The sequence below is a fragment of the Chiloscyllium punctatum genome, chromosome 20, assembly GCF_047496795.1.
Source record: "Chiloscyllium punctatum isolate Juve2018m chromosome 20, sChiPun1.3, whole genome shotgun sequence".
NCBI classification, from domain to species: Eukaryota; Metazoa; Chordata; class Chondrichthyes; order Orectolobiformes; family Hemiscylliidae; genus Chiloscyllium; species Chiloscyllium punctatum.
In genome coordinates, this window is record NC_092758.1 from 12056733 (window position 1) to 12523954 (window position 467222).

Below are 467222 nucleotides of genomic sequence, written 5' to 3' on the forward strand. Positions count from 1 at the left end.
GTGTGTTAGTCAGAGGGAATTGGGTCTGGGTGGGTTAATCTTTGGAGGGTTGGTGTGGACTTGTAGGGCCAAATGGCCTGTTTCCACACTGTAGAGAATCTAATCTAAATTTATTTTCTATTTTCTATTAGTTAGCCAGTCCTCTTTCTATGTTAATGCACTACCTCCAATAGCATGGGCTCTTCTCTTATTAAGTAGCCGAGTAGAAGCAGCCTAATAATTTAGGGGGAGGCAATGGCTTAATGGTATTATAACTGGGCTGTTAATATTCTGAGGCCCCAGGTTTGAGTCCCGCTAAGGCAGATGGTGGAACGTGAATTCCATTTTAAAAACAAAATCTGGAATGAAGAGGTCTAATGATGACCATGAATCCATTGCCAATTGTCAGACAAACCCATCTGGGTCACTAATGTCCTTTAGGGAAGGAAATCTGCGATCCTTACCTAGTCTGACCTACATGTGTCTCACAGCAATGTGGCCGACTCTTAACTGCCCTCTGGGCATTTAGGAATGGATGATTAATGCTGGCCCAGCCAGTGACGTCCTCATCCCCATGAATGAAGAAAGAAAAAGGAATGGCACTGAGTCATAACGCTCAGCTGGAGAGCTAGTGCCAACTTAAATGGTTTTCTTTTTCCACAATAACAATTCCATGGGCTGTCAATCAATTTGAAAATAGAGCAGGTCTACTGCAGTCGGTCTCTGAAGGCCAGGCTCAGCTGGGCAACCAATTTCCTCCCTGAAACAGGTGCCTTATAAATGAAAATATTAATCTGATGCCGGATGGGCATTTTCAGTTACAAAATGGGTGGATAGTGAACACTGAAAGCAGTAGCACCACACAATGAGCAACTTCATTTTGTTGCAGGATGTTGCTGGGTATGGAAGGTTTGAGTTATAAAGAAAGGCTGGATAGGCTGGGACTCTTTTCAGCGTCAAGATTAGAGTGGTGCTGGAAAAGCACAGCAGGTCAGGCAACATCCGAGGAGCAGAAAAATCGATGTTTCGGGCAAAAGACCTTCATCAGGAATGAGGCTGGGAGCCTCCGGGGTGGAGAGATAGATGGGAGGGAGGTGGGGCTGGGGAGATGGTAGCAAAGAGTACAATAGGTGAATGGGGTTGGGGATAAAGGTGATAGGTCAGAGAGGAGAGTGGAGCGGATAGGTGGGAAGGAAGATTGACAGGTGGGACAGGTCATGAGGACGGTGTTGAGCTGGAAGGTTGGAACTGGGATAAGGTGGGGGGAGGGAAAATGAGGAAACTGTTGAAGTCCACATCGATGCCCTGGGGTTGAAGTGTTCCGAGGCGGAAGATGAGGTGTTCTTCCTCCAGGCGTCGGGTGGTGAGGGAGCGGCAGTGAAGGAGGCCCAGGACCTCCATGTCCCTGGGAGGGGGATTTGAAATATTTGGCCACAGGGGGGTGGGGTTTACTGGTGCAGGTGTCCTGGAGATGTTCCCTAAAGCGCTCTGTGAGAACGGCATCAATGTGGACTTCACCAGTTTCCTCGTTTCCTGTCCCCCCACCTTACCCCAGTTCCAACCTGCCAGCTCTGCACCATCCTCATGACCTGTCCTACCTGCCAATCTTCCTTCCCACCTATCGGCTCCACCCTCCTCTCCGATCTATCACCTCCATCCCCACCTCCATCCACCTATTGCACTCTAAGCTACCTTCCCCCAGCCCACTCCCCATTTATCTCTCCACCCCGGAGGCTCCCAGCCTCATTCCTGATGAAGGGTTTTTGCCCGAAAAGTCAATTTTCCTGCTCCTCGGATGCTGCCTGATCTGCTGTGCTTTTCCAGCACCACTCTAACCTTGACTCTGATCTCCAGCATCTGCAGTCCTAACTTTCGCCTGGGAATTTTTTTCACAGGAGTGTGTAGGAGATTGAGAGGCAATTGTATAGAATAATGACAGAAATAGATGAAGAGTATAGATAGAGTTAATAGTAGTTGACTTTTTCCTAGGATGGGGGATTTCAAAACTAGGGGTACATTTTTAAGGTGAGAGGATTTACAGAGTCATAGAGGCATAGAGATGTGCAGCACAGAAACACACCCTGTAGTCCAACTCCTCCTGAAGGAGTAGTGGATGTGGATGTAATTACAATGTTTAAAAGATTTGTATATGGATAGGAAAGGTTTGGAGAGATATGGGCCAGGAGCAAGCTGGTGGGACTAGTTAGTTTGGGAACGTGGTTGGCATGGACTGTTTGGACCAAAGGGTCTATTCCTATGCTGCATGACTCTATGACTAAGGGTTCAAATCGTACAGCAGCACGTGGAATTTAAATTTGATTCATAAACCTAGAATTGAAAGCTGGTCGGTCTGACTAATAGTGATCTTAAGCTGTCATTGTTTCACCCTGACTCACTGGAGTAGCGTGCTGGAAATCAAGCTGGAATTGCTGAGTTAAAAACAACTCCCTGCACCTTCTATCTTCATTAAAGCAATGTCTTGGTTTCTCATTTTCAGTCCGTGGTCCAAAAGACAAAAAGATGCAGCCTCATACAATTTGTTGTAAAAACGGATCTGGTTCACTAATATACATCAGGGAAGGAAATCTGCCATCCTTACCCATTATGCATTGCCAGATCATCGCCATGGATACTCCTATCAGACATGGGAACACCACCCACCATGTATACGGCAGATATTCATGACACTCGGCCAATGTTGTCTATCTCATACGCTGCAGGCAAGAATGCCCCGAGGCATGGTATATTGATGAGATCGTGCAGATGCTGTGACAATGAATGAATGGACACCGCACAACAATCTAAGTCAGGGAAACTTCAGCGGTCAGGGACCTTCAGCCTTCGATCTTCAGGTAAGCAACTTCCAAGGCAGCCTTCGAGATACACAACAACAGAGTCACTGAGCAGAAACTGACAGCCAAGTTCCATACCCATGAAGACAGCCTCAACCATGATCTTAGGCTCATGTCGCGTTACATATCACACTGTTCTGTATCTATAAAATCTTCCTTACTGTCCTATTTTGACCATTGTCTTGATAACTTGTTATGATCTCTCTACTTGAATTAGCCTGCACAGTTTTAGATGACTTGTTCCTTCGGTTAGACTCTCAGCGTGCGACTCTAATACCTATTATGTAATTTCAGTCATTTAGTTTGTCTCTAGCACCGCTTAATTGTTAATTTTTTGTAATTACCTCTCTGTCTCTATTAATCAGATTACAGGTCATCCCTTCACTTATAATTCAGCTGTTGGTACTTTACTCACACTGTCTGACACTGTTCATTACCTGCAGAGACTTGTTATTCAACCTGTTGACACACCATCATACCTTGTATTATCGTTTGATCTCTCTGATGATAAATTCTTTGACCATGTACCTCTCTCTTCACTGCACCTGATGAAAGGGCAGCATTCCAAATGCTTGTGATTTCAAATAAATCTGTTGGACTATAATCAGTGTTGTGTGACTTCTGACAGTGTTGACCCTAGATTCGCAGTGATGAGATTGACCCTTAACTGCTCTTGAAATAGCCTGAGGCTGAATGAGGGCCTTGTTCAAAGTTAAAAATCACACAACACCAGGTTATGGTCCAACAGGTTTATTTGGAAGCACACTAGCTTTCGGAGCTTCCAATTAAACCTGTTGGACTATAACCAGGTGTTGTGTGGATTTTTAACTTTGTACACCCCAGTCCAACACCGGCATCTCCAAATCAGGCCTTGTTCAGAATGAGTTGATGAGGGTTCTAGCTTGAGCTGTTCAGCATGATCGAAATGAATGGAGCGTATGGAGTTGAGTGGCATCGTTTGTAGATAAACATTTCACACCACCAGCTGAAATCTCCTTTCTGCCTTACAAGCAGAGACAATGACCCACTTACTTCAAGAGGCTTTGCACCTCAGTTGGAGGAGGAGAGAAACTAATTTCACACAAAGTTGTGAAGTGTTTGTCTGTTGCTATCACACCATCTGTACCAATGTGCCCGAACTGACATTGTGCTGTGACACTAATTACTGTGCAATTTGGAAGGAAGTAACAAGGGAACAGAGAGTTACAGCCTCATGAATCGCTAAGGACCAGGTGTAAAAAGGCCTTGAAGGTTTTTTTTCTCTGTAAATGGTGAGTGTGAAATTGTTTACTTGATGCCCAGGCTTTTCTGGATGCCCTCACACTCTATAATACAATCAACTGCTTCACTGGGATAAAGTTACCTTTTCAATTGAATAAAAAGCCTTTAACTGGAAAGGAAATTGGCCTCTTATTGTTGACCTGAGCTCCATTCTCTCCCAACTATTCTCACTTTTCATGATTGTAATAATCTTATTACAAATAAACACTTTTCCAACATTGAACCCTGCACCTTTCTGTTGATCACATTCCAATAAGTTTACGTGAATGGAGTATAACACAGTAAGAGGCCATTCAGTCCATCAGACAGAATTATGTGCACCTAGATATGGTGAGTCAGGAGTTGGGAAGGTCGTCTAATTCGGTGGGAAGGTGGGCATGTTTGATTCGCACGATCTTCTTGTCTTCATCAGAGTTAGTTTCCAGATGGGAAGGTCCATTCTTGCCCTTGCCACCCTGCAGCCAATTGAGGTCTTTAGTTGGCCACTAATGACCGTGTGAGGGCTTTAGACCACTCCAAGCACACCCCACTACCAAAGGTATATTTCCCTTCCCATCCCTATCAGTGTTCTGGAGAGACCATTCCCTCTGCGACTCCCTCGTCAGGTCCACACCTCTCACCGGCCTATACCTCACTCCTGAAACCTTTCCCTGCAACTGCAGAAAGTGCAAAACCTGCGCCCACACCACTCCCCTCACCCCCATCCAAGGCTCCAAGGGATCCTTCCATACCCATCAGAAATTTACCTGTACCTCTACCAATGTCATCTATTGCATCCATTGCACCCGATGTGGTCTCCTCTACATTGGGGAGACACGACGCCTTCTTGCGGATCGTTACAGAGAACATCTCTGGGATACCTGCACCCACCAACCCCACTGCCCCGTGGCTGGACACTTCAACTCCCTCTCCCACTCTGTCAAGGACATGCAGGCCCTGGGCCTCCTCCGCCGCCAAACCGTTACCACTCGGCACCTGAAGGAGGAATGCCTCATATTCCGCCTTGGAACCCTGCAACCACACATGATAAATGTGGATTTCAACAGTTTCCTCATTTCCCCTCCCCCCACATTATCCCAATCCCAAGCCTCCAACTCGGCACCGCCCTCTAGACCCGTCCCTCTGACTTATCACCTTCTCCCTCACCTTCATCCACCTATCGCTTTCCCAGCTACCTCCCCTCAACCCCACCCCCCTCCCATTTATCTCTCAGCCCCGACCCACAAGCCTCATTTTGATGAAGGGCTATTGCCCAAAACATCGACATTCCTGCTCCTCAGATGCTGCCTGACCGGCTGTGCTTTTCCAGCACCACACTTTTGGCTTCAGACCACTGCCAGTGGGATTACGGCTGGGCCTATCACCGTGTGGGCCAGCTTGTCACTTCGAATGATGCATGGGCAAGTGCTTGAACAAAGGCAGCCTATACTTAATGGACTCAGGATAAGAGTGGCCAGTTAACAGCCACCCACTGCGCTTGAGTCTGCCATCCCAACCTATTTTCCTCATAACCCCAACCCATGCACCCCACACCCCATCCCTCAACTGATCATTGGCTTTTCTCCTGGATCCTCAGGCTCCAGGACTGTCTTTCCAACAACAGCTATAAGCTCCTCCATTGAGGAGTTCTGATTGGACAGCAACTCCTGGTGGACAGAATTTCTCCCCTAGGCTCTTAATTCCAGTGGAAGGTGCAATAGTGTCCTCAGGACTACCCCACTGGTAGAAGAAATAGTAGGCCTTCCTTAGAGGAGGCAGTGCAGATCTTCCCGTAGCCCTCGAGCTGACAGGTGAGGCCCACCCACATGTTCTGCTTGTTTGGATTCATTGATCCATTTGGCCATCGAGTCTGCTCTGACATAAGCTTACTTTAAATCGATAATTAGTCCTACTTTCCTACATTAGGCTCATAGTCGTGAATGTTCTGACACATCAAGTGCTCTTCCAAATCTTTGTAAATATTGTGAGGCTTCCTGCTCCTCCTACTCCTCCTCTTCCTTCCATTGACACCCTCCTTCGACTGACTGAACTGGTCCTCACTCTTAACAACTTTTCCTTCCAATCCTCCCACTTCCTCCAAACCAAAGGAGTAGCCATGGGCACCCGCATGGGCCCCAGCTATGCCTGCCTCTCCGTTGGATATGTGGAACAGTCCATCTTCCGCAGCTACACTGGCACCACCCTCCCACCTTTTCCTCCGCTACATCGATGATTGTATTGGCGCTACCTCGTGCTCCCATGAGGAGGTTGAACAGTTCATCCACTTTACCAACACCTTCCACCCTGACCTCAAATTTACCTGGACCATCTCAGACTCCTCCATCCCCTTCCTTCCTAGACCTCTTCATTTCTATCTCGGACAACCAACTCAACACAGACATTTACTACAAACCGACCGACTCCCACAGCTACCTAGATTACACCTCCTCCCACCCTGCCCCCTGTAAAAACGCCATCCCATATTTCCAATTCCTTCGTCTCCGCCGCATCTGCTCCCAGGAGGACCAATTCCACTACAGAACAGGCCAAATGGCCTCCTTCTTCAAAGACCACAATTTCCCCTCCGACGTGGTCTACGATGCTCTCCACTGCATCTCCACCCACTTCCCGCTCCTCCGCCCTTGAACCCCGCCCCTCTAATCGCCACCAGGACAGAACCCCACTGGTCCTCACCTTCCACCCACCAACCTCCAGATACATCGTATCATCCTCCGTCGTTTCCACCACCTCCAAACAGACCCCACCACCAGGGATATATTTCCCTCCCCACCCCTATCAGCGTTCCAGAGAGACCACTCCCTCCGCGACTCCCTCGTCAGGTCCACACCCCCCACCAACCCAATCTCCACTCCCGGCACCTTCCCCTGCAACCGCAAGAAATGCAAAACTTGCACCCACACCTCCCCCCTCACCTCCCTCAAAGGCCCCAATGGATCCTTCCATATCCATCGCAAATTCACCTGCATCTTCACACACATCATTTACTGCATCCGTTACACCAGATGTGGTCTCCTCTACATTGGGGGGACAGGCCGCCTATTTGCGGAACGTTTCAGAGAACACCTTTGGGACACCCGCACCAACCAACCCAACCGCCCCGTGGCTGAACCCTTTAACGCCCCCTCCCACTCCGCCAAGGTGATGCAGGTCCTTGGCCTCCTCCATCACCAGACCCTGACCACACGACACCTGGAGGAAGAGCGCCTCATCTTCCACCTAGGAACCCTCCAACCACACGGGATGAATGTAGATTTCTCCAGCTTCCTCATTTCCCCTCCCCCCACCTTATCTCAGTCCCAACCCCCGGATTCAGCACCACCCTCTTGACCTGCAATCTTCTTCCCGAGCTCTCCGCCCCCACCCCCTCTCCGGCCTATCACCCTCACCTCCTTCCACCTATCGTATTCCCAGCGCCCCACCCCCAAATTTCCTCCCCCCTACCTTTTATCTCAGCCTGCTTGGCACACCAGCCTCATTCCTGAAGAAGGGCTTATGCCCGAAACATCAATTCTCCTGCTCCTTGGATGCTGTCTGGTCTGCTGTGTTTTTTCCAGCACCACATTTTTCAACTCTGGTCTCCAGCATCTGTAGTCCTCACTTTCTCCTTCCTGCTCCTCCTAGGCAGTACATTCCAGACCCCTACCAACCTCTGCCTTTCACCTTAAAATTAAGCCCCGCCTTATTATTTAAGCTTCAACGTTTTCCTGCTATCACCATATTTATGTCCTTCATATATGTATTCTCTTTTGTCTTCAGAAGTACATCCCTGGCTCACATGTGTTTTGGGACATTCCCATGTTATTTCTTTCTTTGTTCATGCTTTGTGAGTGTCATCTGTCAAGGCCACCATTTGTTCTCCATTCCTAGTTGTTGGGAATTATTTCAAATGATTGTTAAGACTCAAACCTGGTCAGAATACATGGTCTGGAGTCACATGTAGGTCAGACCAGGTAAAGAGTGACAGATTTCTATTTCGTACAGGGCATTAGTGAGTCAGATGGCCTTTTTAAATAATAATCAATGGTAGTTTCATGATCAGTATTATTGACATGACAGCACTGAGACTCAGTGGTTAGCACTGCTGCCTCACAGTGCCAGGGTCCCGAGTTTGATTCCTGTCTTGAGCAACTGTCTGTGTCGAGTTTGCACATTCCCCTCCATGTCTGTGTGGGTTTCCTCTGGGTGCTCCAGTTTCCTCTCACAATCCAAAGATGTGCAGGTCAGGTGAATTGGCCATGCTAAGTTGCCCATAGTGTTAGGTGCATTCGTCAGGGGTCAATGTAGGGGAATGGGTTACTCTTCGAACGGTTGGTGTGGACGTACTGGGCCAAAGGACCTGTTTCCACACTGTAGGGAATCTAATCTAAGACACTAGCTTTGTGATTCCAGAGTTATTAATTTAAACTCTACCACCGGCCATGCTAGGGTTTGAATACATTGTTCTCATGGCATTGGCCTGTGTCATAATCTCAGAATAAGGAGTCACCCATTTTAAAACAGAGGCGAGGAGAAAGTTCCTCTCTCAGAGTGGAGTAAATCTGTGGAAATTTTTTTTACAACAGAGGCTGGGTCATTAAATGTATTCAAGGCTGGAGAGAGATTTTTAATCAGTATGGGAAAAGGCAGAAAAGTGGAATTAAGGTCGGATAAGATTATCAGATCAAAATTAAAAATCACGCAACAGCATGTTATCTTCCAACAGGTTTATTTGGAAGCACTAACTTTCAGAGGAGCAGCGTTTTGAAAGCTAGTGCTTCCGAATAAACCTGTTGGACTATAACCTGATGTTGTATGATTTTTATCTACCCCAGTCCAACACTGGCTCCTCTACATCATCATTATCAGATCATACATCGAATGGCAGAGTACACAATGGACAGAATGGCCTCATTCTTGTCCCACATTTTACAGTTTTATGGATTAAAACTCCACCATAAGAAGCGTATGTTTTCTGACTGTGATGTGATGCCTACTGTGATGTACCTTAGGCGGCTCATTGGCAGTACTCTCTCACTCTGAGTCAGCAAATTGTGGGTTCAAATCCCATGCCAGGCTCTGAGCAGCTCAATCACATTCTATTGTCAAGGCAATCATTGTGCAGATGATAATTGGGAAGGAGGTACTTGGGTCTGAGCTACTCAAATGTATCACAGAGTTTGGCAAATGCAGGTGCAGGAATTGTGATTTAACACTTTGGAGAGTAGCTAGAGAGAGAGAGAGAGTCTCGTTATTATGTCTTGAATAAGCAAAGTAAGTTCTGGCCCTGAAATACATACTGCTTTCTAACAGTGTTGAGGAGGAGTACCATCTCATCCCATTGTACATTCCATTGTGAGCTAATTGGTGACAATTCCTCGACCTTCAAGGCTCAAAGTTGCCTAGCTTCCCTGAATGCATCATTATAATGTTGGTTCATAACTAACGTGCGCTTCCTGACCACAACTCAATCACACAGGAAGATGCCCACCTTTCTTATAATGTCGCCAGTTAGGAAAGCATTAGAATTTCTGTAAGTACACCTGCTGCAATTCTCCAAAATGGCTTCCATATTTTGGGAACCTCTTCTAATTTTCTGCCACACTCTTGGATCCCAAGGGGAAATTGATGTTTTCTAATGGGAAACAATCCTTGCCGCTCTGTCTGTTGAAACCTTTCTGTTATCAAGTTGATTGATATTTCTGACACATTCTCCTCAGCTTTTTCTTTTTGTTCTTTGTTATCATTATTGAAACCTAGAAACATTGAAAAGAGGACCACACAGACTCCACCATTCAATATGATTATGACTGATCATTGAGCTCAATATCCTAATCCTGCCCTCCCCCCATTTCCCTCCATCCCTTTAGTCACAACAGCTGTACCTACTTCCTTGAAAATACATAATGTTTTAGTCTCAACTGCTTTCTGTGGTAAAGAATTCCAAGGCTCACCACTCTCTGGATGAAGACATTTCTCCTCATCTCAGCTGTAAAAGATTTAGCCTTTATCTGTAAACTATGAGCCTCACTTTCTGGACATACCCACCATCAGAACCATCCTTCTTGCCTCTAACTGATCCTGTCATAAAGTCATAGAGATGTGCAGCATGGAAACAAAGTTTATGGGTTTCTATGAGATCACCCCTGCTTCTTCTAAAGTCTAATGAATAAAATCTTAACCAACTCAATCTCTCCTCATATGTTACTCCTGCCATCCCAGAAATCAGTCTGGTAAACCTTTGTTGCACTCTCTCAACCCCGTTCCAGATCATCCTTCCTCAGATAAGACGACCGAAACTGCACACAATATTCCAGGTGTGGTCTCACCAAAGCCCTGCATAATAGCAGCAAGGCATCCTTTAGACAACGGAGAGCCAATTGATGTGATCTATTTAGATTTCCAGAAGGAAGGTGCTGCACAGGAGGCTGTTTAATAAGATAAGAGTCCCTGGTGTTGGGGCAAGGTACTGGCATGGATAGAGGATTGGCTGACTGGCAGAAGGCAGAGTTAGGATAATGGAGTCTTTTTCAAGAGTTCTCCAGGGGTCAGTATTGGAACTACTACTTCTCATGTCATACCTTAATGATCTGGATGAAGGAACTGAGGGTATTGTTGCGACCTTTGCAATTGACACAAAGGTGGGTGGAGGGACAGGTAGTGTTGAGGAGATGGGATGACCGCAGAAGGACTTGGACAGGCTAGACAAGAAGGTAAAGAAGTGACACATGCAATAAATGTGGGAAAGTTTGTACTTTGGGAGGAAGAATAGAGGCCATAGATTATTTTCTAAATGGGCTTCAGAAATCTGAAGCAAAAAAGGACTTAGGCATCCAAATTTGGGATTCTCTTAAGGTTGACATGCAAGTTCAGTTGGCAGTTAGGAAGACAAATGCAATGTTAACATTCATTTCAAGAGGGTCTGTAATCAAGAGCAGAGATGTACTGTTGAGGCTGTATAAGGCTCTGCTCAGATTGCATTTGAAATATTGTGAACAGTTTTGGGTTCCATATCCAAGGAAGAATTTGCTGGCACTGGAGGGCTCCAGATGTAGTTAACAACAATGGATCCCAAGATGAGGGGGCTTGTCATATAAGGAGCTGTTGAGCACCCTGGGTCTGTACTCGATAGAGTTTAGAGGGATGAGGAGGAATCTGATTGAAGCTTGCAGAATACTAAAAGACCTGGATAGAGTGGAAATGGAGAAGATGTATCTAATAGCAGGAGAGCTTAGGACCTGAGGGCACAGTCTCAGAGAGAAGGGAGGACTCTTTAGAACTGAGATGAGGAGGAATTTCTTCAGCCAGAGGATGGGGAATCTGTGGAACTCATTGTCACAGAGGGCTGTGGAGGGCAAGTCATTGAGTGTATTTAAGACAGAGATAGATAGGTTCTTGATTGGTAACAGGATCAAGGATTACAGGGAGAAGGCAGGAGGATGGGGTTGAGCAGTCTCTCAGCCATGATTAAATGACAGGGCAGACACTATGGGCCAAATGGCCTTATATCTTATGGTCTAGGCATTATGTGTGTGAGGTAAAAACAATGACTGCAGATGCTGGAAACCAGATTCTGGATTAGTGGTGCTGGAAGAGCACAGCAGTTCAGGCAGCATCCAAGTAGCTTCAAAATCGACGTTTCGGGCAAAAGCCCTCCATTATGTGTGTGAATCAACATGATGTTTGTGAGGACAGATTAATGTCAATGGTTCCTCTTAAATTACAAATGCTGTGTTCCACTTATTCTGCCTCCTGAGTTCTCAGTGTTAATCTGTGAGAAAATAAGAAATTGGTGCAGAAGTAGAACATTTCACCCCTTGACTCTTCTCCACTTTTCAATATGATTGTGGAGTAGATGAAGACCTCAGCTCCATTTTGCATCCACTAAGCACATCCCACAGCTCTCCGTGCACATTAAAAATCAATTAATTCTGACCCACATTGAAATTCCAGCTCACTGCATCATCTCCAGCTCAAACTCACTCCTCACCAAGAATTCTAAACCCTGCAACTCCTTACCCTCCCAGGCCTTCAATCCCCATACAATACACAGGATTGAAGCACACAGGCTTCAACCTAACCCTTCCTCTTGATTTATCCCAATTTGAGGTGCATTTCTGGCTCCTCACAGAAACCTAATGTAAGTTTCTCAGTTGCATCTTGTGTGTTAGGGCCAGTAGCTATTATAAGTTACATTTCCATGTCATGTTGTTGCCCCTGAATGTTTACAGCAGGGACTGTGATAGTATCTGGAAGGTTGGCCTTGTGGTATAATTGCAAGATCATTAACCCTGACACCAAGGCAACGTTCTGCAGAACTGGGTTGGAATCCTGTCATGTCAGATATGAGTTCATTAAGAATCTGAAACGAAGAGTCTAATGATGACCATTTTTTGGGGGAAAGCCTCTTGATTCACTGACGGCCTACATTATCTCCAGACCCATAGCAATGTGGTTGACACTTAACTGCTTTCTGGGCATTTAGAGACGGGCAATAAATGCTGTCCTAGCCAGCGATGCCCAGGTCACTGTGAATGACAAAAAAAAGTGCAACCATTTACTTTCATTTGGCACAGTAAATCATCCCCCAAAAGGCAGTGCAATAAAGGTCAAATGAACCGTTTCATTGATCGTGGTCGAGGAACTGGGGAGATCTCCCCTGCTGTACTTCTGAATAATGCTATGGGATCTATTACATCAGCCTGAGGACCCTGGTTTGACCGCAGTTTTAATGCATATTCGGAAAGATTGCACCTTCAGCAATACAGTGCCCCCTCTGTACCATATTGGGAATGTCCATCTAGATTGTCTGCTCAGGTATCTGGAATGTCACCTGAACCCATGACCTTTTGACACAGCTAAAGAAAGCTGGGGACAAAGGGTGGCTCAGTGGTTAGCACTGCTGCCTGCAGCACAAGTTTGATTCCAGCCTCTGGCTGTGTGGAGTTTGCACATTCTCCCCGTGTCTGCATGGGTTTCCTCCGGGTGCTCCGGTTTCCTCCCACAGTCCAGAGATGTGCAGGTTAGGTGGATCGGTCATGCTAAATTGCCCATAGTATCCAGGGATGTGCAAGCTTGTTGGATTAGTCATGGGAAATGCAGGGTTACAGGATTACAGTGGGTTGCTCTTCAGAAGGTTAGTGTAGACTCAATGGGCCAAATGGCCTATATCTACGCTGTAGAGATTCTATGATGTTACATGTTGCAAAGTGAGAATCCCAGTGTCAAAACCAAGGGGAACTGGACACTCTCAGAGTGTGGAAGTATGTGGGGAAGCTATTTAGTAAATGAGTGATGAATAGCATCTCACAGCTTCAAGTTAAACTCACCGGCAGCTGTCTTTCTCTCTCAGAATGGTCCTTTGGAACTCTGGCCACCCTACTGTCCCTGAGACATCCTACCATGTCATAGATGCTAGATAATTGTGGGCTGTTGGCAACACGTGAGTGAATGAAGTTTGTCAAACATGTAAATAGCACAAACATATTTGAAATCCAGAAAGGTCCAACAGTCTGCAAAATCAGCCAGAAAATGTAATGGCTGAAGGTGGGGATCTTGTGGTGCACTGATAGCGCCCCTATCCCTCGGCCAGGGGACCCAGGTTCAAGTCTCACCTGCTCCAGAGGTGTGCAATAATATCTCCGAGCAGGTTATATCTAGGTTGGCTGGGGAGGAGCATGTCAGGGGTAGGAGAAGCATAAAATAGCATGTCCCTTTCTCTCTATGCCAGAGCCCAAATAGTCAAGTCTGGTGTAGCTATAGCAGTGTTAGTGCACATGCTCTCAAACTTAAGCTCCTGATCTCCACTGCAAGTTTGAGATGCCAACTGCTAGTTCTGCTGTTGCCTACACAGAGAATAGGGGAAAAAGAACACATTTAATATTGTATTCAAGACAAATGCAGTACATTCCAAATCAAAGCAACTCATTGCATTAAAAAAAGTTTATGTTTTGGCACTTCTGTCAGTTGTGTTATTGTATAGCCTCTGTTTAGTAATCCTACAGTCACTATAAGCAGTTTCTCTTCATTATCCTGTGAAAACCTTTCAAGATTTTGAATATCTCAATTAAATCTCCTCTCAGCCTTCCTAAATTATTCTTCCCCAACATGTTTCAGTGCATTGTGTCTTATGAAGCAATGGCAGACTGGTATTGTTACTGGGTTCAACATCAAGTGACCCAGGTAATGTTCAGGAGACTGAATGGGTTTCCAATCCCATCACAGAGGATGGTGGAATTTTAATTTAGTAAATTTTGAAATTAAAATCTAATGATGACCATATGACTACTGTTTTTGATTGAAAAACATTATCTCATTCACTAATCACTAATTCACGAATCTGCCACCCATATAGGTCTTGTCTACATGAAACCCCAGATCTACAGCAACATAAATTAGGGCGGCACGGTGGATCAGTGGTTAGCACTGCTGCCTCACAGCACTAGAGTCCTGGGTTCAATCCCCACCTGTCTGTGTGGAGTTTGCACATTGTCTGCGTGGGTTTCCTCCAGGTGCTCCGGTTTCCTCCCACAGTCCAAAGATATGCAGGTCAGGTGAATTGGCCATGCTAAATTGCCCACAGTGTTAGGTGTGTTAGTCAGGGGTAAATATATAGGGTAGGGGAATGGGTTTCTCTTCGGAGGGGTGGTGTGGAGTTGTTGGACTGAAAGGCCTGTTTCCACGCTGTAGAGAATCTAATCTAATCTAAATGACTCTTGAATGGCCGAGTAAGCTATTCAGTATTTATCCTATCTCAAAAGATGAATAAAATGGATGGACCATCAAACATTGATGGAGAACATTGCAAAGGACAATGGCAAAGGCATTGTTGATCCTTCAAAGTCTTTATTCCCAACATTGATGGGGTGGGGTGGGCAGGAATGCTTATGGAAAAATCAAGCAAAAGCTAGATATAGGAGAAAGTGAGGACTGCAGATGCTGGAGATCAGAGTCGAGAGAGTGGTGCTGGAAAAGCACAGCAAGTCATGCAGGATCCGAGGAGCTGGAGAATCGGCATTTTGGGCAAGAGCAGTTCATCAGGAATAAGGCTGGGAGCCTTGGGGGTGAAGAGATAAATGGAAGGGGGTGGGGCTGGGGCTGGGGAAAAGGTAGCTGAGAGTGCAATAGATGGATGGAGGTGGGGGTGAAGGTGAAAGGTTGGAGAGGAGGGTGGAGCGGATAGACGAGAAGGAAGTTGACAGGTGGGACAGGTCACGAGGACGGTGCTGAGCTGGAAGGTTGGAACTGGGTTAAGGTGGGGGGAGGGAAAATGAGGAAACTGGTGAAGTCCACATTGATGCCCTGGGGTTGAAGGGTCCCAAGGCAGAAAATGAAGCATTCCTCATCAAGGTGTTGGGTGGCGAGGGAGAGGCGATGGAGGAGGCCCAGGAAATGCTTGTCTTCGGCAGAGTGGGAGGGGGAGTTGAAATGATCGGCCGCGGGGCGGTGAGGTTGATGTAGTTTTACTCACCGATTTATACATTGGAGATAATGTCACAGATATCACCATCACCGTTTCTGGATATGTCCTGTCCCACCAGCAGGACAGACCCAAAGGTAGCCCTCACACCGACGATAACCTCCATCAAGTTGTTTGGCACGAATACCACGTTAAGTGGGGGAGCTCTGTAACAGGAGTAACTTGTGTGTCAATCAGCAAGTCATGGACGGGCTAAACAGTTCCATAACCAGCAGAGCAGGTTTAAGCTCTGCAGTCTTGTTACAGCCAGTTATGAATGGCTATGGAAAATTAAACAGCTCACTGAAAGAGGAGGCTCCACAAATATCTCCAACTCAATAATGGGGGAATCCAGCAGATCAATGCAAAAGGTAAGGCTAAAGCATTTTCAATCATCTTTACCACTAGACACTCTCTGTGAACTTTGCTGTAAGTATTATCAAAGGGATTAAAGGATTAGATTACAAGAATTAACTGCATTAACTCATTTTCCAATTTTGTATTCCCTGACAATATAACATTAGGGGCAAGTTATTTGAGGTGTTTAACATGATTAAAGGATTTGATAAAGTGGATGGAAAGAAAATATTTCATCTGCTTTTTGGTGTGATGTCAGGAAGCACACAATGTAGTGTGAAAATATGAAACACTCTCCTCTTCTTAACAGTCATTGATGCTGAGGGCTGAAAATGTGTTGCTGGAAAAGCGCAACAGGTCAGGCAGCATCGATTCTCCTGCTCCTTGGATGCTGCCTGACCTGCTGCGCTTTTCCAGCAACACATTTTCAGCTCTGATCTCCAGCATCTGCAGTCCTCACTTACTCCTAGAAGATTGATGCCGAGGGGCCAATTAAACAGTTAAAAGCTGAAATCAATAGATTTTTGTTGACAAATGGAATTAACCAAGACAGGAAAGTAAAGTCACAAATCAACTATGATCTATCTGAATGTCAACCCAGACCACAGAGTCTGAATGATCTTTCCTTGCTTTTGTTGTTAATACAATACCTTGAGTTGCCTAAACAGTGTTTATAATTACCATTCAGTCAGCCAGTTTGAATGTCTAGATTATCAACAACTAATCATCCATCTCTTCAAAATCAATAGCACGTCTGAATAACTCTCCATTAAAGGCAGGAGAGATTTCGGAAGCAGAGAAGGTGTGGATATATCATAAAATTTCAGGCATAACTCTTCCCATATTATGGGATGTTTCCTCTTCAAACAAGGCAGTCCAATCGCTCAATGTGTTCTTCCATCAGAGCATTTCTGAAGTAAAGTCTCTCAAATTAGTCTTGATTATCTCTCATTAGGGAAGAGGAACTGACATAGTTACTCGATGCTTTCCATCTTTGGAGAGCCCTTGACTCAGGCTAAAGACTACCCCATACTCCCCACCGTCAACATCACCTACACCTTCAACCAGAAATGTTCCATCAGAGTAAGGTTCACACTCCATTTCTTTCAGGCTCTAGGCATGGGGCATGAGCCCAATCATTTTGCTTCCTGGTCCAATGGTCAAACTGTCCTCTTGTGAACTGCCCTCTGAAGGTCAGCCCTTTAGAGAGTACATGTCATTTCCACCTGCTGGGATTGCCTGGACTGGGATTGAATCCTCCATCTCCCAGTTTTGACAGGTGAATGCAACACTTGAGCCGATCTCCATTTCTACCAGCTATTTCCTGTCAAATGTCAGAGCAGCAGTTGAAGGTAATAGCCTAGTTTATGCTGGAGAACTGTTTGGCAATCAGGTCAGTCACTCCCAAATGGAGGGGCTGCTCCCACTCCAACCTGGCAACATGCTGCAATCCCATTAAATTATTCAGTCCAACTTACATCTAATGAGGTTAAAATTATTATAGAAAATAAACTTTCAACAGGAGAGTTGTGGGTGTAAGACCTGGTGCTAGATTTATCGGCATTCAAGTGCAGTTCCCTGTAGCATCCTTCCTGTCTGATTGCTGATTGATATGAAGATACAGTTCTATGACCTGGGTCCCCATCTCAGTACTGAATCATTTCCTTCCTTCAGAACTTTACCAAATGGGCTTCCTCTGTTTACACTCTGTTTACAGATAGCCAGTGAATGTTTGCACACTTCTACATTTGATTAGATTCCCTACAGTGTGGAAATAGGCCCTTCGGCCCAACAAGTCCACACCAACCCTCTGAAGAGCAATCCACCCAGACGCATTCACCTACATTTATCCCTGACTAATGCACCTAACACTAAGGGCAATTTAGCATGGCCAATTCACCTAACCTGCACATCTTTGGACTGTGGGAGGAAACCGGATCACCCGGAGGAAACCCACGCAGACACGGGGAGAATGTGCAAACTCCACACAGACAGTTGCCCGAGACAGGAATTGAACCTGGGTCCCTTGCGCTGTGAGGCAGCAGTGCTAACCACTGAGCCACCATTGGCTTACATTGATCCGACATCCACATATAGACTAGGAATCAGTGATCAACAATGCTGATGACTGCACAATGTTTAACATGAAAAATGACTCCGTGAGTACTGAAGCTGAGGACTGGCAATTAGCAATTGTTGCACAAGAGTCAGACATTGAACATCTCCAACAAGAGAGAACCTACAATTGGCCTTGGACACTCAATTGCATTGCCAACACTGAATCGTCACTCTCCACATCTTTGGAGTTACCACTGACAAGGAGCTGAACTGGACCCCTCCATATAAAATCTGTGGTTATAAGAGTAAATCAGAGGCTGAGAATCCTGTTGCAAATAATTCACCCCCTGATTCCTTAAAGCCTGTCCACCATCTATAAAGCTCAAGTCAGATGCATAACAAAAATCACCAAGGTTCTTTAAGCTGGATTCTCCAAACATAGGATGTCTCCCACCTAGAGGTTTACATGGCAGCAGATACATTGGAATGCCACCATCTTCAAGTTTCCCTCCAAGTCACTCACCATCCTGACTTGGAAATACATCAGCTGTTCCTCCAGTGTTGTTGAGTCAAAATCCTGGAACTCTTTCCCTAACAGCATTATGGGTGTTTCTACAGCACACGTGGACAGGAACAGTTCAAGAAGGCAGCTCACCACCACCTTCTCAAGGGCAACTAGGGACAGGCAATAAGTTCTAGTCTAGTTAGTGGCACCCATATCCAAAGAATGAATTCTTAAAAATCACTTTTAATGCAAAACAAAATCTCAATCTATAATTAATCGATTTACACCCATTAAGAGCAAGCCTCTTTGAAGATTAATTTGCAATTAATCAATAATCTTGTGGAAACGACCAATCCTTTGTTTGAAGAAGCAGAATGCAGTCGACAGAACTGGCATATGTCTGATAACTGAGTTAGACTGTTCTCCTGGCATCTGATCTACCGCAAAGTTGGCCTAGTTACGAATACTGATCCCACCGTTGCTATGGTGTTCCTCAGCTGCGTAAATAGAATTCCATGCAATAGCAGAAAAGTATCATTAACAGGCACATCACTAAGACCAGTTTGTTTCCTAAACCTGCTTGTTATTATGGAGTAGACAAGTTTGTAAGATAACGCTTAGATCAAAATCCTATGGAAACATGGCTGCCTCACTGGCAGCTTCTAAAATTCTCTCCCCTCTTATTAAAAGGCCACTCTGATTTCCTCATCACTCCACCATAGCTTAGATCATATGGAGCAAGAACATACTAACAGGGTCAGTCCTACACCTTGTACCCAGAAGTATTAGAATCTCACTTTCTTCTCTTTTTTCACGGGACTCAGGAGTTGCTGGCCAATTTGTTGCCCATTCCTAATTGACTTTGACCTGAGTGGCTTGCATGACCATTTCAGAGGGCAGTTAAGAATCAACCACATTGTCTGGAGTCACACATTGACCAGACCAGGAAAGAATGGCAGATTTCATTTCCCAAGGGATACAAGGAAACTAGATATTTCTTTATGAGGTTTGATGATATATTTATGATCATCATTACTGAGATGATGTTTCAATTTTTGATTTATTAATGGCGTTTATATTGCAACAGCTGTCATCTTATTTTTCTGAGCATGCTTGGGCCTACTATCTAAAGAAGGATGTGCTGACTTTAGACAGAGTCTGGAGGAGGTTTACAAGGATGAACCTGGAATGAAGAGCTTGTCTTGTGAGGAGCATTTGAGAATCCTGAGTTTGTACTCGATGGAATTTAGAAGGATGAGGGGGAATTGATTGAAACCTACAGAGAGGCCTAGATACTATGAACATGGTGAAGTTGTTTCCACATGTAGGAGAGACTAGGACCTGAGGGCACACCCTCAGAGAGAAGGGATGACCCTTTAGAACTGAGATGAAGAGGAGTTTCTTCATACAGAGGGTGGTGACTCTGTGCAGCTCATTGCCACAGAGGATTGTGGAGGCCAAGTCATTGAGTATATTTAAGACAGTGATAGATTCTTGATTAGTAAGTGGGTCAAGAGTTACAGGGAGAAGGGAGGAGAATAGGTTGTGAAACAGGTTGAGAAACATATTAGACTCGAGAGCAGACTCGATGGGCTGAATGGTCTATTTCTTCACTTACATCTTATGGTCCTCTGCTACTTTGTCTTATGCTCTTATAATAAAGGGTTTGTGGAGAAGCCAGAAAAGTGGAGTTGAGAATTATCACATCTCCCATAATCTCAATTGAATGGCAGAGCAGACTCGATGGGCTGAATGGCCCACTGTGTTCCTAATCTTATGGTCTTATAATTTGAACCCCTATCACCATACATAGCCTGGACCTCTAAAGTTTAGTAACGTTACTGCAATGTCACCTACTCAAAGAAACATTACAGTAGTATGGGTTAGAGTTCATGAACATCAAGACATTAGAACAATGGAGCATTAAGTTTAGATTAGATTCCCTACAGTATGGAAACAGGCCCTTCGACCCAACAAGTCCACACCAACCCTCTGAAGACTAACCCACACAGACCCAATTCCCGACCCTATATTTACCCCTCGTAACACAACGGACAATTTAGCATGGTCAATTCACCATGCCTGCACATCTTTGGACTGTGGGAGGAAACCAGAGCACCCGGAGGAAACCCATGCAGCCACAGGGAGAATGTGCACAGACAGTCACCTGAGGTGAGACTTGAACCCAGGTTCCAGGCGCTGTGAGGCAGCAATGCTAACCACTGAACCACCATGCCACCCCAAGATGTACAAGCATGAAGCTTAGGTTGATAGAGATACGTAATGACGGAGTAACACTGAGACATAGCAACACAGGGACACCAAAACAACGATATGTGAACATAGGGAAAAAGGAACATACAAACAAACATTAACTCTCAAGCTTGAAAACCCAAAGAAATACAAGTCAAGGTCATGTAACTATCTTCAGAAATGAGCTTTTAGTTAATTTAGTTAATTTTAGTTAATTTAGCAAAGTACTGGGCTAATGGTAAGATTCTTAGGGTCTATTCTCTGTAGACTGCAGAAGGAAATTGAAAGACTTGCATTTGTAGAGTATTTTTCCCACTCTCAAAGCATTACATAGTGAGCAGGAAATGCATAGTAGATGAAGTATATTGTGGAAAAATATGAGATTATCCATTTTGGTGACAAAAATCATCTGAATGGTAACAGATTAGGAGCGAGTGAAGTGAAGTGAGACCTGGGTATCCTCTTACACCAGTTACTGAAGTTGAGGTACAGCAAGCAATGAAGAACACAAATGGTAAGTTGGCCTTCACAGAGAGCATTCGAGTAGAGAAGCTGGGAAACCATGCTGCAAACCATGCAGGGCCTTGGTGAGACCAACATCCACTGTACTGTCTGCAGTTTTAGTCTCCTTATCTGAGAAAGGATGTTCTGTCTATGGAGGGAGTGCAACAACGGTTTTGCAGACTGACTCCTGGGATGACAGGACTAACACATGAAGAGACTCGATCAATTAGGATCAAATTCATAGGAGTTTGGTAGAATGGTGGGGTGGGAGGGGTGCAAATCATATAGAAACTGTAAAATTCTAACAGAACTCAACAGGGTAAACACAGGAAGAATGTTCCCAATGACTGGGGAGTCCAGAACCAGGGGTCAAATCGAAAGATACAGGGCGGGATGCCATCGAAGATCGAGAAATGTCTTCACCCAGACACTGGCGGGACTGTGGAATTCTTCGCCTCAGAAAGAGGTTGAGGCCAAAATATTGGAAGTCTTCAAGAAGGAGTTAGATGTCATTTTTAGGACTAAAGGGATGAAAGGGTATGAGGAGAAAGTGGTAACAGGGTTGTATCAGCAGCTATGATCGTATTGAATGGTGGAGCAGGCTTGAGGGCTGAATGGCCTACTCCTGCTCCTATTTTCTATGTTTCTATTCTTAAATAGTCAAGAAAGTACTTTTTGAAATGGGTCACTGCTGCAATGTAGGAAACATAGCAATTGGTGCATACTAAGTGGGTTCAACAGAAAGATATTTTGCCTTAGTGATGCTAGCTGAGGGATAAATATAGACTGTGGATGCCAGAGAGAAAGCCTCGCCAATTGTCAAAATACTGCCATGGGATTTCACATCCACCTGAGGGAGCAGGTGGCACCTCAGTTTAATCTCTCACTCAAAAGAAAGCACCTCTAACAATATTGTGCTGGATATGTCAGCAACGTGCACTTCACTCTTAGGAACATCGAGGCAGAGAAACAGGCAAATAATGATGAAGAATTGAGCTTTTAAGCTCAAAGGAATGTGAAAGAAGTTTGAAATAACTTTAACTCATGAAGTTCTAACTTTGCAGTGAAAGAGTGTTTTCCAATGAATGTTGAGATGTGAACACTTGCTGAGTCTCAGACCAGGCCCTTCAATCTGATGTAGGCAGGTCCAAATACAGGCCAGCTGATGCCAAGCCCTTAGTGTGCAGGTAATTCTGTGGAATAACATGCACTTTCCATCATTTACTCGAGGGATTTGATGCCTGTTCATAAATGCATAAATGAGATCATGCACAATACATTTTGAGCTCAAGGTGCCAGGTTTAGAAAATTGAGAAGATAAGCTGCAGAGCTGGGCTGAGAGGTGGCAAATGGAGTGTAATGCGCACAAGTGTAAGGTGATTCACTTTGGTTGGAGTAATTGGAATGCAAAGTACTGGGCTAATGGTAAGATTCTTGGTAGTATAGATGAGCAGAGAGATCTCGCTGTCCAGGTACACAGATCCTTGAAAGTTGTCACCCAGGTTGACAGGGTTGTTAAGAAGGCATACAGTGTTTTAGCTTTTATTAACAGAGGGATCGAGTTCTGGTACCATGAGGTTATGCTACAGCTGTACAAGACTCTGGTGTGGTCGCATTTGGAGTATTGTGTACAATTCTGGTCACCGCATTATAAGAAGGATATGGAAGCTTTGGAAAGGGTGCAGAGGAGATTTACTAGGATGTTGCCTGGTATGGAGGGAAGGTCTTACGAGGAAAGGCTGAGGGACTTGAGGCTGTTTTCGTTGGAGAGAAGAAGGTTGAGAGGTGATTTAATGGAGACATATAAGATAATCAGAGGGTTAGATAGGGTGGACAGAGAGAGCCTTTTTCCAAGTATGGTGACGGCAAGCACGAGGGGGCATAGCTTTAAATTGAGGGGTGATAGATATAGCACAGATGTCAGAGGTAGTTTCTTTACTCAGAGAGTAGTAAGGGTATGGAATGCTTTGCCTGCAACGGTAGTAGATTCGCCAACTTTGAGTACATTTAAGTCGTCATTGGACAAGCATATGGACAAACACAGAATAGTGTGGGTTAGATGGGCTTCAGATTGGTATGACAGGTTGGAGCAACATCAAGGGCCGAAGGGCCTGTACTGCGCTGTAATGTTCTATGTTCTAAGTTCTATATCAGTTCCTAGTTTGGACAGTTAGCTTAACATCTCTTATTGTGAAAATGTTCGAATCCATTATGTAATAGCAGAGTATTCGGAATACCAGAGTCAGCACAGTTTCATGATGAGGAAATCATACTTGATATATTCACTAGAACACTTTGAGGAGGTAATAAGCTGGATAGAGAAAGGGGAAGCAATGGATGTGGTATATCTGGATTTTCAGAAGCTATCTGACAAGGTACCATACATGAATTAACAGGAGAAGAGCTCATTGTGTTCGGCATAATATAGTTGTATGGGAACTGGATTGTATTACTAATAAAAGACAGAGAATTGGGATAAATTAGGACATTTTCTCAGAATGCCAACTTGTAACCAGTAGACTGCCACAGAGATCAGTGCTGGAGCCACAATTATTTACAATATTTATTAATAACTTGGATGAGGAAAATGAATTTACTATCATTAAGTTTGGGGATGACATCAAAATAGGTCCGAAGACAAGTGGTGAGATGAGTGTGCAGAGAGGTATGAAGAGGGTACGTGATGGGGAAATGAGTTGGCAGATGGAATATAATGTGGGCAAGTGTGAGATCAAATAGTTTGGGGGCTGAATATTCTTTAAATGGAGAAAGAACAGAAAGCAGGAAGCTAAAGAACAGATGGATTGGAAATTCTCATCCATGAATTACAAAATGCTAGCATCCAAGTTCAATGGGTAAAAGGGATGGCAATACAGTTGACCTTTATTTCAAAGAGCAATGAGTATAAAAATAAGGAGGGTTTGCTAAAGTCACACAAGGCACTAGTCCAACCATACCTAGAATAATCTGAGCAGTTTTGGCCCCTTATCTAAGGAAAGATATGCTGGTATTGAAGGTAGCCCATGGAAGGTTCACCATGCTGATACTCATCATGGGGGGACCGTCTTATGAAGCAAGGTTGAGTAGGTTGGGTCTGTACTCATTGGAGATCAGAAGAATGAGAGGTGACATTATTGAAGCATGTAAAATTCTTGACATGATTGATGTGGAAAGATTGATTCCCCTTGTGGGAGAGTTTAAGGGCATAATCTCAGAATAAGTGCTTGTACATTTAAGAGGAAAGTGAGAAGAATTTTTTTTTCTCTGAAAGGGTGATCAGTCTGAAGAATTCTTTATTACAGGGGGCTGTTGAGGATAGGGCATTGAGATTATGCAGTGCTGAGGTCAATGGATTTTCAATCAGTAAGGGAATCGAGGGTTAAGAGGAAAAGGCAGAAAATGAGACTCAAGAATTATAGATCAGCCATGATCACACTGAATGGTGGAGCAGACTCAATGGGCTGAATGGCTTACCTCTGCTCCTATATTGTATAGTCTTATGCTCCCAATATCTCAATTCTAAAATTCCAGTCCTCTTATTTAAATCACTGTAGAGACTCATCTCCTATCTTATGATCTCTGTCACCTTCTCCATCCCTAGAACTCTCTGAGATCCTTGCATGGTGTTCTGCCTCATTTCCGATCCCTACATCCTTTGCCCCATTATTTGAAGTTGAGTCTTCAGTGGCTGCATCTGAAGTTCTAGAGATCCCCTGTAAAGCCTTCCACCTCTTACGATGGATTCATTCTTGAATTTACTTTCTCATTATGGTACATCTTCTAGCTTCTTTCAATGTCAGGACAGTCAATGTTTGGGACAGAAATGTAATACTCTATTAATGTGCCCCCTGACATACCGTGGCCATAAGACATTCACTCCAGGCATCCATCTTCCAGGCAGTTCAATAAGGATACAGTTCAAGCAAGATTATTGCCCTGTGAGCCCAAAACATGGTGTCAGATTGGAACTGTGGCTGTTGAAGAACTGTGTGGAAGCACAGGTACTGAAAGAAGAACATGGTTCAGAGCTGCTGGTAAAAATCTCAAGAAGCAAAAGTAAAGGAGCAAAGAAGCACATTGCAGCTGAGTAAAACACAATCACTGCAAAATTTACTCTCTCAGTGCCAGTCAAAATGAGAGGTGATATGAAAAGTTACTGGCAGTTTAAGTTTCACAATAGCAACATTTTCAAAATTATATCAGATTTAATGAAGGAATCATCATGATTACATTTTATGCACTTTTATCACGATTAAAGAGAGATTGTTTTAAGGTTTATTCCACCCTAAATCTCTGTAAAGAACAGAAAAAGAAACATATTTGAGAAAGCCTTGAAGGTACACATTGAACCTAAAGTGAATGAGACTTATGAATAGGACAGATTCAATATAGGGGCTGAAAGTGAAGAAATGCGTTAGTACAACTCATAATCCTGTGAATTTTCACAACAAAACAATGATGAAATTAAGGATTGAATTTGACAACAGAGATCCTGCGTTATGAGGATGGCTACTCAGAGAGGAGAAACTTATCGTCAGGAAAGTGGGTAACATGTGAAGAGGCACTAAGGTTTCAACTCAGAAGCTAGAGTATATTCATAAAATAGAACAGACTAGTCCTTGCATTGGGACTGATAGATACTGCTGATTCAAGGGGCAGCAGGAAAAGATGCAAATACTCAAGAGGGTCCACGCAAAGGAAAACAATGTCTGTACAGTGTGAGGAAAACAAAATCTTCATTGCAAGTATCTACTTGTTTTGCATGCAAGTTTTTAGCTAGAGGCAAACACAAAAGAGCAAGTACAGATGTCCACTAAATAGATATCAGCCAAAGATTTGGATGAATCCATACAGCAGTTGATTCAGTCAGGTAAAGAGAAGGAGAATGGTTTGGAATGATGATTGCTGAAGGAAAACATCAGGCCAGCATAAAGAATCAGGTAGATACTGAGTACCATACAACATCATGACCTTCATAGACCTGTGTCAAGAGGCTCCATAAGATAATTAGACCACAGGAAGTAAAACAGGAGTAGGCCAGAGGCTGCTGCAACATTCAATAGAATCATGGCTGTTTTGACACTCCTCGCATCACCTTTCCTGCCCTTTTCCCATGACCCTTGATAACCCTATTGATCAAGAATCTATCTTCAGCATTAAATATACGTAAGGGCTCTGCCCCCACAAGTCTCTCTGTGGTAAGGAGTTCCAAAGACTCTCACCCTCTGAGAGAAGAAATACCTCCTCATCCAAGTATTGAGTACAGGAGTTGGAAGCTGAAAGTGTGTTGCTGGAAAAGCGCAGCAGGTCAGGCAGCATCCAAGTTACAGGAGAATTGACGTTTCAGGCATCAGCCCTTCTTCAGGAATCCTGAAGACATTTTCGCATTTTCAGTCTGATCTCCAGCATCTGCAGTCCTCACTTTCTCCTACAGGAGTTGGAAGGTCATGTTGCAGCTGTACAGGACATTGGTTAGGCCACTTTTGGAATACTGCATGCAATTCTGGCCTCCTTCCTATTGAAAAGATGTTGTGAAACTTGAAAGGGTTCCGAAAAACTTTACAAGGATGTTGCCAGGGTTGGAGAATTTGAGTTATAGAGAGGTGTTGAATAGGCTGTGGCTGTTTTCCCCGGAGCGCTGGAGGCTGAGGGATTCCTTTATAGAGGTTTATAAATCATGACAGGCATAGTTAGGATAAATAGACAAAGTCTTTTCCCTGCAGTGGGGGAGTCCAGAACTAGAGGGCATAGGTTTAGGGTTAGAAGGGAAAGATATAAAAGGGACCTACGGGGCAACATTTTTGCACAGAGGTTGGTGCGTGTATGAATGAGCTGCCAGAGGAAGTGGTGGAGGTTGTTACAGCATTTAAAAGGCATCTGATTGGGTACATGATTATGATTTTGAGGGATATGAGCCAAGTGCTGGCAAATGGGACTAAATTAGGTTAAGATATGTGGTGAGCATGGACGAGTTAGACCGAATGGTCTGTTTCCATGCTGTACATCTCTCTGACTCTATGACTCTATAAATCTTAAATTGGAGTCCCTTCATTCATACACTCTGCCTTCTGAGCATAGACTATTCAATTAGGGGAAACCTCCTCTCAGCATTTACTCGAAAGGATCCTACATGTTTCAATGAGATCACCTCTCATTCTACCAAATTCCAGTGAATAGGGTCCCAATCTGTTTTGCCTTTGGTCAGAAGACAAGCATTCCATACCAAGGATTATCCTAGTGAACCCTCTCAAAACTGCCTCCAATGACATGACATCTTTCCTTAAATAAGGGAACCAAAACTGCTCACAGTACTCCAGACATGGTCTCGCCAGCACCTTGTACTGTATTTAGAGTCATAGAGTCATAGAGATGTACAGCATGGAAACAGACCTTTCGGTCCAACCCGTCCATGCCGACCAGATTTCCCACCCCAATCTAGTCCCACCTGCCAGCATCTGGCCCATATCCCTCCAAACCTTCCTATTCATATACCCATCCAAATGCCTCTTAAATGTTGCAATTGTACCAGCCTCCACAACTTCCGCTGGCAATTCATTCCATACACACACCACCCTCTGCGTGAAAAAGTTGCTCCTTAGGTCTCTTTTATATCTTTCCCCTCTCACCCTAACCAAATGCCCTCTAGTTCTGGACTCTCCCACTGCAGGGAAAATACTTTATCTATTTACCCTATCCATGATATTATAAACCTCTATGAGGTCACCCCTCAGCCTCCGACGCTCCAGGGAAAACAGCCCCAGCCTATTCAGCCTCTCCCTGTAGCTCAAACCCTCCAACCCTGGCAACATCATTGTAAATCTTTTCTGAACCCTTTCAAGTTTCACAACATCCTTCCGATAGGAAGGAGACCAGAATTGCACGCAATATTCCAACAGTGGCCTAACCAATGCCCTGTACACTCTCAACATGGCTCAAAATGGTGTTGTGAAAATAATCCCCTCAAAAGTAGAATAGAGTCTAGTTGATGGAACCATACTCATGCCAAGAGGACAAATTACACATGTCCTTTACCACTCAAAGCATAAAGGGCATTGTTATAAACACCACTATATCCAAGTTCCCCTCCAAATTTCACATCATCTCACTTAGCGTTCCTTCACTGTCTCTGGGACAAAACAAAGGAATTTTCTTCCTAACAGCACTATGGGTGTTCCTACATGATATGGACTGGAGTAGTTCAAGATGCTGATACAACACTAAATTCTCAAAAGGGCAGAAAGGGTTCATAAGTTCATAAGATATTGGAGCAGAATTTGACCATTTGGCCCACTGAGTCTGCCTCACCAGTTGATCATGGCTGATATGCTCCTCACCCCCACTTTCCTGTCCTTATCCCATTTCGCTTCAACCCATTGTGAAATAAACTCTGATACTGCTTGCGATGTGCATATCCTGTAAAATACAGAGGAATTCTGATTGATCCAAAAGGGTTGAGTAAAATATAAAAGAAAATCTCTGGAGAATTTTAATTGATGCAACAGGGTTTCATTTAAGTGAAGAGAAATTGAAAGACTATAGGAAATTATCAGGATGGATGACATTATTGAGCCTCATCTGACTGAGCCCAAGTTTGAGAAATACCAGACACAATGCTAATTATCAAAACTCCCAGTTTTGATCTTCCTGGTTGACAAGATTATCACCCCTTGTCGCTGAGATAAGTCTATAAGTGGACAGATTGTACATGGCTTGTGGGAGAAGTTGTACAGCCATTTCATTCTTTATATTTTGTGTTAGAGTATGTGAATGTACTGTGGAAATAATGTTAAATTGAGCCTTGTCTCCTCCCCTCCGATAAAATGCCCAAGGTTTACGTGGCACTATCCTGAGAAGGGCAGAGAAATTTATCCCAAAAGCCCGACAAATGTTTACTCCTCGGCCAATAACACTAAAGCAGTTTGCCCAGCTGCTATCAGATTACCTTTGTGGGATCTTGCTATGTAGAAATTGTAGCCAAATTTCCTGCATCGTGATATTGACTCCACTTCAAAATGTCTTCATTGGCTGAGCAGTTTGGAGGCTCCTGTGGTTGCGAACAGTGCTTTAGAAATGCACATCCTTTCTTTTGTTAAATATAAGTTAGGAACCTTGATTATCCGAAGGACACAGGCAGGGATTATTTTGTTTGGTTAATCGAGTTCCAGATAATCGAATGCTGGATAACACAGCTTAGCCAAGCATCAGGACCTTGCGATCTTGCCGGATTATCCGATATTCGGATCATTGAATGCCGGATAATCTAGGTTCCTCTCTGTAAAGACTACTCAGTCCTTTGGCTTTGTTTTCCCATTCAATTTGCTAATTTGTGCCTCAAATCCATTTGTCGAGCTATCCCCTGTTTATATTAATAGAATCCTGGGAATCATAGAATTCCTACAGTGCGGAAGCAGACCATTTTGCCCATTGAGTCCATACTAACCTTTCCTACCCTATCCCTCAAACCCTACATTTCCAATTGCTCACCCACCCTGTAACCCTACACATCCCTTGGGCAATTTAGCATGGGCAATCGCCTAACCTGCACATCTTTGGGCTGTGGGAGGAAACCAGAGCACCTGGAGGAAGCTAGGAGAAAGTGAGGACTGCAGATGCTGGAGATCAGAGTCAAGGGTGAGGTGCTGGAAAAGCACAGCAGGTCAGGCAGCATCTGAGGAGCAGGACAGTCAAAGTTTTGGGCATTCCTGAAGACTTTCCTGATGAAGGTCTTATGCCTGAAACATTGATTCTCCTGCTCCTCGGATGCTGGCTGAATTGCTGTGCTTTCCCAGCACCACTCTCTCGATACCTGGAGGAAACCCACACAGACACAGGGAGAATATGCAAACTCAGTCACGTGAGGCTAGAATTGAACTTGGGTCCTTGGCACTGTGACGAGAACTGTCAGTGAGCCACCATGCCACCAAGACGGATCTCTTAGTCTCTGTGTAGCAAGTTCCCACTTTTCTGCAGAATTCGCATTCTTTAGGGAGGAGAAATTTCGATCACCATTACTCCTTGTGTATCAACTACTTTACACGTGAATGACCAAAATCAAAGTGTCAAATGATGTCCCCTGTTCTTGGATCCCCTGCTGCGGAAAAGGGTTTTCTGCACTGAGCTGATCAAATTCTTTTAAAATTGTAAAAACCTCGATCAGATCATCTGGATGGATGCATCAACAGGAAGGGAATAGGGGTCAAATGCTACCAAGAGGGACTGGATCTGTTTAGAATATCTGGTCAGCATGGAGAAGTTGGACCGAAGAGACTGTTCCCACACTGCATAATTCTATGACTCTGTCTGTAAGAGAGATGAAATTGTTACTTTTGGCACATTGGATATTTTACCTTCTGTTTAGTCTTCCAATAAACGGCCTTATTCATTTTGCATCCATCTCTCAATTTCCGATGTTGGCTTTATCTGAGCCACAATAAGAGTTTGCATTTACCTAGCACCTGTACCATAGCAAAACATCCCACATACCTTCACAGCATTACTTATCAAGCAAACTTTGACATGGAACCGGAGTATAAGGTGATCGTTCTGAAAGGGTTTATGTTGGTGGCTGTTTTAACCTTCACCTAGTCTGATAATAGACTAGATTCCGGATTATGGATTCTGGATTAGTGGTGCTGGAAGAGCACAGCAGTTCAGGCAGCATCCAAGTAGCTTCGAAATCGACGTTTCGGGCAAAAGCCTTTGCCCGAAATGTTGATTTCGAAGCTACTTGGATGCTGCCTGAACTGCTGTGCTCTTCCAGCACCACTAATCCAGAATCTGGTTTCCAGCATCTGCAGTCATTGTTTTTACCTAATAGATTAGATTCCCTACAGTGTGGAAACAGGCCCTTTGGCCCAACAAGTCCACATCAAACCTCCAAAGAGCAACCCACCCAGACCCACTTCTCTCCGACTAATGCGCCAAACACTATGGGGAATTTAGCATGGCCAATCCACCTGATCTGCATATCTTTGGATTGTGGGAGGAAACTGGAGCACCCGGAGGAAACCTCCACAGACACGGGGAGAATGTGCAAACCCCACACAGACAGTTGCCCGAGGCTGGAATTGAACCTGGGTCCCTGGTGCCATGAGGCCACCGTGCCACCCCTAATGGATGGGGGAAACCAAGAGCTCTGGATCTCAAATGGGAATATGGCAACTCCATCTTCCAACAGCCAGCATGTCTAACTAGTTAATATAACTTGTACCTTGTTGCTAACATGTCATAAACCACATCTCGATAGGACAAGAGCCTTTGTTAAGACTCTCTAGTGGTTACTCCTGTATCACGGTAAACTAAATAGGCTCTTAGATCCAGACAATAATGGCATCAGCTATCTAACCATAAATATAACATGGTAATCAGTGATGGGTGTCTTTGTTTAATATCATTATGTATAATGATGAAAAAATCCACTGGATCCAGGTGAAGAACTTACCACAAAACTAAGTATTCCTTGCTCTGTTCTGTTACCCGTGTAGGATCGAGCAAAAATCTCCATATTCTGAAGTCCTGGACCAAAGACAGCTGGGTTATCCTCTGGGAAACTGCACAGACACAAAGATAGCTGCCTGGAACCATTGTCCAGCCCATTGTCCAAATCACACCTCGACTCTAAAAGAACAATCAACCAGGCCTAACGCTACACCAGCCCAGACTGAATGGGCATCAGTAGATACCAGATATTCAGCTTTGATCAATATTCATGCAGAGAAGTATTGGACATTCCACTTAATCAGAATATATTTACGTTTACTCCAAAATATCAGGAATCCAACAGACCCTGAAATGGAACACCAGTATCACAATGGCAGATTTGGGGCGAAGACAAGAGACCAGTAATGAGTGTGATTGCAAACCCTGATCTCACTCGAGGGAGCTATCCCTGCAACTATCACTAGGAGAAGGATCCCAGATAGCTTCCGCTCTGCGAACAATCCCCACAGCTGTCTCTGGAAAAGGGATCCCAGTGTGATTCTCCCCAAAAACGTTGCCCACAGCTTTTCCCTGGAATAGGGATCCCAGTGTGATTCTCCCTGAGAACAATCCCCACAGCAATTCCTGGACGAGGGATCCCAGTGTGATTCTCCCCAAGAATGATGCCCACAGCTTTTCCCTGGAAGAGGAATCCCAGTGTGATTCTCCCCAAGAATGATCCCCACAGCTATCTCTGGAAGAGAGATCCTGACAGCCATTCTGATATCTACCGAGGCCTGTGCCTTACTGGGAAACCAATGGCAACCGCCCACGACCAATAGACCTGAGAACCAACAACCTCCAAAAACTACTGACCCGACCGACACCACAAGGCCTCAGGCACATCTTGAGGTGAAACCTGGCTCACGAAAACCACCAGAAAGCAAGAAGAACCAAGTACTCACCCGATAAATCCACTAAGTGTCCTACCGCATCAGCAGACCCAACCCAGACTGAAGGCCTGTGCCGTCCAAAGTCTTCATTGAGGCACTGGGTACGACAAGCATGGACAGCCAGCTGCACTTCAAAATCATGAATTCTTTCCAGTGGTGAGCTTAATTCCTGAGACCTCAACGCTTCCAACCTCGCTAGCAGGGAGGGGAGGCGGATGGTTACAATGCAGGGAACCCCAAGGGTAGGAAGTCTAATAATAGTTTCTGTGATAAAAACCTGCTGTTTAGTTCTAATAGTGTTTAACCTGTATTCAATTTAATAGTGTATCTAATTACTGTCCTCTGTATAATTGTATCTATTTCACTGTTTTATTGCATTTGCCTTTTATTTCTTGTATTATACTTACCTTTTTATCCTTAAATAAATGCAGAGATTATTTGCCCTGAAACACCTGTCTACTGCCTTCTTCATTTCACATTCCCTAAACGAGTCCAGTGTCAGAACCAGGGATCTGGGGTGTGATCCAAAACACCGAAAAATCAGCAAATTGCTGATTGCAAACCAAACTTTTCACTGTACCTCAGTACATGTGACAAGAATATATCAAATCAAATAAAGAAAGAAGAGTTTATAGCCTTCAGAGTTGAAAAGCACATAACACCAGTTTATAGTCCAACAGGTTTGTTTGGAAGCACTAGCTTTCGGAGCACTGCTCTTTCATCAGGTGGTTGTAGAGTGTCGTATATCAGGATTAAGACCATAAGACCATAAGACATAGGAGTGGAAGTAAGGCCATTCGGCCCATCAAGTCCACTCCACCATTCAATCATGGCTGATGGGCATTTCAACTCCACTTACCTGCATTCTCCCCGTAGCCCTTAATTCCTTGTGACATCAAGAATTTATCAATCTCTGCCTTGAAGGCATTTAGCGTCCCGGCCTCCACTGCACTCTGCGCCAATGAATTCCACAGGCCCACCACTCTCTGGCTGAAGAAATGTCTCCGCATTTCTGTTCTGAATTTACCCCCTCTAATTCTAAGGCTGTGTCACGGGTCCTAGTCTCCTCGCCTAATGGAAACAATTTCCTAGCGCCCACCCTCTCCAAGCCATGTATTTTCTTGTAAGTTTCTATTAGATCTCCCCTTAATCTTCTAAACTCCAATGAATACAATCCCAGGATTCTCAGCCGTCCTCGTATGTTAGACCTGCCATTCCAGGGATCATCTGTGTGAATCTCCGCTGGACACGCTCCAGTGCCAGTATGTCCTTCCTGAGGTGTGGGGACCAAAACTGGACACAGTCCTCCAAATGGGGCCTAACCAGAGCCTTATAAAGTCTCAGTAGCACAACGGTGCTTTTATATTCCAACCCTCTTGAGATAAATGACAACATTGCATTCGCTTTCTTAATCACGGACTCAACCTGCATGTTTACCTTTAGAGAATTCTCGACTAGCACTCCCAGATCCCTTTGTAATTTGGCTTTACAAATTTTCTCACCGTTTAGAAAGTAGTCCATGCTTGTATTCTTTTTTTCCAAAGTGCAAGACCTCGCATTTGCTCACATTGAATTCCATCAGCCATTTCCTGGACCACTCTCCCAAACTGTCTAGATCCTTCTGCAGCCTCCCCACTTCCTCATTACTACCTGCCTGTCCACCTAACTTCGTTTCATCGGCAAACTTCGCTAGAATGCCCCAGTCCCTTCATCCAGATCATTAATATATAATGTGAACAGCTGCGGCCCAACACTGAACCCTGCGGGACACCGCTTGTCACCGGCTGCCATTCCGAAAAAGAACCTTTTATCCCAACTCTCTGCCTTCTGTCAGACAGCCAATCTTCAGTCCATACCAGTAGCTCACCTCGAACACCATGGGCCCTCACCTTGCTCAGCAGCCTCCTGTGTGGCACCTTATCAAAGCCCTTTTGGAAGTCTAGATAGATCACAACCACTGGGTTTCCCTGGTCTAACCTACTTGTCACCTCTTTAAAGAATTTCAACAGGTTTGTCAGGCTGACCTCCCCTTACTAAATCCATGTGGACTTGTTCTAATCTGACTCTGCTCTTCCAAGTATTTAGAAACATCATCCTTAATGATGGATTCTAGAATTTTACCAACAACCGAGGTTAGGCTAATTGGCCTATAATTTTCCATCTTTTGTCTTGATCCTTTCTTGAACAATGGGGTTACAACAACGATCTTCCAATCATCCGGGACTTTCCCTGACTCCAGTGACTTTTGAAAAATCTCAACCAATGCCTCCGCTCTTTCCTCAGCCACCTCCCTCAGAACTCTAGGATGTATCCCATCGGGGCCAGGAGATTTATCAATTTTAAGACCTTTTAGCTTTTCTAGCACTTTCTCTTTTGTAATGGCAACCATATTTAACTCAGCCCCCTGACTCCCTTTAATTGTTGGGATATTACTCATGTCTTCCACTGTGAAGACTGATGCAAAGTACTTGTTAAGTTCTCCAACTATTTCCTTATCTCCCATCACTAGGCTTCCAGCATCAGTTTGAAGTGGCCCAATGTTTACTTTTGCCTGTCGTTTGTTTCTTATGTATTAAAAGAAACTTTTACTATCATTTCTAATATTACTGGCTAGCCTGCCTTCATATTTGATCCTCTCCTTCCTTATTTCTCCCTTTGTTATCCTCTGTTTGTTTTTGTAGCCTTCCCAAGCTTCTGATTTCCCAGTGCTCTTGGCCACTTTATAGGATCTCTCTTTTTCTTTAATACATTTCCTGACTTCCTTTGTCAGCCATGGCTGTCTAATCCCTCCCCGGATAATCTTTCTCTTCTTGGGGATGAACCTCTGTACAGTGTCCTCAATTATACCTACAAACTCCTGCCATTTTTGCTCTACTGTCTTCCCTGCTAGGCTCTGCTTCCAGTCTATTTTTGTCAGTTCCTCTCTCATACCCTCATAATTACCTTTATTTAACTGTAACACCATTACATCCGATTTTGCCTTCTCTCTTTCAAACTGCAGACTGAACTCTACCATATTATGATCGCTGCTTCCTAAGTGTTCTCTTACTTTAAGATCTTTTATAAAGTCTGGTTCATTACATAGCACTAGGTCCAGAATAGCCTGCTCCCTTGTGGGCTCCATGACAAGCTGTTCCAAAAAGCCATCCTGTAAGCATTCCATGAATTCCCTTTCTTTGGATCCACTGGCAACATTATTTACCCAGTCCACCTGCAGATTGAAGTCTCCCATGATCACTGTGACCTTGCCTTTCTGACATGCCTTCTCTATTTCCCGGTACATGTTGCGCCCCTAGTCCTGACCACTGTTAGGAGGTCAGGATTAGAGTGGTGCTGGAGAAGCATAGCAGGTCAGGCAGCATCTGAGGAGTAGGAAGCCTGAACCGTTGATGTTCCTGCTCCTCGGGTGCTGCCTGACCTGCTGTGCTTTTCCAGCACCACTCTAATCCTGCTCTTTGGATGCTGCCTGACCTGCTGTGCTTTTCCAGCACCACTCTAATCCTGCTCTTTGGATGCTGCCTGACCTGCTGTGCTTTTCCAGCACCACTCTGATCTAGACTCTAATCTCCAGTGTCTGCAGTCCTCACTTTTGCCTAGCATCCAAAGAGCAGGAGAGTTGACATTTCGGGCATAAGCTCTTCATCAGAACATTTAAAAGCTAAAGCAGACAGAACCAAATTGAAGAAGATAGAAGACAGTAGGAGGCAGCAATAAGACCAGGAAATCCATAATTGAAAGTCTCAGTTCAGGCAGAATTTACACAAGCACAGAGTTTTATTGGAAAATCATGGTAAAGAACAGGCATTGCTTATTAAACCATGAAAGGCAAAATATCATCCGTGAGAAGGTGAAAAACCCCATTTAACCACAAAATGTGGGAAAAATCCAGTAAATTGTGCAAATATAGTGCATTATTATTTCACAGCCTTAAAAGCTTCAGAAGAAGGAACAGTAAACTGTACAGCACTGCTATAATGCATGGGTGTAAAAGCTTTAGAGATAAAATTGCATTTCTATTTACAGAACTAAAAGATTTCTCGGGATTATAACTGCATAAAAATAAACGATTTATTATAAAAGGAATAAATAAACACCTTAGGAAGAAATGGCTTGACACATGAGGAGTAGTTGTGGACTCTGGGTCTGTACTTGATGGAGTTTAGAAGGATGTTGTTGGGGGGGGGGGGTGGGGGGGTGGATAGGAGTGGCACAGTGGCTCAGTGGTTAGCACTGCTGCCTCACAGCGCCGGGGACCCAGGTTCAATTCTAACCTCAGGTGATGGTTTGTGTGAAGTTTGCACATTCTCCCTGTGTCTGTGTGGGTTTCCTCTGGGTGCCCCGATTTCCTCCCACATTCCAAAGATGTGCAGGTCAGGTGAATTGGCCATGATAAATTGCTCATCGTGTCCAAGGGTGTGCAGGACAGGTGGATGAGTTGTTGGAAATGCAAGGTAACAGGAATAGAGCAGGGGGATGGATCTGTGTGGGATGCATTTTGGAGGGTCGGTATGGAGGTGATGGGCTGAAAGGCCTGCTTTCATGCTGTAAGGATTCTATGGTAACTCATTGAAATGTACTGAGAGGACTGGAAAGAGTGGACATGGAGAAGATGCTTCTCCTAGTAGGAGAGACTAGGATCTGAGGGCGCAGCCTCAGACTGAAGGGATAACCCTCTGGAACTGAGACGAGGAGGTATTACTTCAGTCAGAGTGTGATAAATCTGTGGAACTCATTGCCACAGAAGGCTGTGGAAGCCAAGTCATTGAGAGTATTTAAGACAGAGACAGATAGCTTCTCAACTAGTAAGGGGATTAAAAGCTCTGAGGAGGAAACAAGAGAATGGGGTTACAGAATCATAGAGTCATACAGCAAGGAAACAGACCCCTCAGTCCATGCTGACCATGATCCCAAATGAAACTAGTCCCACCTTCCTGTGCTTGGCCCATAACCCTCCAACCACTTCTTATTCATGTACTTAACTAAATGTCTTTTAAATGTTGTAACTGTACCTGCATTCCACCACTTCCTCTGGTAGTTCATTCCACACACAAAACCCTCCATGTGTAAACATTTGCCCTTCATGCCTTTTTTAAATCTGTCTCCCCCCACCTTAAAAATATGCCCCCAATCTTGAAATCCTCCACCATAGGAGAAAGACACCATTCACCTTATCAATACCTGACACAGTACTCCAGAAGAGTTGAGAAACGTATCAACCATGATCGAATGGTGGACCAGACACATTCGGCCAACGGTCTAATTTTACTCCTACATCCAAGGGTCTTATGGTCTAAATGCCAGATAGCTGTAAGACTTAGTATCAGTGATGGGCCATCCAGAATACAGGATTGGACATCTTGGAGAGAACTTTTTTTTGGTATGGAATTGCTTCAAAGAGCAATATGTCATAGAGCCAACTAGGGAGAAGGCTAAGTTGGATCTAGAAGTGAATAATGAGGCAGGTTTATTAAATGGCTTCAGAGTAAAAGATCCCCTAGGAAGTAGTGATCATAACATGATAGAATTGACTATTCAGTTTGAGAGTGAGAAACTTGGGTTGAAAACAACTGTGTTCAATTTAAATGCAATGAAGTGAGGATGGAGTTTGTTAAAGTGAACTGAGCAGTTAGATTAGCAGGAAAGACAAAAAGCAAACAGTGATGGACATTTAAGAACATATCCATATTGTGACCAAAACCACATTCCAGTAAGGAGGGAAGATTCTAAGAGAGGGGCAAACCAACAATGGCTAACTAAGGAAGTTAAAGAGATTGTAAAATTGAAAGAAACATATAAGATGACCAAAGTAATAACTCTGAAGACTGGGATACATCCAGAATCCACCAAAGGAGGACTAACAAGGTAGTAAAGAGAGAAAAAATAAACTACAAGGGCAAACTTGCAAGTAGTATAAAAACTGACAGTAAGAGCTTCTTTAAATAAGTCAAAAAGAAGAGGTAGGTCAAAGTGAACAGAGGCACCTTAGAAAATGAAAGCGGGGATATGATTATGAGGAACAAAGAAATGGCAGAGAGGTTAAATAGGTCATTTGCATCAGTCATGGAAGATACCTCAAAAATTCCATTAATACTAAAGAATATGGGGGAGTATTGAAGTACCATCCCCATAACTAAAGAAGTAACATTAGACAAACTAAAGGGCTAGACGCGACTAAGCCCCTTGCCCTTGATGGCTTACATAATGGATCCTAAAAGAGAGAGCCACAATAGTGGATGTATTAGTTTTCTAACAATCATTGGATTCTGGAGAAGTATCAAAGGATTGGAAAACTATTAATGTGATGCCTGTAGATGAAAAGGGAGTGAGGCAAAACATGGGGATCTATAGGCAAATTAGCCTAACATCTCTTGTTGGATAAGTATTTGCAACAATTATTATGGAGGTAATGGCAAAACATTTGGAAAATCATAATGTAATGAAGCAGAGTCAGTATTGCTTCATGAAAGGGTAATAATGTCAGACTAATTTATTAAAGATTTTCAAGGACATCTCAATCCATGTGGATAGGGGTGAGCCAGTAGATGTGCTTTATTTGGACTTTCAGAAAGCAGTAGGAAGTAACACACAAAAGGTTAAGTCGCAAGACAAGGGCCCACGGTGTTGGAGATGGGAATTTGGCACAGGTAAAGAATTGGCTAATGGGGAAGAAACAGTGAGTGGGGATAATGGGTTCTTTTTCAGGCTGGTGACCCATGGCCAGAGGGGTTCCACAGGAATCAGTGTTGGGACCACAACGGTTTACAAAATATATTCATGACTTGGAGGAAGGAAGTGAATGCATTGTCGCCAAATGTGCAGATATTACAAAAATAGGTGGAAACACAGGTTGCGAGAGGAATACTAGCAGTTTACAGAGAGATATTGTTCGGTGAAGTAAGTGGGCAAAAGTTGGCAAATGGAGTGTAATGTGGGAAAATGGAAAGTTGGTCATTTTGGAAGAGAGATTGAAAGAACAGAGTATTAGTTAAATGGAGTAAAACTGCAGAAAACTGCAACACAAAGGGTTTTGGGGGGATTTTTTGCATGACACACCAAACACTAGCACTCAGAGCAGCAGGTAATTAGGAAGGCGAATGGAATGTTGGCCTTTATTTCAAGGAGATTGAAGTTTATGAGTAGGGAAGTCTTACTGTAACTGTACAAGGTGCTGGTGAGAGCATATCTAGAGTACTGTGATCAGTTTTAGTCTCCCTATTTAAGGAAAAGTATTGTTTCATTGGAGGCAGTTCATAGAAGGTTCACTATGAGAATCCCTGGTATGGAGCAATCATCTTATGAACATGTTGTGTCCATACTCTTTGGAATTTAGAAAACTGAGAAATTAAATTATTAAATGGCCTAGGGATGTTTTAGTCGGACTGTTAATCCAGAGACCCAGGCAATTGTAGACTCATAGAATTTTATAGCACAGAAGGAGGCCATTTGACCTATTGCGTCTGTACAGGCTCCCCAAAAAGCTACCCAGCTAGTCCCACTCTTCAGCCCTAACTCCATATCCCTCCAGATTAGTCATTTAGACAATCGACAATAGACAATAGATGCAGGAGTAGGCAATTCAGCCCTTCGAGCCAGCACCACCATTCATTATGATCATGGTTGATCATCCACAATCAGTATCCTGTTCCTGCCTTATCCCCATAATCCTTGATTCCACTATCTTTAAGAGCTTTATCCATCTCTTTCTTGAAAGTATCCAGAGACTTGGCCTCCACTGCCTTCTGGGGCAGAGCATTCCATATACCCAACACTCTCTGGGTGAAGAAGTTTCTCCTCAACTCTGTTCTAAGTGGCCTACCCCTTATTTTTAAACTGTGTCCTCTGGTTCGGGACTCACCCATCAGTGGAAGCATGCCTCCTGCCTCCAGAGTGTCCAATACGTCTCAATCAGATGCCCTCTCATCTAAAATGTCTCTGGACAGTCTGGTGGCACAGTGGTTAGCACTGCTGCCTCACAGGGTCAGAGACCCGGGTTCAATTCCCGCCTCAGGCAACTGTCTGTGTGGAGTTTGCACATTCTCCCCGTGTCTGTGTGGGTTTCCTCCGGGTGCTCTGGTTTCCTCCCACAGTCCAAAAATGTGCAGGTCAGGTGAATTGGCCTTGCTAAATTGCCTGTAGTGTTAGGTGAAGGGGTAAATGTTGGGGAATTGGTCTGGGTGGGTTGCTGTTCGGAGGGTCAGTGTGGACTGGTTGGGCCGAAGGGCCTGTTTCCACACTGTAAGTATTCTAATATAATCATAAATCCATGCTAACTCTGACCTATCCTGTTACTGCTATCCAAATGAGTTGTAATTTCATCTTTTATAATTGACTCCAGCATCTTTCCCACCACTGATGTCAGACTAACCGGTCTATAATTCCGTGTTTCTTTCTCCCTCCTTTCTTGAAACGTGCGACAACATTGGCCACCCTCCAATCCACAGGAACTGATCCTGAATCGATAGAACATTGGAAAATAATTACCAATGCTTACCAATGATCACCAATGAAAATGATTCCAAATATATATCCAGCCCTCTTTTGAAACTTCCAAGGGAATCTGCCTCCACCATTTCCCCAGGCCGTGCATTCTGAATCCTAACAACTCCCTGAGTAAAGACATTTCTCCTTATCTCACTCCTAGCTCTCTTGCTGACAATCTTGAAGTCATGATGCCTAGCTACTGACATACCAACTCGTGGAAACAGAATATTCTTCTTTACGCTGTCAAAGTTGTTCTTAATTTTGAACACCTCAGTACTATCACCTCTTAATTTTCTCTGCTCCAAGGAGAAGCCCAATTTCTCTTTCCTTCCTTGTATTTAAAATCCCTCATTTCTGGTATCATTCCAGTAAATACCCTTTGCACTCTCCAGAGCATTAACATCCTTCCTTAAATAAAGTGCCTAGAACCGAACACAATACTCCAAATGTGGTCTGATCAATGGTTTGGAGAGGTGTAGCATCCATTCCTTGCTTTTATACTCTAAGCCTCTATTTATAAACCCAAAGGTCCTATAAACCTTCTTATCAACTGTTTCAGCTTGCCTTGCCACCTTCGAAGAATCATGTATTCCCTCAGAGTTATCCCATTGAGGCCTGTATTGTCTCTCTGCATTCCTTCTACCAAAATGCAGTACCTCATATTTCTCTGCATTGAAATTCATCTGCCAGGTGACTGCCTGCTTGGCCACTTGTCAATGTCCCTCTGAAGCTGCTCAGCATCATCATCACTGTTCATTGTTCTCCCCAGCTTAGTATCAACTGCAAATGTGGAGATTTTGCCCTCAACATCCAATTCCAAATTGTTTACATAAATCAGAAAATGTCCTGAGGACCCGAGTTCAAATCTCACCACGGCAGATGGTGGAATTTGAATTCAATTTAAAAAAATCTGGAATTGAGAATCTAATGATGACCATGCAACTATTGTCAATTGTTGGAAAAACCTATCTGGATCACCAATGTCCTCAATGCACTCCAGTTCCACAGGAATGTGGTTGACTCTTAAGTGTCCTCTGGATTGGGTAAAAAATATTGCCCTAGCCAGCGATACCCTTTCAATTAATAAAAATATGGAGGATTATAAAGGGCCTGTACCCCAGGTTAAAAATGCTGAGAGTTTGCGCCCTTCATGGGAGAGCCCAGGACCAAAGAGCCTAATCTCAGAATTAAAGGATGACAATGAAGAGTGAGATGAGGAAGAATTTTTTCTTTCAGAGGGTTGTGAATCTTTGGAAATCCTTGTCATAGAGAGCTGTGGGTGCAAAGTCCTTGTGTATATTTAAAGCTGAGATATGTTCAGAAAAGATTTACAAGGATTTTGCCAGGGTTGGAGGGTTGGAGAGTTTGAGCTATAGGGAGAGGCTGAATAGGCTAGGGCTGTTTTACCTGGAGAGTCAGAGGCTGAGGGGTGAAGTTTATAAAATCATGAGGGGCATGAATAGGGTAAATAGGCAAGGATGAATTACTCAGAAGGCAGGATGAATTACGAAAAAAATATTCTGAGAGAAGAAGGACATCTCACCAAAGGACAGCAACAGAATCTATTCAATTTATAAAGTATAAAAATCTCAAAGATGCACATGGCAAGCAAAGAAAAGGTAGGACAGACAGCAGATACCAAGGATCAGTGTTTATGCTCCCACAGATGCAGTTATAGCTATAGAAGGCTATAGCTGTGACCAAAGAAAGTGCCATTTTTACAACTATGGGTCACCTCCACCAGGATGTGCTGAAGTGGTTTCAATGTAGCAAGAAGTCAAATGGCTAAATATGTTCATGCACTGGAAACACAAGCATTAAAAAAGTTTTACAATATATTCCTCAGGGAAATTAGTGATCCAATCAACTTGAGATTGACAGAACCTGCTGATGTCTCATTAAGGTTAAGCTTTAAGCAGGGGCTTCTATCACAGTCTTATCAGATTGAATACCAGGGCTTAAGAAGCATTCATTACAGCCCACAGAGATAAAACTGCATATTCCTAATGGCATTACTTTCAAGATTAAAGGTCTGTTACAAGAAACTCTGCAACACAAAAGGTGTCTGATAGTACAGAAATGTCCATGCAATTCATCACCAGGAAACCTCAAACTTGGGCAAAAATGCGTGTTTGCTCTCAGTCTCCTTCACGAGGTTGAAGAGCCCAGAAGCCGAAGTTTCTTTATGAATGGCTACCCTAAATTGTTCACAGAATTAAAGGAATTTAATAGTGAACAGAATACCATGTTGAAGAAGGATGCTAAGATTTTATGTTGGTACATACCCAAGCAAACTGCCAGAGGTACAATCTTTCAAATGAGATGTGAAACCAAGATCCCATCTGACCTGCTCAGGTATCTGTATATGATCCCATAGTCACTATTGTGAAGAAGAGAGAAGTTCTCCTCGATCTTGGACCAAAATTTATCCCTCAATGAGCATCACAAGGAAACAAGCGATCTGGTCATTATCACATTGCCTTGTGTGGGAGCTTCCTGAGTGCAAGTTGGTGGTAACACTTCCTTCATGACATCAGTAACTATACTTCAACATGTCTTCATTGGCTGTAAAACCCTTTGAAAAGAGTGGTGGCAAAAAGAAGAAACTGTACAAATACAAAAAAAAATCCTTGACTCCCTCAAGTGATCTCATTGGAGTCCTTGATGATTGAAGGAATTGAAACCCACACAGAGAGAAGGCATTTCTTCTCCTGAGCACAACATTGAAAATGAAGGAGCAGAATGTTAAAATTAAAGCTGGGCCACAAAAGTGTTGAAATCAGGAAACACTTTTTCACATGAAAAGTCAGTGGGAACCTACAACACCTGCCCCACATGATTGTGGATGCCAAATGGATCTTGCATTACTGGAATTTCTATAAACACCCAGAGGAAACCCGCACAGTTATGGGGAAAATGTGCAAACTCCACACAGACAGTGACGCAACGTTGGAATTGAACCCAGATCTGTGGTGCAGTGCAGCAGCAGTACTAACCACTGAGCCACCATACCACCCACAATGACAAAACCCTTCAGCCTATTGAGTCTGTGCTGACAATTCCCACTTTTCAGCCTTTAGCCTTGAATATTATAATAGTTCAAGTGCTCATCCCAGTACTTTTTAAAGATGAGGACATTGAGAGCTAACTCACAAGCAGCCAATAATAATGGAGGTACCGATCGACCATGATCTAATGGACTTAGCTCATTTGGGATGTTCAATATTTGTGGGCTGCAGTGGAATCACACTGTGGGTAAAAGACCACCCGCCCACTCACAAGTAGTGAGAGTATGGTTCAGCCACACCACTGTGTGTGTGTGTGTGTGTGTGTGTGTGTGCGCGCGCGCACGCGTGTGTGTGCGTGTGTGTGCGCGTGTGGGTGTGTGTGCACTCCTGCGCGTGTGTGTGCGTGTGCATGTGTGCTCGTGCGTGCGTGTGTGTGTGCATATGCTTGTGAGTGCACGTGTGTGCATGTATGTGTGTGTGTGCCACTGTTTGTGTGTGCTCATGTGCGTGCATGTGTGTGTGTGAGCATGTGTATGCATGTGTGTGCATGTGTGTGTGTGTGTTTCTTACAGGGTATTTGGCAAACGTCCCAGGTGGTGAGATGATGAGAATTTGTTTTCACATGGAGGTAGTGTGATGTGTAATGAAGTGACTAAAAGGCTAGTGGAAGCAGTTTTGCTCAGCTTTCAAAAAGGAAATTGGATAAATTTGTGAAGGGGAGACACTTGCAGCCATTTCAGGAGCTAATTGGAGATTTCTTTCAAAGAGCAGACACAGACACAATGGGCTGAGTGGCGTCCTTCTGTGCTGAAGGGATCTATGAGGTTTACTGACTAAAGAATGTATTGAGATGTAGAGAAAAAAACGACAATCATCTGAGCTAAGCATTTTGCAGTAATGTGAACAGAACCGCTAATTATCTGCGAGAGGTCCTGTGAGCACATTTAGCCTCTTGTTCCACTTTTATTGATGCAACTATTGCAGATTCCTCACCAATTCCCCTCCTGCCTTCTTTCTGGATCTACAATGCATCAAATTCGAGCTCAATATGACATCTCCTAAAGGCCTTTCCCAGAAAACAGAAACTGTGGAATCCCACCCCTGCCACAGGCTGTATCTCTTGATCTGTATAATCTCCTCCAGCCCCGTTGTCCCTTAAGTGGTCAATGCTTCCCAGTCCTGGCCTCTTTTTAATGGCTGTACTACCATCACCACCAGGCCCTAACCTCTCAAATTCCCACTGTGCATTCTGTCTCGCTTTCATCCTTAAGTCAGTCCTAAACAGCTACTTTTTTGTCAAGTCTCAAACTGCACAAAAACAAAAAAGGGCACTTGCGTTCTGCCGGATCGTAGGTAGAGATCAATTTTGCAAGCATGCATAATGCCTCTTCCTTTGCCTCAAGATCTAGGTGTCTCAGTGGTTAGCACTGCAGCCTCACGGAGCCAGGCACCCTGGTTTGATTCCAGTCTCAAGTGACTATGTATGTGGAGTTTGCACATTTTCCCCGTGTCTACGTGGGTTTCCTCCCACAGTCCAACGATATGCAGGTTAGGTGAATTGGCCAGGCTACATCGCCCACAGCGTCCAGGGATGTGCAGGCTAGGTGGGTTAACCATGGTAAATTCAGGTGTAGGGAGTGGGTGGGATGCTGGTCAGAGGATCAGCACAGACTGAATGGGGTGAATGGCTTCTTTTCACACTATCAATATGCAATAATTTTTTATTTTATCTCTGTGAGGTTCTTTGGGATGTTTTTAGTGGTTAACATTGGCCTGTGCAAGGGACGTCCATTTCTGCTTTTCTATTTTTGTGTTGTTTGAGTGCTATCAGCATTTCTAGTGGATAATCTGTGGACAGTTCCCCAATCTTTGTGACTAAAATGAAACAACTCCCAGTAATTGTACTAAACTTTCAGAAACAATTGCGCTTTTTGCCTGTAGCACTTATTCAGTAAGACTTCATGATAAAATATCTGTGAACAATCATTTTGGCCATTTCAGAGGCTGCTCAGTGACAGAGGAGCTGTGTACAACTGTACTTGTATCATAGTGCCATATTCCTCTGGGGACATGACAATCCAAAAGCAAAATATTGCAGATGCTGGAAATCTGAAATAAAAGCAGGGCATGTCGGAAATGCCCAACAGTTCAATCTCATGTGAGGGAAGGAGTGAATGCTTCAGATTGATAAATTTCTGACCATGGCTTATCAACCTGCAGCATGAACTCAGTCTCTTTCTTCATAGATGGTGCCAGGCCTGCCGAATATTTCCAGCATTTTCCATTTTTTTTAGACTAGATTAGATTCCTGACAGTGTGGAAACAGGCCCTTTAGCCCAACTGCTCCACTCCGACCCTCTGAAGAGTAACCCACCCAGATCAATTCTCCCTAACTAATGTACCTAACTCTATGAGCAATTTAGCATGACCAATCCCCCTAACCTGCACACTTTTGGACTGTGGGAGGAAACCGGAGCACCCGGAGGAAACCCACGCAGACACAGGGAGAATGTGCAAACCCCACACAGACAGTCACCCGAGGCTGGAATCGAACCCGGGTCCCTGACGATGTGAGGCAGCAGTGCTAATGTATATCTTGACTAAGCTTTTGATCATCTGGTCTAATATTTCTTGAAATACCTTGGTGTCATACATTGGTTTATGATGCACCTGTGAAGTGCTTGGGGACCATCACATTAAAGGTGTTATATAAATGAATGCCTTGTTATTGTTTACTCTCTAATCGTTGAACTCCTCTGTTTAGTTTTTCAGCACACCCCCACAGCCCCCTACTCTTTTAAACGTTACCAGTCTCTGTCATTACTGACTTTGACACCATCACTGAATTTTTAAAATTTAAAAGAGAAAGCTAGTGATGTCATGTTTATCATGGAGATGTTGAAAGGGGCAGAGTTGCTGCTCAATAAAGAACATAACAACTTTAATGTGCCTGAACTCACTGCCACTTGTAGAGATTTGAGAAATGTCAGCCTAATTATAAAGGAATTTTTTTTTCTTGTTTAAGAACATGGATTAAAAATGTGTTCAACTGTTCACTTTTAGAGGGATTAGAGACTGATGAATGCTCAGAAGGGAATGGCCCATGCTGACTCCTTCCAAAATGATACAAGATTGAATGATATGTACTCAGAATCTCAAATCCTTGCTTGACACCAAATAAATTGATACTGCATCCCCCATGTATCCCCTGCAGTATCCTGTTCAGAGGTTCATTGCCATAGAGTCATAGAGATGTACAGCATGGAAACAGACCCTTCGATCCAACCCGTCCATGCCGACCAGATATCCCAACCCAATCTAGTCCCACCTACCAGCACCCGGCCCATATCCCTCCAAACCCTTCCTCTTCATATACCCATCCAAATACCTCTTAAATGTTGCAATTGTACCAGCCTCTACCACATCCTCTGGCAGCTCATTTCATACACGTGCCACCCTCTGCGTGAAAAAGTTGCCCCTTAGGTCTCTTTTATATCTTTCCCCTCTCACCCTAAACCTATGCCCTCTAGTTCTGGAGTCCCCGACCCCAGGGAGAAATAAACTTTGCCTATTTATCCTATCCATGCCCCTCATAATTTTGTAAACCTTTATAAGGTCACCCCTCAGCCTCTGACGCTCCAGGGAAAACAGCCCCAGCCTGTTCAGCGTCTTCCTGTAGCTCAGATCCTCCAACCCTGTCTCCAATTTACATGGTTTGTTATATCTTCAGGTACCTGTCAGTGGAAGTGCTGGATCTCCATTGAACATGCAGTAATATTCATGCTATCTGGTACCCACCACCTGGAAATTCCAAAGTCCCTGCTGGCTAATATGCGATTCTTGTTCAGTGTGTGTTTTAAAGTCTGACTCAAGACATTCCCGTGTCTTTTTAAGGTGGCTAATACTGTTTCCATGTAAAATACCAGTCATTGACCTGGAGAGAACCAGCTGAAGGCTGGATTGCATGTCTGGCAATGGTCTGGTGGTAATATTGTGAGGCTGTTAATCCAGAGACCCAGGTAATTTTCTGGGGATCTGGTTTAAAACCTGGTCACGGCAGGTAGTGGAAGTTGAATTCAATGACAAATCTGAACTAAGTGATAATGATGACCATGAAATTGTTGGGGAAAAACCCATCTGGTTCACTAATGTCCTTTTGGGGAGGAAGCTGTCATCCTTTCCTGGTCTGGCCGACATGTGACTCCAGACCTGCAGCAGTTGGGTTGATTCTAGGGCAATTAGGGATGGGCAAATGTGCTGGTCTAGCCAGTGAAGCCATGAATGAATAAAAAATAAAATTCCCTCAGCATTTACAGGGAAATGAGCCAAAGATGGAGAGGTGCCAAGCTTCTGTGAGTTGCATTGTGTTACACAGCACCCTCAGATTTGTCCCATTCCCAGTTAGCATGAATTGCAATGGTTTAACCAGCCTTTTCAATTTACCCACACCTTGCAATACTGAGGTGCCTGTCAAATAATAAAAATTTGTGTTTCTTTCAGCCTTCCATGTGGCTGATGAACTGATAAGCCTCTACATTATCGCTTCATTTACAATCAGGTGAGGAGGGGGAATTAGCTGCCCTCTTTCTAGGCCCCTTTCATTTTGTTGCAGCAATTTATAGAGTCATTGGGTCATACAACACAGAAACAACAGACCTTTTGGCCCAACTCATCCAACCAGGTTTCCTAAACTGAAACTAGTCTCATTTGCCTTTGTTTGGCCCATATCCCTCTAAATCCTTCCTATTCATGTACCCATCCTGATGCCTTTTAAATGTTGTAATTGTACCAGCCTCCACCACATCCTCTGGCAGCTCATTCCATACACGCACTGCTGTCTGTGTGGAAAAATTGCACCTCATGTCCCTTTACATCTTTCCCCTCTCACCTTGGAAAAAGACCTTGGCTATTCACCTTACTCATGCTCCTCATGATTCTATAAACCTCTATAAGATCACCCCTCAGTGTCCGACACCTCCAAGGAAAAAGTCCCAGCCTATCCAGCCTCTCCTTATACCTCGAAGCCTCCAGTCCCGGCAATATCGTTGTAAATTTTTTCTGCGCACTTTCGAGTTCAACAACATCTTTCCTTTAGCAGGGCAACCAGAATTGTACATAGTGTTCCAAATGTGGCCTTACCAATGTCTTGTACAATCAAACAGCACATTAGAAAAAGGAGGAACTAATCAAGGTTTGCGTACAAAGAGGAATTTTATTACCTTCCAATTCTGAAAGAAAACAAAAAAAAGTGACATCAAATACACATAAACACAGATAATAAGTTTAAAAAGGACAGTAACTATCAAAGATATGAAACTCAAGGTTACACTGTTAAACAATGTAACCTTGAAGTGTTTCATTCTTAACCTGAGAATACGAATGTTTAATGTTTGCATTGCATCTTCAGCAATCATGGAATTTGTAGGTTTCTTTGTCTTCTCGCTGAAGTTTTTTTCACTGGGTGTTCTATTCCACAATGATAGGAAAAACAGGCTCAAGAGAATTTCTTGGAATATAGTTCAGCGTGTGTTTTAAAGTCTGTCTCCAGTGTCTTTTCATGCTGGCTAATATGTGAAATTATCATACACATGAAAAATAAATTAGAAATGTAAACTTCCTGCCACTGAATCAGTTTCATAGTTTCAGTATCTGTAGATGAAATGGTAATTTCAGCATAAATGTATGAACATAGCTGCAGGAATAGGCCATTCAGCCCGTTGAGCCTGTCCCACTACTCAGTGCTGATCAAACTTCAATGTCTTTTACTCAGCCCATCCCCATAACCCTGTAGACAACAGGTAATCAGAAACCTTTAACAGCTTTATTTACACCACGTGGATCTCAAATTGTGGACGGTCACCACACAGTCATTTTAAATTGAAACTGAATGCATTACTGATATCAACTAGAGACATTCCACGTTTACGATCTAAGATCTATTTGTAACATCAGGCGGTAGGACAAAACTCGTCAATACTGAGGTATTTGAAGTGCTGCATCCCTGGATTTGAAACTGTGCTCCACTTCTCTGGGTTGATTACTTGGCACCCATGGAAAATTCCTGGATAGCAAAGCCTGCGTTGTACAGCCAGCAGGAACCCAAACCACAGGACATCCAAACACAAATCTAAACACAGCCACCCACAGAGTGAACAAGCTAGATTCTCAATACACAAAGACAAAACAGAATTTGGGGAGGCAATGGCCCTAGTGGTATTGTTGTGGGACTGTTAATTCAGAGACCCAGGTAATGTTCTAGGGACCAGGGTTCAAATCCCACCAGAGTGGCTGTGGAATTCAAGTGGGGGGGGGCACAGTCGTTAGCACTGCTGCCTCACAGCGCCAGAGACCCGGGTTCAATTCCCGCCTCAGGCGACTGACTGTGTGGAGTTTGCACATTCTCCCCATGTCTGCGTGGGTTTCCTCCGGGTGCTCCGGTTTCCTCCCACAGTCCAAAGATGTGCAGTTTAGGTGAATTGGCCGTGCTAAATTGCCCGGAGTGTTTGTCGAAGGGATAAATGTAGGTGGGTCTGGGTGGGTTGCTCTTCGGAGGATCGGTGTGGGCTTGTTGGGCCGAAGGGCCTGTTTCCACACTATAGGGAATCTAGTCTAAAACAGAATTAGTCAGTGTCAGTCAGAGCAGTCTCCGTTAACAAGCAAGGACAGAGACAAGGGTCTTAAAGGACAAGTGAGCACGGTGCAAGGCCGATGGCTCTATCCATCTTTTCACCAGTGACTTTCTTCAATTTGCAAACATTTATGCCAACTGAAGCTTGGTCTAATGTCACACAGGAGCCAACCTCAATCTAAATGGTGAACTGGTCTTTTGATTCTTTCCCTTTTTTTTGCTGAGCATTCATCCTTTGAGATGAGGGAAGAAACCATCATCACACTGACGGTGGAACTATACTGAACATGTTACCTGTATGATAACTATTTCTAAAAAGTTTCACAGACAGTTGGAGAAAGCAGTGCACACATTCATTTTGGTTCAATTACAGATTCCAGCCTGCAGTGATCCATGTTCAGTTCCTGATCCAAACATCTCTTCCAGAAAGGTAGAGAAAGAGAAAGAGAGAAAGAAAGGTTGCTGGATAGACAGCACCAGCAAATGGAAGTAAAGACTGCTTGTATTTTACTGGCAAACAATTAAGAAAAACCCAAACTTGTATTCAAATAATGTTCTTTGTTGCCTCAGGACATCCCAAATAACTTTAGAGCTGTTGACGTGCTTTTGAAATGTAGCTGCTTTTATTATGTAGATGGAGAGCAAGATCCCACATCTAAGTCATGTATATTGATTCTCATCTAATTGATGGCACAGATCACAAAATACAATAAACTTCCCATCGTGATGTCAGTGTATTCCTGGTGGTTCCAACTGAAGTGATCAAGGTTTGGATAAACATCAGACAGTAATGCCTGGGGAGTGACTCTGTTTTTCTTCCAGATAGGACCATGAAATCAGAGAAGACAAATAGGGCCCTTGTTTATGACTCAGTCAAAAATGGCATCTTCAAAAGCTGTAGTCTGGAGAGTCAGCTTGGATTCTGTGCTCAAGCAGGACTGGAATTAATACCCTTTTAAGGTCGGAGGTGAGCATGGTACCAACTGAGGCAAAACTGATCCCAGAAATGGCTGTAAGGCTGGAGTATTGGCCTGGTGTTACAAAACTTGGATTGCAAGCTCTTGTTGATTGATGGGAGAATTGAGGATAGCAGAGAGAACACAGAGGGAGAGGGAGAGGGAGATCATGGAAAGGAAGACACACATAGCATTAGACAGACAGAATTGGTGACTGTGCAGTCAGTCTTTAAGTCATACAATGAGGATGTCAGGATAATATTGGATGAATTGCAGAAGAGATTTGAAACTTTGACATGAAAAGGTAAAACTCTGTACATACTCATTAAGTAAATAAGCAAGAAGGAAGATTGTGGTGAAATTGATAAAGTGAGATGAGTGGAAGTGGTTTTAACACAAAATTGAGAGAATAAAGTTTACACAGTTCATGAGTTCAACTAATTGCTCTAAATAGGATTACAGCACCAAACTGCTTGTTGTCTGCAGCTGATCCTGCACCATCTTTATAATGATGTATGGCTATTGGCAAGACTGGTTTTGCTTGTTGTAATGAAGCCTTTCCAAGATCCTTTTAAAGACTAGACCTTCTGTTCGCGGTTCAATCGGACCAAGCCTGCTCAGCGGTGGGAAGGTTATGGGTTAATCTTCAAATTTGCAGACCAACATCTCGGCAGCAGTGCAGTGGAGCCCTGAAAATGAAACCGAGACCCCCATCTCTCCTCCCCGTGCACTACCTGAAAGAAGATCAAGAGGGTTATCCCTGGTGTCTTTACAGATCCTTATCTCTTAGTCAACGACACAACAACACTATCGTGGATGAGCAATTGAAATGCCAGAATATTAAATCTATGGGTTAAGTGCTGGAAAGGGGGGTTAGCTACAGGTAGGCTGGTGCAGACTTGATGGGTTTTCTGGTCCTGTGTACCTCCAGATGTTTCTAATCAACCTGTTTGGAGATGTTACTACACACATCTGGAGCAGGTGGGACTTGAACCCACACCTCCTGGTTCAAAGGTAGGAACACCATTGCCACAGCAGAAAGACCCCCAACTCTATTACTCTGTTATCCCTCACTGATTGGGATCTTGCTGTGTGCAATTTAGCACGGAGTTTCCTACATTGCAAACAGTGGCTACGCTTCAGTAACACTTCAATTGGCTGCAAATCCCTTTGGGATATCAGATGGTGACGGAAGGTGCTAGGGAAATGCAAGTGTTTTATTATACATACCCAACCCCAATCTTAATCCTCAAACACCTCCAGGATTGGGTGTTTGAGTGAGCGGTAGGAAAAACCACCTGCATAATTTGCAGTGCGATTTTGCTTTTAAATTTTAATTTTCGCACGCAGTCTGATGCTTTCCCTTAACCCTTTCCGTTTGAGTGCGTGAGGGTGTTATTCAAAGTGTCAAGGCAGCTTTTTGTGTGTGAGGCTTCCAGGACTGTTGCCTTGGAAACAGGCTGAGAAAGGGAGGGGAATGGTACTGAGGTAGGGAAGTGGAGAAAGAGAGAGAGAGAGATACAGAGAGGGGAAGAGGGAAAAAGCGGCAACTAGTGAGGTTTGTACTGGTTGGATTTTCTTGATCATTTCCCCACACCCCCTGATAGAGTGAGCTGTCAATCAAATCCAGCTCAGAGACTACAGAGGAGCTTGTGGAGAGAGAGAGGATACACACACACACACAGAGAACGGCTGTGAGAGTAACCTGGGAAAGACAGCGACCAACAGGATGGCCACAATAACATGTACTCGATTCAGCGATGAATATCAGATGTATGAAGAACTGGGAAAGTAAGGGATTCGTCATTAGCAAAGCCTTGTTTTATCATTCTGTATTTTTTTTGATGTGTATGTTGGTTTATTGATGGGAATGAAAATATGAAAAAAAATATATATATACCGTTTGGTGATTTCAGGGGTGCATTCTCCATCGTAAAACGGTGCGTTAAGATCATCTCCGGACAGGAATATGCGGCCAAGATTATCAACACCAAGAAATTGTCTGCCAGGGGTAAGCTGTCTGACATTCCCCTCCCTGACTCACCATGTCATCCACACACTTTTCCCCACACAGTCCTCCCTGGGTGAGATTTGGTCTTTTGTCTTTGAGTTGAGTCCATGTGAGAACTTCAGTGGATGGGCTTGGGGGCGGGGGGGGGGGGGGGGGGGTGAGGAGAGAGTAAAAGGAGGGGACAGGTGGCTAGACAAACTCAGCGCTGACCAGCCACAACGTTGGAGAAGTCACAGGTGTGTAGTGGGCTGGGGAGAGTCTGTCGGAGCTGCTTTGGGATTTCGAGATTTTTTTTATTGTGAGAGAGTGGGGTTGGGGGGAAAGGGAGATGGGGAGAGTATCTACTGGAGGTGGGGGGTTAAGGGACATCTCCATCAAAGATCCAGTACTGGCGCAATGGGCCGATTGGCCACTGGATTTGCTACTCCTAATGTATTTGGAAACTCTTTGAGAACTGGAGTTGAATGGGGCTGGGGTGGGGGCGAATGAAGGGTTAAAATAGACTCTACTTGTTCAGAGGCAAATTTATTCAAATGATTAAACGCCACTCCTGCACCTTCTTTTGGGGGGGGGGGGGGGGGGAGGTGGTGGAGAGAGAGACGGAGGGGTAACAACTTCAAGACGGCAGAATCTGAAGACCAGGAGGGTACTGAGTGTTTGGGTTAACTCGATGAATATTGTCATCCACCACACCCACCGCCCACTCCTCCTCAAAAAAAGCAAAACAGCTCCTTCGCTCCAACTCTCAGGTCTCTCAATGCAGACCTCAGGACCCGCCCCCACCCCCGGGCTCATTCTGAATCCAGCTCTGGTCACAAAGAAAGCAGTGACCCCCCCCCCCCCCCCCCCCCCCTCCCAATCCCCTGACACAGGCTTGGTGACACTGGGGCAGCACACCAAGGGTTTCCAGAGGGTGACCACTCCACAGCTGGGGGCGTGGGGTTTGGGAAATGTTAATGCTGTCAGGCTACACTGTACAGGTGAGGCTTAGGACCTGAAGGGTTAACATCACCAGTTAACAGGAGCTTGTGAGTGAGCAGGAATGCGAGACTGGTATTACCAGTAAGTTTTCTGCTTGTGTGTACCAGAGAGAGAGAGAGCTGTTACCTGAGTTCTGGCTCTGTATGTGTATGTGTGTCCGTTGTATGTGTGTTAAATTTGTCTTGTGTGTTTAATTTGTGTTTGTATGTGCTGGTGTGATGTGTTTGCATGTGTGTCTGCTGTGTATCTTTGTCATATATATCTGTTGTGTTTATATGTGTGTCTGCTGTGTGTTTCATTTGTGTGTGAGCGTGTCTGTGTATGTGAGTGTGGGTATGTGTGTGTGTCTGTGTGTGTGTGTGTGTGGGTATGTGTGTGTGTCTGTGTGTGTGTGTGTGTGTCAGTGTGTGTATGTGTGTGTGTATGTGTGTGTGTGTCTGTGTGTCTGTGCGTGTGTGTGTGTGTGTGTGTGCTGCTGTGCCTCTTGAATCCTGGCTGTGTGTCTGTTGTGCGTGGGCGATCTGTATGAGTACATTCGAGGAAGCTTGTTTTCTTGTGCAGTTCGTTCACTGGCCTCATATACGTGCTTGTATAAGAAAGGCTGTGTGGGTGTGTAGATCCAACGCCTACATGTGTGTCGGTGTCTGTGGGGAGTGTTCAATGTGAAGATCTGTGTTGGTAGGAAAACAATAGACTCGGATTCAAAGGCATGCGGTGTGTGAATACTTCAATTTAGCAAGGCATTACTCAGAAACTAACCCCCATCCGACTCCCCACATTCACACACACACTGTACCCCATCCCCCTCTCCACCCTCTCACACACACTGTACCCCATCCAACTCCCCACCCTCACACACACACTGTACCCCAACCAACTCTACACCCTCACACACACACTGTACCCCATCCAAATCTCCCACCCTCACACACACACACTGTACCTCATCCAACTCCCCACCCTCTCTCACACACGGTATCCCATCCGACTCCACACCCTCTCTCACACACTGTACCCCATCCAACTCCCCCACCCTCGTACACACACACTGTACCCCATCCAACTCCCCACCCTCACACACACACACACAGTACCCCATCCAACACCTCACCCTTTCACACACACTGTACCTCATCCAACTCCCCCACCCTCACACACACACACACTGTACCCCATCCAACTCCCCCACCCTCGTACACACACACACTGTGCCCCATCCAACTCCCCACCCTCACACACACACACACTGTACCCCATCCAACTCCCCCACCCTCACACACACACACACTGTGCCCCATCCAACTCCCCACCCTCACACACACACACACTGCACCCCATCCAACTCCCCACCCTCACACACACACACACAGTATCCCATCCAACTCCCCACCCTCACACACACATGCACATGCACACATCCACTGTACCCATCAACTCCACACCTTCACACACACATATACACACTGTGTATCCATACCAACTCACCACCCTCTCTCTCTCACACACACACACACACACTGTACCCCATCCAACTCCCCACCCTCTCTCTCACACACACACAGTACCCATCCAACTCTATACCCTCACACACAGACATACTCACTGTATCCATACCAACTCCCCACCCTCTCTCTCGCACACACACTGTACCCCATCCAACTCCCCACCCTCACAGACACACACATTGTATCCCATCCACCTCCCCACCCTCTCTCTCACACACACACAGTACCCATCCAACTCTATACCCTCACACACAGACATACTCACTGTATCCATACCAGTGGGTGGCACGGTGGCACAGTGGTTAGCACTGCTGCCTCACAGCACCAGAGACCCGGGTTCAATTCCCGCCTCAGGTGACTGACTGTGTGGAGTTTGCACATTCTCCCCGTGTCTGTGTGGGTTTCCTCCGGGTGCTCCGGTTTCCTCCCACAGACCAAAAATGTGCAGGTTAGGTGAATTGGCCTTGCTAAATTGCCCGTAGTGTTAAATGTAGGGGGATGGGTCTGGGTCGATTGCGCTTCGGCGGGTCGGTGTGGACTTGTTGGGCCGAAGGGCCTGTTTCCACACTGTAAGTAATCTAATCTAATCTAAAAAAAACTCCCCACCCTCTCTCTCTCTCTCTCTCTCACACACACACACACACAGTACTCCATCCAACTCCCCACCCTCACAGACACACACACAGTACCCCATCTAACTCCCCACCCTCTCGCACACACATACAAATTGTATCCATACCAATTGCCCCCCCCCGCACCCACACACACACAGTACCACATCCAACTCCCCACCCTCTCACACACACTGTAACCCATCCAACTCCCCACTCTCACAGACACACACACTGTACCCCAACCAGCTCCCCACCCTCTCACACACACACACGCACACACACACTACCCATCCAACTCCACACCCTCACACAGGCACATACACACTATCCATACCAACTCCCCACTATTCACCACCTTCACAGACACACACACTGTACCCCATCCAACTCCCCACCCTCACGCACACACAGTACCCCATCCAACTCCCCACCCTCACACACACACAGTACCCCATGCAACTCCCCACCCTCACATACACACAGTACCCCATCCAATTCACCACCCTCATGCACACACTGTGCCCCATCCAACTCCCCACTCTCACAACACACACTGTACCCCATCCAACTCCCCACCCTTACACACACTGTCTCACACACACTCTTTCTGTCACACACACACACACACACACACAGTATCACACTTTTTGTTGAGTAGGTAGCAGAGTAGTTCTCCTTTGTCTGAATGTTTAAGTCTGGGTATTGACCCTGGTTATTTGAACAACAGGGTCCTGGCAGTGCACAAAAGCAGGTAGGTGGAGGTAGATTAGGCACAACCGCAAATGTTTTTGCAAATGTGATTAATTAATCATTTCTAATGTCATGTCCGACTGTGAGAGCCGGGGAGGGAAATTGTCTTTAGTTTTGTGAAGGTAGCTTTATCACCCGTAGCAGCAGTAGGGAATGAACTCCCATAAATTTTATCTTATTGGCTTCAATATGAATTCTGAGTCTTGTTTTAAAATTACATTTCTCTTGATTCTGTTCAATTGATTCTCATGATTTAACAACAGCTGTATCCACTGTGAAAATCTTTGATTGTTCTCAAGGTAAATCCTATCTGGTTCACTAGTGTCCACTCGGGACGGAAATCTGCCGTCCTTATCTGGTCTGGACTACATGTAACTCCAGACCCACAGTGATGGGATTGAGTCTCATCTCATTCCATGTCAAATAAAGACGGGCAACAGATGCTGACCTTTTCCAGTGATGCCACATCCCAGCAAAGAATAAAGAAAGAAAGCTATTCCACGTAGATAGCGAGTTCCACGGTCATTCTGTGGGTGAAATAATCCACCTTGAATCCGCTAGTGCATTCTGATTTCTGCTTTGATTTATTCTTTTCAGATGTACCTAAGTGCAGTGAAAAGTTCTGTTTTGCAAGCAGTGCCAGCAGATCATAACATACCAGTGCACAAAAGCAAGATCAGTGTTAGATTTGAAATGAGGGAGGTCTATTCAGCAGTCCAATAACAGCAGGGAAGAAGCTGTTCTTGAACCTGTGATATGTGTGTACCTTCTGCCCCAACAGAAGAGTTTGGAAGAGAGAATCTATTAACTACTCTACCTGTCAAACTCTTTGATAATTGAAGGGCCTCTGTTAGGCTGCTTTCCATCAACATTCTCTTCTCAAAAGGGAAAAGCTCCAATCTTGTTTCGAAATCTAGGTTTCCTAACCTACCTGCTCCTCTTGTCCATTCTGCCTAAAGACCACGGAATATTAAATGTGGTCACTGTGAATGCATGGGCAAGTGCTGCCCCTGAGCAGCATAATGCATTTGCCAATCACTTATTCCTCCTTCTCCAGTTAAAGCAGAGTCTGATCAAAATGCAGGTTTTTGCCACGGCTTTCTTCAACCTGTAGTTAACAATTTGACGTTCCATTTCCTTTAATGCTCGACTGGGGACCATAGATGCTCATGACGGAGGGGTGCAAGACTGAGCTCTCTTCCAGTCTCACCCATCGCTATCCCAAGGCCTTTCATAAGAGCATTCCTGTCGTGCCTGACACCAGCCCCCCTTCAATGGCTCTGTTTCTGAGGTTGAAGGCCCTTTAAACTACAAATGGTAGCAGTAGAATGAGTGATTGATGAGTCACTTGTCTTGTGCATATCAATTGCACCCAGGCAATTACCATGGAAATTGGAATGAAATGCTAAGAAAGTGGATGAAACATTGTGTGTTTTGTGTAGGATGTGTAAATGGGCCAAGAAAATGCTCACCCACACATATAGTGGGCGTGTGAAGCCATTCCCAGTGAATCTGGGAGATCACAATCTGAACATATTTTGCTTTAGTTCTTGTATTTTTGTTTTTGCCTGTGTTGGAAATTGTTTGGTTTGGAGAAATAAAAGATCAGATATTTGCGATAAGGAGCTCCATGCGGAACAAATGACGGGTTTCTGTGTTGAAAATTCAATGTGCATAATGTGCTCCTCAATCTCGACATTCCTATCTTTGAATCAGCTCCTTGCCTGATTGTGTTCTTGTGAAACACTCAATGTTTTACAATGTTAAAGTCACTATATAAATGCACACTGCTGTTGCTATGGGAACTAGCAAATGTTATCTTTTTAGCTATCCCTGGATAAATCTGTCTGGCTTTTGTTGCAATATACCACTGTGTAAGGTCTCCAGGCTAACAAGCTCTCGGGATAGAGGCTCCAATCCCCTCACAACATTGCTGAAATTGCAATCCAATAAAATCTAGACTAGAGAGTCTTTACTTATCATTTCAAAAAATACATCTGGTTCATTAATCTGCCACTCTTACCAAGCCTGACCTACATGTGACTCCAGACACACAGCAATATCTTAATTCTTAATTTCTTAATTCACCAAACCAGCCACACCCACAGCCTGTGATGAATGGGGACAGAGGAAGGGGAATTGAATTGAATTTATTGTCACATGCACCGAGGCACAGTGAAAAGCTTTGTCTTGCAAGTAATACAGGCAGATCACAGAGTTAAATAGCATAGATAAGTAAACAATAGGAATACAGCAGCAAACAGAAAACAAAACTACAGGCAAATGTTAAGGGTTTGTGAGTCCATTCAGTATTCTAACAACAGTGGGGTAGAAACTGTTACAAAACCAGCTGGTGCATGTGTTCAGGCTTCTGTACCTTCTCCCCGATGGTAGAGGTTGTAGAAAAACATTGCCAGGGTGGGATGGATCGTTGAGAATGCTGGCGGCCTTTTCTTGACAGTGGGCCTGATAGATGGATTCTCGAGATGGGAGGTTGGCCTTTGTGATTGTCCAGGCTGAGTTCACCACTCTCTACAACGTCTCTGATTCTGAATTGTACAGTTGCCATACCAGGTCGTGATCCATCCAGTCAGAATGCTCTCAATAGCGCACCTATAAAAGTTGGCAAGGATATTCGCTGTCATGCCAAATTTCCTCAGCTGCCTGAGGAAGATGAGATGTTGGGCCTTTGTAAACAGTGTGTCCACATGAAGAGTCCAAGAAAGCTTGTTGTGGATGACCACTCCCAGGAACTTGACACTCTCCATTCGTTCCACCTCTGTGCTGTTAATGTGTAGTGGGGAGGGCATGAGTAACATCCTGCTGAAAGTCAATATTGAGTTCCTTGGTTTTGCCGACATTGAGAACTAGCTTGTTCTCAGTGCACCATTTTTCCAGGTCTTCCACCTCCCGTCTGTAGTCTGTTTCGTCGCCATCTGAGATTCGACCAATTATGGTGGTGTCATCAGTGACCTTGTAAATGGCAATAGTCTGGTATTTGGTGTTGCAGTCATGGCATACAGTGAGTACAGCAGGGGGCTGAGTATGCACCCTGGAGAGCTCCAGTGTTGAGTGTTAGTGAGGATGAAATATTGTGCCCAATCTTTACTGATTGTGGTTTGTGGGTCAGGAAACTGTGGATCCCGTTGCAGAGAGTGGGGTTTAGTCTGAGATCACTAAGTTTAGTAATCATGTCGAGGGGATAATAGTGTTGAAGGCTGAACTGTAGTCAATGAGTAGGATTCTTACGTAGCTGTTCTTGGTGTCAAGATGTTCTAGGGAGGAGTGAAGGGCAAATGCTATGGAATAGAATAAACAGATCACTCAGAGTTGTCAAGTCACACACCAGCGGAACAAAGGTCTTTTGCCACGGTTTCAGAACATTAAAGAGATCCAGAAAGGTTTGCAATTATTTAGTGTCTTTCACAACCTTGGCTATACAGCAAGAGATAGATTTTTGAATTGTTGACATTGTTGTAACTTTGCAAGCGCAGTAATGAATATGTGCACAGCGAACTTCCACAAGCAACAATGGGATAGATGGCAAGACCATCCATTTCTGTTTGTGAATCAGGACAGAGGATCAACTAACAACCTTTATTGAGTTTTTTAGATGAGATAACAGAGCAGGCTTATGAGGTTAGTGATGTGATTATCAGGAAGAAAGCTAGGAGTGAGACAGGAGAAACGTCTTTACGCAGAAAGTTGTTAGGATTTGGAATGAGCTGCCTGGGAGAGTGGTGCAGGTAGATTCCAAATGAGGTTTCATAAGAGAGTTGGGTTTGTAGAATCATAGAGTACCTACAATGTGGAAGCAAATCAGGGCAGATCTTGTACACTTAATAGTAAGGTCCTGGGGAGTATTGCTGAACAAAGAGACCTTGGAGTGCAGGTTCATAGTTCCTTGAAAGTGGCAACACAGATATTTAGGATTGTGAAGAAGGCATTTAGTACGCTTGCATTTATTGGTCAGAGCATTGAGTGTAGGAGTTGGGAAGTCATGTTGAGGCGGTACAGAACATTGGCTGGGCCACTTTTGGAATATTGTATGCAATTCTGCTTTCCCTCCTTTCAGAAGGATGTTGTCAAACTTGAAAGGGTTTAGAAAAGGTTTACAAGGATGTTACCAGGGTTGGAAGGCTTGAACTATAGGGAGAGGCTGAATAGGCTAGGGCTGTTTTCCCTGGAACGTCCGAGGCTAAGGGGTAACCTTATAGGACTTTATAAAATCATTAGGGGTATGGATAAACAGACAAGGTCTTTTCCCTGGGGTGGGGGAGTCCAGAACTAGAGGGCAAGGGTTAGGGTGAGAGAGGAAGGATCTAAAAGGGACGTAAGGGGCAACATTTCCATGCAAAGGGTGGTGCGTGTATGGAATGGACTGCCAGAGGAAGTGGTGGAGGCTGGTACAATTGCAACATTTAAAAGGCATTTGGATAGGAAGGATACAGAGTGCTGGCAAATGAGGCGAGATTAATTTAGGATATCTGGTTGGCATGGATGAATTGGTTCGAAGGGTCTGTTTCCATGCTGTACATCTCTATGACACTAAGTCCACGTGATCCTCTAAAGAACATCCCGCCCAGACCCATCCCACTTCCCATCCTTGTAACCCAGCATTTCCCACGGCTAATCCACCTAGCTTGCACATCCCTGAACACTACAGGCAATTTAGCATGGCCAATCCACTGAACCGGCACATCTTTTGATTGTGGGAGGAAACCGGAGCACCCGGAGGAATCTCACGCGGACACGGGAAGAACATGCAAACCCGACATAGATAGGTGCTGAGGATGGAATCAAACCTGTCTCCCTGGCACTGTGAGGCAGCAATGGCAACTGGATGGAAGGGAAGAAGGTGGAGCAACAACAGCAGGAGGTAATTCAGGAGGCACAGCAGAATTTCATCCGAAAGCAGAAGAAACATACTAAGGATTGGATGAGGCAACCATGACTGACAAGGAATTAGGGGTTGGCAGAAAAGCAGAGCAAAAAGCAGATAATCTGGTGAAGATTAGTGGGAAGTCAGAGGTTTGGGAAGCTTTGAAAAATCAATAGATTTAAAAGTAAAACATTTAGAGGGTTACGGAGATTGTGACTAGCTGGATAGCTCTTTCAGGAGTTTGTATAGACACAAGGGGTTGCATAGCCTCCTTCTGTCCTGTAAAATTCTGTGATCCTATGATGTAAGTAGACTTCCAAAAGGTTTTTGATTCAGTGCCAAGCAACAGATTTGTGATAAAAGTTAAAGTTTGTGGAATAACAGGTTCAGTGGCAACGTGGATGCAAAATTGACTGAGTGACAGGAACATAGCACATAGAACAGTACAGCCCAGTACAGGCTCTTCAGCCTTTGATGTTGTGCTGGCCTTTTATCCTACTCTAAGATCAAACTAACCTACATACCTTTCATTGTACTAACTTCTATGTGCCTATTCAAGAGTCGCTTAAATGTCCCTACTGTATCTGACTGTACTACCACCGCTGGCAGTGCATTCCACACACCCATCACTCTCTGTGTAAAGAACCTACCTCTGACATTTCCCCTAAACCTTCCTCCAACTGCTTTAAAGTTATACCCTCTCGTAAGTCTTTGGCTATCAACTCTATCTATGCCTCTCAATATCTTGTACACCTCTATCAAGTCACCTCTCATCCTTCTTCGGTCCAATGTGAAATGCTGTAGTTCCCTCAGCCTTTCTTCATAAGATATGCCCTCCAGTCCAGGCAGCATTCTGTTAAGTCTCCTCTGAATGCTCTCTAAAGCTTCCACATCTTTCCTATAATGAGGCATTCATAATTGAACACAGTATTCTAAGTGTGGTCTAACTGGGATTCTATAGAGCTGCCGCATAACCTCATAGCTCTTAAACTCAGTCCCCCTGCTAATGAAAACCAACACACCATATGCCTTCTTAGCAATCCTATCAACTTGGGTGGCAACTTTCAGGGATCTATGGACATGGACTCCAAGATCCCTCTGTTCCTCCACGCTGCCAAGAATCCTACCTTTAACCCTGTATTCTGCATTCAAATTCAATCGTCCAAAATGAATAACTTCACCCTTTTCCAGGTTGAACTCTATCTGCCACTTATCAGCCCAATTCTGCATCCTGTCAATGTCCCATTGCAATCTACAACAGCCCTCCACACTATCCACAACCCCATCAACCTTTGTGTCATCAGCAAACTTTCTGACCCACTCTTCCACTTCCTCAACCGAGTCATTTATAAAAATGACAAAGAGCGGAAGTCCCAGAACTGATCCCTGTGGAACACCACTAGTCACTGAGCTCCAGGTGAAATACTTTCCATCGACCACCACCCTGTGTCTTCAAGGACCAGCCAATTCTGTATCCAGGCAGCCAGATTTCCCTGTATCCCATGCCTCCTTACTTTCTGAATGAGCGTACCATAGGGAACCTTATGAAACGCCTTGCTAAGATCCATGTACACCACATCCACTGCAGTACCATCATCAATGTGTTGTGTCACATCCTCAAAGAATTCAATAAGGATTTGAGGCATATCCTGCCCTTCACAAACCCATGCTGACTATCTCTAATCAAACTACTGTTTTCTGAGTAATCAGAAATCCTGTCTCTCAGAATCCTTTCCAATACTTTGCCCACCACTAATGTAAGACTGACTGGTCTGTAATTCCCAGGATTATCCCTATCCCTTTCTCGAAGAAGGAAATAATATTTGCCACCCTCCAATCATCTGGCATTACTCCAGTGTACAGTGAGGATGCAAAGATGGCCACCAAAGGCGCAGTAATCTCTTCCCTTGCTTTCTGTAGTAGCCTGGTGTATATCCCATCTAGCCCAGGGAACTTATCTATCCTTACGTTTTTCAAAGTTTTCAGCACATCCTCCTTCCTCACATCAACCTGTTTTAGCATAACAGTCTGTTTCGTGCTGCCCTCACAAACGTCAAGGTCCCTCTCAGTAGTGAATACTGATGCAAAGTATTTATTGAGGACCTCTCCTACTTCTTCCGACTCCAGGCGCAAGTTCCCTCCACTGTCCCTGATCAGCCCTGTCCTCACTCTGGCCATCCTTTTGTTCCTCACATAGTGAAGAAACCCTTAGGGTTTTCCTTAATCCTACCCGCTAAAGCTCTTGTCGTCTTCTAACTCTCCTAACTCCATTCTTCAGTTCCTTCCCAGCTGTCTTACAGGCCTTTAAAGCCCTGTCTGATCCTTGCCTCCTCAACCTTAAATAAACTTCCTTCTTCCCCTTGAAACAGAGAGTGATGGTGAACACTTGCTTTTCAGACTGTAAGAAGGGTTATAATGATGCATCTCAGTGTTTGGACCCCCATGCTCTTCCTGATACATGCTCATAATTTAGATCGTGATGCACAATTTGGGGATGTGCCTTCAAAATTTGGGGATGCTATGAAACTTGGGAGCAATGTGAACCAAATAATGTAGAACTTCAAAGGGGCCATTGCCAGGTTGGTGGAGTGGGTGTACAAGTGGCACATGAAATCTAATGGAGAGAAGTGTGAAATGATTAATTTTGATCAAAAGGAAACAGAGAGACAACTCCAAAGAGACAGGAGCATGGGGACGGCTGTATTTATGTACAAATCACTGAGGGCAACAGGGCTGTAAGAGAACGTAGTTTGTAAAACATAGAGGTTTCTGGGTTTTAATATTGGGGCATAGATAACAAAAACAAGGAAGTTATATTAAACCTGTGTAAACACAAGATTTGAATACATTGATTAGTAAGGGAATCAAGGGTTATGGGGAGAAGTCAGGAGAATGGGGCGGCACGGTGGCTCAGTGGTTAGCACTGCTGCCTCAGCACCAGGGACCCAGGTTCGATTCCAGCCTTGGGAGATTGTCTGTGTGGAGTTTGCACATTCCCCCTGTGTTTGCTTGGGTTTCCTCTGGATGCTCCAGTTTCCTCCCATAGTCCAAAGATGGGCAGGTTAGGTGAATTGGCCATGCTAAATTGCACCTAGTGTTCGGTGCATTAGTCAGGGGTGAAAGTAGGGGAATGGGTCTGGGTGGGTTTCTCTTTGGAGGTTTGGTGTGGACTTGTTGGGCTGAAGGGCCTGTTTCCACACTGTAGGGGATCTAATCTAATAAATATTGCAGTCGGGAGGGCGGTGTTGGAAAAGCACAGCCGGTTAGGCAGCATCTGAGGAGCAGGAGAATTGCCATTTTGGGCATAATCTCTTCATTAGGATGTCTTTCCCAATGAAGAGCCTATCCTCAAAACATTGACTCTCCTGTTCCTCAGATGCTGCCTGACGGGCTGTGCTTTTCCAGCACCACACTCTATGCCAGACTCTGATCTCTGGCATCTGCAGTCCTCACTTTCTCCCAGTTGAGAAATATTACAGCCAGACATGATGGGCCAAATGGACTACTTCTGCTCCTATGTTTTATGGGCTCAGCTGGAGTAACGCTCCCAGCTTGAGGTGTCACTCTTTAGGAAAGGCATGAAGTTGTTAGAGAGGGTGCAGAAAAGATTAGCAAGTACACTTCCAGGGATGAGGAGTCTTCAGTTACAGAGAAGAACTGGAGAGGTTGGGAACGTTGTTCTTGGAGATGAGAAGGTTGAGAGGAGATTTGGTAGCGGTGGTCAAAATCACATGACACTGGGACAGAACAACTCAGGAAAAACTACTCCTCCTACTGGAAGAATTGAGACTCAGGAGTCACACATTGAAGTCAGTGACAAAAGAAACAATGGTAACACGAGGATAAACTGTCTCCACGCAGTGAGTGGTTTGAATCTGGAAGGTACAGCCTGAGAATATGGTGGAGGCAGGATCAGCCGAGTCTTTCAAAGAGAGTGGACCCATTATCTGCAAATGAATACTTGTAGAACTACAGGGAAAAGGTGAGGGAATGGCGGAAGGGAATCGTTCTTTCAGGGGTGGAGGGTGTGAACAGCACAGACATGGCAGGCCAAATGGCCTCCTTCTGTGCTGTGGCCATTCTGCGATTCTTTGAGAACTCCCTGCACCCTGTTTGTACAGAGACCTTGGATTATTTTACATGCACCTGCAAGAGCAAACGTGGCTTCACTTCCTACAAAAGTCACAGATTGAAGAGTAAGCATTGCCTATTAACATCCTTTTATGGGGTTGTGCATCATTGGCAGGGTGAGGGTCCATTGTGATCCCTAATTTTCCCTTGAAGGAAATGGCTTGTCAGACCATTTCAGAGGGCAGTAAAGAGTCAACCAGATTGCTATGGGCCTGGAGTCACATGTAGGCCAGACTGGGTAAGGACAGCAGTTAACCTTCCTTAAAAGGCATTAGTGAACCAGGTAAGGGTTTTCACAATAACTTCATGATCGTCATAATTGAGGTTGCTTTCTATTTCAGATTTTAATTAGGATTTAAATTCCATCAACTGCCATGGTGGGATTGGAACCCATGTGTCCCGGAGCTTGATGCAGTATGAGACCCGTGATATTACCAGTGCCAGTCTCCCATTTAATGATGCTTTTGGCTGCACACCCACCTCTCTCCATCTTATGGGCAGAATAATTGAACATGAGGACTTGGTCACCCATGTACTAGAAGGAGATATGGTACTCTGTCATTAAGATGTGTACAGACTATGAGAGACACAAGAGCAATGCACATGAACCAGGTCAGAAGGCAAGTTGTTGTCTGGCCATTATGGACAATGAAAGTAAGGGACACAGCACAGCTAGCAACTCCAGCAACCTTGGCTCAAGTTTAACACATTCAGGAGCTATCAGCTGACTCATACAGTATACGTTATTCACTCCATCACCAAGACTTTCTGCTTTTACCTCTATACCATTGTCTAATTCCAAGGCAGTTTCTGTTGATCTGCTGCTGAGACTCCTGTATGTCATCTTGTTACCTCCAGTCTCAATTACTGCAACGATTTCTGTCTCCCACCCTCTGTAAACTTGGGCCCTCATCCAAAACTCCGCTGATCTGCGCTCTTTAACCAACAGTGTCTTCCAATTTCATTCCATTTACCAATTCTTAAATGGCCTTGCCACTCACAGAATCAGTATAGTGCAGAAAGAGGCCATTTGGCACATCAAGTGACCCTCCAAAAAGCATCCCACCCTAACCCATGCCCCTCACTCTTTTGCATATTTATCCTGGCTAATCCACCTAGCCTGCACACTGTGGGCAATTTAGCATGGCCAGTCCACTTAACCTCCACACTGTTAGACTGTGAGGAGAAACCAGAGCACCCGGGGGAAACCCACGCAGACGCGGGGAGAACATGCAAACTCCACACAGACAATCACCCAAAGCTGGAATCAAACCTGTGAGGCAGCAGTGCTAACCACTGTAACCTAACCTCTGTAACCTCCTCCCATCCCCACAACTCTGTGAGATCTTTGCACTTCTACAATTCCATACTGTTGCACATCTTCCGTCTTCTTAGTGCCACCAATGTGACCATGCCATCAGCTGCCTAGCCCCCAGCTCTAGAACTCTATCCCAAAATCTACATCCCTCAATGTCTCGCTCCCACTTCACAATGCTCCTTAAAACCTGTTCATTGATCAAGATGAGATAAGGCTGGAATGGTGGCAGTGTCATTGGACGGATGATCCAGAGGCCCAGATTAATGTGACTACAGATCCACAGCAATGTGGTTGACTCTTAATTATTCTCTGAGTTGGTCCTAGCAAGACAATCAGATCAAGGGCAATCAGGGATGGACAATGTATGGGGCTGGTCTTGCAAAAGCACCCACTTCTTATGAAAGAATAAACAAAAAAGTCAACCTCATAGATCCTTCTGTAGGGACATAAGAAATTGGAGCAGGAGGAGGCCATTCAGCCCCTCACACTTGTTCCAGCATTTACTATAATTTCATCTCAGCCTCAACACCACTTTTCTGCCAGCTGCCCACAACCTTTTAACCCATTACTGATTAAGAATCTGTCTACCTCCTTAAATTTATTCAGTATCCAGACATCCACTGCACTCTGGGATAATGAATTCCATAGATTCATGACCCTTTGAGAGAAGTAATTCCTTCTCATCTTTGTTTTAAATCTGCACCCCCTCCCCTTCTTATCCTAAAACTATGACCTTTCATTCAAGATTGCCTCATAAGGGAAGACATCTTCACGACATCTACTTTGTCAATCCCCTTTAGATTAGATTCCCTACAGTACGGAAACAGGCCCTTGGGCCCAACAAGTCCACACCGACCCTCCGAAGAGTAACCCACCCAGACCCATTCCCCTGCCCTGTATTTATCCCTGACAAAGGCATCTAACACTATGAGCAATTTTGCATGGCCAATTCACCTAACCTGTACATCTTTAGATTAGCATCTTATACACTTCAATTAGATCTCCTTTCATCTTTCTAACTCTAGTGACTATGAGCCTAAACTGCTTAATATCTCTGTGGTTTTCAAGAGTCCTCTCTCTGTTGCTCTTCCACGTGTTTGATACTGTTACTGTGAACTGAGCTATGTTAAAAGAACTGTATAAACACATGATTTTGGACAGAAGGAGTTCAATTATTCAATCAGGTTCACGTGAAGTTTAGATGAAAATGATACAGGGCAGTTCAGGTTGTTAACACAAAACAGAAGTATTAATCTAGAACCACCCATCAGGAAATTAAATCTGGGGAGGCATGGTATTATTGCTAGACTATTAAGATAGAAACTCAGCTCGTGTTCTGGAGATCTAGTGTTAAATCCTGCCATGGCAGATAGTTGAAATTGAATTCAATAAAGAATCAGGAATTAAGAGTCTGATGATGACCATGAAACCATTGTCAATTATTGGAAAAAAACCATCTGGTTCACTAATTCCCTTTAGGGAAGGAAACTGCCATCCTTACCTGGTCTCGCCTACATGTGACTCCAGACGCACAGCAATGTGGTTGACTCTTAACTGTCCTCTGGCCAATTAGGGGTGGGCAATAAATGTTGGCCTATCTAGAATTAGCCACATCACAGTGAATAAACAAAATGGCTGGCAATAGAGAGCATACATAGACGGTGGATTGAGATTAAATTGTTGGGGACAGTTCTTGTTAGATGAGAGTGCACATATCCTATGAAAGGATTGAAAGTGATGAGTTGAATTGGAAAATATTAATACGGTATTATTAATCTTCTGAGGGAACATTCTACACAAACCCCCATGACAGCCCCCAACATTAATCAAACAAAATTCTAGATGTTCATCCAGACCTTGCCAATTCTGCCCTGACCTGTTGATCCAAATGCTGTTTCCCTGGTTCTGGCAGCTAATATTGTACATTCAATTTGCTCAACTCAGCTATCCCCATCCAAACAGAACTCTATCAACAAATACATTGAGTACCACCCCCTGTGAAAAAGAACAGGAAATGATGTCACCAACTCAAGGAAACCCAAACACATAAACAGTAAGCGGATCATTAACACCAGTGCTTCACCGGAAACTCATTGATTAGATTACTTACTGTGAGGAAACAGGCCCTTCGGCCCAACAAGTCCACACCGCCCCGCCGAAGTGCAACCCATCCATACCCCAACATCTACCCCTTACCTAACACTACGGGCAATTTAGCATGGCCAATTCACCTGACCTGCACATCTTTGGAGTGTGGGAGGAAACCGGAGCACCCGGAGGAAACCCACGCAGACACAGGGAGAACGTGCAAACTCCACACAGAGAGTCGCCTGAGGCGGGAATTGAACCCGGGTCTCTGGCGCTGTGAGGCAGCAGTGCTAACCACTGTGCCACCGTGCCGCCCATAGATGGTGTTACCTAGTATGGTGACGAAATGTCTGACAACAAGCCTTCCAGCTCAGCGAGCAAACGTGCATCCAGATCCCCATCACCTCCGATGTGATCTCCATCCAACTCTGTACTGCTCTTTTTGAAAGAGTTTATCATCATGCCATCGTCCGCGTAAAAACTGAAGGCTAATGCTCATGCGGGATAAGGAGGGAACAATATAAATGACTCAAGGAGGATTACTGTACCTCTTTCGCATAAATACTGGCATCTCCACCTCATAAATACCATCCATGTGCAGAAAATACCTCATCATACAATAATGGCATGAGCTCCATATAGGAATCACCATAAGCTTGATGGGTCAAATGGTGTCTTTCTGTGTCAAGCCAAGATGTGGCTTTTTTTGAAATATTGAAGAAAATTTATAAAAGTTGAATGTCACAGTAAATAAGAGATGCAAAGCAGACAGTGCAATTGTTACTTAGCCAATCCAGTTGTTGTGAGATAATAGCATTATTTAAATATTCTTAACATTAGCGACCATTATCGTGTACAACGCTCTGTGAAATGTCATTATTTGTCTGACTTGACATGCTAAATGGTTTTTATGAGATACGCAGCACTAAGCTAATGGAATTTCTAAATGGCTAGGAGCTTTTTTTAGTCAGAACTCCAGGCTGAATTAAAATGTCCACACATAAACAGTTGCATTGAGAATTCAGCAATAATTACCGCTGAAGAATTCTGACTCTTATATTCTGCCGATATAGTTGTTCATCTTTGAGATTGATCTAATTTCTGGACAGACCATTCAACCAAGAACAGATTTGTAATCTTTAAACTTGTACATTAATGACCATAATGAGATAGGAAATGACCAGACACATATCCGCTGTGTTTAAATGCTAGTTATTTACTCATCTTAAACCTCTGAGGCATTGCAGAGCTTCCAAATGTTTGAAATGTGGAAAGAATAGGGAGCACGGTTTTCCTGGCCAATGTTCCCACCCCCCTCAACTACCATCAAAATCACGTTAACTGCTTCTTATCTCTTAATTTTCTATGTGCAAAGGTTGTAGTATCAGACAATATAACCCCTCTCCACACAGTCAGTCATTGCACGTGAAACAAATTCAAAATGTGTCTTGAGTTTCACCAAATGCAAATCCAATTTCCTTTCCTTTTCTGTTAGTTCAACTGGGGGCAACTGTGCTCATTGGATAATACTACCTCCAATCTCCTCTGACCTTACAGCACCGCGTACCTCCAACTCTCGCCTCTTTTTACCCCCAGTTTTCCTTTCTTCACCATGAGTGGCAATGTCTTTAATCATCTGTGCTCCAAGCTCTGGGATTCTGATTGTGAACCTCTCTTCCTGATCATGGGCTGTGGTATTTCTGGCCGGGTTATATATATTGAGAGCTCTTCATCTCTTCATTCCTAATGAAGACCCTGTGTTCAAAACGTCAACTCTCCTGCTCCTCAGATGCTGCCTGACCTGCTGTGCTTTTCCAGCACTACACTCTCGACTCTGACCTCCAACATCTGCAGTCCTCACTTTCTCCTAACATATATTACCCATCCTAATTGCCTTTATGAAGGTGTTTGTGGATTTTCCTTTGGGTGGGAGGATAAACTTTGAGGAGGAGGCAGAGATATTGCACTGTGATTTGGACACATTGTGTCAGTGAGCAGATGAAGTGGGATGTGGCAGATGGGAAGGTATCTACCTAGCTCATGAAAACAGGAAGGTCTGAATGGTAATAATTTGGCTCAGGCAAAGTTGCAGCGAGACCTGCATTTCCAAGTACACCAGCCACTGAAAGTAAGCACATGGATACAGCAGGCAGTAACTAGGCAAAAAGATCTATACTCAGAGTTTAGAAGGATGCGGGGAAGGTCTGATTGAAACTTACACAGTACTGAGAGGCCTGGATACAGTGGATGTGGGGAAGATGTTTCCACTAGTAGGAGAGACTAGGACTGGGGGCATAGCCTTAGAGAGAAGGAATGATCCTTGAGAATTGGGATGAGGAGGAATTTATGGAACTCATTGCCGCAGAGGGCTGTGGAGTCATTAAGTATACTTAAGACAGAGATAGATTTTTGATTAATAAGGGGATCAAGGATTAGCAGGAGAAGACAAGAGAATGGGGTTGAGAAACGTATCAGCCATGCTCGAGTGGCAGAGCAGACTCAATGGGCCAAATGGTCTAATTCTGCTCCTATACCTTATTGCCTTTTGGTATGTTGGACTTTTTAGGGAGGGGATTCAGGTACAGGAGCAGGGATGTCTTGCTGCAATTGTACAGGACCATGGGGAGACCACACCTGGAGTATTGTGTGCAGTTTTGGTTTTCTTATCCAAGGAAGGAACATCTGGCTATGGAGGGAGTGCAACAAAAATTTATCAGAGTCATTCGTGAGATGGCAAGATTGACATATGGAGTGATACTGGAGTTTAGAAGAATGAAGAGGAATCTCATTAAGGTCTACACAATTCGAACAGAACTATCAATCCTGGCAATACTAAATCCTGACAACATCCTTGTAATTCTTTTCTGCACCTTCTCAAGTTTAGCAATCTCCTTTCTATAGCAGGGCAACCAGAATAGTATGCAGTATTCTAAAAGTGGCCTCACCAATGTCCCATACAGCTGCAACATGACGTCCCAACTCCTACACTCAATGCTCTGACCAATGAAGGCAAGTGTTCTTCACCACCCTGTCTACCTGTGACTCCACTTTCAAGAAGCTATGCACTGGCACCCATAGATCTTTTTATTTTGCAACATTCCGCAGGGCTCTACCATTAAGTGTACAAGTCCTGCTCTGATTTGCCTTTCCTAAATGCAGCACCTCACGTTTATAGAGTCCTTGAGTCATAGAGATGTACAGCATGGAAACAGACCCTTCGGTCCAACCCGTCCATGCCAACCAGATATCCCAACCCAATCTAGTCCCACCTGCCAGCACCCGACCCATATCCCTCCAAACCCTTCCTATTCATATACCCATCCAAATGCCTCTTAAATGTTGCAATTGTACCAGCCTCCACCACATCCTCTGGCATCTCATTCCATACACGTACCACCCTCTGTGTGAAAAAGTTGCCCCAGGTCTCTTTTATGTCTTTTCCTTCTCACCCTAACCTATGCCCTCTAGTTCTGGACTCCCCAACCCTAGGGAAAAGACTTTGCCTATTTATCCTATCCATGCTCCTCATAATTTTGTAAACCTCAATAAGGTCACCCCTCAGCCTCTGGTGCTCCAGGGACAGCCATTTGCCACATTTCAGCTCATTGGCCCATCTGATGAAGGTCCCATTGTATTCTGAGATAATCTTCTTCACTGTCCACTACACCAGTAATTTTGGTGTCATCTGCAAACTTACTAATTATTCCTCTAGTATTCACATCCAAACCACTTAATGACGAAAAGCAGTGGAATCAGCACCGATCCTTGTGGAACACCACTGGATACAGGCTTCCAGTCTGAAAACCAACTCTCTATCACCACTCTCTGTTTCCTACCATCAAGCCAATTTTATATCCAACTTGTTAGTTCTCCCTGGATCCCATCTGATCTTACCTTACTAACCAGCCTACCATGCAGAACCTTGTTGAACATTTTGCTGAAGTCTCAATGAACAACATTCTACCACTCTGCCTTCATCAATCTTCTTTATCACCTCTTCAAAAAACTCAATTAGGTCAGTGAGACAATTTCCCATGACAGTCATGTTGACTATCTCTAATCCGTCCTTACCTTTCCAAATGCAAGTAAATCCTATCTCTCAGAATCCTCCCCCTGCAGAATACTCATTGGATAGCAAGTTTGGTAGAGGCATTGCCATAGAGAGTGTGCCAGTTAGTGATGATAGACAGTTAACTGACAGTCTTTGATCACATTTTAAACCAGATTCTAGTTATGGTAATAAGATCAGATTATTAGATTCCCTACAGCTTGGAAACAGGCCCTTCGCCCCAACCAATCGACTCCAACCTTCCAAAGAGTTACCCACCCAGACCCATTTCTCTCTGACTAATGCACCTAACACTATGGGCAATTTAGCATGGCCAATTCACCTGACCTACACATCTTTTGGACTGTGGGAGGAAACCCACACAGACATGGGGAGAATGTGCAAACTCTACACAGACAGTACCTGGGCCCTGGTGCTGTGAGGCAGCAGTGCTAACCACTGAGCCACCATGCCGCCTGGGGGATACACCAATGAATTAGCTGGCAACTATTTGGCGAAATTAAAACTGGTGCAGGGCATTAGGTAAAAACAAAGACTGCAGATGCTGGAAACCAGATTCTGGAGTAGAGTGGTGCTGGAAAAGCACAGTAGTTCACACAGCATCCGAGGAGCAGGAAAATCGACGTTTCAGGCAAAAGCCCTTCATCAGGAATTTATGTGTTATTTCTGTCTGTGAATAATAGGGGCCCAAATATTAACAGCTTCAAGTACATTCACATGAGTCACCCTATGAGCCCATCTGACGATCTTAATTTGGTTGTCAGTGTGATCATTTGTGCCTTTGGGATTATCCAGCATGTGCTGTCCATTTGCTGTCCCAATCAGGAACAAGACTATCAGAGATATTCGCATGTCATAGCCTGAGGCAAGAACTATTCTATGCTAAATCCCCCTTCTAATCTGTTGTTTATATTTCCAATTTTGGTTTGCTTACTTGAAGATGTAATTGCATTGGCGATAGTACAGGGAAGGTTAATTCTGGAGATGGAAGACTTCTCTTCATGAGGAGAGAATGAGACGTTAAGGCATATACTCACCGGAGTTTCAAAGAATGAGAGGCGATATAATTGAGGTTTATAAGATGTTCGAGGGATTGACAAGATAGACGTAGAGTGGATGTTTCCTTATTTCGGGTAATAGGATAAGTGGTAGCAGATTTAAAACAGAGATGAAGAGGAATTACTTCTCTCAAAGGATTGTGAACCTGTGAAATTTACTACATCATAGTGTGGTGGATGATCCTGGGGCACTGAACAAGTTTAAGGAGATCAACAGATGTTTACTTAGTAACGAGGCTTAAAAGGCTATAGAGAGTAGAGTTGAGGCTGAGATGAGATCAGCCATGATCGCATTAAATGGTGGTGCAGGCCCGAGGGGCTGAATGGCCTCCTACTGCTCCGAGTTTCCCAGGATGCCTTATTCTTTGTAAATCAGTACCGCCCCAAGGTGGCACCCTTAGGCTCAAAGTGGCAACTGTGACTCAAGATTAATGCTCAGTTCAAACGTTGTGACTTCATATTCCAGTTTGGAGACTTAAATTCTTAAACTCCTTGCAGTACTGAGGGAGTGCTGCATAATTGTAAGAGATTTCTTTCAAGTGAGCTGAGGTGAGATATTTCCAAGTCAGAATGGACTGTGGTTTGGAGGGGAACTTGGCGGTGTTCTCATATATCTGTTGCCCATCTCCTATTGGTGGTCATGGTTGTAGGTTTGGAAAGTGCTGGAGAAGGAGGCTCTTAGTTGTCACAGTGTATCTTGTAGATGGCACCCACACTAACACTGGGCCTCTGTTGTGGTGAGAGTGCATATTGAAGGTGATAGATGTGCCTCCAATCAATGGGACATCGATTCCGAGATGATGCCCCTTGTTGAACATCTTTGGAGCCATGCTCATTCAGGCAAGGGGCAAGATTTCCATCCCACTCCTGACTTGTCTTTGCAGATAGTGGGCAGGCTTTGGGGAGTCAGACGATGAGTTGCTCACTGCAGCATTCCCAGCCTCTGACTTGCTGTTCTTAACCACAGTATCATGTGGCTACAAAGAACTTTTGGATGCCCCAAGAATGAGAGGGCACTATATAAATTCAAGCTCTATCTTTCTGGGCCACTCTTTATGTGACACCTTTTCAACTCAATCCACATCTATCTTGACAGAAAGTTCTGGCCTTTTGGTGTTTGTGAGGGTCTTGACATCCACAGTTCCAATGTGATGATAGAAGAACAGCAATGTCAGCAAAGACAAATGGAGGCATCCATCAAACTCAGTGCCAGCACCAACTGTTCTGTTCCATTCTCCCGACATGACTCAATATGTTTATATATTGGTTATCTAATTCTCTATTAAATGCTGTTAATGACTGTCTTCAATAGCCACTTGTGACAAGAGTTACCAAGTAGTTCTTTGGCATGACACAATCCACCTCAGCTGTCAATGATAATAGTGAAAGGTGGCACACCCACCACCTCCAACATGTACTCTTGCCATAACTGTGCATAGTGTTAGCGTGGGTGCTATCTATAAAAAGCACTGCAACTACTTAACAAGCCTCCTTCTCCAGCAGTTTCCAAACCTGCAACTTCTCCAACCAATAGGAGAAGGACAGAGATGTATGGGAACACCACCAAGTTTCCTTCTGAACTTCTGACTTGGAAATATATCAACGTTCCTTCATGGCTAACCAAGCAGTTCAGCAGTTATCATGTGATACGGGTTTTGTTATATTTTCAGGGACATCAAACCTTCAATTGCAGTTGTGAAGATGCACATTTCTGAGGTGCATGGATCCATTGGTTCAACATGAATCTCACAAGATGTCCTCATCAACAGAGTCATTGATTCCCTGCCAACATATTTCAGGGACAAATTCATAAGCCTTTTGACACTAAATTAACAACTGCTTCTCACTTTTCTCTTGACTAAATCAGTGAGCATGTGTTTGCAACAAGGTAGGGATCCACGGCCTGTCCTTTGGGGAGAACACTGTGCAACTGTACAAGACATTGTTGAGATCGCAGCTGGTGTATTGTGTACAATTTTGATCTCCTTACTTGAGAAGGGATGTATTTCACTGGAGTTTTCAAACCTCTAGTTTTCCAGAGACGAGGGGTTTGTCTTATGAGGAGAGATTGTCAGTTTAAGTCTTAAAGAATGAGAGGAAATCTAATTAATGTCTATAAGATGCTAAAGAGGAAGGACAAAGTAGACATAGAGAGAATGTTTCTTCATGCCGAAGCAATCTAAAAGGAGAGGTCACAATTTTAGGATAAGAGGTCGTGGATTTAAAACAGAGATAAGGAGAAATTATTCCTCTCAAAGAGTCATGAATCTGTGGAATTCACTATCTCAGGGTACAATGGAGACTGGGACACAATTTAAGGAGGAGACAGAGAGCTTTTTAATTAGTAATGTGTTGAAGAATTATGTGGAGTGGGCAGGAAAGTGGAGTTGAGGCCGAGATGAGATCGGCTATGATTTTATTAAATGCTGGAGCAGGCCTGAGAGGCTGAATTGAATAGATTAGGATATCCTTTATTGTCATGTGTACTCAAGTACAGAAGTACAGGAGTACAGTGAAATGTTTTACAATATCACCTCTTATGGCACCACCTTAGGTACAACTCTTAGACACAAAAAGAGAAAGAAAAGGAAAGGCACTGCATTACTTTACAGTGTTTAAAGAATAAGTTAGAAATAAGACATAGTTAAAGGATTGACATTACAGTCAGATCAAACACTTTCAAAGAAACATTACATTGCAATAGCTCAGTGCAGGGGGTTCCCCAAGTGTCTGATGCCTGCACCAGACTCCTGTCCAACAATAATCCCCACTCTGCTCCAACCCTCCAATCCGCGCTCCCAACTGGCTCTCAGCTGCTCCAAGGTAAGTTCCGGAATTGCTTCCTGCCACCCCCCCCCCCCCTCCCCACCCCCACCTTCCATTCTGCCCATGCCTCGAGACTGATGCCCCTTCCCCTCTGCCCTGCCCATTGCTCCTAGACTGCTCCCCCTTGCCCTGCCCACTGCCTCGAGTCTGCTCCCAATTGCCCCCCACCCTGCCGACTGCTCTGAGAGTGATCCCCCCTGTCCCCCCACCCTTCAGGCAAAAGCCTTTTGCCCAAAACGTCGACTCTTCTGCTCCTCGGATGCTGCCTGACCTGCTGTGCTTTTCCAGCACCACACTCTCGGCTCTTAACTCCATGATCTGAGTCCAGAGGTCACTCTGGAGTAAAGAGAATGATATTCATTACGGCTGTGATTCAGATGGTAGTGCTCTTCACTGTCTCTGAGTTTTAAGGTTCATGGTTGAAGTTCCATCCCAGCACTTGACAGCAAAAATCCAAATATTCCGTTATAGTACTGAGGTGGTGTCGCACTATTGGAGGTTCTGCATGTGGATAAGGTCCATTAGATGGATGTAGATGATCCCAATTTCAAGATGGGCAGGTATCCAAATGTCCAGGCCAATATGTAGCCCTCAAATGTCACCTCAACAAGAATTTATCTGGCCATTCCTCTGCTCTTTGTGGGGTTTGTTGTGTATGAATTGACAGCTGTATTTCTGACATCACAACAGTGACTACACTTCAAAAATACTTAATTGGCTGTGAAGCATTTTGAGATATCCAGCAGTTGTGAAGAAATTGCTACAAATGCAAGTCTTTCTCCTTTCGTCTTACACAGACAGTTGCCAGAAAGTTCAATGATAAGCACCTCAAACCCACTCACGCAACCTCCGTGCAATCTGCAGCTTATCCTGTTGTGGATATTGCCCACCCATTTATTCTGTGCTGTCCAATAATAAAGACTCCTATTTTGCTGTGACAAGGCATCCTGTAGTATTGCAAATAATAATCAGAAGAAAAGTGTAACATTCCATGGTGACTTTGTTTATACCAAGTGTGCAATACAGGAATGGCGCTCTAGTGTATGGATTTCAGTGAGGAGACAGATAGCAATGTTGTATTTGTAAAACTGCCAGTAGAGGAGCCCAGTGCAGACAACAGCATTTGGATTTCTCCATTTAATTGTGCATCCACTCCTTGCCTGAGGTTGTATATTGACCATTACCTTCAAGAGCAAAACCTGCCCTACTCCCCTCCAGAATATTTGTCCACCTTTACATCTCAAACAGCACATGCACATCGTTTCCCACATGCTCACAGGGTCAAACACTCTGCCACCTCAAAAGGCCCTGTAGAAATCCAAAGTTAAAAATCACACAACACCAGGTTATAGTCCAACAGGTTTATTTGGAAGCACTAACTTTGGGAGCGCTGCTCCTTCATCAGGGGGTTGTAGGGGAACAATTGTAAGACACAGAATTTATAGCAAAAGTTTACAATGTGATGTAACTGAAATTATACATTGAAAAATACCTTGATTGTTTTAGTCTGTCATCTGTTAGAATGATTATGTTAGTTTCACTTCTTTCATATGTAAGTCACAATTTTTTTAAAAAAATGTTACGTTCTCAGATTAACTTTAATGATAGATGTCAATCCAGATAATGTGTGAAGAAGTGAAACTAACATGGTCACTTCGTACACCACAGTCCAACACCGGCATCTCCAAATCATAGAAATCCAAGTTACTGACATTGTGCACTGCCCTCCTGCTATTTCTTACTACCTTCAAAGTATTTCCACCTTTTGCTACACCTGAGCTACTACGTCTAGTGATGAAAAGCAAGTCATTCCTGCCTCTGTGAGATTTCTCTCTGCTAATGTTGTTGCTACTTTTAGCAGGATGAGGGAATAGGTGCTACTGTTTGCTAACCAGCTGTCTCCTGCTGACATCTTTAATGCATTTTGTTTACTTATAAACCACGGGCTTCAAAAGGAAAAGAGCCAGCAGCGTAATGGAGATAAAATTTTCTGAGGAACAAAGAGCCGATAGTTGTAGTGAATGCTCATCTGCCAGATTGGCAGGAGGTAAGGACAATATCCCCCTAGGCATCAGGATTAGGAGCACTGCTTCTTTTGATGCACATTAACAAACAGGCTAAGCAGGGCAATATTTCAGATTTCAGGGACACATAATCCACAACTGTGACAAACTGTTAGGAAAATGGAAATCATAGAATCCCTACAGTGTGAGAGCAGGCCGTTTGGCCCATCAAGCCACACTGAACTCATTGCTCTGCTCTGTAATCCTGCATTTCCAATGACTAATCCACATAGCCTACACATGCCAGGACACTATGGGCACTTTAGCATGACCTATCCGCCTGACCTGCACGTCTTTGGAGTGTGGGAGGAAACCCACGCAGAGAATGTGCAAACTCCACACAGACAGTCGCGCGAGCATGGAATTGAACCTGGGGTCCCCAGTACTGAGGGGCAGCAGGTGCTAACAAGTGAACCACCGCGCCATCCCACAGTGAGTCTGACCTGGTGAGAATGTGGGAAAGCTGATCGATGTCCCAGGGCATGATGCTATTCAAGAATCGAAAGTGGACAAATATTTTGGAAGTGACTGGGATAGGTTGTGCTCTTCAAATAATAGTGATGGCCAATGTAAATGTGCAAAAGCACATATAGACCTCAGGAGGGAGAGAAAATGGACAGGTGTGAGGAATATCACACAGAAAAGTGATACATTTTGGTGGAGCAATGAAGGGAGGCAAAGTAAAATAAAAGGTTCAATTTTATAGCAGGTGTTGGATCAGGGACTATAGAGGTCACATGCATCAAAATCTTGAAGGTTGTGAGTAAATGTGAAGGGGGTTGTTACTGCAAGAGCTATAGGGGATTCGTGGCTTAATAAATAGAAGCCTCAGGTAGAAGGGATTGTGTTATGGTTAGTAAAACATTGGCTACACCTTGGCAGGAGCATTCTAACCAATTTGGGACATTTGAGGAAAGACATCAAACCTTCAGAGATGCTGCAGGGAAGACTTGCTAGAATGAGATTAGGACTGTGGGCTTCGGTTAATGTGGGGGGATTGGAGACGTTGGGGGTCGTTCGAGCTGAAAAGACTAAAGGCTGGTTTAGTTAAGGTGTTGAGTGTTTTGAAGGGCTTTGCTCACATGCAAAGGGAGATTTCCTTTTGTCGCAGCAGGAGGACTGCTAACCAGAAGAGACATACTCAACATAATTAACAGAAGTACCTCAGGGAGATGAGAGGTATTTTGCATGAGGGTTTGTTATGATCAGGAATGTGTTGCTAATGAAAGCAGATTCAGTCGTTACGATCAAATGGGAATAAGATAAATGCTTGAGCTATAATGTTTTACAGGCTAATGGGGAAGGTAATGAGATGGTGGGGTTAATTAGATAGATCCTTCAAAGAACCAGCACAGACAAAATGGGTGAATGGCCTCCTGGATCATTTCATTATTCTATAATACCTGACAAAGTTTCCCAAAGTTCTTCACAATTAATCAGTTAATTTTCAATGCAGTTTTTATTGTAATGTAGCAAACATAGCAGCTAGTTTAGACACAGCAAGCTCCCAGAAAATGGTCATAAGTAATTACCATTATTAACTGCAGAGACCAGCAATAACACCTTTTTCCTTCTCAAAAAATAGTGGCGTGGGGTCATTCAGGTGGGGAGGTGAGGCCTACATGGACTATTGCTAGTCTACAAATCCAGGAAACTTGGCTAATGTTCCTGGGATCTGGGTTGCATCCTATCATGGTAGATGGTGGAATTTGATTTCAATTTTTAAAAAATCTGGGACTAAGAATCTATTGATGGCCATGAAGCATAGAACAATGTAGCACAGAACAGGCCCTTTGGCCCTCGATGTTGCGCCGACCTGTGAACTATTCTCAGCTCATCCCCCAACACTATCCCATCATCACCCAAGCCAAACCCATTGCCAATTGTTGGAAAACCCATCTAGCTCATTAATCCCCTTCAGAGGAGGAAATCTAGTCTGGCCTACAAGTGACTCCAGACCCATAGCAAACAGGTTTGACACTCAACTGCCCTCTGAAATGGCCTGGCAAGCCACACAGTTTCAGGGCAACTTAGAGGCAAAAATACAGCAGATGCTGGAATCCAAAGTAGACAAACAGGAGGCTGGAAGAACACAGCAAGCCAGGCAGCATCAGGAGGTAGAGAGTTTCCTGAAGAAGGGTTATTCCCAAATCATTGATTTCTCCACCTCCTAATGCTGCCTGGCTTGCTGTGCTCTTCCAGCCTCCTGCTTGTTGACAATAAATACTGGCCAGCCAGCGACACCCATGACACACAAGTGAATAAAAAAAAATCAAAAGGGCAAGTTAAGAACTACCCCCACTAATCTTTGATTGCCCTGCCCAACAAGAAACTATTTATCTCTAGCTTAAAAATATTACATGACCCCGTCCCCATCACTCTCTGAGGCAGTGTTCCAAAGTCAGACAATCCTCTGAGAGGGAAAAACGTTCTCTCATCTCAGTTCCACCCCCAATTTTAAACCATGCCCCTAGTTCTGGACTGGGGGAATTGTGGTTGGCATAGTGACTCCATAGTCAACACTGCTGCCTCACGGCCTCAGGGACCTGGGTTTGATTCCAGCCATGGGTGACTGTCTGTGTAGAGTTTGCATGTTCTCCCCATGTCTGTGTGGGCTTCCTGTGGGTGCTCTGGTCTTCTCCCATAGTCCAAAAATGTGAAGATTAGGCGAATTGGTCCTGTTAAATTGGTGTGTTCAGTCCTGAGGAAGGGTTTTTGCCCTAAACGTCGATTTTCCAGCTCCTCGGATGCTGCCTGACCGGCTGTGCTTTTCCAGCACCACTCTAATCTCGAAATTGGTGTGTTAGTCATGGGAAATGTGGGCTTACTGGGGACAGGGTTTTGGGTAGGACGCTACTTGGAGAGTTGGTACGGACTTGATGGGCCGAATGACCTCTTTCTACACTGTATGGCCCACAAGAGAGAACATCTCTCCCTTGTCAAGACCATTCAGGACTACTTCAATTAAATCACCCTTCTCTATTATAATCCCTAATGCAAACGCACACTCAGTCCCTAAGTACTGCATTGGGAGATCCAGGTTAGGTTGTAGAGATGTGAGAGAATACTCCCTACCAAGCCACAGCCCTCGCTGGAAGGCATTTTTAACCAAATAATGTTCAGTGTGCATGTTCATTAGAATATATTACCAACCTGTCTTGTTAAACTGAAGAATGCAGGAAACTGAACCCTTCAGTTAATGATCAAACTGGTTGCAATAGTACTTAAAGCTGTAGTAGTTGTCTTAGAGGGCTCGCTCAGAGGGAGAAAAATCATGGTGAATTTACCCTGAGGGTCACCATGCCTCAGGATGGAGCAAGGTTGAGAACACAGGTTCTCATGGTACACATGGTACAAATGGAACACATGGTAGTCTGAATTGAACCCTGGCTGCTGGCATTACGCTGAAGCTAACTGACTGTCAGCATCTAAAGTACCAGAAGAGACAGTGAGGACTGCTGATGCTGGAAGTCAGAGTCAATAGGTGTGGAGCTGGAAAAGCGCAGCAGGTCAGGCAGCATTGGAGGAGCAGGAGGGTTCTGATGAAGGGTTCCGGCCTGAAACATTGACTTTTCTGCTCCCACACCGCCCTCTGCTTGAAAATGTGTCTGTTTAGGTCACTTTTAAATCTTTACCCTCTCACCTTAAACCTATACCCTTTAGGTTTGGACTGCCCATATAGAATGAGCTGCCAGAGGACATGGTAGAGGCTGGTAAAATTACTGCATTTAAGAGGCATCTGGATGGGTATATGGATAGGAACGGTTTAGAGGGATATGGGCCAAGTGCTGGAAAATAGGACTAGATTAATTTAGGATAACTGATTGGCATGGAAAAGTTGGACTGAAAGGTCTGTTTCTGTGCTGCACATCTGTATGACTCTGATGCTGCCTGATCTGCAGTGCTTTTCCAGTTCCACATCTATTGACTCAAGCACTGAAGACATTGCTTGGCTGATGGTGAGAAGGGCACTACCTGTGAGATCATTCACGTATCCCTGGTTGGTCTGTGCCACTGCACACTGCCCTCAAAATGGCTGCAGAGGTGGAGGTGGGGGAGCGATTGGTGGTTGAGATTATCCCTCATCTCCTTCTGGAATGTGCCTTTGCGAAGGGAGTGTGGAGGAAGATGCAATGGTTTGTGTCGAGGTTCATTCCGAGCAGGAGCGTGATGCGGGACTCTGTGCTCTGCGGTCTGTTCCCCGGGACGCACACCAAGACAAACATCGACTATGCAAGAAGAACCATCAACTCAGTGAAAGACGCTGTTTGATCTGCCTGAAGCTTGCTGGTCTTCCAGAGCATGGAGTGGACTCTGACTGAGTGTTGCAGACTGGCACATTCCAAGGTCCCGGACTGTGTGCTGAGGGACATAATAAAGCTTGGAGCAGCTGTCGCTGAGACGCAGTGGGTAAAGACCACCATCTGAGGTCTTTCTGTCAAAGGTAGATGGGGGTCCGTTCAGTTATTGGACCCTCATAGTGCCTCAAAGACATGTAAATACTAAGATAGTATGTGTAAGAGAAGTCTTTGGGTTTTTTTTGGATCGAGACAAAGTTCATTGTTGTGTTTATTTACTTGATATCCAGCTGTACAGAACCGAACTGCTTTGGGGACAATCTATATATACAAAGAGATTTTTTTATGAATAAAGAATATTTAAAGTGTTTAAAGTGCAGGTCCAGCAGAAAGAATAAAGTGATTCCAATGTCTGCAGAAAAAGATTCCACTAATTAATTTTACTGAGACGTTTCTCAAATCTGGATGAAAGTTGTAAGCTGTACAGCTCAGAAGATGAAAAAGAACAGCTATTTTTAGTTAAAACAAAGCCAATAATATACCCTTTCTGGTGGAATTCTTGAATGAAAATAACAACGTGCATTTATATAACATCTCTAAAGTAGAAAAATGCTCTACCTAGCAAAACTTGTCACCAAGCCACAAAGGGGACCAAAGTTTGGTCAGAGATTCAGGATTCACATAAATATCTTAAAATGAGTGAGTAATGTTGAGGGGCAGATCTGAGTGTAGGGGGATGAAGAGATCTGGGGAAGGAATTCAAAGGTTAGTCCTGAAGGCAAGTTGCTGAGGTGGAGGTTTTAACATTGGCCATGGGAAGAGATGAGATTTGGAGAAACCCACAGATGTTGGAATATTGGAGGGTACGTCAGAGACTGAGGGTTGATCTTACAGATGTTTATAAAATCATGATGGGCATGGATAGGTTAAATAGCTAAGGTCTTTTCTCTGGGGTAGTGGAGTCCAGAACTAGAGGGCATAGGTTTAAGGTGAAAGGGGAAAGATTTAAAAGGGACCTGACGGGCAAATGTTTCATATGGAAGGTGGAGGGTGTATGGAATGAGCTGCCAGAGGAAGTGGTGGAGGCTGGTACAATTACAGCATTTAAAAGGCATCTGGATGGGTATATAAATAGGAAGGGCTCAGAGGGATATGGCTCAAATGCTGACACTAGATTAATTTAGGATATCTGATTAGTATGGACGAGTTAGACAGAGGAGTCTGTTTCCGTGCTGTATAATGCTATGCCTCTATGACTGGATGACTTGTAACAGCATAAGAGCTAGAAACAGGAGCTAGCCCCAGAGAAAACACCATTCAACAGGGTCATGGTTGAGTCAACATCTCTCAATTTCACTTTCCTCATACTTGATTCCCTGGCTGATCAAGAATCTACCTCAGTGTTAAATACACACAGGGACTCTTCCCCCACAACTCTCTGTGGCAAGGAGTTCCAAAGACTCACATCCATCTGAGAGGAAAACATTCCTCCTCAGTCTTATTCTGAGACTGTGCCCTCTAGACTCTCCCATGAGGGGAAGCATCCTCTCAGCATTTATCCTGTAAAGCCTTTAAGAATCCAATGTATTTCAATGAGTCACTGAGCACAGTGGGTAATGAGCAACTGCCACTTGGTATGAGTTTGGCTGGAGGGGAGCAGAGTTTTGTACGTTCTGGAACTCGTGTTAGCGAAAAAGGAAGATGGTGTTTTTTTCTCTCCCCAGTTGGGATCAGCAGAAACAGATTGTAGATCAGTTGTAATTCTACACCATTAAGATGTGTTAAATGATGGTGGTACTTTGCTTGTTAGAACATCATTAGTTTGACATAGTGAGGTCCCTGACTCATTCTCCAAGTCCTCACAGTCATTACCATAGTCATAAATCCATCATTCAGTTCACCGGAGGAGGGCTTGGGGTTACCTCAGCTTCTCTGCAAATTGTCCTTTCTGTCAAGTCTGAACTGACAGCTCACCAGTGCCTGACATTTCCCTACAATTATCCTCTCAGATGGGGCAGGCAAATGAGAAAATAAAAGATGATTTGCATTCTAAAATAGATCTCAAATAGATTTTCTCTTTCGTTTGGTCAACATGAGTCACGTTCCTGGTGTGAATATTGCACTCAGCAACATGCGCTTGGATAATCATAGGATGGCCGAGGGATTTACACAAAACAAAAGATGGTGTTGTGAAGGTGTGGGCGAAACTAAGGGAAAGGTGGTAGCCATGATGTAAGGGGCCGGTGTTGGACTGGAGTGGACAAACTCAGAAGTCTCATGACGCCTGGTTATAGAGGAAAGTGAGGCCTGCAGTTCAGTTCGTGCTTACCATGGGGATGTAGACAAGCTACCCCAGAGACAGGACAGTCAAATGGACAATGGTAACCCCATAAACTGGGGGTTAAAGAAGTTTAAATTTGCTTTCATATAACAGGGCACCCACTCTTTAGGTGGGTTCCGCTGAAGCCACAGCCAAATACCAAGAGACTGGATAGTTAATAAATGTAACTGTTAATAGGATAACTGTGAATTCGATTAATTCAATTTGTTCTTTGTAATGTTAAGACATGCAATGTATATAACTATGAACAACATGGAAAAATTGTACAAGTACCAGAGATTTATTTACATGAATAAAGTATATTTTGAAATAAAAAAAAAGTGAGGCCTGCAGATGCTGGAGATCAGAGTCGAGAATGCAGTGCTGGCAAAGCACAGCGGGTCAGGCAGCATCTGAGGAGCAGGCGAGTCGACGTTTCAGGCCTAAACCCTTTTTGATGAAGGGATTCTCCTTTTTCTCGGATGCTGCCTGACCCGTTGCGCCTTTCCAGCACCACACTCTTGACTCTGACACCAGGTTATTGTCCAACAGGTTTGTTTGAAATCATAACCTTTTGGAACGCTGCTCCGAAAGCTTGTGATTTCAACTAAACCTGTTGGACTATGACCTGGTGTCGTGTGACTTCTGACTAAGGGAAAGGTGACATCGAAGGTTGGAAAGTAGATCCCCGACACACTCCTTAAGAAAGACAGACTGGAATATGTCAATGCCAGTTGGATTTGAGAGGTTAGGAGAGTGGGCCAAAATGTGGCAGATGGTGTTTAATGTGAATAAGTGTGAGGTTTTTGGTAAAAGAAAATGGACAAGTGAACTATTATCTAAATGGATGTTCCAGTGTTGAGGCATCTGGGTGTCCTCAGTCCTGAGTCACTGCAAACTAACATATAGGTACAGCAGATAACAAAGAGAGCACATGTAATGCTGGTTTTATAGATAACGGGGTGGAATATAAAGGTAGGGAAGTATTGTTGCAGCTATACAAGACATTGGTGAGACCGCACCTTGAGCACTGTGCACAGTTATGGTCCCCTTAGTTGAGGAAAGTTGTAGTGGCATTGGAGGCCGTTCAGAGATTGATCCCAGAGATAAAGAGTTTGTCGTATGAAGAGAGATTGAACAGTTTAGGCCTATACTCCCTGGAATTTAAAAGAATGAGGGGAGATCAAATTGAGGTGTTCAAGACGATAAAAGGTGTGGATAAGATAGGCGTGGAGTGGATGCTTCCTCTTGTGGGGCATTCTGGGACACAGCCTGAGGATAAGGGGGAACAAATTTAAAACAGATTTGAGGAGAAACTATTTCTCCCAAAGCGTTGTGAATCTGTGGAATTCGCTCCCCAAAAGTACAGTGGATGCTGGGACAGTGAGTAAATTTAAGGAGGAGTTTGACAGAGATTTAATTGTTAATGGGTTGAAGGGTTATGGGGAGAAGGCAGGAAAATGAGGGTGACGAATACTGGAAATCAGATATGATTGAATGGCGGAATAGACTCGATGGGCTGAATGGCCTACTTCTGCTCCTATATTTTATGGGCTTATGAACTTATAAATGTGCTGTGAGGAGATATTGGTGTGGTGGCAATATTACTGGAGTAATACTCTAAAACCCTAGGTTATTGGTCAGGGTACCCTTTCAGCGTTCTCTGCTCCAAAGAAAATGACCTGAGCTTATGGCGTTTCTCTTTGTATGTAAAATTCTCTAACTCCTGCAACATCCTGATGAATCTCCTCTGCGTCTCCTCCAGTGCAATCATATCCTTCCTATAGTGTAGCGACCAGAACTGCACTTATTACTCCAGCTGTGGCCTAACCAAAGCCTGGTACAGCTCCAACATAGGCTCCCTTCTCTTATAGTCCTTGCTTTGATTGAAAATGACAAGTGTCCTGCATGCATTCTTATGTTCCCTTCAGGGATCTGTTGACAAAGGTCCCAAGATCCCTCTGTTGCTCTGAGCTTCCTAGTGTCCTGTCATCCATTGAGGACTCGCTGGTCTTGTTTAGTTCCTTAATTTCCAAGAAATTAGTGATTTCTTTAGTTCTCACATTGATTTAATTTTCAACTAATCCACCCACTCTGCAACCTGTTCGCATTTGCCTCTATCTTGGTGCAGCCTTCCACATTATTAATTTGCCCTGTTCCCTTGCCTGGCATCAACAATATACCTCTGAATTCAAAGTCCAAATCAACATTTCTGTAAATGCCAACAATGCTGATCCCAGCAGTGATCCCTTTGAGACACCACTTCCCACAGGATATTAAGTCAGAGAAGCAGCTCATGTGTTGAGGGAATATTGCCTGAAAGAAAGAATTTACATTCTAGAGCACTTTTCATGATCTTAGATGTTCACAAGGCACTTTTCAGTCAAAGAAATACTTTTGAAGTACAGTGTGATGGACTAACCTTAGCTGATATATCCACATCCCAAACATGGCAAACAATTTGCAGATAACATGCTCCCACATTTAGCAATCTGATGTTAGAGTCATAGAGTCATAGAGCTGTACAGCACGGAAACAGACCCTTTGGTCCAACTCGTCCATGCCAACCAGATAGCCAAAATTAATCTAGGAGAAAGCGAGGACTGCAGATACTGGAGATCACAGTTGAGAGTGTGGTGCTGGAAAAGCACAGCAGGTCAGGCAGCATCTGAGAAGCAGGAGAATCAACGTTTTGGACATAAGCCCTTCATCAGGAATTAATCTAGTCCCATTTGCCAGCATTTGGCCCATATCCCTCTAAACCCTTCCTATTCATATCCCCATTCAGATGCCTTTGAAATGTTGTAATTGTACCACTTCCTCTGGCAGCTCATTCCATACACACACTGTGTGAAAAAGTTGCCCCTTAGGTCCCTTCTAAATCTTTCCCTTTCCCTTAAACCTATGCCCTCTAGTTTTGGACCCCCTACTTTTGGCTACTCATCCTACCCATGCCCCTCATGATTTTATAAGCTTCTACAAGGTCACCCCTCAGCCTCTGATGCTCCAGGGAAAACAGCCCCAGCCTATGTAGCCTCTCCCTGTAGCTCTAACCCTCTAACCCTGGCAACATCCTTGTAAACCTTTCCTGAACCCTTTCAAGTTTCACAACATCCTTCCTATAGCAGGGAGACCAGAACTGCATAGAGTATTCCAAAAGTGGCCTAACCAATGTCCTGTACAGCCGCAACATGACCCCCCAACTCCTGTACTCAGTGCACTGACTAATAAAGACAACTATACCAAACGCCTTCCTCTGTCTTCCTTCAATGAGATTTTATGGCCCATTGTTCTTCTCAGCAAAGCTATCCTGTCTACCTGAGACTCCACCTTTAAGGAACTATGACCCTGCAGGGTCTCTTTGTTCAGCAATACTTCCCAGGAACTTACCATTAAATGTATAACTGTTATGGGATAGATATTCCCTTGGGTGAGGGATTAACATTTACCAGGATGGTGAAGAGAACTTTACAGTAATGATGTGGGATATTTTACCAGAGAACACAAATGGGGCCATGGCTTTAATGTTATACCTAAAAGATTGCACCTTCAACACTGTGGACTACCTCTGTACTGCAGGCTCTGTAAAGTGCCTTGGGACATCATGAAACTGCAGAGGCCCACTTTACAAATGCAAGTTTAATTTTTTCTACGTATTAGTCTGTTGTAAAGCTTTCCTCTTTGAAATAGGCTTCACACACAATGTGAACAAGCCAGATTGGCTGACAAATTCTGCAGTGTGTTGCTGAGAACAATGGGCCATGAAATCCCATTGAAGAAAGTCCTGTCACATCAAGGCAGTTAGAGCCAGGCAGTTAATAAGGGGTCAATAGATGAACATCAGACTGCAGAGAAAAACATAAACATTTCTCCTGTGTCTCTGGGACAATCCAGACCAACCTACACCTGAGTGTCATGGAATAGCCATCTTGTGGCATCGCAAACCCCTCACCAACAGCACCTCCCCAAACCTGGGATCTCCACCATAGAGAAGGAGGTGCAAGTTCCCTTCCAAGTTACATCACAATCCCGACTTATTACCATAGAGTCAAGACAACTGGAATGCTTAACCAAGCAGCACTGTATGGTTATCTTCACCACACAGTGACTCTTGAAGAAGATCTGACAACAACTTCTGCAGAACAGTGAGGCATGGACAATAAGTACAACCCTTAGTTGATTTCTCCACATCCCAAGAATGAACAACATTGAACTGAATAAGCTGTAAAAAATCTGTTTTCAGGTCTGGAGTTGACAATGCTTGCCCCCATAATCACGATGAATACATGGCATTTCCACATAGTGGCTGGGAAGTACGGATAGGGAAAGATTGAAACAGAAAGGTAGGGAGAACACTTAAGCAAAAAAAAGACAATTATATTAATACTGCAATTAATGTTGTAATTCCTTTTTTTAAAAGCAACAATGTACTCTCATTATTTATTCTGACACTTAAATCCCATACTCTGGGTTTATCTCATTGACTAGTGAAACAAGTTGAACTTCATTAATAATCTGTTTCTTTAATCCCAGACCTTATTCAGTAAAATGAACATCAAACTAGATTGACTTTAAAAACTCAACTTGTTCACTAATGTCCTCAAGGGATGGTGTTATAATGCAGTTTGGGCCTGTGGTGCTCATCCTTGGTTACTTCGGGGAAGATAGTCATCAGCTGCCTTCCTCACAATTGCAGCTCATGGGCTGTAGGTACACCCTCAATACTGTCAGGAAGAGGGTTCCAAGATGTCTGACCCAGAGACAGTGGAGGAACGTGATATTGTTCCAAGTCAACATATGGCATGACTTTGCAGCAAAAGTGCAGATGGTTATGTTCCCATGTATCTATCTGCTGTCTGGTGTATAGCTTATAGTTCCGAAAGGGCTAATGTTGGAGACTAAGTTTCACTCCATCTGATGACATCACCAGTCTTGGTTGGAGAATCAGGAATCTAACTTGAGATCCCACTGAGGTCAGACATGCCATTCTGTCGATCCTGACAGCTTCGATAATTGTACCCAACCAGCCAGTATAACTTGCACCTATTGCTAGCATGCAATAGACTACATCAATGTTAAGAGATATGCTCTTGTTGTTAGGATTCCACTAGTGTTTCACCCTGTCCTGCTATTAAGGAACATAGTTGCCAGTGGAGAGGGGAGGATTGGTGGTAGCACTCTAACCCCACCACGTAGTGCTAGTGGTTGGTTTTGTAGCATATACAACACTGTCCTTTCTGTCTGAAGTGCTTTGGCAGGAGCTGTGGAGGGACTCTTGGCAGGTTGTCAGTGGTACACATAGCTGCTGCTGTCTGAGGTGGCAGGACGTGAGCATTTAACGTGGTGTCAGGGTTGCTTTGTCCTGGATGGTGTGGATCTTCTTAAATGTTCTTACAGCTGCACTCACTCAGGCAAGCGGGAAGTATTCATCACACTCCAGGCACTCCTTGTAGATGATCGACAGGCTTCGGGGAGTCAGGAGGCAAATTACTCATTGCAACTTTTCATTCTCTGATTTGCTGATTTAGCCACAGTATTTATCTTTTGAACAATACAGCCTCTGGTCCGTGGAACCCCCAGTAGGTAGTGGGGATTTAGTAATGGTAGCTCCATTGAATGTCAAGGGAAAGTGGGGACCTTCTGTAATTTTTGGAGATGGTCATTACCTGGCACTTGTGTGGCACAAATGTTTCGTGCCACTTGTCAGCTGAAGCCTCGATATTGTCCAGGATTTGTTGCTTAGGGACAAGGACTGCTTCAGTATCTGAGAATTCATGAATGGTAGTGAGCATTTGCACTTCTGAACAATGATAATGAACAGAAATAGTAGCTCAGCATTCGGCCCCTCAAAGCTGCTTCAGCATTGAATATGATTGTGGCTAACCTTCTGTCTGAAGTCCACTTCCCGTCCATCCCTCACTTCCCTGAGAAATCTCCTTCCCAGCCGTAAATATATTCACAATGGGGCAATCCCAAAAATTTGCAACACTTTCAATGAAGGACTGTTTCCTCACCTCATACCTCAATGATCAGCCACTGAAACTGTGCCGCCATGCTGCAGATTTCTCAAACTGGGCAATCAACCACTCAATGTCCACCATTCAGACGCCCATGTTTTAATGAGAACATCTCAGTCTCAGTTCATCACTGCACTTATTAATGACAAATGATGTGATACAGAATTACAACTCCAATTTTGTCCATGGTACAAAGATGGATGGCATTCTAAGTAATGTAGATGGAAGCACAAAATTACAAAGCAATTAATCAGTTAAATGAATAGGAAAGTATTGTTAAATACAAGTCAATGCAAGCAAATAGGAGCCAATTTATTTTGGACTTAGAACATTTTTGATCAATCTACCTTAAGTCAGGCTTATCCAACCTTTTCAAATAGGTGTTGCTGGTACATTTCAATTTCTTTCCCAGATGAACAGAGGGGTGCTACAGTGGCTCAGTGGTCAGCACTGCTGTCTCACAACACCAGGGACCCAGGTTCAATTCTGCCTTCAGGTGATTAGGTGGAATTTGCACATTCTTCCAGTGTCTGCTTGGGTTTCCTCTGGGTTCTCCGGTTTCCTCCCACAGTCCAAAGATGTGCAGGTCATATGAATTGGCCATGCTAAATTGCCCATAGTGTTCAGGGATGTGCAGGCTAGGTAGATTAGCCATGGGAAATGCAGGATTACAAGAAAAGGGTGGGGGTTGGTTCTGGTGGAATACTCTTCGGAGGGTCAGTGTGGACTCGTTGGGCCGAATGGTCTGCTTACACACTGTAGGGATTCTATGATAGTCTCCCATTCTTCTAAACCCCAGAGAATTGAGACCTAATTTACTCAGCTTGTCATTATAGTGCAACTCTTTCATCCTAGCAACCAAGTTAATGAATTTTCACTGTCCCACCTCCATTGCAGGTATATCATCCCCCAGATATGGAGACCAAAACTGCATACAGTATTCCAGGTGTGCTCCCGCCAATGGCCCACGTAATTGTAACAAGACTTCCTGATTCCTGTGTTTCCAACCTCCTTTCAATAAAGGTCAACTTGCCATTTGCTTTCCAAATCGCTTTCTGCACCTGCATGTTAACTTTCTGTGTTGCTTTTTGAAGTCTCTCTGAACATCAACGTTTAGAAGCTTCACACCTTTTTAACAAATATTCTGCTTTTCTATTCTTACCACCAAAATGAATTACTTCACACCTCTCCACATTAAACTCCATCTGCCATCTCGTTCATATTCCATTCACCTGCCTGTATCTTTCGACAATGTCACTTTTGACCTTCTCAGCAGAAATGTCCACTTATAGCTGTGTATCATCGGTGACTTTTTATATATTACACAACAAACTATAAACGTATCAATTCAGATCAGGATCAGGCCATTCGGCCCCTTGAGCCTGTTTCGCTATTTGATTAGATCATGGCTGATCTGTTTATTTTCCCATTGACTCTATGATTTCTTTGTCAGTCAACAATCTCTCAAACTGAGCATTAAAAGTATTCAATGATTCTGCCTCCATTGCTCTCTGGGCAAGAGAATTCCTCAAATTGTTGACCTCTGAGAGAAAACAAAATCTTCAACTATGTCTTAAGTGGAAGCCCCTTTATTTTTAAACTGTGCTTTCTCATTGTAATCATTCCTACATGCTCTTAGCATTCACCGCATCAAATCTCCTCCTGAACTGTGGTTGGACGACATCATCTTTACTCTTCTAAACACCAACAGATACAGTCCCAGCCCGTCCAACCTTTCTTCATAACAACATTGACCCATTATCAGAGGAATCAGATACATGAACTGTCTCTGAGCTGCTTCTAAAGTAATTATATCATTTCTTATATAAAGACAGCAGAATTGGATATGATGATCCAGAATGGGAGGTAATGGCTGAAAAGAGTTATTGCTAGATTATTAATCCAGAGACCCAGGTAATGCTCTGGGGACCTAGGTTTGAATCCCACCATGGCAGAAGGTGGAATTAAGAGTCTCGTGAAAACTCTGAAGTCATTGCCAGTTGTCGGGGGAAAAGCCCATCTTGTTCACTAATATCCTTTCGGGAAGGAAACTGCCATGCTTACCTGGTCTGGATGGTATGTGACTCCAGACCCACAGTAATATGGTTGACTCTCAGCTGCCCTCTGGGCAATTAGAGATGGGCAATAAATGTTAGCCCAGCCCTCTATATGGATACAGTTGCGATGTTTAAAAGACATTTGGTTAAATGCATGAATAAGAAATGTTTGGAGGGATATGGGCCAAGCGTGAGTTTAGTTTGGGATTATAGTTGGTGTGGATTGTTTGGACTGATAGGACTGTTCCATGTAGTATGACTCTATGATTCAGTGATGCCTACACCCAATGAATGAACAAAAGTGCAGTCCAGTCAATGGCCTGAACCACTTGCAATAAGCTATGATTTTCCATTTGCCTTCCTAATCACCTGCTGTACCTGCACATTAACTTTTGTGATTCACGTACCTGGGTACCTAGATCCCTCAGGACCACAGAATTACATTCTCTTTCCATGTAAATAGTGCACGCCTTTTTTATATCTTTCTGTCCAAAATGGACAATGTTTACATTTGCCGCCATTATACTCCATCTGCCACATTTTTGCCCACTCTCTGAGCTTACACATATCTCTTTACAGACTCCTTGCCCTCTCTCTCTTCATCTACATTAGCGATATAAATTATTAATAGCTGAGGGCCCAGCACAAATCCTTGACCTCGTTGAAGAGAAAGCCTTTGACAAAATAATTGCGGATTGTTCGACCCAGGAACTTCCCTGGTGAATCCTAGTCCACTGCCTTGAGATTGCGATGATTGGACTCCAACAACCACAGCCATTTTTCTTTGCACTAGGGTATGATGATTTAGTGTGACTAGCTTTGAAGCAATGTTCCTTTAGGAGCTCAAAATGCAAATAATTCAAGTCCCAGATGCTATCACATGATCACAGGCTCTCTGCAATGGAAGAACACAGGCGCAGGTTGTGTCTATATTAGTTTAACTGTAAATAAATCCACCAAAGATCTTCAAATAAATAAAATCTGCGTACCTTCTTTATGTTACATTACGATTACACAAGAATACCATTCAACTCCCACAGGTGTCAATGAAGTCCTAAATCTCATTAGTTTCAATTTTTGCCAGGGTTCCATGATGCTGTACACATTAATATGCCGTGATGTGGAGGTGCCGGCGTTGGACTGGGGTGTGCAAATCACCCAACACCAGGTTATAGTCAAGATTAGAGTAGTGCTGGAAAAGGAATGAATTTCTGATTGAAGGGCTTTTGCCCAAAATGTCGATTTTTCTTGTTCCTCAGATGCTGCCTGACCTGCTGTGCTTTTCCAGCACCACTCTAATCTTGACTCTAATCTCCACATCTGCAGTACCCACTTCTGCCCAATAGCAGGTTATAGGTTTTTTTTGGAAGTACAAGCTTTTGGAGCGGTGCTACCTGGTGTTGTGTGATTTTTAACTTCATCATTCATATGCTGCCTCGATGTCAGTCAAACTCACTTTGCAATGTTCAGTGCTTCAAGTGTTTGAGGTTTGATGGTGTTTCTGCTGACTGCTGTCCGTGCCGTTAGTCCAGTCTGGACAGGGTTGCAGGGAAACTGAAACTAAACCTCAAGTGAGAAGCCGTAATCAGGAAAGTGAACGTTTTAAAAGCATTGTAAAGGAAGATCCTGTGAACATATCTTCAAGGCATTAAAAAGAACACACCTTACCTCCAGAGTTCAATTAAATTTAATATAAAGTTCGATTTACATTAGTTAGGCAACTGGGAGTCTTTTCAGGGGCTTCAGTATCTGTTTTCATCAGTGTTGGTCTGGGTCCCCTGTGGTGATCTCAGTCGATCTGTGACTCCACGCGGTGTTTTTTTCAGCATGGTGGTGGGTCCAGGCCAGGATTCCAACAGGGGGGTTGTGTCCTCGAGCCTCGAGCTGTGAAATGGACAAGCGGACTTTATCTTAAATTCTCTTTTATTAAAAAAATGTATTTGCTTTATTTGTTACATAATGTTGGAAGCATTATTATTCTGAAATTTTTATTTATTTATTTTTCTAATCTATTACTAGGATTTGTGCATTTGAATTTTTGTATTGCTGGGCATTTTATTTCTTTATTTTTCCAATTTTTTATTTTCCTAAGAATTTGTACTCAAGAATCTGTACCTAGGTACCCTTGTGCCTAAGATGATGCTGTAAGTGGCGACTTGTAACCTTTTCATTGTATTCATGTGTGTGCATGTGACAATAAAGCTAATTCAATTCAATTCAAATCAACCTTTGGAACAGCGTTCTCAATTTTGGCCAACAAATTAACAGAAGGTGACCAAGATACAGGAGAGGGAACATCTACAATGATGATGCCAGAACTATGTGGCTATAACCATCAGGAGGGACTGAACAGACTGAAGGTCATTTCTTAAGAAAGATGACCTGCATGAGGTCTGAAAAATTACAAAGCTCCACCGGACAGAAACTATTTCCACTTGTGGGAGAACCAAAACTAGTGACCATGAAAAGATAAGGATATCACCAAAGGAAATGCAATTGAAAATTCAGGAGAAAGTTGTTCAACCAGGGAGTGTGGAACTCTCTAGCTGTAGAAGTAGTTGAGGTGAATAGTATTGAAGACAAAAAATGCTGGTGATCACATCAGATCTGGTAGCGTCCGTGGAGAGAGAGCAAACTAACGTTTCGAGTCTCGGTGACTCTTCATTGGAGGTGAAGTGATGTGTGGAGGGGCAGCATTTATGCAATAGTTGAGGCCAGTGTGGACTGTTGGCAGTGAAACGATGCTGATAGAGCAGATTAAGTGACTGATGTATTCAAGAAAAATCTAAATAAGTTTGTGATGGAGAAAGGAGTAGCAGATTCTGCTAATGGGGTGACATGAAGTTGAGATGGGAGGACACTCAAGTGGAGCATAAAAACTAGCATGTAGTGCAGAGGCCAGATAGCCTTTTCCCGTGCTCTTGACTGTAAGTAAGTGAATGTGCCATTTCACTCTCCTGTACTTTATCACTTGTCTATGTATCAAAGTGACAGGACTACTCTAGTGTGAGTTCCACCTTCAGGGCTGCTAAATTATACACAATGTGGCAGCTCTGAACCAACTGATGTCTCTGTTAGTTTCCAATTTTTGTATACTTCAAAAAAAAAGCCAAGGAATTTTTAAATAGCCAAATGGGAAAAACAATGTATCTTTTCAGGTTCTTTAATTACAGTGGTGGTGTTGGACTGGTGCCAGTGTTGGACTGGGGTGGACAAAGTTAAAAATCACACAACACCAGGTTATAGTCCAACAGGTTTATTTGGAAGCACTTGCTTTCGGAGCGCTGCTCCTTCACCAAGTGGTTGTTACCCACCTGGTGAAGGAGCAGCGCTCCAAAAGCAAGTGCTTCCAAATAGACCTGTTGGACTATATCATGGTGTTGTGTGATTTTAAACTCTTTTTCCAAAGACATCGACAATTTCCATTTCAGAAATCTTCATTTAGATAATGTTCAATGGCCCGATGTTGTACTGATGCACCACTGACCTGCCTCGTTAAGAAACCGTCACTGAGTCTGAACCAAAGCTAGGCATTCTTGCTAATGTTCCTTGCTCCATCAATAACACCAGAAAAACAAAGGAAGTAGGCTATTCATCTCATTGTGGGATCAAACTATGTGAAAAATGGCAGCCATGTTTAGCTGAGTAGGAGGTTTGTGTGGGTGTAGTGGAGCCAAATACTTTTATCTGTACTGTCATATGTACTGGAGCTGGAAGCCCAATGGTAATGTCAATGGGCTAGTAATGCACACGTCTAGGGTAATATTCTGAGGAGAAAGTGAGGACTGCAGATGCTGGAGATCAGAGCTGAAAATGTGTTGCTGGAAAAGCTCAGCAGGTCAGGCAGCATCCAAGGAGCAGGAGAATCGACGTTTCGGGCATCAGCCCTTCCCGAAGCATTGATTCTCCTGTTCCTTGGATGCTGCCTGACCTGCTGCACTTTTCCAGCAACACATTTTCAGCTCTAATATTCTGAGGACATGGGTCAAGCCCTGCCATAATAGCACGTCCATATTTAAGTTCAGCTGATTAAAAGTCTGGGGTTGGAAGTTAGTTTCATTTATAATGACCATAAAGCAAACATCAACTTTAGATTTTTTTTTTACATTAAGTTTACCTTCTTTACTTAGAGCCATGGAGTCATAGAGATGTACAGCACGGAAACAGACCCTTTGGTCCAACCTGTCGATGCTGACCAGATATCCCAACTCAATCTAGTCCAACCTGCCAGCACCCAGCCCATATCCCTCCAAACTCTTCCTATTTATATACCCATCCAAATGCCTTTTAAATGTTGCAATTGTATTAGCCTCCACCACTTCCTCTGGCAGCTCATTCCATACACGTACCACCCTCTGTGTGAAAAAGTTGCCCCTTAGGTCTCTTTTATATCTTTCCCCTCTCACCCTAACCCTATGCCCTCTAGTTCTGGACTCCCCCACCCCATGGAAAAGACTTCATCTATTTATCCTATCCATGCCCCTCATGATTTTATAAACCTTTATAAGGTCACCCCTCAGCTCCAGGGAAAATAGCCCCAGCCTATTCAGCCTCTCCCTATAGCTCAAGTCCTCCAACCCTGGCAACATCCTTGTCAATCTTTTCTGAACCCTTTCAAGTTTCACAACATCTTTCCGATAGGAAGAAGATCAGAATTGCACGCAATATTCCAACAGTGGCCTAACCAATGTCCTGTACAGCTGCATCATGACCTCCCAACTCCTGTACTCAATACTCTGACCAACAGAGGAAAGCATACCAAACGCTGCCTTCACTATCCTATCTACCTGCAACTGCACTTTCAAGGAGCTATGAACCTGCACTCCACGTTTTCGGGATATAAATTTACTCCCCTTATCTGATCAGGTCTATTTGTGACTCCAGACCCACTGCAAATTATTAACCAGCCCTCTGTAATAGTCAACTCTAGACCCAGTCAATTCAAGGGCAATTCATGATAGACAATAGATACTACATCCCATGAAAAAGTTTTTATAAAGGAATGTTCAGTACAGTTCATGGTATGTGATGTTTCTCAGAGGTGTGATAAATCATTTATATATCTACAAATTCTTTCAAGCTTTTTCCCTTTATTCACGGGATGTGGATATCAATGAAAAGACCATTCCTAATTGCACTTGGAAAGATGATGGTGTGTCACCCTCTTGAGTCATTACAGATAACGAAGGAAGAATAAAGTTCTTCCTGTGTCGCTGTATTCCAAGATCCTTCCAATGGGGATCCAATATAAAGAGGAGATTGAGTAGGTCCACAGTCAATACAGTACTGAGAGAGGTGAGTCCCACAGTTAAAGAGAGGAGACTGAGAGAGGGGTAGAATCCCAGAGTTTGGAAGTAAGACTGAGGGAGGTAAGTACCACAAATTTTAAGCCATGGGGAAGAGCGAGTTAAAGGGAGATTGGGTGGCAAGTCTCACTTGCAACACAGGATGCAGGGAGCGAACAGCAAGTTCCTGCTTAGGCCTCATTTATAACCAATAAAACAAATTCAATCAATGAACTCTGATTTATTATTAATGGAATAAATTCCTGCCTTGAAATTGCCTTTTCTTTTCTTGCCGTTGATCAATGAATCAATTTATACGCTGGATTTGAGACAGTGATTGACCAGAAATGGCCAGCACATTGATAGGGATAATCAATCAGTTGATCCAAGCTGAGCAGCACACAGGCAATATCAAATTTGGAATGAAATAAACATTGTATTTTCCTGCATGACTGGTTCCAATTTCTTTCTCCAGTCACTCATTATTTTAATGAACACAAAGACAATATTGTGGTCTGGGAATCGAGGAATTGCTAATGTTAGCCGAATATGTAACACATTCATTTGCAACTTCTTTCCACTTTATTTATACAGCAGAGGGGTCACTGGTGGTGCTGTGGTAGTGTCCCTAACGCTGGACCTGGGGGCCTGGGTTCAAGTCCCACCTGCTCCAGAGGTGTGAAACAACATCTGGAGCAGGTGGGAGCATTTGGGCGGCACGGTGGCACAGTGGTTAGCACTGCTGCCTCACAGCGCTAGAGACCCGGGTTCAATTCCCGCCTCAAGCGACTGACTGTGTGGAGTTTGCACATTCTCCCCGTGTCTGCGTGGGTTTCCTCCGGGTGCTCCGGTTTCCTCCCACAGTCCAAAGATGTGCAGGTCAGGTGAATTGGCCATGCTAAATTGCCCCTAGTGTTAGGTAAGGGGTAGATGTAGGGGTATGGGTGGGTTGCGCTTCGGCGGGGCGGTGTGGACTTGTTGGGCCGAAGGGCCTGTTTCCACACTGTAAGTAATCTAATCTAATCTCTGAACAGGTTGATTAGAAACATAGGTTAATTTGCAAAACATAAGTAGAAAACTGTGAGGCTTGAGTGATGAGGTGGTAATGTCCCGACCTCTAAGCAAGGAGGCTCAGGTTCAAGTCCCATTTCTCCCAAAGGGGTTTCATAATAGATCTGAGCAGGCTGATTTTAAAAAGTATATTTTTAAGCAGGAGATTGACTGCTATTATTAAGCAACCATCTCAGTCACAGAAAAGGGAAACATGTTACCAAGGATTGTCGTGAACTATTCCTCCAAAAGCGAGGAAAGAATTTGCATTTCTGCACCATCTCCAAACGTGCCTTATAGCCACCAAGGAGGAGTCATTGAAAACAACAAAGATCACAGTGATTAGAGACAAAAAAAGCTGCCGATGCTGAAATCCAAGGTCAACAAGCAGGAGGCTAGAAGAACACAACAGGCCAGGCAGCATCAGGAGGTGGAGAAGTCGATGTTTTGGGTGTAACCCTTCTTCAGGACTGGGGGGTGGGTGTAGGAGGAAGCTGCAGATAAACAGGGTAGCGGGGGCAGGATGGTGAAGTGGGTATAGGTGAAGACAGGAGATCACAGCGGGCCAGGACAGTGTCAATGGAGAGAGAGCAAGCTAACGTTTCAAGTCGAGATGGCTGTTCATCAGAGCTGAAGACTGGAGTTACTGTTGGATTGAAGCAAATGCAGCAGCTAATCTGTGCACAGCAAGATCCCACCCCACAGCAATGTGATGAATGACCGGATGATCTGATGGCAGTGATGCAGTTAGTGTTCACCTCAGGATAGCGGAGATAACTCCTCTGCATTCTTCAAAATAACAGCTGTGGCAATCTTCCATGGGAGGGTAGGTGAGGCCTCAATTTAGCATCTCATGTGAAAGACAAAGCCCCCGACAGTGCAGCACTCCCCTTAGAAACCAAGCCTGCTCTTTTGTAGATTGGAAATGTCTGTAAATGAGTTTAGCGGTGGCTTAATATCGAGGAGTACTGCCAAACAGAGGCATGGGAAGTGTCTCATTTTAATTGTGATCTCAAAAATAAAAATTAGTGACTGCCTGGGGAAGGAGTGGGGGGTGGAGGGAGCTGAATCAACAGATGAACAGCATTTGCTGAATCGATTTTTGTTTCAAAGTTCTTGCACTTTTCTCTCCTGCTGGCTTTGGCAATGATAACTGCAGTCATTACACATCAAAGCAACTCAGCTCTGTGAAGTCATTTTAGAAACTTTTGGACAGACATAACAAGGCGCAGTCTCCTTCATTTCACAGCACTGTGGGTCCTGTTGATCTCTGGGGTCAGCAGGCCAGCTGCGCACCACTCAGGCATGTGTCTGGACTGCCAGCTATTCAACTTGCAGGGGCGTTACCTTAGCTCCTCAGTCTCGGATCCTCAGTTTCCCTGAGAACTGCTCATCCTTCAGAGAGCAGCAGCAAGTCAAACATGTTGGCACCGGAGTCACGTCAAGGTCCAGAGCAGCCCAGAATGGCAGCTTTCTTTTCCTGAGTAGTGCATATGAGCCTCCAACTACCCTCAAGGGACAGCCATGTGTGAATCTTGAAATAGCAGTCCCTAGATTATGGTCAAGGCTTGGTTGACTATTCCCCATCTGAGCCAGTAAAAGCTGAGGTCAACAACAATGACACTGAATTTAATTCGCTCAATCGACATATGCCAGGGAGTAGACACATAACTTCTCGTGCTATCTGAGTTGCACATCACATAGTCTAGCAGCAGCTGGGATCAGAGACTTCCAAAGACATCCTTCATTTCCAAGATGGCGTCAGTAGGGCTTGGTGGAAGAAGCTGCTTCAGTGGTGGTGGTGATTCCCAGCACTGGACTCATGGTGGCAGCAGTGAGTCAGCCACAGTGGAAGTCTTGGTGATCCCTGAGCAGGATGCATGGCAGTGAGGTGGTGGTTAACCCCCAGGCCCGTGCCAAGTGGGAGAATGGAGTGCCAACGAAGGCAATGGACACAATGATCACTGGGAGCCGCAACAAGAAGGAAATGTAAAGCTAAACTCTTTTGCTTTACTTTTTGGTTTTATACTCTGTGCCTTGCTTTATTGCCTGTGTGTTTCAAGGTGGTGCTGGACAGTGGTGACACTGAGCAACACTTTTCACTGTATTTGTAACACACGTGACAATAGGTAAATAAACCTAAGCTTATGGCTCAACTTCTTGTGTCTGAATCAAACGGCAGTTCCACTCCCGAAACATGAGTACAAAGCTCAGGCTGTCCCTTCAGGACAGATGGAGTGCCGCACTATCAGAGGTACCAATCAGTCTTTAAACTACATTACTACATTACTGGCCTACATTACTAATTCAGAGAAGAGCAGGGAGCTCTTTTCTGTGTCTTCATTAATATATATGACCCACACAACTTCACATCAAACAGATTACCTCATTGCTGTTTATAGGAGCATTCTGTGTGCAAATTGGTAAACACAGTAATGCCTCCCATATTACAACAATGACTCCACTTAAAACCAGCTCAATTAGCTGCAGTGCTGTGGTCATGAAGGGCACTACAGAAATTCAAAACTACCTTTCAGGATAACAAAACTGGGCAGAAGCGTGGTGGATGCAGTTCATTGTAAGAGGTATGTCATGTTGAACTGTGAAAGGATTAAAATGGGAAGAAAGTAGCATTATGGTGATGTTATATTGAAACAGGTAGACTTAAACTTAGTAACTGCTGCAACTAGAGACTTAAGAGGCAGACAAAGCATTCTATTCTCTCTTGTCCACAGTCAATATCCTCCAGCATCTGTTTACTGGTTAGTGATTTCCTGTTGAACAACGAGGTACTGGTACTGTGGATATGTCACTGGACTGGTGCCCTAGGGAGCAAACAAGGATGTAGGTGTGAATCCCACTGTGGTAGCTGGTGGAATTTGAATTCAGTTAATAAATTGAAGACGAGTGATTATGGCCATGGAATTATCATTGACTATTGTAAGAAATCCATCTGGCCCAATGACGTTGTCTGGGGAAGGAAATGTGTCACTCTTACTCAGTCTAACCTGCCAGGTTTGAAAAGTCTCCAGGATACTACTGTGTGAAATCCTGAAGAAAAATCACAGGCACTTTTTAAAAAGAAGATTTATTTTTTGGTCAATTTTTTTAAACATTTCTCTTTACCAGGAATAGTACAAAAATTTACAAAATTGATTTGAAAAACAGCTGTTTGGCATCACCAAAGTCAAGCATCACTCAGTTGGGTACTGAGTCTTTCCACTTTCTAATGGATGCAGGAAGGTAGGGAGTCACAGACATGGACACAGGAAGGCAGGGAGTCACAGACATGGACACAGGAAGGTAGGGAGTCACAGACATGGACACAGGAAGGCAGGGAGTCACAGACATGGACACAGGAAGGTAGGGAGTCACAGACATGGACACAGGAAGGCAGGGAGTCACAGACATGGACACAGGAAGGTAGGGAGTCACAGACATGGACACAGGAAGGCAGGGAGTCACAGACATGGACACAGGAAGATAGGGAGTCACAGACATGGACACAAGAAGGCAGGGAGTCACAGACATGGACACAGGAAGGCAGGGAGTCACAGACATGGACACAGGAAGGTAGGGAGTCACAGACATGGACACAGGAAGGTAGGGAGTCACAGACATGGATGCCTCGCTGGACTAATGGCTGGTGTATGGAGGACAAGCTATGGGATGAAATTGCCAGGAAATTTCTTGACCACAACTGGCAACACTAAGTCGACATGTGACACCAGACCTACCTAAAATGGATGCCCAAGAAAACCACTCAGTTAATAAGACCATAAGATGTAGGAGCAGAAGTAGGCCATTCAGCCCATCAAGTCGCCTCTACCATCCAATGAGATCTGATCATTCTCAACTCCACTTTCCTGCCTTTTTTCACAGGAGCCTTGGTTCTGTCCCTGATTAAAAATCTGTCTTTTTCTGCCTTGATTATACTGAACGATCCCTCCTCTCTGCTTCTCTGTGGGAAAAGAATTCTGCTGGTTCTCTATCCTCAGAGAGAATAAATGTCTCCTCATCTCTGTCTTAAATGTGCAACCTCTTACTCTGAGAGTGTACCCTCTGGACCTAGACTCTCCCACAAGGAGAAACAACCTCTCTGCATCTACCCTGTCAAGTCCCATTAGAATCCTTTGCTTCAGTAAAGTTCTTCCAAATCCCACACAGTACAAGCCCAACCTACTCAACCTCTCCACATAAGACAGTATCTCCATACTGGAGTTAGCCTAGCGAACCTTTCTCTGGATTGCTTCCAAAGCCAGTATATCTTTCCTTAGATTAAAAATAAATTAGGGAAAGCGACGGACCAGTAGTTTTGTTAATCCAGAGACTCAGGTTTGAATCCCATCTCAGCAGATGATGGAATTTGAATCCAATAAAAATCTAGAATAAAGAGTCTAATGGTGGCCATGAATCCATTATCAACCATCAGAAAAACCGGTTCACTTTAGGGAAGGAACCTGTGTCCTTACCTGGTCTAGCCTACATGGGACTCCTGATCCAGAGTGGTGTGGTTGCCTCTTACTTGCCCTCTGGGCAATTAGGGATGGGCAATGCGTGCTGTCCTTGCCAGTGACACCCACCTCCCATGAATAAGCATTGACAAGCGAGGAATGTTTGGTGTTCATATCCACAAATCCATTGAGACAATAGGTTACCTTCCTATTGCTCCAACTAAAATGTATAACCTCACACTTATCCACATTAAACTTCATCTGCCAAATTTTGGTCCTTTCACCTAATCTATCCATATCAATTCCTTGAGTCTTTATTGCACCTTTCTTTCCCACCTTTTTTTTGTGTCACCTGCAAACTTGACTCCTGTACATTTTATCCCAAACGAGCTCTATTCACGATGTAAGGTTTCTGTCTCACTAACTGGTTTAAATCCGAATTGACAGTGAAGGCCTTAGAAAGGGTACAGAGGATGTTTAACAGGATATTATTCAGAATGACAGACTTCCATTACGAGGAGAGGTTCGGTCTGTCTTCCTCAACGATCTGGGCTTTCAGCCCGAAAAGGTAGAGTTTGAAGGTGAGGGATTTGAAGCAAGGAAAGGAGGCTTGGTGAATTCCTGACGGAGAGGGCGACAGGGGGAGGTGGTACCAAAGTAGGTGTGACCGTTGTAGTCAGGTAGAGAATCACAGCCAGACTGAAGAGGCTGGCCTGGATGGTATGATTGCCTGCTGTAGGTTCAATGTAATCCCATCTCTTTTGTCTCATTCTGCAATCACACGTGTTTTCAGCCATGTTTCCTCACGTAATGATGGCGAAACTTTGAGCTAGTGAGGACTGCGGATGCCACAGAGTCAGAGTCGATAAAGGTGCGGTGCTGGTAAAAGCACTGCAGGTCAGGCAGTATCCGAGGAGCAGGGGGGTCAATGTTTTGGGCAGGACCCTTTATCAGGACCTTGAAACATAGAAAATAGGTATAGGAGTAGGCCATTCAGCCCTTCGAGCCTGCACCACCATTCAATATGATCATGGCTGATCATACAATCTCAGTATCCCATTCCCGCTTTCTCTCCATCCCCCTTGATCCTTTAACTGCAAGGGTCATGTCCAGCTCCCTCTTGAATATCTCTAACAAACTGGCTCCAATAGCTTTCTGAAGAAGAGAATTCCACACGTTCACAAATCTCTGAGTAAGAAATGCTTCCTCATCTCAGTCCTGAATGGCTTATCCCTTATTCTTAGACTGACCCCTCGTTCTGGACTCCCCCAACATAGAGTCATAGAGATGTACAGCATGGAAACAGACCCTTCAGTCCAACTTGTCCATGCCAACCAGATATCCCAACTAAATCCAGTCCCATTTGCCAGCACCCGGCCCATATCCCTCCAAACCCTTCCTATTCATATACCCATCCAAATGCCTTTTAAATGTTGCAATTGTACCAGCCTCCACCACTTCCTCTGGCAGCTCATTCTGTACATGTACCACCCTTTGTGTGAAAAGGTTGCCACTTGGGTGTCTTATATCTTTCCCCTCTCACCCTAAACCTATGCCCTCTAGTTCCGGCCTCCCCACCCCAAGAACAAAGAACAAAGAACCCCAGGGAAAAGACTTTGTCAATTTACCCTATCCATGCCCTTCATGATTTTGTAAACCTCTATAAGGTCACCCCTCAGCCTCCAATGCTCCAAGGAAAACAGCCCTAGCCAATTCAACCCTTCCCTATAGCTCAAATCCTCCAACCCTGGCAACATCCTTGTAAATCCCATCCGGAACATTCTTCCCACATCTAGCCTGTCCATTTCCATTCATGGTTTTATATCATTCTATGAGATCCCTCCCTCATTATTCTAAAATTCCAGTGAGTACAAGCCCGGTTGATCCAGTCTTTGCTCATATGTCAGTCCTGCCATCCTGGGAATCAGTCTGGTGAACCTTCGCTGGATTCCCTCAATAGGAAGAATGTCCATCCTCAGAAAGGGGACCAGAAACTGTGTACAATATTCAAGGTGTGGCCTCACTGAGGCCCTGTATAATTGCAGCAAGAACAACCTGCCACAATCTAAGTGGAAAGTAAATATGTTGAGATGTCTCTGAAGGATCTTGCTTTCCAACCTGTTTCCATCGTCCTCCAGCCTTGCAATCCTCCAAGATCTCAGCATTTTTCAGTCCTAGCATCTTGCACACTCTCAATTTTAATCACTTCACCGGTGGTGGCCCAAGCTCCCTCAACCGACCTACATAGATGCCCTTCAAAGTCTACCTTTGTGGCCAAGCTCATTCCTGTCTCAGTATCTCCTCACAGAAGCACAGAACTGGCACTGTGCAGAAGAAGGCCGTTGAGCCCGTCGTGCCTGCACCAACTCCTTATGAGGCTCAGTGTCAAATTGTTCCTCTCAATGCATCTCAGTGAAGCACCAAGGCGCTATAATAACTGCAAGTTGTTGTTATCATTTGGGGACAATGTTTTGCCTCTGGGATGTGCTTCTCTGAGCCAGGCCCTGGCACTGCCAGCTTGGAGTCATTTCTGTGAAGAGACCTTTCCACTTGCCAGTCTTATAGCACCTGTTCTAAGTCAAGTTTCGCTGAGCCTTCTTTTGAAGCTTCGCATGCCTGTTTTTCTGCTGCCATGGCAACAAATAATTTATTAACAAAAATATCCCAGTGGGCCTCATTTGACTAAATCGTTCTGTCTTTGTTGATGCAATAATGGTGTGTGGCAATGATCTGGAACATTCCCTCTCTCTCAAATCTGAAATACGCCTTCAGTTGATTGGAATTCTATAAGCAGCATCGCCTCAAGCTGAAACATTGAGTGTGATGGGCAACTGCCTGGCTGGCAGGAGGTAATCTTACTGTTCACTGTACTGGCAAGTATCAATGGGCAAGATTGAGCATTAACTGAGGAGATGCAGCAGTCCCAATGATTAGGACAGACTTTCCAGATTTAATAGTCAAAAAAGTGTGGTCCTGGAAAAGCACAGCAAGCACAGATCAGGCAGCAACCGAGGAGAAGGAGGATCGACGTTTCGAGCATAAGCTCTTTATCAGGTTTTTTTTTAGATTAGATTACTTACAGTGTGGAAACAGGCCCTTCGGCCCAACAAGTCCACACTGCCCCGCCGAAGCGCAACCCACCCATACCCCTACATCTACCCCTTACCTAACACTACGAGCAATTTAGCATGGCCAATTCACCTGACCTGCACATCTTTGGAGTGTGGGAGGAAACCGGAGCACCCGGAGGAAACCCACGCAGACACGGGGAGAATGTGCAAACTCCACACAGAGAGTCGCCTGAGGCGGGAATTGAACCCGGGTTTCTGGCGCTGTGAGGCAGCAGTGCTAACCACTGTGCCACCGTGCCACCCACCTGACACAGTATGTAGACAGGCCAACATGGGGTGATGCCATATTGGATTTGGTACTTGGGAATGAACCTGGCCAGGTGTTAGATTTGGAGGTAGGCGAGCACTTTGGTGATAGTGACCACAATTCAGTTATGCTTGCAATAGCAATGGGCAGAGACAGGTATATACCGCAGGGAAAGAGGTATAATTGGGGGAAGTGCAATTATGATGCGATTAGGCAAGATTTAGGATGCAAAGGATGGGAAGGAAACTGCAGGGGATGGACATACTTGAAATGTGGAGTTTATTCAGGAAACAGCTACTGCAGGTCCTTGATCTGTATGTAACTGTCAGGCAGGGAGGTAGTTGTCGAGAGAGGGAGCCGTGGGTTACTAAAGAATTTGAACCTCTTGTCAAGAGGAAGTAGGCAGCTTATGTGAGGATGAGGTGTGAAGGCTCAGTTGGGGGCTTGAGTTATAAGTTAGCCAGAAAAAATCTAAAGAGAGGGCTAAGAAGATCCAGGAGGGGACATGGGAAGTTGTTGGCGGATAGGATCAAGCGAAACCCTAAGGCCGTCTACAGCTATATCAGGAATAAAAGAATGACGAAAGGAAGATTAGGGCCAATCAAAGATAGTAGTGGGAAGTTGTGTGTGGACTTTGAGGACATAGGTAAAGCATTTAATGAATACTTTTTGTCAGTATTCATATCGGAAAAGGTCAGTGTTCATGAAATTCTGAAGATACAGGCTACAAGATTAGATGGATTGCAGTTTACAAAGAGGAGGTTTTAGCAATTTTGGAAGATCTGAAAATAGATAAGACCCCTGGGCTGGATGGGATTTATCCTCGGATTCTCCAGGAAATCAGGGAGCAGATTACAGAGCCTTTGGCTTTGATCCTTATGTCTTCATTATTTACAAGAGTAGTGCCAGAAGATTGGAGGATAGCAAATGTTGTTCCCTTGTTTAAGAAGGGGAGTCAGGACAACCCTGGTAATTATAGGCCAGTGAGCCTTACTTTGGCTGTGGGTAAGGTGTTGGAAAAGGTTATAAGAGATAGGATTTATAATCATCTGGAAAGGAATCCCTAATTTGATTAGAGATAGTCAACATGGTTTTGTGAAGGGTAGGTCATGCCTCACTAACCTTATTGAGTTCTTTGAGAAGGTGACAAAACAGGTGGATGAAGGTAAAGCAGTTGATGTGGTATATGATGCCACATTGATCTCACACACAGACATACTCACTGTATCCATACCAGTGGGCGGCACGGTGGCACAGTGGTTAGCACTGCTGCCTCACAGTGCCAGAGACCCGGGTTCATTTCCCGCCTCAGGCGACTGACTGTGTGTAGTTTGCACATTCTCCCCGTGTCTGCGTGGGTTTCCTCCGGGTGCTCCGGTTTCCTCCCACAGTCCAAAGATGTGCAGGTCAGGTGAATTGGCCATGCTAAATTGCCCATAGTGTTAGGTAAGGGGTAGATGTAGATGTACATGTAGGGGTAGGGGTGGGTTACGCTTCGGCGGGGCGGTGTGGACTTGTTGGGCCGAAGGGCCTGTTTCCACACTGTAAGTAATCTAATCTAATCTAATCTAATCTAATCTAATGATAAGGTTCCCCACGGTAGGCTATTGCGCAAAGTATGGAGTTTCGGGATTGAGGGTGATTTAGCGGTTTGGATCAGAAATTGGCTTGCTGAAAGAAGACAGAGGGTGGTGGTTGATGGGAAATGTTCATCCTGGACCTCAGTTACCAGTGGTGTGCCACAAGGGTCTGTTTTGGGGCCACTGCTGTTTGTCATTTTTATAAATGATCTGGATGTGGGCATAGAAGGATGGGTTAGTAAATTTGCGGATGACACTAAAGTAAGATAGAGTTGTGGATAGTGCCGAAGGATGTTGTGGATTACAGAGGGATATAGATAAGATGCAGAGCTGGAGTTTAATGTGGAAAAGTGAGGTAGATCACTTCGGAAGAAGTAACAGGATTGCAGAGTACTGGGCTAATGGTAAAATTCTTGGCAGTGTAGATGAACAGAGAGATCTCAGTGTCCAGGTGCACAAATCCCTGAAAGTTGACACTCAGGTTGATAGGGCTTCAATGGCCTCCATGCACACAGGTAATCTGAGATACGCAGGTCGGTTGGATGATGAATGGCTGCTCTTCTTCAGATGTTCGGTGATCCAGTGGCTTTCGCTGTTCAAAATGTTTGGTTCGTAGCCTCTCTCTAGAGCCTTCACCACCTAATTCAGGTTGTTCTCCCACAGAGGGCATTCCTTCAAGCCATGCCTGCTCACTCTAATGGACTCCATTTCAGAGAAGATGAGGGAGGTTTTGCATCATTGTCCTGGGTCTATATTTAATCCCAGTTCATCTGGCCATTTATGCCATTGCTGTTTGTGCCAATCAGGGTGCATTTCCTGGCCTCTGATGTTTCAATTTGAAGAATCATATTGCATTTCTATAGAGCCTTCCATGAATCCTTGCACAGTGGCTGCACAGACACAATGGTCCCCTTCTTTACTGTAACCATTCTTTGACTCCACGCACATGGCAACGTTGATAGAACGGAGCTCAAAAAAAGAATTAGAGTAACAGCCGGGGTCCGGCTGCATAGACCACTTTAAAAAAAAACTGATTAAACTTTCATAAAAGACCTGAGACAGATTTGCAATAATCTAGCACCTTTCATGACATTCCAAGGCTCCTTTCAACCAATCAAGACTTTTACAGGTGTACTGGGGAGAAATACAGCAGCCAATAAACTCCCATAATCAGCAATGTGGTAACCACCAGTTAATCTTTTTTTTTAAAATGCACATAGAAATGTTGACTGAGAGATAAATATAAACAGTGCAGTAGGATTTTTTATATCTAACTGAGAGAGCAGATGGGGCTTTGACTTCAAGCCTCACCAGAAAGGCTGTACCTCTGTTGGAACAGCATTCCTTCAATACTGCATCGAGAATACCAGCCTTAGGTTCCACACCCCGGAGTTGGGGCGAATTGAACCCACAATCTTTTGACTCAGAACCTCTAAATTGCACTGGACTCCTGTATCGCCCCCCTCAGTTGGACTGTAACACTGCACATTTTGCTTTGGCATAAACTTTAGTTATTTCAACAACTTCAACATAATGAAGTAACTGTGTGATTACTTAATCACTGTGGATTTTTTTTGTACATTATAAAATCAATACAGGGTATTTTGTCAGCTAAAAGTTCCTGTCTAACTGAAATGGATCTGTTCCAAACTCAATGGGATATTCAATTTATATGCAATTAGGGCTTTAAAATCCTGGCACCAGCTGGCAATATAGTTCAACAGCCATATGCATGTTCTTGTTCCTCAGATGTTGCTTCACTTCAGTTCAAAAACGCAGAGGAACAATATGCTGTGCTCCAAACGTTGTAGTGCTATTGGCAGAAGACAGACTGGAGATGGCAACAAGACTCGATTGCATTGAATCAATCGAGGAGGGAGGGACAGTGACAGAGGAGAGACAAAATACTTCATATGTAGATTCTTCGTTCCTCAGGCTGGCCCTTGGACAGGGATGTAGTGCCTAATGTCTAGATCGTGGAGCTGATTGAACTCTAGACTGTCGCAAGGATAAAATCATACAACACCAGGTAGTAGAACATAGAGCATAGAACAATACAGCACAGAACAGGCCCTTCGGCCCTCGATGTTGCGCTGACCTGTGGACTATTCTCAGCTCGTCCCCCTACACTATCCCATCATCATCCATGTGCTTATCTAAGGATTATTTAAATCTCCCTAATGTGGCTGAGTTGACTACATTAGCAGGTAGGGCATTCCACCCCCTTACCACTCTCTGCGTAAAGAACCTGCCTCTGACATCTATCTTAAATCTATCACCCCTCAATTTGTAGTTATGCCCCCTCTTACCAGCTGACGTCATCATCCTAGAAAAAAGACTTTTACTGTCTACCCTATCTAATTCTGTGATCATCTTGTATGTCTCTATCAAATCCCTTTTTAGCCTTCTTATTTCCAATGAGAACAGACCCAAGTCTCTCAGCCTTTCCTCATAAGACCTTCCCTCCAGACCAGGCAACATCCTGGTAAATCTCCTCTGCACCTTTTCCAATGCTTCCACATCCTTCCCAAAATATGGCGACCAGAACTGTACACAATATTCCAAATGCGGCCGCACTAGTGTTTCGAAGGTACTAGCTTTTGAAGCACTGCTTCTTCATCAGGTGGTTGTCCAAATAAACCTGTTGGACTGTAACCTGGTGTTGTGTGAATTTTAACTTTGTCCACCCCACTCCAACAACGGCTCCTCCAAATCATCGCAAAGTTAGGCTTCTTTGGCTAGTCCTCTGTGTGCTTCCCTGCTCTCAGGAGATCCAGGGTGACTCACTTCCTGCCCAGTTTGGCAGGTTCTGACATGGCTTTTTTATTTATTCACTCATGTGACGTGGATGTCACTGACTGGGCCAGCATTTAAAGAACGATCTAACTGAGGTGTACGACATTATGAGGGGCACGGACAGAGTGGATAACGAGCAGCTGTGCACTTTAGTTGAAAGGTCAGTCATGAGGGGATAGGTCTTCGAGGTGACGGGCAGGAGGTTGGGAGTGGGGCGGGGGGGGGAGGTGAGGAGGGATGCAAACACCTTTTCACTTAGAGCATGGTGATGGTCGGGAACGCGCTGCCCAGGAGGCTTGCCTCACATCCTGTAAAAGGTTCCAGGATGAGCACTTGGCACTGGGCCATAACATTGAAAGCTATGGGTCAAGTGCTGGTAAACGGGATTAGGTCGATGTCAGGTGTTTCTCAGTGCAGACTCGATGGGCTGATGGGCCTCTTCTGCCATGTATGACTGTATGATTTACTGCCCGTCCCTAGTTGCCTCCTTTAGAAGGTGGTGGTGAGCCGCCCTCTTGAACCGCTGCAGCCCATGATAATGAGCTCAATACATGATCAGCAAACTCCGCCACTTCCTAGGCAGATGTTGCTTAAAGGGCCAGGTAGCTGGGTATTTAAAGATTCGTGCAATCCCTCTGATGCCTCAATTTCACATCTGCAGATCCCTGAAGAAGTACTCAGTGCCTCCCGTTATGAAAGACATTTCCCAAAGTCAACATACACACTCAAATCACATGGGGCTGGTAGTGGCAGGTCCACCCTCAAAATCCTAAATCATCCAGGAGAGTCCACTCAAGGCTGCAAATGAGAAACAGAATGGAACAAAATGGTGAGCAGCTACTCCTCCAATCACAGGCTGGTTCTTTGCAATGCTTGCTAACGATTGGCTTACTGTGGACCTATCAGCTGCAAGCAAAGGACAGCTCCAGCCTGTGATTGGAGAAATCAGGCAATCAGTGAGGCCAAGGCCTGTGGAGTGAGGCTGCAGCTTGGAGGGTCAAACCCCAGGCCCAGGTCCAGGCCTAGGGTTAGGGGTGAAGCTGTAATGTAGACGGTGAGGAATCTAGTAATAACTTCATATCGAACAACTTTATTAAATAAAGATTTGGATTAATATGTAATTATATTTTAAATTGTCCTACATACCATTAATTACTTGCAGTGCAGTGAGTCTGTTAGGAGTTCATGCAATGATTTAATTTTAATCTCATCAGTGATAGCGTTTTGTGTATAGAAGTGTGTCAGTTTTTTTTAAAAAAGAAAATGGGCGGCACGGTGGCACAGTGGTTAGCACTGCTGCCTCACAGCGCCAGAGACCCGGGTTCAATTCCCGCCTCAGGCGACTGACTGTGTGGAGTTTGCACGTTCTCCCTGTGTCTGCGTGGGTTTCCTCCGGGTGCTCCGGTTTCCTCCCACAGTCCAAGGTCAGGTGAATTGGTCATGCCCATAGTGTTAGCTAAGGGGTAGATATAGATGTAGGGGTATGGGTGGGTTACGCTTCGGCGGGGCGGTGTGGACTTGTTGGGCCTGTTTCCACACTGTAATCTAAAATCGTTGCTGACTTAGGCCTGTGGCCCTGTGCTGATTTGAATACTGTATCTAAGAAATGAATGGTGCCCCGTGTGTCGAAGCTTTAAGTTGAATGCAGCGATGATGATTATTGGGGGTATTGATGACTTCTGCTCCAGTGTGAGTCCAAATCATAAATATCAACACAAATACTCAAGACAATGTTACTAATTAATTGCACCCCCACTTAGAGAAGGAGCTAGTGAGGCCGAGAAGGAGATTCTGAAAATCTGAAAGGAGTGTTCAGAAATTACAGGAGGAGTCCTAAAAATATATATTCATTTTGAGCCCTGGTCACCACTAAATTGTTCCTTTGCTTGGCCTTAACCTGTCATGTCATGTTTCATTGAGTCCAGTATTATCAATGTCTATGGGAAAGTTGCATGCTGACTGATCTTGCCAAGGGCTGCTGGGTAAGACATTTATTTGGCCAGTTAACAGCCTCAGCTGGGAGGATGGTAAGATGGTTTGACGGGCCATCCCAACCAAAACTTACTTTTGGTGGAAGCAGAAGGAAGGCAGGGTTGAAGTATGAGAAGGGAACTAGAGGAGGCCACTCAACCTGTTTGAGCCTGCTCTGTTAATCAGTACGATCATGGCTGACCTGATTTTAACATCATCGCTACGTTCCAATAAAACCACTTCAAGAATCCATCCAACTCTGCCTTAAAAATGTTTAAAGTTTCTGCATCCCCACTCCACCCCCATTGAGGAAGTGAACTCCAAAGACCCTCTGAGAGAGAAAATAAATGTTTTAAATGGGCAACTGCTTGCATTTAACCTCTGACCCCTAGTTCTAGATTCTACCAAACAGAAAACGTCCCTTCCACATCTACCCTGTCAATTTCCCTCCATGATCTACTATGTTTCACCATTGGGTACCTGGCCTACCTAGGTACATCAGCAGTCAAAGCGTGTGGCACTGGAAAAGCGCAGCAGATCCGGCAGCATCTGAGGAGCAGGATAGTCGACCCTTGAAGAGCTAATGTGCAAAACGCGACTCTCCTGGTCCTCAGATGCTGCCTGACCAGCTGTGCTTTTCCAGCACCACACGTTTTGACTCTGATCTCCAGCAGTCCTCACTTTCTCCTGGGTACATCAGCACCCAACCTAACACAGTGGCCTTCTCAACTCCAAGTTCTTCATCTTCGGAGCAGAAGGTCCTTCCCATCAGCCACACCATAACACTGCCGTTTCCTTCCCCCCCCCCCCAACCCCCCGAGGTCCCTGTCAAATTTTGTGAAGCACCTTAGGACACAGTTAGTGCAAGTTGTTGTAAAATACCATTGAAGCCCAGCAGCAATTCCCAGGGGGAGAACGTTATAGATGTAAACACTGAGAAATAGTGGATATTGTATTTATCATGTGCCTGACATTTGGAGTTAATAGGGGGAATTGGAGAATCAGATGGGGGACAGCAGCAAGCCTTCAATCCTGCCAGAGTAGCAGTTGCCCAGCCCTTGGGAGGTGTCAGGTGCTGGAGAAGCAGACTGGGGACCACAAGGATGCTTTAACATGGGGGAAGGAGGGGCATTGATGGTATTTAAATGTATAATTAGATGCTTTTTTACTTATTCATTCACGGGATGAGGGCATCGCTGGCCAGGCAGTATTTATTGCCCACCCCTAATTACCCAAAGGGCAGTTAAGAGTCAACCCAATGGCTGTGGGTCTGGAGTCACATGTAGGCCAGACCAGGTAAGGATGGTGGTTTCCTTCCCTAAAGAGCATTAAAGAACAAGATACTTTTTTCCGACAATTGATTATTGGTCGTCATTTGACTCTTAATTGCAGATTTTTTTTTTCTGTTTCTTTATTGAATTCAAATTCCACCATCTGCCATGGTGTGATTCAAACCCAGGTCCCCAGAACATTCCATGGGTCTCTGGATTAACAGTCCAGTGATAATACCACTAGGCCATCACCTTCCCCAAGGGCAAAGTCTTCAGGTCCATGAAGCAAGAGGGAAGACCTAATCCCTGATTTGTTCCACAGATTCAAGTTGGTGGCCTCTTTCTTTGGCGAAGTCTCCTCTTGTTCCCACCAAAAGCAAGCTGTCCCAAGGCAGATTGCACAGAGAGCTGTCCCATCATGGCTCCCTCCTATTTTCTTGTCCTATTTTTAGCTGCATCTTGAAGGCCTTAATTATGAGCTGAAAATGTGTTGCTGGAAAAGCGCAGCAGGTCAGGCAGCATCCAAGGAACAGGAGAATCGGCGTTTCGGGCATAAGCCCTTCTTCAGGAATGAGGAAAGTGACACTTTCCTCATTCCTGAAGAAGGGCTTATGCCCGAAACGTCGATTCTCCTGTTCCTTGGATGCTGCCTGACCTGCTGCGCTTTTCCAGCAACACATTTTCAGCTCTGATCTCCAGCATCTGCAATCCTCACTTTCTCCTCGAAGGCCTTAATTATGAGACTGGGATAATCAACACCCCAGGTCCTCAACAGTAGAGCCATTTCTTCCCAGCCTTGTTTATCATCCAAGTTGGCTTCTCCATGTTAATGTTCGGAATGAGCTGACGAAGATTCCCCTGGTGTCACTGGAATGATCACTGGAATATTTCAAATCAGAAAAAAATCCTGGCAAATATTCAGCCATCAATCATTTGAGTGTAAATATTTAATCAGCTCAGCAAAGATGCAAACATGGAAGAACTGACAAAAACAGTGACAGCTGGAACCTTGGCCATAAATGTTCCATTGGGATTGTTGGATGAGAGAGAGTCGGGGGTAAAGTTGTACTGGGGATGTGGGCAAGACTGGATCTTCATACCCAGTCCTCAATTGCCCTGAGAAGCTGGTGATGAGTTTGCTTTCTTAATCCATAAGACGATAAGACATTGCAGCAGAAGTTTTTTTATTTGCTCATGGGATGTGGGTGCCGCTGGCTGGACCAGCATTTACTGCAAGGTGAGTCGTCCCTTGAGAAGGTGATGGTGAGCTGCCTCCTTGAACTGCTGCAGTCCGTGTGGTGTAGGTGGACCCACAATGCCCTTAAGAAGGGAATTCCAGGATTTTGACCCAGTGACAGTGAAGAAACGGCGATATATTTCCAAGTCAGCATAGCGTGTGGCTTGCAGGGGAACTTACATGTGGGGGTATTCCCATGTGTCTGCTCCTCTGTCCTTCCACAGAGAAGTGGTCATGGGTTTGAAAGGTGCTATCTGAGATCTTTAGTGAATTTCTGCAGTGCATCTTGTAGGTAGTAACACTGCTCCGACTGAATGTTGGAGGTGGAGGGACCAAATATTTGTGGGTGTGGCGCCAATCAAGCAGGCTGCTTTGTCTTGGATGGTGTCAAGTTTCTTGAGTGTTGTTGGAGCTGTACCCATCCAGGGCAAGGGGAGAGTATTCCATTTCACTCCTGACCTGTATCTTGTATACAGATGGTGGACAGGCTTTTGGAAGTCAGGAGGTGAGTTACTCATTACAGTATTCCGAGCTTCTGATCTGTGTTTGTTGCCACTGTGTTTATGTGGCGAGTCCATTTGGCAAATGATAGCCTCCAATGACAGTTGGGAATACCATCACAGAATCCATTGAATGTCAAGGGGTGGTGTTTAGATTGTCTCTTATTGGAGATGGTCTTTACCTGACATTTGTGTAGTATGAATACTAAGTATGTAAGTTAGCTTGCTGAGCTGGAAGTTTTATTTTCAGACGTTTCGTCACCATGACTAAGGTAATATCATCAGTGAGAGTGTCCAGTGAAGCGCTGATGGTATGTCCCACCTCTCTATTTATAGGTCTTGGTTTCTTAAGGGGAGTGATGTCATTTCCGGTTCTTGTTTGCAAGGGAAGATAGATGGGATTTAAGGCGATGTGTTTATTGATGGAATTCTGGTTAGAATGCCATACTTCTAAGAATTCTTGTGCGTGTCTTTCCTTCACCTGTCCTAGGATGTGTGTGTTGTTCCAGTCAAAGTAGTGTCCTTCTTTACCTGTACATATAGAAACTAATGATAGTGGGTCGTGTCTTTTGTTGGCCAGTTGGTGTTCATGTATCCTGGTGGCAAGTTTCCTGTTTGTTTGTCCGATGTAGTGTTTTCTACAGTTCTTGCATGGCATCTTGTAAATGACGTTAGTTTTGCTGATGGTATCTAATGGATCCTTTAGGTTCATTAGTCGCTGTTTAAGTGTGTTGGTCAGTTTGTGGGCTACCATGATGCCAAGGGGTCTGAGTAGTCAGGCAGTCATTTCTGATATGTCTTTGATGTAAGACATATCAGAATGTAATGATGTAATGAGGCTATAGATTTTGATTGCTTTGTGTCTGCTTGTTTGGGTTTGTTTCTGAGGAATCGGTGGATTGTGTTCATTGGGTACCCGTTTTTCTTGAAAACATTGCATAGATTTTTTTCCTGCTATTTGTAGTTCTTGGGTGTTACAGTGTGATGTAGCTCATTGAAATAATGTTTTGATGCAGCTCCATTTGTGGGTGTTGGGATGATTGCTTCTGAAGTTAAGTGTTTGGTCCTTGCATGTTGTTTTTCTGTAGACACTGGTTTGAAGCTCTCCATTCACTGTATGTTCAACTGTCACGTCTAGGAATGGGAGTCAGTTGTCGTTCTCCTCTTGTGAATTGTATGCCTGTCAGGATATTGTTGAATGTTACTTGCACTTGTCAGCCCAAGCCTGGATATTGTCCAGGTCTGGTTGTGTTTGAACATGGACTGCTTCAGTATCTGAGGAGCTGCAAATGATGCTGAATATTGTGCAATCATTGGTGAACATTTCCACTTTTATGAAGGAGGGAAGGTCATTGATGAAGCAGCTGAAGATAGTTGGGCTTCGAACATTACCCTGAGGAACTGCTGCAGAGATGTCCTGGAGCTGAGATAACTGATCTCTAACAACCACAACCACCTTCCTATGTGCCAGTATGACTCCAATCAGCAGAGAGTTTGCCTCCTGATACACATTGATTCCAGTTTTGCTCAGGCTCCTTGATGCCACACTCGGTCGAATACAGCCTTGATGTCAAGGGCTGTCACTCATTCACCTCTGGAATTCAGATTTGTCCATGTTTGAGCCAAAGCTGTAATGAGGTCAGGAGCTGAGTGGCCCTGGTGGAACCCAAACTAGGCGTCACTGGGGAGGTTATTGCTGAGCAGGTGCTGCTTGATAGTACGGTTGATGACACCATCCATCACATTACTGATTGAGAGTAGATTGATAGGATGGTAATTGGCCGGACATAACTGTAATTTTCTACATTGTCAGGTCGATGCCAGTGTTGTAACCATACTGAGACAGCTTGGCTAAGGGAGTGGTAAGCTCTAGAGTATGTCTTCAATAATATTGCCGGAATATTGTCAGAGCTCGTAACCTTGCAGTATCCAGTGTCTCCAACCATTTCTTGATCTCATGTAGAGTGGATCAAATTAGCTGAAAACTGGGATCGGTGAAGCTGAGGATCACTTGAGGAGGACAAGATGGATCATCGACTCAGCACTTCTGATTGCTGTGATTACTTCAGCCTTATCTTTCGCACTGATATGCTGAGCTCTTCCGTTATTGAGGATGGGGATGTTTGTGGAGCCTTCTCCTCCAGTGAGTTGTTCTTTGGTATTTCCAAACATAAAATGTTTCCAGAACACAAGTGGAATGGTTCAAATTTTCATTCCCTAACAGACTGCTGTGAAACGTTTTCCTATATCTACCATCATTCATGCCAAGATCAGTACAGTGCAGAGTTGAAACTGCCATTCACCACTGGATGTGGCAGGACTGCAGAGCTTAGATCTGATCCATTGGTTTTGGGATCTGTTAGGTCTGTCTATCACTTTGTGCTTGTACTGTTTGGCACTTAAGTGGGAGCTTCTCCAGCTTGGCACCTCATTATTAGTTATCGCTACTGCTGCTCCTGGCATGCCATGGTGAACTCTCCATTGAGCTCTGTGTGATCCGTGGCTTGATGGTAATGGCTGAGTGGGGGATATGCCGGGCTATGAGGTTACAGATTGTGCTGGAGTACAGTTCTGTTGCTGTAGATGGCCCACAATGCCTCATGGATGCCCAGTCTTGAGTTGCTAGATGGATGCTGCCTGAACTGCTGTGCTCTTCCAGCACCACTAATCCAGAATCTGTTTGAAATCTGTCCCAATTAGCACGGTGGTAATGCCACACAACACAATGGAGGGTATTCTCAATGTGAGGGCGGGATTTCGTCTTCAAAAGGACTTTGTAGCAGTCACTCTGACTGACATAGCCCAATATCAATGAAGGATGGACAGACGTGTGCCCCAGTTAAGATGGTGGGCAATTTGGAGAGGAATTTGAAAATGAGGATGTGGCTCACCAAACCATTTCCCATTAATGTTTTGATAGTGAGACAGAGGCTTATTGGCTTGTTCTCCAACCAACTACTTTCTCACCTCAATGAGGAATGAGGCAGAAACCAGCTCAGAGGCAGATGAGAAAGAGGCAGTTGCTACCATGGGGATATTGAGATGAATGAAAAACACACTTTAGGGGAAGCTGGATCAACACATTCACAGCAGAAGGGTCAGGCAAAGTACAAAGCTTACAGTGAGCATAAACACCAGGGATATACCAGTAGGTCCTAACAATAAATTTGACACAAAGACTGTTGTAACTTCTTTCAGGGTCTTGTGTTTCCTTTTTGGGCAGATACCAATCGAAGAGCAGGGCAGCTCTCCCCATTTTCCTGGGCAAATATTTATCCATCAACATTATCCATCATATTTATCCATAATATTTATTAAGAGAGATTATCCATGTCACGCTGCTTATTTGGTGTGTAAAAATCATCATTAGGTGGGCACCATGCATGCATGCATTATATTGGAGAGCTTCTTTCAAACTCATTCTTATACAGCATTCGAGATTTACTTATCAGTGAGAGGTCAACACATAGTGATGTATCAGCACATGAGGCATGACTTAAGGTTAATAGGAAACTGATCTATGTGAAGCTTTGAACACAAGAAGCATTCAACAATGCAGCCCAGACCTTATCAGTTGACATTTTCAGCTGGGTAAATGGATCTTTGGCTCTTCTTTGTCCAGAATCCCTGAGGAAGCAGGCCATTTAGCTCATCAGTTCCACACCGACCCTCCAAATAGCATCCCAGCCAGACCTGCCCCATTCCAGTAACCCTACATTTCTCATGGCTAACCCATCCTGTCTGCACACCCCAGGACGTTATGAGCAATCCACCTAATTGTTGGACTGTGGGAGGAAACTGGAACACTCACTGGAAACCCACAGAGACAAGGGGAGAATGTGCAAACTCCACACAGTCACCTGAGGCTGGAATTGAACCCACACAACACGATGGAGAGTATTGTCAATATGAAGGTGGGGTTTCGTCTTCAAGAGTAGTCACTTTGACTGACATGAGGTAAAAACAATGACTGCAGATGCTGGAAATCAGATTCTGGATTAGTGGTGCTGGAAGAGCACAGCAGTTCAGGCAGCATCCAAGTAGCTTCGAAATCGACGTTTCGGGCAAAAGCCCTTCTTTTGCCCGAAACATCGATTTCGAAGCTACTTGGATGCTGCCTGAACTGCTGTGCTCTTCCAGCACCACTAATCCAGACTTTGACTGACATGGCCCAATATCAATGGACAGACGTGTGCCTGAGTTAAGATGGTCACTGGCATTGTGAGGTAGCATTGCTAACCACTGAGCCACTGTGCCATGCCATGCTTTGAGTAAAACAATTAGATACTTATTTATTTGCATTCAAGCATTTGAAGAGGTTTGTGCCCTAACCAATGAGAGAAGCATGGGAAGCATGGATCAAGAGCTATGTTTCGCTCATGATATCATGTGACTGCAGGTGGATCACAGTGGCCATTTTAATGGCAGTAGCCTATCGCCAGTGTTGCAAACAAGCACTCCATACTGGAAGAGGATATTGAAGAGAATGATCAGGGGAGAACTGTCAGATCTGACACCATTATCAGGGCAAGAGGAACTTCGAGATTGGCAGGGGCCAGTACATGGAAGATTTACAAAGCAAAGAAAGGGAAATTAAATGTGTAGCACTGCAAGACTGAACGCCAAGTGGGTCAACAAGCAAAGGGATGATGGACAAATGGAGAGTGAGGACATGTGTGAATCATTGACTTAGCAAAAGTAGCAGCCAACTTGCATGCAGCCAGGTCCCACAAACAGCAACCAGATGAATGATGAATGAAGCAGTTTTGGAATCCTGAAGGTTGAGGAAGGCATACTTAACTTTGAAATGTCGCTGGACTTGGAGCCAATATCAACAAAGTCCAGGGGTGAAAAATAAATGGAAATTATTTCAAACCAGAAACCAGGTAGGTAAGATTGAGATCAATAGATGTCTATAAAGGATGGATTATTAGCAGTCTCGAGCATTAAAGCAAGTAGGTTATACTGAATTTATACAGGACATTTGTTTATACCTGAAATGCCTTACTGTGAACTGTAGTAGGAATGCCACACTGTAGGAAAGGTGTGAATGCATTGGAGAGAGTGATTTACAAGAATGGTTCTAGGGATAAGAATGGTTTTCAGTGATGAGGAAAGATTTAGAAGTTCGGACTATTCTCCTTGGAGAGAAGAAGGCAGGGACAAGATTTGATAGAGTCCTGAGGGATCTGGACAGAGTTGAGAGGGAGAAGCTGTTGCTACTCAGAGTGGGCAGTACAGTGGCTCAGTGATTAGCACTGCTGCCTCACAGTGCCAGGGAACCGGGTTTGACTCCTGCTTCAGGTAACTGTATGTGTGGAGTTTGCACATTATCCCTGTGGAGTGGGCTTCCTCCCTCAGACCAAAGATGTGCAGGCTAGGTGGATTAGCCACGGGAAATGCAGAGTTACAGGGATAGTGCGGGTCTGGGTGGGAGGTTTGGAGTGGACTCAATGGGCCCAATATCCTGCTTCCACACTGTAGAGATTCTGTGATGGAGAACCAGAAGGCATAGTTTTCAAGAAATTTGCAAAAGAAGCATATGTGAGGTGGGTAAAATCTTAGTAGATAGGGTCTGGAATGCACTGCCTGGAATTGTGGTTGAGGCACATTAATTAAGACATTCAAGATGCTATTGGATTATTGTTCAGGTGGAAATACTGTAATGTCCAGGGTTATGGGGAAAGGACAGGAGAATGGCACAAAGTCAAGATCCGCTGAGAGCTGGTATAGACATATGATGGGCTGAAGGGCCTTCTTCAGCGCAAATAATTCTGTGAATCAGGAGAGAATAGACCATCAGCCTACAATAGGAGAGTGAGCATTCGACAATGGAAGCTCTTTATATCGAATAGAGACAAAATATTCTCACCAAGGTCCTTTGCTTGAAGCACAAATTCAATAACACTCACCAGAAATATAACTCTCTCCATATCAAAGAGAAAGAAATATTCAGATGCCTTAATGTAAGCCAGTGAATCCAGAGAACAGATATGCGTTTCTATAGCAACTCACATCATAGACCCTGCAGCCTGTGGAACGGAGTTTGGAGGATGGTGAGAGGAAGAATATAAAATAATCACCTCGTAAAATTTACAACACAGGAACTGGTCATTCAGTCCCACTGGTGTATATGCTCTAAAATAAGCTTTGTACTTTAGCTGACCCTTATATTTTTAAAATGTTTATCCAGCTTCTCCTTAAATGCATCTTTCATTCATCTCGATGCCTCCCTATGGTAACAAGCTCCACTTTATCACCAGCCTGTGAGGAAAGATACTCCTTCTGGATTTAGTTAAAAATCACACAACACCAGGTTAGAGTCCAACAGGTTTAATTGGAAGCACACTAGCTTTCGGAGCGATGCTCCTTCATCAGGTGATAGTGGAGGGCTCGATCCTAACACACAGAATTTATAGCAAAAATTTACAGTGTGATGTAACTGAAATTATTCATTGAAAAATTGATTGTCTGTTAAACCTTTCAATCTGTTAGAATACAGTGATAGTTTCACTTCTTTCATGTGTAAATCACAAAGCCCTTTTTTTTAAAGTTGCATTCTCGGGTTAGCTGTTAACAATGGTGATAGCTAGACAATATGTTGAAGGTGTTAGCCCCCTGTGTTCTCTGTCTATGACCAGATATTTAGATTGATTCTGATCTAAAAAGTGAGATAACAGAGTTTTACATAAATTCATGCAGTTTTTGAGCAAAGTACAATGTAACTCTGCAAGTACAAATTCACCCCACAAAATATATGTGTGCATGTGGGTCTTTGTCTGTCTGTGTGTGTGTCTGTCTGTCTGGGTTGGGAGTTGTGAATGTGAGAAAGTGTATGTGTGTGTGTGTGTAGTGGGTGCAGAGTGTCTTAAGTTTGTGAGGGGGTGCATGTGGGAGTGTGTGTGTCTGTAAAGGTGTGTGTGGGTGTCTGTGTGGGTGTCTGTGTGTATGTGTGTCAGTGTGTATGTGTGCATAGGAGTGCCTGTGTGTGTGTGAGTGTGTGTGTGTGTGTGTGTAGGAGTATCTGTGTGTGTGTGTGTGTGTGTGTGTATGTAGTGCAATGGTGATCACCTGTAATGAGACATAAACCCAAGGTCCCGGTTGAGGCCCTCCCTATGGGTACCGAACTTAGCTATCAGCCTCTGCTCGGCCACTTTCCTCTGCTGCCTGTCCCGAAGTCCACCTGGGAGGATGGTCACCCGAAGGTCCGAGGATGAATGTCCTGGACAACTGAAGTGTTCCCCAACTGGGAGGGAACCCTCCTGTCTGTTGATTGTTGTGCGATGCCCGTTCATCCGTAGCCTTTGCTCGGTTTCCCCAATATACCATGCCTCTGGGCATCCTTGCCTGCAATGTACAAGATAGACAACGTTGGCTGAGTCACATGAGTACCTGCCATGTACAAGGTGGGAGGTGCCCCACACGTAATAGTGGTATCTATGTACCGAATATAGAGAAAATATTCTCACCAAGGTCCTTTGTTTGAAGCATAAATTCAATAACTCTCTCCATGTCAAAGAGAAAGAAATATTCAGATGCCTTAATGTAAGCCAGTGAATCCAGAGAACAGATATGCGTTTCTATAGCAACTCACATCATAGCCCCTTTTGGATTTATTAAGGTTATGTTATATTTATGGCTAGTTACATTCTTACTTGCAAATGGAAATGTCTTCTCTCAGTCTACCCTGAATTCGACTGGGACAACACTACTATTATAGGACAAGCCAAACAGAGAACAGCCAGGGAATTCCTAGAGGCATGGCACTCATCCACAGACTCTATCAACAAACACATCGACCTGGATCCAATATACCGGCCACTGCAACGGACAGCTGGAACTGACAACCGGAAGCGGCAGAGACAAACCACTATAAATGCCGGAGGAAAGATCACAGAAGCGCTTCACAGGAGGCTCCCAAGCACTGAGGATGTCACCTAGACAGGGGACGAAACGCCTGCAACACAAATTCCCAGCTCGGCGAACAGAACCACAACAACGAGCACCCGAGCTACAAATCTTCTCACAAACCCTGTCAATCTCTTTTTATCCTTGATGGTTTGAATAAGAATGGAAACCCAAGACATTTGTTTTTGTAAAGAAGGATGCTGAGGGCTTCAGTGTGCCAGGAGCTGCCCTATTTCCTCTGTCTCTTGGGTTCAAATCTCCAAACTGTTTGGATGAAATGTTGCTCTTTCTGTTGACTGGTGGAGGAAATGCAAAACAAGTTTTATAACAGCAGTGTAGAGGAAGCTTCACTTTGTATCTAATCTTTTACTGTACCTGTCCTGGAGTGTTTGATGGGGACAATGTACAGAGAGCTTTACTTGCAGTTTAAAAGAGTAGAGAGGGCTTTAACCTATGTGAAACTGCATGCTGTCCCTGTCCTGGGTGTATTTGAGGGGGACACTATAGAGGGAGCTTTATTTAAGCTTAATAGCGTAGAGAGAGCATTACTTTGCATGTAAAAAGAAGCATCACATTGTACCATGTGACCTACTTGCCCTGGGAGTGTTTGAGGGGGACAATGTCAGGGGACATTCAGTTGAATAGAGTCAAGAGGCTTTACTTGCAGAATAAATGTGTAAAGGATGTTTTACTCTGTAACTAACCCAGTACTGTACCTGCTCTGGAAGTGTTTGATGAAACGTTATACAATGAGTTTTGCTCTGTACTAACTCTGTGCTGTAACTGTCCTGGGAGTGTTTGATGAAACATTATAGAGAGAGTTTTACTCTGTACTCACCCTGTGCTGTAACTGTCCTGGGAGTGTATGATGGGGACAGTATTGAGGTAGCTTTACTTGCAACTTAAAAGTGTAGAGAATAGACAATAGACAAGAGACAATAGGTGCAGGAGTAGGCCATTCTGCCCTTCGAGCCTGCACCACCATTCAATATGATCATGGCTGATCATCCTTAATCAGTATCTGTTCCTGCCTTATCTCCTAACCCTTGATTCCACTATCCTTGAGAGCTCTATCCAACTCTTTCTTAAATGAATCCAGAGACTGGGCCTCCACTGCCCTCTGGGGCAGAGTATTCCACACAGCCACCACTCTCTGGGTGAAGAAGTTTCTCCTCATCTCTGTCCTAAATGGTCTACCCCGTATTTTTAAGCTGTGTCCTCTAGTTCGGCACTCACCCATCAGCAGAAACATGTTTCCTCCCTCCAGAGTGTCCAATCCTTTAATAATCTTATATGTCTCAATCAGATCCCCTCTCAGTCTTCTAAACTCAAGGGTATACAAGCCCAGTCGCTCCAGTCTTTCAGCGTAAGGTAGTCCCTCCATTCCAGGGATTGATCTTGTGAACCTACGCTGCACTCCCTCAATAGCCAGAATGTCTTTCCTCAAATTTGGAGACCAGAACTGCACACAGTACTCCAGGTGTGGTCTCACCAGGGCCCTGTACAGCTGCAGAAGCACCTCTTTGCTTCTATACTCAATCCCTCTTGTTATGAAGGCCAGAATACTATTAGCCTTCTTCACTACCTGCTGTACCTGCATGCTTACCTTCATTGACTGGTGTACAAGAACACCCAGAGCTCTTTGTACTGCCCCTTTACCAAAATTGATTCCATTGAGGTAGTAATCTGCCTTCCTATTCTTGCCACCAAAGTGGATAACCATACATTTATCCTCATTAAACTGCATCTGCCATGCATCTGCCCACTCACCTAACTTGTCCAGGTCACCCGGTAATCTCCTAACATCCTCCTCACATTTCACCCTGCCACCCAGCTTAGTATCATCAGCAAATTTGCTAATGTTATTACTAATACCATCTTCTATATCATTAATATATATTGTAAAAAGCTACGGTCCCAGCACTGATCCCTAAGGTACCCCACTGGTCACTGCCTGCCATTCCGAAATGGAGCCGTTTATCACTACTCTTTGTTTCCTGTCAGCCAACCAACTTTCAATCCAAGTTAGTACTTTGCCCCCAATACCATGCATCCTAAGTTTGCTCACTAACCTCCTATGTGGGACTTTATCAAAAGCTTTCTGAAAGTCCAGGTACACTACGTCTACTGGATCTCCCTCATCCATCTTCAGAGTTACATCCTCAAAATATTCCAGCAATACTCTGTGTATAAACCCACAATGCAACTGTCCTGGGAGTGTTTGATGCTTTATTCCTTATATAACCATGTGCTGTAACTATTCTCAGATCATTTGGCGCAACCAGTGCAGAGGGAGCTTTACTCTGTATCTAACCACGCTGTCTGCAGAGTGTTTTTGATGGGGACAATCTCGACAGATGCTTTACTTTCTGTCTAAAAGAGTAAAGGGAGCTTTACTATCCATTGACAAGAGTAGAGAGACCTTTACTCTGTACTTGTCTTGGGGGTCATACAGTCATCAAGACATGCAGTTATACAGCATAAAAACAGGCCCTTTGGCCCACCATACCTATGCTGACCAGCAAACATCAAACTGCACTAATCCCATTTACCTGCAATTGGAATGAGCGGACTGTGGCCTGGCATTCTAAATGCTCAGCCAGGTGTTTCCTAAATGTTATGGGGGTTCCTGCCTCCTCCACCCTCTCAGGCAGCACGTTCCATATTTCCACCACCCTCTGGGCAAAACTCTTTTTTCTCAGATCGCCTCTCAACCACTTACCCCTCACCTTAACCTTATCCCATCTGGTCTCAGACACGTCAGTCATGGAGAATAGATTGTCACAATCTATTCTGTTTATGACTCTCATTTTTTTTATATAGAGTCACAGAGATGTATAGCACCAAAACAGACCCTTTGGTCCAACTCATCCATGCCAATCAGATATCAATTAATCTAGTCCCATTTGCCAACACTTGGCCCATATCCCTCCAAACCCTTCCTATTAATTTACCCATCCAGATGCCTTTTAAATGTTGCAATTGTACCAACCTCCACCATTTCCTCTGATAGCTCATTCCATACATGCACCACCGTCTGCGTGAAAAAGTTGCTCCTTAGGTCTCTTTTAAATCTTTCCCCTGTCACCTTAAAACAATACCTTCTAATTTTGGATTTCCCTACCCCAGGGAAAAGATCTTGTCTATTTACCCTGTCCATGTGTCTCATGATTTTATAAACCTCTCTACGGTCACTCCTCAGCCTCTGACGCTCCAGGGAAAATGACGCCAACCTATTCAGCCTCTCCCTGTAGCTCAAACCCTCCAAACCTGGCAACATCCTTGTAAATCTTTTCTAAACCTTTTCAAGTTTCACAACATCTCTCCTATAGCAGGGAGACCAGAATTGAACACAGTATTCCAAAAGTGGCCTAACCAATGTCCCACACAGCTGCAACATGACCTCCCAAATGTACTGACCAATAAAGGCAAGCATACCAAATGCCTTCTTCACTATCCTATCTACCTGCGATATCTCAATCAGATACCCCCCAATCTCCTCTGCTTCAGGGAAAACAAACTCAGCCTATCCAGACTCACCTCATAACTGAGGCAGGCAACGTGCTGGTGAATGTCCTCTGCATCCTCTCCAGTGCAATCACATCCTTCCAATTGTGTGGCGACCACAACCACACCCAGTATTCCATTTGGATCTTAACAATATTTTATTTGATTGGATTAGATTCCCTACAGTATGGAAGCAGGCCCTTCAGCCCAACAAGTCCACACTGACCCTCTGAAGAGTAACCCATCCAGACCCATTCCCTTACCCTATATTTACCTCTGAGTAATGCATCTAACACTTTATTTAACCTGGCCAATTCATCTGGCCTGCGCATCTTGAAATGTGGGAGGAAACCCATGCAGACACGGGGAGAATCTCCAAACTCCAGTCAGTGACCCGAGGGTGGAATCGAACCCAGGTCCCTGCTGCTGTAAGACTGTAGTGCTAACCACTGAGCCACCATTCCACCTTGTTTTGTGACAAGAATTCTTTGCTCCTATGTTCTGTACCTCAGCTAATGAAGACAGGCATCCCATAAGCCTTCTTCACCTCCTTGTCTACCTGTGATGACACCTTCAGGGGTCTATGGACTAATACACCAAGGTCCCTTTGTTCCTCAGTACTGCCGAGGGATGAGAGATACACTGTGTATATCCTTCCCTTATTATCACTCCCAAAGTCATCACGAGCCATTGGGAGAGGCTGAATGGGCTGGGGCTGTTTTCCTGGAGTGTCGGAGGCTGAGAGGTGACCTTATAGAGGTTTACAAAATCATGAGGGGCATGGAGAGGGTAAATAGACAAGGCCTTTTCTCTGGGGCGGGGGACTCCAGAACTAGAGGGCATAGGTTTAGGGTGAGAAGGGAAAGATATAAAAAGGACCTCAGGGGCAACTTTTTCACACAGAGGGTGGTACCTGTATGGAATGAGCTGCCAGAGGAAGTGGTGGAGGCTGGTACAATTGCAATATTTAAAAGGCATCTGATGGATATATGAATAGGAAGGGTTTGGAGGGATATGGTCCAAGTGCTGACAAATGGGACTCGATTATTTTATGATATCTGGTCGGCATGGAAGAGTTGGACCGAAGGGTCTGTTTCTGTGCAGTACATCTCTATGACTCTCTGACCTCTCACTTGTCAGGATTCAATTCAATTGCCATTGCTCAGCCCAATCAATATCAGACTGTAGCCTGAGACCATCCTCCTTACTATCAACAACACCATCAATTTTTATGTCATCTGCAAACTGACTAATTATACATTCTACATTCACATCCAAGTGGTTATTGCACGTAGCAAACAGTAAGAGTCCCAGCACCGATCCCTGTGGTCCACTGCTGGTCAAAGGCTTCCAGTCACAAACATACCCAGCACGGTGGCTCATAGGTTATCATGGCTGCCTCACAGCGCCAGGGACCCAGGTTCAACTGTCTGTGAGGAGTTTGTACATTCTCCACGTGTCAGCGTGGGTTTGCTCTGGTTTCCTCCCACAATCCAAAGATGTGCAGGTTCAGTGAATTGGCCATGCTGAATTGCCCATAGTGTTCAGGCATGTGTAGGTTAGGTGCATTAGTCAGGGGAATGGGTCTGGGTGGGTTACTCTTCGGAGAGTCGGGTTGGACGTGTTAGGCAGAAGGGCCTGTTTCCACACTCTAGGAGTTCTACGGAATTAATCACCCTTTGCCTCCTGCTTACAATTTTTAAGCCAGTTTGCCAATTTGCATTGGATTCCATACCTTTTTGACTATCATTCTGTGTGGGACATGGTCATAGACTTTACTGAAATCCATGCAAACTACAAAGTGTTTGGGAGAGTACAGAGGGTGCTTTTAGCTATCTCTCACCTATGCCTGCTTAATGTGGTTGTGCTTTTTGCTGATGATTGCTTGTGTCCCTTTAAATGAGAGTCCTCAAGTTGAATATTTCAATCACAAATTCGAATGCTTGAAGTGACAGCTCATTTGTGGTTGAGAGTGGCAGAATGGGAGGAGCAGGACTGATGGGTATTGAGAGTGATAACAGGAGACAGCTTCAGTGTGTGCCAAAATATCCTCAACAAGAACCTTCACAAATACCTTAATTTCTGAAAAGATAAAATCTCATTGTGCTTAAGTGTGCTTCAAGCAGTGATGAAGGAGTTCAACTCTGATTACACTCTTTCCTGTCTGTTGTCTTTTGTTCATTATGTTGATTGGTGCTGTGGGATTCTCCCAGGCACTGTGCCTTATGCTTACAGCTGTCCTTCAGGAACAAAGGCTGGTTGACCAGAGGACAGATATTTGATTGTAAGCAGAGATCTTAGAATAGAATCCCTACAGTGTGGAAACAGGCGATTAGGCCCAACAAGTTCACAACAACTCTCCAAAGACTAACCCACCCAGTTCCATTCCCCCACCCCATTACTCTACATTTGTCCTTAACTAATGCACCTAACCTATACATCCCTGAACACTACGGGCAATTTAGCATGGCCAACTCACCTAACCTGCTCATCTTTGGACTGTGGGAGGAAACCAGAGCACCCAGAGGAGATGCACGCAGACATGGGGAGAACGTGCAAACTCCACACACAGTCACCTGAGGCTGGAATCAAACCCGGGTCCCTGTCACCGTGAGATGGCGGTGCTAGCCACTGAGCCACTGTGCCACCCTTATCAAGATCGGATCTTGATTCCGATCTGTAATCCTGTAAATCCTTAATTTTCATTGCTCCAGCAAAGGTGGCCATTCCTTCAGCTACCTGGATCTTAACCTCTGAAATTGGCTCCCTAAATCCCTCCGCCTCTCCAGTTCATTCTCTCTCTCATCCTTTAAGACACTTGTTAAAGATGTGGTTCTTTGACCAAGCTTTTGATCATCTGACCTATTATGACTCAATGTGAAAATTATCTGAGTACCCTCCTATCAAAGGCTGTTTTACTATATTAAAGGTGCTATATAAATGTAAATTGTTGATGTCCACATGATACACACTTGCCAGAATGAGAGAGTCTGGGAAATGATCACTGAGCCTATCACTGGGGCGTTAATTAAAACAAAAGCAATGACACTCACTATAAGGAGAGACCAGAGTTGACAGTCAAGGGGGTAAGTTGAAAGAATAATCTTAAAAGAATGAGGGATAGAGGTGGAGACTTTTAGAATGGGAATTGGAGTCTTGGTAACTGAAAGCGAAACAAAGAAATGGCTGAGTGATTAAAATTGAGGCTTGAAAGAGGATTGGAGGAATATAAAGATGTGTGGATGATCACAGAGATAGGGAGCGCTTGAGACTAGGGAGAGATTTGAAATCGAGGGTGAGGATTTTAAAAAGAAAGTAAGGACTGCAGATGCTGGAGATCAGAGTCAAGAGTGTGGTGCTGGGAAAGCACAGCAGGTCAGGCAGCATCCGAGGAGCAGGAGAATCAATGTTTCAGGCATAAGCCTCTGATGAAGGGCTTATGCCCAAAACGTCAATTCTCCTGCTTCTCGAACGCTGCCTGACCTCCTGTGCTTTTCCAGCACCACGCTCTCGACTGAAGATTTAAAAGTCGAGGCAGTGCCTACACAGATTTTCAAACTTAGGGACAATGGGTAAACTGGATGTGGTGTAAGTTAGGCTGTAGGGTTCCAGTTGAGCTCAAGTTCCTGAAGTTTGGAAAATAGGAAACCATTCCCAAAGGGAGAAGGCAACGCACTGGATTCTGGTTCAGTCAATGTTTGGACAATCCATGAAAAGCTTGTCAGAGATACCTGGATGAGCAAGATTCATGCTGCAGGTCAGTAGAGAGGAAATGGGTGATTGTAAATAAAGTTCTGAAGGGAGAGTAGGAGTTGTGAGGAAGGGTCACTGGTCCCAAAGCGTTTACTCTGATTTCTCTCCACAGATTCCTGCCCAACCTGCTGAGCTTTTCCAACAATTTCTGTGTTTGTTTGTGATTGCAAATAAACATTAGACAAAAAAAAAGAACTGCAGATGCTGGAAATCTGAAACAAAACCAGAAATCGCTGGAAAATCTCAGCAGGTCTGAGAACATCCGTGGAGAGAAATCAGAGGTAAATGTTTCGGGTCCAGTGACCCTTCCTCAGAACTGATGGTAGCTGGGGAAAGGGATGGTTTTTGTACAGATGGGGTGATGGTGATGGTGGTGGTGGTGGGTGGGTGGGGATGGGAGGGATGTGGGAGGAGGGGGTAGTTAGCAAATGATGGAGATAAAGTCCGGAGAGAAAATCAGTTGGACAGACAAAGGTCAAGGTCAGTCTGGGAGAATGAATAGCTGATACCAGGGATTATTAATGGCTAACAATGTGTAGGGTGTGGTAGAGGCCCATGTGATGCCAAGGCCTGGTGTGTGGGAGTGGGAGAAAGCATGGGCAATGGTGCCTGAGCCCTGAAATTGTTGAACTCTATTTTAAGTCCAGTAGGTTGCAGGGTCCCCAAGGGGAAAATGAAGTAGTGTTCTTCCAGGTTGCACTGAGCTTCACTGGAGTATTGCAACAAGCCTGAGACAGAGATGTTAGGCAGGGAACACGATGGTGTTTTGATGTGCCAGGCAACTGGAAGTATTTTTGCAGACCATTCCCTCTGGGACATCTTGGTCCAATCCTCCTTCACTCCCAACAAACCTCCAGAGCCTCACAGCACCTTCCCCTGTGACCACACTGATCCATTCACTTCCTCCCTCCTCACTATCCGAAGGCCAAACATACCTTCCAGGTGAAGCAGCACTTCACTTACACTTCCCACCATCTAGTCATCTACATTTGCTGCTCACAATGTGGTCTCCTCTGCATTGGGGAAATAAAGCGTAAAATGTGTTGCTGGAAAAGCGCAGCAGGTCAGGCAGCATCAAAGGAGAAGGAGAATCGACTTTTCGGGCATGAGCCCTTCTTCAGGAATTCCCGAAACGTCGATTCTCCTGCTCCTTTGATGCTGCCTGACCTGCTGCGCTTTTCCAGCAACACATTTTCAGCTCTGATCTCCAGCATCTGCAGTCCTCACTTTCTCCTAGAAATAAAGCGTAGACTGGGTAACCACTTTGCAGAGCATCCACGTTCTGCCCGCAAAAAAGACCCTGAGCTTTCAGCTGCCTGCCACAAGAACACCCCACCCTGTTCCCTGGCCAAACATCTCTGTCTCAGGCTTGCTGCAGTGTGAGCTGGAAGAACAACATCTCATTTTCCGCTTGGGAACCTTTCAGCCTTGCAGACTCAATATCAAGTTCAACAACATTAGGACTTGAGCTCTGCTATGTTCTTACCCCACATGCCAGGCCTTGTTATCACATAATCTGTTATCACACACAACCCATTGTCTGACACTAACAGGCCCCATTAATGTTGATTCGAGATTTGGGAGTCCTCATCCATGAATCACAAAAAGCTGTGATCCAAGTTCTGCAGGTTCGAGGCAATAGTGGCCTTTAGTTCAAAGGAAAGGCACTGTAGAAGCTTTTGCTAAAGCCACACAATGCACAAGTCAGACCTGTGTCCCATTTTATTATTGAGGGCCTTTTGCTCTTAAAGAATGAAGTCACAAATCTTAATGAAACAAACTGGACTGGCGCTTTTCTTGTTGTTGAAATGTTGTGGAACAGAGGGTAGCGGTGCTGCACCTGAGCCACTACCTCAGATAGAGAGCTCGAGTCCTACCCCAGGACCTTATGGTCAAGGAAGATGTGTCCATAACTTGAGTGAAGAGATTGAGTATCAACCTGCAGATCCTTTTCACACGTATCAACGGTACGCAGAAAGAGCAGGAGAGATCGCCAGTCAGCCACATGATGAAAAGAACTTGAAACCCCCACCACCTTTATTCTTAGCTCCAAACTGCAGCAGCACAAAACTGTTACAGCACAGAAGGAGGCCACTCAGCCCATCAAGTCTCTTCATACAAGCATCATTATCCAGTGACAAATTGCAGCCCTTTCTTAATACCCTTGCACACTGTTACTCTCCAACTAATTATCCAATGTCATCCCTGATGAAGAGCTTATGCTCAAAATGTTCTCTCTCCTGCTCCTCCAAGATGCTGCCTGACCAGCTGTGCTTTTCCAGCACCTCACTTTTTGACTAATTATCCAACATCCTCTCAAGTGCCTCAGTTGAACCTGCCTCCTCCATATGTCTAGGCAGTGTATTCCAAAGGTAAAAACAATGACTGCAGATGCTGAAAACCAAATGCTGGATTAGTAGTGCTGGAAGAGCACAGCAGTTCAGGCAGCATCCAACGAGCAGCGAAAGCGATTTCGCTGCTCGTTGGATGCTGCCTGAACTGCTGTGCTCTTCCAGCACCACTAATCCAGCAGTGTATTCCAAACCCTAACAACTCACTGGGTGAAAAAGGTTTTTCTCACCTTTGCTGCGTTCACACATCACTTTAAGTCTGCACCCTCTTGGTGCTTGTATGAGCAGGAACAGCTTCTCCCTCTCGACTGTGTCCAGCCCACTCATGATTTTATAAACTTCTGTTAAATCTCCACTGTGTCTCCTTCTCTCGGGGGAGAACAGTCCCAACTTCTTCAATTGATCCTCAGTGCATACCCGCCTCCTACTGCTCAGCCATTGTAGTGTGTGGGTCGGAACTGCCTTCGAGACTGAGAACCAAAGGAGAAAGTCTCCAATTGCACTAATCATCCTAATCTTGAGTTTTAGTCAACAAAGGATGTTTGTTCTGCTTAAGAATGTACAAATGGTAAATTATGCAGGCAATTATTAGTGTGAATACTTCAGGCATTTCAATGACATGGATTTGGCATTGATCCATTTAACAGCAGTTTACACCTGAACAGCCTCCTGATGACAGAGCAGCATTACAAAGCATCTTAAAATGACAGCAGGTTTAGGTGGGCGGATGGGGGTGTGATAAAGTTCCACACATTGCTCATACTTAAGAGGTAATTGAGGGTTTTTATTTGATTCATTCGCTAGATGTAGGTGTTGCTGGCAATCTTAATTGGCTCTGAGAAGGTGAACCACCTTCTGAAGACACAACAGTTTGTGGGGCTTGGGAACAGCCGCTGTGCTGTTCAGGACGGAGTTCCAAGATTTCAATCTGACGCCGGTGTAGGGTCAGCAATGTCAGAAAGTTGTAGAGTCATAGAGCACGGAAAGAGATCCTTTGGTCCAACCAGTCCATGCCAAACGTAATCCCAAACTAAACTAGTCACACCTCCCTGCTCCTGGCCCATATTCCTCCAAAGCTTTCCTATTCATTCTAAGTGTCTTTTAAATGTTGTAACTGTGTCCACATCCACCATTTCCTCAGGAATTTCATTCCACATGAGAACCACCCTCTGTGTAAAAAAATGTGACCCCTCATGTCTTTTTTTAAATCTCTCTCCTCTCACCTTAAAAATGTGTCCCCTAGTCTTGAAATCCCCCACAAGAGGGAAAAGGCAGCTCCTATTGACTCTGTCTAAACCCCTCGTGATTTTATAAATCTCTATAAGGTCACCTCTCAATCTCCTACCCTCCAGTGAACAGAGTCCCAGCCTATCCACTCTTCCTTTATAACTCAAGTTTTCCAACCTGGATGGTATCTGGCTTGGAAGGGAGTCTGCCCTTGTCTCTTCAAGTGGTGGAGTCACTGGATTTGGAAGTTGCTGTTGAAGGCGTAATGCATCGTGTAGATGGCACATACTGCTGCCACTGTGCTGGAGGGGGTCAATGTTAAGGTGACAATTTCAGCAGGGTTTTGAGAAGGTGTTTGAAGATTGTAAGAGATGTATTTAATGTGCACCTCTTAATAAATGGTGAATATAATAAAACAACGTGAGCACATTAAGTATCGTACAGTAATAACACCCATAATAATGTTTATCTGGGATAACTGTGGTTTATTAGTACCTGTTTCAGTAAATATGCATGAGATTGACTTGTACTTCATGAGTTAGATGTTGTCATCTTTCAACAAGTACCCAACTCAAGATTAGATTACCTACAGTGTGGAAACAGGCCCTTCGGCCCAACAAGTCCACATTGACCCTCTGAAGAGTAACCCACCCAAACCCATTTCCCTCTGACTAATGCACCTAACACTATGTGCAGTTTAGCATGGCCAATTCACCTGACCTGCACATCTTTGGACTGTGGGAGGAAACCCATGCAGACACGGGGAGAATGTGCAAACTCCACACAGCCCAAAGTTGGAATTGAACCTGGGACACTGGTGCTGTGAGGCAGCAGTGCTAGCCACCATGCCGCCCATGTTGCTACTCAGTCCTGTTTACTGCCATCGTGATTGTTTTTTTTCCCTAAAAGTGTCCTTTCACTAGTCTTAGAAATCTGAGGAACAATATTATAAAGATGATTAGTTTGGTTGGTAATGTTGTGGACTGCAGCCCATGGTAGAGATTTTGAGTGCAGAATCCAGACTGACCTCACAGGTGCAGCTCTGAGGGAGAGCTGCACTGTTAGAAGTGCCAACTTTCAGATAGCACATTAAGCTAAGGCTCCTTCAGATGGACAGAAAGGTCCAACTACATTATTTGAAGAAGAGCTAGGAGTTTTTCCTTGGCATCTTGATCAGTATGATTGCTTCAACAACATTGCTGATTGTTGGAGCTTCCTGTGGGGAAATTGCCTCCACATTTCCTTGGATTGCAAGAAGAAAAACATTACTTCATTGGCTATGAAATGCGCCAGTCCTGAGGTAGTGAAAGACACCATGTTACATTGAGGTGTGACCCATTGAGGGGTACAGATAAGGTGACTGGCAGATGTGTTTTCCATAGGGTGGGGATTTCAAGACTAAGGGACATATTCTTAAGGTGAGAGGGTAAAGATTTTTAAAAGACTCAAGGGGCAACATTTTTACACAGAGAGTGGTTTGTGTGTGGATGAGGGTACAGTTCCAACATTTGAAAGACATCTGGAAAAGTTCACAAATAGAAACGATTTGGAACGAAATGGGCCAAGTCCAGGTAGGTGGGAGATTAGTTTAGTTTGGGAACATAGTTGACATGGACTAGTTGGACCAAAGGGTCTGTTTCCGTGCTGTCTGACTCTAGGACTCTCTGACTCTGTAATGCAAGTTCTTTCTTCCTAGATGACTTATATTGCGGCATCTATTCACGGCATCATAGAAATCTGATTTCATTATCCTATATTCCTACCTTCCTGGAACAGAAAGGGAGTACATGCTGCATTACCATGCCAGTGATCCTCCAGCCTGTATTTGTGGAGGCACGCAGATCCTTAATAAATGTGGAGTTTATGGGAATTAGCCCAAAGGTAAGGAACATAGAAACAGTAGAAAACATTTAGCCCCTCAAACATGTGCGACCATTCAATTAAATCAATTAAATTAGATTGATCTACAACTTCACATTTCCATTTTGGCCCCATAGCACTTTGTATTTTGCTTCACAAAAATCAACCAGTACGCTTTAACATGAACAATTTATCAGGCATTAATTGCAGGTTGTGGACAAGAGTTTCAAACTTTGACTGAAAACAGCACATGCTGGAGATGTTGCCTGACCCACTGTGATCGCCAGCATTTGTTGTTTTCAGTTTAGATTCCAGCATCTGCAGTAGTTTGCTCCTCCAAACATTGACCACTCTTTGCGTGTAGAAGTTTTTTTTTTATTTTCATACCAGAAGGGTCTGCCTCTAATTTTTTAGACTGTATCCTTGAATCCTAGACTCCAGGGATTGTGGAGAAAGCATCTCCAGACTCTACTCTCAAAATGGCGGCGAAAGTATCAGCGACAACATGAAGAGAAATGTTTTACATAAAATCCAAATTGAGACTGTTTTCCATGGAGAGAAGGAGGCTGAGAGGAAAGCTGATAGATTTTCAAAATCTTAAGTGGGCTGGACAGAGTTGATAGGGAAAAGTTGTTTTTGCTCATAAAAGAGACACGAACGAGAAGGCAAAGATTTAAAATGATGTGCAAACAAAAGAGAAGGGTGATGAGAGAAAATCTTTTTTACACAGCGAGTAGTTAGGGTCACCACAACTCAATCACACAGCATTGCTGTGTTCTCTGGGAATTATACCAACTCCTGCTCTGACAACACCTCAACTTTAAAATTACAGAGTGGTTGCAGCACTGGAGGAGTCCATTCAGCCCATTGTGCCTGCACCAATCTATTACCCTGTGCCAATCTCCTGCCTTTTCCCCATGTCCATATTTCTATGCCGATAGCCATCTAACAACGTCTTGAATGCTTCCACCACATTTCCAGGCAGTGCCTTCCATTGACCAGAAACTCAACTCAACATATAAACACAGTGACTACAAGAGCAGGTCAAAGGTTAGGAATATTGCAACAAATAACTTACCTCCTGACTCCCCAAACCCTGTCCATCAACTACAAGGCACACATCAGGAGTCATGATGTGGAGATGCCGGTGTTGGACTGGGGTGCACAAAGTTAAAAATCACACAACACCAGGTTAGAGTCCAACAGGTTTAATTGGAAGCACTAGCTTTCGGAGTGCAGCTCCTTGATGCCTGATGAAGGAGCGGAGCTCCGAAAGCTAGTGCTTCCAATTAAACCTGTTGGACTCTAACCTGGTGTTGTGTGATTTTTAACCACATCAGGGGTGTAATGGAATACTCCCCACTTGCCCTGGATGGGTGCAGCTCCATCAACACTCAGGAAGCTTGATACCATCCAGGACAAAGCAGCCCACCTGACTGGCATTGCATCCACAAACATCCACTCCCTCCATCACCAACACTCAGTAGCAGCAATATGTACTTTCTACAAGATGCACTGCAGAAATTCACCAAAGATCCTGAAACAGCACCTTCCAAACCCAAAGCAACTTTCATCAAGAAGGACAAGGGCAGCAGATAATGTGGGAACACCACCAACTGCTACATCTTTTTCCAAGGGTAGGGGGAGTCCAACACTAGAGGGCATAGGTTTAATGTAAAGAGGGAAAGATTTAAAAAAGGACCTGAGAAGGTAATGTTTTCATACAGAGGGTGGTGTGTGTATGGAGTGAGCTGCCAGAGGAAGTGGTGGAGATGGGTACAATTGCAACATTTAAAAGGCATCTGGATGGGTATACGAATAGGAAGAGTTTAAAGGGATGTGGGTCAAGTGCTGGCAAGTGGGACTGGGTCAAATTGGGATGTCTGATCCATATTGATGAGTTGCACCAAAGAGTCTGTTTCTATGCTGTATGACACTATGACTCTAAGTCACTCACCATCCTGACTAGGAAAGATATAACCGTTCCTTCACTGTCGCTGGGTCAGAATCCGGGAATTCCCTCCCCAATAGCATTGTGGGTCAACCTCCAGCGTGTGAACTGCCACAGTTCAAGAAGGCAGCTCACCACCACCTTCTCAAGGGGCAATTAGGAACGGGTAATAAATGCTGGGCCCAGCCAGCAACATCCACATCCCACAAGTGAGTAAGAACAAAGATATGGACAGTAGTTTCAGATGAGTACGAACTCATGTGAGATTGAAGGCATATAGGCAGCATTGGCATAGCCTAGAAATGGAATAAAACGAGGTGAGGGTTTCAGCAGTAGATGAGTTGGTGCAGGGTCAGTAACAGAGGAGGCAGTAGGCATTCCTGATGATGGAGTGAGTATATGGGTGGAAGCTTTCTTTGGGGAAAAACACACCAAAGATGCAGTTGGATTGGTTCAGCCTCAGACAGTTCCCTTCCATGGGAACGATGGTAAATGAATAGATTTTATAGCATGAACCAACAGCCATGATTTCGAACTTCCCCTTCGTCAGTTCACTCAGTTTGGGAAACAGTGTGACTCAGTCAGCCGGATGGATGCAGATAGACACGCGCTCATGGACAGGCAAGGACACCTAGATTAAGGTGAGCTCATGGCCGTACATAAATCTTAGGCAGGCACAGTTCCCAGGGAGATATGGACTTACGAACAGGCACGGGAATCCTGACATTAACAGGGTCTGAGATAGATACAGATTCACTAACAGACACAGGGATCCTGACATTAACAGGGTCTCATTCAGATACAGACTCACTAACAGGCACAGGATCCCTGACAGTAACAGGGTCTCAGACAGTTACAGACTCACTAACAGCCACAGGATCCCAGACAGTTATAGGGTCCCAGACAGATACAGACTCACTAACAGACACAGAATCCCAGACAGTAACAAGATCACTGATAGATACAGACTCGCTAACAGACACAGGGTCTTGGACAGACACACCCTCCAGAACAGAGACAGGGTGCCTGACAGAAACAGAGTCTGGAACTATCCCAGGTTCCAGGCATCACTTGAGCATGTAGTAAACTAACATGGTTAAAGTTTCCATATTTATTTTTAGTTTTATTAATTAGCATGTAGCAAAGTCATGCACAATGTGACAAAGCTGATCTAAAGGTGACTGGAGAGGAGATGAGGAGAAACTGTTCACTTAGAGAATTATGGGGATCGGAAATATTCTGAAAGAGCTGATTGTGAAAGCATCTTCACCATGGACCTGGGCCACTTACAGAGAAAGAACAAGGTAAAGGATTACAGACAGAAAGCAGGGGTATAGGTCTGAGTACTCCTTCAGAAAGCTAGCACAAGTCTGATGTACTGAACAGCCTCTGTCTGTGTTGTCTGTCTCAGTGATTCTGTGACTGCACAGGACGTGAGTGTGCAGCTATCTTCAACTCCCACTAATCCACAGGGACTCTACGAAGAGGTCACATTTTTATAATCACCATGATATACAATTATCAGAAAGTAGAGACAACAATTTATTGCATTGTCAACATGATTGGCAGAAAAAGACGAGAGCTAACCATAATTAAATACTTCCCTTTCACAAAGAAGGTCATCATCTCAAAAAAAAAAAGAGATAATTACTAGGTCTGGAAAGCAGGATTGACTTTAAGGCTGCTCCATTGATAGCACAAAGAAAATCGAGGTGGGGGGATGGTGGTGGTGGGAGAACAATCCCACCCAGAGAATATGCCCCCAGAGTGTGATTAAAAAGTGAGGCAAAATAGAAGGATTTAGACAAGTGTCAGTCAGTTTGGCTTTTAGATAGAAGAATGAGCTTGAGAAATCCTCCTCAGCTGGGGAACAGTCTCAAATGTACTTAAATAAAAAGGAATATGTTTTCAGCAGACTAGGCTTCACTGTTTTCATGCCTAATTTTGTGTGTTTTGCTCCTGTCGTGTTCAAATTTGAACTTAAATTCTGTTTTAAAATTCTGCAAATAGAAAGGCTGATATCAGATAAAGTTAAAAATCACACAACGCCCAGGTTATAATCCAACAGGTTTATCTGGAATGCAAGTAAACTTGTTGGGTTATAACCTGGCGTTGTGTGATTTTTAATTTAAATTAGATTACTTACAGTGTGGAAACAGGTCCTTCGGCCCAACAAGTCCACACTGACCATCCGAAGAGCAACCCACCCAGACCCATTCCCCTACATTTACTCCTCCACCTAACACTATGGGCAATTTAGCAATGGCCAATTCACCTAACCCACACATTTTTGGACTGTGGGAGGAAACCGGAGCACCCGGAGGAAACCCACGCAGACACGGGGAGAACGTGCAAACTCCACACAGACAGTTGCCTGAGGCGGGAATTGAACTCAGGTCTCTGGCGCTGTGAGGCAGCAGTGCTAACCACCGTGCCGCCCACCCCAGTTCAACATCACTCCTCCTCATCATGCTATCAGATCGAGTGACCATGAAGCTGTTAGAATTTCACTGAAAAACCCAATTGACCCACAGCTATCCTTTTGGGAAGAGAACCTGCCATCCTTGTCTAGTTTGACTCCAGCCACCCACCAACACATTTGACACTTGACTGCTCCTAACCCCAGCAAACCACATGCTACAGATGGACAATTGATGCCTGGCTTACCAGTGGTGCTCACCTCCAGTGAATGAGTTATTCACATTGACAAGAGAGGCTAGGCTGAGTAGGAGTTGACTAGGACAGAGTAGGGGCTCAGAGCTGTGCTTGAGGAGAGGCCACTTTCACACCATGTTGTGACACGTGGGTGTGGAAATAACTCCACAGAGGCTGGTGTCCTGTGATCATGTTACCCTTTATTTACACATGGAGAGTCATTGACACTGATCCAGCTCCCTCAGAGCCAGCTCTCAGAGTGAACAGAACCTCTGACACTCCTGTTTATATCTGTCAGCCAAGGCTCCATGATTGGACCAGGTTAACACCCCCAATCAGGGAACTCCTATTCTACAATGTCCACCTGGCTGACAGCATTAGAATCACTACAGGTTTGGCTTAGTGAATGGCTCGTTGAGGTCCAATTGCCGCTGCAATAAAAGCCGGTGAAAGGATAGGTGTATTGTTGTGGTTCTGTTAGCCGAGCTGGGAATTTGTGTTGCAGACGTTTCGTCCCCTGTCTAGGTGACATCCTCAGTGCTTGGAAGCCACCTGTGAAGCGCTTCTGTGATCTTTCCTCCGGCATTTATAGTGGTTTGTATCTGCCGCTTCCGGTTGTCAGTTCCAGCTGTCCGCTGCAGTGGTCAGTATATTGGGTCCAGGTCGATGTACTTATTGATTGAATCTGTGGATGAGTGTCATGTCTCGAGGAATTCCCTGGCTGTTCTCTGTTTGGCTTGTCCTATAATAGTACTGTTGTCCCAGTCGAATTCATGTTGCTTGTCATCTGAGTGTGTGGCTACTAAGGATAGCTGGTCGTGTCATTTCGTGGCTAGTTGGTGTTCATGGATGCGGATCATTAGCTGTCTTCCTGTTTGTCCTATGTAGTGTTTTGTGCAGTCCTTGCATGGGATTTTGTACACTACATTGGTTTTGCTCATGCTGGGTATCGGGTCCTTCGTTCTGGTGAGTTGTTGTCTGAGAGTGGCTGTTGGTTTGTGCGCTGTTATGAGTACTAGTGGCTGTCAGTTCGGAAATGCTCTTGATGTATGGTAGTGTGGCTAGTCCTTTGGGTTGCGGCATGTCCTCGCTCCGTTGTCTTTCCCTTAGGCATCTGTTGATGAAATTGCGCAGGTATCTGTTTTTGTCGAATACATTGTATAGGTGTTTTTCTTCCTCTTTTTGCAGTTCTGGTGTGCTGCAGCGTGTTGTGGCCCTTTTGAAAAGTGTCTTGATGCAATTTCTTTTGTGCAACTTCTTTTGCACCTATACAACGTATTCGCCAAAAACGGATACCCGCGCAATTTCATCAACAGATGCCTAAGGGAAAGGCAACGGAACGAGGACATGCCACAACCCAAAGGACTAGCCACGCTACCATACATCAAGAGCATTTCTGAACTGACAGCCAGACTACTACGATCACTAGGACTCATAACAGCACACAAACCAACAGCCACTCTCAGACAACAACTCACTAGAACGAAGGACCCGATACCCAGCATGAGCAAAACCAATGTAGTGTACAAAATCCCATGCAAGGACTGCACAAAACACTACATAGGACAAACAGGAAGACAGCTAATGATCCGCATCCATGAACACCAACTTGTCACGAAACGACATGACCAACTATCCTTAGTAGCCACACACTCAGATGACAAGCAACATGAATTCGACTGGGACAACACTACTATTATAGGACAAGCCAAACAGAGAACAGCCAGGGAATTCCTAGAGGCATGGCACTCATCCACAGATTCAATCAATAAGCACATCGACCTGGACCCAATATACTGACCACTGCAGCGGACAGCTGGAACTGACAACCGGAAGCGGCAGATACAAACCACTATTAATGCCGGAGGAAAGATCACAGAAGCGCTTCACAGGAGGCTCCCAAGCACCGAGGATGTCACCTAGACAGGGGACGAAACGTCTGAAACACAAATTCCCAGCTCGGTGAACAGAACCACAACAACGAGCACCCGAGCTACAAATCTTCTTACAAACTTAGGATAGGTGTGTGTTCTCTAGAGAAGCCCGCTGTTTTCATTCATTTTCCCGGTACTTAATCCCTCTTGCACTATCCCCATTCAATAGTTGAAAACATCTCCATACCATCGCCCCAACCCTGCTCAAGAATTGAAGGCCGACTCCTAGTTCAAAAGCCATCGTACATTCCCCAAATCATCACTACAGGCTTTACGTGGCTCACACAGTGGGAGGTAGTGCTGTCTGGAAAGGTTACTGGATTAGTAATCTCTGGAGATATAGGTTCAAATCTCATCAGAACAGGTGATGAAACACGCACACAGTACAGACGTGGAATGAAAGGCTAGCCTAATAGTGACCAATTTTGTCATAAAATGTTCACTAATATCCTTCAGGGAAGGGAACTGCCATCCTTACATGGGCTGGACTACACATGACTCCAGACCCACAATAATGGGGTTGACTCTTAACTGCCCTCTGGGTTGGGTGATAAATGCTGACCTAGCCTGCAACGCCCTCGTCCTGTGAATGAATAATGATAAAAAAAAGAACCTATCTGGTTAGCTAATGCTTTTTATGAAGTAAATCTGCCATCTTTACCTGGTCTGGTTCTCCATGTGAGTCTAGCCCCATAGACTGTAGTTGATTTGAAACTACCTTTGATGTGGCTTTGCAAACAACTCAGTTCCAGGGAAATTAGTAATAGCCAGTGACACAAACAAATAAAAAAAAGTGCCTAACCTGAGCCAATAAAACTGGATCACGTTCAGGAAATACTAATGTGGAGCATGGTTTGTTCTGAAAGGCCACAACCTATTTACACATTTTAATTTAATTTATTAAAATGCATTGTCCAATTTCTGCTAGAATTCCCTTTTGTCAACAAACTAAAGGGGACTGCTGAATTTTCAACCAGATATTTAAATGTACGATTGCACATGTTCAACAAACAGTGGAGACTGGGAGGTTTTTAATGTCCTCAGCATTATTGGCCTCGGTGAGTTAGAGTGAGCATGTGTGTGGGTGGATTTCCATCCCACACTATATTACCCGTCAGAAAGCATTACATGCTGAATGGGCCTGAGCTGCCCTTTCTTTGAGCTTAAACAGAAACAGCACTGTTGTTTCTTTATCAGAGATTTATTCCGTCTTATCAACATTGTCATGCAATTCTGCAGTATGATTTTTAAATTTTCATCCTCCTCTTACAGAATTGAATGGATACTTTACATAAGAAAGCATTCCTTTTTGAATAATTTATTACAGGATCTGGCTCGGTTAGGCCATCATTTATTGCACATCCCTAATTGCCCGTGAGAAGGTGCCTTCTTACCTGACTGCTGTCCACTTGATATAGGTGTTAGGGAGGGAATTTTGGGATTTTGACCCAACAACACTGAAGGAACAATGGTGTATTTTCAAATCAAAATGGTATGTGGCTTGGAGGGGAACTTGCAGGAGGTGATGTTCTCATGTATCTTTAGCCTTTTTGAACCCATGTTGGCTCCCTCCGAGGGCAATTCATCTTTTCACACTCCCAGGTCACCAACCCTACAGGATTGGCCTGGAGTCTTCAGGAATTGAAGAGTGTTCTGTAGGGCCCTGCTGTGGTCAGTCATAAGCCAGAATTTCCCATGAGTCAATGGGAATGTTTGACCTCTGCAGCGAGGCTTCAGAGAAGGAGAAACATCACTGAGGGGAGAGGTCACTTTGGGTAGCTCTGGGGAAAAATCAAAGGTAAAGTCATCATTATCCCGTTGTCCCACTCTCCCTTTAGAGAAAAAGACAATTGGTGGTGGTTTAACCTGCAAGTTACCACATCTCAGAAGTTGAGAAGGACAACCTTACATAGTAACCTCAGCCGGTGTGGGAATTGAACCCACATTGTTGGCATCACTCATAGAGTCATAGAGGTGTACAGCATGGAAACAGACTTTTTGGTCCAACCCGTCCATGCCGACCAGATATCCCAACCCAATCTAATCCCACCTGCCAGCACGCGGCCTTTATCTCTCCAAACCCTTCCTATTCATATACCCATCCAAATGCCTCTTAAATGTTGCAATTGTACCAGCCTCCACCACATCCTCTGGCAGCTTATTCCACACATGTACCACCCACTGTGTGAAAAAGTTGCCCTGTAATTTCACTGTTCGTTAATTTTCCCAGATGCACTCCGATATCCAGCAATGCATGAATTCAGACAGCAAAGGCAGTAACTGTGCAGGTTCTCTCTCTCTCTTTCTCTATCTCTCTCTCTTCTGCAATGACCTCACCGTGTGCTTCCTTTGTCTGTTCTTCTCCCTTTTAAAACTGCTGTTGTTTTGACTTTTTTTTCTCCAAAGTTCCAAAACAATGCAACAGCATATAAAACAGTAATTGCTGCTCCTAGAATTCAAGGAAATCACCTAAAATACCTCAAAAAAAGGAGCAACTGTTACAGCCAGAAATTTTTTCCTGTCCTCCATCTTGGATTACCCAGAATTCTTTTCCATAGTGCAAACCAGCCAACTGAGATGGGGCTTCCAAAAAATATTTTTTTCTGTCATTTTATTTGAACATGTCTCTGTTCCAGATGTAGAAAAATTGAAAAAGTAGAAAAAGAAAAGATTGTTTGGCTGACAGTTGAGCATTATCCAATTGGGTCATGGGTCAATTGGTGTGAAGGTAAAGTTACTATTGTGTTACCAAACCATGTTGCTGCTCTCCCATTAGAGAGAGAGAGAGAGATGACTGGTGGTGCTGTAATTTGAGAGTCACCATGCCTCAAATGAGTGGAGAGATTGGGAAGGTGATGTCTTTCATGGAGTCATTGCAGGAATTGAGTTCGAGACCAAAAAGAACTGCGGATGATGTTGTGGTTCTGTTCCCTGAGCTGGGAATTTGTGTTGCAGACGTTTCGTCCCCTGTCTAGGTGACATCCTCAGTGCTTGGGAGCCTCCTGTGAAGCGCTTCTGTGAAGTTTCCTCCGGCATTTATAGTGATTTGTACCTGCCGCTTCCGGTTGTCAGTTCCAGCTGTCCGCTGCAGGGGCCGGTATATTGGGTCCAGGTTGATGTGCTTATTGAATGAATCTGTGGATGAGTGCCATGCCTCTAGGAATTCCCTGGCTGTTCTCTGTTTGGCAAGCCTAGAGGGAATTCCTAGAGGCATGGCACTCATCCACAGATTCAATCAATAAGCACATCGACCTGTACTCAATATACCGGCCACTGCAGCGGACAGCTGGAACTGACAGCCGGAAGCGGTAGAGACAAACCACTATAAATGCCAGAGGAAACATCACAGAAGCACTTCACAGGAGGCTCCCAAGCACTGAGGATGTCACCTAGACAGGGGACGAAACGTCTGCAACACAAATTCCCAGCTTGGTGAACAGAACCACAACAACGAGCACCCGAGCTACAAATCTTCTCCCAAACTTTGAACTGTGGACGATGGAATCCAAAGTAGACAAACAGGAGGCTGGAAGAACACGGCAAGCCAGGCAGCATCAGGAGGTGGAGAAGTCAATGTTTCGCATATAACGCTTCTTCAGGAAAAGTGCATGAATTTAACCCACACTGTTGACATCACTGTACAGGACAAACCAGCTGTTCATTGGTGTAGGAAGGCAGGGAGTCACAGGACAGTTGGATTGGCTGAAGAATGGGTGGAGCACGAGGAAGTCACGTGTTGATTTTATTTTGTTCATTCACGAGATGAAGGGCTTCACTGGCTAAGCTAGCATTTATTGCTCATCCTGAATTGCCCAGAGGGCAGTTAAGAATCAACCATATTGCTGTGGGTCTGGAGTCACATGTAGGCTACACCAGGTAAGGATAGCAGTTTTCTTCCCTAAAGGGCATTAGTGACCAAGATGGGTTTATTTCACATCAATTGATAATGGATTCATGGTTATTACATTCTTATTTAAAAATCACACAACACCAGGTTATAGTCTAACAGGTTTATTTGGAAGTACTGGTTACCTGATGAGGGGGCAGCACTCCGAAAGCTACTGCTTCCAAATAAACCTGTTGGTCTATAACCTGGTGTTGTGTGATTTTTAAATAAGAATTTAATGACCATGAATCCATTATCAATTGATGTGAAATAAACCCATCTTGGTCACTAATGCCCTTTAGGGAAGGAAACTGCCATCCTTACCTGGTCTAGCCTGCATGTGACTCCAGACCCACCGCAATGTGGTTGATTCCAACAGGTTTATTTGGAATTATTAGTTGCCTGATGAAGGGGCAGCACTCCAAAAGCTACTGCTTCCAAATAAACCTGTTGGACTATAACCAGGTGTAGTGTGATTTTTAACTTTGTCCACCCCGATCCAACACCCACTCCTCCACGTCATTTGATTCTTAATTCCTGATTTTGATTGAATTCAAATTCCACCATGACAGGATTTGAACCTGGGTCCCAGAACTTTACCTGGGTCACTTGATGAACAGACCAGCAATAATATCACTAGGCCATCGCCTAACCGACTACAAAATCTCGAGAAGGATGAGGGGTGACTTGATAGAGGTTTATAAGATGATCAGAGGAATAGATAGAGTAGACAGTCAGAAACTTTTTCCCCGGGTACAACAGAGTGTTACAAGGGGACATAAATTTAAGGTGAAGGGTGGAAGGTATAGGGGAGATGTCAGGGGTGGGTTCTTTACCCAGAGAGTGGTGGGGGCATGGAATGCGCTGCCCGAGGGAGTGGTAGAGTCAGATTCATTGGCGACCTTTAAGCGGCATTTGGATAGGTACATGGATGGGTGCTTAATCTAGGATAGAAGTTCGGCACAACATCGTGGGCCGAAGGGCCTGTTCTGTGCTGTATTGTTCTATGTTCTATGTTCTATGTTCTATTCAGAGTAGGCAGCCTATACCCACACCCTTTCCTCACAGGCTTGCAAATTCTTTTATCTTCACTGAGGAGTGGAACATGATGAATGTTGAGATTAGAGATAGAAGTTTGACATAAGTAGGGAAGATGTGTTGGGTAGGCTAAAGGCTATTAAGCTGGACAAATCCCCAGGACCAGATGGGAACTATCCCAGGTTGCTGAGGGAGGTGAGAGAGGAAATAGCGGGGCGCTGAAAGATATCTTTGTGGCATCTTTAAATACAGGTGAGGTGCCGCAGGACTGGAGGGTTGCTCATGTTGTTCACCCTGTACTCTGGGTAACTACAGACCAGTGAGCCTGACGTCAGTGGTGGGAAAGTTGCTGGAGAAGGTTCTGGGGGATAGGGTCTATTTTTATTTAGAAAAGAATGGGTTTATCAGTGAAAGGCAACATGGTTTTGTGCGGGGGAGATCGTGCCTTACCAACTTAATAGAGTTCTTTGAGGAAGTGACCAAGTTGATAGATGAAGGAAGGGCTGTAGATGTCATATACATGGACTTTAGTAAGGTGTTTGATAAGGTTCCCCATGGTAAACAAATGGAGAAAGTGAAGTCACATGGTGTGCAGGGTGTTCTAGCTAGGTGGATAAAGAACTGGCTGAGCAACAGGAGACAGAGAGTAGTAGTTGAACGGAGTTTCTCAAAATGGAGAAAGGTGACCAGTGGTGTTCCACAGGGATCAGTGTTGGGGCCTCTGTTGTTTGTGATGTATATAAATGACCTGGAAGAGGACACTATTGGTACGATCAGCAAGTTTGCAGACAGCACGAAGATTGGTGGAGTAGCAGAAAGCATAGGGGACTGTGAAAGAATACAGGAGAATATAGATAGACTGGAGAGTTGGATGGAGAAGTGGCAGATGGAGTTCAATCCAGGCAAATGTGAGGTGATGTATTTAGGCAAGACTAATTCTAGGGCGGATTATACAGTGAACAGAAGAGCTTTGGGAAAAGTTGATGAGCAGAGAGATCTGGGAGTGCAGGTCCATTGTACCCTGAAGGTTGCTGCACAGGTGGATAGAGTGGTCAGGAAGGCATATGGTACACTTGCCTTCATCGGACGGGGCATTAAGTATAAGAGCTGGCAGGTCATGTTAAAATTGTACAAGGCTTTGGTTCGGCTGTATTTAGAATACTGTGTACAGTTCTGGTCGCCACATTACCAAAAGGATGTGGACGCTTTGGAGAGGGTGCAGAAAATGTTTACGTGGATGTTGCTTGGCATGGAAGGTGCTAGCTATGAAGAGAGGTTGAGTAGGTTAGGTGTGTTTTTATTAAGAAAAAGGAGTTTGAGGGGGGACCTGATTGAAGTTTACAAAATCATGAAGGCTATAGACAGGGTGAATAGAGATACGCTTTTTCCCAGGGTGAAGGATTCAATAACAAGAGGTCACACTTTCAAGGTGAGAGGCGAAAAGTTTAAGGGGGATACATGCAGCAAGTACTTTACACAGAGGGTGGTGGGTGTCTGGAACGCGTTGCCAGCAGAAGTGGTCGAGGCAGGCACGGTAAATTGATTTAGGATGCATCTGGACAGATGCATGAGTAGATGGGGATCAGAGGGATACAGATGCTTAGGACTTGGGCGACAGTTTTAGACAGTGGATTTGGATCGGCTCAGGCTTGGAGGGCTGAAGGGTCTATTCCTGGGCTGAAAATTGTCTTTGTTCTTTGTTCTTTGTATCTTCAGATGCTGCTCCAATTCCCTTTCGAAAGCCACGATTGAATACAATCATCTGAATTAGCAGCAGAAATAGTTCACTCACCCCCTCAAACCTGTTCAACCTTTCAATAAGGTAGCTGATCTGAATCCTCCACATTCCTGCACATCAACAGCTTTCTTTAAGATATTCAGCGAGTCCGCCTCTATTGCTTTTTGAGGAACAGAGTTCCAAACACGCACAACCTTCTGAGAGACAAACAATTCTTCTTATCTCTGTCTTAAAAATGGGTGACTCCTTATTTCATTGTCTCAGTGCACAGTCAGTTGCCTGGGTTCAACTTTTCTGCAGTGTCTTTTATAACCACTTTTAAAGTCTAAGTTAAAAACCAGGTTATGACACCAGGTTATAGTCCAACAGATTTACTTGGAAGTGATTTTTGACTGTGTCCATCCCCAGTCCAACATTGGCACCTCCACATCATGGCTTTTCGAGTCTCATTAGCATTAGAATTTATGCACAGCAAGATCCCACAAACAGAACAGTGATACGGTCAGATGGCTGAGGTATAAATATTGGTGAGGCCAGCAAGAAGAACTTCTGCCGTTGGCTTCAAATTAGTGGCCACAGGATATTCCCCATCCACCCGAGAGAGCTGACAATTCCTGATATTCCCAGTAATGCAGTCTTCCTTCAGTTACTGGACAATAGCCCAGATGCATGACTTGAGAGCAAATGACTGCAAATGCTGGAATCTGTACTGAAAACAAAATAAAAATACTGGAGATCACAGCAGGTCAGGCAGCATCCATGGAGAGAGAGCAAGCTAATGTTTCGAGTCTAGATGATCTTTCATCAGAGTTGATGTGAAGTGTGGAGGGGGCAGCATTTATGCAATAGTTAGGTGCTGGGGGAGAATTGGTACTGATAGTTCAGATTAAGTGTTCAGAATGTGAGAATGGCAGAACAATTGTGTGTCTTACTGCCAAACTAGAAAGAACAGATGATCCCAGTGAAATGGGAGGAAGTCAACAGTAGCTTTGTTTATCATTTCTACCACGTACAATTGATACAGTAAAAACGAGACCGCGTTCCTCCAGGACCAAGGGTGCTACATGGACAGCACAAACTACACCATCATACGCAGGGTGGCATAAAGTGCAGAAGAAATGTAAAACACGCAAGCCAGCACAGTAATTCCTGACAGCTCAAGACACGGTGGCTCAGGGGTGTCGAAATTACTGTGCACTAAAAGAATGATAATTAATAAAACATTGTTCTAGCAGCAATTCAAAGTTGTGCAAAGAGTTTCAGATGGAATTGAATCTGATCATGCAGTGTTAAGGAGCCTGATGGCCTGGGGGAAGAATCTGTTACACAGTCTGGCAGTGAGAGACCAGTATCTTCTGCCAGATGGCAGGAGGGAGAGGAGTTTAAGTGAGGGGCGTGTGAGGTCTTCCATGGTCTTAGCCTTTCAGATGCAGTGTGTCTATAATGGAGGGAAGAGAGACCCCGATGATCCCCTCAGCTGTCCTCACTATCAGAGATACATGCCTGGAGGGGCCTGGAGCTACAGACCTCCAATATGCTGGCTGGCAACCTTAATGCTGTCACAAATGCCATGATTTGGATTGTTTTCCTTGTCGGTGAGACTCCAGTCACATCCACCGTTGAACCAGAAAGGTTTGGAACCGCTGTAGAGGGGGTTGCTGAAAACGAGGCCTGTGTGTGAGAACCAACATCTTGTTAATGCATCAAACTCCAGTGTAACCTATCATCAGGAGAGTATCATTGCCACAAAGAACTTGGATGCTGTCCAGAACTGATTCACATTTGCCTGAAAAGATAGTTAATACTCAGTTAAATCAGCCATTGCTGCCTCCTTATTTCAATGGGGCGGTGGTGTAACACACCATTTTACACTTGAAAATTGTGTTGAGATTAATAGGAATTGCCATTTCTCGCCTTTACTGTCAATCAGTGCCATTATTAAGGGACGTGTGTGGGAGGAATCTGTAAGAGTTTTACTTACACCCCCTCCGTGCACAGGCTCCCAAGTGTCACTTCAAACAGAAACAGAATTGCCGTGCACGTACAGCACTTGATCAGGACTGACTGAACAGAACAGGGTGGGGCAGAGTAGAGAAGGCCCCAGGGGTGCCCAGAAGGAGGATCTTTAATTTTAAAGGATTTGGTCGGGCAGGCATAGCGAAAATGTTTCTTTCGAAAAGGGAGAACTGAACTGGAATCATTAATGAAATCCAAGCCTTGGAATGCTCTATTAGTTTAGAGGTAAATGCAAGTTGCTGTGTGAACAGCATCCAATGGAGCCAGTGCACCCTCCTCTCTGACCTATCACCTCCATCCCCACCCCCATTCACCTATTGTACTCTATGCTACTTTCTCCCCACCCCCACCCCCCTCTCATTTATCTCTCCACCCTGCAGACACCCTGCCTCTATTTCTGATGAAGGGCTTTTGCTGAAACGTTGATTTTCCTGCTCCTCGGATGCTGCCTGACCTGCTGTGCTTTTCCAGCACCACTCTAATCTAGACTCTGGTTTCCAGCGTCTGCAGTCCTTGTTTTTTACCGAGAGCTGGGCTGTGTCAGCTCCCTCTGACATCAGATTTAGGCCCTGATCTTCGGGAGCCTGGATCGCTCCCCTCCAGTGGTCCAGTGTTGTCAGGTTTTGCTCGGGCTCCCCTGCATACATCCCCCTCCCCATGAATGATGAGACATCTTTGTTCTGTTAATTACCATTTTTACAATGGCACTGACAAATATTAAGATTCCTGTTGCACTTAGGGTCACAGAATGGGAAAGGAATGGGGGAAGTTCCATGTGTCTCACAAGCTCAATGCTTTGGTCAAAAGCGAGCCAGAATTGAAATCAATGATTCCTCAACTCAAGGTACAAGCTGGGGAAGGCTCTCACTATTAGGGTCATACTGATGTACAGCACAGAAACAGACCCGTCTGGTTCATGCTGACCAGATATCCTAACCTAATCTAGTTCCATTTGACACATATTCCTCTAAACTCTTCCTATTCATATACCCATTCAGATGCCTTTTAAATGTTGTAATTGTACCACCACTTCACCACTTCCCCTGGCAGCTCGTTCTATACACGTACCACCTCAAGAAAGTTGTAAGTTCAAGTCCCATTACAGCTAGAATGTTTGTTTTTAAATTTGTTCATGGGATGTGGCATCTTGCAGACAGCTGGTGAAGAGCTTTATCATTCCTGATGAAGGGCATATGCCTGACTCTCCTGCTCCTCGGATGCTGCCTGACCTGCTGTGCTTTCCCAGCACCACACTCTCGACACCAATCTCCAGCATCTGCAGTGCCCACTGTCACCATCTTGCAGGTGGCGTTGACTACCCATCCCTAATTATCCTGGAGGGCAGGTAAGAGTCAACCAGATTGCTATGGGTCTGGAGTCACATATAGGCCAGACAAAGTCAGGATGGAAGATTTCCTTCTCTGAGGAACATTAGTGAACCAGATGTTCTACAATAATTGACAAAAGTAAAATAGTCACCAATAGGTTAAATAAAAACTAAAACAACTGTAGATGCTGTAAATCAGAAAGCAGTTCTGCAGAAGGGTCACTGGACCCGAAACGTTAACTCTGATTTCTCTCCATAGATATTGCCAGACCTGCTGAGTTTTTCCAGCAATTTTGTTTTTTTGTTACCGTTTTCCTTTTCCCCACTATCTGTGGGATTCAAACCCATGTCCTGTAGGATATTGGCCTACAGGATTATTAGTTGAATAACATTACCACTGCATCAATTCAGGCAGCAAGTCCAAATCTGGGTGGATTCTCTCAACTGATGATAAAAGGTGACAATTGGAGCTCTTCCCAGTATCAAAAACAGAAACTCTCCACATCATTTGTGGAGAGAGAAACAGAATTAACATTTCAGGTCCAGTGATCTTTCTTTCTCTCCAGTGTCCTGGCCAATATTTATTCCCAAACTAACAACAACTAAAACAGTCTATCTGTTCGTTATAAAACCCATGAACTTTCTGACTCAGGTTAAACAAGGATTGAAAGGCAAATAATGCAACACATCAGCTCAGGCAAACCCGAGAACTGCAGAGCAGTTAAACCTGACAATAGTCATTGGAAAATGCTAGATTCTATTACTAAAGTTCATGGTAATAGGGCACTGAGAAAATAATAACTAAGAGTCAGTCTGGAAGACAACAATGGATGACAAATCTATTTGAACTCTTTATTGAAATGTAAGTAGCAAGGGGCATAAAGGGAGTCTCATGGATAAGGCATGTTTGAATTTTCAAAAGGCACAGTGGCTCAGTGATTAGCATTGCTACCTCACAGTACCAAGGACCCAGGTTCAGTCCCAACCTCAGGTTTCTGTCTGTGTGGAGTTTGCACGTTCTCCCTGTCTCTGCATAGGTTTCTGCTGGGTGCTCCAGTTTCCTCCCACAGTCCAAAGGTGTGCCAATTAGGTGGATTTGCCATGCTAAATTGCCCATGGTGTTCAGGGATGTGAAGGATAGGTGCATTAACCATAGGAAATGCAGCTTTATGGGAATTCGCATGGGTGGCATGTTCTTTGGAGGGTTGATGTGGACTTGTTGGGCCAAATGGCCTGTTTCCACACTGTGGGGATTCTATGATTTGATATGGTGCCACGTGAACAGTTGTGTGAGGTTGGGGCATGTGGATTGGGAAGTCAATAATGTCACGAATGGAGGCCTGGGTAATAAATGGATAGGTCATTTTCAAGTTGCTAGGCTATAATGTGTGAGGTGCTCTTTTAGAGAAGAATCCTTACAATGCAGATTGAGGCCATTCAGCCCATTGAGTCTGCACTGACCCTGCTGAAGAGCATTTGAGCCTGACATACTCCTCCTGCATTTCCCATGACTAACCCACCTTGCCTGTACATCCCTGGACACTTTCCCACGGTCAATCCACGTAACCTGCATATCTTTGGACTGTGGGAGGAAACCAGAGCACCTGGAGGAAACCCATGCAGACACAGGGAGAATATGCAAACTCCATATAGGAAGAAGGGCTGAAGGAGGGCTCATGCCCGAAGCGTCAATTCTCCTGCTCCTTGGATGCTGCCTGACCTGCTGCGCTTTTCCAGCAACACATTTTCAGCAAACTCCATATAGACAGTCACCACAGGAGAGTGGAACTAAAGCCAAAGATCAGGCATGGTTGTACTCACAGAATCACAGAACTGGAATTAAAATGCGGATCAGATGATGTCACTTCCTGGCATTAGAACAGGTTCATGGGGCAGAATGGCCTTCACCTGTTTCTGTGAAGGAGGGTTGGGAGTGGATTCAGGGGTTAGGAGGGAAAAATGAAAAGCACTCAAAAGGATGGACAATGGTTACAGGTCCAGCAGCAACACTGAGACTTATAGTTATAACCATAAAATAGAGATGGATGCTCAGGTGCAGAGAAAGGATCGATGAATGATTTTCATGGGTCAACAAGTCTTATTTGCTGCAAATGAAGGCTGAGAATGTTTGTAGGTAAATCATGTTCTGGAGGCAGTGGAAAATAATTGGAGTTATTTTTAACTAGGGAAGTGGATATGAAGTGAGGGCAACAATTCATGGCCCTGTAAACAAAATCAGCTTCAACTTTCACCAACTCAGTACCCGAGCCTGTGATAATGTAGAGATTGGTATAGGATTCAGTTCATGGGGCACTGGCTACAGTCCTCGGGTGGAAGGGAACTGTTGTGTAGGGATGGGCTTCACTTGAACTGTGCTGGGACCAAAGTCATGGCAAATTGAGTAACCAGGTCTATCGGGAGGGCTTTAAACTAACTGCTGGGGAGGGGGTGGGGGCAAGAGAGGAATGTCAATTTGGGAGAGGGGAAATAAAAATATATGGCAGCATTACAGTCCAGCAATTTGGATAATGACACCCAGAGTGGGACAGAGTTTACAAAAACAGAAAAGCACCAGTAAATAGGGACAAAGACAGATGAAATGATTAAAAGGCAAAAGTAACGGCTCTTAGATCCTTAGAAATAATACGGCACAGAAAGAGGCCATTTGGTCGAACCTGTCCATGCTAACCCAGCTGCCCTTTCTAATCCCGTCTACCTGCATATGGCCCATAACCCTGCATCTTACAACACTTAAGGCACTTTTTAAAAGAGTTTAGAGTCTCTGCCTCCATCACCAACTCAGGCAGCAAATTCCAAACACCCATTAAAAAATATTTTCCTCTGCATCCTCTGCATTAAAAAATATTTTCCTCTCATCCCCACTAATCCTGCCACATCTCTTGAATCAATGACCCCTGGGTTTTGAACTCTCTGCCAAGGGAAATAGGTTCCTCCTGTCTACTCTATCTCCACCCCTCACAGTTTTGTATCCCTCTATCATGTCACCCCGAGCCTTCCCTGTTCTAGGGAAAAGAGCCCCAACCTCTCCAATCTCTACTTGTAGCTGCCCCTCTCCAGCAGTGGCCACATCCTAATAAATCTTCTCTGCTCTCTCCCCAGAGCAAATACACCTTTCTTGTAATGTGGTGACCAAAAATGCTCGATATACTCCAGTTGTGGCCTCTTTGTTTGAATGCATGCATAGTTGGAACAAAATTAATAAATTAACAGCAAAAGTATGTGAGCTTACAGCTATTACTGGTTTCCAGGAGATCAATACTAAAAATATAATATTCAGGAGTGTGTAACTTTATGAAAGGATGGACAGGGAAGAAAGGATGGTGGAACAGCATTGTTGGGATGGAACAAGAACAAAAGCAAGAAATGGTCTTGGATCAGAATTCATAGAACGAAGGGAAGAAGAGTCTGTCAGGCATAATCTATAGGATTCCTTACAGTAACTATATATTGGGACAGAGATTTAATCAGGAGACACTGAGGGCAGCCAATGAAGTTAGTCTAATAATCATGGGTAGTTTTAATTTTCATGTGGATCGAGATACCCAGACTGGCAGAGGTAACCATGGAGAAGAATTTATAATATATTCTAGACAGTTGCATGGAACAATATTATGGATCCAAACTGGGGTAAGGCTATTTTGGAAACAAACACAGAAAAGCTCAGTAGGTCTGGCAGCATCTGTGGAGAGAAATCAGAGTTAACGTTTCATTTCAAGTGAACCTTCCTCAGAACCTCAACCCAAAGTGTTAACTCTGATTTCTTTCCACAGGTGCTGCCAGACCTGTTGAGCTTTTTCAGCAATTAGAGTCATAGAGTCATAGAGATGTACAGCATGGAAACAGACCCTTCAGTCCAACCCATCCATGCAGACCAGATATCCCCACCAATCTAGTCCCACCTGCCAGCACCCGGCCCAGATCCCTTCAAACCCTTCCTATTCATATACCCATCCAAATACCTTTTAACTGTTGCAATTGTACCAGCCTCCACCACATCCTCTGGCAGCTCATTCCATACACGCACCACCCTCAGTGTGAAAAAGTTACCCCGTACGTCTCTTTCATATCTTTCCCCTCTCACCCGAAACCTATGCCCTCTAGTTGTGGACTCTCTACAGCATCTGCAGTTCTTTGGGGTTTTTATCAGGCTATTTTGGATCTAGTGATGTGTAATGAGGTAGGTTTACTAAAGGATCTCAGAGTAAAAGATCGCTTTGGAAACAGTAACCATAACATAGTAGAATTTAGCATTCAGTTTGAGAGGGAGAAACACAAGTTGGAAACAACTGCACTAAACCTAATGGGAATTACAAATATATGAGGGTAGAGCTGGCTGGAGTGGATTTGGAAAGGGGTTTAGCAGCAAAAGTGTTTGAGGAACATTTAAGTAAGTAGATCATGGCTTAAACTAAATAAAAATCCCCGTGAGAAAGAAGGAATCCAGGAAAGAGATATACCAACCTTGGTTAACTTGGGAAGTTAAGGATAACATCAAATTGAAAGGAAAAGCATACAGTATCACAAAAAAATAGTGACAGAACAACAAAGGATTGGGAAAATTATGTATGTAAGTTAGCTCGCTGAGCTTGAAGGTTTCAAGGTTTTCTGAGGTTTTGTCACCATGACTAGGTACCATCATCAGTGAGAGAAATTATGTATGTAAGTTAGCTCGCTGAGCTTGAAGGTTTCAAGGTTTTCTGAGGTTTTGTCACCATGACTAGGTAACATCATCAGTGAGAGTGTCCAATGAAGCGCTGGTGGTATGTCCCAACTCCCTATTTATAGGCCTTGGTTTCTTAACGTGGGAATTAAGGTTGGGAAAATTTTTAAAACCTTCAAAATACAACAAAATAAAACAAAGTTGGGGACGATAAACTTTGAGGGTAAACTTGCAAGTAATGTCAAGGCAGATCGCAAGAGCTTCTTTAAGTATATGAAGAAAAAGGAGGCCACTCAGAAAATGAAGCTGGGGAAGTGACCATGCAAAAACCAAGAAATGGCGGAGGAGTTGCATTATTACTGTACATCAGTCTTTACTATAAAAGACAGCAAATAGCACTCCAAATAGTCGAATGGCAAAAGGAGGAGAAGAAATAAATACAATAATTATCACTAGAGCAACAGTGCCAGGAGGCTAAAGATCAATAATTCCCTTTTGATCTGTTGGGATCCATCCTCGAATATTAAAGAAGCTGAGAGATAGAGGATGCATTCATAGTAACCTTCCATTACCCCTTCGATTCTGGAAAAATCCCAGAGTTGGAAACTGGCAATGTAACACTTTTAATTCAAAAGTGAAGGAAACAAAAATGGTTGGCCAGTTAGTATAATGTCAGTTACTGGGAAAGTCATAGAATCCCTACAGTGTGGAAGCAGGCCATTCACCCCATCGAGTCCACACCAACCCGCCGAAGAGCTTCCCACTCAGACCAACCCCCTACCATATTCATGTGACCCTACATTTCCCAAGGCTAATCCACCTAGTCTGCACATCCCTGGAAACTATGGGGCAATTTAACGTGGTCAATCAACCCTAGGCTGCACATCTTTGGACTGTGGGAGGAAACCGGAGGACCCAGAGGAAACCCATACGCACACAGGGCCACAATAGTTATTATTTATCAATTTATGAGATGGATGGGGTAAGTGAATGTACTGCCACCAAGTTTGAGGATGACACAAAAATAAACGAGAAGGGAAGTGGTGAGGATGACCCAATGAATCTGCAGAGAAAGAAGAGGTGAAGTGAGTGGGCATAACCTGACTAGGGAAATGTGTTATCATGCACCTTGGCAGGAAGAGTAGAGCAGCTGAATATTATTTAAATAGAGAAAGACAGCAGAACAGAGGGAGTCCTTGTGCACAAATCACAAAAAGCTAACATCCAGGCTGAGCAGGTAACAGAGACGACAAATGGAACTGCTGTCTTTTATTTCAAAGAGAACAGAGTATAAAAATAGGGGGGTCTAGCTAAATCTGTACAAGGCACTAGTCAGACCAGAGATGAATATGTGAACAGTGTTGGGTCAGTTGTTGAAGGAAAGGGATACTACCATTGGAGGAAGTCCACAGAAGGTTCATTTGGCTGATTCTGGGTCTGGAGGGGCTGTCTAATGCAGAGAGGTTGAGTAGGTTGGGCCTTCACTCATTGGAATATAGAAGACTTAAAGGACAACTTATTGAAACATAAAAGAGCAATATGGTTGACTCTTAACTGCCCTTTGGAATTAGAGATGGGAAATACATTCTGGCCAGAGATATCCACGTATCGTGATGAATCAATATAAATGCTTAAGAGACTTGACAGGGTAGATGTGGAAAGGTTATTTCTGCTTGCGGGGTGTCTAGGACTAGAGGATATCATCCCAGAATAAAAGCTTGCTGATTTAGGATCGAGATGAGCAGGGAGATGGGGAGGACGGTTTTCTCCCAGAGGGTACTGGATCTGTGGAATTCCTTACTGCAGAGGGCTGTCAAGACTGGATCATTCAGCGTACCCAAGGCTGAGTTAGATTTTTAATCAGTAAGGGATCAGGAGTTGTGGGAAAAAGCAGGAGAGTGGAGCTGAGGATTATGAGTGAAGCCATAATTGCATTGAATGGCGAGCAGATTATCAAGGGCTGAATGGCCTATTTCTGCTTCTATGTTTAATGGTCTAACATTGACAGTCATCTATAAATCTCATGCAAGTCAGAGTTAGGAACCAGAACCAGGCCTTTCAAGCCTGCTCTACCATTCAATAAGATCATGATTGATCTTCCATTTCTCCTTCACCTTGGTGAAAAGTCCCATTCTCTCTGCTTACCATGGGTTCTAAAACTCTCAATCTTTCTCAATTTGTTGCACGCAGCCAGCATTTAATGGCCATCCCTAATTGCCCTGGAGAAGGGGCGGTGAATTACCTGTTCGAACCTATACAGTCCATGTGCTCTGCACAGTCACAGTGGGCTATACCTCCAGCAAGGTATTTGTATCTGATAAGGTAATGTTTACGTTACCTCCTTTAACATAAGCACTATACACGGGTAACATGGTACTGAAATATACATAAAATTTACTTTATATATATTTCAAATCAGTTTATATAAAATCTACCCACTAGAGTTTAGAAGAATAACAGGGGACCTCATAGAAACGTATCAGATTCTTAAGGGTAAATGCTGTGAGGAAGGTTCCGCTATTGGGATAGAATAGGACCACAAGGTGCAGTCTCATAATTAAGGGACATCAATTTAGAGCCATACAGTCCTACAGCACAGAGACAGGCGCCAATCAGGTGCCACACTCCAATTGACCCTTCAAAAGTGACAACTCTGTTCCACTGCCCGAAACGTCAATCCTCCAGCTCCTCGGATGCTGCCTGGCCTGCTGTGTTTTTCCAGCACCACATTTTTCAACTCCACTGCCCTTTAACTCAACAATCGAGCTCACTCTGAGATCCTTCACTGAATGTGTTCTGAGTGGTGAACAAAAGGTTCAGGTGATTGTGAGAGAGACTTTCTGTGTTGTCATTGCTCTGCTTTGACAGGATTGTGGAAGTGTCTCACGTGATAGCTTAAAAATTCCAACAAGCCACTGGAAAGACCTGAATGCTTATCATTCCAACTCGAAAAGCAAGTTTCTCCCTCCCCATACCTCCCACCTCCTGCCTTCCCATCTATAAATACTGCACTGAAAGAAATTATTATTTTATATAAGAACTGTCATACTTTCTTCCTGTTCCTCATATCGTTGATGTTAATGGCTTCAATTTCCTCCTCATTCTTAAGATGACAACAACTTAAAAGCAACTTGTATCAACATTTCTAATGTATGTTTTGAAGCAGGAGGAGACCATTCAGTCCCTTGAGTCTGTTTTATTAGTTCATGACTGTCTTGTACCTTATCATCCTATCTAATAGCACTGCATGGCTGTACTAACATCATGTTGTGCTCTGTCTCGCAGCTAGAATGCTATATACCTTTAAGACACATGCTCATGCTCTCATCATTGTATCATATCAATTTCTCAGACTCCATCTAAACGGGGAATTCCTGAAGCATCGTATGCTATAGAAATGTGCTACTGTTTGGATCTGAACAAAACAACACTGACCCAGATACTAAAGTGTATGCGTCTGTAACATAGGTGTATAACTGAAGCCATAATAAAGGTCTATTGAATCCTTCCACAAGACTATACAAAATGGGAACAGAAGCAGGCCATTCAGCCCTTTCAGTCTTTCAGTTGGATCAAGGCTAATCAGACAATTCTCACATCCACTTTCCTTGCTTTATCCTGTAACCGTCGATTCCCAGACTGATCAAAATCTATCTCTCTCAGCCTTAAATATACACAAGGATTTCACCCACACAGCTCTCTGAGGGAAGGAGTTCCAAAGACTCAACCCTCTGAGAGGAGACATTTTTCCTCATTTCAGTGTTTTCCCCAGGGTTGGGGAATTGAGGACGAGAGGGCATCAGTTTAAGGTTAGAGGGGAAAGAATAAAATGGAACCTGAGGGGCAACTTTTTTACACAGGGAATGGTATGCATATGGAATGAGTTGCCATCAGAACTTATAAATAACATTTAAAAGGCATTTGGATAAATACATGGGTGGGAAATGATTGGAAGGATATGAGCCAAGTGCAGGGAAATGGGGTTAGAGTGGATGGACATTTTGGTCGACAACATTTTAAGTTGTTGTCATCTTAAGAATGAGGAGGAAATTGAAGCCATTAACATCAACGATATGAGGAACAGGAAGAAAGTATGACAGTTCTTATATAAAATAATAATTTCTTTCAGTGCAGTATTTATAGATGGGAAGGCAGGAGGTGGGAGGTATGGGGAGGGAGAAACTTGCTTTTCGAGTTGGAATGATAAGCGTTCAGGTCTTTCCAGCGGCTTGTTGGAATTTTTAAGCTATCACTTGAGACACTTCCACAATCCTGTCAAAGCAGAGCAATGACAACACAGAAAGTCTCTCTCACAATCACCTGAACCTTTTGTTCACCACTCAGAACACATTCAGTGAAGGATCTCAGAGTGAGCTCAATTGTTGAGTTAAAGGGCAGTGGAGTTGAAAAATGTGGTGCTGGAAAAACACAGCAGGCCAGGCAGCATCCGAGGAGCTGGAGGATTGACGTTTCGGGCGTAAGCCCTTCTTCAAAGGGCAGTGGAACAGAGTTGTCACTTTTGAAGGGTCAATTGGAGTGTGGCACCTGATTGACAATGCCTGAAGCCTAATTGTGGTTTCTGGCAGTACGTGTAACTCAAATGTCCACATCACTTGATGATGGGGTGTAATGTTTCTATGCACTTCGTAAAGAACCGAAAATTTAGCAACGCACTCTTTCATATCCAATGACTGTGGGTAACCAAAGGGCTTCCCACCCGAGCTGCTGAGGAAGTTTGCATTAATTGTGCAATCTCCAAACTTTTTTGGAAAGCTTCTCTACTGTCCTTCCTTGGAGTGTTGTTCGTACACAGTTTCAGACAAAGAAGAGCTTCTTTTCTTTAAAGTCAATTGCAGGATGTGAGCTTCACTGGCAAAGGCAAAGATTAGTGTCCATCCCTCCTTGCTCTTAAGAAGCCTCCTTGAATGATTGCAATCATAGAATCCCTACAGTGTGGATACAGACCATTCAATCCATTGAGTTGATGCTGACCCTCCAAAAATCCCACTGGCTGCACCCTATCCCTGTAACCCTACATTTCCCATGGATAATCCACCTAACCTATACATATTTGGACTGCGGGAGGAAACCAGAGCGCTCAGAGGAAACCCACACAGATACAGGGAGAACGTGTAAACTCCACACCCCTGCACTGTATAGGGATGCCCACAATAGGGAGGGAGTTCCAAGATTTTGACCCAGCGACACTGAAGGAATGGCAACATAACTCCAAGATAGGATGGGGTGTGGCTTGGAGAGAAACTTGCAATGTTCCCTGCAGGACAATAAAAATTGAAGTGGTGAACAGATTCAGTCGCGATGTTTAAAGTTGTGAGGAAATGAGAAGAAGCTGTTTTCTTTGGCAACAACATCAATGACTGGACGGTACAGCTTTAGGATAATTGGCAAAAAATGGAAGAGAATGAGAAGAAATGTTTACACAGTGGTTGTTATAATCTGGACTGCACCGTTTGAAAGGTCAATGAAAGTATATCTAATTGTAATAATTTAAAAAAGACATAGGATAAATACTCGACGCAAAAAAAAAACTGGGCTATGGAGAAAACGCAAGGGAGCAGGACTAATCAGATTCAAAGAGCTGACACAGGAATACTGGACTGAATGGCCTCTTGCTGTGCTGTAAGATTTCCAAAGATTATTGCGCCACCAAATAGGCGCACAATGATTTACTTCCCAATGCACCTAGAATATTCTGCAGGGTGAAAGCTGCTGAAATTCATTGTTTAATGAGAGCCAGTTGCCAGATTCTGTAATGTAGCATGTGTCAGGAAGAATTGGTGAGAATGTGTTTCATGAGCTGTAATTCTTGCCAAGTGCTCCTACTGCCATCACATATAATGAGTGCAGCGGTGACAGAGTGACACTAAAGGAAAATTAATGACTTCCGAAAGACAAGCAGAATGGGGTTGGAACCACTAGGGTTGGATTTTGGAATCCTCTCAATGATATAGTGTGACAAAATTACCATTCAGGCCACCAGCTTTGACCAGTTTCAGCCCCCCTGTTGTTCCCCCATAGCCCTGTGTATGTTTTCCCTTCAAATAGCTCTCCAGTTTTCGCTGTTAAATTACCCTGAGGGAGAAATGGTGACTCAGTTCACCTGAGGGCTGACCTGTTGTGCATTAACTTTGGAAGGGTGGTTGGTTTTATGGAACCTTTGAGAGTGGGATATTTGGTTTGGGGGGGTGGGGGGGTGGTCAGGGAGTTCCACAATGAGGCAGGATGCCAAATTGTGAATTTCCAATGGTGTGTTGTGAGATGTTTGTGGTGTGTTTGCCCTCACTGTCGCCCTGTGGCAGAATACCATATGTGTTAAGTTTGCATGCCATGAGTACTCATATGTGTAAAACATCCTTTGAAGAAAGTCCACCTTTAAGTCAATAATGCACACAAGAAGCCTGTGGCACTGGTGCATAGTGCTTCCAAATAAACCTGATGGATATAACCTGGTGGTTTTGAACTTTGCCCACTCCAGTCCAACACCAGCACCTCCATATCATGCTTGTCGAAAGGCAGTGAGTATCAATCAGCTTTACCAGTCCATCAGGGCTCCTGATGAACAGCTTTTGCCCGAAACGTCGATTCACCTGCTCCTCAGATGCTGCCTGACCTGCTGTGCTTTTCCACGACCATACTCTCGACTCTGATCTCCAGCATCTGCAGTCCTCACTTTCGACCAGTCGGCTTTACACTATTGTGTCTGAGGGAGAGGTTTTCTTTGGTTTATACTAATGGGGGGGGCGGGGGCGGAAGCATGGGGGTGGTGGGAAAATGGCAGCTTCCATGGAGGACTGACATAGAACATAGAATAATACAGCGCAGTACAGGCCCTTTGGCCCTCGATGTTGCTCCGATCCAAGCCCACCTAACCTACACTAGCCCACTATCCTCCATATGCCTATCCAATGCCCGTTTAAATGTCCATAAAGAGGGAGAGTCCACCACTGCTACTGGCCGGGCATTCCATGAGCTCACGACTTGCTGAGTAAAGAATCTACCCCTAACATCTGTCCTATACCTACCACTCCTTAATTTAAAGCTATGCCCCCTCGTAATTGCTGACTCTCTACGTGGAAAAAGGTTTGCATGGTCAACCCTATCTAAACCCCTAATCATCTTGTACACCTCTATCAAGTCACCCCTAAACCTTCTTTTCTACAATGAAAACAGCCCCAAGTGCCTCAGCCTTTCCTCATACGATCTTCCTTCCATACCAGGCAACATCCTGGTAAACCTCTTCTGCACCCGTTCCAGTACCTCCACATCCTTCCTATAGTATGGCGACCAAAACTGCACAGAATACTCCAGATGAGGCCGCACCAGAGTCTTATACAACTGCAACATGACCTCAGGACTCCAGAACTCAATTCCTCTACCAATAAAAGCCAGTACGCCATATGCCTTCTTCACCGCACTATTTACCTGGGTGGCAACTTTCAGAGATCTGTGTACATGGACACCAAGATCCCTCTGCTCATCCACACTACCAAGTATCCGACCATTAGCCCAGTACTCCATCTTTTTGTTACTCATACCAAAGTGAATCACCTCACACTTACCCACATTGAACTTCATTTGCCACCTTTCTGCCCAGCTCTGCAGCTTATCTATATCCCGCTGTAACCTGCCACATCCTTCCTGTCAACAACTCCACCGACTTTCGTATCATCCGCAAACTTGCTCACCCAACCTTCTAGCCCCTCCTCCAGGTCATTTATAAAAATGACAAACAGCAATGGTCCCAAAACAGATCCTTGCGGAACACCGCTAGTAACTGCACTCAAAGATGAACCTTTACCATCAACTACTACCCTCTGTCTTTTTCCAGCCAGCCAATTCCTAATCCAAACCTCCAACTCACCCTCAATGCCATACCTCTGTATTTTTTGCAGTAGCCTACCATGGGGAACCTTATCATATGCCTTACTAAAATCCATATACACCACATCTACCACTTTACCCTCGTCCACCTCCTTAGTCACCTTCTCAAAGAATTAAATAAGGTTTGTGAGGCACGATCTGCCCTTCACAAAACCATGCTGACTATCCCTGATCACATCATTCCTATCCAGATGTTCATAAATCCTATCCCTTACAATTCTCTCTAAGACTTTGCCCACAACAGAAGTGAGGCTCACCGGCCTATAGTTACTAGGGTTATCCCTATGCCCCTTCTTGAACAAGGGGACCACATGAGGGAGTCAGTGGTGATGGGAGGACATGGAGTGGGGCAGGGGATGCAGGAGTGAAGTGGGAAGGGTTTGGCTCCCTGAAGGTGTGGCCAGCACGGGAAGTCAAGGTGAGAAAATGAGGGCCCTCAACGTCAGTGTCAGTGCTGCCCGCACAAGCGCCTATCTCAGGGTGATGGCTGCCAGAGTCCATACAGAACTTTGCGTTCACCACAGCAGAGCGTGACCTCAGACAATGTCCTCAACATTCCTTAGGGAGTGGGGGAGGCGGTCAGCTGAGCCAGCAGGTTCAGACTGATCCCACAGAGTGGAGGATACTACACTGGACACTGACATTAATGTTGTGGTTCTGTTCGCCAAGCTGGGAATTTGTATTGCAGACATTTCATCCCCTGTCTAGGTGGCATCCTCAGTGCTTGGGAGCCTCCTGTGAAGCGCTTCTGCGATGTTTCCTCTGACATTTATTGTGGTTTGTCTCTGCCGCTTCCGGTTGTCAGTTCCAGCTGTCCGCTGCAGTGGCCGGTATATTGGGTCCAGGTCGATGTGTTTGTTGATAGAATCTGCAACACAAATCCCTAGCTCAGCGAACAGAACCACAACAATGAGCACCCGAGCTACAAATCCTCTCACAAACTTTGAACTGACATTAATGTTCAGTAAAGAGCTGTATAGGAAATGACCCTAATTATCCCATAACCATCAATGTGTGCCAACAATGAGATGGACCTGTATATACAGCTCTCCGACTAAGCCATTCTCAGCAAACAACAGTGACGTCCAAAGGAATAATGCAAAATCAGTGTAATATGAAATATTTACAAGTAGAAATTTAAATTTGAAAAGCATCAATGTTGTGCTCTCAATGTGTCTTTAATTCATGGCAATGGAGTGGTGCAGGGAACATCTTGCTGCGATGAGGAACACATCCCTTTTTGTCCAGGAAGCTCTTTATAACTCGGCACTACCCACTGCTTTGCCAGCTTTTGTTTATATTTATTCACTTGTGGGACTTGGCATCACTGGCTGGGCCAGCATTTATTGCCCGTCCCTAGTTGCCCTTAAGAAGGTAGGGGTAGGCTCCCTACTTGAACCGCTGCAGTTCACCTGTCGTGGGTTGACCCACAATGCCCTTAGGGAGGGAATTCCAGGATGTTGACCCAGCAACAGTGAAGGAACGGCGATTTATTTCCAAGTCTGAAGGTAGCTTAGCCACTGAAAAGCCTCCCAGCCAATGGGATCACTGGTGTTTACCCTGCACGTTGCCACTGCAATCGGTTTGATTGTAATCAGGTGGGAATTGACAAAGAGCGAGGGAGTGGAGTTGGCTCACTCCCTCTGGTTACACTTTCAGAAATGGCATGATGTCGTCAAAACTCTCCCCCTCACCACCGCCTACCAAACATTGTCAAGATTAGAAATGCTGTCCAATTTTATCACGCAAACCAGGGAAAGTGAGTTGCGTTGAATGCAAACCAAGCCACCTCCTTCATTGTGTACATTGTGTCGTCATGATCAGGTTACTGGGCGCTCCTTTGTTCTCAACCTCCTCAGTTGGCCACTGTGGAAATTTGGCATGATCGTTAACATGCAGCTAATCCTCAGTAGGATGCATTTAACTAGTTCACCAGAAACAATAAGGAGCCAGTTACAAGGTTTTCTTGAATGTAAGGATTTTTATGACTTGCTAACCCTAGGGTAAATAATAAAGATGTGACATAAAACAAACACGCGTATAAAGTTAAAATCTGGCTGGTGTCCAGTGTAAAAAGTAAGGTAAGGTAACGCAGTTTAATTTCCAGAGGACGTTGTTGAGATGTTAGATTTTAACCTGAGACTATAGTCCATTGAGAATGATCAAAGGGAACCAGTTCACATTGTTCATATACTTCTCCAATTGACTTTATTTCTGGACTTTGTCCTTCCTATGAAAACAAAGAGAGAAAGAGAACATTTCTCCAATTTATCCCACTAGGTCTACCAAAGCAGTTGTTTAAAGACCAACTGATCTTTGTATTTCCAAGTTTGGTTTCATACTCTCCCAGCTGGGTAATTGTAGGTGATGCTTCCATCTCCAACACGAGAACTTCTTACACATTTGTAAATCAAACAGCAGATTTGGTCCAGCTGATAGCTTCAGTCTCTTGATAATTTTAGTCCAGACTGCTTCATGTTTATTCATAAAGGTTGGCTCACCCTGTGGTCAAGTGATTACCATGGCCATTTCCAATTCAGTTGTATTCCTTTTTGAAGCCGTTTTAGTCTCAGGCATTAAAATTAGATGACACAATTCGAAAATCAGTGGTGTATGTTTTGCCACTACTGTGACAGTGGTACGCTGTTAATGGCAAGATCAGCTGTTCTTGCACAAGATTAATGGTTGAACCAAGTCAATTCTAGCTCAGTATAACTCAAGAGTTATCCTGCTCACTCCTTATCCATTCTCCTCATAGTGAGGGAAAGTGGAGAGACAAAGACCCTTTTTCTTACTGGTGCATATTTCTGACACACTTCTGTTCATTTAAACTGTACTAATAAGAACCAGTTTTATAATTTAAATCCATCTCAGACCTTCAGCAAACCTTAAAGGGACAGGCCACTTTAGCTCCAAAACCGTGCAATGGTGGCCCATTCACCCAAACCCCCTCTGTACCACACCATGTAGAAGCGGCCAGGAACGGCGTGTGTGTGTGTGTTTGTGAGTGAGAGAGAGAGAGAGAGAGAGAGAGAAAGAGAGAGAGAGAGAGAGAGAAAGAGAGAGATCTGTTGTGTGATCCACTACATAGTATTGATCAAATTATCCTTTTTTTGGCAGATCATCAGAAACTGGAGAGAGAAGCTCGGATTTGCCGATCCCTTAAACACCCTAACATCGGTAAGAGACAACAGCAAAAATAATAAGCTTTAGAAAGAAGATTAGAGGAGCTGAGGTACTTAACAACCAAATGGACAAAGTGGAAACAGGTTGTGGCCATTTAGCCTGTCCAGCCTGTTCACTATTCGCTGAGATCATGGCTAATTTATGATACTGTCTTCCTCCCTCTGTACATTCAGTTAGCAGGGTGTCTCTCATTCTCGGGTTTAAAGTTTCCCAGCTGTTGTATGTCACAGCAATGCAGAGATAAGACTAGTTTCTTAGTGTGTAACAAGTTCCTAATTTGTGGGCACTCCGTGTTTGGACGCGTGGGCAGTCAAAGGGCCACTTTGTTGGCCTGCTCCTGGGTTAGGCCATTGACGGGTCCAGGCAGTGGCTGTGGAGGGGGTTCATGTTGCCCAATTGTCCGCCTCCTATTGTGGTTACACCCGCACTCAGATGTCCACTGACAGGGAGCATGCAGTGTCCGCTGGCACGGTGAAGTCACTTAAGAGACTAATGGGCACAGCAGGAACTGAGTGCATCATCACCCTGACAATGTGTTTTAAGTTGATAAGTTTTTGTTCGATAAGGCTCTGTTAACCTTTGTTGCTTCTGTTACAGTGCCCCACCAGGACTTATTTAAAGTTTGTTATTTTTAGCTTATTTGCAATAGTTGTATATCTCTGCAATCACAAAATGCCTGCACTCATGCTTATCCCAGCTTCTTAGCTCTGAGTCCTCACCCAGGCTTGAGTAGTCAAGCACAGTGAACAAAATCAGTTTCCAGATTCATAATCAAATGGAAAGCAATTTCACTATTGATCCTATATCAGTGTCAGTTGCTGTTTCCAAACCTTTATTGTTGTGAACTGAAATATTTCCTCACTTAATGCAATAAGTTTTTGCCAACTCTCCCCAGCCATCTACTCCCCAATGAAAGAATATTGTTTCTCCTAATCTGGAGAATTGGATGATGTAGAGCAGGACCTCCAAAGTACCAGGTAAGTACCAGCAGCAAAACCTATGGGAAATCCTCCAAACTTCACTGGAATGAAGATGGTCTCGAAGCAGCTTCCTTTCCCAAACAAATCTGCCCGGCAACAAGGCATTAATTGCTTTAGACCAGCTCTGCTGGATGGGATAGATCTTCTGTGAGCTTGACACCAGATTCCCAAAGCAACTGTTTCGCTCGGAACTCAGTCGCAACAGGAAATTCCCAGAAGGATTTGGAAATTCTTTGACAATATCTCCAAAGCATTCTTGCAGAGGTCAAACATTCCCGATGACTCCCAGCTTGTGACCAGCTAAATGGAGAAAGATGGATCTGAGAGATAGAAGGAACATGTGGAAGGGAAGTGCAGGCGTTGGAGGAAGAGCACAAACTTCCATTTGTGTCTTTGTACCTAAACATCAGAGGACTATCTGCCTCTTAACTCCTTTACATGATCTGTAGTTGGGAGTGATCAGCCAATGGAGACTGTCATTATGGAAGGCTAACCCATGTCAGACACACTGGGACTGAGGGGGGACAAGAGAGCTGCCACCCAGGAATGTTTAACTTTCAATCCACCAATTCCACAGAAAACCTAGGTCCAGATAAAGAGACCATTGGAACTGAGCATCACCTCCATGAATCGAACTAATACCCTGGAGCAAAACAGGTCTGGCAGTATCCATAGAGAGAGGAAGCAGAGTTAACATTTTAGATCTAGTGAACTCTTGTGGATATAGTTTGCTCGTTGAGCTGGAAGGTTCATTTTCAGACGTTTTGTCACCATACTAGGGAACAACTTTAGTGAGCCTGCGATTGAAGCACTGGTTGCATGGCCCGCTTTCTACTCATGTGCTTAGGTTTCCTTGGGTGGGTGATGTCATTTCCTGTGATGACTCAGTTTCCTGTGGTAACGTCTTTTCCTCAGGGGTTGGTAAATTGGATTCAAGTCAATGTGCTTGTTGATAGAGTTTCAGTTGGAATGCCATGCTTCCAGGAATTCTCCTGTTTGGCTTGTCCTAGGATGGATGTATTGTCCCAGTCAAAGTGATGTCCTTCCTCATCCATATGTAAGGATACTAGTGAGAGAGGATCATGCTTTTTGTGGTAGTTGGTGTTCATGTATCCTGGTGATTAGCTTTCTGCCTGTTTATCCAATGTAGTGTTTGTTATAGTCCTTGTAAGGTATTTTGTAAATGACATTAGTTTTGCTCGTTGTCTGTATCGGGTCTTTCACATTCATTAGCTGCTGTTTTCATGTGTTGGTGGGTTTGTGGCCTACCACGATGCCAAGAGGTCTGAGTAGTCTGGCAGTCATTTCCAAGATGTCTTTGATGTAGGGTAGAGTGGCTAAAGTTTCTGGATGTGTTTTGTTTGCTTGTTTGGGTTTGTTGCTGAGAAATTGGCAGACTGTTACCTGTTCTTTTTGGATACACTGTATAAGTGACTTTCCTCTGCTCTACATAGTTCCCCTGTGCTGCAGTGTGTGGTGGCTTGTTGAAATAACATTTTAATGCAGCTTCGTTTGTGGATGTTGGGATGATTGCTTCTTTAGTTCAGTATTTGGTCAGTATGTGTTGTTTTCCTGTGGACGCTGGTTTGAAGTTGCCCATTGGCTGATCGCTCTACTGCGACATCTAGGAATGGCAGTTTGTTGTTGTTTTCCTCCTCTTTAGTGAAGTTTATGCCAGTTAAGGTACTATTGGTGGTCTTGAAGATTTCCTCTAATTTGTTTCATTTAATGATGGCAAAGATATCATCCAAGTAGTAGACCCAAAGTTTGGTTGGCAGAGCTGTTTGTTTGAGTCTCTGCATTACTGCCTCTGCTAAGAACCCTGGTGTTCCTTTGGTTTGTCTGTATATTTTGTTGTTGAAGGTGAAGTGGGTGGCAAGGCATAGGTCCACTACCTTGATGATACTGTCCTTGCTGATGAAGTTGGTGGTGTTTGGTGTATGTGTCTTTGGTTCTTCTAATAGTGTAGTCAGTGTTTCCTTGGCCAGGTTAATGTTGATGGATGTGAACAGGGCTGTTGCATCAAAGGACACCATTACTTCATCCTCTTCTATCTTGGTGTTTTTGATGGTCTTCAGGAAGCCTTCTAGTGAACCCTCCTTCAGAACTATGGAGCAACCCACCCAAAGGAAACTAATGATTGGAACCAGGTGGATTTCATTGACTACTAGATCCTTGTTTGGGGTTGTTAACCTGGGACCAATCAGGGAACCCCTGGCTGGCAGATATGAACAGGAGAGTGAAAAATGAAAAAAACTGTCAGAGGTTCTGTTCACTCTGAAAGCTGGCTCTGAGGAAGCTCAATCAGGGTCAAGAGCTCACCATAAAAAAAACAAGAGAATTTGGGTGCTGCACGCAGCGGTCCCCTGCAACCACAGATTGCGGTGGTTCACAGACTCCCAGCCCAACTGCTTGTTCTGTGGCGCTGTGGAGTCCGTGGACCATGTATATATTGGGTGTGGGCGTTTGCACTCCCTTTTTGATTTCCTCAAAAACCTTCTCCTCTGTTTCTGGCTGCACTTCAGTCCCACGCTCCTGGTCTTCGGGCACCCGGTACGGAGGAGGGAGGGCAGGTCCGAGGACCTCCTCGTGGGTCTGCTCCTGGGCCTGGCCAAACTGGCCATCAACAGGTCCAGGCAGCGGGCCGTGGAGGGGGTCGTTAGGGCCGACTGCCTGCCCCTCTTCCGGGGTTACGTTAGAGCCCGGGTGTCCTTGGAGAAGGAGCACGCGGTGTCCACCGACACCCTGGAGTCGTTCAGGGAGAGGTGGGCGCCGCAGGGAGTGGAGTGTATTATTTCCCCGTCCAACTCTATTTTGATTTAGTCCCTACCCTCCCCTCCACTGTTTTGATCACACAGCATTGCCCTGTGGTTTGAAGGGCAGTGCTTGTCACTGGCCACGCGGGTATTTTTCATATCTTCCTGGTGGTGGAAATTGAATAAAGATTTGTGCACTTTGTGTCTTTCACTGTGTCTCACAAAAAAAAAAGAAAAAGAAAAAAAAAGAGAAAAAAAATATGAACAGGAGAGTTAAAAATGAAAAAAACTGTCAGAGGTTCTGTTCACTCTGAAAGCTGGCTCTGAGGAAGCTCAATCAGGGTCAAGAGCTCACCATAAAAAAAACAAGAGAATTTGGGTGCTGCACGCAGCGGTCCCCTGCAACCACAGATTGCAGTGGTTCACAGACTCCCAGCCCAACTGCTTGTTCTGTGGCACGGTGGAGTCTGTGGACCATGTATATATTGGGTGTGGGTGTTTGCACGCCCTTTTTGATTTTCTCAAAAACCTTCTCCTCTGCTTTTGGTTGCACTTCAGTCCCACGCTCCTGATCTTCGGGCACCCGGTACGGAGGAGGGAGGGCAGGTCCGAGGACCTCCTCGTGGGTCTGCTCCTGGGCCTTGCCAAACTGGCCATCAACAGGTCCAGGCAGCGGGCCGTGGAGGGGGTCGTTAGGGCCGACTGCCTGCCCCTCTTCCGGGGTTACGTTAGAGCCCGGGTGTCTCTGGAAAAGGAGCACGCAGTGTCCACCAACACCCTGGAGTCGTTCAGGGAGAGGTGGGCGCCGCAGGGAGTGGAGTGCATTATTTCCCCCTCCAACTCTATTTTGATTTAATCCCTGCCCTCCCCTTCACTGTTTGATCACACAGCATTGCCCTTTGATGTGAAGGGCTCTGCTTGTCACTGGCCACTCGGGTGCGTCCTTTCTTCCTGGTGGTGGAACTTGAATAAAGATTCGTGCCACTTGTGTCTTTCACTGTGTCTCACACCTACACGATATGGATGCTGGGAAAAATATAAGCCCTACCGCAGTTAGGCAGTAGGGTGGAGGTAAAAAGAAAAAAAAAACAGGAGAGTTAGAATCTCCTCAGTTCATTGACAGACTCTGAGCTGGTTAGCCACAGCTAGTATATTGCGTACATATAAATAAAGGGTGACTTGGTGAAGGGATAACAGCCTCTGGGCAGTTATTTCTGGAACCTGTCCGTAAAAATTGAAATTGTCTCTTGCTGGTTGTGACCCTAACATGGCAAATACCTGAAATTTTAAGAAGAGTTATTTGCGTATGATGCTTTGGCAGTTGTATTTGTATACTTTTTAATATCCTTTAATCATCCAGGCGTGCATTGGTCATATGATTAACTCATTTGCCATCTCCTGCTTATGACTGGTGTCCAAGCAGGAGGCTGGGAGAACAAGCCTTACTTGGCTGTTTCAATGCTTGGTGATTAGCATTAGGAATATTGTGAGCAATTTTGGGCCTGTATCCAAGGAAGGATATGCTGGAGGGGTCTAAAAGTGATTTATAAGAATGCTCCCTGGGATGAAAGGCTTGGCATATGAGGAATGGTGAAGGACTCTGGCTCTGTACTGGATGGAGTTTAGAAGGATGACATTCCTGATGAAGGGTTTATGCCTGAAACATCAACGCTCCTGCTCCTCAGATGCTGCCTGACCTTCTGGGCTTTTCTAGCACCAGCTTTTTTGGCTCTGACTCCCCAGCATCTGCAGTCCTCACTATCGCCTTGGAGTTTGAGAAGGCAGATGGGATACCTGCCTTTGTTAGTCAAAGTTAAAAATCACACAACACCAGGTTATAGTCCAACAGGTTTAATTGGAAGCACTAGCTTTCAGAGCGCTGCTCCTTCATCAGGTTGTGGTACTCCACATTCACCTGATGAAGGAGCAGCGCTCTGAAAGCTAGTGCTTCCAATTAAACCTATTGGACTATAACCTGGTGTTGTGTGATTTTTAACTTTGTACCCCCAAGTCCAAATCACGACTAGTTAGTCAAGGCATTGAACAAAAGAACAAGGAAGTCATGGTAGAGTTGTGTATAATGTTAGAGAGGTAAAAACAATGACTGCAGATGCTGGAAACCAGATTCTGGATTAGTGGTGCTGGAAGAGCACAGCAGTTCAGGCAGCATCCAAGTAGCTTCGAAATCGACGTTTCGGGCAAAAAGCCCTTCATTAGGGCTTTTGCCCGAAACGTCGATTTCGAAGCTACTTGGATGCTGCCTGAACTGCTGTGCTCTTCCAGCACCACTAATCCAGAATGCGTATAATGTTAGTCTGGCCATAGCTGGGATACTGTGTGCAGTTCTGGTCACCACATTGCAGGAAGACTGCACTAGAGAGTGACAGAAAAGATTCACAGGATGTTGTCTGGGCTGGAGCAATTTATCTATGAAGAGAGACTAGGTAGGCTGAGGGGGGTCCTGATTGAAGGATACAAAATAATGAGAGGCATAGACAGCGTAGATAGGAAGAAACGTTTCCCGTCAGTAGAGGGATCAATCACCAGAAGGTAAAGGTTTAGAAATAAGTGACCATACCATGATACTGGTTTACTTTGTGTTTGAAAGTGAGGTCGTTCAATCTGTAGCAAGGGTGTTATGTTTGAATAAAATAACCTATGAAAGCATGAGGCACTAATCAGCTGAGATGTGCTGGGAAAATATATACAGGACTGTATGTAGGCAATGGATAATCTGTAAAGAACTATTAAATAGCTGACAGCAACTATACGTTCCTCAAGGTGTAAAAATCAGTCAAACATGGTGGACAAAGGAAGTTAAGGAAGTCATTTTGAGGCTATATAAGGACATTGCTTCGGCCATTTTTGGAATGCTGCATTCAGTTCTGGTCTTCCCGCTATAGAAAAGATGTTGTTAAACTTGAAAGGGTTCAGGAAAGATTTACATTGATGCGGCCAGGGTTAGAGCGTTTGAGCTATAGGGAGAGGATGGATAGGCTGGGGCTATTTTCCCTGGAGCGTCAGGGGCTGAGGGGTGACCTCATAGAGGTTTATAAAATCATGAGGGGCATAGATAGGGTGTAGAGCCAAGATCGTTTTCCTAGGGTGTGGGAATCCAAAACTAGAGGGCATGGTTTTAAGGTGCGGGAGGAAAGATATAAAAGGGATCTGAGAGGCAACGTTTTCATGCAGAGGGTGGTACGTGTACAGAATGAGCTGCCAGAGGAAATAGCAGAAGCTGGTATAATTCTAACATTTAAAAGGTATCTAAATGGGTATATGAAGAAAGGGATATGGGCCCAATGCTGACAAATGGATGAGATTTATTTAGGATATATGGTCGGCATGGACAAATTGAGCTGCCAGAGGAAGAGGTACAATTGCAACATTCCAAAGGCATCTAATGGGTATATGAATAGGAAGGGTTTGGAGGGATATGGGCCAGGTGCTGGCAGGTGGGATGACAATTGGTTGGGATATCTGGTCGACATGGATGAGTTGGACCAAAGGGTCTGTTTCCATACTGTACATCTCTATGACTCTATGACTCTTAAGTGGATGAGATTTATTTAGGATATGCGGTCGGCATGGCCAAATTGGACCAAAGGGTCTGTTTCTGTGCTGTACAACTCTGTGACACTACACTATGATTGTATAAGATTCAAAAGAAAAGGCTTGTATCATCGCCAGAAATAGTAATAACTCTGAGAATTAGGAGTTTCTAGAAGATAGCAAAGGAAGACCAAGAAACTAATAAGGGAAGAAAGAATAGAATATGAATGCAATCTACCATAAAAACTAAAAATGTTTGTTGCCCATCTAATCGCCCATGACCTGAGTGGCTTGCTAGGGCCATTTCAGAGACCTGAATAATCAGCCACACAGCTGAGGGCCTAGTGTCACCCATAGGACAGACGAGGTAAGGATGACAGATTTTCTTTCGTAAAGGACACTTGTGAACTATTTGGGGTGTTCGCAACAATCTAGACATTGTGTGGTCACTATTACTAGTGCTGACTTGTTATGCCAGGTTGAGTTAATATGCTGAATTTAAATTTCCACCATGTGCTCTGATTTCCTCTTACAATCCAAAGTTCTGCAGGTTAGATGGATTGGCCATTGGAAATTACCCATAGTATTCAGAGGTGCTCGATTACATGTGATAGCCGTGGGAAATGCAGGGATAGGATAGGTGTCTGGGTGGTAAAAACAATGACTACAGATGCTGAAAACCAAATACTGCATTAATGGTGCTGGAAGAGCACAGCAGTTCAGGCAGCATCCAACGAGCAGCGAAATCGACGTTTCGGGCAAAAGCCCTTCATCAGGAATAAAGCCTTTATTCCTGATAAAGGGCTTTTGCCCGAAACGTTGATTTTGCTACTAGGTGTCTGGATGGGCTGATCTTCGGTGGGACAATGTTGACTCATTGGGCCAAATGGCTTGTTTCCACACTGTAGGGATTCTTTGGAAATTCCCCATTCACTGTGGTAGGATGGTAGAATCCTGGGAATATCCATCCAGACTTCTCAATTCGTAATTCAGTATCGTAACAAAACTTTTGCAGCTCTCCATATTTCAAACTGGATTGCTCTGTGTAGGACTCAGCACAGGGCTGAATGGCCTCCTTCAGAGCTGGAGAATGTGATGCTGTTCCTGGCTGGGAGATTTCCACTGTTGTATCTGACAGCATAGAATTTTCCAGCCTGTTCAAATCATTGTAAGGAAGATTGTAGGTTATCAAGTGAACAAATAAAAAACCCAACCTATGATTCTACCATCCAAAACAACTGTGAGAGGATGTTTTGGTCAACCCATGTACAAACCTAATATATCTAGTTTATCGGGAGATCGCCCTCAATATTGCTTTAAAGAAACTTAGAGCCAGCTTGCACACTGGGATTAGAATAATACATGTGTGGTAGTGTCCCTGCCTTTGAGCCAGGAGATCTTGGTTAAAACCAACTTGCTCCAGAGGAGTTTAATAACATCTCTAAATAGGCTGATTAGGAAAATATAAGAAGGAAAAGTGGACAATGAGACGGGGGTATAGTGGTAATGTCACTGGATGGGTAAGGGGAATTAGGGAGGGACAAATAATGCTGGAATAACTCATGAAAGAAAAATATCTCGAGGTCCAGCATTAGGGGTGCAGGTTCAAATCCCATCATAACAGTAAGAAATTTGAATTAAATTCATAAATCTCAAAATAGAAGCTAGCTTCAGTTGGGATGGCGATTAACCTATCGTTGTTTGCCTTAAAGAGCCATCTAGTTCATTCATTTTCTTGTATTGAAGGAAGTCTACCATCCATACCCAGTCTGGCCTATTGGTCACTCCTGGCCCACAGTGGACTCTCAACAGCCCATTGAAGTGGGCCCAGCATTCCCCTCAGTTTAAGGGTAATAGCCAGCAATTCCCATATCTCTTGAAAGAATAGCGGGAACATATACGGCCTGTTGGCAGTACCTTCCAAACCTGCAACCTCCAGGCGAGGCGAAAGCCTCATGGTGTTATCACTGGCCTATTAATCCAGAGGTCCAGGTAATGGTCTGGGGATCCAGGCTAGAACTGAACAATGGTGGAATTTGAATTCAATAAATATCTGGGATTAAGAGTCTAATGATGGCAATGAATCCATTGTCAATTATCGGAAAAACCCATTTTCTTCACTCATGTTTTATAGGGAGAAAAACTAATGCCCACAGCAATGTGGTTGACTCTCAACTGCGTCTGGACAAATTAGGGATGGACAATAACTGCATGCCCAGCCAGTGACACCCTCACCCGTTAATGAATAAATTAACCCCTCCCACCACCCCCATACCTAAAACGACAAGTGCACAGGAATGCTGCCCTTGATAAGGCCCTCTCATAGTTAGTTATCCTCCTGACTTGGAACTGTATCACCATTTCTTCGCTTTTGCTGGGTGAAAACCCAGAACTATGACCCTATTAACACTGTGCACAAACAGAGGTAACATTAACCACTGAAGACAGCTCACCACCGCCTCCTCAAAGGCAGCTGGAACAAAAATCAATTTCCGGACAATGTTTTCTCGTATTAATTCACAGGATGTGGCATTGCTGTCAAGGTCAGCCTTTATGGTCTCGAATTGCCCATGTTATAATTAAGAGCCAACCACATTGGTGTGGATATGGAGTCACATGTAGGCCGGACCAGGGAAGGCTTGCAGTTCTTTATCCCAAAGGACACGAGTGAGCCAGGTGGAGGTTTCTGCACAGTTGACAACAATTTCATGATCATCATTAGATCATTACTCCAAATGCTTCAGGAATTATGTAATATATGTGGAAATATATTATGTTCCAGTAACCCCAGGCCATTATGATGAATTTATTTATTTTTTAGTGGGATATAGGTGTCGCTAGCTGGGTCAGCATTTATTGCCTGTTCCTAGCTGCCCCTTGAGAAGGTGGGGGTCAGCTGCCTTCTTGAACCTCTGCAGTCCACCTGCTGTGGGTTGACCCACAATGCCATTAGGGAGGCAGTTCCAGGATCTTGACCCAGCGACAGTCAAGGAATGGCTGATATATTTCTAAGGCAGGATGGTGAATGGCTTGGAGGGGAACTTGAAGGTGGTGTTCCCATGTACCTGCTGTCCTTGCCTTCTAGATGAAAGTGGTCATGTGTTTGGAAGGTGTTGTCTGAGGATCCAGCTATGCCTGTCTCTTTGTTAGTTGCATAGAACAGTTGATCTTCCGTAATTACACTGGCACCACTCCCCACCTCTTCCTCCGCAACATTTGTGACTGCATTGGCGCCACCTCGTGCTCCCGTGAGGAGGTTGAGCAATTCATCAACTTCACCCTGACCTTAAATTTACCTGGACCATCTCTGACACCTCCCTCCCCTTCCTGGACCTCTTCATCTCCATTAATAATGACCGACTTGACACTGACATTTTTTACAAACCCACCGACTCCCGCAGCTACCTGGATTACACCTCTTCCCACTCTACCTCTTGCAAAAATGCCATCCCGTATTCCCATTCCTCCGCCTCTGCTGTATCTGCTCCCAGGAGGACCAGTTCCACCACAGAACACACCAGATAGTCTCCTTCTTTAGAGACCACAATTTCCCTTCCCACGTGGTTAAAGATGCCCTCCAACGCATCTTGTCCACATCCCGCACCTCCGCCCTCAGACCCCACCCTTCCAACCGTAACAAGAACAGAACGCCCCTGGTGCTCACCTTCCACCCTAGCAACCTTCACATAAACCAAATCATCTGCCGACATTTCCGCCATCTCCAAAAAGACCCCACCACCAGGGATATATTTCCCTCCTCACCCCTTTCCGCCTTCTGCAAAGACCGTTCCCTCTGTGACTACCTGGTCAGGTCCACGCACCCCTACAACCCACCCTCCCTTCCTGGCACTTTCCCCTGCCACTGCAGGAATTGCAAAACCTGCGCCCACACCTCCTCCCTCACCTCCATCCAAGGCCCTAAATGAGCCTTCCACATCCATCAAAGTTTTACCTGCACATCCACTAATATCATTTATTATCCGTTGCTCCCGATGCGGTCTCCTCTACATTGGGGAGAATGGACGCCTCCTAGCAGAGCGCTTTAGGGAACATCTACGGGACACCCGCACCAATCAACCACACCGCCCTGTGGCCCAACATTTCAACTACCCCTCCCACTCTGCCGAGAACATGGAGGTCCTGGGTCTCCTTCACCGCTGCTCCCTCACCACTAGATGCCTGGAGGAAGAACGCCTCATTTTCCGCCTCGGAACACTTCAACCCCAGGGCATCAATGTGGACTTCAACAGTTTCCTCATTTCCCCTTCCCCCACCTCACCCTCGTTCCAAACTTCCAGTTCAGCACTGTCCCCATGACTTGTCCTACCTGCCTATGTTCTTTTCCACCTATCCACTCCACCCTCCTCCTTGACCTATCACCTTCATCTCCTCCCCCACTCACCTATTGTACTCTATGCTACTTTCTCCCCACCCTCACCCCCACCCTCCTCTAGCTTATCTCTCCACCCTTCAGGCTCACTGCCTTTATTCCTGATAAAGGGCTTTTGCCCGAAACGTCAATTTTACTGCTCCTCGGATGCTGCCTGAACTGCTGTGCTCTTCTAGTACCATTAATCCACCCTCTGAAATGGCTACGCAAGGCATTCAGATCAAGAGCAATTAGGGATGGACATCAAATGCTGACTTTGTCCACATAGTGTGAACAAATAAGGGAAAGAACAGTTGCCAGACAGAAAAAGAAACTAATCTAGTGTTCAGTCTACCAACCTGACAGTCATCTAATGCTAATTGAGTTGTTAAGTAATCCTTCCTTCACTTGCTTGCTGTGGTTCTGTCACATGTTGTGGGCTCAGCTCCCAATCAAAGTGCCTCTTTCAGACATGCCGTTTAAACTAAGGAGATGTTTTCTCTCTCTGGTGGGTGTTAAAGATCCCTTGGTGCTCTTCAGAGAAGAGGGAAACTCTTCCTGGGGCCGATATATCTGTCTAAACCTATGTCACTAAAACAGACAATCTGATCATTCTCACATTGCTGTCTGTGGGATCTTGCTGTGCACAGATTGACTGTGGCATTTTTGAAATTACAACAGTGCTTCAAAACTGCATCATTGGCTATCAAGAGCTTCGGAGTGCCCTGCAGTACTGAAAGTAACATAGAGTCCTAGAGTTGAATCGCACAACAGACCCTTCAGTTCAAGCAGTCCATGCCAACCTGATACCCTAAATTAATCTAGACCAATTTGCCAGCATTTGTCCGATATCCCTCCACATCCTTCCTATTCATATACCCATCCAGATGCCTTTTAAATGTTGTAATTGTACCAGCCTATACCACTTCCTCTGGCAGCTCATTTCGTACACGCACCAACTTCTGTGTGAAAAAGTTACCCCATAGGTCCCTTTTAAATATTTCTCCTCTCATCCTAAACCTATGCCCTCTAGTTCTGGACTCCCCCACCATGGGGTAAAGACTTTGACTATTCATCCAAAAAGTGCAATAAGAATTCTTAATTTACAACACATCCTCAGATGTGATGTGAGGTGGGCCCCTGGTGTTAGTGAGTTTTGCAGTCCAAAGCTTGATCTAATTGAATGACAGAGCAGGCTTGAAGTACCGAATGCCCTCCTCATGTCTCTATCTTGCAATGACTCGAAGGAGAATTGGCATACAATCAGTATGACATTCCAACTCCAGCCCCATATCCGATCAAAACTGTATGAAATTAGAAAATCAAGTCATAAATGCATTCTCTGACAAGCTGGATGTGAGAACCCTACATTGTAGCTCAGACAATCTGTTTATCTGTTTAATGTGTGTTGAAAATTGCCTTGCAGTCAATCTTGGTGTAATTAGACACCACTACTTTGATACCCAGGAGACTTTAATTATAGCAGTGCCTAAAGTTTTGTTATAACAGGGCCTCCTCTTCCTTAGGCACTGCCTTTAGGCTTGTTCATGCAAGTAAGCTCATGCAGCTCTTTGTATCTTATTTTTATCCATTCTCAGACACACAAGTCACTAAACATAGCAATGCAGATTAATACAGTAATTGGGAAGTAGCAAACCAAGCACTGAGGTCCCTTTCTAGAGGGATAGTGTTCTAGAGATATCATAATAAAATCACAACCTGTGTTCACTCACAGTTTTTATATATGTTCATGGGTGCTCAACATTGCAGGTTAGATCAGCATTTGTTCCAGGAACTATATCAGCATTCCTTCATTGTCACTGGGTCATGTACTTACAGCTCTTTACCTAAAGTACTTTTGGTGTATCAAGACTGCAGCGGTTCAAGATGTGGCTCATTGTCAGCTTCTCAGGGGCAATTAGGGGTGGCCAACAGCTTTGTTGAGTAGGGAGAAAGTGAGGACTGCAGATGCTGGAGATCAGTCAAAACGTGTGGCTCTGGAAAAGCCCAGCCAGTCAGGCAGCCTCCAAGGAGCAGGAGAGTCGACGTTTTGAGCAGGAAGGTTCCTGATGAAGAGCTTACGCACGAAACGTCGACTCTCCTGCTCCACAGATGCTGCCTGACCGGCTGGGCTTTACCAGCACCACACTTTTTGACTCAGCTTGGTTGAGTAGCTTGGTAAATTCTAAAACAAGTCTTCAGTATATTGTGAAAGCCCATCGTGTTTGGGGTATCCAACAATTTCTTGATTTAGCAAGGAGTGAATTGAATTGGCTCAGGACCGGCATCTATGATGCTGGGGATCTCAGTTCTAGCCTTGTGTCTCACAAAGATGTTGGAGAAGGTGCAACAGAGTTCTTCAGGAATGGGGACAGTTTACACTGGCTAGGCAACACTGAACAAGGTTGGACTCTCATTCACCATAAGAGAGAAGTCTGAGAGGTGACCAGAGGCAGTTCTTCCAGGAGAACGAGAGGGTTCGATTGATTAATTGTCAGGTAAAACCCTGGGAGCTGACCCAAGGTGAACAGCCTTCACTATAAGATGCTCAGTAATAATAAATCTAGTTGGGAATTAAGGAGAAAGATCTTCACCAGAGGACAGTGAGAATGTGGAAACTGCTGCCACAACCAATAGTTGAGAGTTGTGTGCATAATATGGAGGGATATGATAGGGTCCTGGTAATGTGGTTGCCTCAGTAACCCAGCGGCCCAGGACAATGCTCTGAGGACATGGGTCCAACTTCCACCATGGTTTCAGGTGAAGCTTAAATTTAATGAATTAATACGACAGATAAAGTTATAGTCAGTTCTGCTATAACGTCGTAGTTCCGTTCTCGTGCAATCCCATATTATAAGAAAATTGTGTAAGAGCAGCATCGTTTAAACTAATGGGGCTAGAATCGCATTATAACTAATGCACACTTTAAACATTTGTGCAACAGAAACATTGTCCCCAATTCATCAATTGTGTTATAGCAAATTTGTATTAACAAAATGCGTGTTATAGCAGAACAACCTGTCGTTTCATGATAGGAGACTATTTATCATCGATTGACATAGACACATTTAGTTTACAACATACCAAAGAGGAGTCATCGAACTTGAAACATTAATTCTGTTTCTGATGTTGCCAGACATACATGAGTTTGTCTAGCATTCCTGTGTTTTTTATCCTGATTCACTAATGGTGTATAGGGAAGGAAATCTGCCATCTCTACCAGGCCTGGACTACATATGACTCTCAAAGCAGACCAATGTAGTTTGACTGAGTTCAAAGACATCAAATTCTGGTCCACATTTCAGGATAACAAAAAACACAACCACTACTTTAACAATCTCAGTTTCTGCCCTCCAAACCCACTCTTCTCTCAGCTGAATATTACAAAAAAAGGACTTGGTAATACAGAACTTGAATGCTGTTAAAAAGAGACGGACATGTTCCTAAAGGTTTTTTTTTCATTTTGCATTCAGCATGATAAAAGCAAGAAAGCCAAATTTCAAGTGATCCCAACAACTTATACCAGAGAGAAAACAATTGCTGACTGGTTAGCTAGTTGACCCTGAATGGATGAAATATTGGCACATGGAAGGAAAAGCAGGAAGTATAGACTCCCCAAGCTCCTTGGTAGTTCAAGCAAGACACAACGCTCGAATATATTCCTTTAGTTTGCGGAGAACGGGTTCCTGTTTCTGAATGTATAACACTTCTTGTAAGTGTAAAAGTACCATGTTATAAGTTTGACTAATTGTCTTAAATTGGTTGTTAGTGTCACTATTAGTGCAAGATAAAAAGCTTCAGGGACTGTCTTTTCTGCAAGATTCAATATGAAAATCATGTGTTCATTATCTAAACAATGAGCTGTAAGATTTGCAATCTGGTCTTTCTTTCACTTCCCATAGCCTAATGTGAAGGAATGAGCTCAAGACACAATGTACCAGATGTAACGGGAACATTCAATATTGTCTCTCATCCTTGACTAGGAGTCGAAAATTGACAAGACTTGAAGAATTCATCAGTTATGTACATTCATGCACTCCAACACTACTTGAGCTGAATGATTTAGCTGTGACACATTCACAGGGTATTCTTTATATTAAGGCAATTTCCTTTCTGTGTGACCCTTGGTTTGCTCCCTCCATTAATGGTATCAGAGAGGATATAATACATTGAAGACATCAAAGAAGCTAATATTTGAAACATTTTACTGGACTTATGAACTTATTTATTTCACTTGTCTCATCTCCTGCAGTAAAATAATGTGCACATGACCTAAAAGCAGGAAGAGGTCTTTCAGCTCCTCCATAAGACCACAAAATGTAGAAGTAGGCCATTCAGCCCATCAAGTTCTGTCCACCATTCAATTAGATCATGGCTAATTCCTCACATATAGTTAGATTATGGCTGATCAAATTCTTAATTCCATGCACCCACCTTGGCTCCATAACATTTAAGACCCAAAAACAATTTCAATTGCCTCTCATGTTTTGAGGAAGTGTACTCCAAACTTATACTAGGTGTGATTCCTGACAATACTCCCATGAGCTGTCTTTGGTTCAAATTTTTGTGTTCCAACCCCTCACTCTGGACTCCACCTCCCACCAGAGGCAACAATTCCTCAATATTTTTAATCAGACATATTATGGCATGTATATGGAGTAGGTGGACTTAAACCCAGGTCTCCTGACTCAGAGATAGGGACACTGCCTCTGCACCACAATCTTATATACTCAATGGATATCAAACCAACCTGTACGATCTGACCGTGAAATTTTAAAACCTCAGCACCATTCTCATGAAACAGAAACAAAATACTGGGGATGTTAAAGACCTGAAACACAAACAGAAAGTGCTGGAAATGCACAGCGAGTCAGGCAGCCTCTTTGCGGAGAGAAACAGAGGCAACATTTCACAGAAACACTGAAAATAGCAGCAGGAGTAGGCCATTCAGCCCCTTTGAGCCTGCTCCACCATTCAATATTATCATGGCTGATCATAGAGTCATAGAATCACATAGCACAGAAACAGACCCTTTGTTCCAACTTGCCGATGCCAACCAAGTTTTCCAAACTAAACCAGTCCCACTTGACTGTGCTTGGCCCATCTCCCTCTAAACTGTTTCTGTCCATGTATCTGTCCAACATCTTTAAATGTTATAACTGTCCTGGTATCTACCATTTCCTCTGGTAGTTCATTCTGTATATGAATCACTGTGTGAAAAGGTTGTCCCTCAGGTCCCTTTTCAATCTTTCTCCTCTCACCTAAAACCTATGCCCTCTAAGCTCCCCCATCCTAGATAAAAGTCCTTTGCTATTCACTTTATCTACACCCCTTGTGATTTGATAAACCTCTATAAGGTCACCCCTCAAATCTCCTGCGGTCCAGGGAAGAGAAGTCCCAACCTAGCCAGCCTGTCCTTGTATATCAAGTCAACCGTATTTCCCGTTCTGGTTTCACCTAAAGAAGTGTCTCACTCCTCCAGTTTGATAAAATCTAACATTGGAGTTCTGATGAAATGTTGTCAGTTTGAAACATCTTTCTGATGCATCTGCGGTGCATTTTTCCCAATATCCTTCTGAAGGTACGGTGCCCAGATCTGAGGGTTTTTATTAGTACTGGCACAACATGGCTTCCACCCTTCTATACTGCAGTTTCCATGAGCGGACATGAAGCCAGATGTTTCAACTGGCCGCATGATAGCAGCACACTGGGGGCTGTCCAGTCTTTTGCAATGATCCAATTTCACCAGCCTCCAAGCTCATGAGAGCTCAATCCTCACAAACCATCAGAATTGTTCATGCAATAATGAGGCCGTCCTGGAACCAACGCTTTGGAACTTTGAACAACAGAAGGCACAGAATTAAACGTCAACCGGTTCCTGAGCAAGAATAGCTGTTAATATTGCTTTATTGAGTTTCACACTCTCTACTGATGACGTGCACAGTTTAAATGACGCTGTTATCACCGTGGCTTCCTGCTCTGGTGAGGTTCTTTTCTTAACCAGGCATGTGAAGAGAGTGGTCTCAGCCGAAACACTCGTCTCTTTGTTTAAGAATTGTTGAAAACAAATAAATGGGTCAGCTCTGGAATCAAGGCCAGTCAGAAAAGGATGTTGCCAGGGTTGGAGGGTTTGAGCTATAAGGGGAGGCTAAATAGGTTAGGGCTATTTTCCTGGAGCATCAGAGGCTGAGGATATAGAGGTTTATAAAATCATGAGGGGCATGGAGAGGGTAAATAGGCAAGGTATTTTTCTCTGATTTGGGGGAGCCCAGAACTAGAAGAGCATAAGTTTAAGGTGAGACGGGAAAGATTTAAAAGGGACCTGAGGGGCAACTTTTTCACGCAGAGGGCAGTGCGTGTATGGAATGAGCTGCCAGACGATGTGTTGGAGGCTGGTACATTTACAACATTTAAAAGGCATTTGGATGGGTATATGAATAGGAAGGGTTTGGAGGGATATGGGCCGGGTGCTGGCAAATGGAACTAGATTACTCTAGGATACAGCGCAGACGTTTTGGACTGAAGGGTCTGTTTCCATGCTGTACGTTTCTATGACTCTATGACTGGCCTCAGTGAGCGAAAGAAAGTCTTCCATTCCACCTTTCATGATTTCCAGGATTTGGTCAAAGCAAGAATTTTTTTAAAGAGTGTAGTTGCTGTCATAATGTAGGAAGTGCAGCTGTCAATTGTTGCCAAGTAAGATCCCACAAACAACCATGTGATAACGATCAGATCGTTTTAAGGGCCAAAGCTGAGAGAACAGCAACTAGATACAAGTGAGGCCTCAAGGTTCAAGTGAACCAAATAGTTGTTCTCTCAGTGCCTGGAGTGAGGAGGAAAGTCATCTCCTAATGTCCATTGTGGTACCAACCAGAAACTATGCCAGTGGACACCAGGGGTTATCGTTTCAGTTTAGGACTGAGATGAGGACAAACTTCTTCACCCAGAGAGTAAAGAGCCTGTAGAATTCTCTGGGATAGAAAGTACAGTAGTTCAGACCCAAATGTTGAATACTTTCAAGAACTAAATATAGTTCTTCAGCCTAAAGGGACCAAAGGGTATGGGAGAAAGTGGGAACAGGAGATTGAGTTGGATGATCAACCATGATCTGATTGAATGGTAGAGCAGGCTCGAAGGGCCAAATGGTCCATGCCTGCTTCAGTTTTCTCTGTTTCTCTGAGGCATAAAAAAGAGCATCAAAGATGTCACATGAGTTATGTGTGTCTGTGTGAGTGAGTGTGTATGTGTTTGTGTGTAAATGACTGGGAGCCTTGGTGCCTCAGTGGTTAGCACTGCTGCCTCACGAAACCAGGAACCTGGGTTTGATTCCACTCTCGGGCAACTGGCTGTGTGGAGTTTGCATGTTCTCCCTGGTCTGCATGGGTTTCCTCCCACAGTCCAAAGATGTGTTAGATGGATTGGCAATGTTAAATTTCCCATTGTGTTCACTTGCCTGGATGAGGGCAGCTCCAACAACCCTCAAAAGGTTCAACAGTCTGACTGATTCATTTCCTTCATGACTGACACACAGTAGCAGCAGTATGTATCATGGACAAGATGTGAGACAGCAGGTCACCAAGCCTCCTTAGACAACACCTTCCAAACCCTTGGCCATTACCATCTAAAAAGAGAAGGAAAGCTGATACTATGGGAACACTCCCCCCTGCACGTTCCTCTCCAAATCACACACCATTCTGAGTTGGAAATATAATGCCATTCCTCCAGTGTTGCTGGGTCAAGATTCTAGAAGTCCCACCCGAACTACGCCACATGGACTGTTGCAGTTTAAGATCGTAGGTTACCACTGCCTTCTCCAGACATCTGAAGACAGACAATAACTGCTGGCCTCTCCCACGATGCAAACAAATTAAAAACTGTGACTGATTTGAGTTGAGTACATGCAGACATTCCATTATATAAATATTTAAACTCTGTGCAGTTAAGTACATAAGTGTAGAATTTGAAGGATCCGGCTCAAAATGGAAACTTTCAGATGTCAGAAAAATCTTCTCACTCTGAATTGACAAGAAATTGCTTTCCTATTGATGCCAGCTCATTGAAAACTTTCAAACAGGTTACCTTGGAACTCCGTGGAGCCCGATGGATATATAATGATCTGGATCTTGATGTGTGGGGGACTGTTTCAAAATTGACACTAAACTTGGAAGAATTGTAAACTGTGAGAAGGAGAGTGTAGAACTCCAGAAGGACAGAGACAAGTTGGTGGAGTGGACAGCTGGGTAATAGATGAGGTTCACTACAGAGAGGTGTGAGGTGATGCATTTTAGTTGGAGAGACATTGAAAGACAATATCAAATAAATAATCCTAAAGGGGGTGCAGGAGCGAGGGAACTTTGGTGTAAACGTGCACAGGTGGTAGGACAAGTGGCAAGAGCGCACAGTGTTCTCGGCTTTATTAATAATGACGTAGTATACAAGAGCAAGGAGGTGATGTTGAACTTGTACAAGTTCAGCTGGAATATTTTGGGGCAGCACATTAACAGGAAATGTATAGGAGAGAGAATGCAGAAGCGATTTACATGAATGGTTCCAGCAACAAGGAATGTCAGTCGTGAGGTTAGATTGAAGAAGTTGGGTTGTTCTCCTTGGAGAGAAGAAGGTTGAGAAAAGATATGATAGAGATTTTCAAAGCCGTGAATGGGCTGAATATGATTAAGCTGTTCCCACTCATTGAAGAAAATACCAATAAGAAGGTTTAGACTTGAAGTGACATGCGAATGAAGTAACGTTGATGTGAGAAGGATCGTTTTCACCCAGTGAGTATTTAGGATTTGGAAACCATTGTCTGGAAGTGAGTGGAAGCAGATTCTGTTGAGGCATTTAAGAGGGGCACTGGATGATTATTTGGATAAAAATGGTGTGCAGGGATATGGGGAAGAGGCAGAGATTGGCTCAAAGTAATAGAACCATGGTGGGCATCATGGTCTCTCTGCTGCATAGCAAGGAAGAAATAATTAGCTCCTGGCTAAACAAGTCCTCAGTTTTAAAGTGCTTATTCTTCTTTTGGTATCTCTGCCTGACCTCACCCCACCCTTACTCTGCAATCTCCTGCAGCTCCACAGCCTCCAAGATATCCACATTTGGCCATTTGAACGTCCAGGATTTTAGCAACTCCACCACTGGCAGCCATGCCTGCAGCTGCCTGGGGTTCCCAACACTGGAATTCCCTCCCAAAATCTTTTTGTTTGTCTTTCTCTTTTAGATAACATTCCTTGCCACCTGTCTCTTTGACCGAGTACTTGGTCATTTGACCGTCTCCTTCATGAGGGTTGACACTGTTTTGTTTGATAATACTATAGAAAAATCATCTTAGAAGAGTTGAGTAAAATGTTAACTCGGCTGCAAAGTGCTGTTCAAGTTTGATTGATTGCTGATGTTTTACAGCATTAATGTTTCAACTCTCGGATGTTTGTTTCAAAGTGTTTCTCTGTACAGTGTTTAGTTTGTGAATAGTTTGCCATCCAAAGCCAGAGTTATAATTCAAACCAATCCCTTTCAGGAGGTGCCTGGTAATTGAGTTATCTGACAATTAGAGTGTAGGTGTTAGATGAACAATGTGTGCACACGGATCTGCCAAAACCAACTGACCCTGACAGCTATTTACATATTATCTGTAATAATTAGACATGATTATGTTCTGAATGTAATGCACACACAAGTGGCAAGTATCAGGAAATTGAAAAAGAGCATTCAGCAGTTGTTATGATTCATGTTAATTCTTGTAAACATTGAATGTAATTATTCTTTAAATCAGTTACCGTGATCACGCAAAGTTTATACAAGCTCCAAGCTACTCCATTATAGCACAGAATATATTTTCCACTTTATAGGATCCTTCCTGCCTTGTGCAACTCTTCAATCACATCATCTTTTATTTGAGACATGGCAGAAGTAAATTAATATTGCTAAGAAAGTGCTGGAAACATGCAGAGAAAGCATTTCTTTCTGCAGAGAGATCCAAACTGGAGGCTATTACAAAAGACACTCATGAATAAATCCAACAGGGAGCTCAGGAGAAACTTCTTTATTCAGAGAAGGGTAGATTGTAACCCATTAAACCCCCTTTGAAACCACCTTGTAAACCTGTGATCCCTACCCCCTGGAAGGACGAGGGCAGCAGATTTATGCCAACACTGTTCCCTCCATGTTCCCCGCCAAGCCACTCACCAGCCTGGCTTTGAATTGTACAGTCACCACGGTTGCTGTCTCAAAATCCTACAAACTCACTCCATAACAGCACTGTGGGTGTGAGAACAATCTTCACCTTCTCAAGGGCATCGAGGGATGGGCAATGAATGCTGACCCAGCCAGCAATGTCTAAACTCCCACAAATAAATTAGATTAGATTAGATTAGATTACTTACAATGTGGAAACAGGCCCTTCGGCCCAACAAGCCCACACCAACCCTCTGAAGAGCAACCCACCCAGACCCATTCCCCTACATTTACTCCTTCACCTAACACTACAGGTAATTTAGCATGGCCAGTTCACCTAACCTGCACATCTTTGGACTGTGGGAGGAAACCAGGGCACCTGGAGGAAACCCACGCAGACACGGGGAGAATGTGCAAACTCCACACAGACAGTTGCCTGAGGCGGGAATTGAACCCAGGTCTCTGGCACTGTGAGGCAGCACTGCTAACCACTGTGCCATTGTGCTGCCCTATTTTAAAAATGTAAGACGTCCCTGATGTGCTATATGCCTACTTGTATTGCTGTTATGTAACATTCATAGTTGACTGGCTGACTAACAAACTGACGAACTGCTGACTGGCCAGCATCAAATGAGAACCATTAATTAATATTCTTACACATGTGGAACTTGCTCCAGCAGGCAGTAGTTAAAGGGAAGCAATGGCCTAGTGGTATTATTGCTACGGCCTGGCATAGTCATACTCATGGAATCATTCCTCACAGACAATGTTCCAGATACCATTTATTAAATTTTGCAGTTGACTCTGACTGGTCAGAACTGGGAAGTGAACCAAGAGAATGGCAACTTCATTAAGTTAAAATGATTACAAGTCTTGTACATTATTGTGGGTAAGTTACCACAAGTTCCCTGCAATTTGGCTACTTATTAAGAAATCTCACAATCAAAGACTGAAACAATTAGTTCAACTTTATGGCATGTAGTAACCAAAATAAGACCCCCTCGAAAAAGCAAATTAAACCTCGCAATCCAATGTGGCTATTACCTGATTAGTGATGGAACTTAGCTATGATTCCAACAAACAGTGACTGTCTCAGGATGTCCATGGTTCAATTCTGAAGCAGTATTGTCTTTGAAGTTCTGCTACTGAAGAATCCTGTAGTTGAATTCTTCTAGTATTTTCTGTCCTTCAAGTTTACAGTGTGACTTTGTTGATGATCCTTTAGAAATTTTCATCCACAATATGGACCACTCCTCTGGATCTATCAAAGCTGCAGCTTACCTTCTTATCAGAAGTAGTTTGTCTGTTCCTTGTTACATTTGGCAATAACTGTCTGCTTGAAGACATGACTTTCGTGCAATTAACTCCTTCAACTCTTCAGCAGAGCAATCATTTGCCCTTGTAGCATAAGGCAGCCAGTGTTAAAAGGTTTAGTTTATGTAGCTTCAACACTTTCTTTTCCCAGGCATGGCTAATCGCTTTCAATTCCTGTATAACAGTTTGTTCTTGTCTCTTAACAGTTTATTCCAAACAGAATCATTGCTGATTCTTTCAATCCATGTACAGTTATTAAAGTTCTCAAGTTTACACTATCACAACATGTTCTTTCTGTCTGCAAATTTCAGGGCCTCATGTGTTAATACCTATCAAGGTAACTTATTACATGTAGTTTCCAATACAAATACTGCATTGCAAGACTGACATTATGACTTTACAGTCACAGATTGAGTGAGACACCCAGTTCCTATGAGAATATAAACTACACTGTGAATAGAAATGAATTGGCTTTATTGTCACATGCACTCAGATGAATGAAATGCACTGAAACGTTTGCAATGGCACCATCTTAGGTACAAGATACCTAGGTACAGATGTTTAAGTATTTGGAGTAAAATAGAGGTTGTTGGCTCAGGAATACAATCTTATCACAGAAGTTTCCAAAATGACAACAGGAAATCGAATGCCCTACCATTATGAAATGTCTGGTTAACGAGTTGTTGGGTGGCTTTTGCCCGAAACATCGATTTCGCTGCTCGTTGGATGCTGCCTGAACTGCTGTGCTCTTCCAGCACCACTAATCCAGTATTTGGTTTTCAGCATCTGCAGTCATTGTTTTTACTGAGTTGTTGGGTTTGTTAGCTGCCCAAACAATTTCCTGTTGCTTGTTACAATTTTCAGATGTCCGTCCTGGAATGTTTTACAACAGCGATGATGACGTGACATCAGGGTCTGCTACCAGGACCATGACTGAAGAAGGGTTACACTTGAAATGTCGACACTCTACCTCCTGATGCTGCCTGACTTGCTGTGCTTTTCCAGCCTCCTGCCTGTCTACTTTGGATTCCTGCATCTGCAGTTTTATTTGTCTCATGATAGATGTGTAGCAGTAGGTGCTGCCTGGGATTGTGGTTTACTGGGAAAGTCACTAGATTAGTAATCCAGGAGCTACAGAGAGAGGCTGAATAAGCTGGGGTTCTATTCCCCGGGAGCGTCAGAGGCTGAGGAGTGACCTTATAGAGGTTGATAAAATCATGAGGGGCATAGTTAGGATAAATAGATAAAGTCTTGTCCCTGGGGTGGGGGAGTCCTGAACTAGAGGGCGTAGGTTTAGGGTGAGAGGGGAAAGATTTTTTTTTAGATTAGATTACTTACAGTGTGGAAACAGGCCCTTCGGCCCAACAAGTCCACACCGCCCCACCGAAGCGCAACCCACCCATACCCCTACCCCTTACCTACACTAAGGACAATTTAGGATGGCCAATTCACCTGACCTGCACATCTTTGGATTGTGGGAGGAAACCGGAGCACCCGGAGGAAATCCACGCAGACACGGGGAGAATGTGCAAACTCCACACAGTCAGTCGCCTGAGGCAGGAATTGAACCCGGGTGCCTGGCGCTGTGAGGCAGCAGTGCTAACCACTGTGCCACCGTGCCACCAAAAGATTTAAAAGAGATCTAAGGAACAACCTTTTCACGCAGAGGGTGGTGCGTGTATGGAATGGGCTGCCAGAGGAAGTGGTGGAGGCTGGTACAATTGCAGCATTTAAAAGGCATCTGGATGGGTATATGAATAGGAAGGGTTTGGAGGAATATAGGCTGAGTGCTGGCAGGTGAAACTAGATTGGGTTGGGATATCTGGTCAGCATGGATAGGTTGGACTGAAGAGTCTGTTTTCATGCTGTACATCTCTCTAACTCTATGTGGATTCAAATCCCTCTGGAATAAATTATTAAAATTTGAATTGAATACAAAAGTTATTGCAATAGCCTCCGTTGTCAATTGTTGCAACAAACCACCTGGTTCACTGATGTTATTAGGGACAGAAATCCTCTGTACTTACCTGGTCTGGTAACTCCATGTAACTTCAGATCCACAGCAATGTGGTTGACTCTTAACTGTTTTCTGGGCAATAAATGTTGGCCCAGCTACCACTGCCCACACAAACTATAAAGTCTGTTGGCTTTATTTGAATAACTTATCTCCGAGAGTTTTGTAACCTTCAGCAAAATGTGAAGAGACAGTTAGCCTGCAAGGGACCACAAAACTTGTAGCTGTGACTAAATTCCTGTTTGGAGCATTTACCCCTCTTCCCACAGCATTCAGTCCTGATTGGTCACGGAGCCCACTGCCCTTTTGCTACTTTAATTGGCCATTGGTCAATCTCTCCCTTGTCTGCCACTAATTAGCCATGTGGTGTTTGATTGGATAGTCAGGTGAGAGCAAATGGAGCCTGCAATTTTAGCTCCACTAAAAACATGTAACCCAGCCCACTGTAGAGAGAAAAGCTAAGTCAACATTTGAAATATTGCTTTCAGTTGGATCTCTCTCTTCCCAAACTCTGCATTTTGAATCAAATTTACACAGGAATATAGAAATTGGAGCAGGAGTAGGTCATTTGGCCCTCCAAGCCTCCTATCCCAGTCAATATGATTGTGGCTGATTATCCAACTGCTCCAGATTTCTCTTTTGGACCCTTTAGCCTTGAGATCTATATCTAACTCCTTCTTGAAAACATTCTATTGTTGGCCTCAACGAGACCTGGGTGACCTCATTTATCAGTCATTGGGAGTAAGCGTGAAGGTACAGCAGGTGATGAAGAAGGCAAATAATATGTTGTCCTCCGTTAGTGAAGGATTCGAGTACAGGAGCAGGGATATTTTGCAGCAATTATACAGGGCATTGGTAAGGCCACACCTGGAGTATTGTGTACAGGCTTTGTCTCCTTATCTGAGGAAAGATGCTCTGACTATGGAGGGAGTACAACAAAGGTTTACTGGGGCAGCAGGACTGCTTTATGAAAAGAGACTGGATTGGTTAGGGCTCTATTTGCTAGATTTCAGAAGAATGACGGTGATCTCACAGAAGCCTATACAATTTTAACAGGACTAGACAGGGTAACTGCAGGAGAAAATGAGGACTGCAGATGCTAGAGATTGGAGTCAAAAAGTGTGGTGTTGGAAAAGCAGAGCAGGTCAGGTGAGGAGCAAGAGCATCGACATTTCGGGCATAAGTCGTTCATCAGGAGGTAAATGCAGGAAGGATGTTAACAAGGACAAGATCCGTTCTGAGGAAGGGTCACTGTTCTGAAACATTAACTCTGATTTCTCTCCACACATGCTGCCAGACCTGCTGAGTTTTACCAGCAATTGCTGTTTTTGTTTCTGATTTCCAACATCCACAGTTCTTTCTCTTTTTTTCACCTTGGTCTCAGTAATGGAGACAATGCCAATACCATTAACTTTTGTAATAACCCATCTGGCTCACTGCTGTCCTTTACTGACATGGATCTGCTGTTTGTACCTGGCCTACATGTGACTCCAGATTCTTAACTGCCCTCTGAAGAGGTTGACTGAGCCACATAGTTCAAGGGCAATTAGGGATGGACAATACCTTGCTGAGATATTTGTATCATCAATAGCCACAAGTGAGGTGGCAGAAGACTGGAGGTTGGCTAACGTGGTACCAAGATTTAAGAAAGATGGTAAGGAAAAGCCAGGGAACTAAAGACTGGTGAGCCTGACATTAGTGGTGGGCAAGTTGTTGGATGGAATCCTAAGGGACAGGATTTACATGTATTTGGAAAGGCAAGGACTGATTAACGATAGTCAACATAGCTTTTGTATGGGAAATTGTGTCTCACTAACTTGACTGAGTTTTGTGAAGAAGTGACAAAGAGGATTGATGAGGGCAGCTTGGTGGACGTGATCTATATGGATTTCAGTAAGGCGTTCGACAAGGTTCCTCATAGTAGACTGGTTTGCAAAGTTAGAACACACAGAATACATGGAGAATTTGTCATTTGGATGCAGAACTGGCTCAAAGGTAGAAGACAGAGGGTGGTGGTGGAGGGTTACTTTACAAACTGGAGGCCTGTGACCAGTGGTATACCACAAGGATCGGTGCTGAGTCCATTGCTTTTCTTTATTTTGATAAGTGATTTGGATGTGAACATAGGAGATAAAGTTAGTAAGTTTGCAGATGACACCAGAATTGGAGCTAGAGTGGACAGCAAAGAAGGTTACCTCAGAGTACAATAGGTTCTTGATCAGATGGGCCAATGGGCTGAGGTGCGGCAGATGCAATTTAATTTAGATAAATGTAAGGTGCTGCACTTTGCAAAAGCAAATCAGAGCAGGACTTATACTTAATGGTAAGGTCCTGTTGCTGAACAAAGAGACCTTGGAGTGCAGGTTCATAGTTCCTTGAAAGTGGAGTCACAGGTAAATAGGACTCTAAATGTTGGCCTTATCAGTGCTGCTCATGAATAAATACACTTTTGAAAAGCAGGAGAAAGAAAATGATTGAATTCACTATCTGAAAGGATGGGGAAAATAGATTTGACCGTAACTGTGTAAAGAGAATTGATAGATACTTGAAAGAGGAAAGATAATGGAGGTGGAGGGCAGGGGGTGTGGAAACTAATTGGATCACTGTTTAATTTTGGGCTGTATCATTCATGACCCTGTGAGTGAGTCAGCACCTGCTCTTTGGGTGACTGTGCCTCAGATTATTTGGAAGATTTACACATGACCTACTGGCCTCCACATCGTGGTGAATGTGCAACATCTTCAGTTAATGCCGTGTCAATAATGGAATGCAATTATCACCAATCTATAATCAAGTGGTTTTAGTACAAAGAGTAAATGGTATCTCCCCTTAGGTTCCCTGGAACACTTAGTCCCATTTTTCACTAATAAGATTCAATAACTATTACTTATCTGATCAGCCTTGCAATTATGTAATGCCTTGTATTAGGAAAGTACTGATGTTCTGAGCACATTAATGACACTTTATCTTTTTCAGTCTGATGACTAGTTGACACTGCTATTGTTGGTATCCATGATGCACACCATAGCAACATTCCCTAGCAACAAAAGCAATTACTGCTGTTCTACATTGGGTGGGTCATGGACCTATTCTTTACGGGACATGTTGATGCTCAGATGCGTATGGAGCTTAGCTTCTGTACAATGCAAACAGCCAAGAAAAGTAACAAATAGTTCCAGCTCTTAACCATTCTTCTGTTCGAACCCACTCCACCTCCACCCTCCAGAATGGGTCTGTAACCACCTCCAGCCCAACAACCCTCTGAAATCTCGGTACTCCTTCCTTTCCAGCTTCTTGCATATCTACCCAATTTTAATCAATCCTCTCTCTCTCCTTTGTTAAAATGACCCTTAAAACCTACGTCTTTGATCAGGCCTCAGGGGAGTTTGGCCACCACCAGCTGTGATTCTGCCATTGAAAATCATTTAGTAAATATCGATTAGACAGTCCAATACTGTGCTAAGAATTAAACTTGAAACCTGTTTAAAATAATCAGTCAGGCTCACAGTGTGATGAAGTTGGATGCGCTTGAAGCTATTGGTGCCCCAGACTCCGTTTTATGTAAATAAAGTGAATTTTATAGATATTTACACCCTGTTCATTGGAAACAATGATCATAGAGATTGCCGATTTCTTCTGCATTCCCATGGCAACATCCCAACAAATCAGCGTCTACCTGCCTGAACTCAGAAATGGGATTGTTTTGGTTGTGCTCCAGCCAACCAGCCAGCCTCATTTCGCACTCTGTCAATTTTTTTCAAGTCTGTTTCTTGTGTCCTGGTCTCAGCAAAAAGCTTCAACTTCTGGTCTCCTTTTGACAATGATCAGGCTTTGGCTCATCTGGATTAGTGTCTCCTTGTGTGGCTCAGTGTCAAACGATGCATCTTTGAAATGCCTTTGAGCATTTCACTTTGACAACTGCTGGTTGTCTCTAAGTTGTGGCTGCACCTGCAAGCAGAAAACAAGTTGTGTGACACCCAAATAGCAGCAGCAGCAAGTTGCAAAACCCAGCAGAGAAAACAGTTGGTAATGTGGTAGCAGATAGAGTTCAATGTGATGAAAGTGGAGGCACCTGGAGAAAAAGGAACTTTCATTTCAATAGCACCTTTCAGAACTGTAGGACATACTGGGAAAGTGATGGCCTAGTAGTATTATCACCAGATTGTACATCTAGAGATCCAGAGAATGTTCGGGGATCTGGGTTTGAATTCCACCATAGCAGATGCTGAAATTTGAATTCAATTTTAAAAAATTGGAATTAAAGAGTCTAATGATGACCATGAATCCATTGTTGGAAAAATTCATCTGGTTCACTAATCCCTTTAGGGAAGGAAAACTGTTATCCTTACCTGGTCTGGACTACATGTGACTCCAGACCCAATGTGGTTGACTCTTAACTGCCCTCTGGATGGACAATAAATGCTGACCTCGCCAGCAATGCTCTCATCCCATGAATGAACAATAAAATCCCAAAGTGCTGCACAGCCAATTCAATACTTCTCGAAGTGTAATCACTGTGGTAATGTGGGAAATGTAGTCAATAACTTTTGCACAACAGACTTCCACCAATCACAATGTGATAATGGCCAGATAATTCACCTTTAATGATTCTGTTTGGAGAATGAATATTGACAAAATTCTGGGAAATGATTGCCAGCTCATCTCCTGTAGAAAAGTAGAATCTTTTCTGTCCACACGAGTCTTCACTGTGGTGTACCATCTGAAAGAAAGCATCTTTGACAACAGCAGCAGTCAGCTCAGTATTACCATTTTGTGGGAAGTTTGGGGATGGCTAATGAATGCTGACCTTCTCTGGGCTATCCACATCCCTTAACTGTGAAGGAGAGAGAGAGAAGCTTGTTGGGAAATTCACCAGTCAGGTCTGCCAAATCCAATAAAAACAGACACAGGTACGTTGCTGTTGGGTCATAATGAGTCGCCTCAATTAGAGTCAAACCAAATGCTGTTGAAGGCAAAACAGAAGTACAACTGAGTGGCTTGTTTGACCACTTCAGAGGGCACAGCAGAGTCAATCATACTGGTGTAGAATCGGAAACATTAGAGTTATCAGCAACTCTGCTGAGCCCCGATGACCCCATTCTCAACGCTGAGGCAACTTGGATCTAGCTCTATGGGCACAGGACCACTCCACACCCCCCAACCCCCACCAAAAGCCTGCAAACACAATATGACACCCCCAGACAAACCTTTGAGCTTTGAGTGCTATGACTGTCAGCCTGTGTGACCATGGAGACTATTCCATCTAGATGAATACCACCCTCACTCCCTGCTCCCCCAACATGTTTGCACAGTTTGAGCTTCCGTTTTATGCAGGACAGAAATTTGGGTAAAGATGCTTGACTGATCTGTTCTTTAATTCCCTAGAACTCAATTCAGAGGAGGCCATGATTTACAAACTGTATGTGGGCCGGGGAATAAAATATGGCTTTAACCCCCTTGTTCACTAAGTGACTGCATTGTTATACTATGGATCCCTGCTTCCATGTAAAAATAATCTCATCAAAACAAAAACAGACATTGCTGGAAACATTCGGGCAGGAGAGAAAGCAAACTTAACGTTTCTGGTCCAGTGACCCTTCTTCAGAACTGGTGGTACCCCACCCTCTATAATACTTCAAGAACTTTGCAACAGGGGTATACTGTGTAGATTGTTTGCAGTACCATTCAGTACTGAACTGTAGAATTTCACCAAGAGTTTTCTGACAGTATCTTCCAAACTCAAGACTACACTTTTGTCTAGAAGGACAAGGGCAGCAGATACATGGGAACAACACCACCTTCAAGTTCCCCTCCAAGTCACTCACCATCCTGTCATAGAAATATATTGCCGTTTATTTTTAACTGCCAATATGTCAAAATCCTGCACTCCCTCTCAAACAGCAATGTGGGTGTCCCTATGCCCGAGGACGTCATAGTTCAAGAAGGCTGTTCTGAGTTCTGAGGAAGGGTCACTCGACCCGAAATGTTAACACTGATTTCTCTCCACAGATGCTGCCAGACCTGCTGAGCTTTCCCAGCAACTTTCATTCCCTTCGCCAGGGCAATTACAGATGGGCAATGCCTGTACTCCATGAATAAATAAAAAACAAACAAAAAAAAAATTTCAGGTTCAGTAAGCTGCAAGGTTTGGGATTGAGTCTACGGAATAGTTCCTTCTGAATTAGACAACAAATCTGACTTCTCTGTAAAAATCCAACAACAACAATTTGCATTTATAAAGTGTCTTTAACATCATCTTCCCAAGATTTTTCACGGGAGAGTGATCCAGCAAAATGTAATCACCAAACTACATAAGGGCATATTAAGACAGGAAATTCGAGGCTGTGGATTTTAAGGGGGAAAACAAGGTGGCAATGTGCAGGGATGGAATTCCAGAGGTTAGCCTCGGGAAACAGACAGTGGCCAACTATGGAATGATTAAAATCTTGAATGTTCAAAAGGCCAGAAGTGAACAGTGTAGAGTGTTGCAGGGCTGAGGCTATACAGGGATTTGAAAACAAGGATTGGATTTTAAAACATGAGATTTTCTACAAATGATCCAGAACTAGTTTGGATCATACCACAATTTGATCATTCTGACCCCATTATCTCTCTGGAACGGTAATGATAGCAATGAAGTTGAAGTTAAGGTTCACTACTGCGGCAGGTAGGACATGTTCCTGGAGGTTTTATATCACTGTTAGCACTTCCCAGTGGTCTGGGCTCTGTGTGGATTACCCTTCCTTCTCACAGCCAAGAGGAAAAGTAGTTGTTACCTGATTGTGTGATACTGAACTCTTTCTCTCTTAACTCTTAACCGCTGTCTGAGATTATTTTTATTTGGGCGGTTTCATTGCCTAAGCCAGCATTTATTGCCCACCCCTAATTGCCTAGAGATAATAGTTAAGAGTCATTCACATTTCCATGGGTCTGGAGTCACATGTAAGTCAGACCAGGTAATAGCAGAAGGTTTCCTTCTCGAAAGGACATTAGTGAACCAAATGGGTTTTTTTTTGAAAGATGATTGACATGGTTTTCATTAGGCCAGTTCTCTATTCCAGATTTTACTAAATTCAAATTTCACAATCTGCCACAATCAGATTTGAACCCATGACCCAGAACATCAGCCTGGGGTTCTGGATTGCTAGTACTGACCCTCCAGGAGATGCAACACTCCTTTAGAACTGCCACTCAAGAGGGTGGTTTGTGTGTGGCATGAGCTTCCCGAGGAAGTGGTGAATGTGAGTACAATTACAACATTTAAAAGACAGTTGGATAAGTACATGAATTGGAAAGGTTTGGAGGGATGTGGGTGAGAAGCAGGCAGGTAGGATTATGTTCAGCATGGACTAGTTGGGCAAAAATGTCTGTTTCTGTTCAGTACGACTCTATGACTCAGTATTACCACATGTGGAGTACAGCACTCTCTCAGTACTCTCCCTCAAATTAGTGGAATGCTTCCTTGTTGCTAACCCCCCAACAAGCATCACATTCTCTCAATCTCAGACACAACAACTGGGCTGTGAGCAATTGCCCTTGATTTCAAGGCTGTGTGGCAGTGAATAATACTACCCAGAGATCAGTCAGGGTCAAAGGGAGAACTTCACTGGCAGTATGTGAACCAAGAGGATAGCATTGTGTTCTGTTTAAAGCTATATTCAATTACCACCATCCAAAAAAGAAACTATTTGCATTTCCATAGCATCTTTTGAGACCTCAGAAAGCACTTGACTACCAAGAAACTACACTCACTGTTGGAATGTAGGAAACGTAATTAAATTTCTCACAGCAAGGTTCCACAAAAATCAATATGATAATGAGCACACCATCTACTCTTTTAGTGATACTGAATGGACAATAAGTGGCACAGGGCACTGGGGAAAACTCATCCAATTCTTCTTGGAAATAGCAGCCAGAGGATCTTTTAAATCCTCCTGAGAGGGCAGGTGGGACCACGGTTTATCACTTCATCCAAAATGAAAAGGCCTTCCAACTTGCAGCAAAGCCTGAGTACTTTTCTCAGAGTATCAGCCTGGGTGACATCCTCAAGCCTGTACACTCTGGGACTTGAACCCACACTCTCCTGATTCAGAGACCAAGGGAGTGCTACCCACTGAGACACAGAGAGCAGCTTCTGTTTTCATGTCAAGCCAGTTTAAGAACGCCCCTTGATTTTATTATGATCTTGCAATTTCTATGAAAGTGTTTGCGAACCAACCTTATCAAATGTCTGCTGAAAATTAAGACATGGGTAACTCCAACGCACTCCCTTTATGCATGAATGCAGCCACACTTAAGATCCACACTCGGTGAAGTCCTTGCTTGTTCTGCCTGTTATCTTTCTTGACCTCATGCTATGCTCAATTGCAACATGTCTGAAATAATTGAATCATTTCTTTGGTAAATGACTGAGTTACGGATGTGGAACTGAATGCTCTATTACTTTTGCTTATAACCTTTCTGCAATCACAAGTGGCTTCTCAGCTTTCTGAATTGCCACCATCTGCAAAGAGATAAGAATGGGCTGATCTCTTGGAGGTCTCTTTCACTTCTTGCTCTTTCTGTCTCTCTCTCTCTCTCTCTCTGTGTCTCTCAGGTGAAACAGTAAACCAAGGGTTCATTACCTCATCAACAAGACACAAAACACCCCTTTACCATCCTTTCATAGAATGGAAAGGACAATCACTTGGTGAGCACGGTGACTCAGTGGTTAGCACTGCTACCTCACAGCGCTAGGGACTCGGCTTTGATTCCAGCCACGGGTAATGGCTGTGTGGAGTTTGCACTTTCTCCCCATGGCTGAGTGGGTTTCCTCCCACAGTCCAAAGATGCGCAGGTTAGGTGAATTGGCCATGCTACAATGGCACGTTAGGTAGCTTAGCCAGGGGAAATGTAGAGTAGTAGGGGAATGGGTCAAGATGGGATACGCTTTGGAGGGTCAGTGTGATCTTGTTAGGCTTAATGGCCTGTTTCCACACTGTAGGGATTCTTTCTATGAAAATCAAATGATTCAATTCATTAACAAATTCACTGTTTGTGGCACTTTCCTCAATTCGGTTCCTATTCATCTGCATGATGGTTTTTTTTCTTTCATTCAAGGCAAGTAGTCATCTGTGTCTCTCAGGTGAAACATTAAACCAAGGGTCCATTACCCCCTCTGCATGGCCTAACCAATGTCCTGTACAGCCGCAACATGACTTCTCAACTCCTGTACTCAATACTCTGACCAATAAAAGGAAAGCATACCAAACACCTTCTTCACTATCCTATCTACCTGCGACTCCACTTTCCAGAAGCAATGAACCTGCACTCCAAGGTCTCTTTCTTCACTCCCTAGGACCTTACCATTAAGTGTATAAGTCCTGCTAAGATTTGCTTTCCCAAAATGCAGCATCTCATATTTATCTAAATTAAATTCCATCTGCCACTTCTCGGCCCATTGACCCATCTGATCAAAATCCGATTGTAATCTGAGGTAACCTTCTTCGCTGTCCACTACACCTCCAATTTTGGTGTCATGTGCAAACTTACTAACTGTATCTCTTATGCTCGCATCCAATTCATTTATGTAAATGACAAAAAGTAGAGGACCCCAGCACCGATCCTTGTGACACTGCAATGAGCACAGGCCTTCAGTCTGAAAAACAACCCTCCACCACCATCCTCTGTCTTCTACCTTTGAGCCAGTTCTGTATCCAAATGGTTAGTTCTCCCTGTATTCCATGAGATCTAACCTTGCTAATCAGTCTCCCATGGGGAACCTTGTCGAACGCTTTACTGAAGTCCATGTAGATTACATCTACTGCTCTGCCCTCATTAATCTGCTTTGTTACTTCTTCAAAAAACTCAATCAAGTTTGTGAGACATGATTTCCCAAGCACAAAGCCATGTTGACTATCCCTAATCAGTCCTTTCCTTTCCAAATACACGTACATCCTGTCCCTCAGGATTTCCTCCAACTTCATCTTACAACTGAACATGAGTATGCCAACTCCAGAAAACATCAAGGAACTCAAAAGGGATTACAAAGGTCATGGAATTCCCCTTTGATTCTCCAAAGCTCATTTGGGAAACAATCTAAAGGAATGCAATGCCATTGAATGTCAAGGGGAGATGGTTAGATTCTCCCAAATTGGAGATGGTCATTGCCTAGCAACTGCATGGTGAGAACATTACTTAACCAAATTTGGATTTTGCCAGGTCTTGCTGCCTATGGACATGGGCTGCTTCAGTATCTGAAGGTGCTGAACATTGTGTAAACGTCAGTGAACATTCTCACTTCTGACCTTATGGAAGATAGGTCATTGATGAAGTAGCTGAAAATGATTTGGTCTCAGACACTCCCCTGAGATTCTTCCTTCAGAATAAATCATTGGTTGTAAAGCAGTTTTATTGAAGTGCTGTAAGGAGGATGGGATGCTGTCAGTTTTATTACTGATCAGGCATGGTCTGTTAAGCTCCAAGAGGTCGGTCTCCAGAGCTCAATTTGTTCACATTTGGAAGTTTTCTGCCTTGACATTAGATGTCAATTTGCCAATCTTTCAAGCACTGTGTGATCTCCAAAGCAGGCCCCTTCATTAGGTGAGGAGACTCCTTGTAACATTGGCACCTGTCCTCCATTTTGGGCTGTTTCAGCACATCATGAAAATGACTGAACATAGATAGGAACGGTTCCAATTGTGTGAAAGCAACACAAATCCTCTGAATATATAAGATAATCAATTATCATTCTTTTACTACTCTCCAATTCCTTCACCCCCATCTACACACCTTCCTTCATAGCCTTTACCTCTGCCAATCCACCTTCTCTCTAGATCTCACTTGCTAACCCAACCACTATCTCATCATATCCCTCACCTACGTCCAACTTTATCCCATATCTCCCACCCCACACAACCAACCTCTCCCCATATATTTCACGGGTACTCCCCTACCCCCTATATCTCTTATCCACAACCACACCTACTCCCCATGTTCTTCACACATTGCCAACCACCATTTCCCTATACCCCTTACCCTTCCCACCTATTCCCCATGTCCCTCACCCCTCTCCACCTACTCCCCCAACTCTTACCCTACCCACCTACTTCCCATATCGCTCACCCCTCCCCATCCAGTTCCCATACGCCTCATCCCTACCCACTTACTCCCCATATCCTTCAACCATACCCACCTACTCCCCATATCCCTCACCCATATCCTCCTACTCCCCATATCCCTTACCCCTACCCACCTATTTCCCATATCCCTCACATCCAGCCAAGCACTATTTCCCCCTACTACCATCCAACCACATTCTCCCCACATCCCTCATTCCTACCCACCCAGCAATGGCTGAGTGGTTTTATCACTAAATGATTAATCCAGAAATCAGTTAATGTTCTGGAGACCCTGGTTTGAATCCTGCCATGGCAGATGGGTGCAATTTGAATTCAATACAAATCTGAAATTAAGAATTTAATGATGACTATGAAACTATTGTCCATTCGCAAGTTTTGAGAAAATTTGTCGCTCAGGTTGAGGTTCTGGATATAAGTTTGCTCACTGAGCTGGAAGGTTCTTTTTCAGACATTTTGTCACCATACTAGGTGACATCATCAGTGAGCCTCCGGTGAAGCACTGGTGGTATAGTATGACTATTGTCGATTGTTGGGGATAAAAAACATCCTGTTCATTGATGTCTTTTAGGTAAGGGAAACTGCTGTCCTTACTTGGTCTGGCCTACATGTGACTCCAGATCCACAGCAATGTATGTACCATTTAACTGCACTCTGGGCAATTACAGATAGGCAATAAATTCTGGCTGTGCCAGTGATACCCACATCCTGTGAATGAATAAATAAGTCCTACAATCCAGCCAAACACTTCTCCCGACATCACAAATCCCAAAACCTATGGTGGTCATCAAAGGAGTTTGTTGAGATGCAAGTCCTAGAAATATCAGGTATCTACAGAAGAGTGAGCTAAACTGGGGTACATTCTCTGTCTCTCAGTTTAAGGTGAAAAGTCCTTATTCTTTTAGACTTTTACACCAACTACCCTGAAAAACAGAGAAAACAAATTGCCTTTTCAAAGTTAAAGGCAAGGAAGGGAGCCATAGGTTGATAAGAAGGAGCTGGTGGGAACGGTAGAAGAATTGAATGTGATGGTTAAAATTCAATGACAGATTATGAATGATGAAGTTTTCTGACTTTTAAGTAAAGACTGCTGCAACCATTTGTATGGTTCAGAATATAATTCTCAATTTTAGAAACTGAAGTTTTCAGTGTAAAAAATTGGGGCATCTGTTTGAGAAACTGGCAAAAAAACTCTGCCCTACATGCAATATGAGTCATAATTAATCTGCATTTATCTTTGAAGGATCAAGTTGATAGTGAAAGACAATCTAAATAATGCATGTCCCTTCTCTAGTCCTCTTAGGAGAACCAGTTAGTCAGGTGAGACATCAATTATACCCATTCAAAATATAAATTGTTCATATGGGTTTCTGAATCAAAGTGAAGATAAAATAATGTGTTTTCATTTATTCTTGAAATCCCAAAGTACACCATATTGTCATTGAAATGGGTTGTTTGGAATCAAAGATTCTTTTATTTTGGTTTTGTTTGGTGTAGCCTTCATCTCATTGGATGAAGACAGCAGTATGAGATGATTACTAGTTGAGTCTGCACTTAAAGCAAAAAAAACAACTTTATCATTCACTGTGCAGCATGTGGATGGAATGCAGGTTTGGTTTGAATTTGTTATGTGGAAAATACAGGGATTTGCTTCATTTGCAGCTGGGGGGGAGAAATTTTCAGTGTTTCTTATAGATCCTTATGGTAGAAAGCAGTCAGTGGACTTAGTTTGGAAGTTGTGAGAAGGTAGTTATGTGTCTGCGGGCAACCAGAATAAAAGTTGAGCCAGCTGAAGTGCTGAGTTATTAAAAAATACTTGAAGGATTACTTAGCCAAAAAAACTAATGGAAGGATCCATGTAAAATATTCTCTCAACGAATATCTAAAACACTGAGGAGAATTAAAGTAATTTCCAGAGGGCTGTGGCATACCTTGTAAATTGGTTCAGAAAGAAGTTAATGAACCATTAGAATTTCTGAAACAGAAAGAAAATTCTCGGAATTGAATACAAAGTAGAACTCAATTCAAAGGGTAATTAATTCTGAACTGTAATGTCATTAACAGTGCTTGTTTTGTTTAGCTCTTACCTACAATAAAGCTTGTTTTTGTTTCAAAAGTGAGATCTTGTGGTGTAATTCTTTCATTAATTATGGAGTGCTTGGATTTCTCTTTAAACGTTAACAAGGCATAATAGGATTGTAACAAGGCTGTCTTTATAATTAATACCTACAGTGCCACAAAACAATTATTGTTCTTTGCCCAGGATAGGCAGCTGCCTGGGCTAAGCATCAATAAGGAGGAGTAAATAATTGTGGGGGTGTTGTGGGATTGAGACTAACTAGATTGCCTCCTGAAAGATTCTGGATTAGTGGTGCTGGAAGAGCACAGCAGTTCAGGCAGCATCCAAGGAGCTTCGAAATCGGCGTTTCGGGCAAAAGCCCTTCATCAGGAATAAAGGCAGTGAGCCTGAAGCGTGGAGAGATAAGCTAGAGGAGGGTGGGGGTGAGGAGAAAGTAGCATAGAGTGCAAAGGGTGAGTGGGGGAGGGGATGAAGGTGATAGGTCAAGGAGGAGAGGGTGGAGTGGATAGGTGGAAAAGGAGATAGGCAGGTAGGACAAGTCCGGGCAAGTCAAGGGGACAGTGCTGAGCTGGAAGTTTAGAACTAGGGTGAGGTGGGGGAAGGGGAAATGAGGAAACTGTTGAAGTCCACATTGATGCCCTGGGGTTGAAGTGTTCCGAGGCAGAAGATGACGCATTCTTCCTCCAGGCGTCTGGTGGTGAGGGAGCGGCGGTGAAGGAGGCCCAGGACCTCCATGTCCTCGGCAGAGTGGGAGGGCTCAATGGGCCAAATAGACTCCTCTTGTGCTGTGAATAGGATTCAGTGGTGTAAGTGGAGGAGACCGTTCTGATTGGTTCCTAACATCCATCAGCCTTTTAGCTCAAGTGACCCCTTCATTCATTTTCATTTTTTTTCTTTGTTTTACAGTGAGACTGCATGACAGTATATCTGAGGAAGGCCACCACTACCTGATCTTTGACTTGTAAGTAGAGCATCACATTTTTTAAAATGTTATATTTAACAGTCATGTTCACTCCCTCATGACTTCCCCTCAAATGCTTATTGATTCCAGCAACGATTTTATGTAGACATGTGTAATATCATGGAAAAGGACATGGGTTCAGGCCACACTCCAGAGACTGCTGCAGTCTTTGTGGGTGGCATGGTGGCACAGTGGTAAGCACTGCTGCCTCACAGCGCTAGCAAACCCATGTTCAATTCCCGCCTCAGGTGACTGACTGTGTGTAGTTTGCACGTTCTCCCCGTGTCTGCGTGGGTTTCCTCTGGGTGCTCCGGTTTCCTCCCACAGTCCAAAGATGTGCAGGTCAGGTGAATTGGCCATGCTAAATTGCCCGTAGTGTTAGGTAAGGGGTAAATGTAGGGGTATGGTTGGGTTGCGCTTCGGCAGGTCGGTGTGGACTTGTTGGGCCGAAGGGCCTGTTTCCACACTGTGATGTAATGTAATCTAATCTAATCTTGGGGATGGGGGAATACTGAGGAAGTGCTGCATCATCAGAGTTTGAGGATCAGCAGTGAGAGAGCACCATACTGTCACAGGGTCAGTACTGAGGGAGTGCTGCACTGTCAGAGGGTCAGTAAAGAGAGAGTGCCACTCTGTCAGAGGGTCAGTACTGAGGAAGTGCTGCACTGTCATGGGGTCAGTACCGAAGGAGCACTGCACTGTCACGGGATCAGTGCTGAGGGAGTGCCGGACTGTCAGAGGGTCAGTGCTGAGGCAGTGCCACACTGTTGGAGGGTCAGTGCTGAGGGAACACCGCACTGTCCTGCACAGTGCTGAGGGAGTGCACACTGTCGGAGGGTCAGTACTGAGGGAACGCCGCACTGTCGGAGGGTCAGTGCTGAGGGAGCTCTGTACTGTTGGAGGTGCAGTGCTGAAGCTGCATTGTTGTTGGTCAGTACTGAGGGAGTTGGTCAGCACTGTCAGAGGGAGTGCTACAAAGTCAGAAAGACAGTTGTATTGGAGAGCAGCACAGAGTGAGTGTAACTAGAGTCCCCAGTCTGTAGCAAAATTTAATTTGTGACAATGGGTGACGTACTTTAAGGTTGAAAATTAATTAACATTTTCATGTGTAATATTTTATAGTTCTAAAATTTCCAACATGCTATGTCCTTCTCTAACTATGTAATCTCCACCTGCTCTTTAACCTTTGTCCTTCTTCCCTCGAACTCTGCTCTTTTGTACCTTCCACACCTGCTTCATCCACATGACTTCAGTTACCAGGACTCTAAACCCGAGAACAGTTACCCAAATAATCTGCTTCTCCAACTCTCTCTCTCTTTGTCTATCTCTGTCCTACTTTATGTCCTGCTTCTTAAATCTCTGGTTACCTACCTTAAAGGTTTCCTCACGTGATTTGTGTGGCATTGTCCCAGATGGCCACTACTGAACCCTTGTGCCACCTCCACAAGTACATTTTGTAGCTAAAGTTGTTTGAGACAGGTCACTGCCTTCAGTCATCCTTTGTCTGTGCTTTTTCTTAGAGTCTACTTAGTGATTAACGGCAGAATGTACGCCACTGTAGAGTATCTACAGAAGAGGCAATGTTCTCAGATTACAAGAACTTTTATTGTATGATAGCAATAAACAACTCCATTTTGTCAGGCACATTGACCCAAAGGTGGTACAGATCCATCTGCTCCCTCTAAAAATCGGAGTGGAACTCCTTATCTCCGCCCACAGACTGTGTGTGACTTCAGTTAAATGGGTGAAGCCAATGAATCGGGGATGTTTACCCCTTGAGAGCCATTACAGCATTCAGCAATTTGGTGTCAATTTCTATGTAATAACTGCCTCTGTGGTGCAACTTGTAATGTTAAAGGGACTATATATTTGCAAGCGATTGTTATTTAATCCCAGTGATCTGGGTCAGTACTTTGGTCTGAATATTAGCTCTGTGCTAAGCAAGCTTTTAGCTCATTTGTTTTTCTTGCAGATTGTCTCTGTGCCTAAGGCAGGAGCTCATCATATGTGATATATTTCTGCACCGAAAACAAGTGATCAAAAAGTCAACAGTCAATAAGTGGAATGGGTTCCTTTTGTTCAGCTAATTTATATTGTTATCTCCTTTATTGTCCCTGTGTTGTAAATCCACATGTTACGAGCATCAGAATATACTGGGTTTGTTTGAAAGGAGCAATGTAAATAAACCATTCCTGTGCTGTGCCTGTCCTGGGAGTGTTTAATGTGGACAGTGTCGAGGAAGATTTATTCCGTGTCTAACCCCATGCTGTCCCTGTCCTGGAAGTATTTGATGGGACATTATAAAGAGAACTTTATATCTAATCCTGTGCTGTAGCTCTCCTGGGAGTGTTTGATGTGGACATTGTGGAGGAGAATTATGGGATTCTGAGGAAGGGTCACTGGACTCAAAACGTTAACTCTGATTTCTCTCCACAGATGCTGCCAGGCCTGCTGGGTTTTTCCAGCAATTGCTGTTTTTTCCAGTGTAGAGGAAGATTTATTCTGTATCCAGCCCCATGCTGGGGGTCTTTAATGGAATATTAGAGAGGGAGGTTGACTTGGTTTATAACCCATGCTGTACCTATGTTGGGAGCATTTGATTGGGACAGTGTAGAGAAAGCTTTAATCTGTATCTGAACTATGCTGTACAATGTCTTGCTTTGAATATTTATTAGACCTACTTGTCAGGAAAGTAAGATTTGCATTTATAGAGTGGGATTCACAGATAATGGATTTATTTTAATGAGGGTAGTCACTGTTAGGTTGAATCAAATTTACTAGCTGATATGAGCACAAGTTCTGATAAATGTTCAGATAATTTTATTTGTACGTTCTGTTAATTTAGGGACAAAATGTGACCCAATGAATCTGGGAACCTAGGAATGTTTGAGGGGGCAGTGTAGACAGAGCTTTACTCTGATTTAACCCCAGGCTATATCTGTCCTGGGAGTTGTAGTGCGGAGGTGCCAGTGTTGGACTGAGGTGGACAAAGTTAAAAATCACACAATGCCAGATTATAGTCCAAAAAGTTTATTTGAAACCACAACCTTTCGGAGCCCCCACTCCTTCCTCAGCCAGCTAGTGCAAGAGAATACATTGGACACAGAATTTATCAGTAAAAGATCAAAGGGTCAGACAACTTATGCAAGCGTATTGAACAAACCTAGATGGCTGTTAAGTCTTTCATCAGTTAGAATGGAGATGCAGGTTTCAATTGATTAATATGTAAATCCCAGAATTTCTTTCAAGTCACTGTCCCAAGATAAAACGTTTGGTTTTATCAGAATAAAGGTGAAACGTCAGGCCAGATGCATTTTAGGTGTGAGGCTATGTTTCAAGTCTGTATCTCAACCTGGAGTCAGACTGGTTTTATTTCCAAAGCAGGAATTTATAAAATGCCACATGGATTGACTGTGTGCTTTTTGAACAAAATAGAATGTATCTTCAAATACAAATCTGCAAATTCAAATTCACCCAATAGACGTGTGTGTGTCTGTGTGTGTGTGTGTGTCCTAAGAGTGTTTGATAGGGATCATGTAGAAGAAGCTTTACAGTTTTTCTGAACTATGTTGTACGTATCCTGGGAGTGTTTGGTGGGAACATTGTAGATGGAGATTTACTCTATATTAAACCCTTCTGTATATGCCTTGGTCTTGTTTTCGGGGGCAATGTAGAAGGATCTTTACTTTGTATCTCACCAACTCTGATTTAATTGAAGCCTTAAATCATCCATCATCTTAAAGAGAATAGAATTCACTAGAAGTGAAGTGTCAGGTTAAACAAAAGGATAGAATAAATCATGCCCAGTAATCAGGCAGTATTCTGTCATATTTGGCAGAACACTGAATAGTCAAACCTCCATATCCAACCATTCCATGGAGAAATGATTGAAGGAACAAACAATATTTCATGTGCATTGGGGCATGTGCACTTGAATCTTTTTTAGTGCACCCCTCGGGCAATGTCTTGCTTTGAATATTTATTAGATCTACTTGTCAGGAAAGTAAGATTTGCATTTATAGAGTGGGATTCACAGATAATGGATTTATTTTAATGAGGGTAGTCACTGTTAGGTTGAATCAAATTTATTAGCTGATATGAGCACAAGCTCTGATAAATGTTCAGATAATTTTATTTGTATGTTCTGTTAACTTAAGGACAAAATGTGACCCAATGAACTTGGGAGATTCCCCACCTCCCTTCATCAAAGTTGTGAATTAGAATCCCTACAGTGTGGAAACAGGCCCTTCAGCCCAAGAAGTCCACACCAACCCTCTGAAGAGTAACCCACCCAGACCTATTCCCCTCCATTTTACCCCTGACTAATGTACCTAACCTACACAACCCAGAATACTATGGGCAATTTAGCATGGCCAATTAACCCTAACCTGCATATTTTTGGATTGTGGGAGGAAACCCACACAGACACAGGGAGAAGTTGCAAACTCCACACAGACAGTAGCCCAAGGCTGGAATTGAACCCAGGTCTCTAGCACTGTGAGGTAGCAGTGCTAACCATTGAGCCAACATGCTGGCCATATGGCTATGTTTCTTTTATTTTCACTTGAAAGGATAGCCAGTCAGGCCTTCAGTACAATGTTTTATCTGAAAAACAGTAGCTCTGACGGTGCAGCACACCCTCAACACAAAGGGTCATAGAATCTCGGAACAGAAGTAGGCCATTCAGCTAAGTCCACTCTTCCATTCAATGGCTGCTCTGATAATCCTTAACACCACTTTCCTGTCCTATGCCCATAACCTTGATTCCCTCACTGATTAAAAAAAAGGTATCTAGGTCACCCACTGCAGTGAAGAATTCTGTCAATTCACTACCCTCTGAGAGAAAAAATTCCTCTTCATTTCTGTCTTCAAAGGCCAATCCCCAAAACACTCTAGCCTTTCTCCATTTAAGTAACATTCAACTCTTCTATTCTCCCTGCCAAAGTGCATAATCTTATTTCAACTGTAGAAATTTGCAGCACAGACGATTTTGGGGATCCTCGTACGTGAATCAAAGAAGCGAGCATCCAATTTCAGAAGGTAATTGGGTCTGTTGGCTTCTGTTTCGAAGGGAATAGAGTATAGCAATATAGAGGACGCGTTAAAATCCTTCAAAACTTTAGTCACAAGCACTATGAGCAGTTTTGGGTCCTTTATCTAAGGAAAGATATACTGGCATTAGAGGCAGTCCAGCTGAGGTTCACTCAGGTGATTCCAGGTATAAAGCGATTTATGAGGAGAGGTTTATTAGGTTTTCCTTGTACTCTCTGGAATTCAACCTAATTGAAATCTTCCAGACTTTTAGGGACTTGACAGCTTAATATAGAGACAATATTTCCCCTTGAGGGAGAATCTAGGATCACAGAAATCCATTCAATACTGACACCTTACCCCTCAGCTCAACAGTGCAGCACTCCCTCAGTACTGACCCTTTGACAGTGCAGCGCACCCTCAGTAGAGACCCTCTGACAGTGTGGTGCTCACTCCACAATGGCCCTCTGATAGTGTGGTGCTCCCTCTAATCATTTGACTTATAATCTCAGTGCTTAAGGCTTGTGAACTTGCACTCTTACTCTCTCCTCTATATAAAGTATATACTTAATAAAGATTGTTCACAGGCATGGATATGGATTATCTTTGATTCATAACCCCGAACTAACCTTATGACATCAGTCGGATGAAATGGTGTGCTCTTGATTGTAACATCTCTGGAACTGTAACACACTTGCATGCTTGCCACATGGTTCATGAATTCCCTTTCTTCTGTCTCCACAGAATCACTGGTGGTGAGCTGTTTGAAGACATTGTGGCTCGTGAATATTACAGTGAGGCTGATGCCAGGTAAGTGCACAGTTTGGACACTGCCACGTGGGCACTCTCATTCAATTAGTTCTCATTGCCCTGTGCTTTCTCTAACACAACTCAAACTTGGATCTGCTTCTCACCTGGAGCATTTGGCATTTCCAGGTCGGTGGAGCTTGTCTCTGGGAGTGAGATTGGGGCAGTGGGAGGCAGGGAGCACAAATCCAAGTTCTCTCTCGGGTATTACACTACACTGAATGAAGTCTTTCTTTTTATCCACTTGTTGGGCATGGGCATCACTGGCTGGGCCAGCATTTATTGTCCATCCCCAGTTGCGCTTGAGAAGATTATGATGAAATGCTGCAGTCCACCTGCTTTGGGTTGACTCACAACACTGTTCAGGAGAGAATTGCTTAACAAGGTACAATTGGACCCAGAAACTAAGGAGACCAAATGGTTATGAAGCAATAACCACATCCAGAGGGTAAGAGCAGGAGTCGATTTGTTTGATTTCAAAATGTGCAGAATTACAGAATCTTAAGGCACATGTCTTCACTATCCCCTTACTGGACTAAATGACAGGGAGGTACAGTTTAAAATCATGGAATGAAACAACCCAGAAGGAGGACACTTGGCCCATTGCACCTGTGCTAGCTCTTTATAAATGTGATCTAATTGGTTCTACTCCCCTCTTCTTGCCTTGTTCCTTAATCCTAGAACTTCTCCCCTTTGAACATAGAATATAAATAGAACATAAATCAGTAAAGCTCAGAATCAGGCCCTTCAGCCCACCATGTCTGTGCCAACATGATGCCATTCTAAATTAATCCCATCTTCTTGCATGTAACCCATATCCTGCTATTCTCTGTCTGAATGCCTCTTAAACATTGCTATTTTATCTACCTCTACCATCTCCCATGACAATACATTACAGGCATCACTGTGTGAAAACAAATTGCCTCACACATCTCCTTTAAACTTTGCTCTTCTCACCTTAAACTGTTGCCCCTGGGTATTTGATGTTTCTGCTCCCAGAAAAAGACTCTGACTATACACTCTATCCAAGCCTCTCATAACGTTATAGACCTCAATTAGGTTGCCCCCTTAGTGTCCAATGTTCTTGCAAAAACAATCCAAGGTTGTCCAACCTCTCCTTATAGCTTTGGAGATGCCGGTGTTGGACTGGGGTGTACAAAGTTAAAAGTCACACAACGCCCGGTTATAATCCAACAGATTTAATTGGAAGCACTAGCTTTCGGAGCAATGCTCCGTCATCAGGTGATTGTGGAGTATCAGATCATAAAACACAGAATTTATAGCAAATGTTTACAGTGTGATGTAACTAAAATTATATATATTGAATTATACATTATATATTGAACAAACAATTCAGGTCTTTTTCAATATATAATTTCAGTTACATCACACTAAACTTTTACTATAAATTCTGTCTTATGATCTTATACTCCACAACCACCTGATGAAGGAGCAGCACTCTGAAAGCTAGTGCTTCTAAGTAAACCTGTTGGACTATAACCTGGTGTTGTGTGACTTTTAACTTCTTATAGCTGGTACACTCCAATCCAGGCAACATCCCGCTAAACCTCTTCTGCACCTCTCGAAAGACTCCACATCCTTTCTGTAGTGTGGCAATAAGAACAATTCATAGTACTCCAGATGTGGTCTAATTAAAGTTTCATACAGCAGCAACATGACTTCCTAACTTATTTCTCAATGCCCCAATTGATGAAGGCAAACATGCCACACGCCTTCTTTACCATTCCATCCACTTGCCTTTCCACTTACAGGGAGCTATGGTCTTGCACCCAAGATCCCTCTGTATATCACTATCCCAAACAGTCCAGCCACTTACAATATAATTTCCTCTTGTATTTGACTTCCCAAAATGCATCACCTCACACTTGTCTGGATTGAACTCCAGGTGGCATCTCTCCTTCCAATTTTCCAACTGTTTCCATGCTGTACATCTCTATAACTCTATGACTCTATGATATTCCATGCAATTTATTCTTCTGGACCACAGGGACTTTGTCAAATGCTTAACAAAGTCCATGTTGACAACATTGACTGCCCTACCCTTATCAATACCTACGTCACATCCTCAAAGAGTTCATTCAATTTGTGAGACAAGATCTGTTTCTCACAAAGCCATGCTAACTATCCATAATAATTCTTCAAATGCAAGTAAATCCTATACCTAAGAATCTTCTCCAATAATTTCCATACCACTGATGTAAAGCACACTGGCCTATAACTTCCTGGATGATCTATATTGCCCTTTTTGCAGAAAGGAACAATGTTGGCTATTTTCCAGTCTTTTGGCATGTTGCCTGTGGCTAAAAAGGATATAAAGATCTCCGTCAAGATACCAATCTCCTCTCTTGCCTCCTTCAATATCCTGGCATAGATCCCATTTGGCCTTGGGGTCCTATCTACCTTTATGGTTTTCAAGATAGTCAACACTTCCTCCTCCTTAATATCAACATGCCTTAGAATATCAACAAACCCCTTTCTGGACATACCCCATCATCTGATGTGAAGTCCTCATTAAGGACCTCACCCACTTGTCCTCTAGCTCCAGATATAAATTCTCTCCTTTGTCCTTGAGAGGACCGACTCTTTCCCTAACTACCCTCTTGCTCTGAATACACGTATAAAATGATACAGAATTCTCCTTAATCTGATTTATATTTCATGGCCCCTTCTAGCCCTCCTAATTTCTTTTCTGTTTCTTTATATTCCTCAAGGACCTTGCCTGATTGCGGTTTCCAAATTAACTAAACCTATATCTCTCATTATCCAAGGTTCCCGAATCTTGCCATCCTTACCTTTCATTCTCACAAGAACATGCTGATCCTATTCTCTGGTCAACTAGCTTTCTACAAGACTCCCACATGTCAAATGTAGATTTACCTTCAAATAGCTGCCCCCAATCCAGTAACACTGTTGTAATTATCCTTTCCCCAATGAGCTCTTTCACCCAAGGACCAATATTTCCTTATCCATAAGTATCTTAAAACTCACAGAATTATGATCACTGTTCCCAAAATGCTCCACCACTGAGATAGTAATCATCTGGCCAAGCTGACTCCCCAATACAAGGTCTAATACAGCCTCTCCCCCAGCTGGACTATCTATGTATTGTTTCAAGATTCCCTCCTGGATGCACCAAACAAATTCTGCCCTATCTAAGCCCCTGGCACTAAGCTATCCCAGGACGTTAAATCATCCACTATAATAACTGTTTTTACATCTTTCTGTGATGTGTTTCCATATCTGTTCCTCTATCTTCCACCGACTATTGGAAGATGTACAGTTTTACCCCATCATAGTGGTTGCACCTTTTTTATTCCTGAGTTGTACCAATGTGGCCTCACTGGATGAGCCCTCCAAGATGTCCTCTCTCAACACAGTTATGGCATTGTCCTTTATCCACATCTTTTATATCCTTCTCTATCTCACCCCATGGATTCCTTAACCAAGACAATTCTAAACCCTGGAATGTTGAGCTGTCAGTCCTGCCTTTCTCTCTGTAGTGACTACTACATCACAGTGCCATGTATGAGTCCAGGCTCTAAAATCATCTGGATTAGTGATGCTGGAAAAGCACAGCAGTTCAGGCAGCATCCGAGGAGCAGTAAAATCGACGTTTCGGGCAAAAGCCCTTCATCAGGAACACAGGCAGAGTGCCTAAAGGGTGGAGAGATAAAGGAGAGGAGGGTGGGGGTGGGGAGAAAGTAGCATAGAGTACAATAGGTGAGTAGGGGAGGGGATGAAGGTGATAGGTCAGGGAGGAAGGTGGAGTGGAAAGGTGGAAAAGAAGATAGGCAGGTAGGACAAGTCATGGAGATAGTGCTGAGCTGGAAGTTTGGAACTGGGGTGAGGGGGTGGGAAGGGGAAATGAGGAAACTGTTGATGTCCACATTGATGCCCTGGGGTTGAAGTGTTCCGAGGTGGAAGATCAGGCATTCTTCCTCCAGGCATCGGGTGGTGAGGGAGCGGTGGTAAAGGAGGCCCAGGACCTCCATGTCCTCAGCAAAGTGGGAGGGGGAGTTGAAATGTTGGGCCACAGGGCGGTGTGATTGATTGGTGCGGGTGTCCCGGAGATGTTCCCTAAAGCGCTCTGCTAGGAGGCATACAGTCTTCCCAATGTAGAGGAGACCGCATCGGGAGCAACGGATACAATAAATGATATTGGTGGATGTGCAGGTAAAACTTTGATGGATGTGGAAGGCTCCTTTAGGGCCTTGGATGGAGGTGAGAGAGGAGATGTGGGCACAGGTTTTGCAATTCCTGCGGTGGCAGGGGAAGGTGCCAGGATGGGAGGGTGGGTTGTAGCAGGGCGTGGACCTGACCTTCGCATAAATCTTGAGCAATTTATCAACTTCACCAACACATTCCACCCTGACCTTAAATTTACCTGGACCATCTCTGACACCTCCCTCTCCTTCCATTAATGACGAACAACATGACACCGACATCTTTTACAAACCCACCGACTCCTGGATTACACCTCTTCCCACCCTACCTCCTGCAAAAATGCCATCCCGTATTCCCAATTCCTCTGCCTCCTCCGTATCTGCTCCCAGGAGGACCAATTCCACCACAGAACACACCAGATGGTCTCCTTCTTTAGAGATCGCAATTTCCCTTCCCACGTGGTTAAAGATGCCCTCCAACGCATCTCATCCACATCCCGCACCTCCGCCCTCAGACCCCACCCCTCCAACTGTAACAAGGACAGAACACCCCTGGTGCTCACCTTCCACCCTACCAACCTTCGCATAAACCCACGGACCCCACCACCAGGGATATATTTCTGATCCCCACCGCTTTCCACCTTCTGCAAAGACCGTTCCCTCTGTGACTACCTGGTCAGGCCAGGCCCCCCTACAACCCACCCTCCCATCCTGGCACCTTCCCCTGCCACTGCAGGAATTGCAAAACCTGCACTCACACCTCCTCCCTCACCTCCATCCAAGGCCCTAAAGGAGTCTTCCACATCCATCAAAGTTTTACCTGCACATCCACCAATATCATTTATTGTATCCATTGCTCCCGATGCGGTCTCCTCTACATTGGGGAGACTGGACGCCTCCTAGCAGAGCATTTTAGGGAACATCTCCAGGACACCCGCACCAATCAACCACACCACCCTGTGGCCCAACATTTCAACTCCCCCTCCCACTCTGCCGAGGACATGGAGTTCCTGGGCCTCCTTCACCACTGCTCCCTCACCACCCGATGCCTGGAAGAAGAACGCCTCATCTTCCACCTCGGAACACTTCAACCCCAGGGCATCAATGTGGACTTCAACAGTTTCCTCATTTTCCCTTCCCCCACTTCACCCCATTTCCGAACTTCCAGCTCAGCACTGTCCCCATGACTTGTCCTACCTGCCTATCTTCTATTCCACCTATCCACTCCAGCCTCCCCCTGCCCCTGACCTATCACCTTCATCCCCTCCCCCACTCATCTATTGTACTCTATGCTACTTTCTCCTCACCCCCACCCTCCTCTCATTTATCTCTCCACCCTTCAGGCTCTCTGCCTGTATTCCTGATGAAGGGCTTTTGCCCGAAACATCGATTTTACTGCTTCTCGGATGCTGCCTGAACTGCTGTGCTTTTCCAACACCCCGAATCCAGAATCTGGTTTCCAGCATCTGCAGTCATTGTTTTTACCCTCTAAGATCATCTGCCTTACCCGTTATACTGCTTGCATTAAAGTAAATACACTTCAGACACCTAGTCCTGCCATGTTCATTAACTTGGCCCTGCTTGTTCTTCCTATTAGACTGACTTGATTTAGCCCATCTCTTCTCCTCAATCACTCCATGTGGTGACCTGCTATTCTGGTTCCCACACACCATGCCATACTAGTTTAAACCCTCCAGAGGCACTAACAAGCCTCCCTGCTGGAATATTGGTGTCCCTCCAATTTCAATGGAACCCATCCTTGTTGTACATGTACCCTCTGCTCTGGAAGAGATCCTGATGATCCAGATACCTGAAGCCCTCCCTCCTGCGTCAGCTCTTCAGCCACACATTCAACTGGATTATCTTCCTGTTTAAGACCTCACTTGCATGTGACACTGGGATTAATGCTAAGATTACAACTCTAGAGGTCCTGCTTTTCAATTTCTATCTAATTTCCTGGATGCACTTCACAGGACATGTGTATGTCATTAGTACCAATACAGATCATAATTTCTAGCTGCACACCCTCCTCCTACAGACGATTCTGTGCCCGCTCAGAGACATCCTTGACCCTGGCACCAGGCCACACACCATCTTGGAGTCTTCCTTGCAACCACAGTAACACCTGTCTGTGCCCCTGACTATAGTGCCCCTGTCATTACCGGCCTACACTTTGGCCCACCCTGCTGTACAGCAAAGCCAGTCGTGGTGCCTGGCTGCAGCCTTCCCCTCAGAGGTCACCACCCACCAACAGTATCCAAATGGTATAGATGTTTGAGAGGGAAATGGCCACAAGAGATTCCAGCACTGCCTGCCCACACTCACTCATGTACCTGGAGCTAGAATCTCTGCATTTGTAATAAATAGGCATTCTTGTTGAGTACAGAAATGCTGTCCATGCTTTCTCTCAACCTGGATCTAAAAGAAGGTAAATTGAGGAATTTTATAATATGTCCAATTTCTGTAATGGCAACAGGAATAATGGGGCTTGATTTTGAGCACACCATCCCAGTGAGGTGTGACACAGACATGAGGAACTTCATGTTCCTATGTTTATGTGGAGAGATGGATTCCTCCTTACATGAAAAAAGATTAAAAAGAAATTTAGTAGAGAGATTCAAAATCATTAATAGTTTTGTGAGACTGAATAAGAAATAATAATTGCTAGTAGTAGAAGGATTATTAACACAGATCTAAAATAATTTAGCAAGGGAACGAATGGAGAGAAAAGGGGAATTGTTTTAATACAATGAATTATGATTGGGCTCAGTGATGGGTTTCAAAAACGAATTGGATAAATGTTTGAAGGGAAAAACAATTAGGGCTTTAGGATAAAAGCAGGGGAAAAGGATTATAGTACATCTCTGCCAAAGAGCTAGCACAGGAATAATGGGCCAAAGGTCTCCATTTGCAGTATCAAACCCTGTGGTAGCGCAGATTGAATCTCAGCCTGTCTAGATTATAGTCCAACTGGTTTATTTGGAAGCACTAGTTTTTGGAACACCGTTCCTTCATCAGGTGGTTGTGGAGGTTAACATCATGGACTATAACCTAGTGTTGTGAAATTTTTAACTCTGTCCACCCCAATCCAACACTGGCACCTCCAAGTCGTGTCTAGATGATGTTTGTCATGGTTTGTGCAACGTCCAGTGATGATCACTTTTACTCTTATCCTTTTCTTGGGTTTTATTCTTTCCAGTCACTGCATCCAACAGATCCTGGAGGCTGTTCTACACTGTCACCAGATGGGAATTGTACATCGAGATCTCAAGGTGAGGCACCCTGACAATTTACCCATGGAGCAGGAATGCTCCTGGTTTTCCAGGTAGATCGAGCAGATTGATACTGCCAAGGCCTTGGAGAGGGAATAGCAGAGATGTAAACAGACAAAGAAACTAGGAGCAAAAGGAAGGATCATGTCTGATTCTGTGTCTCACTGCCAAAATCCATCCCTCACTTCATACCTATTGACATATGATACAGAACTGGTTCAAAGGTAGAAGACGGTGGTGGTGGACGGTTGTTTTTCAGACTGGAGGCTGTGACCAGTGGAGTGCCACAACGATCGGTGCTGGGTCCACTACTTTTCATCCTTTATATAAATGATTTGGATGTGAGAATAAGATTTATAGTTAGTAAGTTTGCAGATGACACCAAAAGTAGTGGACAGCGAAGAGGGTTACCTCAGATTACAATGGGATCTTGATCAGATGGGCCAATGGGCTGAGAAGTGGCAGATGGAGTTTAATTCAGATAAATGTGAGGTTCTGCATTTTGGGAAAGCAAATCTTAGCAGGACTTACACACTTAATGGTAAGGTCCTAGGGAGTGTTGCTGAACAAAGTGACCTTGGAGTACAGGTTCATAGGTTCTTGAAAGTGGAGTCTCAGGTAATTAGGATAGTGAAGGCAGCGTTTGGTATGCTTTCCTTTATTCATTAGAGTATTGAGTACAGGAGTTGCGAAGTCATGTTGTGGCTGTACAGGACATTGGTTAGGCCACTGTTGGAATATTACGTGCAATTCTGGTCTCCTTCCTATCGGAAAGATGTTGTGAAACTTGAAAGGGTTCAGAAAAGATTGACAAGGATGTTGCCAGGTTTGGAGGATTTGAGCTATAGGGAGAGGTCGAATAGGCTAGGGCTGTTTTCCCTGGAGCGTCAGAGGCTGAGGGGTGATCTTATAGAGGCTTATAAACTCATGAGGGTCATGGATCGGATAAATAGACAAAGTCTTTTCCCTGGGGTCGGGGAGTTCAGAACTAGAGGGCATAAGTTTAGGGTGAGAGGGGAAAGATATAAAAGAGACCTAAGGGGCAACTTTTTCATGCAGAGGGTGGTACGTGTATGGAATGAGCTGCCAGAGGAAGTGGTGGGGGCTGGTACAATTGCAACATTTAAAAGGCATTTGGATGGGTATATGAATAGGAAGGGTTTGGAGGGATATGGGCCAGGTCCTTGCATGTGGGGTTGGGATATTTGGTCAGCATGGACAGGTTGGACCGAAGGATCTGTTTCCGTGCTGTACATCTCTATGACTGTACATATCTATATCTCTGGCTTCCAGAAATCTATTTCTTTCTTCAAATATATATACAGCATAGAATTTGGCCCTTCAGCTCACCAGGTCTAACACCAAACCACTCTAATCCCATTTACCTGAACTCAGCCCATAACCCTCTATACCCTGCAATTTTAAGAATTCCTCCAGATGTTGGGGGAGTATCTTCCTCCATTGCCCACTCAGGCAGTGCGTTCCATATTTCTATCACCATCTGGTCTTTCCTCAGATCTCCTCTAAACCATTACCTCCTCACCTTCAAGTAGTATCTTCTGGTTTTAAACTCATATGTGATAGATATAGGACAGACGTCAGAGGTAGGTTCTTTACTCCGAGAGTAGTAGGGCCATGGAACGCCCTGCCTGTGACAGTAGTGGACTCACCAACTTTAAGGGTTTTGAAATGGACATTGGATAAACATTTGGATGAAAATGGAATAGTGTTGGTTAGGTGGGCGTCAGATTGGTTCCACAGGTCAGCGCAACATCGAGGGCCGAAGGGCCTGTACTGTGCTGTAACGTTCTATGCTCTCTGCCATGGGGAAGAGATTCTTACTACTTATTCTGCCTACACTTCTCATAATTCTGTATACCCTAATCAGATCTCCTCTGCTCCAGGGAAAACAAATCCAGACTCTCTTCATCACTGAGACTTTCTGTCTCAAGCAACATCTTGGTGTTCCAAAAAAAGCCCAAAACAGAAGTTGCTGGAAAAGCGCAGCAGGTCTGGCAGCATCTGTGGAAAGAAATCAGAGTTAACGTTTCGGGTCCAGTGACCCTTCCTCAGAACTGATGGCAGCTCAGGAAATGTTAGGTTATATGCAGAAGATAGGGTGGGGGAAGGGGTAATGAGTAAATGAGAGGTGGAGATAGAGTCCAAAGAGAGAGAAGAGCAGTTGGACAGACAAAGCAGTGGATAATGATTAGCCTAAGAGAATGAATAGCTACTAATGTAGAGTGTCAGAGACTAACAATGGGTTGTGTGTAACGGCAGACCATGTGATAACAAGGCCTGTTGTGTGAGGATTGGAGTAAAGACAGATAGAGTTCAAGCCCCAAAATTGTTGAAATCGATATTGAGTCTAGAGGGCTGCAGGGTTCCTAAGTGGAAAATGAGATGTTGTTTTTCCAGCCTGCGCTGAGCTTCGTTGGAGCACTGCAGCAAGCCTGAGACAGAGATGTTGGCCAGGGAGCAGGGTGGGGTGTTAAAGTGGCAGGAAACTGGAAGCTCACGGCCTTTTTTGTGGGCAGAATGTAGGTGTCCTGTGAAGCAGTCACCCAGTCTACGCTTCATTTGCCCGATGTCGAGGAGACCACATGGTGAGCAGTGAATGCAGTCGGCTAGATTGTGAGAAGTGCAGGTAAAGGGTTGCTTCAACTGGAAGGTGTGTTTGGATCCTTGGATATTGAGGACGAAGGAGGGAAATGGGCTGATGTTACACTTTCAGTGGATGGAGGGGAAGGTGCCGTGGGGTTGCAGGGGGAGGGGTGATGTTAGGAGTGAAGTTACAGTGGGCCATGGTGACCTGGAGGGAACGGTCCATGATTAGATTAGATTCCCTACAGTGTGGAAACAGGCCCTTCGGCCCAACCAGTTCACTCTGACCCTCCAAAGAGTAACCCACCCAGACCCATTTCCCTCTGACTAATGCACCTAATATCATGGGCAATTTAGCATGGCCAATTCACCTACCCTGCACATCTTTGGACTGTGGGAGGAAACCGGAGCACGCAGAGCAAACTGACGCAGATGTGGGGAGAATGTGAAAATTCCACACAGACAGTCACCCAAGGCTGGAATTGAACCTGGGACCCTGGTGCTGTGAGGCAGCAGTGCTAACCACTGAGCCAGCGTGACGCCCAAAAATATGGAAGGCTTCACAAATTTGCATGTCATCCTTGTGCAGGGGCCATGCTAATCTTCTCTGTATCGTTCCAATTTTAGTATATGTGCTGTCGAAGCAAGCACTATGTGGACCACTATGTCCCTGTGGAAGGCTGACAAGTGAGGGGATGGGGATATGTGTCTGATGGTGGCATTCTGTTCGAGGTGGCAGAAATGGCGGCTCGCGATCTTCAGAAGGTGGTTGCTGGTGGGATGCTCAGTGAGGACAAGGGTGAATCTTCTCGGCAACTTCTCCAATGCAATTACATCCTCCAATAATGTGGTGACCAGAACTGCGCACGCTATTTCATCTGTGGCCTAACCAATGTTTTATAAAGTTGTAACAAGACTTCCTTGTTCCTATGTTTTGTGCCCCAGCTAATGAAGGCAAGATCCCATAAGCCTTCTTCTCCAACCTATCAACCTGATACCTTCAGGGATCTTTGGACTTGTGCACCAAGATCTCTTTGTTTTTCAGTACTTCCAAGGGACCTACCATTCATTGTGTATATTATTCTTTTATTAGGCCTCCTAAAATGCATCACTTCATACTTATTGGGATTAAATTCCATCTGCCCAATTTACCAGCTGATCAATATCAAACTGTAGCCTGCAATGACTCAACTTGTACTACCTGCTGTGGTAGAGAATTCAGTAATTTCACCACCCTCTGAGTGAAGAAATTTCTCCTCAGGCCTAGCCCACACCCCGAGACCATCGTCCTTTGTTCTTGAGAACTCCCAGACTCTCACCTCATGACCAGAGGGAGCATCATCCTCGTACCTAGTCTGTCCAGCCCTGTCAGAGTGCTATATATTTAATAACAGTAATATCAAAGATGAGGGACTTCAGCTATGTGGAGAGACTGAGATTGTTTTCAATGTCAGATCTCGACACAGCCACTCTATTACATGATTGTTTAAGAATGCAGAGGGTGGTGCATGTATGGAATGAACAGCCAGAGGAAGTGGTGGTGGCTGGTATAATTACAACATTTAAAAAGCATCTGGACGGTTGTATGAATAGGATGGGTTTTGAGATACATGGGCTAAGTGCTAGAAAATGGGACTAGGTTAATTTAGGATATCAGGTCAATGTGGATGAGTTGGACTGAAGGGTGTATATCTCTGACTCTATCCAAAAGCACTATTTTAAAGAAATGGAGAGGGCAGTTCTTTCCCAGTTTCTGGGGACATTATTCATCACTCAACCAACAGCTTCAATCCAATTACATTTTTGAAATTACGATAGTTCTTCAGAAAAAGTTAAGAGGATATTTAATAGAGGTGTTCAAAATCATAATGGCTTTCGATAGCATAAACAAGACAAGTGTGTTCTCAATGGTTGAAGGGTGTGGGTGAGGTGGATGGAGAGTGTGATGAGGATGTACTTGAGAGGGAGAGAGTTGTTTGTCAGTAACTAGACGATGCAGATTTAGCAGAGTCCACAAAGAAGCTGAAAGAAAAGCATTGAGCAGTTTAAGGCTTCACTCGCTAGAGTGTAGAAGAATGAGAGGATATGGGTTGGAACTTCTTTCACTGAAACGTAGGAGATTGCGAGATGACATTTTAGAGGTTCCTAAAATCATGAGGAGACTAGATAAGGTGAATAACAAAGATCTGTTCCCGAGGGGGCATATTTCTCAGGTGAAATGAGAAAGATTTTAAAAAGGTCATGAGGGGCAATACAGAGAGTGATTCATGTGTGGAATGGTGGATGCAAATACAGTTACAACATTTATAAGACATTTGGATAAGTTCGTGAATAGGAAATATTTGGATGGAAATGGGCCAGGAGCAGACAGGTGGGCATTGTTTAGTTTGGAAACGTGGTCTGTGTGGACTGGTTGATCCAAAGGATCTGTTTCTGTGCTGCATGACTCTGTCTAATTGAGATACTGAATATAAGATGCTAAAGGGGATTGACAAAGTAGATACTGGGGGGACGTTTCCTCATGGGGGACAATTTGCAATGAAAGGTTACAGTTTTAGATTAAGGACTAACACATTTAAAAATGATATGGGGAGGCAGTGGTATGGTTGTATTATTACCAGACTGTCAATCTTGAAACTCAGGTAATGTTTTGGGGACCCAGGTTCCAAGGCAGACAGTGGAAAATGAAATGAATAAAAATCAAGAATTTAGAGTCTAATGATGACCATGAGTCCATTGCCAATTGATGGTAAAAACCATCTGAATCAATAATGTCCTTTAGGGAATGAAATTGCCATCCTTACCTGGTCTGCCCTCCATGTGACTCCAAACCCACTGCAATGTAATTGACTGTCGGTACTCAGGGATGGGCAATAAATGCTGGCCTAGCCAGTGACATCTACATCCCATGAATGAACAGAAAAAGGAGAAATTATATCTCTCAATCTGTGAGATTCATTATCCCAGAGTGTGATGGACACTGCAACATAATTTAAGGAGGAAACAGATTTTTAATTTGTAATAAATTGAAGGGTCATACGGATCAGGCTGGAGAATGGAGTTGTGGCCCAGGTGAGATCAGCTGTGATCATATTAAATGATGGAGCAGGCTTGAGGGCCTGAATGGCCTCTTGCTGTTCCTCGCCCTTATGTTTTTATGAGGATAGCTTTGTGAGAAAGTGGGCTCTCAAAATGGTGATGGCAGCAGGTAGTAACTCTCAAAGGGGAATTGGGTAAATTGTGGGAGTAGAACTAATTGAAAAACTCTTGCATTAACAGTCTCTCACTATCTGCTCTCCAGCAGCTACGTGTCCAAAACTCTGCCGATGTATTGACTTTCATTATGTCCCATTCACCAGTCACCCTTGGGCTTGGTTTTCAGTTAAGTAACACTTCAATTTTAAAATCCCTACCCTTGTTTTCAAATCCCTCTGACTCTGTGCAGGAGAATTAGGAAGCAACATTCAATGATGAGGCACAAAGGAGCAAAGACTTAGTCAAAGATCTTAAGAAGCAACTCAAAACAAGAGAGGAGTGGCTATCACATCCTCCTAGTTGTAAACCTGCCAGAAGCACACATTTTTACACCCACTACACCTTCCTTCACCAATCCCCTCCCCATTCATCACAAGCATACCCCCATCATCTTACTGCTCTTTACCCGAATGCGCAGAGCAGAGTTGAAATCTGTCCCTCTCACTCCCAACACTGTGACTCAATGGTTAGCTCTGCTGCCTCACAGTGCCAGGGACCCAGTTTTGATTCCAGCCTCGGGCAACTGTCAGTGTTGGAGTTTGCACATTCTCCCTATGTCTGTCTGGGTTTCCTCTGGGTGCTCCAGTTTCCTCTCACAGTCCAAAGATGTGCAGGTTAGGTGAATTGGCCATGCTAAATTGCCCATAGTGTTCAGGGATGAGTAGGTTAGACGCATTAGTCAGGGGAAATGTGGAGAAGTAGGGTAGGGGAATGAGTCTGGGTGCGTTACTCTTCAGAGGGTTGGTATGGAATTGTTGGGCCAAATAACCTGTTTCCACACTGTATTGATTCTATGAACAACCTTTTTTTAATTAGACGGAAGTGAGGACTGCAGATGCAGAGTAGAGTCAAGAGTATGGTGCTGGAAAAGCTCAGCAGGTCAGGCAGTATCCGAGGAGCAGGAGCAACGATGTTTCGGATGTTCCTGATGAAGGGCTTTTGCCCAAAATGTCAAGTCTCCTGTTTTTTTTATTATTTGTTCATGAGATGTGGGCATTACTGGCTGGGCTAACATTTATTGCCCACCCCTAATTGTCCAGAAGGTAGTTAAGGCTCAACCACATTGCTGTGGGTCTGGAGTCACATGTAGGTCAGACCAGGTAAGGATGGCAGTTTCTTTCCTTAAAGGACATGAATGAACCAGATGGGTTTTTCCGACAAACAACAATGGTCATCATTTGACTCTTAATTCCAGATTTTTAATAAATAGCTGTGGCAGGATTCAAGCCTAGGCCCCCAGAACATTACCTGGGTCTCTTGGTGAATAGGTCAGCGATAATACCACATGGCCCCTACATCCCTGGTCCTCCCCCATTTTGAGGCTGGGGTCCACTTTCACATTTCTACACTAAAGGTTGTCAGATTTTCACTGAGCAAGGGGCATTAAGGATTACTAAACCAAGACGGAATGATGGAATTAAATGACAGATCAGCCATGATCTAAAATTGTGGGTGGCACGGTGGCTCAGTGGTTAGCATTGCTGCCTCCCAGCACCAGGGACCCAAGTTCGATTCCCGCTTTGGGCAACTGTCTGTTTGGAGTTTACACATTCTCCCCGTGTCTGCGTGGGTTTCCTCCGGGTGCTCCACTTTCCTCCCACAATACAAAGATGTGCCATGCTAAATTGCCCATAGTGTTAGGTGCATTCGTCAGGGGTGTATGGGTCTGGGTGGGTTACTCTTTGGAGGGTCGGTGTGGACTTGTTGGGCCAAAGGGCCTGTTTCCGTACTGTAGGGAATCTAATCTATGGGAGTGACGCAAAAAACTTAAGAGGCAGAATGGCCTCCTGCTGCTCCTTTGGAGTTGAAGTCCCCACCAGCAGCTGAAAACAAAGTGGAATTTTAATGGTTAATGTTTGTGGAAATACACTGGAAACTTTCAATTTCCAGCCCACATTTACTCTGTGCTCTGGGTTAATTAGCTTCCAGATCTTTGGCGAGCTGTTGTGTATGGGGGAGGGTGGCCATATGACATTCTAATCTAATCTGCATACTCCCACTCTCAATCTGAACAAACACAGCAGTACTCAGGTTTAAAGTTACAATCCCTCAACATCACTCCTTCCTTGACTTGGATGACTAGTTTTTCCCACGTTAACAACAACCATAACTTGCATTGATGTGGAACCCTTAACACATTGGATTGCCCCATGGAACTTCACAGGAGTGACCATCGAATCATTTCTATCACAGATCCATTTACGAGAGATTAGGCATGATTTACTGAGGATCCCCAGCACGTTTTTCTCTTGTACCAAGACCAATGTTGGTCAAAGAGGCAGGCTCTAAGAAACAAATAAAAACAGAAATTCCCGGAGAAACTCAGCAGGTCTGGCAGAATCTGTGGAGAGAGAAAATGTTTTGGGTTCAGTGACCCTTCTTTAGAACTGTTAGAAGCACGGATAAATTTGTATTTGTGCTGATGACAAAGTTGGAGTAGCAAGTGAAGTGAGGGGAGAGTGAATGGAGAGGAAGCCCAGAGAGGGAGATAAAAATGGTAGGCAGACATAGGGATTGTTGATAATAGACCAGGGCAGAAGAGAAGCGAGATAGGTGCTAATGGGGGCCATGAGTAGTTGCAAGTAAGTCGACTGTGTTGGAAGCAGCCCATGTCATTCACAGGACTTGGGGTATTGGGGTGGGTAATGGACACAGGAGGACGTGTTCATGCTGTAAAGTGATTAAACTCGATGTTGAGTCCTGAAAGCTGTAAGGTCCCCAAAATGGAATTTGAGATGTTGTTGCTCCAGCTTGTGTTGAGACTTGCTGGAGCACTGCAGCAGACCCACGACAGAGACCTTGCCGTGTGAGCAGGGTGGTGTCTGTTACAGCAACTGGCAACAGGAATCTCTGGATCATTGTTACGGACAGAACGTAAGGGTTCTGCGAACTGGCCACCCAGTCTGCCGTTCGCCCCCCCCGATGTGGAGGAGTGTGAGCAGGTTCACAGTGGGCCAGGTTGAGTGAAGTACAGGCAAGTCACTGCTTCACCTGTTTGTAAGAAGTCTGGTACGGGTGGAGAGAAAGGCAGAAAGCTTTCGGGAGTGAAATCTGGAGCAAACAAGGCTCCAGCAGCTACAGGCTGAGCCACCAATGGTGGAGCGCTGAAACTTGGGAATTTGGAAAAGACCAGAATTTGAAGGATCATGATGTTCCAGAGGGTAGGGCATGGAGTCATCGAATCATAGAATACCTATAGTGTGGAAACAGGCCATTTGGCCCAACAAGTCCACACTGACTCTGCGCAGTGCATCCCACCCATACTCACCCTCCTACCTTATCCCTGCATTTGAATCCTTTGCTATTAGAGGTTTCTGGAAGAGCAAACATTTTCTCTGATTTAAGTATTGAGATTTAAATATTTCATCTCTGCTTGAAACACCCTTCCCTTGTTCTAGGTTCTGGCTCTGTCCTAGACAACAGTCTGTGATTAAACTGTCTGTTCACAACATTTGTTCCTGAGATGAATTTCCAACCTCCTGTTTGTGCCATCGCTAACTGCCTTTTACCAGCAGCTGGTTTCACCCTGTTTCGGCTCATCTGCTGCTGGAACCCTCATGCATTATATCGTGACCTCTCAACCTGACCCTACATACTCCCTGGTGTTCTTGCACTGCTCGCCCTCGGTCAACTTGGCAGCATCCAAACTTTGCTGCCACTGTTGTGCCTCATGCCAGGTCCTGTTCTCCATCTCCCCTGTGCTCACTGACCTACAATCACAGCAGTGGTGCAGAAAGACGTCATCACTCCTGCACCAGCCCTTCAGATCAGCATCATTACCGACGGCCAATCTCCTGCTTTTTCATGAGGCCCTTGTACGAAATGGGCCCGAGTCGAGCCACATCTTGATCTCAAAATTCTCGCCTTTACTTTCAGACCTCTCCCTGACCTCACCCTTATTCTTAATTATGACAGTGTGTTGCACTTGCATGTATTGGAAGCTGCATACATCACCACAACGTTAAACATCACACAATACCGGGTTACTGTCCCACACGTTTATTTGGAAGCACTAGCTTTTGAGGTGCTGCCTCTTCATCAGATGGTTGTCAATACATCAATACACACAGCTCTGGTCACTGCAAACAGAAACATACGTACACTGTGGTTGTTTCAGCTAAACAACATGGGTGCCAGTCATCTCTGGCTCATTTCTTAGGGCAATACCTTAATCAATCAGAGTCAACCTATTATGTTTAAAATTTGAAAAGTTCTTGGCAGTTAACTGTCATTAACTGGTGCATTGTCTATGGAATGTTCCTATCAATCAGACCCCAATTGCCAACCAATCAGCATTTTTATTTCATACAGAATAAATGTTATTTTTTTCTTTTTGCATTAATTCTTGTGAAGATTTACAATAATGTTGCCAGGGTTAGAGGGCTTGAGCTATAGGGAGAAGCTAAATATGGTGGGGCTGTTTTCCCTGGAGTGTTGGAGGCTGAGGAGTTTATAAAATGATGAGGGGCATGGATAAGATAAATAGACAAGGTATTTTCCCTGGGGTGGGAGAGAACAGAACTAGAGGGCATAGGTTTAGGGTGAGAGGGGAAAGATATAAAAGAGACCTAAGGGGTAACTTTTTCACACAGAGGGGGGTGCATGTATGGAATGAGCTGTCAGAGGAAATGGTGGAGGCTGGTACAATTACAGCATTTAAAAAATGAACAGGAAGGGTTTTGAGGGATATGGGCCAAATGCTGGCAAATGGGACTGGATTATTTTAGGATATCTAGTCAGCATGGATGAGTTGGACTGAAGGATCTGTATCTGTGCTGTACATCTTAATGACTCCATGACTCAATAATTGACCTGAAGCGTGTGTGATGAAAGAAGTCTTTTCAGCAATACTCCAGTTCAGTAGAGGGACAAACATCGACATGCCTTGAACCTGGTGTGCAAGGCATAAATTTCAAAACTTGCAAACGGTGCAAAACTTGGAATTGTTGTGTGATAGATTGTAATAAACTTCAAGAGGACACGAGCTCATGAAATGGGCAGACATGTGACAGATGACGTTTAACAGAAAGGTGTGGAATTATATATGCTTGTCAGAAGGATAGACAATCGAAAATAGAGGGTGCAATTCTGAACAGAGTGTAGGAACAGAAGGATCTGGGGAGATATAGGCGCAGTTCATTGAAGGTAGCAGGGCAGGATGAGAAATTGGTGAGTATTGTATTTTCAATCCTGTACTTTATAAATAAGAGTTCAAAAGCATTACGTTATAGTCAACCTTTATGAAGTTTTGGTTTATCCTCAGCTGGAGTATTGTGTCTATTTTGGGGGAAAATGAAACATTGTAGGAAGGATTTAAAGAGAGTGCAAGAAAGATTTACAAGAGTAGTGTCAGAGATGAGGGATTTCAATTGTGTGGATAGATCAGAGATGGTTTCCTTTGAGTCAAACATTGAGAGAAGGGTTGAGAGAAGTGTTCATATCTCTAAGGTAAGTGTGTATGGGTCTGTTAGTACTGAAAAGCACCACCCACAAGATGTTATCTGAATTAGCGGGAGAACAGCTTAGGATCCTGAAGGAGTAAATCCTACCATCCACGACCGCCTCATTATCTTTGTATCAAAATCGTTTACACCAATTTTATTGGCGCTAACAAGCAATACTATGCCCTCTTCCGAGCGAGTGACTCTTCTTGTTAGACTAGTACTTGGCTTACCTCGACCCTATCAATCTCTACCCTGCAAAAGGTAGCAGACCGACCTCATGATGAGCAAGAATGCCAATAATCTCATGCAACATGGTGATCAATGGGAGGGGTTGCTTATACATCGAGATCCAAGGTGCCTGTGTTACAGTAGATGGACAGGAACGGTTCCCATTGGGTGGAGGATTGAGAGCCATAGCACACTAATTTACAGTGACTGGCAAACAAAAACCATGAGAAGGAAGCTTTTTTTAACACAGCAAGTGGTTACAAATTAGAATACCCTGCCTAAGAAAGAGCATGGTGGAATTCAACTGAGGCTTTCATTTTTAAGGGAAAAAAAGTGTACAGCCATAGGGAAATTAGTAATGGGTTGAAGGACAAGGAAGTTAAGTGACATTGAGTTGAGATCAGCCATGTTTGTATTAAATGGTAGACCAAACATGAGGGGCTGAATGGCCTACTCCTGCTCTTAATTATTATGTTCTTATGAAAGGGTAGGGAATTGGACGTCACTTGGAGAGAAGCAGAAATAGCTCAGTGGACCAAATGGCTTTCCTCTGTGCTTTAGAAGTTATAAATCATAGAATCAAAGTATCCCTATAGTGCTGAAAGAGGCCATTCGGCCCACCAACCTTCTGAAGAGCATCCCACCTAGACAACACAATCCCACCCCCACCTCCAAACACCCTGTCCCTGTTACTTCACATTTCCCATGGCTAACCCACCTAACCTACACACCTTTGAACTGTGATTCTACTCTGTACACTTCAGCTATGATCTATTGGAATGATGGGACAGGTTTGAGGGACCGAATGGTCTGCTGCTATACTGACATGGTGAGTACGGTTTGACAAGTGATTTAAAAGGAGACACAATGTACCATCGGTGTAGTTTGTCAGAGCAGTCAGCTTCTATTTAGCTGTGTCTTGCTCTTCTAGCTGGGCTCCATTGACACTAATCTATCCTTTTAAAGCAGTTATTTTGAACAGGAGCTGGGCTGCAGCAGGTTTGATGTAATCATTATGGACAACTGCAGAGAAATGTGCAAAACTCTTCAGCCCTTGTATCATGTTGATAAGGGCACAGATGCAAAGCAATGCAAAGTAATTTGTACGTTTCTAAGAGAGGAAGGAAGGATTATGCAGACAGCGTGTGTCAGAGATGTTAATTGAATTCCAAATCATAGCTGAGTGCGAGATGGTCTGCTCCTGTTTGGTTGATAATCTGATGATTGCACTCTGTGCACTTACACTGAATGCAGAATGTGACAGGCCCACAGACTGGAAACCTCACGTTGTAAGTGACAGACTTGTTAATTTCACTGCCGCCTGTCATTTGTTGATGTCCCCTCCTGTATTTTTCACCCCAATTGTTCAATTATTGCAAACACTAGCGTTTGCGTAGCGCCTTTGACCTGGCGAAACATCCCCAGGCGCTTTGCTTGAGCTTGCATCGAACAGCAATTTTGCAACCAAGGTATCTATCGAGATATTAGGGCAGGTGACTAAAGGCTGGGTCAGAGAGAGAGGTGGAGAGGGTTTAAGGAGAGATATGTAGAACTCAGGGGCTCAAGAGAATTGGAGTTGTCCGGTTGGAGGATATTGTGGAGACAGGGAAGGACAGGGCTCTGAAGGGAATAAAGCACATTGAGAGGTGACACAATATTAGCAGGATTTTGTTTTAGCAGGTTATGTGTGAATCGTTTTTGTACATTGTGGTTAGAAATTGAGTGCCTTGTGTTCCTTTGGAAGACAATTATATCAAGGGAATTCAAGCAAACATCTGTGATTCCCCCTGGGAGGCTGTGTTGAGTGTTTGGAATCCCAAGTCTAGATCCTATGCCAAGTGCTATCATCAGGCTCAGGTCTGTCCTGTCAATATACACAAGCAAAGAACAAAAGCCTGCATTTATGTAGCACCATTCATGAGCTCATGGTGTCTCAAAGCTCAGCCGGTGGAGTACCTTTCAAAATGTGGTCATTGTTGTATTATACAGGGCTGGCCTCCCATCCCACAGCAACGTAATTGACACTTAACGGGTTCTGAAGTAGCCTCGCAAGCCATTCAATTATCTTCAAGAATGTGACTCACCACTACCTTCACACGGGTAATTCAGGAGGTGCAACAAATGCAGGGCTGAGGGTGTATGGGGCTCTGGTCAGACCACATTTGGAATATTGTGAGCATTTGTGGGCTCTCTATCTGAGGAAGGATGTGCTGGCTTTGGGGCAGGTCCAGAGGAGTTTGACAGGAATGATCCCGGTGATGAAGGGCACATCATATGAGGAGCATTTGAGGACTCTGGGTCCGTACTCGATGAGTTTAGAAGGATGGGGAGAATATCTGACTGAACCTCACAGAATGTTGAAAGGCCTGGACAGAGTGGATACGGAGAAGATGTTTCCAATAATTGCAGAGACTAGGACCCAATGGGGACAGCCTCAGAATAAAAGGATGACCCTTCAGCCATATCAGTCATGATTGAAAGACAGAGCAAACTCAAAGGGCCGAATAGCCTAATTCTGCTTCTATGTTTTATGTCCTTGCCAGTTACATCCATGTCGCAAGAAAAAAATAAATTTTAGAAAGGAGCAGCCATATCTGCACAGCAAGCTCCCCCAAACAGCAATGGGGTAAATGACAATGACAGAGGATGTGTTTTAGGCCCATCCATGAGGGCAAGTGAGGTCTTGAGATAGCAGGATAGTATGCTGACGGTGCCCACTCCTGCAACACAGAGTGGGAGGTCAACCTGGATTCTGGGCTTTGAGTCTTCAGTGTGGGGCTTGAACACAATGTGATCTACGTCAAACATCAATGAGGGTAAGATAATGAGGAAAGAATTAAGAGGGAATTTGATTAAGCCCGGAGGAGTGCGCACTTGAAATGGGTTAGTTTCAGGGAGCAAGCATTCATCGTTGCAAGTTGACTTGAATGAACCTGGGGTATGAGTGGAAAAAGGTGTACCTCATGAATTAAGTCTCTCTCTCTCTTGTTCTTTCCATGTTTCATTGTCGCTCTTGTCTCTCTATTCCCTGACCTCAGCCTGAAAACCTGCTGCTTGCTTCCAAGTCTAAAGGAGCTGCTGTGAAACTTGCGGACTTCGGTTTGGCTATAGAAGTTGAAGGGGACCAACAAGCCTGGTTTGGTGAGTACTGAAGCCAAAGGTCTGCCCCACGTGCATCATAATGGAACCAAATGAAATTTCCATTCTGCCAGAGACACCCAGTAATCCAGAGCTCCAGCCGTCGTGAACCCTGCCTATTTCCAGGGCCGTGGGTGAACAAAGATATTTTCACCTCCTTTTGGGGGAGATACAAGGAGTTGGAGCTGAAATAGGGTTTTCTTCAACTGTGAAGTTACTAAAGGTCCCTGCAAACTTCTTCACCCTTTTATCCTTAATGCCTGTCAAAAATGGGGTATATTCTATGTAACACAGGCTATTCGGCCCGACAGGACCTTTTTTTATTCACTCGCAGGATGTGGGCATCTCTGGCTAGGCTGTGGAATTGTGGGAAACAGTTAGGATTGCCTGATGGGAAAATTGGCCAACTCCCAGGAGTTGGCCAATTTTCCCATCAGGCAATCTTAACTGTTTCCCACAATTTCACAAGGCCAGCATTTATTGCTTATCCCGAATTGCACAGAGGGCAATGAAGAGTTAACCACATCTTGGTGGGTTTGGAGTCACATATAGGCCAAACAAGGTAAGGATGGCAGTTTCCATCCCTGAGGGATATTAGTGAACCAGATGGAGTTTTCCCAACAATTGGCAATCATGTTCATCATGAGACTCTTAATTCTAGAGATTTGTTTTCAAGTTGAATTCAGACTCCATAATCTGTCATGGCAGGATTGGAACCCGGGTATCAAGAACATTAGCTGTTAATAGTTTAGTGATAATACCACAATGTCATTGCCTCCCCAGATGTCAGTGTTACTACTCCAAGTTAAAGTGAGGAGATATTTCTCAGAGATATTTTTCCACTGTTCGGGGCTGGATTGGGCTAACATATGACTGCCCATGGCATGATAGGAACTTGGGAATAGGAGCAGGAGTAGGCCATTCGGTCCCTCAAGCCTGCTCTGCCATTAAATATGATCATGGCTGATCTCTTATCTCAACGCCACTTACCTGCATTCTCCCACAAACCTCTCCTCCCCACTTCTCTTCCTCTCACTCCACTAGCACGGTCCTCTCCCTCTCTAACTTCACTTTGAAAGCATCTATCCATTTCAGTCACTCTTACAGTGGAAAGCTCTCAGTTCTCGCCTGCCTATGTTTATTCACCTCCACCCACAGCACAGCAAGATGTAAACTCTCTGTGTCTGGCAGTGTCAATTTCCGCAAAGAACAAGTTACATTCCTGTGTTGATCAGTATTTGTAAAGGTATATTGATAAAATCATGGATTTCTGGACAATACCAAAGCTGATATCTCCTGTTGGAGTACAATTGGTCAGGCAACAGTCAACATCTGGTAGCTACCTTTGCATGTGTGTGAGGTTGAGAGATTAAGGAGACTGACTGAGCCTGTATTCTTGATCAAACATGCTTGATCTGGTTGATGGGGTGGGGGTGATATTACGGGGAGGACAGTATTCAAAACCCAGGACACAGAGTATCTGAGTAAGGGAAAGGCTACTTACGAGTGAACTGAGGAGTTATTTCTTCATTCGGAGGGTAGGAATTCTCTACCTCAGAGGGCAGAATAAGCTCAGTCATTGAGGATGTTCAGAGATTGAAAAATTATTCACTATAAAAGGGATGGGGGATAGTACATGAAAATGGATCCTATGGTAAGAGATAAAGCTTGATCTAGTTGGATAGCAGAGTGGGTTCAATGGACCAAAGAGACTTAATCTTGCTTCCCTTAAAAGAAAAAAAGTTGGATGTTAATGGCAAACCTACACCTGAATAGTCACTTTTACTGATAATTTTGTTATTAAAAAATAAATCAGCTTTTTAAAACATTAGTTGAAAATTAAGTTTCACTTCTACAGCAACACATGTAAAGCCTCTTAAACTTATTAAATGTCCTCAGATGAAGCCCAGCAGCACTAACAATTAAAATTTGAAACCACGTAAGGAGATAATAGGACTGGCGGCCAAACACTGTCAAACAGATAGGTTCTAAGGAGCTCCTGAAGAAAGAGACTAGAAAATCCAGTTGGATTGAATGGCTTATGTTGCAAATTCTCTGTAATGAGTTTTTGATCCCAGATAAATTGGTGCTTTGCTGTGTAATCATTCACACCAGCTGTGTAATAACCACACAACAGAAACAGACTAGCAGGGGCAGCTGATGTAAGTGTGTTCTGGATCCAGAGACACCTCAAAGTTGTTAATAGAGCTCAAGTCACAATTTTATTTTGTTAACAACAACTTGTACTCATACAGTTCCTTTCACATGGAGAAAAAAATATCTCAGTGCCTTTACAGGAGGGTTAGTGGAGAGTTTGACCCTGAGCCACCGAAACAGATATTAGGACAAATGAGAAAAAGCTTGGCCAAACTTAAAAATCACCCAACCCCAGGTTACAGTCCAACAGGTTTATTTGGAAGCTTTCAGAGCATTACTCCTTCATCGGGTGTGAAGAAGCAGAACTCCAAAAGTTAGTGCTTACAAATAAACCTGTTGGACTATAACCTAGTGTTGTGTGATTTTTAACTTTGTACACCCCAGTCCAAAACCAGCACCCCCACAACTTGGCCAAAGCGATTGGTTAAAGAAAGAGAAACAGAGAGAGCTGGAGATGTTGAGGGAGGGAATTCCCAGGCTTAAGATCCAAAAAAGTTGAAGACGCAACTGCCAATAATGGACCAATTAAGATAGTGGGATGGGGGAATGAGAAAGGGGTCAGAATTCAAGGAGCACCAATATCTCAGAGGCTGCAGAGCTGGAGGGAACGGCAGAAATAGTGGGGTGAAGCCATGGAGGGATTTGAGAACAATGATGAGAATTTTAAAATGAAGGAGTCGCTAGACTGTAAGCCAATGCCATTCACAAGCACGAACAGGACTTCCTCCCAAAGCAGACTAGCAACACTTATTTCTAGAAAGGCCAAAGACCATCTGACAGTGTAGAAATGAGCATTGCTTAATTTAATAAAACACCAAATACCACCAGTGCTGGAAATCTGGAATAAAAACAGAAACTGCTAGAATTGCTCGAATGCTCTGTGGGGAGCGAGGCATATTTAAAATGACTCTTCTTGAGAATGGAAGATGAGTTATATTTAATTTGAAATGTTAATGCTGTTCTCTCCCAGAACAGCCAGAACTGCTGGGTATTTATATTTGATGAACATTTAATTTAATCTGCTTGAGGGTCTCAATATCTTTTCCATTCATTTTCTCCTCTTGTGTTTTCAGGTTTTGCTGGAACTCCTGGTTACCTCTCGCCTGAAGTATTAAGGAAGGATCCCTACGCTAAGCCTGTGGATCTGTGGGCTTGCGGTAAGCAGCTGATGCTGTCCCCAGGGGTCGTAATATTGTGCAAGCTTTGTAGGTGTCACGGAGCTAAATTAAGCGTATGACAGTGGGAGTGAAGAGTCTTGGCAAATATTTTCACAGCAACTCCTTGTTGTGTGAAAGGAAGAAAAATATTTGTCAGTTCATCGCCCTCTTTGTGTAGACCAAGATCTTTATTATTGTAGAACTGGGAGTCTCCCAAGTGACAGGCTGTTCCTCAAGGGACATGAGGTGATTGAAGCTGAGTGCTCCTCAAGCTTGCTTACACATCAACTGAATTTCTCACACTGGCTGCCAGCTCCCTCCGCATCAGGCAAACGTAGAAGCCTGGAGAAAGTGAGGGCTGCAAATGCTGGAGATCAGAGTCGAGAGTATAGTGCTGGAAAAGCACAGCAGGTCAGGCAGCATCCAAGGAGCTGGAGAATTGGCGTTTCATGCATAAGCCCTTCATCAGGAAACATAGAAACCAGCAGCAGGAGTTGCCCTTTCAAGCCTGCTCTACCATTCAAGATGATCATGGCTAATGCTCTATCTCATGGTTTCTTCCCATTCCCCTTGATGCGTTTGAAATTGAAAAGAAATCTGTTCCTTCCCTGAGCATATTCAGTGATTTGGCCTCCACAGTTTTCTATGGTAGAGAATTCCACAGCTTCTCTGCCCTTTGAGTGAAATAATTTTTCCTCACTCTCTCCTAAATGGTCTATCCCATGTCCGTTCTGAAACTGTATTCCCCTGGCTTTAGACTCTGCAATATCCTCTCATAGTAATACTCTGATGGGTTCAAAAGTAGCTCCTATAATTTGAGCAAATCATCCAGACTGACATTCCCAGGCCAGTATTGAGGGAGAGCTGCACTGTCTGGAATACCAGCTTTCAGATAAGACCGGTCCCTTCTCTCGTCACAGGCGGATGTAGTAGATCCCACAGCTTTTGTGATTTTGCAGTAGCACCTGAATGTTCTGATGTCCTGGTTAATATATATGCCTCAGCCAATGTCACCAAAGGGTCATTATCTCATCGCTGATCCCTATCTCTGCAACCTCCAATTCTACAAGACCATCTTCAATGCCATGTGTGGCACATCCAGTATGTCCTTTGCAACATGACTGAGAGCAGGACCTTCAGTTGCCTGAGCTCTGGAATACCTCCCATCCATAAATCCACCTGCCCCTCCTTCCTAAAAGACTCATTAAAAACCTATCCCTTTGACCAGGGCTGTGATCACCTATCCTAATATCTCCTCAGGTGGCTAAGTGTCAAGTGTTGACCAATGCCCCTCCTATGGAGCTCCTTACTAGGTTAATGTATACTGACCATAGAACTCCTACAGTGAGAAAGAGACCATTCAGCCTATCGAGTCTGTACTGACCTCCAAAGAGCAGCCCACCCCATCCCTGTAATTATGCATTTTCCATTGTATAATCCACCTATTCTGCACATGCTTGAACACCATGGGCAATTTAGCATGGTCAATCCACCTAACCTATACATCTTTGGATTGTGGGAGGAAACTGCAGCACCCAGAGGAAACCCACACAGACACAGGGAGAATGTGCAAACTCCACACAGACAGTTGCCAGAGGCTGGAATCAAACCCAGGACCCTGGTGTCATGAGGAAGCAGTGCTGCCCAACAGTCTTCCAACATTGACTCACTGCATCTATTTAATTGTTCTCCCACAGTGCATGAATATTCAAATAAACTAAAGAACTGCGGAAGCTGGAGATCTGAAGCCAAAACAGAAACTCAGCAGGTCTGGCAGCATCTCAACCCCCATCATGGACTCTACCCATTCATTCCATCTCCTGAGGTTAGGTTTTTGGATAGATATTCCCTAATTGCCAGGGAAAACCAAATAAAGCTGCAGAGTAGACTAGTTATCTCATCATGACATCCCACTTGTGACCTCCTAAATTCCTCTCTGCCCAAGCACAAATAAGAACTGTATCTATAATATCCTCATATGATTGGGCTATCGGAAGGAAACTCTCTCTGACCTTCCCTGAATCAAACTCACTGAAAGCTCAAACTCCCAGCCCACGGAATCTCACTTCCTGGTGAGTTTGTTGATTAATTAAAAGTGACGTTATCTGGCATTGTTAAACTACATTCCATAATTATATATAGCTGCTTTGGGGAAACTCTGCTCAATTAAAGTCATGAAAAGATTAATTTCCACGATGAGAGATGTTTTAATGCATTGTGAGAATCTCCTGACCATGAAATGAGATGGAAGTCTTCCATGCAGATCGATTGGCATGAATGTTTGGATCATAGTATAATTCAATTTTGGATTTGATACATTGGTCACATAACTCAAAGTCAAGAGGGAATTCAACACCTCATCAAAGTGGGAAAGAATTGTAAAGTGAGTAGGACAATGACTGGATCTCTCTGTTATGAAGCCAGTGAAAGCACAATGACCTCCTCTGTCCTGTTTTGTTCTATAATCTACAACATCAAAAGCTATAGTATTTTCTCAGTTCTTCACTGAGCTCTCCAATAGTGCTGAACTCCCTCACAACTGTCACTCTGACAGTGCTGCACCCCCTCAGTACTAACCCTCCAACAGTGCAGAACTCCTTCACTACAGCCTCTCTGACAGTGCAGTACTCCTTCAGTACTGACCTGCTGACAGTGTGGCACTCCCTCAGTATTGACCCTCTGACAGTGCAGAACTTCCTCACTACTGTCTCTCTGACACTGTGGCACTCTCTCACTACTGACCCTCCAACAGTGCAGTACTCCCTCAGCACTGACCCTCTGACAGTGTGGCACTTCCTCAATACTGACTCTCTGACAGTGCAACAATCCCTAAGTACTGACCCTCTGACAGTGCAGCACTCCCTCAGCACTAACCCTTTGACAGTGCGGCACTCCCTCTCTGCTGGACTGTGTACCAATCTGGTGTTTTACTCAAATCTCTGGTGTAGGAATCCAAAATGCTCTAACTCAGAGAGATGGGAGCTATCAGTCATGCCTTAGCTGATTCTGAGCCGAGCTCACAATCAGTCAGCCAGCGAGTACTCCTGAAGGGCTAGGTGGGGATTCAATGCATTGATCTTTTCTGGCTTGACTTCAAGTTTAAATCAAAGTCAGAGCATCACAAATTGGCAGAAAATCTAATCCAATGCAAAATTAGTTCCTGGTTTGCTACTAGCTGCCTTGTGCCCCTGCACAAGGTGATATAATATTCAATACATTTTCCCTTTTTCTAAACCTATTAATACACAAGAAAATAAATCATTTAAGGTGGAGATGGAGGACTTTCAGCCCACTACGTTGGAAACATTATATCATATTTCTGTAAACTCTTCCATCGCCATTTTGCAATCCCTCCACAGTCTCACTCCTCCCTCTGTTTGGAATCTTCTCCAGCCCCAATATTTCTTTGTAATTCAGAATATGGTGTTTCCGAATAGGTAAGTATTTAATGCTTATCCCTAATAGTCCAGAGAGTAGTTGCGAGTGAACCCTATTACTGTTGGCCTGTTGTCACATGTAGGCCGGTCTGGGTAAGCTTAGCTGATCTCCTTTCCCAAAGAGGATAAGCATTAGGTTTTAATAACAATCAGTGATGGTTCCATGGTTATCACTCATGAAGTTAGCTGAAAACCCTGGTTGATTAATTGAATTTAAATTCCTCTTGGTGCTGGTGTAGGATTTGAACCTGTGTTCCCAGAAAATTACCCTAAATTTCTGGATTATCAGCCCAGTGATAATGTCACTTCACCAACAGCTCCCCTTGCTGAAGGATATGAACCAAAAGTGGACAAATGGAATGGAGTTGCAGACCAGCCATGATCTAACTGAATAGCAGGGCAGGCTCAAGATAGGGCTGAAAGGCCTCCTTGTGTTCCTATGTTCTCCAATTGCAGGACTGTTACTGGTCTACACTGTTCAGGCATAAAGGTGATCTTATTAACTTACTTTATGGCTCAGTAGCAAATTTTGAACGAATGGGGTACTTTTCTACTGAAAGGAGATTTTATAACTATCAGTTGTTATTAAGGAGAGCCTAACTATTCTGTGATATCAGGGCGGAGATACATACTCTGCCTGTGGGATTTCCCACTGCTGCTTGTTTCAATGAAGAGGCTGAACTGATATCCCATTCACGTCTAGACTCGGATGTAAATGTTACAAGATTGAATCAGGACAGTGCTATGATAGCATGATAATACACTGAGCTTTATTCCCTTTGTCTTGTCTTCATCAGGTGTCATTTTGTACATTCTGCTGGTCGGTTACCCGCCATTCTGGGATGAAGACCAACATAGACTATACCAACAAATCAAAGCTGGGGCCTATGATGTAAGTATCAGCTTGTCATGTGTTTATTGGTCTGTAGGGTGAAGGGAGTGAGGAGGTGCTGGGATCTCCTTGTTATGTCGGGGGCACGTGGGTGATCTCCCGTGGATGCAGGACAACCTGACTTGATCCGATCCACGTGAACTTAGATAGTCAGTTAATTCATTAGTGAGTTAGAGTCACATCCAACACACTAAGGTCTTCCACAGTTAATGTCTAAACTTGTTGGTGTGTCCTGTTTTTGATAAGACATTTTTTATCTAAGCAAGTCATTAGTCTAATTCCAACACTCCCTACCAGGGTGACCTTTAGTCCAAAACTTAGCTTTCTTGCTCAAGGGGTCCGGCCAAGAGTACAAGAGGTCACTAACCCTCCTACCCTGTAGTTGTTCAGTTGTTGTCTCCAAAGAAGTACGGGACTGCACTACTCCAGGTCAGCGTGAGTGAGCCAGCTGAATGAGAACTTGATGGAAGCTGGACTGATAAGTTCATTGGGAGACTAGGTTCAATTGCATACTGATCTGGCCTCTATTCATCTTCATTTCCATGTACAATTAGTAAAATTCCATTGTGCCCCCATTCCAACACAAATATGTGTATCCTTAAGTTGTCTGTCAAGTCAATAGATCCCTCCCTGAGGACCATCAGCTGACCAAGTTGAAATATTGGATTTGAGATTGTAAAATGAGATGGGCTTTTCATCTTTCAAAATGAATGCTGGAACTTCATTAATGGTTTATAAATGATCTGCATTAGAAATTTTAAATAACTGTATTGTTTGAAGATGGAAGATTTTTTTAAAAATTCCTTCCTGGGGTGTGGCCATTGTTTATATTGTTCACAGACTGGTTCATTGCCCTGGGACTGGAGTCACATATACACCAGATGGGGTAAGGACAGCAGATTTCCTTCCCTAAACCATAGTAGTGAATCGTCTGGGGTTTTACAGTAATCAGTGGTTCTTCAATGGCTATCATCATTGATGACTAGCTTTCAAATCTGGATTTATTCACTCAATTTAAATTTCACCAGCTGCTGTGGTAGTTTTTGTACCCATGCCTCCTCACATTATTAACCTGGACTCACTGATACTGCCACTACTCCACCATGTCCCTTTATAAGGGGAGTGGAGCAAAGGTGGTTAATGGAATTCAGATACCAATCAGCCATGCTCTAACTGGATGGCAGAGCAGATCGAAGGGGCTGAATGGCCTCCTCCTCCTCTTCCTACATTCTAAAACAGCAGGGCGATTGGGTCTACCCAACACTCAGTGTCCAGGCATGAAGGTAAAGATTACTTCCTTGATATTTTCTTTGATAATATCATGCTCCAACTCTTAACTATTTTATTGATCCATCTCCTTCCTTAACCCCAGTCTCAGTCACGGCTAGACATTGGGTTCTCGAAATGAAATAGTCTTGGCTGTTCAGTCGTTCCTTGGTTTTCTTTCATGCCCTCTTTCTCTCGGTAGTTCCCGTCTCCAGAGTGGGACACTGTGACACCCGAAGCGAAAGACCTCATCAACAAGATGCTGACAATCAACCCCGCGAAACGCATCACTGCCGGAGAGGCCCTCAAACACCCCTGGATCTCGGTACGTTCACAGCTGTTCAGTTGTGTGGCATAGCCCAGTGGCGGCTAGGATTGGGCGAGGAGATGGGGCGGGTGGATAAAGGCCATGACAGAGTAGAGTATATGTGGCTGTGGGAGAGGACTAAACAGCCTGGTCAGACCACAGCTGAGATACAGTGAACAGTTTTAGACCCCTTATCTATGGAAAGATAGATTGGCGGCAGTCCAGAGAAGGTTCAGTCGACTGATAGCCAGTGTGGAATGACTGTCTCTTGAGGAGAGGTGAAAGGGGTTGAGTTTGTACTTGATGGAATGTAGAAATCTGAGGGGAGAGCTCATTGAAATATACCAGATTCTTGGGGGGGTTTGACAGGGTCAATGTGGAAAGGTTGTTTCCCCTTTATAGAGCTCAGAACTAGAGGGCATAATCTCAGGGTAAAGGGTCGCCCATTTAAAACAGGGATGAGGAGGAATTTCATCTCTTAAAAAGTTGTGGATCTGTGGAATTCTTTACTACTGAGGGTTGTCAAAGTGGGTCATTAACTCTACTCAAGTTTGAGCCAGATGTTTAATCAGTAAGGGAATCAGGGGTTGATGGGGAAAATGCAGAAAGGTGAAGTTGAGGATGATCAGATCAGCCATGATCTCTTTAAAGGGAGATAGGCTGAATGGCCTACAGCTACTCCTAGATCTTATGAGTAGGTTCCCCATGATCGAGATGGGAGGCAGGATGAGTAGGATTTAGCATTCATATTCTGGAAGTTTGAACTTTATAAATTGAATACCGTTGTCTGCCAAAACCTCCTTGCCATTTTATAAGTGTATAATTTATAACTTGTGATATCTGATTGGCCATTTCCTAACAGCATATAAGTTCAGAAAGCTCACTATTGCTTTCTCCATAGAAACACCTTAGCCAATCAGAGTTGATGTTCCAACCAATCAACACCCTTTTCTCCCATCATGTGAATTATTGTGATCATTTGAAATCTGGTATTCTTGCATTTGTCCTGATGAGTGAAAGACAAAAATCTTCAACACTGTGCCTCTCTTTCAAGCACTATTTAAGTTCTGTATTACTAGCAGTTTTAATTTTATTTACGTGTTCCCAGTCTAATGACTAATGAAGAAATACCTTGGTTTTGTTGAGTCTCTCTTTTTGATGCTGAAACAGATAGGTTTTAGGCTACTTTCTCTACCTGGTTCAACAGCCAGCCCCAGCACGATATATCACACGAGCCTGTTTTCATATAACTTTACCCAGATGTATCCATTACAATGCAGCCCTTAATGTTGTTGCTAAGTCCCATCCACCGACCACCTCCTGTGCCCACTAAGCTACATTGGTTCCCAACCCAGCAACACCTCAACTTTGCAATTCTCAAATCTCTTTGTGGCTTCGTCTCTCTTTGCCCCCTGTAACCCCACAAACGCTCTGAGAATTCTGCACTCCTCCTCCAGTTCCAACCTTTTGCACAGCCTCTATTCTCATTGCCATGCTATTGGCAATGGCGCCTTCGAGGGCAGTAGGCTATGAGCTTTGGAAATGACCCCAAGAATCGTTAAGCCCTTCCTTCTCCTCCAGGACGCTCTTGAAAACCTACCTCTTTGACCAAACTGTTGGTCATATAAACCAATATATCAGTGTACTTTCCAAACAGGCCCCTTTTATATTCACAGAATCCCTATAGTATGGAAGCAGGCCATTCAGCCCATCCAGACCACACCAACCCTCCAAAGAGCATTCCACCCAGACCCATGCGCCTGACCCTGTCCCTGTAAACCTGCATTTCCCATGGCTAACTCACCTAGCCTGCACATCCCTGGACACCATGGGACAATTTAGCATGGCCAATCCACCTGACCTGCACATCTTTGGACTTTGGGAGGAAACCCACGCAGACACAGGGAGAATGTGCAAATTCTACACAGATAGTTGCCTGAAAAATGTACCTCTTCATACCCTTGCCTCCACCACCCCCCACCCCGCTCCCAAAAGAACTGCCCTAAAAATTCCAGCATTACCCTCAAGGTATAGAGAGAGAAACAAAAGATTGTATTTCCCAAACACTTTATAGCATCTGGGCATCTTCAAGCAACTACATGGTTACAGCAGAGAAGGCCGTTCTGTCCATACTCTCTATAACAGCAACTAAGAGCATCCCACTCCTCCACCCTCGCCCATTCAAATGTTTCTCTTCACTTCTCTTTGAATGCCATCATCAAATCTTCCTCCACTTCACTCCATTGGTGCCTCCCTCCTCCTCCCCACTCGAGTGAATCTCCTTACACCTCACTCCATCGGTACTTCCCTCCTCCTCCCCACTCGAGTGAATCTCCCTCCACCTCACTCCATCGGTGCCTCCCTCCTTCTACCCACCTGAGTGAATCTCCCTCCAACTCACTCCATCGGTACCTCCCTCTCCTACCCACTCAAGTGAATCTCCCTCCACCTCACTCCGTCGGTACCTCCCTCATCCTAAAGAATTTTAAACAATTAGTTTTCCTCACGTTGCCATTGCTTCCTTTTGTTTGTTTTGCCAATTATCTTTATCCTGTAGCCTCTGGTTCTTGACTTTTATGCCAATGACATTGGTTTGTCCTTGTCAGCTCTGTCCAGACTCCTTCCCAGCTTTTAACACCTCAGTCAAATCTCCTCCTGTGAGGAAACCAGCCCAAGCTTCTCCAATCTGTCGAAAATGCTGAAATTGCCTCACACCGAGAGCTATTGGGGTGGCACAGTGGCTCAGTAGTTAGCACTGCAGCCTCACAGCACCAGGGTCCCAAGTTCGATTCCAGCCTCTGTGCAAACTCCACACAAGCAGTTGCCCTTCTCCCCGTGTCTGTGTGGATTTCCTCCGGGTGCTCCGGTTTCCTCCCACAGTCCAAAGATGTGCAGGTCAGGTGAATTGGCCATGCTAAAATTGCCCATAGTGTTAGGTGCATTAGTCAGAGAGAAGTGGGACTGGGTGGGTTACTCTTCGGAGGGTTGGTGTGGACTTCTTGGGCCAAAGGGCCTATTTCCACACTGTAGGGAATCTAATCTCTTCTAATAAAGCTCTCAGTTATGGAGAAAAATCAGGCCGCTCTATCTGAGACTGGACTTGAACCCACAACCTTTTGTGAGAAAGCCTAGGAAACTGTACATTGAGCCAACATCGAGACTTTAGCAGTGCTGTTCTTTCAGAAATGGTATTATTGTCCTGTCACACTTATTGGGCAGTTAAGTCTTTTGCTTGAGGAAACTTTGCATTATTGCATTGTTAAAACAATAATTTATTTTTTTCTCCCCCCTCAGCATCGTGCTACAGTGGCCTCTTGCATGCACAGGCAAGAGACAGTGGACTGCTTGAAGAAGTTCAATGCAAGAAGGAAGCTCAAGGTATGTGTATCTTATTAATCGATCCCCTTGAATGAGTGAACTGAGTACCTGACAGTCCAGAGCTCCTGTAACATTGGGCTTTATTTCTTGAGGAGTGCGATTGTGAAGTTTGGAAGTTCTGTTAAACGTCAACCAACCACATCATGCATAGAACTCCATATTACAACAAGAGTATTGTGAAACTTTTTTTTGGGAATTAGTTGGGGAGTAGAAGGCTTGAAGTTGAATGAACGACCATTCTGATTTTGTTTTCTTTACTTGTTCATGGAATGTGGCATCACGAGCAAGGGCAGTGTTTGATGCCCAAGCGCAAATATTCTCGAACTGAGTGACTTGTTTCAGAGGGTAGTTAAGAATCAGCTACATTGATGTGGGACTGAAGGCACGTATACATTAGACCAGGGAAGGATGACAGATTTTCTTCCCTAAATAAAGCAGACAAGTTTTTCTCACAAAAATAAGTAGCCTCATGGTCACTGAGGCTAGCTTTGTATCCCAAATTTTATAATTAAATTTAAATTCCACCAGATGCTAGGGTGAGATTTGAACCCATGTCCAGACTACAGTAGCCTGGGGTGATAAGTTGCTAGGTCAGCAGACTGTGTCAAACCCCCTTCTAGAGAATCCCTCTAAACAGCCTTGATCTCCACCACCAGGAACAATGTATCCCAAACTCTTTCCCATCATGTTCCCATTTCAGTGCTCAAAGTTTGAGGAGACTCTAGACCTGTGAGAGAGTGGGGACATAGAGGAAAGGTTTCAATGCCTGGCCTGATGGCTCTGACAGTGAGGTGGGGGAAAGCTGTTTAATTCACATGGTTTCTCAGTAAAAGGCTGGGACGCAAGCCTACAAAAGCAGTCCCTGTGAGACTCAAAGGCGCCTCACATTCAATCAAAACTCCCCAGCAGCTATTGTTGCATCTGAATCCACCACCCCAACATTTGGCCCACAATTTGGGAAGGCCTGACCAAGAAGGACAAGGGCAGCATATACAGGGGAACACCACCACCTGCAAGTTTCTCTCTAAACCACTCATTACCCTGACTTGGAAATATTCCACCGTTACTTCTGGGTCAAAATCCTGGTATTCCCTGCCTAAGGGCATTCATGGTCAACCTTTCACACATGGACTGCAGTGGTTCAAAATGTTGACTTCTCAAGGACAATGAAGCTTGAGTTATAGGTCTGACCCTACCAGCAAAGCTCCTATTTTGGGAATACGATTTTTCTGAAAGTGGTATTTCCCAAGGAACTGTACTGAGGCCTCTAGATTTTCACCATCACCATTTAAATAATGAAGAGTTAGTTATGCACATTTGAAGGCATTACTGTAATGTACGAGGAGAAAGTGAGGACTGCAGATGCTGGAAATCAGAATTGAAAAGTGTGGCGCTGGAAAAGAACAGCAGGTCAGGCAACATCCGAGGAGCAGGAGAGTCAACATTTTGGGCATAAGCCCTTCACCTGAATGTTCATGGGTGAGGGAGTGAAGCTGCAAAGAAACATTGCAAAACTCAGTGACAGAGCGAACTACGACAGATAGAGTCAAGAATGTGGTGCTGGAAAAGTACAGCCAATCAGGCAGCATCCAAGGAGCAGGAGAATCAACATTTTGGGTATAAGCCCGTCATCAGGAATGAGGCTGAGAGCCTCAGGGATGGAGAGATAAATGGGAGGGGGAGGGGGAGGGGGCTGGGGGAATGGTAGCTGAGAGTACGATAGGTGGATGGAGGTGGGAGTGAAGGTGATAGGTCAGAGGGGAGGGTGGAACGGATAGGTGGGAAGGAAGATGGACGGGTAGGACAGGTCAAGAGGGCAGTGCTGAGCTGGAAGGTTGGATCTGGTATAAGGTGGGGGAGGAGAAATGAGGAAACTGGTGAAATTCACATTGATCCTGTGTGGTTGGAGCGTCACAACAAGAAGGTGAGGCTTTCTTCCTCCAGGCAGTGGGAGGTAAGGGTTTGGCGATGGAGGAGGCCCAGGACCTGCATACCTTTGTCGGAATGGGAGAGGGAGTTAAAGTGTTCGGCCACAGGGCGGTGGAGTTGCTTGGTGCGTTTGTCCTGAAGGTGTTCTCTGAAGCACTCTGCAAGTAGGCGTCCTGTCTCCCCAATGTAGAGGAGACTGCATTGGAAGAAACGGATATAGTAAATGATCTGTGTGAAACTGCGAGTAAGTCTCTGATGGATGTGGAAGACTCCTTTGAGGCCTTGGACAGAGACCTATGACAGAGCTCAATGTGTTTAAGTGGAGGGTCATGCACTGGATCTGGGAAAAACAGATTATTTTCCTACAGCATAGGAGTATATTCTGTGGAAGAACAGAGAGATTCTGGTGCAGTGTTGGTGCCTTACAGTTCACTCAGGAAAACCAAGTTGTTGTGGAAACATGCATGTTGGAGCATGGAATTAAGAATCGTGATGGGAGAGACCATCACACAGATGAACAAGAATCTCTCCCATTCTTACTGCCTGCCATTGTGTCGAGAAGATGTCACCTTCCACCGGCTTGGGCATCACATCATAAGGTGGGGCTTGAACCCAGAGCTTCTGCATAAGAAAGAGGGGATGCAACCCATTGCATTCCAAAACATCCCCCTGAAATTGCTAAAGCCTACTGCAGTGGCACAAAAGAATATCCAAAAAGGACTCATGAGAGTAAAATACTGAAGAAATGGCAGCACGATGGTTCAGTACTTAGCACTGCTGCCTCACAGCACCAAGAACCCAACTTTGATTCCAGCCTCGGGTGACTGTGTGGAGTTTGTACGACCTCCCCGTGTCTGCATGGGTTTCTTCCGGTTTCCTCCCACAATCCAAAGATGTGCAGGTTAGGTGAATTGGCCATGCTAAATTGTCCCATAGCATTCAGGGATGTGTAGGCTAGGTGCATTAGTCAGTGGGGAATGGGTCTGGGTGGGTTACTCTTCGGAGGGTGGGTGTGGACTGGTTGGGCCGAAGGGCCTGTGCCCACACTGGGAATTCTATGATTAACTCAGCAGGTCTGTGGAGAGAGAAACAGAGTTAACATTTCAAGTCCAGTAGGAATCCTCTTTGAGAGCAGTCACATTGGATTCAAAACATTAAATCTGTTTCTCTTGTTGTTAAGAAGGCATACAGTGTTTTGGCCTTTATTAATAGAGGGATTGAGTTCCGGAAGCAGGAGGTTATGCTGCAGCTGTACAAAGCTCTGGTACGGCCACACTTGGAGTATTGTGTACAGTCCTGGCCACCGCATTAGAAGAAGGATGTGGAAGCTTTGGAAAGGGTGCAGAGGAGATTTACTAGGATGTTGCCTGGTATGGAGGGAAGGTCTTACGAGGAAAGGCTGAGGGACTTGAGGCTGTTCTCATTAGAGAGAAGAAGGTTCAGAGGTGACTTAATAGAGACATACAAGATAATCAGAGGGTTAGATAGGGTGGACAGGGAGAGCCTTTTTCCAAGTGTGGGGACGGCAAACACGAGGGGACACAACTTTAAAGTGAGGAGAGATAGGTATAAGACAGATGTCAGAGGTAGTTTCTTTACTCGGAGAGTAGTAAGGGTACAGAATGATTTGCCTGCAACGGTAGTAGATTCGCCAAGTTTAAGTGCATTTAAGTCATCATTGGACAAGCATATGGATGTACATGGAATAGTGTAGGTGGGATGGGCTTCAGATTGGTATGACAGGGCGGCGCAACATTGAGGGCCGAAGAGCCTGTACTGCGCTGTAATGTTCTATGTTCTATGTTCTCCCTCCACAGCTGCTGCCAGACCTGCTGCGTTTCTCCAGCACTCCCTGTGTTTAATTAATATGTCAAGCTTCCACAGTGTTTGGCATTCATTAACATGAATGAATTTTGGTTGGATTTCATGGGGTTAGAAATTTCTCAGGATGGATCTAGTCACAGTGGCTTCTTGTATGCACAGGCAAGAGACAGTGGAGGGCAAGTCCACATGGAATTGTCACAATATCCCTGGCATATAAATGGGAAAATTATGAATTAAAGCTACATCTTGTATTCTCTTGAGTTTAGCAGACTGTCAAGTGACTTAGTCGACATAATTACAATTGTATAAAAGGATTTGCTTTGGTAGAGAGAGATTATCTTTGTTGGAAGTGTTAAGAATAATTCTTTAAAATTAGAGCTCCGGCATTTCAGGGGTGATGTTAGGAAGTGATGGTGGAAACCTGGAACTCCCTCCAAACGTTCTATGGACCAAGGAACCATTCAAAATGTTTAAGAATGGGATGAATAGATGAACACTCGGGTAAAAGATATGGAGCCAAGGGCAGTAAATGGAAACAAGCTACAGATCAGCCACAAGGCAATGGAATGTTGGAATAGGATCGAGAGGCTGAATGGCCTCCTCCAGTTTCAGTACCATATAACAGGAGGAGAAGCCAGATTAGCACCAAGCACAGAAGATGACTCTTCACCTCTCCTGCCCTTTCACCTCTTCACTTTCTGATAGATTTAGACACCCCCAACATACAGAAAAGTTTGGAAAACTGGGGACATTCAGTACATGAGGCCATTCGGTCCCTCTAGCCCCTTCTCCCATTCCATTAGATCACTATGTATTCTAGTTACCTGCCTCCTTTGGCTCCATGGCTTTGGCAAGGAAATATGTATCAATCCCAAATTTAAAGCTCTAGATTAAGTTTTTTTTTGTGTGTGTGAGATCTTTCCATAATGCCACTGTCCTTTACATGAGTAAATGTTTCCTAACTTCTCTCCTGACCAGTCTGGCTTGGGTTCTAGGATTATCTGCCCTTGCTTCAGATTATCTTCCCCAACCACCATTCCCGACTCTCCATCACCAATAGAAAACACTCCTCCCTGTTTAACTTAGCAATTCCTCTAAAATCCTGAAATCCACAAACCACCTCCTATATTCAAGGAGTACAAGTGCAGTTTATTCACTTTCTCCTCAATTTAATTCTGAGTCCTGGGATGCTGAGAAATTGTGTTACATCCTCTCCAAGGCTAATATTCCAAGGTGCACCATCCAGAACTGTACATAGTATACCAGGTGTGGTCCAACCAAGACTTTGTATACCAGTTCTCCTGTCACAAAGCCTAATATTCCAGTAGTCTTTTCATTTATATTTTGTACCTAACCATTACATTTTAATGATCTCAATTAACCTTCTGTCCACCTTCCCTGTCTGTAGCTTTCCACATTTTACAGAAGTACTCAGATGTCACCATTTTGTAGACGAATTGATGAATGTTGGATCGTCCACCATTCTCCCCCTTGCTCAATCAACATCTCTTTGTAATTTCATCCTCCCGACATTCTATGAGTGCCACTTACCGTCTTGCCGTTGGAAATCTCGGATATCTAGCTATCTGTCGTGTTGCCCAGATCATTCATAATGTAGCCACTTCCATCCAGTTTGGTGTTCCCAAAGATGGGAAGTCTGGAACCAGAGGTCACAGCCTCAGGACACAGGTTAAGCCATTTCGGACTGAGATAAGGAGAAATTTCTTCACCTGAGACCACACCTGGTCTATTGTCATGCAGTCATACAGCATAGAAACAGGCTCTTTGGCCCATCGTTACTATGACAACCAACAAGCACTAAAACATACTAATTCCATTTACCTGCATCTGGCATTTTAAGTACTTATTGAGAGTGTTCTTAAATTTTGCGATAGTACATGCCTTCACCACCCTCTCAGGCAGCTGCACATTCCATTTATCGACATGAAAATGTTTTTCGCCAGATTCCCTTTAAACCACTTACTCATCTTAAACTTAAGGCCCCGGCATAGACTTTCCTATCATGGGGAAAAGATTCTCATCATCTGTTCTGTCCATGCGTCAAATAATTTTGTAAACCTCAGATTCCCCCTCAGCTGCTTCTGCTCCAGAGAAACCAAACCCAGCCTATCCAGACTCTCCTCATAACTGAGACTTTCTATCCCAGGCAACATCCTGATGGATTTCCTCTGCACCCTCTCCAGTGCAATCACATCCTTCTGATAGTGTGGTGACCAGAACTGTACAGTGTTCCATTTGCAGCCTAACTAATGTTTTATAGAGTTGTCCTTGCTCCTATATTCTGTGTCCCAACTAATGAAGGCAAGTGTCTCTTCCTCACCCTATCTACATGTGCTGACACCTTCAGGGATCTATGGACTTGTACAGCAAGGTGTCTTTGTTTGTCAGTACTCCCTAGGGATCTGCCATTCATTGTTTATTTCCTTCTCTTACTAAACCTCCCAAAATGCACCACTTCACATTTATCAGGACTCATTTCTATCTGTTGTTATTCTGCTCAATTTATCAGCTGATCAATATCAGACTCTAACCATCCTTCTCAGTATCAATAACAGCATCAAATTTCACGTCATGTCCAAGCTTATTAATTATACCTTCAACATTCACATCCAAGTTGTTAATGTACATGACCAACAGCTAAGACCCCAGCACCAATCTCTGTGGTACACTGCTGGTCAAAGTCTTCCAGTCACAAAACAACCCTCCCCCCGCTCCCAATCACCTCTGCCTCTTATTTGTCAGCCAATTTTACATCCAGTTTGTCAACTTGCCTTGGATCCCATGGGATCTTCCCTTTTGGACCAGCCTTCCATGTGAAATCTTGTCAAAGGCCTTACTGAAGTCCAGATGGAAGTGGGGACTGCAGATGCTGGAGGTTAGAGTCATGATTAGAGTGTTGCTGGAAAAGCACAGCAGGTCAGGCAGCATCCAAGGAGCAGGAAAATCAATGTTTTGGGCAAAAGCCCTTCATCAAAAAAAAACATTTCCTGATGAAGTGTTTTTGCCCGAAACGTTGACTTTCCTTACAGAAGTCCATGCAAACCATGTCAACTGCATTACCCTCGTCAATATAGTTCGTCATGTTTTGAAAAAACTCAATTAAATTAGTCAGACAGGATCTCCCTCTAATAGATCTATGCTGACTATCTCTGATCGATACCCACCTCTCCGAGTATTGATTAGTCCCGTCTCTCCGAATTTTCCAATAATTCACCAACTGTTGACATCAAATGAACTGGTCTATAATGACCTGGCCTATCTTTGCTGCCTGCCTTGAACAAGGGAACTACATGTGCAATATGTGCAGCTTTAGTCTCCTTATCGGAGGAAGAATGTTCTGCTGAGGGAGGGAGTGCATCAGGTTTTATCATCCTGATTCCCAGGAGGGGAGGACTGATGTCAGAAGAGAGACTGGATTGGTTAGGACTGGATTCACTGATATGTTGAAGAATGAGGAGATATCACATAGGAATCTTTATCATTCTAACAGGGCATATGAAAAAAAGATATTCCCGATGAATGGAGAGTTCTGTGTAAGGCTGTGATGAGGAGAAATGTTTTCACCCAGGTGGTGGTGAGTCTGAGAAGTTCTCTGCCACCGAAAGCAGCTGAGGCCAAAATTTTGAATTTTTTTGAAGAAGGAGTAAGATACAATTCTTGGGTCTATAGGCTTCAAAGGGTATGGGGAAAAGTGGAAACAGGGGACTGCATTAACTAAATATACTGATGAGGGCAGTACAGTTGATATGGTTTGCATAGACATCAGTAAGGCAGTTGACAAGGTCCCACATGGAAGGCTGGTCCAAAAGGGAAGATCCCATGGAATCCAAGGCAAGTTGGCAAACTGGATGTAAAACTGGCTGGCAAACAGGAGGCAGAGGATAATTGGGGGAGGGTTGTTTTAGTGATTGGAGGCCTGTGACCAGCGGTGTACACAGGGATTGGTGCTGGAACCTTGCTGTTTGTCATGTGCATTAATGATTTTGATATGAATGTAGAATATATAATGATCCGCCATAGTCATATTGAATGGTGGAGTAGGCTTGAAGGGCTGAATGGCCTACTCCTTCTCCTAGTTTCTATGTTTGAGTGCAAACCCATTTCCCTTCTGTCCATCTTTTATTGCCTAACCAATCAAAATTCCTCAAAAAATTAAATTAAGTTTGTCAGTCATGATGTACCCTCCCGAAATACCTGTTGCATCTCTCTGGTGAGCTCAAATGTCTCTGAGTGCTCAGTCACTCTGTCCTTAATTACAGTTTGCAATCATTTGGCCCCTCAGCCAATGTTATACAAACAGGTATATAATTTCCTGCTTTCTCTCTCCCCTTTCATAAATAATGAAGTTACATTTTTTTTAACTTGGAGTTACCATCAAAAACAATTATAAATTGCATCATAGAGCACAGTCTTTAGGAATTTAAAGCTGCATTTATTTATCATGACGGAGCTCATTTCAAGGTGAATATTGAATTAATAATGCAATGTAAATGACGAGGTTTTCTTTCAACTGAAGCTCTGAAACATTGAGGTTAACAGCATGGACCAGGAATGGGATAAAATAATCATAACTTGCCCAGCTAAGTGCAGCTCCAACAATACTCTAGAATCTTGACACCATCAAGGACAAAGCAGCCCACTTGATTGGTACCACACCCACAATTCTACCCCTGCATTCCTGAACACATTGTTGGAGCACTGTGCACTCTCTACATGATGCCCTGCAGCGGCTCCCCTTCAACAGCACCTTCCAGTTGAATTGAATTGAATTTATTGTCACAAGTGGCATGGTGGCTCAGTGGTGAGCACTGCTGCCCCACAGCGCCAGAGACCCGGGTTCAATTCCCGCCTCAGGTGACTGACTGAGTGGAGTTTGCACATCCTCCCCGTGTCTGTGTGGGTTTCCTCCGGGTGCTCCGGTTTCCTCCCATAGTCACAAAGATGTGCAGGTCAGGTGAATTGACCATGCTAAATTGCCCGTAGTGTTAGGTAAGGGGTAAATGTAGGGGTATGGGTGGGTTGTGCTTCGGCGGGTCGGTGTGGACTTGGGCCAAAGGGCCTGTTTCCACACTGTAAGTAATCTAATCTAATCTAAATGTAATCACATGTACCGAGGCACAGTGAAAAGCTTTGTCTTGTGAGCAATACAGGCAGATCACAGAGTTAAGTAGCATAGATAGTAAATAATAGGTAAACAGTGGCAAAAACAAAAACACTGGTACAGGCGAATGTTAAGAGTTTGTGAGTCCATTCAGTATTCTAACAACAGTAGGGTAGAAACTTTTGAAACCGGCTGGTGCGTGTGTTCAGGCTTCTGTACCTTCTCCCCGATGGTAGAGGTTGTAGAAAAACATTGCCAGGGTGGGATGGATCTTTGAGAATGCTGGCGGCCTTTCCTTGACAGTGGGCCTGGTAGATGAATTCTATAGATGGGAGGTTGGCCTTTGTGATTGTCTGGGCCAAGTTCACCACTTTCTGGAGTTGTCGCTAATCTTGAATGGTACAGTTGCCATACCAGGTAGTGATACATCCAGACAGAATGGTGCACCTATAAAACTTGGCAAAAGTTGGCAAACCCCCAAGCATGAATGTCCTAATGGAAGGACAACATCAGCAGACACATGGGAATACCACCACCTGCAAGACCTCCCTCTGAGACACTCACCATCCTGACTTGGAAATATATTGCCATACTGGTGTCAGTGGGTCAAAATCCTGGATTCCTTTATGAACAGCACTGCGGATGTCCCTACACACCACACACTTCAGGAATTAATGAAGGCAGCACACCACCATCTTCTGAAGTGACAAACGTGGGATGGTCAATAAATGCTGATCATGCCAACAACTTCCACCTCCTGGAAACTTACGCTTTCCTCTAAACGCCAGCAAGATTGGAAAGGAGGTGAAGGATGTACCAGGAATCAATAATGACCAAATAAGGAAATGGAATCGAGTTTAGTTTCGAAAGGCTTAGCAATTCTGCAAGGAGTGGGGTGTCTGAGTGATGAAGCTGGTTTGTGTTGTCCAGAGACAAGCACAGAGAATGCTGGAGAAACTCAGCAGATCTGACAACATCAGTGGAGAGAGAAAGCTGAGTTAATATTTCGAGTCTGTGTTTGTCTCAATTTCCACTTTGCTTTTATTCAAGTGTTGATCAGAGAACCTGTCAAATTAGAAAAACAATGATTACTCATTTGTCGGAGTGAGCCTGCACATATAACCTGCTTAATTGTGTTAGAGATCGTTAATGCAGAAACACTTATGGATCCATTTCACTTGGAGTTCGAACATGATAGTAAACTACAGCACTGTCCAAATAACCTACTCTCACAGCTCATTTTTCCCTTCATTTCCAGGGGGCAATTCTCACTACAATGTTGGCCACACGAAACTTCTCAGGTAAGGAACTTTCCATTACTTTCTGAAGCAGCCATATTGTCTACATGTCAAGTTGCCCTGACAATGTGTAAAATCACTTGTAATGCAACCACCTCATTGCTTATAATTCATTTCTCTCATAAACCCCACAGCTTAGATCAGGAACATAGGGTCAAATTTTTGCAGAGTGCAGACTTCTCCACATACTTTTCAAAATGGCAGCGCACTCTGGATGTGGGAGATGCCCTGAATCAATCTGTCTCGACCACTTTCTCAGTCAATGCTTTCCAAACCCGAATCACTCGCTGTGTAAAGACATTTTTCTCATGTCTCTAATCCTATTTTCCCAGTTTCCTTAAATGCCTGCCATTTGGTTCTTGATCCTTCCACCAGTGAGATATGCTCCTCCCTACCTATTCTCTCCATGCTCTTCATGGTCTGGTAGGGAGTAGGGTCTGTCCCTGAATTTGTAACCAAGCTTCCCAGACTGATGCTTTGTGGGCCTTGAGTTCAAATCCTACTGTGGCAGATGTGAAATATGAATTTGGTCAAAGCAAAACCTGAACTTAAGATAGCCTAACGATGACCATAAAACCATTGTCTTAAAAACCCATCTGATTTACTACTGTACTTCAGAGAGAAAAATCCTAACATCCATTTCTGATCTGGCCTTCATCACAGACTCCCATCAATGTGGTTGACTCTGAACTAACCTCTAAAATGGCCCTCAATCAGTGGCAATTAGGATTGGGCAATAAATGCTAGCCCAGTCAGAGATGTCTGCATCTCACAAATAGGCAATAAAACAGTGATTTGCCCATCTGTATAAAATCTCCTCTCAATCTTGTCTTCTCCAAGGAGAAAAGTCTCTGTTCCTCCATTTCATCCATGGAGCTCAAATCCCTCAAGCCTGGAGCAATTCTTGTTAATATCTTCTGCAGTATCTCTGAAGATGTATCTCATCGTCCCTGAAGTACACCATCCATAACTGGATGCAATATTCCAACTGGGGCCAACCCAGGGTTTTGAACAGGTTTATCATAACTTCTGTGGTTTTATACTTGACACCCCTGTTCATAAAGCTCAGAATCCTGTAAGCTTTCCTAACCACATCCTCAACCTATCCTGCATCTTCTTAAAAGGGAGTAAATTTCTTGTTTGAAAGGTACAAGTATCCCCTGCTTTTTGAAAGTTCGCTTTACACCACTACGCTTTTACTAAAGACCCACTTTAATAACTGTTTTCGTTAACCGATAGAAATCCGAAGAGGATTTTCGCTCTTTCAAAAAGAATTTACGCCACTTTGATTTATTAAATTTTGGCTGACAAAAGGTTTCATAGGAAAGCTTTAATTTCAGATACTGGGAGAAGCCTGTGTAAGATCCTGAGGTATCCCGACAGGGTAGGTGTGGAGACAATGTTTTCATTTACAGGAGAATGTAGAACGAGGGGTCACTACTTATAAAATAAGAGATCATCCATCTAAACAGAGATAAAGCAAAATGTTTTCTCTCAGAGATTCTTGAGTCTGAAGAATCCTTTTTTCCGAAAAGGTGGGAGAAGCAGAGTCTTTGAATATTTTGAAGGCAGAGGTGTGTAGATTCCTGTCGGGAAATGGGATGGATTGTTAATCGGATGAAATGTGGATTTGAGGTTACAGTCAGATCAGTCATGTCCACATTGAAGTAGTTTTCAGGGCCTGAATGGCCTACTCCAGTTCCTTGTCCATTTGTTTGTAAGTTTGTCTGTCATAGACGCCCACCCAGCATTCAATCTGCTCCAGCAACCCATGTATATTCTCTCCTATGATAGACGCAACCCACCCTTTTAATTTTTCAAGAGACCTTTTGGGAAAAGTGTTCCCTGACCATGAAAGGTGAAATTAGGATGGTCATTCATTCTGAACTATGGAACCTTGGTGTACTGCACTTGCTAGAAGATCAAACCTGATCTCCATGACATGTAAACCTATTGTATCCAATTGATTATTTGACCAAATTAATTTGTTCTGAACCTCACAATCTCCTGCTCCATCCTCCACCAGTACATCGGTCCAGTGCCTTTTTAAAGAAGTCAGTCAACTCATCACTTTTCAAAAACAAGCTTTTCCATGTGCACCTACTCCAATATTAACATGGATTTGTATGAAAGGATTAATACTGAAGTGTGCTGTAAAGTCTACCCAGTATAGTGATGTCACGTGGATTTACAGACAGAATATCTAGCAATCCAACATCTGGTCATCATCAAACTCTCTATAACGATGTCCATCATGGATGATTGATCATGTCACTGTAACGAGTAACTAATTTAGATTCCCTACAGTATGGAAACAGGCCTTTGGCCCAACAAGTCCACACCGACCCTGTAAAGAGTAACCAACCCAGATCCATTCCCCTATCTTATATTTACCTCTGACTAATGCACCTAACACTGTGGGCAATTTAGCATGGCCAATTCACCTGACCTGGATTGTGGGAGGAAACCGGAGCACCTGGAGGAAACTCGCACAGGGAGAATGTGCAAACTCCACACAGTTGCTCGAGGCAGGAATCAAACCTGGGTCCCTGGCGCTGTGAGGCAGTAGTGCTAACCACTGAGCCACTGTGCCTCCCTGTTGCTAGCAAGCAATAAATTGTATCATGTGTTATGGACTAGGCCAGACCACTCAAAATATTTTTAAATGGGCAGCCCAGACCATAATGTTGCAGTTTATTTCAGTAAGTGTACAGTTTGGCTAGGTTGCCTACCAGGTTTTAACATAGACAAAAATTTATTCACAAAATTACACAACGAAACACAAAGAACAGGATAAAGAATCCCTACAGAACTCAGTCTATCCAAACTAGACTTAATTATGCTGTTCTGAATATACACAACAGTCCTAATAAGCAAACCTCTTAAACACAGTAAAATGAAACAAAGGCTTACAGGTCGAAGTTAGAAGGACAGAAGGAGAGAGAATCCAGCAGCCTGTTTCCACATAACTACACAGCTGAACTCCCTAACTAGCTCTGGATGGAACTGCTTGACTAACGAGCTGGCTACGTCCCCTTGACTTATACAGGTTACTTCTAAAAACATCAAAGCTTTGGCCTAAAGACTCATCTGTTTACATATAAACAAAGAGGCCTTTCATCTCGGCACCAAACCCAGCCATTTTGGAGCCCGGCCAGTTTATGACCCCTCTGAAAAAAACCAAACACACAGTATCCTTGAGGAAAGGAACAGCTTTTAGTAAAAAAGGACCAGCTTTATGATACATGATTATTCCAAAAGATTCTTCTCATTAGACCAGGACGTGATTTTCCTCTCCTACACTAGTCCACGTAGGCCCTGTAGTTTCCTACACTTTAAGGAAGTAGAGAGTGACTTTCTTAGTGAGCAGTAAGACAGTGTAATGAGCTGGCATGACCACACAATGGGTTAAGGCATTAACTCTGCAATTATTTTTAAAAATCCATCCAGGAATTATCCTGCATGCTCAGATCTAATCATACTCCCTTCAGTCTTGTATTACGTACTTTAATCTGCATGTTATCCTGATGTTAGCTCCTGTAGGATCCCCAGCTCTGTCTTCCCTGGGGCAGAGTTTTACCAGCACAACCTTCTGACAGAAGCAGAGGTGGAGGACAGGTGGGTGGGGGTCAGTAATGTAGCAGGGACCCTGCTGAGTATTACCCAAGTTGCTGAAATGTTTGGTCTCAGTATCCACCTGACATAGAGTCATACAGCACGGAAACAGACCCTTCGGTCCAACTACTCCATGCTGAACATAATCCCAAATTAAACTAGTCCCACCTGCCTGCTCCTGGCCCATATTCCTCCAAACCTTTCCTACCCATGTACTTATCCAAATGTCTTTTAAATGTTGTAACTGTACCACATCCACCACTTCCTCAGAAAGTTCATTCCACACACAAACCACCTTCTGTTTGAAAAATTTGCCCCTCACGTGTTTTTTAAATCTCTCTCCTCTCACCTTAGTCTTGAAATACCCCATCCTAGGGAAAAGACAACAACCATTAACTCTATCTATACCCTTCATTATTTTTTAAACTTCCACCTCCTATGCTCCAGTGAAAAAAAGTCCCAGCCTATCTAGCCTTTTGTTTCTAACTCAAACCTTCCAGTACAGTTCAGTTTGCACACTCACCCAGATTCCAATGCAGAATACCATGATACCTGCCATACGGAATTTGGCCTCTGCTGGGGATTATGCTCCATAAAAGCCTCCTCCTGCGCTAGATGTCTCCATCCACCCTGGACACCCCACTGACCCCCTCTTGCTTTCTCCTGTATAGACCAAATTCTTATTACCCATAGGGTAATAGGGGAATAGCCCTCCTGGAGATAACACAAAATCATGAATAGTGCTCGACAGGAATGTCACCAATCTCACACAAAGGACTGTGCAATGCTTCAGGACTTCACAATCAGGAAAAACCAATAGGGTTTCGATCAGATCTCACCAATACCCGGATCTACAGGGTAGCAAATCCATGTAAAACACAGGGTGTGCTTACATATTAAACTAGCTTCATATGTCCTGTGCTTCACCACTCCCTGTGACTGTATGTACTTTCCACTCACCATATAAGGAAGAATTGCATTTACGTTGCACCTTTCACGGGCTTGCCCAAAGCTTTAGAAGAGCAGTCTCTACCGTAACGTAGCCAGTAAAGAAATTCTTCCTTACTCGATCTGTTGGTGGTCAACTGCTCTCTGTCTCATCCCTTCCACAAGTGGAAACAATTTCTCCAAGTCAACCGCCCAGCTCCTCCTTCATCGTAAAATACCTCTTTCAGGTTTCTATGCACCCTTTACAATTCAGGTTAAAATAAAAAACCTTCCCTGCACTTCCCCTAGAGCTTGACAGACAATGAAATACTTTCGCTGCATAGTCTCTGCTAGAAAATAGAAAACATACTGATTAGTTTGAGGAAACCAGGACCCCAAGAGCAGCAATGAGATAAATAGCCAGATAATTGGACAGTCAGTGGTCTTATAAAATATAAACATATAAAGTTATGAAGGGAATTTATAAAATGGAAGCTGGGAGGTTATTTCCACTGGTGGGTGAAACTGGAACTAGGAGGCATCACCTCAAAATAAGAGGAGCTGACTTTGGACTGAGGAGGAACCTCTTCACCCAGAGGGTTGTGAATCTGTGGAATTCCCTGCCCAGGGAAGCAGATGAGGCTCCCTCATTGAATGTTTTTAAGGTAAAGACAGATAGATTTTTTGAAAGCAAAGGAATTAAGGGTTATGGAGAGCCGGAGGGTAATTGGAGCTGAGTTCACAAAAAAGATCAGCCATGATCTTATTGAATGGAGAAGTAGGCTTGATGGGCCAGGTGGCCTGCTCCTGCTCCTATTCTTATCTCTTGGTAGAGATCCATTCCTCCCCAGAAGGGGAGTAAGTCAGACACCAAAGAAAGAGAAAATTATCAAGAGAAAATGAGAGCACCTGACTGAGTGCTTAAATCTCTTCACCAGAATCAAGAATAAAATTGTTCTCTTTCTATTTCACTATCCAGTTGCTTGTGTTGGCAGAAACTTGATGAATGGTCTCGTTCTGTAAATGTGTTAGTGAGGGTTGATTAACCTCGGTCTGATCTAAGGGAACATACTTATCTCTCTGGTCATGGAGATTGATGAGCCCAACAGAGGGCTATGGATTAAGTTAATGGGGTGCTTCACAGTAAATGTCTATCGTGGAGGCTGGGACTGGAGCATTGCAATAGGGCCAGGAGGATCCAGCATCTAACAGCATACAGTTTATACTCATGCAGAGTGTTTTCTAAAACATTGATAACTGGAACTGCTTGGAACTGCTATAAGCTATACCTTATCTGCCTCTCTGCACTTTGCTTTGGTCATAATGTTACTCTAAAACCTTATCTCATGAAGGCACTGTTCCCATCAGCAAACACCTTTGCCTCTCTATCACACTCTCTCTACTCCTTTAACACCCTGCAGGAGTTCCTCAGGCTAGTGTCCTAGACCCAACCATTTTCAGCTGCTTCATCAATGATGTTCCCTCCATCATAAGGTCAGAAGCGGGGATGTTCGTCGATGATTTCACAGGGTTCAGTGCCATTTGCAACCCCTCAGATACTGAAGCAGTCCATGTTTAAATGCGATAAGAGCTGGACAATATCCAGGCTTGTTTGAAAAGTGGCAAGTAACATTCACGCCCCAAAAATGCCAGGAAATGACCATCTCCAACAACAGAGAATCTAAACATCACCCCTTGACGTTCAATGGCATTACCATCACTGAATTCCCAACTGTCAATATTTTGAGGGTTACTGTAGACCAGAAACTGAGTCAAGCCAGATAACTATGGTGGTGACAAGAAGAGGTCAGAGGCTAGGAATCCTGCAATAAATAACTCAACTCGTGACTCCCCAAAATCGATAAGTCACAAGTCAGAAGTGTCATACTCCCCACTTGCCTGGATGGGTGCAGTTCCAAGAACATTTAAGAAGCTTGACACCATCCAGAAAAAAGCAGCCTGTTTAATTAGCACTACATCCACAACATTCTCTCCAACAACAACATTCAGTAGCAGCAGGGTGTACCATCGACAAGATGCACTGCAGAAATGCACTAAGGTTCCCTCAACAGCACCTTCAATATCCAGAAAGAGCAGTAGAAACATGGGAACACCACCACCTACAAATTCCCCTCCAAGCCATCACCATTCTGACTTGGAAATGTGTTGCTAGGTCAAAATCCTGGAATTCCCTTCCCAAGGGCATTTTGGGTCGACCCACAGCAGGTGGACTGCAGCGGTTCAAGAGGGCAGCTTCCACCATCTTCTCAAAGGCAACTAGAGATGGGTAATAAATGTTGGCCCAGCCAGTGATGCCCCCATCTCACGGATGAATATACTCATTGAATGTTTTTAAGGTAAAGACAGATAGATTTTTTGAACAGCAAAGGAATTAAAGGTTATGGTGAGCCAGAGGGTAATTGGAGCTGAGTTCACAAAAAAGATCAGCCATGATCTTATTGAATGGAGAAGTAGGCTTGATGGGCCAGGTGGCCTGCTCCTGCTCCTATTCCTGGTGTTCTTATGTCTTGGTAGAGATCCATTCCTCCCCAGAAGGGGAGTAAGTCAGACACTTACGATCAGTTGTCATCAACGACATTAAGTAGCTTGGTGTCTAATGTTGGTCTGTAAATGTTACTGTGAAAACAACTTGAGATATTTTATTATGTTAAAGACTCTGTACAAACCATAAATATATATGAGTTGTTGTCGAAGCTCTTTAGAGGAACAGAGATCATGAAAGGCGCTATATAAATTCAAGCTGTTTGGTTCTCTTGACGTAGAACTGGCTGATAATTGTGTTCAGAGAGATTTAACGAACTGTAGATTGTAAAATATTTCAAGGATATTGGTCAGTAATTATTTTCTTCCATATCCTTATGATTATCAACATTTGAGATGTGTCCAATTTTAAATTTAATTACATTCAGGCAGTGGAATTTACTCATCTCATGAATATATTTACTTAAGAATCAATTTTGTTTCAGCCAGTCAGAGATTTTATAAAAGAGAGTTACTTGGTGCCTCAGGCTACTGCTTGCAAAATGCTCCGGGGTTTTAGAGGTTGGTTCAGAGGTGGATGTTTCATCTGGTTCCACTTTCTCTGCAATTTCTGCACACTCACAGACAATCTCTCTCACACCCACATTCACAGACGCTCTCTCTAACACACACATTCACACACACTCTCTCACACACTCACAGACACTCTTTCTCACACACACATTCACACTCTCTCTCACACAGACACTCACAGACACTCTCACACACACCCACACTCACAGACACTCTCACACACACATTCACAGACACTTTCGCACATAGACACTCACAGACACACACTCTCACACAGACATTCACACTCTCTCACACCCACACTCACAGACACTCTCACACCCACATTCACAGACACTTTCTCACACACACATTCAGACACTCTCTCTCACACACATTCACAGACACTCTCTCACACACATTCACAGACATTCTCTCACATAGACACTCACAGACACACTCTCTCACACACACACACTCACAGACACTCTCACACCCACACTCACAGACACTCTCACACCCACATTCACAGACACTTTCTCACACACACATTCAGACACTCTCTCTCACACACATTCACAGACATTCTCTCACATAGACACTCACAGACACACTCTCTCACACACACACACACTCACAGACACTCTCACACCCACATTCACAGACACTTTCTCACACACACATTCAGACACTCTCTCTCACACACATTCACAGACACTCTCTCACACACATTCACAGACATTCTCTCACATAGACACTCACAGACACACACTCTCACACAGACATTCACACTCTCTCACACCCACACTCACAGACACTCTCTCTCACACCCACATTCACAGACACTTTCTCACACACACATTCACACACACTCACATAGACACCCACAGACACACTCACACACACACTCAGACACACACACATTCACACTCTCTCTCACACACATTCACACACACTCTCTCTCACACACACTCACAGACAATCTCTCTCTCACACACTCACAGACAATCTCTCTCTCACACACATTTACAATCTCTCTCTCACACACACATTTACACACACTCTCACACACTCACAGACACTCTTTCTCACACACACGTTCACAGACACACTCTCACACACTCTCTCACACAGACACAGACACACTTTCTCACACACACTCTCACACAGACACTCTCTCACACAGACACAGACACACTTTCTCACACACACTCTCACACAGACATTCACAGACACTCTCTCACACACACACTCACAGACAATCTCTCTCACACCCACATTCACAGACACTCTCTCACACACATTCACAGACACTCTCTCTCACACACTCTCACACACATTCACACACACTCACAGACACTCTCTCACACACACATTCACAGACACTCTCACACAGACACACTCTCTCACACACACTCTCACACAGACATTCACAGACACTCTCTCTACCCCCTTCCCCCACTCCAACCTCTCACCCTCACAACGCGTAGCCCTCCAATCCCTCTGCTCTAATCCCAACCTCACCATCAAGACAGCAGATAAAGGGGGCGCAGTGGTAGTCTGGCGCACTGACCTCTACACCACTGAAGCCAAACGCCAACTCGAGGACACCTCTTCCTACCACCCCCTCAACCATGACCCCATCCCCCATCACCAAACCATCATCTCCCAGACCATACAGAACCTCATCACCTCAGGAGATCTCCCACCCACAGCTTCCAACCTCATAGTCCAGGAACCCCGCACTGCCCGGTTCTACCTCCTTCCCAAGATCCACAAGCCTGACCACCCTGGCCAACCCATTGTCTCAGCATGCTCCTGCCCCACTGAACTTATCTCTATCTACCTCGACACTGTCCTATTCCGTCCTAGTCCAGGAACTCCCCACATACGTTCGAGACACCACCCACGCCCTCCACCTCCTCCAAGACTTCCGTTTCCCCGGCCCACAACGCCTCATCTTCACCATGGATATGCAATCCCTCTACACCTCCATCCGCCATGACCAGGGCCTCCAAGCCCTCCATTTTTTCCTCTCCCGACGTCCCCAACAGTACCCTTCCACCAACACTCTCATTCATTTGGCCAAACTGGTCCTCACCCTTAACAATTTCTCCTTTGAATCCTCCCACTTCCTCCAGACCAAAGGAGTAGCCATGGGCACACGTATGGGCCCCAGCTATGCTTGTCTCTTTGTTGGCTACGTAGAACAGTTGATCTTCCGTAATTACACCGGCACCACTCCCCACCTCTTCCTCCACTACATTGATGACTGCATTGGCGCCACCTCGTGCTCCCGCGAGGAGGTTGATCAATTCATCAACTTCACCAACACATTCCACTCTGACTTTAAATTTACCTGCACCATCTCTGACACCTCCCTCCCCTTCCTGGACCTCTCCATCTCCATTAACGATGACCGACTTGACACTGACATTTTTTACAAACCCACCAACTCCCACAGCTACCTGGATTACACCTCTTCCCACTCTACCTCTTGCAAAAATGCCATCCCGTATTCCCAATTCCTCTGCCTCCGCCGTATCTGCTCCCAGGAGGACCAGTTCCACCACAGAACACACCAGATGGTCTCCTTCTTTAGAGACCACAATTTCCCTTCCCACGTGGTTAAAGATGCCCTCCAACGCATCTCGTCCACATCCCGCACCTCTGCCCTCAGACCCCACCCCTCCAACCGTAACAAGGACAGAACGCCCCTGGTGCTCACCTTCCACCCTACCAACCTTCGCATAAACCAAATCATCCGCCGACATTTCCGCCACCTCCACAACAGACCCCACCACCAGGGATATTTTCCCCCCCACCCATTTCCGCCTTCCGCAAAGACTGTTCCTTCTGTGACTACCTGGTCAGGTCCACACACCCCTACAACCCACCCTCCCATCCTGGTACTTACCCCTGCCACCACAGGAACTCAAAAACCTATGCCCACACCCCCTCCCTCACCTCCATCCAAGGCCCTAAAGGAGCCTTCCACATCCATCAAAGTTTCACCTGCACATCCACTAATATCATTTATTGCATCCATTGCTCCCGATGCGGTCTCCTCTACATTGGGGAGACTGGGCACCTCCTAGCAGAGCGCTTTAGGGAACATCTCAGAGACACCCGCACCAATCAACTGCACCGCCCTGTGGCCCAACATTTCCCACTCTGCCGAGGACATGGAAGTCCTGGGCCTCCTTCACCGCCGCTCCCTCACCATCAGACGCTTGGAGGAAGAACACCTCATCTTCCGCCTCGGAACACTTCAACCCCAGGGCATCAGTGTGGACTTCAACAGTTTCCTCATTTCCCCTTCCCCCATCTCACCCTAGTTCCAAACTTCCAGCTCAGCACTGTCCCCATGACTTGTCCTACCTGCCTATCTTCTTTTCCACCTATCCAGTCCACCCTCCTCCCTAACCTATCACCTTCATCCCCTCCCCCACTCACCTATTGTATTCCATGCTACTTTCTCCCTACCCCCACCCTCCTCTAGCTTATCTCTCCACGCTTCAGGCTCTCTGTGTTTATTCCTGATGAAGGGCTTTTGCCCAAAACTTCGATTTTGCTGCTCCTCGGATGCTGCCTGAACTACTGTGCTCTTCCAGCACCACTAATCCAAAATCTGGTTTCCAGCATCTGCAGTCATTGTTTTTACCTACTCTCTCTCACACATATTCACAGACACACTCTCTCTCACACACATTCACAGACAATCTCTCTCACACACACATTCACAGACAATCTCTCTCACACACACATTCACAGACACACTCTCACACAGACACTCTCTCTCACACACACTTTCACAGACACTCTCTGACACACACATTCACAGACACTCTCACACACACACACTCACAGACACTCTCTCACACACACATTCACAGACACTCTCTCTCACACACACTCTCACACATTCACAGACACACTCTCTCACACACACAGACACACTCACACACATTCACAGACACACTCACACAGACATTCACACTCTCTCACACACACATTCACACTCTCTCACACACACATTCACAATATCTCTCACACACACATTCACACTCTCTCTCACACACACTCTCACACACACATTCACAGACACTCTCACACACTCACAGACACTCTTTCTCACATACACATTCACAGACACTCTCTCACACACATTCACAGACACTCTCATACATTCACACTCACACACACTCTCTCACATTCGCATACATACACACTCATACACACATAGACTCTCACTCTCTCACACGCACTCTCTTTCAAATATACTCTCTCTCTCTCACAGACATTCTCTCTCATACACTCTCTCTCACACGCACATACTCTCTCTCTCACACGCATTCTCTCTCACACTCTCTCATACACATATACACTCTGTCTCTCACACACTCTCATACACACTCTCTCACACACACATACAGACACATTCTCTCACTCTCACTCTCTCACACACTCTCACAGGGAAAACTTCTCTCACAAAGACATGCTCATACTCCTGCCCCACTTCCACTTGATGTCCCTCACTTGCCCCTTCAGGTGCCAACTCTTTGTTTGTTGTGTCCCACTCACCAACTTCTAGTTGCTACCTATCCCCTGACCCTCACTGTTTTGCTCGCTGTCCCTTTCTGAGTTCTCACCACTTCCCACTCACTGCCCGTCCCCTGATCACTAATGTCTTTTAGAGAAGGAGATTTGCCACCATTACCCCCTCTGGCCTACACGTGACTCCAGACCCACTGTAATGTGGCTGACAGTGAAATGGCCCAACCACACAGTTACATTGAAGAATGTGGCTCACTGCTGCCACCTGCTGGCCTTGTTGTCAATGCCCACAGCTCATCATTCAATAAAACAAACCTGGGAGAGGCCAAGCAACGGCCCTCATATAAACCTGACTCTCTCATTCCCAAATGCATTCTCCAGCTTCTGTCTTAATACATCTTCCTTTCTCCAATTTCTCAGCTCACAAAAGGGAGCAGACATTTCGGACACCATAAAGCCAGAAGAAGTAGGAACAGGAGTGAGCCATTCGGCCCCTTGAGGCCGTTCCAACAACCATTAGGATCATGTACGATCCAACACTCTTCATGTCCACTTCCTTGCATTTTGCACCTAACCCTTGACTCCCTGACTGTTCAGGAATCTATCAATCTCAGCCTTAAATGTGCGCAGGGACTCTCCCATGCAGCTTTCTGTGACAAGGGATTCCAAACACTCTCAACCCTTTGAGAGAATAAATTCCTCCTCATCTCAGTCTTAAATTGGCACCTCTTTATTCTGAGACTAAATGTCCTGATACAGATACCTTCTGCTTAAAAACCTTCTGTTCTGTTTCTAAAAAATGCTGATGGAGCTGCTGAGCTTTACTGAGTGTAAATTGTGCTGCCATATTCGTTAGCTTCCGACAGCTACTACAATTTCAACAAATACCCCTTCAGCTCTAAAGCAAATCACAACATCCTGAGGTCGTGCAAGGGGCATTGGGAAGTTTTTTTTCCCTTGCCGTGGAGCTTGCTGTTTGGAAATTGACTCCCGCATTTCTCACAGTGCCATTGTGACGATACTGCCACAAGTTTAGGGGGAGACCGTGGTAGCGGTAATACCACTAGCCTAGTATTCAGAAGCCCACATTACGGCTGCAAAAGCGTGGGTTCAAATCTCACGTTAGTAGCTGGAGGAATTTGCACTCAGTTAATAAAATCTGGAATTGCAAGCTAGTCTCAGAGATGGTGACGATGCTCACTCACATCGCTTGTTATAAGAACCCATCTGGTTCACTAGAATCATAGAAAGTGGGAGTAGTCCATTCGATCCTTTCAGCTTGCTCCACCATTCTGTATAATCATGACTGATGATCCATCTTTGATCCCTCTAGCCTGAAGAACTATATCTAACTCTTTCTTGTAAATATTCCATGTTTTTGGTCACAACCTCTTCCTCCAACAGAGAATCCCACAGGCTCACCACTCTCTGAGTGAAGACATTTCTCCTCACCTCAGTCCCTATTGGCCTACCCCATATCCTTAAAACGTGATCCCTGATTGGGACCTCCCTGGTCATCAGTAACAATCCTCTCTGTCTTTCATAATGTTTGAATTCTATGGGCTTCTGTGAGGTCTCCCCTCATTCTTCTAACCTCCAGTGAGTGTAGTCTTAACTAATCCAGTCTCTCTTCAAATGTTAGTCCTACCAGGAATTGATCTGGTGAACCTTCGTGACATTCCCTCCATCGCCAGAACATCCTTTCTAGATAAGGAAATCAAAACTGCGCACAATATATGGACACTTCAAGCCACTGTACAGTTGCAGCGAGACATCAATGCTCCTGTACTCTCACTATGATAGCCAACAAAAGCATTTGCCTTCTTCATTGCCCACTGCACCTCCATGCTTACTCTCAGTGTACATGGGCATCCAGGTCTCATTGCACCTCTCCCTTTCCCAAGCTATAGCCAATCCGACCACGATCTGCCCAACTGTTTTGGCTACTAAAGTGGATCACCTCACATTTATCCACAACATAATTCCTCTGCCTTGCCTTTTCCCACTCTCTCATCCTATCCAAATCACACTGAAGTTTCTCCACATCCTCCTTGCACCATGCAGTAGGTCAGATGTCTGGTGCATAGAATAGAACTATGCCAACAGCTTGGGTTCTAATTCCATTCTGGCTGAGATAGATCTTCATCTTCACCCTACCCCTGAAGATGGAAGGTAATGGTGAAACCCCACTGACAAAAACTTTAGGGTATAGGTTTGCTCGCTGAGCTGTACGCTTGATATCCAGACATTTCATTACCTGGCGAGGTGACATCATCAGTGGCAATGTTACCTAGCCAGATAATGAAACGTCTGGATATCAAACCTACAGCTCAGCGAGCAAACCTACACCCTAAACCTCAACCTGAGCTACAAACCTTGTGAACTGACAAAAACTGTCAAGGAAAATTAACTCAGGATGAAGCATCAGCGGACTGGCAATGAGCTAGAGATCCCTGTATTCAGGCTGAGTACAGTAGCTCACGGAATGGAATAAATACATTTATTTTCCTTCTACTTCCAGGCGGAAGGAGCTCAGGCAACAAGAAGACGGATGGAGTTAAGGTAGGAAATAATGCTGTATCTCCTGCCTCTGCTTTCTACAGAATCACTGATGTTGGGCTTGAGGGACCTTCCTTTGTGACAAATGATGATGGCTGCCCAAAGCTTTTGTTAACCCTTTTTTTTTAACTTTCAGTTTGAAGTCCTCTGTCTCTGAGTCTAAGGGTCTCTGAAAACAATTCGGCCTCAGTAGCCCAAAAGCCTCATGTTGCACTGAGTGAGCAAGCCTTGGAATTTCAATGTCATTCACTTAATATTAACAAGTTTTGAGAAGATTTGTAGCGCAGTTTGAGATTCTGGATGTAGGTTTGCTCGCTGAGCTGGAAGGTTCATTTTCAGACGGTTCATCACCATACTCGGTAACATCATCAGTGAGCCTCCAGTGAAGCACTGGTGTTAGTGACCCACTTTCTATTTATGTGTTTAGGTTTCCTTGGGTTGGTGATGTCAGTTCCGGTGGTGATGTCATTTCCTGTTCTTATTCGCAGAGGGTGGTAAATGGGGTCTAAGTCAATGTGTTTGTTGATAGAGTTCCGGTTGGAATGCCATGCTTCTAGAAGGAACACAGAAAGCGGGTCACTAACACCAGTGTTTCATGGCGGCTCACTGATAATTTTATCTAGTATGGTGACGAAACATTTGAAAATGAATCTTCCAGCTCAGCGAGTAAGCTTATATCCAGATCCTCTTAATATCCTCAAATCAAACGTTGCCTTTCTTCCTCATGGAATGGTGAATAGTAGAAGGCAGAGTCTAGATTAGAGTGGTGCTAGAAAAGCACAGCATGTCAGGCAGTATCCTAGGAGCAGGAAGATACGTCAATTTTACTGCTCCTTGGATGCTGCCTGACCTGCTGTGCTTTTCCAGCACCACTCTAACCTAGACTCTGGTTTCCAGCATCTGCAGTCCTTGTTTTTACCTAGCTAATAGTAGAAGGCAGCCATTCAGCCCATTAAGTCTTGCTCTTTCTGTTCCTTCTGGTCTAGTTGGTTCCATTCCTTGGCTCTTCCTGCAGAACTTTGCCATTCTCTTCTCTTTCTGGACATTATCCAAGTCTCACCCAGAGCACAGAAGAGACCTATTGAGTCTACAGCAACCTATCTATTTAAGCCCACTTTCTAGTGCTTGTCCCATAACCTTGAATGTTGCAACATTTCAAGTGATCATCCAAATACAGAGGAACTTTGATTATCTGAATAACACGGGCAGGAAGTACTTTGCTCGGATAATCAAATGCCGGATAATACAGTTTAGGCAGGCATCGGGATCTTGCAATCTTGTCTGGATAATCTGAAATTCGGATAATCAGATGCCAGATAATTGAGGTTCCTCGGTACTGTTTTAAAGGTTTTCCCTCCCAGACAGTGGGTTGCAGACTCTCACCACCCTCTAAACCTCCTGCCTTTCACCTTCAAACTTATGACCCTTCAGCTAAGGGGAACAGCTGCTTTCTATCCACCCTGCCCATGTCTCTTTATAATCTGATACACCTCCATCACATTCCCCTCGAGCCTTCTCTGCTCCAAAGCAAACAACCTGAGCTTATCCAGCCTCTTTCCATCGGTGAATTGTTCCATCCCAGGCAACATCCTGGTGAATCTCCTCTGCCACCCCCTCTAGTGTGATCACATCCTTGATGAACAGGGAAGAGGGGCTCAGTAGAGGTGATTGTCAGCACTGAACCTCACTCAAGTGTGAACAGGCACATCCTCAGAAATAAACTGACCCAAGTCCTCACACACAACTCACCAGATGGATCATCGAGAAAAGATTTCCCTTTCCAGAACTGTGGTTCCGGGTGTGAGAGGGTTTACCTGGGTGGATTGGGCACACTGGATATTTCTTCTGTTTCTGATTAAAAGCAGATTTGATCATGGTGTTCAAAATCAGGAAGGGCTTAGACTGAGTCAATAAAGTCCAAAATCACACAACACCAGGTTATAGTCCAACGGGTTTATTTGGAAGCACTATCTATCGGAGCGCTGCTCCTTCATCAGGTAGAGGAGCAGTGCTCCAAAATCTGGTGCTTCCAAATAAACCTGCTGGACTATAACCTGGTGTTGTGTGATTTTTTAACTTTGGCCACCCCAAATCCAACACCAGCTCTTCCACATCATGAGTCAATGAGGAGGAACTGTGTCCGGTGACTGAGGGTCAGTCACCAGCTGGCATGGATTTAAGGCAATTGGCAAAAGAACCAGCGACAACATGAGGAGAATTTTTTTTTGCATGAGTGGTTCAAATTTGAAACGCACTGTCTGAAAGGGCGGCACATTTTAATTCAATAGGATAATATCCAGAAAGAGAAAAGAATGGCAAAGTTATGCAGGAGGAGCCAACTGGACCAGTCTTCAAAAAAGAGAGAAACAGAAGGAGCAAGACTTGATGGGCCGAATGGCTGCCTTCTACTATTCACAATTCCATGAAGGAGAAAGACGATGTTTGAGTTGAGGACATCAAGAGAATGATGTTGAAATTGCAAGCCTTGGTCACCCAGTTCTCTTTTGTAACTCCTTCCCACCAATCGGACAACAGAGCAACTGGACATTGGACTAAAACAATCAATTCATTTCCCTGAGAGACTCGAAGATCCTTGGCAGAAGCTCATTACCAACATCTGAACACAAGGCAGTTACCTGAAGAGGATTTAGCCATTCCACCCCTTGCACTCCCAATCCTAAGATGGCTAGCTGTGGTTGTATGTCTTCCTGGAGAATTAGCCATTTAATGACCACAACATTCACTCGTAGAAAGTCATAAAGTCGTTCAGCACAGAAGCAGACCCTTTGGTCCAACTCGTCCATGCTGACCAGATATCTGAAATTAATCTACTCCCGTTTGCCAGCATTTGGTCCATTTCTCTCCAAATCCTTCCTGTTCATAAATAAAAACACTCAAATAGTCTCCACACCCTTCCACCTTACCCCAATTCCAATATTGTTAAGATCAAAAGGCATAAGATGGAAAGGGCAAACCTTTTCTCGAAAGACCCAGCAATTAACTTCCAGGATGGCTCATGACAAAGTTCAGGAGACTCATCCTTAATTTCTGGAGATCCTGGGACAATCCAGGCGAGTTGGTAACCCTACATCCGGACAAATCGAGGCTGCTCTCCGCTCTTAGCACCTTTTCCGCACCTTTCTTCCAATGTAGCCCTCAGAATCCCTTTAGGATTTCAACACCTCACTCAGATCACCCTTCAACTGCCCAGCCCAAAGGAAATGCAAACCTAGTTGATGAAAGCTTTTCTACCTTTTAAAGAGCTGCTGTTTACAATTCCAAAATAACCCAATTTCCTGCTTTCTGTCAACGAAAGAAAATAAAAATCACCTACGGCACAATGTTTGATTTCAAGGGAGAAGTTCCAGTGAAATTAGTCTGTACTGGTGTTGACAAATAAGCTGCCCACTTGAAAGCCCCCTCCTTGCTGCCACTTCATGTGTTCCTACACCATGGAAACTGCAGTGGTTTGAGTAGGCACCTTCCAAGGTGCAATCAGCAATGAACATCTCCTGTAAATTAATATTTTTAAAACTGCTACAATGTAACCAATCAGTGCTCTTTGTGGGATGGTACTGTGCTCAGGTTTGACTATGTATTTTTGGTAAACTCACTGCTACATCCGGAGGATGTTAATTTACCCCCTTTTGTTCTCTCCTGCCATATGAGATACAGCTTGCATCTGAAAGCTACTGGTTGCCGACCTGAGAGTGGCCAGGGGAAATAATCGTAGCTAGTCCGTCCAGTTTGGGAGAGAGTGAGAGAGAGGGAGAGAAAGAGAGAGAAGTGGATTAAAGACGAGTATCTTAAACTCAACTAGGGACAACTATCTGGGCTTGAGAGTTGAGCTGAAATAAATTGGCATCTTAGACTAGAAGATAGTTTGATAAAACAGCAGTGGCAGATATTTAAAAGGATAGTTTAAAATACCCTGAGGAGCTCCTGCAGAGACGGCTTGGAGCTGAGATGACTGACCCTGAGCAAAGCATTAGAACCACCTCATCAACTCATTCCCTGACAACTCATCCAAATCTCTAGTTAGGACCTGCTGAAGATAATGAGTGGCAATTATTCAGAGTTAAAGCTGCTTTCGAAGGGAACGGGGATTGTTTTGAATTTGAAGTCACTGTCATCAGTACAATGTGCTGTGCAGTTAGCTAACTGATTCACAGCCACCCTTGGCAAGAACAACGAGTACAAGATTTTCAGAAACACCTCTTCCTCAGTAGAACTGCCCATTTAACATTTCCCTCCCACTGCATCTAAAGAATGTACTGAGCCATGTAAAGTTAAAATCATTAGGTAGGTGTGTATTGGGACATCTTCAATAATTGTTGCTGATTTGTTTACCCTTGAGTTCTTTCATGAACCGTTTGCAACCCTGAATCAATGACTCTCACTAGCACTCTGCGGAGACTGGAGCACAAACCTGCGCTCACGTTGCCAAAGGAGTTCTGGGTTGACAGAGGTGCCATTTTATGGATGAGATTTTAAACTGAGGTAAACCTCTCAGGTCAATGTGAAAGACAACACCCAGCAGGCCTGTTCCCCTACTGTCCTAGACAATAATCAAAACAGATTATCTGATTGTTGTGTCACGGCTGATGGTGGGATGTTACTCTGCACAACTCACTTAGCACTCTTCTGACATTGCAACGTCCTTATTTCAAAAAATAAAGTACTTGAATATGGAACATTATAAGGAGGTTGTCCATATGAACTTCATTGAATATGAATTCCCTAACTAACCTGGAGCTGTTAACCCGGGTCAATCAGGAAGCCCTGGCTGACAGATATAAACAGGAATTCTCAGGGATTCTCCTTCCTCTGGGGACTGACCCTGAGTTGGCTGGTCAGAGTCCATGCACGTGTAAATAAAGGGTGACTTGGTGACAGGAGATGGGCCTCCATGGAATTATTTTAAAAACCTCGGGCTTAAAAGACATTATATTAAATAGATATTATTATTCTTCATTCAAGGGTTATGGTGGTTGCTGGTGAGGCAGCACTTATTGGCCTCCATCATTGCCCAGGGGAAGATAGTGATGAATTGTTTGCTTGAGGAACATCCACAGTGCTGTTAATGAGGGAGTTCCAGGATGCAGATCCAGTGACAGTGAAGGAAAACTGACATAGTCCCAAATATTTGAAAATCATAAATCATTGAAAAGGGAGCCATGTTGCCAAAACATTTCATATTGCGTTCCTCAGTGGTTAGCACTGCTGCCTCACTGCTGCCGCCACGGACCCGAGTTCAATTCCACCCTCGTGTGGCTGGCTTTATGGTGTTTGCACATTCTCCCCGTGTCTGCGTGAGTTTCCTCTGGGTGCTCCAGTTTCCTCCCACAATCCAAGGATGTGCAGGTTAGGGTGAATTGGTCATGGGAAATTTTCTGCAGTGTCCAGGCTAGATGGGTCGGCCACAGGTGATGCAGGGTTACAGGGATAGTGTGGAATGGGGGGAAGGTGGGTCGGGGTGGGATGCTCTTCGAAGGGTCAGTGTGAACTGGATGGGCTGAATGGCCTGCTTCTACACTGAAGGGATTCCATAAAAAAAATTCAAAATACAAGAATGCCAAATTTCAAGCGCTCACACCAATTTAAATTAAAATAAGCTGTGTCTCACTTCTAAGGAAAATTAAGTTGAGTGGGGGGAGTAGAGGGAGGCATGTGGTCATCTAATAAAGATCTTAAAGGTGAGTAAAGTTTTCAATAAGATTGGCATTTAGGTTATTGGTAACACATGCTGGTCTTGCTGATGAGGAATGGATAAAAAGTTAGAGGGAACAGTGTGACAAACAGCATCACTTTACCAGACAGGAATCCAGAAACCCTGTTCTTAAGTCGCTTCTTCACCCTGACAGGAAGACACTACACAAGGCAGGTGAAGCGAGTAATGTAGATGCATGTAGGTGGACTCTAGATAAGCATCTGAGGGAGAAACAAAAAGAGAATTCTCCTGAGATATGGAGATGAGAAAAGGCAAGAGAGATTCGATTGGGATGTAAATACTGCCATCGACTGGTTGGGCCAGGGGGTCTTACTTGCTGGGGCTTTTGAAGAGATACAGAGCAGGTGTCTGAAATTCGGGGCAGATCAGCCACAATCTGACGTGAGGGACTGAATTACCTCTTCTTGTTCCTGGAGAAGAAAGGGTTAACTATAATATACTCTAAGAATACCCAGTGAGCACGTGCATTAGAAGCTTTGGCGCAGTGATGTCAGATCACGTGTAATTGAGACCCAAACGTGAAGGGTTTTGGAGATGTCTTATCTTACTATTCCTTTTCTATTTTAATGTTCAAGAAAACCTGTTAATGTCCACTCAACTGAGTGAAGACCTAATCTTGTGACAGTTCCTAAATTTCAAAAGCCATTAGAGACAGTAGTATATCCATAAGATGGGTCAGTTAGAGTAAAAACCTCCAAACAGTGACTGTTGAGACAGCAGCGATTAGGCTAAGTTGACGATTCTATGTACACCAGCGATCGCATACTGTTTGGAGACGGTGTGTATGTTGGGATTTGCTCCTGTTTTTGGACAGGCATGATCACACACAAGATGCTTGTGCCCTTGTGATTAAATGAACATTATGGACTATGCACATTTTTGACTGTATGCATGTTCTTAATCCTTGCATTATGCACTAAGTGCTCAGACACAATTCCATAAAGACCTCCTTGCAGTACATTTAAAATTATTTTTGATTTTTGCAAAGCCATTTCCTTTGCATTGCATGCATAATAAAACCCAACCTTAAACCTGTTTCTTTTTGTGTATTCCTTCTTGTGGATGTGGGTGTCACTGGCAAGGTCGGCATTTATTGCCTATCCCTGATTGCCCTGGAACTCAGTGGCTTGCCATGGTATTTCAGAGAGCAGATTAGACTCAACCCCATTGCCTGGGTGTAGAGTCATACATAGGACAGGCCAGGTAGGGATTATTGTCTTCAAAGGACAATAGTGAACCAGATAGGTTTTCATGACAATCGATAACGTTCCTGTTTGATTTTCTCTTCCTTGTGACTCTTTGGAATTCCCTTTCTCAAAAAGCAGAATCATTAAATATTTTTACAGCAGAGGTAGATAGATTTGTGATGATTGAGGAGATGAAAGATTAGGATTGGCCATGTTGAATTGCCCATAATACCCAGGGATGTGCAGGCTAGGTGGATTGCCATTGGAAATAGGTGGCACAGTGGCTCAACATTTAGCACTACTACCTCACAGTACCAGGCACCCCAGTTCAGTTCCAGCCTTGGGCCACTGTCTGTGTGGAATTTGCCCAATATCCCGTGTCTGCATGGGTTTCCTCTGAGTGCTCCCGTTTCCTTGCAAAGTCCAAGGATGGGCAGGTTAGGTGAATTGGCCATGCTAAATTGCCCATAGTGTTCAGGGATGTGTAGGTTAGGTGTATTAATCAGGGGCAAGATTAAAGTGGTGCTGGAAAAGCACAGCAGGTCAGGCAGCATCCAAGGAGCAGGAAAACTGATGTTTTGGGCAAAAGCCCTTCATCACCCTCTGTCCACGCATTAACGAATTCAATACACTTTGTGACATATTCCAGAAGCATTAATCAAGGGGAATATAGAGTAATAGGGTAGGGGAATGGATCTGGGTGTAATACGCTTTGGAGAGTTGGTGTGGACTTGTTGCGCCAATTGGCCTGTTTTCCACACTTTCGGGATTCTGTGAAATGCAGGGATAGGTTAGCTGGGGAGCGATGGTCTGGGTGGGAGGCTCCTCAGACGGAGGTGGGTGTAGATTTGATGAGCCGAATAGCCTGCTTCCACACTCTATGATTCTATGATTATAAAGCCAAATGCAGGAATGTAGAGTTGAGGTTAAGATCACATCAGCCATGATCTTATTGAATGATGGAACAGGCTTGAAGGGCCAAATGGCCTACTCTTGTTCCTTGTTCTTTTGTTTCCGTGGGTCAGTGTTAGAATAGAATAGTATAGTAATTTATTGTCTCTTGTACTTTTACAAAAAAGGTACAGTGAGAAGTGTTTAAGTTGCCATACTCTGGTGCCATTTTAATAATAAATTATATAAAAAAAGAAAAAAATTAAGACAAATTCTATCCTAGTTCAATTCACGGCTCCTGGTTCTAAATTATTTAATTTAGTTTTAATTCCACCAATTGTCTTTGTGGGGCTTGAACCAATCTCACTAGAGGATTAGTCTGGGTCTCTGGATTAAATTATCCAATGACATTTACCGCTATGCTACTACAACCCCTACCTCTTTCCTCAACATTTCCTCAATAAAAGATTGCTCAGTTCCGATGTGATTTCTGCACACAAAACCCTGATCTGTGTTATGTGCCCCCACTGTGTGTTTTGGAATCGAGTTAAGCATGTTGCCATGGTGATTTCTCATTGTAACAGTGCTCTGCCTTTAATCTAGGAATCCTCAGAGAGCACCAACACTACTATTGAAGATGAAGATACAAAAGGTGAGACACAAAGAGAAAAAAACTATGATTCCGCAATGGAGGCAGAGAAAATCTATCCACTTGTGTAGGAGCCAGATCTGAGAGGCCTTAATTATAACCCAGCTTTTGCTGCATTGCACTGTTATTTCCAACAATTTTCTCAATATTGGGACCCACTGGAATATAAGATCATGGGAGATTTCCCACAAATTTGAGTTCAGTGCATCTCAAAATTTCTGCAAACGTTTGCTCCGCTTTAGTAAAATCAGCCAAGCAATAGGCTCAGCCCTCAGAAACCCAATTTACAAGAATATTTCCAAATTCAGGGTGGCACGGTGGATCAGTGGTTAGCACTACTGCTTCACAGCACCAGGGTCCCAGGTTCAATTCCAGCCTCAGGCACCTGTCTGTGTGGAGTTTGCACATTCTCCCTGTGTCTGCGTGGGTTTCCTCCCACAATCTAAACATGTGCAGGCCAGGTGAATTGGCCAGGCTAAATTGCCTATAGTGTTAGGTGCGCTAGTCAGAGGGAAATAGGTCTGGGTGGGTTATTCTTCAGAGGGTCAGTGTGGTCTTGTTGGGCTGAAGGGCCTGTTTCCACACTGTGGAAATTTCAGTCATGGGAAGATGTTGGAACTGTCCTCCTTGGGGAGAAGGAGATTGAGAGGAAGTTTATCCAAGGTTTTTCCAAACCATTAGCAGGCTTGCTAGTGTAGACTGTTCCTACTCAGAACGGATAAAGAGGGCAAAGACTTAAAATGATTTGCAAACGTCACAAGGGTGAAGTCAGCGAAAGGCTTTCACTCAGCGAGCAGTTACAGTGAGGAAGTGTGATGGAGACGGGTTCAATTGAGGCATGCAAGAGGACGATTATTGGATAGACATAATGAGAAAGGGTGTGGGAGAAATGCAGATGATTAGCATGAGGTGATGTTGGTCAATTAATGAGCCAGTGCAGGCATGATAGGCCGAATGGCTTCCTTTTGCTCACTAACACTTGTGTGGTTCTGTGAACGGTCCATTCCCTCAGGGTAAATTCATTAGTATTACATATTCTCCTAATGGTCTGTGTTTTCAGGCCTTTGATGAGACTTCAAAGATTAAGCTGAATGTTTTGGGTAGAACATGCTAATTTTGAAAAGTATTAATCATGTTTATCTAATTTACTAAGGAATTGATGACTCCAGTTACATAAGAAAACAATTTGGTACTTTTTTTAAGATGTCACTCTCAGGCATTTGAAATTGACTTACCCAAGCACAGTGGAGTGGTTTAAAAAGCTTATATTTTTAGGACAAATCAAATTCCAGCTGCATGCATCAAAATTTATCAAGTTAGCAATCTTCAAAAGGAATATTATCAATGCAATGTACTTTTTGAAAAGAAAATTGATTTTCAAAGTGCTGTATGATTATTTCATGGCAGAGTTTGCAAAGAAGTCTGCATGGAGACTCATTGGGGGACGAAATCTATTTTCTTGATTTTGGATCTGGTAAAGCGTTGTGAATAAACTAAAATTAGCTAAATTTTTGCCTCCCACAGTATGCTGTCCTTCCAGGCAAGTTCAAGACTTAATTGTCCCACAGTTAATATAGCTTGCACCTTTTTTTCAAATTCATTCACATGTTAGGCCAACATTTATTGCCCATTCCGAACTGCCCCAGAGCGCAGTTAAGAGGCACACGTAGGCTGGGCCAGATGAGGAGGGCAGTTTCCCTCGCTAAAGGATATTAGTGAACTAGGGGATCTTGGGGGAGTCGATGGCTAGCGGAATTGTTGCTAGACTGTTAATCTAGAGACCAAGGTAATGTTCTGGTGAGCTAGGTTCAAATCCCACCATTGCAGATGGTGGAATTCGAATTAAGAGTCTAATGATGACCATGAATTGATTGGCAGGAAAATCCCATCTTGTTCACCAAAGTATTTTAGGGAAAGAAACTGCCGTCGTTATCTGATCTGGCCTACATGTGACTCCAGACCCATTGTAATGTGGTTGACACATAACTCTAGATAATCAGGGATAAATAATACTGGCCTCATCTTGTGAATTAATGGATTCTTTCCCTATTGGGTTCAGATGCTCTGAGCAGGGAGAGGCAATTTTCTACTATAGGCACAAAGGATGAGATGGGTGGAGAATAATGGAGATTAATGGACGAGGGCAAGTTGGGATGAGAAAAGAAATCCATGGACAGGATGAATCAATGGAGGAATTGACGATGAGAAGAACGAATATAGAGAGCTGTGAATGGATGAAGGGAGAGACAGCAAGAGAAATGGATAACAATGGTAGGGATACACTAATGGAGGAGTGTAAGGAAGGTTTGTTGGGATTCCAAGGAAGGGTTTAAACTGCCCTAAACTCACATCCTGTAACTCCAGTGCACACCGTGTAGAATGCACATCTTTTTAAGTTAATGTGTGTGTTGTCAATGAGGAGTCATTTCAACCTTCCTCTTTCTGTGCTAATTGTAGTGCGTAAACAAGAGATTATCAAAGCTACAGAGCAGCTGATTGAAGCTATTAGCAATGGTGATTTTGAGGCATACACGTAAGTTCCTTTCCCAATCAAAACATCTGCTTGTGTTTTATACCAGTTATCAGAAAGTTTTGAAATAGTCACCCATCTGACAGAAACCGTGTGTCAATAACTCTGAGAAATTCCTACTGGGATCTTATATTAAATTGGTTAAATGCAGATTTGCAATTCACCATCCAATCCCGGTCCTGGAAATCCATCATCCATCACGATCTTCCTTACTGCCATTGTCTTCTAGAGATGTACAGCACGGAAACAGACCCTTCGATCTAACCCGTCTATGCCGACCAGGCATCCCAACCCAATCTAGTCCCACCTGCCAGCACCCGGCCCATATCCCTCCAAACCCTTCCTATTCATATACCCATCCAGATACCTTTTAAATGTTGCAATTGTACCAGCCTCCACCACTTCCTCTGGCATCCCATTCCATATATGTAACACTCTCTGCGTGAAAAAGTTGCCTCTTAGGTCTTTTTTATATCTTTCCCCTCTCACCCTAAACCTATGACCCTCTAATTCTGGACTCCCCCACCCTAAGGAAAAGACCTTGTCTATTTATCCTATCCATGCCCCTCATAATTTTATTAACGTCTATGAGGTCGCCCCTCAGCCTCCGACGCTCCAGCAAAAACAGCCCAGCCTGTTCAACCTCTCCCTATGGCTCATCTTTCTCCTCTCTCTCCATTTCATCTGTCCCCCATTCTTGTCATCCCCTCATCTTTCCCTTTATCTGTTCCTCCTTCCATCCATTCTTCTGTCCCTACCTTCTTCCATCTTTTCCTCCTTCCCTATTTTGTGCTGTTATGACATATCATAGCAGGCATTTATCACTTCCTCCTTGTGTAACTCTTTCCCTGGATGCTGTCTGAAGTATTTCCAGCATTGTGTGCTAGTTCCTTTGCCAAGAGAAGTGAATCCTCACTGTTTTGAATTGTTGATCTTTCAGGAAGATGTGTGATCCTGGGGTGACTGCGTTTGAACCTGAGGCATTGGGAAACCTGGTGGAAGGACTCGATTTTCATAGATTCTACTTTGAGAATTGTAAGAAACTATTCTTGTTCCACATGAGTTAAATTATTGTATTTTAGCTATGTATAGTTAGTAGGTTTGCACAGAGAGTCATAGAGTCATAGAGATGTACAGCATGGAAACAGACCCTTCGATCCAACCTGTCCATACCGCCCAGATATCCCAACCTAATCTATCCCACCTGCCAGCACGTGGCCCATATCCCTCCAAACCCTTCCTATTCATATACCCATCCAAATGCCTCTTAAATGTTGCAATTGTACCAGCCTCCACCACTTCCTGTGGCAGCTCATTCCATACCTGTACCACCCTGTGTGTGAAAAAGTTGCCACTTAGGTCTCTTTTATATCTTTCCCCTCTAACCCTAAACCTATGCCCTCTAGTTCTGGACTCCCCAACCCCAGGGAAAAGACTTTGCCTATTTACCCTATCCATGCCCCTTATGATTTTGTAAACCTGTATAAGGTGACCCCTCCACCTCCGACGCTCCAGGGACACCAGCCCCAGCCTGTTCAGCATCTCCCTGTAGCTCAAATCCTCCAACCTTGGCAACATCCTTGTAAATCTTTTCTGAACACTTTCAAGTTTCACAACATCTTTCCAATAGGAAAGAGACCAGAATTGTATGCAATATTCCAACAGTGGCCTAACCAATGTCCTGTACAGCCGCAACAAGACCTTCCCAACCCCTGTACTCAATACTCTGACCAATAAAGGAAAGCATACCAAACACTTTCTTCACTATCCTATCTACCTGCAACTCCACTTTCAAGGAGCTATGAACCTGCACTCCAAGGTCTCTTTGTTCAGCAACACTCCCCAGGACCTTACCATTAAGTGTATAAGTGCTGCTAAAATTTGCTTTCACAAAATGCAGCACCTCGCATTTATGGGAATTAAACTCCATCTACCAATCCTCAGTCCATTGGCCCATCTGGTTCAGATCCTGTTGTCATCTGAGGTAACCTTCTTCGCTGTCCACTACACCTCCAATTTTGGTGCCATCTGCAAACTTACTAATTGTACCTCTTATGCTCACATCCAAATCATTTATGTAAATGACAAAAAGTAAAGGACCCAGCACTAATCCTTGTGGCACTCCACTGGTCACAGGCCTCCAGTCTGAAAAACAACACTCCACCACCACCCTCTGTCTTCTACCTTTGAGCCAGTTCTGTATCCACATGGCTAGTTCTCCATTTATTCCGTGAGATCTAACCTTGCTAATCAGTCTCCCATGGGGAACCTTGCCGAACGCCTTACTGAAGTCCATATAGATCACATCTACCGCTCTGCCCTCATCAATTCTCTTTGTTACTTCTGCAAAAAACTCAATCAAGTTTGTGAGACATGATTTCTCACGCACAAAGCCATGTTGACTATCCCTAATCAGTCCATGCCTTTCCAAATACGTGCACATCCTGTCCCTCAGGATTCCCTCCAACAACTTGCCCACCACCGACGTCAGGCTCACTGGTCTATTGTTCCCTGGCTTACCCTTAACACCCTTCTTAAACAGTGGCACCATGTTAGCCAACGTCCAGTCTTCTGGCACCTCACCTGTGACTATCGATGATACAAATATCTCAGCAAGGGGCCCAGCAATAACTTCTCTAGTTTCCCACAGAGTTCTAGGGTATACCTGATCAGGTCCTCGGGATTTATCCAACTTTGTGTTTCAAGACATCCAGCACTTCCTCCTCTGTAATATGGACATTTTTCAAGGTGTCACCATATATTTCCATACATTCTATACCTTCCATATCCTTTTCCACAGTAAATATTGATGCAAAATACTCATTTAGTATCTCCCCCATTTTCTGCGGCTCCACACAAAGGCCGCCTTGCGGATCTTTGAGGGGCCCTATTCTCTCCCTAGTTACCCTTTTGTCCTTAATGTATTTGTAAAAACCCTTTGGATTCTCCTTAATTCTATTTGCCAAAGCTATCTCATGTCCCCTTTTTGCCCTCCTGATTTCCCTCTTAAGTATACTCCTACTGCCTTTATACTCTTCTAAGAATTCACTCGATCCATCCTGTCTATACCTTATATATGCTTCCTTCTTTTTCTTAACCAAACCCTCAATTTCTTTCGTCATCCAGCATTCCCTAAACGTATTAGCCTTTCCTTTCACCCTAACAGGAATATACTTTCTCTGGATTCTTGTTATCTCATTTCTGAAGGCTTCCAGCCATCCCTTTACCTGCGAACATCTGCCCCCAGTCAGCTTTTGAAAGTTCTTGTCTAATACCCTCAAAATTAGCCTTTCTCCAATTTAGAACTTCAACTTTTAGATCTGGTCTCTCCTTTTCCATCACTAGTTTAAAACTAATTGAATTATGGTTGCTGGCCCCAATGTGCTCCCCCACTGACACCTCAGTCACCTGCCCTGCCTTATTTCCCAAGAGTAGGTCAAGTTTTGCACCTTCTCTAGTATGTACATCCACATACTAAATCAGAAAATTTTCTTGTACACACTTAACAAATTCCTCTCCATCTAAACCCTTAACACTATGGCAGTCCCAGTTTATGTTTGGAAAGTTAAAATCCCCTATCATAACCACCTTATTATTCTTACAGATAGCTGAGATCACCTTACAAATTTGTTTCTCAATTTCCTCTGACTATTAGGTGGTCTATAATACAATCCCAATAAGGTGATCATCCCTTTCTTATTTCTCAGTTCCACCCAAATAACTTCCCTGGATGTATTTCCAGGAATATCCTCCCTCAGCACAGCTGTAATGCTATCCCTTATCAAAAACGCCACTCCCCCTCCTCTTTTGCCTCCCTTTCTATCCTTGGATTAAGAAATTGCACAAGGCATTGAATCTCATTGAGAGCAACAACATCCTGGCAGTAATACTGAAGTCATGTACTCCAGAACTAGCTGTGCCATTTCATTTTGGCTACAATGTATAAATTTGTGCAGTTATGTTATTCACAAAAAGGACAACAAATTCAATCCAGCCAATTATCTACTCACCCATCCTCAATTCTCATCAAAGTGATGCAAGTGTTAATGACAACATTATCAAGCTGCACATTCACAGTACTAACCTGCTAACTGAGGATCTGACAGGGCTGCTGGGTCCTGATCTTACTCCAACCTTGGTCCAAACATGGTCAAAGAGGTGAATGCAAGAAGTGAGGTGAGATTATGATTTCCCTCGACTTTAATACTGTATTTGACAGAATGTGACATCAAGCAGTCCCAGTAACACTGAAGTCAATGCAAATCAGGAGATGATTTGGAGATGCCGGTGTTGGACTGGGGTGAACAAAGTTAAAAATCACACAACACCAGGCTATAGTCCAACAGGTTCTATTGGAAGCACCAGCCTTCGGAACGCCGCTCTTTCGGAGCAGCACTCCAAAAGCTAGTGCCTCCAACCAAACCTGCTGGACCACAACCTGGCATTGCGTGATCCCTAACCAAATCAGGAGAGACTTTCTACTGGTTGGAGGCGTACCTGGCAAAGAGGAAGTTGCTTGTGGTGGTTGAGGTCAATCATTTTAGCTGCCAAACATTTAAGCATGAATTCCTGTGGAATTACTCCTCGGTCCAACTACTGCCAACTGCTTCATTAATGATTTCCCACAGCACAAAAATATAGAAACATAGAAAAGAGTTGGAGTAGGCCATTTGGTCCTTCAAGCCTGCTGACCATTCAATATAAAGACGGCTTATTATCTAACTTTAAGATTAGATTAGATTACTTACAGTGTGGAAACAGGCCCTTCGGCCCCACAAGTCCACACCGAACCTCTGAAGAATAATCCACCCAGACCCATTCCCCTACATTTACCCCTTCACCTAACACTACGGGCAATTTAGCAAGGCCAATTCACCTAACCTGCACATTTTTGGACATAATGCCCAGTTCCTACTTTCTCCCCATACCTTTTGACCTCTTTCGCCCCAAGAACTAGGCAGATTGTGCTGATGACTGCACTGTTCAAATACCATTCACAGCACTTTAGATAATGAAGCAGGCATCAAGACATTCAGACTTAGGTGAAATTCTGAGTAACATCCACACCGCATAAATGCCCGGCAACGGTCATTTTCAACCAGTGAGTCTAACCATCTCTGCAAGACATTACCAATACGAAAACCTCAACCATGAACGTGCTAGGGGTCATAATTCACAGCCTATTAAACGCTGTACTCACAAGATTATATCAGAGACTAGGAAATGATTATGAGTAACTTATGTCCATATCCCCCAAACACTGTCCATGAGCCACAAGCTAAAGTCAGGAGTGTCATGCAATACTTCCACTTTCCTGGATGTGTGTGACTCAAACAACAATCAAGAAATTTGACACAATCGATAACTTAAAAGATGAACTGACTGCAACTTTCAAATCTGCAAGCTTGACCATGGAGAAGGGCTGCAGGCCCATGGGAACAGCATCTCTTGCAAGTTTCTCTCTAAGCCGCAAGCTATCTTAACGCAGAAAGATAAACACTGCCCTTCACTGCCGCTAGGTCAAAAAACACCAAAATTGGAGGTGTAGTGGACAGCGAAGACGGTTACCTCAGATTACAACAGGATCTGGACCAGATGGGCCAATGGGCTGAGAAGTGGCAGATGGAGTTTAATTCAGATAATTGCGAGGTGCTGCACTTTGGGAAAGCAAATCTTAGCAGGACTTATACACTTAATGGTAAGGTCCTAGGGAGTGTTGCTGAACAAAAAGACATTGGAGTGCAGGTTCATAGCTCCTTGAAAGTGGAGTCGCAGGTAGATAGGATAGTGAAGAAAGTATTTGGTATGCTTTCCTTTACTGGTCAGAGTATTGAGTACAGGAGTTGGGAGGTCATGTTGCGGCTGTACAGGACATTGGTTAGGCCACTGTTGGAATATTGCGTGCAATTCTGGTCTCCTTCCTATTGGAAAGATGTTGTGAAACTTGAAAGGGTTCAGAAAAGATTTACAAGGATGTTGCCAAGGTTGGAGGATCTAAGCTACAGGGAGAGGCTGAACAGGCTGGGGCTGTTTTCCCTGGAGCGTTGGAGGCTGAGGGGTGACCTTATAGAGATTTACAAAATTATGAGGGGCATGGATAGGATAAATAGACAAAGTCTTTTCCCTGGGTTCGGGGAGTCCAGAACAAGAGGGCATAGGTTTAGGGTGAGAGGGGAAAGATATAAAAGAGACCTAAGGGGCAACTTTTCCATGCAGGGGGTGGTACGTGTATGGAACGAGCTGCCAGATGATGTGGTAGAGGCTGGTACAATTGCAACATTTAAGAGGCATTTGGATGGGTATATGAATAGGAAGGGTTTGGAGGGATATGGGCCGGGTGCTGGCAGGTGGGACTAGATTAGGTTGGGATATCTGGTCGGCATGGATGGGTTGGACCGAAGGGTCTGTTTCCATGCTATACATCTCTATGACTCTATGACTCTATTCATTTCAACATGAGTCAATAATAAAAATGTTTAACAGATGACATCCAAATTAATGATTTCCCAACCTACTGTGATTGTCAGTCCCCATTAAAGTCCTGCTTTGTCTTAATTCCTGCAGCTTTTAAAGGGAATGAAATATAGAAACATAGGAAATAGGAGCAACTGTAGGCCACTCAGCCCTTTCAGCCTGCCCCACCATTCAATCTGATCATGGCTGAACATCCCTGTTTCTATGTTCTCCGATTACCCTTTGATCCCTTTAGTCCTATGTCTAACTCCTTCCTAAAAACATTTAATGTTTTGGCCTCAACCACATTCTGTGGCAGAGAATCCCACAGGCTCCCCATTCTCTGGGTGAAGACATTTCTCTTCAACTCAGTCCCTGTATCCTTAGAGTGTGACCCCTGGTTCTAGACTCCCCTGTCATTGGGAAAATCTTGCTTGTAGTTACTCTTTCTAGTCTTTTATAGAATTTTATAGGTTTCTATTAGGTCATCCCCCAACCCCCAACCTCATTCTTCTAAACTTCAGTCAATACAGTCATAACTGATTTAGTCACTCTTTATATGTGAGTCCTGCCATCCCAGAGATCAGTCTGGTAAACCTTCACTGTACTCCTTCTGTAGCTCAATCTATTGCCATTCGGATAATAATCTGCCTTCCCGTTTTTGCTGCCAAAGTGGACGACCTCAAATTTGTCGACATTATATTTCATCTGTCATGCAATTGCCTACTCACTCAACTTGTCCAAATCACACTGAAGCATCTCTGTATCCTCCTGACAGCTCACTCTCCCACCCAGCTTTTGCTGGTTGCAAACTCGGAGATATTAGATTTAGTTCCCTCATCTAAATCATTAACATATTATAGCTGGGATAATAGCTATAATCCCAGTGGTCCCTGTGGCACCGTAATACTCACTGCATGTCAATGAGAAAAAGACCTGTTTATTCCTACTGTTGGTTTCCTGTCTCCTAACCAATCCTCATGCACATATTTTATATGTCTATCTTTTCATTGTCGGACCATATCAAAAACCTTCTGAAAGTCCAAATCCATTCACTCCTTCTTATCAATTCTATGAGTGGGATCCTCAAAAAATTCCAATCAATTTGTCAAGCATGATTTCCCTTTATTAAACCACACTGTCTTGGTTTGATCTTTATGACCTGGTATCGTGACCCAGTGGGTATCACTCTTAACTCCACAGTCATTGGGTCAACTTTCACTCTACAGACTCTTGGTGCCAGTACTGAGGGAGTGCTGCACCGTCACTGTTTCAGACATGAAACCGAGACTCCACCTGAATTCTCGGATCCCTTTCCACTATTTCTTGAAGAAGAGGGGTGGATTTCTCCAGGGTGGCGGGAATATCCTGATGACCAATATTTATCCCTAATCCACATCATTATCAATGAGAAAGGTAATCTGGCCCCTTATCACATCACTATTAGTGGGGGCTTACTGTGTGCAAATTGTCCAGTAATGGCTATACACCAAAAACTAGCTTATTGTCAACTTGCACCAATGTCCTGAAATGTACATGGCACTATGTAAATGCGGGGAGAAAGTGAGGACTGCAGATGCTGAAGATCAGTGTCGAAAAGTGTGGTGCTGGAAAACCACAGCACGTTAGGCAGCATCCGAGGAGCAGGAGAATCGAAATTTTGAGCATAAGCCAATCATCAGGATATGTTCCTGATGAAGAGCTAATGCTTGAAACATTGACTCTCCCACTCCTCGGATGCCGCCTGACCAGCTGTGCTTTTCCAGCATCACACTTTTCGACACTACGTAAGTGCAGCTGTGCACCTCTAGTACTCCACGTTGTTGCAGTTCTGGTATGTACAGCCACACAACATGCTGCAGGGACCTCTCCCTACCCTCTGAGTCCTCAGTTGATGGATTTTGAATTATTGGTTTTGTGCTGGCAATTGCTGACGATTCTTTCTTACCACCCCCTCCCGCAACCCCACCGACTCCGTTTCCAGTGTGGTCTAAGAACAACAAGCCAGTGCACACCACCATCCTGAACCCACACATCCACCTGATCGGGGAAGAAGCTGCCTGCATTGCCTACATCCGCATCACACAGTACATTGACAGCAGCGGCATTCCCCGCACCGCCCAGTCCGAGGAGACACGGATCTGGCACCGACGTGATGGAAAATGGCAAATTGTCCACTTCCACCGATCGGGATCTCCGTCTGCTCTGGCCAAGTGAGTATTCAATCCCGGGATTCTGTGGCTGGGATGCGGAGGGATAAACCTGAAGTTAAGCACCCGCATGAATTGGAATCAGTAGGATTGTGGGTTGGAGGGCGGGGATTGAGGTAGACAGGGACAAAGTTCCTGAGTGAAAGCCCCCAAATCTCAGCCAGGCTCTCATTGGCTGCGTTCCGATGAAAGGATTTCTTTTTGTTATCTTTTGGTTTATGACCCAGAAAGGGTTTGTCCTGCAAATGATAGCTGTCCCAGCACTTTAAGTGCCCAGACTAGGCTGGCACTGCCCAGTGAGAGAGTGCTACCCTGTTGAAAGTCCCACCTTAAGGTGAGACATCAAACTGGTGGCTTTGGAAGTTGTCACAGGACTATTGGGTAAAAGAAATTCCACATACAGTGTCCTACCCCAATATTTATCCTGTAACCCACATCTTATTTCTATGGGTGCCACATAACCTATGTTACAGTTGTGGTGTACATCCCAGTTGCACTCCTTCATGTGCACGTGCTGCTGATGTGGAGAATAGAATCTGCAATGTTCTTCACATCGCACAGAGAGAACTGAGAATCTCTTACCAAGTGCCGCTGATTTGCATTGGAATAATTTGCAGGGTGGGAAGCTGTTTTGCTGCTTTACAATCACACCTTCCCTCAGTCATCATGTCGAGAAGGTTGGTGAGCTGGGTGGTAAAGCAGAGTGATCTCAGCAGCGTAGGCTCAATCCCCCACTGCCTGAGAAATATATGAATTCCATCCTTCTCACCCTATCCCCTTGCCTCAGGCATGATGACCCTCAGGTTAGGCCACAACATTCTCAAATCATGACTTTTCTTTTGCTTGTCATCAAGTCCTGGGAGGACTGGGAGTCAAACCCAGAGCCTCTTAGTTCAGAGGTAGGGACACTACCCACTGCACCACCAGTCCTCCCATTACTGCAGTGATTACATTTTAAAAGGTAGTTCGTTGGCTGAAAGCTCCAAGGAACAGTGGCATGGTAGCTCAGTGTTTGGCACTGCTGCCTCACAGCACCAGGGAGCCGGGTTTAGTTCCACCTTGGGGCAACAGTGTGTGTGGAGTTTACATGTTCTTCTTTGTCTATATGGGTTTCCTCCAGGTGCTTTGGTTTTCTCCCACAGTCTAAAGAGGTGCAGGTTAGGTGGGCTGGCTGTGCTAAATTGCCCTAGAGTGTCCAGGGATGTGCAGGTTAGGTGGGCTGGCCATGCTAAATTGCCCAATAGTGTCCAGGGATTTGCAGGTTAGGTGGGCTGGCCATGTTAAATTGCCCAATAGTGTCCAGGAACCTGCAGGTTAAGTGGGCTGGCCATGCTAAATTGCCCTATAGTGTCCAGGGATGTGCAGGTTAGGTGGTTGGCCATGTTAAGTTGCCCATAGTGTCTAGGGATGTGCAGGCCAGGTGGGTTGGCAATGGGAAATGCAGGGTTATAGGACTGGGGGCTGGAATTGGGTGGGATGCTCTCCAGAGGGTTGGTGTGAACTTGATGGGCCAAATGGCAGGTTTCCACACTGTTGGGAATCTGAAGTGATGAAAGGATGCTCAAAAGTACTGCTTTCTTTCTTCTTTGATCTAATTTTGTCTGCAGCTGAAACTCCTTCTGTCCAGTCTCCTGCTGCTATCCCTGACTGACTTGCACGCAAGGACGATATCTCCTGTGTAACCTCACCGCTGAACTCATGTCTCCCCCCCCCACCGGAGAGAGAGAGGTGGAATGCTTGGCGGAATTACTGCTGGATTGAGTAATCGGTTCCTCCACTCACAACCCCATGTTTGCAGGGAGAGTGATGAATTTCATAACCGATCATCCTTTTTTGTATCCTAAGAGGCAATATCTGTCGTTCTGGCATGTTTACAGCGATATCTATGATTCCAATCAATTTACAGTGTAGTTGTATTTTAAAATTGTGATAGTTAAGTGATGACTTTATAACTTGGCTGCGATGCATGTTTTTTACTGTATTGCCGGGCGCAAAAAAAAAATTTCAAATTACGGGCGTTTGCAATCTCAACATGAACTTGGGGAGGGAGGAAAGAGTGATCAAAATTGTTGATGGTCCTGTCATTGGGATTATTCATTGGACAGCACGAGGAATAGTGGGATTGTAGGAAGTGCTAGTCTAGTTAAGACTGGGCTTGGCAAGGGATATTCCCCCTGTGGGCTTAACAGAGACTGTAAGCAATGTCTCTGAGGTGGAACTTTCGTGTGATTAATGTGCCCCTCCTTAACCACGGCTGCACTTTGAACTGGCTGAAAGCACTTTGTGGTATGTTTGGGAGATTGAATATCTTGTACTTTGGTGAGATTAATAAGCAGGGAAAACCTTCCTCATTTCAAATCGAAAAACTAACGGTCAATAAATGACCGTTTTGTTTTAAGAGGGCTCGTTAATGCATTGCCCGATTTGGCCCGTTGCAGTTTGAAAGCAATGATTTTGAACACAGTTTGTACATTTTTACACGGCAATCCGTCCAAATGAGCTTCCTCGGATCTTTTGTGACTCTGGCTTTACTGAGACTTGTGATCGTTGGGAATAAATTGCTTAATTCTCTTGTTCTCACAAGCTGGGAGGGATGTTTGGCTTTACAGGGGTTCCCAATGGAAAATTTAGGCACAGGATTCTTACATTCTACCGGACAATGCCCATTGGCATAATCTGATACCAAACCAGCACTAGCATGATCGAGAATAAAGCAGTCAATCTAATTGAATTTCAGCTCAATCCTTCAATAATGACTGAATCCCATCTCAGACCTCATAGACTACACTCACCTACATCAGCCCTTTCTAATCTTTGAAGAAAATGCTGGGTCTCCTGCTAGGTCTGTGAATTTCCACTTTCTATTCCCCTCCTTCTTCCTCCCACCCACACACGTTTGTGCCCCCACCCCTTCCCACCTCCTATATCTTACACCGCATTCCCCCCCCCCCAATAACAAACAAAAGTCCCAAAGCTTCTCCTTTCCCTAAGGCAGCTTACATGGTTCCTCTCAGTCAATCGTTACCAATTTGGCACAGAAGGAGGCCCTTGTGTCTTGACACAGTAAAACTCTTGTTCCCCATCAACTAATTCCCTGACTTCCTCTGAAAAGTTCCTGATGAATTTTCTCCTATATTCGCCCTCACTTCTGCTACAACTTTCCAGATTATAATAACTCGCTGTGTCAAAAGACAATTTCTGTCCATCTCCCCTCTCAGATTCTCATGCTGATTATCTTAAATCTGTGTCCTCTGGGTCTAACCTGTGACATCTAAGGCAAGTTAGATCCACGATGTGGTTGTCATTAAGATCTGTTTGAAACCTTGGTGTGGACCCTGACATTCGCAACTCATTCCTTTTCTTGACCTTTTGCAGTCCATTGACCATCACCAACCCTGCCTAATGGATCAAGGGAATCTGATGTCACCCACAGCTATTCTGTATTATACAGACTGAATTGGAATACATTGTTGGCTGATGTCAGTCCCTCTCCCCATTCGTCAAACAGCATCAGGTGACATTTGCTGGTCCCTCCAGCAATGACAATCTTCCCATGTCTCTGACTTCCATAGGAAAGGCAACCAGACACGGACTGAAAAAGAACATGTTTGTGGGAGAGCAAGGAGGGAGAAGCGAAATTAAGTTAATAACAGTCAGCTCTTCCAACAAATCAGCACAGCGTGAGCAGTTGAAGGATCACCTTCTGACCAAGTAAAACCTATAGTGATCACTCCTTTGGTCTCTAGCAACCATTCCCCTCTTATGGCCATTGGAATCCACTTTGTTTCCATTAGCAACCTATCCCATTTCTTATGGTTCTTCACAACTCATTCCTTTTCTTGACCTTTTGCAGTCCATTGACCATCACCAACCGGTTTCTTCTTGTGACCCTCTGCAATCTATTTCTGTTCATATGGCCCTTGGCAACATTCTATTGGCCCTCAGGAAATAATCCTTTCTTATGGTCCTTAGCATTCTGGCAATTGGCACTGAGCAATTTGTCCATTTTCATATGGACCTTGACAATCCATTCTTAACTCCTTTGACACCAAGAAATGAGTCCATTGACCCTTAGTAACCATTCCCTTCTCATTGCCTTTAGAAATCATTCCCTTCTTATGAATCCTCAGCAACCACTCCATTAGACCTTAGCAACTAGAAACTTCTTACAGTTCTTAGGAACTTGTCAGTTGGCCCTTAGAAACCTGTCCCTTTTCAGTTGGTTCTTAGCAATGTATTCGTATTCGGACCATTAGCAACCTGTCCATTGGCCCTTAGCAACCAGTCCTATGGCCCTTAGTTAGCAATCAATCCCTCAGCCCGTAGTAACCTGTCCATTGGCCCTTAGCAACCAACCCCTTGGTCCTTAGAAACCTATCCATTGGTGCTTAGCAACTAGCCCCTTTTCATATGATTCTTAGCAACTCATCCCTTTGCTTGAGTTTTTGCAACTAGTCCATTGGCCCTTATGAACTAGTCATTCTTCATGGTATTTTGCAATCTGTCTCTTGGCCATTAGGGAGCAGACCCTTCTCATGGTCCTTAGGAACGTGTCCATTAATCCTTAGCAACTAGACTCTTAGCTCTTAGTTACCTGTGTCTTTCATGGTCCTTAGCAATAACCCTTTGGTCCATTGGCCTACAACATTATTTGACAATCAGGCCTTTGTCCCTTATGACTAGATCTTTAGATACTTGTCCCTTTTCATGATTCTTAGAACCAGTCCTTTGATCCACAAGATAACCAACACTGAAGATGGAGAGAAACCAGTCGCATGTTATTTTGAAGAATTGACAATTTTGTTTTCAATCTTGTTAGAAACAGTGTACCCTCTTTGAGTTTTGAGACCTACAAGGTAGCTCAGTAACCCATAGAATACTGCACAGGTCACATACAAGTCATCTGCTTGGGCTTGACCACTCAAAGAAATATTAGGAAACCATGGACTTAACAGAATAGACCACACACAAGGCAATGAGAGGACATTGCTGTGAGGCTATTCAACTCTTAAACCAGTTACATTGGGATAGGAGGAGGCCATTCAGCTCCTCAAGCCTGTTACATAGGAACAGGAGGAGGCCATTCAACCCCTTGAGCCTGTTACACAATTTAATCATGAAGCTATGCTTGGGTGAGGGTGGGGATGGAAATGGGTTGTTTGCTGTTTTTGTATCACATATTAAGAGAAAGATTCATCTCATCACTTCTGCTTGCTTATTTGAGAAAGTGAATCAATTGGACAATCATGCACCATTTCTAGTGTTGGTTTCTTTGCTAGCCTGAGCCTTTGCACTGGATTCTGGGCCTCACCAGAGATCTGCTTTCGTACCTCTGTATTGTATTGCCAATTAAATCAATGCCTTTCTGTAAATTTTCGTAAGTGACTTTACTGTAAATTGTTGTGACACTGAAGAAATTAATGAATTGAGTCAAGCTTCTGTCTTTGGAATATGGTCCAACTCATAGGTAAGGTTGCTGGTGACTGACTTGTGAATATTTTAATTGGTGTTTCGCAAATAAAGAGATTTTATCAGTTTGTCTTGAAGGATGTGTGTTGATGTATTTCATTCCTCAATGGAGAAAACAGGCCATTCTGCCCAATACAGCCGTTCTAGCATCCATGGTCCACTCAATACTTCACCTGCCATTCCTCATCTGACTCTATCAAAATATTTTAAGAAGATAGTCTAGACCTTTTCTTATTTTAAATACAAATATAATGTGCTGAGTTCCAGATGCAATTTGATCAGTCAAACTAATCAACATTAGGCAAAACACCATTTATTTAAACACTATAGTTAAAATGCAACAAAAGGAAGAACTTAGGATAATTTAACTCTGTTGTAAACATAACAGAATAATAGATATGATAACTATTACTAATTAACTGTTCCAATACATTAACATCCCATAAAAGCACCCCTTGACGAAAATGCAAATTCAGAAAAATAGATTTGTCTCACTGTAACCCAGCAGCCCAGAAGGAGGAACTTCAGGATAAAACTTGGAGAAAATAGCAGCCAGGAGACATTTACTGCAGCTTCTAATCCTGTTGAGATACCAACAGCAACTACTTAAAGCTAAACCTAAAAAACAAAAAAACCCCTTGAAATCCTGGTCTCTGACAGCTTGACACACCCATCCAGGCTGCTTTTATTGTTCCAACTTTTAAAAAAGATCCAATGCCTCACAGGCTGTTTAATTTATTGGCTTGCCGAGTACACAACTCAGTATGTCTGTCTTAAAACCATTCTTTAAAAGAAAACACGACAAAATAACTTCTTGACACCACAGCATCATCACAATAATCATACTCTACTGTTCCTTTCTGCTGTTTGTACTCACCTGATTTTGCCATATCACATCTCTGATGTGGGCTCCAACTATTGGGGATAAGGTACGGATGATAATGTTCTGGGAAAGTAATCCAACCGAGGTTAATAACCTGAGATTGTGTTCAAATTCCATCCCAGAAATTTTAACTAAGTCAACTAAATCAATGATAAAGGGTTGTGATTCTTTGCAACTCCCTTTCTGAAACGGTTATGGAGGCAGAACATTACAGTGCAAAAAAGAGGCACTCCAAGTTCTTGTTTATTTTTACAGCAAAGGTTGGTAGGTTCTGGTTAAGTGATGGGCTGAAACGTTTTCTGGCTAGGTGGAAATGGGGATTTGAGGTAGCATTGTTAAAATGTTCTGCATTTAACAAGAGCATGGCAGAGCCAGCTTGAGGGGCTGAATGGCCTACAGCTGCTCCTGATTTCTATGTTTTTGTCGGGAATTATAAAGCTGATGCCTACAACACTAGTGAGCTCTCAATGGAACTTCTCAAATTCCCCATTTCATTCAGGAAGGAAAACCTGCCATGTCTGGCCTAAGTATGATTCCTGACAAATAAGATCGTGGGGCGAAAGGGAGTACTGCAGACGCTGGATATCAGAGTCAATATTAGAGTGGTGCTGGAAAAGCACAGCTGGTCAGGCAGTATCCGAGGAGCAGGACAATTGATGTTTTGGACAAAAGCCCTTCACCAGGATGCTTTTCCAGCATCACTCTAATCCTGACTGAAATAAAATCGTCGGGTGGTTCAAAGTGGGGTTGAATGTCTTGGGCTACAAGAAGATTTCAACTAGGTGGTGAAATGGGCAGATAAGTGGCAGATGGAATTTTAACTTGATAAGTGTGAGGTGATACACTTTGGAAGGAGTAATTCGACAAGCTAGTATTCACTGAACAGAATGAGACCAGGAAATTCTGGACGTGTTTGTCCATTGATCTCTGAGGGCAGAAGGGCATGTCAGTAGGATGGTGAGAAAGGCATATAGGACATTTGGCTTTAGCAATGGAGACATAGATTATAAAAACTGGCAAGCCATGGTGGATTTATATAGAACTTTGGTGAGATCACAGCGAGAGTACTGTGTGCAGTTCTGGTCACCACATTATAAGATGGATGCAATTTCACTGGAAGGGGTGAGAGAAGGTTCACCAGGAAGCAACCTGAGATGGAAATTTTCTGTTATGAGGAAAGGTTGGATAGGCTTGTTTGCATTGGGGCAGGGAAGATTGGGTGATCTGATTGAGGTGTACAAGATTATGAGGGGCATGGACAGAGTGGATAAGGGGTGGCTGTTCCCCTTAGTTGAACTGAATTAAGTTAAATTGAATTGAATGATTTATCGTCATTTGCATTTAACAATAAATGCAGTGAAAAGTCGCTATGCTCCTGTGCCATTTTGACTTGCAGAAGATATTAAGATATAAGCCTGAAATTATGATACAAGACTTAAACATAAGTAAAAGCAGAGCTCACCTTCCTCCCTTCTTGTGTTCAGCTCAACACCCATCAATGCCCCTCCCACTCCATTCCAGGAGTACCAATCCAGGCCCACCACATCGCTGCTGCTGAAACCCAATGTTTCCGTCCTGATGCCAACCTCAGATGCTGCCTTCTCCACCAAAGGGTCAGTCACAAGGGGACACGCATTCAAGGTATGGGGCAGGAAGTTTAGAGCGAATATGAGGAAACAATGTTACCCCTCCCCAGAGGATGGTGACAGGCTGGAATGTACTGCCTTGGGAGGGTACTAGAGATGAGTTGTCTCACATCCTTTAACAGGTGGGTGGCACGGTGGCTCACAGCACCAGGGCCCGGGTTCAATTCCCGCCTTGGGTGACTGTGTGGAGTTTGCACATTCTCCCCGTGTCTGTGTGGGTTTCCTCTGGGTGCTTTGGTTTCCTCCCACAGTCCAAAGATGTGCAGGTCAGGTGGATTGGCCATGCTAAATTGGCAGCAGTGTTAGGTGCATTAGTCAGAAGGAAATGGGTCTGGGTCTTCGGAGGGTCAGTGTGGACTTGTTGGGCTGAAGGGTCTGTTTCCATTCTGTAAGAAATCTAATCTAATCTAAAAGTACCTGGATGAACACCTGTCACATTATAACATTCGAGGCTATCGGCCAAGTGGGATTAGGTCGAAGGTCAGGTATTTTTCAGGTGTCAGTACAGACTTGATGGGCCAAAAGGTCTCTTCTGCTCTGTATAATTCTAAGAATGCTGTTGATTCTTAAAATCTCCTGATAGTCAAGTGCCTATTGACTCAGCCTTAAAGTATATTCAATGACCCCATTCACAGTGCTCTCTGTGGAACATAATTCCACAGACTAATGCCTCTGAGAGAAAAAAATGGCCCTCATCTCCACCATTTAATGGGAGACCCACAATTTTTAAACTTATCCTCCAGGTCTAAAATCTTCCAGAAGGGAAAACTTCAGCATTCTACCTGGGCGAGTCCTAATAATTTATTCATTCACAGGATCTTGGTATTGCTGAATAAGGCAACATCTATTGGCCAGAGGACAGTTAAGATTGCTGTGGGTCTGGAGTCACATGTAGACCAGACCAGGTAAGGATGGCAGATTTCCTTCCCTAAAGGACAGTGAGCCAGCTGCTTTCACGACAGTGGTCACTCGGTCACCATTAGGTCAGTTCTTTATTCCAGATTTTATTAAATACAAATTTCACCACCCATCATAGTGGGATTCAAAGAAGATTAACCTGGATATTGCCAGCACATCACTGTCTTCCTTTGTGCAAGTTCATCCTCTGCATCTTCTGAATTTCAATAGACACAAACATCTCAAACTATATTCATAAGGTAAGCCCTTCATCTTAAGTAATGAGTTAAGTGAACCTTCTCCGAACTACCTCTAAGGCAATTAGAAAATAAAAACAGAAGTTGCTGGAGCAACTCAACAGTTCTGGCATTACCTGTATAGAGAGAAAACAAAATTAACATTTCAACTCCAGTGACCCTTTTCAGAACTCAGTTAACTCAGAAATATTAACTTTGTTCCCTTGCCACAGATATTGCCAGACCTGCTGACTTTCTCAAGCAATTTCTGTTTTTGTTTCAGAATTCACAGTTCTTTCTTTTATTCTAAAGCAGTTACATCTTTTCTCAATAAGGAGACCAAAACTATACTCCAGATGCAGTCTCACCAAGGTGCTGTGCAACCGCTGTGAAATATTTTCACTTTGTATTCCGATCATTGCAATTAATGTCATGTCGTGAGTCACTGGGGCAGCTTGCCGAAGGTCAAGTCTCGATATTCCCAGAGACATCACAAAAGATTTCAAAATAAGTAAACAAAATCCCACAATTTAGTTGATTTCCTGGTTGATAGAAAACAGATTTCTGAATTTAACAGGAATTACTATTTGTCACAAGTAATTAGGCTCTAGCCAGGTGTAAACAGTTATAAACTGCTGGTATGCAACATTACAAATAAAAACTGTAATCCCCCAGTAAATTTCTCCCTTACACATGGACAGACAGACATAGATGATGGGTGTGGGTGCAGGGACAAACACATAGACAGAGAGAAACTAGGAAAGATAGTTCAGTAGCCTTTGTTCACAGCTCTGCTGAATTAGTTCTTTCTGATCAAATTGTTTTTTTTCTCAGTCTTCCTCTTCTGAATGCTTCCTCTGATATACAAAAGGCACAGCGTGGTGTTCATTCACTTCTAAAAGGTTGATGACTTATCAAATAATAGCCACAAAATACGCAACTTCTGAAGGAAAAATAAACTGGTTTTCACCAGGTTTAAAATGGCTGCCTGCACACAACTGTGAAGACTGACTGGGTAAAAACCAGATGACTTCTCTCTCTCTCTCTCTCTGCATCTTCTTGCCAGCCCCTGCAAGTTCAACTACCTGAGAACCAATCACACGATCGTTGTCAGGCAAAAGGCGTTTGTAGTCAATAACTGGCCAATAACCTATGGACAAATCAGCTCCTTGTTATGAACCAAAGATGCTTCTGTACACAACCATTCAGCTCCAGTTTGTCTGCACCTACTTCAAGTCCTGCTTGTTCAAACAACTGTTTAAATAATCATTGCCATGATGACTCAGTAACTTGCTTTTAAAAACAAGTAGCTAGCTTTGGTTCCTTCTCATTTCAGCCCATAATTTAAAAAGCACAAAATAAAAATCTTTGAAGACCGCATTCCATTTGTTTACCTGGTCACTTGACATTTTGTAATTAATGCACGAAGACACCCAGATACCATTTGGGTTCTACAATCTCCTGTCATTTACATACTACATTGCTTTTCTATTCTTCCTGCCAAAGTGGATGAATATACATTTCCAATTCTGCACCACCTCCTAAATCTCATTTCGAACCCTTCCTGAAACTTTCCCTTCTCTTGACAACTTCACAGAATCACCGAAGCGTTACAGCGTACAAGGAGGCCATTCGTGTTTGCATGTGCTCCTCAAACGACCATCTTGACCTACTGCCAATTTCCTGCTTTTTTCCCCATATCATTACACATTAGTTCGATCCAAGTAATTATCCGATGCCCCCTGGAATCCTTCAGTTGAACCTGCCTCCATCAAATTTCCAGGCAGTGCATTCCACACTGCAACTACTCACTGTGTGGAAAAAGATTCTCCTTGCATCACATTTACTCCTTTGCAACCACTTTAGATCTGTTCCTGATCTTATTGCTAGGGTGAGCAGATACTCCCTATTAATCTTAACTCACTCATGACTTTGCAAACCTCTATCAGATCACTTCTCAGTCTTCTTGTCTTCAAGGAGAACAGTCCCAACATCTTTAATCTACCCTTACAACTGATGTTTCTCTTCCCTGGAACCATTCTTGTATATTACTTCTGCATTCTCTGCAATGCATTGACACCCATCCTATAATGCGGTGCCAAGAACAAGTGCAATATTCCAGCTGAGGTCGAACAATTGACTTGAGTCAGTTTAACATTACTTCAATGCTCTTGTACGCTATGTCCTTATTAAGAAAGGTAAGAATGCTTTGTATTTTATAACTGCTTTCCCCACCTGCCCTGCCACCTTCAATAATCTGTGCAGCTGTATTCCCTGATCCCTGTCCTCCTGCACCTCTCTTAAGAAAGGCATGGTGACTCAGTGGTTAGCACTGCTACCTACCTCATAGTGCCAGGGACCTGGGTTCGATTCCAGCCTTGGGTGACTGTGTGGAGTTTGCACATGTGTCTGTGTGGGTTTCCTCCCACAATCAAAGATGTGCAGGTTAGGTGAATTGGCCACACTAAATGGCCTAGAGTGTTAGGTCTTAGTCAGGGGTAAATATAGGATAGAGGAATGGGTCTGGGTGGGTTACTCTTCGGAGGGTTGATGTGGGCCTGTTGGGCCAAAGGGCTTGTTTCCATGCTGTAGGGAATCTAATCTAATTTGTCTTGTCTTTCGATGTGCATCACCTCACAATTCTCTGCATTGGACCCCATGTGCCACATATCTGTCCACTCCGCCAACTTGTCTATGACCTTCTGGAGTGCTACATTTTTCACCTCACTGTGTATAAATCTTCCTGTCATCTGCACACTTTGAAATTGTACCCAGCGTACTTTGCTTCCCTACCTATCAGTTAATTTAACAATCCTTTCATTCAAGTCATTGACATAAATTGGAAATAGTTGAGGCCCCAGCTCTGATGGGGACACCCTGTGACATATCAGTACTTACAGTTTGCTAATCAAAACAAAATGATCCTCCTTACTATGTACTTCTTGTCAGTTAATCAATTGTTTTCTAATATATTACCCCCTATATCGGGTACCCTTGGGTAGTAAACTTTGACATCACACCTTATCAAATGCTGTTCAAAAATATACTGCATCTACAGATTCCCCTTTGTTCAACTTGTTTGTAATTTTCTTCAAATGCTATAATAAATTAGTTAAACTTGATTTCCATTTCATGAAGCCATATTGATTCTGCCTCATCACTTTATGACCTTCTAAGTATCCTGATATAACCTCCTTGCTAGCAGATTCTAACGGTTTCCCAATGACAGATTTTAGACTTACTGGTCTGTACTTTTCTGCTTTCTATCTCCTTCTTTTCTTGAGTAAAATTATTACTTTTGGTATTTTTATCTGCTGGGACCTTCCAGAATCTAAGGAATTTTGGATGACGATAGCCAATTGAATTATTCTGCTGCCACTTCATTTCAAATTCAAGGGTGTGGGCTATTCAGTCCTGTGGACATGTCAACGTTTAGATCTTGTAGTTTTCTTTGTACATTTTTCCCTGGTGATGGTGTTTGTTTCAAGTTCCTCCCTTCCATTCATCTCCTGATTGTTGAGTGTTTTTGGGAAGTTCTCTACAATCTCCAAAGGTGAAAGCAGACACAGATACTGATTCAGTACCTCCACCATTTACTGGTTTTCCATTGTCACTTTCCTGAACTCATTCTCTTGAGGACCAACATTAGCCTGAGGTACTTCTTTCTGATTTAAGTATTTATACAAGCTCACTCTCAGGTTTTGTATTCCCAGCTAGATTTCTCTCACATGCTTTCCCTGTATTTTTTTCAACCATTCTTCGCTAGTCCTTAAAATCTGACCATTGTCCTGATCTATCACTAATCCGTGCAGGTCTGTAATATTTATTTCAGTTTGATACATCCTTTAATTTGCTGTTTTGCCACAAATGATTGACTCTTTTCAATAAATCTTTCTTTCTTGCTGGGATAAATCTTTGCTGAGAGCTATTAAATATCATCTTAATACTCTGCCTCTCATCTCTGACGATTCCTACCTCTTAACTTAGTTTCCAGTTCACCTTCACTCACGCAGCTTCATGTTATTACAGTTACCTTTATTTAGTTTATACCACGAGTCTTAAACCTGTACCTCTCCTGTTCAAACTGAACATGAAGCTCTACCACACTATGATTGCTGTCACATAGAGGCTCCTGCACCATGAGATTATCGATTAGTCCTCTCTCAATGATCATTGCCAGGTTTTGAAAAGCCAGCTTCACCCCCTTTGGCTGAAAAAGGTCCTCCTCAATTCAATTCTAAAGGGTTGTCCCTTCAGCCTTAGGTCCAAGCCTCTCCTACCAATGGAAACATTTTCTGAACATCCACTCCATCCAGGCCTCTTAGTATTAGAACATAGAACAATACAGCGCAGAAGAGGGCTCTTCGGCCCTCGATGTTGCGCCGACCCGTGAACTATTCTCAGCTCGTCCCCCTATACTATCCCATCATCATCCATGTGCTTATCCAAGGATTGTTTAAATCTCCCTAATGTGGCTGAGTTAACTACATTAGCAGGGAGGGCATTCCACGCCCTTACCACTCTCTGAGTAAAGAACCTGCCTCTGACATCTGTCTTAAATCTATCATCCCTCAATTTGTAGTTATGCCCCCTCGTACGAGCTGACGTCATCATCCTAGGAAAAAGACTTTCACTATCTAATCCTCTGATCATCTTGTATGTCTCTATCAAATCCCCTCTTAGCCTTCTTCTTTCCAATGAGAACAGACCCAAGTCTCTCAGCCTTTCCTCATAAGACCTTCCCTCCAGACTCTGTAGGATTCAATCAGATCATTCTTCTAAACGCCATCGAGTGCAGACCCAATGTCCTCAACTGCTCCTCATATGACAAGCCCTTCAATCCCAGGATCTTTCATGTGAACCTCCTCAAGACCGCTCCAATGCCAACACATCCTTCCAAAACTGTTCACTATATTCCAAACGTCATCTGACCACATTTATACAGACTCAGCAGTATATGTCGGCTCTTGTACTCTCAAGGTGAATGCTGATGTTGCGTATGCCTTCTTAATTGTTAACTCAACCTGCATGTTAACCTTAAAGAGATTCCTAAACCAGGACTCCAAAGACCCTTTGTGATTCACAAAGCCTTTCCCTGTTTAGAAAATAATCTACAACTCTATTTTTGTTACCAAAGTGCATAATCGCACACTTTTCCACATTGTATTCCATCTGCCATTTTTTTGTCCACTTGTCTAACATGTCTAAGTCCTTCTGCAGCCTCCCACTTCCTCAATGTTATCTGTCTCTCTACCTACCTTTGTAACATTTGCAAATGTAACAGCAATGCCCTCAGTTTCTTCGTCCAGAGCGTTAAAAGAAAATGTGAATAGTTGTGGACCCAACACTGACCTCTGCAGAATTCCACTCATCTCCTGCTACCATCCTGAAAAAGGCAGTACTCATAAGCCTGATAAGTGCAAGGTGACAATCTCTACCCTTGTACCTCCATTTAGCAATGGTTCAGTTCTTGGGCATGTCTTATTGAGGTGTCCGTTTCTTCACCTCATCAAACGTTATGACTTTTCACTCTTGGTTCAGAAAGATCAAAAGCTTCCTGCAGAATCCAATCAGGAACAAATCCTGTTTTTTTCTGTTGCTTGGGAGAGGCAAAGTAATGCTCTTTCTGTGTCATAAGGATCCTCTGAACCTTTAACTTTGTAACTCAAGGAATACCAAGAGCACTAGAACTGCATAGTATAAGTGTTTATTACTGTGGTGGCTCAATGATAGTCTTCATGAGACTTCAAGCACCCCTCATCTCCAGAGAGTTAAGCACATAGTCTAGGCTGACACCACAGCTGTGGACACTGTGGGAGTACTACACTGTCCATTGTTCTGCCTTTCCAATACACTGTTAAGGCCCCTGCTATTCTGTCAGGCAGACGTAAAATGACACATGATATTTTTCACAGAGACATGCAAGTAAGTTCTCCTCTTGTGCTGAACAATACCTGACCTTCATCCAATATCAGTAAATGGTTCCTGCTGAGTGTGGGAGCTTGCCTGTTATGTCGCCTGCGTTATGTTTGGGAATTGGTGGGTCTTTTTTCTTCTGAGGGGCTGGCAATCTCATGTAATTAACTGCTGAACCAGAAGGGGGAGCAGTCATCCCACCTCTGGAGTTTGTGTATCATTCAACTGAGTTGAAGAGGAATACGAACTCTGAACTGACAGTAAAGTTACAAACTTTTAGAGTTCCAGCAAGGTTGTCAACTCTCAGTGCGGATTCGGGAATGTAGGTCTCCAGTCAATTGTATCCACTTTCCCCCATTCTAAAGGACTTGCTAAGTAAATACTACATATGCTGCGTTTCAATTCCAGAAACTTCTGGATTACAACACCTCAGGCATGAGAGGGTAGACAGCTTTTTAATTAAACACTATAGGGAAAAGGCAGCAAAGTGGAGTTGAGGATTATCAAATCAACCATGATCTCATTGAATGGCAGAACTGACTCGATGAGCTGAATGGCCTACTCTTGCTCCTATATCTTCTAATTTTAGAACTTTATTCTATTATGGGTGTGGGCACCATTGGCAAGAACAGCATTTGTTTCCCAAGTCTATTTTCCCCTTAACAGGTTGACTTGCTGGACCAAGGTTATGGGCAATGTGCTGCAAAATAGAATTAGAATAGTTAGGTGATTGTTTTTGACCAGCACAGACATAATAGGTCAAAGAGTCTTTTTCTGTGCCGTAGACTTTCATGACTGTTTGACTCTGTAACAGTTATGAGTCACCCACGTTGCTGTAGGCCTGAGGTCACATATAAATCTGGCTGTGTAATGATGGTAGGTTGCTCTCCACAAACAATTGATCAGATGACATTTTAATTTTACGAAACAATGGCTTCATGATCTTAGTCATCATCATTGAGAGTAGCTTTCCATTCTAGATTCATTTCACCAGCTGTTGCAGTGGGATTCAAGCCCACAACCCCTACATTAGAATTATTAGTCCAATTGCATTACCAATGCACCACCATCTCATCCAAAGAAACAGCAGAGGCAGGATGAACCAAATGGCCTCCTTCTGTGCTGTGAGCCTTGACAATTCATCCAGCAGTAAGGACTCAAATCCCAAAAGCATGAGATAGACAGAAGGTACTTTAAGAGAGAGAGCAAAAGTTGGAAAGACAAACAAATTCTCATATATATATATTTGAAAATGTGCCAGCAAAGGGCCTGCCAATCCCAGTTCCCTATGGTATAGTTTCTCTTGTGCTTTTTTATTGATGTCAGTTTAATGAGTTGCAGGATGAGGAGATAACAAACACAGATAAGAATCTTTATCAAACACAATACCTGATGATGCCTTGGAGATCTAGGGCAATCAACTCCCACGTGACCGCCAAGCTGACACTAACTGACACTGCTGTTGTATGGGCCTTTGAGCTTCAGTTTCGAGCTACAGAAACTGAAGATAAGAAAGCCACAGAGAGACACACGCAAACACGTCTTCATATCTTCTACTTCCCACACAGAGTTAACCGCCATTGCCCCATAAACAATAGTGAAAGCGGCATTAACGTCCATCGGCTTTGAGAGACTCAAGTGAGAGCTTAGTCTCTGCTCTCCAGGACATCACAACCTCTATCTCTTTCTCTAACTGAGCAACTAACTCCTGGCCAATTCAATAAAAAAAGGCTTGTATTTGGGTGGTGGCGTCAGGATGATCAGAATCACTTTTGTGGCCAAAGAAGCGCTAACATTGACATAATGTAGAGCAGCTAAGGCAGCTGATTTGTGCACTGCAAGATCCCATACACTAGTTGTTTTCAGAATCTCAGGAGAATTCCCCCTGTTTTTCTCTGTGAAACTGTGGTGGGATCAACTGCCTGACATGGACTGTCAAGTTTATTGTATCATCCATAAAGAATGATGATGAATTTAATACTCAGTATGAGCGAGCATTGCTTGGTGTCCCATGTCAAACAGATGCAATGAGCTAGCATCTAATCCCAACAGAGCCACGCGCTCTCAGCACCATCAAGTAGAACGTAACTATCACTTTCACATCTGAGAGCCAACTGTTCCAACTCGCCTCCACCCGCCTCCTGTCTTCCAATCTCTGTTACCTTGATCTCTTCCACACACTAGAATCCCTACAGTGTGGAAGCAGGCCATTTGGCCCAATGAGTCCACACCGGCCCTCCGAAGAGCATCCCAATCAGATTCCACCCCCACTCCCATCCCTGTAACTCTACATTTCCCATGGCTAACACATCTAGCCTACACATCCCTGGACACTACAGGCAGTTTATTATAATATGGCCAATCCACCCTAACCTGCACACTTTTGGACTGTGGGAGGAAACCAGAGCACCTGGAGGAAACCAACGCAGCCGTGGGGAGAATGTGCAAACTCCACACAGGCAGTTGCCCAAGACTGGAATTGAACACAGGCCCATGGCGCTGTAGGGCAGCAGTGCTAACTACTGAGCCACTGTGATGCTTGTGTTTTAAGCCCTGATCATCCATCACCCACTGTATTCACTGGCCTATGTTCCCTCTTGGTCTGACAACACGTTGATTTTTTAAAGCCTTCCTCTTAGCTTCCTAGTCTCTCCATGGCCAGAGCTCAGGGCCCCAGTCAGATACAGGTGCAGCCTCAAACAGCGAGAGATTAAAGCTGATTACATCTGGAAGATCAGAATTGGAGAAGTATCGAAATCTCAGAGGATGTGGGATTGAAAGAGATTAAAGAGTTCAGGAAGGGTGAGGCTTAAGAAGGATTCACAAATAAGGATGAGAATTTTAATATTGTGGTTTTTATTTCAACAGAAACCAGCTCAGTCAACTCAGAAGTGGTACATGAATAGGATTGATGCAAATAAACATGAACAGCAGTATTTTGAATGGCCGCTAATGTATGGAGGGTGGATTAGAGGAGTCTAGCTCCGAGTCGGAATGAGGGTTTTAGTGGTGGTATGATTATTTGTCTTTTTCTATTGGATGGTTTCTGCTGTAATTTCAGTGATTAACATTGTCCTGTGCTACTCCAATCAATATCGACTAATCTTCTGACTAAGGGCATCTTTTCAATAGATCAAGCAACCAAGTAATGGCAAAGAATCAATTTTGACTTGAGTCAAACAGCAATCAAGCAGGGTTGTAAAAGGGTCGGACTTGGAAGGACAGCAAAGGGGAAAATCTGGAATTTACCCCAGAGTTGGGCAGCTTTATGGCAGTGGAAGTATATGGTTTTGGTTGATAGTTCATTAGAAGCACATCATCCATGCCTCACAACTTCCAATCTCTGTGACCTCTGTGGTTGCTTTTCCCATTCCTTCATGGGATGTGGGTATCACTGGCTAACCAGTATCTATTGCCCGTCCCTAGCTGCCCTTGAGAAGGTAGTGGTCAGCTGCCTTTTTGAATGGCTATAACCCATTTGGTATAGACAAACCTGCAATACTGGTAAAGAAGGAGTTCAGGATTTTCACCTAGTGACAGTGAACCAACAGCAATACATTTCCAAATCAGAATGGTGAGTGATTTGGCGGGGAAGGTGAAGGTGTTCCCATGTATCGGCTGCCCTTGTGCTTCTACATGTTGGATGTGATGGCTTTGGAAGGTGCTGTCTGAGGATCTTTGATGAATTTCTGACTTCTTGAGCACCCTTGATTTTAATTGTTACCCCCCACTGTCAGCAGTGAAGCTTTGGAATTCCTCCTTAAACCTCCCACCCCATCTTCTAACAATCCTTAAAACCTACACTCTTTGACTAATCTTTTGGTTACCTGCCCTAACCTAATGGAGGGATTGAGTTAGAAAATGAGACTGGGACTTTTTTTCACTGGAGCATAGGAGGTTGAAGGATGACATTATAGAGGTTTATAAATTCATGAGGGGTGTAAACAAGGTGAATGGCAGATGTCTGGGGATTTCAAGAGGAGAAAGTAAGAGGAGAAAGTTTTTAAAAAGACATGGGGTGCAACTTTTTTACACAGAGTGTGTGGAATGAACTTCTATGGGCAGTGGTGGATGTAAAAGACATTTGGATAAGTACCTGAGTAAGAAACGTTTGAAGGGAGGAAGGTGAGACTAGTCTAGTTTGGGAATATGGTTGGCATGGATTGGTTGGACCAAAGGTTCTGTTTCCATGTGATTTGACACTATGACTCTATGACAATGACCATGGCTTAGCAGAAGCTTTTATACAATAATGTTCTTGTGAAAGGTTTTGGCATGTTTTGCTACCTTAAGAGGTGCTGTAGAAATGCATGTTGTTGTTCAAAATTGCAAAGAACTATACCAAACTGAAATGCTCCTCATACAATGTCACCTGCAAGGCCAGCATTTATTTTCATTTACTTTTTTGGGATATGGGGAACACCACCAAGGTCAATAATTGTTGCCTGTCCCTAACTGCCCTTGAACAGAGTATCTCGCTAGGCCGTTTCTGAGGGTAGGTAAGAGTCAATCCCATTGGTGTAGGCCTGGGGTCACATGTAAGTCAGAGGGGGTAAGGACAACACATTTCTCTTCCCTAAAAGACATTAGTGAACCTTTGCCAACAACAAAGTTAATTTCACAGTCAACATTGCTGAGAATCGTTTTCGATCGCCATGATGAAATCAGGGCCCATGTCACAGAGCGTTAATCTGTACCCCAGGATTACTCAGCCTGTGACAACACCACCATCTTCTTCTTGCTGGAGGTCACTTCATTGAGCAGTCTAGATTCAACTGTGGGGTTGGAGTCACACATAGAGCCAGACCAGGTAAAGATAACAGGGCTCACTTCCTAAAGAACCTGAGTGAACCCTTTAGGTTATTATAACAATCTGATAATGCTGCTGTCTTTTTTATTGATAAATAAACAGAGGAAATAAAGCTATCAATGACCATGATTTGGAAATGTTGGTGTTGGACTGGGGTGTACAAAGTTAAAAATCACACAACACCAGGTTATAGTCCAAAAGGTTTAATTGGAAGCACTAGCTTTCGGACCGCTGCTCCTTCATCAGGTGGTTGTGGAGCACACAATTGTAAGACACAGAGTTTATAGTAAACTTTTGCTATAAATTCTGTGTCTTACAATTGTGTACTCTACAACCACTTGATGAAAGAGCAGTGCTTCAAAAGCTAGTGCTTCCAATTAAACCTGTTGGACTATAACCCGGTGTTGTGTGATTTTTATCAATGACTATGGTATATTCGCAACATGCTTCATAGTGATTTGAGAAATCTCGATGTGCAGTCATTGCTGTCTTGTTGAATCAATTTCACTTTCCTGTATTCCAAACTGAATTCTCAAATTCCCATTATGGGATTTGAACGCAAGTCCTCTAGATTACTATGGGGCTATACTGATTTGTGTTGTTGTAATAGTTGGGCATTCTCAGCTCACAGAGTGCAGTCATTCTCAGCTCAAGGCAACCAGAGAATGGACAATAAATGCCAACCATGCCAGGCTACGTATACATTCCTGAAATGAACATTTTAAAAAATCAAAATCGTTGCTTTCACCTCTCAGTACACTCCCATTTCTCAACAACGGCGGCTATAGTTCTGGGAGGGCATTACTCCTTGCTAACCAGCCAGTAATCTAGGCTGACGAGGCATTCACCTGGGTCATAGTCAAGGACAGTACAAGCCAATCAAGGTAATATATCTTTACAACCCCTCAGCCACCCCCATAAACTAACTTTCCATAAACCATAAATTTATTAGGAACTTTGTAATCATTAACCGTGTACTCACAGATCTGGTACCAGAATAACCCCCAATGTTTAGTTTCAGACATGTGAAACATCCGCATGGCCCCAGGAACCACACATTCTGTGTAGTTTTGGTCTCCATTCCAAAGAATGTCACAGCAGCACTGACATTTAATTGGCTCTGAGGAGTCCAGAAGTTGTGAAGAAAGCTATGCAAACTGCAAGCTCTTTCTTTGTAGAATTGCTACAGTGCAGAAAGAGGCCATTTAGCCCATCAAGTCTGCAGTGACCCTCCAAAGAGCTCCAAACTGCACCCAGCCTCCACCTCCCTACCCTATCCCTGTAACCTTGCTTTTACCAGTCTCCTCAGCCTCATTTGTTTGGACTACATAGACACAGGGAGAATGTGCAAACTGCACATGGTCACCCAAGGCTGGAATCAAGCCCAGGTCCCTGGTGCTGTGAGGCAGCAGTGCTAATCACTGAGCCACTGTACTACTAAAACTAAATGTTTCTTTGTTGGAAGACAATTGTTGAAATGCTTCGAGTTCTCAGCAACAGTACAATTATTTGTCTTCTAATAGATGGTTTATGCTCTAATTTCAGTGATTACACGTTGCCCTATTCTCCTCCGATCAATATAGTGTAATGTTCTGATCCATGGTATCTATTGAACAGAGCAACCATCTGCATCAACCAAGTAATGGAAAAGGACCAAACATGACCAAAATCAAATTACCAATCAAACAAGTTTATAAAAGGGTTGGAGATGGCAGGATAGCGATGGGGAAAATGTGGAATTTACAACCTTGTTGGTGACACAGCCAGACTTCCACATGTGAGAGAGAGAAAATAAAACATCTGGAGAAGGTTTTGCAGTTGCACGCAGGAATTACAATGTAGCAGCTGTTTAGATTTGAAAATATAAACAGGATTTTTATTGGCATTGTCATAGTTCGGTTGGTGTGCCAAGAGTTTGTTTGCAGGATCTCTTTGTTTAGCCATTCTGACACACCATCTTGTCTCAGTAACTAGTGCCATGCTGCATTCCCTAAGTGTTATGGAGGTGATAGCAGGATGGTATTATCACTAGATGATGGATCTGGAGACCCAGGTAATGTTCCGTGGATCCAAGTTCAAATCCGCACCAAGAGAGATACTTGAAATTTGATCCTGGGGACAATCTGGAATTAAGAGTCGAAATGATAGCCATGAAAGTATTGCTGAGGAAAATCCTATCTGGTTCACTGATGACTTTCAGGGAAGGAAATCTGCTGTCCTTACCTAGTCTGACCTAATATGTGACTCTCAGCGAAGTTGACTTTTAAATGCCCTGTGAGTATTTTGGGATGGACAATAAATTTTGGGCAAGGCAGTGGTGCTCACATCCTGTGAATGAATTAAAAGAATATGCATTAGGAGCTAGTTATTATAAGGATGGATATCTGGAGTGTCACACTTTGCTACTGTTATGAGCTGAACAGCGATGTATCAGTCTAGCAGCCACATGGAGAGCAGAAAGAAACCCACTCAATAAAGCTCTTGTGTGTTTTGAGTCTAAAACATGGTTATTTTGAACTTATGATACCAAGAAGACACTCTCTGGATCTGATAAGAAGGAAGGACAAACACGTTGCCAATCCTACATCTGATCTATTCTCCTTCCCACCCTCTTCATTCAGACCAGAGGTACAATTGGCTAATGATTTACTCCCCCCTCTAGTGGCCTTCATCTCACTGTGATACTAAAAAATGGAGATGGAGTCTGCTGAGATGGAGAGGCACAAACTTTATTTAAGAAACATCTAACTGTGGCTTCATTTGCCCATGAAAATGCGAGAGTGCAAACACTGAGTCATTTCCTGTGATGAGGTATGGCATGCTTCATTAACATATGGCACAGTCAAACCTAACCCCTTGCACTACATCTTCCCACCTCTCTGATTCTACCCACAAGAATACAGCCAAAAGATAATACTCTTTTCCATGGTCTCATAATAGACCTGACAAGTGGCACTGACTTAACCTCAGAGTCCCTTAGGCTGGCATTCATAGAATTCCTACAGTGTGGAAGCATGCCATTCAGCCCATCAAGTCCACACTAACCTGCTGAAGAGTAGCCCACCTGATCCATTCCCCCCCCCGCCAACTCTATAATCTGGCACTTCCCATGGCTAACATCCCTGAACAACAATGGGGCAATTTAGCATGGCTAATCTACCCTAACCTGCACCTCTTTGGACTGTAGGAGGAAACCAGAGCACCTAGAGGAACCCTTTCAGACATGAGAGTAATGCGCAAACTCCACACAGTCAGTCACCCAAGGGTGGACTCGAACCTGGGTCCCTGGCACTGTGAGGCAGCAGTACTAACCACTGAGCCACCATGACACCCCTAGTTCAACATTGAGGGAGCTGTACACATCTAGAAGGGCCAAATTTCAGATAAAGTGATGTGTCATTGTCCTCGTGGTCATTGTTATGAGCTAGCCCTGGGATCCAGGTAAAGTATTTACCCTCCAGTCAAACCAACATCACTAGCATAGACTGCCTGGTCATCTATCTCATTGCAGTTTGTAGGAGCTTGCTATATATTGACCACTGAGGTACAATAGTGACAATATGGAAAAAAAGTTTGGCTGTACAGCACATTGGAAATTCCTGAGGTGGGAAAAAGTGCTATCGAAATATAGGTCTGTCTGTCTGTCTTCCAAGAGTGAACTCAGAACTGGCGAAACTCAACTGGGACCCATGCCAGATTCTGGAACTGATTTTTAATGGAGGTGATGGCTTATTAATGTTTCTCTCAGTACTTAGTCAGCTCCTGATGTATTACTGTTTATGCTGCTTCATTTCTTTTATAGTGCCAGACACTAATGCACAGTAATGTTCAGGGAGATTTATGTTACACTGTGCATAGCTAACACAGTTTTTCATAACACTTGGTGGAGTCACAGTGTAATTTTAATTGATGGTCTATCTGTGGGAGGAGCACATTGTGTTTGGCATATCGAAGCCCAGACCCACCCACTAAAGAATCAAATTCACATTTTGCCAATGCCTAACAATGCAAATCCATAAACAAAACACAGAATATGATATGAATTCTCTTATTCAGCATTAACTGCCTCTGAATTACTCAAACAACAAATTCAGTTGTGTCAACCTATGCATCCCTCAATCTTCCTACCTGTCCCTACCTGTTCTGAAACAGTGTAGAGAGAGATCTACTCTGTATCTAACCCCATGCTACCCATGTCCTGGGGGGGGCTTAATGGGGACAGTGTAGACAGGATTTGCTCTGTAACTAACCCTATGCTGCCCCTGTCCTGGGAGTGTTGGTAGGGACGTATGGAGGGAGCCTTACTCTATATCTAACCCCGTGCTGTCCCTGACCTAGAAGTGCCTGATAGGGACAGTGTAGAGGAAGCTTTACTCAATATCTAACCCTATGCTGCCTCTGCCATGGGAGTGTTGATAGGACAGTATAGAGGGAGCATTACGCTGTATCTAACCCCATGCTGCCCTGTCCTGCGAGTGTTTGATGGGGACAGTGTAGAGAGAGCTCTACTCTGTATCTAACCCCATGCTGCCCCTATCCTGGGAGTGTTTGATGGGGACAGTGTAGAGAGAGCTCTATATATCTAACCCTGTGCTGTTCATGTCCTGGGAGTGTTGATAGGGACAGTGTCAAGGGAGATCTACTCTGCTTCTAACCCATGCTGTTCCTGTTCTGGGAGTGTTGATACGGACAGTACAGAGCGAGCTTTACTCTGTATCTAACCGTGTGCTACCCCGGTCCTGGGAGTGTTGATAGGGACAGTGTAGGAAGAGTTCTATTCTGAATCCAACCCCATGCTGCCCCTGTCCTGGGAGTGTTTGATGGGGACAGTGTAGAGAGAGTTCTGCTGTGTATCTAACCCCATGCTGCCCCTGTTCTGGGAGTGCTTGATGGGGTCAGCGTATAGTGAGCTGTACTCTCTATCTAACCCCATGCTGTCACGGTCCCTGGAGTGTTTGATCCTTAATCTACATCTAAGCTATGCCGGATCACTATGGAACATTTCCTAATTTCCTGCACTATTTCCCTGATACCATTAGTAAATAGAAATTGATCAATCTCTGTCTTGAGCTTGCTCAATGACTGCATCTCCACTACTCTTTCCAAAGATTCCCCACCCACTGAGTGAATAAACTCCTCCTCATCTCAGTCTTTAATGGTTTTCACCTCAATTTGAAACGCTGCCCCGTAGTTTGGTACTAGCACCATCACCAATCCCCCCCACTGTGCCCACACCCCACCTCAGTCAGGGTAAACATCTTTTTTCTGCAACTACTCTGTGTATCCTTTTATAAATTTTGTAAGATTCTTTGAGATTGCCTCCCATTTTTATAAACTCTGGAAATCAAACGCTCAGTATCCTCAGTCTCTCCTTGAGGGACTGGTCCAGTATCCCAGGAATTAGTATGGTTTACCTCAGCTGCATTCTCTCTCTCGTAAATATATTCTTGCTGGGTACAGGAGCCAAAACTGCCCACAGTATTCCAAGTGTGGTCTCAACAGTGTTCTGTACAATTGAATTAAGATTTCTTGGTTCCCGTACTCAAATCATTTTGCAATAAAGGCCTAAACAGCATTTGGCTTCCTAATTGTTTGCTGCACCTACATGTTAATTTCCAATGATTGATGAGTGAAGATACCAATGTCCCTTTGGATGTCAATCTGTCTGACAGAAATACTCTGACATCCATTTCTCCACTAAAGTAGATAATCTCACACCCTCCACATTATATTCCATCTGCCATATCCTTAATCACTCACTGATTTTGTTCAAATCCCCTTGAAGCCTCTTTGCATCATCCTTACAAAAGATATTCCTTTCCAGTGTTGTGTGACCTGCAAATTTTGAAATATTATCTCTGTATCCAAATCATTGATGTAGGTTGTGAAACTACTGGGGCCCCCGCGCTGACCCATGTGGTATGCCATTGTCCACAGCCAGCCACCATGAGAATAGCCCATTTATTCTATCAACTATAAACATCCTGGGGGATTATCATTGACCAGAAACTCAACTGGATGCACCACATAAACACAGTGGCTAAACGAGCAGGTCAGAAGCTAGGGATACTGCTATGAATAGCTCACCTCCTGACTCCCCAGAGCCTCTCCATGGTCTAAAGACACAAGTCAAGAATGGGATGGAATATTCCCCACTTGCCTGGATGGACCCAGCTCCAACAACACTCAAGAAGCTTGGCACCATCCAGGGCAAAGCAGCCCACTTGATTGGCACTTCATCCACAAGCATCTACTCCCTCCACCATCAATGCTGAGTAGCAGTCATGTGTATAATCTACAAGATGCACTGCAGAAATTTTCTAAAACCCTCAGATAGCACCTTCCAAACCAATGACCACTTCCATCTCAGACAAAGACATCAGATACATGGGAACACTACCATCCTGCAAGTTCCCCTCCAAGCCACTCACCATCCTGACTAGGAATGACTGGATCATAATCACGGAATACCCTCCTGAAGGGCATTGTGGGTCAAACCACAGTAGGTGGACTGCAGCGGTTCAAGAAGGCAGTTCACCCCTACTTTCTCAAAGGGCAACTAGGGATGGGCAATAAATGCTGGCCAGCCAGCTCTAGGAAAAGCAGAGCTCGATTTACCATCTCACTACCCTAGTGAGGCATAATTACATTTACATTAGTCCCTTAGATCTTTATTACCTGTGGAAATTTTTGTGTTTTCATCCATGAAAACACAAAGTAATTATTTAGCTTCATTGTCATTTCACTATTTCTCTTGACAAATGCTTATTTGTTTGTCTGCAATGGACCTGTATATGTAATTGCTAAACTTTTCCTTTTCAAACTCTTAAAGAAACTTGTACTGACATTTTTATGTTCCTTCCTAATTTACATTCGTACTGTATTCTTTCTTTATCAGTTTATTAGTTCTTGTTTGTTGAATTCCAAAATGCTCCCAATCCTGAGGCTCACTATTATTTTGGCAATGTTATATGCCTCGTCCTTTCATCTAATACAAACTTGGCCACTGGAAGCCAGGCAAGCCAGTTTTTGTTTATTCACTCGTGGGACATGGACAACAATAGGTGGCCAGCATTGCATTGCCCATTGCCTAGTTGTCCTTGAGCAGGTGGTAGTGAACCATCTTCTTGAACCACTATAGACCACTTGCTGATATCACTGGAGAGAAGGAGAAAGACAAAAGCCTGTCAGCTAACTGCAGAGTCAAGAATCTTGAAACCATTGCTTAACTGCTAATTAGAGCTGAAAATGTGTTGCTGGAAAAGCGCAGCAGGTCAGGCAGCATCCAAGGAACAGGAGAATCGAACCAACGTTTCGGGCATAAGCCCTTCTTCAGGAATCCTGAAGAAAGGCTTATGCCCAAAACGTTGATTCGATTCTCCTGTTCCTTGAATGCTGCCTGACCTGCTGCGCTTTTCCAGCAACACATTTTCAGCTCTGATCTCCAGCATCTGCAGTCCTCACTTTCTCCTCCTTAACTGCTAATTAGTCAGCAGTACCAAATTATCCACTTAGCGGCCACAACTTTCCACCATCTACACTTCACAGACCCCTGGCATTAATTTAGTTACCTTTTATACCTGTTACCTCTTTACTCAATTCATGTCTCTTGTCTGTGTGTGTGCCTGAGGTGTTCTCTTGTCTTTTCCTACATTTGACATTTTATAAACTCAAGGTTTCTTTAACTCAAGAAAACCTGGTTAAATTGGCTCCTTTCAAAATGTTGGATCCTACAAGGGAGGGACTCCTTTCTGGAAAAATGGGGTGGGAGTGAACGAAGAGGAGAACTAGTCCATTCCCTCCATCTCTGGGAGTATAACAATGTGGAGGTATCTTTTCTCGAGGCCTAGTGAACTGGGGGAGCCTACCCGGGGACCTGGATGCAACAAATTAATTGACTCATAGCTTTGATATACTAATTAAACTGCTGTAATCAAGTGAGAATTGCTTGTAAACAGTTTTTATATTGTAGTGTTCAAATGTAAGAGTCAGTGTAGTGTTGTTTTAACAGACTGAAGATGTGACTGGTACGTTTTACTTGATACTGCCATCTAGCTGTGTTTCTCAAGTTTAGTTCATTCATTCCAGACCATCCATTCTCATTAGATTTCTGTCAGGTTTTTCTGAAAAGTGCTGTCTTAAATTTAGGATGAGGGTCAGTATTAATTGTAAGGCAGGGTTCAGTTTATTATTAGTGTTGGGGACAGGACTGATCCTCGGATTACAGGTAAATTCACTTTTAGAGTTAGTGTTATTACTGGGCAAGCTTTAATGAAGGGTTAATGTCTGGATTAGCATCAATTTAGAACTAGGTTCAGGGTTAGCCTTAGTATGAATGTTAGTATTGGAGTTAGGACTAGAGATAGATTTGAGGGTGTGAGCAGGACAGTGGTTACCTCCAGGCTTTCTAATTTCCCAAATCTTTTTTTATCTTCCTGGCGTTTATATTTGACTCATGCCAGGGTTAGGGTTGAGATTCGGGTCAGTGTTAGAATTAGAGTTCAGTTGGCATCAGAGTTAGGTCTTGCATGAAGGGTAGGATTCGGGATTGGTTGGTGCCAGAGCTTAGGTTGGGGTTAGGGTTAGAGTGTCTGTTAGGGTTAGGTTTGGGTTAAGTTTAATAATAGTACTTAGGTTAAGGTTAAAGATAGTATTTGAATTAGGGTTAATGATAAGTTTTGGGTCAGAATTTGAATTGGAGTTCGTGTCCTGGTTGGTATTAGAGTTAGGACTAGTGTTAGGTTCTGAGTTATGGTTCACATTAATGTTTGGGTTTGCTCATGGTTAGGATCAGGGTTACAGTATTGAGCCTTAAAATTGGGAATTCCCTCCTGAAAGGTAAACCTAATTCCAAATGCTTCACAGCCAATTACAATCATTTTAAACATGGTTAAAAATTTGTTCATTAAGCTGTAGATTGAGACATAAAAAGTTGCCTAGAAAGGCAAAGAAAATTGTCCTGCTTATTTTCTTAGCAATACTTTTCCTTTCCAAGATCTTCATCCAGCAACAGTGAGGGAGTGATGATATATTTCCAAATCAGGATGGTGAGCAGCTTAGACGGCCACTTTCTGGTGCTGGTGTTGCTATGTATCTCTGCCCTTGTTCTTTTAGATAGTAGTCTTCATAGTCTTGGAAGGTACTGTCTATGGCACCTGGATGAGTTACTCATCAAGTGAATCTTGAAGATGGTCCACCTGCATCTTGTGGTGGAGGGAGTGTTTTTTTAAGCTAGTGGATGTGGTGCCAGTCAAAGAGTTACTTTTTTCCTTGATGGTGTTGGGCTTCTTGAATGTATTTGGAGCTACACTCACACAGACAAGTCAGGAGTATTCCATCGCATTGTGCCTTGCAAATGATGGACGGGCTTTGGGGAGACAAGAAATGAATTTCTCACGGCAGAGTTCCTAACCTCTGACCTGCTCTTGCATTTATTGTGTTTATATGGTTGGTAAGCTCAGTTTCTGGTCAATTGTGACTTCCAGGAAGTTGTTAGGGTGCAGTCAGTAATGATAATGCTATAGACCATTAAGAGCAGATATTCAGATGTTCAACTGTTGGAAATGACAATTGCATGGCACAAATGCTACTTGCCACTTGTCAGCCCAAACCCAGATATTGTCCAGGTCTTGCTGCATTTGAATGTGGACTGCTTCAGTTTCTGAGGAGTCATGAATTGTGCTGAACATTGCAATTATTGGCAAACATCCCTACTTCTAACCTTACGATTGATGAAGCATTAGAAGATGATTGGGCCAAGGGCACTATCCTGAGAAACTCCTGTGGGGATGTCCTGGAGCTAAGAAGATTGACTTCTAACAGCCACAACCATTATGATTCCAGGTATGATTCCAACCCTTTCAGAGTTTTCCCATTGACTGTAGCTCCACTATTCTTCTTTGACACCACATCTAACCAAGAGAGCAGACTATGTTCTTTCAAAAGGTGGAAAAAGGTCAGTTGAGCCCAACATTATCCCTCAACCCGCACCACAAAAACAGATTCTCTACTCATAAGCACATTGTTGTTTGTGGAGTCTTGCTGTGCACAAATTGGCTACTGGGTTTCATACAAAGCAACAGTGATTTAGAACCTAAAACATAGAACAATAAAGCGAAGAATAGGCCCTTCAGCCCTCGATGTTGCGCCGTCCAATGAACTATTCTCAGCTCATTCCCCCTACACTATCCCCAAATCATCCATGTGCTTATCTAAGGATTGTTTAAATCTCCCTAATGTGGCTGAGTTCACTTGCAAAAATCGAAATTGCTGGAAAAGCTCAGCCAGTCTGGCAGCATCTGTGAAGAGAAATCAAAGTTATCATTTCGGGTCAAGTCGAGCTCAGAACTGCTGAACTTTTCCAGCAATTTCTATTTTTGTTGCTGATTTACAGCATCCGCAGTTCTTTCAATTTTCATTTAGTGATTTCACTCAATCGACTATGAAATGCTTTGGGATGGCTGGTGGTCGTAAGGGTATCTATATAATTGCAAGTCTTTCTTTCTCGCATGCTGTTCCTTGTAGTTGATTAAATCAGCTCAGGAGTGAAATATATGATTTAATCCTTCACAGTAGTAGTTATCGAGAGAAGCTGCCAAGATGTTGAACATTGCACAGCTCATGTGATGAGAGACAATGGGGCCAGGAAACTGTGTCTGCCATTTATAACCTCAGTTAACACTAACACCCATTGACAGTGTTATGGGTATACAGCTTCTTTGTATATCTAAGAATTAAATTATAGCAGTGTGCTGTAGGTTAACGAGGAATGACTCTGTTCTAAGTATATCAGCTTGTTTAAAGGTGCTTCACAAAGTCATCCTTGTAGCAGCTGTAATGGGCATTAATTGTTTGCAACTTTAACCTGAAGTAAATGGCTTTATATTCAATGTTGCAGGATTTTTGCTTCATTTAATGTGATGCCTCACTCACATTACTGTGTCAAACTGACTCAGACCTAGCTTGGAACTCTCTGTGATGTGCAATCTTGTTACTACAAACCCTGTTAATGTTGCTCAGGCAAAAGGGAATATGCTCCACAGATCTTTATGGAGTGCAACGTGATAGAAAATAAATCACTTGTCAATGCATAGCACATCTCATGACCTCAGGAAGTCCACTCAGTAAATCAAATTATTTTCTGAAATGTAGCCACCATGATAGTGTTGGGAAGCATGGTAGACTATTTGAAATTAGTTGGTTTATCAAATGGTATGGTGCCCCAATGTGAGTTTTGAGTTCTGTATAGACTGATTGAGAAGAAGGCTATATAAGAACTGTCTTCAGGCTTAAAATTCAAAGTATACATTCATCTTAAATACTGCTATGCATAGTATAATGGATATATCGGGTTCTGATTTATGGTTAAGGGTTAATCAATCTTGGTGTGTTCATGTCCATAGGCTTATATGAGTTTTCCAGAGACAGTGTGTGAACTCCACCCACACAATGCTATTTATACTCAGGGATGTGCAAGGTCATGACATCTTCACAATATTGTTCCAGGGTCCTGAAGCCCTTCCATTACAAAAGCCATCTCCCACAAATGGCTAATCATTCAAAGGTTCAGAGCTCCCTCAGCATTCACTGTAATGTTATGCTGGAGTATGTGTTCAGTCATTGAATTTACACTGTCAAAGTGAGAAAGTGTTGCCAATGAGTTACAGCTGCTATAATACTTCAGCAGTTCTTGACATGTGCAAAATTTGAAGAGCTCGTCATAAACAAACAATGGCATTTCTGATGGCTAACTGCTTTAAAAACTATTTGATGTGGTTGTGCCTGGAGGAAGTGATGTGAATTTTGTGGGCAGTTTTGGTCTCCTTTTCTGAGAAAGGATGCTCATGCTCTCAAGGGAGTGCAGTGAAGATTTACCAGGCTGATTGCGGGGATGGTGGATGAAATGCATTTGGACTTCAGTAATTGCCATTGACAATCATTAATGATCACATGCACCTTCTCTTCAAAAAGCAGATAGATGGACAGGGAGATTGATCGCAAAATAACTGAGTGTAAGAAGAGGCTGCAGGACTTCTCCTGTTCCTAGGGAATAAGTATAAAAAGATTAAAGACCATAAAATGTCAGAGCAGAGTTAAGAGGAGGGATTGACTAGGTTAGGATCATTTTCGCTGGAGTTCAAGCAAATGAGAGGGGATCTCATAGAGACTTACAAAATTCTAACAGAACTAGACAGCGCAGATGCAGGGAGGATGTGCCTGATGGTGGGGGTGTCCAGAACAGGGGGATCACAGTCTGAGGACAGAGATGAGGAGACAGTTCTTCACCCAAAGTGTGGTGAGCCTGTGGAATTCATTACCACAGAAAGTAGTTGATGCCAAAACATTGAATGTATTCAAGAGGCGGCTAGATAAAGCACTTGGGGCAGATGGGTTCAAAGGTTATGGGGAGAAAGCAGGATAGGCTATTGAGTTGGATGATCAGCCATGATGGTGAGGAATGGCGGAGAAAGCTCGAAGGGACGCATGAAAGCTCTATCTTCTATGTTTCAGTGTTTCTATGAAGCTGGAGATATTAACACAGTTACCTTCTGTTAATGAGACTGTAGTCATTGATGGTGTAAACCTCCAATAATCCTCACTGGTTGGAGCCGTATGAACTATTCCTTCAATCGTTTGTTGCCTGGTGAGTACTTGCAGAATAAGCAGACATGAGCAGGCTCTAATCTAAAGGCATCATTTCACCATTCAGTGCAGTAGGATTTTGTCTGTGAACGGTGATCATGTGTAATGTTCATCAGTCTTCAAATACCTTGTGCCTTCTTCAATTAAACTGGATGCCATCAAATCCAGTATCTCATAGAGTCATAGAGTCATAGAGATGTATAGCATGGAAACAGACCCTTCAGTCCAATCCGTCCATGCCGACCAGATATCCTAACCCAATCTAGTCCCACCTGCCAGCACTCGGCCCATATCCCTCCAAACTCTTCCTATTCATATACCCATCCAAATGCCTCTCAAACGTTGCAATTGTACCAGCCTCCACCACATCCTCTGGCAGTTCATTCCATACATGTACCACCCTCTGCGTGAAAAAGTTGCCCCTTAGGTGTCTTTTATATCCTTCCCCCCTCACCCTAAACCTAATTCTGGACTCCCTGACCCCAGGGAAAAGACTTTGCCTATTTATCCTATTCATACCCCTCATAATTTTGTAAACCCCTATAAGGTCACCCATCAGCCTCCGACGCTCCAGGGAAAACAGCCCCAGCCTGTTCAGCCCCTCCCTGTAGCTCAGATCCTCCAACCCTGGCAACATCCTTGTAAATCTTTTCTGATCCCTTTCAAGTTTCACAACATCTTTCCGATAGGAAGGAGACCGGAATTGCACGCAATATTCCAATAGTGGCCTAACCAACGTCCTGTACAACCACAACATGACCTCCCAACTCCTGTACTCAATACTCTGACCAATAAAGGAAAGCATACCAAATGCCTTCTTCACTATCCTATCTACCTGCGACTCCACTTTCAAGGAGCTATGAACCTGCGCTCAAAGGTCTCTTTGTTCAGCAACACTCCCTAGGACCTTAAATGTATAAGTCCTGCTAAAATTTGCTCTCCCAAAATGCAGCACATCGCATTTATCTGAATTAAACTCCATCTGCCACTTCTCAGCCCATTGGCCCATCTGGTCCAGATCCTGTTGTAATCTGAGGTGACCCTCTTCGCTGTCCACTACACCTCCAATTTTGGTGTCATGGAAACAGGACTTTAGATTGTCAGAACAGCAGACAGTTCTCAACTGTAAAGCTTGTTTGTGTGTTCCCTTACCTCATCCTTTGGACCTGAAATTGAATAGAAACTAAATACACATGGACTTCAGTGGTTGCTATTGACAATCATTAATGATCACATGCACCTTCTCTTCAAAAAAACCTCAGCATTTCCTCATCTTCATGCAGCTTACATTGGGCATTCCTGCACAGAACTAAGCCATTTATGCCATCTGGTCCATGCTAGATCATGCTCCATCTGTGACTCCTTCCAGCCTGGTTCATCTCACCAGCTCTAACTTGAACCCGCACCCAGAAGGCTGTGGAATTCTTTCCCACAGAAAATGCTGAGGCCAAAGCATTGAATATTTTGAATAACGAGTTAGAGACAGTTTTTAGGGCTGAAGGGATTAAAAGGTATGGGGCAAAAACAGGAACAAGGGACTGAATTGAATGATCGGTCATAATTATGTTGAATGGTGGATCAGACTTGAAGGGGCAAATGGCCTACTCCTGCTGCTATTTTCTATGGTTTTAGTAGCTGTTGACAATGGGGGAGCTGGAACAAGGACGTCTGAGTGAAGGGGGTTGGTGTGGAGATTGGGTGTGGTGTAGCGTATCCGTTGAAAAATTCAAAACTTGGATTGATAAATGTTTTAAGGGGAAGGATATTAACCCACAACAGGTAGATGGACAGGGAGACTGATCGCAATATAACTCAGTGAAAGAAGAGGCCACAGGACATGAAGGCTTTCTCCTGTTCCTACGGAAAAAGAATAAAAAGACTCATGGCCATAAAATATAGGGGCAGAGTTAGGATATTCAGTCCATCAAGTCTGTTGTGCCATTCGATCATGGCTGATATGTTTCTCAATACAATTCTCATGCCTTCTCCTTGTAACCTTTGATCCCTTGCTAAGAATATTTTTATCTTAAATACACTCAATAACTTGACTTCCACAGCCTTCTGTGGTAATGAGTTGCACAGATTCACCACCCAATGCCTGATAAAATTCCTCCCTATCTCAGTTCTAACGAGTTGTCCCTTCACTCTGAGGCTGTGCCTTCTGGTCCTAGTCTCTCCGACTAATTTTCTCCACCTCCACTGTATCCAGGCCTCTCAGTATTTCAATGCCCCCCCCATTCTTCTAAACTCCATCAAGTACAGACCCAGAATCCTCAACCACTCCTCATATGACAAGACCTTCATCCCTGGGTTCCTTCTTATAAACCTGCTCGAGATTCACATCAGAGCCACCACATCTTTCCCTGAGTTACAGGGCTCAAAACTGCTCACAACATTTCAAATGCAGTCTGACCAGAACCTTATACAGACTCAGCAGTACATCCCTGTTCTTGTAATCTAGCCCTCTCGAAATGAACGCTAACATTGCATTTCCCTTACTTACTGCCAACTGAACCTACATTTTAACCTTTACAGAATCCTGAGTTAGGACTCCCAAGTCCTTTTGCATTTTAGACTTCTGAAGGCTTTTCCCATTTAGAAAATATTCTATGCCTCGATTCTTTCACTAAAATGTATAATCTCATTCTTTGCTACATAGTATTCCATCTACCACTTCTTTGCACACTCTCCTAGTGTGTCCATGTCCTTGTGCAGCGTCCCTGCTTCCTCAACACTACCTGTCCCTCCACCTGTTTTTGTGTCAGCTGCAAACTTAGTAACGATGCTCTCAGTTCCTTCGTCCAGATTGTAAAAACTAAAGAAGACTGATTTTTTTAAAAATCTGTTTAAACAGTCAAATAAATAAACCTCTATAAATGAGAGAAAACATTTTATTTTAAAAAAGACACCAGCCTATTTTATAATCAAGGCTTAAGAATCGCAGTGATTTTCAAATATAATCCATCAGAGTCCTTGGTGAGAAAAGTAAGCTCTATTTCTGTGCGGCAGTTACAGTCAGTAGAAGAGGAATTAACTTGAATTTGTATATCAACTTTCACAACCTCTGGAGATGGTATCAATGAAGGACTTTTAAAATGTCGTCACTATTGCAATGTAGGACATGCGCTGCCAAGTTTGACACAGCAAGATCCCTCAGACAGCCATGAGAAAATGACCAGTTATAAATTGGTTCCTTAGTGACCTTGTTTGAGGAATAAATACTAGATACGCCACTAGATGGGATTCCTTTGCTCTTCTTCAAAAATGATACCATGAGTCTTTTGTCTCCACCTGAGAGTGCAGAGATTATTACTGTGTAAATAATCATTTGACAGCACAGAACTTGAGCAATGTTGAACCAAGACACATTTGTCAAAGATTATCACCTTGCAGTCATCAAGACCATTTGCAAGAATAGCATTTTATGGGATAAATCAAGATTTGCATTGTAAGAAAGGAAAGTGTCGATTAGTTGGCAAATGGACTCGTATTGATAGTGGATTGATAGAATTTGCCCATGTATTCTCTGTGGCCAGTCACCTTAAGCAATCATAGTCCACTTGCCAGTCAATCAGCATTCTCCTCTCATGCAACATAAATGTCAATTTCCAAGTTGGATTGATATTTTTGTGAAATGTCCTGATGAGTGCAGGATGAAAACCTATTTCTTGTCTCAATCATAAACCACAGCTTACTGAAACATAGCATCCAGCTTATAATCGTGTGCATGGGACAGGCATGGAAATGTAAAGATGCAATTTCTGAGTGAACCTGTGTTAGGACATGGCACAACCCCTAGTTTTATATGGTCTCTGATGTACCCTCCAGTACAGAGCAGTATCCACTCATGCATGCATTCAGCTCAGTGAGAATGGAATACCTAATTTGGCTTCTTTAAATAAATAAGGTATTCTCAATAATGCAATGAAAATATCAATTAAACTTCTTTTTTATGTAAACCCCAGGTCCTCCATATTGCAGATCAGAGTTGTAATGGTTAATTTTGTCAGATAGATAATGGCTGGTAAAGTTGACATGGTTCTACTGACGGTAGGGCTACTCCTCTCTTTAGAGATGACAACTAGTGTTGGTTTAACCTGAGGGTCATCATATCTCAAACAAGGGGAGAGGTTGAGAAAGAGAGTCCTTCATGGTAACCTCAGCTGGCTTGGGAATTGAACTCACACTGGTGGCATCACAAACCAACTATCCAGCCAACTGAGCTAACCAACCCATTAATAAGTGCTACCAGCTTCCTGTAGAATCACACTTCTATGAAACCAATCATGAGCAGAGTAGTAATTTTATCTGTGCTCATCTTGACGGAAGAAACTACCACAATTGCTATGGCAGTAATGATTTGGAGGTGTCGGGTGTTGGACTGGGGTGTACAATGTTAAAAATCACATACACCAGGTTATAGTCCAACAGGTTTATTGAGAAGCACTAGCTTTCGGAGCGCTGCTCCTTTATCAGGTGCTTGTGACAATCACCTGATGAAGGAGCAGCGCTCCGAAAGCTAGTGCTTCCAAATAGACCTGTTGGACTATAACCTGGTGTTGTGTGATTTTTAACTAGGTCTTGCAGCTTAGTGTTTTACCCATCTGCAATCCTCAGGAAACCCAGTCCCTTTATTGAATACTACCTTGTTGTCAGATATGATAATAAGGCAAAGAAGGAACTTTCTTTTCTGTACTGCCTTTCATGAATTTCCCAAAATGCTTTAAAGTTCATAAAGTAATTCTGAAACATAGTCATTGCTGTGATGAAAGAAATGCATCAAATTGTGCATGGCAAGCTCCCCACTAAACAGCAATGTGATAATGACCTGAGTATTACTAACATTGATAGATGGACAATTACTTGCAAGAAGACAAGGGAGGGATTTCCTTCTTCCCTGAGAGAGCAGACAGGGCCTTGGTTTAATGTCTCATTCAAACGACGGTGCCTCTGTCAGTGCGGCACTGTTCAGTAATGCACTGGGGAGTATCAGTCTAGATGTTTCTGTTCAAATCCCTAGAGTGTGTCTTGAACCTAAACCATCTGATTCAGAGGCAGGTGCAATACCCATTTAAGAAAGAATAAGAGAGAACAGACTTATATTTACAGCAGCTTTCACAGCTAACAGAATACCCTTTCCCTTGAAAGTTAATTAAGTACTTTTGAAATGTTTCTTTTTGTTCAGTCACAGGATTGAATTTACTGGTCAGGCCAGAATATATTGTCACACCCAAATTGTCCTTGAGAAGGTATTAGTTCTGACCTGCTGCAGTCCATGCAATGAAGGGACATGCTTCGTGCTATCAGAAGGGAGTTCTAGGATTTTGACCCAGTGACAGTGCAGTGGCAGTGATATAGTTCCAAGTCATGATGGTGTATGACTTTAAGGATAACTTGCTTTAAGTGGTGTTCCCATGTATCTGCTGGCCCTTCTCTTTCTAGTTGGTAGAAGTCAAAAGATTGGAAGGTGCTGTCAAAGGAAGCTCAGTGAATTGCTGCTGTGCATTCTGGAGGTGGTATACACTGCTGCTGCGTGTGTATGTGTGCGATGGAGGGAGTGAAATTTGAGTGCGGTGGATGGTGTGCTGATCAAGCAGGATGCTTTATCCTGGATGCTGTTGAGCTGCTTGAATTTTGTTGGAGCTATACTCATCCAAGCAAGTGGTGGGTATTCCATCATACTCCTGACTTGTGCCTTGTAGATGGTGTCAGGCTTTTGGGGAGCCTGAGTTGCATATTGGTGAGTTGCATATTGCAGCATTGCTAGCCTCTGACCTGCTCTTGCAGCCACAATATTTATACAGCTGGCCCATTTTAGTTTCTGGTTGATGGTAACCTCAGGACATTGACAGTAAGGAATTCAGTGATGGAAATGCTATTGAATATCAAGTCATAACCATCTTTGAATCCACCACTATCAAAATCCTGGGTTGATTAGCATTAGCCAGTTAATTGACTTGTGGGCAATTTCAGAATATGTATGCACATTAAATGCTCACTAATGAAATCCAGTAGGAACTCGGGAGAAGTCAGTCAGTGGAGAAAATGTGGATCTCATGACCACAGGCTTTTGTTTATTCATTCAGCCATGACCTAACCAAGGGCTTTAAGATTATGATAGGATTTGATGTGGGAGATACAGAGAAACAGTTTCCACTTGTGGACAGACCAAAATCATAAATATAAGCTGGTCACTAATAAATCTGTAGTGATTGGAACCAGGTGGATCTTATTGACTATGAGACCCTTGATTAGAGTTATTAACCTGGTCCAATCAGGGAGCCCTGGCTGACAGATATAAACAGGGGACACACACAACATGGGTGCTGGGGAAAAAATAAGCACTACCGCAGTTAGGCGGTAATGTGGGGGTAAGGAAAAAAAAAGAAAAGAAAATAAACAGGGGATTAGGGCCCTTTTATAATGCAGTGGTAGTGTCCCTGTTCCTGGACTGAGAGGCCTAGGTTCAAGTCCCATCTGCTCCAGAGGTGTGTAATAACATCAAAATAAATTTTAAAAACAGTTTATTTTAAGAAATATAAACAGGGGATTCAGAATCTCCTGTCTTTCAGGGACTGACTCTGAGCTGGCTAGCCATGCCCAGTGTACTGTACACACATAAACAAAGGGTGACTTGGTGATGGAATACCGGTCTCTATTTCAATATCCTTAGGCAAGTTCAGGAGGAACTTCACTACTAAGAGAGGGCTGGAATGTAAAGCATGCTGCTGGAAGAAGCAATTGCGGCAAATTGTCATGGAGTCATAGAGATCTACATCACAGTTAAAGGCCTTTTGGCCCATCAAGATTATAAGAGATACATGTAAGGGGAAACCTATGTAAGAAATGATTGGAAGAAAAGACTATGTTCATAGGATGAGATGAATTTAAGTGAGATGATGGCTCAGACGGAGCTGGAATACTGGCATGGTCCATCTGCACTGAACAATCTCTTTCTGAGCTGTACACCCTATTATAATTCTCCATGTGATTGTTTTTTAATTCATTCATGAGATGTGGATGTCACTGGCTAGGCCAGCATTTATTGTCCATCTCTAACTACCCAGAAGGTAGTTATGGATTAATCACATCACTGTAGGTCTGTGCTTGTGATTCATAGGGAAGGTAATGGGGCAATGGTTATATCACTGGACTTGTAATCCAGTACCCCAAGATAATTCTCTGGGATTGAGTAGGTTTGAATCCCAGTATGGCCAATAGAGAAATTTCAATCCAATTAAAAGCCAGTCTGATACTGACTATGTGTTGATTGTTGTAAAGACTCATTTAACTCACAAATATCCTAAAAGAAGGAAATCTACCAGCCTTACCTGGTTTGGTTTATGTGTGGTTGACTCTCAACTGCTCTCTGCGTATTTTGGAAAGGGCAAAACATCTAATGGTTTTTATAAAATCTCAGTAACATTGTCCAAGTTTAATAATTATGATAATAATAAAATATACCTCCATGCTTCCAATGGGATTCACTGACCATAGTGATGTCCTAGTGGTATTATCAATGACTTGATAACCCGGATAATGTTCTGGGGAATGGGTTTGAATCCTGCCTTGGCAGATGGTGGAATTTGAATTCAATAGAAGAAAAATCTGCAATTAAGAGTCTGATTGTTGGAAAAACCCATCTAGTTCATTAATGTCCTTTCAGGAAGGAAACTACCATCCTTACCTGGTCTGGCCTATGTGTAACTCCACACTCACAGCAATGTGGTTGACTCTTACTTGCCCTATGGGCAATAAATGCTGGCCTAGTCAATGATGCCCTCATCCCATGAATGAAAAAAAACAGAAGGCAGTGACACCAGATGTTGGTCTGCACTTGGGAACCAGGGTACCAGGAGGACATTGCCATCATCTTATCTATGGCTACAAGGTTCAGTTGGAGAAGCTAAGGTTATTCCCATGGGAATGAAGGAAATTGAGGGGATGCAGAAGAAAATTAAAGATTTAGGGAGGTACATAAGGGAAACAGTTCACATTTGCTGCTGTTGCAAGGAGTTGAGGGACACAGATACAAGGTTTAGGACTGGGTTGAAGGGCAATGTGAGAAAGAAATGTTATGCAGTGAGTGGTAGTGACCCAGATCTGTGGTCTGTGTGAGTGATGGAAGGGCAGGTGATGAATCATGTCAGAAGGAAGTTGGAAGACACATCACGGAAATAATTGGATCACGATTGACTGGATTCCTCCAGCGAGCCAGCATGGACTTGATGGACCAAATAGCCTCCTTCAGTGGCTCTTTTACTCTACCTGCTGTTGAAATTATTCCTGCTTTTATTAGCTGTCTCTCAGTTCTCCTATCTCCATTTCTTAAGGTTGGGCTGTGGTCTTCCATTTGATAGGCTTACGCTTATGGTCAAAGTCCTCCAATGGTTTGTCAATGTCTTGCTATGGAAGCTCTCCTGTTCTTATTGCCTATCATCAGGGACATTAGAATGATTTACGGACTGACAATCAACCAGTCTGACTACATTCTCAGCATACCATCCATGGCCACCAAGCCTTGGTGTGGCACCGGAACCTAGAGATTCTGGTCCAGAGGCAGGGATATTACCACTTCATCAAAAAGAAAGCCTCTGATTTATTATGTACAGATTGTAATTGTTCAACAGTCCACTGGCTGGCCTGTTAATCTTCATTCCCCATGATCTTGACCTCATCCAAAATTCTTCTGCTGGCATCCCAATTCACAATGAGTCCCACATTGATCCATCTCCCTCTGGCATGACATTCTCCCATACCATTAATATTGAGAGATGTAAAATTCGTTTCCTTCTGTCCAAATCCCCACCCCACCCACCCCCCCTCCATAGCATAAATAGCCCATTCCATGCCACATCAAACATTTAGTTACCTGTCCCTGATACCGTCCCAGATGTCTGGGTGTCACCATTTGCCTTGGGCACATTTCACTTCGTGAAAGATGCTATATAAATGCAAGTTATTGTTTTGCCACTTTTAAGTGACTCCCGAGGAGAGAGGGCGTGGAATAAGATGCGAAAAGCAGCAAAATGTAAGAGTATTTCTTGCCAACAAAGCATTCTTGGGAGTCCATTTTGAAAACGTTGAGAGTTTCTGGTGTAATACAGCATTTCAAACAATATATTCTTTCTTAAAAAATAAACAAGCCCTTAACCGCAAGAAATATATTACAGCCTATCCAAAAACAAATTCAACAGCGTTCACAACAGCAGAGATAGATGCTTGAAGAAGCAGACCCTTATTCCACTTGGGACCCAATGTTGTTACTGTATGCAGTCTTCAGAAAGATACACTGCACACAGCAAATCTTCAGTTCAAGACAAAAGTCCTCCTTCCATTTCTGTGTACCCCCTTCTCAGGTTTTTCAATGAAATTTCATCCACCGCAAAGCAAAGGTCAAAGTTCGAGCCTTGGTCCCAAAAGAAAAGGCCCTTCCTTCCCCTTCACCATCTCCACCACCCACTGTAGGTGTCGAGGGAGGGAGAATGAAGGCAGCTCTCCCTGGGGTTAAACAGCGTCACTTCCTAAAGCACAAAATATCAAAGATGAGTCTTTTCCTTTCCTCAAACTGCAGTGTAGCCAATCCAGAATGGAATAGTGCCTATTGTAGAGGAGGTGCAGGGAGAAGGGTTGAGTTAGGACAAGTATTCCTCTTTGATAGTCAGTGGAATGGATTGTGAGACGAGGTTACTGCTGCTACTAACCAAGCCGATAGCCGCCGCAGCCCCGGGGACCCCGGGTGGAGTGGGCGTTGTCGTGCTAGCTTGTTGGGACTGTTGCTGCATCTTCTTCTTGTTTATTTTTCTCTCTTTTGCTCGTCTATTCTGGAACCAGATCTTCACCTAGGACAGAGCGGGAGAAGAGAATATTCAATCTTCATCAAAACATTCTGCATCACTCCCAGTTAAGTAACCAGACAACATTTCTTCATACTTTGATTGTTCGAACCAAATTAGGCATACAAAGCTCTGGCATTTTTAACAGGGGTTAGATATAGAGTAAATTTTCCTCTACACTGCCCCCCATCAAACAATTTCAGGGTAGGTACGGTATGAGTTAGGGACAGAGTAAAGCTCCATCTACACTGTTCCCAATAAACTCTCAGCTCAGGTACAGCATAGGGTTAGATTTAGAGTAAAGCTCTCCACCCTTTTAAACTGAAAATTCTCTGGACGCTGTCCCCATCAAACATTCCAGAGATAGGGACAGCATGGGGTTAAATACAAAGTAAATCTTCCTCTACACTGTCCCAAAAACACTTCCAGAACAGGGATAGATACAGAGTAAAGCATGGTCTATTCTTTTAAACTAAATGTTATTGGAAAGTAAAGCTTCCATGTTGATTTTCAGCTAACAGTAAAGTTCCCTTTATTCATTTAAACATAAAGGGATGTTTTCTCTACACTGTCACCATCAAACACCCCCCAGGACAGGGACCACATGGGGGTAGCTACAGAGTAAAGCCTCTTCTACCCTTTGAACTAGAAGCAAATGGAAAGTAAAGTTCCCTCAACACCGTTCCCATCAAATGCTCCCGGGACACGGACAACACATGGTTAAATACAGAATAAAGCTCTCTCGACTCTTTTAGACAAAGAGTCTAAAAAGTCTATGAGCATCACAGTGGCTCAGTGGTTAGCACTGCTGCCTCACAGAGCCAGGAGCCTGGGTTCAATTCCTGCTTCGAGCAACTGTCTGCTTGGAGTTGGCACATTCTCCCCGTGTGTGTGTGGGTTCCTCCTGGTGCTCTGGTTTCCTCCCACAGTCCAAAGATGTGCAGGTTATGTGGACTAGCCATGCTAAATTGTCCATAGGGTTAGATGCAATAGTCATGGATAAATGTAGGGGAATGGGTCTGGATAGGTTACTCTTCGGAGGGTTGGGCCGAAGGGCCTCTTTCCATACTGTAGCTAATCTACTCTAAACAGAGGAGTAAAGACCCCTCAACATTGCCCCATCAAACATTCACAGGACAGGGACAGCATGGAGTTAGATACAGAAGTTAACTCCCTTTACACAATGGCAGACACACAGAGAGAGGAAAAACAATGGGTTTACTGCTGCAGGGGAGCAGCTGCAGATATTACGGTGAAAACAGGGTGAGCTGTTTTTGTTCTGACAACTAATCAAAATGTTTGTAAAAGTTAGTCATCTGTATGAAAGGAAGGAAACAGAATCACAGAATTTTTCAAGATTTAATGATCAAGGAGCAATCAAATGTTGTCTGCATGTGGAAGTCTGAAAGATGGTTGATTCAGTAACTTGAATACGCAGAACAATTTTCAAAAAATGCATTGAAAGATTCGATCTGGTGTGGCAAGGAGAAATCAGCCTACTTGCAGCTTGAGAACCTTTAGACTTTATTTTGTCTTGCTGTTGATCTGTCAGAAATGTGGCATGAAGCAAAGTAAATTGTCACATGGGATATTGTGAATGAGTCAATTAGTTAGTTTGAAAAAGCCTTTTCTTCAGTTTGGTGTGTTATTAGCCTCTTAAGGAATGTTTGATCTAGATTTTAGTTTGTTTGGAACAGTATAACACTTTTAATATGAAAACTTGTCCTGCAATTTCCAACAGTCGGGACCACACACACACACACACACACACACACATTAATACTAAGGGCCTGGTCTCCACACAGGTCAGTTTAACTGAGACCATTGTCCACAGCCACTGGACTCAATTTCACAACTTGCCTGGCCTCAATATCTCAGCACACCACTGACCACTCACACTTCCAGCAATAGTTTGTTTCAATCTAGTTCCATCTGAGATAACACAGAACTGAGGCTCACTCACCTGTCGTTCAGACAATCCTAATGCAATTGCCAGTTCTGACTTCCTACGAATGGTGATGTATCTGCTGTAGTGAAATTCCTTCTCTAACTCCAGCCTTTGATGATCAGTGTATACCACACGGTACTTGTCTTTCGTTCTGGTTTTGCCTGCTGACATCAGGAAGAAACAATCCAATTTATTACGTGGGAAAGCATGACCTTTAACACATGAAGGAGACTGAGATGGTGAGTACAAAGTTAAAAATCACACAACACCAGGTTATAGTCCAACAGGTTTAATTGGAAGCACTAGCTTTCGGAGCGACGCTCCTTCATCAGGTGACAGTGGAGGGCTCGATCGTAACACAGAATTTATAGCAAAAATTTACAGTGTGATGTAACTGAAATTATACATTGAAAAATTGATTGTCTGTTCAGCCTTTCATCTGTTAGAATACAGTGATAGTTTCACTTCTTTCATGTGTAAATCACAAAACCCTTTTTTTAAAAGTTGCATTCTCGGGTTAGCTGTTAACAATGGTGATAGCTAGACAATATGTTGAAGGTGTTAGCCCCCTGTGTTCTCTGTCTATGCCATGATGTTTAGATTGATTCTAATCTAAAAAGTGAGATAACAGAATTTTACATAAATTCATACAATTTTTGAGCTCAGAGTTCCACACGAATGTATGCAGTTTTTGAGCAAAGTGCAATGTAACTCTGCAAGTACAAATTCACCACACAAAATATATGTGTGCATGTGGGTCTTTGTGTGTATATGTGTGTCTGTCTGGGGTGGGGGTTGTGAGTGTGAGAAAGTGTGTGTGTGAGTGTCTGTGTCTGTGTGTGTAGTGAGTGCAGAATGCCTTACGTCTGTGATGGGGTGCATGTGTGAGTGTGGGAGTGTGTGTGTCTATAAGCGTGCGTGTGGGTGTCTGTGTGCGCGTCTGTGTACCTGTGTCCGTGTGTATGTGAGAGTGTGTGTGTAGGAATATCTCTGTTTTGTGATTTACACATGAAAGAAGTGAAACTATCACTGTATTCTAACAGATGAAAGGCTTAACAGACAATCAATTTTTCAATGTATAATTTCAGTTACATCACACTGTAAATTTTTGCTATAAATTCTGCGTTCCGATCGAACCCTCCACTATCACCTGATGAAGGAGCGTCGCTCCGAAAGCTAGTGTGCTTCCAATTAAACCTGTTGGACTATAACCTGGTGTTGTGTGATTTTTAACTTTGTACACCCCAGTCCAACACCAGCATCTCCAAGAGATGGTGAGTGTTATCGTAACATCTCTGGACTAGTAATGCAGATGTCCACAGTAAGCTTGGTGAGCACAGGTTCAAATTCCACTATGACACTTTGCACAATTTAAAGTCAGTAATTTCAGCCAGAGTATAAAGTGAGTCTCAGTAATAATGAATGTAAGATTATCACTGATTATCATAAAGACCCATCTGGTTTACTAATGTCCTTTAGGGAAGGAAATCTGCCATCCTTACCTGGTCTGGCCTACATGTGATTCCAGACCCACAGCGATGTGGTTGACTCTCAACTGCCTTCTGAGCAGTTAGGGATGGGCAATAAATGCTGCCTAGCCAGTGATGCCTCATCACATGAATGAATAAAGGATAAGAAACACCGGCCTACAGCCAAAGAAATGTACCCAAGGTCAGTACTGCCCATACATTAGTCTTCAGCCGCATGCTTCTCATTGAGAATTCAGATCTGGCTAAATGCATTTTGACACTTAGCAACTAGAAAAGGCCATTCAGCCCCTCCAGCCTTTTCCATCATTGAGAGTGGGGATATTTGTGGAGCCACCTCCTCCAGTGAGTTGCTTAATTGTCCACTACCATTCCCAACTGGATGTGGCAGGACTGCAGGGCTCAGATTCAATCCATTGGTTGTGGGATTGTTTCGCTCTGTCTGTCACTTGCTGCTTATATTGTTTGACATGCATGCATGAAGGGCTTTTGCCCGAAACGTCGGATTTTCCTGCTCCTCATTTGCTGCCTGAACTGCTGTGTTTTTCCAGCACCATACCAGCACCACTCTCCTCCAGAATCTGATTTTCAGCATCTGCAGTCATTGTTTTTACCTATGCATGCAGTCTTGTTGGGTACGTCCACCAGGTTGACACCTCATCTTCAGGTATGCCTGGTGCTGCTCCTGGCGTGCCCTCCTGCGCTCTCCACTCAACCAGGGTTGATCCCCTGGCTTGATGGTAATGCTTGAGTGGGGGATATGCCAGTCTATGAAGTTGCAGATTGTGCTGCAGTCCAATTCTGCTGCTACTGATGGCCCACAGTGCCTCACAGAGCCCAGTCTTTAGTTGTTAGATCTGTTGGAAGTCTGTCCCATTTAGCATGGTGATAGTGCCACACAACACAATGGAGGGTTATCCTCACTGTGAAGGTGGGACTTTGTCTCCACAAGGACTGTGCGGTGGTCACTCTTACCAATACTGTCCTGGACAGATACATCTGAAGATGGCAGATTGGTAAGGGTGAGGTCAAGTATGTATTTCCTTCTTATTAGTTCCCTCACCACCTGCTGCAGACCCAGTCTAGCCACGATGTTCATTAGGACCTGACCAGCTCGATCAATGGTACTGCTGCCACACCACTTTTAGTGATGAACATCAAAATCTCCATCCAGAGTACACGGTGTACTTGCCATCCTCAGTGCTTCCTCTAAGTGTTGTTCAATGTAGAGGAGCACCGTTTCATCAGCTGAGAGAGGACAGTAGTCATAATCAGCAGGAGGTTTACTTGGCCATGTTTAATTTGAAGCCATGGGACTTCATGGGATCTGAGTCAATGTTGGGGATTCCCAGAGCAACTCCCTCCCGACTGTATACCACTGTACTGCACTGTATCGCTCAAATATCAGTAAACAGACTGCATATCAATACAGTGCCAGGGTTGCATCTTGGAGTTGTGTCTTATTGTAAAATGAGTGCTGGTGTGTGAGTCCTACGCCCCTCCTCGGTTAAATACTTGCCCCCTTTCTTCCCTGAAAAGAAAGGCACAATACCGACTGTGCTTCTGTTTGTTTTGTTGTTGAAAGGCATACAAAAATAAGCAGGCCTTTCTAGCTCGCGTGCAAGTGATGCGGGTGGAGTCAGTGAATAGCATCCAAGCAGCTCAGCAACCCGTGGAAAATATGGTTGTCTGGCAAAAAGCAAACCACAGGCAACCAGTGTGAGTCACTGCTTGGTGAAGCAGCATAGTGTCTGAGTGTATCAACTTGAGTTAACGCCAGAGAAAGACAACAACCTGGGCACCAAGTGTGAGAGTGACCATCTACAGCAGCACGTTCATTCAATTTTACGTCTTATCTTGGCACATCTTATCTTGTCACCCTAGCTTAGAAGAAGGCCATTTGGTCCATCACCCCTCTGCTGGCTATTTGTGTCGCCTCTCCCGGCTATTTGTGTCGCCTCTCCCATGGCTCTATAAGTATTTTCTCTGACAGGAATTACTCTTTTACAAGTCACTATTGTATCAGCTTCCACCAGGCTTTCAGTCAAACCATTACAACTCGCTGTGTAAAGAAAAAACTCTCTCGTTTCTGGTGAAAGATAATTCCAAAGATCAACATCCCTTCAGAGGAGAAATCCCAGCTGATCTCTGCCTAAACTGGGTGAACCTTCTCTCTAAGTAATGTCCCTGAATTCTGTTTCAGCAACAAAGGAAACATCATCTCTGTATCCACCCTGTCAGGCCCCCTCAAGATCTTACATGTGTTGGATAAGTTAATGGCTCTAAATGAGTAATGTTTCCACTGAAGTCACACAAAGTCTGTGGGTGGAGACAAAGAGTTCTACTCTAGCTTTCAAAGGGAGCAGATCGATCTGAACCTGCTCCCTAAAGTCCTAGTCTATGTGCCTAACCAAATGAAGTTGTACTAATTGGTGCCTACTTTAAATTTTCTGGTTATCTAAAAACAGAGTCTCTTCTTTTAATAATCTGCATTGCTGTATCCTCTACCATTAATCACGAGGTAGATCCAAGATAAAACTGAGACAAAGATGGATTGGTAACAGTGAACTACCCCAAAAGCCCCTTACCCAGCACCACATACTGGTAAAGGTGGCAAACACCACAATGTGCTAGCAGTGTACATCTGGACACCTGGGTTCGAATCCCACCATAGCAGATGGTGGAATTTGAATTCAATTAACATCTGGAGTTAAGAGTTGAATGACAACCATGACTCATTGTCAGTTGTGGGGGGGGAAACACATACCTGGCTCCCTAGTTCCTTCTAAGAAGAAAATCTACTTTCCTTGAGCAGCAAAGTAGCTCAATGGTTAGCACTGCTGCCCCACAGCACCAGGAATCCAGGTTTGATACTAGCCTTGAGTGACTGTCTGTGCGGAGTTTGCACATTCTCCCGTGTCTGCATGGGTCTCCTCTGGGTGCTCTGGTTTCCTCCCACAGTCAGGTGAATTGGGCATGCTAAATTGCCCATAGTGTTTGGTGCATAAGTCAGAGGGAAATGGGTCTGGGTGGTCTTGTCATTGGAGGGCCGGTGTGGACTTGTTGGGTTGAAGGGCCTGTTTCTACACTGGAGGGAATCTAATCTTATCTGCTCTGGCTTCTTGACTACCTTCTGGGTAATTAGGAATAGGCAATAAATACTGGCATAGCCAGCAATGCCCACATATCATGTATGATTAGGGGCAGAGCTCGAAACAGGCAGTCCTTGGATATATTGGACAGTGAAGAGGCTCCAAGGTGATTATAGAGTCATCGAGATGTACAGCACAGAAACAGACCCTTCGGACCAACTTGTCCATGCTGACCAGATATCCTAACCTAATCTAGTCCCTTCTGCCAGCGCTTCTCCCATATCTCTCTGAACCCTTCCCACTCATAACCCCATTCAGATGCCTTTTAAATGTTGTAATTGTACCAGCCTCCACCACAGGTTATGATGGGATCTTTAACTGAAATGTCAGAATAAAGTAAGGGATCATCTTGTTGTAACATTTGAAGGTATGAGACGGTTGTCAAGGAATCAATTGCCAATTATACAGCCTGGTGTAAAAATCAATGAAGAGATCATGGGTCCCAGAAGCCCAGATACACTGCTGACAAAAATTGCATCCGGTCAGTACTCAAGTGGTATATCTGTCAATACCCTGCGTAGCTCCTCCAGGCACTTCAGATCATCACTCAACAATTTGGATCAAAATTGTGAGGTAAAACCAGACTTTCAAACAGCGTGTCTTATTGGCGTTGCACTCCATTCAACACCCACTTGGAACCTCTCGATCCCCAATGCTTTTGTGGATAGAACTTTTGAGTATTACAGCACAGCCTGAGGCCTCTCTGCCCATCAGGGTTGTGCAAGCTCAGTGCTGGAAAAATCCATGATTTACCTACGCACGCAACCAGCCCTCACACCCCACCCCCCACCCCCACCAATAGCCAAAGCCTGTTGCTGTTTCAAATTATAGTTGCTTTGAGTTAAAAGCAATGATGGTTTTGCCCTCAACCACTCCCTGTGACAAAGCATTCCACGCATCAACAACACTCTGTGTAAAATTATATTTCTTAACTTTGTTCATCATTTCATTTGTGACAACATTCCCCAAGATGAGCGAAGAAAATCTTGTGAAAACTTTTTCAGGTTTGAAAAAAAATTGTATTAGTTCCCCAAAATGCCTTCTCGACTCTCGGGCACATTGTTCTAGTAAAGTGCAGTTCAAGTATACAGCAGAGCACAGGTCTTTGTGCTACAACTTGGGTTTTTATAACATTTTTAAGACAATGAAACATTTGAGGTGCTTCACAGGACTGTTAAGAACCATTGGATGATTGCAGTTCAGGAGGAGACCACTCTGCCCATCATATCAGTGCTGGCTGTGTGCAAGAGCTGGAATCCTACTCCTCTGCCATTTCCCAACAACCCTGCAATATTTTTTTCTTTAGAAAATGAAGCAAATTGCTTTTGGAAAACCACAATTAAATCTGCCTTCACCGCACTCTCTGGCAGTACATTCCGGATCCGAACCACTCATTGCGTAAAAATGTTTTTTCAGCCTCCATTGTTCCTTTTGGCAATCATCTTAAATCTGTGCAATTTGGTTCTTGGTCCCTCCAACAATGGAACTGTCTCTCCCTTCAGACCCCTCATGAATTTGAATGTCTCTATCCAATCTCTTATGCACCTTCCTTTGGCAAGGGAAATAGCCCCAGCCTGTCCAACCTATTTATATAACTGAGGTTCCTTCTCCCTGGATCCATTTTCACAATGCTTTCCCATACTGTCTCCAAAGTGCGGGGCCCAGAATTGGATGCATTGCTCCAGCTGAGGCCAAACCAATATTTTTTAAAGAATTAACGTAACTTCTCAGCTTTGGTACTCTCGGCCCATATTTATTAATCTAGGATCCATTATGGTTCGATAAACACATTCTCAACCAGCCCTTTCACCCTTCAATAACTTAAGAACATATGCACACAGGTGCCTGCACGTCTTCACCCCCTTTAGAATTGTATCCTGGCACAGCCTTGCTGCCTCACAGTGCCAAGGACTCAGGTTCAATTCCACCCTTGGGCACCTATCCATATGAAATTTGCACATTCTTCCTGTATCTGTGTGGGTTTCTCTGGGTGCTCTGTTTCCTCCTACAGTCCAATGATGTGCTGGTTAGATGGATTGGCCATGCTAAATTGTCCATAGGGATAAGCTGGCTAGGTGGGTTGACCATGGGAAATGCAGGGATGTGGGTGTGGAGGGTCAACATGAGCTAACTGGCCTGCTTCCGCACTTAAGGGATTCTATGATTTGACCTCTCTCTTCCTTTTCTGTCAGAATAAAATTGACATTTTCGGCATTAAACTTCGTCTGTCTCTTGTCCACCCGTTAGCACCAACCTATCGACATAAGTTTAACATAATCCTTCAAAAGTTTGCAAATTTCCTAGTCTTGTGCCATTTCCGAATTTTGAAACCATGCCCTTTGAACCCAAGGGCAGGTTTGTGTAGGCATGTTTGAAGCTGGCGAGGTGCTTTCAGGGGACTAAAGATTCTTCTGAATTAGTAATGGAAACTTAAGTAGCCAAATGTTTTAAATAATCTATCAAATTATTTAAATTAGAGGCAAAATATTAGGATTATTCAGATTGCAATTTGGTACCACAACGTGGTAATTGAAAGTATAAATTGTTGTGACGAATACATTGAATCAGATTCTGAGCTACATTCTGAGTGTACCTCTATCCCAACCATGAGGCTGCTTTACACCGGGTTTAATCTGCAAATTAAACATCCTTATATTTGGGATATAGCTCAGAATCTGATTCAATGTAATAGTCACAACAATTTATACTTTTAATATGGTAAAAGGAAAGAAAAGAAATGAGGAACTTTTATGTAGTTCTTTTCACAACCTTGGGGGTGCTCCAAATTATTGTACATCCTTTAAGAAGTACTTTGAAATGCAACGTGGAGATGCACCCGCCAATTTGCACACAGAATTGTCAGCCAAGCAGCAATGAGACAACCAGCAGATAATGCATTGTCACCAAACTTCGACTTTGAGCTATGCAGGAAGGTATTAGGGCAGGCGACTAAAAGCTTGGTCAATGAGGTTGGTTTAAAGAGTAAACAGGGAAGGGAGGTAGCGAGGCAGAGATAGAACATAGAACATAGAACATAGAAAAATACAGCGCAGTAGAGGCTCTTCGGCCCTCGATGTTGCGCCGACCGAAGCCTACCTAACCTACACTAGCCCAATAACCTCCATATGCTTGTCCAATGCCCACTTAAATGACCATAAAGAGGGAGAGTCCACCACTGCTACTGGCAGGGCATTACATGAACTCACAACCCGCTGAGTAAAAAATCTACCCCTAACATCTGTCCTATACCTACCACCCCTTAATTTAAAGCTGTGTCCCCTAGTAACAGCTGACTTCATTAGCAGAAAAAGGTTCTCACTGTCAACCCTCTCTAAACCCCTAATCATCTTGTACACCTCTATCAAATCTCCCCTAAACCTTCTTTTCTCCAATGAGAACAGCCCCAAGTGCCTCAGCCTTTTCTCATACGATCCTCCTACCATGCCAGGCAACATCCTGGTAAACCTCCTCTGCACTTGTTCCAATGCCTCCACATCCTTCCTATAGTATGGCGACCAAAACTGCACACAATACTCCAGATGAGGCCACACCAGAGTCTTATACAACTGCAACATGACCTCAGGACTCCGGAACTCAATTCCTCTACCAATAAAGCCCAGTACACCATATGCCTTCTTCACAGCACTATTTACCTGGGTGGCAACTTTCAAAGATCTGTGTACATGGACACCAAGATCCCTCTGCTCATCTACACTCCCAAGTAGTCTACCATTAGCCCAGTAATCCATCTTCTTGTTACTCCTACCAAAGTGAATGACTTCACACTTAGCTACATTGAATTCCATTTGCCACCTTTCTGCCCAGCTCTGCAACTTATCTATATCGCACTGTAACCTGCCACATCCTTTTTCGCTGTCCACAACTCCACCGACTTTCATGTCATCCGCAAACTTGCTCACCCAGCCTTCAAGCCCCTCCTCCAGGTCATTTATAAAAATGACAAACAGCAATGGTCCCAAAACAGATCCTTGTGGAACACCGCTAGTAACTGCATTCCAAGATGAACCTATACCATCAACTACTACCCTCTGTCTCCTTCCAGCCAGCCAATTCCTAATCCAAACCTCTAATGCACCCTCAATGCCATACCTCCGTAGTTTTTGCATTAGCCTGCCATGGGGTACCTTATCGAACGCCTTGCTAAAATCCATATACACCACATCTACTGCTTTACCCTCGTCCACTTCCTTGGTCACCTTCTCAAAGAACTCAATAAGGTTTGTGAGGCACAACCTGCCCTTCACAAAACCATGCTGACTATCCTTGATCACATTATTCCTATCTAGATATTCATAAATCCTATCCCTTACAATTCTCTCTAAGACTTTGCCCACAACAGAAGTGAGACTCACTGGCCTATAGTTACTCGGGCTATCCCTGCTCCCCTTCTTGAACAAGGGGACCACATTCGCTATCCTCCAGTCTTCTGGCACTATTCCCGTAGACAACGACGACATAAAAATCAAGGCCAATGGCTCCGCTATCTCCTCCCTAGCTTCCCAGAGGATCCTAGGATAAATGCCATCAGGCCCAGGGGACTTATCTATTTTCATCCTTTCCAGTATTCCCGTATAACTCTCAATCGCCCCAACTGAACCTTCATGCCTCATCTTTACATAGGCCGCCCTCTTCCCTTTCACAAGGGATTACAATTCCTTATTAAACCACGGCTCCCTCACAAGACCCTTTACTCCCTGCCTGACTGGTACATACTTATCAAGGACACCCATTAGCTGTTCCTTGAACAATCTCCACATATCATTTGTGTTCTTCCCTTGAAGCCTATTTTTCCAATCCACGCATCCTAAGTCATGCCTCACCGCATCATAATTTCCCTGCCCCCAGCTATAACTGTTGCCCTGCAGTGCACACTTATCCCTCTCCATCACTAGAGTAAAAGTCACCGAGTTGTGGTCACTGCCCCCGAAGTGCTCACCTACCTCCAAGTCTAACACCTGGCCTCGTTCATTACCTAGAACCAAATCCAGTATAGCCTCACGTCTTGTTGGCCTGTATACATATTGTGTGAGGAAACCCTCCTGCACACATTCGACAAACACCGACCCATCTAACGAACTCGAGCTATAGCTTTCCCAGTCAATATCTGGGAAGTTAAAGTCCCCCATAACAACCACCCTGATACTTTCACTCTTCTCCTGAATCATCCTCGCAATACTTTCCTCTACTTCTCTTGGACTATTAGGAGGCCTGTAGAAAACTCCTAACAGGGTGACCTCACCTTTCCTATTTCTAACCTCCGCCCAAACTACCTCAGAGGCAAGTCTTCCTCCATCACCCTTTCTACTGCTGTAATACTATCCTTGACAAGCAATGCCACACCTCCCCCTCTTTTACCCCCATCTCTGACCCTACTAAAACATTTAAACCCTGGAACCTGCAACAGCCATTCCTGTCCCTGTCCTACCCACGTCTCTGTAATGGCCACAACATCGAAGTCCCAGGTACCAACCCATGCTGCAAGCTCACCTACCTTATTTCTTATACTTCTGGCATTGAAGTATATACACTTCAAGCCACCTTCCTGTTTACTGAGATGGTTTGGGAAGGGTATTCTATATTTTGGGAGCCAAGTCAGCTGTAAGGCTGGTGGATTAAAATCAGAGGCTGCTTGAAAAGCCTGCATTAAAGGATATCTTGGAGGTTTGTGGGGAAGATTGTGTGGAGAAACTGGACTCTGTAAGGATTTGAAAACATTGACATAAGTTTCAAATTAGAGCATTGCTGAACCAGGAGTCAATGTAGGTCAAGAAGCAAAGGCAGTTAATGGATAAAGGAGACTTGGTGTAAGCTGGGACATGAGTAACAGATATAAATGGTCTCAGGTTTATAGAGGGTAGACTGTGGAAGGCTGGTCAGGGACTCGCAAGCCTAGAATTTAAGGAAGAGATGGTTGAAAGGGTTTCAATAGCAGATGAGTTGGAATAGGAACAGAGGTGGGTGAAAAAGATACACTCAAGAAACAGCAAGTCAGTGGAGACACTACACAAGGGCAACACCAGACTGAGAGAATAGTCTCCATCAGAAAAGGGTGAAACAATTTTCCTAAGAAATTAGAAGGCTGAAGGTCTCAGAGGGCCTCAAAATGGTGAAAGGCTTTGACATGATAGACACGAGAAAACGATTCCATTTGTGCAGGATTCCAGAATTGGAGCCTGTAAATTTGACCAAATCATCAATAAATCTAACAGGGAATTCAGGAGAATATGCAACTTATTAGGTGAGGTGCATGAGGGGATGTCAGATAAACAGAAGACAGAAAAAGAAAATGCAGGGTTGCAGAAACAATGAGATGAAGCAGAGATGAAAGGAGGCTTGTGTGAAACATGAACAGCTTATGGGCTGATGTATCTCTTCTCATTTCTACTTTCCTATCCAACATCCTCTAGTTGAAACCATATTGTCTATTCTCTATATCTTTAATGTCCTTTCCCTGAAATGTTATCTCAAATAGTATTCTAATTGACAGTATCAGGGTGGGTTGGTCATTACCCCCTTGCAATGTTCTCAATACTGGAAATCCCAGAATGTAATATCTTTCTTTTCCAGCGGGTTCATTTTTGAAGAATTATGTAATTGCAAACTTATTAAACTGGCTCATTACCCCACATCTTTCTACTCAATGAACCTCAGTATGGTTGGTCACAGTAGATTGTATCTGCCACCTGTCTGCCCCATTTTAAGACACAGTCTATTATCTCACAACCAATTGGCAGTTTAATGCAATATGTGTCAGATTAATTTTTATTCTTAAAAGTCTATTGTTGCGGTGAGGTGTCTTAGAGTATGTTGGGATACATTAATCTATGAAAGCAATGTGGCTAGAGTCTTAGGACTTGTCGAAGTAATTTTTGATTGGCACCATATTAAGTATATACATTTGAACTCAGCACAAGGTTTAATTTGTTGTTCTTGTCTTCAAACCTCCTCCATTCCCACATGAACATAACTGTTATTGACAGTTTCCTATGAGTGTGTTCAAGAGTTAATCCTCTACTTTCTATAGCTAGTTCTTATACTATACATAAAATAAACAAAATGCTGGGATTTAACTCCCAGAAGCTCTCACAACCCATGTAAACTGTATCTTATCATGGACACTACATGTCCACTTGATCTCCTTGCAAGAATATCCTCTACTTAATGTTGCTACTTTAGAATAGATATTGGCCAAGAATATCAAAGAGATAAAAGGGATGCTTTCCAATTATGGGAGGAGTATCTTCAGGTTTTGGTTTGCGTGTCATCTGAAATACAAAGCATGTGAGTTTGCAGCACTCCCACAGCGCTGCACTGAACAATCAGCCTGAATTGGAAAGCTCTGGGTCAGATGATGAACCTCAATTAGAACCTCACCCACACAATTCTTAGCCTAAGAATGCCCTGTACATTATGGAAGGTGACCCATTACATGACTGCAGTCAGTCATAGAGTCATAGAATCATACAGCATGAAAACAAGCCTTCAGACCAACTCATCCATGCTGACCAAATATCCTAAATTAATCTAGTCCTACTTGCCAGCATTTGGCCCATATCCCTCCAAACCCTTCCTATTCATAGACCCATCCAGATGCCTTTTAAATGTTGTTATTGTACCAGCCTCCACCACTTCCTCTAGTTGCTCATTCCATACACACACCACCTTCTGTGAGAAAACATTTCCCCCTGGGTCCCTTTTGTATCTTTCCTCTCTCACCTTAAACCTATGCCCTCTAGTTTAGGACTCTCCTACCTTGGGGAAAAAGACCTTGGCTATTCACAGTATCCATGCCCCTCGTGATTTTATAAGCCTCTATAAAGGTCACCCCTCTGCCTCTGATGCTCCAGGGAAAACAGCCCCCACCTATTCAGCCTCTCCCTATAGCTCAAACATTCCAGTCATCTCCACTGATGCTTTAAGGCTTCATGATTAAAGGTGAAGGTGATGTCTCAGGCGAAGGTAATGCTGAACCATTCAGAAGGAGGTGAAAGGGCACATGATACAAACTGAAGAATGTGGGAATTGTTGAAGGGAAAAGGACCAAGATGGTCTAATTCACCTTCTACCACCTTGTTAGCTCATTGACCCAGTGGCAAACCATAAAAGCATTGGGAGGAAAAGCTTTTTTATGGAACATGTTAAAAGAACAGCTCTATCTAAGAACTTAGTGGACGCAATATTCAGTTGTGGCTTCAAATGAGAATAGGTTAATCATCTGAAGATAAGAAATTGCAAAGCTACATGGAAATGGCAGGGGAGCGGGAGTTGAGAGTTGTCCTTGTAGATAGCCAGCATGGTCATGATGGGTTGAATGGCCTGTTACTGTGTTGTAACCATTCTGTGATTCTATAATTCTATGAACAATAATGCAGTTGCTGATGAATCACATCTATCAACTGATATCTTAGAGTATACAACAGAGCCAGACTTGAGATGAGGCAAACCCACAATGGTTGGAAGCTTTGAGAACCAGAGGTCCAAGATCATGTGGTCTTCGTAAGAACACAGCACTCACCATATGCCATGGCTCAAAGTTGTTCAGTAGTTGGATCCTACAATGGTTGGAGAATTCTCACTGTGTGCTGAATATTCTTCCCTCAATCCAAGAGATGATTAGTCAACCCTCTATCTTGACGCTATTTTGTCGGATCTTGCTATTTATATGATGGCTGCCACTTCTCGCCACAGAAGGCAATTCCTACACCCTTCATTTATTGTAAGTGAGTCTCTATCTGAGTGATATGATAGGTAGCTGTAGAGTTCTTTGGAGTTGAGAGGTCTGAGTGTTGTTTGATAAATTAGTAATCAGGTAGACATGTTAATCAGAGTCCAGGGATAATTCTCACAATTTGAAATCGCATGATTGTCCCATTCTATCCTCAGCTTTTGCACTATGTTTTGGCCGTATGCTCCAATCGAACTTTATTACCTGGTGAACACCAGTTATCTATCTTTCCTGTCAACATAATTGAAGGCCAATTACACAATGTCTCCACTGACAGAAAGTTTATGATGAAAAATCGCTGCCTCTGATAGCGATTCTTGAGAGTCCCGACTTCAGTTTTTGATAAGAAGCTTATCTTGGTTAATAGGTAATGTGAGGTTTATTTCAATTCTCCTCACAGAATTCAACAACAAGTCTTTGGTTTTCCAGAGCTCAGTGCCAGTGGGCTGACCGTCCTCCTTGTAGTTATCCAATCAAAATACTAAAATCACCAGCCAACATTCACTGACAAAATGTAGATAAAAGGAGTTTCTAAAGTGTTTTACAGCACTTCAGGATGTCTCAAAGCGTGTTAGAGTATAGAATCCAAACAAATTGTTACAAACTTCATACCTCAAAACCAGGCCAATTGTAACATGCTGGTATACAGTATATACTTCACTCTTTCCTTCCTCATCTAACCCTATCAGAGTATCCTTCTATACCTTTCTCCCTCATATGCTTAGCTTCCCCTTGAGCAAGTTTATTCTGGTCACCTCAACTGTTTCCTGTAAAGTCGTCACATATTCTCAGCACTCTTAAGGAATAGAAGTTTTCTTTGAATTCCCTACTTGTTTTCTTGGTCTTGACCTTATATTGAGCCTCTAGTTAAGCTTTTCTTTTGAAATGTACTCATTGCTGTAAAGTCAGAAAGATGGTAGCCAATTTTCACATAGTATATGCCACGAACCAATAATGGTCTGAAAACATCATTTCATAGAATCCCTACAGCATAGGAGCAGGCCATTTGGCCCATACCCACAATCTGAAGGGTATCCAACCTGCAGCCCCATATTTCCCATGGCTAATCCACCCAGCCTACATGTCTTTGGCAAGAAACCAGAGCATCAGGGGAAATCCACACAGACACAGTGAGAATGTGCAAGCTCCACACAGTCACCCGAGGTTGGAATCGAACCCACTTCCCCACTGTGAGGCAGCAGTGCTAACCACTGAGCCGCCATGCCACACATACATACAAAGGGAAATTGGTTTATTTTTACATAATCTCACTTGGGAACACGTCTAGTTTCTTCTAAATGTGCTATGGGATCTTTTACATCTAGGAATTACACATAATCCTACTTTAAACTCTCAACTGAAAGAGAGGATCCCTGACAATGCAGCACTCCCTCAGTACTGCACAGACACATCAACTTGGACCATGTGTATATTCAAGTCTTTGAAGTGATGTTTAAAATCATGTTTTTCTCCACGTTTGTAATTGGCTTCGGTTTTAGAACCCCTCACCCCACCAGCTCTGCTGTCTACTAATTCTCACCTCCTGAGATTTCCTGGTTTCAGTCACTCGACAAGAGGCAGCTGGGTCTTCCGTTGTCTAGTTCCTAAATCCTAAGCTTTGGAATGCCACCTCGAAACCTCTTCATTTTCTAAATACCCCCCTCTCTCTGTCTCCTCTGATAAAGACGTATCTTAAATCCCAGCTCTTTGACCAAGCTTATGGTCACTGACCTTGTCTTTATTTTACGCGAGTACATGTAAGAAATGTTTTTGCAATATCCTCCTTGAAAGTCCTTGGAAGATTTTATTCCTTCAGAGTTGTTATGGAGTTATGGTTGTTATGGTTACAAGTTGTTTTCCTGAAACTAAGGCAAGGGATGCAGAGGAGATTCACCAGGATGCTGCCAGGGCTGGAGCATTTCAGTGGCAAACAGAGGGTGAATTCTTCAGAACTGAGAAGGTTGAGAGGGGACCTGAAAGAGGTGGATAAGAGGGACATGGATAGAGTCGATAGAAAGCAGCTGTTCCCCTTAGTCGAAGGGTGACCAACAGGGCTGGGGTGGGGGAGGTGGTGGGGTGGGTGGGGGGGGGGGGGGGGGGGGAATATCATTTTAAAGTGAAAAGTGGAAGGTTTTAGTGGTTTGTCAGGAAAAGCTTTTTCACCCAGGGGGTCATGGGAATCTGGAGTGCACTGCCTGGGGAGGGTATGAGGTGAGAAAGTTTGCAACATCTACAAAATAATTGCACGAGCATTTGAAATGGTTTAAGGCAATGGGTCTAATGTAGGAAAGTGGGACATGTGCGGGTAATAGTATATTTTTGACAGTACTGATTCGATGGGCTGAAGGAACTCTGCTGTACTATATGATTTTGTATTTCTCTGATTTTATGTATCTTGTCCTGTGCAGGCTAATGAATGGGCTGGAAATGGATTTTTCTCACCTCTGCAGCCTTGAATCTGTTTTCATCGCAACCCTTCCTCTTCTGAGTCTTCCTCCTTCCTGAATCATATTTAAACCTCGCAGACAATACACCCTTCCATTTAACTAACTGAAACTCATTGTGATTCCCCCTAACCAAAGTCACTCTTTCACAATTCTCAACATTGAATTGAATTGAATTTATTGTCATGTGTACCGAAGCACAGTGAAAAGCTTTGAAAACATCTCCAAATTTCTAATTCCCCACTCCTGCTGAATCCCAGAACTTTAAACTGAACTTGGTGCAAATCAGCTAAGCTTCACCCTCTCTTCTATTATTGTTACAAATGACAACATTAGATATATAACTTATCTTTAATGCAGAGATGGACAGACTCCAGATACGCAAAGGGATGAAAGTTGATTGAGGAGCAGGCAGGACAGGCTTGAGGGGCTGAGTGGCCTACTCCTCTTCATTTGCATGTTTGTATATGTTACAGTCATTTTAGTCTTTAAGTGTTAATATGTTCGTTGAAGAAATTCTTCCTGACACTATCACCAAGTTTAAGGTTAGAGCAAATTTCTCCCTAATTATTTTACTTTTGCTTTGATCATCTTGAACATTTCAGTTGAACACCGTGCCATAATCTCCTATGCTTGAGAGAACACACATTTAATTTATTGAACCCAATGGGTGCCTCAAATTGGAAATTGGTAAAACTGGTAAGAGGAAGTTAAAACCTGACGAGTGAAATCAGAAAAATGAAGGTGAGTGCCAACTAAACTTTGAAGTTGGAATAATGTCAAAAAGTTAAGGGCACTTTGTCTAAATGCACACAGTATTGCAGCAAGCTTTTTTTATTTGTTCATTCATGGGCATTTCTAGTTAACTCAATAATTATTACCCATCTCTAATTGAGAATAAAATGTCAGCCACTTTTCTGTTGGTCTGGATTCATCTATGTCGGATTTAATTGAAGACTTTTCTTCCCGAAAGGGCATCAGTGAACCAGATTGATTTATACATCAATCAATAATGGTTAGGAGCAAATTACTGCAGATGCTGGATTCTATACCAAAAACAGAAAATGCTGGAAATCACAGTAGGTTAAGCAGCATCCTGAGAGAGAGCAAGGTAACATACCCAGTCTAGACTCTTTATCAGAGCTGATGTGAGGTGTGGAAGGGGGCAGCAAATTGTGAACCCGTTCTTTCCCGTTGTTTTAGTTTTGCTTGTTACATTCTCTGTCACCATGTCCGCTCTCCCCTCCCCCCACTTCAGTGGGACTCTCTGTTCTTTTCACTTAGACTTACTATTCTTCTGCCATTCTCACATTCCAATCACCTAATCTGCTCTATCAATACCCTTTCTCCCCAGCACTCCACTCCCCCATTATTGCTGCCCCCTCATGGCCTGGATAGAGTGGATGTTGGAAAGATGTTTTCATTGGTAGGGAAGACTAGGATCCAAGGACACAGCCTTCGAGTAAAAAGAAAACCTTTTAGAACGGAGGTAAGGAGAAACTTCTTCAGTTAGAGAGTGGGGAATATATGGAATTCCCTGCCACATAAGGTTGTGGAGATCAGGGCATTGAGAGCATTTAAGGCTGGGATTTATAGGTTCTTGACTGTCAAGAGGATCAAGGGTTACAGGGAGAAGGCAAGAGAAGGGGATGAAAAACCTATGAGCCATGATTGAATGGCAGAGCAGACTTGATGGGCTGAATGGCCTAATTTCTGCTCCTATGTCTTATGGCTTTATGGTCAAACTTCATGTCAGCTCAGATGAAGAGTCATCCAGACTCGAAACATTAGCTTGCTCTCTCTCTCTCCATCGATGCTGCCTGACCTGCTGTGATCTCCAGTATTCTCTGTTTTCAATCAACAATGGTTACATGGTCTTCATTAGGCTAGCTTTTAATTCCAGATTTTTAAAATTAATTTCAAATTTTAACCATCTTCTGTGGTGGGATTTGAACAAATCGCTCCAGAAGATCAGCCTGAGGTTCTAGATTAATAGTTCAATTATATTGCCACTATTCCACTGCTTCCCTGTATAAGGTATGTAATTTAAAGACACAAGTAGTGGTAAGTAGCTATGATTTAATTGTCAATATGGAATCATGGATACACAGAGACCAAGACTGAGAGTTGGGTATTGAAAGATATTCAATGTTCAGGAAATTCGAGAAGAAATAGAAAAGAACGTGGCATTACAGTGATAGTAAGCGTTAGGGTCAATACATGATTAAGAGAGGAATTCTCTTCTGTTTGTTCACAGGATGTGGACCAATTTGGCAAGCCCAGCATTTGTTGCCCAGAGGACAGTTAACATTCAGCCACATTGCTGTGAGTCTGAAGTCACGTGTAGGCCAGACCAGGTAAGGATGGCTGATTTCATTCCCTAAAGGACATTAGTGAACCAGATGGGTTTTTATGACAATCCACACATTGTTGCCATTAGGCTAGCTCTTTTAATCCGAGATTTTTAGTGAATTCAACTTACACCATCAGCCGTGATGGTGGACCCATGTTCCCAGAGCATTAGCCTGGGGTTGTGCATTCCTAGTGCAGTGACACTACCATTGCACCTCCTCCTCCCACAGTAAGGCTGACCTGGAACATTCACAGGGGTGGCAGGCAGCAGTAGTTCTGTTCCAGTTGGCTGGGATACCAGATTCGCTCTCCAAACTGGCCTGGTCTCAGTTCAACAAGCAATGAGAAATTCACCTACCCATAGCTGGGAATTGTCAATGTATAAACACACACACACGCACATACAAACATGCACACACACAATTCTCTGTAATTAAGTGTGTTTAATGTGGAGATTGACAGGTAAAGGGAAGCTCCCAATGACCAGGGAGTCCTGAACTAGAGGCCACAGTCCAAGGATGTCAAATAGGCCATTTTGACTGAGACAAGGAGAAATTTCTTCATCCAGATACTGGTGAATCTGTGCAATTCTCTGCCACAGAACACAGTTGAGGCAAACATGTTTTCATGAAGGAGTAGATATGGTTTTTAGAGCTAAAGGGATCAAGGGTACAAAGTGGGAACAGGGGACTGGGTTAGATGATCAGCCATATTCATATTGAATGGTGGGGCAGGCTCAAAGGGCTGAATGGCCTATTCCTGTTCCTATTCTATATGTTTCAGTAGGGGGATAGTATATATAAAAGGCATTGAAGTGGATAATTGGCCATGATCTAATTGGTCAGAAGTCAGATGACACCAATTTATAGTCCAACGGGTTTATTTAAAATCACAAGCTTTTGGAGCATTACCCCTTCATCAGGTGAGTCACCTGACAAAGGGGCAATGCTGCCAAAGCTTGTGATTTTTAGTAAACATGATGGACTACAACCTGATGTCATCTGACTTCTGACCTTGTTCACCTCAGGCTACCTCCACATTATGTTCTAATTGAACAGCGGAGCAGGCTCAAAGGGCTGAATGAACAGGAGGAGGCCATTACACCATTCAAATCTGTTTGCTATCCACTAAGAACATGACAGATCGATATCTACCCATCTTGGCTCCAATCCTTTTTAGTCCTTGTCTACAAAAGTATGAGTTGAGTTAGTATCTATTACCTTCTGTGGAGAGAGTTCCATACTCTTACCGCGTGTTGCATGAGGAAGTGTTGGCCTTAACCTCTCTCCTGAAAGGGCTGGCTCTTCTGGGAGGAAGGTGGGTGCTCACATCAGTCAGTAACTGAGGCTATTTCCTGCCTGGCCTCTCCCATACATGGCCTGCTTTCAGGCCTCCTTCTACCTCAACACTGGTATGACAATGGACCAATTGTCTTCTCTGGCTGCAATAGTGATAGCTTCACCAAGATGGCACTCCATGCCATTTTCCAGCTCTGAACCCATGCCCGCCCATCTATCCATCTCTATTGGGTACACCGCTACTGATAACTACCAATGATAGGCCAAGACATTGTACTGGACACTCCTGCCTGACTGTAGTCACTCCACTCTCAGAGGATGAGGGGACAATCTTGGAAATTTTTTTTTTACCATCTTGTGGTCTGGACTCTGGTGACTGACATTCACCTTCATGAACATCGGTTATCACTCCGGTCAGGTGATATACTAACCAGAAGTCCAACATCATGGCCAGACCAAACCTCAGAAGCAGGAGCTCCCAGTTTAAGTAGTTCCTTGAAACCAATCTCTTGCATGAAGTTTTTAGTTGCCCTCCCTAATATCATTTTAGTTCAGTGTCAGTATTCAACCATAAGACATAGGAGTTGAAGTAGGCCATTCAGCCCATCGAATCTGTGCCAGCATTCAGTGAGATCATGACTGATCTGATAATCCTAAAAGATAGAGATATGAGAAGGCCATTCATCTCTTGAGCAAGTTCCATCATTTACTTAGATCATGGCTACTCATTTTGTTAATTCCTTTTACCTGCTTTGGCTGCATTCAACTCAATGCCTTTATTCAAAAAAGAAAATCAGTCAATCACAATTTCAGCATTTTCAGTTTCCTCAACCTCCTATTTTGGGAAAGAGTTTTCAGATGTCTCCTTATTCTCCAACATGTAAGCTACTATTTAAATGCAACATTTTGTTGTTCCTGTCCTCATGTGGTCATTTACCTTGGAATGGATGAATGGCAGTTCCTCCTCTTCTAACCAGAGAATTCCCTGTGTTTCTTCAGTTGGTCCAAAGGCCCTTTCACTTCCATCTGAAGAGAGAGTTTGAGGTTAACTTTTGACCCTAGTCTAAGAAGGCAACTCCAACACTTCGCTGACTGTACACTAATCGTCCAAAACCTGGATTTGTGAGTGATCCTGCAGTTTTGGAACAACAGGAGTAGGCCATTCAGCACCCCTTAAGCCTGTTCCAACATTCAGTCTCCGCTTTCTATCTTATCTCCACCAATTTGCTGCTTCTCCAGTACTCTCTTGGCTTTGTAAAAATGCTATTAATGCCAAATTTCAATAATACTAGAAAATCTAAATAATAACTGAAAGTGCTAGTAAATATACTCAGCTGGGCTAGCTGAGATGAGAGAAACAGACCGAATGTTTCAGGCTATGACCTTTTGTCAGAAACTGGAAATGTATCAGTCGTAGTTCTGACATTTTCTATGACAATGTCAATTGATGCACCAGCCTTCTAAAGGGGAGGAGTTCCAGATTTTCACACCCTTTTATGTAACTTCCTAACATTACAGCCTGGCTCTGACCTTAAGACCCTTTTTCTTGAATTCCCTACAAGAAAAATTAATTTTGCCTCATCCATCTTGATCAACTCCTTTAATCATTTCATGTTCAAGGGACCACAAACCTGGTCTGTGCACCCTGCCCCCATAACTAAACCTCTTAGCCCCAGTATCATCCTGATGAAACTGCAGTAATCAGTTCCTCCAGGTCCAATTATCTGTAAGAAGGATGTGGTGCTTTACAATCAATAAAACTGTGAAGTGTAGTATTATTTTATTCATTCATTGGATGTGGACGTCACTGGGCAAGACCAGCATTTATTGCCCATCCCTAATTCCCTTAACACAGAAGCATAGAAACATAGAAAATAGGAGCAGGAGTAGGCCATTCGGCCCTTCGAGTCTGCTCTGCCATTCAATATGGTCATGGTTGATTATCCAACTCAGCCCCCTATTCCTACTTTCTCCTCATACCCTTGACCCCTTTAGACCCAAGAACTATATTTGACTTCTTCTTGAAAACATGCAATGGTTTGACCTCAAACTCTTCCTGTAGTGGAGGATTCCACAGGCTCACTGTCCTCTGGATAAAAACATTTCTCCCTGTCTCTGTCTTAAATGGCATACCATTAGGCTGTGACCCCCGATGTGGACTCCTCACTTATTGGGAACATTCTTTCTCCGTTTACCCTGTCTAGTCCTGTTGGATGTTATAGGTTTCTATGTTATCCCTGTTCATTTTTCTAAATTCCAGTGACTACAATCCAAACCGATCCAATCTTGCTTCATATGTCAGTCCTGCCAGCTCAGGAATCAGTCTTAAGAAGATTCCTTCTCGAACCACTGCGGGCCATGTGGTGTTGGAGAGAGAACTCCGGGATCTTGATTCAATGACAGTGAAGGATAGAGTTATATTTTGAAGTCAGGATGGTGAGTGACTTCTGGGGCACCTTGCATGTGGCAGTGTTCCCATGTATCTGCTGCCCTTGTCCTTTTTAGTGGTGGAGGTTACAGGTTTGGTAGCTGTTGACAAAACAACCTTCATGAGTTACTGCAATGCATCCTGTAGATGGTACACACTGCTGCCACTGTACATTGATGGTGGAGGAGTGAATGGTGAAGGTCGCGGGCGGCACGGTGGCACAGTGGTTAGCACTGCTGCCTCACAGCGCCTGAGACCCGGGTTCAATTCCCGCCTCAGGCGACTGACAGTGTGGAGTTTGCACGTTCTCCCCGTGTCTGCGTGGGTTTCCTCCGGGTGCTCCGGTTTCCTCCCACAGTCCAAAGATGTGCAGGCCAGGTGAATTGGCCATGCTAAATTGCCCATAGTGTTAGGTAAGGGGTAAATGTAGATGTAGGGGTATGGGTGGGTTACGCTTCGGTGGGGCGGTGTGGACTTGTTGGGCCGAAGGGCCTGTTTCCACACTGTAAGTAATCTAATCTAATCTAATGAGTCATGGATGTGGTACCAATCAAACAGATTAGTTTGTTCTGCATGGTGTCAAGCCTCTTGGATGTTATTGGAGTTGCACCATCCAGGCAAGAGGGGAGTATTCCATCACACTTTTAACTTGTGCATTATTATTTCTGGTATAATGATGGTGGGCATTGTACACAAAACATGATCCCACAGACAATAATGTCATCATGACTAAGATGTTGGTTGAGGAATAGTGTCGCAGACAGAGATGGACAGTCCTGCTGAATAATGACAGTTTATGGCAACTGTGAGAACAAAAGCAGGGTGTCAGTTTAATATTTCATTCAAAAAGATGCCATCTCTGACAGCACAGCACTCCCTTGCTTTCATACTGACTATCAGTCTGCATTGAGTGTTGTGCGGTTGAGAGTGCCAGTCAATGAGCTACAGCTGGCAATTTAGAAGCTGATAGATTTGTGTACTGACTGAGGATAAATTGACCATTTTCATCAATGCTAGACATATATTGTCCTCCACATTCTGCTGTTTCCAAGAATTATAATCCTCACTGGCGCCTATTCCACTTGGTATGATTCTCGTGAATGATTTACAGAGATGACTCATGGTGAAGTTTGCGTCGGATCCAATCCATTTGCTCTCAGTTGCTAATTGTACTGTGTCCAAGTTACCCTGATCATCCACTTATACGTATGTATTTATCTTTCACTCCACCCCCCACTCCCCCCACCCCCCACCTGATGTCCAACACACCGTGTGGGCTTAATGCAGATGGGGTTAAAGAACATAGAACATTACAGCGCAGTACAGGCCCTTCGACCCTCGATGTTGCACCGACCTGTCATACCAATCTGAAGCCCATCCCACCTACACTATTCCATGTACGTCCATATGCTTGTCCAATGACGACTTAAATGCACTTAAAGTTGGCGAATCTACTACCGTTGCCGGCAAAGCATTCCATATCCTTACTACTCTCTGAGTAAAGAAACTACCCCTGACATCTGTCCTATATCTATCACCCCTCAATTTAAAGCTATGCCCCCTCGTGCTCGCCATCACCATACTTGGAATAAAGTCACGTCTCAACCTTCTTCTCTCCAACGAAAACAACCTCAAGTCCCTCAGCCTTTGCTTGTAAAACCTTCCCTCCATACCAGGCAACATCCTAGTAAATCTCCTCTACACCCTTTCCAAAGCTTCCACATCCTTCTTATAATGCGGTAACCAGAACTGTACACAATACTCCAAGTGCGGCCACACCAGAGTTTTGTTCAGCTGTAGCATAACCTCATGGTTCCAGAACTCAATCCCTCTAATAATAAAAGCTAAAACACTGTATGCCTTCTTAACAACCCTGTGGCAACTTTCAAGGATCTGTGTACCTGGACACAGAGATCTCTCTGCTCAGCTACATGACCAAGAATCTTACCATTAGCCCAGTACTTTGCATTCCGGTTACTCCGACCAAAGTGAATCACCTCATACTTGTCCGCATTAAACACCATTTGCCACCTCTCAGCCCAGCTCTGCAGCTTATCTATGTCTCTCTGCAACCTACAACATCCTTCGTCACTATCCACAACTCCACCAACCTTAGTGTCATCTGCAAATTTACTAACCCACCCTTCTACGCCCTTATCCAGGTCGTTTATAAAAATGACAAATAGCAGTGGACCCAACACCAACCCTTGCGGTACACCACTAGTAACTGGACTCCACGATGACCATTTCCCATCAACCACCACCCTCTGTCTTCTTTCAGCAAGCCAATTACTGATCCAAACTGCTATATCACCCACAATCCCATTCCTCCACATTTTGTACAATAGCCTACTGTGGGGAACCTTATCGAACGCATTGCTGAAATCCATATTCACCACATCCACCGATCTACTCTCATCTACCTGTATGGTCACCTTCTCAAAGAACTCAATTAGGTTTGCTAGGCACAACCTACCCTTCACAAAAACCGTGCTGACTATCCCTAATCAAATTATTCTTTTCTAGATGATTATAATCCCTCTCTCTTATAACCCTTTCCAACACTTTACCAACAACTGAAGTAAAGCTCACTGGTCTATAATTACCAGGGTTGTCTCTACTCCCCTTCTTGAACAGAGGAGCCACATTTGCTATCCTCCAGTCTTCTGGCACTATTCCTGTAGACAATGACAATTTAAGATCAATGCCAAAGGCTCGGCAATCTCCTCCATGGCTTCCCAGAGGATCCTAGGATAAATCCCATCCAGCCCAGGGGACTTACTATTTTCACACTCTGCAGGATTTCTAATACCTCTTCCTTGTGAACCTCAATCCCACCTAGTCTAGTAGCCTGTATCTCAGTATTCTCCTCGACAACATTGTCGTTTTCTAGACTGAATACTGTCGAAAAATATTCATTTAGTGCTTCCCCTATCTCCTCTGACTCCACACACAACTTCCCACTACTATCCTTGATTGGCCCTAATCTTACTCTCGTCATTCTTTTATTCCCTAAATACATATAGAAAGCCTTAGGGTCTACCCTGATCCTATCCGCCAACAACTTCTCAAGTCTCCTCCTGGCTCTTCTGAGCTCTCTCTTTAGGTCTTTCCTGGCTACCTTGTAACCCTCAAGCACCCTAACTGAGCCTTCACATCTCATCCTAACATAAGCCTTCTTCTTCCTCTTGACCAGAGATTCCACTTCCTTCATAAACCACGGCTCCCGCGCTGTACAGCTTCCTCCCTGCCTGACAGGTACATACTTATCTAGGACACTCAGGAGCTTTTCCTTGAATAAGCTCCACATTTCTAATGTGCCTATCCCCTGCAGTTTCCTTCCCCATCCTATGCTTCCTAAATCTTGCCTAATCGCAACATAATTGCCTTTCCCCCAGCTGTAACTCTTGCCCAGTGGTGTACACCTATCCCTTTCTATCACTATATTAAACATAACAGAATTGGGATCGCTATCACCAAACTGCTCACCTACTTCCAAGTCTAACACCTGGCCGGGTTCATTACCCAGTACCAAATCTAATGTGGCTTCGCCCCTTGTTGGCCGGTCTACATACTGTGTCAGGAAGCTCTCCTGCACACACTGGACAAAAATGGACCCATCTATAGTACTCGTACTTTAGTGTTCCCAATCAATATTTGAAAAGTTGAAGTCCCCCATGACAACTACCCTGTCACTCTCACTCCTATTGAGAATCATCTTTGCTATCCTTTCCTCTACATCGCTGGAACTATTCGGAGGCCGATGGAAAACCCCCAACAGGGTGACCTCTCCTTTCTTGTTTCTAACCTCAGCCCATACTACCTCAGTTGATGAGTCCCCAAACATCCTTTCTACAACTGTAATACTGTCCTTGACCAATAATGCCACACCTCCCCCTCTTTTACTATCTTCTCTGTTCTTACTGAAACTAAAGGAGCAAATCCTCATCCTTGTGCTCAAATCCCGCACCCCTTTCTACCTCTGTAACCCCCTTCAGTCATAACCATAACCCTCCAAGCTCCCAGAAATCCTCCAGTTATGGTCTCAAAGCCCCTTTGTCATCACTCCACCACACCAATGGTGTTCATACCTTCAGGTGCCTGAATCTTGAGCCCTCAAGTTGCCTCCTTAAAGTTCCCCATCTTTCCAGCACACTCTCCTCATGGTATTTGAACAGATGAAAGACTCAACAAACAATCAAGGTATTTTTCAATTTATAATTTCAGTTACATCACTTTTGCTATAAATTCTGTGTCTTACAATTGTGTCCTCCACAACCACCTGATGAAGGAGCAGCGCTCCGAAAGCTAGCGCTTCCAATTAAACCTGTTGGACTATAACCTGGTGTTGTGTGACTTTTAACTTTGTACACCCCAGTCCAACACCGACATCTCCAAATCAACACTCTCCTTTGGTAGGTTTTCTTTGCTCAAAATGTAGTGAAAATCTGGAACTTTCCACCCTTATTGAGGCTGGGACATAAGAGACGGGATCAAGTGAAAATATGAAAATTGAAATTGATAGCTTTTGTTGCAATATGAAACAAGAGATGCAATCGTGATGGCCAGATGGAATGAGCATATAGAACAACCATGGTCTAACTGTCTGATGGACTAGGCTTGAGGGGCCAAAAGGCCTACTTCTGTACCTATGCTCCTCAGAGACAATCGCCAATCCAGAATTTAGACTGACAGTTCAATACCCAGAGTCTGTCCACCTGTCAGCCTGGAGTCTAAACCTCCAAATTCCTCGACCGATGAAAGTGAAAAGTCCCTTGGGACCAACTGAAGAAACATAGGACCTTCTCTGGTAGAGAAAAGGAGAGATTTCCACCATCCATTCTGAGGTAAACCACCACCTGAGGGTAGGAACAACAACAACTTTGATTTAGGTAGCAACTTTCATGTAGGATAATTAGGTCTGCAAACTCTCTTAACAAAAGGCAATCAAAAATGTTAATACTGCATTTTAGAGATTTTAAATTAGTAAGAGGATTGAGGGTGACAGAACAAAGATGGGTAGATGGCATGAAGATACAGAGCAGATAAGATGGTATTGAACTCACCTGAGGGACTGAATAGTCTCCTCTTGCTGCTGTTTACCCAGGACATGGATAATGCCAACCTCTTTAACCAAACCATCCTAATATCTGCTCACATGTCTAGGCTGTCAATTTTATTTGATAATACTCATGAGCAGTCCCTTGTGATGTTTTAGATCATAGAATCTCTACAGTGTGGAATCCGGCCCCTTTGGCCCAACAAGTCCACACTGACCCTCTGAAGAGTAACCCATCCAGACCCATTCCCCTACCCTATTATCCTACATTTACTCCTGACTAATGCACCTAACTTACACATCCCTGAACACTATGGGCAATTTAGGATGGCCAATTCACCTAACCTGCACACCTTTGGATTATGTGAGGAAACCGGAGCACCAGGAGAAAACCTACACAGACACAGAGAGAATGTACAAAGTCCACACAGTCGCCTGAGGCTGGAATTGAACCCAGGCCCCTGGCGCTGTGAGGCAGCAGTGCTAACTACTGAGCCACCATGTCACCCCTTTTACTAGGCTAAGGGATGATCTAAATGCATGTTCTTTTTGTAGTGGTAGGGAAGCAATGGTCTAGTGGTATTATCTCTAAACTATTAACCTAGGTGATGTTCTGGGGACCTGCATTCAAATCTCACCAATGCAGATGGTGAAACTTGATCTGAAATTTGATAAAAGTCTGGAATTGATGATGACCATGTATTCATTGTCAATTGTTGGAAAAATTCATCTGGTTCACTTATGTCCTGTTGGAAAGGAAACAGCTGCCCTTACCTGGTCTTAGCTACTTGTGAAACCAGACTCACAGCCACATGGTTGACTCTGAAATGGCCTAGAAGCTCCTCAGTTGTATCAACTGCTAGAAAGGAGAAAAGGAACAAAAACAGGTGGACTTTCTGCCCCCCCCCTAATGATGTTGTCTGTCAAGTGACAGTACGTGGACTGCAGCAGTTCAAGAAGGCAACTCTCCACCACCTTCTCAAGGGCAAATGGGGTCAAGCAATAAATGCTGGGCCCAGCCAGCGACACCTATTTTCCAAAAAATGAGTGAAAAAAGATGTTGCTCCAAGATCTCCACACAGAGTCATGGATCAAGTTAAAAATCACACAACACCAGGTTATAGTCCAACAGGTTTAATTGGAAGCACTAGCTTTCGGAGCAGCACTCCTTCGTCAGTTGGCTGTCTGATGAAGGAGTTGCACTCCAAAAACTAGTGCTTCCAATTAAATCTGTTGGACTATAACCTGGTGTTGTGTGATTTTTAACTTTGTACACCCCAGTCCAACACAAGCATCTCCAAATCAGAGTCATGGAGAAAGAGTTCTTGCAATGAGGAAGGTGATGGGATTTAACCCTTTGCTGACCCAGGGGGTAGAAACGGGTACATGAGGATGTGCCAATCTCTTATGGCCCCTGCTTCAAAACAATGTCCAACTCCAACAATGGCATTAACTCCAAAACCAGTGATTAGAGCGTACTGCTAACTTTTCCAGTCAGAGGTCACATCCCTTAAAGAGGTGAAAATAAGCAGTGACAGTGCTCTCTTCTAGTACCCTTTCCAAAAGCTTCCGGGGATGGGATTTTTGGAGAGCCTGCAACATAGATTGCCAATAATGTTACTAAAGGAATGATTTTTTTTTACCAAGGATTAGATTAGGGGGTGGGATTGAGTTGCCTAAGTCTGTATTTAATATAGAAGGTTAAGGGGTAACTTCATTAATGTTTTTTCAGAGTTTTGGAAGGGGTGAACAAAGAGAAACTTCATGTCTGCTAGCATGGGAGTCTAGGACAGAAACCATAATATTAAAGTCAGCACATCCTGCACAGAACAAAAATGAAATATTACTGAGGTTGGAATTCTAAAATGAAAACAGCAAACTATGGGGAAAGTCAAAAGGTCAGGCAGCATCTGTGGAGAGGAACAGAGTTAACATGATCGATAACTCTTCATCAGGACATTAAAGTATGATTGCAATACAAAGTATCTAATCCCATCAAACACTCCCAGGACAGGTATAGCACAGAATTAGATACAGAGTAAAGCTTTCTCTACACAGTACCCATCTAACACTCGCAGGACAGGTACAACATGGGATCAGATACAGAGTAAAGTTCCCTCTATACTGTCCCCACCAAACAGTCCCAGGACAGGAACAGTACGTGTTTAGGTATTATCTGGTATTTTCCCTTTATACTGTGCTCGTTGCCACCTCTGTCAGTATGCGGTAGTGGGTAAAGATTGTTTAAAGTTGTTTGCTGCCATCAATCCTCCTTTGGCCTTGCTACAGTTTCGACCTATCCAGTGATTAGTGACAGACCACCATCGTGCATCTACGATGGTCTTAGATAACAAAAAAGGTTCATTGTGTGATAACAATAAGTACTCCTACATTTAGTCAGACATAATTACTAGGCTTTAGAGAATTGGTACAGATTCATCTGTTCCTTTCAAAAGCCAGAATGCAATTCCTCATCTCCACACATAGATATTGTTATTGGTCCAGTACCTCATCTGAAGGACCTTTTAGTCCTTGATTTTCCTTGGCAGAGGAACTTTTCTCTGCTAACCTGGATAGTTGCCCTACCTCTGCGGGACATTTAACACCATGAATGTGCATTATCGAAAACCTCTCTGCTGAAACTAGTACAGAACACAGGGCCAGAAGTTCTCATCTCATCCAAAGGATAAAATCACCCTCAGTGTAGAGAGAGCTTTACTCTATATCTGACCCTGAGCTATCCCTGTTCTGGAAGCATTTGGTGGAGACGGTTTAGAGAAATCTTTATGCCTCTCAGGGTTAGGTCGGGTGTCAAGCTTTCTTTATAACGTAGGAGATTTTATCCTTTGGATGACAGGGTAAGTTCTGGCACTGTGTTGTGTGTCAAGGAAATAAATAATCCCACAGTGCTAAATTGAAGAACTGTATAGGGAATGGGGTGTGCAACACCTCTGTTCTGGAGCAGGAATTGATCCATTTCACCAACATCTCTAAAACAGATGATCTGGTCATTACCTCAGTGCTATGTGTGGGAGCTTGCTGTGCATAGATTGGGTGCTACTTGATCAAAATTTCAGTCATGGCTACATTTCAAAGATACTTCACTGCATTCTGATATTGTCAAAGCTGTTTTAGTGATAGCTGAGTGATAGATATTAGCAGAAATTGCTAGAAAAACTCAGCAGCTCTGACAGCATTTGTTACAAGAAATCAGAATTAACGTTTCAGACCCAGTGACCTCTCTTCAGAACCCTGAGAACCCCAGCTTTTAGCTGTTGCAAAGAGAGAGATAGCTGTAGCAGCTTCCACATCCCCAACAGCTACTGAAAGCTAAAACTAAAGATCCTGCTTCTGTGAGAAATTGATCCCACCCATTCAGGCTGCTTCTATTGTTCCAACTTTAAAAAAAAGGCCTGTCAAGCTGTTTATTAGATTCAAGTAGACCACTCCATACCTCTGTCTCAATCTCTCTTCATAACAAAAACTAGGGCAAAATATACCTCTTAAAGCCATAATACCTTTATATGGAACAGACTTGATGGACTGAATGTACTTGTGTTCCAAAGCAAACCCACTCCATCATGAGACAGCCTGTATTGTGCCCAGAATCTGTAGGTGGAGAATTGGCCTGTTCAGTCTCCTGAATTCGATTGATTGATTGATTGTTGTCACGTGTACCAAGATGTAGTGAAAAATGATGTTTTGTATGCTGTGCAGGCAGATTGTACCATATAAAGTGCGTTAGGGTAGCAGTACAGATTACAGTGTTACAGCCACAGAGAAGGTGCAGAGACAGATAAGAATTAACATTTGAGAGGTCTCTTCAAAAGTCTGATAATAGTTGGGAAGAAAGTTAAAAATCACACAACATCAGGTTATAATCCAACAGGTTTAAATAGAAGCACTAGCTTTTGGAGCACTGCTCATCATCCTTCATCATCATCAGTGCTCCGAACGCTAGTGCTTCTAATTAAACCTTTTGGACTATAACCTGGTGTTGTGTTATTTTTAACTTTGTCCACCCCAGTCCAACACGGCATCTCCAAATAGTGGGGACGAAGCTGTTCTTGAATCTATTCATGCGTGTATTCAGACTTTTATATTTTCTGACCAATGGAAGAGAGTATAACTGAGATGGTGACATTAATCAATTCCTATATAAAGAGTCCAGCACTCAACAACAGAGCAATTTATCACCAATTTCTGAATTGTCCATCTGTGATACGTAAGAGCTCTACAGCAATTCTATCAGCAGTTTCAACTCTATGTTACCTCCGGTGGACAGATAATTAGAGGGGAAAGGTTAGTGCGAGAATATTACAATGACATCATCATGTGACTTCTCCTTAGCCCGGACTCTTGACCCCCTTGGCAGACACGATAGTGATAAACCGTTTTATCTTGCACCAGAAACACAAAATAGCCAGCCATAAAACTCAATACACTTGAGATTTTCTGGGTTAAAGTTACTTTCAGTCTCAAGATGTCTTTCTGAATAATATCCATTGTTGAAGTGCAAAGCGCATGCATTGGAGGTTACTCTACTTACCTTTTTATGATGTAAAATACCCTGTGAACATGCAATCATTAGTCACAATTCCACGTCCTAATGAATCACTAACAAGCCTTAACCAAACTGGTAAATAGATGCACCCTATCTAGTCAGCATAACCTTGTTACTGGTCCATCTCCTGTTGCTAATACCTCCAAAATCTAGCACAAACTAGGATAACACCAAGACAATTTCCATCCAGTATTGTCCCAATTCCTGCAGTAACAGTGATCACAAAGGGGAGAGAAAGCTCAGGGAACCAGATAGAGACCTTCAAGGGTTCAGTAGGTTAAATATAAAGAAGCTGTTTCCATTTTCCAGTTTTGACCTACGATACAGGAACTTAGATATACTGCCACACCTGACTTACATGAAGAAAAGACTCAAGGGAGCATAGAAACATTGAATATGGCAGCAAGAGTAAGCCATTCGGCCCTTTGAAACTGTTCTGTCATTCAATATGATCGTATCTGATCATCTAACTCAATCCCTGGTCCCACTTTCACCCTATGCTCTTTGTTTTCTTTAGTACTAAAAGTAACTCTAACGTTTTCTTGAAAATATTCAATCTCTTGACCTCAACCACTTCCTGTGACAGAAAATTCCACAGGCTCACCACTCTCTGGGTGAAGACGTTTCTCCCCATCTCAGTCCTAAGTGGCCTATTCTGTATCGTTAGACTGTAACCCTCTGTTTCTGGACTCCCCCATCATCGGAATGATTCCCTGCCTAGTGCCATTCGAATTGTATAGGTCTCTATGAGATGCCTCCTCTTTCTTCTAAGCTCCAGTGAATGCATTCCTAACTGATCTAGTCTTTCCTCATACATCAGTTAAAAATCACACAACACCAGGTTATAGTCCAACAGGTTTACTTGGAAGCACACTAGCTTTCGGAGCGACGCTCCTTCATCAGGTGGTAGTGGAGGGCTCAATCCTAACACACAGAATTTATAGCAAAAATTTACAGTCGACCTCATACATCAGTCTGCCATCTCAGGAGTCAGTCTGATAAATTTTCATTGCACTCCCTGTAAAGTCAGAACATCCTTCCACAGATAAGAAGACCAAACCTGCACACAGTACTCCAGGTGTGGTCTCACCAAGACCTTGTACAATTGTAGCAAGACATCTCTTCTCCTGTACTCAAATCCACTCACTATGAAAGCCAACATACCACTTATTTTCATCACTGCCCACTGCCCTTGCCTGTTTTCTTTCAGCAACTGGTGTAGAAAGATGCACAAAGGTATCCCCTTTCCCAATCTATCACCATTCAGACAATAATCTGCTTTCCTATTTTTGCTACCAAGTTGGACAACCTCACATTTATCTACATTATACTTCAACTGCCATGCATTTGTCGACCAATGCAACTTGTCCAAATCACATTGGAAATCCCAGAGGACCATAGGGCCTGATCTCTCATTAGAGAGAGCAGATTGGGTGGTGCTTTAACCTGAGGGTCAGCCTACCTCAGGCAAAGTGTAAGCTTGAGACGGTGGGGCTTTCACGGTGACCCACGCTGTAGAGATCCCACTGCGTCTCAAACTAACCATCCAGTCAACTGATCAAACCAGCCTCCAAGAGGTGAAGAAGGTAGAAGGAGTATTAACACCACACAGTTGTATTGAATGTTTCCGTGCTGCAAGTTTTATCGAATTCAGGAGTGATATGAAAAAAGCTGAGGTACACAGGCAACTAACCTGAGACTGTGTGCAGAGGAATGCTCAGGGAAGTTCAGATTGTTCAATATCCAATTGCTTTTTGGTAATTCTTCTGGAATGTGCTTACACTTCCTGTTCACACATTCTAAAGTAACGTGTTATAACATGACTTAATAATCATTGAACTGTAATATCCCCTGCTACAATTTGTGTTACTATTAATTCAGTAGGTGACATTCAAAAGGTATTTACCTCAACCATTGTACAGCTCATCAAAGTTTGAATCAATCAGACTGAGGGGGCCATATTCATTTTACACACTGCCCTGACAACATGACCCCAGCACCCTGACCCTAAAACCCCTGACCCTGACACTGTGATCCTGACACACTGACCCCAGCACAGGGACCCTTACAGCCTGACCCTGACACTGTGACCCTGACACACTGACCCTGACACCATGACCCTCACACCCTAACCCTGACACTATGCCCCTGACACACTGACCCTGACACTATGACCCCAGCACTGTGACCCTGACACCATGACCCTCACACCTTGACCCTGACACTGCAATCCTCACACCCTGATCCTGACACTTTGACCCCAGCACCATGACCCTGACACCGTGATGCTGACACTGCTACCCTCACACCCTGATCCTGACACTATGACTCTTTCACTATGACCCTGACACTATGACCATAAACACGCTGATCCTGACACTGTGACCCTGACACCCTGTCTCTGATACCCTGACCCTGTGACTGACACCCTGATCCTGACATGGTGACCCTGACAAGGAGAAAGTGAGGACTACAGATGCTGGAGATCAATGTTTCTGGCATAAGACATTCATCAGGATTGAGGCCTGTGGGCCGGGGACTGAGAGATAAATGGGAGGGGGCTGGGGCTGGGGGAAAGGTAGCTGAGAATGCAATAGGTAAATGAAAGTGGGAGTGAAGGTGATAGATTGGAGAGGAGGATGGAGCAGATAGATGGGAAAGGTGATGGAGAGGTCAAGAGGAGGTTGGAGGAGGGGAAATGAGGAAACTTGTGAAATCCACATTAATCCCCTGTGGTTGTAGGGTCCCGAGGCGGAAGATGAGGTGTTCTTCCTCCAGGTGTTGGGTGGTTAGGGTTTGACAATGGTGGAGGCCCAGGATCTGCATGTCCTTGGTGGAGTGGGAGAGGAGATTGAAGTGTTCAGCCACAGGGGCAGTGGGGTCGGTTGGTGCTGGTGTCGCAGAGATGTTCTCTGAAACAATCCGCAAGTTGGCGTCCTGTCTCCCTGATGTAGAGGAGACCACATCGGGTATAACGGATACAGGAGATGACATTTGTAGAGGTACAAGTAAATATCTGTCGGATGTGGAAGAATCCTTTGGGGCCTTGTATGGAGGTGAGGGGGGAGGTGTGGCCGCAAGTTTTGCACTTCTTGTGTGGGAGGGGAAGATGCCGGGAGTGGGGTGTGGGCTGGAGGGGTGGTGTGGATGTGACAAGGGAGTTCTGAGGGCCTGAGAAATAAATGGGAAGGGGGCCATGCCCCCACCAGCCCACACCCCACTCCTGGCATCTTCCCCTGCCACCACAAGAAGTGCAAAGTGTGCGCCCACACCACCACACCACCACACCCCCCGACCTCCATCCAAGGCCCCAAAGGATTCTTCCACATCCGACAGATATTTACTTGTACCTCTACTGCACTCATTGCATCTAATGTGGTCTTCTCTACATCGGGGAGAACTTGCAGACTATTTCTGAGAATATCTCTGGGACACCCGCACCAACCAACCCCACTACCCTGTCGCTGAACACTTAACTCCCCCTCCACTCCACCAAGGACATGCAGATCCTGGGCCTCCTCCATCGCCAAACCCTAACCACTAAATGCCTGGAGGAATGACACTTCATGTTCTGCCTTGGGACCCTGTAACCACGCAGGATTAATGTGGATTTCACAAGTTTCCTCATTCCCCCTGCCCCACCTTATCCAAGTCCCAAACCTCCAAATCGGCACTGCCCTCTTGACCTGTCCATCATCATTCCCATCTATCCGCACCACCCTCCTCTCTGACCTATCACCATAACTCCCACCTTCATCTACCTATTGCATTCTCAGCTACCTTCCTCCCAGCCCAACACTCTCCCACTTATCTCTCAGCGCCCCCCCCCCCCCCCCCCCCCCCCGGCCCACAAGCTCCATTCCTGATGAAGAGCTTATACCTGAAACAGCGATTATGCTCCTCCTCGAATGCTGCCTGACCTGCTGTGTTTTTTGAGCACCACACTCTCAATTGGGACCCTGACACTCTGACCCTAACATTGTGACCCTGACACCGTGACCCTGACACTGTGACCCTGGCACCGTGACCCTGACACCGTGACCCTGACACTGTGACTTTGACACCATGACCCTGACACCGTGACCCTGGCACCGTGACCCTGACACTGTGACTCTGACACCTTTACCCTGACACCGTGACCCTGGCACCGTGACCCTGACACTGTGACCTGGACACTGTGACCCTGACACCGTAACCCTGGCACCCTGACCCTGACACCCTGACCCTGACATTGTGACCCTGGCACCATGACCCCGACACTATGTCCCTGACACCGTGACCCTGGCACCGTGACCCTGACACCGTGACCCTGGGCACCCTGACCCTGACATTGTGACCCTGACACCGTGACCCTGGTACTGTGACCTGGACACTGTGACCCTGACATAGTGACCCTGACACTGTAACTCTGACAGCCTGACCCTGACACCGTGACCTTTACACCATGACCCTGCACTGTGACCTTGATGTTTGAGGATGACACTGTGAATTGACACCATGACCCTGATAATATGGCTCTGACACTAGCCCTCTGCCTTTAGCTGCAAGGCAGAACTTACAGAACTGCACTCTCACTTTAAGACCAGGAACACAGTGAAAGCACAACAACAAATCCTAAAAGACACCAGCCCTTACTCTTACCTGGTCTCCAACTTGTCTCTATGTAACTGGATAGATAAGGACATCTTTCAAATAACAAAGAAGGCACTAACATTCAGTAAACATCACCTGTCTATTTGGAGATGCCGGTGTTGAACTGGGGTGGACAAAGTTAAAAATCACACAACACCAGGTTATAGTCCAACAGGTTTAATTGGAAGCACTAGCTCCCCACTTACTCTGTCCTGACCTCTAATGATTTTGATTACCTCTTAAGCCTCCTCTCCAATTTTTTTTAAGCAGAAAAGAGTCCCAATTTCTCAAAGTTATCTTCATAACTGATAACTCATAACTCATTCTTAGAACCATTCTCATGAATATTTTCCACGAACTCTGCAATGCCTTCATCCCTTTTGTAAAGTGCGACCACAGAACTGGACCCAATATTCCAAATGAGGACAAACTAGCATATTTTACAGGTTCAACATTTGGCCCAAAAAGTCATTCTCCCATTAAGTTACAGCATGACTGATCTGATAATTCTCAACACTTTCCTGCTCCTTCTGATTCTCTTACTAATTAAACTCTGATTATCTCAGCCTTCCTTAACAATCTAGCCTCAACAGTCCTCAGCAGTAAAGGTTTCCACAGGTTCACCGCTTTTCACTGTCCTAAACTCGAATGAGTACAGACGCAACCCATTCAATCCCTCCGCCTACAAAATCTCTCCACATGTGGGGTCAACCAAGTGAACATTTTCCGGACTGCCTCCAATGCCTATATTATGGCTGCACTATGGCTCAGTGGTTGGCACTACTGCCTCACAGCACCAGGGACCCAGGTTTGATTGCAGCCTCAGAGGTGACTGTCTGTGTGGAGTTTGCATGATCTCCCCGTGTCTGTGTGAGTTTCCTCCAGGTGCTCAGGTTCCTCCCGCAATCCAAAGATGTGTAGGTTAGGTGATTAGCCATGCTAAATTGCCCAGAGTGTTCAGGGATGTGTGGGTTTGGTGAATAGTCAGGGGCAAATGTAAAGTTATAGGGTAGAGGAATGGATCTGGGGGACGGGGGGGGCTTTTTGGGGGGTTGGTGTGGACTTGTTGGGCCGAATGGCCTGTTTCCACAATGAAGGGATTCTATGACCTTTCCTTGGAAAAGGGGGCCAAGACTGTTCACAGTATTCCAGCTGTGGTCTGATTAGTGCCTTGTACAGTTTTAGCCAAGCCTCCCCACTTCAATACTCCCTTCCGTTTGCACAACACTGTCAAGTTTGGAAAGTTTGAGGAGAAGGCACAATAAATTAATTTATTAGTGTCAGGCTAAACTCAAGCCTGCAGTTTCACAGCAAGTTTTATTGTCATTCTCAAGGCTGGGCTCATTTTGCTCTGAGGTAATGGTAGCACATCTTCTCTCAGCAATTTGATCCAAGTGAATGATTGCTGGACCCCTAGTATGGTCCATTTCAAAAGTTCCTGTGTAATTTATTAAAGTGCATTAAGAAAGTATGTTGCAAGGGAAAAAAAAAACCAGGCAGATAAGAGTCTGTGTGCACCAAAGTCACCAATATACTCAGACTGAGTAATGAAGCAGGGCGAAATGGGTACTGCAGATGCTGCAGATTAGAGTCAAGATTAGAGTGGTGCTGGAAAAGCACGGCAGCTTCCGAGGAGCAGGAAAATCGACATTTCAGGCAAAAGCTCTTCATCAGGAATGCTGTGCTTTTCCAGCACCACTCTAATCTTGGGTAATGAAACAGTCTTCCTTCCCTGAGGGAAATTAGGAGAGGGATTTGCATTAATGAGTGTCTGGGCATCTGAGGACCTGAGTGGTGAAAGGATGGAAATCTGGGAATGTAGCGAGCTCGGAGGTTTGCAGCATTGAAGGAGGTACAAGGAATAGGTAAGAGCAAAGGTTAAGGAGGAACTTGTACACCAGGCTGAGAACTGAGTGGGCGGCACAGTGGTTAGCACTGCTGCTTCACAGCGCCAGAGACCCGGGTTCAATTCCCACCTCAGGCGACTCTCTGTGTGGAGTTTGTACATTCTCCCCGTGTCTGCGTGGGTTTCCTCCCACAATCCAAAAATGTGCAGGTTAGGTGAATTGGCCATGCTAAATTGTCCGTAGTGTTAGGTGAAGGGGTAAATGTAGGAGAATGGGTCTGGTGGGTTGCGGGTCGGTGTGGACTTGTTGGGCTGAAGGGCCTGTTTCCACACTGTAAGTAATCTAATCTAAACTTTAACATTGAGACCTTGCTAGACCAGCTAAAGTAGGCCAGTGAGTTTTAAGGCTAGTGGGTAGTGTGAGGTTGGGGGGGGGGGGGGGGAGGTGGAGGAGGTGTGGAGAGGTGGGGGTCTTGGCTGAGTGGGACTTAGTAGCCATTAGGAAGGGGTCAGCAGAGGTTTGGACAAGCTCATATTTGGGGGCAGTGATAGAAGATGGGACTCATTCAGGAGAAGATTGGAAAAGTTGAGACGACAGGAAACAAAAGACATTGATCAGGGGTTTAGCAGCAGATGAGCTGAGGCAGGAGTCGATAACATTACAAGCGGAGTTTTTCCAGCAATTTCTGAAAAAGGCAGTCTTGATGATGGAGAGGATAAGAGGTTGGAAAGTCACCCCGGGATAAAACTATTAAAGTTTACCCAATGGGTATAAACTCCAGAGGGACAATAATGAGGGGGGCATTAGAGAGTTCCTGTGAATGAGCAAGTTAGAAAAGGAGGTAAGTAAGACTCGATGGAGACACAGGTTGCTTTGAGAAGGGACGGTGTGTAGCAGAGAGTCGTATAACTTAGACAAGAGATGAAAGTTCAACAGAGCAAGAGGCAATAAAATCAGGGCAATAAAATCTGTTGCCAACATCACATACAAGATAGATCCAATAAATTAAAACTATTAGTCTCCATCCTGTTTGAGGCTCAGAGTCCATGGTGCTTGAGTCTCATTATAACAGGCAGTGGGTGGTATTTCATCCCCAGGTCTACCTTGTCTTTATTGTATGTAGCCAAATGTGGCTATTCAAAGAGAGAGTATTTAACATAAGGATTAACTGGTGTGTATTGGAATAACTGCAGGATATGTGCCCGCACATAAACATAAACTCATACTCCCATAAAACCACAGAGAGTCACTCAAACATTCAGAAAATATACACACACACCAAGTGCACTCACAGTCACACACACAGATAGACATTCTCACACAGGCACAAAGTATGCGTGCATACTCACACGGAAACACGCATAGAAGGTGTGACAGGACTGAGGGGATGAACTTTGACCCCTGACCTTCCATTGCTAAATAGAAGACAATTTTAAGAAAACAAGAGCAGATGGAACTTATTTTGCCTTTTTTTTTGAACAAGAAAACTCCTTTGATGTGCATTTGCAGGGAGGGGACAGAAATGTAAAAACGGTGTTTGACAAGCACCAAGAGAAACAGAAAGCTCTGCAGAGGCAGATCAAAGGACAGGGACTGCCTGCAATGAGGCTCAGTTGAATCTAAAACCCAAACTGACGCAACAGCTAGGGAACAGCCTCTCCTGTTATTCAATGTTACCCCAGTTTACATCTCCACCTCCACATTTTAAGTGCATTGACTTTCTTGTTGTCAAAGATTACAATGCAGTTGTGTTCAAACACTGCAGGAAGTTCCATCTCCAGCACTATCCCTCTCCACCCCCCTATCAACATGGACCTGTTAGCATATTACTTGGACATCAGGATCACAATATCAGACCCTACAGAATCATAGATTTGTCACAACACAGAAAGAGGTCATTCGGTCCCTTAACACCTGCACTAGCTCTTCAAATGGGCATTATTTCCTAATATCAATCTCCTGATTTTCCCGTGCCTTTGCATGTTATTTCTATCTAAGTTAAAAATCACACAACACCAGGTTATAGTCCAACAGGTTTCATTGGAAGCACTAGCTTTCAGAGCACTGCTGCTTCATCACATGGTTGTGACACACAGCGGTGCTCCAAAAGCTAGTGCTTTCAATTAAACCTGTTGAACTATAATCTGATGTGTGATCTTTAACTTTACACATCCCAGTCCAACACCGGCATCTCCAAATCATTTCTATCTAAATAATCATCCAATGCTCTCTTGAATTCTTCAATTAAAACTCCGTCCACCATATTTCCAGGCAGTACATTCCAGACCCAAATGATTCACTGACTGAAAATGTTTTTCTCACTTTACCCTTGCTGCTTTTGCACATCACTTGAAAACCCTTTTATTCTTGTTCCTTTTATGACTGGGAACAGGTTTGCTCATTCCCACCTACTTTATCCAGCGTGCACATGATTTTGAAAACTCAGTCAAACCTCCTCTCGGCCATTCTCTCTCGGAACAGTCTCAACTCCGTCAATCTATCATCATCACTGAAGTTTTTCATTCCTGAAACCATTCCTGTAAATTGCTTCTGCACTCTTTCTCCAATGCACTCACATCCTTCCTACAATGTGGTGTCCAGAACTGTACACATTACTCCAGCTTAGGTCTAACAAGTGCCTTGCACAAATTCAACATCACATTGACCCTAACCCTCACCCCAACCCTTACCCTTATCCTAACCCTAACCTAACCCTACCCCTATCTGCAAAGGCTATTGGAGACAGCAGGAAGAGCAGATTTAATGGAGAGTGCTTTCAAAGAGCCAGCACAAGTACAGTGGGCCAAATGGCTTCCTTCTGTGCTGCAAAATTCAATGATTATTCTCTTCTGAAGAAGACACATGTTTGACTTGAAATGTCAACTTTGCTTCTCTGAATACGAAGCTACTAATTGTGTTAATATTTACAGCTCTTCAGAGAATGCTAAAGTCATAGAGCAGAGTAACAAAACCTTCAGTCCAACCAGTCCATGCCAACCCTAATCCCTAAATAAACTAGTCCCACCTGCCTACACTTGGCCCTTATCCCTCCAACCATTTCTTATTCATGTACTTATCCAAATGTCTTTTAAACATTATAACTGTGCCTGCATCCTCAACGGGGCAGCACGGTGGCTCAGTGGTTAGCACAGCTGCCTCACAGTGTCAGGGATCCCGGTTCAATTCCCACCTTGGGCAACTGTCTGTGAGGAGTTTGCACATTCTCCCCATGTCTGCATGGGTTTCCTCCCCAGTCACAAAGATGTGCAGGTCAGGTGAATTGGCCATGCTAAATTGCCATAGTGTTAGGTGCATTCGTCAGGGTTAAATGTAGGGGAATGGGTCTGGGCGGGTTGTTCTTCGGAGGGTCGGTGTGGACTTGTTGGGCTGAAGGGCCTGTTTCCACACTGTAGGTAATCTAATTTAATCAAAACTTCCTTTGGAAGTTCATTCCATATAAGAGCCACTCTCTGTGTATAAAAATTGCCCTTTGTGGCTGAAATCTTTCTCCTCTTGCCCTAAAATTCTATCCCCTAGTCTTGAATTCCTCCACCCTAGGAAAAAGACAGCAGCCATCCACCTTATTTAGAACCACTTTTCTGTTTTTATTTCAAATTTCTAGCATACACAATACTCCGCGATTATTTAATTGACGATAAGCTCGTGATTTTATTGTGTCTAGTGTGCACTGACAATCCTACCTCCGTGATTTTCTACACAGTTTGTAGAACGTGATATGAAGGACTGGGCATGTTACGTGAGGTACAAGATAGAAATAGTCCATTCAGCCCAACTAGTCCATGTTAGGACACTGGCTCATAACCACAATGTATTATTTAACATTTAATTTCGAGATGTGTTTTTTTTTGTTTAGAAGAGAACTGCCATAGACAAATAAAGTCTGCAAATGTGGATTCAGTTGCTGGCTGACAAGGTCCTGGGTGGGACCCATGGGAATGTCACACATGTTTAGTGTTAGGGAAACTTCAGAGTGAGAGAAATGTAACAGGAGGAGATAACAAAGGAAGACTTGCTACCTAGCATCCTCTAAGCAGAAAGCCAGCTCTTACAGATTTTCTTGTGTTTTGCCCTTTGTTATAATCAGCCTCTGGGTGAGGTTCTCCAATTTGTTTTGATTCCAGATAGGATGCTTCCAATTGCTAAACACTCAGGTGAGGAAGAATGAACTTGCTCCATTTCTTTGTTAATGCACTGCTTTGGTTAGTCACAACAAGGCCAATATATAAAAGGTTCCTTCCCTTGTGGGTACATTTCTCCCTCATCCAAATGAACTCATTTTTTAAAAGGAGACCATTTAACCAGGCTTGTGCAAAGACAGTGAGCTTACTAATGACGAAACAAAAGAAAAAATAGTCATGCAACACAGATACCAGAAGCTAGGAATAGGAGGTGAGCAATGGTGCCTCTGGCTCGGATGTTCCACGCATAATAATCATCACTCCAATGAGGATCGCAGCATTGACCTCCTGTTCCAAAGGCGCTGCCATGCACAGACCTCAGAGATCTGCTCAGAAGGAAAAAAGAATTAGAGGGAACGCTGGAAGTGAGTCCAAAACAATGGAAGTGAGTCCAAAAAGATAAATGTTAAAAAAGATATATGGATCAGTCTCTAAATTGTTCATGAAGATCAGAGAAGATGTGTCACAATTGCCCTTGACATTGTCAGTTGAACAGTCAATTTTGAGATTTGCGGGTTTTCAAGTTGGCAGAAATCCTATTGTTCTGATCCCTTTAGGCAGTGCTTGAATTAGTGCAAGGACATTTGAAATGACTTTCTGAAAATAGTGACCTTCACAGCACTGGTGTCCACACAATATGATGTCTGGCCAATAACACAGACAGACTGGTGCTGCAGTCATTTTTAACTCCTTTTTGTATAATCAAGGTGGATAAGACATGCATGTCTTCAAGACTTGGAGATGCCAGTGTTGGACTGGGCTGTACAAAGTTAAAAATCACACAACACCAGGTTATAGTCAAACAGGCTTAATTGGAAGCACTAGCTTTTGGAGCATCGCTCCTTCATCAGGTGGTTGTGGAGAACACAATTGTGTGCTCCACAACCACCTGATGAAGGAGCAGCGCTCCGAAAGTTAGTGCTTCCAATTAAACCTGTTGGACTATAACCTGGTGTTGTGTGATTTTTTAACTATGTCTTCAAGAGGTGGTGTTTTGCTAAATAAAGGGATACTCGTGCTCCTCTTGTGAAATCTCTCCCTGTTTGACACTTCCCTGACACTGCACAGATGCAACATTCCATTGTCCTTATGTAGGAATTTACAAAACCGTCACTGAACCTGCAGTTCTTTCCTGTGGCAGCCATCTTTTAAACAAATAAATTTAGAAATTAAAAATATAAAATGTCTGTAAATTCTGCATTGCTCTGTTGCTTCATCAAAACACATTTCAGGAATATACAGAATATGTTTAAAATTTACTGCTGCCCTGTTTTGTGTATGCTTGTGGGAGAAGATGTATTAATGGTAAAAAGAAATTTTTCCTGGAATTATGAGTGACCATTTTATTTTTTAAATATAAAGTCACTCATGGGACATGGACATCGCTGGCTGGGCCAGCATTTATTGCCCGTCCCTTGAGAAAGTGGTGGGGAACTGCCTTCTTGAACCGCAGCAGTCCTTGTGCTATAAGTAGATCCACAATGCCCTAAGGGAGGGAATTCCATGATTTTAACCCAGTGACAGTGAAGGAACGGCAATATATTTCCAAATCAGGTTGGCGAGTGGCTTGGAGGAGAACTTGCAGATGGTGGTCTTCCCATGTATCTACTGCCTTTGTCCTTCTAGATGGATCGTGGGTTTGGAAGGTGCTGTCAAAGGACCTTTGGTGAATTTCTGCAGCGCATCTTGTAGATAGTACACACTGTTGCTACTGAGTGTCAGTAGAGGGAATGGATACTTGTGGACATAGTGCCAATCAAGCAGGCTGCATTGTCCTGGATGGTGTCAAACCTCTTGAATGCTATTGGAGTTGCACCCATCCAGACAAATGAGAAGTATTCCAACACACACACCTAACTTGTACATTGTCGTTAATGGATAAGCTTTGTGGAGTCAGGAGGTGTGTTACTCATTGTAGTATTCCTAACATCTAATCTCCTCTTGTAGCCACTGTGTGTATGTGGCAAGTCCATATGAGTTTATGCTCCATGGAAATCTCCAGGATGTTGATAGTGGGAAATTCAGTGATGCTAACACCATTGAATGTCAAGGGACAGTGGATAGGTTGTCTCTTACTGGAGATGGTCATAGCCTGGCATTTGTGTGATATGAATATTACTTGCCCGACATGTTATGGCCCTTCAAATTGTAAAAAAGTACATTTGACAATATCCCAGGGGGACATAGGGCTGCTCTCTCATTAGAGAAGTATCGTGTGGTGGTTTAACCTGAAATTCACCACATCACCTCACCCATAAGAGACTGCGTTACTGATAAAATTTTAACGCAATTGCATGCCGCCAATTTTAACTGCTATAAACCTGAGCAGTGGGTACAAAGTTGCAAAATGTATGGCATCTAGATGGTCCAAGTTCTATTAACTGGAAAGTACAGAAGACAATATGCCATGAAGCAAGGAGCAGGGACCCTAGGCTTGGGTTTTAGAGACCTGTAGACTATAGGAGTGGGGAGGCGAGGAGCTGGATGAAATGCTGAGAGGATGTTTCCCCTGTGGGAGTAACTAGAACTCGGGAGCACAGTTTAAAAATAGGGGCCTCCCTGCTAAGACCAAGATGAAGAGAAAAGCATTCCAAATGGTGAACACATTCGAGGGGCCAAATGGTCTTCTGTTGCTCCTGGAAATTGATAATGGGAGACTCAGTGATGGTAACACCATTGAATGTCATACTTTAGCCACTGTCAGCTCACTGGAAAATTCCAGGCAGTGCAAACAGAGGCCTCCACAATCCCTATAATCGGCTGGGGAAAGCAACATTGAGTTCAGCTTCCGGAAAGTGGCTCAGAGGAGGGACTGTGCTCGGAAACCGCCAAGCTATCCTGTGCCTGGAAGCTCTGGAATGCCGGCCTCTGTTGCAACCACTGGAAATGATTAAAATTTCAGCCCAACAATCCTCCTGAATGTGACCTGGTCAATCATTGTCGGTTCAAAAAGAAAATTAAATCACTATGTTTTCAGAGGGAACCTGGTACCGTCCAAAGCACTGTATTCGGTTCTGCCAAGTTTGTGCTCAGTTTCTCAATGTGGCCTCAGCTCAGACAAGCACAAACACTCAACCTCTCCCAACGCTTATCGCTTTCGGACATTCACATCAAATGCAATACAGGTCCTACTTTTACAGTTATTGATAAAATAGGTATGATATGTCATGTGAAAAGCTCAATTAATTTAGAATGTCAGGCCCAGCATGGCCACAGCGTGGACTTACACACATACCTCAAGGTTATTCCAAAGCGGTCTCGCGGACTCAAAGTAAAGCCTTGAGTCTGGAGTAAAGACCCAACACGAACGATAGGCCAGGTGCCAGCGTGGACTGTGTTGGAAGGACTGTTATTCTGAATTTATTATTTCCTTATTTTTCTAATTAATTCCTATGATCTGTATTGCTGCATTTTTGATTCCTTTGTTTTTCCAATTTTTAATCCCTAAGAGTTTGCACTTAGGAATCTGTACCTAGCTAAGATGGCGCCGTGACCTGTAAACTTTTCACAGTGCTCATTTGAGTACGGGTGACAATAAAGCTAATTCCAACATCAGATGGAGTAGCATAAATTTGCCTGAAACGTCAATTTTCCTGCTGCCTAATGCTGTGCTGCTCCAGCACCCACTCTCGACTCAGTTACAGCATCTGCAGTACTCACTTTGTATGAATTATTCCCCACTGCTGCCTCAAACACCATTGAGATTTCGTTACACCTAAGACCATAAGACATAAAAGCAGCATAGGTCATTCAACCCACTGAGTGTGCCCTGTCATTTACTGAGATCTTGGCTGATCTGACAATCCTCAAGTCCACTTTCCTGCCCTTTCCCCAATAACCTTTGACTCTCTTCCTGATTAAAAGTCTTTCCATCTCAGCCTTGAATATAATTAATGGGCCCAGCCTCGACAGTCCTACGCAGTAAAGAATTCCACAGATTCACTACCCTCTGAGAGAATAAATTCCTCCTCATCTCTGTCTTAAATCCACAAGTCTTTATTCTGATATCATTCCTTCTAGTCCTAAACTCGCTCAAGGGGAAACAACATTTCTGCAATCAACTTGTCTAGTCCCCTAAGGATCTTGTATGAGTCAATAAGGTCACGTCTCACTCTTTAATATCCCAATGAGTACTTCCAGACTCGACCACGGTGAGAAAATCCTGACCAGCTTCCCACCCTCCATCACCCACAAATTCAGCTCATCCACACCTCTGCTGGCATTAAATAACACATGCCAAGTCCTGCTCACTCATCACAGCTTGTGCTCAGAGATCTATACTACCCAGCAGTGCCTTCATTTTAAAATATCTATTCATAGCCTTTTCCCGTACTCCCCAACTCTGTAATCTCCTCCAGCCCAACAGTACTCCAAGCTCCTTGCATTGTGTTGCATGCCATTTCAATGTTCAGCTGCCTGGGCCCTAAAATTCCCTTCCGCAACATCGCTCCATCTCCCTCTCCTTCTTTAAGATACTTTTGATGAAAACCTTTCCATCCCTTCTCTAAGAGAACCTCATGTGACTCGGAGTCAAATTTATTTGACAATTTCCTCTCTGAAGCACCTTGGTGCATTTTACAGTGTTACAGTAGAATTGTTAAATGGAAATTGTGTGCTGCTGCTCAGTTAATTGAGCTATGTATTGTAAAACGCAAGCCACTAGTTTAAAGATGTTGAGACTGTGGGAGCTCGTTGCTGGAGAAGCGGGGCTCGGGGAAAGTTATGTTTGAGATTCACAGGATGGCAAGTACATAATCTGCTCCAAAACTCAAAGGCAAGTGCGGCGGCCAGTAAATTCTAGAGATAAGTCAAGAACATTTCTCAAGCCTTTTATGAGGCTTTGTGTTTAAGAAGAAGCCTTAACAAAGTGATGTCAACAGTCGGTGCGAAGACAGAATGTGAAGAAATACACATTTTTTCTTCTTCAAAACACCTAGCTGTGTTGGGGACATTTTGCTTGCTGCACAAAGAGTTTACTCAATAAACCACCGACTGAACATGCAAAAGGCTGTTTAGTCCAATCACCAAACAGTCAAACTCTGAGCTCTTCACATTCCTTAGTTGTGTGAGCTTAATTTTATTCAAAATCAACTGCACTGGAACAACCAAAACTTTAAACACAGTGAAACGTCCCGAGGTGGAAAACGTTATCTCATCAGGGCATATTAGAACAGATGACTGAAAGCTTCATCAAGGAGGAAGGGTTGAAGGAACACACTGAAAAGTGGAAAGAGAGGTGTTGATGTTACTGGAGAGAAAGTCAGAGCCAAGGGGCCCAGGCAGGTTAAAAATCAGAGATGTGCAAGGAGCGAGAATTGGAGAACTGAGGGGATCATCATAGAATCCCTACTGTGTGGAATTCAGCCCATGCCAACCCTCTGAAGAGCATCCCACCCTGACCCATTCCCCTTACATTTCCAATGGCTAAGCCTGGACACTATGGGGCAATTTAGCATGGTCAATCCACCCTAACCTGCACATTTTGGACTCCGGGAAGAAACTAGAACACCCAGATGAAAACCACACAGATACAGGGAGATATGTACGCAGTCACCTGAGGGTGGAATTGAACCCAAATCCCTGGTGCTATGAGGCAGCAGTGATAAGCACTGAGCCACCGTGCCACCCTCTCAGAGGATTGCAAGACCAGATGAGAGAAGAGTAAGACCAGACGAAAAACAAAGATGTCAGTTTTTATACTCAATCATCAATTCATAATTTCTTCCCTGCTAAATCTTTTGTTCTATTTTTGATTTAGGTTTTGCAATGCCTTAGATTCTGTTGGATGTAGAAATATGCATTGTTGAGGAAGGCCAATCAGTTCATCGAGGCCAGGTTGCTGCTAGCTCTTTAACATGAGTTACGTGCTTGAGTCTGATTTCCCTGCACAGTCAGGGCAAAAGGTTCAATGTTTTGAGCAGTGTTGAAACTGAAGATAGCAGTGTAATAAGTTCTCTGTAAGAAGAGAGCAGAGAAATTCATGACTACATCTAACCGTGAGGCAGGAGAAAGCATGTACCCAGAACTGTTGATACTGTGGAACTTGATTCACCAGAGTAGTTGAGCTAAATATTATCAGTGCATTTAAGAGGTAACCAAATGAACGCAGAAATAGAAATGGGATAGAAGAGTGCACTGAAGAGAGGTGGGTAGAAGCTAAACACTAGTATGAACCGGTTGGGCTGAATGGCCTATTTCTGTGCTGTTTGGCCCTTGGTTCAAGTCCAGGGCTTGAGCACAGAAATCAAGGCTAACTCTCCAACACAGTACTGAGGGAGTGTATCATGAGTGCAGTGTGTCGTCTTTTGATGATTAGATTAGATTCCCTACTGTGTGGAAACAGGCCCTTCGGCCCACAAGTCCACACCAACCCTCCAAAGATTAACCCACCCCCCTCTGACTAATGCACCTAAACAACAATGGAAAATTTCCCATGGCCAATTCACCTAACCTGCACATCTTTGGAATGTAAGAGGAAACCAGAGTACCCAGAGGAAACCCACACAGGCATGGAGAGAACATGCAAACTCCACACAGACAGTCGCCCATAGCTGGAATCGAACCTGGGACCCTGGCGCTGTGAGGCAACAATGCTGACCACTGAGCCAGTAAGGTGTGACCCAGCCAGTCGGAATGTAGGAGATCAAGCAAGACATTTATAAAATTGTGAGGAATAGAATAGAGTTAATGGTAGCTGTCTTTTCCCTCGGGTGGGGGATTTCATGACTAGGGGGCACATTCCTGCTGAAGGGCTTTTGCTACTCTTCAGATGCTGCCTAACCTGCTGTGCTTTTCCAGCACCACTCTAATCTTGGCATATTTTAAAGATGAAAGGAGAGAGATTTTAAAAAGACACAAGGGGCAAATTTTTTACACAGAGGGTGGTTTGCGTATGGAATGAACATCCTGAGGAAGTGATGGATCCGGGCACATTTACAACATTTAAAAGACTTAGCAAGGACATGAATGTGAAAGGTTTGGAGGGATATGGGCAAGGAGCTGGTAGATGGGACTAGTTTAGTTTGGGATTATGTTCGGCATGGACTGGTTGGACCAAAGGGTCTTTTTCTGTGCTGTATGACTCTATGATTCTAAATGCAAGGGAGTTGTCCCCGGCACACCGTAGAATATCTATACCTCGACCAACATCTTGAAAATAACAGATCATCTGGTTATTACCACTTTGCTGCTTGTGGAATCTTGCTGTGTGGAGGAGAAAGTGAGGACTGCAGATGCTGGAGATCAGAGCTGAAAATGTGTTGCTGGAAAAGCGCAGCAGGTCAGGCAGCATCCAAGTAGCAGGAGAATCGATGTTTCGGGCATCAGCCCTTCTTCAGGATTCCTGAAGAAGGGCTTATGCCTGAAACGTCGATTCTCCTGCTCCTTGAATCTTGCTGTGCACAAAGCTACTGCCGCATTTCCCATATTGCTACAGTCTCTATACTTCAAAAGATATCTAATTGGCTGAAAAATGCTTTGTCATATTGGAGGGGGTTTGGGGGAGAGGGGGGTGGTGTGGGGGTGGAGGTGAAATGCCTGTAACAACCACAGACTTTTCCTCCTCTCTGTTACCCTTCGTTCTCAGTTGCAGCGTCAATTTTGGCGAATTAAAAATTGCAATACGTTCACAGTTAGTGAGCCTAAATTTCCTCAGACTCTCTGGAGCTCTCTCCGTCACTGCCGAGCATTCAGGTGTTTCAAACGCTTTGTGACAGATTCTTGCCCTGACTGAAACTCCCCAACCAAACTAACTCCATAATTCCCTAACTCCCTAACTCCCTGACTCCTGACCTGCGCAGGCGAGGGTGAATCGATAGAGTGGTTTCATTCCCAGCTCCATTATTCTTCCCACTTTTCACCTCTGTTTTGCAAGGTCACGAATGAGTTACAATGTTTAAAAGTACATGATTTGGATCAGTACCTGAATGAGAAATGCTTGGAGGGACATGGGCCAAGTGTAGACAGGTGGGACTAGCTTAGTTTGGATTATGGTCGGCATGGACTGGTTGGGCCGAATGGTCTGTTTCCGTGCTGTATGACTCTATGACTGAGACTATGACATAAAGTCAAAGAGTAGTTCTGTTGAAGAGTCATAGCAGACTCGAAATGTTAACGCTGTTTCTCTCTCCACAGATGCTGCCAGACCTGCTGAGTTTCTCCCAGCATTCTCTGTGTTTGGTTCAGAATCTGCCACCACTGTCTCACTTACTAGCTTTGCACCTAACGGAGTGACAGTTCAACCTCTGCGTTACTTTCTAATATATAACTGCCACTAGAAGCCATGACCAGTCAATTCCTGATTTAATCTGATTATCTGTGCAACAGATTATGATTTTATATCATTTCGGAGGGCCCTTTCTTATTTTGTTCTGTCTTGTGAAAGTTGATCATGTAGGATTTTAGAATGGAGATAAGGAGAAACTTCTTCAGTGGGGAATCGATGGAACTCACTGCCACCGAAGGCTGTGGAGGCCAGGTCACTGAGTATATTTAAGACTGAGATAGATAGGTTCTTGATTGTCAAGGGGATCAAGGTTTACGGGGAGAAAGAGAGAGAATGGGGTTGAGAAACTAATCACCTGTGATTGAATGGTGGAGCAGACTGGATGGGTTAAATGGCCTAATTTCTGCTCCTGTGTCCTATGGTCGCATGGTCTCGTGGATTTTAGGAGTGAGCAGTGAAGGTGAGAACAGTCACCAATTAGTGACTGCACCTTTGAAGTTAAAATGGTTGGAAACAGAAGCGGAGAACAGAGGGATTGTACTGAGGACCTTTGGGTCTGTGACGGACTGGGTTTGGGTAAGAGCATGTGGGGTAAAACCCCTAGCCCACACGGTTAAAGCGAAGGTGTAGGACGAGGCATTTTATAGCTTCAAAGAAGAAATTAGGAGGAAGGCCAAAGGCAGCAACCTGATCAATTACAATCCAAATCCTCACAGCTAATCGATCCCTTCCTTTCTAACAGTCTTTCATTTTCAAACCTCTGTTTGGCCTCTTCCCCACCTTGACCTCTTTCAAACTTCTGCTCAGCCCAACGATCGAGGAAGCCTCCAGTTCCTTGGGGAAACATGATTGTTGCCCTCAAACAAACACCAGCTCTCCCTGCTCCGACTGCACCTTCCACTAGCCCCAGCTCTGACACCCTCGGCCGCCTCTTTCTAACCCAGGTGCTGCAATTCTCCAACTTGTCAGCTCTGCCCTGTGCGTGTCCCCAGGGCAGAAATCCACTATCGGGGTAAGGGGACAGCGGCTTCGAACTCTCTCCGCACTGCCCAGCTTCAACAGCAAAGAGCTACCCGCCTGCCAACGATTGTGACTATGCAACACAGCAGGGCCACAGCAACAACAATGGCCTGTATTTAAGTAGCACCTACAACACCGCAGAACCATCACAGGGCATTTTAAATGACTGTAAATCAGATTGGGTTCTTTCTCTTTCCCCCAGGGTTAAAGCTCTGTCTGTCTGTCTCTCTCTCTCTCTCCCTCTCTGTCTGAAACACACACATACAAAACACACATGCACACACACACCCAGACTGAACCCACTGAGCACCCACCCCCACTCCCCCCCACACCCATCTTACCTTGGGGGTTGGGCTGGAGATTGCGCCTCATCCAGTCGTAAGGGTTCCGCCTCGGGGAGCTGGGGGAGAGCTGGGGGACCATGGTGCTCATGGAAGGCAGCAGGCCAGCCCCACCCTGGGGCTGCACGGGGGTGAAGTCGGAGGGGCCAAACGCCAGCTGCCCCGGCGAGGTGGTGACGGCGGGGGCACCTGCTCCATAGCTGTGCCATTCGTCCCGGGGTGGCACATAAGGGGAGCTCCAGGTCCCGGCAGGCTGAGGGTGGTGCGAGTCCGTGCTGATCCCAGAGACATGGTGGTGATAACCAGCAAAGTCGGAGTACTGAGGAGGGGGAGGAGGGGGTGCAAAGTTCTGGGGGCTTAGGTTCAAGCTGGGATGCCTCACCGAATTCGGATACATGCTACTTTCCTTATCCAGGAGGTAACTGACATACATGTTGGCCGTGTCCAGCCAGGAACATGCTGAATCTCCACAAGCCTGGAAAGGGCAGTTTTGGTTCTCGCTCACAGTTCGTAACACTCCTCCCTGACACACACACTCACACACGCGTACACACACACACACAAACACACACACAAACACATGCACGGTTTCTCATTAACCATCTCTTACTTAAAACCCACCCTGACGTCACAGCCTGGCTCTCTGTCTTTGCTCATTTGCATTGAAAGAATTTTTTTCTCACTCCCAGAGATTACAACTTCAAACAGAGTAACAAAGGTTAAGGAGAAGGGATATTCTCCTCATTCCCCCTCGTCCCTTGCTACTAGTGCTGGGTGATAGGATTGAGATAAATAAAACACCAGGTTCAGAAAAATGGAGACAGATTAGGCAACAATTTAACAAGTTTATTGAGAATTTTCCTCAAAGGATTCTGTTTGCTACAGATTCACTTTACATCCCAAATCTTACATGTTCAGTTAGAATATCCAGAACATAAAAGTAGAGGCAGATGTCAGCCATTCTGCCCCTCTAGCCTGCTGCACCATTCAATAAGATCATTACTGATCTGTTGTGACCTTGATGTAGAGGTGCCGATGTTGGACTGGGGTGGGCAGAGTTGGAAGTCACATGACACCAGGTTGTGGTCCAACGGGTTTATTTGAAATTCATAAGCTTTCAGAGTATTACCCCTTCATCAGGTGATAAAGGAGCAGCACTCTGATTTCAATGAACTTGTTTGGATTATAACTTGCTGTCATGTGACTTCTTATGTGGCCTGAACTCCACCTTCCTGTCTGTCCAATATAATGATTGACTTCCTTGTCAATGAAAAATCTCACTTACTGAAGCCTTGTTTATGTTCTATGATTTGGAGATGCTGGTATTGGACTGGGATGTACAAAGTTAAAACTCGCACAATACCAGGTGAGAGTCCAACAGGTTTAGTTGGAAGCACTAGCTTTCAGAGCGCCGCTCTACAGCCACCTGATGAAGGAACAGCGCTCCAAAAGCCAGTACTTCCAATTAAACCTGTTTGACTATAACCTGGTGTTGTGTGATTTTTAACTTTGTTTATATTCAATGACACGGCCTCTGTGGTTTCTGGGCATGGAGAATTGCTGAACCTCTAAGAGAACAACTTCCTCCTCATCTCTGTCTTAAATTGGAGGCTGCCCATTTTGAAAATGTGTCCCCTAGTAAAAGTCCACCTAGGTCTCTCTGCACTGCGGATGAATGTCTCTCCATTTAAATACTCTGCTTTTTTAATCCTCCTGCCAAATAAGCAACCTCACATTTACCTACATCCATACACCAACTCACAATATTTTGCTCACCTTTCCACCTCTCAATGATCCTTTGCAGACTTATAGATCCTCTTCACAGTTGAGCCAGTCTCAATCAGACCCTTTCTGGACTGTGAGTGCTTTTAGTCTTTGTAAACTGACCATTCCAATGTTCTCCTGTTCAGTCTCACTCTCCTTAAACTGTGCCTCTGCTGGCAATATCCTAATTCTCATTAGTGCATCACTGATCTACGTTGGCCCCCACTCCATTGATGCCTTAATTTCATCCTTCTTTTCAAATCCCTCCCTGTTCTTCTCCCTCTGCATCCCCATAACCATCTCAAGCCCCACAATCCTCCACGGTTTCTGTATTCCTTTAATTTTGGTCCATTATACTTCCACTATTCTAGTTGCTTCATCAATAATTTGCCATGCCTTCATCTTTCAGAGGTTAAAATTGGAGAGACCCACAGTTCTCGGAGGGTTGTTAATATTTGTAATGATTGGAACCAGGTCAATCTTATGGACGATGAGATACTTGATTGAGGTTGTTAGCCTGGGCCAATCAGGGAGCCCTGAGCAATAGATATAAACAGGAAATTCAGAATCTCCTCACTCCAGGGACTGACTCCAAACTGGCTAGCCAAAGCCAGTGTACTACACACATGTAAATAAAGAGCGACTTGGTTACAGGATATTGGCATCTGTGCAGTTATTTTCAGTATTGAAGGTAATACTCTGATAAGCAGCGTCGAGGCTATGGAGAAGCTTGAGTGGGAAAGAAGTACTGGAAGTGAGCCAGATGCATAGTGTGTTGCTTATCTGGAGTAGATTGTAAATTCATGCCAACTCACTGCTCGAGATGAAGCATGCCACCAACAGCCTCTTTAAGAGTAGGAAACAGCAGGCCTGCTTGGACTAGTGTCGGAGCAGGAAACTACTTCCTGGTCGAACTAGAAATCTCTCTTGTAGTTCATAGAGTAGTAGAGTCATACCGTTCAGAAGCAGTCTTCTGTCCAACTCATCCACAGCGATCCGACATCCCATTTGCCAGCACTTGGCCCATATCCCACTAAACCCTTCCTATTCATGTACCCATCCAGATGCCTTTAGATATTGTAATTGTACTCACCTCCACCATTTCCTCTGGTAGTTCGTTCCATACACGCATCACCCTCTGCTCCTTAGGTCCCTTTTAAATCTTTCCCTTCTCACATTAAACCTATGTCCTCTAATTTTGGGCACCCCTGCCCGGGATAAAGGTCTTTGGCTTTTCACCCTATCCATGTTCCCGCATGATTTCGTAAACCTCTGTAAGGTCACCCCTCAACCTCTGATGCTCCAGAGAAAATAACCCCTGACTATTCAGCTTCTCTGTATAGCTCAAACCCTCCAATCCTTTCTGCACCAAACACAAATTTATTTCATGTTAGCCTGTAGTTATAGGTTATACTTATACAATCGACATTGTTACAGAGGCATTTCAGGGGAACCAGAAGTTAGATCTCACTTCTTTGAGATCTGAAGATTCTCTACCCACAAGTCCATATGACATCACCATAGTGGGTGGTGCTTATGGAACTTGTCAGTATTAACCCTTTTAGACCCATGTACAACAAAATGCTGAGCCAGAAAGGGTGGCAAAAGCAGATTTATGAGCAATTTCCTAAGTGGAATTGGAGACATACTCAAAGAGGAGACATTTGCAAGGTCATGCGAGAATGGTACTAATCAGATAGCTTTTTTTTTTACAAATACCAGCTCAAATGAATCTCCTAAAGGGTATGGTTCTCTTGCTACATTAATCACTAGTATCCCAGGATCTTTCTCTTGAATTATCCCTTAGACATGCCTTTTGGATGAGATGGCAAAAGCAAAGTGCTCTCAGATGGATCTAAGAAATTTATTCATAATGCTATTGGTGAATATTGATCACTCAACCAATATATTTTTTTTTAAATGCATTGCATTATCGCTGTTCAAGGGATCTTGCTCCTTACATTTAATACACAGCAGTTAATACACTTTAAAAGTGCTCTCAGCCCAACAATCTTCAGTTGTTTTATCAACTACCTTCCCTCCATCATAAGGTCAAGAGTGGGGATGTTCACTAATGATTGCACAATGTTCAGCACCATTTGCAACTCCTCAGACACTGCTGTAGTCTGTGTCCAAATTCAACAAGACCTGGACAATAGTCAGGTTTGGGATGATAAGTGACAAGTAGCATTCACCACACAAGTTAAAAGCAATGACCACCTCCAATGAGAAAGACTCTAGCCATTCCCTTTTGACATTCAATGGCATTTTGACCACTGAGTCCACCACTATCCTAGAGGTTACCTTTGACCAGAAACTGAATTGGACTTGCCATATAAATATAGTGTCTACAAGAGCTGGTCAAAGGCTAGGAATCCTGCATTGGGTAAGTCAACTCCTGTCTCCCCAAAGCCTGTCCACCATCTACAAGACACAAGATAGTAGAGTCTACACTTTGCTGAATCAGTGCAGCTCCAACAACTCTCAAGAAAATTTCGAGCATCCAGAACAAAGCTGTCTGCTTGGCTGGCAACCAATCCACCACCTTCAGCATTCACTTCCTTCATCACTATTGCACAGTAACAGCAATATGTCCTATCTATAAGATGTTCTGCAGCAATTCACCAAGGCTTGTCTAACAGCACCTTCCCAATACATTACGTCACTACTTCGGACAAGGATTCGAAATGCATGGGAAGACTAGGCAAACTCCCTTCTCAGTCAAATATCATTTTACTTGGAAATATATCACCGTTCCTTCATTGATGTTGAGTAAAATTCCTGGAACTCACTCCCTAAGAACACTGGGGGTAATCCTACACCACTGGGATTTCAGCGGCTTAAGAAGACAGCTAAATGCCACACTTTCCAGGGCAATTCCAGGACAAGGAAGGGGAGAAATTCCACAATGCGTACAAGAAAACTTTCTGCGATAGATACATTTCCAGTCTAACCAGTTGTTCTGGATTTTGTCCAAGGAAATTAGGCAGGCCAGGTGGACAACATCAGAGTTGGGGACCATTTGAGAAATAACAATCATAATAGAATAAGGTTCAATATTAAGCTGGAAGGGATAAAAATCAATCACTGATTAAGATACCAGACTGGAAAAGGGTAAATGTTAGGGGTCTAAAAGTTGAACTGGAGAAGATTGATTGGAAACATATTTTGGTTGATTAAATGGTGGATAAAAAGTGGGAGTATTTTAAGAGAGAGATGAATAGGGTACAAGCTGGGTACATTCCCGTGAGAAATAAATATAGTGTGTCTAAAGCGGGAGTAGCCTGGATAACTAAGGATGACTAAGGCAGAATGGTGGCTCAGTGGTTAGCACTGCTGCCTCACAACGCCAGGGACCTGGGTTCGATTCCAGCCTCAGGTGACTCTCTGTGTGGAGTTTGCACATTCTCCCTGTGTCTGTGTGGGTTTCTTCTGGGTGCTCTGGTTTCCTCTCACAGACCAAAGATGTGCAGGTTAGGTGAATTGGCCATGCTAAGTTGCCCGTAGCGTTCAAGAATGTTTAGGTTAATTGCATTAGTCAGGGGAAAATGTAAAGTAGTAGGGTAGGGGAATGGATCTGGGTGGGATATTCTTTTGAGGGTTGGTGGGGACTTGTTGGGCCAAATGGCCTGTTTCCACACTGTAGGGATTCTATGATGAGAAAAATAATGATGAGAAAGGAGGCATATGATGCATACCAAAGAATAATGGCAATAGAAATCCAGAATGTCTCAAATGTAGAAGGGAAGGTTAGAATAAGAAGGCCAAGAGAAAGCATGATAAAAAATGGCAGGTTGCAATAAAACAAGTAGTGAGCTGTTATTCAAACCTATTAATAGTAAAAGATTAGTGAAGAATAGAGTGGGGCCCATCAGAGTAAACAGGGTAAGCTACTCACTGAAGGCAGAGGTACTAATGATGACTTTGCTTCAAAAACAGAAATTACTGGAAAAGCTCAGCAGGTCTGGCAGCATCTGTGGAGGGAAATCAGAGTTAATGTTTCTGGTCAGAGTGACCTTTCCTCAGAACCTGTACTCAGTACTTTGCTTCTGTCTTTACCAAATTCGAAAATGGTGACAATGGCCGAACTGAAAATGTGGGTGTTGAGCAAGTGAACAGTGTAGTGGTAGCTAGAGAAGAGGTGCTCGAAAGGTTTGCAGCACTTAAAGTTGAGAAGTCATCGACAGGGATGGGATTGCTGAGAGAGATAAGGGAACAAATTGCACAGCCATTGTCAGACATTTTCCAGGCCTGCCTGAATACAGAATTCATCCTGGGGACCTGGAGATGGCAAATGTGACGCTGTTGTTTAAGAAAGGGGCCTGGGGTAACCCCAGAAACTTACAGACCTGTCAGCGTGACATCAATAATGGGAAAACTGATGGAGGCCATTATATGGGATAAGGTAAATATAACTTATTTCTGAAAAATAAGTTAATACTTGTCAACGTGGCTTTGTTGCGATCTGTCTGACTAATTTAATTGAGTTCTGTGACAAGGTGACACAGGCAGTGGAAGAGGGTAGTGCTGTGGATGTTGTATGTTTGTACTTTCAGAAAGCATTTGATACGGTGCCACCTGGCAGATTGGTTGGAAGTTAGGAATGTTTGGGATTGATGGGTCCTTGGCAGCATGGATTAGAAACTGGCTAAATGATAGGAAACCCAGGGTGGGGATAGATAGGCATTTCTCAGATTGGAGATGATTTCAAAGTGGTGTTCCCAGGGATTAGTGTGGGGACCCTTGCTTCTTCTGACTTTTTCATGGGTGCTGAGGGCAAAATCTCTCAGTATACAGATGATGCTAAGTTAGGGAGAATAACAAATTGTGTGGATGATACTGAGTGACCTCAGAGGGATATTGACAAGTTGGTGAAATGGGCAGACACCTGACAGATGAATTTCAATGCAGAGTAATGTGAGGTAATGCACTTTGGTAGAAGGAACGCAGAGAAACAGCACAGGCCTCAATGGGACAACTCTGAGGGGAGTACAGGAGCAGAGGGACCTCAGGGTTCACATACATGATTCTCCGAGGTGGCCAGGCAAGCTGAAACAGTTGTTAAGAAGGCTTATAGGATCCTCGGGTTTATAAATAGAGGCTGAGAGGATAAAAGCTCCCCCTCTATAAATCATTGATCAGACCATATTTGGAGTAAAGTGTTAAGCTCTGGGCACCTTATTTAAGGAAGTATGTTAAAGCCCTGGAAAGAGTGCAAAGGACATTTACTAGAATGATACCAGGAATTAGGGATTTTTGTTACAAGGTAAGATTCAAGAATTTGGGCTCATCCTCCTAGGAGCAGAGAAGATTACAAGGTGACTTCATTGAGGTCTTTAAAATTATGAGCAATTTTGAAAAGGCAAAACAGGATATTCTATTTCTACTAGTTGGTATATCAGTAACTAGGGCTCACAACTTCAAGATCATCAGCAAGACAGCTGAGGAGAAACTGCTTTCAGAGAATTGTTTGGATTTAGAATGCGCTGCCTGGGAGACTGGGGCAAGTGGATTCCATAGGACTTTTCAAAAGAGAGCTGGGTATATATTTGAAAATGCTAAATTTAGAGGGCTACGGAGAGAGAGCTGGTGAGTGGGTCTAGCTGGGTAGCTCCTTCAAGCGCTGGTACAGACATAATGGGTCGAATTTCTGGATGGTAAAATTCAATGATTCTAGTTAGGGACAACAATAATGCTGGCCTAGCCAGTGGTGCCCACTTGCCATGATCAATTTAAAACCATTTCATTTGTTGAAAGTCATTCATATTAACAACTATCCTTCAATAAACACCATTACAACCAGCCATTAATCATGCTTAATGTTGCTGGGATCTAGCTGTCCACAGTTACTTACAGACCAGTGACTATGCTCTGAGACAAAATCTTTCCAGTTGCCTTCTCAATGGTAAGATGCTGGGATGAAATGGTGGAAAGAAAGTTTGTTTTTTGACTTGGCCCACTCCGTTTGCAGTTTCACCTTAATCCCAGACTTGGCCATGAGCAAGGAAGTTGCATGCTGGGTCTCTGCCTTTGCAATTACTTCCTCAAGTCGCATCGCTTTGTTAATTCCCCTTTAATTAAAATGGCGTGATCAGATGGGCATTTCAACCTCCAATGTTAATGTGATAAGGGGACAATAAAATAATAAATCTGTCAGAAGACTGTCGGCTCTTTTCATATTAACTTACAAAGTTAAGACAGATATTACAGAATGACCTTCGCACCATTGACCTCTGACCTGAAGATCTGAGGTAAATGGAACAACCATGGGCTGGTCTTAAATAGGCAATCTTAAAGGATTACACTTCCCTTGTAGTGCTTCAATACTGTTGGTTTTTAACTGTTCAAAGCCTCTAATCCCAGCACAGAAGGAGGCCATTTGGCCCTGAAGAAGGGCTTATGCCCGAAACGTCGATTCTCCTGCTCCTTGGATGCTGCCTAACCAGCTGCGCTTTTCCAGCAACGCATTTTTCAGATTTGGCCCATCATGCATGCACTGGTTCTATTACCCAGTTCCAACCTCCTGCCTTTTCTCTACATCCCTGCGCACCATTTCTATCCAAAATAATCATCCATGACTCTCCTGAATTCCTCAATTGAACCTGCCCTCATTACATTTCCAAGAAGTGCATTCCAAACCCTCACAACTCGCTGACTGAAAAAGCTTTTTCTCACTTCACTTTTTAAACCAACTATGTCAATGTCCAGGAATCCATGGAACATGCATTTCAATTATAATCATCCATCAAAATGTAATTGGACCTATATGTGCAACTTCAACAACACTCAAAACAAAGATTTGTTACCATCCAAGACAAAGCAGCCCGCTTGATTGTCACCATATCTACTCCCTCCACCACCGACACTCAGTAACAGCAGTCTGACTACAAGATGTACAACAGGAATTCAGCAAAGACTCTTAGATAGCACCTTCCAAAGCCACAGCCACTACTACCAAGAAGGCCAAGGGCAACAGATACATGGAATAGCACCACCTGCAAGTTCCCCTCCAAGCCACTCACCATCATGACTTGGATATATATCACCGTTCCTTCACTGTCACTGGGTCAAAATCCTGGAATTACCTCCCTAAGGGCATTGTGAGTCTACCTACAGCACATGGACTGCAGCAGTTCAAGAAGGCAGCTGACCACCACCTTCTCAAGGGACAACTAGGGACGGACAATAAATGCTGGGCCCAGCCAGTGACACCCACACATCCCATCAGTGAATTAAAAAAGCATCTTCTGAGACTCTGGCACCATAAGCGAAAGGTGAAAAAGACCTTTCAAAAGAAGGGTCACTGGATTTGATACGTTAACTCTGTTTTCTTTCTACAGCTGCTGCCAGACATGTTGAGTTTCTCCAGCAATTTATTTTTTGTGTTAAAAAAAAATTATTTTTGCCAGACACTGAGGCTGTTTCATCCAGTGCAAAGGAATATGGGAAGGCATTGTTGGTGGAACATATGAAGGGTAGTGGGTGCATTCCTTTCTGCAGGGCTGGTTGGATAGTGATAATGCTTCAAAGTTATTGGGAGTGCAGGTTAGGGTTCCCAACTCTGCAATACACCCCAGAGTTCTCAGAAATTATGGTTGGGGTGAGTGGCTGTGGATGATTTTCTGGAAACCCACAACATGAGAAATGGGAATGCAGGGTGAATGAGAAAGAAAAAATACAATATCTCAATTTCCCAACTAAGTTGGGACGCAGAAGTTTGGAGGGATATGGGCCAGGAGCAAGCAGGTGGGACTAGTTTAGTTTAGAATTATATTCAGAATGGAGTTCAATGTAGCTAAGTGTGAGGTGATTCACTTTGGTAAGAGTAACAAAAAGATGGGGTACTGGGCTAATGGTTGGAAACTTGGTAGTGTGGATGAGCAGAGGGATCTTAGTGTCCATGTACACAGATCTCTGAAAGCTGCCACCCAGGTAAATAATGCGGTGAAGAAGGCATATGGCGTACTGGCTTATATTGGTAGAGGAATTGAGTTCCGGAGTCCTGAGGTCATGTTGCAGTTGTATAAGACTCTGGTGCAGCCACATCTGGAGTATTGTGTGCAGTTTTGGTCACCATACTATAGGAAGGATGTGGAGGCACTGGAACGGGTGCAGAGGAAGTTTACCAGGATGTTGCCTGGTATGGTAGGAAGATCCTATGAGGAAAGGCTGAGGCACTTGGGGTTGTTTTCATTGGAGAAAAGAAGGTTTAGGGATGACTTGATAGAGGTGTACAAGATGATTAGGGGGTTAGATAGGGTTGACAGTGAGAACCTTTTTCCACGTATGGAGTCAGCTATTACAAGGGGGCATAGCTTTAAATTAAGGGGGGGTAGATATAGGACTGATGTTAGGGGTAGGTTCTTCACTCAGCGAGTCGTAAGTTCATGGAATGCCCTGCCAGTAGCAGTGGTGGACTCTCCCTCTTTATGGGTATTTAAGCGGGCATTGGATAGGTATATGGAGGATAGTGGGTTAGTGTAGGTTAGGTGGGCTTTGATCGGCACAACATCGAGGGCCGAAGGGCCTGTACTGCGCTGTATTCTTCTATGTTCTATGTTCTATGTTCTATGATTGGTTGGACCAAAAGGTCTGTTTTTGTGCTGTAGGACACTATGACTCTATGTCAAGCCTCAGACTGGCCTGTGGCAGATTCGTACCTTTGCATGCCCCGAATACTCATCACCATAATACGTTATGTTTAGTAAAGTTCGACCTTTAAAATAAATCTTGTGGCACCTAGATCCAGTTGATCCAAGGCGATGAGCACCGCATGGCTTTGTGCAGTTATGTCTGAGGGCATGAGTTTCCTCTGACATACTGTGAGGACCAAGGAAGTGCAGCAGGGCAACGATTTCCAGCATGGAAGCCGGACATTGGCAAGAGTGAGCGCCTGGTGTGGATGGTTAGCAATATCAATCAGGGTGGACGGTGTGGGGGAATGAAGTGGGATGGGTCTGGTTTCCCGGGGTGATAGGAGCAAGTGGTCAGTGTAGGCTCCCGAAGGGCCTAAAGGGTGGTGTCAGTACTGCCCACATTGTGGATGTCAGGATATTGGCTCAGAAATTCCTCAACTGTGCCTACTGTTGGGCAGTGTGCTCAACAATGGCATCCACGATGTTAACACAGTGAGATGAGTACAACACTGAACAATTACAATAAAGGTTCAATAAGGAGTGAATGCAGAAAGCCTCAACATTGTTCTTCCATAAGAAAGGGAAATGTTCTCCCGGCCCTGGAGCCATTAATACATGCCAATCATGTGGTAAGCCAGTACATTCAACAACCCTCTGATCAAGCTAGTTTCAGCAAGTATCGATGATGGCCATTTGATAAAGTGAAAGCCATTGTCATGTGAATTAATCACAAGTCAGTTTTAATTTTGAAAAACCACAAAAGTCTCATGTTAATGAGGGATAGCAATGCTATGAGACAATAACAACAGGGACTAAGCCATTCAGCCCATCGAGCCTACCCTGCTACTTCAGGTCACAGCTGATAACTACATAGGAACGTGGGGAGGCCATTCAGCCCATCAAGCCTACCCTGCTACTCCAGGACGTGGCTGATAACTACATAGGAACACAAGGAGGCCATTCAGCCCATCGAGCCTACCTCATCATTCAATCCAATCACAGCTGAGTGAACAGTTCAATTTGGCCCACCATCTTAACCATGTATGCCATTGGTAATCAGAAATCTATCAATCTCTGGCTTAAACATACTCAAAGACTAAGCTTCCAGCATACAATAGAGAAATCCAAAGGTTCACATGGCTCTGAATAATAAACTTTCTCATCATCTCAGCCCAAAGAGACATCACATTTTATTTGAAATCATACCCCCTGATTCTAGACTGCCCAGCCAGGGGAATAATTTTACCTGCATCTCCTTTGTTTATCTCCTTTCAGTACTTTGTAAATTTCAATGAGACCACCTCTCATTCCTGGAAACTTGAGAATACAGACCCAGTTTGTCCAATATCTGTACATCAGACGGCCCCGACATCATAGGAACCATTCTGGCAAACTTTTATTACACTTCTCTATAGCAACAATATCTCTCCTGAGATAAAGAGGCCAAACCTGCACAAAATTCTCCAGGTGTGGTCGACCCAAACTTCTATGCAATTGGAGCAAGATTTCACTACTCCTGTCCTCAAATCATCCTGCAATTAAGGCTAACATTGCATTAGCCATCAAAAGCTTGCTGTACCTGCATGCTAGTCTTCAATGACATATTAACAAAGACCCCTATGCCCCTTTGTATATATTTCCACACTTTCCAGCCTCTATTATTTATGCAATACTCTACACATCTGCTCTTCCTATCAAGTTGAATAACATTATAGTCTTCCACATTGTATTTCCCATCTACCATGTTCACTGAGCCTGACTGTAGCCCTCTGCAGACTTTTGGCCATCCTCACCATCTACCTTCCCAACCATTTGTATGTCATTTGGAATTACCTACTTGGTCATGGAAGGTTGTGACTGTGATGAAGAGCCTCCCTGTTTGTCCAGGTGGATTTTTTTCATAGATTATCAGTAACTGCTGCATTGTCAGTGAACACTGAGTTTCACCAATGCTGTTGGCATTTTAAATTTTAGTTAGAATCACATGGGAATTGGTAAAAACGGTGCATGGTTCTGATTATACACTGTCAGGAATGATGCTCCAAATTGTGTAATGACTTGTGGAACTTTCAGAGACTAGTTGCAACATCTACCACCTTCAGTATTCACTCCCTTCAGCCCCGACATACAGTGGTAACAGTTTATCACATATTAGGTGCTCTACAACAATTCAACCATGTTCCTTTGATAAAAGCTTTGAAACCTGTGATGTCTACAATCCAGAAGGACAAGGGTAATAGATATATGGGAACCACCACTCCCTGCACGATCTATCTAAGCCACTCACCATCCTCCCTTGGATTGCCTTTTGCTGTAGCATTGTGGCCAACCTCCATCAGATGTACTACAGCCACCACCACCTTCTCCAGGGCAATTATGGATGGACAATAAACACCTGCTTAGTCAGCAACACCCATGAATAAACAAAGTTGGTCACCACACATCAATCATCATGTGCCTTATCTTCACACAACTAATCAGGACGTCAACATAGAATAAAACAGGAAGTGGTGGAGAAACTCAGCAGGTCAGGTATGATCCATGGAGAGAAAAAACATTCAATAGAACACCGGACAGGACTCAAAATGTTAAATCTGCTTTCTCCTCACAGACCTACTGAGTTTCTCCAGCAATTTCGTTTTTGCTTCAGATCTCCAGCATCTGCAGTTCATTGTTTGTATTTGAGGAAGTGAGTATATTCATCATTGCCCATTGGATGATTCTTGGCTATTAATCAAATAATCTGTTCTTTCCCTTCTGCAATATCTTTATAACTGACAGACAAAATCCTTAGAATTGTTCGACTGAGAGGAAGTAGGAGAGATTTTATCAGTGGCCCTAGAACTTTGTGGGAAATTTTGGCAAATTCACTTCTAGACAAACTTATGATCAAGTTAGTTCTATCCAACGGAACAATTTATTCCAGCATTTCCTCTCAGGTTTAGCTGAGTTCAATGTGGGTAAGTGTGAGGTGATTCACTTTGGTATGAGTAACAAAAAGATGGGGTACTGGGCTCATGGTCGGAAACTTGGTACTGCATGCACAATCTGGATCTTTACTTAGTTACGATTGAACCTCAATTTAAACCAAACTGAGCAATAGTGGGCAGGTTATTGAGCAATTGCCATTTGATAATAGTGTGAATGACACATTCTGCAAGTGATTCAGTTTAGACTTATGAATAATAATTAGTTGGAATGGATTTGTTCTGCTCTTTGTGGACAGGACATACTTGGAGCATTTTCCACATTGACAAGTGAACACTAGTGTTGTACCTGTGTGGGAACAACTTGTACAGGAACAACATGTTGACAATTAGGCTGATACACGCTGCAGTTTACAGGAACACGAGGAGATCTAATTGAAGTATCTGAGATGCTAAAGCGATTGACAGAGTAGATGTAGAGAGGATGTTTCTCATGTAGAGCAATCTAAAACAAGAGGTCATTGTTTTAGAATAAGACATACAGATTCAAAACAGAGATGAGGAGAAATTCTCTCAGAGGTTTACAAATCTGCAAAATTTACTATCCTAGAGTGTTGCAGATGCTGGGCAACTGAATAAGTTTAATGAAGAGATAGGCAGATTTTTAATTAGTAACAGGTTAAAAGGTTATGGAGAGTGGGCAGGAAAGTGGAGTTGAGGCCGAGATGAGATCAGCCATGATCGTATTAAATGGTGGAGCAGATCCGAGGGGCTGAATAGCAACAAAGGCAGAATTATATCTGACTTCATCATTAGAGCTTGGGTTTTGTTACAAATAATGACTTGTTAAAAGGATATCCACAAGTTCCATCAATGGATACAGCCAATGAAATGTCAACGGGTCAGGCAGCATCCATGGAAAGAGAGCAAGCTAATGTTTCGAGTCCAGATGACTGTTCATCAGAGTTGAAGTGATATGTGGAAGGGCAGCATCAATGCTATAGTTGGCAAGGGTTGAAGTCAGCTTTTGTGATACCAGATGGTGTTTCTCAATGTAAAGTCACATGGTTTGGAATTTTAAAATGTTCAATGATTAATTGACAAGTTCACCAAAAGATTATGTAATTCTGTTGCATAGGAAGATAACTTGATTGCAGTCATAGAACATAAAAAAAGAACATAGAAAAAAAATACAGCGCAGTACAGGCCATTTAGCCCTCGATGTTGTGCCGATCCAAGCCCACCTAACCTACTATCCTCCATATGCCTATCCAGTGCCAGTTTAAATGCCCATAAAGAGGGAGAGTCCACCACTGCTACTGGCAGGGCATTCCATGAACTCACGACTCGCTGAGTAAAGAATCTATCCCTAACATCTGTCCTATACCTACCACCCCTTAATTTAAAGCTATGCCCCCTTGTAATAGCTGACTTCATACGTGGAAAAAGGTTCTCATGGTCAACCCTATCTAAACCCCTAATCATCTTGTACACCTCTATCAAGTCACCCCTAAACCTTCTTTTCTCCAATGAGAACAGCCCCAAGTGCCTCAGCCTTTCCTCATACGATCTTCCTACCATACCAGGCAACATCCTGGTAAACCTCCTCTGCACCCGTTCCAGTGCCTCCACATCCTTCCTATAGTATGGTGACCAAAACTGCACACAATACTCCAGATGTGGCTGCACCAGAGTCTTATACAACTGCAACATGACCTCAGGACTCCGGAACTCAATTCCTCTACCAATATAAGCCAGTACGCCATATGCCTTCTTCACCGCATTATTTACCTGGGTGGCAGCTTTCAGAGATCTGTGTACATGGACACTAAGATCCCTCTGCTCATCCACACTACCAAGTTTCCAACCATTAGCCCAGTACCCCATCTTTTTGTTACTCTTACCAAAGTGAATCACCTCACACTTACCCACATTGGACTCAGCTAAACCTGAGAGGAAATGCTGGAATAAATTGTTTCGTTGGATAGAACTAACTTGATCATAAGTTTGTCTAGAAGTGAATTTGCCAAAGGAAAATTGATTTATTAAGTTCACACTGTAGAACATTTCCAAGTAGCACCTGAAGAAGCAAAAATATTGGAATTTCCCAAGCCTCGGACAAAACATGAAGCTTTGTGATACATCAGCATGGGGGGATTTTACTGGAGGTTTGTCCTGAACTTCAGCACTATAGGTGTTCATTTAGGAATGGCAATAAAATTTAATGAACAGAAGAATGACAGACTTTGACAACTTAAATACTGCACTGACTACCATGCTGACTTTAACAGAATAAATTATGCTAAGCTCTTTAATTTGTTTACTAAAGTCAATTATTTTAATTTTGGTGCAGTGTTGTTACAAGAAAAAGAGATGTGGTAATTAGATTAGATTACTTACAGTGTGGAAACAGGCCCTTCGGCCCAACAAGTCCACACCGCCCCACCGAAGCGTAACCCACCCATACCCCTACATCTACATTTACCCCTTACCTAACACTATGGGCAATTTAGCATGGCCAATTCACCTGGCCTGCACATCTTTGGACTGTGGGAGGAAACCGGAGCGCCCGGAGGAAACCCACGCAGACACAGGGAGAACGTGCAAACTCCAATTCCCTGAGGCGGGAATTGAACCCGGGTCTCAGGCACTGTGAGGCAGCAGTGCTAACCACTGTGCCACCGTGCCGCCCACAAATGTTCTTTATTCACGTTGCACTCACATAAAGGGGATTGTTACCAAAACCATGAGACCTGAACTAATGATCTCAAATTAATCTGATGTGGAGGTGTCAATGCTGGACTGAGGTGGACGAAGTCAGAAGTCACATGACACCGGGTTATAGTCTAACAGGCCTATTTGAAATCACAAGTTTTCAGAGCACTGGTTCTTTGTCAGGTGAAGTGACTTCACTTGATTAAAGAGCAGTTCTCCAAAAGCTTGTGATTTCAAATAAACCTGTTGGGCCATAACCTGGTGTCGTGGGATTTCTGGCCTAAATGAACCTGAGTTCAGATTCCACCCCCTCATTGTGAAAATATGAATTCAGCCTCACAAATCTTGAAATGAAATATTAGTTTCAGTAAAAGTGACTGTAGAGCTGTTGAGCCTTCAATAACTGGTTTACCAATAACTGGGTTCCTGTCAAATTACAGGTGACCACCATTGCACTATACACAGACACAAATACTCCTACACACACACACATTCACACACACGCAGGCACTCCTATACACACATACACAAATAAACACAGACGCGCACACAGACACCCACACACACCCTTACAGACGCACACACTCCCACACTCACACATGCACCCCCCTCACAGACTTAAGACACTCTGCACTCACTACACACACACACACACTTTCTCACACTCACAACCCCCAACCAAAACACACACACACAAAGATAGACAAAGACCCACATGCACACATATATTTTGTGGGGTGAATTTGTACTTTCAGGGTTACATTGTCCTTTGCTCAAAAACTGCATGCATTCATGTAGAACTCTGTTATCTCACTTTTTAGATTAGAATCAATCTAAACATCATGGCATAGACAGAGAACACAGGGGGCTAATATCTTCAATATATTGTCTAGCTTTCACCATTGTTAACAGCTAACCTGAGAATGCAACTTTTTAAAAAAAAGATTTTGTGATTTACACATGAAAGAAGTGAAACTGTCATGGTATTCGAACAGATGAAAGGTTTAACAAATAACTAATTTTTCAATTTTTAATTTCAGTTACATCACACTGTAAATTTTTGCTATAAATTCTGTGTGTTAGGATTGAGCCCTCCACTACCACCTCATGAAGGAGCAAGGCTCCGAAAGCTAGTGTGCTTTCAATTAAACCTGTTGGACTATAACCTGGTGTTGTGTGATTTCCAACTTTGGTTTACCAATGTCTCTTTAGGAAAGGAAATTTGTCACCTTTACCCAGACTGGTCACACAACCACTCTCATCCCAGAGCAGTATGGTTCACTATGAATCATGCTCCAAATTGGCCTAGGAAGCCGCACAGTCAGCATTAAAGCCAATTGCAGTCAACCATAGTTGGCAAAAATATGTCTGGTTCACTAATGCCCTTTCAGGAAGGAAATCTGCTTTCTTTATCCAATCTGGCCGACATGTGACTCCAGGCTCCCAGTATTGTAGCTGTCATGTAGCTCCTCTCTGATGTCACTCTCTTCAAGGACGTTTAGGGATGGCCAACAAATGCAGGCCTTCTCAGCAACACCTACATCCACATGGAATCACAAAACTGTTATGGGTTATGGTACAGAAGCAGGGCATTCAGCCCATCATGCCTGCACTGTTATTTTGGACGAGAATCATGGAAGGACAAAACAAAATGAGCTGGTACTCAGTTGCCAAGCAGAAACACTGTCACCAGGGATTGGGTGGTGGGGGGGTGGGGGGGGGAGGTGTGGGGGGGGTGGGGGTCGTATGTGAATGGGTGGATAAATGAGGTGGGGCGGGGGAGGTGGTGGTGATGGGTAACTGACCTAGCCCGTGCCCACAATATCCACAACAGAAAAATAAGCCTTCTTTAAAAATTGCATGCGGGGAATTGTAAATGAGAGCTCAATCCTGTGAGTTTTTTTTTTATTCCTTCTTTGTTCGAATCTGTGTTCTGAAAGGGCCCACATGTCTGGTTATTTTCGGAATACAGCTGGCTGCAAAGGAAATGATGTGGTTTGGTTGAAAGTTCCAAGTCAACTTTGTTTAGGAAAAACAGTGTTCAGGGTCAGGCTCAGAGCTGGAAAATTCAGCCAACCATTCTCGCAGACTGATAGTTGGTGATATACAAGGTCACTGCACTGTTTATATACAAACAACCCTGAATTAAGATTGCTGCAATGATGAAATTGGCCCAAAACCTATCTCTCTGTCTATCTCTGACTCAATGGGTGGAGATGAGGAGAACTGCTGGAAAGCTGGGCACTGGGCAGTGCACTGCCAGCACAGCAGATGGCACAGCTTCTATAACAGTTGTCAAAAAGAACTGCATTAATAAATGGTGTGTAGAAAGATACAAGCTATAAGGAAATAGAAAGGGAGTACAGCTCTTTCAACTAGCCAGAACAGGCTATTTGACAAATCATAAATGGCTCTGACTCAGCTTTATGAGTCTGTGATTCAATGATTTTGGAATTTCCTTCTCAGGCTTGTTGGTTACATTCTGCAATTAATAAATCCTGCTCGTAGAAACAGGCTCTCCTCAATTACTTTTACATAATTCTGAACACTTCATTTGAAGCTACCCTTAACCTTCGCTACTCTAAGGGGAACCCACCCAGTTTCTCCAGTCTCTTCACAAAGCAAATGTCCCTTGTCCCTGCTACAATCCAGTAAAACGCCCTAGCATCCTTCCCAATTTCCATGTCATCTTTCCTAAAGTGACATGCGGAATGGGCACAATATTCCAGGTGTGGCCTCACCAATGCCATTTCAAACCATTACTAATTAAAAATGTGACTATCTCTTCCTTAAATTTATTCAGTGTCCCGGCATCCAATGCACTCTGGGCTAGTGAAATTCGTAGATTCATGAACCTTTGAGAGAGTAATCCCTCCCCATCTCTGTTTTAAATCTGCCACCCCTCAGCCAAAAACTATCACCTCTCATTCTAGATTGTCCCACAGGGGAAAACATCCTCTCTATGTCTACTTTGTCAAACCCCTTTAGTATTTTATATGCCTCAGTTAGATTTCCTCTCATCTTTCTAAATGCAAGTGAGTATAGGCCAAAACTACATAAGCTTACTACATGAGACTAGTTCTGGAATGAGCTGAAAATGTGTTGCTGGAAAAGCGCAGCAGGTCAGGCAGCATCCAAGGAGTAGGAGAATCGATATTTCGGGCATGAGCCCTTCTTCAGGAATTTCCTGAAGAAGGGCTCATGCCCAAAACTTCGATTCTCCTGTTCCTTGGATGCTGCCTGACCTGCTGCACCTTTCCAGCAACACATTTTCAGCTCTGATCTCCAGTATCTGCAGTCCTCACTTTCTCCTAGTTCTGGAATGAATCTAGTGAATATTCTCTGAGGCGCAAATCAGTGTGAGTACCTACAGCTTACTGATTGTCCCCACTGTCATCCAACTGAATCTTTAGCATGACACTTCTCTGTGTAATAGTCCACCTCCCAGATTAATTCCACCTCCCGAACACAGCTGCCAATTGCGTGAATGGGAATGCGGCTATAGGATTGGGCTCATTAGTCTTGCAAGGACCCATAGAATCCATTAGTAGTACCGTGGAATTCCCAAGGTGAACAAACATACCCTTGAGTGAGTGTTTGCCAACGACGACTGCATGCTCCACAGGCACCATCCTCCTCGCCCCTTCATAACTGCAAGTTGGTATTGGCAAAACATAAGATCATCATGCCTGCTCCTAGACCAATCACACACTAAATCAGCTCTTCAACTTTGGAGCTCAGGGAGACCTATGACATACACGCTTCTGCACAGGGACAGAAATGAATCTCTTATGATCCTTAGCCTGCTTTCTTAATGCTCATTCACTTTGGATTACTTGGTGGCTATCAGTTCCAATGTATTTGTGCATAGCACATAGGGAGAGGCCAGTGAATGGCTTGGGGGAGAGCCTATAGTCAAAACCAACATGTCGCTGTACAGCCCTGGGCTACATCAACCTGCAGTTCATGCCAGCAGTTAATGTATCAAACACTGCAAGTGCCTCAAGCAAATGGTCATATCTGAAAGTCAAAGGGAATTCCTTACTGAGGTCAAGGGGAACTACAGATCCTCAGGGTAACCTTCACAGTTAGTCAAGACGCCTGCCTGATTCCAGGCCAGCAGCTTGGCCACATTCAGTCAGGTGATCCTACCAGAGGTGCAGGGTGCTTGCCCTTGCAGTCATTGCCAGTTCTACAGGTCAAGGAACCTATGAACTGCCGATAGATCGGTCAGGGTGCTGTCAGTCAGAGGGGTGGGCCAGTTTTTCCTGCAATGAAGCTGAGGTAGGGATTGAAATGTTGAAAGTGGATGATGAACAGTTTATGGAGATGCTGTAGCAGAAGAGATAGTGAATTGTCAACAGTGAGTGAGTAGTCAGGGTTAGTAGTTTAAAGGACAAGGTCAGTGACAGCCATGGAAACATAGAAGATCAGAGCAGGAGTAGGCCATTCAGCCTGTCAGGCCTACCCACCATCGTTCAATATGATCATGGCTGATCATCGAGCTCAATACCCTAATCCAACCCCCACCCCCAATATCCCTTGATCCCATTTAGCTACAAGATCCATCTCCTTCTTGAAAACAGAATGATTTGGCCTCAACCACTTTCTGTGGTTGTGAATTCACCACTCTGTGGGTGAAGAAATTTCTCCTCCTCTCAGTCCTAAAAGGTTTACTCGTTATCCTTAAACTATGACTGCTGGGTCTGGAGTCCCCCACCACTGAGATATAATCTGCCTAGTCCTGGTAGAATATTTCTTTGAGATCCCCCCCCAATTCTCCTAAACTTCAGTGAATACAATCCTAACTGATTCGATCTTTCCTCATATATCAGCCCTGCCATCCCAGAAATCAATTTGGTAATGTGTCACAGCACTCTTTCTGTAGCAAGAACATCTTTCCTCAGATAAGGAGTCCAAAACTGTATGCAATATTCCAGGTGTGGCCTCACAATGCCCTGTATATTCACAGAAGACATCCTTGTTCCTGTCCTCAAACCCTCTCACTATGAAGGCTAGCATACAGTTTACCTTCTTTACTGCCTGCTGCAACTGTGCATTTACCTGCAGCACAAGGTCCCACTGAACATTCCCCTCTTTTGATATGTAGTCATTCTAAAAATAATCTGCCTTCCTATTTTTGCTATCAAAGCAGATCAACTCACATTTATCCACATTATAGTGCATCTGTCATGAACTTTCCCACTTGCTCAGCCAGTCTAAATCACACTGCAACATCTCAGCATCATCCTCACAGCTCACCCTTCTATCCAAACTTATGTCAACTGCAAATTTTGAGATATTACATTTCGATATTACATCTAAATCATTAACCTATATCGTGAATAGCTGGGACCCAATACCGATCCCTGAGGTAACCCAATACTTACTGACTGCTTTTCAGAAAAAGAGCCATTTATTCCTCTTTTTGTTTCCAATCTGCTAAGCAATTTTCTATTCATCTCACTATAACACCGCAAATCCCATTTGTTTTAATTCTATGCGCTAATTTCTTAAGTGGGACATTGTCGAAAGTTTCTGCAAGTGCATATAAACCACATCCACTGGCTTCCTATGATCAACTCTATTGCCTCAAAGAATTCCAGTAGATGTGTCAAGCATGATTTCCCTTTTGTAAATCCATGCTGACTGTGTCTGATTCAATCACTGTTTTTGAAGTGCTGCATTATAAAATCCTTGAAAATGGACTCTAGCATATTCCCCACTCTGGCATCAGATTTACTGGTCTACTTATACCTGGTTTCTCAATACCTCCCTTTTCAAATAATGGGTTTACATTAGCTCCCCTCCAATCTGTTGGAACTGTTTCAGAATCTAAAGAATCTTGGAAGATGACCACCAATGCATCCATTTTTGTGAGGACCATTTCCTTTACCATTCTGTGATGTAGATTATCAGGCCCTGGGTATTTATTAGCCTTCAATCCCATCAATTTCTCCAGCACCTAATGCAGATTTGCTTCAGTTCCTCCCTCTCACTAAACCCTTCATTTCTGCCAAGTTGTTTGTGTGCTCGGTTGTAGAGGTAGAAGCATTGAATGAATTTGTTCATCAGCTATTTCCTTATTCTTCACGGTAAACTCCTCCTGTTCTGACTGTGAGAGACTTAAAAAGTCTTCACCAACTTTCTCCTCCTTGCAATCAGAAATGTTTTGTTGAGTGGGGAATGGTGAGAGTTGCTGATCTTGGTGAGGGACATGTACAGTGGGAACCCTGTGAGTGAGAAGTAGCAAAGACAAAGCAGTTGAACATACTTTTGCAGAGCACAGGACATCATTATCCTTCTTCTATCCTTGCTGAATGGTTCTTTTAAGCTGGGACACATCACTGGCTTCGACCACGATCTTTGCGAGCTGGCTATTTATGTTTACACAGCCACTATGTGGTGGTCAGCAAAAATAAGGTGGTCCTCCTCTCCACTGTTTTGACCACTAGCACCTCCACATTTCTGTCCAAAGAGTGTATTTTCTTTTCACGTCCATGTCCTCAGTGATGATGTTCAAGTATCTCAATGTCCTGACTTGTAATATCTGCACTGCTATGCAGCGTGATGCCCACATGGTTTGGGTACTGGCAATGTGTCCACCAGTCCTGCTGCACAATCCCATGTGAAGGGCACCAAATGGCATGGTTTCAAAACCAGGGTGGTTAAGAAGGCGTTTAGCACACTTGCCTTCATCGCTCAGACCTTTGAGTATCGGTGCTGGGACACCATGTTGAGGTTGTATGCATCATGCCCCTGTGGTGTCCATCTTGTCATATTCTGCTACTCCCCTGCCATGTCTGGGGCAATTCTCAGGAACGCGTACAGTGAAGCTGGGATCTGCCAGTACTTGACCGGGCATGTGATAGGGTTTTAAAGAAGACACTGACACAGTAGATGCTGTAATTGTACCAGCCTCCATCACTTCCTCTGGCAGCTCATTCCATACATGCACCACCCTCTGCGTGAAAAAGTTGTCCCTTAGATCTCTAAATTTTTCCCCTTTCACCCTAAACTTATGCCCTCTATTTCTGGACTCCCCCACCCCAGGGCAAAGGTCTTGTCTACTTACCATATCCATGCCCTCATGATTTAATAAACCTTTATAAGGTCACCCCTCAGCCTCTAACACTCCAGGGAAAACAGCCCCAGCCTATTCAACCTCTCCCTATAGCTCAAATCCTCCAATCCTGGCAACAACTTGTAAATCTGTTCTGAACCCTTTCAAGTTTTACATCATCCTTCTGATAGGAGGGAGACTTGAATTGCACACAATATCCCAAAAGTTGCCTAACCAATGTCCTGTACAGCCACAACATGACTTCCCAACCCCTGTACTCAATGCTCTGACCAATCACACCTTCTTCACTATCCTATCTACCTGTGACTCTACTTTCAAGGAGCTATGAACCTGGACTCCAAGTTCTCTTTGTTCAGCATCACTCCCCAGGACCTTATCGTTAAGTGTATAAGTCCTGCTCTGATTTGCCTTTCCAAAATGCAGCACCTCACATTTATCTAGATTAAACTCCATCTGCCACTCCTCAGCCCATTGGCCCATCTGATCGAGATCTCCTTGTAATCTGAAGTAACGTTCTTTGCTATCCACTACACATCCAATTTTGGCATTGACTGCAAACTTACTAACTATACTTCCTATGTTCACATCCAAATCATTTATATAAATGATGAAAAGCAGTGGACCCAGCATCAATCCTTTTGGCACTCCACTGGTCACAAACCCCAGTCTGAAAGGCAACCCTCCACCACCACCATCCAATAGATTTGGATGTGAACATAGAAGGTAAGGTTAGTAAGTTTCCAGATGACACCAAAATTGGAGGTGTAGTGGACAGCCAAGAAGGTTAGGCAAAAGTGAGGACTACAGATGCTGGAAACCAGAGTTTAGATCAGAGTGGTGCTGGAAAAGCACAGCAGGTCAGGCAGCATCCGAGGAGCAGGAAAATCGATGTTTCAGGCAAAAGCTCTTCATCAGGAATAGAGCCAAGAAATTTACCTCAGATTACAATGGGATCTTGATCAGATGGGCCAATGGGCTGAGGAGTGGCAGATGGAGTTTAATTTAGCGAAACGTGAGGTGCTGCACTTTGGAAAGGCAAATCAGGGCAGGACGTATATATTTAATGGTAAGGTCCTGGGGAGTGTTGGCAAAGAAGGAGATCCTGGAGTGCAGATTCATAGTTTCTTGAAGGTGGAGTCACACGTAGACAGGTAGTGAAGAAGGCATTTGGTATGATTGCCTTTATTAGTCAGTGCATTAAGTATAGGAGTTGGGAGGTCATGTTGCAGCTGAACAGGACATTGGTTAGGTCACTTTTGGAATACTGTGTTCAATTCTGGTCTCCCTGCTATAGGAAAGATGTTGTGAAACCTGAAAGGGTTCAGAATAGATTTACAAGGATGTTTCCAGGGTTGGAGGGTTTGAACTATAGGAAGAGGCTGAATAGACTGGGGCCGTTTTCCCTGGAGTGTGAAAGGCTAAGGGGTGACCTTATGGAAGTTTACAAAATCATGAGGGGCATGGATAGGACAAATAGTCAAGGTATTTTTCCTGGGTTGGGAGAGTTCAAAACTAGAGGGCATCGGTTTAAGCTGAGAGGGGAAACATTTAAAGGGACCTAAGAGGCAACTTTTTCACGCAGAGGGCGGTGCATGTATGGAATAAGCTGCCAGAGAATGTGGTGGAGGCTGATACAATTACAACATTTAAAAGGAATCAGGATGAGTTTATGAAAAGAAAGTGTTTAGAGGGATTTGGGCCAAATGTTGGCAAATGGCATAAGATTATTTTAGGATATCTGGTCGACATGGATGAGTTGAATCAAAGGGTCTGTTTCTGTGCTGTACAGCTCTATGACTCTCTGGCTGGGGAAGCGAGAAGCGAGCTAGAGTTGTTCAGACCTGCCATGCGGGGAGTGGTTTCCACCTCGTTCCTATCTACTGGCTGGGAGAAGGACAGAGTCTATGTCAATGTGGAGAGAGTGTTATAATGAGGGTGCTAATGCAGGTTCATTGGTGAGAATCTCATCTCGCCATTTAATTCTTCGTTGGAAAATGAGACTTATTGCTCCTGATGTCTGGAACCTCGTCACTGCAGATCTACTGTGATTCTCCCAACTTTCTCGTCATTGTTTACCGGTTAGGAAAATTCCTCCCTCGGTTTGTATTCCAACAGCTCCTTCAATTTTATCAACTTGACCAACCTGCAAATATTAACACCATTACGGACCCTCAGTAAATTTTAACACACGAATGGACCCCACTGTAAATATTACCACACTCACAGAGTCCCCCTGTAAATATTACCACACTCACAGACACCCCTGTAAATATTATCACAGTATAATCCTCTTTACTCTTCATGTTGACTTGTAAATATTAGCACACTCATAGACACCCCTGTAAATATTAACACACTCACAGAGTCCCCTGTAAATATTAACATGTTACAGACTCCCCCTGTAAGTATTAGCACACTCACAGACTGTCCCTGTAATAATAACGCACTCACAGTCCCTCCAATCTTTTATGTGATCATTTGCAATAATCTTTGCATACATGTTAAGGTCGGGTTGAAATTTTGAAGAGTTCTAATATAGAAACTGGAGATTGAATGGTATAGTCATTAAGGACTCACAGGATTGCTGTGTAGGTTAGAAAGTGAGGAGGTCACACCTCATCCCCAGTTGGCCTTTAGTCTCATGTAGGAATGCTGGAGGGAGGAGCAGGGAGCCGTGGGAAAGAGAGAAGGAGCCTCACTGCTGGGCCAGCCAAAAGCTATGTAATAGCTCTGAGAGCTGGAGAGGGAACAAGCCATGGGAACATTGGCAATGAGTGCAGCCTGACCCTGAGCAGTGAACACTGGAATTCAAATTCAAGTCAACATGCAGAATAAAGAGGATTATACTGCATACAATCAGGCCATTCGGCCCAACGAGTCCATGTAGAGTCAGCTCAGGGACGCTCGAAAATGGCTGCACATAAAGCAGATGGGTCAGATTATCATCTTCGGGGGTTGCAAGCCAACTATCATGGTAATCCTAGTTTCCAACTACACAACGTTACCCCTCACATCCCACCCAATCTCACCATCCCCCACTTCATCCGTCAATAGTACACACACTGCAGTCTTCGAATGATTGTCTGATTAATGGCCAGAGGTGGAATTTGAATTACTTAAGTCTGGCAGGAGGCCAACAGTCCCAGGGGAAAGCAGCCATTTGTCCCCTCAAACCTGCTGCACCAATCTCTAAGATTGTAAGAATATGATTTAAATTCCTGATCCCTTCTGGAATTTTTACAAACTAATAACGAGAAACAGGCAGAGCTGCTGGATTGGCACTGGGTGGGGGGGTGGAGGGGGAGGGGTGCGAGGGGATGTAACATCTGAGGCTGCAGTATTCAAGGTGTAGATGTGGCAGCTGCAAGGAAGAGCTGTTGGGTAACTCCTGGAGTGTGGCCCCACATCAACACTCCTGGCCTCCCCTCTACCACCCACACAGAGAGGCCTCATCCAGTCTCTGTCATGCTCCAGTCTCAGTGTGAGGTCCACAGGCTGAGTGGGAAATTCCACTTGGTATCTGATCATTGGCCTTAATCAGTCTTTAATTATGTTCACAAGCTATACCACGCTGCTTGCAAAAAGGTAATCCACCTCCTTAAAAACAAAATCTAGGGGCAGGAAGATGCCAGCAGACTGGCACCACACCTGGCACATGGAAAACCCAGGCCCAATCACTTCTGTTCCCAATACCAGCCAATGAATCATTAGGATCAGATATGATACAAGAGGATACAAGAGGAAGCAAAGGTGGAAATCATGGAGGCTTTGGTCATTTTCTCCCAATTCTCACTTGCACAGAGCCTTGCTGACGCTGTGCCTGGTGTATTGTGTGCAATTGTATTCTCCATATCTGAGGGAGGATGCTCTGGTTATGTAGGACATGCAGCAAAGGCTTACCAGCCTGAGTCCTGGGGTGGCAGGATTGACGTATAAAATGAGACTGGATCAGATAGGACTGCATTCATAAAGAAGAATGAGGGTAGACTGCATAGAAACCAATAAAATTCTGTCAGGTCTAGACAGAGTAAACACAGGAAGGATGTTCCCAATGACTGGGGTGTCTGAAACCAATGTTCACAGTCTAAGGACACAGGGTAAGCCACTTAGGAATGAGATGATGAGAAATTTCTTCACCCAAAGTGCGGGGAGCCTGTGGACGTCTCTGCCACAGAAAGCAGCTGAGGTGAAAACATTGAATATTTTCAAGAAGGAGTTAGAGATAGTTCTTAGGGCTAAAGGGATCAAAGGGGATGGGATGAATGTGGGACCAGGGGACTGGGTTGGATAATCAGTCATTATCAATAAGTTTGAGGTAGACAAATGGCCTACTCTGCACCTATTTTCAGTGTTTCTATGTTTCATTGACATGTATCAATTTTTGAAGACTGAGGAATTGCAAATATATTCAAAAATGGATAGCTCAGCAACTGCAGGCCAGTCAGTTTAGCTTTGGTGGTAGCAGAAATTCTAGAAACAATAATCGAGGATAAAATTAACACACAGTTGAACAAATGTGGATTAATGAATAAAGCTAGCGCAGTGCTGGTGAGGGCCAATCATAATTAAATAATCATATAAAAGCAAAATACAGCAAATGCTAAGAATCTGAAATAAAAACAGAAAATGCTGGAGAAATTCAGAAGGGCTGGCAGCACTTGTGGAGAGAGATGTAGGGTTAAAGTTAAAGCCCCAATATGAATATTCTTCAGAATAACCTTTTTGGGTTTAATAAAGCAAAGCCCTGGGCTGAATTTCTGGGAACATGGGTTCAAATCCGATCATGGCAGATGGTAAAATTTAATTCAGTAAAAACTCAAACTCTGGTCTCATTAGGATTATCGATACACTGTTGATTGTGGCAAAAACCCATCTGGTTCACCGATATCCTTTAGGGAAAGAAATCTGGTCTGGCCAACATGTGATTCCAGACCCACAGCAATGGGATTGACTGTTAGGAAAGGTCAACAAATGCTGCTCTAACGAGTGACACCCACATCTCATGAGCAAATTAAAAAAACTAATTTGGTTGAGTTTTGTAGATAAGAAACAGTATTGTATATGCTGTTAAACCAAGTCTACACTTCAACAGTGGCACAGTGGTTAGCACTGCTGCCTCACAGCGCCAGAGACCCAGGTTCAATTCCCGCTCAGGCGACTCTCTGTGTGGAGTTTGCACATTCTCCCCGTGTCTGCGTGGGTTTCCTCCGGGTGCTCCGGTTTCCTCCCACAGTCCAAAGATGTGCAGGTCAGGTGAATTGGCCATGCTAAATTGCCCGTAGTGTTAGGTAAGGGGTAGATGTAGATGTAGGGGTATGGGTGGGTTGCGCTTCGGCGGGGCGGTGTGGACTTGTTGGGCCGAAGGGCCTGTTTCCACACTGTAAGTAATCTAATCTAATCTAAACATGTGATAGGTTTGCTACGTCCTCATCTTTAAGTGGAATGATCCATAGGGTGAGGAGGACCCAAATGTTCAGTCTCAATCCTCCCAGACCCTAAGCTGTTATGCCTGCAGGTTCATATGACATCACCGTAAGGGACAGTGCTTGAGGTACTCCTCGGTATTAACTCTTTCAGGCCCTTCCAGACTCACATACAACATTTCTCTCCAAGCCTTTCCTCTTATCATTAATAGTGTCCACTGTGTATATACTAATGTCCTTTAGGGGAGGAAACTGCCATCCTTCATATGACTCACACCCAAAGAACAATGAAAATTACAGCACAGGAACATGCCCTTCAGCCCTCCAAACCTCTGCTGATCCAGATCCTCTATCTAAACCTGTCACCTATTTTCTAAGGATTTGTATCCCTCAACTCCCTGCCTAGATATATCCTAAATGACACTATCATGCCCACCTCTACTACCTCCACTGGCAACGAGTTCCAGGCACCCACCATCCTCTGCGTAAAGAACTTTCCACCCATATCTCCCTTAAACCTTTCCCCTTTCACCTTGAACTCGTGACCCCCTAGTAATTGAGTCCCTCTCTCTGGGAAAAAGTTGCTTGCTATCCACCTTGTCTATACCTCTCATGATTTTGTAGACGTCAATCAGGACCCCCTTCAACCTTTGTCTTTCTAATGAAAGTAATCTAATGAAAGGCATCATGGTAGCTCACAGACCCACCAACACACTAAAACAGCAGCTAATGAACTTGAAAGACCCTATACAGACAACAAGCAGAAATAATGTCATTTACAAAATACCGTGCAAGAACTGTAACAAACACTACATTGGACAAACAGGCAGAAAACTAACCACCAGGGTACATGAACACCAACTAGCCACAAACCGACACGACTGTCTCTCACTAGTATCCTTACAGATGAGGAAGGACACCACTTCGACTGGGACAACACATCCATCTTAGGACAAGCCAAACAGAGACAGGCACAAGAATTCTTAGAAGCACAGCATTCCAACTGGAACTCTATTATCAAACGCATCGAGTTAGACCCCATCTACAACCCCCTGAGGAAAAGAACAGGAAATGACATCACCACAGGAAATGATGTCACCAACCCAAAGAAACCCAAACATATAAATAGACAGCAGGAATCATGTACACTGCTTCGCATGGAGGCTTACTGAAGATGTTACCTGTAGGTGACGAAACATCTGGAAATGAACCTCCCAGCTCAGTGAGCAAACCTACATCCAGCACCTCAACCTGAGCTACAAATCTTCTCAAAACTCGCTGAAAGTAATCCTAATCTACTCAACCTCTCTTCATAACTAGCACCCTCCATACCAGGCAACATCATGGTGAACCTCGTCTGCACCCTTTCCATCCGCATCCTTTTGGTAATGTGGTGACCAGAACTGTACACAGTATTCCAAGTGTGGCCAAACCAAAGTCCTTTCCAACTGTAACATTACCTGCCAACTGTTGTACTCAATACCCCGTCCAATGAAAGAAAGTATGCCGTATGCCTTCTTGACCACTCTATTGACCAGTGTTGCCACCTTCAGGGTACAATGGACCTGAACTCACGGATCCCTCTATACATCAATTCTCCCCAGGACTTTTCCATTCACTGTATAGTTCACTCTTGAATTGGATCACCTCACATTTGCCCGGACTTAACTGCCATTTCTCTGCCCAACTCTCCAATCTATCTATACTCTGCTGTATTCTCTGACAGTCCCCTTCACTATCTGCTACTCCACCAATCTTAGTGTCATCTGCAAACTTGCTAATCAAACCACCTATACCTTCCTCCAGATCATTTTGTATATCACACACAGCATGGTCCTAAGGCAGATTCCCGTGGAACACTGCAGGTCACTGTTCTCCATTTTGAGAAACTCCCTTCCACTACTGTTCTCTGTCTCCTAATGCCCAGCCAGTTCTCTATCCATCTAGCTAGTACACCCTGGACCCCATGCGACTTCACTTTCTCCATCAGCCTATCATGGGGAACCTTATCAAACGCCTTACTGAAGTCCATGTATATGATATTTACAACCCTTCCTTCTTCAATCAACTTTGTCACTTTCTCAAAGAGATCTTCCCTGCACAAAACCATGTTGTCTATCACTGATAAGCCCATTTTCTTCCGAAAAGTAAATAAATCCTATCCCTCAGTATCCTCTACCACTGATGTCAGGCTCACTGGTCTATAATTATCTGGATTATCCCTGCTACCCTTCTTAAACAAGGGGACAATGTTAACGATTCTCCAGTCCTCTCTGACTTCACCAATGTTCAAGGATGCTGCAAAGATATCTGTTAAGGCCCCAGCTATTTCCTCTCTCACTTCCCTCAGTAACGTGGGATAGATCCCATCCGAACCTGGGGATTTGTCCACCTTAATACCTTTTAGAATATCCAACACTTCCTCCTTCCTTATGCTGACTTGACCTAGAGTATTCAAACATCTATCCCTAACATCCACCATGTCCTTCTCCTCAGAGAATACTGATGCAAAATGCTCATTAAGAACCTCACCCATTTTCTCTGACTCCACGCATAACTTTCCTCCTCTGTCCTTGAATGAGCCAGCGCTTTTTCTAGTTACCCTCTTGCTCCTTATATACGAATAAAAGGCTTTGGAATTTTCCTTAACTGTGTTTGCTAAAGATATTTCATGACCTCTCTTAGCCCTCTTAATTCCTCATTTTAGATTGGTCCTACTTTCCCGATATTCTTCCAAAGCTTTGTCTGTGTTCAGTCACCTAGACCTTATGCATGTTCCCTAATCTTGCCATTTCTATCCCTCATTTTCACAGTGACATGTCTGTCCTGCACTCTAATCAACCTGTCTTTAAAAGCCTCCCACATATAAAATATGGATTTCCCTTCAAACCGCTGCTCCCAATCCACATTCCCCAGCTCCTGCCGAATTTTGCTATAGTTGACCTTCCCCCAGTTTAGAACTCTTCCTTTAGGACCACTCTCATCTTTGTCCATGAGTATTCTAAAACTTATGGAATTGCGATCACTACTCCCAAAGTAATCCCCTATTGACGCCCACAACACTACGGTTGACTCTTAACTGCCCTCTGGGCAATTAGGGATGAGCAACAAATGCTGGTCTAGCCAGTGATGCCCCCATCCCATGAATTATTTTTTAAAAAGTTATATTTACTATGACTCTACCTTCCCCCGAGTCTCTGGTTTTACAAATTCAGGTGATCTGGAGGTTTCACTATTTCCTCTGAAGACGTCTCTGAAGACTTGAAGACTGGCAAGCGTGGAAGTCTTTGATTCCCATCCTGACAGTCTGAGGTTTGTGAGTTCCTCAAAACTGGAGCAGCATTAAACCCTTAGGTTTGTTGCAGAGAGAACACCTCCCCTTCTTAGAAGCATCTTGAATCATTGGCCACTGATCAACCCTTCACTGGAAATGTCTATGGAACATATACACCATACCTTGTGTCAGCAGATTTATAATTCTTAAGCTACCTGTGCATCAGTATTAACTTCTGAAGACTCTTTACTTAAACTTGTTAATTGGTTTAGGCACTGTCATTTGCCCTCAGTGACTGCATTGTCAGCGAAACTAACATATTCCCATCCTCAATCCATTGATTTGAGGATTGTTCTGGCTGGGCATATTCTCTGTCATAATTATGGAGTATTCATGCTGAGAAAATAAGCAAGACAAATATAATTCTTGAAATTGCCTCTTCCAACCCACCTTAACATTGAACATCAGAGTTGAGACTGACACAGCTACAGATAGTTCTTTAACACAATAGTTGCATTCTTGTGCAACCCCGCATTATAGAAAAATCACGCTTTAGAAATAGCACTTATCATGTTGGCGATGTAATCATGTTACAGCTAACACATGTTTTAAAAGTTTGAGCTTTAGAAACAGTGTACCCAATTCATTAATTGTGGTACATAGCGAATTCATGTTAACAAAATGCGTGTTATAGCAGAATGACCTGTATGTATTCACAAAGCTGTGGTACACTCTGAATTGCTTCAGATTTATCAACTAGCTCAGGTGGGATGTAATGCTCATTGGCTATCTCATGGCTTGTATTTCTTCACAAATCCTGCCGATTCTTGAGGTGTGAGTTCCCTTCACTGTGGATAGTGGTGGTAAATGTCTCTGTCAAAACAGTCTAGTCACCAATCTCAGTGGGTATTCACCATGGTCTAAGATACCCGATGAAATCTTCTTCCAGTTGTTCTTTGAAATTTATTCATTGGCTGGTTATACTTTGAGAAGTTGTTCTTGACTGTAATTAGTTTAAGGTAAAAACAATGACTGCAGATGCTGAAAACCAAATACTGGATTAGTGGTGCTGGAAGAGCACAGCAGTTCAGGCAGCATCCAACGAGCAGCGAAATCGACGTTTCGGGCAAAAGCCCTTCATCAGGAATGGTTTTTGCCCGAAACGTCGATTTCGCTGCTCGTTGGATGCTGCCTGAACTGCTGTGCTCTTCCAGCACCACTAATCCAGTATGTAATTAGTTTAATACTTTCCATCATTTGAAGAAGATTGAGGTCAAGACATGCATTCCTATTCAGTCCTGAGAATTCTTGATTATAAGGTCTTTCATCTCTCTGGTACACTTTATAGCAAGAACTATATGTTAAACGGTTGCCTGTAGTGTACCTTTAAATTTAAATGTTTTGCCTCCTGGATCATATTGTTGCACTGTTGTTACCTGTAGACAGTGTTTTCTCAACCATAGTTCACTATCTGGCAATATAGCGACATATACCCAGTGTCTAAATTGAAATTTGTGAAATGATCATTAATACAAATATCAGTTTGCCAAAATGAGAACTCGAGATCACTTATTTCTCCTTGGAGTATTTTGGTTTCTTGCTGTTGTCGATGATCCACAGATCATAGATTCTTTTGAATAGATAGACTCCTTCCTCTTCGGGGACTGTGTCCTATTTGGCACATTTTTTGAAAGTGACATATGGCCTGATGGGGACTTCAAATAGCGGGGCTTTGTCTGCTCCTGTGAGGCCCTTTTGCTGCACAAAGCTGACAAGCACTTTTCCCAACTGGCGATTGTCCTCTCACCCCAGCAGTTTTCACACTGGTCTTTTGTAAGGGGGAGAATTCTGTGTCACCAGCTAATGTGGCACTTTCCCATCACTGTCTCACCCTCAGCCACTTTCTAAAAGGGTGGAACAGGGGTGAACAGGGGTGAAATGCTCACCCCTGCACAAGGGGTGAGGTACTTGTAATGGCCATTTGAACTCTAATTAGACAAAAAAACATAGAAGATAGGAGCAGGAATAAGCCATTTAACTGCTTGAGCCTTCTCCACCATTAAATATGATCATGGCTGATTATCAACCTCAATACCCTAATCCTACCCTGTACCCATATTCCTTGACCCCTATAGCCACTAGAGCTTTGGCTACCATCTTCTTGAAAACACATATTGTTTTGGCCTCAACCACTTTCTGTGGTAGTAAATTCCACAGACTCACTGCTCTCTGGGTGAAGAAATTTCTCCTCATCTCAATCCAAAAAGGTTTACTCCTCTTTAAACTATGAAACCTGGTTCTGAACTCCCCCACCACTGGGAAAATCTTTCTGCATCTTACCTGTCTAGTCCTGTTGGAATTTGTACAGGATCCCCCATCATTCTTCTAAACTCTAGTGAATACAATCCTAACCAACTCAATCCCTCCTCATACATCAGTCCTGCCATCCCAGGATTCAGTCTGGTAAACCTTCACTGCATGCACTCTATAGCAAGAACATTCTCCCTCAGATAAGGAGACCAAAACTGCACACAATATTGTGGGTGTGGCCTCATCAATGACCTGTATAATTGCAGCAAGACATCCTTGTTCCTGTACTCAAATTTTCTCACAATAAAAGTCAACATCCAGTTTACCTTGTTTACTGCCTGCTGTACCTTCGTGACTGGTATGGGAGCACTACAGGTAACTGGAGGTAGTGTCCTGGAGACAAACAGGATGGAGTGGGTCACGGTCCCTCCCTCTCTCTGGCTGCCCTGTAGAGGGGCTCCCCATCCAAAATGGCCACCCAGCAACTGTGGTCAGTTTTTACTTGGAAAGTTTGAATAGAGCAGTATGTGTATCTGACAACGGAGGCATTCTCTGTGTCTCTCTTTCTCTCTCCCTCGCACTGTGGGCTGCAAATCTCAGTTTCGCAATTCTATCCACCATTCCAAATAGGGCAGTTGGCAATTCAACAACATTGATGCAAAGTTACTGTCCCCTACAAAGTGCAGACTCCTGATCCAATGTCCCTGAACTCTCTTCCTTTCAGAAGCTGTCAGACGTAATGAGGTCACTCCATTGCCTAATAACAAACAAATAGCCACTAAAACCATGTGAAAATATCACTGCTCTGTCAAGTGTATGCCATGTGGTCTTGTGGTGCATGGTAGCATCACTACTTCTGAGATAGGAAGCTAAGGTCCAAGAGGTGTGTAATAAGGTGAATGTCTTTCCAGACAATCTAGAGACCAAGCACATCAGGGAGCATGACAGAGTGTCACCACTGTCTGAGAAGGATTGCTCCTTAATATCGATTGATTTTTAGTGACAATTGACAATGGTTTTGCCCACAGCCCAAGATCAGTTGCAGGCTTCACAGGTAAAGGCAGTGAACAACTGCATGTTGCTGCCATCTTCTGGACAGGTATTGGCATTCCAAGTTGCACTGTCAGCATGCGGTACATAGGGAGAGGGTTTGTGCAAGTGTAAAATAAGAGTTGGTTTGACAACACACCCAATTTGTAGCTGACTCGAGCTCCAGGTCAGATGTACCACATTTGATACACCTTAGGGAGAAGCACACTTTATACCAGTTCAAATTTCATTGAAGTAGAAAATGTAGGTGGAAACTCTCACTGTCAAAACTGGAGAGTGTCGCACAGTCGGAGGGTCAGTACTGAGGGAGTGCAGCACTGTCAGAGGGTCAGTACTGAGGGAGTGCTGCACTGTCAGGGGGTCAGTACTGAGGGAGTGCTGCACTGTCAGAGGGTCAGTACTGAGGGAGTGCTGCACTGTCAGGGGGTCAGTACTGAGGGAGTGCTGCACTGTCGAAGGGTCAGTACTGAGGGAGTGCTGCACTGTCGAAGGGTCAGTACTGAGGGAGTGCTGCACTGTCAGAGGGTCGGTACTGAGGGAGTGTCACACTGTCAGACGGTCAGTGCTGAGGAAGTGCCGTATTATCAGAGGGTCAGTGCTGAAGGAGGACTGCACTGTCAGAGGTTCAGTACTGAGGGAATGCTGCATTGTCAAAGAGTCAGTACGGAAGGAGTGTGGCACGGTCGGAGGGTCAGTACTGAGGGGATGCTGCACTGTCAGAAGATCAGTGCTAAGGGAGTGCTGCACTGACAGGGGGTCAGTACTGAGGGGGTGTTGCACTGTCATAGGGTCAGTACTGAGGAAGTGCTACACTGTCAGAGGGTCAGTACTAAGGGAGTGCCGAACTATCAGAGGGTCAGTATTAAGGGAGTGCTGCACTGTTATAGGGTCAGTACTGAAGGAGTGCTGCACTGTCAGAGGGTCAGTACTGAGGAAGTGCTGCACTGTCAGAGGGTCAGTACTGAGGGAGTGCCGCACTGTCAGAACGACGTGGTATTCTCCTAGATGACACTTCAGTACTCTGTGGTGCTTGTCCCCTCCAGCACCTAATATTGGGTAAAGGATGTTTGAGATACCTTAGCCGTTTTTGTCTCAGTCTATCTCGTGATTCGTGGCAGTGAATATAGCTCTGTCAAGTATCTACAGAAGAGACTGTGTTCTTAGATAAAAAGAAAACGTATTGTATAATATCAATAAGTAGATTATGTTTGGTCAGATGTAATTTGTCGCACCTTAGGGAGCTGGTATAGATCTATCAGCTCCCTCTGAATGCTGGAGTAGAATTCCTGGTCTCCACCCTCTGAACGAGTGTGACTTTAATGGAATGGGTGGAGCCAATATGACACAAATTTTAATCCTTTAAGAACAATTACTTTCTATGAAAGTTTCTGTCCAACTGAATGTCTTGCTCGGGGCCTCATGTGGATGTCAATATTCAGGAGCATCAGTTGCTGAGGGGTCAGGAAGATCACCCACAGACTTAATCAGGGTGGAGGAGGGTGGGCAGTGGTTGATCCCCCTCGCACCCCAACTACCTTCCCACCTGAAATAGTGACAACCTATCGCAAAACCTATCACAGCAGAGGGAAATCAATCCAGCCACCCTCGACCCCCACCCCCAAGGTTATGCACTTCGTACCCAGGCCTGGACTTCAAAAAAATGCCCACGTTCCATAATGTATCTTTAGACATCCTGGGGTTATGAAGGATGCTATAACAATGCACCACTTTGATCACTTCTGGAATTCCCTCCCTCCCCCTTTAAGACAAACTTTAAAGACTTCTTCTTAGACTTAGCTGCTTCTTTTTCTCGATTAGTGGTGCTGGAAGAGCACAGCAGTTCAGGCCCGAAACGTCGATTTTGCTGCTCCTTGGATGCTGCCTGAACTGCTGTGCTCTTCCAGCACCACTAATCCAGAATCTGGTTTCCAGCATCTGCAGTCATTGTTTTTACCTCGTTGCTTTTTTTTCTCCTTCAATCACAGGATGATGATGTCACTGTCCTCACCAGCATTTACTGTCCATCCCAGAAGGCATTTAAGTGACAACCAAATTGCTATAAGGTGACACATGTAGACCAGATCAGGAATGGATGGCAGTGTAACTTCCTAGATGGGTTTTCCCTAATAATTGCCAATGGATTCATGGTCATCATTAGACTCCTAATTCCAGATTTTGATTGGATTCAAATTTCATCATTTGCACTGGATGGATTTGAACCCATGTCCCCAGAGCATTACCTGGGTCTCTGGATTAATAGTCCAGCGATAATACCACTAGGCCATCTTGCTCACCATTTGCCGAAGTCTCTGTCATTGGTTGTGAGTTCACCCTCTCACACCTTATAGGACGCTTTAAGGGATTTCTTTTCCCTTAACATTGCAGCACAAATTGTAGATGTTAATTTTATACTGACTTGGGTGTTGCATGCAAGCCAGCTGCTTCAGGAGAATCCATACAAACCTCATTTCTACTGAGCGGTTGACATTTCCAAAGATGTAGCCAGATGTAAATGGGTGTATTAATTCCACTGGAAGTGGGTTGGCACAATTACTGAGCAAAAGTCTCGGCTTGGACCATCATGCTACAGAATCTTCAGCACGAAGTCAAGTTTGTTTGCAACATTGCTTTATTTCAGCAAAACACCAACAGAGTAAGAGTTTTAAATGACCGTAATGTGTCAGAAGAAAAAGGAAGTGTTAGGAAGGTGAGAGAAATGCTGGGTCTTGAAGGCCTCTGCATTTTCAAGTTCATCTCCAGCAATGATTGGGTAGAATATCTGGTTTTACTCCATACTGTTATTTCCCAACATGTTTACTTGTGTGGTTTGGATCACATGTGGCACTTATAGACCAAAGGGTGGTTGACTGGAGGGAAATCACATGATAACAACAAGATCAACACTGCAGCCAACTGGTGCAGGAACCCTCATCTTTTACCATCAAATTTAGCTCCACCCTCTCGCCTCAAGATTAGAATTTTGCAATTCAAGTCCCACTCCAACACTTGAGCACATATTGTGAAACTTGAGAGCGGATTTAGAAAATATTTACAAGGATGTTGCAAGGGTTGGAGGATTTGAGCTGTAGAGAGTGTCTGAATAGGCTGGGGCTGTTTTCCCTGGAGTGTCGGAGGCTGAGGGGTGACCTTACAGAGGTTTATAAAATCATGAGGGGCATGGATAGGATAAATAGTCAAGGTCTTTTCCCTACGGTAGGGTAATCCAAAACTAGAGGGCATAGGTTTAGGGTGAGAGGGGAACGGTTTATAAGGGACCTAAGGGGCAATTGTTTCATGCAGAGGGTGGTACGTGTATGGAATGAGCTGCCAGGGAAAGTGGTGGAGGCTGGTACAATTACAACATTTTAAAGGCATCTGGATGAGTATATGAATAGGAAAGTTTTAGAGGGATATGGGCCAAGTGCTGGCAAATGGGACTAGATTAGGCTAGGATATCTGGTCAAGTTGGACCAAAGGGTCTGTTTCCGTGCTGTACTCTATGACTCTATGACTGAGGGAGTATTGCATGTCAGAGGTACCATTTTTTAATTGAAATATTGAACCAATAACCATCTTTTCATCTGTTATGCATTAAAGTGAACTCATTAGAAAATCTGTGAGGAGCCCTTGAAGGTGTGGAAGATCAATATTAATCCCTCAACCTATATCATGGACAGCATATTATCTGGTCAGTTCCACAGTCCAATTTGTGGGGCCTCACTGGACATAAAATGACTGGTATATTTGTCAACAGTTACACTATTTTAAATGGAGTTGTTTTATCTGTTTGCGAGGTAGGATAATTGCGAGACAGGGCATTGTGGGTCACCCTACAGCAGGTGGATTGCAGTTCAAGAAAACAGCTTACTATCACCATCTTCTCAAGGACAACTAGGGATGGGCAATGAATGCTGGTCCAGCCAGCAATGTCCATGTCCCATGAGTGACTCTGTTGACTCCAATTTTACTCTTGCCCACATCATAAAATGACAGGGAGATTGGAATGGGCTGGCTGTTTGTTTTTCTAACCATTTAAAACAGTGGGAAGAAGGAGGCATACTGCTATTAGAGGCAAGAAAAGAGTACTCCTGTCTCTGAGCTTCTGACACAAATAATTTCCAGCCCGATGTTGTGGTTTTGCAAGCTCTCTTTATTAAATATTAACGTCAGTGTCCAGTGTTGTGCCCTCCACTCTGTGGGACACTGCCTGAACCTGCTGGCCAACTCCCCCACTCTCTAAGAATTGTTGAGGACATTGCCTGAGATCACTCTGCCTTGTGGGTGAACCCAAACCGGACTCTGACAGCCATCACCCTGAGATAGACCCACATGTGGGCGACACTGATACTGACCTTTGGAACCTTCATGTTCTTACCCTGACTGACCATGCTGCACACCCCCCACCCACCACCCTCCCATAAAGCCAGACCCTTCCCACTTCACTCCTCCACCACCCCCCTCTGACCCCACTCCACATCCCCCCCCCCCCCACCATCACCACTGACTCCTTCATGTCAGTCCTGCCACTCTGCTGCCCATCCCCACCCATAACATAGATTTAAACAAAGAAAGCCTCTGCACCCAGACACAACAGTGTTAAGCCGACTGGTGCTCACTGCTTTTAAACAAACATTCACTGGGTGCCAGGGGATTCTTGTGTGCATCGCTGACTTTATCTTAAAGCTGGACTTTCTTCAAAGAAAGTTTTACAGTAATGAATATTCATGGAATGCAAGTTCTTCATAAATGGTATTCTACTGTAGGCCAGCGTGAGAGTCAATTGTAGCGATTGGAACAAGCACCAACTGGATCTCGTTTATCCTTGATTGGGACTATCAGATAGGGCTCTTTGATTGGCCCAAGTTAACAGCCCTCGTCAAGAATCTCATACCAAATCAAAGACAAAAAAAATGCAAATGCTGGACTCCAAAATAGACAAACAGGAGGCTGGAAGAACATAGAAGTCCAGGCAGCATCAGGAGGTGGAGAAGTCAATGTTTGGGATATAACCCTTCTTCAGGAGTAGATGTGGGGTTAGGAGGAGCTACAGATAAAGGGGAGGGATGTTGAAGTGGGGAGAATAGCAGAATGGTGAACACAGGTAGTTTATACGACCCGGTTGGTCGATGGGAGGGATGAATCCTGTTGGTAGCTAGAAGTAAAGGGAGGGGGGAAAGTCAGGAAAGGGAGCCAGGGAATGGATGGAAAGATTATTTGAAATTGCTCAATGAGATCCACATGGCTCTCATTCAACAAGAATGCCGTGGATTTTATTTTTGCATTGCAACATGCTGAGGGGAAATCAAGATTTCAGCTCCCACTTAATTCACTCACTCCACACACTCCACGTTTGCCTCACCTATAGACTGCATAAAATGCCCCCTCCATCCCCAAATGGATTCAAATCCCACCATCAACCTTTTGAGAATCTAAATTCAGTTTTAAATAGTCTGAACTAAAATATTATGCTCTGCAAAAATGTCCATGAAATTGCAGAATTGTCATCCAACTCCAATTGGTTCACTAATGTCATTCAGGTCTGATGTCAGTGTAATGGGACCTCCTACACAGCAGATGGCAACAGTGGTGGAGGGTGCTGAACGTTTGAGCTCAACAGTTCACCAGGACCTCCACCAGCAGGTGGCGATGGTGAGGGAGGGAAACTGGAGTAGTCCAATGGAGTCTCAATGGAGAAAGGGCTAGTGACAAGAGATAGCAGATAGACAATGTATTCAATAAACTAATATAATGCACAGGTTTCATTCCATGTCAATAATGTAAATAGTTCGTTATTTATCATTGATTTCCTTTCCAGTTTGTAATAACCTGATGCCACAGTGGAGTAAAAAAATATCCCTGTTTCATGATCTTTGGGCTGTTCATCCATGTATTATGTTACAGACAGCAAAAGAAAAAAGAGAAGGTTGGCACTCATGTCAGAGATTAATGTTTCTTGCAACTCTTTCCATTGGTGTCAATGCTTCTTCCAGATGTCAGCGTGGTGGTCCTGACTCAGTATATAACACCCTCTTGCTTCTGACCAGAATGTTGTGGGTTGTAAGCCGCACTCCAGAGACTGGAGCCAATAATCTAGAAAACACCAACTGCTTTAATTCAAATGGTGACAGTGGAATTGTTTACACCCACGGGCGACAGCAGTTTGGGTTATAGTTCAACGTTGAAAAACAAGACTTCCTACAGGCAGCATCCCCTTTAGTACTCCTCCAAAATGATCTCTTTATGCAGCACTCTCTATTGATAGAGCCGCTAGCAAAATATGACGGTTTTACAATGGTCCTGTACTCACCTCATATAACAACAACTTGTATTTAGTGAGGAAAATAGGAACACAAGAAACAGGAGCAGGCTATTCAGCCTCTCAAATCTGCTTCCTCACACAATGAGATCATGGCTGATCTTCTACTCCAACACTGCCATTTTCTCACACTATCATAAGTTGGCATGGTGGCTCAGTGGTTAGCACTGCTGCCTCACAGCACCAGGGACCCGGGTATGATCCCAGCCTCGGGTGACTATCTGTGTGGAGTTTGCACGTTCTCCCTGTGTCTGTGTGGGTTTCCTCCCACAATCCAAACATGTGTACGTCAGGTAAATTGGCCATGCGAAATTGCCCATAGTGTTAGGTGTGTTAGTTAGGGGTAAATATATGGTCTGGGTGGGTTACTCTTCAGAGGGTCAGTGTGGACGTGATGGACCTGTTTCCATACTGTAGGGAATCTAATCTAATGAGAAGATTTGTAGCTCCGGTGCTCGTTGTGGTTCTGTTCGCCGAGCTGGGAATTTGTGTTGCAGACGTTTCGTCCCCTGTCTAGGTGACATCCTCAGTGCTTGGGAGCCTCCTGTGAAGTGCTTCTGTGATGTTTCCTCCAGCATTTATAGTGATTTGTATCTGCTGCTTCCGGCTGTCAGTTCCAGCTGTCCGCTGCAGTGGCCGGTATATTGAGTCCAGGTCGATGTGCTTATTGATTGAATCTGTGGATGAGTGCCATGCCTCTAGGAATTCCTCACTAAATTACCATCATTCTATCCTCTTGTCACGTTTATGTCTTTAATATCTAGAAATATCAAGAAATCTAACAATATTTGTTCTGAATGACTGAGCCGTCATATCTCTCTGGGGTAGAGAATTCTAAAGATTTAGCCCCCATTGAGTGAAGGAATTAGTTCTACTTGGTTCTCAACGTCTCCCCTACACCACCTCAGCTAGGGGACATCCTTTCTGCTCTAACCTTGAGAAGAAAGGCCCAGTCATCTCAATCTCTCCTCATCAAATAATCTATCCATCCCACAGGTCAGTCTAGTGACTGTCCATTCCTCTGTTGGTGGATGACATCATGACATGTGTTTTCATCATTCTTTGGGATGTGGGCATCGCTGGCCAGCCCAATATTTATTGTCCTTCCCAGTTGTCCTTGAAACGATGGATGGTGAGCTACCTTCTTGAACTGCAGCAATCTCTGGCATGTTAGTAAATCCAATATGCCATAATTCCAGAATTTTGACCCAGTGACAGTGGAGAAACGGCAAGAGATGTTCCAACTTAGGATGGTGAGTGGCTTGGAGGGGAATTTGCTGATATTAGCATTTCCAGATCTCTGCTGCTCTTGTCCTTTTATGTGGTACAGGTCATAGGTTTGCAAAATGCTGTTGTAGGAGATTTGGCAAGTTGCTGCTTGAGGAGATAGAGACACTGATTCAATCCAAAATATGAACGTACCCACAGAATGTCTCTACATACATTAGGTCTTAGCATTGGCCTGCATCTCATGCTCCTTAAGGACCTTTAACCTCAGAGGCTTGAAACTTCAAGACACCAGAAGGTAACTGCTTGTGGAGAGTGAAGGAAAGGACATCTGGTTAACATAGCTCTGTCTTTCAACTGATTAAAGTTTAGCTAGTTAACAGTTCACATCAATCAGTTTGGAGTGCGAGTTGAGATGGCTGTGGGTTAGAGTACATAGTGATTATAAACAAAATTATCCTACAATACTTGCAGGGGGTGGTGTTCCCATGTACCTGTTGCCCTTGTCCTTCGAGATGGCACACACTGCTGTTACTGAGTGTCGGTGGTGAGGGGAGTGGATGCTTGGGGATGTGAATGCAGTCAAGTGAGCTGCTTTATCCTGGATAGTGTCAGGCTTCTTGAGTATTGTAGGAGTTGCACTCAACTCACTCCCAATTGTTTTTTGACATACAGAGGTTGGCAGACACCTTTCAATATGATACCTAACACTTAATAGTCAGCTGACACCTAATAGTCAGCTGACCTCAGCACGTGGTGTGTTGGTCATCTGACCTATATTACATGCACCACTCACCCCTCCTCCACCCAACTCTGGGCACATAACCCCCCTGTGACCATCAACCATAGGAGTGCCCCTCACTCTGCTTTAGAAAACTGTAAGGGAAAGTGGAAAGCAGCAGAAACAAATCCTTGAATCAACCCAGGGTCAAAACGCAGAATACTGTTAAAAAGACAGAAGGAAAAACACTCTATCTGAATACATTCAGCATTGACAACAAGATAGGCAAATTCACAGCACCAGTTGAAGTAAAAGGGGATGATTCAACTGCGACTTTGGATTTGTGGCTGCAAGGAGACCAAAACTGGGAACTGAATCTTGAAGGGTATTCAATATTTAGGAGGGATAGGTGAAAAGGGGGAGGACAGTACTGGTAATAAGGGATGGGATCAGCAAATTAGTGAGAAGTAAATTAATGATTAGTAATTAAGAGTAAGAGGAACTCTGATCAGAATCTGGGTGAAGCTAACAAACAGCAAGGAGCAGCAAACATCAGCACGAGTGTCTAATAGACATCCAACATTCCTGAAGAAGGGTTCATGCCCGAAACGTCGATTCTCCTGCTCCTTGGATGCTGCCTGACCTGCTGCGCTTTTCCAACAACACAGTTTCAGCATCCAACAGTAATGACAATATAGGGAATGATACAAATAAAAAATGTAGAGGTGCATGTGGCATGGGAATGCAGTAATCATGGAGGCATTAATATGATCTGATAGGCAGAGGTATGACTGCAGGATGAAAAGGATTATATCCTGAATATTGAGGGGCACCTGACATTTAGGAAAAGTAGGAACCAAGGTAAATGTGCAGCGATAGCTCTAGTTAGAGATGACCCTCGTTCAGGAAATCCAAATAAAGAATCAGTTTGGAAGGGATAAATTCTGACAAATCACCAGGACCTGATAACCTACACCTCAGAGTACTAAAGGAAGTGGCCCTGGAAATATTGGATGCATTAGTGATCATTTCCAAAATTCAATAGACTCTGGAGTAATTCCTGCAGATTGGAGGGGGTCAAGTGTAACCCCACTATTTAAAAAGGGAGGGAGAGAAAAAATAACGAGAATTACAGACTAGTTAGCCTCACATCAGTAGCAGGGAAAATGCTACAGTCTATGATAAAAGATGTTATAACAGAACATTTGAAAAGCATTAAGGGGATTGGACAAAGCTAGCATGGGTTTACGAAAGGCAAATCATGTAAAACAAATCTACTGAAGTTATGTCAGGATGTAACCAGTAGGATAGATAAGGAAAACCAGTGTATACAACATATTTGGATTATCAGAAAGTGAAATGGCCCTCATAAGACGTTATTGGCCAAGGTTAAAGCACGCGGGATAGGAAGTAATATATTGGCATGAATCAGTAATTGGTTGACAGACAGGAAATAGAGTGGGAGTAAATGGTTCTTTTGCCAAGTGGCAGGCAGCAGATAGTGGGGTATCACAAGGATCAGTCCTTAGACCCTAACTTTTACCACATACATAAATGATCTGAGTGAGGAAACCAAATATGGCATTTTGAAGTTTGAAGAAGGCACAAACTGAGTGAGATTGTGAATTGTGAGAAGGATTCAAAAAAGCTTCAAGGTGATTGGGACATGTTGAGCAAGTGGGTAATCATGTGACAGGTCTGAAAATGTGTTGCTGGAAAAGCGCAGCAGGTCAGGCAGCATCCAAGGAGCAGGAGAATCGACGTTTTGGGCATGAGCCCTTCTTCAGGAATGAGGAGAGTGTGCCAAGCAGGCTAAGATAAAAGGTAGGGAGGAGGGACTTGGGGGAGGGGCATTGGAAATGCGATAGGTGGAAGGAGGTTAAGGTGAGGGGGATAGGCCGGAGTGGGGGTGGGGGCGGAGAGGTCAGGAAGAAGATTGCAGGTTAGGAAGGTGGTGCTGAGTTCGAGGGTTGGGACTGAGACAAGGTGGGAGGAGGGGAAATGAGGAAACTGGAGAAATCTGAGTTCTTCCCTTGTGGCTGGAGGGTTCCTAGGCGGAAGATGAGGCGCTCTTCCTCCAGCCGTCATGTTGCAATGGTCTGGCGATGGAGGAATCCAAGGACCTGCATGTCCTTGGTGGAGTGGGAGGGGGAGGTGAAGTGTTGAGCCACGGGGTGGTTGGGTTGGTTGGTCCGGGTGTCCCAGAGGTGTTCTCTGAAATGTTCCGCAAGTAGGTGGCCTGTCTCCCCAATATAGAGGAGGCCACATTGGGTGCAGTGGATGCAGTAAATGATGTGTGTGGAGGTGCAGGTGCATTTGTGGTGGATACGGAAGGATCCCTGGGGGCCTTGGAGGGAAGTAAGGGGGGAGGTGTGGGCGCAAGTTTTGCATTTCTTGCGGTTGCAGGGGAAGGTGCCGGGAGTGGAGATTGGGTTGGTGGGGGGTGTGGACCTGACGAGGGAGTCACGGAGGGAGTGGTCTTTTCAGAATGCTGATAGGGGAGGGGAGGGAAATATATTCTTGGTGGTGGGGTCCGTTTGGAGGTTGCGGAAATTACGACAGGTGTTACGATGTATATGGAGGTTGGTGGGGTGGTAGGTGAGGACCAGTGGGGTTCTGTGCTGGTGGCGATTGGAGGGGCGGGGCGGAGGAGCGGGAAGTGGAGGAAATGCGGTGGAGAGCATCGTCGATCACTTCTGGGGGGAAATTGCGGTCTTTGAAGGAGGCCATCTGGGTTGTTCGGTATTGGAACTGGTCCTCCTGGGAGCAGATGCACGTGGAAATGAAGGAATTGGAAATATGGGATGGCATTTTTACAGGGGGCAGGGTGGGAGGAGGCGTAGTCTAGGTAGCTGTGGGAGTCAGTCGGTTTAGAGTAAACGTCCGTGTTGATTTGGTCGCCCAAGATAGAAATGGAGAGGTCTAGGAAGGAGAGGGAGGAGTCTGAGATGGTCCAGGTAAATTTGAGGTCAGGGTGGAAGGTGTTGGTAAAGTGGATGAACTGTTCAACCTCCTTGTGGGAGCACGAGGCAGCGCCGATACAGTCATTGATGTAGCGGAGGAAAAGGTGGGGGGTGCTGCCAGTGTAGCTACAGAAGATGGACTGTTCCACATATCCTACGAAGAGGCAGGCATAGCTGGGGCCCATGCAGGTGCCCACGGCTACTCCTTTGGTTTGGAGGAAGTGGGAGGATTGGAAATAGAAGTTGTTCAGAGTGAGGACCAGTTCAGTCAGTCAAAGGAGGGTGTTGGTGGAAGGGTACTAGTTGGTACGGCGGGAAAGGAAGAAGTGGAGGGCTTTGAGTCCTTCGTGATGGGGGATGGAGGTGTACAGGGACTGCATGTCCATGGTGAAGATAAGGTGTTGGGGACCAGGGAAGCGAAAATCATGGAGGAGGTGGAGGGCGTGGGTGGTGTCCCGAATGTAGGTGGGGAGTTCTTGGACTAAGGGGGACAGGACCGTGTCGAGGTATGCAGAGGTGAGTTCAGTGGGGGAAGGAGCAGGCTGAGACAGTGGGTTGGCCAGGGCAGTCAGGTTTGTGGATTTTGGGCAGGAGGTAGAAACGGGCGGTGCGGGGTTGTGGGACAATCGTGTGACAGGTGCAGTACAATGTGGCTAAACATGAGCTGGTACATTTTAGTGTGAAGTACAAATGTTTAATGGTGATACAGATAGGTTGAGTGAATGAGCAAAAACCTGGCAGTTGGAAAATAATACACAAAAATGTACAAATGTTGCCCACTTTGGCAGAAAGAATAAAAAAGCAGAGTATTAGTTAAACAAAGAATGATGCAGAGTTCTGAGGTGCAGAGAGATGTCAGTGTTTCGGTGCATGATTCACAAAACATTAGTATTTGGGTACAGCACATAATCAACAAAGCTAACGGGTCCAATTGTTCATAGCAGGAGGAATTAAACATAAAAGTAAAGACGTTACGTTTCAGTTATACATGGCACTCGTGAGACTTTATTTTGAAGTCTGTATGTGGTTTTGGTTTCCTCATTTAAATAAAGATTCAGAAGAGGTTTATGAGATTGATACCTGGACAGAGCAGGTTGTCTTTTTAGGAGAAGTTGTACAGTCTGAGATAGTTTGCACTGAGTTTAGAATAGTGAAGGGTAAAGTGAGTTTGACAAGGCCAATATGTTAAGAACATTTCCTGTTAGGGGCCAGTCCACAACTAAGGGAGACAGGGATGAGGATAATGTTTTTCTCTCAAGACATTGTGGAATTGTTTGGAACTCTGTGTCTCAGAAGCCAATGGAAAGGAGATCATTGAATATATTTAAGATGGAGGTGGTTAGATTCTTGACAGGCAGGACGTCAAGGGTGATCAGGGTTTGATGGGGATGTGAAATGCAAAGGCAGACGTCCTTCCCAAAAGAGGTAAAAACAATGACTGCAGATGCTGGAAACCAGATTCTGGATTAGTGGTGCTGGAAGAGCACAGCAGTTCAGGCAGCATCCAAGGAGCAGTGAAATCATTAGAGAATCTGTTAACAATCGATGATTGGTTTTTTTTTGGATTAGATTCCTTATAGTGTGGAAACAGGCCCTTCAGCCCAACAAGTCCATAGTGACCCTCCAAAGAGTAACCCACCCAGACCCACTTCCCTATGACTAATGTGCCCAACACTATGGGCAATTTAGCATGGCCAATTCACCTGAGCTGCACATGTTTGGATTGTGGCAGGAAACCGGAGCATCTGGAGGAAACCCAGGCAGACATGGGAAGAACGTGCAAACTCCAGACAGACAGTCGCCTGAGGCTGGAATTGAACCTGGAACCCTGGCGCTGTGAGGCAGCAGTGCTAACCACTGAGCCACCGTGCTGCCCCATGCCCCTCAATGGTATTGAGTATGAATTGGGACGTCTTATTGCAGCTGTGCAAGATGTTGGTGAGGCCACATTTGGAGGACTGTGTGCAGGTCTGGTCTTCCTACAATAGAAAGGATATTATCAAATGAGAAAGAGTGCAGAAAAGATTTACTCGGAGGCTACCTGGACTAGAAGGTTTGGGTTACATGGAGAGTTGGATAGGCTGGGACTCTTTTCACTGGAACATATGAAACTGAGGGGTAACCTTACAGAGATCTTTAAAATCATGAGAGGAATAAACAGGGTAGATAGCTTATTTAGCTTTTTCCCATGATAGGCGAGTCTAAAACTTGAGGGCATAGGTTTAAGGTGAGAGAGGAGAGATACAAAAAGTCCAGAGAGCAGTTTTTTTTTACACAGAGAAATGGTTAAGAGTCTGGAATAGGCTGCCAGAGATAGTGGTGGAAGCGAATAAAGGTATACAATCCTTTATCCAAAATTCCGAAATCCAAAGAGCTCCGAAATCCAAAATGTTTTTCACGGAGTGTGGAGTGTCATTTTGATGTGCGAATAAGTGACCCAACACCACTCAACCCACTCGAACCACGTCACTCAGATGTGACGTGACGGTGTGGATCAGCACTGGCAGGCGTCAATTGTGTCTCAGTGCTCGTACTATTCACACGTGCATCTGCTGTTCACTCATTTTTTTTATTTCAGTGTGAAAATGTCATTTATTCCAAAATCCAAATAATTCCAAATTTCGAAGAACAACTGGCCCCAATGATTTCAGATAAAGGATTGTATACAATTTTGTCATTTAAGAAACATTTAGACAGGTACATGGATGAATAGATATGGAAGGATATGGACCAAACACAGACAAATGGGACTAGATTAAATTGTAAAACTGGATAGCATGGGCAAGTTGGGCTGAAGGGCCTGTTTCCATGCTGTAGACCTCTATGACTCTATGGTAACATGATCACCATTAGACCATTAGAGGCCGGCGTTGGACTGGGGTGAACAAAGTTAAAAATCACACAACACCAGGTTATAGTCCAACTGGTTTATTTGGAAGCACTAGCTTTCAGAGCGCTGCTCCTTCATCAGGTGGTTGTGGAATGTGGGATCGTAGGACATGAGCAGTGCTCTGAAAGCTAGTGCTTCCAAATAAACCTGTTGGACTATAAGATGGTGTTGTCTGATTTTTAACCATTACACTTGGTTTTAATCCCAGATTCAGTGGCAATGGAGTTGGATGGGCAATTGTGGCCATGATGAAGAGCCTCCCTGTTTGTCCAGGCAGCTGTTTATAATCCAGCCTACCCGCTACATTGGCAGCCAACAGTAGGTTTCTCCAATGGAAGGACATGTTTCCCATTCAAGCAGCCTGCTCTTCCAATTTTAATTAGAATCACGCGGGAACCAGCAACAAGGTGGAGAGTGGAAGTGATGCACAGGGACACCAGCCCAGAACAGTGGCCAGGGTTAAAATTTTGCCTTTGTACTTTTGGTCCCACATTTAATTTTAAGAGAAAGCAACAGATTTTTTTTTAAACTGATCATTGGTAAAAGTTACCACTATTCCCACAAAAACACACCTGGTTCACTAATGTCCTTTAAAGAAAGGAAACTTGCTGTCCTTCCCCAGTCTGGGCCGAAAGGTGGCTCCAGACTGAAATTTTAACAGCCGAGCCAAGTTTCATTCAATGACTGGTCGATGGCTGAATGATATTGTCTCTGGACTTGTAATGCAGACCCCCAGGTAATGTCCTTGAGGATCCAGATTTGAATCCACCATGGCAAATAGTGGAATGAAAATTCAGTAAGGATCTGGAATTAGGAATCCAATTAAAAATTTTGTAAAGACCAATCCAGGTCATTAATGCCCTTTAAGAAAAGTAATTTTAAAAAAAAATGATTAAGTCATGGGATGAGAGCATCACTGGCTAAGCAGCACTTATTACCCATTCCTAATTTGGGCAGCATGGTGGTTAGCACTGCTGCCTCACAGCGCCAGAGACCTAGGTTCAATTCTCGCCTCAGGCAACTGTCTGTGTGGAGTTTGCACACTCTCCCCGTGTCTGCGTGGGTTTCCTCCGGGTGCTCCAGTTTCCTCCCACAGTCCAAAAATGTGCAGGTTAGGTGAATTGGCCATGCTAAACTGCCCGTAGTGTTAGGTGAAGGGGTAAATGTAGGGGAATGGTTCTGGGTGGGTTGCTCTTCTGAGAGTCAGTGTGCGCTTGTTGGGCCGAAGGGCCTGTTTCCACACTGTAAGTAATCTAATCTAATCTAATTATCCAGAGGGCAGTTAAAAGTCAATCCGATTGCTGTAGGTCTGGAGTCACATGTAGGCCAGACCAGGTAAGAGTGGCAGTTCCTTCTCTAAAGGACATTATTAAATCAGATGGGTTTTTCCCCAACAATAATTCCAGATTTTTAAAAATTGATTTCAGATTCCACCATCTGCCATGGCAGAATTTGAACCCGGGACCTCAGAACATTATCTGGGTTTCTGGATTAACGGTCCAGTGATAATACCAGTAGGCCATAGCTTCCCACAAGACATTTTCAAAAAGACATTAGATTCAGATCTCGGAAATCAAAGGGTATTGGGAGAAAGTGGGAAAAGGACACTGAGACGGATGACCAACCCTGATCATAGTGACTGATGGAGCAGGCTCGAAGGGCCGAATGACCTACTATTAGCAGGACCTCCTAATTTCTATGTTTCTACGCAACTGTGATCCTTACCTGGTTGGGCCTACATGTGACTCCAGACCCACAGCAATGTGGTTGATTCTTAACTGTGCTTTGGGCAAATAATAAATACCGGCCTAGCCACTGACACCGACATTCCGTGAGTGAATAAAAACAGAAACAGACTTTCGGAAGGCAACTTGCCATCGCCCTCTCACAATAAATACCAAACGTAGCAGCAGCATTCACTTCCAGAGAATGTGAATGTTTAAGAAGCGTCAGGAGGGAGTCATGGAGTGCACATCCCCCTGGTTCTTCTGAGGGGAGGTAAAGGTGCAAGCACTGGGGCAAAGGTCACTGGGTAGCAGAGCTTCTCAAATGATGCAACATGTGTTTTATGTAAAGGTGGCGGGTGGGGGGAGGGTAGAGGGAAAGATCTGGTTTGCATGGAAAAGATCTGAAAAACAATCAAAACTCAGATCGCTGGAAGACAGCCCAGAATTTATTTAAAATATGATTTCCCGTACAGCAACCGAAGCCTCATAACAGAGTGTTCACTCCTCAAGGCAGCAGCTCCTGGAGGCAGGGGGCTCCTTATTACTTTGGGAGGAGGAGGAAGCCATTCGGCCCCTTGAGCCTGTTACAGGGGAACAAGAAGCAGTCATTCACCCTTGAAACCCTTCACACAGGAACAGCAGGAGGCTATTCAGCCCTCGAAACCTGTCACACAGGAACAGCAGGAGGCCATTCAGCCCCTTGAAACCCATCACAAAGGAACAACAGGAGGCCATTCAGCTTTGAAACCTGTTATGCAGGAATAGCAGGAATAGCAGGAGGCCATTCAGCCCTTGAAACCTGTCGCACAGGAACAGCAGGAGGCCATTCAGCCCTGAAACCCTTCACACAGGAACAACAAACAGCCATTCAGCCTTGAAACCTGTTGTGCAGGAAAGGCAGGAGGCCATTCAGCCTTGAAGTCTATCCCAAGGAACAGCAGGAGACCATCCAGTCCTTGAAATCTATTACACAGAAACAACAGGAGACCATTCAGCCTTGAAACCCATCACACAGTAACAGCAGGAGACCATTCAGCCCCTCATCAGCCCCTCAGCCTATTCACCAGTAAGAGGAATCCATTCAGCCTTTCATTCCTAATATACAGGTATGAGAGGAGATTATCAAATCTCTTAAGCCTGTCACACAGGAACAGGAAGAGGCCACTTGGTCCTTCAAGCCTACCACACAGTAACCGGAGAGGCCCATTCAGCCCTTTTTGAGCCTGCGCCATAGTTGAATGAAGTCATTCAGCACTTTAAGTCCGTTACACAAGAACAGAGCGTGACCATCCAGCCCTCCATTATTAAAACAAGGCTGATTTGCAGCTAAACTCTATTTCTCTGGTTTGCCTGCATCAACCCAAATCTTGTGACCCAACCTCCATCCGCAAGGTCTGCCACTGCCCAATCGATCTCAGTCTGAACATTTTCATCTTGCCTCCAGGCACTGCAGCTGTTGGGGGGGGCAGTGTTGCCCTTCACCCTTTGTGTGAGGAGATGTGTCTTGACAGCATACCTCAGACACAAGGTACTACACCCTTGCTCAATATGCCTCCACCCTCACCATAACCTACCCACCAGAGAAAAGAGCTTTTCCTCAATTTACTCTATCAGTGCATTTAATTATCTTGAAGTCTTCAAAATTGTTCATCCCTCAACCTTCTACGCTCAAGGGTAGAAACTTAATCTATGTAATCCATCCTCATGTTAGTATCCAAACCTGTGCATCTAACCCTGTTACAATTTTACACATTTCAATCAGTTCCCTCTCAACCTTCTCAGCTCTGGTGAATGGTTTATATCATATCAAGAAAATGGAACTTTCACCAAGTTGATGGCAAAAGTTTACACAAGGTGTAGTCAAAACATGTGGTGCTGGAAAAGCACAGCAGGTCAGGCAGCATCCAAAGAGCAGGAGAGTTGATGTTTTGTGCAAGACCCCTTCATCAGGAATGTGATCCTGCTCCTCAGATGCTGCCTGACCTGCTGTGCTTTTCCAGTGCCACACTTTTTGACTCTGATCTCCAGCATCTGCAATCCTCACTTTCTCCTACAAGGTGTAGTCAGCAGAGGGCAGTCAGTGCTTGTGGAACCAGGACCCCTCCACCCATAGCTCATCAGAACGGAGGAGGGTAGAGTATTTCAGGCTGTCAATATACTTACACTCTATGAGGGAGTGCTGCGGAGGTTCACAAGGTTGATACTGGGAATGGCAGGAATCTCCTATGAGGAGAAATGGTTCAACTGTATCTGTATTCACCAGAGCTTAGAAGGTTGAGAGGGGAACTGATTTAAATATATAAAATTTCCATCCTGACACCCCTGCACAATCTCGACCCTCTTCCGAATCTGGCCTCTTGTTCACCACCTTGCACATCCTCACCATCTATTGCTCCAATCCTGGCAGCTGTGCTTCCATCTGCATTAGACATGGTGACGCTCAAGTTAAACCACCACCAGTCATCGCTCTCTGAAGGGAGAGTAGCCCTGTAATCATAGAATCCCTACAGTATGGAAGCAGGCCATTTGGCCCATCAAGTCCACACTGACCCTCCAAAGAATGTCCCACCCTAAATGCTAAATTGCCTACAGTGTTTAGGGATGTGTAGGTTAGGTACATTAGTAAGGGGTAAATGTAGAGTAATAGGGTAGGGGAATAGGTTTAGTTGGGATACCCTTCAGAGGGTCAGTGTGGACTTGTTGGGCCAAAGGGATTCAATGATTCACTCAGACCCAGACACAGCCCCCCCATCCTGTAACCCTGCATTTCTCATGGTTAATCCACCTAGCCTGCATACCTTTAGATTGTGGGAGGAAACCAGAGCACCCAGAGGAAACCCACACAGACATGGGGAGAATGTGCAAACTCCACACAGACAGTTGCCTGAGGGTGGAATCGAACTTGAATCTTCGGCGCTGTGAGGCAGCAGTGTTAACCACTGAGCCAACATGCCCACCCCTTTCATAAATACCTTTCTCTGGGGGAATCCCTTGGGACCGAGGATTACTTTCTTCCACTTTGGAGATGAGGAGCCTGAGATAACTAAACAATCTGTGCTGCATCTGCAGGATCCAAAGATGTGCAGGTGAGGTGGATTGGCCACACTAAGTAACCCATAGCGTTCAGGGATGTGCAGGTTAGGTGCTTTAGTCAAGGATAAATCTAGAGTAATAGGGGTAGGGGAATGGATCTTGCTGGGTTACTCTTCGGAGGGTCAGTATGGACTTGTTGGGCCTAATGGCCTGTTTCCACACTGTAGGGATTTTATGTGGATTATGGTGACTTTACCCTTTCATACCCTAGTTTAGATTAGACTGGTGCTGGAAAAGCACAGCAGCTCAGGCAGCATCCGAGGAGCAGTAAAATCGATGTTTCAGGTAAAAGCCCTTCATCAGGAATACAGGTGAAGGGCTTTTACCTGAAACGTCGATTTTACTGTTCCTCAGATGCTGCCTGAACTGCTGTGCTTTTCCAGCACCACTCTAACCTAAACTCTGGTTACCAGCATCTGCAGTCATTGTTTTTACCTTTTATACCCTAGAATTCCCTCCCTAAAACTCTCTGCCACACTCTCCTCTAAGATTCTCCTTAAAACCTAGCTCCTTTCGAAGTCAACTTCAGTTTGATAACACTCCTGCGAAGAACTTTGGGCTGTTTTGCTACGTTAAAAGTGCTATATAAATGCACTTTGGCATTGATGCATGGTAAGAACAATGAGTATTTGAAGAGTAAAAAAAAAGTGTTGACCTTCCTTACTGCCTGAACACAGAGGGATTCTGGAATTTGTCAAAGTGCCAGACACAGAGACAGAAAGGGAAGATAACACGAGCTCTGTTTTCATTTTCATCAGTTTAGCTTTAAGTCTGTTCCAGACCAGTCTTTTGTTAGTCAACTGTGACTGGACAAAGAGTCCTGAACTCAGGGGAGTGAAAAAAAACCATGCCAGTTATCAATGAGATCATTCTGCTTTTTGAACAAAGCACGATAGAAAAAGAAATGTTCAATCCACTTTCCAAGAAACAAAACATTTGAAAAAAAAATTGGTGTGATTGTGTCTCCATGTAATAATCTCTAACACGATGGATACAGAGTGGGCAAAACCATTCCAACCAATCCCAGTGTTGTCCATGATGACCACATTCCTCTGGACAGATTTTCCAGTGGCTTTATCCCAGGGTATCCAACCTTTTCCCTCAAACTAACACTCTCCTATCATTGGTCGCTTAATGCAACTAACCTCATAATGGTCCAACAATCAGAACTTGAAATGACCCTTCACTGATTGGTTGATTCTTGACTGCAAATCAAACTAACGCTTCCTCCATCCCCGCCCCCATCTCTACTTTCAATGCTTTATATAAGTAACATACAGAAGTGTTGATGCGAAGATGAAAAACACACATGTTAATGCAGCCTGCTTTTACTTTTCCCCCTGGAGTTTTGACACCTATTGTGTCCTGAAAAATTAATCTTTAATTTCTGGAGACTCCATGAACTCTAATCTCAATGACCTCCAGACACAGTGACTCCAAAAGTTCCCAATCCTCCAGTCTTGTGTTCAGCTCTTTCTGTGATTTTAACTCTTTCCATTGATGGAACTTAATCAGATGCAAAAACTATCCTCCACTGGTCTCTCTCACCCTCCTTCAGTTCATAGAATCCCTACAGTGCAGGTAGAGAGGCCATTTAGGTTTCACTGAACCTCAGAAGATCATCCACCCAGACCCACTCCTCCAACCTATCCCCACATTCACCTTGGTTTTATCCAAAACATCGACTATCCTGCTCCTCAGATGCTACTGACCTGCTGTGCTTTTGCAGCACCACTCTCTCGACTCTGATTTCCAGCATCTGCAGTCCTCACTTTCTCCACATTTACCTTGGCCAATCTAGCAAGGCAAAAGTGAGGACTGCAGATGCTGGAGATCAGAGTTGAAGCATATGGTGCTGGCAGAGCACAACCGTTCAGGCAGCATCCGAGGAGCAGGAGAATCGACGTTTCAGGCATAAGGCTGCACATCCCTGGATATTATGGGCAATTTAGCACAGACAATCCACCTAACCTGCATATCTTTCAACTGTGAGAGGAAACCAGAGTACACGGAATGGACCCACACAGCTAACTCCCACAGCATGGGAGAACACTGTTGATTCACAGTGTCAGGAGCCCAGGTTCGATTCCAGGCTCAGGCAACAGTCTGTGTGGAGTTTGCACATTTTCCCTGTGTCTGTGTCTGGGTACTCCAGTTTCATCCAGCAGTCCAAAGACATGCAGGTTAGGAGAATTGGCCATGCTAAATTGCCCATTATGTTCAGGAACGTGTAGGTTAGGTGCATTAGTCAGGGGAAATGTAAAGTAATAGGGTAGGGGAATGGGTTTGGGTGGAATACTCTTCAGAGAATCAATGTGGACTTGTTGGGCCAAATGGCCTGTTTCCAAACTGTAGGGATTCCATAGACACATGCAAACTCCTACACAGTAACCCAAGACTGGAACTGAACCTATGTCCTGGGGCTGTGAGATAGCAGTGCTTACCACTGTGCTACCATCCACCCCTCTTCAACCCTCTTCATCACTTCTTCATATCTTCCACTGTCTTGGTGCGCATTCCCTTTCTCTCTACCCACACCAACACCACACCACCACCCCCCTCCCAACATTACCTCCATCTCCATTATGACCCCCTTAAAACTCACGTCTTTGTGCAAGATTTTAGACCTGAAACCTCTTGGCTTGGCATGAGTGAAAGTTGATTGTTGGGGACGGGGGTGGGGAATACCTATCACCCAGCAACCGCACTTCCTGCTCCCCATATTGAGTACACATTCCACCTCCCTTAGTCCAAGCAATGAGGGTGCTAATATTCAGAAAAATGTTGGCAACTTCATAAAGCAACTTTGTAATCTCTGCAAGAAGCTCACAAGTCACTAATTCAGTCAGGAATTCAGCTGCATGTATTTACCAACATTTTCGCTAACATTTGTTCTCTGTCTCCTGGGCTGTTGGACAGCTATCAAGATATTTGTGAGGTGTAGGGAACAGGAGATGTGGCCACTATCTGACTTATACCCCATTCCCTGTCATTAGTAGTTAATAATGCCAACCCTCGTTGACCTCTCTCCAACCCATGTTACTTATAGAGTTATACAACGCAGAAACACAGTCCAACTTGTCCATGCTGACCAGTTTCCCAAACTAAACTAGTCCCATTTGACTGTCCGTGGGAACTTGATCCAAGCAGTTTCTTCACAAGTATTCATATAAACAGCAGGGAAATTTGAAAAGCAAAGACTATAAACAAAGTTTGCTTCAGTACCTAAGCAGAGAAATATTTTGAAAAATGATCATCTTCAAACACTACCTACGTACACAGTGATACCAATCCGAGAAGCACAGTCAGGGGGCCTTGCTGACAGTGAAACGATAAGACAGGCAGAATGAAGTGAGAAATGACCAGGAAGTAGGGGTTTTAAAACAGGAAATAGCACTTTAAAAAAGGAGACAGGATTCAAAAAAAGAAATAGCTTTAAATTGAAAAAGTTTTCAAAATGGAGGCTTAAAATGAGGAATTAGTGCATGGAATCAGCTTATTCTATGATTCTACGTTGTTTTCAATAAAGACATTCTTCCTAGTGAGTCAAAAGGAATTGAAGAGCAGTGTGGGAGTTCTCCCCAATCTCTTTAGATCTCAATAAATGCCAACTTAATGCCATAGGGCCAAAAGATATAGAAGCAGAATTAGGCCATTCAGCCTATTGAGTCTGCTCCACCAGTCGATCAGGTCGGATATGTTTCTCAACCCCATTCTCTTGCCTTCTCCCCATAGCCCTTGATCCCCTTACTAATCAAGAACCTATCTATCTCTGTCTTAATGTTACATAGCTAATTGGTACCTGATCATGTATCAGTGGGATTTTTCTGTGCACAAGTTGGCTGCTAAATTTCTTACTTTACACAAAGCCTTCACAAAATACATCATTGGTTGCACTCCATTTTGGGAGGTGACCCTTCGCCATTATTGAAAAGAACATAGAATCCCTACAGTGTGGAAGCAGGCTATTTGACCCATCAATCCAATAGCAACCCTCCAAATAGCATACCACCCAGAACCACCCCAGTCCACCCTACCCCTGCAACGCTGCAGTTCCAATAGCTAACCCACTGGACACTACAGGCAATTTGGCATGGTCAGTCTACCTAACATACACATCTTCACACTGGGAGGAAACTGGAGCACACAGAGGAAATCCACACAGACACGGGGAGAATGTATGAACTTCACACAGAGAGTTGCCCGATGTTGGAATGACTGATGCTATGAGGCAGTAGTGCTAACCACTGAGCCACTGTGCCACCCCAGCATAGAATATATGAGTAAGGAAGTCTTGCTACAAACATATAAGGAATTGTTTGACCTAGAGCTCTGTTTCCTTTTGTTTCTCCATATTTAAGGAGGAAGATTGGAATTATCCACTGGGATGGTGAGAATCAGTCTTTGGGGTAGAGATTATAGGTCATGCGTTGGACCCTCCCATTATGTAAGAAGATATCTTTCAAGTGTGGACGTAAGTCATCCTCAGACAGAGAAGAGACCACAAGAACATAAGACTCAGGAGCAGAATTAAGCCATTTAGTCCATTTGAGTCTGTAGCACCGTTCGATCATGGCTGATATGTGTCTCAGCCCATTCTCTTGCCATCTCCCATAAGCTTTGACCTCCTTACTAATCAAGAACCTAACTACCACTGTCTTAAATACACTCAATGACTTGGCCTCCACAGCCTTCGGCAGCAGTGAGTTCCATTGATACCCCATCCTCTGGCTGAAGAGATTTTCCTCAGCTCAGTTCTCAAGGGTCATCCCTTCACTCTGGGGCTGTGCCCTCGGGTCCTAGTCTGTCCTACTAGTAGAAACATCTTTTCCATGTCTGCTATATTCAGGCTGCTCAGTATTCCAAGAAGGACCATCTTTAAATGTTTGTCCAAAAACTGATTTCAATAGTTTCGATGGAGAATTCAGTCATCAGAATGTAGCTGTTAAGCAGTCAGCAAAATGCAGCAATGGATGGTTTTGTTCTCTGTTGCGACTCGGCAGGATTCCATGACCCATTTTAACACACTGTCCTCTGCCTGTTCCATGCACACAGTCCCCCACCCCCAGAGACACTAGGGACAATTCCAATTCCCAAAAATGGACAATGATGTTGAATTAGTGTTGGGCAATGCTGTTGTAGATAGCAGGTGTAAGCCAAGCCATAATTCTCCTCAGACAATGACCTGTTTGTTCCTGTACATCAACTCGGATGTTTTGGCACCTTCATTAACTTTCCCAGCAGCACAACCACACTCTCATTGCTGTGCTGTGTCAACAGAGAAAGAGCTTGCATTGTTATAACGCCTTTCACAACCTTCAAAAAACCCCAGGGGCATTTTTCTTACAGTCAGCAAACTATTTTGGAAGGGCAATCACTCTTGTAAAGCCAATCCCACACAGTCTTAGAGTACAGCAAACCCAAAAGAGTTTAGCTCCTGGAGATTTTTGACATTGCATGGTTAAATGTGGGGAACAAATTGCCACTTGCTGACGAGGTCATAACCAGGGGGTCAAAAAACATGACAGTTACTAACAAACCCAATATGTTTATCAACTCAGACAAAACTGAGATGGGGAACTCATAACCACAGGAAGAGGTTGAGACCAGTACTACCGATCTGTTCAAGGGAAGCCGCACATAAGCACGCAAGAGAGCAAAGAATAGAAGCAGCTTGTGAGAAGCAGGAACATCAGCCTAAACCAGTTGACCCAAAAGTCCTACAGTTCAACGTAGGAAACATGGAAGTTGCCTAGTGCACTACAAGATCCCACAAAGGGCAATGCAGCAGGGAATCAGGATGGCTGATGGAATGCTGGCCCTTAGTTCAAGGGGGTTGGTCTACAAGAGTAGGGATTAAATTAGATTCCCTACAGTGTGGAAACAGGCCCTTCAGCCCAACTAGTCCACACCGACCCTCTGAAGAGCAACCCACCCAGACCCATTCCCCTACATTTACCACTTCACCTAACACTATGGGCAATTTAGCATGGCCAATTCACCTAACCTGCACATTTTTGGATTGTGGGAGGAAACCGGAGTACCCGGAGGAAACCCACACAGACACGGGGAGAACGTGCAAACTCCACACAGACAGTTGCCCGAGGACGGAATTGAACCCAGGTCTCTGACGTTGTGAGGCAGCAGTGCTAACCACTGCACCACTGTGCCGCCCGTAGGATGTCTTACTGCAACTGCACAAAGCGCTGGTGAGACCATATCTGGAGTACAGTGAGAAGTTTTGGCCCCTTTATTTAAGGAGAGATATTGTCTCATGGGAGACAGTTCACGGAAGGTTCACTAGAACAATCCCCGGTATGGAGGAATTGTCTTATGAGACAAGGTTAAAGAGGTTGGGATTCTGGATTAGTGGTGCTGGAAGAGCACAGCAGCTCAGGCAGCATCCGAGGAGCAGTAAAATCGACGTTTCGGGCAAAAGCTGTTCATCAGGAATACAGCCTAGTTTTACCTAAAGAGGTTGGGACTCTACAGGAATGAGACGTGATCATATTGAAACATATAGGATTCTTAAGGGGCTTTGACAGGATAAATGCTGAGAGGATTCTCCTCTTGGGAGGGCACCAGAGGGCACAGAATCTCAGAACCAGAGTCTCAGAAAAAGAGGCACCAATTTAAAACTGAGATGAGGAGGAATTTCTTCTTTCAGAAGATTGGGAGTCTTTGGAACTCTTTGCCAGGGAAATGCAAGTGTCATAAATATTGACCCAGCCAGCAGCACCCCCACCCCAATAAAACAAAAACATAAAATGCTAGCCAGTGATACAGAATCCTTTCCATGCACCTAGGAGGACAGACAGCCATTGGTTTAAAGTCTGGGCTAAAGGATGACCCCATCCTAATAAGTATAACAGCCTCTTACATGCTGACACCAGCAATGCAGCCTTGACATTCTACTCAAGACTTTCGAGTGACATTCGGAAGAAGAGTCTTTGGACTCAAAACATTAGCTCTGTTTTTCGGTTTCCTCAGAAGCAATGTGACCTATTGGGTTTCTCCAGTATTTTCTTTCCTTGCCTTGCAGCAGGACTGGGAGATCTTGTGGTGCAGTGAGTAATCTCCTTATCTCTGGGCAGAAGTCCCAGGCTCAGGTTCCACTTCAGGACTTGTTGGCCGTGGAAGGTGCTGATCTGTAAATCCTTCTGCTTCGCCCATGACACATGATAACAGTGAGAGAGTCTCCTGGCCGGGCCGTAACATCTGGTAGTTGTAGCCCATTTTCTTGCCATGAGTCCAAGTAATTCTCATTCTGAGAGATTACCACAAACAAACTGTGCTCTCTCTCTGTCTCTTTAGAGTGAGTCTCAAACCCACAACCCACTAATTCTGAGATGAGAGTGCTACCCATTGACTTTCATAGCTATGTACAATATTGTGCAGACGTATTGGGTGGCATTCCATATTGTTTTTCTGTCTATTCATACATCAGTAGAGTATTGAAGCAAGTATCAAAGACTCCAGTAGGCAACCAGTCAGAGTTAGAGTGGGGGAGCCCATCCGAATAAGTGTGGGGAAGTTCCTCATTCAGCAAATTGAAGATTGTGAGCAGTGGTTGAGTTAATAAACACATTGCTTTGTCACAGAATCCACCTGGACAGCATACAATTCCTGCTACTAAACCACCTCCTCCCCCCCAAAAATTAAACTGTCTATCCAAATTAAAAATAGTTAACAATTTCCAGGGAACGGAGAGAGGCATTCAGCCCCTTGAGACTGTATTAGCTTGGCTCCACAATGCCTTACGCACTAAAATCCTTAAAATCCTAGAACTGAAAGCTCTGACAGTATCTCAGTATCCAAAGTCTTTTAGCAGAGAGAATTTCAGATTCCCATTACCCCTTGAGTTAAGATATGCTCCTGATTTCACCCCTGAACAGTCTGGTTCTGATTTGAAGATTCTGTCTATTGTTCCTCACCAGAGGAAACAATTTCGTTGTATCTACATAGAACATAGAACATAGAACAATACAGCACAGAACAGGCCCTTCGGCCCACGATGTTGTGCCGAACTTCTATCCTAGATTAAGCACCTATCCATGTACCTATCCAAATGCCGCTTAAAGGTCACCAATGATTCTGACTCTACCACTCCCTCGGGCAGCGCATTCCATGCCCCCACCACTCTCTGGGTAAAGAACCCACCCCTGACATCTCCCCTATACCTTCCACCCTTCACCTTAAATTTATGTCCCCTTGTAACAATTCCTACCTGATCAATTCCTTTAATTATTCGAAACATTTCAATTAGACCAGCCTTCAACCTCCTAAACTCAAAGGAATACCAAACTCGCTCTGACAATTTAATCCTTTCTTGGATTGTTACAACTCTGGTATGTCCAAGCCCATAACAGAAACATTGGAAAGGTGAACAAAATAGTGGAAAGCTGCCAAGTATTTAAAATTCAGAAGGGGGTAGATAGACCCCTGTTGGAGACAGGAAGTAGAAGTGAAATGACAATTCCTTAAACTTTTCTGACACGCGGAGCAAATCCTAGTAATCCATCCAATAAAACCTGAGGGTCTTTAAATAAAAAGAAAGTGAGGAAATGAAATTGGGGAAGAAAACCTCTCTCAAGTTTCTAATTTATGGAATTAGTAGTTCCTTAGAAAGTGACAAGCTCCTTAATGTTATCCAGAAAAATCATCAACATGAAACATGCAAAGATGCTGCTCAACCTGCTGAGTGTCTCCAAGAACTTTCTGTGCTTTTCTCTTTCCAGAACCTGCAAAGTTTTGATTTGGTTTCAGCAATCTAGAGGCATGATCTTGTGATCTACATAGCAGAAGTTCAAATCCAACCACAGACTGAGAATTTGATGTCACTTTGTTTTTAGAAGCACAATGGAACGTAAGAACTCGGAACAGGAGTAGGCCATCGAGCCTGCCCTGCTATGTAATACAATCATGGCTGATCTCATCTCGGCCTCAACTCCACTTTTCTGCCCACCCTCCACAAGCCTTTGACCCATTGCCGATTAAATATCTGTCTAGCTCCTCCTCAAATTTACTCCGTGTCCTGTTGCACTTTGGGATAGTAAATTCCACAGATTCGCAACCCTTTGAAAGAAGTAATTCCTCTTCATATTTCTTTTAAAACTACCACCCCCTTGAGGGTAGCACAGTGGCTCAGTGGTTAGCACTGCAGCCTCACAGTGCCAGAGACCTGGGTTCAATTTCAGCCTCGGGCGACTGTTGGTGTGGAGTTTGAGGGTTTCCTCCCACAGTCCAAAGATGTGCAGCTTAGGTGAATTGGCCATGCTAAATTGCTCATAGTATTAGGTTCATTAGTCAGCGGGTAATGGGTCTGGGTGGGTTACTCTTCGGATGGTCGGTGTGGACTTGTTGGGCCAAAGGGCCTGTTTGCACACTGTAGGGAATCTTATCTGAAAACTATGACCTCCTGTTCTAGATTGTCTCACATAAGCAAACATCCTCTCTATGGAGAGAGTGGTGCTGGAAAAGCACAGCAGGTCAGGTACCTTCTGAGGAGCGAGAGAGCAACATTTCGGGCAAAAGCCCGGGTGAAACATCAACTCTCCTGCTCCTCAGATGCTGCCTGACCTGCTGTGCTTTTCCAGCACCACTCACTCGACTCTGATCTCCAGCATCTGTAATCCTCACTTTCTCCTAACATCCTTTCTGTGCCTACTTTATCAATCCCCTTGAGCATCGTACAGACCTCAATTAGATCTCCTGTCATTCTTCTAAACTCCAAAGAGCACACGCTTACACTGCTAATCTCTCCTCATAGGACAAACCTCTCATCTGTGGAATCAATCTAGTGAACCTCCTCTGAATCGCCTCCAATACATCTACGTTCCTCCTCAGAGGGAAGAAGGGGACCAAGAACCTGAGGGACAACTTTTCCACAAAGAGGGTGGTGTGTTTGGAATGAGGCGCCAGAGGAAGTGGTGGAGGCGGATACAACGACAACATTTTAAAAATATTTAGACAGGTAGGTGAATAGGAAAGGTTAAGAGGGACAGGACTTGCTACCAATGTTCTCTCTGAGCCTGGAAGTCATTCCAGTTCTACACCAACATGATTTCCTCTCAACCCATTTGAATGCGTTCCAGTAAGATACTCATTTTGTATAAAACTTGCTTCAAGAGAAAGTCTCAACCCCACAAACATCTCAGAAAAGCTCAGCAAGAAAACAAAATAGAGCTTTACCAGCACCAGCTACATTCATAAAATGGATAAGTACTCAGGAAAAGCAGGACATATCAACAACCATAAACCAACATTATTTGTCCCAGGGTAATTAATGGAAGGCCATTTATCCTTATGATATTTACTGGCGGGTTTCCTGCAGCAGTCCAAACACTGAAAGGCTTTTCATTCTGGCCAGACAGACACACACGCATTCTCACACACACAGACACACACACATGCGCACACACACAGACAAATATACACATACACACACACACACACCTTACCTGTTGTCTGTGCAGTTGCAGGACCTGTCTCAGTGAGGACATGCATCAGATCGTGTTTTAACTGCATAGATTCAAAAAGTGATGTGCCTAATGAAATTTGCACAACCAATAACTTTCCTCTTATATTGAAGCGTTCCAGTGAGGTTTAATGCCCTCCTCAACGCCCTACTGCATCATGCATCTCTCTCATGCTGCAACTTTTAAACATTCAAGCGCTTTATTTGAGAAGGAGGTGAACCTGGCGTCCACTTAGGGGCATTGAATGTCTCCAGGAAACAGGAAATGCCTGCCTGGTGTTAATGGCAAAGCCAGGTGGCGGCCATGTTTAAGGCTTGCCAATGCCTTGCTAAACCAGAGCAAGTCGCTCCTGAGAAAGTCAGGGGCTTGAACATAGAGGAGAGTGGTGGACCAAATTAAGGTACTAGACAGGACCCAGTGATTGTTGGGTCATCAAACTCCATAATTTACCACAAATATGAAAAAAAAACCTTTACGCCACAATGACAGCTGGACTCTATCAACTTAGTGGTATGTTAAGTATTGTTAACTTGTGGCGCAGTGCTAATGTCCCTGCACCGGGAGGTGTGGGTTCAAATCTCACCTGCTCCAGACTTTTCTAATAACATCCCAGAATGAGTTGCTTAGAAATATAGAGCTGAAAATGTATGGCTGGAAAAACGCAGCAGGTCAGGCAGCATCCAAGGTACAAGAGAATCGACATTTCGGGCATCAGCCCTTCTTCAGGAATGAGGAAAGTGTGTCCAGCAGGCTAAGATAAAAGGTAGGGAGGAGGGACTTGGGGGAGGGGCGTTGGGAATGCGATAGGTGGATGGAGGTCAAGGTGAGGGTGATAGGCCGGAGTGGGATCGGGGCAGAGAGGTCAGGAAGGAGATTGCAGGTTAGGAAGGTGGTGCTGAGTCCGAGGGATTTGACTGAGACAAGGTGGGGGGAGGGGAAATGAGGAAACTGGAGAAATCTGAGTTCATCCCTTGTGGTTAGAGGGTTCCCAGGCGGAAGATGAGGCGCTCTTCCTCCAACTGTCGTGTTGCCATGTTCTGGCGATGGAGGAGTCCAAGGACCTGCATATCCTTGGTGGAGTGGGAGGGGGAGTTGAAGTGTTGGATGGTGGATGATACGCTGGACATGGAGGTTGTTGGGGTGGTAGGTGAGGACCAGTGGGGTTCTGTCCTGGTGGCAGTTGGAGGGGCGGGGCTCAAGGGTGGAGGAGCGGGAAGTGGAAGAGATGCGGTGGAGGGCATCGTCGACTACGTCTGGGGGGAATTTGCGGTCCTTGAAGAAGGAGGCCATCTGGGTGGTACGGTTTTGGAACTGGTCCTCCTGGGAGCAGATGCGGCGGAGACGAAGGAATTGGGAATATGGGATGGCGTTTTTACAAGGGGCAGGGTGGGAGGAGGTGTAGTCTAGGTAGCTGTGGGAGTCGGTCGGTTTATAGTAAATGTCCGTGTCGATTCGGTCACCCGAGATGGAAATGGAAAGGTCTAGGAAGGGGAGGGAGGAGTCTGAGACGGTCCAGGTGAATTTGAGGTCGTGGTGGAAAGTGTTGGTAAAGTGGATGAACTGTTCAACCTCCTCGTGGGAGCACAAGGCAGCGCCGATACAGTCATCGATGTAGCGGAGGAAAAGGTGGGGTGTGGGGCCAGTGTAGCTGCGGAAGATGGACTGTTCCACATATCCAACGGAGAGGCAGGCATAGCTGGAGCCCATGCGGGTGCCCATGGCTACTCCTTTGGTTTGGAGGAAGTGGGAGGATTGGAAAGAGAAATTGTTCAGGGTGAGGACCAGTTCAGTCAGTCGAAAGAGGGTGTCGGTGGAAGGGTACTGGTTGGTACTAATCAACCGCTGTCATTTCCGCCACCTCCAAACGGACCCCACCACCAGGGACATATTTCCCTCCCCTTCCCTATCAGCGTTCCGAAAAGACCACTCCCTCCGTGACTCCCTCTTCGGGTCCACACCCCCCACCAACCCAACCTCCACTCCCGGCACCTTCCCCTGCAACCGCAAGAAATGCAAAACTTGCGGCCACACCTCCCCCCTTACCTCCCTCCAAGGCCCCAAGGGACACTTCCATATCCGCCACAAATTCACCTGCACCTCCACACACATCATCTATTGCATCCGCTGCACCCGATGTGGCCTCCTCTATATAGGGGAGACAGGCCGCCTACTTGCGGAATGTTTCAGAGAACACCTCTGGGACAGCCGGATCAACCAACCCAACCACCCCGTAGCCCAACACTTCAACTCCCCCTCCCACTCCACCAAGGACATGCAGGTCCTTGGACTCCTCCATCGCCAGATCATGGCAACATGACGGTTGGAGGAAGAGCGCCTCATCTTCCACCTGGGAACCCTCCAACCACAAGGGATGAACTCAGATTTCTCCAGTTTCCTCATTTCCCCTCCCCCCCACCTTGTCTCAGTCAAATCTCTCAAACTCAGCATCGCCTTCCTAACCTGCAATCTTCTTCCTGACCTCTCCGCCCCCACCCCACTCCGGTCTATCACCCTCACCTTGACCTCCATCCACCTATCGCATTCCCAACGCCCCTCCCCCAAGTCCCTCCTCCCTACCTTTTATCTTAGCCTGCTGGACACACTTTCCTCATTCCTGAAGAAGGGCTGATGCCCGAAACGTCGATTCTCCTGTTCCTTTGATGCTGCCTGACCTGCGGCGCTTTTCTAGCAACACATTTTCAGCTCTGATCTCCAGCATCTGCAGTCCTCACTTTCTCCTGCTTAGAAATATAGGTTAAGTTTTTTTAAAAAATATAAATTTAAGTATGTTGTTAAGATGTACAGGCAAATGGCATTGTTTAATTAAATAGGAGCACTTATATAGACAGTCTGTTGGCACACTGAGGTTTGAATAGGCAGGAAGCAGACATACATAATGGTACATTCTATGGATAAGCCCATTACCAAGTTAAGCGCTGGTGTCTAGTTTTACATATTATTAAGTGGCCTGGAATACATATAATAAAATGGGCTCCAGATTGTTCAGGTCACCAAAATGCACATGAAAATTAACATTCTTGATCACTGCAGCTGCTTAGCAAGTTGCTTAGGGGCTTAAGAAACCTTTAATTATCAGCAAGCTGTCTCCAAAAATTCCAAATGTCCCGAAGATGTTGGGATAGCTCTGGCATTCTGGACTTGATCCCTATACCAGATCCTGACTTTGTGTACAATGAAACATTCAGCAAACTTTTCTCACGAGAATACAGACCAATCCCTTCAGATCCTCCTATTACCTTGTTCAAGTAGGCATCATCTGTGAATGATAGCATCTGGTCAGTACGCTATCCAACTGTGAGAAACATCGTACTCTGACAATACCTGGTGCAGCCATATCCCAGTGATTGGCTGATATTTCCAGAAGACTCAAGAGGCAAGATGGTCTACTCCTGCTCCTGTTTCTGATGTCCCCAATCATAGGAGACCATTGTTTTTTTCGTTTCTTCATGCACACACACAGTCACACACTGATCCAACTCTCCAGATAGACAAAGCACCCAAGTGGCCAGTGACAAGCACTGCCCTTCACATCAACAGGCAATGCTGTGCAATCAAACAATCTCCTATTTTTTTTTCTTTTTCTTTTTTTTCTTCTTTTTATTATTTAACCCCCACACTACCGCCTAACTGCGGTAGTGCTTATTTTTCCCCAGCACCCATGGTGTGTGTATGTGTAGGTGTGAGACACAGTGAGAAACACAAGGTGCACGAATCTTTATTTGATATCCACCACCAGGAAGATACGAAAACACCCGAGTGGCCAGTGACAAGCACTGCCCTTCACATCAAAGGGCAATGCTGTGTGATCAAAACAGTGAAGGGGAGGGTAGGGACTAAATCAAAATAGAGTTGGAGGGGGAAGGAGACCATTGTTTTTTTTCTCTTTTTTTCTCTTTTTATTTGTTTTTAACCCCCACACTACCGCCTAACTGCGGTAGTGCTTATTTTTTTTCCCCAGCACCCATGGTGTGTGTGTGCAGGTGTGAAACACAGTGAAAGACACAAAGTGCACGAATCTTTATTCAATTTCCACCACCAGGAAGATAGGAAAAACACTCGAGTGGCCAGTGACAAGCACTGCCCTTCAAACCACAGGGCAATGCTGTGTGATCAAAACAGTGAAGGGGAGGGTACGGACTAAATCAAAATAGAGTTGGACGGGGAAGGAGACCATTGTTAACTGTGGCTGTCCAATCATTCTCTTCATTAAGATTAAGAATCACATGTATCCCATAGACTGACATCCACCTCCAAAACATCTTGTGAATCCACAGCTCAGCTGCTGCTGAAGCCTTCATCCTTGCCTTTTTTACTCTCCAGACTTGACTATTCCAACCTTTCTATGGTCAATGCCTCAGTGTGCACACTCTGTACAATTCAGCTCATCCAGCAAGTCCCCAACTCAGCTGATCATCACTGTGGCACTTACATACTACTCTCACCACTGTGCTCACTCACCTAACACACACCTGATCGTCACTGTGCTAACACTTTCCTGTTCATCTCAGTGCTCACTAACACACACCTGCTCATCCCTGTGCTCACTAACACACACCTGCTTATCCCTGTGCTCACTAACACACACCTGATCATCCCTGTGCTAACACTTGCCTGCTCGCCACTGTGCTAATACACACCTGCTCATCACTGTGCCCACTAACACTTTCCTGTTGATCAATGTGTTCACTAACACACTCCTGCTCATCCCTGTGCTAATACTTTCCTGTTGATCAATGTGTTCACTAACACACTCCTGCTCATCCCTGTGCTAATACTTTCCTGTTGATCAATGTGTTCACTAACACACTCCTGCTCATCCCTGTGCTAATACTTTCCTGTTCATCACTGTGCTCACTAAGACACACCTGCTCATCCCTGTGCCCTCTAACACACACCTGCTCATCTCTGTGCTCACTAACACACACCTGTTCATCGCTGTGCTCACTAACACACTCCTGCTCATCACTGTGCTTACTAACACACACCTGCTCATCCCTGTGCTAACACTTTCCTGTTCACCACTGTGCTCACTAACACACACCTGCTCATCCTTGTGCTCACTAACACTTTCCTGTTCACCCCTGTGCTCACAAACACACACCTGCTCATCCCTGTGCTCACTAACACTTTCTTGTTCATCACTGTGCTCACTAACACACACCTGATCATCCTGTGCTCACTAACACACACCTCCTCATCACTGTGTTCACTAGCACACACCTGCTCACCACAGTGCTCAGTAATCTAACACATGCATTTTTTTAAATGTAATTGGGATGAAAGCGTTGCTGGCTAGGCCAGCACTTATTGCCCATCTCTAATTGTCTGGAGGGCAGTTAAGAGTCAACCACATTGCTATGGGTCTGGAGTCACATGTAGGCCAGACTGAGTAAGGATGGCAGATTTCCTTCCCCAAAGGGCACTAGTTAAACATATGTGTGTGTTTTTACTGACAATCATTTGTGGATTTATGAGATTTTTATTTCCAGATTTTCTTGAATCCAAGTTCCACCATCTGCATTGTAGAATTCGAACTCAGGTCCCCAGAACATTGCCTGGGTCTCTGGATGAACACTGTCGTGATAATACCATCGCCTCCCAGCTGCTGTCCCGTACTCAGTAACCTAGCACCCAATGCACACCACTGAAGTCACTAACCTATAACGGCTTCCTGTGAATTACAACCCAAACATAAAATACTCATCCATGTGTTCAAATTTTTCCACGGTTTCACCACCATCACCTCTACCCCTCCTGTATGCCTGTAAATGTCCTCCTCCAACAATTCTCTGAGGTCACTGCACTATTATTCTGGCCTCTTATATAGCCATGATTTTTATCTCTCAATCATTAATAACTGTACCTTCAGTTTCCTGTCTCTTTACCATAAAATTCTCTCCCTAAACCTCAACAGTTCTCTACCTCTCATTCCTCCTTTACAATATGCTCATTCAAACCTTCCTGTTTTGGCCTCAGCTTTGTTCATCTGTCTTAATTGCCTGGGGTCAGTATCTGTTTTGTATCATTCCAATGAAATGCTTTGGGACAGCCTCCTATTGTAAAGTTTGCTCTACAAAGGAAAACTGTTGTGGCTGTGTGGAACTTGAATATTGTGAAAAGGGGAATGTGATGCTGAAGCTTCTCATCTTGCATTCATCAGGATAAATGCAAGAATACCAAATTTCCTGTTCACAATAATTTATTTAACAAATAAGTCAACTCGAATCTTATAGTACAAATTGGTGTCATTGTTTGAATTTGGAATTCTTGCATTGGTCCTGATGAGAGTAAGACTCAAAAGTATTGTTGTTGATGGATAGCCCATAGTATTAATTGAAATGTGTTGGTAAATGTTCCTGGAATTAGGAGCTTTACAATTGAGCTACCCAGCAAGTTATTGCTACCAGCTGCAACCTCCTTTCTAGAGAGCGAGGAGGGCACATGGTGAGAATGGGTATTCACTGAATGGGTCACACTCCTCCCCAGTGTTCTCCCCAGCTGGTTCTCTGCCTGTCCTCTCCTGTGTGCTCTCTTCCTCTGTGAAGGGAGAATGTAGAGAGATGCAACTGTTTGTAATAGCTTGTGTGGATGCCAAGGTGGATGAGATTTATGGACTGTGAATCTGAGGCATAGGTGTGAGTGGACAATAGGATGAGAGTGAGTAGGAACAATGGCTGTTCCAACAGGGATATGAGAAATATGCTGTGATGTAATCATTCCGAAGGTGCTAATGTTCATGCTACATTGAGCTTCACCCACTCTGTTTATGATGTGGAGGTGCCAGTGTTGGACTGGGGTGAACAAAAATCAGAAGGCACAACAATGCCAGGTTATAGTCCAACAAGTTTATTTGAAATCGCAAGCTTTCAGTTCACTGCTCCTTTGTCACTTCACCTGACAAAGGAGCTAGACCCCAAAAGCTCATGATTTCAAATAAAGCTGGGGTTGTGTGACTTCTGACTTCATTCTGTTTATAACACAGTCTCTTGGTGGACACACAAAGTTCTAAACTAGCCTTTAGAGGCAACAGATATATATTCCATTCAGCTTCAAAGAGTCTGCGACATTATGCCTGACTAGTAATGTCAGGGCTAGTAAAATCCATGCTGTAGGTGTGACGTTGATGCAGCACAGTACCGTACAGCAACATGCCCATTCTCTTGATAGTTCAGTGCTTGCTGCCATGGCAAGGTGTTATCTGTTCCTAAGCGTTAAAAGCAATGCGAGCCACACTGTGCACGTTCCCAATGAATTAACTGAACAACAAAGCAAAGCAGAAGGACTTACAGGCTCAAAGTGGGAGCACTGAGAAATCAAACTAGGCTCCACAATCGCACCCTGTGTCCATCCACAACATGCCACTCTGTACCTGCGCGCAAAGTGACCTGACATACAAGCCTTGGACACCCCTTGAGCTCCATCTCTGCTGAAAGGTCAAAGCAATGTCAGAGTCAGCCTGATGGCGGGCACGGCAATGTGGTGAGGCCAGTGGTTTGCCAGCGCTGAGCCGCACGGACGAAGGGGCAAGGAGGGCAGTGCCAAGGACATGCTTCCCTCCCAGCTGGGCAAAGCCTCTGCGACATTTCATGTGGGCCGTGGCATTGACTTCCCATTCGGGACACCTCGTGGGTCCACACAGACAGAAAACACAATTGGAGAGGGGCTCACTGGGCTCAGACCACCCAGAGACATTGTAGTCAGGGCACACTTGGGTAATAGCTCAGACAAGCAATCAGCCAGCTGCAACCACCATCTGTTACAAGTCGGGAATTTGTGCCATCTATTTCCATAGGTTGTTTATAGCATGGTAGCAGGCCATTTGGCCCATCAAGTCCAGACTGACCCTCCAAAGAGCATCATGCCCTAATCCACACCCCCAACCTATAGCCCTACATTAACCCACCTAGCCTGCGCATCCCTGGACACCATGGACAATTGAGCATGGCCAGTCCACCTAACCTACACAGCTTTGGATTGTGGGGGTGAAACCATAACGCCTGGAGGAAGCCGACACAGACCAGGGGAGAATGTGCAAACTCCATACAGACAGTCACCAGAGGGTGGAATCAAACTCGGGCCCCTGGCTCTGTGAGGCAGCAGTGCTAACCACTGAGCCACCAGGAAAGAGAGGAAAATTGGAAGTGGTGGAGGTATAACAGGAGTTTGGCATTTATTAAGGAGTAAATGTATGAGAATTAGATAATCACCATTCAACAGAGAGATTCTGAAGTCATCATTTAAAGCACCGGGAAAAATCAGGAAACTTTTCCTCAATGGCAAGATTCTGATTTTTACTTTCTTGCTGTGTTTTCCCATTTTTCTCGCCATCACCCATGCACTTTCAGGGAGGGAGATGTGCCACGGACTAATTTGAGTTCTGCCTCTCCAAATGCAAGTTGGTGAATAAGATAAAACAGTGACTCACGTTCCCCACAATAAATTTTCCAAATTCAGGAAGCTGTCCATCAGTCTTAGTGAACTCAGTGAGTTTATACTGGGGATGCCAATTAGACTGAGAGGAAATCTTTGTCAGGACCCAGCAGCCTTTACTGCTCATATTAACACTGTCCAACCTTCCGATGAGCTGGGATTGAGAACAGCTTTCCCATTCTGGGACTGTCGCATTTTAAAATGAAAGGAGCTATTCTGAGAACTGGGGAGGAGGAATCTGAGTGAAATAAAGTTGTCAACTTCTGCCAGGTCCAAAAGTGGAGCATGGGGGTTGGGAGGCTGAGGTATGTGTTATGATATTTTGGTAAATGTAATAAAACAAACACTCTCACATACATAACAGGCACTGTCTGGTTTACATGTTATAAATTGCCAGACAGTCTATGTAGAACTGAAGAGTTTGGCTGAAAGGGTGTTAACCTAACTGGCAAATGTCGAAATTGGAGTATTTCTTTTTGCTGTTGTTGTTTATTAGTTCATGTGATGTGGGCATCACTGGCTAGACCAACATGTTTTGCCAATCCCTAATTCCCTTTGGGACTGTGGGGGGGTGAGCTGCCTCCCTGAACTACTGCAGTCCATTTGGTGTAAGTATACCCGGCAATACCATTAGGGAGGAAATTCCACGATTTTGTGATGCTGAGGGAATAGTGACATTTTCCTGCACATGTTCCCATGTATCTACTGCCCTTGTTCTTCTAATGGATAGAGGTTGCAGGTTTGAAAGTTACAGTCAAAGGAGTCGTTGTTTGGTCTTTAATGAAATCTTCCATTTGGCCTCAAACTCAAGTCTACAGAATGTCTCTCACTCACTCCATCATCAGCCACTGACCTGCAATTCTCTCATTAAAACCTCTGGGATTCATCAGTTGGCTCCTCATCTTCAAAACTCTCCTTAAATCCTATCCAACTGACCAATGGCTAAGCACCAACTCTTTCATTCTTACTCATGGTAGGAAGCTGCTATCTATAGAGTTATACAGCACAGAAACAGACCTTTCGGTCCAACCAGTCTATGCTGACCATATTTCCAAGCTAAGCTAGTCCCACTTACCTGCATTTGGCCCATATCCCTCCAAATATTCATGTACTTATCTAAATATCTTTTAAATATTGTAACTGTACCCACATCCATCATTTCCTTTGCAAGTTCATTCTGCACATGAACCATTTGATCTGTACAAAGATTGCCCCCCCCCATGTCTTTCTTAAATCTTTCTCCTTTCGCCTTAAAAATATGGTCCAAAGTCTTGAAATCCTCCACACTAGGGAAAAGGCATCTGCCGTACCCCTTATCTATACCTCTCGTAGTTTCATAAACCTCTGTGAGGTGACTCCTCAACCTCCTACACTTCAGTCAAAAAAGTCCCAGCCTATCCAGCCTCTGCCCAGAACTCAAGCCCTCGATTCCTGGCAACATCCTGGTAATTCTCTTCTGAACCCTCTCCAGCTCAGTAATATTCTGAATAATGCTCCTTTGAGAAATATTTGAAGATTTTTTAAAATGCCTTAATGGGATATGAACTCTATTTTAGATCAGAGTGGTGCTGGAAAAGCACAGCAGTTCAGGCAGCATCTGAGGAGCAGGAAAATCGACGTTTCGGGCAAAAGCTCTTCATCAGGAATGGAGTTCCTCGGATGCGTCTGACCTGCTGTGCTTTTCCAGCACCACTCTAATCTAAACTCTGGTTTCCAGCATCTGCAGTCCTCACTTTTGCCTAGTATGAACTCTATTGGCAACCCCCACACTTATTGAGCTTTGACAAAGGGTCAGTTAGACTCGAAACATCAGCTCTTTTCTCTCCTTACAGATGCTGCCAGACTTGCTGTGATTTTCCAGCATTTTCTCTTTTTTGGTCCCACTTATTGCCTTGCTCCAGTGTCCATAGGAGGCTGTTGGTGAGCTGCCTTCCTGGGTTGACTTGCTTGACCATTCCAAAGAATACTTCAAGCTCATTGCTGTGGCTGTGTACTGAGTAAAGTCAGTTGTTTTCCTTCATTGAAAAACATGTGAGCCAGGTGCGTTTGCAGTGGTCATAGCATTTCAAGACTTTAATTTTGCTGGTGTTTCACAGGTCTTGACCCCCCAACCGTATAAGGACTCTGGGATCAGACAGTAAGTTGTGCATTACTAATTACCCTTGAGAAGGAGAGGACGAGACAACTATAGCTGACAAGGCAAGTCAGGGACATTATGAAAGCAAATGAAAAAGCATACCACATAATGAAGATTAGTAGGAAGCTAGAGCATTGAGATGCCTTTAAAAACCAGCAGAGGTCAACGGAAACAGCAAGACGGTGGGAGAAGATGAAATATGAGGGTAAGCTAGATAGTATTATAAAAGGAGATTGCAAGAGCTTTTTTTTAAATATATAAAAGGTAAGAGTAGATATTGGACAGCTGTAAAATGAGACTGGACAACAAAGAAATGGCAGAGAAACTGAATAGGTACTTTGCATCAAGCTTCACAGTGGAAGACACCAGCAGCGTACCAGAACTTCAAGAGCGTCATGAGACAGAGGTGAGTGTAGTAACCACCACTAAGGAGAAGATGCTGGGAAAGCT

General features: G+C 44.1%; 2 protein-coding genes and 1 non-coding gene across 3 annotated transcripts; 1 reads left to right on the forward strand and 2 right to left on the reverse strand.

The window, feature by feature from the left end:
• Nucleotides 1-53150: 53150 nt before the first annotated feature.
• On the forward strand, nucleotides 53151-301056 carry LOC140491888 (calcium/calmodulin-dependent protein kinase type II subunit alpha). The gene is made up of 18 exons (XM_072590323.1): nucleotides 53151-53459; nucleotides 53585-53679; nucleotides 171033-171092; nucleotides 210363-210417; nucleotides 216193-216258; nucleotides 223639-223711; nucleotides 238281-238383; nucleotides 241611-241694; nucleotides 245929-246023; nucleotides 247492-247614; nucleotides 250891-250974; nucleotides 261108-261150; nucleotides 275822-275862; nucleotides 284272-284320; nucleotides 286775-286850; nucleotides 287788-287882; nucleotides 295285-295513; nucleotides 297118-301056. Exons 1-18 carry the CDS (start codon nucleotides 53398-53400, stop codon nucleotides 297119-297121), a joined length of 1437 nt encoding a protein of 478 aa, XP_072446424.1. The 5' UTR covers nucleotides 53151-53397; the 3' UTR covers nucleotides 297122-301056.
• LOC140492329 (U6 spliceosomal RNA) lies at nucleotides 226860-226966 on the reverse strand. Its single transcript, XR_011963531.1, has one exon. It is a non-coding gene; the product is annotated as a U6 spliceosomal RNA (small nuclear RNA).
• A 36023-nt stretch (nucleotides 301057-337079) lies between the features above and the next one.
• On the reverse strand, nucleotides 337080-392019 carry cdx1b (caudal type homeobox 1 b). The gene is made up of 3 exons (XM_072590171.1): nucleotides 391587-392019; nucleotides 339809-339957; nucleotides 337080-337851 (listed from the first exon to the last, which is right to left on the reverse strand). Exons 1-3 carry the CDS (start codon nucleotides 392017-392019, stop codon nucleotides 337645-337647), a joined length of 789 nt encoding a protein of 262 aa, XP_072446272.1. The 3' UTR covers nucleotides 337080-337644.
• Nucleotides 392020-467222: the final 75203 nt, after the last annotated feature.

What these genes read in the sequence shown, in the direction of transcription:
- LOC140491888 (XM_072590323.1), top strand. Translation starts at nt 53,398, where the DNA reads ATGGCCACAATAACATGTACTCGATTCAGCGATGAATATCAGATGTAT. An exon ending in TCAAAGCTGGGGCCTATGAT is followed by an intron (nt 246,024 to 247,491) that starts GTAAGTATCAGC and finishes TTCTCTCGGTAG; the next exon opens with TTCCCGTCTCCAGAGTGGGA. An exon ending in AGAAGACGGATGGAGTTAAG is followed by an intron (nt 275,863 to 284,271) that starts GTAGGAAATAAT and finishes CCTTTAATCTAG; the next exon opens with GAATCCTCAGAGAGCACCAA.
- cdx1b (XM_072590171.1), bottom strand. Translation starts at nt 392,019, where the DNA reads ATGTATGTCAGTTACCTCCTGGATAAGGAAAGTAGCATGTATCCGAAT. An exon ending in TCTCCAGCCCAACCCCCAAG is followed by an intron (nt 339,958 to 391,586) that starts GTAAGATGGGTG and finishes TCCTGATGTCAG; the next exon opens with CAGGCAAAACCAGAACGAAA. An exon ending in TAGGATTGTCTGAACGACAG is followed by an intron (nt 337,852 to 339,808) that starts GTGAGTGAGCCT and finishes GCTCTGTCCTAG; the next exon opens with GTGAAGATCTGGTTCCAGAA.